Source organism: Phyllopteryx taeniolatus, chromosome 9, assembly GCF_024500385.1.
Source record: "Phyllopteryx taeniolatus isolate TA_2022b chromosome 9, UOR_Ptae_1.2, whole genome shotgun sequence".
Taxonomy (NCBI): Eukaryota; Metazoa; Chordata; class Actinopteri; order Syngnathiformes; family Syngnathidae; genus Phyllopteryx; species Phyllopteryx taeniolatus.
Window position 1 is genome coordinate 7234634 of NC_084510.1, and position 536867 is coordinate 7771500.

General features: G+C 41.5%; 9 protein-coding genes and 1 long non-coding RNA gene across 39 annotated transcripts; 6 read left to right on the plus strand and 4 right to left on the minus strand.

Moving 5' to 3' along the window:
- Positions 1-11661: 11661 nt before the first annotated feature.
- Positions 11662-14422, minus strand: LOC133484057 (uncharacterized). 2 transcript variants are annotated; one of them, XR_009790282.1, is made up of 4 exons: positions 14218-14422; positions 13907-13989; positions 12403-13151; positions 11662-12324 (listed from the first exon to the last, which is right to left on the minus strand). It is a non-coding gene; the product is annotated as an uncharacterized LOC133484057 (long non-coding RNA). The 2 variants fall into 2 exon arrangements; XR_009790281.1 differs by having other exon boundaries at positions 13907-13994.
- A 70263-nt stretch (positions 14423-84685) lies between these two features.
- mitfa (melanocyte inducing transcription factor a) lies at positions 84686-90284 on the minus strand. Of its 2 annotated transcripts, none has more exons than XM_061786175.1 (9): positions 90120-90284; positions 88702-88914; positions 88511-88606; positions 88273-88381; positions 87827-87910; positions 87432-87488; positions 86954-87029; positions 86559-86706; positions 84686-85988 (listed from the first exon to the last, which is right to left on the minus strand). In XM_061786175.1, the coding sequence occupies exons 1-9, from the start codon at positions 90150-90152 to the stop codon at positions 85602-85604; spliced, it is 1203 nt and encodes a 400-aa protein (XP_061642159.1). In that variant the 5' UTR covers positions 90153-90284; the 3' UTR covers positions 84686-85601. The 2 variants fall into 2 exon arrangements, with proteins under 2 accessions (XP_061642159.1, XP_061642160.1); XM_061786176.1 differs by having other exon boundaries at positions 88717-88914; positions 90120-90282.
- Positions 90285-171216: 80932 nt separating this feature from the next.
- Positions 171217-255968, plus strand: LOC133483027 (CCA tRNA nucleotidyltransferase 1, mitochondrial-like). Of its 5 annotated transcripts, none has more exons than XM_061783500.1 (23): positions 171224-171428; positions 201771-201836; positions 202163-202257; positions 202389-202481; positions 202654-202738; positions 203412-203468; positions 203748-203770; positions 207895-207978; positions 210659-210724; positions 211140-211197; positions 212017-212103; positions 222563-222639; positions 223092-223230; positions 224061-224202; positions 224281-224414; positions 224665-224781; positions 226632-226860; positions 226998-227054; positions 227147-227282; positions 227770-227937; positions 228933-229693; positions 229788-229910; positions 231826-233730. In XM_061783500.1, exons 2-23 carry the CDS (start codon positions 201771-201773, stop codon positions 231834-231836), a joined length of 2808 nt encoding a protein of 935 aa, XP_061639484.1. In that variant the 5' UTR covers positions 171224-171428; the 3' UTR covers positions 231837-233730. The 5 variants fall into 5 exon arrangements, with proteins under 5 accessions (XP_061639486.1, XP_061639484.1, XP_061639483.1 ...); XM_061783499.1 differs by having other exon boundaries at positions 171225-171428; positions 229788-229914; XM_061783502.1 differs by lacking the exons at positions 222563-222639; positions 223092-223230; positions 224061-224202; ... (7 more) ...; positions 229788-229910; positions 231826-233730 and adding exons at positions 241257-241386; positions 241840-242033; positions 242557-242695; ... (2 more) ...; positions 247697-247950; positions 255519-255968 and having other exon boundaries at positions 171217-171428.
- On the minus strand, positions 235784-240897 carry LOC133483028 (PRA1 family protein 3-like). The gene is made up of 3 exons (XM_061783504.1): positions 240659-240897; positions 237496-237713; positions 235784-237030 (listed from the first exon to the last, which is right to left on the minus strand). The coding sequence occupies exons 1-3, from the start codon at positions 240850-240852 to the stop codon at positions 236855-236857; spliced, it is 588 nt and encodes a 195-aa protein (XP_061639488.1). The 5' UTR covers positions 240853-240897; the 3' UTR covers positions 235784-236854.
- Positions 255969-267740: 11772 nt separating the features above from the next.
- On the minus strand, positions 267741-279307 carry LOC133484022 (leucine-rich repeat neuronal protein 1-like). Of its 2 annotated transcripts, none has more exons than XM_061786068.1 (2): positions 278927-279307; positions 267741-270788 (listed from the first exon to the last, which is right to left on the minus strand). In XM_061786068.1, the coding sequence occupies exon 2, from the start codon at positions 270629-270631 to the stop codon at positions 268478-268480; it is 2154 nt and encodes a 717-aa protein (XP_061642052.1). In that variant the 5' UTR covers positions 270632-270788; positions 278927-279307; the 3' UTR covers positions 267741-268477. The 2 variants fall into 2 exon arrangements, with proteins under 2 accessions (XP_061642052.1, XP_061642053.1); XM_061786069.1 differs by lacking the exon at positions 278927-279307 and adding an exon at positions 276558-277560.
- A 21774-nt stretch (positions 279308-301081) lies between these two features.
- Positions 301082-304039, plus strand: setmar (SET domain and mariner transposase fusion gene). 2 transcript variants are annotated; one of them, XM_061785988.1, is made up of 2 exons: positions 301082-301233; positions 302162-304039. In XM_061785988.1, the coding sequence occupies exons 1-2, from the start codon at positions 301138-301140 to the stop codon at positions 302951-302953; spliced, it is 888 nt and encodes a 295-aa protein (XP_061641972.1). In that variant the 5' UTR covers positions 301082-301137; the 3' UTR covers positions 302954-304039. The 2 variants fall into 2 exon arrangements, with proteins under 2 accessions (XP_061641972.1, XP_061641973.1); XM_061785989.1 differs by having other exon boundaries at positions 301088-301233; positions 302137-304039.
- Positions 304040-319255: 15216 nt separating this feature from the next.
- On the plus strand, positions 319256-440856 carry itpr1b (inositol 1,4,5-trisphosphate receptor, type 1b). Of its 20 annotated transcripts, none has more exons than XM_061783506.1 (64): positions 319256-319452; positions 320388-320501; positions 339536-339606; positions 347300-347415; positions 350413-350499; positions 351287-351445; positions 352730-352828; positions 356227-356310; positions 356389-356535; positions 356689-356793; positions 356963-357007; positions 357091-357120; positions 357986-358140; positions 366523-366622; positions 366698-366858; positions 366955-367096; positions 367180-367338; positions 367417-367589; positions 368483-368602; positions 368673-368864; positions 370600-370851; positions 370943-371084; positions 372488-372641; positions 372710-372903; positions 372984-373122; positions 373788-373842; positions 373935-374100; positions 374242-374409; positions 374741-374812; positions 374894-375031; positions 375123-375248; positions 375406-375606; positions 375929-376180; positions 376443-376568; positions 376649-376777; positions 379358-379375; positions 379809-379835; positions 380093-380213; positions 380634-380818; positions 382142-382290; positions 382899-383010; positions 386074-386160; positions 391028-391063; positions 391786-391833; positions 392377-392506; positions 397098-397282; positions 407799-407982; positions 409961-410223; positions 411776-411976; positions 413281-413391; positions 414114-414209; positions 414299-414433; positions 414689-414796; positions 415373-415604; positions 418433-418555; positions 423198-423373; positions 423620-423784; positions 423935-424124; positions 424619-424702; positions 425733-425881; positions 427167-427332; positions 428918-429078; positions 437399-437560; positions 439603-440856. In XM_061783506.1, exons 2-64 carry the CDS (start codon positions 320410-320412, stop codon positions 439687-439689), a joined length of 8442 nt encoding a protein of 2813 aa, XP_061639490.1. In that variant the 5' UTR covers positions 319256-319452; positions 320388-320409; the 3' UTR covers positions 439690-440856. The 20 variants fall into 20 exon arrangements, with proteins under 20 accessions (XP_061639490.1, XP_061639494.1, XP_061639497.1 ...); XM_061783510.1 differs by having other exon boundaries at positions 415373-415565; XM_061783513.1 differs by having other exon boundaries at positions 386074-386109.
- Positions 440857-444950: 4094 nt separating this feature from the next.
- On the plus strand, positions 444951-448754 carry bhlhe40 (basic helix-loop-helix family, member e40). The gene is made up of 5 exons (XM_061783527.1): positions 444951-445367; positions 445471-445534; positions 445656-445763; positions 446155-446278; positions 446779-448754. The coding sequence occupies exons 1-5, from the start codon at positions 445288-445290 to the stop codon at positions 447639-447641; spliced, it is 1239 nt and encodes a 412-aa protein (XP_061639511.1). The 5' UTR covers positions 444951-445287; the 3' UTR covers positions 447642-448754.
- Positions 448755-450009: 1255 nt separating this feature from the next.
- LOC133483302 (N-acylethanolamine-hydrolyzing acid amidase-like) lies at positions 450010-457133 on the plus strand. Of its 3 annotated transcripts, XM_061784317.1 has the most exons (11): positions 450010-450290; positions 451752-451919; positions 452023-452146; positions 452848-452938; positions 453020-453105; positions 453767-453939; positions 454015-454077; positions 454196-454262; positions 454376-454404; positions 456464-456533; positions 456648-457133. In XM_061784317.1, the coding sequence occupies exons 1-11, from the start codon at positions 450103-450105 to the stop codon at positions 456669-456671; spliced, it is 1083 nt and encodes a 360-aa protein (XP_061640301.1). In that variant the 5' UTR covers positions 450010-450102; the 3' UTR covers positions 456672-457133. The 3 variants fall into 3 exon arrangements, with proteins under 3 accessions (XP_061640301.1, XP_061640302.1, XP_061640303.1); XM_061784318.1 differs by lacking the exon at positions 454376-454404; XM_061784319.1 differs by lacking the exons at positions 452848-452938; positions 453020-453105.
- Positions 457134-458675: 1542 nt separating this feature from the next.
- arl8bb (ADP-ribosylation factor-like 8Bb) lies at positions 458676-467348 on the plus strand. The gene is made up of 7 exons (XM_061784320.1): positions 458676-458912; positions 459883-459963; positions 462635-462708; positions 464296-464389; positions 464594-464661; positions 465717-465787; positions 465872-467348. Exons 1-7 carry the CDS (start codon positions 458772-458774, stop codon positions 465919-465921), a joined length of 579 nt encoding a protein of 192 aa, XP_061640304.1. The 5' UTR covers positions 458676-458771; the 3' UTR covers positions 465922-467348.
- The last annotated feature ends 69519 nt before the right edge of the window (positions 467349-536867 follow it).

Sequence of the window (536867 nt, forward strand, 5' to 3'; positions counted from 1 at the left end):
CTCTGCTCTCCACCTGAGCACTAGGAAATGCTCAAGTAGTCAGTAATAAATACTGAGTAGGAAATAAATCATAAGTGCTTATTCTGTGGATATTATTTTGTACTATTTCTGGCGTTGTAGGCTAAGAATTTGGGTCAAAATATTCCGAACTGTCACGCGCCGATGCAGCCGACTGGCTGCGCTTGTGCTGCTTTGTAGGCCGCTGGTTCTTAGTGGCTAAGCGCTCCGAGGCAAATAAACACTCTACTAACTATGAACCCAAAGTCACTGGCTGATCATACAATAATTTAAGCATTCCTCGTAAAGGCAATCTTTAACGCCATAGTCCACCTCGGCAGCCACATTTCTGACTCCGCTTCTGCTAGCTCCTCTGCCTGCTTCCGCTGCTAAGCGAGTCTTGTCTCTGGCTGAGCACGAGGAAAAGCTCAAGTAGTCAGTGATAAATACTGAGTAGGAAATAAATCATAAGTGCTGGTGATCTTATGCTGTTTTGCTCTGGGTATTAATCTTTACTATTTTTGACGTTGTAGGCGAAGAATTTTGATTAAAATATGCCTGACTGTTGCTAGCGAATGCAGCCATCTTGGTCTAGTGAAGAGATAAATACACTGATTTCAAAGCAGTCCAACGCAAATGTAATCTAAACAATTTTAAAATTGTATGGGAAATATCCTCAACAATACTAAATGTTCTTTATGAAGAACAACTTTATTCAATAATCAAACAAAAACAGCCGATTGGTGTTAAAACTTTGCGTCATCAGTAGAATTGATTGATTTTCCAAAGTAAATTCAGTGGGGCACGTCTTATTGAGTTATTGAGTTATATCAAAATGACTCATATTCTCATCATAATACATATCAAAAGAACATAGCATAGCATGAACATAGATAAGGGAGGGTTTGTTTTTATAGACACAGTTAACATTTTTTTTTAAGTAACAACAACAGTTATATTATATTTTTTTCTTTGCTATTGTTTATCTTCTTCTTCTTCTTCTTCTTTTCCTTTCGGCTTGTCCCGTTAGGGGTCGCCACAGCGCATCATCCTTTTCCATGTAAGCCTATCTCCTGCATCCTCCTCTCGAACACCAACTGCCCTCATGTCTTCCCTCACGACATCCATCAACCTTCTCTTTGGTCTTCCTCTTGCTCTCTTGCCTGGCAGCTCCATTCTCATAATCCTTCTACCAATATACTCACTATTTCTCCTCTGGAGGTGTCCAAACCATTGAAGTCTGCTCTCTCAAACTTTGTCTCCAAAACATCGAACCTTGGCTGTCCCTCTGATGAACTCATTTCCAATTTTATCCAACCTGGTCACTCTGAGAGCGAACCTCAACATCTTCATTTCTGCCACCTCCAGCTCTGCTTCCTGTTGTCTCTTCAGTGCCACTGTCTCTAATCCGTACATCATGGCTGGCCTCACCACAGTTTTATAAACTTTGCCCTTCATCCTAGCAGAGACTCTTCTGTCACACCTGACACAATCAAGTTTATTTTCACATCCCCATACAGTGAATGCTTCTGAAGTATTTGTTAAGCGTCCAATGCTGACACCTAATTTATTTGTATTATTCATGTTTGGGAAAAGAGAGGAAGCATGCAACACAGTCCCAAAACAATGTACATGATGTTGCTGTATGGTGCTCATTTATAGCTCATTGTTTTTCTAAAGATGTTCAGTATGTACGAGATGTAAAATGATTAAAGGGTGAACAGCTGTGTATAGTCACAATGTACCACATATAGTGTATTTCTTGCTACTTCAAGCTGAGTTATCACATTCCGATGGCCAGAGAAGATTGGCCGCAGAACCTTACTTCACGAGTGTGTGCTGCACTATATAATAAAGCCTTTTTGAAGTCCATTGACCAGGCTCACAACAATGGCAATCTGCACCCTGAAGGGGAATTCAGCCACTACTGACTTCCTGTTGCAGGATTCTTTGTTCTTCCTCAGTTAGTTGACAGTTAACTGAACATGTTTTTGGTTCTCAGGTGATGAACACGTTAACACTGTAAACTTTGTAACAGTTCAAACGTATAAATAGAAATTTATTCATTGTAGGGAGGGACAGATTGTCTTTGAGCTCAACAACATATTGCCTTGAAGTTTTTTGTCAATATTTAATATACAAAATGTAGAGAGTAGTTTACCCCTTAATCTCTAAATATTTTGACACATCTGACGCTTTACAGTAATGCTAATCAGAATCAGAATTATCCTTATTTGCCAAGTATGTCAAAAACACACAAGGAATTTGTCTCCGGTAGTTGGAGCCGCTCTAGTACAACAACAGACAGTCAATTGACAGAGAATACTTTTGACATACATAAAGACATTGATAAAAAAACAAAAAAAAACAGTCACTGAGCAATAAAAGGTTGCTAGTATAAATAAAAGGTTGCTAGTAATCTGGTATAAATAAAAGGTTGCTAGTAATCTGGTAATGCCGGTGCATTTTATTTTTTATTTTTTGACAATTGTGCAAAAAGATGCAGTCCTATTGCAATTAGAGCAGTTTGAAATGACAAATAGAACAATAATCCGGTGCAATGACCACTGTGCAAAGAGTGCCGAGACTTCAAGAAATATATGCAGTTTAAAGTGACTTGTTGTGCGATAATCTGGGATCATGTCGATTGTGCAAATGTTGCAGATGCAACTCAGTCGAATGTGCAAATGTTGCACATGAGTGGCCATTATTGGTCAACAACAGATCTGCAAAAAGTGCAGCATGGCGAGACTACGACAGTGAGTGCACAAGTAATGTATAATTGGCCCAACAAAAATGTGACAACAAAGTCAAGATAAAAAAAATGGCAGCATGTTGTTAGTGAACTGTTTAAGAAGTTAATGGCAAGAGGGAAGAAGCTGTTGGAATGTCTGTGAGTTTTTGTTTGCATTGTTCGGTAGTGCCTACCTGAGGGAAGAACCTGGAAGAGGTGGTGACCAGGATGTGGAGGGTCCAAGAGGATTTTGCATGCTCTTGTCATAGTTCTGGCAGCGTGCAAGTCCTCAAGGGTGGGTAGGGGCGTACTGACTGATTTTCAGCAGTTTTGATTGTCCGTTGCAGTCGGTGTTTGTAGCAGCACACATAACACATGTGATGGAAGAACACATAACTGATTTGATGACTGCTGTGTAGTAACTGCCTCAACAGCTCCTGTGGCAGGCCGTGCTTCCTCAGAAGCTGCAGGAAGTACATCCTCTGCTGGGCCTTTTTGAGGATGGAGTTAATGTTGATCTCCCACTTCAGGTCCTGAGAGACTGTAATTCCCAGGAACTTGAAGGTCTCGACGGTTGACGGAGGGCAGTTAGACAGCGTAAGGGGCAGCTGTGGCGAAGGATGCATCCTGAGGTCCACAATCATCTCTACAGTCTTGAACGTGTTCAGCTCCAGGTTGTGTCGGCTGGACCACAGCTCCACTCGCTCCACTTCCTGTCGATACGCAGACTCGTCACCGTCTTTGATGAGGCCAATGACTGTGGTGTCGTCTGCAAACTTCAGGAGTTTGACAGCCGGCTGTGTTGAGGTGCAGTCGTTCCTGTAGAGAGAGAAGAGCAGCGGAGAGAGGACACAACCTCGGGGCACCCCGGTGCTGGTGGTGCGTGTACATCGTCCTGCCCGTCAGGAAGCTGTAAATCCACTGGCAGATGGCAGGCGAGACGCTGAGCTGGAGAAGCTTGGAGGAGAGGAGTTTGGGGATGAAGGTGTTGAAAGCAGCGCTGAAGTCCACGAACAGGATCCTCGCGTAGGTCCCCGTGCCGTCGAGGTGTCCGAGGATGAAGTGCAGTCCCATGTTGACTGCATCATCTGCAAACCTGTTTGCTCGGTAGGAAAACTGCAGGGGGTCCAGCAGGGGACCTGTGATGCTCTTGAAGTGGTCCAGCACGAGGCGTTCAAAGGACTTCATGACCACAGATGTCAAGGCGACAGGTCTGTAGTCATTCAGACCCGAGATTGCAGGTTTCTTGGGGACTGGGATGATGGTGGAGCATTTGAAACAGGATGGTACTTCGCACAGTTCCAGAGATCTATTGAAGAGCTGTGTGAAGACTGGAGCAAGCTGGTCCACGCAGACTTTGAGGCAGGATGGGGACACAAGGTCTGGGCCTGCCGCTTTGGTAGTCTTTTGTTGTTTGAAGATGCGTCTCACATACTTTTCGTGGATGGTTAACGGAGAAGTCAGAGGTGTGATGGTGGTCAGAGGTGCGGTTGGGTGGGTGTGGGATGTGAAAGTGTCCTTTTCAAATCTGTAGTAGAAGGTGTTCAAGTTGTCGGCTCGTCTTCTATTTTTCTCAGCTTGGGTGGTTGGTCGTTTGCAATTGGTTAGCGAATTTAATGTATGCCAGACTGATTTAGAGTCATTAGCGATAAAATGTTTTTCTAACTTTACTGCATAGTTTCTCTTTGCAATGTTAATTTCTTTAGTCAGATGGTTTCTAGTGCAATTATACAGGGCCCTGTCCCCACTTCAATATACGTCCTCTTTAGCCTGGTGAAGTTGCTTAAGTTTGGCAGTGAACCACGGTTTGCTGTTATTGTACGTGCAAAATGACTTTGTTGGTACACACGCCTCTTCACAGAAACTGATATAGGATGTGACAGTGTCCGTATGTTCATCCAGGCTGCCAGCTGAATTTTCAAAGACACTCCAGTCTGTGTAGTCTAAATAGCTTTGAAGTTCTATCTTTGCTTCATTGGTCCACTTTTTCACTGTTTTCACCGTAGGCTTCGCACATTTAAGTTCTTACATGTATGTTGGTATTAAGTGAATTAAGCAGTGATCAGACGAGCCCAGAGCTGCACGAGGTTTGGCATGATATGCGTTATTTAGCGTAGTATAGAAGTGGTCGAAAATGTTATTTTCCCTGGTAGGACAGTCGATGTGCTGCTTGTATTTAGGGAGTTTGTGGTTGAGTTTAGCTTTGTTAAAGTCCCCGAGAATAATGAGGGGTGAGTCTGTTTTTTTTTTTTTTCCAATTTGTGTACTTGTTCAGCGAGCGTTAGCAGTGCGGCATTCGTTTTAGCTTGGGTCGGAATGTAAACACCGGTGAGAATGAAAGATGCGAACTCACGAGTCGAGTAAAATGGCTTACAGTTCAAAAACAGCGACTCCAAATGCGGGCTGCAGTGTGTGCTGAGCTCCGTGACATCTGTACACCATTTTATATTGATATAGAAGCATATCCCGCCCCCTTTTGTGTTCCCTGATAACTCCATGACGCCGTCTGCCCGGTGAAGATGGAAGCATAACGGCGCCATTGTGGACAGCCTCACAAAGCCTCACAAAGTCTCCGTGAAGCACATGGCGGCGGAATGTCCGAAGTCTCTACTGGTCTTTGTCAGAAGATGAAGCTCGTCCATTTTGTTTGGTAGGGAGCGTAGATCCGCGGGGTGGATCAACGGAACGCCAATTGGTATCCTCACTTGCGGACCTCACCGACTTCCTCTTCTTACTCTTGTTTTTTGCAAGTATGAATGTTGAACATACAGTATAACCCACAGTGTATAGACTGTTAAATACAATTTATAAAAAGACTGTTTCAACTCATTGCCCTGGAGGTTCTGTCAATATTTTAGATGAAGAGCAGAAGCTTATAGTGATCACCTTTGAAAGCTTTTCCTCATTCAGTGAGTTGGAAAATGAACGTTAATTATCATACAAAATAGCACAAGTTGTTAATTTCCCATAAAAATGATCACTGGTTTAGGCGTTTCCTTGACTTGAGGTTGACAATCCAAGTTGATACTTCATCACCTAGGATGAAAGATAAAAACTTTGACCAGGTGTCAGTGTTTAGAAAAGGTTACAGTAGTCAATAATTTTATTTCAATCAAAAACCAATAAATGTTCATTATCGAGGTTTCTGTGGGAAGACACCTGGCAGAGGTGAAGTGTTAAGGCCACGTACAGTAAAAGTCTGTCACAAGCCTCACAGGGAGAATATCAAAGATGCAAGAGGCTCTCAGTTGTTGTACGATGCCACCCAAGATTTTATTTTTAATGAAGGAAAAAAAATGTCTGTCCTTTTTTCTCCTGTTGATAGAATGTAAAGTTTGCCCAGATCTGTCATAAGGAACTTTTGATTTTAAGACACTGTGCCCAGTAAAGTTAGAAAGGCTATATGCAGCTGTTAATTAGAAGTGCTTACATTATGATACCAGTTCCATGTAAGCTTTTTTTCCTCCACCCTTGAAACAAGTGATATGCAACTGACAAGAGATTACTTTTGGCAGAGTCTGTCTAACACCGGGTTCATTTTTTTTTCAGTCGTCATCATCATTACAGTTTAATGTAACCACCGTTTAAAATAGTTTTCACTACGGTACCTTTCCTGGTGGCATTTTGAAGTATGCTGATCTCCTGCCACAGCTGGTTCACAGACAAACTTGTCTCTTAAATTCAAAACAACTGAAATCTGTGTGTTGTTGAGTTAGTGGTCGATACTTAATAAGGGTGTGGTCAAATATTGGTTCAATTAACAACCATGGATGAATGAAAAACTAATATCCATCCATCCATTCTCTGTAGCGCTTATCCTCACTAGGGTCACGGTTGTGTTGGACCTATCCCAGCTGCCTTTGGGCGAGACATGGGATACAGTCTGAACTGGTTGCCAGCCAATCACACGGCACAGAAAAACAAATAACAATTCACACTCCCATTCATACCTACGGATGATTTAGCTTCTTCCATTAACCTACCACGCACTTTTTTTTTGGAATGCGGGAGGAAACCGGAGTACTTGGAGAAAACTCACACGGGCACAGGGAGAAAATGCAAACCCCACACAGGAAGGCCAGGGTCCATGTAATGACCAAAATGCAATACATAATTAATACAAATAATTATTCTTAGCACAGTGACTGAGTGGTTATCACATCCGCGTCACAGTTCTAAGATTGGAGTTTGGAATTCGGGCTCCAGCCTTCCTGTGTGGCATTTGCATGCTCCCCCTACGCTTGCATGGGCTTTTCCCCGGGTCCCCAGCTGTCACTTTGTGGAAAATAAATATTGTTGTATAAATGTATGCTCCAAGTATGAGGAAACAAGCGTCAGGGTGGGTTATATCCACAGAGTTGTTTATCTAAATAAGCAGTCACTTATGAGTGTGCTGCCTATTGATTTTGCTGCCAAATATAATCTGCTTCATCATCATGAATCATTCTGACATCTGCACAAAGCTCCATTTTAGTCCAATTCTGACAACTGATGATTCACAGATCACCTGATAGTCTCCATGACAACATTTGTTACAATTAGGCAACTATAATCCAACCTTCAGACACACACACAGTTAAATATTGCTTCCAATATATGAGGTGACAGGAGAGAGGGAGGATGCTGTTAGACTGACTTACACGTGTGGATTTTGAAAGTGAAAAATTGAAAAATGAGACAAGAAACAATTAAAATACATTTTATTTTCACTGAACATTGACATTGTAGTTAAAAAGAGCTGATTCAATGTCATAAAACATCTGCTTGAGTCTGTAATATCTGGGGGAAACCGTACATGTACCGTCAACTATTTTTTTCAAGTACCAGTAATGTAAGATGATTTGTTTAGGTGTAATTGTACATTAAAAAGCATTTTGACGAAAATTTACATCTAAAATTCTTTTTGTCATTATGCGGATACCAAGATAGGACAGAAGTCACCAGAAAGTGACCACATATTTGTATCCGGTAAGATCAGCGACATGTACAATAATAATAAAAAGGTTTCAGATACACGTCCAATGTATAAAAACTTACTTTTTAATTTAATAATAATACATTTGTGTTGTTACTTGTGCCATAGGAGTGAACATGTAACGTTAAATCTTGAAGTCTAATTCAAGGTGCGTGTGTTTCTGTCATTTTTACTCCACAGCCGAAGGGACCACAGGCTCCAGTGTTGCTCCGACTGCGCTCTTATTCCCAAGATGCCCTCTACATGCACATTTGCTCCTGCTCATGCCATGTTAACAGAAAAAACTCATTTGCCATGTATTGTTAAATTTTTTATAAATAGCAATTTATGTCACTTACACAGGGCCTCTGCAGAAAAAGAAAACAGTTGGGCCTTGTACAAATCTATCACTCAAGTTGTCAAAAAAATTAGTTCTCATGCAATTTGAATGGGCCCTGACTCTGTGGGTCGAGAGATGGGATCTGTTTCTGTGAGGGCGACGCACTGGCTGTTTGGAGACGTACAGTAAAACAGGTCATGCTGTTCACATCATGGAGCCTCAATCACAAACAAATGATTTATTTAAAGAGCTAAAGTGTTGTTTACCCCTGTCTGCTTTCTCTCCTTCCCTCCAGTTCCTCTGCCGCCTGCCTGCACGCTGTGTGTTCAGCACATTTGAATGCTGCAAGCGTACAAAGAGGAAACCAAAAGACTCCTGACAGGAAGCTCTACCCTGTCATGTAAAGGAACAAATAAGCGGGCGTGGAGCTAAGTGTACAAATTGCACCGACACAGTTTAATAAATGAAGCATTCAGGGAGTACAAATGTGTTAACTGTGGCAGAACTGGCAACAGCAGTAAATAAGCTCTGCAGCTCCTGTGTGCTGAGTGGACAGGTTAAACATGCAAGGAGTTAAGACTTATGTTGTGTGACAATTATGGGATGTTTGATGCATTGACTGTCAGAATCAGTTAGAATCTAATGAGTGTCTGCCTGCTCACAGTTCTGTGTATTGCGCCACTGAGTATATACGTATGTGACTGAGAGACAACGATGCTGACAGAAACAACCCTCCCAAAAAGTGTAGTATCGTATTATTATTGCAGATACATTCAAATAAGGCTCCATTTTCATTGACACTGTCACAGAGGGATTATGCTGAGAACTGTTTGTAACTGTTATGATTTCTTTTTAGTATACTGTAAACACGTAGGGCGTCACGGTGGTAGACTGGTTAGTACATCTGCCTCACAGTTCCGAGGACCGGGATTCAAATCCCAGCCACGCCTGTGTGGAGTTTGCATGTTGTCCCCGTGCCTGCGTGGGTTTTCTTCGGGCACTCTGGTGTCCTCCCACATCCCAAAAACATGCATTAATTGGAGACTCTAAATTGCCTGTAGGTGTGAATGTGAGTGCGAATGGTTGTTTGTTTGTATGTGCCCTGCGATTGGCTGGCAACCAGTCCAGGGTGTACCCCGCCTCCTGCCCGATGATAGCTGGGATAGGCTCCAACATGCCCGCGACCCTTGTGAGGATGAGCAGAACGGAAGATGAATGAATTAATGTAAACACGTACTTGGGCAGCATGGTGGACCAGTGGTTTGCATGTCTGTGTCACAATTGAAATGTTCTGGGTTAGAAGGCTCTGGCCTTTCTCTCTGTATTTTGCAGATGCTCTTCCCATCCTCCCAAATTCCCCCAAAATGCATACGGTAGATTAGTAGAAGACTCTAAGTTGGACAGGTCTAAATGTGAGTGTGAATGTTATGGGATTCTCAATCTTGTTGAGTTCAAGGAAGCCTTAAAGCAAATACATTTTTCGACCCCCTCACAATACTAACTCTAACATCACCACCGTATACACCCCTAAGTACCATAGGAATAAAAAAAAAGTAGTAATGTTACGATACAAAATGTACATTATTCCAAGAAAAAAAATACTCTATAAAGAACAAGGAGACATTTTGTCGAGATGAAAAGTCACAATCTTACGAGATTAAGGGTATTTTTCCAAGATAAAGTCACTATCTTATGATATTGAACTCAAAGTTTAATGAGGGAAGAGTCAGATTCTAACAAGTGAATTTCATTCATTCATTTGTTCATCGTCCGTTCCGCTTCTCCTCACGAGGGTCGCAGGCGTGCTGGAGCCTATCCCAGCTGTCTTCGAGCGAGAGGCGGGGTACACACTGAACTGGTCGCCAGCGAATCGCAGGGCACATATAAACAAACAACCAATCGCACTCACATTCACACCTACGGGCAATTTAGAGTCTTCAATTAACCTACCATGCATGTTTTGGGGATGTGGGAGGAAACCGGAGTGCCTGGAGAAAACTCACACAGGCACGGGGAGAACAGGTGCAGTTGTTCGAAGATTTCTAATGACACTGAATACCGTTAGCCGGTCTAGGATGTTTTGCTTAATATGTTAGCATTAAGCTCGCGAACATTCTTTATTATACGTTGTGGGTGAACATTTTGTTGTTTAAATATACAATGTTTAATTCTCTTTTGTTTTATGTGTCAGTTTTATAGTAAACGTCAAGTGGGAGTGACAAAAAAACAGCTTGAAGCAAACCCTCTTTGCCTCCTTTTTTTGGAGAAGTACTATATGAAAGAGAGTCTTCTCATTTTCAATAGTGATGCTACACATAAGCCTCCCATTTCTTGACAGAGTGAGAACAGTAGCTAAGAAATGCTTTAAAATGTGTTTCAATAAGTTTAGGTGTGTTTAACAAGTTGAAACGTGTGTAAAGGTTGTGGAAACGGTATTTCTGTGTAGATTCTCTGTCATCTAGGTCATTGTAATCCGGAAAGGCTGAATCAAGGAAACTGAACTGTTCTTGTTTGTTGAAGACATTTACTTTTATCCAAAAGGTTTCTTTAGTTTCAAAGTTTTTGGTGTGGACTCTGTTTATTTATGCCTCGGTGGGTGTGTTCCCTGGGGGTGGCCAACAATAGGATTCTATTGTTGTTGTTGCCCCGTGTGGTTAGTGAAACAACCATCCTGCATCCTAATTAGTCATTCATTCGTCTTGTGTCAAAACAACTTGTTAGAGCCAGTCTTCCTGTGGGAAGGGTACAATAATAATAATAATAATAATAATAACAATAATAATAATAATACATGATATGGTCTCTCTATACAGTACAGTATTGTGGATTTGCACCTATCGTGGGTGGGACTGGAACGGATCCCCTCGATATACAGGTCTTCACTATATTACATGTCATAGTTTCTTAGATGCGATTTTTCTAAACAATAAATTGGACATTGTTGCGATTGGCTGGCGACCAGCTTAGGGTGTACCCCCCACCTCTCGCCCAAAGTAAGGCTCTAATTAGGTCAAGCGCTATTGACAGTAGAGGGATGGATAAATAGTACAATGTATTTTGCAGTGTGCAAGTGAAGATGAATGGTATTCCTGTGAAGCAAAATCAGTCATCAGTAAATGAAAATCAGAATGATGCTATACGTACCTAGCCACAGCATTGGGAAAGTTCATTTTATATGCGAACTAGTTCAAAGTTCAGTTCACCATTCCAAAAATGAACTAGTTCAGTTCATTATCACAAATTTTGAACGAAGTTCACCGTTCCAAAAATGAACTCGTTCAGTTCATTATCATAAATTTTGAACGAAGTTCACCATTCTAAAAATGAATTAGTTCAATTCATTATTACAAATTTTGAACGAAGTTCACCATTCCAAAAATGAACTAGTTCATAGTTCTTTTTTTTCAATATATTGCTGTCAGGCTAATAAACTCAATTTACTGGCATTTCATTTCCTCATTACCCACCCATTAATTCCACACTAATAGCCAGCTGCAGCTTTCACCCTACAATGTAAAAAACATGAGAAAAAAACTTGTTGCTTGAATAGTCTTTTTTTTTTTTTGCAATTAAAACAAAAACAGGACTTTTGTACTTAAAGTGCAAACAAAAAGACGTAACACAGTATGACAGGAACAACGGTGAAAAGACATTGATAATGTTGAATTCCTTGCATCACTGGCTGACTATATTGACAAAATATTTTTCAGGGCTTTCATCCCCGAATATGAAGGCTTGTGTCTAGTGTGTTCAGACGGGTTTTGTCCTGGAAGTCCCTAGCAAAACCTGGCACTATTGAATGAATTTGACCTTTCGTTCGGAAACCGTTTTTTGACGGCAGAATGAGTGCGTTCTCAATTATGTTCCTCAGGCACAAATGAACTAAGTTCAGTCCAGGTTTGCACAAAATATGAATTAGGTCATGAACTTTCGATCATTGAACTCGTCCAGGTACAACACTGCCTAGCAATGCATGTTTTTTGGTGGTGTGTATGTTGTTGTTTTCAAAAATGGAAATGTTCTTGCTTGATGATGACATGATTGTGCACGTGAGTGGGTTGGAACGAGTGGTGCTTAGTGTGCGGGATGCTGATCATTGTAGCCCCCCCTGCTCTCCCTCTGTGGACCGCAGGCCATCTCATTTGTACTCCCCCACCCCTCTGCCGTTTGTGGGCAGAGCCAATGCTCAACAACCGTATTAGGTTCCACGCGTCCTGCTTGACGCAGACATCCAACGTTTGAGTGCGTCTGCCTGCCACTGCCAAATCAGCAAAGGTGAATTTCCACCCAGGTTAAAGCCTTTAAGTGAAAGTGTGATTATACTCATGACTAATTCATTACATGCTGAATTATGGTTGGAAAATAAGAGACACTTACATATGGAATCTCAGTTGCCTTTTATACCGGACCATTTTCAACTAAAAAAAAAAAACAGTTTTGGCCTTTATAAGACAACGGTGCAGCTGTTCATGGTGTCCACCGGCTCAGGCATTTTGGGACTTTGCTCTATTGGAAGCACAATAAAAACATATGAATAAACACAATAACATTTCAAAGATCAAAATACAAACGAAGCACAGCTATGTTGACATGAACACTATTTAAAATGACAATGACCTTGTTCGCTTACCAAAATTACTTAGCTAAGATTTATGATTTGGCACATCTTCTTTGTCTTTCATTCAGATATTGGACCATGAACAACTGACAGATACATCTATGCATTTTCCTCCTCATTTGGGTCGTGGGTGAGTTGGAGCCTATCCCGCCACTCTTTGGCCGAGAGGCGGGTTACACCGTGAACTGGTCACCAGACTCGTAGTCATACCTTTTGAGAGTCTTCAATTAACCTACCATGCCAGTTTTTGGAAAGTGGGAGGGAGTAACTGAAAAAAAAAAAAAACATGGCAAGTATGGAAGAAAAAAAAACACGCTAACTCCACTCAACTTCTCTAATGTACAGAAAGGCAGATGTGCTAACGACTACTCTACGGTACTGCCCCTAAATGCTACAATTGAACAAAATACAATGAATATTATGAAAGAATGTTTACCTCTGGGAACCAGGCCAGCTTTGTACCTCACCTGTTGCCCCAAAGTCAGCTGTGATGGACTTCAGCAGATCACTGACGATAAAAACGAGCATATGTCAAATTAATAGATGGATTTTTACCTTCATCAGTTTGTCAAGGACACTAATTTATGATTCCAGACTTTTTTTGTTGCATTATTTTGCTTTGTGTCCTAAGTTTCTAACTTTCTCATCTCTCATCTGTCTCAGGATGCGCTACTGTAGTCTTTGTTTAGACTTTTGGGCTTCGATTTTCACGGCATAAATCTGCACGGAGGCAGTTTAGACTGGGTGTTGGTAATTTCGCAGCTGACCGCAAGCAGGTGTGTCTAACAGAGGGAAGTGGGCGTGAACACAGCCAACTTCAATCATGTCCAATCAAAGCGGCTCCTCTCATTCCATTAAAAGCGCCTCACCCACCAAAGGACCAAGCTGCATTCATTTGAACACCGCTTGGCTCCTATCTCACCTTAAACATCAACAAAAGTAATGTGGAGTGATCGCAGCGCTCTCGAATACTTCAAAAGATGTCAGCGCGCATGAAGGTCTGTGTCCGTTTTGATCACAAAGAGGGGTGACATGAAGGAAAATAGCACTTCAAATGACGCAACAAGACAGTGGCAACAATTGACAGCGACTCTCTGCAAACTGTGATCACACGTGTGAAACAGGACCCCCTTGACATTTGAAATAGATGAAGCGGGCGGCTTTTTCCTGCTCGGATCAATGCTGCTGGCAAGAAAAGAGAGGACAAAAGGAAACAACACAGCCAAAGTGTTCTTTTTTTTTTTTCTTTTGCTAGATATTCACCTGCTAAGTAAACACGTCATAACTAAACTCTGGTATCACACGTCTCCTTCTGATGACTTTTGCCCAGGATCCTGGGTAGAAATCTGCCCTGGGGACATGAAACATCATTAACATCATTATTGTTTGACTTCCTCCCCTGCTCCTTTTTTTTTTTTTCCTTCAAAGGAGATGTATTTACATGATGGATCCACACTGTTGACTGAATAATTTCTATAGCGCTGCAAATATGCAAATAGCTGTTCAAACGTTAGAAAATGCATACCGCACGTGCAATTATGTAAATTGTCTTGGTTATTCCTTTAGCTACGCACCCTTGTATTCGCTCACGCATTCATTTGCCATATTAGGGGATGGCGGCGATGCCCCGAAAGCGGCGGGCTCTCTCCGCAGGCTGTGTGAGCACACGATGGGCGGCCAGACAGTCCTCCTCTTCGGAGTTTGGGTTGCAAGTTGACCGCTCGCAGCTCAGCAGCACCATATGGAGGGAGCTTTCTTTGAAGAGGCCCTGCACACTGTTAGCGCACACACGTTCAGGAAAGCACACACACACATTTGTCCTTGTGCACATGCATACTGTACTTGAGCTTTTTCTTCTTTCCTGCCCTCAGTCTCACACGCTGAGCTGCTGCCACATGTACACATTTGTCTCAGGAAATAACATCCTAAATCAAAAATGTCATCAAACACTGATACTTAATGTGAAACACTGACCTTTGGGTGGGACATATTAGACATTTAACATTTACAATCTCAAATATGGTGAATATTACATGCAGCTTTTCCAAAGTAGATCAGAATCCGTTTAATAGTTTGGCACCCACAGCAATTGTGTTGTTGTTGCAGTATTTTCGCCTTGAGCTTTGTTAACAATATTTTCCATGTATGAATTATTATAATTTTTTTTTGGTGACAGTATATTCCCTTTTTTTTAGTGAATGGGTGGGACATAGCACAGATAGATTGCTACAAGTACTGACGTGGAAAAGCCAACTAGTTTATGTATATACCGTAACACATGGTTCTGTTCAGACTTTTAACCTCTGCATAACCTGCAATCCCTAACTCAGAATTTACTTCCATATGGAGGGGGAGGGCTGCATTAAGGGTGACACATCCGGTTGTAATGACATATTTCCAAACCTGAACAGTTGTACTGAGGTGCTGAAATATACAGTTACATGTGTTTTGGTATTGCCGCATTTCTTTCTCCTACACACTTTGTAATTCTTGCATCAACACTAAAATACTAATTTAGGGAGAAGTGCAAAAGATTTAGCTGACATATTAAGGTGCAGCCATTAAGATTCAATAATACAGTATGTGTACTATTCGTCCAGTGTAAAACACACACACAAACAAAAAAAACCCATATGGATGTAATAATGCAGCATTCTACAGCACACGCTGTGTGTGGTATAAAGCATTGCTGGGGGCGGGGGGGTGAAAGTACATCCCGTTGCGACACCCAGTGTGACTTAAAGACTGGTTTAGAGCAGGAACAAAGCTCAGGAAGGAAATGCAGAAAACACACAGAGCAAAGAAAAACAAACACCAAACAGCAAAACAAAAGGAAAAAGAAAACTTCACACATCTTTACTTTTAACTGAGTTAGTTAATGAGTTCAGCTGCCGGCAAAGTTCAACTGTCTTCATTACTGCTGGTAAACGGGTTAACTGCTTTGAGGTCATTTGTTAGGTGACAACCGGTATTTTACATCATGGAACGTTTTTCATCCATCCATCCATTTTCTATACTGCTTATCCTCGTTTTCAAATACATGGAAACGAAATATCTGTGCGCTCTTAGTATAATATAGTATAATATACAATATTATACTGCCACAAGAAGTAACATCCATGTGTAGTTTGAGCAGAACAACTTCACGGTGTGGTAAAGTAGACGAGCAAATAGATCCTGATAAGATTAGTAAATATGTCTCAACACTAAATGAGTAACATAAAGTACATTATGCATTATAATCACAACACATCAGCTGCACTGCACCTGTATGTATGTAAATAAAGAAACTTTTGTGACTTTCATAGTAACATTTTCTTTGTGCAAAATGACCAAAAAAGAAATAAACCCGCAGCAATACATCATGTACCATTTGAGATTCATTAATTTTCTTTCAAAGTCGTCTTTTACTCCATTACGGGGCGCACGTCGTCCCTCTGCGCCAGTGACTGCAGGCCTGATATGGTCCACAATGCATGTTTGGGTAAACTGCGTAACAAATTGGAGAAAAAAAAAAAGGCAGGAGCCAAAGACACAAAGTGAACTCCCTCCTGGACAATTCCATGCTGTATTATTAATACAACAGCAGAGTGCAGGTCTCGGTGTTGTAACCTGCTAAGATGGGGAACATGCTCATGGATGATATCAAGGTGACTGAACACACACGGAGCAGCAGGCCAGATGCTGCTCAGGCGGCATGGAGGGGCTCACGCTGTGGACTCGGTGCCTGCTGCATAATTGGGAATTATTAAACATGGCTCCAGTAGTCAGGTGATCATAAAATTGTGTTTGCAGTCTTGAGGGATGAACGCAAGAATTAAAATGTTACCATTTGTTAAGAGGCGGCGAAAAAAAGATCTTGTCCTAAACCTCCCATGATTCTGTTTCTTTTAAGAAACAAAGAAAATGCATTTAGACAAGAGGGGAGATGGATAGCTCACAATGGTGTTATAAATTGTGGATTGTTGTAAATTGCAATGAGAATGAATATTTCAGTAGCGACGGAACCAACATGATGCAATTCAGCTTGGGATGCCGCACATATGTCTACAAGCTGTTTAACACTTGAATGAAAGAATGACTCAATTTTCGCTGAAGTAAAAAGCCTTAAACTGACATTCTGCTTGGCGTTTTAGCCAGTAATCATTATTGTGAAAAAAATATTGTTATTAGCATTTGTTTTTTCAAAGCAAATCTATTTATGTATACATACAAAAGATCAATCCATAACTGCTCAATCTAATGGGGTCTGATGCAACAGCTGTTACAATAAGTCTGCTAATGCCAGTGATTCCCAACCAGGGCACACTAGCAGGCACATGCACAGATAAACCCCTAGTGGTGCTCCAGTACAGCCGTTCTGCCCTGGATGAGAAATGGGCCTGTTATTTTTTTTTTCCATTCATTAAGATTAAAAAAAAAAAGAATAAATGCTGCCTCTGTTATCAGTTACACCCAAAAGTGTTTTGAGATCAGATGGGTATTTAGTTTGAGTATTTTTAGTTCTTGTGAGAATTGTGCCCCTCGCTGATCTGCAGTGCACATAAGCTCCCAGCCGCATATCCTCACAAGGGTCGCGGGAGTGCTGGAGCCTATCCCAGCTATCATCGGGCAGGAGGCGGGGTACACCCTGAACTGGTTGCCAGCCAATCGCAGGGCACATAGAAACAAACAACCATTCGCACTCACATTCACACCTACGGGCAATTTAGTTTCTCCAATTAACCTACCATGCATGTTTTTGGAATGTGGGAGGAAACCCACGCAGGCACGGGGAGAACATGCAAACTCCACACAGGCGGGGCCGGGGATTGGTCCTCAGATCTGTGAGGCAGACGCTCTAACCAGTCGTCCACCGTGCCACACTAGTGTGCCATAAAAGATCTTCAAGGGTGCCGCGGTAATTCAGCCAATTTCACATAATTTGTCAGATGATTATTATTTACAAATATGTCTTTGGTCATCTATTTATGCAAGCGACGTATAGTGACAGGCAAAACAATGAAATGCTCTTCTATTAGATGGCAGAAGGTGCAATAAACCTGTGTGTTCACCTGTTGCTATTCACACAACAGAATAAGCCATGGCTGAATATATCAGCTTTGTATTCAATAAGAAATTTCACATTGAGTAGGTACATTTGTCAGTGAATTGAGACAATATCATAATTATTCATACTTTTTGTGACATTTTTGTTTGGTGTCCCGTGAGATTTGTCTCATGTAAAATGGGTACATTTGCTCAATAAAAATTGTGAAACAATGGCCTATGCAAATATAACGCTTGTTTTTCGTTCACGGTGTTAGAGTACAGTATAATGTGGCCTATATAAATAAAGTTGCATAAAGACGGGTGTTGCAGGACACAGACGTTAATTTCTCATTCTAGACAAAGTCACAACACTGAATGTCCTTGATGGCACATTAATAAGCCAACTCTCTAACTACTGTAAATATGGCAAATAACAAATATTCAATATTTCATGACAAAACCTCCCACATAAAAGCCATGAGCAGTTGTAACAGGTGACAGGCATCTTTAAAACGAATTAATCTTACTGGTGTCATTTATTTGGAGCAACAAGCAGAACATGTTTCCGCAACAGCACTTTCAAATCACTGTGCAATAATATTTTCCAGCATTATCTAAAATAATGTTGGCGGCGGGGGGGGGGGGTGACTGCAAGTGGCTTGATATAGCAAAGCAGCTGAGGGTGTTAGAGATTGTCCTATATTGCTCATGCTCTCATGGATTACTTAATTATCAGCCAGTGCCTAGGTTCTGCTCTGTTAATGGTAGGCAATATGGCCTTTGCCTCACTTAAGAAATAAATTGTATTGCTCCATCTCTTTCCATCTTGCAGTGAACACACCCACATGCACACATATAAACACAAATTTTTTTCCCCCTGCTGCTCATAAAGATCATTTAGGCTTGAATGGAACAGTCATGTACTGTATAAGCAAAATTCCAATGAGGTCCAATCCTCAATTTCATTAATTGGGCATCTCCATTTCCTCTCAACCTGTTTGCACAAATAAAAGACAGGATCCTCATTGACACATGCTGGGTTTATGATTTTGTATCAGGTGGAATTACATTTCTCTTTGAAATTTGCAATTGCCACAGTGGGAGGCAATGCTGTGTGCAGGGTCTTTGCAGACACAATAAAACGCAATCATGAAATCAGTCAGTTGTGATATCAAGAGAACATCAGGAGGAGAAAATATACCAAAATTCATTTTTCCCATGCAAAAGTCAGATAGTCAAACAGTTCAGTTCCGTTATTGAGCCAATGTTGACAAATGCTGAGCCATAATGATACAGTATGGTACTAAATGAATACAAGGTTACATACCATTGGTAATTACAATGACATCACAACATATAATAGCATGACCAGTAAAAGAAAAAAAAATACACAATTTGACTGGATGCTTAATAAGTACAATGATAAGCATTATTATAATAACTATTGTATGCTGATACCTAATGTATTCTTTCCTCCTGAATTGAAGAGCTCTCAAATATCTGTTCAAAAAGTTAGAAATCCATTTTGATTATCCTGGGGAAATCACAACACAAAAAAAAAAATCAATAAATCAGATTTTTATACTATGAATCCAGAATACTTTATTTCATTTTTAAAATCAAATAAAATACAATTGATTTCCTGCAGTATTAACACCTTATGGAGGACACCAAACCACATGATGAAAATGCAATGTATTATGGGTGGAGTCAAGTTTCAGTTTATCAGTTTATTTTTGAAAGGGGACAATGCAATTTCATAAAACACATGAAGTACACATGGTTAAAAAAGCCAGAATTAGCCAGAAGGCTAGTTTTCATCTGGCCATGATGTAAAAAAGCAGTAAAATACATCTACAAGTATTGTATACTAGTTCTCTTCAGTAAACTTTCTTGAAAATAGAGATAAATAAAGATAACTAACTACTTTCAGCCTGATCTCGTTTTACTTTCAACAAAGAGCACAAGATATAAGATACGCTGCCACAATATTATGGGAAGAAGAATGCTGCTAATGTTTGTTTATGTATAAGGTTTGCACCCCGCATGCCCGTTTTGGGCTAAGCATTAAATATCCACATGCCAGAGGATTATTGAACATTAATTACATTAGCATTTTCTCTCTTGACAGAATTGCATCTCCTTATCTGGGATCTCCACACAGAGACTGAGAACTATTGATCTGGGCCATGTTGTCATTCACATGATAATTAGGAGCAGGTGAAAGGTCATCCTCCAGTCCGTTTGAACATCTGGATGAGAGTACCTCAAGGACAATGGGGACCACGGGATGCCGCTGCTCTGGCGAGCCCCAAATGTCTTTATGTGCCTAAGTCAATTATATAAAATGTCTAATTAATTTTCACTATCCAACAGAGAGGTGCGACAATCAATGAAGCCAAAACCCGCGGAAGAGAGCCCAAAGGAACATTTATGTTGGAGATGTAAAGAAAAGAAGAAAAAAAACTCATCAAGATTAATATGTAGAAATACAACTGTAACAATACAGTAAACTGTAAGTCATCCGCAGTAACTGTAAAGGAGGCTTTTATCTCAGTTGAGGCTTATCTATAATTAAAACTGCATTTTAAGGGCATGCAAATGGAGGCTTTTGCAGACCTAACGTATCTTAATATATCCTTTTCAATGTGCTGAGAACATATTGTAGATCTTTTACAGACACCCTGCTTCATAAAAAGTCGCTGTATTCTTTTTCATGAGTAAATAAAGTGATCTACATGGGCGCATTAAATTCTGTCATCGCTGCATTTATGTTAGTGTTAATGTGATGAATAATTCTGTTTGTACACTGCAAAAGTGCTTCCAGTAAAAATGTAATGATCAAGTGAGACAAATTTGAAATCATTTCTTAAATGCTCTATTTAGGAGTGTTTTGTATGCATAAGATCTCATGCTTCTCAAGTGTCTCCTCAGTGAGTTTGACCACTTGGGAAAAGAACTTGTCACTCATTCAACTAAACCAAATACTTACTCTGACAAACAAACAACAACAAAGCCACTTTTAGTTTGTCAAAGATTGTTGACTGTAACTTGACTGTTGTCTGGTGGTTCAGCTTTCCATATTCCCCCCCCCCCCCCCATGGAAATGAACATCCAAACTAAACTGGATTCAAATGTGCGAATGCAAAACTTACATGCAAATGGTTTTTGATATGCCTGTGAAGGATGCAGACAAACAATGCAAATATTGCCCCCTTGTGGTTCAATGTGCACTCATGGGTGTTGAAGGGATCTGTCAAGCCTGTTACCTGTTGTCAAATTGTATTTCAGGGATGAGATGGTTTCAAATGAAACAAAATAGCCATAAAAATTGACTTTCCGACACCATGTGGGAATCAGCGGGGGAAGGACCAAGTCAAGGTTTTAAGGATTTATAACTTTGGCAAGCAAAAATTTGAATAAAGTAACCAAACATTCAAATTAACAGGCGTCCCGTTGCACTCTTCATCAATCTTTGCTTTCTCTCTTTGTCTCATTAGAGCTGAGTAAATTTCAATGTCACTTAAAGTCACGCCTGTAATTTATTGGCTCCTTAATACTGACGGACAAAGGTCGTGAGCGGTGCTGTGAGGCATTCTATCGGGTTTATCTGTGCGGGTCATTAACCTTGACCTGGTGCAAAAGCACTTCAGTGCAGGAAGCTCCACGTCCTGCCAGTTCACGTTTCAACACCCCCAAGAAGTTACTCTCTGTGATGGCCGCTCACGCCGCTGCCCTGCTGGCTCAAAGTGCTCCACGCTCGCCTTAATTGTCATATGGCATCCAGCGCCACTTTCTTAATTGATCTGACCTTTCGCAGCACTTTTTCTCATTTCCAAACCCACTTTCATTGTTCCATCTGGCACTTTTAAAATGACATCTGGCTGACTGTACTATACCCGCTGATCTCTGTACAGTTATTTTTAATCTTCATTTATGCTCCAACAGATGCTGGATTTAATAGGTGAGGGGCCAAACTGAACTCCCAACAACAGCCTGTGTCCATAACACTTCCCTTAACAATTTAAATATTGACACGAGCCAGGTTGCCAGCCAAATCTACTGCAAAGCTCCCCTTCTTGTGTTGTTCCCAATTAACTAAGCGAGACATTTTTAACTTTGATTTTTTTTGCCACATCCTTTTCCCCCCCTCATAAATTCATTTAGTACTATTATTTCTATATCACTTTCACCGCATTCTCTCCATAATTTTGAATATGCAGCAATCTTACCCACTCATAACGTCGTAATCTTTTCATACCCTGTTCCCAAACTGCAGCTCTCCTATTATCTCCCAACATGAACCACATGCTGTGGACTTCCTCATCCCTCCATTGAATACCTCATTTCCCTCTGTGACATTTTCCAAAAGATAAATTTCCTATGGCTTGCATTTTCATGGGGAAGTGCTCCGAGATGGCTCTACCTGCAGGCTGTTAAATTAGCGCCATATAATTGACTGATTAAACGCTTATTGATTGCTGAGGTCTGGATGAGCAGAAGATATGATACGCTTGCATTTTACACAGTTCCCCACACATGATGCAGCGCATTATACAGACATTTTGGAAAAAAATCATCCCCCCAAAGTTTGGGAATTACTGCTGAGGACTGAGGGATAGAACTTTTATTAAAACCATAATTTGAACAGTAACCAACTTTATTCTCAGCACACTTTTTGCATTTAGACCTATGGCATATGGCTCGCTACCGACGAGATATAGATTTTAATGATTCTAATTACCGACCAGCAGCTACTGGTCAGCAACTTAGTTTTTAAACAAAATTGTAGACCATCTTGTTTTTATTGATCTCCATGACTTTTAAGAAAATTGTAACTGATTTGAGGGTGAGCCACAGCACTAAGATCCTCTCCTCAAGATTCAAAATGATCTAAGACTGTGGTTCTCAAACTTTTTATAACAAGTAGTGCCTAAAAAAAACACTCCCCAAGTATCACTATAATGAGCAACATGAAAATAGTAGCGTAGTCGACCAAGGTGTTCAGTAAAAATGAGATTTTTATTACATAATAATTATAAAGGGATATTTACTATATATACTAAGATCCCAAATATTGTAGTTAGAATTACATTATGTGTTCTCTCTATCATATTGCATGCGCTGTTCATGGGCGTGTTGTGTGTGAATTACTAACATTGTGATATTTTTCTAAGATCCCAAACAGCGGGCGCTGAATTGTGTGTTTACTCAATCTGACAGTGTGCGAGTGGTGTTGGCAATAGATGTAAAAGTGCTTGAGACTACCGTATTAGAGAGAGGGTTTTGCGCTTTAGGTAGCTCTGATATTACTGAATTACATTAAGTAAATCGATTGCTCCCAAAATTTTGGAGAAGCCAACCGTGTGCTTTGTTTAATTTAACTCGTCCTGAGTGACTGGCAATTGGATGTACAGGTGATGTGCCCATCCTGGGTAACATTGCATTTAATGCAAATCATTTAGGATCATCTTCAAGAGACATCCACTTTTCTGACTCTGACTATAAGGGAGGGAAACCACTCAAATTCTGCCCATTTGTCAGTATGTGTGCAGCCCGCATCAGCATGGACCTGTGCGTTGCTCATCTTTTCCCTCTGGCGCTCCAATTAGAGCCAGCCATTGGCTGTCTATTACGTCTTCACTTGAAACGGTTACCAGCCCGTGTTTCAATCACATTTATTTTTATTCTGCAACACCGGTAAAACTGCTCCGGGAGAAGCCAGCACCAATTGTCACAGTATGATGAAATGACCCATGGACAGAAATGCAGACTTGAAAGGAGTTTTGTCATAGGTGACATGGCATGACTCCTTCTTGTGACTGACTCCAAGTCAGCTCTTAAATGATTCAGAAAATCCCAAACTGCATTGCTGAACAGACAATTCAGTATGTTGGCATTTGAAAAATGTTAACACCAGTGGAAGCGGCACGGTGGCCGACTGGTTAGAGCGTCAGCCTCACAGTTCTGAGGACCCGGGTTCAATCCCCGGCCCCGCCTGTGTGGAGTTTGCATGTTCTCCCCGTGCCTGCGTGGGTTTTCTCCGGGCACTCCGGTTTCCTCCCACATCCCAAAAACATGCATTAATTGGAGACTCTAAATTGCCCGTAGGCATGACTGTGAGTGCGAATGGTTGTTTGTTTCGATGTGCCCTGCGATTGGCTGGCAACCAGTTCAGGGTGTACCCCGCCTCCTGCCCGATGACAGCTGGGATAGGCTCCAGCACGCCCGCGACCCTAGTGAGGAGAAGCGGCTCGGAAAATGGATGGATGGAACACCAGTGGAGAAGTTCTCCACCGCCCCTTCTCATTTTGCCTGCGCTACGCTGGCAACACGTTGCATGCGGGTTTGCACCTGCCCTTCAGACGCCCTAAGTAAAGATGCAAAATCAATTCCCAATGCATTTCAGGTCTGATAAATTACATTGCGTGTGCTAAACTCACTTAATTGCATATACTCCTCCCACAACGCGCAAAGTAAACTGCGTTGCAGAGGCAATCCTGGTTGCGCCTGGTTAGTAGATCAGCTTCCACATCTGTTTGCGTGTGCAATCAAGTTTGCACCTGTTTTTGCATTTGCAAACCTTTAATAAATCAGACCCAGAGCCAGTTAAGTATACATGGTGAGACCAAGATAGCTTATAATGATTATATGATTGACTAGTTTAAGCAAAATTTTGGATAACATGTAGAAGACTCCGACTGTGCGTTGCCTGACAGACTATGATATGTTATATGACATCATCTTATATGATATCAGATATGAGTATCTTCTACTGAAATTATTTACAATTGCTGTAAATTGGCTAACAATTACCTTCAATTGGGAGTTTTTTGTCGTGTTGCTGTACCTCATCCACACCGCGTACTTTTAATTGGTGTCCACACCGTCTTGATTTGCAGCAAATAAGGTGGCAAAGAAATTACAAGTATATATTTATTAATTCAAGTCACTGCCCTGTAGTAAATGTAAAATGCATAGTGTAAAGAATTTAACTCAAAGCTGACTGCGCTGGATCTGCCTCTAGTGGACAGTTGTAATTGGTGTAATTGTGTGTATTATGTTTGCACAATGTGATTCAAGTCTTTTTGATAACCAATTAGGGACATTTTTGGAAGTCTCCAAAGGCTTTAGCAGGCAGGGAATGACATGCGGCCTCAAGGTCATAATGGGCTTCCCCCTTGAAATCCTCCAACGACTGATAGGCACGTCTTCCCTCCTGAGTCGTGCTAGAGCTGACAGACCCCAGAACATCTGTTCACAAACTGCCCTGATGGAGTTGACACAATGCGCACACATGCCATCCACGCCTAACAGACCCAATTCCCTGGATGGGGCCAGATGGTGGCCCGTACTGCTGCTCTCTTCTCTCCTCATCCAGGACAAATCATGAGGAAGAACTTTCTGCAGGTACCGCCCCAGGCACACCTGTGCCACTCAGCGCTGACCACCCTCTGGTGGCTTCCAATGTTCCCTCCTGTCAAAAGACAAATTGGCCAACAGACTGCTGTTTTATGAATTCACCCCGTGGTCCATTTTTTTAAAAGAGGTTAAGGAAAATCCTTGGCCTGAGCAGCTCAACATTGAGACACCTCTATTCTTTGAAAAGTTAAGAGGCCTTGAAACCGGCTTTAGTTCGATATCCTGCTCATGGTCCACCATTAATCTGATTCACACTAGCAAAGCTACATATATTATTGCCATCCTCTCATTGACATGCTTGACCACCAGTTTGGTGCTTTACTTCATCATGAGTAGGAACACATAGGTTAGTATATTTTCTATCCCAAATTTTATTTAGATTTAATTTGGGAAAGCTGAATGCAGTTTCTTTTGCTAAATAGAAATAACCACATTGATTTGGCTCATAAGAAAAAATAACAGACACACTACATGCTTCTTTTCTGTGTGTAAACTGTTTCAATAGTTTCTTCAACTATATTACCCACTGCTGTATGCTTTGTAATACATGTGGTTATGACAAGTTTGTCCCTGCATTGTTTTCAGAATGTGTGACATTCGCGTCCACAATTAAACTTTGAGAACAAACTTGAGTCCATGCGGGCTACGAATAGATCAGAAGTTCCAAAAATTTATTTCGAGGCATCACATCTCTGGCCACGAAACATGCACTAAGAAGGCGCAATAACGGCTAAACCAGATACTTTGAATCTGGCGTGGCGAGCAGCAAAACTGTGCAGCAGGGGTGTGTTAGACCAGTGTTGGTAATTTTGTAGACCAGTGCTGCCAGGCGGATCCAAGAGTGGGCGGCCTGCGGCACTGTGAATGTGTTTACAGCTGTCTTCATTCACCGTGAATCAAAGCGGATCCTCTCATTCCCTGTAAATGTGATGTAATGACAGTCTCGACTGAGACATCTCTGTGTGTAAGAGGATGATGTGTGATCGCAGCGATCCGCGCGTGTCACTGCTCTTGGCCGTGACAATGCCCACAACAGTCCAGTTGTGATCGATTCGATGCCCTCAGAATGAAATTACTTGGATGAATGAGAACATTTCCAGGCTTGTTCTTGGCCGTTGTGTAAACAGTCAATGTGAGCGGGTACCCATTAAAAACAGAATGAGCTGGTGATAACGCCTGGGAACTTAAATATGTCTGCGGAACTGTGTCTGCCTGTGCATTCAAATTCACCAAAATCATTTTCGACCAACAGCACCGGCAGTTAAACATGTTTCGTGCAGGCATAAGTTAGATCGACTTTCTGCCACCAAATTGTCACTCCGCCAGGCACATCTCCAAGGACACACCCTCGCTGCACTGCAACACCAAGGTTAGCGCAGATCACTCAGCCAAATTGGCAAATACGGTTGTCGGCATCTTAGGTTGGCGCTGATTTCTGGGAGAGGGAGAGAGGGGAAGGCAAGGCACGAAGCGCCACCCTAGCTCCAAAAAAGGGGGCTGCAGGAAAGAACCATGACACAAGATATAGTATATTTGAAGCACCTGCACCTGTCTGCCCGTTTCTTGCACATTTTACTATTTGGCTTGTGAAAATCATTCTATACTTTCTCGCACTCTCGCTCAGCTGCTGGTCCTTCAGCAAGTAGAACGACGAATGTCTAAAATGATTAAATTAAATGGTTGTCAACTCCAAAGAATGAGCCACCCTGCGTTACTGTCAGCAGGATCGCCGGAAGGGGCACTTTAGCAAGTGATGTTGACTTTGGGAATGACATGCGATCTACACTAAATTGCACTGGTGTTATTCATTGAGATTTTATTCATTTAAGCTATACTTTACCTTGTAAACAAAGTGGTGGGAGGAGGTTATATTTCTCCAAGCACTCCAAAAGCTTAATGGTGACAGGTGCGTTTCAACCAGAGGTTGTGTGCTGCCATCCAAGCACCAATTTATCTCTCACCTCCAAGTGTCTACTGGTCACTTTGGCACAGTGACTTTTTAGTATAACACACTGGTTTTTTTTTATATTGAGAGTGATTTGCTAATAATAGTAAGACTTTGAAAACTTGCAAAAGGAAAGTAAGGCTTATTTTTTGGGCGGACATGTTACCCCATCATTGAGGCCCTCGTATTGCGTGGAACTGAATTGTTGGTGCTGCAAGGAGGAGCATAAATACAAGAGAGGGTGGGTTGCGGGTTCAGTGGAGGAGTTCTGTGTCTTTGCCTTCAATCCCACATTACCTCACTGCACACAGAGAGTATATCAGGATTCAACGCCATCATTTCATGCCTGTGCTGGAAATCTTTTTCATTTTCTACATCCTCCCCAGCCTTTAATGGGACGAGTATCCACAGATAATGTGAGTAATTGGACAATGAGATTCACTTATTCAATAATTGAACATTGAGTCTGCTCAAGACTTGATGGGGGTTCTCATCGTCATGTTCTTGCTGCTGAGCTTGGCTTTCAGCATCCTACTAATTCAAAGAACACCTTTCATCTGATTATAGATTTCCTACAAATTTATGTAACCCAGTTGCCCAAGGCTTACCATATGAACATGCTTTTTTCTTGCAGCAAAGCTGAAACCTCATAATCGGAAAAAAATAAATAAAAAGTGACTTAAAATGGCAGCGTTACAATACAATATATTTTGTTTAGGAAGTGCTAGAACAGGAGATGATTGTATACTTTTCTTTTAGAATCAGAATCATCTTTATTTGCCAAGTATGTCCAAAAAACACACGAGGAATTTGTCTCCCGTAATTGGAGCCGCTTTAGTACAACAACAGACAGTCAATTGACAGAGAACACTTTTGAGACATAAAGACATTGAGAAAAAACAGTCACTGCGCAATAAAGGGTTGCTAGTTATCTGGTAATGCCGGTACAAATTTTTTATTTTTTTTGGACAATTGTGCAAAAAGATGCAGAGTCCTCTAGCACTTAGAGCAGTTCGAATGAACTTTTTTTTAATAATCCAGTGTAGTGACAAACACAAAAAAAAAATGCAAATAAAGCACATAGTTTAAAAAAAACAAACTGTTTTCAGCTGTCATTTAGATCAGCACATTTGATACTGTGCACACCCTGATACTGGGCAGTCATGATGTCGACATTTGCCACGTATCGATACTATGGCCTAACAGAAAACAATATGATGAACTGTAATGTAGATTTTTAGTTCCACCCATAACACATACTCACATAAACTCTAGCAAGAATAGAATTTAGCTTGAGCCAGCAATGGATTTGATCAGTTTAGAATCTTAGAATCCATCAATTTACAATTCCTTCTTTTTAGTATACAGTTATGTGCAAAAGATCTAAGCCCCAATTATTATTATTATTTTAAGCAATGTCTGAATGATCATATATGTACTGTAAACCTAGAAGGCCTCTAACTAGAGCACAGACCTACAGTATATACTAAAGATTACAGAGTTTCAGAATATTTGACATACGGTGTACATGTCAAGCTACATTATGTTTACAGAACTGGCTGGAAGCCATTATCAGTCAACTTAATGGAGGATGCATTTTACATTCTGGTTGATGAGACGAGGAACAGAACAACATCCAACATAAATCCCCCATCTATCTGCTTTATTCAAGTCAACAGGGGACAACAAGTAGCAAAGTGAATCTTTTTTCTTTATAACAAACAGACACCCGCAATCTGGACTACTGCTTTATACTCAATGGAAAAAGGCCAGTCTGTGGATAAAGGATTTTAAACCTGAAGGCAAAATCTCCAAACCTCAGTGAAAACCCCAGCGAGTTGGGAGAATTCCCCCACCGATCATCCAATTTGGCTGATAACAGTGAGCGGGGGGGGAAAAGGAAGCAGGCAGGACGAAAAAAAAACACTCTATGGAATCTTCTATCACCCTGCTTCTTCTTTTTTCACACAGCATCCCACTCTGATACAACGCATTAATCATAAGCAGACAAACAGCATGTTGTGTCTGTTGGTAATTGTCACTCTCATCCATACTTAGCCTATAGCTACTCTCAACATGAACTGATAAAGCGCTCCATTACTGCGACACAATGTAGGACACATTCCATCAATGGCAGCTTGAGAGCGGAGACTCCTGCAGCAATATCACAAAAAGGCAGTTTATCTGTGTGCAGTAATGGAATAACGCACTTCTGCTGAGAGTGTTTTTTATTATTATTTTTTGTGTCATTACTCAATTAGGAGAAACAACGTTTTTACATTGGAATGAAAACGCTCTCCAGGATGGCGCTCATGTTATTAGCAGCCCTCCCCCAGCCCCACCAACCTCTTCCATTTGTGAAATTCACACCTCCAGCTAGAGCCATTATCAATATCGTTATAATTATCGTAATAGTTACCAAATAGTGTCACTCCCAACTTTTAATTGCCCCCCCATTTATTTTCAATAAGAACGTTTCCCTTGAACAGACAATTTCATTTTCAAATGTCCCAATTGGAATTATTTCATATACATAAACACAAGACCAAAAATCAAGTGCTAAATAAAGTACAATTAGGAAGGCTGACTTATTATATTTTGGAGGAGAAACAGGCAAATTGTATAAAGATGAAGTCAGAGTCACTCCGAGGCTTAAAAAAACAAATACAGTATGCCCTTCTACTGACACATTATCATTGTGTGAGAACTCCAAATAAACTGTGCCTTGCCTCATTGCTTCTCAATATGAAAGACCAGCCATTTGATCATAATGGCCATGCAGGGCCAAAGAAATGAAATAATAAAGCATTCATTAAATCAAGCACATTTTTTTCAAATAAAAGATCCTGGAAGTTTAATTCATAGCGGTCATTAGCGCACATTTAAAACTTATCGATTTAAACATAACAATATGTTAAAATAATGTATCCTGCAACAGTCATCATCCCCTCGAGACGGTGCCGCCGCATTGTAATCAACAGATTGTTAGACGTGCATTTTCTTGGCCGCTGACAAAGGCTGACGTATGGGGTCGTCGAGAGCGTTCGTAATCCATCCATTGGCCCAATTTATTATCTTATTTTAATTGTATACACAAACATTGAGGTGATTTAGGTGACATGGTGGAAAGATGAAATGCGTTTATATTAAAAGGGTTGCTCACCCCTGGAGCCTGCAGCCAGAAACACCTTTCAGTGACTGCTTTTAACAACACGGTTATTGTTTTATTGATCAGGATTTTATGACAGATTTGACACCCATGTTATGAGTTAATCGAACTACATATAATTTTTGAGACATATTTTACAAGACTGCAATTAATTTAATAACTATTATTTTTTCCCCCTATGATTTCAGTGTTAACGAGGTGTGTGGGAGAGTGCTCCATTTGTCTTGACTGCGTTGTCACTCATGCACTCTCATGCGCCGAGGCCCAGCGCCTGACCCTAATGGAAGGCACGCAAATGGTCAATCGAGCAAGCGTCCGCACTCCCTATCTCACCACAGAAGCACTATCTTTTGTTCTAGGAACTGATATCACTATTAAGAAAGCCATTCATAGCCATATAATGCTTCCTTTCTACACTTAAACGCTCCAAGCTTATGGGAAAATTATACAACTCAGCCTTGGCTCAAAAGTCCTTTGATGTGTCATTTTTCAGCCAGTGTACGTTTAACCTGTGAGGGGAGGGCAAAAATAACCATTTTTGCGGCGTGACAAAGGATTGATACCTTTTCTTTAAACACAAATTATGCAACATTGGCTTCACACATAGTAAATCAGGACAACACGGACACCTGCTGATGGTATGTGGGCAGTTAAAGGGGGCCACGGAACATAACAACGTGTCAAGCTGAGATAAAGCTCACTCATACACAGTATATATATATATATAAAAGGCCTCAATGGTCAATAGCCTCAATCGGTGTCACCTCTCATCTCAAAGAGGTGCACATCTGCTGAACGCTGCACTATTTATCCATCAGAAGAATTATTAATTAATAGTGCAGCCCATCCTGTATAATTGAGGACAGATCTGGAATGCCATTAGCTGTGATAATAAAGAGCGCACTACCTCCCGCCCACCTGGGCACATGGGAAAAAAACTCCTCTTAACTGGCTCTTTGTGGCCTTGTCAGCAAATGTATTCTTTTGCACTGAGCAGTAGTTAACAACGTATAGGTTTGTCAAGCCAATTTCTTTCTCTTTAAATCTTCATAGCAATTATCTTTTTGCATAATCGGTTTCAAGACCTGGGGGGCGTGGGTGTGGGGGGGGGGGGGGTCTACTGGGTCTAGTAACATATTTAAAATAATTGTTCAGATAGTAATTTGAAGTTTTGTGGAAACTGCTTAATAATCAGATCTCAAAGTCAATATTTGGCAAAGGAACTAAGATTTCGATGGAAAAGACTTCATGAGGCTTTGATATAAGTGAGGACCATCTAAAAATAAAACCACATGGGAAGAATGACTACATAAAAAGCATGTATGTGTGCTGCCAGGATATTTAAACGTGGCTGTGTGTGCGTGTATTTGTGTGCATATGTGCATGCGTGTGTGTGTGTGTTCATGTGTGCGTGTGTGAGGATCCATATGAGACTTGGGTTTCACAGGTTGTGTCAGTGGAACACGTAGATAAAATGAGCTGCAAAGTGGATTAATTTTCCAAATTAAGACTCCATCAAATGAAACAAAAAGACATAGATATTCACTGTGAATGAAGCAATATTATCCTGAAGTGCTAACATCTGTTGTAGACCTTACAGGGCGGTTATTGACTTTGAGCTTTTGAAAGATATCCAACTTAAAGGCACGGTGCGTGGATTTTATGTTTGTCCCAATTACCCTTGTAATGAGATGTATCTGAGCCTGTAGTAATGACAGTAATGAGGAAGATAAAAAGACAATGTGGAAAAACAGAGCAAGCATGTCAATGACTCGCTGCAGTTCTGTGCCAGACGTTGCTCTCACTCTGATGAATGCTGGGGACAAAGAAGAAGGGACACAAGATCCATGATCAGCAACAGCAAGGACAAAAAAAAAAAAAAAAAAAATCAGGTCAAACTCTTGCGACTCCTAAAGTATATATGAATCATCACCCTTATTATCAATCTGACACAGGAAGGAGCTTTGTTTTATGAATGCTACTTAAGGAACATTTTGTAATGTGCACCAACTAAATCCAATCATCATCTGTCTTGGCCAATAACAACAAGACAATGCTTTACAGGAGATACCTTGGTGTCATATCATTGCACTAATAGCAAAATCCCAGGCAAGTCTTAGCCCCCCCCCCCCTAATTAGTCATCTTAAAAAGCTTATTGGTGAGTGAGGGCCCATGATCGATTCAAGCATTTAGCCTTTGGAGCAAGGCTTGAGTTAGCACCAACATTGATTATTTGAATGAGCAAATTGGTCTGTAATAATAGCTCTTATGAAAGCAGGAAGGCCGCTTTTATTATTGCTCCAGCCACAGGGACCCTATTTATTCCTCAGTTGATTTTGGTGGATTCCAGCTTCCTTTGCACAAATACTGTAAATTAAATACTTTAATCGGATGTGAACATTCAGCAATAAAAACAATGCACCTTCCTATCATGGAAGCAAGTGATACATGTCCTCACAATGATTACTTCACAATGTTACTTAGTATACATTTGCCATTTTAATCATTAAAGCTGTTCGATGTTTAGGTTCTTTACGCAGGACACTTAAACACATGCACACAATGCCATCTAATCAAAGGCCTCAAAGATGACAAAACAATGGACATCTAGCCATCAATTTTCTATGTTGCTTTTCATGATAAAATGCAGTTCATGACTTGTTTTAAAATCCCTTTTGCTTTTTCTGGGTCGCTGTTTGATTTAACTCGCTCCACACCTGTGGAACCCAGTACTGATGTATCAGAGTATACTGGCCAGTCTTTCAATTTTGTGCCCTTTTCAGTGCAGGTTGTTTGTAAGGCCTTAACAAATCTAGATTCTAAAAACCCTGCAGGACCAGATTGGTTGGATTCTTATTTCTTGAAGCTAGCAGCTGATTTTATAGCAGAGCCACTTACATAACCTTACAGTGCTCACTAAGGAAATTCCAAAAAATGTGGAAGTCTGCCTATGTCCTCCCGTTATTGAAAGGAGATGACCCTAGTGTTTTGTACAACTATTGACCTAGTATATCAAATTAGTCAGCACTGGAAAACATTCTTTAATCTCTTGTGAGTAATCAGATAAAGGATTTTTTTTATCCAACAATTATATTTCATCACATTATCAAGCAGGTTTCAGAAAAGGGCATAGCACTGTCACAGCTGCAATGAAAGAACCTTTCCGTAGCACTTGACAAGGAACAACACTGTGCTACGCGTATTATTGATTTGTCCAAAGCTTTTGACACAGTTGACCATGTTGTTTTAAAACTTTCTGAGCTCTGGGCTTTCAGAAGAAGCTGTGTCTTGGTCTTAGCAGTTGTTCACAGTGCCTTAGATATCATGGTGTATGCTCAGATATTATATCTGTTCAGAAGGGTGTGCCACAGGGTTCTGTGTTAGGTCAGCTTTTATCTACCATTTATGTGACTAATCTTGGTCAAAATTTGTCAAATTCAAAACTCCATCTTTATGCAATGATGACATTGTATACTGCTGTTGAAAATTAGCAAAATACCTTTGTAATCATTCAGAATACATTGCATGAGCTCAAAGTTGTTTTAACCGCAGAAAAGACCAAGCTTATGTTTTTCACCAGATCAAAGACCAGACAAAATGTTCCTGTGCTTTCTACTCTCTATGGAAATGAGATTGCGATTGTACTGTTACAAATACCTGGGCATATGATTGATGACTTCCTAACTTTTAAATCACATGTACTGTGTCTTCTGAAAACAAGTTTTGTTCTTTTAATGTAAAAAAGCGGCCTGCGGCTGCAACATTTGTGTCTGTTTTAGATTATGGTGATTTGTAGTACATGAATGCCTCTGCACAGTGTCTCCATCTGGTTGATACTGTCTATCATTCATCTTTGAGGTTCATTACAAATTGTAAAGCTCGGTCTCACCGTTGTGAGTTGTACTCTCAGGTTGGGTGGCTTGCGTTGGGGACCCGCAGGCTCACTCACTGGTACACCTTTTTTTATAAGGCAATTCTTGGTCTTCTTTCCCCCTATCTGTGTGTTTCTATCAGGCAGAAAAATACCGGATAGTATTTGTTGTGTTCTCAGGACCTGTTTATGCTCTCAGTTACAAAAGTTCGGAAAGAAATTGGAAGAAGGGGTTTTGGGTTCTCTGCAGCCTCAGCCTGGAACCAGTTGCAGTATGAATTAAAGATCAAGGAACTGTTTAAATGGTTTTAAATCTATAATGAAAGAAATGGAAGCAGTTTCTATTGAATGTCAATGTTTTAGCTCAGCTGCCTGAACAATTGATTCATAAGTATGACTCATAGATGGATATATCCAAAATGTTGGCTTAAATTGTATGTTGTCTTTCCTTGTATGTCTGTAACTTTTTTGTGTTTTTGCTTCTGTATGTATTGGCCAGGTCTCTCTTGAAAAAGAGGTTTTTAATCTCATTGAGACCAATCTGGTTAAATAAAGGTTAAATAAATAAATAAAAGGCCTCACTTCGAGTGAAAACCCTGGACTGGTCACTATTCAATCAACGGGGATACAGTATATTGTACACACAGAGAGGCAATCTTTCACACTTACATTCGCATAGTCAGTAAGTGGAATTTGAACCCACACTACCTGACAAGACGTCAGGCAAGTCAATGTTACACTATCAGTGAATTACAACAAAGAACATTTCTTTCTTATTTGTGATTTTGCAGTAAGCAAAGCAGAGCAAAGCAAAGCAATTTTATTTATATAGCGCACTTCATACACAAAGTAACTCAATGCGCTTTACATGATTAAAAGCATTTAAAAACAAAGAAAATAGCAGCTTATAAATAAACAAATAAAAACAAAAAGAGTACAATTAAAACAGCATACAGTGCAAGAAATATCATTTAAAAGTGGAAATGCTCTAAAAAGCATGAAAAAAAGAAAAAAAGGACTTAAAAACGTTCAATTTATTATCTTATTAGATGTTGTTTTGAGCACCCAAATTCTGTTATCCTGTAACCCCCTTAAAGACCCCAGACAAACAGTTTCCTCTAAAAGAAATGTGTATGTACATTACTTACTGTCTAATATGAAAAAAATAAAAGCTCAGACATCAGAGCAATACAGTCAAAAATGTTAATAGAAAAAAAATCTATTTAGTCTTTTAGTGGGTAGAATTACCTCAAGGCCTTTAAGAACACCCTATGGATCTTCAGGAGGGCCCATGTGGGACTGTTGCCTTAGGAAACTGACTTCCTTCACTGTGGAGAAATGTCCCAGCTGGTTTAAGTCATATACTGTTAGATGACACTGAATCCAATTTATCCCATTCCCATACTTCTGTGGTTTCCGTTCTTTGTAACGTCGTTTATCTGCAGTATTTGGAAACTGATTTCTTCGCTCAATGAATAATGTATCCACTGTTCAACAAGAGTTATTATAAATTATAAATGAGAATAATAAATGGTACACACGTCTGTTTTTACATTTTCATTTGTAACTTTTATAACATTTGTAACATAGTGAAAACTTGTTCTCAAACTTTAAACTTTGAAAAACAAGGGTGCGTGGTAATGTACAGTAGGAGTGTGTGTGTGTGTGCATGTGTGCGTGTGAAACTCTCCAGACAGTTGTTGTTTTTCAAAGGCATCCATCCATCCATCCATTATCTGAGCCGCTTCTCCTCACTTGGGTCGCGGGCGTGCTGGAGCCTATCCCAGCTGTCATCGGGCAGGAGGCGGGGTACACCCTGAACTGGTTGCCAGCCAATCGCAGTTTTTCAAAGGCAAAGTAGCATTTTCTAGCTGTGGTGGTTGGAAGCATGCACATTGCACTTCCCACAACCACTGCTGACTTAGCGGTTTTTGCTGCTTTCTCTTTCGTTGGGCCTCTCTTCTACTTTCTTGTGGCTGAGTTGTGTTTTTTGTCATTCACTACACACCTCATTGCCTGAATGATTGGTGTTTGCAGTTGGCGCAACCTTCCACTCGCCTTCTCATGTGTACTGTCTCAAGCTCCTTTGAGAGATCATTGATAAGAGCTGTCGTGCATTGGTGATACCACTCTTGAATTCAGGGTGTTCAGCCATGAAAAAGGTGTACGGATACTAGGTGGTGATGTCAAGGATGTTGTACCGCAGCCCCATTGGCCACCTCTGTGTCTGCTGCTTGAAGGTGCCAACCATATGGCCCATGGTGTCTGTACATGCTTTTGTGTGGTTTTAGAATGTGATGACCCCTGGCTTTATCTTTGTTGTGATGCATCATGCTTAGGACTACAATGGCCTTTCCTTTCTGACATAGGTCAGGTTGCCACTGAATTCAAACTCTGTGCTGTGAACCTCCCTCGACTTGGAGGCCTTAATCAGAAGAGGGATGTCTGACTTGACGTGTTGTAGAGTATGTGTGTTCCACAAAATATATATTCCTGACAGTCACAGTTGATACGAATAAATGATTCCCATCAAATTCCATAGGAAATCAATGAGGGTCATTTTTAACCTACAACCCCAATTCCAATGAAGTTGGGACGTTGTGTTAAACATAAATAAAAACAGAATACAATGATTTGCAAATCATGTTCGACCTATATTTAATTGAATACACTACAAAGACAAGATATTTAATGTTCAAACTGATAAACTTTATTGTTTTTAGCAAATAATCATTAACTTATAATTTTATGGCTGCAACACGTTCCAAAGAAGCTGGGAAAGGGTCATGTTTACCACTGTGTTACATCACCTTTTCGTTTAACAACATTCAATAAACGTTTGGGAACTGAGGACACTAATTGTTGAAGCTTTGTAAGTGGAATTCTTTCCCATTCTTGCTTGATGTACAGCTTCAGCTGTTCAACAGTCCGGGGTCTCCGTTGTCGTATTCTACGCTTCATCATGCACCACACATCAATGGGAGACAGGTCTGGACTGCAGGCAGGCCAGTCTAGTACCCGCACTCTTTTACCACGAAGCCACACTGTTGTAACACGTCCAGAATGTGGTTTGGCATTGTCTTGCTGAAATAAGCAGGGGGTCCATGAAAATGACGTTGCTTGGATGGCAGCATATGTTTCTCCAAAACCTGTATGTACCTTTCAGCATTAATGGTGCCTTCACAGATGTGTAAGTTACCCATGCCATTGGCACTCTCACAGCCCCATACCATCACAGATGCTGGCTTTTGAACTTTCCTTAGCCCACGTGGTGATATCCTTTACACACTGATGTCGGTTTTTGATGCAGTGCCACCTGAGGGATCGAAGGTCACGGGCATTCAATGTTGATTTTTGGCCTTGCCACTTACAATCAGTGATTTCTCCAGATTCTCTGAATTGTTTTGATGATACTATGGACCGTAGATGATGAAATTCCTAAATTCCTTGCAATTGTACGTTGAGGAACATTGTCCTTAAACTGTTCGACTATTTTCTCACACACTTGTTCACAAAGAGGTGAACCTCAGAATCAGAATCAGAATCATCTTTATTTGCCAAGTATGTCCAAAAAACACACAAGGAATTTGTCTCCGGTAGTTGGAGCTGCTCTAGTACGACAACAGACAGTCAATTGACAGAGAACACTTTTGAGACATAAAGACATTGACATAAAACAGTCACTGAGCAATAAAGGGTTGCTAGTTATTTGGTAATGCGGCAACTTTTTTTTTTTTTTTTTTGACAATTGTGCAAAAAGATGCAGAGTCCTCTAGCACTTAGAGCAATTCGAATGACTAATATTGCAATAGTCCGATGCAATGACCATTGTGCAAAGGGCGCCAAGACTTCAAGGAGTGTATGCGGTTTAAAGTGACGAGTGGTGCGATAATCTGGGACAATGTTGATTGTGCAAATGTTGCAGATACTCCTCAATCAGTGTGCAAATGGGTCAGATGCTACTCTGGCATGAGTGGCCAGTATTGGTCAACAACAGATATGCAAATAGTGCAGTGTGACGAGACAACTACAGTGAGTGCATGAGTAATATATAACAAACTCAAGTCAAAAAACTGCCAGCATGTTGTAATGGAATTGTAGGTTAGGTGTTTAAGAAGTTGATCGCAAGAGGGAAGAAGCTGTTGGAATGTCTGCTAGTTCTAGTTTGCATTGATCGGTAGTGCCTACCTCCTTTTATACCCAATCATGGAACCCACCTGTTCCCAATGAGCCTGTCCACCTGTGGGATGTTCCAAACAGGTGTTTGATGACCATTCCTCAACTTTTGCCACATGTCCCAGCTTTTTTGGAATGTGTTGCAGCCATAAAATTCTAAGTTAATGATTATTTGCTAAAAACAATCAAGTTTATCAGTTTGAACATTTAATATATTGTCTTTGTAGTGTATTTAATTAAATATAGGTTGAATTTGCAAATCATTGTATTCTCTTTTTATTTGTTTAACACAACATCCCAACTTCATTGGAATTGTTATTGTACTTATGGAAGTTTGAGGTAGTAATAACTTTTTAGTTTTGTAAAATGCATAAAAGGTAAGTTAACAATTCAAATGGACAGATATCAAAACAGGATATTTGAGGAATACCTGGGATGTTAAATTATGATTTTTTTTTTCTTTTATTACAAAGATATTGTGACAAAATTGCCTCTTGGGTTATTTTAAGGGTTTTGTGACTAACATTTCCCATTAGTCTCATGAATCTATATGAGGGGAATGACATCTGCTTATCTAAGAAGGTTTAAATATTTGAAAAAGGAGAGACTTAGTGTGACATCAAGTGTCATCCTTGCCTTTGTCTTGGCCAGGCTCAAGGTGACATGGGAGTGTGTGCTCATTACCACAGCTAACGATGACACGTATTCTCTGTGGAGCTAATTAAAGGTCTGCACCAGCAGCATGATCAGCAAACTAACATTTAACGAAGAAATGGGGGGATGGCTCTTTTCGATACTGTGAAACACCTGCTTGCACTTCGCATTGTTTAAATGTTAGGGTATACTTTCAAGGTGAGCTGGGTTTAGAAATGATGACTTCATACCTGTGAACAAAAACGTGGCTCCTGGAAATTTCCATTTTGGAAATGTAGAACTGAAAAATTCTTAGTTTTAAACTAGTTTTACCATAATTAATGTTCTCCCCAAAGCTAAAGATGTAAACATATCTTTCAAAACAGATCATTGAATAGTCAGCATTTATGTGGGACACATAGAAAATGTTTCAACAACCAGCATTTACAAGAGTTAACGCACTAATGCAGTAATCAGCCATCACTTTTTAAATAAATGCCAAGCAGCGTGTAATGTACATTACCACCATCTACAGGACTGGAGTATAATCGCACACCACAACGCATGGCTGACCAACTTTGTCAGTTGCAGTTATTCACACTGGTTTTCCATCTTTCCATTCTAATACCACTTGTTCTCTTTAAGAGTTGTGGGTGAGCGTCAGTATAACCAGCTGACTTTGGGTGAGAGGCAGGGTGTACCCTGAACTAGTCATCAGCCAATCAAAGGACATATATAAATAACCAACCATTCATGCTTACATTCACACCTATGGACAGATTAATCTTCAAAACAGTCAGAAATTGGTTTTCTTTACATGAGCAGTAATCGCCTGACTACTGAACTCATTCAAAATATGCAAATGCACTTCCTTACCACATATATGACAAAAATGCCATTTTAAATGAGGACAGAATTTGTGCATCTCTGTATTTTACTATCTCAATATATTTTAATCCTCAAACGCATGTATAAAAATCTACTCTTCAACAACAAAGAGAGAATGGGAATACAAAATACCATTCAAAAAATTGCACAAAACTGCTGAAAACCAAGCCAAGATTAGGTGGAATAACTCATTTAGTGCATTTTTTTCAACAAAATGAACTCCACCAAAGATGTTAATATTGTCGGCTACTATGTTTGTCCTGCATGTCATTCAACATCCCCAAATGAATAGGCCGATTCACTCACCTGTATACTTGATACAGAGCAGTATAGGGGAGTAAAGTTCACTCTGCTTTGGTGAATGAGCCCTGGCAAAGCCAAGTGGGTCTCCCCCGCAGTCAAAACCTTCACTTGTCCACCATACGCGTTTGCAACACAATTAACAGTGTGGAATACGCTATATGTTTTTGAATGACACAAAATGTAATCACTCCTCATGCACTTTAAACGAACTGTCAATGGTTTGTGTGAAAAAAATAAAATAATAAAGAAGTGCCGTTGTTTGTGTACTTTTGAGATATGTGTTGTTGTGGCGGCTTAGGTTGAAATTGCTCATGGCTGATCGGGTCTCAAACAAAAATGGACACATAGGTTTGCTTTTTAAATCTGTGAACATATAATCTGCTTCCTATTTTACCTGAAAGACAATTTTCTTGACCTAATTTGCTCTTGGCACTGCTTTTCGCCATCGAGTGCCCCAAGTGCTCTCTTCTTCTCTGGCGGAGAAGACCTGGTGTAAACACAGTTAGGAAGTGATGTCTGCTATCCAGTGGTGAGAAGTGTTATTACAACTTAAAACTGATCAGGTATGGTTACAGGAAAGCTTTTTATAATTTTCAAAAATTAATCAAGGGCAACTCTGTGTGTGGGGGCATGTGGCCCTGGGGCCGCCAGTTGCCCATCTCTGCATGTCGGTGGCTGTAGAAAAAGAGCCAAACCTATCCAAAACTAATGATATAGTTTTGTTTTCTAACTACGAAAATTCCTCAGGCATGAAGAAAATATTCTGATTCGTGAGACTAAAGTTATCCTGTTATAAAGCATAACGAGGGTGAAATCCATGCCTAAACTTTACTGAACACATCACCTGCCATTGTTTTTAGACCTAATACCTATTTATATTCTTCAATGACACATTAGAAATGGTATAAAGTAGCATTAGGCATACTTTTGGTGTATATTTGGTGCTCAAGACCACACTATCCGAAAGCAAGACCAGAACTCACTGAGGCCGAGACAAAACCATGACTTCTGGGAGTTGAAAGCGAGTCAAGACCAAGATCGAGACATGCCGAGACCGAGAAAAGTCGAGTGTGTGACAAGACCAAGACCATAAAAATCAGATCTAAAAACCGTGACCAGGTGCGACAGTTAAAGAGCATTCTCTCATTAATTAAAATTTTCTTCGAAATACATTTGAGAGCCAAAAACATGGTGTATTCAACTCTTTCAAAGCACATCATGCAAAAATCTGAAATATTAATCTTAATTACTCTATCTCAATGCTGTTGAAACGACAGGGATCACCGGTGACACCGCGGCACGTGTGTATATCAAATTATCATAACTCCTCGCTACTTCGTCCAATTTTAATCATTCAAACTGTCCCTGAAAGCTGTGAAACTAATAAATATATCTATTATTATGGTGTTAAAAGGGTTCATTTCAATTAACAGTTAATATGAATGAATCTTTTTCAACCGAAATGATTGCCAAAAAAAAATAAATCCTTTGAAAAATGAAGATTTACTGTAAAGAAAAGCTTGGTTGAATTTAAGAACCATAAGAGACTGCAGCATTTTGTGACCTTAACGTGCACACTGGGGTCTCATATAATTTAAAGTGGAATTAAAACCTCTTTCCAGAAATATTTATCTCAGAAAGGTGACGAGTGGGGGTATCCCTCTATCTCAACACGGTGGTGCTGTGGCGTTAGTAACACATGAATTGAAGGTATTTGTTGTTTTTGCTGTCTTCTCCTTATCATCACATGAATAAAGTTGAAGGATAGCAGATCATTGCTGGTCTCAACTGGTCTTGATGGAAAATCCTGATTACAGACAGTCCGAGACCAAGACAATGCCAAGACTTTTGGAAGTCGAGCCCGACACAAGAGCAAGACCTTCAAAAGGTGGTCTCGAGACCAAAAAAGGTCTCGAGACCACAAACGGTTTTGAGTATAACCAGGCTAATTGTCTGTGGTGAATATAATGAATGGATGATCATAAAAAAATCTTACATTACATAGAAACACACTGCAAGAAGAATGGGAAGAGTATAGATGCTGTCAAGTTGTAAAATCCTCAAACAGGATGTTAATAGGTGGCATGGTGACCGACTGGTTAACATCTCTGCCTCACAGTTCTGAGGACCGGGGTTCAAATCCCGGTCTCACCTGTGTGGAGTTTGCATGTTCTCCTCGTGCCTGCGTGGGTTTTCTCCAGGTACTCGGGTTTCCTCCCACATCCCAAAAACATGCGTGGTAGATTAATTGAAGACTCTAAATTGCCCATAGGTGTGAATGTGTGTGCGAATGGTTGTTTGTTTATATGTGCCTTCCGATTGGCTGGCGACCGGTTCAGGGTGTACCCCGCCCCTCGCCCCTCGCCCCAAAGATTGCTGGGATAGGCTCCAACACCTAGTGACCCTAGTGAGGATAAGCGGTGCAGAAAATTGAGGGATGGATGTTAACATGTTTGTGTTTCAAGCATATCATTGCCGCAAGGATCAAAGACCTCCATGCCTAGATTGTCAATAGAGTATCTAGTTACTGTTTAGATATTATCTTCCCAGAGAATGACATTTAAATAAAGGTTACTCACTTTGAGTATTATTCTTAATGGTACACATATCACATTATTATTTTTTTCATAAACATAGCCACCAATAAATTAATTCTGAAATGATTGTGAGAAAGAAGCTGACATAATCTCCATCTCTCTGCCACAAACAGCAGACAGAAACAAAGAGCGGAGGCAGGGCTGGGCTTGCACTGGCACCTGTAAATAAGAGAAGAGGCTGTACTGTAAGTGCAAAAAAAGGGCTGTCACTTAGATGTAGTGTAATTTGTATTTGATCTTGATCTTAAGCGGTCACCTTTCTCCACATTATGGAAAGCGTTGACGTGCAGAGTATCTGCAGTTGTGACTTCCCCAGCAGGGCCACATAGCTCCATCCATCCATCCATTTTCTGAGCCGCTTATCCTCACAAGGGTCGCGGGCGTGCTTGAGCCTATCCCAGCTATCATCGGGCAGGGGTACACCCTGAACGTTTTGCCAGCCAATCGTACGGCACACATAAACAAACAACCATTCGCACTCACATTCACACTTACGGGCAATTTAGAGTCTTCAATTAACCGACCATGCATGTTTTTAGGATGTGGGCGAAAACCGGAGTGCCCGGAGAAAACCCACGCATGCATGGGGAGAATATGTAAACTCCACACAGGCGGGGCCGGGAATCGAACCCCGGTCCTCAGAACTGTGAGGCAGACGCTCTAACCAGTCGGCTACCGTGCCGCTGCCACAAAGCTCATTTCACTCAAAGCAAATTTGCCATGGGAGGCAGCTTAACTAAGTAACCTGCTGTACCTCTCTGACAATATGTTTGACACTGACTAATGAAAAAAAACGGGTCAAAAGAGTGAGAGTATAGTGAAGAACACCATAGCGCAATGTGAATTTTCCATCTTCATCATAACAAGACTATAGAAATGAAAAACTCTCAGTGACAGCTCTCCTCAGGAATTACAGTTACACTGAGTGCAACATTGTGGGAGCCCAGCAGACAAACACTCTCACATCTTCATTTTTCAATTAGCATGGCTCTTGTTCTCTAAACATATGCACACTCAGCGGGGCGTCTATTAAAATGCAACTCTTGTGTTGAGTCTAATTATAGTAAATTGGTTGGCTTGTATATGCAGAAATTGTAATGTGGCTCCCTACCCATGTTTCGCCGCTTGTTTCACCCCGCAATAAACAAACTGCCACTTGCTGCCTCGTGCATATGTTCAACAGCCTTAAAGCGTTAGCAGAATGTCTGTCTGTGTGCATGCATGCTTGTGTGTATTCTATATATTTTCAATATCTAAATATTTTAGCATTGCGTTAGACAAAAGAGCCTAATAACGCGCCGTTGCGACATTATGAACCTGTATACAGTGTGAATCCTGATCATGGTAGATTATATGGACTTTCAATGCGTGATGCTCAGCATTTGGCCTTTGGCTTCATTATCACTTCATGGAGGAAACTACTCAAGGTAATAAAATGTTGCTGACTTTGTCTCTGTAATGTTTTGATAGGAGTGGATATTTTGCCGTCATTGGCACATTGTAGAAGCTAACAGCAGGCAGTGGGCCAAATAGACCCTGTGCAGTGTGAAGGATAGTTTGTCCTGGATGTTCTTTGCTTGGCTGAGCTTAAGTTGCCTCCACTAGGTAAGGAACTTATACTAAATCTGCTTAATGTATCAAGATATAAAGCGGTGCTAAAACTAGTGTAAACCATTGTTTAGCGGTCTGCTTTTGTTTCATATTTGCGGCTTAGCTACAGTATTCAGGTTTGTGAATGAAAGTGTTTTGTTTTATTTGTTGATGATGCAACAGACCGGAGGTAGATGAAATGAGTCTAAGAGCCATTGTAAAAGATAAAGAAAGAAGCCCTGCTGAGGAGAAGCCTGCATTGGGAAGAGAAGGTATGTATTAATAATATTCTGTACATTAAGAAACAATATTCAGTCAGTAATTTCTTGGTAATTTGTACTGAAGTAACTTAAATATCCTGTATGGCAAGTGGAATATAAATGCGTATATTTAAGAAAATCTAACAGAATTAGTCATTAGACATTTTCAGCGGCTTCATAGTCATGTAACACTGTAACACTTTGCATTCTAATTCAAACAATCATATTCAGAGCCTCAACTCAGGAAAAACTGTTGTTTGATGAGCATACAACTGGAACAGATCCTGAAAAATGAACATTATGCCTACAGCTCTTATTTCTCTATCATGTAATTGTCAAGGGCATAAATCCGCATCGTTTCCTAATGCAGTACATAACTATGGAGTTTAACCTGGCCATCCACCTCCAAAATACAGAAACTACAAATTTAACTTCAGCTGTTAATATTTTAACAATTGATATGTAGGTGCGCTCAAGATGACAGATTGATGTAAAGGGCTAAAACCATTTGGCTTATATTTAATAATATTTTAGTAAGATCAACAGTTTAGCTTTGTTTTCCATCAATCTTTACATCTGGATCGGATACACAACTTAGAAGATGAGACCCTTTATTTGAATTTCATGTGAGCAAATGTATTGGAACATTTGACGAATAGGTGTGTTTTGTTGCCTATGTGTGTCCTACTCCAACAATTATTCAAACAATAAAATAGTACGAAACAAGTCATTAGCCAAAAGAATAGAAAGGCCAGGCTGGAATTCACCAATAAGTAAACAGACAAGCCTAAAAAAATCTGGGAGTTTGTATGGACTGACGAGACAAAAGAAATCCTTCCCAAAGTGATGGACAGGCTACTGTTTGGCGAAACAGACGATCTGCTCATGATCCCAAACATATAAACTCATCTGTGAAACTGTGGAAGAAAATCTGATGGCTTGGGCTTGCTGACATGTTTTCTTCTGGAGTAACCTCTTTAATCTTCATTGACATAGCACATAATTGCAGCAGAAAAATGACTCAGAAGTCTACAGAATTGAAATGTTTATCTCTTAATTTATCTTCATGTTTTGATTTCAACCTCGAATGTGTTCAATCTACAGAAAAGTAAAGAAACTGGCCTCCCTGTTCCAATACTTTTGGGGGTGGATGTGCCATGAGTGTGAATATGTCAACTGGTATCAAATGTCAGAGACGGGACTAAGTCATTGCTTTGCAAGTCACAAGGCACTCTCAAGTCTTGGCCCGCAAGTCTTGACTCAAAGTCCCAAGTCGAGACAAGCAAGTAAATTGTTCTGTTAAATGTTACAATCATCTGACAAAGAAATGGTGAAATATCAAATAGGCAGTCAAGAAGTAAATAGTCAAGATGACAACGCAATAATTGCAATTAATTCAGGGCATTGAATCGATCGCAGCTGGACTACTTTTGTTTGTCGTAAATGTTTTGCCTCTCATCCGAGCAGGCTTCATCAGTTCATGAAACAAGTTAGGATGCACTAGCCAGTGTTTTTGTGGAAAACTCAACTATTTATGCTCCACATTAGAGGCACACCCTAAACCACGTATGGTATCATTCTCTTTGGAATGCAAAAAAGGGAGTGAGCCGTGGAGCCGCCTGGCCGAGAGGTCACATTTCTCTTGGCTTGACTCGAGGGGCCTGCGTCCCAGCCCCAACCCCACCCTTCGGTTGTTGGGCCACGGACCTCTTGGCTACCCACCTTCCTCTGCCCTCTCCTGGTGCCCTCGTCCGTCATTGCTCACGGCTGGCGCTTGACATGGGCTCGCTGTTGGCGGGCTGTTGCCTTCTTGGGTGGTAGCTGGCTCCTGCGTTGGGCCCTGTTGTTGGTTGGGGACCCCAGGCTTTCTGGGTGTGGTGGGAGCGGTGGGGTGTGCTGGGTGGTTGGGATTGGGCGTGGTCCAGGCCCCTTGGCCCCTCCCTTGGGGGTTAGTTGGGGCACTTTGGTTTAGCTGGGGGACCACCCTGGGTCCTTGGGATTGGGTGGTTTCCCCCTGGATGCTTCCCCCACGGGATGGACGCGCTGGCTCGGCCTCCCCTTGTGGGTGGAGCTTATGTCAGCTCAACTTTAATTATATAGCACTTTAACAACTACAGCTTTAAAAAAAAAGTGCAGTACATAAAAGATAAAAGAATAAAATTTAAATAATAATAATAATACAATCATAAACAACCAAATAAAATAGTTTTTCCTAATTAAAATTACACCCCTTTACATTGGTGTTTAACATACCAGAGGTGTAGAATTTTTGTCCCTATTTTTGCCCAAGTTGTGTAAAGATGTTATTAGATGAGAGAGAGCGTAATGGAAAAGAGCGATAGAAGGCTGAAGTTTCCAATGACCAGTATGAGGGCGCCAGGATAACAGATGTCGATGGGCGGGACTGAAATTGGAATCTTGTGATCACAGCGTCCATGACATCACTCACATTTGCTACTGGCTGAGTTTAAAAGTAAACAAGCAAGTGTAGCTTTCTAACAGCTGATAGTTTATCTATTGGCAAGTAACACACATACAGGAAGATTCGTTCAATTCTCCTGTCTCATTTAGTTGTCTCTCTTACTTCAATTTACTTCATTTTAGCACAGGCTCGCCTCCCTCTCCATATCTCCTCCAGGACGCATTTGGCTCAACGTTGGGGCGCGAAGCTCCTTGCTGTTGCAGCTCCTCTTGTACCATCGTAGACAAGGAGCGTAAGTCTAATAGCCTCAATAGTGTCCGCTTAAAAAAAAATAAAAATGGGGCGGTTGTAAACATATTGCCGGGGAAGGTGCAAAACAACAAGCGGCTATACTCTCCGCCAAAGAATATCATAGCCCAAAACACTGAAAGCAGTGCACATTGGGATTACACAACGCACAATGAACATTAAATGACAAAAATGGGTGGAAAAGTACAAATTAATGAGGAAACTAGTGGAGCTGTTCTAACAGGCTGCCATCTCAAAGGTAGCATCTTTGATCCACACTCACAGTATAATGGCAGCACAGTCTCATCCTATTTTAATACTTAACAAATTAACATTAGTGATACTATAGTTTTAAATAGAGGGTTTATTATAGTGCTGCTGTGTGTGATGTAGACAAGTAGGGGTGATGTAGACCCAGATGAAAAAAACTGATTGTTGGAGCGTTCTTGATTCTTTGCAACCTGAAGATAAAAGGACACTCCTAATGTGTAGATGTTGAATATGTTTCTGCTCATGGTCAGTTTCATTTGATGATCTCATGCTTCATAGCACCCGTGGGACTCCTATTTGGCAAAGGCTGCTGGAAAGAGTCATCACACATTGCTTCATTGCAACAGCATCACTTGAAATTGCTCCTTGCAGAGGATACTACATACAGGACCTTTCTTAATTAATTGTCTCCAAATGGCTTACCATATAGGAAAAACGCATAGCTTCCTCCATTTTGCATTTGCAAAGGAAGGGATTCAAGCTTTTAAATGAGACATCCATTCATATACAGTGTATACATTTGACATTGCACAACCAAGTAAATATTTGATGAACTGCCGATTTTGGAAAATTGGGGAAATTTATTTTTTTTGTAATGTAACAATGCGGCTAATTTTCATAATGCTACTCACACCGTGTTTCTCTGCCATGATGCGGCAACAAGGCTGGGTGAAAATCTATCATTTCTAATCAACCATCAGACTACATGGAAGCATTATGTCAAAGTCAAAAACTAAGCCGAGATGTAGTGTTAGCACAGATTAACGTTATCAGTGTTAGCTTCTGACAACCGGCACATACTCGGATTTTCTGCGAAGTTGTCGATGTGGGGGTGAGAGGTAGTTGTGTTGGCGCTGTGCTGCCTTCAGGAGTGAAAATACAATCACTGTTTTTTATGGGCCACTTGCATTTTCCTTCACACTTTGGGCTAGTAGTAGCTCATTGGGCAACATTAAAAGCACAATCTGTGACAATGATCACGGAATGTTTTAGTAGGTTATATCAACAGTTTGCTGCCAATCAATAAATAGTGCAATAGGGTACTGGCTTAAATGGTTGTAGTTTGTTGTTCCACCAAAACACTGAGCAAAATTTTAATGATGAAGGATTGTCTTATCACCTCCTCATGGTTCAAAACTGCTTATTATTTATGGGAAAAGGGGTGTTTTGTATCATTTGAGGCGGAATGGTGGCCGACTGGTTAGAGCGTCAACCTCACAGTTCTGAGGACCGGGGTTCAATCCCCGGCCTCGCCTGTGTGGAGTTTGCATGTTCTCCCCGTGCCTGCGTGGGTTTTCTCCGGGCACTCCGGTTTCCTCCCACATCCCAAAAACATGCATTAATTGGAGACTCTAAATTGCCCGTAGGTGTGACTGTGAGTGCGAATGGTTGTTTGTTTGTATGTGCCCTGCGATTGGCTGGCAACCAGTTCAGGGTGTACCCTGCCTCCTGCACGCCCGCGACCCTAGTGAGGAGAAGCGGCTCAGAAAATGGATGGATGGATGTATCATTTGATTCCATGACATTGAATTTGTGATTCACAAAGGGGTGCCAAAAATTATTTCAGTAATCCTAACAAGTTTTGAGATAGAAAATCGAAACTGAGGTTACAATCGAAAGGCGAAGGAAGGCTACCCTCTCGTCCACCGGGGTGAACCCCAGTGTACAGGCGCTGAGCCGGGGGGCAATAAGTATACCAACACTTGCTTGTCGCCTCTCAACCTGGGCAATTCCAGAGTGGAAGAGAGTCCAACCCCTACCAAGAGGACTGGTGCCAGAGCCCAAGCCATGTGTGGAGGCGAGCACGAATATATCTAGTCGGAACTTCTCGACCTCACACACCAGCTCGGGCTCCATCCCTGCCAAAGAGGTTACATTTCACGTCCCAGAGCCAGCTTTTGTAGCCGGGGATTGGATCGCCAAGGTCCCTGCCTTCAGCCACCGCCCAGCTCACAGTGCACCCCTATGGCCCCTCCCACAGGTGGTGAACCCGTGGGAAGGGGGACCCACGTTACCCTTTCAGGCTGCGCCCAGCCGGGCCCCATGGGTGCAGGCCCGGCCACCAGGCGCTTGCCTTCAAGCCCCATATCCAGTCCTGGCTCCATAGGGGAGCCCCGGTGAACCATGTTTGGGCAAGGGAAAATGTCTTTCAGTGCTTTTAAACATCCTAAGGATCCTTGGAGCCATGCTTTGTCTGGTCCCTCACCTAGGATGTGTTTGCGATGTGCTACCCTACTAGGGGCATAAAGCCAAAAACAAATTAGCTCCTAGGATCATTGGGACACACAAACACCTCCACCACGATCAGGTGCTCAAGGAGGGGATGTCAAGAAGATCCATCCATCCATCCATTTTCAACACCGCTTATCCTGGTTAGGGTCGCGGGACGCTGGAGCCTATCCCAGCTGACTTCGGGCGAAAGCCAGACTACACCCAGAACTGGTCGTCAGTCAGTCGCAGGGCACATATAGACACAGACAACCATTCGCACTCCCATTCACAACGTCACTGAGTGGGAACTGAACCCACGCTGCCTGCACCAAAGTCAGGCGAGTGTACCACTACACCATCAGTGACTGTCAAGAAGATATGAGATTCAATTCTATTGTTCCATATAATATGTCCTTTATTTTACAAGATATGTTTGTATAGCGCCCAAAGATAGCTGGGATAGGCTCTAGTGAGGATAAGCGGAAAATGAATGAATGAATGAATGTTTGTATAGCTGTTTACCCTGCATGCAATTTTATATAATACTGTATATAATTGATCTACGCATCCTGATATAACATAGTTGTTGGGACAGTTGAATCGTGTTTACCAAGGTATTTCTGACATCTTTTTCATAGTTTTGATACTAACCAAGTTGTCACAAATGTACTGGAGCCCTGAATGACTGAACTTGAGTTGGCTGGCCCCAAATCACTGTGAGTGATCGCAGCAGTGTCATCACCAAACAAGCAGCCTTTGATGCCTGTGAATTCCAGTGCAGCACTCACAAGAAACATACCAACAGGCACTCAGGCTTTGATGTGATCGTCTTTCTGAAGCATGAGAAAAAAATCTTGAAGCCTTTCCCCTGATGAGTGCCTATTTGAGCTGAAGTGCCACTGGAAACACATGAGCCATTGGATATGTCATTTGTAGGACCCTCGTCCTTGTCGCTCCCCTGCACCCCTCTTCTCAAAAACAGTTCTCTCAAGTGGTAGATCACTGTTTGGATCACTTCAGTCTGAAATATGTCCCCGTCACATAATGGGAAATGAACACTGGAGCATGGCAGCTATGTCAGTGTGTGACTGTACACAAGACAACATTGTTTCCCAGAGAGGTCAGTATGAATGTGATAGCAAACAACACAGACTTACTGAATCATACTCAATTACCAAACATTTTTTTTGTGCCATTATATATCGAGATCAAGAGTGAGTTTGGTCGAATAACAAGTGTGTCAAGTTGTCAGAAGCACCACCATCGCTTGTTGCTGCAATGTTTCGCATTACAGTCGTATTACATATCCATCCAGTCATCCATTTCCTGAGCCGCTTCCCCTCACTCGGGTTGCGGGCGTGCTGGAGCCTATCCCAGCTACCATCGGGCAGGAGGCGGGGTACACCCTGAAATGGTTGCCAGCCAATTGCAGGGCACATACAAACAAACAACCATTCGCACTCACATTCACACCAAGGGCAATTTAGAGTTGCCAATTAACCTACCATGCATGTTTTTGGGATGTGGGAGGAAACCCGAGTGCCCGGCGAAAACCCACGCAGGCACGGGGAGAACATGCAACCTCCACACAGGCAGGGCCGGGGATTGAACCCCAGTCCTCAGAACTGTGCGGTAGACGCTCTAACCAGTCGGTCACCGTGCCGCGTATTACATATCAAACTGCACAAATTAGATAGCATGAGTTAATATTACACCAAGGAATTTTTTTTTTTTACTCTCAACCATCCATTTTCTATACTGCTTCGGGTCACAGGGAGCTGGAGCTTATCCCAGCTGACAAAGGCCGAACCAAGGGCAGGGGTGTCGAGGTTGGGGGAAAAATTACAATGGCGTACCAGGGCCCCAAGCAGAAAGTTCCATAATAGGGTTGCTTCAGTTCTTAAGTCAAAGACTACCAAAGCCCCTTTTGCAAAAATGCAAATTAGTTCATTCCACCTGGGAGAAATCACAAGCGGTAAAGTGTTGTGTGTTGAGAGGAGAAGCTAACGTTATCTCTGCTGCTGCTGTTTGCTCCTGTTACCTCTCGGCTCGTTGCGCTCTCCTTTGCTGTCAAGAGTCCATTCAATGAAATTCGGGAATACTGCAACTATGTTGTTGTGAGCAGGTAAATGAGGAGGGGGAGTGGTGAATCAGATAATCAAAATTTTATTTAATGATAGTTTCACAGTGATTATGTTCAACAGCACAAATATGCTTCCTCACACAACGTGGTGTCACACCCCAACTTTCCGAGTCTGACAATCACAGGATTTTGACTTTTTAAAATGAACCAGATTATGACCGTTTCATTATTTGCTTCTTTGGCCACTATGGGGAGGAGCAGTTGGATGCCAGAGGATGATCATATGCTCATAAGAGTTACCTTAAGTAATTGAGAGAAGAAACACAATGATATGCCGTGGATGGAGAAAGTGGGGTCGACCTTCGACCTTCAAGATTTTATCACGTGTGTGATGAAAAGAAAAAAAAAAAAAACCTCTACAGATCCCCAGACTTGACATAGATTTTTTTGTTTTTTAATTGTGGCCACACTATAGATATAACATACACAGAAAATGTTACTTTGTGACCAGAAAATAGCTGTAACATGCACACGAAATACTAATTTGTGGTTTTAATATCATTCCCATGAACACATTTGACATCTGGATAAGAAAATAGCATGCACCTTCGCTACAAACTGCAATGCCCAGTGTCCTTAAGGCAAGTGTCTTTTTTTATTCTGGTCATATCAGCAGCCTGTCATGTCAGGTTTTTTTTATGGTCTTTGCAGCTTATACTCAGTCGAAAAGAGAATTCAATCATACTGCTGTGCCACCGTCCATTGTCTTTAGCCCCAACTTCTACTCATCATTTCATTACAGTACAGGTACAGCTCTCTAAATTAGAATAGTGTCAAATGAATTTAGTTCGGTAGTTCAATTCAAAAAGTGAAACTCATATTATATAGATGCACTACACACATTCAGAGTGAAATATTTCATGATTTTTAAAAAAATATATATTTATGTATAGCGTGGATGATTATAGCTTACAAATTCCCAAAATCACTAGCTCTAGAATTTAGACTATTACATAGCAAACAAACAAGAAACAATGAACTTGAATTTTAATGTAGAAATTAGGTTCGGAAATTGGAAGTGTTTAATAAATCGGAAGTGTTTAATAAATTTATATAATGTATGAGTACTGACAGAAATACATTTTGTACCATGTTCTGATTTATTGATATGTACCTGTATATCTTTGATATGTACCTGTATATTATTACAAATATACAGGGTGGGGCAGAAAGGACAGATGTTTTGAAAAACACAGAATAATAAATGGCAGCTGCAGACACATTTTATTGACATCAATGTGTTCGTATTGAAATAGCATTTAACACAATCAAGTGTGGAAAACAACATCCATCATGTGGTGTCCGTTTTCACTGATGCATTTCTGAAGGCATTGATGGAAGTTGGCTTCCACTCAATACAAACACATTGATGTCAATAAAAATTTGTTTGCAACTATCATTTATTATTTTGTGGGTTCAAAAACGTTTGTCCTTTCTTCCTCACCCTGTATAACTATATAGCGTCCCATTACAAAGTATTGGTCCCCTTCTCAAATTCAAATGTTTTTTTGCATACTTTCCCCACATTAATGTTTAAGATCATGAAACAAATGTAAATATTAGTCAAAGATAGTCCAAGTAAACACAACATGCATTTTTAAAATGGGAATTTTATTTATATAGGGACATTTTTTACTAATAAACGCTACCTGGCCGTGTGTGAAAAAGTAATGGTAACTAAGTAAGTAACTAAGTAACTAAACGTAATAACTGGTTGGGCCATCCTCTGCAGCAACAACTGAAATCAAACGTTTTCTATAACTGGCAATGAGTCTTTCACATCTCTGCGGAGATATTTTGGCCCACACTACTCTTCCTTAAAGAACTGTTTGAATTCAGCAGCTATGGAGGTTTTTCGAGCATGAACGGCCCTTTTAAGGATATGCCACACAATGTCAATCAGATTAAATTCCAGACTTTCACTAGGTCACTCCAAAACCTTAATTTTATTTTGTTTTAAAAGTCATTCAGCAGTTGACTTACTAGTGTGTTTTGGATGGTTGTCCTGCCGCATAACTAAAGTGTGCTTCAGCTTGAGGTCACGAACTGATGGCTGAACATCCACCTTCAGGATTTTCTGGTAAGGAACAGAATTCATGGTTCCATCAATCACAGTCAGTCGTCCATGTCCAGATTAGGAAACTGCCCCAGATTAGGAAAGCTCTCTAATTTCATTTTTGTCACAAGTAAAATTCGTTGTATTTTCATTAGAGGTCTCTTTCCCATTCACATTGTTTAAGGTACTGCATGACTGTTAATACAATCTTAACATGATATGCATTCTTTTGACAATGTCATTACTGTATCGTCACTGTCAAACAAATCGGAGTAACTTGCTGTTGCGGCATCTAATGGCACAAACCAAAAGTAGACAACTTGACCTCTCTTTCTCCCATTTCCCCTCCCTTCCATTTTTTTCTTCCCTGTGTTCCAGACGGTTTTGGTAAATTTGGCATGTTTCCAAAGTTCTCTGGGGTCACATTTGCCCCTCTAGGAGGGAGTATTTGATATTATCATCCATCCATTTTCTGTACCGGTTTATCCTCACTAGGGTCGCGGGTGTGCTTGAGCCTATCCCAGCTATCTTCGGGCGAGAGGCAGGGTACACCCTGAACTGGTCGCCAGCCAATCACAGGGCACATATAAACAAACTTACATTCGCACTCACATTCACACCTACGGGCAATTTAGAGTCTCCAATTAATGCATGTTTTTGGGATGTGGGAGGAACCCGGAGTGCCCGGAGAAAACCCACGCAGGCACGGGGAGAACATGCAAACTCCACACAGGCGGGGCCGGGGATTGAACTCTGGTCCTCAGAACTGTGAGCCATATGTGCTAACCAGTCGTCCACCGTTCCACCTGATATTATCATTTGTTATAATATTAATTGGGCATTTCTTTAAATTTGAATACGTTTTCGATGTTAGAAGTTGGTTATCAAGTTATTGCAAATGTCCAGATTCCGCGACGGAAGATTACATCTGGATTGTACTCAATGACCAAGCAGTTAGAGCATCTGCCTGACAGTTCTGAGGACTGGGGTTCAATCCCCGGCCCCGCCTGTGTGGAGTTTGCATGTTCTCCCCGTGCCTGCGTGGGTTTTCTCCGGGCACTACGGGTTCCTCCCACACCCCAAAAACATGCATTAATTGGAGACTCTAAATTGCCCGTAGGTGTGAATGTGAGTGCGAATGTTAGTTTGTTTCTATGTGCCCTGCGATTGGCTGGCGACCAGTTCAGGGTGTACCCTGCCTCTCGCCCGAAGATAGCTGGGATAGGCTCAAGCACACCCGCGCCCTTTGTGCGGATGAGCGGCTCAGAAAATGGATGGATGGACAAAGCAACATTTTCCTTTTGTCTCATTTTATTTTAGCATTGAATAGTTTGACAGTTGTCTCTAGCACTGAGGTGCATTAAGTGAATTGGCATCTGCATTTTAATTATATTTAGAATCTTATTATGAATAAGTCTAAGTAGTAAGAGAGAAACATAATACACCAATTTTTAATTTCTATAACATCAGGCTCCAGCCCTAGATGTATTCATTTTTTAAATTTTCTATACAATATATTTGTTTTAACTCTTTAGTTTAACATTAAATAATTAATGTATTTACATTTTTATTGCCCTTTTATTTTGTAATAAACTGTTATGTGTATTTATTGTTGTGGATTGTTGTTGCAGTGGCGGTTGTAGGGGGATGCCAGGGGGGGGGTCCAGTGGCCCCCCAACACTGGGTTTGGGCCCCCGTGTGCCCAGTTGACGAAATAGATAGGATGTGACTGGACTAGAAAGTAAAAGTTTTTCATCAGGTACAGTAGATGTGACGTAAATACTTTGCTAAGTTTGTAACATTAATTTCCCCACACAATTGAAAGCATTCTCATCATCTATAAATTATAATCCCCAACTGTAATTAGTCAATATACATACATACATACATACATACACACACATACATAAATAAATAGGTGGCACGGTGAACGACTGGTTGGCACATCTGCCTCGCAGTTCTGAGGACCCAGGTTCAATCCCTGTCCCCGCCTGTGTGGAGTTTGCATGTTCTCCCCGTGCCTGCGTGGGCTTTCTCCGGGCACTCCGGTTTCCTCCCACATCCCAAAAAACATGCATTAATTGGAGACTCTAAATTGCCCGTAGGCATGACTGTGAGTGCGAATGGTTGTTTGTTTCTATGTGCCCTGCGATTGGCTGGCAACCAGTTCAGGGTGTACCCCGCCTCCTGCCCGATGACAGCTGGGATAGGCTCCAGCACGCCCGCGACCCTAGTGAGGAGAAGCAGCTCAGAAAATGGATGGATGGACATACATACATACACACACATACATAAATAAATAGGTGGCACGGTGAACGACTGGTTGGCACATCTGCCTCGCAGTTCTGAGGACCTGGTTAAAATCCGGCCCCGCCTGTGTGGAGTTTGCATGTTCTCCCTGTGCCTGTGTGGTCCACCCCCCAGGAAAAATGCATGGTAGGTTGATTGAAGACTCTAAATTTCCCGTAGGTGTGAATGTGAGTGCGAATGGTTGTTTGTTTATATGTGGCCTGCGATTGGCTGGCGACCAGTTCAGGGTGTACCTCGCCTCTCGCCCGAAGATAGACTGCATAGGATCCAGCACGCCCACGGCCATGGTGAGGATAAGTGGTACAGAAAATGGATGGATGGATGGATGGATCAATATATAGTGATTTGGAATGCCAGAATATGATCTGGGAGTATCTAATCTGCCAAATTATAGTTTGAAATATCTTTAAAGATTTCTCTTGCAGGTTTACCAGTACGTTTCCTCAAAGTAATTAATTATCATTGAGTCTTTATTGTCTTTATGGACCTTTCAGCAAGCTTAATCTATATTCATTTTGGCATTGCCCAGATTGTAGGGCAAATCATTTTCTCAGTCATTTTATATTTTGAGGGAATTTGTCCTCTGATATGAATTGACCTCCAAACTAAGACCAGTATTGACCCCCTGAAAGTTGAAATATAGATAAAGCACATGCTGTTCAAATTGTCGTTGTGGGTTACATCTACAGGGAGTACTGCTTTTGACCAATTTTCTCATTACCTGGTGCGGCACAATTACAAAGCTGAGTGCTCTAGCTGGTACTGCTCCATAAAACCTATGTGAGGTCCTTTGTGGTTTTACGAACATAAAGTGTGTCTGCATAAACAGATGCCAGTTTTAAAGCGAAAACATCTGCACATCTTAAATTCACAGAGTCGCTTTCAAATTACCTGATGGCTTTGGGACTAACATGGGATGTAGAATGCAAATGTTTTCTAATAACATCCAAATGTCCTGTCCTTTACTGGCTTGGTTCAAACACTGTTCCATCCCAGCCAAGCAGATACGGACAAGGTCAGGTTGTTGTCACTGCTTCAAAACACATGCATGTGCATTAATGCTGTTAATCTATTAGTTTGCACACAGCTCTGGCATAATTCAAAATGCTTCTGCACAGGGTCAAGAGGAAACCAACACTGAAAAGATTAAATGTGGAATATTACAGAAAGTGGCAAGCCTCCCTCGTGTTGTCTTTAGTCAAGTGATGTTATCTCATGCTGGTTTGCCGTGTTTACATGCATCTCAGCCCACTAATCGGATATGAGGCTTTCTCCAAGTTCAGGCCCTGATCGCTTCATTAGCGAGGCTGCTCTTCCTCCAGAGCACACAGTACTAACACAAGCTCCCTTTCGACGCAGTGCTCCAACTTAGAGTGGTCTCCCGGGGAAGTAGCATCATTAAATATTAATGCCATGTGTTTAGAGTTTTTTGTCAGCTTCTTATGTAGCGTTCCTCATGATTAAATCGATGTGGAAAATGTGATCCCAAAGCTTTGCATCGTATTTTGCCCTCAAAATAATATGTTTTTGTATTAGTAGTGCCATGTTAAGTAATGGTTGCATATGTAAGCAATGCTCTCTGGCTTGCATGCAGTGCAGGCCACAAGGTAAAAAGGTTGTTGCGTGTATTCAAGCTGATGTCACTTCACATATGCCATGCATGTGTTTCTCATGAGCCTGTTTTGCAGAACACTGTTTGAACAGAAAACACTATAAAACATGTATCATTTAGTTGATAGCATATACTTATCTGACTATTACATTACTTCAAAAGGAAATGTCTAAATTTAAAATGTGTCTTTTGTCCTTTGTTGGTATAATTTCTATTGTCCCAGTTTACATGCCAATTTTACAATTACCCCTCAACTGAACCTGACCTCACTCTCATTTTGGGTTGTGATGTGTGCAAGCATCTTCTTCAATTAGGTCAGGGGCGTTGATAGTACATTGGAAGAAGAACAACATCCTCCAGGAATTGTGTCTGACACAACTGACTCTCTTGAATCTATATTTGGGCCAAACGTGTGGATGTGTGTCACCCAAGACTATACCCACTTAATATCCACCTCTGAGTGCCCATAGGCAGAGATTGTCAAAGCACAAAGGGAGGTCCCAGCAGGCAGTGCAAAACCAGGCCTCGGGCAAGTTTTTATGATACCTTTCAATCACTGATGATTCCCTGCTGAAATGACAGGTGATTTGACTCAGCCTACATATGACCTCATTTTAACAATTAAGAGGAGAGGACTTAAGGAAAGCCCCATCAAAGGCACACACAAAATGCCTGCAGGGGTGGGACCGTGGGAGGGGTTGTGGAGGCAGTGAAAGGGTTAAATCTTTAATGATTTTCCAAAGCTAGACTCTTCTGCTGTACTGTATGTAATATGTTTCAGAAAAGAATCCATCCATCCATCCATTTTCTACCGCTTATCCGGGTCGGGTCGCGGGGGCAGTAGCTTTAGCAGGGACGCCCAGACTTCCCTCTCCCCAGCCACTTCATCCAGCTCTTCCGGGGGGGATCCCGAGGCGTTCCCAGGCCAGCCAAAGGACGTAGTCTCTCCAGTGTGTCCTGGGTCGTCCCCGGGGTCTCCTCCTGGTGGAACATGCCCGGAACACCTCACCAGGGAGGCGTCCGGGAGGCATCAGAATCAGATGCCCCAGCCACCTCATCTGTCTCCTCTCGATGTGGAGGAGCAGCGGCTCTACTCTGAGATCCTCCCGGATGACCGAGCTTCTCACCCTATCTCTAAGGGAGAGCCCGGACACCCTGCGGAGGAAACCCATTTCAGCCGCTTGTATCTGGGATTTGGTGGCGTCAGTATTGCATCTCTGCTTTTTGCAGATGATGTGGTTCTGTTGGCTTCATCAAGCCGTGACCTCCAACTCTCACTGGAGCAGTTCGCAGCCGAGTGCGAAGCGGCTGGGATGAGAATCAGCACCTCCAAATCTGAGACCATGGTCCTCAGTCGGAAAAGGGTGGCGTGCCCTCTCCAGGTCGGGGTTGAGATCCTGCCCCAAGTGGAGGAGTTCAAGTATCTTGGGGTCTTGTTCAGAAAAAAATGTCAAAAGCAAAACTGTCATCATTACACTATTGTGCCACATCTTAACTTGCATTTGTAAATGTGACTAACCAGACAGAATGAACAATAGTCTTGACACAGACCCCTGGGGTCCACCTATACTCCTTAATTCTTCTTCAGAATCAGAATCAGAATCAGAATCATCTTTATTTTGCCAAGTATGTCCAAGAAACACACAAGGAATTTGTCTCCGGTAGTTGGAGCCACTCTAGTACGACAACAGACAGTCAATTGACACATTGAGACATAAAGACATTGAGAAAAACACTGAGAAACGAAAGGTTGCTAATAATCTGGTAATGCCGGTACATTTATTTATATTTTGACAAAAAGATGCATAGTCCTCTCGCAATTAGAGCGGTTTGAATGACTAATATAGCAATATTTCAGTGCAATGACCATCTCGACGCTTAAATTATCATTTTACCAAGTCACTTTGGATACATGTTATAAATCCTACTCTGTAGGAAGAGCCGGCGAGAACCCTTTATTTATCTGCATGACTATGCCTCAATGCACAAACCAATGTCCATAGAACTTGTTTGGATGAGTTTGGTATGGAAGACCTAGACAGTCCACCACCTCATCAAACAAACAAATTCCTGACACAGACTGTGAGTCAGGCCCGCTCATCCAACCTCCATGGCTTCTGACCTCACAAATACTTTCCTGGATGGTTCGACAAAAAAATTAGGACAGAATCCAAAATATTGACTCCATTAACTCCAAACGGTTAAGAAAGAAAAAGCATTGGAATGTATGTTTTTTTGAATGAAATAACATACAGTAGGTCTTCTAAAATGTTTTGATCTGTAAAATGTTTGGTCATTCAAGTAAAAATGTTGGAATGCGACCCCTGTAATAATTTGAATGAATAAATAAATATAAATAATTTCTATTTAAATAAATTATTCAAATGTATTCTTTCAAATTATACAATATACACAAAGTGTGGAATAGTCCAATGCCTTGCGAAAGAAAATCTGAAGAAACACTGGACAGAGTCCAATAAAATCCTTGTACTGTTCAAACGGTAAAATAATAATAATAATAACAATAATCACAGAGCAAACAGGTTAATTCCTATCAAAACATATTCAGGAAAGTTTATGTCAGGCAAAAGCATCGTATTGAGAAAGCAGCAAGCCACTGGTGCCTCTGGAGTCCCAAGAACCTCTCGATGCAAGTCCCTCCAAAGGCTTGCAGTTATGCACACACTTTATATTTCGGCCACACCTAATCAATCTCAAAAGAGAAAAGTTTGCATTGGGCCCAGTAACACAAGAAGACTAATATTCTACCAGTTTTAACACTGATAAATGTCATGCTATTTGGGATGATTGAGATGGATGGATGCCCTGCAATTGGCTGGCAACCAGTTCAGGGTGTATCCCGCCTCCTGTCCGAAGATAGCTGGGATAGGCTCCAGCACTCCCGCGACCCTTGTGAGGATAAGCAGCTTGGAAAATGGATGGAGTTCTAATGCAGCCCTATGGGGGGCACAAGCCAGTGCAAACTGTAGGCTGGTCCCAAGCCCGGATAAATGCAGAGGGTTGCGTCAGGAAGAGCATCCATCCTTGGAGGGACAGATGGTGGTAGACTTTGCAACAAGGATGCAAATGGCTGGAGTGAACACTGTTTTCCAGGAACATAGGGTGACCTACAAGAGCGGAGGTAGAAGCACGCATCTTGTGCAGACGATGTAATCTGAAGGAGGTTACCGACTGTAAGGTAGTGGTAGGGGAGAGTGTGGCTAGACAGCATAGGATGTGTGTGTAAAATGTGTAAAAGGTGTGTATAATGACTCTGGTGGTGGGGAGGACGATTAAGAAGACAAAGGCAGAGCAGAGAACCATGTGGTGGAAGCTGAGACAGGAGTGTTGTGCAGCTTTTCGGGAAGAGGTGAGACAGGCTCTCGGTGGACAGGAGGAGCTTCCAGAAGACTGGACCACTGCAGCCAAGGTGATCAGAGAGGCAGGCAGGGGAGTACTTGGTGTAGGAAAGAAGGAGACTTGGTGGTGGAACCTCACAGTACAGGAAATCATACAAGGAAAAAGGTTAGCTAAGGAATACATTGAGATGCGATGTAGGGCAAAGGTAGAGGTGGCAAAGGCCAAACAAGAGGCATATGATGACATGTATGCCAGACTGGACACTAAAGAAGGAGAAAAGTATCTATACAGGTTGGCCAGACAGATGGATAGAGTTGGGAAGGATGTGCAGCAGGTTATGGTTAGATGGAAATATGTTGTGTGCTAGATAGATGGAAAGAATACTTCAAGGAGTTGATGAATGAGGAAAATGAGAGAGAAGGGAGAGTAGAAGAGGCAAGTGTGGTGGACCAGGAAGTGGCAATGATTAGTAAGGGGGAAGTTAGAAAGCCATTAAAGAGGATGAAAAATGGAAAGGCAGTTGGTCCTGAGGACATTTCTGTGGAGGTATGGAAGCATCTAGGAGAGGTGGCTGTGGAGTTTTTGACCAGCTTGTTCAATAGAATTCTAGTGCATGAGAAGATGCCTGAGGTGTGTACTGGTGCCCATTTTTAAGAACAAAGGTGATGTGCAGAGCTGTGGGAACTATAGAGGAATAAAGTTGATGAGCCACACAATGAAGTTATGGGAAAGAGTAGTGGAGGCTAGACTCAGGACAGAAGTGAGTATTTGCAAGCAACAGTATGGTTTCATGCCTAGAAAGAGTACCACAGATGCATTATTTGCCTTGAGGATGTTGATGGAAGAGTACTGAGAAGGGAGGAAGGAGCTACATTGTGTCTTTGTGGATCTAGAGAAAGCCTATGACAGAGTACCCAGAGAGGAACTGTGGTACTTTAAGGTGGAGGTGGGACTGCATCAGGGATCAGCCCTGAGCCCTTTCCTGTTTGCAGTGGTGATGGATAGGCTGACAGATGAGGTTAGACTGGAATCCCCATGGACAATGATGTTTGCAGATGACATTGTGATCTGCAGTGAAAGCAGGGAGCAGGTGGAGGAACAATTAGAAAAATTGCGGCATGCACTGGAAAGCAGAGGAATGAAGATAAGCCGAAGTAAGACAGAATATATGTGCATGAATGAGAGGGGTGGTGGGGGAAGAGTGAGGCTACAGGGAGAAAAGATAGCAAGGGTGGAGGACTTTAAATACTTGGGGTCAACCGTCCAGAGCAATGGTGAGTGTGGTCAGGAAGTGAAGAAACGGGTCCAAGCAGGTTGGAACGGGTGGAGGAAGGTGTCAGGTGTGTTATGTGACAGAAGAGTCTCTGCTAGGATGAAGGGCAAAGTTTATAAAACAGTGGTGAGGCCAGCCATGATGTATGGATTAGAGACAGTGGCACTATAGAGACAACAGGAAGCAGACCTGGAGGTGGCAAAAATGAAGATGTTGAGGTTCGCTCTCGGAGTGACCGGGTTGAATAAAATTAGAAATGAGCTCATCAGAGGACAGCCGAGGTTCGATGTTTTGGAGGCAAAGTTAGAAAGAACAGACTTCAACGGTTTGGACACATCCAGAGGAGAAATAGTGAGTATATTGGTAGAAGGATGATGAAGATGGAGCTGCCAGGCAAGAGAGCTAGAGGAAGACCAAAGAGAAGGTTGATGGATGTCGTGAGGGAAGACATGAGGGCAGTTGGTGTTCGAGAGGAGGATGCAGGAGATAGGCTTACATGGAAAAGGATGATGCGCTGTGGCGACCCCTAACGGGACAAGCCGAAAGGAAAAGAAGAAGAGCAGTTTGCCTCCATAAACTCCTGATTTTAATGGAATCTATTATAATTGATGATGATGATGCATGCACTGAGCGGCCGGTGTGTGACTGGTTAGAGCGTCTGCCTCACAGTTCTGAGGACCAGGGTTCAATCCCGGGCCCCGCCTGTGTGGAGTTTGCATGTTCTCCCCATGCCTGCGTGGGTTTTCTCCGGGCACTCCGGTTTCCTCCCACATCCCAAAAACATGCATGCGAGGTTAATTGACAACTCTAAATTGCCCGTAGGTGTGAATGTGAGTGTGAATGGTTGTTTCTTTAAGTGTGCCCTGCCATTGGCTGGCAACCAGTTCAGGGTGTACCCCGCCTCCTGCCCGATGATAGCTGGGATAAGCTCCAGCACGCCCGCAACCCTAGTGAGGAGAAGCGGCTCAGAAAATGGATGGATGGATGGATGGATGCACTGGAGATCACATTGACTTGTTAGGAAAATAAACAGAAACAGCATTTGCCTATAATAATTTGTAATGCAGCGTAGAGAGACAGAGTTGTGACAATTTTTTCATGAAAGTTGTATATTTATATTCCATGTGAGATTATTCATAAAATTTCAAAATTATCATTTTTGGGCTCTTAAAATAGCGCGGAGACCACAATAAAACAATAAAAAATAAATGTGATCGCACGCAAGCTTCACAAAAGTCTTCTATATGAACTAATACACTACGGCACCATTCGTTTCATGGCTAATTATGTAATTGTTTGCAATGGACAGCACAGTGGTTAAAACTGCCTCCCAAAAAGGATAGTAGCATGAATCGACAGGTGGGGCCTTTCTGTATGGAGTTGGCGCATACGTAGTTAATCGGTAGTCTTGCATGCACTTTACAAAATACAGTACGCGAGTAGTATAGAGTAGGGGGTTCAACTTTACTTGTGGCAAAGTACGCTTGAGATATTATTGTGATTCTCAGTGCTAATGACAAATATACAGTGTATATATTTTAAATAGAATTTTCTACGACATTTGGAACAAAATCTTAGTCTGTGCATTATCTATTGTTGAGAAGCTGGCATGAGGACAAGAGGGAGGAAGGAGAAGGGAGTGCCTCAGACAGGGCGAGGGGGTGACAAGAGGGTGGCAAAGGGATGATGGAGTGCATCAAGCTGTGACCCCCCCACTGCTCATTTATCCTCACCCCCCACTGCATAGAGGAAATTAAAGAGCTGCGTACAAGAGGGGAGGCGAGGCGGAGGATGGTGATTTAGAGTGTTGCACGGGGGGATGGAGACCCGGTACGTTGGAGTTAATTACTGAATAATGAGGAGCAATTTATTGTCTTCTAGTTAGAGACATCTACTGTAAATGCTTCTGGATACCGCCCATAGCATAGAACAGACCTCTCTGTTTATTTATGTTAAACAGTCTATAACTTTGAGTTATTAAATGTCTCTTACCTGCTTTTACCGTAACTCAGGTGATGAAGGCTGCGGATTGGCATAGTATTTGTCCCTCAATTCTTTAGCCTTGGCAAATGAACACAAAACAAATAAAACGATGATCACGATATTATTCAATGGTTTCTGAATGTATCCCAAAACGTGAAGTTTAACCATATACGTAAGAAAGAAATCTGTGTTAACAGAGGATTGCCTTTAAAATAAAAAGCAAGTAACCAAAATGGATTCAACAACAAGTAGCCTACAGTAACATAGTAGCTGTGTAATGTGTCAGATGGCTGTTTGTAAATGCGGAAATACATCTGGTTCAAGCAATGAGAGGAGATATGTATTGAATGTGTAACATGCCAACATGGTTTTTGACTCTCTACCGGGGAAATACTCACTCATCACACAAATTGGGCCGTCTCATTGTTACGACTTAAAGAAATACACTCGCCTTGAAAGTTTTATTTCAATCTACTGTATGTGATTCTTGTTGCATTGCTTTTTATGCTACCCCAGGATTCTCCTCACTTGACTTTTTTAAATTATCTTGGACAAGACATCAGTTCCTGCAGTTTATTTCTCTATCTACCTGTTTCATGGCCCATCTCTCACAATTGCTTTTAGACATTCATTTTTCTACTCCCCGATCGAGTAGAAATAATGCTGAGTGGAGTCAAATAGATTTCTCCACAGGTTATAATGCACAACATGTGATTGCTCATCCTTATTTTTGTTCATTCACTCGGTCTTTTCCAAACTGCATTATTATCTTCATAAAGACAGAAATTGAATACAGGTCTTGCAAATGATCTATACTGATATTTCATTGTCATTGTAAACGACCCTTCTGCTATATCTACATCTGTTAAAGGCTGAATATGCTTAATTTATGTGACAGGAAATCAAAGTAAAATGAAATTGTATGTTTTCTCACTCCTCTCTATTTAACAATGCATCAGACTTGCCATATAGTCCTATGCCGGGAGTGAAATGGCCTGTCTCATTGATGTGTTAAATATGAAACCTAACCAGAGAACAAAGAAGCTGTCAACAACCACTCAAAAATCAACCACACCAGTTATTATTGAATTTCTGTCATGCATGCCTCTGTTGTGCAGACGCAGAGTTGTCGAACGTTATCACTGCAATAGCAAAGACTTGGGTCTTCAGAAATAAACAGTACATGCTCCAGTTATTCTTTTCGAAATAAAGCTGGTGATGACTACACGTATCTGCAGATACAGCATTCGTCACAATTGAGCCAGTAGTGCTATTATCACTGTACTGTGACCTCCAGAATATGACTTTAACTTTGTCAAAGGTGCCTCACATTACAGCAACACAATCACCGGATCACAAATCACGCAAAAGCTATGAGAGTTACATGCTGTGTCTCTCGTGACATTGAAGGAGAAAAGCGAGAAGGTTCTTACTGCGTGCGTGACTATGCTGTGTTGCCCAAATAGGTACATTCCCCTTTTCAAGTGATGCAGCCTTCAGAATATTCCTGCTCGACGGATGAGTGCTACTTGAATGTTAATGAGGGCTCCTTTGGACACGCATAAATTAAATGATTAGATGTCTGCAATCATGCAAGGTCCTTAGGTGTCCCCTATTTATGGCATTCGAAATGTAGCTGCTTTTATTTACGATGTGTCTCCCAAGCAAGGCTTTGCCACCTGAGCAGCCCAGCGCTTTGAGAAGACCAGGGTTTTAATGACCTGTAAATGAATAATTCTGGCAGGATCGTAAGGCGAACAGCCCTCAACAGAAAAGGAAGATCTTGTGAAAAGCTTGTGCAGTCCATGATTATGAAATAAAATCTGCGCTGCAAAAAAACTTTTTTTCATATGTATTATGACTTGCTGGAAATAGTTTATTTTTTACCTCTTGCGAAGACAACGAAGAAATCCCTACTCTTATAATAAGCATGCTGGATAGCCAATGAAAATGGATATGCACGGATACAGCGGGCTCTTGGAATGCAAACACAATCTGTTCGATGAATGTATGGCCTTGCATTTTCAATTTTAGTATAAGAATAGATTAAAAATATAGATTTTTGAATAATAGCAATGAAAAATCAATAAATAAAAAGAATAACAAAAACTGGATTTTCTCAAACTATGTATAATACATAGTGCACTGCAATACATATAATTTAACCAAGCATCATTATTCATTTGTGGAAAAATGACAACAAAACATTAAATAAATGCCAACAACATGGAGACATTTGGTAGTCTTTTCCAGGGTTTCAAGTTCAACTTTGTCTATGATAAAATATTTACGTTTGCACAATTAAATAAAGTTTTAAGAGTCATTTTAGCATGGTTTAAAGTGTCAAGTTTAAGGTCAATTTAGAGTCTTAAACATGGCACCATGATCAAGTTCCGAGGGTCCATTTGAGTTGGTTTTTAATCTGAGAAAATTCTCCACAACAGAGAATTTTGAAGAATTTCAATTCATGAGTTTTATGAATTAGCTCACCTAAATAAAAAAACAAAAAATTGTCTGACATCTCCATCCATCCATTTTCTGAGCCGCTTCTCCTCACTAGGGTCGCGGGCGTGCTGGAGCCTATCCCAGCTGTCATCGGGCAGGAGGCGGGGTATACCCTGAACTGGTTGCCAGCCAATCGCAGGGCACATAGAAACAAACAACCATTCGCACTCACATTCACACCTACGGGCAATTTAGAGTCTCCAATTAATGCATGTTTTTGGGATGTGGGATGAAACCGGAGTGCCCGGAGAAACCCCACGCAGGCACGGGGAAAACATGCGAACTCCACACAGGCGGGGCCGGGGATTGAACCCGGGTCCTCAGAACTGTGAGGCTGACGCTCTAACCAGTCGGCCACCGTGCCGCCGTCTGACATCTCATGGGAGTATATTGTCACAAGGAGTGTTTGTGTTAGTGTTGTTTTGGTGTTCTGGCTAAACTTGCACAAGCGCAGTGATGCTCATGTTCTCAAGTAATAAATACTGAGGTGCTTTTAGGATATGATCTCATGAGAGCAGCAAGTGCAAACATGAGCTCTGTCATTCAGTAATTAATTGCTGCAGGGATAGCAATATATTGCCCAAAATATTGTAGTGTATTTTTTGTACTTTTTGACATAGATTAGGTGATTAGGCCATAAATCCCTCGAATATGTGGGTTTTCTAAAAATGACTATTATTTATTGTTATCCTATGAAACACTTGAGAGAATAGGCTCCTGGTTGTTAGGTGTGCTGTCTCGGAGGACCCCTTAGTCGCAAATCTAACAGTGAATCTTCTTTCCCTCCATTTTGTGCATCCTTCTGATTGTCAGTTTCTCGTTGCATCAACAGCTATTATCATCTGGATGATTGCATTAATTATAGCTTAACTCTTGTCTCTTGGCTCCACCAGTCTTTTCCCTATGGAAAACTGTACAGAACAGTACATACTCAAACTCATTCGGCACTTCATTCATCAACATATGAAATCAGCATGGCTTCGTTTGACACTTGCCCAGCTACTGAACTGACTTCATTTTTCAATCTTAGATATATCCAAATGCTTCAATCAATAGACATAATATTTTCTAAGGAACAGTCAGTCACTGATTCTTTTGACTCAATCAAGGACATTTAAAGGCTCCTCGGGCACCCCAAGAAGACCCTCGGGTCCTGCAACAATGACAAGCAGACGACAGTCATCTTAAGGTCGGAGTGGCCTTTTTGTGTGTGTGCGTGTGTATGTTTTAGAAATGGACACTTTTCTTAAAACGGGAATTTTTTTACCCCTCTATTTATTAAGGTAATTAATTTCTGACTACAGTGCCAGTTCTACTGAACGAGCTCGGCAGCGTAATTCTCCATAACATTTGCTCATTGCCGCTGGGGAACATTATATGAAGGCAGGGCTTACAATATCATCAATATGCCCAAGATGACAATCGGACGTCTCATAGATATTAATGGAAGTGCAAATTAAATCAAAGTTGGATTGCGGCATTCAGGGCTATGATCAATGCCTTTTTCACAGCCAGATTTAATATGGGGTTCGTAATTTGAGTATCGAAACAAAATGTGCATCTTAATGGGGAAGATGAAAGTAATCCCACATGGGGTGGAAATATACATTATATACATAATACATTAGCTGCATTGTAATTTGAGAACTCAGAGTGCAATGTTTCACTTGCTTGCTATTATTGTTGAATAAAAGCCTGACTGATGCAGGAAGTGAAAGTCTGAATTGTTTTTTAACACCTCCTGAGATGTCACTAGTGGCCTCTTCAGATAACAAAATGAATAAAAAAAAAAAAAATCCTAATCATGTTTAGTAAATGCATTAGTATCAAACCTGAAACAACCAAAAGAAAAAAAATCCCCTGCTAATTCATTCCTGCCAGAAGCAAGGACATGTCTGTTATTGCATTCAAAACAAATTGCGAAATAACAACACGTCAGGTGTGTTCAAATTGGTCATTTGATTATGGAAAAACTGTGTTGCAAGGACAGCACACTAGAAATGAACTCAACAAAAGAACGTAGTTTCGGAGAATTGATTGAGCGGGTAAACAAAAGTCATGACCATAAACATAACGCAATTATGCGGCATGACAAAATCGCTTGCAGGTTTACTTCTTGGCAAACAATTGAAATACACACTATTAAAATAGCCATGACTTCAAGCAAAGTGTAGAGCAGCAACAATTGTTGGTTATATACAGTGGTTCATACAACACACACACACACAAATATTTTTAAGATGACTTTTGATAAGAAAAATATAGCTCTACACTATTGTGCTTTGGGAAAACATACAGTAATAAGTATAAGTATAAAGCATAAGTTAAATGGAACATCAAATCAAAGTTTAGGCATCATAATGATTTAATGGCCATTGTGTTGCTCCTTCTGGTGTGTGCACTTTGGCCACCAGGAGAATGTAAAAGACATACAAACACATATTTGATGACGAAACACGGAAGAAGATAGTCACAGCAAGCTGCAAGAATAATATTTATTATTTTAGGGCAGGACAGTACGGAACAGGGTCAGACCGAGCAGGATGGGACAGTACGGAATAGGATAGAACCGGGGAGGGATGATAGTACAGGACAGGATATCACAGGGCAGCCCAGGAAAGTGGTAGTGAGCAATGCTACCGGTGTGTGGTGGGAGTAGCTCAGCAGTATCTAAACACCTGTAGAAACTAAGTTCAAGTGAGAGGACCGTCCCGGACATTTTCAAAGTCAGTGACCCTACAATCCCTATCTGCCAAACTGCTGCTTGAAGTTCGCTGCCACCATTCCTAGCCCTCGTGACTCAATTTTTATGCTCCCAACTTAAGATGAAAAATTGGTCGAGCAATGGCTCAGATCTATTAAAAAAAACACACAAAAAAACTCCAAGGTAGGGTCACTCGTAAGTCGAGGTACCACTGTAATGGTGATCTTGCCAGATATGTCGTGATGATACGTGAGACTAACTCGGCCTTGTGCAGAGATCATTGCAGTCAGTTCTAAAGTACCAAAGTAATTGCGGGGTATACACAAGAAATCCCAATTTGTCTCCAAAAAACATATTACAAAATGACCAGCTGGTCAAGTCTAGGCAATTGCTCATATCAGAATCAGAATCATCTTCATTTGCCAAGTATGTCCCAAAAAACACACAAGGAATTTATCTCCGGTAATTGGAGCCGCTCTATCTTCTGCTCACATTAATTAATTAATGCTCACATTTGTTTATGCTGTTGCACACATCGTATCACAACACCTGATGCTCAACTGTTTTAACAAGGTGTAACATTGTACTTGCAGTTCACCAAATGTGTGTGGAATAAGAGAGTGTTATCTATCAATAAAAGTGTATTGATATTGTCAAATGTTAACATGTCATCCATAAACCCTGAGGGCCTCTCAGCAACACGTAGTGTCTAATTGTGTTGTTCAGCAGTGACACTGAGGTTCACTGCAGTAAAACGTTGTGCATGTTGTGACAGACTACATTAATCAAAGCAGACATGAACTGTAGAGGCACAAGTGACTTTTTTGGTGATCCGCACCGTAGTTTTACACCTGCAACAGCATCACACTCCCCAATGTGAAAGTACACCATTTGACATTACATAGGGTTTTTACATTAACTTACTGGCAACACTGTAGCCAATAAATTACTGTAAACATGAATTACAATAACTGACTGACAGCATTGTCAAGTCAATGTTTCTATTTATTGTGGTACTGATGAGTTCTCCAAGGTAAACAGAAGCTCTTTTGGTTTGCAGAAGAAGTAGGCATGGTAACGCTTATCTTAACTTTACTCAGCGTATAGCAGAACTGACCGGGATGTCACTGTATCGCACACAACCCACAATCAGGGTTTCATGAACAAAAGTGCAACATACATGTAACGCGAGAGTTAAATAAGACACGCATTCAACGCACTACGGGTAACAGAAACACACATGATCAATGGTGCATTAATATCACTCATGAACGTTAAGGATTAATGTCTTTATTACAGCAACAGTTCAACATTTTATGGTGCAATGCATGCTAGGAGCACACGGCTTCACAATTGTGCTGCGTGCAAAATACAGTAACTCTCTGCGTGACGTCAACCAAAATCTCATGATACAGTGGAAACTGGATTTAATTAATGTAAAAGCACTTTAAAGTACTTTACTGTAAGGTATGTGTTAAATAACTGTAGAATTTACAGGAATGTCTAACAGTCTCGCAAAAAAATAATTTTACTGTACGTCTTGTCCCCATTAGGGTTGCAGGGTGAGCTGGAGCCTATCCCAACTGACTTTGGGCAAAAGGTGGCAGAATCTTCAATTAACCCAACATGCATGATTTTGAAATGTGGGAGGAAGCCATGGGACCTGTAGAAAATTCACACAAGCACAGGAAGAACATGCAAACACCATATAGGACGCCCCAAGCCGAGATTCAAACCCAGAACCTCTTGACTATGGGGAAGACCTGCTAATCACTATACCATAAAGCGGTCAAAAATTATTTCTATCATTCTTATTATTATTAGGATTATTATTATAATTACAGTCCATACAGTCAGAGCGTACTGATTCTGGACAATAAAACACAATGTGAAATCATATCGTGTGAAATGTGGCCTTGAGTAGCTCCCTTTCTACACACTGCCCCTCAGTGGTGAAACGGTGACACGACCTCCAATGACATGCTGCTTTTACTAAACAGTGAGGGCAGAAATTGAAGAAAGGTTTGATATTTCATCATAAAATGTACGTGATGATAAGAATCACAATAGTTTCTGCTATGTCAATGCACATGGAGATAAATAGCAAAAAAAAAAAAAAAAAAAAGCAGAGGAGATGATCAGATCTCACTCCATATCTTAATGGGATCCTCTCATACGCCATTCCCATTAATGGCCAATCCCTCAATTATGTAAATCCAAGAGCGGTCACTACCAGAGAGAAGTTGAAGTTGCTCACATAAACAGCAACAGTGTCACGTTGCACAGATTACTAATTGGTCACTACTTTTCATATAATTGCAGCAGATGAGGTCACGTCTTCCTCTAACCTCTCTTAAGTATTGTTTTTCAGCACACAAACAGTTAATGGAGCAATTAAGATTGGAGTCACAAGCACCACTTGTGTGGGCCATTTGGCATGGGCAGACATGGAGAGAGGAGGACAGGCGTGGTGGACACGGTACTCTTAAGTTTTCAACCAGGGGGCACATGCAACATGTCTCCCAAGTATACAGTATGTCGATGCGAACCAACAGTCTGAGAGACTCTTGTGATTCACCACTGCTTTTGTTTTGAAGGCCTGACTTTACAGGCTACCAGTTATGTTGCGCCGATGTTTCCCTAGTTTTGCCGAAAGGGACCGAAGGTTGGAGTGTTGGCGAAGGATGATGTCGTCAATATAGACTTACTTTGGAAAATACTTCTTGCCACCTGGTGAAACCATTTATACAAAATATGACATCGGGTAGGACATGTTTGTTTTGATTTATGGCCACTTCCTTGTTCCACAGTCAGGTCACTTCTTGATTGGCTACATTCCATTTCACATCACTATTCACGGATTAATGACTCGGGAGTAGTCGGCTCTCCTCAGACACATTAAGATTTTTGGTCGTAAATATTGAATACGGCGGCACGGTGGAGACACTGGTTAGCACATCTGCCTCACAGTTCTGGGGACCGGGGTTCAAATCCCGACCCCGCCTGTGTGGAGTTTGCATGTTCTCCCCGTGGCTGCGTGGGTTTTCTCCGGGTACTCCGGTTTCCTCCCACATCCAAAAACATGCATGAAAGGTTAATTGACTAGTCTAAATTGCCCGTCGGTGTGAATGTGAGTGCAAATGATTGTTTGTTTCTTTGTGCCCTGCGATTGGCTGGCGACCGGTTCAGGGTGTACCCAGCCTCTCGCCCGAAGATTGCTGGTATAGGCTACAGCATGCCCGCGACCCTAGTGAGGATAAGCGGTACGGAAGATAAATGAATGAATGAATATTGAATACATTTCATATTTCAGAATGTTCGCCTCGACCCGCTTGGGATTGGGACAAATGACCTCTTAACACACCTCAAAGAGACCAAAGGCTAATCTTATAGACCTAAGACATAAGACACTGGCATTTGTTGTCCTGAATGGGCAAAATCGGGACAAAAACAGCCCAATATTAGTGTGTAGCCTAATGTTTCTTGAAAGTCATTCACAGCAATAGCAATGACAGGAAGATACCGCAACTGTAATTTAGTTACCAGATAAACTAACAAATAGCCTAGCTTCTTTCTTCTTTTACGACTACTCTTTTTTTTCACTTGTAGTTTCCGTAAGTCTGGGTGCCCCGTGGCAACATGCTGCCTCTCACAGGTGTAATCTTGGTACTGAACGGAAATCTGGTTTCGGGGAAGAGTGACACAATTGTCTGTGACCCCGTCCCAACAAACATGAACAGGTGAAGCGGTCAAAAACAGATGGATCCATGGAAATCCATGTCAAGTTTATTTCGGACCAAACCTGTTTACTGACCAGAAAACATCCCAGGGACATTCAATCTCATGTGTAAAACAGAGATACATAACGGACCACAGGAGAAATAGAAAGGGAAAGTTCTCCTCTCTACGTCAAGCACAGACCTTGCCCGCCCTCTATGACTAAGTTATGCCCTGGCATGGAGTCAGAGCCATCATATGTCAAGTAGACCACTGCAGCTTGCAGGTCTGTCACTTGAACCAGTCTTCCAGCAGGAATATGTGACAGCCAGCGCTGCACCAGCGGCCTCAAACTCTCCGCGTGGATGAGAGAGCTGTCAATAATTCTCCTGAAAGGAGAGATGTGAGCGAGAAAGATGAGGGAGGGAAAAAAAAGCGTGATGAAATAAGCAGGCATCATATAGTTAGACGAACAATGACAGCAGTGAATGGCACAAATAAAATCAATTATCCTTTCCCGAACAGCCATGACTTCAGAAGGAGCGCCAACTATTCACCCAGCCTTTTGTCAAGTAATGATTACTGTATATGCAGTGTACTCAACTATCTTGATACATGAAAAAAAAAAAAGAGTCTGAGCACGTTCAATGGGAGTTTCAATGTACGTATTTAAATTGCGGGCATACAGTGAATCTAAATCGGGATCATATTCAGATGGAACTTTGTTTGCCATCGCAGCCTGAAATCGCTTCAGTTTTAACAGGGATTTTTTTTTTAAATGTGAACATTCTAGAGTGTCACTATCATTGGGAAGATGGTGAGAAAGAATTCTGAAAGAACACAAACTCATCCATGTTATTGTATTGTTTTTGTATTGTAGTGTGTTCAGAAAATTGCCCTTAAAATATACAAAGCTACATCATTAAATTCATAGGCTCATTGGCAGAGGTTGATTCAAATATTGCTTTATCATAATAAATGAATACCGTATTTAAAAAATAATTAACACACGTGTGTGCTTTAATGAGAGAAAGTATTTGTGATGGTGATTAATGTCTGTAGGGCCGAAACATTGTTCACTGTTATGCCAACATTTGGCTAAATGACTTCCAATGAGCTCATGACACCTTGGTTAACATATTCCACCTCAATTATATTTCTCTTCAGCTGTGCTCTTATCTGGAACCTTTCCTGGCAATCAGAGGTAGTGTTTTCCCTCAGCCAATTTCCTAGATAATGCAGCTTATCTCGCAGTGCGACTCAACTTGCCAGTGGAATGAGGCTCCAGTCAACCTCATCAGCACTAATTGTGTCCCTGTTAATGCATATTTACAGAATGTCACTTCAGAGAAATCAGCTGTCCATGCTGTCCAATGAGACACCCAGTTAGAGTGGGAACTGACAATTGCTTTTCTGCAAATCAAAATTAGCAAACAAGGTCCTGATAAATAAAGAGTGGCAGAGGGGGGCTGGCCTTTGTTTCTAGGATGTGACTGGGCCTGGCTTCTTGGTCCCAACATTTGGAGGGATTTTGCTCAGCTCAATGAGAGCTGCGGCTAAGGAATGCTCCAATTAACACGCACACACAAACAAAGCGCTATTGTTGCACTGACACTTGCGAGGTTGCAAATTTGACTCCCTAATTGAATAGAACAATTAGAGCAAATGTTTGGGCGATTTATCCCTCAAGATGTCATCCAATTAAGCACGGGTACATTATTTGATGACTTGAATCGTTCTGCTCAAATGAGCCTCCTCATGTGAACGCAAACACACTAATCTTCGTCTCCTTGTCATAATAGTCGACTAATGTGTTTTGGCCCAAATGTATACAAATGTGATTGAGGACAGAGAGCACTAAGGGTGATACATGGCGATAGGGACCGAGCCGTGCGGCAAATAGCGAAAATCTGTGAATATTTGACACACCTTTGAAAAGGTTTATGATTTCCCATTGATGACACAAGATAGCGGTAAAGCACTACTTTTGTCAAAATGAAACAACTCATTTTAACATAGTTCCTTGGCACCAAAAGGGCACAAGATGTTGGCAAAGTCCTATTATTGTCTAAATGAACCTCCTCAATTCATTTCAACATAGTTCCTTGGCACCAAGAGGCCACAAGATGCCACCAATCATTGTATTGCTTTGGCCTGAGCACAAGAACCCTGAACAGGTGAGTTTTTCAATGAGTATTGCAGGATAGCTTAATGAAAAGGTGAATTTGCATAAGGAATGCCTCAATTACAAATACTTTGTTCTGCAAGTAAACGCTGTAATTGACAAGATTTCTATTTGAAATGTTGTTTTGTCAGCTGTATAAAACATCATTTTATTACACTGTATATATAAGGGGCGGCACGGTGGCCGACTGGTTAGCACATCTGCCTCACAGATCTGAGGATCTGAGGGGTTCAATCCCCGGCCCCGCCTGTGTGGAGTTTGCATGTTCTCCCCGTGCCTGCGGGGGTTTTCTCCGAGCACTCCGGTTTCCATCCACATCCCAAAAACATGCAGGGTAGGTTACTTGAAGACCCTAAATTGTCTGTAGGTATGAATGTGAGTGCAAATGCTCGTTTGTTTGTATGTACCCTGCGATTGGCTGGCGACCAGTTCAGGGTGTACACCGCCTCTCGCCCGAAGAGGCTCCAGCACGCCCGCGACCCTGCTGAGGATAAGTGGTACAGAAAATGGATGGATGGAAAATTATATATAAAATGTAAAAATATGTAAAATAATTCAAATATAAAGACCTGTAAATATCAAAATCTGATAAACTTCATCAACTTATTTTCTTTTTCCAGAGCGCTATATAAGGACTCATCGGTAAGATATTATAATATTAATTGCTTGTAGAGTCCAGTTAGAGTCCAGCTCTGTACTCAGCAACAAACTCAGGGAGTCATTTGTTTTCTTTGACCATCACAGATGCTGCACACTGCATGAGATGCCGGGACAGGGGCTCATTTTCTTCTGGTTTATTAATCATCACACGGAAAGCTCCGAGGTACATACAACTTTAGTAGTTAACCCCGTCACCCATTAATTGACTGCCAAGTGACTTTGAAGTGAAACTAACTGTGTTGATACTGTAAATACCAACCAGGTGCAAAGAGGCCTGGGGGCATATCATCCTATACTTGCATTGGGCAGTGTCAGAGGAGAAAATTCACTGGAAAATAACTGAGATGCAAAATGGTTTCTGAGCGTGAGAGGGGGGGTAAATCAGCAAGATAGCCAAGGAAGGCCCAGTTGGGCTGTGCTGGATAAAGGTTGGACCTCAGAGGAGCAGGCAAGGAGGAGCAGAGCCCGGGGCTTACACGCAGATTGAAGGTGAAATCCGACTTATCAGGACAGGAAACGCAGCTCAAAAAGGCCTAACGGCACTAATCCTCACTCAAGACCTGATGATACAACTTCAAAATACCATTGAGAAAATGTCTTCATCCTTTAAATAAACCTGCACTGATGTTTTTGCTGCCGTAAAGAGCAGTAATCCTCAGAGAAGGCAGAAAGCGAGCATTCTCTAAAGCTCTCCTTAACATTCACCCTGCTACTTATTGCCCATTTCAAGTGGGAGAAAACACACTCTTCATGAAGCACGCCTTTTACCTTGGAAATGCTTCGGAAGAGATAAGGACTTTAAATGATGCATACTTTTTCCTCCGAATGCTTCTACTGTTGAAATCTCTGTTAACATGGCGCTTCGATCTGCGGGCGTGTGTCTGTTTGTGATAGTGCCGATCATCACCATTTAAATTCATCTGGAGCCATGTCATCCTAGATCTTGCTTCCCTGGCTGTCCTTTTAAGTTTCTGGCCTTCATTCAGAAAAAAAAAAGAAAAAAAATCTGCTTGATGGTTTGGAGTCACACACACACACACACACACACTTTCTATTTAGCAGATGGACAAAAAGCTGTCATTGTGCATTTTAATTGGGCTTTAATGGCTGGTTTTTGGGCTTCCACTTGGCTGGAACAGGCCCCATCTGATTATACATTATGACAATATTAAAACAGATGTCGAGACCAATAAAGTAAATTCCTGAAGGACTGTGCGTAATGTGAGTAATTGATCATTTTTTTCTCCCCCCCTGTGCAAGCCTCTATTTACCAGCATGCTCCTGTTAAACAGATTGCCCCTGCAGTCAGGAGTGGGGCCCATATGGCACAGCAGTTTACTGGCAATTTGACTAAACTGCTGATGAAGTGTTGCTGTTCTTCTGGAGGAAACCTGTTGGAGGAGGAACATTTTACACTGAGCTGGCTTTTAACAGCTCTTACTAAAGTCCAAAAATGTCTTCCGCTGTTCAAACAAGACTGCTAGCACAGGTTGGGCTGTTGGCGTTGCACAGGAAGCGTCCCTTCCCAAATTGGACCTCAGGTTGGCTTCCACATCCTCCAAACAGCTCAGCAAAGAGGGGATGTTTATTATGATGCAAACCTGCCTTGGCGAGATGCAATCACAACACTTGCATCCTGCTTTACTGTAAAAAGACCTGGATGTGTCTCTGTAGAGCACAGAGAGTTTAAATGAGATACATTTGCAAAGGAGAAAAGCTGGCTAATCCCTTTTAACATTTTGTAATCAACAGCAACACTACAGAACACATGAAGCAATTTTTTTCATCCTCATTTCAACTTGACAACTGTCGTCATCTAAACTGATGAATGTTTGTCTGATGCTAAAAATATACTTCACAAATAGCTTGCACAATAAAAACGTATTTAACTTTGTCCTCCTCCTCCTCCCTCGCCTCCTATCCCGACACTTGACGCCAAATGGAGGGATTAAAAGGAGACATGGCAACACTCCAGAGGGGCGTTGGGGGAATAGAATCATCACTCACCTATTAGACTGGCCATGGAGGCAGTGTTGATAATCTTTCCGTATCCTTGGTTCAACATCTCTCTGCCTGCTGCCTAAGGCGGGGATTCAAGGGAAAGAAGCACATTTAACACATTATTATTGCAGTGATACACTTGACAGGCTTATAACACGAACAATATTTGGAAATACTAAGCAACTCAAACTCACTGGACCTTTTGTAATTAGACCATATTCTTATGAGGTGGAAGGAATACTCGAATAAAAACAAAAATACATGTACTTGTTTTTCTAAAAAAAATTCTCTCACTAAATGTTTGACTGGTTAAAGAAAAAAATGTCAAGGTTTTCAATTCAAATGCATTACAATAGAAAAAAGCGTATGAATATTGCTGTCACGTTTTATTTCGAGTTGTATTTTAATGTACTCCATGTATGTATCTATTTTAATCATATTGTTATTTCAGCATTTTATCATTTGAAATTGGTCCAAAAACAGAAACACCACTTTACAGTGCACTCACTAATTTTATCATCTTCTTATTAATTTGGCATTTTGTGTAGCTTTTCAGCTGCATGCTCTCTATTTTACTTAAGTTTACATTTGTAAATAATTGTAAAGCATTTATACGAGCTTTTCTTTGCAAATAATTCAAGTGTAAATAAATATCAATGAAACACTACAACTATATATTATTTATTTATTTATAGTTATATTGATATTGAAATGTGAGACCTGACATCACATGACAGCCCCCCTCAAGTGGACATTAAAAGTTGGTAGAGCACCTCCACAGTGGTGCCATGATTGTCATCACTAGCTCAGTTCACGTTGATTTCAGCATCGTTACAGCTGATGTGGCCCGTTACCCATTTTGAAACAATGCCATCATCGGACTTGCTGATATCAGCCACAATGGGAATAGAAATGATATCTGAAAACTACAACATGGTAATTGTCCATGAGTCACACAGCCTACTTTTCGGAACATAATTAAAGAAGTTCAGATTGATGTATTATGATAAGAAACTTGTTGAAAATCATAATAATCCACAATATGAAATGTAACATGGCTGGATCAACGTTTGGCCCTGCAGAATATATGCTTTAGTAGGCTGCCATCTGCTGGCTACCAACACTATTTACACTCACGCCGGGTACCCAGTGCAGCATTCCAGCTGTGCTTGAGGCCTCCTTCAGATGGAAGGTTAAGGTCACTAACAAAAAAAAAAAAGACGTCCAAGCACTTGTAACGTGTGCTCATGTAGTGCATTCGTTGACATTGTTTAGATTCTTGTATACATCAAATAAGGCAATAGACACCGAGTCTCGAGAACATAATTGAAGATGGGCTTAGATTTGGTTATATCTTTTTTATATGGGTATATCATTTTCTACTTTCTCTGACCTGGTCTGATCATGTCCACAGGAGTCAGCTGTGGTCGTCAAATTATTTTTTACTGCTACTTTCTTCTACTTCATGATTCTTGCTAAAATCTGTACCAAAATTGCAAATAGTTTATTCAATAGTTTTAAAAAGTTTAAGAATAATGTTGAGATGTTTCAATCATTTTTTAGTGCCATGAGACAAATTCTGATGTGACTTGGCATGATTGGCTGGCGCCCAGTTCAGGGTGTACCCTGTCTTTCGCCCGAAGATAGCTGGGATAGGCCCCAGCACGCCCGTGACCCTAGTGAGGATAAGCGGTAGAGAAAATGGATGGATGGATAGATGGATAAAAATAAATTGAATTAAATTGAGTTACCAAACCCCTTTTTAAAATAAAGTGAACAACTGAACAATCGTTGAGCAAACTATTTTCGTTAACTTCTGATTTCAAATTTAGCGATCCATGAATTTGTTTTGTATATAATGTGGCATCAGAAATGTTAATTGGGTCTCACTTATCAAAAAGTGTGCAAGATTCTTCGTAAGTGTACCTACACACAAAAGTCGAAAATTAAGTACAACCAAAAATAATTCAGGCCAATTTTACGCATACTTGTCGGAAATTTTCCCTCAATAACTACAGTCAATTTGGAAACGTGTGCAGGTGAATCCCACCCTCTACAGTCCAAAATTCAACTGTATATGGTCAATGCAAAGCACCACACCAATATAAATGAGCCCTGCTGCTAATCACTCACTGCTATGTAAAGGCTGAATCATGGCGACGAACGAAATAGAAAGGAAGAAATGTAATTCCTCAGAATCAGAATCAGAATCAGAATCATCTTTATTTGCCAAGTATGTCCAAAACACAAGAGGAATTTGTCTCCGGTAGTTGGAGCCGCTCTAGTAAAACAGACAGTCAATTTACAGAACACTTTGGAGACATGAAGACATTGACAAAAAACAACAACAAACAACAATTGTGCAAAAAGATGAAGAGTCCTCTAGCTCTTAGAGCAGTTCGAATGGCTAATATCGCAATAGTCCGGTGCAATGACCATTGTGCAAAGGGCACTGAGACTTCAAGGAGTGTATGCGGTTTAAAGTGACGAGTAGTGCGATAATCTGGGACAATGGTTGTGCAAATGTTACAGATACTCCTCAATCAGTGTGCAAATGGAGCAGATGCTACTCTGGCATGAGTGGCCACTATATGCAAATAGTGCAGCACGGCGAGACAACTACAGTGAGTGCACGAGTAATACATAATTGGCCCCACAGAAATGTGACAACGAACTCAAGTCAAAAAATTGCCAGCTTGTTGTAATGGAATTATAAGTTAGCTGTTTAAGAAGTTGATTGCAAGAGGGAAGAAGCTGTTGGAATGTCTACTAGTTCTAGTTTGCATTGATCGGTAGCGCCTACCTGAGGGAAGGAGCTGGAAGAGCTGGTGACCGGGGTGGGGAGGGTCCGAGAGGATTTTGCACGCCCTTGTCTTAGTTCTGGCAGCGTGCAAGTCCTCAAGGGTGGGTAGGGGGGTACCGACAATCCTTTCAGCAGTTTTGATTGTCCGTTGCAGTCGGAGTTTGTCCTTTTTTGTAGCAGCACCAAACCAGACTGTGATGGAAGAACACAGGACTGATTCGATGACCGCTGTGTAGAACTGTCTCAGCAACTCCGGTGGCAGGCCGTGCTTTCTCAGAAGCCGCAGGAAGTACATCCTCTGCTGGGCCTTTTTGAGGACGGAGTTGATGTTGGTCGCCCACTTCAGGTCCTGGGAGATTGTAATTCCCAGGAACTTGAAGGTCTCGACGGTTGACACCGTCTCAGACACCGATATCGACGGTGGCGGTCATCCAACTCAGGGGGGGCATCCAAACAGGCTTGGGTGTGCTTCACATACGCTCATTATAATAAGCCGATATTGGCTTATTAGCCAGTCATCATCATGGGCCAGAAAATCTTCGAGAACTCTGAACAATCGCTCCTTCCTAATTCTTGTAACTCTTCCATCTACGTCTTGAGCGCTAGGAGTGCCATCATGCAACATTACGCACAGAGGTCGCAGCAGATTTGTTCGACGCATTGGATTATGATCCAACTCAAATCGAACGATAAATCAATCAATTAATCTCTGAGGGCAATTTAAAGCCACAAGGAGCAGCATCATTAAAAAAGGACAGAAAAAAATAGACAAAATATCAACTTCATTCAAAAAAATCTATCTTTATTTAATCAATGATTAATGTTTGATACAAAGTGAACGTGTAAGAGCCATAGGCGTTTCTAGCCTATTTTGGGGGTTACAGGGGTGTCAAACAAATTTTTCACGGGCCACCTTGCAGTTACGGTTTCCCTCAGAGGGCTGTTATGATTGTCAAACCATATAAATGTTTAGGCGCCTCATCACACTATTACATATAAAAAACAAATTGATGGATAACTAGCTTTGAAATCAAAAGGCAGTGATAATATTTTGTTTAACAATTATTCAAGTGACTCTAAAAAGGGGTTTGGTAACAAACAAAAAAATACTTTATTTTTCATTACAAACAACAACTTGAAATTTGGTACAGATTTTAGCAAGGAACTTGGCTCACAGGATTTGCTTTCGCGGGCCACATGAAATTACAAATAAAAAATGATGGGATTGTGAACGTTTTAGTACAGCTAAGTAATGTAACTAGGGGTGGGACAGTTTATGGTAATTGTCCAAACCTTTCATTTCGGTTCATAGACACGCAAAACTCTCATTTTCTCTCTCTCATTTACTAATGAGGTGAACCGGTGAGCACGCTAGAGCATAAAGTTAGCGCCTAAAATATGACGGCAATCGTTGAACGCACATTAAGTGAAGCGGCGAGATTTTAAAAAAAAGCGTGGCGATGTTTGCAGGTATGACGAAAGAGTTGGCCTTCGAAGCTGCCAGGTGCGTTGTGGGTCTGCTGTGTCGGATCACTTTGCATTACGTGTTATGATCTGTGAACAAAACCTCACTAAAGTGCGTTGGCAAATTCCCTTGTTTCCTTAATGTGTGTACACATGGGTCACAGTTTCCTTACTGGTGCGCAACTTTTTCCCTTGATGTTAATTTTGATAGGTCATATACTTTCTGTGGGAAGTTGTGTGCGCATCTTTCAGGTCCTGTTTTATGTGTACGTTACACTGATAAGTAAGATCCCAGGACTGATCTTCTAAAAGATGAATTTCAAATCCAAACAATAAACTCTTAAGTTTTCCCTTTCAAAGTAATCCTCCTGGAGTCTAGCACACTATCCCAGCCTTCTCTGCCACACCTTTATGCACTCCTGGAATAATTCTTCTGGGATCCTCCACAGCTCCGTTGCCACAGTCATCTTGTTGTTATCCATGTCTTCAAAGTGAGTCCCCTTGAGAAAGAGGGGAAAAAAATGTCCTTTTGGCCAGGGCCTGTCGAATGCTCTGCGGACATTGTGGGCAAGCACATTGTCATGGTGAATAAGCCACGAGTTGTCCTGCCACAACTCTCGCCTCTTCTCACGTACTTGAACGAAGCAAACACCGCGGGATCTCTTCGTAGACACGTTCGTTGATCGTCTGAGGTAAAACTCATAGTTTGTAGTTTATCTTTGATATATGCCCTCTACAATGAGGCCTGAGACAAAAATTAGTTTTCTATTCTAGGCAATGATCTGTTTGTTTGAGGTGAATACTCTATAGAATAAAATAAAAAATAAAAAACAGTAAAGTAATTGATAATCTATAATGTAAGTACCGTTAATGGACCAGCAGCTACTGCCTCTTTTTAATTATCAGTTAGGTGCCTTTGTCAGAGTTTAAATAAGGAAAATAGCGGCAGGCTGCATTTTATTACCTCGATCTGGGATGGGTATACGTTTGTGCTTAAGAGCAGTTGATTTTTAAAATGGACAGATGGAGATTCATTGAAAAAATTGAAAACAGTTGTGTAAAATATGTAAAATTGTTTCATAATGTTTTGTTGTGTTATGTAAAAAAATATGTAATTAAGATTAAAATTATTGTTTGATTATTTTATAAATAACAATAAATCAATTGACCAATTATGTAAGTTGGTAAATACAAAAGAAATACATGAAGGAAATTAATCAATACATTTAAACTGAGTAATTTGGGGGTTGGGGGGGGTAAATTAATGCAACATAAATCTTACAGGATTTTTGGTCATGTACTGTAAATGCTTTCAGAAGCAGGCTTGCAGCAGCACCGTTTCTGTGGAGGAGAATGTCGTTGATGTTCGAATGTCCCCACTTGGTGCGTTCGCACCTTGATAGGCAGCACTCTTGCAACAGCCACGGAAATGTTAGAACTGGTGGACTGCCTGCGATGGGATCTTACAACTAGACGGTTGGCGGCCCCGGGAGCTGAGCTGAGCTGAGCGTGGAATGTCGGCAAAGTGGTTAGGAGGAGTTGAGGAGTGTGGGGGAGCTAGATGGGATTGGAAACTGACATTATTTCTTTATGCTACCCGAAACCAGATGCTGTAGCTGCTTGGTTACTTAGAACTGTTCTCGTGGTAAACGGAAGTAACGTCATGCACGCTGTGATCGTATCATTTGTGATCAACTCGCGAAGGGTGACTCCAGACCTCCTCTTTCATTTATAACTGCTTCAGACATCAAAGAGCATGGATGTTTCATCTTTATGTTTCATGGTGTGTTTGTTTTATATTCTTTCTGTGACAGTGGCCTCTTGGAAAAGTAATTTTGGCCCTCTGTATGTTCCACATATATTGAGGACTGACAATAAATGCTACCATAGCTTTACCATTCCAGAAGTTGGAAAAATATTGCAGCTGATACCTGTAGGTTACTTGCGCTGGTCCAAATCAGTTGATATGTTTGTAAACAATGTCTGTGTCCCCATTAGTTCAGTTCTACCTCACAAAAGTTCAGCAAAAATTCCAATGGCTAAAAGGAATTACAATGACATTGCTCTCTTCACTTACTGGTCACAAGAATGTAAACAGTAAGACGGTTTGCTCTACAGACTAGAGAGTGATAGGAGAAAAAAGTACCAAAAAAAAAACCAAAACAAAAACACACAAACTGGAGCAAAACTGCTATTTGTTGATAACTTTAATAATAGAGGGCTATCTAGCATACTGTAACATACCAGCAAATAGCAGAATGCACTTTTAAAAAAGCACAACTCAAACACATTAACCTTGTTTGTGCTATCGTGCATCTAAACAAGACAAGACAGCATCTAAACCAAAACAAGACAGCATATATGTGGGTTCTAATTGCTAAACCTTAACGTGTCCATTAAATTAACCATCTAATCTGTTTATAGTATATGCGACCTGTAGTTACGACCCCATTATGATTTTCGAGTGTGGTGGGAACATATCAATAACACCTTGCTTCCTCCCATGTTGCAAACGTTGTTGCGCAAATGCTGCATCACAGTTTACAAAGAGGAGCCGGACATTTCGGGTTAAAATGCAATGCTAAGTGGTTGAGCATGGTTCGCATGGCTTTCACATCACTTGTGAATCGTTCAGTCCAAAACCACCACTTGCAGGAGCTCTCCAACCAGTATATTTGGTCCGCACCAAAGTTTGTTTGTTGTCTTCACACTTATCCAACTGAACTGCACCAAGTGGGGAAACAAACTAGAGGGTGCCAGTGTTAATCACCCTTAGTGTAAGAGGCAGGGTCTACACTGGACTCATCATCATTTAATTGCAGGACTGACACATAGAGAACCATTCATAGCAATGGATAATCATGAGTCTTCTAGGAAGCCAGAGTCCACGGAGAGTACCCACACAGCCACAGAAAGGTGACTTTTAAACCGATTGCAACTTAAACCTGCTTGCTGTATGGCAGCAGTGTTAAACCTGTGTGCTATTATTGCCCTAAATGGTACGACAGTATTTACAATCGAAAAAGATAATTTAAATAGTTAACGATAATGTGCGTCTCATTGCTGAGATGCTACAAACATAAAGTCAGTGAGCTTAAGGCTAAACTAACACTCTTTTTCATCCATACTAGAACTGTGGTGGATATTAACTGAGCCATCTGGAGACATTGAAGATAGTAACGGGTCGCTTGGGGAAATTGGTGACAGTGTATTATCCCTAACCAATTCCTTCATTTTACAGGTCCTGGGGTTTCCGTATGGGCCAGGATCCGCATTATCAGAGGGAATCGGATCAAAGGTAATGGTGCCGTTGTTGAGGTCCAATGTGGTTGGAGGGGACATGTCAGGAGCCGAGCTGTGATGATAGAGCTCCGAATTGCAGGCATCAAGGATAGGTTCCTGTTTAATGACTCGGCCCATCATCTCTGATGTGCAGACCGATGGCGATGATACTATCGTGAGACCGTGAGCACGAGCCTGGATCTCCAACTCCTATGTGAAAGTCAAATAAGATTCAGTCAGGACTGCTCCAAAGCCTAGTTACAACAACAGTGTCCACTTAAATCCGAACAGAGCTTTGAGAAAATAATTGTTTTTGTGGATGTTACAAATTAGAACTCACTTTTGTCACAGACCACGTTGTAGTTATGGTTACCTTCAAAGGGCTGTTATGAATGTGAAACCATATGTTTAATCACCTCATCATATTATTACATCTACACAACAAATTGATGGATAACTAGTTTTGAAATCAGAACGCAAAGATTTTGTTCAGTTACTGTAAAAAAGTGGTTTGCTTGTAGTATTGTAACATTATTATTGTTTACATATGACAATTCGAAATGTTGGTACATATTTTAGCAAGAATCATGGAACCTGATGCACATGATTTGCTTTCGCGGGCCACATGAAATGATGTGGCGAGCCGGATCTGGCCCCTGGCATTGAGTTTGACACCTACTGTATGCTTTATACTATAATGTCAAATTCATTGTGGTGGTGGACGAAGGCAAACTACCTAGCTATATTAAGTTTGTTTTGTTAAGCCAAACGGGAAACCACCTGGATACGGAGCATCAGGTGACGATTTGTATGTTCCAGCTTCCGCTGTCTGCACTCAAGCTCTTTGGTCCTCTGCTGCTCCCGCTGTAGTTTCCTTATATAGTCCACTGAGGCTTTTAGAATGGTGCCCTTATTCCAGCGCATATCTCTGGGGTATACAGGAGACAAAAGGTCTAAAGTCAGAGTCAGCTGAGCAGCTGACCGGAACAACAGAGGATTCTTTATGGCCATTCTGAACAAATAAATCATTACACTTAAAGGTCACTTGACTATGTGAAGAGGACATTGACTAAAATCCTGTTAACTGACTAGAACCGAATAGACATACAGATGAAAAAAATGATTGTGTGTGTCTCTGTCATTGATGAGTTGTAATGCATTCAAAACATACTTACAGATCATTTGACTTTGGTATTAAGGTTCCAAGTTCTTTTATACGATCGTTGATATTGAATCTTCGTCTTCGTTCAACTACAAGTTGGGTAAAAATGAAATGTGTCAGTAAACATACTAACTCTTAGAGAACACTTGCAAAAAATTCCCCAAAATTCATAAAATGAATGAAAACTGCCTTTCTTCCAAACAATACCGACAGTATGTGTGAAAATACTGCAACTATCAAATGATGAACTATTAAAATAGAATGGCACATTTCACATAAGCTTCACTAACATGCAGTGTGTTAGTCGTTGATGTCTATCATAACAAACATTTATTCATCCATCCATCCATCATCTATACCACTTGCCCTCATGAAGGTTCAGGGTGAGCTAGGGTGAGTTGGGGCATATCCTAGACTGGTCACCAGCCAAGCGCAGCGTACACATCTATTGAATGATTAAAGAATATAGCATAAAACTAAGTAAGACTCACTTAAGTTGTGATTGTCCTTTTTCTGCCGTTCTTTTGCCAGAGCACGAACCTCTGCCTCTTTGAAGCAAAGACAAAATGCGAGATTATTGCTAAGAGGATGTGATCATTAAATCAATAGCCAAATTGCATGTTTATTTTCTACAAGCTGTTTATGTACACATTTCAAGCTGTTTACTTGCAGATTTGAATACTCGGAAACATTGCTACGCTATGCTTCTTATCACGGGAAATGCTCTGAGGACGAGCAGAGCTAAAATTGCATACGCAATCCCGATTTAACACGAACAACTGATTCATATTGTGTGCAATTTTGTAATTCACAAAATACTGCAAAATACACACATTCTAATATCCAAATTGAAAACATCTTTTAGAATTTGTTTTATGTTGCTTACCTACTGGAAAGCCATCTGATCTTTGATAGTTTTCATACCGGCCACAGGGTCCAGGTTTGCCCACCACTTGCTTCATGCCAGGAGCTGGAGTAATTATTTGGCAAATAAGTGATATAATATACATCATCGTATCTTGTGCGTTTCTAAATTGCACACAATTTCAACAGTGGGCTATAGTCATGATGCCCTTTCAAAATATTTCAAAATATTTGAAGGGCAGAAAATGCCCAAAATCTTTCTCAGATTTTTTTTATAGGCTTAACCAACAGGGAACAGTTAACTAACGACCATAATTTGGTCATAATGGGGGTATTTGTTGCAGTAACGCATTCTGACTCATGTTCACAGGGATTTTGAATTGTTCAAACAAGTCCATAAATACCCAAGTCATCTTATAAGAATGTACTAATTGTAGGAATACAGCTGAGTGTTTTTGAGTATTTTACCTGTGTATTCCCTTTTGATGTTTGGTGGGCATGAGTTGCTGATGGCCAGGCCTGGGAGTGGAATTCCTTGGTTGCCGTATACGTCAAGAAGATTACCAGACACAGGTAGCTTTAGGGGAACAAAATAAAATAAAAAATCGAGAATAATCTTCAGCATCCTTTATAATATGACTTTACATTTTTTAAATATATGTAATTAACAATGTGGTTTAAGTTAGAAAACAAATGATCAAATTACTGTGGTGTTTATTTGGAGTCCTTGATCCATAAATCCAAGAACATCTTCATTGTAACTTGACTCCATGCTAATGATATCATCAATAACATCATCCATCTGTAGTATGAGAAAACAAAAAATTCATGATAAAAAAATACTACACACTGTGACGTAAATGTTATCAAGTCATCTAAATGTAATGAAATAATGACCTTTGTTACGCGTACCTCTTTCTCACAGTTAGAGGTGAGGGTGAGATGAGCCATGGGACTGTTGGGGGCACTGCTGCCAGGCCCGGGTGGCATGCCGTGTTCGGGGGGCTGGCTGGGGCACTGGCCGCCAGTTTTACCTCCCAGGGTGGTGGACAGATACTGTCTCACCTGCTGCCTTTGGTACTTGGTGGGATTTTCGAGATGGGATTGCACCTACATGAGGAAAAGATGAGCCTAAATATTACAAAGCATAGATTTTGGACTAAATCTTTATGCATATATCTCCGTGAATCACAATAATGCTTTTCATTAGAATGATGAAACAGGAGCAAGGAATGTGAACAGTGATCCATGTACAGTGCTAGCCATTAGCAAAAAGCTCACCATTGCAGCGCATCAAAATAGTGGATCAACACTAAGCTTTTAAACCACTAGAAGAAGTTTTTATCTTTTTATCTTTTCAGATTTTATATGTGGGCCTTTTCAGGCTAATCAATGATATGTTCTTAATAGATGCTAAAACTGTACAACTTGTGAGGTAATGATACTAATCCATGTTCCATAATGGTTATCCTCACTAAGGTTACAGGTGAGGTCGAGCCTATCTCAGATGACTTTGGACGAGAAGGGACTAATCCCTTGCCAAGCCTTGACAATCGCAGGGCGAACATAGACAAACAACCATTTACACTCACATTCACACCTATGGGCAATTTAGAGTCTTCAGTGAACAACATAACATGAATGGTTTTTGAATGTGGGAGGAGAAACCCCACTCATGAAGAGAACATGCAAACTCCACACAGGAAGGCCGGAGCCCGGATTCGAACCCCCAACCACATAACAGAAAAGCACGTTTTCTCAGAGTACTCCGGTTTCCTCCCATATTACAAAAACATGCATGTAAGGTTCATTTGAAGTCTCTAAATTGTGCTTAAGTGTGATTGTGAGTGTAAATGGTTTTTTGACTGTTTGTCTGGATATGTGCCCTGCAATTGGCTGGTGACCAGTCCAGGGTGTACCCCGCCTCTCGCCCAAAGTCATCTGCGTCGGATGGAAATATTTGAGTATTGCACTAAACAAAGTTACAGGTGAAGTTGAACAGACAACGACTCTACATGAACTCTAGATTAATTTGCTGGAAGTCCCCTCAGAGGGAAAGCTACAAAGCATTGCCTTTGTGTCACATGATCTCTGACTAGTTGGTGTGACTAGTTACACAGAACACAAAAAAGTAAGTAAAAGAGCAGAGTAAAAAAAAAAAAGCCTATTATTACTAAGTCCAGATACAGAATATTGCTGTAATTTTATATAAGCAGCTGGAATGAAGCTGGTCTGCACATAACCCACAAATGCAATTAAAGTTATGAAAAATTCACACTATCAGCATTAAAATGATAAAAGTCCAGCCATCTTACCTGATAGTGACTATACTCAAGCATCTCCAACATGATATTTGTTTGCAAATATGTGGAAAAACCCACCGTAGCTACATTCACGGCGTAATCCCGTTATCTTGTTAGCCTAGCATGTGTAAATGTGGGAGAAGTCAGCCTTCCTGGCTAAGTTATCAAGGATTTAAGGCTCATTAGTTATGCAAGTTAAGAAATGGAGGAGGACACAGAAACTTATCCTCCCACTGTTGTGGTGTTCCTGCTAAACTATGAATTTATGTCTTTATGGAGCCTGTTTGACGTCACCACTTTTAGCTCACAAAGAAGTCTTTTTATTATTTGGCCGGTAGTCTGCGAACTAAAGCTAGCCTAAGGCCAACTAACATTTATTCTTTAGTTCTGCTCATCAAGCATAGAACATTGTTTGTTCTGATCATCAGGAGTACAACTGAGTGTTACTGTTCTCCTACAAACCAGACATACCAAAACCAACTAATGTATGGAAGGATTAAAAAAGCGCCCGGTTGTGTAACCATGGTTAACCAACATTTTAATGTTGGAAAATTTAAAGGTGAAATACATACGGGGGTGGCGATTTTTAGGTGGATGAAAACATCGCTAGTTACTTATTACTTACTTATACTATATATACATGTATATATATATATACTGTTCTGTTTTTTCAGAAATGACTGTCTTCATTCTTTCCAACAGATCGTGCTTGACATCATCTGTCATATTTATAGAGCAGCATTATTGGGGGTTTTATGTCATATCTGTGCCAATGAATTGGATAGACTTATTTTTGGGGATAAAAAAAATTGACCATGGCGTCAAATACAATTTATGGTCCATTGCCAACGTGCCAAAGGGTGAAGTGAAAATTGTAGCCAGAAATGAACATTGTTGTTGTTGATAGGAACAAAACAGGAAAGAATCAAATCATACTAGGTTGGTCAGTATAAATTACGGAATTAAGATTGATGAACAGATAGCACCAATCTGGGTTTTATTTATTGGTCAGCAAATGTCTCCCAGAGTGTCAGAAACATTTTTGGCTGCGCACAATTAGGCCTTAGGCCGAGGTTCCAATTAATATGTGTAGTGGAAAAACAGGCACCGTGACCGTGGGGTGCTTTGGGGGGTTTCTCAACTAAGAAAAAAAAAGTAAAGAGCTGAGGAAAATATAAAACAGGGCCAACTACATAGCCATCCAGGATGATATCTTGCTCGGGGCCTCTGACTGGGTGGACAGTGTACTCACAATTACCAAAAACACACAACTGAAATGTCCCTCTTTTGCTGATGCTTGTGGATGGTGGAGCTTGACGCATTGCTGTTGTTGAAGACTCGTGAGCACATCTGCCTCACAGTTCTGGGGACTGGGGTTCAAATCCTGGCCCTGTCTGTGTGGAGTTTCCATATTCTCCCCTGTGCCTGTGTGGGTTTTCTCTGGGTACATCCCAAAAACAGGTATGGTATGTTTCATTTTATCTTGTGTATTCATAATTTCTCTTTAACTAAGAAAAATATATTTTATGCTAATTCTGATAGAAATGTCAGTAAAACACTCAATTGCTAATTGCAGCACTACTGGATAAAATGTTTTATTTGTGACAGGTCTGTTTAATGTCACTTCAGAAATAAAGTGAGAAAAAGAAAGTCAAATCATAGTATTTTTATAGAATAACTGGAAACCTACGACACTGTAAAAAAAAGATTTTGGAGAGTGGTAAATGTAATCGATGAAAATCATCTAAAATTTACATTATTATTTTAGATAGGTAAAGTACCCTAAAACAGAGGGTAAATTTTACCTACACAACAGTAAAAAATGTTACCAAGAAACATTTTTTAAAATCCACCCAAAAGCCATTGGTACGACAATAGGCCTCACATGACGCATGCATGCCCCACTAATTGGCTAATGTTTCATCAGCACAAAATGGCGTCGCCCATCGTTGACAATGATCACTCTGATTGGTTGTTAGCTAGCGAATCAGCACAAAAACAAACAAATGACAAAGAAAAATGCACTATATGGTAATACAAGCTTAGCTAAACGTTGATCATTACTTAGATATGTTCCTGCTTGTATTATGAGTGTGTCAGGTAAGGTTACCAGGCTATATGTGCATTTCATTTCATAAAACCGTGTCTGGGCATTGTATAGAAAACAATGATTCCTTGGCCATGCTCACTTAAATGTGGATGATGTCTCTGCAGTCATATTATTGAGTGGACAGTTCATAAGTCATTTGGTGCTATACTTGCTTTGAAAGGCTTGATATTGCCAAAGTAGGCAGACCTGCATGAGTGGAAAAATAATATACTAAGCAGAAAATAGATGTTGAGGAATGCAAAGTATACTATCCCCCACCTCAATTCAGGCATTGTGGTTGGAATGTCATCAGAAATATGCGGCAAACTTTGTTGAAGTTTTGTAAGTATTTTATCGCTATTGAATTAAGGTATTCTTTACACAAAATTTGTGGTTTAAATTCACTCAAGTGGCTGCAAATTGTTACCCTAAATTGATTGGGTAAATTGTATAGGTTGTTTTTTACAGTGTATCAACTGGTTTTGAAGGGACAATAAAGTGAGTCTCCCTCTTGACGATTGGCTTTGAGGGTACAAAAATTTTGATCAAGTTTCAATGCACTTCCATCCATTTTCTGAGTCGCTTCTCTCACGAGGGTCGCGGGCATGCTGGAGTCTATCCCAGCTATCATCGGGCAGGAGGCAGGGTACACCCTGAACTGGTTGCCAGCCAATCGCAGGGCACATACAAACAACCAACCATTCGCACTCAGATTCACACCTACGGGCAATTTAGAGTCGTCAATTAACCTACCATGCATGTTTTTTGGGATGTGGGAGAAAGCGGAGTGCCCGGAGAAAACCCACGCAGGCACTGGGAGAACATGCAAACTCCACACAGGCGGGGACGGGGATTGAACCCCAGTCTTCAGAACTGTGAGGCAGACGCTCTAACCAGTCGGTCCCTGTGCCGCGTTTCAATGCACTTGTTTATCAAATTTGTTTTGATGAATGAATATGGCCTTTAAAATATATTAAATATATGAATGTGGTATGTAATATATACTGTACATATTAAATAAATATAAATATATATATTAAAATATATTTTATTTTGTTGGTAAAATCACTCGAAAGCACTCGAAACTCAAAGTGTAGGACTTGTGACTTGATTCGGGGCTTGCATGTCTCGACTTGAGACTTGACTTGGGACTTGAGGGCGAAGACTTGAAATTTACAAAGCAATGATTTAGTCCTATCTCTGTTTAACAGTTTATACACAACAGAAACTATAACAGTAAGGGATGGTGAGTGTGTAGGAGCTGGTGTTCATGCTGCGCTTAGAACACAGAAACGGGACGCCTTCCACCGTGACAGAATTGGAGACATGTTCCCGGCGAGATCCTAGGTGGACCCATTGGGGACTAAAATATGATCAGCAAAAAGCGTCAGGCATCAGAACCCGTGGAGCTGCATGGATTAACAGGCCAGCACCACGACCGAAGCTGATGTCAGTAAAGGACACAATGCTGGATGTGGATGTCGGCCATGACAGATGAATGGGAGGAAATGTAGCTAGATCAACCACTGCATGGCAGATATAAAAGAGTCGAAGGTGGAGCATGATAGCCACAGCACAGCAGGAAGCCGTCCACCTGGGCCATCAGGATGGAAGCTGATGAGAGGTATCTGGCTAGTTGTAGGAGCTAGCTAGCGATCTGGAATGAAAAAGGGGTACCGGTCCTAGCCAGCTAGAGCCTACTGCACCAAGACAGGTAAGTCTGCACAGGTTGCACCTTCAGCCATGGTAATGTAATCAACATGATGTGACTGCATACATTTTGTAATTTAGTACTGTACTGTTGTTTTTAGGCAACGAAAAAAGTGCAAAACTATTTAGTACTGTACTGTTGTTTTTAGCCCATGAAAAAAGTGCTTCAATTTAACGGACAATCGGATTTGACTGACAACCCCTCTCCCCAATAAGGCCGTTAAATTGAGGTTTTCACTGTATTCAAAGCTGCCTGACCCTGTGTGAAAAAGCAATGAACCTAAACCCAGTAATAAACCTAAAAAGTGGTTGGGCCACCCACAGCCGCAACAACCGAAATCAAGCATTTTCTATAACTGCCAGTAAGTCTTTCACATCTCGTGGAGATATGTTAGCCCACTCTCCTTTGCAGAATTTTTTACAATCAGCAACACTAGAGGGTTTTCAAGCATGAATTGCCTTTTTAAGGTCATGACACAGCATTTCAATCAGATTCAGGTCTGGACCTTGACTGGGCCACTCCAAGACTTTCGTTTTGTTTTTTTAAGTAATTCACAAGTTGACTTCTTGGTATGTTTTGAATCATTGCCCTGCTGCAGAACCCAAGGGCACTTTAGCTTGAGGTCACAAACTGATGGCCGAACATTTGTCCTTGAGAATTTTACAGTAAAGAGCAGAATTCATGGTTCCATCAATCACAGGAAGTCGTCCAGGTCCTGAAGTAGGTCCTGAAGTAGCTAAGCAGCCCTAGACCATTTCTTTCTTTTTTCTGAAATGCTTTGTTACATTTACGCCAGATGTAATGAGACACACAACTTCCAAAAAGTTCAACTTTCATGTCATCAGTCCACAGAATATTGTCAGAAGTCTTGGGAGTCATTGAGTCTTTTTTTTTTTTTTTTTTTTTTTTTTGCAAAAGTAAGACTAAACTTCATGTTCTTTTTGGTCAGCAGGGGTTTTTACCTTGGAGCTCTGTCATCTTTGTCCAGTCTCTTTGTTGAGTCATGAACAATCCTAACAGAAGAAAGGGAGACCTGCAGTTCCTTAGATGTCCTGGATTCCTCTTTTATCTGATGTCCTTTGTATCGGCGTCCATTATATCAAGGTTCGACTGTACTTTATTTCTTGTCTGTCCTTGAATTTCTTATGACCATCACATTTTGTTGCAGCTATTTTAGATCTTTTGGCCCATTTCATTCTGTCAAAAAGGTTCTATTTAAGTGATTTCTTCTGTACAGGTAATGAGGTGTGGTTGTGGTCAGTGAAAATTAACCCAAAAAGGTAATTAGCCACAGTTAATTCATGATTTAACAAGCGAGTGTGTTGGTGTATGGATGGGGGGTGGTGGGGCAGGGGTTATGGCGGTTGCAGAGCTCGGTAGCTTTTAATAAGGTAGGTTTTTTTCTTCTTTAATAATACAATCACTATTTAAAAATAGGATATTATGTTTACATGGGTTATCTTTGTCTGTTTGTTTAATATGTACTGTACATTTGTTTGATGATCTTAAAGGTCAGAGGACAAAGATGTTAAATATTTTCTTGGTAACTCTAGAACCCCTTTACAAACCACATCTGCCATTTCAAAGTGATTATATAGCAGATATACAGCAGTTAAATTGATAAATATGATTCAGAATGCGCCTTCTGCTTTTTGCATCTTGCGCCTTCCGGTCTTTGTCTCTTTCCGGCGCTGTGACGTAACACGAGCCAAATAGCCTGTTCATTCGGCATTGTGTGCTATTGTTCCATGCTGTTGTTCCCGTCCTTGTATATTTGTTGTCGTATGATTTAGTGATTTCACAATGGTTTATTGTGTGGCATTTGGTTGTACAAATGGTTCAGGCAGTGGCAAGAGTGACCAGGGGATACGGAAAGTCAATCGAAAGGGGAAGAAACGTGGTCAGCTATGAGTGCCTAGCAAGCATTCCAAACTTTATGTTGATCACTTCGAAACAGCGTGTTTTGAGAAAGAGCAGAAAGCATTGGATACATGGGTGTGGTTAAGCAGAGGCTGAAACCAGCTGCGGTGCCATTTTTCCTGTGGCCATCGGGGCCTAAACCGCCAGCAAGAGGGCTAAATTTCGCAGCCGCCATGGTGCAGCAGTGAAGCGGTGCAGACAAGAGGTGAGGATTTCCTTGTATATACCTCTGACTCTATTATGGTTATTATGCACTGGGCAGTAGGAAAAAAAGACCATGCAGTACTGTCGTCTGCACATTTGCCGATATGACAAGCCAACAGACACAGCAGACTCTCTGTGCGGCATGTTATAAAGCTACTCGAGCATGGGGCACACAATATATAGGAATACTGCATCCTATGTAAATGTAAATGTAAATGCAGCCCTATGGGGGGCACAAGTCAATGCAAACTGTAGGCCGGTCCCAAGCCCGGTTAATGCAGAGGGTTGCGTCAGGAAGGGCATCCGGCTTAAAACTTTGCCAAACAAATATGAGCGTTCATCCAAAGAATTCCATACCGGATCCGTCGTGGCCCGGGTTAACAACGTCCGCCACCAGTGCCGTCAACCTGCAGGGCGCCGTTGGAAATTCAGCTACTGTGGGTCGAAGTCAAAGAAGAAGAAGAGGTGGAAAGCGGGTTCTTCGGCAGAAAGAGAAGAGGAAAGCACAGAGCCTAGAACTGAATGTAGGGACTTTAAATGTTGGGACTATGACAGGAAAATCTCAGGAGTTGGTTGACATGATGATTAGGAGAAAGGTTGATATATTGTGTGTCCAGGAGACCAGGTGGAAAGGCAGTAAGGCTAGAAGTTTAGGGGCAGGGTTGAAATTATTTTACCATGGTGTAGATGGGAAGAGAAATGGAGTCGGGGTTATTTTAAAAGAAGAGTTGGCTAAGAATGTCTTGGAGGTGAAAAGAGTATCAGATCGAGTGATGAGGCTGAAACTTGAAATTGAGGGTGTTATGTGAAATGTGATTAGTGGCTATCCCCCACAGCTAGGATGTGACCTACAGGTGAAAGAGAAATTCTGGAAGGAGCTAGATGAAGTAGTTCTGAGCATCCCAGACAGAGAGAGAGTCATAATTGGTGCAGATTGTAATGGACATGTTGGTGAAGGTAATAGGGGTGATGAAGAAGTGATGGGTAAGTACGGGATCCAGGAAAGGAACTTGGAGGGACAGATGGTGGTAGACTTTGCAACAAGGATGCAAATGGCTGGAGTGAACATAGGGTGACCTACAAGAGCGGAGGTAGAAGCACACAGGTGGATTACATCTTGTGCAGACGATATAATCTGAAGGAGGTTACCAACTTTAAGGTAGTGGTAGGGGAGAGTGTGGCTAGACAGCACAGGACGAGTGTTGTGCAGCTTTTCGGGAAGAGGTGAGACAGGCTCTCTGTGGACGGGAGGAGCTCCCAGAAGACTGGACCACTGCAGCCAAGGTGATCAGAGAGGCAGGCAGGAGAGTACTTGGTGTATCTTCTGGCAGGAAAGGAGAGTAGGAGACTTGGTGGTGGAACCCCACAGTGCAGGAAATCATACAAGGAAAAAGGTTAGCTAAGAAGAAGTGGGACACTGAGAGGACCGAGGAGAGGCGAAAGGAATACAATGAGATGCGACACAGGGCAAAGGTAGAGGTGGCAAAGGCCAAACAAGAGGCATATGATGACATGTATGGCAGGTTGGACACTAAAGAAGGAGAAAAGGATCTATACAGGCTGGCCAGACAGAGGGATAGAGATGGGAAGGATGTGCAGCAGGCTAGAGATGGAAATGGTGTCAGCAGTGTGCTAGGTAGATGGAAAGAATACTTCGAGGAGTTGATGAATGAGGAAAATGAGAGAGAAGGGAGAGTAGAAGAGGCAAGTGTGGTGGACCAGGAAGTGGCAGTGATTAGTAAGGGGGAAGTTAGAAAGGCATTAAAGAGGATGAAAAATGGAAAGGCATTTGTTCCAGATGACATTCCTGTGGAGGTATGGAAGCATCTAGGACAGGTGGCTGTGGAGTTTTTGACCATCTTGTTCAGTAGAATTCTAGTGCGTGAGAAGATGCCTGAGGAATGGAGGAAAAGTGTACTGGTGCCCATTTTTAAGAACAAAGGTGATGTGCAGAGCTATGGGAACTATAGAGGAATAAAGTTGATGAGCCACACAATGAAGTTATGGGAAAGAGTAGTGGAGGCTAGACTCAGGACAGAAGTGAGTATTTGCGAGCAGCAGTATGGTTTCATGCCTAGAAAGAGTACCACAGATGCATTATTTGCCTTGAGGATGTTGATGGAAAAGTACAGAGAAGGTCAGAAGGAGCTACATTGTGTCTTTGTAGATCTAGAGAAAGCCTCTGACAGAGTACCCAGAGAGGAACTGTGGTACTGCATGCGGAAGTCTGGAGTGGCAGAGAAGTATGTTAGAATAATACAGGACATGTACGAGGGCAGCAGAACAGCGGTGAGGTGTGCTGTAGGTGTGACAGACGAATTAAAGGTGGAGGTGGGACTGCATCAGGGATCAGCCCTGAGCCCCTTCTTTTTTGCAGTGGTGATGGATAGGCTTACAGATGAGGTTAGACTGGAATCCCCGTGGACCATGATGTTTGCAGATGACATTGTGACCTGCAGTGAAAGCAGGGAGCAGCTGGAGGAACAGTTAGAAAGATGATGGAGGCATGCACTGGAAAGCAGAGGAATGAAGATTAGCCGAAGTAAGACACAATATATGTGCATGAATGAGAGGGTTGGTGGGGGAAGAGTGAGGCTACAGGGAGAAGAGATAGCAAGGGTGGAGGACTTTAAATACTTGGGGTCAACCGTCCAGAGCAATGGTGAGTGTGGTCAGGAAGTGAAGAAACGGGTCCAAGCGGGTTGGAACGGGTGGAGGAAGGTGTCAGGTGTGTTATGTGACAGAAGAGTCTCTGTGAGGATGAAGGGCAAAGTTTATAAAACAGTGGTGAGGCCAGCCGTTATGTACGGATTAGAGACAGTGGCACTGAAGATACAACAGGAAGCAGAGTTGGAGGTGGCGGAAATTAAGATGTTGAGGTTCGCTCTCGGAGTGACCAGGTTGGATAAAATTAGAAATGAGCTCATCAGAGGGACAGCAAAGGTTCGATGTTTTGGAGACAAAGTTAGAGAGAGCAGACTTCGATGGTTTGGACACATCCAGAGGAGAAATAGTGAGTATATTGGTAGAAGGATGATGAAGATGGAGCTGCCAGGCAAGAGAGCTAGAGGAAGACCAAAGAGAAGGTTGATGGATGTCGTGAGGGAAGACATGAGGGCAGTTGGTGTTGGAGAGGAGGATGGAGGAGATAGGCTTACATGGAAAAGGATGACGCGCTGTGGCGACCCCTAACGGGACAAGCCGAAAGGAAAAGAAGAAGACTGCATCCTATGTAAAAGCTTGTGCCGTGTCACTGAAACATATATGAATATATAATACGTATAGTCATGCTAAAAAATATTGGCACCCACGGGGTACCATTTTTTTCTAGCCATGACTGCATAAAAAGGCATGCTTTGGACATACCATCACATCAACCCAGTGACCACTCTTTTTCTGTTGTACAGCTGCTACTTGGCTGCTCGTCGTAACTGTCAAGTTTCTGACCTCCTGATCGGCTCAAACGTACAATGCAAATATGAATTTTAACTGACCCCATAACATCTGTGTCATGGTTGTTTCCTGCAGTCCCCTTTTTTGGTGCTTGGGTGGCGCTTTGTCCCTCGCCTCCCTCTCTCTCGCTCTCACCCTCTCTCTCACCCCCTCTCTCTCTCCACCAGCAATCAGCACCACATTGGCCACGCACCTGTCCTCTATCAGCACTCATCACTGCCTGCATAAAAGCCTGCCAGATCCAGGAAACCCTCGCCAGAGTATCTACACGTTATTGTGGTACACAGGCCGACTCTCTCACTCTCGTACGTAAGTTACTTGACTTCCCAAAATCATACTTACCTCCTTATGTTCTCCTTTGTCTCCAGTGCTCCTTCAGTGCCCCCCGCCTCGCTGTCCGCTCCAGCCACGTCGCCAAGCTATCCCACCTGCTCGCAGCCCCGCTTCCTCCACGCTCCTCGTCCCAACTACCCACCATCTCACCTTGGATATCCCTACCTTGAGCCTACCCAAATAAACCATTCTAAAAGCTGATACGATTAGTAACGTGACAGAATAATCTAGCCATCATGGACCCAGCAACCCCGGAGGCGTTGAAGGAAGCGCTCGCCCATCAGGGCGCACACGTAGGCAGATAGGACAAAGCCCTCTGCAAGATCATGGACTCATTGAATACCCTCACACAGCAAGTATCCCTCCTGCCATTCGAGAGCCACCTCAGCAATCATCCCGTGAGTATTTCTCCTGAGCCCGCAGCCTCCGACCAACCCCGCCTCCCGCACAAAGAGTTTCACGTTCCTCCTCCCGAACCATATTCCGGGGACCTAGGTTCATGTAGCCAATTTCAATTAAACTGTTCATAAGTATTTGACCTACAACCGCTTAGTTACCCCACGGACAAATCCAGGATCACATTTATGATTAACCTCCTGTGCGGAAGAGCTGCCAAATGGGCTACTGCGCTTTGGCAACATTCCTCTCCTGTCCTCGCATCATTTAATTCATTCTCGGACGAGCTTAAAAAAGTTTTACATCAACCCCCGTCAAGGGTGGGGAAGCCACTCGGCGCCTCTTAGCCCTCACCCAAGGTTCAAGTTCTGTGGCGTCATACTCCATAGACTTCAGAATATTTGCGAGAGAATGTGGTTGGGACGACGCCGCTTTATGAGGGATTTTTTTTTTAAAAAAGGATTAACAGAACAGCTAAAAGATGAGCTTGTAGCCAGAGACGAACCCAGCTCTTTCAAGGAATTAATTTCAGGAGGCATAAAAAACATTGAGAAAATTGGCCATAAAATTGGAGAATCGTCTTCGTGAGAGGGCTAGAGAGCGAGGAATTAGAACGTGCAGTAGAACACCATTCGTGGGCGCAGCGCCTCCAGCCACTCCGCCGCACACTGAACCCCCTGCTGCCTCACTTTCACCCTCCACTGGATTGGAGGAGCCCATGCAATGAGGCAAAACCCGTTGAGACCCCCTGGAACATCAGCGCCGCCTTACTCAGCGATTATGCATTTATTGTGGACAGCCAGGTCACTTCATTGCCACCTGCACCCTCAAATCAAAAGACCGGACTCACCACAACCTGAGAGCGTCGAGGTGAGCCAAACCAACACCTCTCCCAGCTCTCCCTCCCGGATGACCGTTACTTCGTGTATTCTTGGTCCCGCTCGCAACACCCCTATTACAACCCTCATTGACTCCGGCGCTGATAACAATTTCATTCATAAGGCGTTAGCGTGACAGCTTCAGCTTCCCCTCATGCGCCTCCCATTTCCTAAGAAGGTTACTGCCTTGGAGGGGCGTCTCATCTCCCTTGTCACCCACCAAACTGCACCGTTCACCCTGCTCATTTCCAGAAATCACTGTGAAACCATCCAGCTGTTCATCATTCCCTCCCCGGCGACTCCGTTAGTCCTTGGTATCCCCTGGCTCCAGAAACAAAACCCTGACATCGATTGGACTCATATGTTCGTCACTGGTTAGAGTCCATCCTGCCACTCCCACTGTCTTCTCTCAGCCGTTCCGACCTCCAACAACCCTCAGCCACCAGTAATCCCTATCGCTCTCTCCAGGGTACCGCAAGAATATCACGACCTCTCCGTAAGGGCCCCCCGACCCCACACCCACCCCCACCGCCTCTAAGACTGCGCCATTGACCTCTTGCCTGGTGCTCCTCTCCCTTCTCGCCACCTATTTAACCTGTCCCGTCCTAAAAAGGAAGCTATGGAGAGTTGCATCCGTGACCCCCTTGACACATCCGACCCATCTCTTCCCCACTAGGAGCTATGCAAAAATATAATAATTTGAGAGGGGGGAAATACTTTTTCACGGCACTGTAGTTGTCAGTTTTTGCATGTTTTCAGGAATTATCATCAAACATTTACAGGTATAATGTATTATAAAAAGCTGGGATAGGGTCATGTTTACCACTGTGTTACTTCACCTTTTCTTTTAACAACATTCAACAAACGTTTGGGAACTGAGGACACTAAATGTTGAAGCTTTGTAGGTGGAATTATTTCCCATTCTTGGTTGATGTACAGCTTCAGCTGTTCAACAGTGCGGGGTCTCTGTTGTCGTATTTTATGCTTCATAATGCGCCACACATTTTCAATGGGAGACAGCTGTAGACTGCAGGCAGGCCAGTCTAGTACCCGCACTTTTTTACTACGAAGCCACGCTGTTGTAACACATGCAGAATTTGGTTCGGCATTGTCTTCCTGAAATAAGCAGGGGTGTCCATGAAAAAGATGTTGCTTGGATGGCAGCACATGTTTCTCCAAAACCTGGATGTACCTTTCAGAATTAATGGTGCCTTCACAGATGTGTAAGTTACCCATGCTATTGGCACTAACACAGCCCCATACCATCACAGATGCTGGCTTTTGAACTTTCCATCCATAACAGTCCAGATAGTTCTTTTCCTCTTTTGCCTGGAGGACACGGCGTCCACAATTTCCAAAAACAATTTGAAATGCGGACTCGTCGGACCACAGAACACTTTTCCGCTTTGCATCAGTCCATCTTAGATGAGCTCAGACCAGAGAATCTGGCGGCGTTTCTGGATGTTGTTGATAAATGGCTTTTGCTTTGCATAGTAGAGTTTCAAGTTGCACTTACAGCTGTAGCACCACTCTGTATTTACTGACATTGGATTTCTGAAGTGTTCCTGAGCCCATTTGGTGATATCCTTTACACATTGATGTTGGTTTTTGATGCAGTACCGCCTGATGGATCGAAGGTCACAGGCATTCAATGTTGGTTTGCGACCTTGCAGCTTACACGCAGCGATTTCTACAGATTCTCTGAACCTTTTGATGATATTATGGACCATAGATGATGAAATCCCGACATTCCTTGCAATTCTAAGTTGAGGAACCATCCATCCATCCAACTATCCATCCATCCATTGTCTTCCGCTTATCCGAGGCCGGGTCGCGGCGGCAGCAGCCTCAGCAGGATAGCCCAGACTTCCCTCTCCCCAGCCACTTCCTCTAGCAATTCCGAGGGGATGCCGAGGTGTTCCCAGGCAAGCTGATAGACGTAGTCTCTCCATCGTATCCTGGGTCATCCCCGGGGTCTCCTCCCGGTGGGACATGCCCGGAACATCTCACCAGGGAGGCGTCGAGGAGGCATCCTAAAGAGATGCCCGAGCCACCTCATCTGGCTCCTCTCAATGCGGAGGAGCAGCGGCTCTACTCTGAGCACCTCCCACATGACCGAGCTTCTCACTCTAAGGGAGAGCAAGGACACCCTGGGGAGGAAACTAATTTCGGCCGCTTGTAGCAAGGATCTTGTTCTTTCGGTCACGACCCACAGCTCGTGACCATAGGTGAGGGTAGGAACATAGATCGACCGGTAAATCGAGACCTTCACCTTTCATCTTAACTCCTTCTTTACCACGACGGATCAATACAAAGTCCGCATCACTGCAGACGCTGCATCGATCCGCCTGTCGATCTCCCGTTCCATTCTTCATTCACCCGTGATCAAGACCCCAAGAAATTTGAACTCCTCCACTTGGGGAAGGATCTCATCTCCGACCTGGAGAGGGGACTCCACCCTTTTCCGACTAAGGACCATGGTCTCAGATTTAGAGGTGCTGATTCTCATCCCAGCCGCTTCACACTGGGTTGCGAACCGCTCCAGTGAGAGTTGGAGATCACGGCCTGATGAAGCCAACAGAACCACATCATGTGCAAAAAGCATAGATGCAATACTGAGGCCACCAATACGGACCCCCTCAACACCTCAGCTGCGCCTAGAAATGTTTTCATACAAGTTATGAACAGAATCGGTGACAAAGGGCAGCCTTGGCGGAGTCCAACCGTCACTGGAAACAAGTCCGACTGACTGCCGGCAATGCGGACCAAACTCTGACAATGGTCGTACAGGGACCGAACAGCCCGTATCAGGTGGTTTGGTACCCCATACTCCAGAAGCACGCCCCACAGGACTCCACGAGGGACACAGTCGAACGCCTTCTCCAAGTCCACAAAACACATGTAGACTGGTTGGGCAAACTCCCATGCACCCTCGAGGAACCTGCCAAGGGTGAAGAGCTGGTCCACTGTTCCACGGCCAGGAAACCACACTGCTCCTCCTGAATCTGAGATTCGACTTCCCGACAAACCCTCCTCTCCAGCACCCCTGAATAGACCTTCCCAGGGAAGCTGCGGAGTGTGATCCCCCTGTAGTTTGAACACACCCTCCTTCTTAAAAAGGGGGACCACCCCCCCAGTCTACCAATCCAGAGGCACTGTACCCGATGTACACGAGATGTTGCAGAGGCGTGTCAACCAGGAAAGCCCCACAACATCCAGAGCCTTGAGGAACTCCGGGCGAATCTCCACCCACCCCTGGGGCCTTGCCACCGAGGAGCTTTTTAACCACCTCGGTGACCTCAACCCCAGAGTTAGGAGAGCCCGCCCCAGTTACCCCAGACTCTGCTTCCTCATGGGAAGGCGTGTCGGTGGAATTGAGGAGGTCTTCGAAGTATTCTCCCCACCGATTCACAACGTCTCGAGTCGAGGTCAGCAGCGCCCCATCACCACTATACACAGTGTTGATGGTGCACTGCTTCCTCCTCCTGAGACGCCGGATGGTGAACCAGAATTTTCTCGAAGCTGTCCGGAGGTTGTTCTCCATGGTCTCACCGAACTCCTCTCACGCCCGAGTTTTTGCCTTAGCGAACACCAAAGCCGCATTCCGCTTGGCCAGCCGGTACCCATCAGCTGCCTTAGGAGTCCCACAGTCCAAAAAGGCCTGATAGGATTCCTTCTTCAGCTTGACGGCATCCCTCACCGTTGGTGTCCACCAACCGGTTCGGGGATTGCCGCCACGACAGGCACCAACTACCTTATGGGCACAACTCCGGTCGGCCGCCTCGGCAATAGAGGCGCGGAACATGGTCTACTCGGACTAAATATCCCCTGCCTCCCCCAGGACGTGGGTGAAGTTCTGCCGGAGGTGGGAGTTGAAACTCTTTCTGACAGTGGATTCTGCTAGACGTTCCCAGCAGACCCTCACAATACGTTTGGGCCTGCCACCTTGGACCGGCATCTTCCCCCACCATCGGAGCCAACTCACCACCAGGTGGTGATCAGTTGACAGCTCCGCCCCGCTCTTCACCCGAGTGTCCAAGACATGCGGCCGCAAGTCCGATGACACAACCACAAAGTCAATCATCGAACTGTGACCTAGGGTGTCCTGGTGCCAAGTGCACGTGTGGACACCATTATGCTTGAACATGGTGTTCGTTATGGACAATCTGTGGTGAGCACAGAAGTGCAATAACAGAACACCACTCGGGTTCTGATCCGGGGGGGGTTCCTCCCAATCACGCCCTTCCAGGTCTCACTGTAATTGCCCACATGAGCATTGAAGTCCCCCAGCAGAAAGATGGAGTCCCCAGCGGGAGCGCTCTCCAGCACCCCCTCCAAGGACTCCAAAAATGATGGGTACTCTGAACTGCTGTTTGGTGCATAGGCACAAACAACAGTCAGGTGGAGGTGGAGGGAGGCTACCCTCTCGTCCACCGGGGTGAACCCCAGGTGCTGAGCCAATAAGTATACCCACACCTGCTCGGCACCTCTCACCGTGGGAAACTCCAGAGTGGAAAAGAGTCCAACCCATCTCAAGAGGACTGGTACCAGAGCCCAAGCCATGTGTGGAGGCGAGCCCGACTATATCTTGTCTGAACTACTCAACCTCACACATCAGCTCGGGCTCCTTCCCTGCCAGAGTGGTGACATTCCACATCCCGAGAGCCAGCTTCTGTAGCCGGGGATCGGATCACCAAGGTCCCTGCCTTCGGCCACCACCCAGCTCACATTGCACCTGACCCCTATGGCCCCTCCCACAGGTGTTGAGCCCATGGGAAGGGGGACCCAAGTTACCCTTTCAGGCTGTGCCCGGCCTGGCCCCATGGGTGCAGGCCCGGCCACCAGGCGCTCGCCTTCGAGCCCCAACTCCAGGGTCTGGCTCCAGAGGGGGACCTGGTGACCCGCGTCCGAGCAAGAGAAACTTATATCCATTTATTTTGTTTTTCATAGGGTTTTTTGGAGCCGTGCTTTGTCTGGTCCCTCACCTAGGACCTGTTTGCCATGGGTGACCCTACCAGGGACGTGAAGCCCCAGACAACTTAGCTCCTATGATCATTGGGACACACAAACCGCTCCACCACAATAAGGTGACGGCTCAAGGAGAGGCATTGAGGAACATTGTCCTTAAACTGTTCGACTATTTTCTCACGCACTTGTTCGGAAAGAGGTGAACCTCGTCCCATCTTTGCTTGTGAATGACTGAGCAATTCGGGGAAGCTCCTTTTATACCCAATCATGGCACACACCTGTTCCCAATTAGCCTGTTCACCTGTGGGATGTTCCAAACAGGTTTTTGATGAGCATTCCACAACTTTCTCAGTCTTTTTTGCCACCTGGCCTAGTTTTTTTGGGAACGTGTTGCGGCCATAAAATTCTAAGTTAATGATTATTTGCTAAAAGCAATAAAGTTTTATCAGTTTGAACATTAAATATCTTGTCTTTGTAGTGTATTCAATTAAATATAGGTTGAACATGATTTGCAAATCAATGTATTCTGTTTTTATTTATGTTTAACACAACGTCCCAACTTCATTGTAATTGGTATTGTAGTTAACCGGTTGTGGAATTGTGCACTACCGCTTATCCCAGGTCGGGTCGCGGTAGAAAATGGATGGATGGATGGATGGAATTGTGCACTATTATACTAGGTAGAGGGTTGACAAGAGCAGGTAGGCACAATAACCAAATGCCCATCATGTGGATGGCCACCAGACATGTGGCTTGAGAAGTGCTATATAAGGTTAATGTATTATTATTATTATTATTATTATTATCATTATTATCCATCAATCCATTTTCTTTACCGCTTATCCTCACTGGGGTCGCGGGCTGCTGGAGCCTATCCCACCTATCTTCGGGCGGGAGGCGGGGTACACCCTGAACCAGTCACCAGCCAATCGCAGGGCACATAGAAACAAACAACCATACGCACTAACATTCACACCTAAGGACAATTTAGAGTCTTCAATTAACCTACCACGCATGTTTTTGGGGATGTGGGAGGAAACCGAAGTGCCTGGAGAAAACCCACCCAGGCACGGGGAGAACATGCAAACTCCACACAGGCGGGGCCGGGATTTGAACCCCGGTCCACAGAACTGTGAGGCAGATGTGCTAACCAGTCGCACACCATGCCGGCACTATACAAACAGTCGTGTTATTAATTGATCAAAAGATCTGCCATTTCATCTCATATCCTGTAATGCTATTAGAACTGACACAAACCACCTTTGTTTGGATTATCGGAAACTCACTTGGATCTGGGGAGACAAAGAGTGACTACAAGAGTGACTACTAAAAACAAAGAATACATTCATTGTCAAGTCATAACCAAGTATTTATTTAAGTTCCTTCTGCAGTGTGGCCTTTTCCATCCGCCCAACCTTTCGGTGTAGAGGGAAATGTTAACAAAGAACGTTTCTCTTAGCCTCTGCAAGCTCTCATTTTATTCACAGATTCTTTGTGAGACAGGGGTTTATCAAACTTCTCAAAGAGAGCACATGGGTCCACGTTTTTGACTTTGCCTTCAGGACCAATAACATTTCCAGAGATAGGCATCATTCCTCAACCCCTGAAAATAAATAGCTCTATACATCATCTCGTTCAAGAAACACAGCTTCTTTCCGTGTCACATACCAAACATTTTCTGAGAGTTAATTTTATTAACAATGACAAACTCCTCCTGAATCTCAGATTTATATTTAGTTATTTGATTGTATGTAAAAAATATTGAAAATCTTTCATGGTGTCGTATGTTTTTTATTATTTATTTATTTTTTTTACTTTTGAGTTACTGTCCTCATTTTAGCAATAAATGAACAGTTTACAAGACCTTTGGATGCAATGTGACTATAAAAAGTATGGTACCTATTTTGACAGTCAACTCTGTCGATGGTATCTTGTCAAGCCGTGAGCAAGTCGACTGGGACCGGAAAGGGAACTGCTGTAGCTTTCTGTCACTCACTTCTGAATCTTCGGGAAATGACGAATGAGCAGCCAGCATGCAAGCGGGGCCGGGACTTCACTAAACGTGATTTGCGATTCGCCAGCATTGTCACTTACTTCGGCAAATGCCCAATGAGCAGCCAGCATTGAGCAGCACTGCGCAGGCGGCGGAGGTACGAGCTGAATGTCCCATTAAACTGAATGTACTGAAGGGAACTGAATGTACCGATGAATTGAAAGTGAACTGAATGTACTGTTAGCCACGAGTTCGTTCATTGAACTTCTTCGTTCGCGAACCGCAAGGGAGCGACGTACAAGTACGAATGCAGTGAACTGTTCTGCCATGAGGGATTCATGCAGAAGTTCGCTGCGAATTAGTACGATGAGTTATTTGTTCGTGCGAGAAACTACGTACTACACAATGAATGCACTCATGAGTGATTTTAACCGTTCATCCTCACTGTGATAGCTTTCACTAGCATCCGTTTCTCCAAGCTAACGGCTAACGTTGAGTCAGTCAAGCACATGAAAACAAGCACACATATTTGAAATAAAAGTAAATTAACAATAAATGTATATACGTACACATACATATCATCCCCTTTGTGTCCCTAATGTGATTATTAAATATTTCCCTCTAATAATAATAATAATAATAATACAACCCCAATCCCAATTAAGTTGGGACATTGTGTTAAACATAAATCAAAACAGAATACAATGATTTGCAAATCATGTTCTCCCTATATTTATAGGGATAGATAGATATTTAATGTTCATCTTTATTGTTTTTAGCAAATAATCATTAACTTAGAATTTTATGGCTGCAACACGTTCCAAAAAAGCTGGGACAGGTGGCAAAAAAGACTGAGAAAGTTGAGGGATGCTCATCAAACACCTGTTTGGAACATCCCACAGGTGAACAGGCTAATTAGGAACAGGTGGGTGCCATGATTGGGTATAAAAGGAGCTTCCCTGAACTGTTCAGTCATTCACAAGCAAAGATGGGGCAAGGTTCACCTCTTTGTGAACAAGTGCGTGAGAAAATAGTCCAACAGTTTAAGGACAATGTTCCTCAATGTACAATTGCAAGGAATTTAGGGATTTCATCATCTACGGTCCATAATAGGTTCAGAGAATCTGGAGAAATCACTGCATGTAAGCGGCAAGGCCTAAAACCGACATTGAATGCCCGTGACCTTCGATCCCTCACCATCAAAAACTGACATCAATGTGAAAAGGATATCACCACATGGGCTCAGGAACACTTCAGAAAACCAACGTCAGTAAATACAATTCGGCGCTACATCCGTAAGTGCAACTTGAAACTCTACTATGCAAAGCAAAAGCTATTTATCAACAACACCCAGAAACGCCGCCGGTTTCTCTGACCTGAGCTCATCTAAGATGGACTGATGCAAAGCGGAAAAGTGTTCTGTGGTCCGACGAGTCCACATTTCAAATTGTTTTTGGGAATTGTGGATGTTGTGTCCTCCGGGCCAAAGAGGAAAAGAACCATTTGGACTGTTATGGACGCAAAGTTCAAAAGCCAGCAGGTGTGATGGTATGGGGCTGTGTTAGTGCCATTGGCATGGGTAAGTTACACATCTGTGAAGGCACCATTAATCCTGAAAGGTACATACAGGTTTTAAAGAAACATATGCTGCCATCCAAGCAACGTCTTTTTCATGGACACCCCTGCTTATGTCAGCAAGACAATGCCAAACCATATTCTACACGTATTACAACAGCGTAGCTTCGTAGTAAAAGAGTGCGGGTACTAGACTGGCCTGCCTGCAGTCTAGACCTGTCTCCCATTGAAAATGTGTGGCGCATCATGAAGCGTAAAATACGACAACGGAGACCCCGGACAGTTGAACAGCTGAAGCTGTACATCAAGCAAGAATGGGAAAGAATTCCACTTACAAAGCTTCAACAATTAGTGTCCTCAGTTCCCAAACGTTTATTGAATGTTGTTAAAAGAAAAGGTGATGGAACACAGTGGTAAACATGACCCTGTCCCAGCTTTTTTGGAACGTGTTGCAGCCATAAAATTCAAAGTTAATGATTATTTGCTAAAAACAATAAAGTTTATCAGTTTGAACAGATGTTTGAACATCTTGTCTTTGCAGTGTATTCAATTAAATATAGGTCAAACATGATTTGCAAATCATTGTATTGTTTTTATTTATGTTTAACACAACATCCCAACTTCATTGGAATAGGGGTTATAGATTGAAGACTCTAAACTGCCCGTAGATGTGAATGTGAGTGCGAATGGTTGTTTGTTTGTTGTTGTGCCCTGCGATTGGCTGGCGACCGTTTCAGGGTGTACCCCGCCTCCCGCCCGAAGATAGCTGGGATAGGCTCCAGCAGCCCGCGACCCTCGTGAGGATAAGTGGTAAAGAAAATGGATGGATGGATAATAACAATAATAATAATAATATATTAACCTTATATAGCGCTTCTCAAGCCACACACATCTGGTGGCCATCCACCTGATGGGCGTTTGGTTATTGTGTCCACCTGCTCTTGTCAACCCTCTACCTAGTATTATAGTGCACAATTCCATCCATCCATCCATCCATTTTCTACCGCGACCCGACCTCGGATAAGTGGTAGTGCACAATTCCACACCAGTTAACTACAACCCCAATTCCAATGAAGTTGGGACGTTGTGTTAAACATAAATTAAAACAGAATACAATGATTTGCAAATCATGTTCAACGTATATTTAATTGTTATTGTGTCGACCTGCTCTTGTCAACCCTCTACCTTGTGTCAACCAATCAGTTCCATCCAGCCACTCATCTTTGTCTCGTCAATTTATATTTAATTCCCGGCTTTCTTTCAGTCTGTGTTGCCGCTTTGTCGAATGTCGTTCATTGTGTCGTCTGTTGCTGTAAGCCATGTTTCCCAAGTTATGTTATCTTTTGAGTTCATCCCTTGTTTCTTTACTTGGAACCTTTCTTTTTAGACTTGGTTAATTTAGCATTTTCTGTCTCCATGATCCTTGTTTGTATTTGTTTGTGGAATTATATATCATTTTGAGATTCTTGTACTCCTGCCTCGCCTCCCTGATTCCCTGCACTTGGGTCTTCCATCTTCTCGTCTCCAACACCGAAAACCCGAACCTGCCACCCTCTACCTCTCTTTTCCTCCCCTCTTTCTTGATTAAGCTATTCCATAGTAATACGTCTGTGCTGAATAAAATCAGGCATTTTCTCAAACACGTATGTAATTATTTAATAAACAATTCAAAAGTAAGCCTCTTTCAACATAGGCCTGAGAATGCTTGAAAACACAAATGGAAAACTTTCATCCTCATCATCTATCTCTTTTCTTCCTCCCTCACTCCTCCATACTCTTTCCTTTCATCTGTTCATCCCTTCTCTCCATCCATTTACCCCCACACCCCAACTTACTCTACATTCCTCTTGTCCAGGTTGCAGCGGAATACAAACTGGTGAAACCTCCTTGCCCCCAACTCTGTGAGGTTTGGGTAGTTTGGTAATGACATCAATTCTGGAAAATGCTTCATTTTCTTTGAAAATAAAGCTTGGCTGACCATATCCAGCTTTGCCCTTTCTCAAAAACTTGGCCTCTAGGTTGTCACCATCTACCTTCTGCTGTTAGCCAATGTATTTTTAACTTCCACCACCAGCTCAAATTGCCCATGCCCATGTGGTGTAACTTACCCCATGGCTACCATTTTACCCCTACAAGCTAATAAGGTGTACTTTTATGCCAGTTTAAGCACCCAGTTTCACAGCTCCTAGATATCCTAACTGATGTATAAAACAAATGTTACACAACGTTCTTTGGTCTTTACACAATCATCATGAACCTTAAATTTACTTTCATGAGTGAAAAAACGTTTCACGCCACAAGGGGTGGCTTATCACCACTGGTTTATCTTACCCCACGCTCTCCTAGTCCACATTTAGGGCGCGCATCTGCGGTGAGGTACAAAGGCTGGCAAATTCAGATTTTCATGCAAGGGCAAGGCTGGTGTTTGACAATTTGGCAGACCGGTCTGCGCCAAGCTGGGCATTCTGGCAGAGCAAGGGTGTGTCCTTGGAGATCTGTCCAGCGGAGATACAGGTGCAGTGTGAGCTGGGCGGTGGCCAAAGGCAAAGACCTTGGCGATCCGATCGCCGGCTACAGAAGCTGACTCTAGGGACATGGAATGTCACCTCTCTGACAAGTGGAATGCAGCTTTGGTGGTCGCTGAGATAAAAACTCGGGCATGGAAGGAGTTCGGTGAGTTTGTGGAGAACGACTTGGATGCCTTCAAGGAAATTTTGGTCCATCATCCGATGTCTCAGGAGGGGGAAGCACTGCACCATCAATAGTGTGTATAGTGGGGATGGGGCACTGCTGACCTCGACTCGGGACATTGTGAGTCGGTGGGGAGAATACTTCGAAGACCTCCTCAATTCCACCGACACGCCTTTGCATGAGGATGCAGAGTCTGGGGTCTCTGAGGCGGTCTCTCTTATCTCTGGGCTTGAGGTCACCGAGCTGGTTAAAAAGCTCCTTGGTGGCAAGGCCCCAGGTGTGGATGAGACTCGCCTGGAGTTCCTAAAGGCTCTGGATGTACTGGGGCTGTCCTGGTTGAACACCTCTTCAACATCGCGTGGACATCGGAGACAGTGCCTCTGGATTGGCAGCTGGGGTGGTGGTCTTCTTTTTTAAGAAGGGGCACCGGAGGGTGTGCTCCAACTTCAGGGGATCACACACCTCAGCTTCCCTAGTAATGTGTATTCAGAGGTGTTAGAGAGCAGGGTCCGTCAGGAAGTCAAATCTCAGATTTAGGAGGAGCCGTGTTGTTTTTGTCCCGGTCGTGGAACAGTGGACCAGCTCTACACCCTCGGCAGGGTCCTCGAGGGTGCATGGGAGTTCACCCAACCAGTCTCCATGTGTTTTGTGGACTTGGAAAAGGTGTTCAACCATGTCCCTCAGGGAGTACTGAGGGGGGGGGGGGGGGGGGGGGGGGGGGGTGCTTCGGGAGTATGGGGTACCGAACCCCCTGATATGGGCTGTTCAGTCCCTGTATGACCAGTGTTAGACGTTGGTCCGCATTGCTGGCAGTAACTCGGACTCGTTTCCGGTGAGGGTTGGACTCCGCCAAGGCTGCCCTTTGTCACCGATTCTGTTCATAACTTTTATGGAGGGGGTCCGATTTGGTGGCCTCAGTATTGAGTCTCTGGTTTTTGCAGATGATATGGTTCTGTTGGCTTCATCAAACTATAATCTCCAACTCTCACTGGAGCAGTTCGCAGCCAAGTGTGAAGTGGCTGGGATGAAAATTAGCACCTCCAAATCTGAGACCACAGTCTTCAGTCGGAAAAGGTCTCCAGGTCGGGTATGAGATCCTGCCCCAAGTGGAGGAGTTCAAGTATCTTGGGGTCTTGTTCACGAGTGAGGGAAGAATGGAACGGGAGATCGACAGGCGGATCGGTGCAGCGTCTGCAGTGATGCAGACTTTGTATCGGTCCGTTGTGGTGAAGAAGGAGCTAAGCCGAAAGGTGAATCTCTCAATTTACCAGTCGATTTACGTTCCTACCCTCACCTATGGTCACGAGCTGACCAAAGCAATAAGATCCCGGATACAAGCGGCTGAAATGATTTTCATCCGCAGGGTGTCCGGGCTCTCCCTTAGCGATAGGATGAGAAGCTCAGTCATCCGGGAGGATCTCAGAGTAGAGCCACTGCTCCTCCGCATTGAGAGGACCCAGTTGAGGTGGCTCAAGCATCTGATTATATAGGCCTCCTGGACACCTCCCTGGTGAGGTGTTCTGGGCATGTCCCACTGGGAGGAGACCCCAGTTACAACCAGGACATGCTGGAGAGACAAAATCTCCCGGCTGGTCTGGGAACGCCTCGGGATTCCCCCCCTTAAGAGCCGGATGAAGAGCCTTTTAGTCAGAGAGCTTTTACAATCTCATTCCAAAGTAGAGGTCGAACAACTTGTATTTTTCGTAGTCGACCAAAATGTGATGAAATTCGCTCTTAACAAACCTTAAACCGCAGTGTAATCTCATCGGTTAATTTTATAAAACAAAATAATCTGGTCCTTCTCACCCTTGGTCAGGAATGGGCAAAATAAGGACAAAAACATCCAATTATTTTTATGTGTACCAGGCCTTACACTAGACCCAAATCTTACGCTAAAGTTAAGAACAAAGAGACAATAAAGGCAGAGTGACTAAAATTATGGAAGAGGTACCAGTAAATTTATTTTTGGTGTGGCTAAATGAAAAACAGCTCGCTCGGCATGGCGTAAGGTTTAAACAATAGCTATCTGCAGTACAGTATCTATCCATCCATTTTCTTCACCGGTTCTCCTCACTAGGGTCGCGGGCTGCTGGAGCCTAGCCCAGCTATCTTCGTGCGGGAGGCGGGGTACAGCCTGAACCAGTCGCCAGCCAATCGCAGGGCACATATAAACAAACAATCATTCGCGTTCACAAACATACCCACAGGAAATTTAGAGTTCCCAATTAGCCTACCATGCATGTTTTTGATATGCGGGAGGAAACCGGAGTGCCCGGAGAAAACCCACCCAGGCACGGGGAGAACATGCAAACTCCACACAGGGGGTGCCGGGATTTGAACCCTGGTCCCCAGAACTGTGAGGCAGAGGTGCTAACCAGTCGTCCACCGTGCCTGCGCAGTACAGCATATGGAGTCATTATTTTTAAAAAATAAAAAAATAAAAATGAATTTTAAAAAAGCGAAGACATTGCTATGTGTACTTTTTCTCCCAAACACACTGTGTTATTTCTTCATAATAAAGTGTTTGTTTATATATTGTAATGTATATATTTTTCACTACACACTGATAACTTTCATAACTTTGTTCTGGGGCTGGAAGAGATTAATTTAATTTCCACTCATTTCAACAAGAAAGATTTTGGTACGCTAATGGAACAAATTACGCTCGTGAACCGAAGTTCTCATTTTCCCAGCATATTGATTAGGACATAATCGCTGTATTATGATAACTTTGTCAAGATGGTGTTAACAAGGAACACTTCATTACTGATATTACATTTTGGCGAGCAACTTGTCTTTGCACTATATACAATTTTGTTAGATCACTTAAAGTTGGTACAGTCTGTGTTGGGTCAACTTTGTATATCCAGCATACATACATTATCCTAAACTAAAAATTTTTTGAGTTGAGGAGGCTTTTTCCTGACTTATCAAAAGCATTTTTAGCCATTCTGAAGAGCAGTATCAGAGATTGTAAGGACAAACCACTGCATTTAGAGGAGGAGCACTGGACAAAGAGATGTCTTTGCTCCTTAGCCTGTGGCTAGTGGTTAAGATTAGCAAGAATTAAATATCCTTTTCCAAGAAGAAAACACATCTCATCTGTCCAATCTCTGTGTGAACTTGCACTTGTTCAAATAACTGACAATTGTGTTTAACCCCCTTGGGTCTTTTCTGTCATTGTTTGTAACCAAGCAAACATTTGATAAATTGTTATGTGACATATTTTTTTGTATACTTTCATTATTTTGTATGCAAATATCCCCCCAAAACTACACCTTAAACTTAACCTTGGCCTATGTACACAAAAAAAGGGATTTTTTTTTTTATTGTACAAACATTTGCCCAAAACAAAACAGTAGGAGTATGTATTTACAGGTTTTATATGTTGTATGGGACAATAAAAACATGTAGCTTTAAGGCTGCAGAAGTGGAAGAATGAATCAGAATCAGAATCATCTTTATTTGCCAATTATGTGAAAAACACACAAGGAATTTGTCTCCGGTATTTGGAGCCGCTCTTGTACAACAACAGACAGTCATTTGACAGAGAATACTTTTGAGACAAACAGACATAAAAAACACAGTCACTGAGCAATAAAAGGTTACCAGTAATGTGGTAATACTGGTACTATTTTTAAAAAAAATTCTTTTGACAATTGTGCAAAAAGATGCAGTCCTCTAGCCATTAGAGCAGTTTGAAATTACTATTAGAACAATAGTGCGGTGCAATGACCATGGTGCAGAGACTTCAAGAAATTGATGCAGTTTAAAGTGACTAATAGTGCGATAATCTGCAACAATGTCAATTGTGCAAATGGTGCAGATACTTCTCAAGCACATGAGTGGAATTTAAGTAGAATTTTAGCATTGCAACGAAGTAATGGATCATCTCAGCCAGATCTTAACAGCAATACAATATATGCATCTACGGGAGCGTTCGTTAGTATAGATAGAAGATATATTTATGAAAAAGGCCATGTAAAGTAGCAAGAGAAAAAGGGCTGTAGGTATTATTTTTTGGGGTTAAAAAAACAAAAGGCTCCTTTCAATAAGTTTCAAACATCCACCAAACTCAAAAAGTCAGAGTACACAAATGTATCATTATTCCACTCAGTCAGCCTCCAGTGTGAAGAAAAGGTCAGTGTTGAACTGCAAATGTCTGCACATGTAGTTAAATGTTGACTTTTAAAAGTTGGGTCTTTTCTAGGCCATCAAGTTCTATACGACTCTCTGCAATCGCACTGATAACGTAAGAAAGAAACGTCCCAATTTTGGATGACATTTATGAGAAAATCAATTTTACATGCGACATTCTAGCAGCACTATACTTAACATGACTATGTATTTTTCTTTAACTTTCATCCATCCATTTTCTGGACCACTTGTCATACGGGTGAGCTGGAGCCTATCCCAGATGACTTTGGGGCGAGAGGCAGGGTATGCTCGGGACAGGTCACCTGGCAAGGCACAATTTCAAGGCACATATACAAACAAACACGGACACTCCTTCAGAGTTTCCAATCAACCCAACATGTATCTTGTTTTGGGAATGTGGGAGGAAACCACAATCCAGAAAACCCAAGCAAGCAGGGGAAGAACAGAGACCTGTTTTGTGCATGCAGAGCCACTTTTATTTACAATTTTATTCCTAAATCTGCTTTCACCGCTTGTTTGTGAACACTTCTTTCATCTTAAAAGTCAGTTTTTAGCCCTTCAGATCCAGCAGAGATCTCTGATGTCCCTTATCAAGAATTCTTCTTCTTCTTCTTCTTTTCCTTTCGGCTTGTCCCGTTAGGGGTCGCCACAGCGTGTCATCCTTTTCCATGAGAGCCTATCTCCTGCATCCTCCTCTCGAACACCAACTGCCATCATGTCTTCCCTCACGACATCCATCAACCTTCTCTTTGGTCTTCCTCTAGCTCTCTTGCCTGGCAGCTCCATCCTCATCATCCTTCTACCAATATACTCACTCTCTCTCCTCTGGACGTGTCCAAACCATTGAAGTCTGCTCTCTCTAACTTTCTCTCCAAAACATCGAACCTTGGCTGTCCCTCTGATGAGCTCATTTCTAATTTTATCCAACCTGGTCACTCCGAGAGCGAACCTCAACATCTTCATTTCCGCCACCTCCAGCTCTGCTTCCTGTTTTCTCTTCAGTGCCACTGTCTCTAATCCGTACATCATGGCTGGCCTCACCACTGTTTTATAAACTTTGCCCTTCATCCTAGCAGAGACTCTTCTGTCACATAACACACCTGACACCTTCCTCCACCCGTTCCAACCTGCTTGGACCCGTTTCTTCACTTCCTGACCACACTCACCATTGCTCTGGACGGTTGACCCCAAGTATTTAAAGTCCTCTACCCTTGCCATCTCTTCTCCCTGTAGCCTCATTCTTCCCCCACCACCCCTCTCATTCATGCACATATATTCTGTTTTACTTCGGCTAATCTTCATTCCTCTTCTTTCCAGTGCATGTATGAACGCTCATCTTTGTTTGGCAAGGTTTTAAGCCGGATGCCCTTCCTGACGCAACCCTCTGCATTTATCCGGGCTTGGGACCGGCCTACAGTTTGCACTGACTTGTGCCCCCCATAGGGCTGCATTTCCCTTATCAAGAATTGGTTTACAAAAATAAAATTTAGCAGTAAACTAGACAACTGGCACTGAATACACGGAGTAGTCCACGGAACTTGACTGGCAGTGAGCAAACTCAATAAAAAAATTGCCAGAAGTTCATAAATTAATAAAAGTGGGTACTTTCCGGTAGTGTTTGTCCACAGAATCCTGGGCCTCAGTTCCCCAGATTGGGATAACTAATGTTGAAACACTGAAAGACAAATGGATTTTTATTTTTCCTTAAAACTGGAAAACGTTATTTGAATTATGCGAATCACTACATATTACATTTGCTTACACAAAATACTTTGAAAATCATAAATCTTTAGCATTGGTTCAATCAACTCCCAAAGTATAAATTAGATGTGATTATATATCATGATCTTTCTTTCATCACCATCTCAGAGTCTTTAGTCACCAAATAAATTCCACTAGTATATCAGACATAGACTAGTGGAGGACACACACAGACAGGACATACAATGAATAAATTGCAAAACTGCAAAGTTAGCGTGAGTGCAATGATTAAAAAGAAGATAATAATTATTACTATACTGTAATTAATCAATATTAGTCTGTTGATAAAACAAAAACAAATATCTTCCTCCCACCTTTCACTAGCATAGGCTATTCATAAATGTTGATACACTACAAAACTGGGCAAATTATTAAATGAGCATCACAATACTGGCGTTAATTTAAAAAGGTATTAAAGTAATAAACTAATAAAATAAATAATTGTTTTATTACATTATTTACTGTATTGTACATGGAACGATGGGGAACTTAGTGCAGGTGACATTTTTAAAGGCCATACTGACAATTGGTCTTTCTGTTCTTATTTTTTTTTTAATTGCTCCTGTAGGCCAGATTGACAATTAAAATAAAATATACATGACCATAATACTAAATTGATGTCAGAATCTGCGCATGAGATTATGCAAATTTTGTGAATAGGGCACACACAACCATGCATCCAGTTGGCAGGTGATTTGATAAAAGTGTTTTTATTTGTCTTTCACATCGATTACGTACCAAAACATTTAGGCATGACGTGGTCAACTTTGCAAATACCAAAACGCAACAAACTGATTTTGTCTGAGAGCAATAATGTTTACAAGCTTTTTGTCACTTTTGATCAGAGGTGGGTAGTAACACACTACATTTACTCCGTTACATTTACTCAAGTAACATTTTCCATAAACTGTACTTGTCAGAGTACTTTAAATGCACCATACTTTTTACTTTTTCTTGAGTATTTATGTGAAGACGGAGCAATACTTTTACTCCGTTACAATGATCAACATGCCGGTCGCTACTTTTATTTATTTATTCTTGCCTGTGCACGTCTATTTGTAGACTCCATCTTCGACTTGCGCATAGGGCGCCCGTTGTGCCAATCAAACGGGATCACTAATGTCATTTGACTCTATTTCACCAATCAGACGACACAAGGTAGTCACATGACTGGGAAACAGCCGCCTGACTGTGTTTATTTTACTGACTCCCAAAAACAACACCTTTATCATGCAGCTCTTAAACTTGGATATTTCTGCCCACTCCTAACTTGAGAAAACACCTAGCGGTAAATTGCAGATGTTTCTATTGTTGTTTTGGCAGTGGATATTCTTGCTTGTTCTTGCTTCTCTCATGGAGCCAGGAAGGGCCTTGTGTCACCTTTGTGCTTTAGGGTTTTTCACTGGATGCAAGAATCAGACTTATCATTTCACTTCAAACAGAAAAATGGAATGATCAGAATATTCACTCATTGTTTGACCAGACCGGTACTCGTTGGAACCCTGCCAATCCCGGATTTAGTTCTCAGAGTTCCTTTGTTCGCTTCCAAGTTGCAATAAACTTTTGTTCACAAACTCACCTGTCCTCTCTGCATCTGGGTCCAACTTGCAACCTGAATCCTGACAGCATAGTCTGGCCGTTTCATGGACCCAGCAGAGACGGATCCCCTTCGCCAAAAAGTTACCGGACAGAGCATGCTTTTGGAGCAACACGGCAAAGCCCTCACCCTGCTGATTCAAAAGGTGCGTGACTTCTCACAAGCGCTCACATCCCTCCAAAATCAATTTGCCTCACTCCAACCTTGCGGACAGCCACCTGCTGCAGCATCCACCGCTCCCACTGCCCCCCTCACCCACGTAATGCATGAACCATACGTACCCACACCAGCCCCTTATGACGGCAATCTAGGTTTTTTTTGGTCCAGTGTTCACTTGTGTTTGACCGCAGTCGTACTCCACCGACAACGCTAAAATTGCCTACCTCATTGGCTGTCTCCGGGGTACAGCGCTTTTGTGGGCCACGGCGGAATGGGAGAAACGGTCAGCCGTCTGCGCGTCATACTCTTCTTTTTCCACGGAGATGAAGATTTATGAACACCCGGTGTGCGGGTAGGAGGCCGCTAAACGGCTGATGTCGCTCCGACAGGGCTCTTGCAGTGTAGCTGAATTTGCGATCACTTTTCAGACTCTCGAGAGTAACTTAAATTATGAAGTGCTACTGGAAGAGTTTCGGGGGGCCCTAAATGAGTCTCTTAAAGACGGGTTGGCCTCCAGGGATGAGCCGAGCTCCCTAGATCAGCTGATTGATCTGTCTATCAGGCTGGATTCACGTCTCCGTGATCGCCGAAGGGAACGCAACTCGAGGTCACAGACTCCGCCTACCCCGCTTCCTACTCCGCAGCGTTCCACTCTGAAATCCTCCTTTGAGCCACAGACTTCGTCACCAGCCCCGCTGCCCGAGATCGGTGAACCCATGCAACTTGGCCGAACATAACTCTCAGGTGTTGGTGAGTCAGAATGCAAGTTCCTCCTCTTCTGTCCGTTTTCAGATCTCTGCTAGCATCTGCTGGAATGATATCAGGTAACCATCTTGAGACTCATGGAGCAATTTCTGTCATGAGAACTGCTTGCGATCTGCTGCGGTGCCCCCAAGTGGCTGAAGTCTAAGTAAATCTCCTGACCTATCGTGTCCCCTCGATTTACCATGACCTTGCTCCAGTATTCAGCAAACACCATGCCACCTCTCTACCCGCACACAGGCCTTACGATTGTGCTATTGAACTACAGCCATGGAGACCTACATCAGCGAGTCATTGGCCGCTGTCATTATCCGGCCCTCCTCTTCACCGGTGGGGGCAGGCTTCTTTTTTGTGGACAAAAAAGACAAAACCCTCCGTCCATGCGTGGACTATAGTGGCCTTAATAACATCACCATTAAGAATAAGTACCCTTCGCCCCTGATTGACTCTGCCTTTTCCCCCCTTCGCGGGGGAACCGTTTTCACCAAGTTCGATCTGCATTCGGGAGGGAGATGAGTGGAAGACAGCATTTAACACCCATAGAGGGCACTACGAGTACCTCGTCATGCCTTTCGGCTTGACCAATGCCCTTGCTGTCTTCCAGGCACTAGTCAATGACGTCCTGCATGACATGATCAGAAAATGTGTTTTTGGGTACCTGGATGACATCCTGGTTTTCTCCCGTTCCGACGCAGATCACGAACGACATGTTCGCCAAGTACTTCAGAGACTACTTGAGAACAAGCTCTTTGTTAAATCAGAAAAATGTGAGTTCCATGTTCCAAAGACCACCTTTTAGGGTTACGTCATTGCTGAGGGGCAGCTTCAAATGGACCCAGCCAAGGTAGCCGCAGTCACTGAGTGGCCAACGCCAGCCACAAGAAAGGAACTGCAGCGATTCCTTGGCTTTGTCAACTTCTACCGGTGGTTCATTCGGAACTACAGTCGGGTGGCAGTAACCCCTCACTGTGCTGACATCAACCCTAACAGCCTTCCAATGGTCTGAGAAGGCCAACATGGCCTTCTGTGTGCTAAAGAAACTTTTTTCCTCAGCTCCTATCCTCGTTCATCAGGATCCACAGAGGCACTTCATAGTTGAGGTCGATGCACCAGAGGCGGGGTTGGTGGGGTGCTGTCTCAGCGATCCCAGACTGATGGTAAGGTCCACCCTTGTGCCTTCTTTTCTCGCAAGTTGTCTCAGGCGGAGGAAAATTATGGGATCGGAGACCGGGAGCTCTTGGCAGTGAAGATGGCATTGAAGGAATGGCGGCATTTCCTGGAAGGCGCCGAACACCCATTCATCGTGTGGACCAACCACAAGAATTTGGAATACATCCGCTCTGCTAAGAGGCTGAGCTCCCGTCAAGCTAGGTGGGCATTGTTTTTTGACCAGTAAACCTTTACCTTTTCCTACCGCCCAGGGGCCCAGAACACCAAGGTGGATGCCCTGTCCCGTCAGTTCGCCTCGGAGAGTCTCAAGAATGATCCAGATCCCATCTTGTCTCCCCTGTTTGTCCCTGATTCAGTCCGCCGCCAGGTGCTAAAGTGGGCCCAGTCATCGCGACTTACCTGTCACCCTGGAATGGAATCCACAGAACATTGGCCTTCCTCCGTCAACGCTACTGGTGGCCCACCATGGAAGATGACATCCGTTCCTTTGTCTCTGCATGCACAGTATGTGCTCAAAATAAACCCTAAACCAAGCTCTGGTTTACTGCGTCCGCTTCCCATTCCAGACGCCCTTGGTCGCACATCTCCCTGGACTTCGTTTCTGGGCTTCCCCCGTCAAATGGGAACACAGTCATTCTCACTGTGGTGGACAGGTTTTCCAAAGCGGCACACTTCCTGGCATTTTCTAAGCTTCCATCTCCCAAGGAGACTGCCGACCTGTTGGTCCAGCACGTTTTCTGCCTGCATGGCATCCCATCTGATATAGTCTCTGACAGGGGCCGCAATTCACCTCGCACGTTTGGAGAACATTTTGCACAGCACTTGGTATAGGTGTTAGTCTAACCTGTGGCTATCATCCTCAGATCATTCCCATCGCAGGAGCATGAGCTTGCAGTCCCTTCAGTGCAGGCCCACATACGCTGGTGCTCCAAGGTCTGGAAGCAGGCCCGCGCCACCCTTCTCCGATCCACTGCCATGTCTCAGGTACAAGCCAACCGTCACTGCATTCATGTGCCCGCTTACACGGTTGGTCAAAAACTGTGGTTCAGTACAAAGCATCTATCACTCAAGGTTGAATCCAAAAAACTGTCCCCCCGTTTCATTGGCCCCTATGAGATTGTGGGTGTGGTAATTCGCCCCACCTTCCATGTTTCCCTGATAAAACCGGTTTCTTCCAGTCCTCTGTACTTACCCCCCCCCCCGTGCCACCCCCTCCTCCTACATCGGTGGTCGGTGGTGATCCCGCTTGGGCCATGGACAAGTTCCTGGATGTGCGTCGCTGGGATCGCAGCCTCCAGTACCTGTTTGACTGGGAGGCCTATGGACCATAGGAGCGGAGTTGGGTCCCTGCATGGTTGATCCTGTGCAAGTCGTTGAGCCGCGACTTCCATCGTGCCCACCCCGGTTGCTTGGCTCGTGGGAGGGGGGGGTCCTGTCAGGGCTGCTGTTTCAGCACCCTGAGTCCAGCCCGTGTGTGTGCATGTGTGTGTGTGTGTGTGTGTGTGTCATGCGTGCTTTGCAGTGTTGACGTGTTGGAGTCTAGCAGCTGCACCTAATTACGCCTGACTGCTCTTAAGACGCTGTGGGACTCCAAGTCGTCGCCAGACTATCAACGCTCTACGTCGAGTTCGTAGCCTAGCCACCTTGCCAATCTTTTTGCTTCCCGAAGACCTTGTGAGTTTATCTGTACCTCATTCTTGTTCTTTGTCCCCAGTCTGCCCTTGCTCCCTGCAAACCAGTGCTCACCTCTTGCGGCGCACCAACAACCCGGAATCCTACCCTGCCAAACCGGTTCTCGTTGGAACCCTGCCAATTCCGGATTTAGTTCTTAAATTTCCTTTGTTCGCTTCCAGGCTGCAATAAACGTTTGTTCACAAACTGTTGGATTTATCTTACCCAACATTATAAAAAATAGACACAAAAGGAATGAAGACGCTGGTTTCTTTTTCTCATGAGGAGGGCGTATGGGAGATTGTTCAGATCACAGCCTCTCAACACGCTCTAACCAATCTCTCCCGTCGCTCCTGCATTTATTTGAAAATAGGAGGGTGTTGGATTTATCTTACCCAACATTATAAAAATAGACACAAAAGGAATGAAGACGCTGGTTTCTTTTTCTCATGAGGAGGGCGTATGGGAGATTGTTCAGATCACAGTCTCTCAACACGCTCTAAACAATCCCCCCCCTCGCTCCTGCTTTTATTTGAAATAGGAGGGATTTACAAATCATAATGTTCTAAGCAATAAGACACAACACAAAATATTTGATAATAAGAGGGTTTTTTCCAGACATAGTGTTCTAAGTAATAAGACACAACACATAATATTGAACCAACACCTGTCACGACCCGACCACATCCGATCACGTCCTTGGTCCAGGCGCCCTTCCATCGGATGATGCTGAGTCTTCTTTTTGAAGGCGAGACATCTAAAATTGTCCATTATACTAATGCAAGCTAAGCAAATAAATGATAACTTCTACAATTTATCTAACAGAGGGTTTTTCCCAGACATAATGTTCTAAACAATAAGACACAACACAAAACATTGGACCAACACCTGTCACGTCCCCGACCACATCCGATCAAGTCCTTGGTCCAGGCGCCCTTCCATCGGATGATGCTGAGTCATCTTTTCGAAGGCGAGACATCTAAAATCGTCCATAATACTAATGCAAGCTAAGCAAATAAATGATAACTTCTAGAATATATTTAACACAAACTCACCTCCCTGTCCTCTCTGCATCTGGGTCCAATTTGCAACCTGAATCCTGACAGTATGAATGTTGTTGTGTTATGTATTTTAAAATGTCTGCTGCTTCTTGGCAGGGTTGCTTTTGAAAATTACATTGTATACCTCAATAATCTTTTTTTTTAAATCTGTAACTATGTAACTATCTGCAAATTTCTACTGTATACCACTCTAATCCTCTCTATCCACTCTAAGCCAAACCATGGCATCTTCAGCTGACCTGCTATAAAATACACTCCCCGATCTTCTGATGCTGTGGAAGAACTAGCTGCTCTTTTGAAAACTTACAACCTGGAGTAATGAACTGTGTTCTTGTTTTATGTACCTATTGTAGATTTTTCAACAGATGTAAGCATGTTCCAGAGATTTCTTTAAGTCTTTAGCTGACACCCTAGAATCCTTCTTCACCTCATTGAACAGTCCGTGCTGTGCTCTTTATAGGACTTAAAGTGCTAGGGAGAGTAGCAACAGTGTTGAACTTTCGCCATTACTAGAAAATCTGTCTTAGAATAGATTAATAAACATCAAACATCATCTTTCGAGCTTCATGCAAGTCAACAATTCTTTATCGTAATTCTTCTGAAAGAGCTCATTTGTGAGAGGCATGATTCAAATTTAGCAATGCTTCTTGAGAATAGCAAACTTAAAAGTGATGTGTTTTTAAAAGGGCAAGGGCAATTGGACCTAAACAATTTGTCACATTAATGGGATTCTAGTTTGCTTGACTCCTGACTCCCATTAGCTCTAGGAGACATCATTAGCTTCGGGTTTCACAAACTTTTTCCACCCTGCACTGTGAATGTTGACATGGTATGTCCAATAAAAACAAAAAAAAACATATAATTGCTTGTTCGGGATTAGTTTAACCCTCCTTTAGCTGTCACCTTATCTTGGTGGAGGAGTTTGTGTGTCCCAATGATCCGAGGAGCTAAGTTGTCTGGGGCTTTATGCCCCTGGCAGGGTCACACATCGCAAACAGGTCCTAGGTGAGGGACCAGACAAAGCACGGCTCAAAGACCCCTTATGAAAACGACAATAAATGGATTCAGGTTTCCCTTGCTCGGACGCGGGTTACCGGGGCCCCCCTCTGGAGCCAGGCCTGGAGGTGGGGCTCGAAAGCGAGTGCCTGGTGCCCGGGCCTGCAACCATGGGGCCCGGCTGGGCACAGCCCAAAAGGGTAACGTGGGTCCCCCTTCCCTCACCACCTGTGGGAGGGACCATAGGGGTCGGGTGCAGTGCGAGCTGGGCAGTGGCCGAAGGTGGGGACCTTGGCGATCCGATCCCGGCTACAGAAGCTGGCTCTAGGAACGTGGAATGTCACCTCTCTGGCAGGGAAGGAGCCCGAGCTGGTGTGTGAGGTCAAGTAGTTCCGACTAGATATAGTCGGACTCGCCTCCACGCACAGCTTGGGCTCTAGTACCAGTCCTCTCGAGAGGGGTTGGACTCTACTCCATTCTGGAGTTGCCCATGGTGAGAGGCGCCGAGCAGGTGTGGGTATACTTATTGCTCCCCGGCTCGGCGCCTGAACGTTCGGGTTCACCCCGGTGGACGAGAGGGTAGCCTCCCTCCGCCTTCGGGTGGGGGGACGGGTCCTGACTGTTGTTTGTGCCTATGCACCAAACAGCAGTTCAGAGTACCCACCCTTTTTGGAGTCCTTGGAGGGGGTGCTGTAGACTGCTCACGCTGGGGACTCCATCGTTATGCTGGGGGACTTCAATGCTCACGTGGGCAATGACAGTGAGACCTGGAAGGGCGTGATTGGGAGGAACGGCCCCCCCAATCAGAACCCGAGCGGTGTTCTGTTATTGGACTTCTGTGCTCATCACGGATTGTCCATAATGAACACCATGTTCAAGCATAAGGGTGTCCACACATGCACTTGGCACCAGGACACCCTTCGATGTTCAATGCAGTTCGATGTTCGATGCGGTTCGATGATCGACATTGTGGTCATGTCATCGGACTTGCGGCAATCCCCGAACCCGTTGGTGGACACCAACGGTGAGGGATGCCGTCAAGCTGATGAAGGAGTCCTATCGGGCCTTTTTGGCCTATGGGACTCCTGAGGCAGGTGATGGGTACCGGCTGGCCAAGTGGAATGCAGCTTCAGTGGTCACTGAAGCAAAAACTCGGGCACGGGGGGAGTTCGGTGAGGCCATGGAGAAAGACTTCCGGACGGCTTCGAGGAAATTCTGGTACACCATCCGGCGTCTCAGGAGAGGGAAGCAGTGCACCATCAACACTGTGTATAGTGGGGATGCTGACCTCGACTCGGGACGTTATGAGCCGGTGGGGAGAATACTTCGAAGACCTCCTCAATTCAACCAACACGCCTTTTCATGAAGCAGCAGAGTCTGGGTTCTCTGAGGCGGGCTCTCCTATCTCTGGGGTTGAGGTCACCGAGGTGGTTAAAAAGCTCCTCGGTGGCAAGGCCCCGGGGGTGGATGAGATTCGCCCGGAGTTCCTCAAGGCTCTTGATGTTGTAGGGCTGTCCTGGTTAACACGCCTCTGCAACATCGCGTGGACATCGGGGACAGTGCCTCTGGATTGGCAGACTGGGGTGGTGGTCCCCCTTTTTAAGAAGGGGGACCGGAGGGTGTGTTCCAACTACAGGGGGATCACACTCCTCAGCCTCCCTGGTAAGGTCTATTCAGGGGTGCTGGAGAGGAGGGTCCGTCGGGAAGTCAAATCTCAGATCCAGGAGGAGCAGTATGTTTTTCGTCCTGGCCGTGGAACAGTGGACCAGCTCTACACCCTTGGCAGGGTCCTCGAGGGTGCATGGGAGTTCGCCCAACCAGTCTACATGTGTTTTGTGGACTTGGAGAAGGCGTTCGACCGTGTCCCTTGGGGGTTCCTGTTGGGGGGTGCTTCGGGAGTATGGGGTACCGAACCCCCTTATACGGACTGTTCGGTCCCTGTACGACCAGAGTCAGAGTTTGGTCCGCATATCCGGCAGTAAGTCAGACTCGTTTCCGGTGAGGGTTGGACTCCGCCAAGGCTACCCTTTGTCACCGATTCTGTTCATAACTTGTATGGACAGAATTTCTAGGCGCAGCCGAGGCGTAGAGGTAGTCCGGTTTGGTGGCCTCAGTATTGCAAATGATGTGGTTCTGTTGGCTTCATCAAGCCGTGACCTCCAACTCTCACTGGAGCATTTCGCAGCTGTGTGTGAAGCGTCTGGGATGAGATCAGCACCTTCAAATCTGAGACCATGGTCCTCAATCGGAAAGGGGTGGCGTCCCCTCTCCAGGTCGGAGATGAGATCCTGCCCCAAGTGGAGGAGTTCAAGTATCTTGGGGTTCATGAGTAAGGGAAGAATGGAACGGGAAATCGACAGGCAGATCGGTGCAGCGTCTGCTGTGATGCGGACTTTGTATCGATCCGTTGTGGTAAAGAAGGAGCTAAGCCGAAAGGCGAAGCTCTCGATTTACCGGTCGATCTACATTCCTACCCTCACCTATGGTCACGAGCTGTGGGTCGTGACCGAAAGAACAAGATCCCGGATACAAGCGGCCGAAATGAGTTTCCTCCGCATGGTGTCCGGGCTCTCCCTCAGACATAGGGTGAGAAGTTCGGTCATCCGGGAGGATCTCAGAGTAGAGCCTCCGCTCTTCCACATCGAGAGGAGCCAGATGAGGTGGCTGGGGCATCTGATTTGGATGCCTCCAGGACGCCTCCCTGGTGAGGTGTTCCGAGACACCCAGGACACGCTGGAGAGACTACATCCTTCGGCAGGCCTGTGAACCCCTCGGTATCCCCCCGGAAGAGCTGGATGAAGTGGCTGGGGAGAGGGAAGTCGGGGGCGTCCCTGCTAAAGTTATTGTCCCCGTAACCCGACCTCGGATAAGCGGTAGAAAATGGATGTATGGATGGTGGATTAGTTTAAAATGATTGTGTTTGTATATTGTTGTCACTTAGATGAAGATCATATCACATTTTATGACCAATTCATACAGAAACCCAAGTACTTCCAAAGGGTTCACAAAGCTTTTGTTGCAACTGTATGTGCCCTGTGATTGGCTAGTGACCTGTCCAGGGTGTACCCCGCCTCTCACCCCAATGTCAGGTGGGATAGGCTTCAGCTCACCTTCGACCATAGTGAGGACAAACATTGTAGAAAATGGATGGATGGAAATAAATATTTAGACAGATATGCTGTCAGGGATTTGGGGCTATGTGGAAAAAAACTCTAAAAATTGAAAATCCTATTTTGTATAGCCCCTGTCAGTTTTGGGCTGTTAGAATTGTTATCACTTTCCCCCTCCCTGACAGCAACCTTGTACTCAGTAATGTATGTGTACAGCATATCTACTATATAATCCATTTTACTATAGTGTAATAGCTATGCAGTGTACAGTAACTATGGTATCACATCTACAATAAATAAGAACTTTCAAAAAAGGACAATTAAATATTATTGGGGCAGCATAACACAGTGGTGCGTTAATTAGTATTGGTGCCTCACAGCAGGCAATTTGTTTTGCCTTTGACCTTTCTGTATGGATTTTGGATGCACTCACTGTGCTTCAGCTTGTGATGAGGAGCAAAGCAACACCTTAAACACAAAACTTGGTAGGAGGCAATAAAAAGTAATATTTTACATGAGCCGGCACGGTGGGCAAATGGTTAGCACATCTGTCTCACAGTTCTGGGAACCGGGGTTCAAATCCCAGCCCCGCCTGTGTTGTAGTTTGTATGATCTCCCTGTGCCTGGGTGGGTTTTCTCCAAGTGCTCTGGTTTCCTCCCACATCCCAACAACATGTGTGGTAGGTTGATTGAGGACTCTAAATTACCCGTAGGTGTCGCCTGCTGACTCTAGACTGCAGAGATAAGAGATTTTTAAAAAAAACAACAACAACAAAAGGCGCAGAATGGGCAGTTATGGTGGAATGCCTGTGTAAATGAGACAGCTAAAACAGGGCAGTTCATTCCAATTGTGGAACTGTTGACACATATAATTATTCATTATCATTTGCTGAAATTTTACACTGCATGAAAAAAGTCAAGGTGGTGATGTATGGGTGTATTGCTCTGCAGAATATGACCTGTGACTACAGCGAAAGCTTCCTTCCTCCTCTCGGCTTCTTCCTAAAATTCCCGAGACCATGGGATGTGGGGTGGGCTGGTAGGTATTATAATCATTTAAGGCCTGCCGCACAATGAGCGATGTGACTGAACAATCGCAAACAAAATGTCAGGAGCGGGGCCCTACAGTCCTTTTTGATGGAGCCTGGTGGCGCTTTGCGCCCCTCTCACCCCTCTCGCCCTCTCTCTCTCCCTCCCTCGCTCGCTTCATAGTAATCAGTGCCATCTCGGTCGCACACCTGTGATCAATTAGCCCTCATCATCACCTGCACAAAAGCCTGCCAGAACCCGGAAACTCTCGCCGGAGTATTAACGCTCTCTTGCGGTACCACGGCTCCTCAGTTTCCACGTAAGCTTAATCAATTCCTCGTGTCTTCTCTGACCTCTGTGTCTCAGTGTTCCCTCTGTGTTCCTCGCATCCACAACGTCAAGCCAGCCGCCTGTCCTCGCCACCGCCTTCCACACGTTCCATGCCTCAACAACCCGCCAGCATATCTCAAGGACCATCTCCATTCCCCTTTGTTCAATAAAACTTTTCATCACAACCATTCAGCCTCCGCCCGCTCTTGGTTCCCGTCTGAATCAACTTGTGACAGAATACTCCGCCCCGAATTGACCCAGCAACCCCGGAGGCGCTAAAACATGCACTCACCCTCCAAGGCGCCCACATAGGAAGACAAGAAAAGACTCTCCAAGAAATCATGGAATCCCTACACTCCCTCACTGCCACTCACGCCGCGTGCTCTCAGCTGTACCACCCTCTGGTAAACCACCACCCTCTTCCACGCCCGTTAACCTCTTAGGGAGTCCCTGAGGAATATCATGAACTCTTTCCGGTGTTTAGTAAAGACCTGGCCATTTCTCGAACCCCCCACCCCCATATGACTGTGCAATTAATCTGCTGCCGGGGGGCCCTCTTCCCTCCAGCTGTCTCTTGAACCTTTCCCGATCTGAGAAAAAGGCAATGGAGGACGATATCCACAACTCTCTGGCTTCCGGACTCATTCGACCTTCCTTTTCTCCAGTAGGGTCCGGCTTCTTTTTTGTTGAAAAGAAGGACACCACTATGCGCCCATGTATCGACTACCGTGGACTCAATGACATCACCGTGAAAAATAAATCTCCACTTCCCCTCATCGACCCCTCATTTGAACCCCTCTGTGACACCCAGATATTCACCAAATTGGACCTACGAAACGCCTACCACCTCATCCGTATCCGAGAGGGGGATGAATGCAAAACTGCTTTTAATACCCCTCTCGGACACTTTGAATACCAAGTCATGCCGTTCGGATGAACCAACGCCGCCGCGGTCTTCCAAACATTCATTAATGACGTTCTCCGTGATATTTTTAACCGGTTTGATTTTGTTTATTTGGATGACATTCTCATTTTCTCCCGCTGCCCTGAAGAACATCGCATTCATGTACGCCAAGTCCTCCAGTGCCTCCTTGAAAACCGCCTGTATATCAAACCCGAAAAGTGTGAATTCCACCTCTCCTCCGTACACTTCTTAGGCTACATCATCTCCAAAGGACTACTACAACCCGACCCTACCAAGATCCAAGCAGTCGTTAACTGGCCCACTCCCACCAACCTCAAAGAACTACAACGTTTCCTTGGGTTCGCCAACTTCTACCGTCGATTCATCCGTAATTACAGCAAGGTCGCAATTCCCCTCACCAGCCTCACATCCACCAGCTCCCCCTTTCAGTGGACCCCGGCAGCATCCCAAGCAGTCACTCAACTCAAGACCCTGTTCACCAGTGCGCCCATTCTTCGCCACCCCGACAACCCTCCAGTTCATGGTGGAGGTTGACGCGTCGGACACAGGAGCAGGGGCCGTCCTCTCGCAGCGGCACCCCGCGACCCATAAACTTCACCCCTGTTCCTTTTTTTCCCGTCGCCTGTCCCCTGCTGAGAGGAAATACGACGTCGCCAACCGAGAGCTGCTGGCCATTATATGGGCCTTGGAAGAGTGGAAGCACTGCCTCCCAAGACCGGGCCTCCGAACCGCCTGTTCATACCCGATTCCACACGCTCTGACGTCCTTTACTGGGCCCACAACTCCAAACTCACCCGCACCATTCAATTCATCGGGCAGCACTTCTGGTGGCCCAGCCTTGGTAAAGACACCCGGGAGTTTGTCCAAGACTGCTCCGTCTGTGCCCAAGGGAAGGCTTCACACCTGCCCCCAGCTGGTCTGCTGCGTCCCTTTCCTTTCCCAAGCTGCCATTGGTCCCATATCGGTCTGGACTTCGTTACCGGCTTACCCCCCTCTGAAGGTAACTCTATCATTCTTATCATTCTATCACTGCAGGTCAATTCTGATTTTTTTGGGCAAATGTTTCTGATTTCTTTCTGCTCAATGTGAACAGCACAATTCCGATTTTTTTATGTCCGACCCAGGCCTCTTTTATATGTGGATATAAATCGGATATGTACGAGTGCAAATGTACGCTCACGGCACGCTCATCCGACCTATACGTCATCAAACGGCGACCAACGTCACAATTGTTCGGCAAAACAGACACGCGACAAATGCAAACGGCAGACAAAGGAGCAGTCAGTGGCGAAAAGAAAATGTTTTACAGCTTTTAAAAATAAGAAAATGTTGACTCCGGTAGCACAAAATCCTTGAAATTGCCAAAAATGCGTCATGACGAGACCGCCGCGAGGGGCCGCATTTACTTCCGTAAACACGCCGCCTCATAGTTGTGCGCATGCGTGTGTCGTCACGGACGCATTCCGTCCACAGTACAAGTCACATTTGTTTGTTCACAAAATGCAAAATGTGGTTAAAAGATTCTGGTAGAGCTTATTGATGATGATTTTGTTTGTGTCTATATTGATGGTGATTTTGTTTTGTTGTGGAAGGATTTAGTGGTCGGTCTCTTAGAAAATGATAACGCACAGAACAAAACACACACATATATTATTCATTTTATTCTTAGAATGGTCAAATTTCCTATTTATCGCAGTAAATTCATGAATAAGAAACCTCACTTTGTTGCCTTTGATAATGACATCAGACAACACATCCAATCTATCCAATACTCTGAAAATCCTAAGGCAATTAGAACTATGACTGCTTGCACTCTGTTGAAAATATTTTTGTAACTATTGCATGACTGTACCAAGTACCCACTTGCATTGTTCTGTCTTGATGTAGCACTATATTTGACTTCAATTTACCGTTGACTTTACCGTTGGTTATTTTTTTTTTAAATTCACATTTATTTTTGTAATGTGAAGGACTACATAAATGCCCTGCAGTGTGACCGTAGCCTAAGTTACCCATCATTGAATGTGTGTCTTATTTAACTGTCATATTACGTTTATGTAGCACTTTGTTTTCATGAAACTCTGACTGTGGGTTATGTGCAATAAAGTGACGTGGTCAGTTCTGCTGCATACTACAATAAGCTTTACCTGGCCTATTTCTTTTGCAAGTCAAAAGAGCTTATGTTTATTCTCTCTAATTTATCAGCACCATGTTGAATTGAGACGTTGATTTGACACTGCAGTAAGTTACAGCTACCCAATGAAATGTCGAACAGTGTAGGTTAACATCCCCATATTCACTTTTTGTGTTTTCTCTTTCACAAAGCCAACATATAGATGACCAAATTTATAGATCTGTACTGCACTTATAACACTTTTTGACACCCTTCCTTTGCGAAGCGTATTCAGAGGTATGCTATCAAAGAGGTGGTGAGGATGTGTGGATGTCTGTTGATTTGGATGAGATAATGAGAATGGAAAGGTAACAAAAAATGTGCCTTCAAACGAAGCTTAAAAACAAAACTTCTACTTGTTCTACTTGAAACAACGTCTTTATGATAAACCTAAGAAATCTGTGGTTTAATTTATAACCAGTGGATATCGAAAGCCAAAGAAAAGCACAAAACATACTCAAGAGGTTCGTGCCAACTTTATTTTCACATAAAAACAGACAGTTTGTGTAGCAACATTAAATTGGCAAGCAGATCCAGCAAGATTAGACATGCAAAAAAAAATAAAAATCTCATTTGTTTGAAGTTGGCATTATAGTTTTTTTGGTCACGATTCAGGAAATTGGATATTGTCAACTCTACAGTCATATGATAGACCAGAGACGGGCAACTGGCGGCCCGCGGGCAACCCGTCGATGAATGTTTTAACACTCTAAAAATACCTAACATACCTGATAAATTTTAAGTTGTAATAGCAACATTCACAACTAAATGGCAGACATCACTTAGTAGCACCTCTACCAGTTCTTCCCAGAAAAGAAGAATATAGAATATAAGCAGTACCTTCCGTATCGCTTATCCTCGCGGCCATGCTGGAACACAGCTGACTCTGGGCGAGAGGCGGAGTGCACCGTGAACTGGTCGCCAGCCAATCACAGGGCACATATAAACAAAACACAATTGGCACTCATATTCACACCGACAGGCAACCTAAAGTCTTCAGTCCTCAGAATTGTGAGGCAGACATGCTAACCAGTCACCCACCGTGCCGCCATGTTAACAATATGCAACATAAATTTAACCCGACAGTTACCGTAATTTATCGTGTATAATGCGCACTTTTTTCACCAAAAAATTCTCAAAAGTCAATAGTGCGCATTATACATGGGAATAGGGGCAAAGGAAAAAACTTTCATATTTTATAAATGTATGCTGCCATCTAGTGGTTATGAAAAAAGTGTAGCCTACACTTTCATTCCAATATGACAGGTACGTATGACTGCATATATGTACAGTTGTGCTCATAAGTTTACATACCCTGGCAGAATTTGTGAATTTTTTATTTTTTTTTAAATATGACTGATGACTGAACAACAACCATCATTAATTTCTTCATGGTTGTGTTTTGTTTAATGATAATGCTTTTCTGAAATGCTTGACCGTTTAATTTGAATCCCATTGAAATGAAAATTTCGCCTGGTCCTTCATGTTTTCTTTAACGAATTGAACCCATCTTACAAATTATGCCTGGGTCATCAAACATATGAGCACAACTGTGTGTTTTCTAATTTACTAAATAAAAGTACGGCGGTGAATTTCAAAATAAGAGCACGTAAATTAAAAAAAAAAAAGGATTACATGTTCAGGCACGGTAGCCGACTGGTTAGAGCGCCTACCTCACAGTTCTGAGGACTGGGGTTCAATCCCTGCCCCCGCCTGTGTGGAGTTTGCATGTTCTCCCCATGCCTGCGTGGGGTTTTCTCTGGCTACTCTGGTTTCCTACCACATCCCAGAAACATGCATGGTAGGTTAATTGAAGTCTCTAAATTGCCCCTAGGTGTGAATGTGAGTGCGAATGGTTGTTTGTTTATGTGTGCCCTGCGATTGGCTGGCAACCAGTTCAGGGTGTACCCCGCCTCCTGCCCGAAGATAGCTGGGATAGGCTCCAGCACTCCCGCGACCCTTGTGAGGATAAGCGGCTCAGAAAATGGATGGATGGATGGATGGATTACGTGTTCAAATAAAGTGCTTAACTTCAGAATAATTATTTGAAAAAAACTAACAAAATACAGATAATACTTCATGTTTTGATCATATGGGTAGAAGCAAAATCATGCATTGAAAAAAATGCATTATACATAGGTAGAACCGTTTTCCAGAATCTTTAAAAGATTCAGAGAATATGGAGAAATCTCCGCAGGTTGGCATCAAGGCAAAAAACCAACATTGAATGCCCGTGACCTTCGATCTCTGAGGCAGCACTGCATTAAAAACCGGCACCATTGTGAAAAGGATATTGCCAAATGGACACAGGAACACGTCATAAAAACATTGTCAGTTAACAGTTTGTCACTACATCGACAAATCTAAGTTAAAACTCTACCATGCAAAGCGAAAGCCATATATCAACAAAATCCAGAAACGCCGTAGTTCGGCTTGTTTTGGCCCAAGCTCCAGTGTTGTGCTCAAGACCACGCTATCTGAGTCCAAGACTTGCCAAAGACCAGAACTCTCCAAGGCGAAGACAAGACCAAGTCTTGGTAGTTGAGACCGAGTCAAGACAAGTAGAGACCGAGACAAGACCGAGACGAGCTGAGATTGTGACAAGGCCCAACACTGTTAGACATTTCTGTAACTTGGACAGTAATTTACCACATACCTTCCAGTAAAATACTTTAAAGTGATTTTACAGGAATTTACTACAGTTTACACTGCATCGTGGGACTTTGGTTGACGTTACAGAGTTACTGTATTTTGCATGCAGCAGTACTGTGAAGCTGTGTGGCTCCCAGCATGTATTGCGCCATAAAATGTTGAAATGTTGTTGTAATAAAGACGTTAATCCTTAATGTTCATGCACGATAAAGATTAATGTAACATTGATCATGTGTGTTTATGTTACCCATAGTTTGTTGAATGTGTGTCTTATTTTACTCTCACATTACATGTACTGTATGTTGCACTTTATTTTCATGAAACCCTGAGTGTGGGTTGTGTGCCTGCTTCTGCAAGCCAAAAGAGCTTCCATTTACCCTGTGTAACTCATCAGCACCACAAAGAATAGAAACATTGGTTTGTCTCTGTAGTAAATTACTGTAATTCAGTTTACAGTAATCTACTGGTAACAGTGTTGTTACTGAAATAACCCCATGTAATGTCTAACAGTGAGACCATAAAAATCAATTTTAAAACCCATAACAAGGTGGAACAGTTAAGGAACATCTTCTCTTGAATTTCAATTAGCTGAGCTTGTGTGAGTGGATCATAAGCAGATCCTTTCTTTCTCCATACTTAGGCCTTTCCATCACTTTGGTAGAAGTTAATCTTGGTTTCATCAGTCCATAAAACTTTGTTCCAAAGCTTTTGTGGCTCATCTCTGTACTTCTTTGCAAAATCCAATCAGGCCTTCTGATTCTTTTTGCTGTTGAGTGGTTCGCATCTTGTGGTATGGCCTCTATATTTCTTCTCTCAAAATCTTCTTTGAACAGTGGATCGTGATACCTTCATCTCTGCCCTGTGGAGGTTGGCAGTTGTCACTGACTGTTGTCTTTGGGTATTTCGTCACAGCTCTCACAATGTTTCTGTCATTAACTGCTGCTGATACCCTTGGCCGACCTATTCGATGTTTGTTGCTCAGTACACCAGTAGTTTCTCTCTTTTTCAGGACATTCCAAATTGTTTTATTGGCTATACCCAATGTTTGTGCAATAGCGCTGATCGATTTTCCCCCTTCTCTCAGCTTCAAAATAGTTTGCTTTTCTCCCATAGACAGCTCTCTGGTTTTCATGTTTGCTTAACAGCAAAAGCAGTTTTCACAGGTGAAACCCAAAAATAAAAAACAAGCACTATCTAAGGTTTAAGCAATCAATCTAAAAGGCAACACCTGGACAAGTAGAAACACCCATCAGTCACGTTCCAATACTTTTGCTCACTTGAAAAGTCAGTGGGTTCAAACAAAAGGTGATCTGTCTGTAAATACCATGAAATAAAAGCTGGAATTCTGAACTTTTGTCTCATATTCATCTTTTGATCTGTAACCCAAATGTTTTCATTATACAACAAAAACAAAGGAATTGACCTTGCCGTTCCAATACTTGTGGAGGGGACCGTATCTTATATTGGACACGGTGATGACTGGTTACCAGATCTGCCTCACAGTTCTGAGGACACGGGTTCAAATCCGGCCTTGCCTGTGTGGAGTTTGCATGTTCTCCCCGTGCCTGCGTGGCTTTTCTCTGGGTACTCCGGTTTCCTCCCACATTCCAAGGATTGAATCCGGGTCTGCAGAACTGTGAGGCTGACGCGCTAACGAGTCGGCCACCGTGCCACCTCAAAAACATGCATAATAGGTTTAATTGAAAGACTCTAAATTGCCCGTAGGTCTGAATGTGAGTGTGAATGGTTGTTTTTTTTTATATGTGCCCTGCGATTGGCTGGCAACCAGTTCAGGGTGTACCCCGCCTCTCGCACAGAGTCAGCTTGGACAGGCTCCAGCACGCTATTGAGGATAAGCGATATAGAAAATGAATGGATACAAGAACAGCATTGTAAGCGGGAGAGAAATGGTTTGTAGACTTCTTCCGTCGAGGGAAATACTATACATACAGTAAATAACATATACTGAAAATATAAATGCAGGACTTTTGTTTTTACTCATATTTTTCATTAGCGACTTGAAAAGATCCAAGCCTTTTTCTATAGAGACAAAAAGGCCTATTTCTCTCAAACATCATTCACAAATCTGTATTAATCTTTGTTAGCGAGCACTTCTCCTTTGCTGAGCTAATCCATCCACCTCACAGATGTGACATACCAAGATGCCAACAGCATGATTGTTGCACAGGTGTACCTTAAGCTGCCCACAATTAAAGGCCACTCCAAAATGTGTAGTTTTACATCACAGAAAAATACCACTGATGTTGCAAGTTTTGAGGGCACGGGCAATTGGCATGCTGATTGCAGGAATTTCCACCAGAGGTTTTGCTCGTGAATTGAATGTTCATTTCGCTACCATAAGAGAGACCCCAATGTCTTCAAATGCATTTCATACTATTTGTCAGTACATCCAACCAGCCTCGCAACTGCAGACCACATGTAACCACACCAACGCAGGATACATCCAGCATCTTAACCTCCAACATTTCTGAGAACCATCCACCAGAACAGCTGCTGTCAGAAACCATCTCGGGAAAGCTTATCCACATGCTTGTTGTCTTCATTGGGATCTCGACCTGACTGCAGTTCATCCATAACCAACTCAAGCAGACAAATTTTCACATTCAATGTCATCTAGCAGTTTAGAGAGTTGTTGTCTTCACGGATGAGTTCTAGTTTTCACTCTAAAGGGCAGATGGCAGAGGGCGTCTTTGGCATCGGGTGGCTGAGCTTTTTGCTGATGTTATTGTTGAGGATAGAGTGATTTATGGTGGAAGTGGGGTTCTGTTATGGGCAGGTGTATGTTGCAGACAAATGGGATTTTTTAAAAATAGCCATAATTTCCAATACACACTGTTATCTTTTAATAATACAACCCCAATTCCAATGAAGTTGGGACGTTGTGTTAAACATGAATAAAAACAGAATACAATGATTTGCAAATCATGTTTGACCTATATTTAATTGAATACACTACAAAGACAAGATATTTATTGTTCAAACTGATAAACTTTATTGTTTTTAGCAAATAATCATGAACTTAGAATTTTATGGCTGCAACACATTCCAAAAAAGCTGGGACAGGGTCATGTTTACCACTGTGTTACATCACCTTTTCTTTTAACAACATTCAATAAACGTTTGGGAACTGAGGACACTAATTGTTGAAGCTTTGTAGGTGGAATTCTTTCCCATTCTTGCTTGATGTACAGCCATTTTCAATGGGAGACAGGTCTGGACTGCAGGCAGGCCAGTCTAGTACCTACACTTTTACTACAAAGCCACACTGTTGTAACATGTGCAGAATGTGGTTTGGCATTGTCTTGCTGAAATAAGCAGGGGCATCCATGAAAAAGACGTTGCTTGGATGGCAGCATATGTTTCTCCCAAACCTGTATGTACCTTTCAGCATTAATGGCGCCTTCACAGATGTGTAAGTTACCCATGCCATTGGCACTAACACAGCCCCATACCATCACAGACGCTGGCTTTTGAAATTTGTGTCCATAACAGTCTGGATGGTTCTTTTCCTCTTTGGCCCGGAGAACACGACGTCAACAATTTCCAAAAACAATTTGAAATGTGGACTCATCGGACTACAGAACACTTTTCCTTTTTGCATCAGTCCATCTTAGAGGAGCTCGGGCCCAGAGAAGCCGGCGCCGTTTCTGGGTGTTTTTGATAAATGGCTTTTGCTTTGCATAGTAGTTTCAAGTTGCACTTACAGATGTAGCGTCGAACTGTATTTATTGACATTGGTTTTCTGAAGTCTTCCTGAGCCCATGTGGTGATGTCCTTTACACAGTGATGTCGGTTTTTGATGCAGTGCTGCCTGAGGTAGTACTTTACATTGTCCTTAAACTGTTTGACTATTTTCTCACGCACTTGTTCACAAAGAGGTGAACCTCGCCCCATCTTCGCTTGTGAATGACTGAGCAATTCAGGGAAGCTCCTTTTATACCCAATCATGGTACCCACCTGTTCCCACTTAGCCAGTTCACCTGTGGGATGTTCCAAACAGGTATTTGATGAGCATTCCTCAACTTTTTCAGACTTTTTTGCCACCTGTCCCAGCTTTTTTGGAACGTGTTGCAGCCATAAAATTCCAAGTTAATGATTATTTGCTAAAAACAATAAAGTTGATCAGTTTGAACATTAAATATCTTGTCTTTGTAGTGTATTCAATTAAATATAGGTTGAACATGATTTGCAAATCATTGTATTCTGTTTTTATTTATGTTTAACACGTCCCTTCATTCGAATAGGGGTTGTACATAATTACAAACTACTATTCAACAAATACAAGAAGACTTATAGGGTAGCCTGTATGTCAAGTGTTCAACAAAACGGCCGTGCGCACACCAAGGGGCTGCCGCAGAGTATCCATGGCTGGCTGAGTGGCCTGGCCGTAAAAATTGGTGTCAGACAAAGAATTACAGCCTGCAGGCTGTGGCATGTGTTTGTGATTTCTCACTTCAACTTCATCATTGCTATGTACTACCAACAATTTAAAGCTCAGATATTTTGGCTATTCAGACCTCCTTTGAGTGAATTTCTAAAGTAAACTTTGTATAAAAGTGTCAATTTCATTACAAAAACACCTCGGTTTTGTCACACGAGTGTCCAGAAAAGTTTCCTCTAATTGGTTGCCTTTGTGTAGAAAATCCACTTATGAGAGCACACGTTTGTTATGTTTACAGCGTTGCAAGGGAGCGGAGAGGTGGGCGGCAGACGGCACAAGGCAAGGCACACAAACCCCTCGTGGGTCAATGAAAGTGACTCATTTTAGAGGAAAAAAACATCCGCGCAAGTATTTACTTTACAGACTCTAAAAAACAACAGCTTTGTCATGCAGCGTAGGATATTTGGAGGATATTTCAACCTACTGCTAACTTGAGAAAACACATTGTGGCAAGTCGCAGATGTTTCTCTCTCTCTCTCTCTCTCTCTCTCTGTCTTTCTCTCCCCCCCGACCGACCCCCTCACTTTCTCTCTTCTGTAGGGCCCATTGCATGTGTTGTTGGTTTTTCGGCAGTGAAAAAACTGAAATGGTGGCAGGTGTGTGTGGACTCCCATGTATTACTTTTTTTAAATTTATTTTGTTTGATGTTCATGCTCTGATTTAAAAAATAAATAAATCTGAAGTTACTCGCGAGTTACTCCCTGATTGAGTAGTTTTTTTTTACTGAGTAATTTCTTACTCTTACTCAAGTAAATATTCAGATGACTACTTTTTACTTGAGTCCTATTATTCTAAAGTAACAGTACTCTCACCTGAGTACAATATTTGGCTACTCTACCCACTTCTGGTAGGCGGAGATCTTCGCAAGTGATGTAGATAAGCTCAAGAAATTTGAATGACCTGATTTCAGGCCTCTCGGCAGAAAAACATCTGTTTCTTAATTCATATTTCGCATGTTTACTGAGGCACCATAGATATTACCAATATTACCTCCCAATGACAAGAAAAAGTTGGTTTGGTAAAATATAGCACCTTTAAGCAGCAGACCTTCAAGCCCTGAGCGATTTATGTCTGGCCTTTTCTTACATGAATTGCCTTTGTGTATTAAGAACATAATACTTACCGGTATTATGATTATTAGTGTTATTTTTAGCAGCAGCAACATCAGTGTGAAGATCACTAGCAGAGGGGTTATTGAGGGACTGGGTGATCCCAGTCATGGCGTTGGCTATGAGGAGGTGATGCTCGAAGTTGGGATGTTGTGTTAAACATAAATAAGAACAGAATACAATTTGCATCAAAAACTGAATTGGAATTGGGGTTGTATATCAGAAAAATGATGAGATTGAAATGTATCATCTCTGCTGATTGGTTAGTGTTTGGGGTTTCGCTGCGCTGCAGGAGGAACAAAAGAATTTCGGCCTTCGGTCACGCCCACCAGGGGCCTCTCCATCTCAATTTCCACAAGGCTGAGTTTTGGGCCCAGTACATCTCTACATTCATCCACAATAATTACCCCATGTTGCATCATTATTATGCACGCCACCATGTTGCGAGTGTCTGTACACAATCCCTGAAAACAGAAATCATCCTAGTTCTTTATGGCCAACATACTTACTGGACATTAGAGCCTGACCAATAAATAGGTGGGCCGATTGTAGCGTATCACGGACAAATTCACATTGGTCATCAGATGTATTGACTTTCTTGCTGTGTGGAGAGTCTGTCACACTGCTCCTTTGTTTCTGTGCTGCCTGCACTTTCAGCAACAGTGCTTGGCCCCTCCCCCTCTCCCACATTCAGACCGGCAGCACACTTCTCCTGACACTTATTCGGGTCGAAGACAAGAGAAACTCCAATTTTTTTATTTTTTTTTTTACTCCATGGAAAGCTGTGACTTTGTAAAATAATACATACATTTTAATGCCTCATGACAATAAATAATAATTTTGTCATAAAACATGCTTTTAGGGTACATCAAAAGAGGACCAAGCTTGTTTTAGAGCACATATTTCAGTGTTTTAACATTGTGTAAATTGCATTTTTGTGAAGTGAACAAATGTATGTAAACTGTCAATTCCCATATGCACTATTATCTAATAAGACTATTATATAGTGTTTTAAATTTGTGTTAATTTTCTTTGTGAGATAAATAAACATACATACAACTGTTAATTCACGTCCACCATTATTTAATGTACGACTAGTATACAGTTTATAGTTTATAATCCTGTTGGTTGGCAGTGTTACTCATTAAAGTTACTTATTGTAATTTAGTAATGTTTGCTTCTTTGCCTTGAATCATATTTTGGGTATTATAAGAATTTTTGTTCATGTTCAGTAGATATCTGGATATAGACAGGATACATTATAACAATGTTCTTATTCCATATATCGGTCGATATATCGGTTATCTGCTCCTTTATTTATATTATTTTTTTAACCCTCAACATTATTACTTTTTTAAAAAAAAATAATAAATAATAATAATAAAAAAAATAATAACCCACACGATCATTTAGGGGTGCTAAAGCCTTTAGGCCTAACGATACAACTGCTGGTGAGTGTGACTATATATATATATTTTTTTTTTTTTTTTTTTACATTCTTGTCATGTTATTATTAGTTTGCCATTTTATTAGATAAATATTCTCATGTGTTATGAACCGCTAAAGATGATGTATGCGGCACAGTTGCATGCTGTTATATTGGTTTTGTTTTAATAGGACGTTATTGATGTTTGATAGTACTGTATTGAAGGTTTCTATTGCAACATGTTCGTGGCGGTATTAAAAGGTAATCTGTGAATGCTTGCATGTCTTCATCTGGGATAGACTGACTACAAAAATATTTTGTCCTTCAATATGCATCAAGATAATGACCCCAACCAAAAAGAGGCCAAACGGAGGAGGAGTTCATCATGGCAAAGAAGTGGTTGGTTTTCGATTGATTGATTGGTCAAGTCCATCCCATGATTTAAACCCTACAGACTAGAGCATGCATTTTAACTGCTAGAGACTCAAGGGAGTAAACACCCCACAACAAAGGTGGCAGTGAAAACCCCAAAAGCATCACAAAATGAAAAGTGCTTTATAAATTAGATGTATTATTATCCATCCATCCATCCATTTTCTGAGCCGCTTCTCCTCACTAGGGTCACGGGTGTGCTAGCGTCTATCTTGGGTGACATCAGGCGGGTACAACCTGAACTGGTCGCCAGCCAATCGCAGGGCACATACAAACAAACAACCATTCGCACTCACATTCACACCTATGGCCAATTTAGAGTTGTCAATTAACCTACCATGCATGACAGGCGGGGCCGGGGATTGAACCCCGGACCACAGAACTGTGAGTCAGACGCTCTAACCAGTCATGTACCGTGCCGGCAGGTCAGAACATATTACTCCAATTCTCAAGTCTCTACACTGGCTTTATAATAGATTTTAAAGTTCTTTTACTGGTGTAAAAATCATTAAATGGTTAAGGTCCTGAATACATGAAATAAATGCTAATGGAATATAAACCCAGTAGGTTTTTGAGATCTGCAGACTTAGGTCAAATAGTGGAGCACAGAGTCCAAACCAAACATGGTGAAGCAGCGTTTAGCTATTATGCTGCACACAAATGGAATAAGTTGCTGACAGAAAGTGTGAATGTTTTTAAATCCAGGTTAAAAACTTGTAACCACTTTTAAATGCTATTTCTTTGCTATTTGTTGTTATGTTTTTTTTATCTGCCATTGTGATTACAGTAGTTATTTGTTGTTGTGATTTTTAATTTGCCGTTGGGTTTAGTTATTTGCTGTTGTGTTTTGCACTTCAGTGCCACCGTAGATATCAATGGGTGGTTGATGTTGTTTTGGCAACTTCATTTCAAGTGTTATTCACAGCAGTCTATTTTTAAGTTCATTGTATTTCTGTTCCAATACTTGTGTTTTGTGTTAATTGTTGCAAATAAAGCTGTCGTCTGAGTTTTGTATCAGATGCCAAGGTAAAAACAATAGAAATAATAAACAATAATCTTGGAAATAAAGTTAATTGACCTCACTATTCCAATTATGTTTGGAGAATAGTGTAGAAGAGAACATGCATTGCTTGATCCTGTACATATACGATGTTACTGTATGTTGGGTTTTTTTGGGTGTTTTTTGTTTTTTTTGTTTTTTTTTTGTATGTTGAAGGAGACAAAATTATAACTCCATTAAGTCATGCATGTTCCTCTCATTTTATGTAGCAACATGTTTCCACAAAGGTCGGTGGGACTTGAACTAGGTTTTTAGTTTATTTGTCTGGAAATGTACTAAAGTTTAGTACTGACAGTAAATAAAAACTGAACAAAAGCTGATTGTGTTGTTGAGTTAAACAGACAAGTGTCGCTGGTGAACTGTTCATTCTTTCCCTGAAATGCAGCCAAGTAATACCGATTTCCTGACCATATTCTTTGACCTACTAATGATGTGAATCAAGTCATATACTCTCTGAAATAATGTGCTCTAAAAAGTAAGTGCATTTGTTTTTCTCCAATAACGCCATTTGACTGTCAAAACTAAAAAAACACGATGTCTGGCCCAGACACACACGAAATGTATTGCTAATTGTTTGGATGTGTATTGTTGGAAGGCCAAGCAGAACATACCAATCAAGGCTCTGATTAATGCATCAGTTAAATATCAACAATAAAATAGGATGCATTACTCAGCAAAACAGAAGAATGAACAAAAGGTAATTTAATATGCGTAGTAATAAATCTTAACTTTTCATTTTCATGTTAGACAATGATGCCAATAAGCCACTTCACCATTGTTGCTGCTTGAGGAATAAGACCCTTTAAAAAAAACTTTAGGATGTTAGAACTTCCTGCTATGAGACTATCATGCATCACTTGCAAATTGACACTATGTTTGTTGTTTAGGGAAGGAAGTCCACTGGTTTCGTATTTTGCAACAGGAGCATTTCCCCTTAAGTGAACGTGATGGAGGCGATTACGAATATAATACGTTTTTGGAGGAGGTTTATGGGATAGCAAGCTTCGCGGTTTGCTTTTGATTTTTTTTAGAACTGCACCTAAACTTAATCCAGTCTTTCATCTTCCATATTGCTGAGCCTTTACTGGGCTGTGGTGATCAACATCATCCGAGGGTACCCTGGACCAGTGGTTTTCCAAGTTTGAGGCCGACCTCAGGTTTCTCGCTCTCATACAGTGCAGACGCTTTTTTGCTCACTCTGCTTGCTTCGCTTCTGTTTACATGTTTTCTTGCTGATAAGCTTGTTTTTCTTCTAAATAAATTAGAAGCAGCAACTCCTAGATATTTTTAAACCTGTGGGATTGTCCTTTTCTTTGTATACACAGTCAGCTGTTGCTATATTTCAATATTTTCTGATACCCTCTCACTATTACGTGAACGTGACCTGCTAATTAGCACAAGACCAGCAATCAAGATGCCTCCCTTTTCCACTGAGGACTATCACGGACTGCTGCAGAGGATGTCAATCCTGGAAACAAAAATCCACCATCTTGAAGTGTATGTGGATGTAAATGGACAGTTGGGGAATGAAAACACTACTGATGTCTCAAAATGGTGAGCAGAAGTGTGCTAACAGACAGCCACTTATCTCAAACAAAGAGGACGGATGTGGACTGTGGAAACGGTAATGGACCATCCAGCAGTTCTCCCTGGAATTTACTGGGAGCAAAGCCCAAAGGTATGGGAAAACATCTAAAAGGGAGGACACAACACCAGCAGATTACCGAGGAATCTGGCTGGCCTGCGTTGCGGGCGGCTCCAACCCTGAGTGAGCGGCTGCGGACGGTCACTACAGCGAAGGGCAAGAAAAAAAGGACGCGAGTCAATCCAAAACATTGACATCAGACTTACAAATAGATTTGAGCCACTTTTACAAGACCATGGTCAAGAATGCTCATCCCCCACCAACTCTGAAAAAAATGGCACCCCAAACGTTAATAGTTGGTGATGGAGCTGTCAAGGATATGAAATGTTTTTGCAATTAGAAAACCACCAAAGTACTGTGTTTTACCAATGACATGGTGTCTGATATCTCTAAAAAAATAAGATCCTGGAGATCACTAATCAGCACCTAACTGTAAAATCTGTCATTATACACACAGGGGCCCTGGATGTTCTCAAGCAGCAATCAGAGGTACTGAAGCGAGATTTCATTGATCTCCTAACAAAAGTGCAATGTTTGGATGCTGAGGTTTTTATTTATGGACCTCTCCCACTTGTAAGATTTGGAGATGAACGTATCTCTAGGCTCAGTCAATTAAATAACTGGCTCAAATAAGTGTGTACTGGACTATCTGTGAGTTTCATTGACAATTTCTGTGTTTTTTGGGAGCGCCGACATCTTTACAAGGCAGACGGTTTCTGTCTAAATAGACAAGGGGTTAAGTTATTGGCTGCCAAAATGTTTTACTGTGTATGTCATTCAGCGGCCCAAAAAGAAAACACTGACCTTGGTGACACGGCTGAAGGACAAAAAGATGCAGTTGTTCCCAAACAATTGGAGAAACGGGAGATAAGGCGACACGAGGCGCAGACGGATTCATCAGCGTTATCCTAACAGTCGGAGGAGCGAATGACAAATGAGTTGAGCCAGCACGTTGAATCTCCCACACCACTACCTGCCCCACTGGAGCAAAGCCCAACGCAAAATTCACTCTATACTAGCCTAAATTCTCTGCTAGGTGTGACGGACAGGATGAAGACTATTGTCAATATTGGAATCCAACACACACAACGCCAAGATCTTCCTCCCATCCCCCCTCGCCTGAAGCCACCGTCCACTTAGATGCGAAGGGCCCATCCTCCACCCATGAAGAACCTTATCTGCGAATCTGACTGATATCTGAGGGATCTTTTCCAGAATAAGTCAGACCCCTATGAAGATCAGGCATTTTTGATCCCTGTAATTACAAGGGACAGAAAGTTGGTCAAAGAAATATGGCACAAAAAAGTAGAACTACAAACCTAGTGAGGATAAAATGTGAATCTATCAAACCATTGTCTCCAGTTATCTCTGCGAGACTAGCTCGTCGCAATATCAGGTCACTGGGTAATAAATCAATGTTGATTAATGACATCATTACAACCTATGATCTGGACTTTTTGTTACTAAATGAAACGTGGTTAACAGAAAGTAGCTGTAATACCATTTTAAATGAGGCAACACCAGCAAATTTTAATTTTAGGAACAAGTGTCGAATAGGGAAAAAAGGCGTTGGTCATTAAGTCATTATTTCAAAGAAATTATACTGGATGATTTTAGCTCTTTTGAATATCTCTCTTTATTAGTTAAAGGTGACCCAAAGGTTATTGTTTTAATAATTTATAGGCCTCCAAGATACTATAGAAAATTTATAGAAGACCTTTCAGAACTGCTGTCAGGTATTTGTACTGACTACAACTATTTTGTCATAACGGGAGACTTTAACATTCTTGTTGACAATAACATGGAAAAAAAATCTAAAGAACTCTCTGCTATACAAGAAACATTTGACCTCTCTCAACATATTAAGAGTCCAACCCACACTCAAGGTCACATCTTAGACCTGGTCATCTCTAAGGATGTAGAAATTCTATCAATTGGCATTAAGGATATGGCTATTTATGACCATTTTTGTGTATTCTTTGAATTACAGATTCTTCCAAAAGTTCAGACAACCTCTGTCTCTGAAGAAAAGGTACATAAATGAGAGTACCCCCACTAAGTTTATGGAGACCATTGCTGTGCCACAAACTGTGAATGCTGAGACAGTTGATGAACTTTTAGATAATTACACCTGTAAAATCCCAAATGTCATGAATGCTGTCGCTGCTATTAAAACTAAGACAATCTTGAGGTGACCTAGAACACAGTGGAGGAGCACAATAATGGTAAAAACCTGTTAATCAAAGTGTAGAAAAGCAGTGGAGAAAAACTAAACTCCAAATTGACTATGACCTCTATAGACAAAGTCTTTGTAATTTTAACCAAGAGCTATTCAGGGCTAGACAGCAACACTTTTCTGAAATCATCAGAAAGAACTTCAACAATACTCACACTCTGTGTGTTGTGGTTGACAAGCTCACATACCCCTAACCCCCCACCCCCGAATAAGATAGCTCCAAAACTCCTAACAGAAGATAAAAGCAATTGTTTGTTATTTTAGTGAAATAATACAATCCATCAGGTTAAATATTAGCACAAATCAGCAAAATGATAAAATGATATTACATCTGAAGCCACCCAGGAAAAACTCTATGACCATGTCAGAATTTGATACAGTTGATAAAAAAACTGTCGAGAAAACGGTTCAGCAGCTGAAACCATCAACGAGCTGTCTTGACTCAATACCATCTGACTTTTTCAAAGCTATTGCGAAGTTGATTTGCAGAAAATAATCAATTGCTCACTTCAGTCAGGCGAGTTTCCTTAAGCTCTTAAAGTAGCTGCCATTAAGCCTCTGCTAAAAAATAAAATGCTGAATGCTTTCATGTTAGCAAGCTCTAGACCCATCTCAATTCTCCCTGTCATAGTCAAGATTGTTGAGAAAGTTATTTTTAATCAACTCAGCAATTTCTTGAACTTAAGTGGACTTTTTGACACATTTCAATCAGGTTTCTGAACTCACCACAGTAAACAATCTGCTCTTATCAAAGTGCCAGATGATATAAGGTTGAATACTGACTCGGGAAAGGTGTCAATTCTGGTCTTGTTGGACCTCAGTGCGGCTTTTGATACATCCATCCATCCATCCATCCATTGTCTGAGCCGCTTCTCCTCACTAGGGTCGCGGGCGTGCTGGAGCCTATCCCAGCTGTCATCGGGCAGGAGGCGGGGTACACCCTGAACTGGTTGCCAGCCAATCGCAGGGCACGCTCTAACCAGTCGGCCACCGTGCCGCCAGCTTTTGATACAGTAGATCATAATATACTGCTGAACAGGTTGGAAACGTGGGTAGGACTAAATGGAACAGTCCTTAAATGGTTCTTAAATGGTCCTTAAAATTGTCTTCAATTAAACCACAACAAAACGAAGATAATTGTTTTTGGCAATAAAGAAAAGATGATTGCTGTTTGTTAATACCTGGAGTCACTCTCTTTAAAAACCAAAGACCAAGTCTGAAACCTTGGTGTTCTGATATATTCCGACCTGACTTTCAACAGTCATATTAAATCAATTACTAAAACTGCCTTCTACCATCTGAAGAACATATCCAGAGTGAAGGCTTGCATGTGTCAAGCAGACCAGGAGAAGCTCATCCATGCTTTTATCTCTAGTAGACTTGACTATTGTCATGGTCTTCTGACTGGACTCCCTAAAAAGAGCAATAAACAGCTGCAGCACATTCGGAATGCTGCAGTTCGGGTTCTGACCAGAACTAAGAGGTCACAGCATATTACTCCAATTCTAAAGTCTTTACACTGGCTCCCAGTCAGCTTTAGAATAGATTTCAAAGTTCTGCTCCTGGTCTATAAATCACTAAATGGTTTCGGTTCTGAATACATGAGTGAAATGCTAATGGAATATAAACCCAGTAGGGCTTTGAGATCGACAGACTCAGGTCAAATAGTGGAACACAGAGTCCAAAGCAAACATGGTGAAGCAGCATTTAGCTATTATGCTGCACACAAATTGAATAAGTTGCCAACAGAAGTGATGTCAGCCCCTAGTGTGCATGTTTTTAAGTCCAGGTTAAAAACTCTTCTTTTTTCCCATGCTTTTTAGAGCATTTCCACTTTTACATTATATTTCTTGCACTGTACGCTGTTTTAATTGTATTTTTTTATTTGTTTTAAATGTTTATAAGCTGTTTTTTTTTACTTTTGTTTTGAAATGATTTTAATCATGCACATTGAGTTACCTTGTGTATGAAATGCGCTGTATAAATAAATTTGCTTTGCTTTGCTTTGCTTACCTTCCCTGGTGGTGGGCACCAAAGGACGTCAGGGGGAGGGGAGAAAACTCTTTGCAACCAAAGCAAAATGTCCATAAGATGTGTCTATGTGCAGATGTGTCTATGAGCGTAACATACCATTTACCACAGTGGTAAAATCACCCATGAAACAAAACATCATATTCATTGCAGCAGTCAGTGTCCCCATTGAACTCTTATTCAATTAACTGCATTTGCTATTTATTTATTGGAAGATTATGATGTAAAACCAAAATTTCTGACTCCTGAACATGGTAACAAATGTGACAAAAGGCAAGTTTCAGCTGTATTTCAAAAGAGTTGAATTTTGCCAAATGATGAATCTTGTAGTGCTAATCCTGCCACTGAAAACAGGAAGCATGGGTAGTGATTTAGCCATTTTAATGTTGAAATTTAAAAATATGTGCTTTATTTTCCAGACTGTTGTATCATCTTCCTCTAATTGCGTCAGTAGAGATTGGTGAATTGTCCATAAATGATTAGACAATATAGTAGCGGTCTTCCAATTTTCAAGTCGGAATTTTAACTTTTATTTTGTCTTAATTAAATATATCTGATATACACTTATTTTCTTATTTGGAATTAAAACTTTAGAGTCTATTTATTATTATTATTATTGATATTCAAGTTTAGACAATCAAATAAAAGCATTTAGTAGAGATTGTGCAGGATAAGAAGTTGAGCCATGTCAAATGTGTTTTGCTTCAAGCAGGACAGCCGCACCAAACCCCCGTCTTGTGTTTCTCTGCTTCATAACTGGAAGCATGAAAATGCATTTTACTGATTGATAAGCACGGATGCAACGTGTTAGAAGGCTACTTGTTTTCACACAGAAGGAGATTCAAAGCCCCATGTTATGTTCCCTGTCCAGGTTAATTAGTTATTTAAAGGATCAATTACTGGATACAGATGTCATGCCATTTTTCAGCCTTTCTGTGTGTGTGATCCAGCAATGTCACAATATAACCAGAAAATATATTGTGGGGAAAACAATGTTTCGCTATTCTTGAGATCATAATCTTCTGCCATAACTCACAGAGTTGGATCCAGAAGTATTTGGAAAATGAATTTTTATGCTTTTGCCTTTATCCATCCATCGATCTTCTTCCACTCATCCAGGGTCAGGTAGTAGGGGCAGCAGTCTTAGCAGGTAAACCAAGACTTCCCTCTCCTCAGACACTTCATCCAGCTCTCCCAGGGGGATCTTAAGGCACTCCCTTGCCATGTTTTGTGTGATTTAACTCGCTCCGAGTGCATATGACTTACAAGTAGATGTGTCCACACATCATGCGTAACATTGAGGTTAAAACTGGGACAGAGCACAAGAAAAACTGCTCAAAGAGGCCAGCACCATTGACACAGTGTGCTGAAATGACCCAGATGCAAGGAAAGGCAGAGTTGAAATGAATTTTGTTTAAAATAGCATGGCTCCTTCTGGTGATTGGCTCCAAGTCAGCCCTGAGATTATTTAAAAGCTCCAAAACTGCATTGCTGAATAGACAACATATCACGATACATTTTGTTTCTGGCATTTCAAAAGTGCTTTCACAAGTGGAAATGTTCTCCCCATTCACTTTCATTTTGCCTACGTATTTAAAGACGCAAAGTCAGCCATCGCAATTCATCTCAGGATTAATAAATTACTTGTGCATGCTCAATTAATCTATTCCCAGAACGTGCAAAATGAACTGCGTGGTAATATTGTCCCTTTGGCAGACGCAATCCTGTGTGTGCCTGGTTCGAAGATTAGCTTCCACATCTGTTTGCATGGGTGTTTCAACAAGACAACAAACCCAGACACACCAATAATACAAGCAGCATCTTGGTTCTAGATTACCACAATTAATGGTATGGCGTGCCCCATCCAATCCCAAGAGTTTAATCCAATATTTTGGGAGATTGCAGGCCAATTATCGGGGCCTGGAATACCAGTTCAGGGCAACTAAATTTCAGATCAAAATCTTATTTATAAGGATTTGGAGCTTTACTCACTTTTTTTTTTTTTCAAACACACTGCTATTACTAACAGATGTACTGTATGTAAAAGGTAAATGGGCAAAAGCAAGCCTGTAACTGAATGAAGGCTTTAATGTATTACTGTATAGTCATCCATCCATTTTCTGAGCCGCTTCTCCTCGCTAGGGTCGCGGGCGTGCTGGAGCCTATCCCAGCTGTCATCGGGCAGGAGGCGGGGTACACCCTGAACTGGTTGCCAGCCAATCGCAGGGCACATAGAAACAAACAACCATTCGCACTCACAGTCATGCCTACGGGCAATTTAGAGTCTCCAATTAATGCATGTTTTTAGGATGTGGGAGGAAACCGGAGTACCCGGAGAAAACCCACACAGGCACGGGGAGAACATGCAAACTCCACACAGGCGGGGACAGGGATTGAACCCCGCACCTCAGAACTGTGAGGCTGACGCTCTAACCAGTCGGCCACCGTGCCGCCTACTGTATATTGCATACAATAAAACAGCAGTTGGCTGGCATCCAGCCCAAGGTGTATCCCGCCTCTTGCCCACAGTAAACGGGGATAAGGTCCAGCTCCTCCGTGACCCTAATGAAGGAAGTGCTACTGACAATTGATGGATGGATGAATATAATTAGGTACTCTTTATTATCAGTTCAAGGGAAGTTTGTATTGGTCAGCAGTAGATATGGCTGCATTAAAAACTCAGTCACTAATATGAGACATGACAAGTAAAACATTTTTGAATGAGTTGTTTGTGTGTGTGTGTGTGTGTGTGTGTGTGCGTGTGTGTGTGTGTGTGTGTGTGTGTGCGTGTGCGTGTGTGTGCGCGCAGTATGTTCGACGGAGTGAAAATCACACTATTTGGAACAAGGAGTGCTTTTATGTCTTTGCGGGTTTTTGTCTTGGACAACCAATCAGAATATTTAAAAGAATGTGTTGTACCTAACAATGAGGTCAGCCCCGCCTTTTCGGCCTCTCTTACTCAGAAGTCACAAGATTAACCCTGAATCACAATTACCCCTTGTTAGAAAACCATATTTGGTAACTTAAACTTGAGTGAAATGGTAGCCTCACTTTGAGGCAGAAGAACCCTTTGATTTATCCCATTAATTACTGGGAAAAAAGTTCAAATGAAATGTATTATATACAGTTAGGTATAAAACAAAATTGTATTACACCGATATGTTATTATTATAAATGTAATGGTAGTTTACAGTATTTGTTGGATACAATTTTGAAGTTCTGAGTGTTTTAAGGCGGCACAGTGTTGCAGTTCAAAGGCTGTGGGTTCATATCCGGGCTCCAGCCTTGCTGTGTGGCGTTTGCTATCCCAACCTTTATTGTGCCAAGGCGTTCATTTTACTTGAGAGAAATCTCACAGTACAACACCAAACAAAAGTCACAAAGAGTATGAACACTGAAGTAATGGTGGTCTCATCACAATTTACTCCCAAATTTACTTACTCAGTGTGAAATCTGGTATACTTGCAGGAAGTCATGGCTTATTTTGTTGTATGAATGGCAATGGGTGGATACACATTTACTGTACCTTCCGCCATTTAATGGAAGAGGATTTAATTGTGCTGCTTGTCACTACATGTCACTGCCATGGAGAGATGAACAAGGATATGTTTGTAATGAATAAATAGCTTTCAGACAAATTGAGTAAAACCATTAAGTGGATAATTTCCCTGATGAGCTCTCATGGCACACTAGTGCGCCGTGGCATTCTCATTCAGAATGAGTGCTGTTAATGTTCAAACTATGACTGCAAGCGATGCATTTTTACATTCCGCACTATTATACGCTAATTCAAAAAGATGTTGATTAAAATGAATATTACAAACATCCCCCCAAAAATGCTACACTCATACATAATTCATCATGTTTCAACAACAAAATTGTTAATTATTTTGGATAGTACACTGATTTGTAAGCGAAAACTTCTCTCAGTTTTTATAGCGTGCGGATTCAGTGGCTCGGCTTCTTGAGCTTATGGCCACATTGACGCGTAACAAAAATGCATTTACTGCTGTTGATTTGACCTTATGTGCCACAATGATGAAGATAATCTTACGACTGATTTTGAAAAGAAAAATACTGCTAGGGTAAGGTGAAGATAATGAGCTGGAATACACCTCTTGATAAAACACAGATTTATTGTGAAAAATGCATTTGAAAACTGGATTGTTAAAAAAAAAAAAATTTAATGGAAAGAGCCAAGCTAATTGGTCAAATGTAGTTTATGGTGAGGCTTGACTTAAGTGTGTAATGTTAATTAGGTGCACTGCTGTATTTATTGTTGTTTGGTGTTTTGTTCTATTTGTACTGTATTATTAGCCTGAAATTCTAGAATTGTTGTGAAGGGGGGGATGTCATGGTAAATTGAATCACATGTGCCCACTGTACATTCTGTGCATGTGTCTGTGAGACCTTAGCTACATTTTAAATTGAGTGACATTACTGTTGAGGCAACAAAATAACACAAAACATGGTATAGCATCCCTATAAATGAACTCATGTGTGGTTTGAAAATGTGGTTTTGGTTTCAGAATATTTTCAGTTTACATTCATTTAGTTAATGAGCCCACAAACACTATGATAGCTTCCATGACCTCCACTGGCTTTGCCATGGAGTTCTTTTCCACGGCCAATGGTTCTGCAAAAATGGTCACCAGACGGTGTTAGTAAAAAGACTATGGAAAACAAAATGAAAATTTGAATCGACTTCATTTGTTATTTATTCTGGGGCCCCCCTCTGGAGCCAGGCCTGGAATTGGGGCTCGAAGGAGAGCGCCTGGTGGCCGGGCCTGCACCCATGGGGCCCGGCCACAGCCCGAAAGGGTAACGTGGGTCCGCCTTCCCATGGGTTCATCACCTGTGGGAGGGGCCATAGGGGTCGGGTGCAATGCGAGCTGGGCGGTGGCCGAAGGCGGGGACCTTGGCGATCCGATCCTCGGCTAGAGAAGCTGACTCTAGGGACGTGGAATGTCACCTCTCTGGCAGGGAAGGAGCCCGAGCTGGTGTGTGAGGTCGAGAAGTTCCGACTAGATATAGTCGGACCCGCCTCCACGCACAGCTTGGGCTCTGGTACCAGTCCTCTCAAGAGGGGTTGGACTCTCTTCCACTCTGGAGTTGCCCACGGTGAGAGGCGCCGAGCAGGTGTGGGTATACTTATTGCTCCCCGGCTCGGCGCCTGAGGTCCAACAAGACCAGGATTGACACCTTTCCCGAGTCAGTATTCAACCTTATATCATTTAGCACTTTAATAGGAGAAGATTCTGTATTGTGATGAGTTCGGAAACCTGGTTGAAATTTGTCAAAAAGTCCATTTAAGTTCAAGAAATTGCTGAGTTGATTAAAACTAACTTTCTCAACAATCTTGGCTATGTAAGGGAGATTTGAGATTGCTCTATAGCTTCCTAACATGGAGGCGTCCAGAGGCTTAATGGCAGCTACTTTAAGAGCTTTAGGAAACTCGCCTGACTGAAGTAAGCAATTGATTATTTGCTGCAAATCAGCTAGCACAGACTTCGCAATAGCTTTGAAAAAGTCAGATGGTATAGAGTCAAGACAGCCCGTTAACGGTTTCAGCTGCTGAACTGTTTTCGTTACAGTTTTTTTGTTCAACTGTATCAAATTCTGACATGGTAATATAGTTTTTTCCTGGGTGGCTTCAGGTGTAGTATCATTTTATCATTTTGCTGATATGTGCTAATATTTAACCTGATGGATTTTTTCACTAAAATAACAAGCAAATTCATTGCATTTATCTGCTGTTAGAAGTTCTGGAGCTCTCTGATTCATTGGGGGGTTGTGAGTTTGCCAACCACAGCAAACAGAGTGTGAGTATTGTTGAAGTTCTTACTGATGATTTCAGAAAAGTGTAGCCCTGACTAACTCTTGTTTAAAATTAATTAAAATTAATTAAAATTAATTAAAATTAATTTAAATTCATAAAAATTAAAAAAAGTGTCTGTAGAGGTCATAGTCAATTTGGAGTTGAGTTTTTCTCCACTTACGTTCTGTTTTCCTACACTATGATTTAGAGGTCTTTACCATCATTGTGCTCCTCCACGGTGTTCTAGGTTGACTCAAGATTGTCTTAGTTTTAATAGGAGCGACAGCATTCATGACATTTGAGATTTTACAGGTGAAAATATCCAAATGTTCATCAACTGTCTCAGCATTAACAGTTTGTGGCACAGCAATGGTCTCCATAAACTTACTCTCATTTATGTACCTTTTCTTAATAGACATAGAGGTTGTCTGAACCTTTCAGAGAATCTGTAATTCATAGAATACACAAAAATGGTCAGAAATAGCCATATCCTTCATGTCAATTGATAGAATTTTAACATCCTTAGAGATGACCAGGTCTAAGATATGACCTTGAGTGTGGGTTGGACTCTTAATATGTTGAGAGAGGTCAAATGTTTCTTGTATAGCAGAGAGTTCTTTAGATTTTTTTTTTCCATGTTATTGTCAACATGAATGTTAAAGTCTCCCGTTATGACAAAATAGTTGTAGTCAGTACAAATAACTGACAGCTGTTCTGAAAGGTCCTCCATAAATTTTATATTGTATCTTGGAGGCCTATAAATTATTAAAACAATAACCTTTGGGTCACCTTTAACTAAAAAACAGAGATATTCAAAAGAGCTAAAATCAACAAGTATAATTTCTTTATAATGAAATAATGACTTAAAAATAACAGCAATAGCACCGCCTTTTTTCTCTATTCTACACTTGTTCATAAAATTAAAATTTGCTGGTGTTGCCTCACTGCGATTGGCTGGCAACCAGTTCAGGGTGTACCCCGCCTCCTGCCCGATGACAGCTGGGATCGGCTCCAGCACGCCCGCGACCCTAGTGAGGAGAAGCAGCTCAGAAAATGGATGGATGGATGGATGGATGGATGGTGTTGCCTCATTTAAAATGGTATTACAGCTACTTTCTGTTAACCACGTTTCATTTAGTAACAAAAAGTCCAGATCATAGGTTGTAATGATGTCATTAATCAACACTGATTTATTACCCAGCGACCTGATATTGAAAAGAGCTAGTCTCGCAGAGATAACTGGAGACAATGGTTTGATAGATTTACATTTTATCCTCACTCGGTTTGTAGTTCTACTTTTTTGTGCCATATTTCCCTTGTAATTACAGGGATCAAAAATGCCTGATTCTCATAGGGGTCTGACTTATTCTGGAAAAGACCCCTCAGATATCAGTCAGATTCGCAGATAAGGTTCTTCATGGGTGGAGGAGGGGCCCTTCGCATCTTAGTGGACGGTGGTTTCAGGTGAGGGGGGATGGGAGGAAGATCTTGGCTTGGTGTGCGTTGGATTCCAAAATTGACAATAGTCTTCATCCTGTCCGTCACACCTAGCAGAGAATTTAGGCTAGTAGAGAGTGAGTTTTGCGTTGGGCTTTGCTCCAATGGGGCAGAGAGGGTTGTGGGAGATTCAACGTGCTGGCTCATCTCATTTGTCATTCACTCCTCCGATTGTTTGGATGATGCTGATGAATCCATCTCCACCTCATGTCGCCTTATCTCCTGTTCTGCCGATTGTTTGGGAACAACTGCATCTTTTTGTCCTTCAGCCATGTCACCAATGTCAGTGTTTTCATTTTAGGCCACTGAAAGACGTACACATTAAAAAATTTAGGCAGCCAATAAGAAACCATCTGCCTTGTAAAGATGTCTGTGCTCCCAAAACACACAGAAATTGTCAGTGAGGCATCTTGATTGCTGGTCTTGTTGCTAATAGCAGACTTGTGCTAATTAGCAGGCCACGTTCATGTAATGGTGAGAGGGTATCAGAAAATGTTGGAATATAGCAACAACTGTAGCTACAAAAAAGGTACAGTCCCACAGGATTAAAAATATCCAGGAGTCGCTGCTTCTAGAAAAACAAGCTTATGAGCAAGAAAAAAATGTAAACAGATACGAAGCAAGCAGAGCGAGCAAAAAAGCATCTGCACTGTACGAGAACGAGAGTTGGATAATTGGATCTGATGACGCTATTTGTAACATCGCTTTTAACCACTGATCTTCTACCACCGAAAGTGGTCGACAATCCACAGCAATCCGTTTCACTGGGGCGTTTGTTCATTTGTCAGCCTTGTATTTACTCATTTTGGCGCTGAAACCTGTCATCTTGTTGAGTGCGGATTGGCGACACTGCTTGCTCGAACTAGGAACATTGTCTGTGCTAGCTTCAACATGTGGCTGTTGCGGAGGCTGGAAGAGCTCCAGTGATATGAAAATTCTTTCTTGCACAGTTTGCATGCAATTGTGCTTTTATTCAGGTTTCCACCCGGTAATTTTTTAAAGCTAATATTTTCGCCCACCGAAACCACCAACGACCTCTAATCCACTATATGTGGAACGTCACGTAACCAAACCCAGAAAACGGGTTAGCGGACTTCCTGTGTATGGTACACTAACGAGCATGACTACAGTTTGATGACATATTGTTTGAAGCCGAACTTGCTAAAATGTTATTTTGTTTATGGCTGGGTTCTTCAGACAAGAGTTAAGTATATACAACCCCCAATTCCAATGAAGTTGGGACGTTGTGTTAAACATAAATAAAAACTGAATACAATGATTTGCAAATCATGCTCAACCTATATTTAATTGAATAGACTACAAAAACAATACAGTGTTCCCTCGCCACTTCGCGCTTCACGTTTTGCGGCTTCAGTGCTTCACGTTTTTTTCCAAAATATTCATCCAAAAAAATTTTTTAAATTCATCAAAAAATAAAAATGAAAAAATACAGCCATATCAGCAGCCATATTGCGGAAAGACGCGCTGTTTCATGTTGATGCACGAGAGAGAAGGTTTCCCTGCATGCCAAACAAAGAGATGAGTTGACTCAGAGGCTTTGTACATGCCTGTACTGTACTGTACATGCCACGTGCACTCAAAGAAGGCGCGTGATTGGTTCCTGGCGCGACATCCACCAATGAGAGCATGAGTGGATTTATCCCGTGATTGGCTGATTGGCTGTGCATCAATGCAGCCTCACCCAGCATCTTCCCTTGCTGTGTCTCACCAGTTTCGTCCACGCTGTTGACTGTCTCGCATACTGCATCTTAGTATTGTGTTCTGTTCGTGATAACTTTTTTGGTTTAAGCGATAACTTTTTTTGATTAGTTAAGCCCTTATAATGCCGCCTAAGCGCTGTGCCCCTGCGAAAGCTTCCTCCGGGGCGCCCAAGAGGAAGAAGAAGATGATGACCATCAGCGAAAAAGTGAAACTTTTAGATATGATCAAAGAGGGCAGAAGTTATGCATCTGTGGCACGCCATTATGGCGTGAATGAATCTACAGTGCGGTACATCAAGAAAGAGGAAGCAAACTGCTTCAATAAGGAAGCAAAACGTGGTAACTCCGCGTAATAAGAGACGGCGTTATGTCCTTGTACAGGGGAATTTTGAAGCAAAAGAAAAAACAAAGACAACAACTACCCATCACCATGTTTTTCTCCAAGGTAAAACCCAAGGTAAAACCCATCAGCGCCTCCAGCAGAAGAGTCTTCGAGCGAGCGAACCGAAAGCCTCTACGAGTCAAATGAGAGCCTCTCGTCTGCCACCAACGCAAGCCTCTTCGCCTCTCTCAGAAGGCAATGTTGATGAATGTTAATTACTGTATAAGGATTTATAATTTAAGATTTAAGTAAATACGTGTACTGTTGTAATCTTTGTCCCAAATATGTAAAGTTTAAATACTGTTTACATATTTTAAACATTCTGGTACCCATATAAACATACACGAAAATTCCTATGGGGGGAGATGGGGCACATCGTAATCTGGGGTTTTTCACCTTTCGCGGGGGGTTCTGGTCCCCATTAACTGCGGAAAACGAGGGATCACTGTATATTTAATGTTCAAACTGATAAACTTGATTGTTTTTAGCAAATAATCATTAACTGAGAATTTTATGGCTGCAACACATTCCAAAAAAGCTGGGAGAGGTGGTAAAGGAAGACTGAGAAAGTTGAGGAATGCTCATCAAACACCTGTTTGAAACATCCCACAGCTGAACAGGCTAATTGGGAACAGGTGGGTGCCATGATTGGGTATAAAAGGAGCTTCCCTGAATTGCTCAGTCAAAGATGGGGCGAGGTTCACCTCTTTGTGAACAAGTGCGTGAGAAAATAGTCGAACAGTTTAATGACAATGTTCCTCGATGTACAATTGTAAGGAATTTAGGGATTTCATCATCTACGGTCCATAATATTGTCAAAAGGTTCAGAGAATCTGGAGAAATCACTGCATGTAAGCGGCAAGGCCGAAAACCAACATTGAATGCCCGTGACTTTCGATCCCTCAGGCGGGACTACATCAAAAACCGACATCAATGTGTAAAGGATATCACCACATGGGCTCAGGAACACTTCAGAAAACCAATGTCAGTAAATGCAGTTCGGCGCTACATCCGTAAGTGCAACTTAAAACTCTACTATGCAAAGCGAAAGCCATTTATCAACAACACCCAGAAACGCCGTCGGCTTCTCTGGGCCCGAGCTCATCTCAGATGGACTGATGCAAAGTGGAAAAGTGTTCTGTGGTCCGACGAGTCCACATTTCAAATTTTTGGGGGAAATTGTGGAAGTCGGAATCTTCGGGACGAAGAGGAAAAGAACCATCCGGACTGTTATGGACGCAAAGTTCAAAAGCCAGCGTCAATGATGGTATGGGGCTGTGTTAGTGCCAATGGCATGGGTAACTTACACATCTGTGAAGGCACTATTAATGCTGAAAGGTACATACAGGTTTTGGAGAAACATACGCTGCCGTCCAAGCAACTTTTTCATGGATGCCCCTGCTTGTTTCAATGCCAAACCACATTCTGCACGTGTTACGACAGCGTGGCTTCGTAGTAAAAGAGTGCGGGTACTAGACTGGCCTGCCTGCAGTCCAGACCTGTCTCCCATTGAAAATGTGTAGCGCATTATGAAGCAGAAAATACAACAACGGAGACCCCGAACTGTTGAACAAAAGAAAAGGTGATGTAACACTGGTAAACATGACCCTGTCGAAGCTTTTTGGGAACGTGTTGCAGACATAAAATAATAAGTTAATGATTATTTGCTAAAAACAATAAAGTTAATCAGTTTGAACTTTGTAGTGTATTCAATTAAATATAGGTTGCAAATCCTTGTATTCTGTTTTTATTTGTTTAACACAACGTCCCAACTTAATTGAAATTGGGGTTGTACATATATCCATCCATCCATTTTCTGAGCCGCTTCTCCTCACTAGGGTCGCGGGCGTGCTGGAGCCTATCCCAGCTATCATCGGGCAGGAGGCGGGGTACAACCTCAACTTGTTGCCAGCCAATCGCAGGGCACATACAAACAAACAATCATTCGTACTCACATTCACACCTACGGGCAATTCCAATTCAGGCATGTTTTTGGGATGTGGGAGGAAACCGGAGTTTTTCTGTCAATATGCGGTACTGTGTGTACATTAATGAGGGGAAAAAATGAAATTAAATTATTTTAGCAAATGGCTGCAATATAACTGAAAAAATTCAGGGGTCTGAATACTTTCCATACCCACTGTGTGTGTGTGTGTGTGCAGGGCCAGGGATTGAACCCCAGTCCTCAGAACTGTGAGGCTGACGCTCTAACCAGTCGTCCACCCTCCACCTGTGTGGAGTTTGCATGTTCTCCCCGTGCCTGCATGTGTTTTCATGCTAGGTTAACTAAATTGCCCGTAGGTGTGAATGTGAATGCGAATGGTTGTTTTTTTTGTATGTGCCCTGGGATTGGCTGGCAACCAGTTCAGGGTGTACCCCGCCTCCTGCCCGATGATAACTGGGATAGGCTCCAGCACAACCGCGACCCTAGTGAGGAGAAACGGCTAAGAAAATGGATGGATGGATGGATGGAAGATTCTCTGGTCTGATGTGACGAAGATAGAACTTTTTGGCCTTAATGCTAAGCGGTAAGTGTGGAGAAAACCAAGCACAGCTCATCACCTGTCCAATACAGGTGTGGGGGTGTTTTTCAGCTGCTGGGACAGGACGACTGGTTGCAATCGAAGGAAAGATGAATGCGCCCAAGTACAGGGATATCCTGGACGAAAACCTTCTCCAGAGTACTGAGGACCTCAGACTTGGCCGAAGGCTCACCTTCCAACAAGACAATGACCCTAAGCACACAGCTAAAATAACGAAGGAGTGGCTTCAGAACAACTCTGTGACTGTTCTTGGATGGCCCAGTCAGAGCCTTGACTTAAACCCAATTGAGCATCTCTGGAGAGACCTGAAAATGGCTGTCCACCACCGTTCACTATCCAACCTGACAGAACTGGAGAGGATGTGCAAGGAATGCCAGAGGATCCCCAAATCCAGGTGTGAAAAACTTGTGGCATCATTTCCAAAAGGACTCATGGCTGTATTAGCTCAAAAGGGGGCTTATACTAAATACTGAGCAAAGGGTCTGAATACTTATGGCTGTGTGATATTTCAGTATTTCTTTTTTAATATATGTGCAAAAATTTCAACAATTCCATTTTTTTCTGTCAATATGGGGTGCTGGGTGTACATTAATGAGGAAAAAAATGAACTTAAATGATTTTAGCAAATGGCTGCAATATAACATCCATCAATCCATTTTCTTTACCGCTTCTCCTCACTAGGGTCGCGGGCGTGCTGGAGCCTATCCCAGCTATCATCGGGCAGGAGGCAGGGTACACCCTGAACTGGTTACCAGCCAATCGCAGGGCACATATAAACAAACAACCATTTGCACTTACATACACACCTACGGGCAATTTAGAGTTGTCAATTAACCTACCTGCAATATAACAAAGAGTGAAAAATATAAGGGGGTCTGAATCCTTTCTGTACCCACTGTATATATATATATATATATATATATATATATATATATATATATATATATATATAATTTATTTATACAAATACGATATGATGGATGTAAACACAAAGACTAAAGATTGAATACTGTCATCTCGGCTGGCTCTGTGGTGACATCTTGTGTTAAAAAAAGACATTGTAGACGTTTCTGAAGGGTTTTGTCACAGTCTCCTTCGACATTCACCGAGCTAGGAGGAAGTGCTTCATTCAACCTGTTTTCCCAAATGCGGAAATAGGTTGCTTATAAACTAAATTCTAATTTTCTTGTGTTGTGTCCTGTGGCAGTTGTTATCATTCAATCGGTAATAACTGTTTCAAAGGAAAAATTTGTTCTTGAGTGATTTTTTCATACGTTTAGTGCCAAAATATTTTTACTGTGATGTGTCCCAAATTAAATGTCATGATTTTCAACATGTTTTCTGAAGATGCTAATTACATTTTAGATTTTTGGATTTAAGAGTTAAATTTTTTAGTTAACCGACTGGTTAGAGCGTCTGCCTCACAGTTCTGAGGAGGGGGGTTCAATCCCCGGCCCCACCTGTGTGGAGTTTGCATGTTCTCCCCGTGCCTACGTGGGTTTTCTCCAGGCACTCCGGTTTCCTCCCACATCCCAAAAACATGCATGGTAGGTTAATTGACAAATCTAAATTGCCCGTAGGTGTGAATGTGAGTGCGAATGGTTGTTTGTTTGGATGTGCACAGCGATTGGCTGGGAACCAGTTTAGGGTGTACCCCGCCTCCTGCCCGATGATAGCTGGGATAGGCTCCAGCACGCCCGCGACCCTAGTGAGGAGAAGCGGCTCAGAAAATGGATGGATGGAATTTTTTTGTTATTTTACATATGATCCTTCTGTCACTCAAGCTGTATTTACCATTCATGCCACTGGAGGGAGCCTCATTCTGTTGTTGCAATAGACTAAAGGGATCTGTTTTATGAAATGCCAGGATCAGGCAGCAAAATAGATGGTGTTATTTCTGAGGCATGTATACGAATTTGTAAACTGTCAGAACAATTGCATATATTTTTTGTTATTATGAATAGACAGTCCCCTCCAAAAATATTGAAATTGCAAGGTCAATTCCTTTGTTTTTGTTGTATACGGAAGACATTTGGGTTTCAGATCAAAAGATGAATATGTGACAAAGGTTCAGAAGTCGAGCTTTTATTTCATGGTATTTATATCTAGATGTGTTAAAAAAAACTCTGGACAGAGCACCTTTTGTTTGACCCCACCAACTTTTCAAGTGAGCAAAAGTATTGGAACATGACTGATGGGTGTTTCTAGTTGCTCAGGTGTTGCCTTTTCGATTGATTGCTTAAACCTTAGATAGTGCTTGTTTTTGATTTTTGGGTTTCACCTGTTAAAACTGCATTTGCTGTTAAGCAAACATGAAGACCAGAGAGCTGTCTATGAGAGGAAAGCAAACCATTTTGAAACTGAGAGAAGGGGGAAAATCGATCAGAGCTATTGCACAAACATTGGGCATCGCCAATACAAGAATTTGGAATGTCCTAAAAAAGAAAGAAACTACTGGTGTACTGAGCAACAGACATCAAACAGGTCGGCGAAAAGTATCAACAGCAGTTAATGACAGAAACATTGTGAGAGCTATGAAGAAACACCCAAAAACAAAAGTCAGTGCCATCACTGCCAACCTCCACAGGGCAGGGTGAAAGTATCACAATCCACTTTTCAAAGAAGACTTGGAGAGTAGAAATATACAGGCCATACCACAAGATGCAAACCACTCATCAACAAAAAGAATCGGAAGGCCAGATAGGATTTTGGAAAGAACTACAGAGATGAGCCACAACAGTTTTGGAACAGTTTTATGGACTAATGAGACCAAGATTAACCTCTCAATGTGATGGAAAGGTCAAAGTATGGAGAAAGAAAGGATCTGCTGATGATCCAAAATACATAAGCTCATCTATGAAGCATGGTGGAGGTAATGTCATGGCTTGGGCTTGCATGGCTGCTTCTGGAACTGGCTCACTAGTCTTTATTGATGATGTCACTCATGGTGGTAGCAGCAAAATGAATTCTGAAGTCTACAAAACCATTTTGTCTGGAAATTTACAGAGAAATGCATCCAAACTAATTGGGAGAAGCTTCATCATACAACAAAACAATGACCCAAAACACACTGCCATCACAACAAAGGACTTCATCAGGGTGAAAAACTGGAAGGTCTTAGACTAGCCAAGTCAGTCACCTAACCTTAACCCAATAGAGCATGCATTTTACATCCTGAAGAAGAGATTGAAGGGAGAAACCCCCAGAAACAAAGAAGAACTGAAAGAGGCTGCAATAAAGGCCTGGAAAAGCATTTCAAATGAAGAATGCAACAGTCTGGTAAAGTCAATAGGTCGCAGGCTTGATGCAGTTATTGCAAGTAAGGGTTATGCCACCAAACAAATGTTATTCACTTTAAGTTAATTTACACTCGCCTGACTGTGGTGCAGGCAGTTCCCACTCAGTGACGGTGTGAAAGTGAGTGCGAATGGTTGTCCGTGTCTATGTGCCCTGCAACTGACTGGCGACCAGTTCAGGGTGTAGTCCGCCATTCGCCCGAAGTCAGCTGGGATAGGCTCCAGCGCCCCGCGACCCTAACCAGGATAAGCGGTGTTGAAAATGGATGGATGGACTTTAAGTTAATTTAATAATGTTTGTTCCGACACTTTTGCTCACTTGAAAAGTGCGTGGCTTCAAACAAAAGGTGCTCTGTCCTAAGTTGTTTAAAACATCCAGATGTAAATACCATAAAATACAAACTGGAATTCTGAACTTTTGTCTCATATTCATCTTTTGATCTGGAACCCAAATGTCTTCAGTATACAACAAAAACAATGGAACTGACCTTGCCATTCCAATACTTTTGGAGGGGACTGCATCAAGACAAGAGTGTATTGGGTTTAATAAGTAGTTTGGATCATTCATGCATTTGTATCTGCTGAGTTTGAAGGGGAACACATAAATTGTGCAATTCACATGGTTGCTATGAAGCTGTTTATGTATTTACAATTATTTCCTTTTGTCTTTACCACAATGCAAGAAGTGTATTTCAGTTTGCTCTGTCAACGGATTCTATCAACAAAGCTGTGGCTGAATTTAAGTCGGGATAACATTGATGCATAATTTCCATCCATTCATCCATTTTCCGTGCCGCTTATACTCACTAGGGTCGCGGGCATGCTGGCACCTATCTCAGCTAATTCTGGGCGAGAGGTAGGGTACACCCTGAACTGGTCGCCAGCCAATCACAGGGCACACAACAATTCACACTCAGTTGTTCAAAGTATAATGTTCATAAAGTTTTTACACCAACAACAATGCCTTTTAAAGGTCCCATATTTTGGCTATTTAGACCTTCAAAGAGTGACTCTCTAACATGGATATACTATAAAAGTGTCAATTTCATTTAGTTTTGTCATATGAGTGTCCAGAAAAGGCCCCTCTGACAGCTACTTCTGTTTGACCAAGTTTTGTATCCACTTTGACCATATTTGGCTAAGACCTCCCCCTTTCCTCTGATTGGTTGCCTCCTTGTAGAAGACCCAACCCTCACGACTTGTGAGCGCACACGTGTTTGTTACGTTGACAGTTCTGGCTCGGGAGCGTAGAGGGAGGCGGACATCTTCGTTAGTGATGTAGATAAGCTTGAGTAATAATAATAACCTGATTTCAGGCCTCTTGGCAGAAAGACGTTTGGAACTCAGGAATGCGTGGATGACTTTAATTCATATTTACTGAGGCATCATAGAGACAATATTATATCCCCAATACTAGAAAAAGGTTAGTTTGGCAAAATACGGGACCTTTAAGTTCCCTGCTAATTTTGTTTTTAATATTGAATACAGCTGTTCTTCATTACCTAAATGTTCAGAAATATTTTTGTTCAGATTATATTTGCATTGGACTGCCTTGAAATTAGTTTATTTCTCGACCGTCTTTATCATTATGCCCTAAAATTTAAAATCATCAATACCGTTTTGGACTGGTTAGAGCATCTGCCTCACAGTTCTGAGGTCTGGGGTTCAATCCCCGACCCCGCCTGTGTGGAGTTTGCATGTTCTCCCTGTGCCTCTGTGGGTTTTCTCCGGGCACTCCGGTTTCCTCCCATATCCCAAAAACATGCATGGTAGGTGTGAATTGCCCGTAGGTGTGACTGTGAGTGCGAATGGTTGTTTGTTTGTATGTGCCCTGCGATTGGCTGGCAACCAGTTCAGGATGTACCCCGCCTTCTGCCCGATCATAGCTGTGATAGGCTCCAGCACTCCCGTGACCCTTGGGAGGATAAGCGGCTCAGGAAATGGATGGATGAATACCTTTTTGAAAAAAGGACTTCAATCAAGCATGGCTGTTACAGCATGGGAGTCATTTCTTCTTCTTTTCCTTTCAGCTTGTCCCGTTAGGTTTCGCCACAGCGCGTCATCCTTTTCCATGTAAGCCTATCTCCTGCATCCTCCTCTCTAACACCAACTTCCCTCATGTCTTCCCTCACGACATCCATCAACCTTCTCTTTGGTCTTCCTCTAGCTCTCTTGCCTGGCAGCTCCATCCTCATCACCCTTCTACCAATATACTCACTCTCTCTTCTCTGGACGTGTCCGAACCATCGAAGTCTGCTCTCTCAAACTTTGTCTCCAAAACATTTAACCTTGGCTGTCCCTCTGATGAGCTCATTTCTAATTTTATCCAACCTGCTCACTCAGAGAGAGAACCTCAAAATCTTCATTTCCGACACCTCCAGCTCTGCTTCCTGTTGTCTCTTCAGTGCCACTGTCTCTAATCCATACATCATGGCTCTGGACTGTTGACCTCAAGTATTTAAAGTCCTCCACCCTTGCTATCTATTCTCCCTGTAGCCACACTCTTCCCCCTCTACACCACTCATTCATGGACATATATTACTTTGGCTAATCTTCATTCCTCTCCTTTCCAGTGCATGCCTACATCTTTATAACTGTTCCTCCACCTGCTCCCTGCTTTCACTGCAGATCACAATGTCATCTGCAAACATCATAGTCCACGGGGATTCCATTCTAACGTCATCTGTCAGCCTATCCATCACCACTGCAAACAGGAAGGGGCTCTGGGTGTGTTCCCTGATGCAGTCCCAACTCCACCTTAAATTCCTATGTCACACCTACAGCACACCTCACCGCTGTTCTACTGCCCTCGTACATGTCCTGTGTTATTCTAACATACTTCTCTGCCACTCCAGACTTCCGCATGCAGTACCACAGTTCCTCTCTGGGTACTCTGTCATAAGCTTTCTCTAGATCCACAAAGACACAATGTAGCTCTTTCAGACCTTCCATCCATCCATCCATTTTCTGAGCCGCTTCTCCTCACTAGGGTGGCGGGCGTGCTGGAGCCTATCCCAGCTGTCATCAGGTACACCTTGAACTGGTTGCCAGCCAATCGCAGGGCACATACAAACAAACAACCATTCGCACTCACAGTCACACCTACGTGCAGTCACACCACAAAATGTAATCCACCTGCGTGCTTCTACCTCCGCTCTTGTAGTTCACTTTATGTTCCTTCCTCTTCTGGAAAAAAGTGTTCACTCCAGCCATTTCCATCCTATTTCTACCACCATCTGTCCCTCCAAGTTCTTTTCCTGGATGCCAAACTTACCCATCACTTCTTCATCACCCATGTTTCCTTCACCAACATGTCAATGTCAATCTGCACCAATCATGACTCTCTCTCTGTCTGGGATGCTCAGAAGTACTTCGTCTAGCTCCTTCCAGAATTTCTCTTTCACCTCTAGGTCACATCCTACCTGTGGGGGATAGCCACTAATCACATTATACATAACACCCTCAATTTCAACTTTCAGCCTCATCACTCGATCTGATACTCTTTTCACCCCCAAGACATTCTTAGCCAACTCTTCTTTTAAAATAACCCTGACTCCATTTCTCTTCCCATCTCCACCATGGTAAAATAATTTAAACCCTTCCCCTAAACTTCTAGAGTTACTGCCTTTCCACCTGTTTTCCTGTACACAAAATATATCAACCTTTCTCCTAATCATCATGTCTACCAACTCCCGAGATTTTGCTGTCATAGTCCCAACATTCAAACTCCCCAAATTCAATTGTAGGCTCTGTGCTTTCCTCTTCTCTTTCTGCCAAAGAACCTGCTTTCCACCTCTCCTTCGACTTCGACCCATTGCAGCTGAATTTTCACCGGCGCCCTGCAGGATAATGGTGCCTGGGGCGGACGTTGTTAACCCGGGCCACGACCGATCCGGTATGGAATTCATTAGATGCACGCTCATATTTGTTTGCCAAAGTTTTAAGCCGGATGCCCTCTGGGCTTGGGACCGGCCTACAGTTTGCACTGGCTTGTGCCCCCCGTAGGACTGCATCTCAGCATGGGAGACATGTATCCATACAAAACCAAGGCACCATAAAAAAATGCAAAATTAGGAAAAAAAGCATGTCTTTACCGTTATTGATCAAATTATTTAAAAAAGGTCCATAGAAAATTATATATCGCCTCCAGCCCCGGAGGAATCTCCACCAGCCGCCACTGCATTTACATGATACTGTATCTATCCTGACCTGAAAAGTGCAGGACACAAAAAACGACCAAGTGGGGGACACTTGAAGGCTGTTGGTACAACAGCTGACCTGCTTAGAGGTCTGGTAAAAGCATGTGATGGGGATGAAGGTCGGTGCGCACTTATTTTTGATGCAACGTATTGTCATCTCTCCTTTTGTATGACATGAGTTCATGAAGGCATAACGTTTCCTGTAGTGTGGATTTTTCCTCGAGTCAGTGTCTGTCAACATAAAGGAAAATCACATTACTAGTCCATCAAGGTCAAGGATGATGGGCTAGGGACATAGTTAATCTGCCCTGGAGGAGTGTTGGCTAATATGCAGCTAAAGACCAAAGCACAACATGCACACTGACAATGGGCCAATAACTCTGGGACAGAGTGTCAATCAGGGGGCCCTCGGGAGGATTGACCTCACTGTGTTAACATCTGTTACATGAACACAGCAAAATCCGTGCTCTGTCACTTGATTTGAATTTGAATAAAAATATCCACCATGCCTTGACTATCAAGCCAAACCATTTCCCCAAGACCCCCTTCACTCTTGATGTTATGATGTTCTGTCTCGTCATAATTAGAAGATATTTTATATGAAGTGTCATCAGAAAAATAGCTCGAGGCTAATCTCAGTGGGAGCAGGGGGCATGGAGAGATTTTGTGTGTCTGTGGGGGGTGTAGACATGGCACTGGGCTGAGCCTCATCACAGCTTGCAGAAATCCTCATAAATGGGGGAGGGGGAGAGTCACGGGTGACTCATAATGCTTTGAAAAAAGCTTTCTGCGCCACAAACTCATCCAACCTCACCCAAAAAATAAAAAATAAAAATAAAGAGATATCCTCTGTTGTATCTTTTTTTTTTTTTTTTTTCTGCACAGTTAATGCAGCCAAGGGACCATCTTTTACTGCAGGTGTTGCGCCCCACACTTCCAAGTGCTTTACAATCAAAGCGGACCGTTTGATCCCTCCCATGTCCTTGCTCCTGCAGTTTCAGTGGATTAGTCGGCTTTCCCATTGTTCCGGCAACATTGAAACCTCAGAGTGTGGCACTCCTTTCCTTCCCTTTCCCTTACGGTGCAGTCTTCGCAAACTCAGCAGTATGTTTAAGACATGGACTTCAATTATTTCTTTATCCTATTTAAATTGGATGAAAAGTCCCCCCCCCCCCAAAAAAAATAAATAAATAAAAGAAACACTAGTAGCCTATGATACAGTCCGGCATGATTATATTACAGTAAACGCAATTATTTTATCCACTGGCAGACAGACACGACACTGTAGATTGATTGATCGCACAATTATAAATGTTTTCTCAATTTAATAACTGAATATCAGAAACAAATACTTGATGTTGTTATCATGTATAGCAGCTGTTTGAATTGATCGTCGTCCCGCAGCAGTGAGCGCTCCTCCATTGGTCAACAAAGTCGAGGAGGAGGAAGAGGAGGCGGGCATTGCGAAAGGATGATGGGACCGGCCGCCTGTCTGGAGTGAGCGTTCGTCGTTTACGTCAAGCCGGTGTCTTTTCCGGGCTCTACCAGTCCGATCTGTGATGAACTCCACTCATTTGCTCCATCTAACAACACTGTGTGCGTTGAGTTTGGTTGGGATCGGCGCCGGTCGGTCGGCTGGCATCTCGTGAGCACCAACAATAACAAGTGGGAGTGATCCGGGCACAACAAAACACACAAGGTGAGAAACGTTTACTCGTGGTCATAATGTTATCGAGCATTCCCACACTTTTGCCTTTGAGTTTAGTCGTTAGTGTGCCAGGAGCTGGCACACAAATTTGGGAAAAAAAAACAAACAAAAAAAAAACTTTTATTGCCACTATTCTAACTGGATCCTTGCGTCAGGTGCCGATTGAAAACAAAATGTGCGTTTTCTTTGTGACTGTGTGATTATCGTGGATTGTGTGAAGTGTTTTACTGCAAACTGGGAGTTGTTGACGTGTCAACGTCAGTGCTTTGCACACTGACAGCAGCCTGAGCACACTTGATAGGATGTGACAAAACCATAAGCAGTCAGAAAAGGGGAAAGTCGAGAGTAGAATTTCTTTTTTCTTTTTAAAACGACATCCAGGCTTTTCAGACTCCTCGTGTCAGCTTGCTCTGCTTTGTGTGAATATCCTGTTTCCCTGGACAAAACAAACAATGGGCAGGCGGGAATGTGATATCCTGTATAGGTCTCATGTCACTTGCAATCACAAAACTATAGTGTGGTGCAGAGATGTTTACGAAGTTGTGTGACAACATCTCAACTCATAATACAACACGGTGTCCCCACCGCTTTTCTTTTGTCGCGACAAGGAGGCTTCTCAAGAGGACAACCAGTGGACGAGGAGGTGTGAGGAACAAAGACTCAGCCAGGTCCCGTTTGTGTCGACTGTATTCATTTTGTTCCTCTTGAGAGCAACATGTGCGACACTTGCACACAGACTGGGAATGTGTCAGCTTGAGTCTGGGAGGTTCAGCTGATTTTAATGCGGTCAGCGCTTCCAATTCAATAAAGCTATTAACCCCCAGAATATTCCAGCGCTGCTGCGAGGCCCGGCACTGATACAGTATATACCAATCGGGGGCCCATTAACAACCTTAGTAGCCATGCTGTGCAGCCAGCGTTGGGCAAGCTACAAGCTAGTCTTCATTAAATGTAGTGTACCTAGACTGAAGCCATATATGCACCAGAGAAATGCACCTGTCGCTAGCTAAGCTGCAAAAAAATGACAAAAGTAGCCAAAGTTTTATTTCGTGTTACAGTAATATTAGGGTATAAACGAACGCTTAATTCTAAAATATGTGGGTGCGTCTTTATCAGTGTTTTGGACTCGTGCAGTGACACCACTGTGTTATTATTATCATAACTGAACAGTGTGTACTAAACAAATCTTGTATTATAGTTGCAGTTGTGGTTATCATTTGCTGTTAAATTGAGTTATTTGAAGTGATCAAATATCAAAGTAATTATTTCAAAAGACCACAACAGACTTCTTTGATGCTGATATGACCTTTTGTTTAGGGTAGCACATTAAAACACCGGAAGTGTTATATGAGGACTTGATAAGTAGCATGAATTTGTTAAGCTAGGGCGCCCCTAAACCCCCTTCTCTGCCATTGCATCCAGTTGCACGCTTTTCATAATCCATAACACACCACACAATTTACGGGCACCTTCTAAAGCGGGCATCAGAAGGAGGCTAGGTATACAATGTAACATCAAACGGAAGAGATGCATTCAAGGTGTCGACTTGCCTCGGGCTTCTGTGATCACAAAAGTAGCTTTGCTAACTGAAAAGCTGTTTGATGTTGAAAACCGCTACACTACGGCCAAGCTACTGAGCAATATTGTTAAACTTGTAATGCCACTACTTGCTACTGCCCGACGCTGTCTGATAGGGTAAACAAGGGTACAGTATGTATCGTGAATATAGACAATTTGATAGAAAATGTGTTTCCAATTACGTTTATCACATTATGTGCAACAAAAGGAAATGGATGGATGGATGGAAATCAGCAGTTTCCTTTTCTTTCCCACACATTTTGATGACTATCAACTCAATGCACTCTTAAATGAGGGACTTTTGTCAGTTGGGTTATGTGATATTGTTGTGACACACATCCATACAATTCCATGCATCAGCAAGAAGACTGCTCTTGCCTGACTGGTTCTGACAGAAGATGTGTTTTACTTTTGGGTTCAATTTTGTTTTTCTGTTTTTCAGTTTACACGAAACTATATTTTGATTACTAAGCTCTATTTACTACAGTGGTATCTCGACTTACAAGGTAATATGTATTAAGCAATTAAGAGGCTAATTTTGGGGGGGGGGGGGAATCTCATCTTTTATTGAAAAGGTCTTGAGTTCAGCAGTGTGCAGACACTATAGCTCTTCCTTGTTTTACGCCTGCTTTGTCCTCTCAGACAGGACATCCTGAGTTAAAACAAAGAGTCAGCCAAACACACGCGTGATGACTCAATACCAACATTTACCCGTATATAAATAATACCCTACTTGGAGACAATTGAGACGATTTTATCAGAATCAGAATCATCTTTATTTGCCAAGTATGTCCAAAACACACAAGGAATTTGTCTCCGGTAGTTGGAGCCGCTCAAGTACAACGGAGAGTCAATTTACAGAACACTTTGAAGACATAAAGACATTGACAAAAAACAATTGTGCAAAAAGATGCAGAGTCCTCTAGCACTTAGAGCAGTTCGAATGACTAATATTGCAATAGTCCGGTGCAATGACCATTGTGCAAAGGGCGCTGAGACTTCAAGGAGTGTATGCGGTTTAAAGTGACGACTAGTGCGATAATCTGGGACAATGTTGGTTGTGCAAAAGTTACAGATACTCCTCAATCAGTGTGCAAATGGAGCAGATGCTACTCTGGCATGAGTGGCCAGTATATGCAAATAGTGCAGCATGGCGAGACAACTACAGTGAGTGCACGAGTAATACATAATTGGCCCCACAGAAATGTGATAACGAACTCAAGTCAAAAAATTGCCAGCTTGTTGTAATGGAATTATAGGTTAGGTGTTTAAGAAGTTGATCGCAAGAGGGAAGAAGCTGTTGGAATGTCTACTAGTTCTAGTTTGCATTGATCGGTAGGGCCTACCTGAGGGAAGGAGCTGGAAGAGCTGGTGACCGGGGTGCGGAGGGTCAGAGAGGATTTTGCACGCCCTTGTCTTAGTTCTGGCAGCGTGCAAGTCCTCAATGGTGGGTAGGGGGGTACCGACAATCCTTTCAGCAGTTTTGGTTGTCCGTTGCAGTCGGAGTTTGTCCTTTTTTGTAGCAGCACCAAACCACACTGTGATGGAAGAACACAGTACTGATTCCATGACTGCTGTGTAGAACTGTCTCAGCAGCTCTGGTGGCAGGCCGTGCTTTCTCAGAAGCTGCAGGAAGTACATCCTCTGCTGGGCCTTTTTGAGGACGGAGTTGATGTTGGTCGCCCACTTCAGGTCCTGAGAGATTGTAATTCCCAGGAACTTGAAGGTCTCGACGGTTGACACAAGGCAGCTGGACAACGTGAGGGGCAGCTGTGGCGAAGGATGCCTCCTGAAGTCCACGATCATCTCTACAGTCTTGAGCGTGTTCAGCTCCAGGTTGTGTCGGCCGCACCACAGCTCCAGCCGCTCCACTTCCTGTCGATATGCAAACTCGTCACCGTCCTTGATGAGGCCGATGACAGTGGTGTCATCTGCAAACTTCAGGAGTTTGACAGTCGGGTTCGCTGAGGTGCAGTCGTTCGTGTAGAGAGAGAAGAGCAGCGGAGAGAGGACACAACCTTGGGGCGCCCCACTGCTGATGCTGCGTGTGGATAAGGTGGCCTCCCCCATCCTTACCTGCTGTGTCCTGCCCGTCAGAAAGCTGTAAATCCACTGGCAGATGGCAGGTGAGACGCTGAGCTGGAGAAGCTTGGATGAAAGGAGTTCAAGGATGATGGTGTTGAACGCTGAGCTGAAGTCCACGAACAGGATCCTCGCGTAGGTCCCTGGACTGTCGAGGTGTTCTAGGATGAAGTGCAGTCCCATGTTGACTGCATCATCCGCAGACCTGTTCGCTTGGTAGGCAAACTGCAGGGGGTCCAGCAGGGGACCTGTGACACTCTTGAGGTGGTCCAGCACGAGACGTTCAAAGGACTTCATGACCACAGATGTCAAAACGACAGGCCTGTAGTCATTCAGACCCGAGATTGCAGGTTTCTTGGGGACTGGAATGATGGTGGAGCGTTTGAAACAGGATGGAGATCCTGTTTCCAGAGATCTATTGAAGATCTGAGTGAAGACTGGAGCGAGCTGGTATGCGCAGACTTTGAGGCAGGATGGGGACACGTGGTCCGGGCCTGCCGCTTTGTTAATCTTCTGTTGTTTGAAGATGCGTCTCACATCCTGTTCATGGATGGTTAACGCAGAAGTCAGAGGTGTGATTGTGGTCGCGGGTGCGGCCGGGTGGGTGTGTGGTGTGAAACTGTCCTTTTCAAATCTACAGTAGAAGGTATTCAAGTCGTTGGCTAGTGTGCTATTGTTCTCAGCTTGGGGGGATCGTCGCTTGTAATTAGTCAGCGATTGGAATGCATGCCAGACTGATTTAGAGTCGTTTGCGCTAAACTGTTTTTCCAACTTTGCTGCATGGTTCCTCTTTGCAATGTTAATTTCTTTAGTCAGCTGGTTTCTAGCTCGATTATACAGGGCCCTGTCCCCGCTCTGATATGTGTCCTCCTTAGCTTGGCGAAGCTGCTTAAGTTTAGCAGTGAACCACGGCTTGTTGTTGTTGAATGTGTGAAATGATTTTGTTGGTACACAAACCTCTTCACAGAAACTGATATAGGATGTGACAGTGTCCGTATATTCATCCAGGCTGCCAGCTGAATTTTCAAAGACACTCCAGTCTGTGCAGTCTAAACAGCTTTGAAGTTCCATCTTGGCTTCATTGGTCCACTTTTTGACTGTTTTCACTGTAGGCTTCGCACATTTAAGTTCTTGCCTGTACGTCGGTATTAAGTGAATTAAGCAGTGATCAGACGAGCCCAGGGCTGCACGAGGTATAGCACGGTATGCGTTTTTTACCGTAGTGTAGCAGTGGTCTAAAGTATTATGGTAGTTTTGTCTAATAACTGATACTTGGCTTTTAATTTTAACATAGCAGTAAAAACCTTAGAGCAGAGATTCTAAAGGTGCGGTATGAGTACCACTAGTGGTATGGGGGCCATCTAGTGGCACGCAAATGAATAAGTGCTTTAGTACAGCTCGGTTGTATGAAATTTCTATGTGCGACACGTTTGCATTTAATCTTTCTGCTAGTACTAACGTTCAAACTGTGCATATTTTACAGTGGCTTACAATAGTATTAAATATACTTTACAATATTATGAAATATACTTTTTAGGAATAAAACCTCCTCCTTGTTTTGGGATGAACACTTAGGCCTACTATGCAATTGTATTTTAATTTTTGTCATGATGGTGGTGCTTGTAGAGCAGAAGTTTTTCTTTAGGTGGTACTTGGTGTAAAAAAACCAAAGAAAAACAAGAGAGAAACACTGACTTACAGTTTAGTGTTTATTGTATTCCTAACTACCAAACTTTTATATCAGGCCTAAATGTGTCAGACAGTGCATTAAAATAATCCAATATATTGTTGTTTGTGGATGCACTCATCTCCTATTACAGAGCTTGAGCCATTTTATAAACTACAGCAGCATTTCAAAGGTTAAACACCTTAAAGGTCATTTGACGTGCGAACAAACACTTAAGGGAAAATATGCCTTAGATTTTGTGCTGTTTTTTTGACAGCAAACGCTCATAAAGCATTTAACACACACACAGCACACCTCACGTAAACATTTCAGCCAACATCAAAGGATTAAGTCTGCATGTGTCTTTAATGTTTTCATTAGCTTGCTGCAAAACTTTTTTTTTTTTTTTTAAAAGGAAGGTGGTTTGGAGAGCAAGAAAATAAGAATATTAGAATGACCATTAAGTAAGTATACTCATTTGAAGCAGTAAAGACTCCAGTGTTGTTCCAGAGTCTGTTGTAGTGTTTAATAGCGATGAATGCTGGAGATGATTGGCAGTAGCTATGAGCAGAGGTGGTGGTTCTGGCCATTTTTGGTGCTATTTTTAAGTTTTCTTCCTGCCTTTGTGCCCATGTCCTGTTGATTGATAGGCCTCTCACCCATAAACAATTTTGAGCAGCTTTTTGTGAACAAACACCAAATTTGATTTTGATATTTGGTGCCTGGTGTCGTGCATGTGTAACGTGAAGGAGCAATGAGTGAACACTGTTGAATTAGCATCTTGGGGTAGCTGCTAGCTCGCCACTGTTGTGATAGCTGCCAAATGCCTGTCGTTTGTGATCAAAAGGTAGCGTTCCTATTGTGTAAGTGGTTGATTTAATTTGCCACTTATGAGAGTTATTGTTTGATGTAGTGCATCATCGACGCAACCTTAATTACCCCTACACAATAGCCATTAAAGTTAAGAGAGTGTTAAAGAGTGTTTCGTTGTTTCAATCCATCCATCAATTTTCTGTACCGCTTGTCCTATTTGGGTTCCAGGTAACTGGAGCCTATTTCAGCTGACGGACAGGTAAGAGACAAGGTACACCCTGAACTATGGTTGCCAGTAAATCGCATGTGATATATCGACAACCAACCATTCACACTTACAATTGCACCTACAGACCATTTAGAGTTTTTCAGTTTGCCTAATTTGCATGTTTTTTTTTTTTTTTTTGGAATGTGGGAAGAAGCTGGGGTACCCAGTGAAAACACACGCAAGCTCGGGGAGAACATGCAAACGCAAGGATGCTTATCGAAAGCAAAATAAAGGGATAATACATTCTTTGCTTAGCCCAAATCAAGTGATGACGTCATTTCGGTATCTGACCACACAGTCAGTATGTACTAAATAGATGACATGCCGCTTAATTTTTTAAAGGCCAACTCAAGGAAGTTCGACTTCACATTGTCTGTTATTGTCTGAGTGTGAAGAAAGAAATGGACAATTTTGATTTGCCTGTATTAAAAAGACACGACGTTGCCATTTTCTGTTTACTGTGACAATATAGTCTTAATAAAAACTAACCCTGCCTCATTTTATATTAATGCTCTTTTATACTGTATATATATTTGTTTAGTCTGTTTAATGTCCAAACTCAACCTGTATACAATATAATTTGAAAAAATAACATGTTTTACCTCTAAACGCTTTACTGTATTAGGCAGTACATTGAAGTGATGTGAACTCTGCTCAGGAAAGTAAATAATTATTTTCAAATATTCACAGTTCTTCAGTCTGAAACGCTAATAGATCCAATATGGAGGCAGCCTCGAACCCCGCATATTTGTGCAGCCTACACTACGCAGCACAAAGGCCGGTGTCTGTTTGAGTGTGTGTGCACTGTGTGCAGGTACTCCATGTGCCTTTGTCAGCTTGGGATGTACCCAACTACAGTGAGGCCAAGGAAATGAAAATACCAGGATAGAAAATAGTACTTGCCTTGGAGCTTTGGAAGCTACAGACAGGTGTACATCTCTGTTATGATGCTTCTCTTTATCTACTCGCCCACTCATGTATTCATCTGGCTCCACATGTACAGTGTCTGCATATCCATCCAGCCACTCCTGCATTGTGATTAATTTGATTCGCATTTCTCCTGGTTTTCCTCTTACAATGCTCATACACCCAGGCATGGCTGCAGAGGGGCTAATGTTGAGAGGATGCTTAATAGCTTGGTAGGTAATAACTAGAATGAAAGCCCCTCACCCCATCCCACAGGTACAAAGGGAAGGCAATGGGATGAGCTGCTATTATTAACTTCTTAGTTATGAATAAAAAAAAAACATATCCCCACTGCAGAAGTATTCCACTGCCTTAGGTCTAATAGTGATCAATACAGCTCAAAGTTTAAAGCCTCTTGTGAGTGTTTCTCACGTTATGTGGCAGAATAGATGGAGGCATTATGGAAAGACACCCTGGAGACGAGCAGGATGTTCTCAGTCTCGATTTCCACCCCAACCCCTCCCCAGTCTGTTAAGTCCACAGTTATTTCCTGTCTACTGTTTTATTCCCCTATCTTTGTTCTTTTTTTTTTCCTTTTTTTTCTTTTTTACTTTTGTCTGAGTAAAATCAATATTGTATTTTGTGCGTGGGTGTCATTTGGTTTGCTCTGTGGGTGGAACTTGTTTTTCTGCAAGTGCTAAAGAATCATCACTAATGGAGTGTCATGTGAGCCTCTCCATTTAGCGGGTTAATGCCGGAAACCAACACCTGCAATGGTTAACACAATCACCCACACACATCCATATACTTTTCTTGCAGGGGTCAACACATGGTGCCCAGGGGCCCCAGTTTGTCATGGTCTGTGTTTTAGTTTAGATTGCTTAGTTTTGTTTCATGTTTTCCTGTGTCCCATGTTGTTCATGTCTTGTGTGCTCATTTAGTTATTGTGTCCACCTGTTCTGTCAACCTTTTACCTTGTGTCAACCAATCAGCTCCCAGACTGACGAGTGTCCAGGTGTTCCTCGATGTCTTGTCAATTTGTTTGTATTTAGTTCTCTGGTTTCGTTCAGTGTTGGGCGGTTCATTGTTGTATGTCGAAGGTGGTCTTGTCTCACGTCATGTTTGCCGGTCCTGTCTTGTTGTGGTGAGTTATTTTCCCCCCATTGTTCCTTTGTTACTTTTCATTTAGATTTTTTTTTTTATATTCCTGCACTCCTGCCTTGTCTCCCTGCTTCCCTGCACTTGGGTCGTCCACATTTTGTTTTACCTTTTTAAAACCACGAAAACCTGACCTTGACACAGGTAGCCCCAAAGAGCCACGAGTAGTCTGAAGGCCTGTTGGCCAAATAGCTTACTAGTGATGATACATTGTGATTTGTTAGTAATATTGTAGAATCATTTTGAAAATGTAAACACTTGCAGAGATTCATAGAAACAGTGTTGCATATTGATGTGTGAAACTGTTTCATACCTTGTTAAAGCATTGATCATTATTGTGAGCAACCATTAACATGATCATTGTCTTACTATAGATTACCTCATTAATTATTGATGATGATAAAAATTTAATTTATTTAGTAAATAGAAGTAAGGGTAATTTGAGCAAATTTGCTATTTCAGAACTGTGTCTCAAACTGGTAGCCCTTTGCATTAATCTGTACCCAAGAAGTGGCTCAGGTTGGTGACCCCTGCTTAATAGTGTTGTGCAGACATGGTGGCAAACTGCTGGCTTTGTTGTTTTAATGATCTTTGATTGTTAATTTTAACACGATAAAACAATAGTTTGTAAGAAAGATACAAGAGGTGTTGCAGCTTTATTGTGCATTTTATCATGCAGTTGTTTATTTATTCCCTTTTAAAAATAACTTTTACCATTGTGTGTCCTCAAAGTATATATAACTAGATTGTACAGTCTTTTGGGTGGTGTTAAGGTACATTGCACTGCATATTTTAGAAGAACTGAGTATGTGAAAAATATAAGTGCATTAAGGGGAGATCACACTAAAGACTTGATACTGTAGCGTATTATAGTTCTCTTCAGGCTGTTGTTTTCTGATGGTATTCTAAGAATGAGGAATAATTGTAGATAGTAATTTTAGTACCTTGCGGCTTAACCCGAAAGAAATCATCTAGCTTCAGTCACTTTCACCGCTTCAATGGGGAGGGGAGAGAAGTCATTATCGCCTGCCGTGTGGACCGTAACCAAGCACCCTGTGGGTCTGACATGAAGGAAAGATGTTGGTGTTTAGTCACACAATAGGTTGGAGGAAACTGTCATAGGAAACCCTATATTACAATAGATAAGCTGTCTTTGAGGAGGTGAAGTTTTCCTTTTGCTGCTTTGTTTTGAAATACACTACAGTAAATATTGGCTATCCTGCAAAGAGACATTTCTACATATTATGCATGTTTTTTTTGTTTTTTTTTTAATGGCAGCAAATGCACCATATATTGTGTCTCTGGGTTGGTAACATTGATCGATGTGTCCGTTTAACAGCTACCTGAGAGAGGTCAGTCTTTGCTGAAGCTTGGCTCACTGTTAACTGGTACACAGTGTTATAAAGGTATCAAACTGTCTTTTGTGGTAAGGAATGCTGCCTGTGACCAACGGTCTGACGTTCACCAGTAATTCATCTGACTATCTTAAGCACTATAATGGTTCAGTTGTCTGTGAGCAATGCAACTAATGCTCCCAACTGCTCCCTGCACACTGCTCACCGATGGTGTGGGCCTGCTTAGTTTATTACTGGCACGGGTTGAATTCATGGGTCACATTGCTCGTAATTCATGGGGAAAAAAAAAAGTGCTCATGGAAGCTGTCACTTTATCGTGGTGGAGGATTTTTGTGTCCCAATGATCCTAGGAGCTAAGTTGTCTGGGGCTTTATGCCCCTGGCACGATCACCCATGAAAAACACGTCCGTGGTGAGGGACCAGACAAAGCACGGCGATCCAATCCCCGGCTACAGAAGCTGGTTTTAGGGACGTGGAATGTCACCTCTCTGGCAGGGAAGGAGCCCGAACTGGTGTGTGAGGGCGAGAAGTTCCGACAAGTTCGGACTCTCCTACACACACAGCTTGGGCTCTGGTACCAGTCCTCTCGAGAGGGGTTGGACTTTCATCCACTCTGGAGTTGCTCACGGTGAGAGGTGCCGAGCAGTTGTGGGTATACTTATTGCCCCCCATGCTCGCTGACTACGTTGGGGTTCACCCCGGTGGACGAGAGGGTAGCCTCCCTCCGCCTTCGGGTAGGGGAGACGGGTCCTGACTCTTGTTTGTGCCAATGCGCCAAACAGCAGTTCAGAGTACCCACCCTTTTTGGAATCCTTGGAGGGGGTGCTGGAGAGCGCTCCTGCTGGGGACTCCATCGTTCTGCTGGGGGACTTCAATGCTCACCTGAGCACTTGGCACCAGGACACCCTAGGTCGCAGTTCAATGATCGACTTTGTGGTCGTGTCATCGGACTTGCGGCCGCATGTCTTGGGCACTCTGGTGAAGAGAGGGGCGGAGCTGTCAACTGATCACCTCCTGGTTGTGAGTTGGCTCCGATGCTGGGGGAAGATGCCGGTCCGATATGGCAGGCCCAAACGTATTGTGTCTGCTGGGAACATCTGGCAGACTCCCCTGTCAGAAGGAGTTTCAACTCCCACCTCCGACAGAACTTTGCTCATGTTCTGGGGGAGGTGGGGGACATTGAGTCCGAGTGGACCATGTTCCGCGCCTCCATTGCTGAGGCGGCCGACCGGAGCTGTGGCCGTAAGGTGGTCGGTGCCTGTCGTGGTGGAAATCCCTGAACCCGTTGGTGGACACCAATGGTGAGGGATGCAGTCAAGCTGAAGAAGGAGTCCTATTGGGCCTTTTTGGCCTGTGGGAGTCCTGAGGCAGCTGATGGGTACCGGCTAGCCAAGCGGAATGCAGCTTTGGTGGTCGCTGAAGCAAAAACTCGGGTATGGGAGGAGTTCGGTGAGGCCATGGAGAAAGACTTACGGATGGCTTCGAGGAAATTCTGGTCCACCATCCGGCGTCTCAGGAGGGGTCAAGCAGTGCACCACCAACACTGTGTATAGTGGGGATGGGGCGCTGCTGACCTCGACTTGTGGCGTTGTGAGTCGGTGGGGAGAATACTTCGAAGAACTCCTCAATTCCACAGACATGCCTTCCATGAGGAAGCAGAGTCTGGGTTCTCTAAGGCGGGCTCTCCTATTTCTGGGATTGTGGTCACCGAGGTTGTTAAAAAGCTCCTCCGTGGCAAGGCCCCGGGGGTGGATGAGATTCGCCCGGCGTTCCTAAAGGCTCTGGATGTTGTGGGGCTGTCCTGGTTGACACGCCTCTGCAACATCGCATGGACATCGGGGACAGTGCCTCTGGATTAGCAGACTGGGGTGGTGGTCAACCACCTTTTTAAGATGGGGGACCGGAGGGTGTGTTCCAAATACAGGGGGATCACACTCCTCAGCCTCCCCTGTAAGGTTTATTCAGGGGTGCTGGAGAGGAGGGTCCGTCGGGAAGTCAAATCTCAGATCCAGGAGGAGCAGTGTGGTTTTCGTCCTGGCCGTGGAACAGTGGACCAGCTCTACACCCTCGGCAGGGTCCTCGAGGGCCCATGGGAATTCGCCCAACCAGTCTACATGTGTTTTGTGGACTTGGAGAAGGCGTTCGACCGTGTCCCTCGAGCAGTCCTGTGGTGGGTGCTTCGAGAGTATGGGGTACCGAACCCCCAGATACGGGCTGTTTGGTCCCCATACGACCGGAATCAGAGTTTGGTCCGCATATCCGGCAGTAAGTCGGACTCTATTCCGGTGAGGATTGGACTCCGCCAAGGCTGCCCTTTGTCACCGATTCTGTTCATAACTTTTATGGACAGAATTTCAAGGCGCAGCCTTGGCGTAGCGGGGATCTGGTTTGGTGGCCTCAGTATTGCATCTCTGCTTTTAGCAGATGTGGTTGTGTTGGCTTCATCAAGCCGTGATCGCCAACTCTCACTGGAGCAGTTTGCAGCCAAGTGTGAAGCGGCTGGGATAAGAATCAGCACCTCCAAATCTGAGACCATGGTCCTCAGTCGGAAAAGGGTGGCGTGCCCTCTCCAGGTCGGGAATGAGATCCTGCCCCAAGTGGAGGATTTCAAGTATCTTGGGGTCTTGTTCACAAGTGAGGGAAGAATGGAACGGGAGATCGACAGGCGGATCAGTGCAGCGTCTGCAGTGATGCAGACTTTGTATCGGTCCGTTGTGGTAAAGAAGGAGCTAAGCCGAAAGGCGAAGCTCTCGATTTACTGGTCGATCTATGTTCCTACACTCACCTATGGTCACAAGCTGTGGGTCGTGACTGAAAGAACAAGATCCCGGATACAAGCGGCCGAAATTAGTTTTCTCCGCAGGGTGTCCGGGCTCTCCCTTAGAGAGAGGGTGAGAAGCTCGGTCATCCGGGAAGATCTCAGAGCCGCTGGTCCTCCACATCGAGAGGAGCCAGATGAGGTGGCTGGGGCATCTGATTCGGATGCCTCCCGGACGAGTGAGGCATTCCGGGCACGTCCCACCGGGAGGAGACCCCAGGGACGACCCAGGACACGCTGGAGAGACTACGTCTTTCGGCTGGCCTGGGAACGCCTCGGGATCCCCCGGAAGAGCTGGATGAAGTGGCTGGGGAGAGGGAAATCTGGGCGTTACTGCTAAAGCTTCTGTCCCCGCGACCCGACCTCAGATAAGCAGTTTAAAATGGATGGATGGATGGATGTCTAGGTTTGGGAACGATAAACCGATGCGACCGGATATCCGTTTGTTAAGGTGAGAGATAGGACTGTATCGGTAGCACTCCGTTAGCGATACAAAATATGCCAGGAATCCTTAGATACGTCCGTTGTAGGGCTGCGGACCGGATATCGCCAGGCTAGGAATCGGTTGCCTGAAGGTTTATAGTTTTCATCTCGTAAAACAAGGGCAAGAGGTCTCCCTCTGTCCTCCGCAGGTAACGTTATGTTTACAACCAAACGCAGCAGTGCTGGATACTAGCGACACGACTAGCTTAAGTACGTTTCTCCATAGCGTCACTAGTTCAACATCAAATAGCTTTTCAGTCATTAAGCTACTTTCGTGGTCACGGCGATGGCAAATTAGCGTTCCCCCAGGAGTGCGACGTCACGTCACGTACCTTATCTCAAGTCCGCTGTTGACACCGGGGCCGGCGGTGAAATGTGTGCCGCAGATTATAAACATGCAGATAATATGGCAAAGGTAGGTACATCTTGGCAATTTCCTTGGGTTGTAACTCAGCAAACTAATGCTTCTTCTCGAGTCCTCGCGGTCCACTTATACGTTCGAGTTGGGACTGTGCGACCCTAAAAATAAACTACAGAGAGGACACAAAACTGACACAATCGTGCGAGACCACCCATGGCTTTTCAAATATTGTTTGTTGAGAGAAAATCTTCAAAATTAATTGTTGTATTGTTTTGGTCTATTTAAATAAATTTATTTAAACAAAAGAATATATTAAAAAACAAATTTACAGTGCCATAAAGCGATGGCATGGCACATGGTTAAGTGGTCTTTTACGGTCCATGTTTGAAAATAAGGTTGGACATTTTATAGAATTGGGTTAAGTCAAGGTTCTTTATAATTGGCACATTTACAAATGTTAACTATCAATTTTTTTTCTGCACCGAATCGAGAATCTTATCGTTCCCAGACTGAATCGAATTGTTCCGCCCTAAAAATCGTTTTTGAATCGAATCGCTACCTGTGTGGCTTTATGTATCTAATCAGCCTCGTGCCAGAGATTCCCAACCCTAATCATGTCGGTAAAGAGTAGTGCGAATGTAATTTGGTCATCAATTGGGAGTGAAATCAGAACATTTGAAAATATGCAAAGTGACTGAAACAAGTTGTCTGCTACACACACAACTTTACATTATACAGTGAGTAGGGAAAGTATTCATACCCCCTCAAATCTTTCACTTTGTTATATTGCAGCCCTTTGCTAAAATCATTTAAGTAAATTTTTTTCCTTAATGCACACACAGCACCCCATATTGACAAAAAAAACACAATTGTTGAGATTTTTGCAGTATTATTAAAGAAAAACTGATATCACACAGCCATAAGTATTCAGACCCTTTGCTCAGTATTTAGTAGAAGCACCCTTTCGAGCTAATACAGCCATGAGCCTTTTTTGGGAATGATGCAACAAGTTTTTCACACCTGGATTTGGGGATCCAGGAAACCGGAGTGCCCGGAGAAAACCCACGCAGGCACGGGGAGAACATGCAAACTTCACACAGGGGGGGCCGGGTTTTGAACCCCGGCCCTCAGAACTGTGAGGCAGATGTGCAAACCAGTCGCCCACCGTGCCTCTTTGCATATTTATTAAAAAAAAAAAAACTGAAATATCACACAGCCGTAAGTATTCAGACCCTTTGCTCAGTATTTAGTAGAAGCACCCTTTTGAGCTAATACAGCCATAAGTCTTTTTGGGAATGATGCAACAAGTTTTTCACACCTGGATTAGACCTGCCATTCCTCCTTGCAGATCCTCTCCAGTTCTGTCAGGTTGGATGGTGAATGTTGGTGGACAGCCATTCACAGCCAGGTCTCTCCAGAGATGCTCAATTGGGTTTAAGTCAGGGCTCTGGCTGGGCCATTCAAGAACAGTCACAGAGTTGTTCTGAAGCCACTCCTTCGTGTTTTTTTTTAGCTGTGTGCCTAAGGTCATTGTCACTGTCTGATTGGTTCAAACCTGTAAGCTTTGATGATGCCAAGTTCAGTTGGAGTCAGAAATCCGCCTTCTCCACATATTCCAACACGTTGCTTGCCATTGCGTGTGTAGCGTGCTGTTTGTCAATTGCAACGTCACTTCTGGTAGCCCTTGGAGTGGATAGAGTAACCACACCCCGGTGTCTTGAGCTTCAGGTATGTTCGGACTCAATGTGCGTCATAAAAACCTCATTTTTAGCTAAACTATGGTTGAAAACTTGCTGGAAGTTACGTGCATGTATTGCATAACACATAAACAATGCAAATATGAATTATAACTGACCCCATAACATCTTTGTCATCTGACCTTTAAGTGCAGCAGAAAATTCTTTTGTAACCTTGGCCAGATCTGTGTCTGTGCCACAATTCTGTCTCTGAGCTCTTCAGGCAGTTCCTTTGACCTCATGATTCTCATTTGCTCTGACATGCACTGTGAGCTGTAAGGTCTTGTATAGACAGGTGTGTGGCTTTCCTAATCAAGTCCAATCAGTATAATGCAACACAGCTGGACTCCAATGAAGGTGTAGAACCATCTCAAGGATGATCAGAAGAAATGGACAGCACCCGAGTTAAATAGGAGTGTCACAGCAAAGGGTCTGAATACTTATGGCTGTGTGATATTTCAGTTTTTTCATATAAATCTGCAAAAATGTCAACTTTTTTTTCCCCGGTCAATATGGGGTGCTCAGTTTACATTAATGAGGACAAAATGAACTTAAATGATTTTAGCAAATGTCTGCAATATAACAAAGAGTGAAAAATTTAAGGGGGTCTGAATACTTGCCGTACCCACTGTACATCTTCACATATGGTGTTTGGGAAATGTAACTGGAGAAATCTTTGGCTTTGTAGTTTTATGGTTTAATATTTAGTTGCATTGTGGTTAACAGTACAGCATATGCTGCTCTGATTATCACTGTGTAATTAGTTTAACTTTCCGGATGACTGACTGGTCTGTGTGGCGAAAATGAAATTAGTGGAACCCCTCTGATAATACTGCTTAAAAACAGATACAGCTTCACAGTTCACATGGTTAAGAGTGATCTGAATTGACAGTCTTCAATTACTGCATAGTAGCATCAGAAACAACAAAAAGACACACATACACACACTGAACAAATTTTTTGCTTTTGCAATTAATAATGGTGGGATCAGTTTTAGCTGTCATTTTTCAATTAGACAAAAACAAATGTAAACACAACATGGGCCAGACGTGAGTGGAGTCGCCAAATGTTGTACTCTAAAAACAGTATACTGTCACTTTAGAATAATATGACTCAAAAATAAAAGTAGTCCTCCATTTTTACTTAAGTACTCAGTGAAAAAACTACTATTTAGTAAATGGTGAGTAATTTATGATTATTTTTTGTTTAAATGAGAGCATGGATGTCAAATAAAATAATAATACATTGAAGTCCACACACACACACCTACAACCATTTCAGTTTTTAGTGCCCAGAAATCAACAACGCATGCATTGGGCCCTTCAGAAACATTTGCTTTATTCACTTAAATGATTGAATGAAGAAGCTGTTTGCGACCAAACTTATTCATTTTGTGTGTGTGTGTGTGTGTGTGTGTAAGCAAGAGAGAGAAACATCTGTAACTTACCGCAAGGTGTATTCTCAAGTTAGAAGTGGACTGAAATATCCATGTCTGGACAGATGCAACACTAAAAGTTGTTTTTCGGAGTATGTAAATTAAACACCTGGCTGTTTTTTTTTTTTTTTTAAATTTATTTTTATTCCCCCCCACCTGCCCCAATGAGTCATTTTGATTGGCCCGCGAGGGCTTTGTGTGCAGTCATGTGACTGCCTTGTGCCGTCTGATTTGGTGAATTTAAGTCAAATGACACTTGTGTCCACGTTGAATTGGCGCAATGGTGCCTTATGCAGAAGTCCAAGATGAAGTCTAAAAATAGATCACCTACACAATAATGGATAAATAAAAGTAGTGAGCAGCATGTCGATCATTGTAATACAGTAAAAGTATTGATTCTTCTTCACATAAATACTCAAAAGGTGCATTCGAACTACTGTGACAAGTACAATTTATCCAAAATGTTACTTGAGATAATGAAACGGAGTAAATATAGCTCATAACTACCCACCTCTGCCCCTTACTAATTATGATTACAAATTATCTGACTCAAAATAAAATCCAGATTGGGGCCAAAATATAGATTGATATAAATCAATGTTGAATCTGAAAACATTCAAGCTCACATGCAATGTGTAAGTTTTTTTTGTGTGTGTTTTTGTTTAGATCACCACCCAATGTAAGGTGCCACACCTGCTCTAAAATAACAGCATTTGTAATTACAGAAATAATTATTTTTTTCTGTAAATGTTAATAGATCAGTATGTAGAACCTCTTTTAATTGAAATTGTATAATGCTAAAATATCTATCCATCCATTTTCTGTACTGCTTGTCTTCACTAGGGTCACGGGTTTGCTGGAGCCTATTACAACTGACAATGGCGTGAGGCGGGACACACTCTGAATTGGTTGCCGGCCAATCACAGGGCACAAATGGACAACAACCATTCACACATAAGGGCAATTTGGATTCTTCAATTAACCTACCACCCATGTTTTTGGAATGTGGGAGGAAACCGGAGAAAACCCACGCAGGCACGACGAGAACATGCAAACTTCACACATCAAGGCCGGTGCCCGGATTTGAACCCAAAACTGAGGCAGGTGTGCTGACCAGTCGGACAGTATGCCGGATGCTAAAAATATAAATTACATTATTATTGTTTGTTATCCAAACATTTCCTCCAAACCAGGGGTTTGTGTGTCCCAATGATCCTCGGCGCTAAGATGTGTGGGGCTGGTAGGGACCCCCAGGGCAAACAAGTTGTAGGTGAGGGACCAGACAAAGCACAGCTCAAAACCCCTTGTTGATGAACATGATATTTGGACTTTGTATTCCCTCGCTTGGAAACAGGTCACGGGGAGCCCCTCTGGAGGTGGGGCTCGATGGCGAGCGCCTAGTGGCCAGGCATGCAAGCATGGGGTCCAACCGGGCACCGCCCAAAGAGGCTACGTTGGTCCCCCTTCCCATGGGTTCACCACCTGTGCGAGTGGGGGTTCAGCGTTTGGAGAGCCGGTTGCCTAGAGAGCTGGTTGCCGGCCTAAGGCGGGTAGGTTGAGAAGCTTGGTCATCTGGGAGGGGCTCAGAGCAGAGATGCTGCTACTCCGGATTGAGAGGAGTCACGTGAGGTTGTTCGGCATCTGTTTAAAATGTCTCCCGGACACCTTGTTGGTGAGGCGTTACGGGCATGTCAAACCAGGACAGGCATGAGAGACTAAGTCACCCGGCTGGGCCATTTTCCGAAAAATAGTAAAGCTTATTCTTGATCAAGAACTCAAAGTTGTTAATTTGCATTACTGAATAGAATACTTGGTTTTAGTGATTGAATGTTGGTCTTGATTGGTTTCTGACTTCTCAGAGAAGCCCACTGCGCCAGCCAAATAAGGGTCCTTTCTCTTTAACATGGTAAAACATTAAGGGATCACTGAAATCAAAAGAATCTGTATTTAAGTTCTTTGTGATGCTGGATGGTGTATGAGACAAATAGCTTGTGCAATGAAATTGTTATGCAGTGTACAGGCCAGGTAGAGCCAGTAGATTAGCACAACTGTATATACAGTATATTTTTTAAACTCCAGCGATGAGAGGCTTATCAGTATTGACATTGCAGGCTACCCACACACTCCCCTTTTGGGTATTCAGAAAGTATTCAGACCCCCTAAAATTTTTCACTCTTTGTTATATTGCAGCCATTTGCTAAAATCATTTAAGTTTATTTTTTTCTCATTAATGTACAGACAGCACCCCCATATTGTGTAAAATTATGGTTTTATTCTCTCTTAATAGTATAGTTTGATTATGTATCCTGTATTATATTGTCTTGTAGATGTATTTTACTGCTTTTTTACATCATGGCCAGGGGACTACAGATGAAAACTAGCCTTCTGGCTAATTCTGGCTTTTTTAACCATGTGTACTTCATGTTTTATGAAATTGCATTGTCCCCTTTCAAAAATAAACTGATAAACTATATTGACAGGAGAAAAAAAAAACGGAATTGTTGAAATTTTTGCAGATTTATTAAAAAAGAAAAACTGAAATATTGTTTTATGTCAATATGGCGTGCTGTTTGTACATTAATGAGGAAAAAAACTGCAATAAAAAAATGGCTGCAATATAATTTAGAGTGAAAAATTTAAGGGGGTCTGAATACTTTCTGTACCCACTGTTGGTGCATGGTGGCAGCATGCATCCCCTGGGTTTTTGACACTCACACAAAGCCCAGCTTGACTGCATTGCCAAAACACTTTTAAATAGCTTGTTTAAACCCCATTAGTCTGTGTTAAATAGTAGCAATTCAGATATCTTGTTAATTTGTGAACAAATGCAATCATAATATACAGTAAGTCGCATGTGTGATCACCACACTTGTCCTGGCTATCCTGAATATAGACCATGGTTTGTGTTTCTGTTTTTAGTTGATCAAGACATTCAGGGATTGCTTAGATTAAAGCCCATGAAACGGCGGGCCGTATGCATGACCAGAGATGGCCCACTTTCACCTTTTATAATCTGTTCTTTTTATTTATGTATGACCACATATTGTCCACCTACTGTATGCAGGATCATGATATTAGACAGCTGTGTTCTTCTGCCCAGGTCTTGGTAAAAGGGTGCAAACAAGGTCCTGTGAGGCAAGTGATCCAACCATCTTGCAAATGTGTTTGCGTGAGTGTGTCAGGCATGTAGCACATCTTGCATTCAGCCTGTCAGCTGTAGTCTCAGTGTGTGGGTACAGCTCGTCAGCTGCAGGCCCATGCGGATGACAGCTGTTTCTATGCTCCATTCAGGCTATGCCTCACTCACTCAGAGGCTTTCCCTCTTTTAAAACAATTAATCTGCCACTTACTCTTCGTGCTAATTGCCATCCTATGTGGAGATGAGCTTAGGGACCTGGAAATGTGATGATCTTGGCAGTACATCTCCCTGGCATGACCTACCTTGTATTCTCAACAGATCAAGAGCAATTAATACTGTATAGGAGTTCAAGAGAATGAAAGACAAAGGAGTGGTTAAATTTAGAACTGCTCTCGTGTCCAGGTCTCACAAGTAAATTGAGGGCACATGTTAAAGTAAATGAACACCTTGATACACAGTATTATTTACCACTTTATGCATTTGGCTTTTCTCTGCCAAACTGCAATGGCGGAGCAAAATTTCCCCATCTGGTGTTCCTAAGTGGGTATTGCAGCATAGACCAATTCCCACCACTGCTCCTCCCCAACAGTTGATAGTGGCACATCTGACAACAAAGGAAGCAACAGCTTGAAAACAATGGTCCTTTTAATTGTCTGGTTGTCGTATGCAGCACATGAGCTGTATAGAAGAGTGCTTCCAAGCGTGACATCAAATGGCATTAGGTCATTGCATTTGTCATTTTAGTACCAGGCTCGCGATGGGGGGGCATTGAGATTTTGTGAGCAGCTGTGTAAAATGGGTTATTAAGGTGCAATACACTAATTATGTATACAAAGCATGTATTAAGACAATTTAAAACACCACAAGTAAATTTTATTTATTTATTTATTTTTTTAATTTAGGATGTGTGCATGCAAAGAGGTTCATTCATAATTCTTGGAACAGAGGGCTGTTGTTGCATGTGTGCATCTCAAGCAGTAAGAGCCGAATCACACTTCTCCACCAGCGTACATTTACCAGCAGAGAAACATAACTCTTATAAATTAAGACAAATATATGCCGGTGAGTAGTTTATTGAAAAGATGCATTTGGATCAAGATGTGGAGGACAAGCGCTTGGTGTGCATATATGTGGTAGCAACATGCCATTCAAATTACAGAGTTTTCGGTCAATTTTGACCCTGTGAATTTTGCCAATGTTGTACCCAAAGATAACACTAACAGGCCTGGCCCTGCAAAATATAAAAATTGTTGTTTTTCAAAATATTCAAGTATAATGTTTGATTCAGTAGTTTATCCAATATGGATCTTTTTGAACACTGTATGTCAATTGTGTATTGAGTACCAGTATACATATTTATCCATCTATCTGTCCATTTTTTTCATACCGCTTTTCCTCATAAGGATTGTGGGAGAGCTGAAACCTATGCCAGCCGACTTTGGGCAGAAGACTGGGTAGATCCTTGATAGGTCGCCAGCCAATCGCAGTATAGATCGATCCATCCATCCATCCATTTTCTGCACCGCTTTTCCTCACGAGGGTTGTGGGTGTGCTGGAGCCTATCCCAGCTAACTGCGGGCAGGAGGCGGGGTATACCCTGAACTGGTTGCCAGCCAATCGCAGGGCACATGTAAACAAATAACCATTTGCACTCACATTCATACCTGCGGACAATTGACAGTCTTCAATTAACTTACCGTGCATGTTTTTGGGATGTGGGAGGAAACCGCAGTACCCGGACAAAACCCACGGAGGCACTGGGAGAACATGCAAATTCCACACAGGTGAGGCCGGATTTTGAACCCAGGTCCGCAGAACCGTGAGGCAGACGTGCTAACCAGTCGTGCTGCCCCACAGTATAGATATTATTTCTTATTTTATCTTGCCTGCTGATCTGCTATTCTCATGCATCTGTTTTCAGATGTACGTAAATATTGGCCTGAAAGCGCATTTATTCCTGACACGCGTGACTCGCTTGTATGTATGTGATCAACAGTAGATAGGATTCACCATATGTACTCTATAGCTGTCAGCACAGCCAGCTGTGGCTTTTCACCCCTGACTGTTCTTGTCATGGTTAACTCTTTACAGAGGCCCTACCACATCGTAATGGCTCCCTGTTGATGTTTCAATTCCATGTAATTGTCTGACAGCATGATTTACAATAAAGTAATTATCTGTTGACCTAACTTTAAGTTGTTTAGCACTTTAACTTTTAATTTGGCTGGGATGTTTAGTACTTAAAAAAGTGAGGCAATCAGTTCCCTGGCTTTTTTAAACTAAACTGAACTAGTTGGAATTTAAAGTAGCATTTTAGCGTAACATTGTAGAGCACCATTTAAAACATTTTGTTTCTTCTTTCTGTGTGTTAAGTAAAAACATTTGGTACAGTAAAGCCATTCTATCCAGGGGTTTGTTTACCATAACTTACTGTAGACTGTGATTGTGTACAACTGTCATTGTTCTTTAAAATTACTTTTTTATTTTTTTTACAATTATTATTCTAGTATCACTTATGCACAGTGCAGCCAATTTATTGCTTGGATGTGCATAAATGCTATCATCACAATATACTGTATGTTCGAAGGTGATTTGCGCAATGCAATCACATGAAACAGCACAACCTGAATCCTTTACCTGCATGACTGATCCTAATTTGCACTGCTTTGTGTTTATTCTTTGCATAATGTGGCATCAAAATGTACATGTATGTAACTGAGAATTTACTACAAAAGAAAACGGTTCTCCTCGCATTTAATTGGATGGGGACATGAAATATACAAATTGATATATACAGGCCCTGCCTGTGTGGAGTTTGCATGTTCTCCCCGTACCTGCGTCGGTTTCCTCCCATGTGCCCAAAAACATGAGTGCTAGGTTAATTGAAGACTCTAAATTGCCCGTAGGTGTGAGTGCGAATGTTTGTTTGTGTCTATGCGCACTGCGATTGGCTGGTGACCACTTCAGGGTGTACCCTGCCTCTCGCACGAAGAAAGCTGGGATAGGCTCCAGCACACCCCGAGTGAGGATAAGCGGTACAGAAAATGGATGGATATTTTTGCTATTTAAACCTCCATAGAATGACTCTCTAACATGGACTTAGTATAAAAGTGTCAATTTCATTAAAAAAAAAAAAACACCTTGGTTTTGTCATACAAGTGTCCAGAAAAGGCCCCACTGACAGCTACTTCTGTTTGACCCAGTTTTGTATCTGCTTTGTCCATATCTGTCTAAGACTGCACCTTGTGTGTGTGTGTGTGTGTGTGTGTGTGTGTGTGTTGACAGCGCTGTCTTGGGAGCAGAAAGGGAAGGCGGAGATTTTCGCTAGTGACGTAGATAAGCTCGAGAAATTCGAATGACCTGATTTCTGGCCTTTCGGCAGAAAAAACATCTGGCGCTCTGGTATGCGTGGACGATTTTAATTCATATTTCACATGTTTACTGAGGCACCATAGAAACAATATTACATCCTAAATACTAGAAAAAGTTGGTTTGGTAAAATATGGGACGTTCAAAGAAACAGTATCTCTTCTGTAGATTTCTGGGAAATTTGGTCACACAAAGCAAACAACATAATGTTTTCATGTCGTTGCTCACAGATGTTCCATCACTTTGTTTTTTTCTTCAGCACTGCTGCCTTTGTGTTCTCTGCCTTATTTATTTGAGTCAGGTGTGCACATTTGTTTATTAATGACAGCTGTACCATTGAAAACATCTGGTAATGCCTTGAGAGCACTTTCACATCCCAGAGTTTAACATCAAAGGCTTTCCAAATGTTTAAAAGGCACCATTCCCCTTTCAAATGTGCCATGTCAGTTCTACCACCCTCGCTGATACAAACTGAGCCAATTATTTTTAACGCTCCTGCAGAATGTAATGGTTGGGGATGTCTGGACTTTTCAGGAAGTTGCTCCCACATCCTAGACAAACTCAAAGCCAATTCACACTTTGTGACATTAAAAAGTCCCACTGCAATAACACAATATGAGAATGAGGTCAATAGTCTCAAACTCAATTTACCTTGGGGCCGCTGGAGGCAGAGACTGGCTGAGGCTGGGCCGCAGCCTCGGCGCACATCCACAATTTAAATTAGAAAAAAAATAAAAAAATTGAATCTTCTCAAACGTCTTTTTTTATTTTTTAACACAAAATAAGTTAAACAAGGACGCTAGTGTAAACAAGTTGTGTGCAAAACTAATAAAACTCTCAATCAACAAATAAATAAACAAACAATAAAATGAACACTGACCCTGGTGTAAACAAGTTGTGTATAACTTTCCTCGGGTACACCCCTTCTTTGGTAGTCTATTTATATGGAACGTACTGTTAACTGTATAAGTTTTCTGTACAAAACTACTAATAAAACAACCAATCAACAAAAACATAAGCAAATTAAGAACTAATAAGTATTTAAATCAGTAATAAATTTCAGTTTCTTCAGTCTTCCATATCTGCTGTATCCAAATTTAAATGCCCTTATTAACACAGTTCATGGCAATGCTGCTGTAACTTTCACTCATTGAAAAATGTTTCTCTGCTTGCATCAAGCCCGGTCGATGTCACGCCCCCGAGAGCCATATACCCCACCGTGATTGGTAGGTTTGTCAGCTCCGCACACAACACTGTAAAAGTGCCATTCATATAAAACTCAAGGGCCGCACTAACATTAAACTTTCATATTAAGGTGGGGGCCACAAAATATCGCGGCCCGCGAGCCGTCAGTTTGAGACCCCTGGTCTAATGTAATATATTGTGCAAAAGTCTTCGTTATTATGTAGTACACAACTTTTTCCAAGCTTTTTTGAATAGATTTGTTGTAAATTCTTGTTCTCGAATATTACCAGCGGTTTTCTCTTTGTACTGAACCTTTAAAGTGTACACCATACTATAAATGCATACACCCCAAGATTTTGTTTGAAAACCTGGTGTTACCTTACAGAATTTATATTTTCTATAGCATACTAAACTACAAAATTATCTCACAAATGTGGGCCATTGTTAGCAAAATGAGATCAAGCTAAATTTTAGATTAGAAATAAGTAATTATATGAATTCACAAGATTTCCGCGATGGGTGTCGAATCAGGTGCAGGTCGAATCATTGTTAACATACTGAAAACCCATCTACTGTATGTTGAGCCTTGTACATCCATGGTGTATCTCAAATGTAGATTTTGACAAGGATACACATTCTCCATAGTATTGCTGACTTTTGTTTCTGTTGTGAAGGTTTTCTTCTTATGTGAAAAGCAACTCAAGACTTTTTGAAGGCAAAGATTCTTCAGTGGTCCAAGAAAACTGACTTTTCACTTACTGAAGACAAAACTGAACGTCCTGACAAAAAATAATTGGGGTTAGCGTTACAAATTACAATTATTTCACTTTGTTCAAATAAAATTAAGCCTTTGAAATGGAGGTACTCTGCATAAAATGGCTGTAATTCCTGAATGACCATTTTTGTGGAACAGTAACACCTTGATTGTTGCACTCAAGTGTTGGACAATCAATTTGGGCGGAGAATAAAATCAAATTCATAAAACATTGTTCAACAACTTATGAACCTCACTGTTCATGTGAGCTTCTGCAGTAGTGGTGTTTCAGGCCATCACTCTTTGAGCCAGAACCAAGCCTGATACGGACTGCTCTCTAAGGTTCTGACTCGCAACGACATGACGTCAGCTGGGCTGGCAGTACACAATGTGTGTTTGTGCCTCAGAGTAGTAGTTGTCATCACATTACAGCTCTTTGACTGGAGCAAACTCAAGTGATCCGCAGGTCATCGTTTCTCCTGGCCCTGTTGGGTGTCAGCATCTGAAGTACAAATCGATTAGAGACAAAAGGTTATGGCTGTGCGCATGATTCGAGGAATGGAGGACCTGGTGGCATCCAGCAGCCAGCTCATTTGGAGAGTGGCACAAGAGACCTTGAGGAGCTGGTACAACCGTGCACTGTTGCCATGCCAACACTTTCTTGTAGCCCGGTTTAGAGTTGGACATGGCTACCAGGTATGGCAGCTGCTTGACTAATGGCTTCATAATAATTAATACAGTTGCAAATGCTTATTTGTTTGTTTGATTGATTCCTTTTAGCAGCCATTGAATGGAAACACCAGTTCTATTGAGTCAATATCTAAGTAAGTTTATTTCTATGAAGGGACTGACTTGCTTCTTTGAACACATGGCACTCCTCACAAAGCAACATGACCTGCTGTTTGATCTCATTGTCTGGCTCCAGAGAACTTTGGAAGTTGCCATCGAAACATATTATTCCTGGACATAGCACTTTTATTGTGGAATACAGGACTTTTGGTAAAAATAGAAGTAGCCTGCATGGTTCCTCTTTTTGCCAGTGATTTTAGGAAGGCCATTTCTGTGAGGATATTGAGTTGTGAGTTCATTATGGATTTGTTCTTTGGATATTTTCTCATGGTTGGAAATGTTGTTTAGTTTTATTTCCTGGTTAGACTGTGTGCATGTCCCTCGGCAGCTGTGTTGCTTGTCTTGTTATTAGTATCATCTTATTAGTCATTTGTGTCATCAAGTCTGCCATGCTTCCAGTATTTCAACCTATGTTGCATTATTAGGATTCCCACATAGTTTCTAGCCAGGACGCGCCCTGCTCTAATATTACTGTAATATTAGTATATAATGACCAATATTGAAATAAAGTAACATAGTGGGCCTAACTATTCATCAAAAATGAGGCAGAGGTTTTATCCCTAAAAGTATACCTGTATTTATTATTAAAAGCCACCACGACATTATACACAGTTCAAACATTAACACCGTCCATGCTTGAATAAAGGAAAATAATAATAATTCATAATAATAATAATAAAAATAATAATAATAATAATTCTAATGTATGCAACAGAAATGTTAAGTCCTACTCCAATAAATGTTTGAAAACAAACATTTGTTAAACAAATACAAATCTAGAGTACTGTACTTAAAAGTTGAATACAACTCAAATGTATATGAAAAGTAAAAAATTTACTACATCAAAAGACCAAACTGGATGTATGCATAACAACCTTCATTGTAACATTTTTGACTGTATCATGTTTTAAATGGTGTGAATTTTATTAGTACTTCATTCAAGGACTCTTTTGCATACTACTCTTTTTGAAAGTCATAGAATCACAAAGCACTTGAATATTGTTTGATTAATATGTCACATTATAGTTATTTTCTCACTTTCCTAAAAAGAAAAACATATTTTTCGTGGTTGAATGTTATGCTTGATTAATTTCTGGCTTTTCAAAGAAGCTCAGTAAGATGGCTCAAATTTGGGTGAATTCAGTTTGAAATCCCTCATTCTTCTTCAAAATGGTCAAATGTGGAGAGTTGACTAAAAAAAAAAAAGTCTGCATTAAAGCACTTCATGATCCTGGATAATCTCTGACAGATGTGACAGGTGGTCTAAAAAATATGTGAAGCACTACACTGTAAATTTGAACGACTTATGTTCTCATACTTTAAATACCAGTAAACACTGATCACGATCTTGTAAGCGGATTCGATTGTAATTTTGATTGTTGATCAAATACAATAAACAAATATCGATGTTTGAGGGAATGCTACAAGCTATTTCAGAGTGACACACTAATAACAGTAAAATTTTACATCTTAAACAAACAAAAGTGGGCTGGTCTGAGCCATAAACTCCATGGCTCAAAGTGAGTCCCACTCCAGCCCTGTATTATGGAATTTACCATCTGGTTTCTACAACTCCAATTCCAATGAAGTTCAGATGTTGTGTTAAACATAAATAAAAACAGAATACAATGATTTGCAAATCATTTTCAACCTATATTTAATTGAATACACGACAAAGACAAATATATTTAATGTTCAAATTGGTAAACTTTGTTTTTAGCAAATAATCATGAACTTAGAATTTTATGGCTGCAACACGTTCCAAAAAAACTGGGACAGGTGGTAAAAAAGACTGAGAAAGTTGAAGAATGCTCATCAAACACCTGTTTGGAAAATCCCACAGGTGAACAGACTAATTGGGAACAGGTGGGTGCTATGATTGGGTATAAAAGGAGCTTCCCTGAATTGCTCAGTCATTCACAAGCAAAGATGGGTCGAGGTTCAACACTTTTTTGTGAACAAGTGCGTGAGAAAATTGTCGAACAGTTTAAGGACAATGTTCCTCAACGTACAATCGCAAGGAATTTAGGGATTTCATCATCTACAGTCCATAATATTATCAAAAGGTTCAGAGAATCTGGAGAAATCAATGCATGTAAGCGGCAAGGCCGAAAACCAACATTGAATGCCCGTGACCTTTGATCCCTTAGGCGGCACTGCATCAAAAACCGACATCAATGTGTAAAGGATATCACCACATGGGCTCAGGAACACTTCAGAAAACCAATGTCAGTAAATACAGTTCGGCGCTACATCCGTAAGGGCAACTTGAAACGCTACTATGCAAAGCAAAAGCCATTTACCAACAACACCCAGAAATTCCGTCGGCTTCTCTGGGCCCAAGCTCATCTAAGATGGACTGATGCAAAGTGGAAAAGTGTTCTGTGGTCCCACGAGTCCACATTTCAAATTGTTATTGGAAATTGTGGACGTCGTGTCCTCCGGGCCAAAGAGGAAAAGAACCATCCGGACTGTTATGGACGTAAAGTTCAAAAGCCAGCATCTGTGATGATATGGGGCAGTGTTAGTGCCAATGGCATGGGTAACTTACACATCTGTGAAGGCACCATTAATGCTGAAAGGTACATACAGGTTTTGGAGAAACATGCTGCCATCCAAGCAACGTCTTTTTCATGGACGACCCTGCTTATTTCAGCAAGACAATGCCAAACCATATTCTGCATGTGTTACAACAGCATGGCTTCGTAGTAAAAGAGTGCGGGTACTAGACTGGCCTGCCTGCAGTCCAGACCTTTCTCCCTGAAAATGTATGGCGCATTATGAAGCGTGAAATACGACAACGGAGACCCCGGACTGTTGAACAGCAGAAGCTGTACATTGAGCAAGAATGAGAAATAATTCCACCTACAAAGCTTCAACAATTAGTGTCCTCAGTTCCCAAACGTTTATTGAATGTTGTTAAAAGAAAAGGTGGTGTAACACATTGGTAAACATGACCCTGTCCCAGCTTTTTGGGAACGTGTTGCAACCATAAAATTCTAAGTTAATGATTATTTGCTGAAGACAATCAAGTTCATATGTTTGAACAATAAATATCGTGTCTTTGTAGTGTATTCAATTAAATATAGGTCGAACATGATTTGCAAATCATTGTATTCTGTTTTTATTTTTAACGCAACGTCCTATATACATTGGAATTGGAGTTGTATGTTAAACATACAATATGGGGGAAATAGACAAAAGTGTTGGGGAGATTATATGCAAAATTTAAAACAAAGATGCAACAAATGTATTTACTTTTATGTAAATATTTTTTCTTACATTTTTTAGATATGTCCAAACTGTGTAAAATACATTTGTTGTCGCAAACATGAATTTAATGAAAGGTGACTGAAAAACTTAGCATAAGCTTTGATTACATTTCTTAACAAGAACTGTATGCTTGTACTGGAAGAAGAAAGTGGCTCGAGTAGGAATATCTGTTGAAATATTGTGTGGAAAAGTGACCCTGGACCACAATACTGCCTGACCTGTATTTTTGTTTTTCAAACGGCCACTGGGAGGTGTCAAAGTCACCATTCTTACTCTTTCCTATGTTTTCATATTCTGAATGTTTATTTGTTTTTATTCTGATATCATGCAGTGCTTAAAGTGTTTATCACTGGGCAATGTACATGTAATATAGGTATAGTTAGCATTCCCTACCCTATACAGTGCACACAAATGTTATATACTGTATACAGTACTAGTAGATGAGATTTATAGTGAGCTAAGAGCGGGATTTTCTCTCACAGAAAAACTGAGATCTACGTTGTCCTTCATTGCAGATCGGTTCTGCTGACTGCAATAGATTTCATCTTGAAGCAATTCATCATGAACAATACACAGAGAACTCTTTAAAATTTAGCAGCGAAATCAATTTTCCTCTGGTTTTCTTTCTTTAAGAGGTGCACATGAAATGTTGCTGTTTCATGGACATTGATGGGACCAGTGCGGATACAGAGGAAGGATATGTGAAATTAAGAGAATAGTGTGTGTAGAACCATATGGATGGAAGACCATCTTTGTTTGAATAACACATTTATAAAAGTCATATTCAAGTAAATGTGTAGGCCGTGGTTTGCTCCCATTGTTATACAACTCAAATTAATATGGTTGATAGTTGCATTGTATCTTGTTTGCTGGTGAGTTTCCCATTGTGGAAATATATCCAGTGGGTCAACTTACCTATTCATTCATGACAAAAGCAAACATGACCCTGGGGTGAATCACTGTTCATCTTCACAAAAGTCAGCCCCAACTCTAGTGGAAGTACGGTGTTTTGTACAGGGCCACAGGTGGAGGTGGAGACTTGATTTGCAATGAAAGCATCATGTTGCAAAAGCTGCCTTGTGTAATGTTTTCTTTCTTCCTTCAGATGACTGAAGGACGTCAGTGCCAGGTTCACCTACTCGACGGTCGGAAGCTGGAGCTGCTGGTCCAGGTACAGAACTGTCTCCGTCTCTAATTTTGACATATGATCCTACATTCCTGTGATAATTTGAAACCGGGGCATCGTCAGGGGAGGGGAAGTGATGATGATGATTCTAAGGGCCCGTGAATGACTGGGGCCCTAGAAAATAGTATTTTCAATATGTGGCATTGACATAGAGAGTGCTAAATCTATCCATCCATCCATCCCATCCCATCTCTGGCAGTGTCCCCGATAATGATATATTATGACGAAGAAGCATCTTGAATTGTGACATCTATAATACAGTATATTAATAGCTTAAGATCAAAACTGTTTTAACTTCTTTTTTTTACAAGCCCAAGCTTTTATCACGAGACCTGTTAGATTTGGTGGCATCCCATTTTAACCTGAAGGAGAAGGAATACTTTGGACTTTCCTTCATAGATGACACGTAAGTCCATTGTTCAACAAAAAACATATTCATTTGTCAAAAAATATGTTTTTCTTTTTATTACAATCCAGCTTTTTAAATTATTCTTTTAAAATGCCTGATGCAATATTTGTTCTCTTAATCACTTTTAGTGGTCAGAATAACTGGCTTCAGCTTGATCGAAAAGTCCTTGATCATTACTTCTCTAAAACTTCAGCTACACTGGAGCTCAAGTTCCTTGTGAGGTGAGCATTTTTTTTTCTTCTCCTCAAAGAATGTGTTGAATGTCGTGTTTACAGCGCCCTTAAGTTAAGACGGATGTAAACCAGCAGGTGGCAGTCGTGTAACTGTCAAAACCTCAAGGTTGCATGAAATAATACTTGATACTTGACATAACCCTAAATAAACTCTTTACAGGTTTTACATTGAGAAGGTCACCTTTTTAAAAGAAAACACGACTGTGGAGCTGTTCTTCCTGAATGCAAGATCTTTGGTGTTTAATGTAAGTGTTACGAGTTGTATTTAGAACAAAATGTTCTGTACTGTAACTGTATATATACACGCATTCAAGACAATGTGTTTATCTTCTCATAAATAATATAGATAACTGAAACTTTTAATTTTAAGAGTGGGCTACTTTTACCATCTCAAATGTAAGGGACTAAATTTCCAAAATAGCAACGATGTACTTGACCACCTGCATATTCTTATATATTTGTGAGTATTACTTAACCTGGGAGGGGCAGTCTTGAAAAATACCAGGAGCACGTGAATGCAACAAACGGTCCAATTTTGTAATCCATGTTTTTTTTTTTTTTTCTCTCGCGGGGAAAGCAAACTAGTCACCATGGGAGACGGAGACTGTTGAACCTGCTCGGACTCTACCACTTCGCGTAGGGGGCCGAGTCTTCGGCCTGGTCGTTCGACTAGACTTACCATGCGCCCAAATGTGTTAACTTTATCAATAAATACCACCACATGAAGTGGAGGTAAAGCAACCTTTAGTACCTGCCCATTAACAGTTTTAATCGACAGCGCCGTATCCGTGTTTAGTGGTTCAGTCGGTAGCGAGAGGACCGAGGTACCATTAAGTGTTTGGCTTAACTGCACTTTGTGGTCGCGCGCAGAAACTATCTCGTTTAATATTAACCATCGTTTCTTCAACAATAAAACAGGAGAGCATCGAAGTGGAGAGCGAGCACGTTTTCAAGTTAGCTGCTTTCGTATTGCAGGTAAGGAAAAAACGCTGTTTTTTTTATTCAATTCTTTAGTTGAACTAAGAGTGTGGAGGGCGGCCCGAGCGACATTCGATTTTTTTTCCCTCTCTTGGGGCTTAACTTTTGTTATTGTTCATTTAAAGTACTGTACACTACACTGGAAAGAAAGAAAAACTAAAATATTTATGAAAATAGAATCTAGCTGACTGGGTTTGAAATAGCCATGTACTGTGAACGAGTGCAGGAGATTTTGTTATAATGCTGTTATTTACAAAATTATTCATCGTTTTTTAGGAGGTCAGCGGTGACTACACATGGTAAGACCATTTTATTCCTAACATAAATGTTCAGAACTTATGAAATGCATTTTTTTTTACGTTTAGAATTGCACACATGCAACATTTTGTGTAATCTTACTGTACATCAATCTACTCACATGGCACATATAAGGTACACTTTTATAATAAGGAGATCAAATACAAGAGTACTTTATTGAAATTTAAAAGATAATAATGCATTCATGTAACATGTAGCAATTAGTATTACCATGTATGATTAGAGGCAGTTATACATCACTGCAAACTACAACCACAATGATAAGCGGTAAACGAATATGTCTCTGACAATGTAAATGAAATACCGAGTCTCACTTTTTTTATGCAAAATATATTGCTAATTTATTGGATCTCATTAGATTGTAAAGGTGTACCCAATATAGTTTCCAGTGAATGTGATGTAGCCTATATAGTCTTCACTGTAATAATTTTCATTTATTTTTAAATATGCAATACCCCTCCATTTATACATACATTAATTTGAGTTAAGGGGTAAGTGAGAAGTGACCAGGTAGTACACCACACAGTATTCTGTAGGCAAGTGTACCCATTGTGCTCAAAGTCCAGAACCAGGAAGTATGAATTAGTTTTTATTGATCACAGTGTGATGACTGCTTTCCAGTAGATAATGTTCTACCCGCTTGGAGCATTTCTTGCTACTTCCCTCAGTTAATGATTCCCTTGAATTTACTTTGTGGCTTGGAACTGGCCTTCTGGCATCCACATGAATCTAAAAACATGTCAGAAAACATGTACAAATGCAGACTCACATGTGTTGTATTTACACATTTTTTTGAGCGAGAGAGAGACACTGTTGGAGATTGCCTCCATAATCTATCCACCAGTGGAGATAAGATTAGTGGACCTCAGAGTCTTGACTTGCTGATAAGGTACATTATTTTATTTTGCCAGGCATAGGAATGGAGGGAATTCATTGGATGTGACCAGTAAACACTGCTCAGCAGTGTGTGGTTGATCTGCAGAACAAGTGTATTGTCCCAATGATTCACCTCTAAAATGGCCTCTGTCATTGTTGGTAACACAAATAGTTGTGCTCTGTAAGAAATGGTGTAGTTTGATTGCACATTGCAATAAATTGAAAAAAATATTTTTACCGTAGTACAATAATTGTCCTCTTACATCAAAACCTTTGCAACATCTGTTAGTACGCTATAACTGCTCCATTATCCAAAAACAGAAATAATCTGATAAATGTTAATTTTGACTAGTTGTCACAGCATTACTTTGTAATCATAAATTATGTTATTGTGATGATTTAAGAAGTATTTGCGTCTTGTGAGCTTTTAGCATATCTGCATGGGGATAGGCTGTACTTTGATCTGCCTACAAGAATAAAAGTCATGTATTATTATTATTTGAACTGTTATTAATCTTCCCCTCTTGGCTATTTTGTAAAACCATTCATCCATCTATTCTTTGCACCGCTTATCTTCACTAGGGTCGCAGGCGTGCAGGAGCCTTTTTAAAAAAAAATATTTTGTTTATTTATTTATATTTTTTAAACATTTAACTATTTTACTACATTTGACTGATGTAACTACAATATTTGAGCATAAGAGTCACTCATGAAATAAAGATAAGAAAATAGCGAGGCAAAGTTCTATATCATAAATTTGTCTCAGTAGCGCACAGAACTTGAATTCAACTACGGTACTGTTATCCCACTGGTGCATCCCACACTGTCATGTGGTAGTGTTTCTCATTTCTCAATGATCCCCTTTGTTTCTGGTTCTTTTCATGAAGAGGCTAAGTAAATCCTATAATAAAGCCTTCAGTATAAATGGGCCTCCTCTGCACTGTATCAGCAAAGGGCCCTGTAGCAATAAGATTAGCTGGAGACCTCCTCCTCCAACAGTGAGCTGCCCTAAGAGGGATGAGCCAGGTCCGCTGTCCAATGGTAGACAACTTAAGTCAAGTTGTGGCAGAGTGGGCTAACCCCCTGCTGAGAGTTAAATTAATGAGCCATCAGGTTCACTGTATTAACATTATTTTTGGTACTTTTGGAAAACATTCAACACTATTTAGTTTTATGTCTAACTGAATCCAAAAGGTTATCATTGCAAATATTAGTTAGTCACTTTACAGTCAATGATAATATTAGGTTATTATTAGTGCCTCCATTTGTGTTTTTTTTTTTTTTTAGCTTCGGTAAATAGCTCCAATGAACATGTCAGACACTTGGCCTTATGTAAACAGTCACCAACTGGAAATTAGTGTCAGTGTGAATATAATTGTAGTTGGAATGGGCATTCAAATAAATTCCCTTGATCAAATACAGGAAAACCTAAGGTCAATTCATCGATTAATATTATTTTAAAGATATCTTAATGGGATGGGAGAATTTCTCGCGGAATGTTCTGTACTGTGACACATAGCTCACATCGTGTCATTTTTCTTTAGACCGCAAACAAGCCAAAGCGGTATTAATAGTGCCTCTGCTGGTTACTGCCAAGTAGTGTACACCATTTTGCCTCAGATGTTTAAAGTCACGATTAATTAATCTTACTGACTCATTCATCTCAATACATTGTTGTGTCATTCCTTATATTGTACCATACATGCAGTAATACATAATACAATAGTGCATGTCTCTGGCATGTCATCCCTAGTCGTATTTGGGAGTGTGGCCTGATTGTTCATTCTCTCAATTGTGTCTCTGCCTCAGACCCTACGTCTCAGCTAAGTAGAATAGCTGATACAGGAGTATTATATACACTTGGTAGGCTGTGCTGGGCTGGGCTGTAGGAATTGGTCCCACACTGCAGGCTGCGGGGAGATAACAGACGTAATAATGAATTCCAGATTGCTGACAGGGCAGTGCGGCTGTGGAGTAGATCACCCCGACAACAGCAGGCTCCAGCTCCTCATAAAATGTACGCCATCAAACACACAGCGAAGTGCCGTGGCAGCAAAACCCAGTCAACCTGGGAGAGGAAGCCACAGGGAGTGGTGACCGCCTCTACCCTTGCTAAAGCTCACTCTTGTTTTTGATTCGTAAGCTAGTTCACGTAACTGGATCATAATAGATCTGTTCTACACTGTCAGCGGCTGTTAAATTCAATTATTCTTCAAAAAAAAGTATTAAATTGACAATTGTAAAAGTAAATTTGTGGTCAAATGGCAATTGAGCTAAAACCCCAATCGTTTTATTTTCATATTGAGGTTCTTGTGATAGGATTAGTTAGTTTCATCATTGCTGCTCCTGCTTTTGGACAGTTCCCTGTCTTTGACTTAACCTAGTTTCAGCCAATGAAATATAGTATGCCAGGTGATTGTGAATTGTCTCTTGTGAGTGCCAGCAATGTTTTTGTTCAGCTCAACAGTGTTTGCTATCTCAAACATATAGACTTTAACTATTCTTCTGAACAGATAGCATGGCCAGTCTGTGTATTTGTTGCAAGACTGGAGGCCTGTGACATTTTTGGCAGAGACCATGGACTCTAGCTGTTAAATCTTTCATGGTTGATTGACTACTGAGCGAAGGTTCAGTAAATCAATTCACTGTAGTTAACCAACAATATTTTGAAAACGCTTCTCTGTTTTGAAATAGCTTGGGTAATTTGATTTGTCTTCTCAAGGTCTTTAAAGGCCCTCTGTGTGCTATTTGGCAATACATTAGTTAGGCTGAGGTTTACTCTTAGAACACACACTGCTTTATTAATCTTTGTACTGAAGATAAAAGAGAGATGAACACTTTTCTGACACTGCACTTTTTCTAAAGGTGTATCGCCTTAATTATTGTTGTTGCGTTGAATCTCTTAACATGAACTTGAATTCACTTGGAAAAACAAATATAACTATAGCATTTCTCTACAAACGTTATAAGGCCGAAAAAAGGCATGACAAAATGCCTGTGAATTATTATTATTATTATTTTTGTGTGTCTCATCTACAGTATAGCACAAGAGTTACTAATTACACATTACCATAAGTGTAATTTTCGGACTTAATTGTCTGCCCTTGCTAGTAAAGGTAGATGAGAAACTGGATTCGTACTTCAGAATAGCTCTCAAACAGACTCTGTTGTTTTGAATGTATTAATCATTGTTCTTGTCTTTTGTTTTGTTCTTTATCTAACGATACAGTACTGAAACAGCAAAATCAAACTTAAAGCATCTCCCAGTTCTCCCCACCCAAGTTCTCAGGAATCACCCATCTCTCAGTTATTGGTAAGTTATCCGAGCAGTTAATGGTCTCCTAAAGCCACATAATGTTAAGGCTCTTCCAAAAATCACACCTGCCAAACTGTACACAGTTGTGCCTTTTTCATTGCTCACATGTAGTAATCAAGTGTCACAAGACAAGAAGAATTCTGACCAATGATGGAGACTGATTGCTATATTTCTTGACCTAAAAAATTATGTGCAAAGTTTAGCGATTAGATTAACCATGTGGATGTAAACATTTCACATTGTGACTTGCGTTGAATTACTGTACATTGCACATCTACCAAATTGTACGAAAATATTTAATGTGAATGACGTTAGCATAATTAAGTTGGCCATTCAGTTGGCAAAATTATCATCTATCAATGTTATTATTACAAGCTGTTTATTAACTTAGGAATAGTCTCTTTTGTGTCTCGTTGCATTTTTCGTGTTTTAAATTGTGACATCAAATATTTAATAAGAGGTAGCACCATAAAATATCTTCCATAATTTGTTACTTAATATTTTAGTTTCTATCAAAAATCCTTGAAAAAAATGGTAACGAACCAACGACTGACTCTGGTCGAGGATCATAATACCTTTGACAAATTTCAATCCGGCTTTCCTCACAAACATGAGAAGTGAGACAGCACTTGTAATAGTAACAAATGACATCCTCATGCATGATGACAAAGGTGAACACTCCATTCTTATTCTACTCGACCTACAGTGGGTACAGAAAGTATACAGACCCCCTTAAATTTTTCACTCTTTGTTATATTGCAGCCATTTGCTAAAATCATTTAAGTTAATTCTTTCCTCATTAATGTACACACAGCACCAGATATTGACAGAAAAAAAACAGAATTGTTGAAATCTTTGCATATTCATTCATTCATCTTCCGTTGCGCTTATCCTCACTAGGGTCGCGGGCGTGCTGGAGCAAATCCCAGCAATCTTCGGGCGAGAGGCGGGGTACACCCTGAACTGGTCCCCAGCCAATCGCAGGGCACATATAAACAAACAACCATTCGCGCACACATTCACACCTAAGGGCAATTTAGAGTCTTCAATCTCCACCGTGCCTCTTTGCATATTTATTAAAAAAATAAAAACTGAAATATCGCAAAACCGTAAGTATTCAGACCCTTTGCTCAGTATTTAGTAGAAGCACCCTTTTGAGCTAATACAGCCATGAGTCTTTTTGGGAATGATGCAACAAGTTTTTCACACCTGGATTAGACCTCTGCCATTCCTCCTTGCAGATCCTCTCCAGTTCTGTCAGGTTGGTTGGTGAACGTTGGTGGACAGCCATTTTCAGGTCTTTCCAGAGATGCTCAATTGGGTTAAAGTCAGGGCTCTGTCTGGGCCATTCAAAAACAGTCACAGAGTTATTCTGAAGCCGCTCCTTTGTTATTTTAGCTGTGTGCTTCTATCTTGGTCTCATCAGACCAGAGAATCTTATTTCTCACCATCTTGGAGTCCACCAGGTGTTTTTTTTTTTTTTTTTTTTAGCAAACTCCTGTGATTGGCTGGCGACCAGTTCAGGGTGGTCCCCACTTCTTACCCAGAGTCATCTGAAATAGGCTGTATTACACCCGTGACCCTAGTGAGGATAAGCGGTACAGAAAATGGACGGATGTATGGATGTTGCAGATTGTTCCTCCTGCAAGTTTTTTTGGGCAATTGTGACGGACCTCCAGTGGCTACTCTAAACCACTGTCAGTTCAGCAAGGAGCCGCGGGGCGGCGGCTCTTGTTCGGTTTGCCGCTGCCTTGCAACGCAATGTGCCAGACGGCCCTGGAGCCAGACGGCAGAGACACTGTAGCTCAACTAGCACAACACATTACACTTCAGGAAAGATGTATTTTTTCGAGTTGTGGACATAGTTTAATGGCCAGTTGCATGCTGTACTGGCATTAATGGGTCAGGTAGCAATGAATGAAGAAGTGGTAATTAGACAGAATGACCACTGCATGGAACACCTTGCGCTTAGTGTTTATGTAGTGTGGGAGGGGCGATGTTAAAAAGTATACAACCCAGTCCGCTGTCGTCACGGGCCCCGCCCAAAAAATCAGGCCAACTGAGGTGATGCAAAAAAATTTTAAGCAATATCTCAACAATTCAGTCCTAAATTGTTGTCAGTCTTTGCACGTTTTCAGAAGTTACCTTCAAACATATTTAATGTATTTAGAAACAAAACAGGACAAGTTTAGTCCAGCTTTAAGATGTTCTGCTAAAGTGATCAAGAAAGTGCATAGCCATGCAACTAAATTGCTTAATTGTAAATATAGCAGCTGTAGAATGTGGGATTTTATTTATTTTTTTTCACAATAAAACCATGTTGTTTAAATTCTTTCTTTACCCCGCTAGTGTCTCTATGAGGTACTCACACTCACTGTCTGATAGCAGCAAATGCAAGGCAGAAAAACATTAACTTGTATACATAAAAACATTAACTTGTATACATAAGTATTTGTTAATTTATTGTAAGTTATATAGTCAGCGCAGTATTCAAAAACATATCGCATATTGCATGTCTTCCTAATAATGTGCAGCCTTAGTGGTTACTGTAGATTTAAAGTCATCATCTGATCAGTTCATTTTCTGCATGAGAGGTTACAATGTATGTGCAAAACAGAGTGCCCTATCCTTAAGTATTTGAAAACAGTTCAATAAATGTTTTTTTATTTCACCATAGTGAGGACAAAGTGATTGAGCATTACAAGAAACTCAAAGGTCTGACCAGAGGACAAGCCATTGTGAAGTAAGTAGTCTATGATTTCTAATGCACTTGTTTTAAGTTTGTTTGTGGATTCTGATGTCTGTTATATGCATGTGGTGGTTGTCACCAGGCCAGAATGTGCCATTAATTAGAGGAGGCGGTCATGGTCAACTGCCATTCTGACTAGAAAGGCAATAGTTCTGTTGTATTTCACGATTGTAGCTCAAGCAACAATGGGTCATTTACGTAGTGATGTTTTGCGCCCTTGAATTAATCAGTGAAATCTTCCTTCTTCTGTCAGGGCTCTGAAACAAATCGATTTGCTTCCCATTGTAAATTACTGCGACATCTCAATGACTGAAGCTTAACTCTGTTGGCTGTACAACGCCCATGGGTTGGCAGTGATTAGGTGTAAGTGACTGTATTTCTTTTAACCAGCCTCTCCCTCCCTCGAAAGGTATCTGAGCCTGGTGGAGTCCCTGCCAACATATGGAGTCCATTATTACCCAGTAAAGGTAACATCAGTGGCTTCAGTAAAACTCACATCAAACCCTCAATAATATACAGTGATTTTTGATGTTGAAATGTCAAACAGAAAGTAATATATTAAAATCCAATACTCTTGGTGTTTGTTTAGATGTCTATACTCTGGCTGTGTGAAATATAAACTTACTCAGTAGAAGAAAAAAAACAACTGGAGGGTTTTTGTGTGGTTTAATTGTAAAAGTGAATCACTTAAGGGTATATTTCAAAGTAAAGTTGCGCTCTAAAATCAATAAAATTAGTGTAAGTACTAATAAATAATCACAGTTCTTATTCTCTATCCTGGTTGCAAGATTGTCACATATAGCCTGGTGTCTTGCTAAATCTAATGAATTTGAGGACTATGTAGATTGGAAACGTCAGCTATTGAAATGTTGACACATTCAGATCTGGGTTTACTCCTTGTGTTGTTTACCATTCTTATCACTGATTTTTCTTGTTTTCATCCGACCTGATTTTCATCACTGTAGCAATACTGCAAAATGTTTGCCGTATGTTTGAGCAATCCAGAAGAATTTAATAATTAATAATAATACTTTGTATCACAAGAATGCTGTTGCCACTTGCATTCAAACTGGACTTTGCTGAACAACCTGCAATGCAAAAGGCTTAAACTACATGAATGTGCACTACAGAGGTCATCATGCGGATTATGTTGGAACTGGTGTCACTAACACACATTTAGACATGATCTTGAGTTTTCCTGTTTCATTTATCTTAACTGAGAGAATTGTTTTTCTCACACTGTCACGAATAGGGCAACTGATGGCATGTGCTTGTGCTTTCTACAGGACAAGGAGGGAATACCCTGGTGGTTAGGTGTCAGCTGCAAAGGTGTTGGCCAGTATGACTTGCAAGACAAATTGAAACCTAGAAAGGTATGTCTTTTTATGTATTCATGGATTTCCTAAATATAATCTAATGTAATTGTTATTCCAGTTATTAGTTATTTGGTTTCACTTTTTTTTACAACAGTATGTCTTTATGAACCTTTACTAGATGTATTTTGTTAGCCTTGACATGGTTAATGATCCATCCAATGTGTAAATAAGCATCATTAAGATCCCCGTTCCCATGCCAGTCAAAAGAAAGCAGAAATAGGTGGGAAAGACATTATCAGGTTTGGTGCTAGAGTCAAGGTTAAGGTAAATAAGGAAGAAAATAAACAATACAAAAAACAGGCTGTACTATATCTGAGCATTAAAGAGTTCAAATGAGCATATTTGCAGTGTGTGGTTAGTATTGTATACGATGAGTGACTCATGGGGCCTGCGCCCCTCCCCCTTCGGTTGTCGAGCCACGGGGAGGGTCCCCGCCTTCATCTCACCTCTCCTGGCGCCCTCGCCCGTCATTGCTCACGACGGGCGCTTAACATGGGCTCGCTTTTGGCGGGCTCTGACCTTTTTTAGGTGGCAGCTGGCTCCTGCGTTGGGCCCTGTTAGTGGCTGGGGGCCCCTTGCTCTCCGGGGTTGGTGGGTGCGGTGGCGGCAATGGAGCTAGCTGGGTAGAGGGTGAGTGGGGACCCGGGGGCGGTGGTCCGGTACCCGTGCCCCTCCCTTTGGGACTGGTTAGGGCACTTAGGATGGGCTAGGGGACCGCCCTGGGTCCTGGGGAGTGGGTGGCTTCCCCCTAGCTGGGTCCTCTCTCATCTTGTTCTATTGGTTAGTTGTTGCATGTCCATTGGGCCCCCCCAAACCCCCAAATAACACGATTTGACTGTTGTAAACATTTTTGTCTCTTTAGGAGGAGAGGAGAGGATGTAAGTCTTTGCTATATTTAGTACTCAGTGCCTTGTAAATTATTTTATTCTTTGATAAAAAAGAACAGTAATTTAAAAAGTTTTGTGCTCTCGGTAGCTCTGATTGTTTTTACCATGAAACATTTGAGAGAGCACCGCAAGCAAAAAATGAAGTTTGAAGTGATGGAATTGAAAGTTTTACTGGAAGAGGCAAACAAACATCTTACTGCGTTACAGATAAGAAATGGGTCATCCAATAATTTTGGGGAATCCAGCAACCGCATTGAAAAAAATCTTGCTTTTTAAAATTTAAATCGGCCAAAGTGCGTGGGAATTGAATGTATGTGCCCTTCCTGCATAACATTGCGTTTAAAACTTGGGACAGCACACCTGAAAAACTGCTCTGGGAAAGGCAAGCACCAATTGTCATAAATTAAATTCATACAGAGTTGAAAGGAGTTTAGTTATAGGGAATACGGCACGACCCCTTCTTGTGACTCATTCAGAAGCTCCAAAGTTGTATTTCTGAATAGATGATACTGTATGTTTTGATAATTTTTGTTTGTGGCATATCAAAAAATGTTTACACAAGGGGAAAAATTCCCCCACCGCTTATTTGCCTTTGCTTTGCTGGCACCTCATTGCTGGTTTGAACCTACTTTTCAAAGGTGCTATTTATCCATCCATTTTCCATACCCCTTATCCTCACTAGGGTTGCGGGCGTGCTGGAGCCTATCCCAGCTGACTGGCGGGGTACACCTAGTTCCGTGGGATGTGCTATTTAGGCCTGCAAATATATTGTATGGTTTCTTCTTTGACTAACTGTTGAAAAACGTTGCCTTACAGATATAATATACAGTGTGTTTTACAGTGTGGGTAGTGAGACTCATGAGGCGATGCGGTGACCGTTTGTCCAATTTCAACTGAGAGTCGGAATTTATAAAGCTCATGACATGTAAGGCCAGAGTTGTGTGCTCCTAGTGCTTCTCAGCCTCACAAACGTACAACAAAACAACTATACAGGTAGTGTTTTACGTGAGAAGCAGATATGAGTTCTATGTCGGGCTTATAAGATTTGTCTCCCTTGCAGAGTTGGAGATCTGACTTCAGTAAGAGGGGGTGAATAAAAATGTGGAGGGGACTGATCGATGTCCTGTTGTTATGAATCTGAGTGGGTACCAGTACTATCTGCGTCCTTTTCAGCGGCACCTCTTCGCCCAATGACGCGGGGGCCCGAACCGCCACGCGAGGCTCTCTCTTGCTGTGGTGAGGGTGCTGAACGCGCGCATGTGCGGACTTCCGTTTGTGGTTCATAATAACGAGAAGGCGCGCTTTCTTCAGAAACGAGAGCTTGCAGGTAGAGGAAATTGACTAAAGCAGTGGGAAAAAACAGTGACTTTCAACCAGTCTTGTATAGTAAGACTGTGTTAAGGGAGCATTAAAACATGCACTCACGAAAGTGCGATCACATGATATTTTTACTTGCACATACTGTAAAAATCAGTCTCAATGCGTGTCAAGTTGTAAGAGAGAGGATGTGCGCACCTATGCAGCCAATTTGTTGTTCAGTCATTCATTCATCTTCCGTTCCGCTAATCCTCACTCGGGTCGCGGGCGTGCTGGAGCCTATCCCAGCTATCTTCGGGCGAAAGGCGGGGTACACCCTGAACTGGTCGCCAGCCAATCACAGGGTACATATAAACAAACAACCATTCGCACTCACATTCACACCTACGGGCAATGTATAGTCTCCAATGAATGCATGTTTTTGGGATGTGGGAGGAAACCAGAGCACTTGGAGAAAACCCACCCAGGCACAGGGAGAACATGCAAACTCCACACAGGCGGGACCGGGAATTGAACCCCCGGTCCTCAGAACTCTGAGGCAGATGTGCTAACCAGTCCTCCACCGCGCTGCCCACTTTGTTGTAATAATAATGTTTTTCATTTTTTTTCTGTCGTGTGAAAAGCAAATATCAACAAATATTGTGATTTTTATTCATAATATCCCAAAAAGGAAAATTTAAAAAAAATGCAGAATTCTGCAACACATTCTTCATTGAATAGCAACAATATGTATTTTAAACTCCTTCAAATGTTTGAATGTAATTTCAATTGAATTGTACAATTACTTTTTAATGGGAAAATGTTCAATGTAAAATGAAATTATTTCTCTCGGCTTTTTCACATCTAAAATCTCATGCATTTTAATCTGGGTGTGTTGACCTTTTATATCCATTATAAAGTTGAAACCTGTTGAGGCTGCAGGTTCTGCTGTTACACTGGTTCCCAAACATGACTGAGCTGTCACGTGGGTGGTAGTTGTGTTCTATAGGAAGCAACAGACCTGTAGGGCTTGCATTGGCACTCAGCCAGCTGTGTTAGTGGGTGTTAAGAGTTTGAGAACAGCAGAGACTCACAGTAGTTTCTTGTTGTTGAGTGAATGCATGCTTTTCAGTACAATATTTGTTGGCCTCCCTGATCATTGCAAGTCTGCTTCTTGCTTTTCAATTTGAAGAATTTAGAAAGTTTTAGATCATTCATACAGCAAACTGTCTTCACTGTGACCTTGAATTTTTCTAAGAATGTATTTTTATGGGTAAAAATAATGAATGATGCTTAAGATTTCGGAATCATGTTGTATAGAAGCTTAGTCAACTAAGTTCCAAAAATGGAAACTAGAAACTGAAAAGAACAATTGACTTTTTTACAATGTTGTATATGGTTACCATATTTTCACTACATCACTGAATGTATCATATCGAAATGTACAGAGTTGTCAGTAAACCAGTCCAAGTGTGTGACACAATTTACAAGGGGTGGAGCAGACAGCGTTTTTTTCAGAGTTTGGGGGTGGGGCTTGTTTTTGCTTACTCGTAATACCAAGTGTTTGGAATGTGAACGCACTGATCCTGACTGAAACCACAGTCAGGATCTGCATAGACTTATCCTGACTGAGACCACAGTAGGACTGCACGATATATTGTTTGAGCATTGTCAGTGCGATGTACGTATGCATAATAGTCACATCGGATTGGGTTGGTGTACTGTAATGTACAGTGAATTAACTGTAATATTAAAAACTGACCAGCAATGGGACCTGTTTGTACATGCTAGCACCCATGTTCCGGTAAATTATAAAGCTTCAAACAAGACATGGAGCAGCCCAGACTGTTGTATACTTATGTTTTCTCCTTGTATGACAACTATGAAAGAGGACACGGGAAACATTGTACACCTGCTGCATTTCTGATTTCAGTCTTCAGAATGAAACTAGGCAGGCACGCCACAGCTGAGTGAGTGTGCAGGATGCGTTCAGGGACACTACGTAAATGGGAGTGAATGTGTTCTTTGGTTCTTTTTTTTTAAGACAGTACATAATTGGAAAAAGGATTACTAAGAAAATTATTTGTATTTGTATCAGAATGCTTTAGTTAAAACACTATGATCACAGTGTGAAAATATATAATTTATGTTAATATAGTCAGCCAGAGCTGCTCGGAATGCAAAGTTATCAATGTCCTTTCACCATCGTTCCTGTTGCACTGTGTTGCATGTTTTTGTTTGCAGATTAAGGACAAAAGTCCTGTTTTTGTTTTAATACCTCATTAAAAAAATAGTATTCAAGCAACACGTTTTTCCTCATGTTTTTGAGATTGTTGGGTGAAAGCTGCAGCTGGCTACTCGTGTGGACTAAACAAAACTATGAACTAGTTTATTTTGGTACTGGAGAACGTAGTTAAAAAAATTTTTTATTATGAACTATGAAATTAACCAGTTCATTTTTGGACAATTTAACTGAACTTTGAACTAGTTTGCAGAGAAAATGAACCCAAAACTGATCCTATTATTTCACATCGCAATATACAGTGTATCGCAGGTTAAAAAAAAATACATAAACCGCAATGTCATTTTTTCCCCCCCAATATCATGCACCCCTAGACCACAGGCATCTCTAGCTGTAATGACAGCTATGGCAACAATGTTAATGCAAACACTATGCAACTCTTTTTTCAGTCAAACCTGAAGGATAAATATAAGCTACCATGAAAGAAATCAGCCAATTTGTTTTTTCATCCTTCCTACTGTGTAAAACGTTTGTAGGGGCTAAAGGTGTCTTCAAGAAAATGACTTGTAGTGTCATGCTTGTTGCATTTTGCAAAATTGGAGCTGTGTCACATCCCTAACATATTTTTTAAATGGCCTCAGAAGCAGTCTCTAGAGCAGGGGTCGACAACCCGCATGCGGCTCTTTAGCACCGCCCTATTGGCTCCCTGGAGCTTTTTCAAAAATGTATGAAAATGGAAAAAGACGTGAGAAAAATATTTTTTGTTTTAATATGGTTTCTGTAGGAGGACAAACATGACATCAAACATTCTTAATGTTTTCCAATGCTGTAAAAATTTGTGCAATAAATATTACATTTCAACATTTCTGTCAACGAAAATTTGCGTCATAGCCTGCGACGCGTGCTGCTTTGAGCTCGGCTTGGCAGGTGGCTGTCGCAAACAAACCGGCGGGTGTGTGATGGGCCATGGATCGCAAAGGGAAAAAGAGAAAGATGGCTGAGTTTAGCCAGAAAGCCCAGCTTGCCCAACGCCACAAATCGAGCAAAATTGAAAGCCTCGCAACACTGGAGAAACTTGTGTTTGAAACATGGAATGCTCTTCCTGACAGTTATAGGAACATGAAGAAATATGCATTTGGAGTATTATCCATCTTTGAATCAACATACCTGTGCAAACAGATATTCTCTACGGAAGCGTATTGCATTGACTTGGATAAAAAAAAATTATAAATTTTTTGAGGGATTTGTTTCTTTGAATATTTTTTTCTGTTTTTCTGAGTATTTTTTTCTGTTTTTCTGACTAATTATTTTTCTCAGTTTTTCTGTCTAATCCCCCCCTCCCTGTTTTATGGCTATTTTTTGTCAGTTTTTTCCACCTGTTTTTCTGACAAATTTTTTCTGAGTTATCGGGACACATCAAACTCACGCGAGAACCTGCGAACTGACGGACTCCGTAGTAAGCAACATGACCGGCTTATTTAGTTTGACCAACTTTTATTTGGATATGGTTTTAAGACACTGGGAGATACTCCTGTCTGAGTCACATAGATGGTCATATTATTAGTTATTAGAAAACAATTAGTCAGAAAAACAGGAGGGGGGGGGGGAATTAGTCAGAAAAACAAGAGTAAAAATTATTTAGAAAAACGGGGGGGGGGGGAATTAGACAGAAAAACTGAGAAAAATAGTCAGAAAAAGATTTTAAAAATATTCATAAAAACAAAGCCCTCATAAAAATTACTCAGAAAAACACATTTAAAAAAAAAAATACTTTTTATCCAAGTGAATGCAATACGCTTCCATAATTCTCAAACATGAACTACATTAAATGCAAATACCGCAACCGTGTCAACGATGAGAGCTTGCAGTCATGTCAAGATTAAAGTTACGTCTTACATGCCCGATGTTGAGAAGCTGTCCAGTGATGTCCGAAAACAGAAGTCACATTAAATGGGTAAGAACATATTCGGCAACAAAGTGTCTGTTTTTATAAAGTGATTTCTGATTTTTGTCAGTCTGTATTTGGAATGACACATATTATTGTGTTTTGTTGATCAGGTCTGAGGATGGCTGCGTTGTATTGTGCGTGTCAAAAGAGGATGCTGCTTTTTACCTTGCACTGACTTACATAGCATTTGTAGAAAACGAAAGAGAAGGATAATGCACAGAAATTGAACTTAAACTATTATTTTAATTTTATATACTTTTTTTATATACCTTTTCAAAAACCTGTTTTATTATTTAAGCAGGCTGCGTTTTAATTGCAGGCTGTTACTTATAACGCACATGTGCAATTGTAGCCTATTCATTTGCGCCTGTTGCCGCCATTAGGGGTGAAAGAGAATTGTGCATTATTTTATTTTATTAATCGAAATGAAACTCTCATTTTCGTAGTACTTACCTTTTCAAAAGGCTGCTGTTTTATTACACTCTGTCTGTTGCCCAGATAAGGGGGAAAAAAGAAGAAGATTGTTTGTATTATTGAGGATTGAAGAGGACTGCATCTTATTTCCACGGGGGGAGGTCTGAAATTACAGGAGGCATGTTCTTATTTTTTGGAATCCTCAAAATAAAAATGACGTAAAAAAATTTTTCTTTATTATATTTCTCTAATTTCATCAATGCAACGAAACTTAAAACACCATCGTACAGCAGAGTAGTCACATGGTACGTCATTTAATCATGAATGCTCATTATGTCATTAGGATAGTAGGCTAATATAAACACTTACAGCATGTGTTGCCTTCATTATAAGGCTTTTATTTTTTTGCGGCTACAGACAGATTTTATTTATTTTTAATTTTTTGGTCCAATATGGCTCTTTCAACATTTTGGGTTGCCGACCCATGCTCTAGAGTGTCTTTTATATATCTCTATGTGCTAGCACGCCTGTGTGAACTCTGTCCCCATAGGTTTAAATGCAGGTACCTTCTACATTACTTCACTAGCTGCCATTGCCAAATGTTTTCTATTTGATGGTTTATGTTCCGCTGATGTACCATATTTAGACCCTCTATGCATTTACCACGTGTACTACATTATTTGTGCTGTTTGTGCAAATGCGGGACTGTATATGTCACTGATTAGTGTATTACGATGACCTCAGCCTCACATTGACGGGATTGATTCAATCAGTACATTTACGGTGCTGTTGCATTGGAAGATATGGGTTTTATAAGGAAATTATATACATATTTGGAAGAGGCATCAATCCATACTGAGGATTTTTTATTTTTTTGTCCTATTCGCTTTGTTAGGTCAAACAGAAAGGAGGATCTCTATCCCTTTTATGCCGGAACAATTTTGCTGAGCCACAGTGGGGATTTTAAGCTGCCACTGTGGTTCTTTGTATTCTGATTTTAATTAAAGATTTGTCAGACAGAACAACGTTTTAAAGGGGAGTGACAGAAAAACCAAAAAGGAGAGACAGTAAAAAGATAATTAATAATAGAGGAAGAGAAGACAAAAGACAGGACATTAGCTATTAGGAAGATGAGGAAAGTAAATCATTATAAGCCGAGTACAATGACACATTAGATTTGAGTGTTGTATGGGGCAGTAGTGCTACACCCTGTGAAGAAAGGACGGGACAATATTGGACAGGGCTGAACAGGACACGGACCTGAGGGGAAACATGCAGGACAGAGGTAGTGGACCCAGCTGTACAACTTAAGTGTGGTGGGAGTGGCTATGTCAATTCTAAACATCGCTAGAAACAGAGTGTAAGTGAGGGGATACCCAGGAAATTTGCATAGTTATGAGTTATTTATCGCATTGACTGAGTGGCCCCCCACCAAGCAAATCGGTCTCAGAGGTGAGTATCTCCAGACACATGCAAGTGAATTGACCATCTCGCATGCAATGTCCTGTAATTTGATATATTTTATTAAAGTGGTACGAGGATGCTGGCACGTTTTGACTGACACGGTTTAGGTGTTTTAGGTTTAGTTTGAAATGGCTTACTTTAACGAGGATCCTTCGCCGTATCTTGGCCACAGGTACAAACCCGGCCAAGTCTGTTTTGCGCTTGTTGTCGGAGGCATACAGTAAATCCTCAGACGGATGGACCAAAAATATATATAGGTGCAAGGTGTGTCAGAAAGGTTCCAGGACTCATGTCACAAAAGATATATTTCAAATCAAATGACAAGTTTCCCCCTTTTAAAATAATCCCCTGCAGTCGAAAGCACTTTCCCAGCCTTCTTTACCATGCCTTCATGCTTTACCATGCCTTTACTCCTTTGAAGAATTCTCTTGGGATCCTCCACCGCTCTGTCCTCACGGCCATTTTGATATCATCTATGTATTCAAAATGGGTCCCCTTAATGACCCTTTTGTGCTTTGGAAGTAGGAAGAAAGTCACACAGCCAGGTCAGGTGAATATAGCGATGTTCTTCTCGGCCAGGAATTGTCAGCTGCTGAGGGCAGTGTGAGCGGGCGTGTTGTCATGGTGAAGCAGCCACGAGTTGTCTTGCCTCTTCTCCTCTTCTCACGCACTGAACCAAGCAAACGGCGCCGGATCACTTTGTGGACATGCTGCTTGATCGTTTGGCCCTGTGGCAAGATCTCAACTTTGGACGATGCTTCTCACATCAAAGAATGCGATCAACATGACTTTGAACTTGTCTGCTGCCACGTCTTTCTTCGGCTTTGAAGACGTCTGACTTTTTCCATTGCGGTTGGTATCTGACCTGTACTCGAAGATCCATGACTCATCTCCCTTAGTAAGTCTGGTCTCATGGGTCTCATCATCACTCACGCTGCTCATTGCTTGATAACCTGACTAAGAGGATATGTATATAAAAGAAGCATGTGGGAAAATGTTTAATGGCTGAAGAGCGCATATGTATGTTTCTATCTTTCTATTTGTGAGTAATGGCAATTGTCTATTATTAAGATGCTTTTATTGGCTCATTATTTTCATGTGTATGTGTGTATACAACCTGTTAGTCTGGTCGGACTAAACTCTGGTCGGACTAAAAGAGAAGAGCTATGTGTAGGAGGGAGGGAAAGGGAGCAGTGGTGCTAACTCAAAGCCGAGGGTGAGGTGTCTGTGATGTCAGAGGACGGGGGTGGTGAAATGGGTGTGGCTCAGCTGAAACTCTTGCAACACCTATCTGGTTCCCGAAGAACAGACAAGAAAGAGCATTGTTCAGGGAAGCTCAAGGCCTGTGGGAAACTCATAAGTCAGTAGGATTCAGCACACAGGAATAAAGCTGGGATAAGTCAAACTTAACCTTTAAGGTAAGCCTTTGTCATGTCCACCTCATAATTTTACTCATGCACTTTTGCTAAAGTTCACATTCAGTTTTTGAAATATGTTCAAAGAGTTTGTCGCTTGAAATTGCAGAGGAGCGAACTGAGACATACTTTCGCCTGCAGACTAAAAACCTGTCATGAAGGTTGATACCTTGGCTTTGTTTTCTTATGTGGTGCGCAACAAATATACACCCGTAGAGTCTAATTTTAATTCCCCCTGAGGGATCATGAATATACATTTAAATCATTTTTTTAAAAAACCTTGCAGCAGCCGTGTATTGATTGCCGCAGTGTTAATGCCACCTGTGTTTCCTTCAACTTTCACATATACTATTATTGTATTACTGCTATAGCTATGACCAAAACATGCCACGTTTTCTAATTTTTGACTTTTATTTTGCTTCATTGATCCCAAGTCTTGTTTTTTCTAAACAAATCTATGTGTATCTGTCGGATAACATTTCATCTTACGTACTGTACCTGTACTGTTAAGAGTAGACAGTGCTCAACAGAAATGAGTATGCCCCCTTAGAAACTAACCTTTTTTTTTTTTTTAAATACATTTTTCAGTAACAACATTCTGAATGTTGATGATGTTACAATCACCTGTGGTTGAATTCTTTTTTTTTTTTTTTTTTTTTTAAATCTAAAATGTAGCTTTTTTTGTACCAGTGAGGATAAGTAGTACAGAAAATGGATGGATGTTGCAACATTAAATTAATTTGTTAGAAACATTGACAAATCTCATTGCAAGCAGTGCCTCTTTCTGCAGTTGTTCCTGTGGAAGCAGTTGGAGAATTTGTATTTCCGAGAGAAGAAATTTGCTGTGGAAGTAAACGACCCCCACAGGTCAGTTAACCTATCTTAACAAAGCTTTGAGCATTTCTCTTTGTTGTGATGTCTTTATTATTGCTGTAGCACTAGCTATTGTCATGGATATTTTTATCCTTACACCTTGCACACTGTGAAAGGCATCTGTCGACAGTGGCCAATTTAGGGTACCATGATAATGGTTGAAACGTGCCTATTAAAGTGTTTTCCTGCTGTTAGTGTGGCACTCCAACTGGTCTTCGAAGTGCTGCTTCCCGACACCAGAACAACTGACTGGTTTAAAAATGTTATAGTTGTTTCTCCATAATTTATGAAGCAAACACTTAGTTTAAATTAGGATGGATTGTAATCAGTCATCATTTGTCATTTTTGCTGGCCAACAAAAGCAGCATTCACAAAACATGTCAGGGAATTGCAGTTTTTCATTTGGCATGAAAAAGAAATTTTTTTTTTTTTTTTATCTTCAACAGTCGAACAGTGAGCAAGCGGCCCTTTGGACAGACTGGTCTTGTCATTCACTCCTGGTATGCCAGTCATTCTCTAATTAAAACTATCTGGGTGATGGCCATCAGTCAGCATCAGTTCTACCTGGACAGAAAGCAAAGTAGAGTGAGTATTTTCCTCTTGGTCCCTGCTCCAACCATTTCAACATCTGCTTAATTTATATTCATTGTCAATTGTCTCAATCGAATTATACGCTAATAGCAGTAGACAATCTGTACATTTTGTATCTTGTGGTATCAATTATATATAGTTTTAAAGTAAATGGCTCCCATGTTGGATATTTTTATGTTGTCTGCACTTAAAGCTTAATGGGGATAGAAAGAACCTCACAGGAGGTTCAGGTAGTGAGAACTGAAGATGCGCAAGAGCTGTTTACTGTGCTTTTATTTCTGAGTCTATTGAGTTGGCTGAGTGGTGATTCAGTAGAATTGTCTTTTTTTATTATCATGGTTGTTATGAGCCTCAAAAAGGAAACATATACTCTACATAAAATGTGCAGTGTTGCACCCAGGCAAAGATAATGAACATGGCAATCGGGCTTCTCTTGTTTTTTTAGATGCCATCCAAATCCCCAAAGATGCAAAATACACCAAATATTTATGTATTTGTGCTTTGTGGAGCACATTGGCTGGGCTAACACGCTGAGAGGGTTGATGTGCCTTTTGCCGTGGAGATAGATCAGAACGTGTAGCTGCAGTCAAACCAAGTTTTACAGCTATTGTGTCTCAAAAGCAGATGGTTCATGTGTTCATCCAGGAATAGATAGCCTAACCTAATTGATGAGAGAGTAGGGGATTTACCCAGCATGCAAATAGGGCAGCCCTATCTCAGTACATTATTAAAATGAAATACTCTCAGTCCCTACTTAATTTCCCTCTTCGTCCTCCATTGCCTACTGGCATCCTATTTACTGTGTACCTATTTTCTCCGTGGAGGCAAATATGACCACAACAAGAAGTTCGGGAGACATTGCCATGGATCTTACGGAGATCAGTGCCCAGCGGATCAGTAAACTTCCCAGTGTTGAAAGCAAAGATCAGCTTATTATGGCAAGCAGTGGAAGCCTCATATCGGCTGGTAAGACGCAGCTTCATCTGTACTGGTCTCAGGTGCTCATCCACTTTAATTGTAAGTTACTGACACCTGTTCTGACAGGTTCTGCTGACTCTGACGTTGCTGAGGAACAGAAGAAAGAGAAGATTACCGAGTTAAAAACAAAAGAAAACAAACTTCAAGGCATACTTACACAGAAACTTGAGGAACTGAAGAAGATCTGCATGCGAGAAGCTGTAAGTTTTAAGTCAATATTTCTTTTATAATTCCTGTAAACCAGGGTTACCTAACATCATGCCCATGGGCACCAGGTAGACCCCAAGGACCACATGAGTAGCCCACGGACATGTTCTAAAAAAAATACCTCACTGATGATGGAGCAGTGTGATTTCCTGGAATGTTGTTGAAGTGATTCTTTGAAAATGTAAACACTTGTTGAGATTCATACAAATAAAGTGTCGCATATTGATATTTACCTGTTTCCAGGAACTTACTGGCAGACTACCTAAAGAGTATCCCTTGGTTACTGGCGAAAAGACCCCTCAAGTTCGACGCCGTATTGGGACAGAGTTCAAGCTTGATGACCTTTTCCCCTATAATGAGGTTAGAAAAAAAAGACTTGGTAGTTTATGTTTGATGTTTTGTTTGATTTTTTTGCATCAGGTAACATACTGGAACATAGAGCAAAATTACACTATGATCGTTACCACAGTAACACCTCTACTGTTAGTCCACTGCATCGCCGTAATAAAACATTGTCGTCAAGTGTGTCTTCCCAACTAAATGGCGCCTCACAGGTAGTTGTTGAAATGGTTCATGTGCTGGGAATATGTGCTGAAAGGTTTACAGAATCTACCTGTTCACCTGTGTGGGTATAAATACAACTTTTTAAAGAGTTAATAATGTATTAATTTATTGCACAAATGAATAACGAACAATTGAAATGCTGGACAAATCCAGTTGAAGGCCCACTAAACTGACCCAAAAAGTCTGGTAAATCTGACTCACCACAGAGAAGGGTATTGTTCACAAGCCGGACAAATTTCAGTGAATTCCATCCATCCATTTTCTGAGCCGCTTCTCCTCAATAGGGTCGCGGGCGTGCTGGAGCCTACCCCGCTTCCTGCCCGATGATAGCTGGGATAGACTCCAGCATGCCCGCGACCCTAGTGAGGAGAAGCGGCTCAGAAAATGGATGGACAGAAATGTATGTGAAATCAGGCTTCAAAATGGTCGCGAATTGAGATGTTCTTTCAGCTTTCAGAAGCTGTGGGCGTGTCACTGAATGCTCTGAAAAACCCCTCCTCTTAGAACTTTCAGCTTTCAATCAAATATGTGGGAGAGGAGTATTCCCAGCGATGCACATCGCACACGTTCTCACGGGCTGCAGAGGCTTTAACGATTTGATTGTTTATCGATTCTCAAAATTGTAATTTGTGGGAGAAAAAAACATCCAGGGGACTTAAAAATACATTAAAAAAAAATAATTCATTGAATAAAATGAAATTTAAAAAAACGGTCGGTGGATATTATTATATCCAGGCTTCTCACAATTATAAAAAATATAATGATCGAAGAAAAACGATTAATGTGCCGTAGCGCGGGTTGTCTATGAAAGTTCCTGCATTGTACGCACACTGAACCCAGGATATCTAAAATTAGTGTCAGATCACGGGAGGGATTTAACTTCAAATAACAAATTTTCACACACAAACGCCATAGTAACACATACAGACAGATAATATACCAAACTCACAGGCATATACCGGTATTCTTCCTAATCTGTGAAAAACAAGTTTATTAAAGTTTATCACGACCCAGGAAATTTGCTTGCTCTGTTTCCCAGAATGTATTGCTATCGTTAAAATTACTGTCACGTTTTGACTGCGTTAAAATGCATCTTTAATGTGTTATTTTGTACAGACATGGTTTAATTGTTAAAGTGGTGTCACTTTTTAAATTGTTTATAGTTACATTGGTGTTTTTTAGTTGTGTTTACTGCTGCTTTTGGTGGAAATCTGGCACCCTTACTCAGAATGGTTAGAGTGATGTAGCCTATAAATACCACTTGCAGTTCTAGATTTTTGCAAAAGTCGACCTTTCAATATGTTGCCTGCGCTGCATAGCAGGAGCAATTATGTCATTGTACCAAATAGGGCAAGAAAATAGCTTGAAAATTCACCAAACAATTCCATGGAGTCGCTAACTTTAGAACCGGTTCTCACCGATTCTCAGTTTTCGATTCCCATTCCTACACTTAAAGGTGGATGTATTTTTTCGAGTTGTAGGCATAGTTTGATGGCTAACTGCATACAGCTGTGGTAGAACTGTAACTGCTTTTCATCTGAACATCAGTCTGGGAAACAAACATTCATAAATTATAGTTTTCATATGAATATGCAGTTTCGTTTTAGGGAGATTTCCAATAAACTCTGTCGCACATTTTCCTTCAGGACCCTTATTTGAGGAATTTGGAAAGCAGATTTGCCTTGCAGCAGAAGATTGTGGAAGCAGCCATCAAGTTAACCAATGAGATAGATCTTTGCAAGACAGTGAAAAAAAAGAGAAAAAATAACTGTCTGGATGCAATGAGGAAACTGGAGGAGATTGAGAAGGAGATCAACACTTACAGGATCAGGAAAGGAAAGAAACCAACCCAAAGAGCTTCACTGATATTAGCAGGTAGCTTAAATAACCCGCACTGATGGGTCTGGGCTTTTTAATATTAAAGCACTGAACAGTTCTTTTGTTCATAGATGATGTCAACATGTATCATTTTCAGAATTTCAGAAAACTCATCATCTTATTTTCATTTTTAGATGATGTCAATCCGTCAGACCTCAGTTCTTTGTCTGACAGCTTCACACTGGATGAAGGTACAACCTATTTTAATCAGTGTACATGTGGGGTTTACATGCCTTTTTCTGTAGTGTACATCAGGTTTAAACAAGCCTCTTTTAACTCCCAGATGACGAGCTCAGCTCCCATAGACAGCGTTCAAGTTCAGTCCATTACTCTCCAAGACCCCACCATGCAGACACACTCAGCATTCACTGCAGCAAAGAGAGACGAGCTTCGGCCAATGACCAGCACGCGGACAGCAGGTATATACTAATTTGCCCTGTCATCTGTGGTGAACACGATATTCATATTTGCACTTTGACTGCTTTTGTGTGTGGAGCTAGTCCGGACCTGTGAAGCTGCTCCAGATCTGCATTCCTGCCAGTTGCCTCCTCCCTCCTCCCAAAAAGTTTCCCCCTTATCAGCCCAAATACACCAGTTTTAAAAATAGAATGAAAAGAACATGTCGATGCCTGTGAAGGCGCAAACAACAATCCCCATATGGTAGCAGAGAGGAGAAGAGAACCAAAGTGGCATTGCTTCCCATTTCAAATAACTTCTAGTTGTTGTGTTGCCTTCAGATGTGAACTAATGATATGCAGTTATAATGTAAGATGACCTAAATGCTACATTCATGACAACTATGCAGTGTTTTTGTTTTTCTTGGGCTTGCTTGTTTGAAAAGAGGGAGGTAGTGTATATTTTGAAGAAAGGCTCTGATCTGAAATATCATTCCTATCTGTGTTGCAGGTTAAATTACAGTCAAATCCAGGATCCACTCCACTACAGTCACCATGATGCCTTATTAAGTCAGTCCAACAGTCCATACAAAACTGCTTCCAGACAGTCATGCGATGCCCGCAGTATGCCTCCCACTCCACTGCTTACCCGCAATGCTTACAGCAGTACCCAGCTCAAGTATGTCATTTTTGTCTTGATATCATCTGCTCACCTGTCTGGTGTAAGACATTGTTGATTGATTGATTTTTATTAACCATATAAACACATACCGGTAACAGTCATGCATAATAACAAAATTAGACTGAAAAGAACATCAATCGATGTCTTCATTCAGCAAAGTTTACATGTTCAAAAAAAGTAGGAAGAAGTACAAAACATATCCTAGTCCTACCCCTTGTTGTCTATAAATCTTGACTCATATCATGTTAATACGCAATAGATTATTATCTCTAGGGATGGGTGAGTACCGATACCAGGTATCAGTAACGAGCCAATACCGACCTTATTTGAAGGTATCTGGTACTCGTGAAGGCTACCAATACCAGCCACCGATACTTAAGGCAAAAAAAATCTTAACATTGAGTATGTCCTGCTCGCCAGTAGTTGGCGGTTTGACACGTTGGAAAATCATCATGTGTGTCAGAAAGAAACAAAGGACTTTGTTCACAATTATCTGTCATTGTGTTAAATTTAATTTTATGTATCAAAAGTAGGCGGCACGGTGACCGACTGGTTAGCACATCTGCCTCACAGTTCTGAGGACTGGGGTTCAAATCCTGGCCCCGCCTGTGTGAAGTTTACATGTTCTCCTCGTGCCTGTGTGGGTTTTCTCCGGGTACTCCGGTTTCCTCCCACATCCTACAAACATGCGTGGTAGGTTCATTGAAGACTCTAAATTGCCCGTCGGTGTGAATGTGCGTGCGACTGGTTGCTTGTTTATATGTGCCCTGCGATTGGCTGGCGACCAGTTCAGGGTGTACCCCGCCTCTCGCCCAGAGTCAGCTGGGATAGGCTCCAGCACGACCATGGATGGATGATATCAAAAGTACTAGTGGTATCGGTGAGTACGCGAGTGGATACTTGTACTGGTATATCGAACATCCCTAAATGTGAATTATAGATGCATTTTGGATAAGTATGATTTGATTTGATTCCTGTGTTTGCCACTTCAGATCGGAGGACTCACCACAGCTTTTTCGCCAACGGAGCGGGAGTCTGGAGTCCCAGTCTCAGTTTCTACCAGAGACTCAACCAACTGTACCCACATTCAACTTATCCCCAACCCGACGCAGCAACAGTACTGAGGTACTCGACGACGGCTCCTCCTACACCAGCCAATCCAGTGTGGAGTATGCTGTTCCTGGTAACCACAACCACCGACGTAGAGTGCGTGGCCGCCACAGGAAAGATATTTATGCCAACACGGGCAGCATGCCCAACTTGGCTCAGCCACAGACCCACTGTTATGCCTACCAGCCCCGCACTCGACCCACCACTACTGCCTACTACATCACAGGATATCCTAACCATACGGAACCAGAGCTTTACTCTCATGGCGTCTACATGCATGACAATGAGATGGAGGGACACTACAGCGTTAAGCCGCCACTCCATTCCACCCATGCAGCTTATCGTGCCCATGATGTGCACAGTCACTATGGCAACGATGAGATAGATGGCATCTCACAGAACCTGTACGCAACGCTCCGGCCACCTAGGAACCGCCCAGCTCCCCGGAGTGAAGAACAGTTATCGAGGAACCTTCAGAAGGCTGTTGTGGCTGAGCACTTGAGAGGCTGGTATCATCGCAACACTGCTTACAAGCAGGCTGCATACAGCTGTGACTATGACCGGGGCTCCCAGCAGAGTCTGGGCTACCAGACAATGCCTGCACCCTTGAGCCACAACAACAGGAACCTCTCCTACTCATCAGGTTAGACGAGTCTCTAGGCCAGGGCAATCAGCTAATCCCTTGTTGACATGCAGGTAGGACAGTATTAACTTGTGACATTCTCCAATGTTCTCAGCCTCCTCCACTGGGAACTGGCATGGCCATATTAGTAGTCATGGTATAGTGGATTGTGACATGCCCAAGCAGATGCCACAGACCTACAGCTACACTACAGCTCCCTTCAGCCGCTCCACCCACAGTAGGTAAGAGGCTAAATGTATCTCCTCATTCCATAAGCCATTCCCTGATCCTCCTGGTCCCGAAAACTAAATGCAACATTTTAAATGCCTGGAATGTATTGTTATGGCAAATAGAATGTGAGGTTTGGTGTTCTTGTCATGTACACATACATTAACTATACTGTGCAATAATCCTTGTCCAGATTAGCACTTTTTAATTACACTATTTAGGCGGCACGGTGGCCGACTGGTTAGAGCGTCAGCCTCACAGTTCTGAGGAGCGGGGTTCAATCACCGGTCCCGCCTGTGTGGAGTTTGCATGTTCTCCCCGTGCCTGCGTGGGTTTTCTCCCACATCCCAAAAACATGCATTAATTGGGGACTCTAAATTGTCCGTAGGTGTGAATGTGAGTGCGAATGTTGTTTGTTTGTATGTGCCCTGCGATTGGCTGGCAACCAGTTCAGGGTGTACCCCGCCTCCTGCCCGATGATAGCTGGGATAGGCTCCAGCACGCCCGCGACCCTAGTGAGGAGAAGCAGCTCAGAAAATGGATGCATGGATGGAATTACACTATTTAAAAACATAAAATGCATTTTTCCACTTTGCAATTTAACAATCTGGTTCAGCTGTGGGGTTATAGAATCAGTGGATCCAAACACCCCAACAGTGTTTCCACAGAGCTTAATGCTTTTCCCCTTACAAGTCCACTGGGCTGGCTTTCTTATAGATATGGCTGTTTGCAGCATTTTACTTCTTCCTGGCACAGCCCTGAAGGCCAGGGATGCTGCATCTTTTCTCCCGCAAGCTCTTGCTCTTCAGTTTCCCCCTCCTGCCTTCCCTCCTCTTCCTTGTCCCCTGGCTGGCAACCGAGGCTGGTGATCTCCAGCCCCAAGGAGCATCCGGCCTCCACAGGGCAGAGGCCCAGTAAGGTGCTCTTTGCTAAAGGTAGCTCATAGTAAGTAAACTGCCATGGCCAGAGTCTGTGCATTTTCTGCTATCTAGACTCCATCGTCGGCTTTTTGTCAATGTTTTTAAGTGAAGTTTGCACCAGTGTCATGCACGATAAGGTAACTGCATGGCTTCATCACACAAAATACCCTACTTCCTCCTAAAGGTGGCATATTGTCATCCAGCGGTCACATTCCTCTGCAGTGTGTTTTTTTGCAGAGGCCCCTGCCTGTGTGCTGCCATTCACCCATTTGCCCACATGTGCAGATTTCTCCCAGAGTTTCAGTGGTGGTGTTGTGAAAGGGGGCCGGGCTCCATGGGGTCTTTAGAGAAGCATACCCAAACTACTGAGCAGGAAATTTGATCCAGTTCCCCAATAATGTCACTTCATTAGGGATGAAAGACAATAACGTCGATTTAGCCCAAATTGTAATCAGGATTATAGTGACCTGACCTCTGTTTAAGTGTGAGAGATTGGCAGAAGACTTCTGATCCTTTCTTTCAATCCTTGCTGATTTTTCATTTAGTCTTCTGGGTGTTATAGTAGAGTGAGAGCACTGAAGTGGCAGAGGAAAAATGTGGCCCCTGGGCATTGTTGGATTTCATTGCTATACAGTCTGCGCTTTTATATGTGCTTTGTGCTGTTTTGCTGGGTGAGGTTTGTTTTTGGTATTTTTTATTTATTTATTATTATTTATTTTTTTTACCTAGAGTTAAGTCATCTGAAAGTATGCCTAGAACATAGCGTGGCTATAACACAGTCCAGCATTTATCTCGATGTTTAGACCTGTCTGGAGAGTTACTAGATGTGGGAAATGTCTCGAGTCACCCTTTCACATAGCATACAATGTGAGATGCATTTTGACCTACTGGAAATGATCTTTTGGTAAGGGGTGGCATTTGAGGATGATAAAATGAGACAAGAAAAGTTGGAAGACGGGAATAGTTGCCCCAGTCTGACTTTGTTTATATTTATTTTTATTTCAGATCCTACGTAGATGTCAACCAAATGGACATCAGCAACCAAATGCAAACGAGCATGGACCCACAGGATCGGATACACTGGCATGAAGACTCAAAACCAGGAACGATAGTTTAGCTGCCTGCCATTCAATAATCTTTAGCTTGACAAGTTGTCCCTGTGCCTTAAACTGCACTTACTGTACTTATTTTGCTGAGCAAGGAGATCCAAAGAATGAAGAAATTTACACACAAATGCCAAACGGACCTAGATGCTCCCAGGTCTTCTTTGTCTGGATTGACAAGAAGTGTTTGTAGGGACGGCACTGTTGTGGACTGCTTTAAAATATCCAGTATTGCTCTGAAGAGATTGAAACTTTGCAGAGTTGTCTCTCTGAAGGCCACATTGAGCCACATTGAACAAGTTAATCGCATTTTTTTTCTGCCACTTGCATAAATGTGTGAACGTAACCATGAAGGACTAGTCAGGGATTGATATGACCTCATCAAAAATGAAGGAACTCATTAAGAGTGAATCGGACAAATATGTCTCGTTCCTGGAACACTGCACACCCACTAGATAATGTACCGTATTTTTGCGACCATAAGGCGCACCTTATTAACAGGTGCATTCTCAGTTACGGGGTCTATTTCTGTATTTAACACATACATAAGGCGCACCATATTATTGGGCGCAGGCATGGTAAAACATACGCTAGCTTAAAACATACGGTAGCATGCATGCACGCTAAAACATACACTAGCATGCATGCTAGCGTATGTTTTTAAAAAGGCAGCGGGAGCAAAACTGAGCGGTTGCACTTTATTGAAGTATTTAACAATGTACTCACATTATTTTTTGATCAATCCTCATCCACAAATCCATCAAAGTCCTCATCTTCTGTATCCGAAAGGAACAGCTGGGCAAGTTCTCCAACAAACATGCCGGGTTCCCTCTCGTCATTGTCGGAGTCAGTCTCGTTGCCGGGGGGCTGTTCAGCAATGTTGCCGGCGTATTCCTGCTTCCTCCACTTGCGAACCATGGATTCGTTGATCCTGAATTTTCTCACCGCCGCTCGATTCCCATGTTCATTCACGTAACTGATAGCTTGCAGTTTAAACCGTGCTTCGTAAGCGTGTCTCTTCGTAGGTGCCGTTTTCGGGGGTCCTTAGCCAAACAGATGTTGTTTGCAAATACCGGCACTATATACCTACTGGGGGTGTGCCTTTAGCGTCCTCTGTCACGTGCACCCTTCCCCCTTTAACGTCCGCATACTGTCCTCAGTCACGTCAGCCTTTCCTCTATATAAGCAACGTGTCGGCAGGAAATGCTCCCAGTCAGTCAGGCGGAGCGCTCATCAAAGTCACACAACAACATTTAAAGATTTTGGAACTTGGTGCACACATAAGGCATAAGGCGCCCCATCCATTTTGGAGAAAATTTTAAGACTTTTAATTGCGCCTTATGGTCTTGAAAATACGGTACTTTTATTTCTGAATGCTTTTAACCACCACACTTTCTAGGCTCATTTGTATTTAGTCTGTGTGACCATGATTTTTGTAAAGGTACACTACGGTACCTTAGTGTAAATTACAAACGAGTCACATGTTTGTTTGTTTTTATTTAACACCAGTATTACTCCCAAGAATCAAACAAAGGTTACTGCCACCTTTCTACACAAATATTGGACTTCAAGAGAAGAAACTAACAATAAAAACATGGTTCTTTTACATCCATGCTGGAACTCATGGACTGGTGCTCCTGATTTTACTCAAGAGAATGTTATCTATGTTTTTATTGTGAATACACTGGTTGTTTGTAGAGCATTTTATGTATTTGAAAAGCATGTAATATATAGCAAGAATTGTTGTTAAGCTGGTTCTTAGGATTTTGTATAATTTCACTTGTTTGAATAAAAAAAATAAATCTGATTTTGTTTGAATTCAGTGTTTGGTTCATAGGCCACATCTAAGAACATCTAATCCAGTCGAATGTAGAATGAATGAAGGATTAACTCCAAATCCATTAAATTAGCTAATTGAATGTCTGTTCATCCAGTACAGATAATTAAATGGGCTTGGAAACTACAATTAAATGGTGCCACACGCAAAAGGAGGTGTTTACTAGATTTGCTTTAACCCCTTTGTGTTTGTTTTACTCTGAGGACCTGTGAAACAGCATTCTTTTGCTTTTAAGAAAGGAGATTAGTCTTTCACAAAACTAGTGGGAACGCTTCAATGATTTTGAGCCTGCCAGAGTGAACCTACTACAATCATAAGCAAAGATATTGTAAATGTGAAAATGTTTGTATTTCTGCTGTAGAGTAAAAGCTGTGTTTTGATTGCTGCATTTTCTTTTCACCCTGCTGTTTTGCCAGGCTGGTTTCTTGTGTTCTTCAGCACTAAACCCACCAAACCAGTCTTTATAACTCACCACACCCACTTTGGGCAATAACCACTTCTGTCCTCCCAGTGAATGACAAGCTAGTGTTTATTGAACCAAACCCTCCCTTTAGGCAGAAATCTGCTATACACTTATACATCCTCCCCCATTCTCATTCTAACCTTTCACCTCATTTCACTCCCAAACTGACACACATTTTCTACCACTACAAGTGTGAATTGCTTCACACCGTTCAGCAGCTTGCCTTGCTTCTAATGCCCCCGAGTGTTATGCTTCTTGATCGAGCTGAAGGGAGGTCTCGTGCGATCCCGGCTCCCTGTCTTTTCCCAGAGGCAGTGACAGGGATAGTGTTTGGCTTCCAGCGGTCTCTGCTGGGCCTCTACTGATTCATACCAGCTGCAGACAGACATCAGTGGACTGTTCCAACTGACACTGCTCACACGATTATTGTAAACAACCCATTTACAAGGTATATTAGTACAATCGAAATGCAGTTCATCCAAGCTGAGGTCTTCCAATGATTTCAACTGCTAAAATCTGGCGTGAAATGTCTTTAGCGACATTTAAGTAAATGAGAGGGGGTCACAAATACATGCCAGTATAATACCATACAAACTCAAAAATAAGTACGCCTACAGTGCATTGTTACATAATCGTCCAAGTGCAATACCAATTTTGTGAAGAGTCCTGACCCGGATAAACTATTAGGGGACAATAGGTCGATTGGGTCCCGGGACACGGGACTTAAAAAGAAAAACTATAGGGAGGAAAAAAGTATCTAATTTGTTACGCATGTCGAGTTCTCGCATGGAGACAAAGTGTTGTGTGAGACATTTGCCGGGTCAACGTTAATGTGTCATGTTTTGCTGTGTCAAGAGTAGCTGAATCTCTTGAATAGTCACCAAAAATAGACTGTGATGGAAGGGCTCAGGGAGCAGATGTTGCTGGTCAAAAGCTTGCAGAAAGAGTGCAGTGTTAATAATATGTAAATTGGAACAAAAAAATAAAAATACTCAACACCCATCCATTTTATACACTGTATCCTGTTGAGGGCCTGTAGTATCTGTTGACATTTTGTTTCGAATGGAGAGTTATTTTATGAAGTACAGCACTGTCTTGCACTGTCGTGTATAAGACACCTGTCGGGTGTGCACACGTGCTGCGAGGATTGTGAGCAGCTGCAGTAAAGAGAACAAGAGTCTCCACTGTGCTCTGCGAGACATGATTTTACTTGAGCTCATTGCCAGCAGCGCTTCACTTCAAGTTACACAATATGGAGGACGGTGAGGCACTGTGAGGTAGGGCGTGCATCACAACAGGGGTTACAGCCTTTCGGCTCAACTCACACTGAAGAGCCACCGGGTGGATCCTGTTACCCCGTACCCAGGTCATTTCAATGATCATCCATTTCTTAAAACACCTTCCGCTCGAGCTAAATATGACAATTGGTATATCCCAGACACTTAAAACTCACCATCATCTCTACATCAACAATGGACCCTTAATTGGTTCAGACAATACTATGAAAATAGTAAAAACAAGAATGAATAATTTAAACAATCACACATTACTCATCAAAGGTAACATTCGCTGCATGTTTAATTGTTTTTAAGTATAAACCTCTTTTTGCACTTACACAACAATTTCTGAAAGTCAATAAATTATCTCTTGGTATAGCTTGATGACATTTTTTGGGAAAATTTTAACAAATCAGTGGTCCTTGAACTGATTGTTTTTTTAAGTTCGATACTGTAGGTCCACTGCAAATAAAAAATGACTTGACAGCTATAAATTTATGACACAAAACACAGATGGGGAAGAAAATGTCTTCTCGATGATCAGTACGATACCTTGGAGCATTTTATGCTGACACTTGGTGAACCAATAAAACATAGATTGAAAATATACTGTCTCCCGATTTTCCCCAAAGTGCGGCACTCTTAACATCGCTTTTCTGCACAAGGAAAAGGGGAAAACAAGGTGACACGGCGCTCCACTGACATGTGGAGGTGGATGAGATCAATTCACACACTGAGAATGTGTACTATAATGTGGAGCAGCCCATCGATTAACATCAGCCAAGCTAATCAGTCACCCAGAGGGCTCTGTCAAGATTAAAGACTCAGGGGTGCAGGGGGAATACTGATGGATTTGGGTTAAGACCTCAGACCCTTTTGAAGTCTTCACTTTTCAACATTGACACAGTGATGTGACTCATGTATTCCATTCATCATGGCGCCAAACAAAGCAGGTTCTTTCTCTTTTATTGCAAAGCATCTGAGCTTGGCTGTTCTCTATTCACATGAGTACTAAGGCAAACTTGATGTGGGGTTACAAATAGTTGTAACAATATCGTCTTTAAAGTATCTTGGCGAGGAGGTGTATCCCGTGTGCATTTTTTATGTGCCTTGTAATAAAAGTTTACCTTAAGGGAAAACTGCTGTGGCTGAAGTCTGTGAGTGAGTAATACAAGACAGATTTTAGAATTAGGGAGTAGTCTGGTAGGAGTGGAATAATCTGTGGGTATAGCATAATGTTTGATTCTCTTGATAATGTAAGGGAACTCATTGGGGTCCTGTTCAGATGGACAGAATTGGGTCAAGATCTTTGGTAAACAGATGAACAGGAGTGCGTTGTCCCTTCTGAGTCCAGTCAGTCCTTCATTTTGGCCTCCAGGAAGCTCTGAATCTTTTGAAAGTTCTCCTCTTGCTGACCAAGGGACTCCAGGAAAAGGCCCATTGGTGACCTTTTGAGTCCAGCACACTCGATTTTATTCTCCAGTTTATTCTTCATGTTGCGGAGGCGAAAAGAAGAATGGGCCAATACCACTAAAGGGGTTAGAGTTTGGAGAGGGTTAACTTTTTGATTTTGTTTAAACATTTGACAAAAAGCATGCACTGATAACCTCATCAAAAGTGTTTTCATGTATTTTACGACAATACCATGTACTTTCTTCCCTGCACCATATACATAGACTTGTATACAACACAATGATCCAACCAGTAGGCCTTGGGAAATGATCAAATTTCACTTAATTGGTCCCCAAAAGGTATTACTTATTTTCTACAAATAACGTATCTTTGTTTAGCTATCTACGTCAGCGACGTATAGTGACAAGCAGAACAATGAAATGCTCTTCCAGTGGATGGCAGAAGGTAGCCGACGTAATTAACCTGTGTATCCACTTATTGTGAAATGTTCATTTAGTGGTGGGCAGTGAAATCATTTCAAAATTTCCCTTGGCTCCATAAAGGTTGGGAACCACTGATCCAACATTACTGTCGGTAACTTACAGGTGAGGGGTAAAGTGATTGCCGTCATGAACACCATGACGCTCCCCAGCATGGATATTAAGATGTAGCTGGTGACCATGACAGCAATCACAAAGGCTGTGGGGTTCTGCCTTTTGAAGTTCCTGATGGCCGTTCTGTTATCGCCTGCCCACACCGAGCTCAGAAAAACTCCCGAGACCACAGCCATGGCGGTGAACATTCCGAGAGGGTTGAGGAACCTGCAGGACGCATGGACAGGATATATGGAGATCATCTTGAGCAGAGTTGATAGGGTCTGTTGGCTGGCATGCGGATTTTAATTTGGTTGCTAGTGCGACCAAGTGGTGAGAGTGAATCATTACAACAACAAACCTTTAGACAACAAACTGGGGGAAACTTGCATGCTAAAATTGTACGTTTGCGCACTCACAAAGTAATTGACTGTCTTTAATGTTGACGATTGTTAATTGATTATGGTAATAGAAGGAATAATAATAGTAAATGCATAAAAAAACACAATATAAAATTGTCACGCAACAAAGTGGTTCAAGAAGAAGCATTTTAAGGTCGTTGATGTGACTAGTTAGTCTCCTGACATCAACCCATCAGAAAATCTGCAGAGAGAGCTGAAGCTTCTAGTTTCCAAGCGGCAGCCATGACACTTGAAGGATTTAGAGGGTGTGGGCCAGAATCTTTTCGGAGCTGTGTGCAAACCTTAAGAAGTTGAGACTACACAAAAACTATTGCATCGCTGTGCTTGTCAACAAAGGTTTCTGCACCAAGTACCAACGTACGTTTTGCTTTGCTTTGTCAATACATATTTCAGTCAACTGTTTACATTTACCTCCAACCATCCATCCATCCATCCATTTCCTGTACCGCTTATCCTCACGAGGTTCGAGGGTGTGCTGGAGCCTACTCCAGCTATCTTCGGGCGAGAGGCGGGGTACACCCTGAACTGGTTGCCAGCCAATCGCAGGGCATATATAAACAAACAACCATCCGCACTCACATTCACACCTACGGGCAATTTAGAGTCTTCAATTAACCTACCATGCATGTTTTTGGGATGTGGGAGGAAACCGGAGTGCCAGGAGAAAACCCACGCAGGCACGGGGAGAACATGCAAACTTCACACAGGCGGGGCTGGGATTTGAACCCCGGTCCTCAGAACAGTGAGGCAGATGTGCTAACCAGTCGCTCACCGTGCCACCTCATTTACATCCAGTGTTTACATTTTCAAACACACACTTCTACAATATTCCTAGAAAATCACAAAGTCCCATTCCTCCTGAGCTATTTTTAGAACAGACCCATGCACCGTGGGCTACTTTGGGTCCTTGGGGGCTACTTGGTGCCTGTGGGCAACATGTTGGTGACCCCTGCGCTATACTCTATATACTGTATACTCAAATACTTATTACAAAAGGTAATCTCACAAAAAAAAAATAACTTTGCATACAATACAGTACAATTATGTGCAGTAAAAGAATAATAGTTGATGCACACTCCCCCCTACTGTCTTGAAAAATAACATACCTGAAACCATGAGCTATTTTCTTCCAAAGCAATAAGTCAGACATGATTAAAGGACACTGTGTCACAGTTCAAATTTGGTGTGCACAACTAAAGCCACTAAATGTTGAATCACTGACCGAATAAGCAATTCTGAACTCTTCCCCACCATACACAGCAACTGTTGCTGTGTATGGTGATGATTAAGCAGCCTGTTACACTTGTACTACATGCTTACATGAACAGCTGACTAAATAAATGACTTATGAGGCCTTCACAAGTTACCATCACAAAAAGCACCGTCATTACAGTCTCAGTAAATAGAGCATGACACACGATTGCTAAACTGAGCCGCGTTTTTGTCTCAACAGCGTTGACTTCAGCCAGGCTGGCATGAAGATGGCTTCATGAAGCCCAATATTAGATTCACCTACAAAATCCAATGACATCCAAAACAAACGGTACAATATATTGCTACACTATATTTGGTTAAAAACAAATGTTCGCAGGTGAGTATTTACTCGTATTATACTTTATGGTCGCACGGTGAGAAGCGGTTTGCATGTCCGACTCACACTCGAGAGGTCCTGGTTTGAATTCCTGTGCTTGGGTTGACTTTTCTTTCGATATTCTGGCTTCCTCCCACATTCCAAAAACATGTTTTGTTCACTGAAGGTACTCTAAATTGCCGGTGCACCGTACATTTAATTTTGTTAAATGTTATTCAGTGTAGTTTTAGTTTGGCGTTGATCAGATTTACATGATTCTGAAAGGCATTTCAGGTGCGGCATGGCTCAGACGGTAGAGTGGTTGTCAGCCCTTGTGACCATGTCGAAGTGTCCTTGGAAGCGAGCGACTGAACCAACAGTTGCTCCTGATGCTGTGTCATTAGTAGGTGAATGAGGAGACAGTGTTAAAGGGATTTGAGTTCCTTGCAGGTAGAAAAGCAATATGCAAGTGAGCGCCCATTACCTATACCGTTTATGATATTTTGGTTATACCTTATCGGAGAGGTGCAAAATGTTACGAATCCATCCGTCCATACATACATCCATTTTCTTCACCACTTATGCCGTTGAGGGTCGCGGGGAGCCGGATCTCAGCTGACTTTTGGGCGAAACGCGGACTACACCCTGGACTGGTCGCCAGTCAGTCGCTGCAGGGCACACATAGAGACAGACAACCATTCACACTCACATTGACACTGTCGCTGAGTGGGAACTAAACATAGCTGCCAGTTTAGGCAAGCGGTTGTGTATTTTGTCAATATTTGAAATTCTTCTTGACGCCAGTAATTACTGACAGTGTCATTACCCTATTTCATATCATTACAATGAGAATCCTTAAAAGGGATTCATCCTAAAACATGTACGTTAGGCAAACTGGATCCTCTAGTCTAAATTGTCTATAGGTCTCCAGCTGAGGTGTTTTTCAGTATGTGCCCTGTGATTGACTGGCGACCAGTCCAGGGTGCCCCCCTCCCCTCGCCAACCGGATGACGACAAGCGCTGTAGAAAATGGATGGATGGGTTTCAAGTGGCTGTCATCACACCGTATTTAACTTTAACAATTCTTTTTTTTTTTTCTTTTCAGCGTTACAAAATAAACACAGACGCATTGGTGAGACAGTCGATTGCGTCCATGATTAAGCAGATGGAACGTTACTTACCCGACAATAAGGAAAACACCGACAGAAACTGCCAGATAATTAGTTTGATAGTAGAGCAAGTTGCTGACAACTCTGTTATTCCATTTCGCCAAGTCTTTCCTATCTGGTTTGGCGAATCTGTCCCACCCGGGAAAGAAGTCGTCCCACGGTCTCAGCGGCGTCAATTCTACTCTGGCCATTTTCTCTTCTGACATTTGACTAATCTGACAGCAAGGCAACGGGAACTGGCGTCACAAACTGTGGCGCGATCTCGCGAGATTATGTTGTGTTGGTGCCCTTCGTGTAAGCCCTGCTATTGGCCAGTGATCACATGACGCCACAAAACTTCCCGTTTAGCTTCACTTCGGAAATGTGATGGCAGGCCACTGTTAAGCGCGAAGGACTTTAAATGCTCGTTTCAGGTGACACTCTTACTCCAGTTTGCGCTCCCATGTCGACAATTTACGTTTTCCGAGGGTTTTGGAGTAAAAAATAGTGTCATGTGTACGAGTGGCCGCAAAGCAGGACTACACCGCAACGTGCTATCACTACAGTAGCGAGAAACAAGCAAGCCTGCCCTTAACGGGATCAAACACGCTTTGTAATTGTATTGCCGCAGATGTGGAGCACGATCTTGAGAGCTCGTGTGACTGGTAGGACGTGCTTCTGGTGGAGGAGTCTCTTCACGATGCAACTCAAGAGCAGCGAGTTCCAGGTTTTGTTCACCGACGGACTGAACGAGCTGGCAGGTGAGACGCAGTCTGTACATGTGACATTTTTGGGGGCTCTATGACAAAAAAACCTTTGCTATAATCACATACAACCCAATTTTATTTTTGTATTTAAATTTTTTTTGTGGGGGTGGGCGGGAACTTGACAAGTTTTAAAAAAGTAAACTTAAAAAAAAAAGTATAGTTTAATGTCACAAAACTGCGAGCGATCGTCACCCACATTTATGCGGAGAGCTCTACCTTTACCCACTTCAACCTCTGAAAGTATCAGAACGATCGCCCCAATATTTTAGATTTTACAGACAAGAATTTTCCTCCTATATAGAAAAAAAACTTCACAAAACTGCGAACAATTGTGGCCAAAATTTGTATGGACATCTCCACCTATGTAATGTAAATGTGAGTGTGAATGGTTGTCTATATGTGCCCACCGATTGGTGGTCTAAAGTGTTCTGTGTCTGATCTTGTCAGACATTTTTAAGCAGCACCAGTATGAGCTTAGAATAGCTGGAGGTGCTGTACGGGACCTGTTGACTGGAAAGCAGCCTGACGATGTGGATTTTGCGACCACCGCTACTCCTGAGGAGATGAAGCGCATGTTCCAGGCTGCAGGCATCAGGATGATCAACAACAAAGGAGAGAAGCATGGGACGATAACAGCAAGAGTAAGCCTTTGTAGACAGCCTAAATTATCCATGCTTGCCCCATTGTGTGTGGTCTGCTGCAAGACAAATATACAGTATAGTTTAAATTGAATTTTCCCGAAAGGGATTAAGACTCCTCGCTGGAAATGACACGATGAAGTGGGAAAGGAAGTAGTGCGATATTATTAAATGTATATTGTGAAAAATATTTTACATTTTAGTTAAATTATTCACATCTACAAAATTGGAGGGATATAATATTTCTCCCCATTCCAAATCATCCTGGTAACCGCTAGCATAATCTATTAGAGCATTCTAATCCACTATACATTTAGAACACTAAATGCTTTTTGACAAATATGTGAATCCATTTGGACAGGGAATACTCATTCAACAAATTGAATTGTAGTTCATGTTAGTTTATAATTTCATTGTTTTGTTTCAGGAAAAACTGCCCTTGAATCAGTCATCATTGGTCTTCAACATTTGGTCTGCTATCACAGCAGTTCGATTTCTTTTGACAACATTTGTTGATCTTTTATAGCTTCACAACGAGAATTTTGAGGTGACTACATTGCGGGTGGATCTTCAGACAGATGGCCGTCATGCTGAAGTGGAGTTCACCACTGACTGGCAGAAAGATGCTGAGAGAAGAGACCTTACAATCAACTCCATGTTTTTAGGTTATTGGTCTGTTTATACTTCCATCCATCCATTTCCTTATACTTGTACATTTGAATGTAAGTTCCATATTACTGTCTTGATTTTGTTGACTTGTTTTCCCCTGTGTAGGTCTAGATGGCACATTATATGACTATTTCAAAGGATATGATGACCTCCAGAATCGAACAGTCCGGTTTGTTGGTAATGCAGAAGAAAGGATCCAAGAGGACTACTTAAGAATACTGCGTTATTTCAGGTGGGCTGGTTAGCTTTGATTCAGACAATTTCAACTAACATGAAGAAGCAGGTTGCTAACAATATCTAAAATGATAGGGGGGGAGGGGACCTGTCAAGTTATTTTGACCTGTCTGTATTTCAACAGGTTCTATGGAAAAGTGGCTCTGAAACCTGATGAGCACGAGCCTGAGACGCTGGAGGCCATTCGGGTAAACAGCAGTGGGCTTGCGGCTATTTCAGGGGAACGGATTTGGGTGGAGCTGAAAAAGGTTGTGGTTGGCCACCATGCTTCTCAACTACTGGAGATGATGTACAGCTTGGGGCTGGTGCATTACATTGGTGAGACATACTATTGACTTGTAACATTTGTGGTTTAGTCATCTCTGGTTCTCATCGATTCACTTGACATTTCAGTGAAAAGACTCGTTCGATTTGCAGCGCCTTGTAAAAGTAATGACCTCAAATTGAAGCAATTTCTTTATCTGAACTTTATTTGATGAATCTGGACCAAATAGTCTAAGTTCTGAAGTGAAATGAGAAATACGTCCCTCCCAAACATTTTTTTAATAAGAAACTTAAAATTGCCATGTGCAAAGCGTCACCCCCTTTAAGTCAATACTCTAGAGCAGGGGTGGCCAACTAGTCAGAGACTAAGAGCCACTTTTTTTTCTGTGTTACCGCAAAGAGCCACATACACGGGTACACATGAACATCATCTTTTAATCATGTATGCACGCATACACAGACCTCAGCTCAGCCAGATCTAATGAAAATAACCACACCAACATGATAATATCAGTAATTTTCAACAGTTAACATTGTGTGCACTGTCTCACACACACAAACTCTCAGTTCAAGCAAGTCCACAAACAATAATAGAATAATTTTCAATAACATCTTTCTCTTACTATGCTGCTTAGTGAGACTTCTGGCATTCCTTATCTTGAACAATCCTGGCTTGTATTCTGTTGTTGCCACTCTAAGCAATTCTTTCAAATGAGTGTCAGTCAGAACAGATCGATGCTTTGATTTCACATGTTTCAGGGTAGAAAACACAAACTCGCAGACGTACGTTGACCCAAACATGGACAGTATCTTAAGCGCAGCTCGTTTGATGTTGGGGTATTTTTCAATTGGCACACTTTTCCAGAACTCAACGGTCCCTTCCCTTAAAACAGCTTTCAGTTGATCCTCCTCACAAAGGTCGATCATCTCCAACTCAGCCGCAGCCTCATCTGTGACGAGCGGGGCTTTCAAACAGTCTGGCTTCCAAGCCAGCTGATATGATGCAAGCGTTACGGTCTCCGAGTGTTTTGTAATTTTTTTGAAAAACTGCACCTGCTTTTCTGCCTTGCTTTTCAAAGCGACCAACTTGTTCTTGCGAAGTTCAGTCCCTTTTGGAAATTCCTGTTCGATGTTAGGGTGGAGTGAGCTGAAGTGACGCTGAAGATTTGAAGCTTTGAAATGCGCTAATGCTGCGTGACATATAAGGCAGATCGGCTTGCCATTACGTTTAACAAAAAATATATAAACTCTCCCACTCTGGCAAAAACGTCCTGTGTTCTTCTTCATATTTTCGTTTGGCTGTGCTTTTTTCCCCTGCCATTTCAAGAGGTAACTTGACGGAAATTGTTTACAACACAAATGATGTCACACCAAAGATTCTCTCGTCGCTCGTTTGACGTCACTCAAACAGGCTTACATGGTCAGTGTGCCATCTAGCTGTAGGGGGAGTGAATGACAGCGCCAGCCAAGCATTTTTGACGCATGTCATGTGACAGCCCCTGAAGAGCCGCATGAAACTAGTTAAAGAGCCGCATGAGGCTCGCAAGCCGCGGGTTGGCCAGGCCAGCTCTAGAGCCACTTTTTGTGGCAATTTTGGCACTTTATTTATTTAGCATTTTATTTTGTAATATATTTTTTTAAATTGATGTTAATCAGAAGTTACTCACTATTTACCCAGTACTTGAGTAATTATTTCACTGTGTGCTTTTTACTCTTAGTAATTTTTTGGGGGACTACTTTTTACTTTTGCTTGAGTCACATTATTGTCAAGTGACAGTACTCTTGAGTACAATATTTGGCGACTCTACCCACCTCTGGAGCGAACATCCCCTGTTGCTACTCTTACGTTTAAACAACATTTTTGCTCATCAGATCAGCCCGTGTCGTATTTGTTGCGCTGGTCTTTTGTATTTTCGCGTTGAGATGCTGCGGGTCGTGGCCCTGGTTGCGGTCCCAGCGGAACAGATAAGCACACGTAACTTCGGTGACAAGAGTTGATCCGCTTGTGCAGCATGTATAAATTAGGAAACACGCCTACATTTATGGAATTAGTTTACGGATGTTAAAGTTAAATGTATTAAGCGACACAGCGATGTTAGGGATTATGTCACAACATAGAATGAAGTAACTTCAAATTTAGCAATGGCCAATAAATACAGAAAAATATTGTACTTAATATTTTCCTGGAGCATGCATTTGGGGTTAGCCTTTGAAGTTGGTAATAGTGAAAAATACATTGAAACAGACAAGTATTTTAGTCAATTCTTTTCCAGAATGTGAGTGCTTAAAGTGGAGGAAGCTATTCACGTGGCACAGCTTGAAGCAGGCATCAGGTGCAGGTGGAGGAGGGCCTGGCTCAAGTTGGAGGCCAAAACAAAAAAAGAAAAGAAATGAGGCAAATTTAATTTTAATCTTAAATTTCTACATCAACATGTACTGCGTGAAGAAAATTAGTTTATTTTGCCTGATTGTACCCTTCAGAGTCTTCCAGATTGCTTAATTTATGTTAAAATCAAAAGATTATCTGCGGCAGCCTGGGGATCCCCCCTTTTTTGTCACCTTTTTCATGCCTTTGGTGTTTATAATCTGATTGATTATATTTTATGCCTGCACATAACGTGTGTAGCTGTTACCTGGTTTACTGTCTCTGTGTGACATACATCTCTTTAAAACGGAGCATAATGTTGGTATGATTATTAACATCATGTTCAGAATCATCTTTATTTGCCAAGTATGTCCAAAAAACACACAAGGAATTTGTCTCCGGTAGTTGGAGCCGCTCTAGTAGGACAACAGACAGTCAATTGGCAGAGAACACTTTTGAGACATAAAGAAATTGAGAAAATGTCTTTATGTATGTGTACCTCATGTACCTCTTTGCTGTAGTATTTTAAACAGCCCACCGGTCTTTCAGATTCAGAGGTTTGTGGTGGGGTTGAGGGTTGGGTGAAGCCTAAGGTGTGTGGAAAGAGCAGATTGTTTTTGTGACAGGACAGAAGCAATGATGTCTGAGGAGTTCAGAGTCTGTTGACTCAAAGACAGCCAAATTGATTGGGCGATGTTTCATAATACAGCTGGACAATGACCCAAAACATACAGCTAATGGAACCCAGGACTTTATCAAAGCAAAGAAGAGTCATATTCTTGAATGGACAAGTCAGTCACCTGATCTCAACCCATTAAGTTAACCTGTTAAAGACTAAACTTCAGACAGCAAGGCCCACAAACAAACAGCGACTGAAAACTACTGCAGTAAAAGCCTGGGAGAGCATTAAAAAGCAGAAAACCCGAGGAAACAGCTGGCAAAACCCGTGTTATAGGCAGAAATGAATCTACAGCACTTACCTCATGCGGCTGCCTTCTGCAATGTAGCATTACAGTGATCAATTTTAGCAAAACAAGCCCACACAAATGTATCTAACTTCACTACTTTCACCCTTTGTCTGGGAAAAAAAACCATCCGGACTTTCAATATAGGTGAACACGTTCTAGTTTAATAAGGAAATGTGCTCGTCTTCCGCCGCTGACATCAGCAAGCTCATGCAGGTTTTCAAAATTTCGACCTAAATTTGGGCGGGCCAAAATCGGGCTGCTAATCAAAAATGTCATCAGAAAACAAGCCTAAAATTTATTAAAATTTACGATTCAAACATTTGATATGTGTCCATGCAATGAAGTCAAAAGAAATCAGTCCTCAAAATGTCTTGTCTCGCATGTTGAAAAGGCTAAGTGACCAAAATGACTTGGGTAATGGAGGTCAAAGATCTCATTTGCACATTCTTTGTCACTTCGCAACCAATTATCAAATGATAATAAGTTAAGTTTAATTCCAGAAAATGCTCCGGAAGATCCCGAGGCGCAGATTAAAAAATTCATGATGTCCACTTTCAAGATACAGTCGACAAGATTACCTTTCACCGTGTTTATCGATTGGGAGGCCCTCATCCAGGAAACCGACCACGTGCCATCATTGCAAAGTTTGAACACTTTCAGCAAAAAGTGTTTGTGAAATCAAAAGCTCGTGAGGGCCTTTGTTTGGAATCAACGAGAGGCGTAAAATCTTGTACCCGATGATGAAGAGTCACCGTGAGAAAGGCAAACGAGCGTGGCGTCGTCAAATGTGATAAGCTGTGGTCGTGTAATCAGTATATTCAATAGTTCGGTCCAGGTACTTTTCAAGGTTGAAATGACATCAAAGGTTTTTACAAATTTTTAATGACAAGGAGATGGCTCCTCCAGCCAACACTGCGATTTTGCATTTACATGTCGCCGAAAGTTGACAATGTCACCTTACACCGAGCGAGGAAGTGCTGCATGCATCGTCTGTTATAAACATTTTAAGGGGGGTGTCAATTACTCGCTATATTTTCCTATTTGCGCAAGGGCTCAGCACCTACACTACCGCGCATAGTGGAGATTCGCTGTACATATGATATATGCCTAATAGATCAGTGAGCTTCTCCAATTGAAAACAAAACCATTACACTTCTCCCTCTCAGGTTTACCTTCTGATGGCAATATTGACGAGATGAAGCGGGTGTGGCAGAATGCCAAAGGTCACTCTCCCAAACCTATGACCATCCTAGCGGCTCTCTGCCGTCGCCCAGAGGAATTAGAGAGGATGGACACTCGACTGAAGGTGTCCCGGGAGGAGAAGACTCTGGCTGTGTTTCTGGTCAAGTACCGACACGATCTCTACAAGAATGATGAGGATTTGGATGGTCTCAAAACCTTTACTGACTTCATTATAGACGTAAGTTTTAACTTCCTGATATATGTTGTGTGACAAAGAAAAAGACTTGAAGCCATGCTCATGACTCAATGTCATATGGCTACCTGCTTATGTCATAGTGTCGCCCAATATTGCTGCTATTCTGCTATATTATTTTTCACTTCTTTCGGTGACTCTGCTTATTTTTCAGGCCGATTGTGCGGCTCGCTGCTGTCATTCTTGGGGCAAATAATCTATTTGAAATTCGTGGTTAAATCCTTGTTGGTTGGCCACTACTGTGATGCCTTGAGATATGAGTTTATTTGTTTGTTACCCACGCTTCACAACTCAAAACAATTGTATATCAAGTCTTTCCAAATTGAAATTAATGACAACATGCGTGGTACGTGGATTAAAGACTAACTTGCCCATAGGTGAGCATGTGAGTGTAAATGATTGTTTGTCTATATGTGCCCTGCAATTGGCTGGCGACCAGTTCAGGGTGTACATTGCTTCTCGCCCATTGTCAGCTGAGGTACCCGCCAGCACACCCGTGACCCTAGTGAGGATGGGCGGTAAATGGGTGTGGATGGATAGAAATGCCATGAATGTGATCCATCGTCCCCGCCCCAAAAAAACCCAACAAAATGTTGTTAAGTGTTTTTTTAATAAGAAAAATGGCACTCTATTATACTAAAAACATACAGTAATGACGGAATTAAATACAATTACAAAGAATCAAACGTTTTTTGTCACACTTTCTCCAATTGTGCTGCTGATTCTGGTGTACCTGGGGGCAGTATAATACAGACATACCGATATACATGGAGGTGGTCACAGCTCCTCAGTAAGCTGTAGTCATATTAGTCATACTGAACATACTCTTAGACATACTGCTGTATACTGGAGGCTCAGCTCCTCTCTCGGCTACTCAATACGGCAGAAATATTTGTCGTTCTTCGCAGAAGATAAAGAATTATGCCTTTGAGTATTGCTTTATGCTCTAGACACGTGTTGCAGTACCGTTTGTGGGTAACAATGCCATCACATAGATGATAATTGTTCGTGCGTGTGCCGATGGAGTTTCCCAATGTATTTTATCATTCAGGTAGCAAAGGCTCTGTGGTTGCTTTAAATACACGTTTAATTCTCTTTGTTTAATATCTAGTTTGACAGTAACCTTGAGCTGAGCGTGGGAATAAACTAGGGCTGCACCATATTTTCTTTGAGCATTGTCATCGAGATGTACATGTGCGTAATAGTCACATTGCAGTGTCTGCTCAGATGGTGGTGTCCTGTAATATAAAGTGAATCAGCTGTAAAATTAAAAGTGACCAGCAGAAGCACCTGTTTGGACATGCTCAAGAGATTAAAAGATTGTACCATTGCTGCATCTCCTATTTTGCTCTTCAGAATGAAAGAAGGCATGCACGGGGCAGGTGCGTGAGTATGTGAAGTGTGTTCAGGGACACTGCATAAATGGGAGTGATTGCATTCTTCTTTTGTACAGTACATAAATGTAAATATGGATTGCGAGGAAAATTATTTGTATTAGAATGCTTTAGTTAAAACCCTGTGGGATCACACTGTGATAATATGGAATTAATCTTGTTTTGTAAGAATAGATATATTATTTTGTTATATAGTGAGCCAGAGCTGCGAGGAATGCAAAGTTATCAATGTCCTTTCACCATCGTTCCTGTCATACCGTGTTGCGTGTTTTTGTTTTCACTTTAAGGACAGAAGTCCTGTTTTTGTTTTAATTCCTCATTTTAAAGACAGCATTTAAGCAACAGGTTTTTCCTCATGTTTTTGAGATTGTCGAGTGAAAGCTGCAGCTTTTTTACATCATGGCCAGGGGACTACAGATGAAAACTAGCCTTCTGGCTAATTCTGGCTTTTTTAACCATGTGTACTTCATTGTTTTATGAAATTGCATTGTCCCCTTTCAAAAATAAACTGAAAGCAGCTGGCTACTTGTGTGGACTGAATGGGTGGCGACAATGGGGTAATGAAATGCCAGTATTTTGAGTGTAATAGCCCATCCGCAATATGATGGGGGAAAAAAAGAAAAAACTGTGAACTAGTTAATTTTTTGACCGGTGAACTGAACTTTGAGGTAGTTCGCGTAGAAAATGAACTTTCCCAACACTGATCCTGTATTATTTCACATCGAAATATATATATTGCAGGTTTTAAAAAGAATGCAATGTCATTTATTTCCAATATCGTGTAGCTCTACAATAAACAGCTTGAAGCCTCTTATTCAAAGAATATTTACTAAACTGATCCTGTATTATTTCACATCGCTATATATATATCACAGGTTTAATCAAAATTGCAATGTCATTTATTTCCAATATCGTGCAAACCTACAATAAACAGCTTGAAGCCACTTTTTCAAAGAATATTTGCTAATTATATCTGCCAAACTGCCCCTTGTTGTCACCTGCCACCACACAGCACACAGTTTGAGCTAGCAAGTCAAAACAAAAAATCATTTTGACGGTTCGCATTTCAAACTCGTAAGTCGGGTCACTCGTATCTCAACGCACCACTGTTTTAGTGTTTGTGCCATGACGTCACATCCTCTTCATAATGCCTGGATCAGACTACAGGATTTTAGCCCCGATATTAGCCCAATTTGCTATCGCAGGCGATTTCCCAGATACTTCTTGTAGTGTGACATAATCCACGACCAACGATTCGGCTCTACGACGCAAAAATGAAAAGTCAAGCATGTTTGATTTTTGTGGATCTTCCATGTAGTGTGACATATGAACACAAACCCTCCATTATCGCGCCTTTATGTCGACCAATAGGATTGGGTATTGTGACCATTGCAACGCCTCCCTTGCTCGCCGTTGTCAACATTTATTCATGTGGACAAACCAACGTTTACCGAAACTTTAGAGCAGTGTTTCTCAACAAGGGGTTCGTGGACCCTTAGTGGTTCTTGGTGTAATTGCGAGGGGTCCATCCATCCATCCATTTTATGTACCGCTTATCCTCACTAGGGTCACAGACATGCTGAGGAGCCTATCCCAGAGAGAGGCGGGGTACAGCCTGACAGCCAATCGCAGGGCATATGTAAACAAACAACCATTCGCACTCACATTCACACCTACGGGCAATTTAGAGACTTTAAAGAACAAAGGCTCGTCTTACTTTTGCAACAAAAAAACAAACAAACAAAAAAAACATTTTAACTCATTTAATCCCAGACATAATCCTATGGTGAGGAGTGACGTCAGCCCCCTCTATTGCCTATGGCGCAAAAAAACGTGAAAGATGTAAAATTACGTCTTTTGGATTAGATGATCAAGCAAAAAGGCACGCAACAAGCATTCCCCTTACCCGAATATGTATAAAACTTCAGGACAAAGTGACGACAAACCTTTTATCAGTCTCATAACTAAAGGTTGCTACATTTTATGAAATACAAGTTCTAGATGAGAGAGGCTTACTTAAACTCTAAACACACAAAACACAACCAAGAGTGGAATTTTATAGAATATTTAATGACATCTGCAAGGGATCTAGAGGGAACGCACAAAGGGGTCTAACTAAAGAAAGAAAATAACACTAATAATGGGTGAAAGGAGAAAAATAGGTGTACGAAAAAGTAAATCGAACATTGTGTGTTGGACTAAAGGTGAAAACGCGAGCGTTTAATGCATCCAGACAGAGAGAAAGAGAGAGGGAGAGAGAGAGAACAAAGTTGGGATCTTAACCTTATCTTGATCTTATTCTCAAAAGGATATGGAAAAGCTTGCTAAACACAAACAGAAAACATACGGTGGGTACGGAAATATTCAGACCCCCTTAAATTTTTCACTCTTTTATATTGCAGCCATTTGCTAAAATCACTTTAAGTTAATGTTTTTTCCTCATTAATGTATACACAGCACCCCATATTGACAGAAAAAAACGGAATTGTTGACTTTTTTGCAGATTTATGAAAAAAGAAAAACTGAAATCACAAAGCCGTAAGTATTCAGACCCTTTGCTGTGACACTCACATTTAACTCTGGTGCTGTCAATTTCTTCTGATCATCCTTGAGATGGTTCTCCACCTTCTTTGGAGTCTAGCTGTGTTTGATTATACTGATTGGACTTGATTAGGAGAGCCGCACACCTGTCTATATAAGACCTTACAGCTCACAGTGCATGTCAGAGCAAATGAGAATCATGAGGTCAAAGGAACTGCCTGAAGAGCTCAGAGGCAGAATTGTGGCAAGGCACAGATCTGGCCAAGGTTACAAAAAGAATTGTGCTGCACTTAAGGTTCCTAGGAGCACAGTGGCCTCCATAATTCTTAAATGAAAGAGGTTTGGGATGACCACAACCCTTCCTAGAGCTGGCTGTCTGGCCAAACTGAGCAATCGGGGTAAAGATGTAAAGAAGAACCCAAAGACCACTGTGGCTGAGCTCCAGAGATGCAGTCGGGAGATGGGAGAAAGTTCTAGAAAGTCAACCGTCACTGCATCCCCCCACCAATCGGGGCTTGATGGCAGAGTAGCTTGACGGAAGCCTCTCCTGAGTGCAAGACACATGAAAGCCCGAATGGAGTTTGCTAGAAAAAAATTCACCTGAAGGACTCCAAGATGGTGAGTAATAAGATTCTCTGGTCTGGTGAAACCAAGATAGAACCTTTTGGCCTGAATTTCTAAGCGGTATGTGTGGAGAAAACCAGGCGCTGCTCATCACCTGTCCAATACTGTCCCAACAGTGAAGCATGGTGGTGGCAGCATCATGCTTTGGGGGTGTTTTTCAACTGCAGGGACAGGACGAGTGGTTGCAATCGAAGGAAAGATGAATGTGGCCAAGTACTGGAGGAAAACCTTTTCCAGAGTGCTCAGGACCTCAGACTGGGCCGAAGGTTACCCTTCCAACAAGATAATGACACTAAGCACACAGCTAAAATAACAGAGGAGTGGCTTCAGAACAACTCTGTGACTGTTCTTGAATGGCCCAGCCAGAGCCCTGACTTTAACCCAATTGAGCATCTCTAGAAATACCTGAAAATGGCTGCCCACCCAACGTTTACCATCCAACCTGACAGAACTGGATAGGATCTGCAAGGAGGAATGGCAGAGGATCCCCAAATCCAGGTGTGAAAAACATCTTGCATCATTCCCAAAAAGACTCATGGCTGTATTAGCTCAAAAGGGTGCTTCTACTAAATACTGAGCAAAGGGTCTGAATACTTACGGTTGTGTGATATTTCAGTTTTAGCTTTTTAATAAAAATTTCTTCAATTACGTTTTTGTCAGTCAATATGGGGTGCTGTGTGTACATTAATGAGGGAAAAAAAGTGAGCTTAAATGATTTTAGCAAATGCCTACAATATAACAGTGACAAATTTAAGGGAGTCTGAATATTTTCCGTACCCACTGTATAATAACAACGAACTGATGAACTGATGAAGTAAGCGTTTGTCAACTATAAATTGGGGAAATGTCGTCCGGGAATTGTAACGCGTTTACTTGCTGTATACAGAAATTTCTATCACGATTTAAAACTAGAACACGTGTTCTTCATCATCAGTAGTGCTTTATAATGTAAGGTGCACACAAAACATCCCAGCAGCTCGTATCCTGCAAGTCCTTAACCTTTTTTGGGCCACAGACTGCTTTCACATAGCATATTTTAAATGACCAGCATATAAAGTAAAGATGAGCATCATTTGAATTTGAGTGATTTCGGTCCTGATTCCGGTTCCAAACGATTCTCGATTCCGATTCTTTTAGGGTGCTGCGTCAGAAATGTTTGCATGGTTTAAATTAAGGGTCTTATGAACATCGATTTTCTCAACAGCCTGCAGCATAAACTAAAATGAACATTTGACTGCGTTCTTTATAACCAGTATCAATATCAAACCTATGAACTATGATACCTTAACCAAAACACAGGTGACACAAGGTTAGTATTTGTGATACTGTGAGACGTGTTTGTGAAGTTTGTCCATATTCATTGTGATGTTAAGTTTCTAGTTTGACCTTTGAAGTTTTAGCTCATTGTTAAGCTTTTAATGCGACTGTTTCTACTTTCTTTCCAGTAAGGTAAAGTGTGGTCAGGAAGTGAAGAAACGGGTCCAAGCAGGTTGGAACGGGTGGAGGAAGGTGTCAGGTGTGTTATGTGACAGAAGAGTCTCTGCTAGGGTGAAGGGCAAAGTTTATAAAACAGTGGTGAGGCCAGCCATGATGTATGGATTAGAGACAGTGGCACTGAAGAGAAAACAGGAAGCAGAGCTGGAGGTGGCGGAAATGAAGATGTTGAGGTTCGCTCTCGGAGTGACCAGGTTGGATAAAATTAGAAATGAGCTCATCAGAGGGACAGCCAAGGTTCGATGTTTTGGAGACAAAGTTAGAGAGAGCAGACTTCAATGGTTTGGACACGTCCAGAGGAGAGAGAGTGAGTATATTGGTAGAAGGATGATGAGGATGGAGCTGCCAGGCAAGAGAGCTAGAGGAAGACCAAAGAGAAGGTTGATGGATGTCGTGAGGGAAGACATGATGGCAGTTGGTGTTCGAGAGGAGGATGCAGGAGATAGGCTCTCATGGAAAAGGATGACGCGCTGTGGCGACCCCTAACGGGACAAGCCGAAAGGAAAAGAAGAAGAAAGTCATTAACAGTATATTTTATTTTTGTGTCTGTCATCACCTCTTATGTTGGTTTGCAGATGAAAATAAATGCTAAAAACCATCGTCGCAATAGTGCAACCCACCGTTTAACATGTTAGCTGTTAGCATTTTGTTTCACTTACCCAATTGACTTGACCGAAGTTCCGCGCGGTGTAGGCTGAGGCTCAGAGATAGACGGAGTGCGTCAGATTTGCACACATCGTGAAAGCCTTCCTTGCACAATGTAATCTTAATCCAAGTGTTGCACTAAGATGATTGGTCATTTATTTTAACGTAGTTAACACTTTTGTTCACCATTGCCGTTGGGCACAAGCACGTCTTCGTGCATGTTCTTTGTTGGTTTTTGCCGCTTCTTCGTTGGTTTTCGCAACTTCTTCGGGGTTGGCGGACTGTATGCATCGAAACTAGGAACATAATTTTTTTTAATTGGAACGATTCTGGGAGAACCATACTGTTAGTCTCGGTTCCAATTGGTTCTCGATTCTCGATGCCCAACCCTAATATAAACCAATAAAAACAAATGATTAATTATACAGCTCCATATTACGCCATTACAATGAATGTAATAATGAGGTTCCTGCACATTTCTATACATCGAGCCAGTGTCATCTTGCCATAATCTTTCTTTATCTGAAAAACACTCAAAAGATTTGTCTTTTAATGCCGGAAACAACACACAACCTCACAGTTGTAGATGAGCATCGTAAACAAATGGCAAATGAAAGTCAGCGAGCATTGAAAAACAAATATTAGCCACACTTGACTTTCAACAGCCATTTGGGTACCCAAAATGCTTGAGCGCTGTAATTAACGGAAAATGTACTCAACTAAAGCATGAGGTTTAAGGTGTGTTTCTTTTAATTGTGGTCGAAAAGATGGGTCTTAAAGCAGTACAAATCTCCATTCTGTTTTGTATCCCATTGAGTGTATGTCATTGATCTGAAACTGTTACTGTTTTGACAGAGTCGTGAATTGGATACTCGGAGCAAAGTGTGCGAGCTGCTGAAGTATCAAGGTGAGCACAAGCTGCTGGCTGAACTGGGCACGTGGGCCGTCCCTCGCTTCCCCATCAGTGGACATGATCTCAGGAGAATGGGCATACTCACGGGCAAGGAGATAGGCAGCACTTTACAGAAGCTGCGTGACATCTGGAAGAAAAGTCATTATCAGATGGATAAAGAAGAACTTCTCAGTTACGTGACGTTGTAATGGGCTGATATGTGTGTCAAAGCCAAACATGCATGTGTGTCCGTGACCGAGAATACCAATTTGGACTCTCTGAAATCAAGTCTGTGATAGCACAGCTTGCATTTAGTATCAAATTGACTCATCTGTTTGTGTGTGTGTGTGTGTGTGTGTGTGTGTGTGTGTGTGTGTGTGTGTGTGTGTGTGTGTGTGTGTGTGTGTGTGTGTGTGTGTGGCGAATGAACATTACCACCCCAGTGATGAATGCATTTTCATTATTATGACACCATTTTCATTATTATTACAACGCTGGGCCACTTTATACATCTACATGAAATGGGAGAATACATCCGTTGCATTTAATTAGCATTTTTGTCTGCCATTTGCTCAAATTTATGGAATAAGAGCTCGTCACTCGTTATTTTCAATGTTTCAGCATCATTGTAAATATTTTTTTTCTCAGTCTGGGCAAATGTTCCAGTACAAGCTTTATATTGTGTTCAACACAAGCCAGTATTTGTTTGTAAATAGACTGGCATTTATAACTAGCATGTTCTATTAATCAAGTGTTTGAAATATTTTCTTTGGGGCGCTTTATGTATTTATCTGAGAAGTACACATTTAATTTAGGACTTGTCAGCGAGGACTACATTGAATTCTTTTGCATTTCCAAGTTAGTTAAAAAACAGTTAATTTACAAACATAGTACTATATATCCAAAATAAAAGTGACAATTGTGGCAGCGTATTCAGTCATGCCATCTGTAATAATGTTGTCACTGCAGTGTTCAATCTCGGAGATACATTTGAATAGTGCTGTTTGGTAAGTGATTTTATGGCACAGCTTAAATTTAAATAAATCCTGAATCATGAATGGATTCCTCATCGTTTGATACATGTGCATCTAACGAACGTTTTCAAGTTTGTCCGTCTAATATTTCAACAAGGAAACCCAAATATTAGAAAGTCATACCATTATGAGTTTCTGCACATCAAAACAAAAATGAGCAAATAAATGATTGCGTCCTTTCCCGTGTCAAAAGTGATCTTTCAGTTGCAAAGGCAGAATCCCAGTTTTCTTGGTACAGGATTTGTGTCGGTAGGTTGACGCACCACATCCTCATGTCACAAAGACGTCAACGGTCGAGTGAGATTGCTCCTCCTCCCTCCTGCAGAGACTATATCAATCACGGATGTGTCATCCTTTTCCATCACTTCTGTTTGCTTCCAACACTTGGAGCGGACCGTCCAGAATACAGCTTGTTGATTGGATGAGGTTAAATCCCACTGACGCGTGTATCCTCACCGTGGATGCTTGTCGCTCTGGATTGGCTCAGCGACCTCTCTTCGGAGAAGGTGCAGCCTCCTGACAGCCAGGGTGAGCCCCAGGACAAGCGCTTGGCTCAAGTGGAAGTAGCTCTCCTCTCCGTCATCTTCATCACAGCCGGAATCCTCAACTTGGGGCTCTTGCTGGTGCCGGAGAAGGGAGCAGTAAAGTGCTGTCTTCCAGATCCTGCAGTAGGGCAGCAGTGTCCAAGGCCAGGGCGAAAACTGTGATGATGACCGTGGTCATCGTGCTCACCTACATCACCTGCTGGACGCCCTTCTTCACCGTGCAACTGTGGTCCGTGTGGGAAACGTTTGCTGTGAGTGGCGTCACTCGGCATATTTTAGGAGGGCTAAAACACCCCCAAAATATTCTGGAACCCTCCTAAATCTGGGGTGTCAAACTCATTGTAGTTCAGGGTCCACATACAGCCTCTCTTGATGTCAAAGGGGCCGGACCACTAAAATCATACCATATGTAATAGAATATGCCGGAAAGATAAACAAGATATCAACAATCACCAATGGCAAAAGGTCGTCATAGAATATATATAACACTAGAAAATATATCTGCTAAGCATAATAACCAAATGGGTAACTAAGAAAAATTGTCACCTTTCATTCGAATGGTGTACCTTTAATCTTGATTCTTGTCTGCCTGGGAAAGAATGTCATACAGAAATGTGATGTTTTGTGACCAAATCATACCTTCTCATCTTAAGACATCTGCGCATGCCATAGGGTCACTTGCATGTACTTGAACCCCTATCCTTCTGGCTCTGGATAACCTGTGTGGGCCTCTGGGGATACTCCTCTTGGGGAGGGTTTTGTTTGTGTTGCTCCCCTGGGGGTGTCAGGATCTGCTCTCAATCCCTGGGTGCTGTGGAGGTGCCGGCTGGTCCCATTTCTGGGGGGCCTCGTCCTGGTCTCTGGGTGTGGAGCTGGGGGCCATGCTGCTGCTCCCTGGGGCCCGTTCCCCTTGTTCCTCTGGTTGGGGTACTTCAGTTGGGCTGGGGGACCGTCCTGGGGAGTGGGTGGCCTCCCCCTGGCTGGGTCCCCCACGAGATGGGCACGCTGGCTTGCACCCCCCTCAATGTGCCGGCTCAGCAACTCTGTACACTAGTTGACTAACATGCATGTGATATGGTGTTCATTCACTAATAAGTTCCATAAGTACACTATAGGCCTTAATTGCTACATTACTTGTAGTCCAATATCTAGACTGTCTATTGTTATTGTTTTTTACATCCATCCATCCATCCATCTTCTTTACCTCGTATCCTCAGTAGGCTCGCAACATCATGGGAAAGGCTCCAGCACGCCCGCGACCCGAGTGAGGATAAGCCGTACAGAAAATGGATGGATGAATTAAATGAATAAATATTGAAATAATGCAATAAGTATTAAAATAATATTTTAAATACATACTTTAAATAATTAACCATACACAGAAATAATTAAATACCTCATGACATATTTATTTATTTTGCTAACTCTTAGTGCTCCATAGCAATATGTTGTGGTACACTGAACTCAGTGCAGCCGGTGGATGTCACTATAGAGTAGCCAGAAGGTGTCAGTGTTGTCATATCTATCTATCTATCTATCTATCTATCTATCTATCTATCTATCTATCTATCTATCTATCTATCTAATATCTATCTATCTATCTATCTATCTATCTAATCATGACACTTTCTGAGCAAAGAGGAAAATAAAAGGTGATATGACTTTTGATGATTGGCGATTCAGCACTTTGTCAGCAAGAAACAATAAAAAAAAAAAATCAGGTCATAAGTATCAATTTGACACCATCTAACTCAATTAACACAATACAGTAGATAGTCCCCATCAAGACATCACCTTAGGTGGTGGAGGGGTTTTTGTGTCTCAATTATCCTAGGAGCTTAGTTGCCTGGGGCTTTATGCCCATGGCAGGTTCACCCATGGCAAACAGGTCTTACGTGAGGGACCAGACAAAGCACGGCTGAAAGACCCCCTATCAAGAGAAATATTGATTCCCATTTTCCCTTGCCTTGATATGGGTCACCAGGGCCCCCTCTGCAGCCAGGCCCGGAGGTGGGACTCGATGGTGGGCACCTCCCGAAAAGGCAACGTGGGGACCTTTTCAGTCCGGTCCCTGGCTACAGACGTTGATCTAGGGACGTGCAACAGCACCTCTCTGGCAGGGAACGAGCCTGAGCTGGTGTGCGAGGTTGAGAAATTCAAACTGCATGTAGTCGGGCTCACCTCGACACACAGCTTGCACTCCCACCAGTTGCCCATGGTGAGAGGCCCCGAGCAGGTGTGGTCATACTGATTGACCCTCAGCTCAGCACCTGCACGTTGTGGTTTACACCAGTAAACGATAGCCTTTGGGTGGGCGTGGCGGGATGAATGTTGTTTGTGTCGATGCACCAAACAGCAGTTCAGAGTACCCACCCTTTTTGGAGTCCTTGGAGGGGGTGCTGGAGAGCGCTCCCGCTGGGGACTCCATCGTTCTGTTGGGGGACTTGAACGCTCACGTGGGCAATGACAGTGAGACCTGGAAGGTTGTGATTGGAACCCAAGCGGTGTTCTGTTATTGCTTGTCAAGGACTGTCCGTAACAAACACCATGTTCAGACATAAGGGTGTCCATATGTGCACTTGGCACTAGGAGACCTCCGCCGTAGTTCGATGATCAACTTTGTGGTGGTGTCATCGGAGTTGCGGCCACATGTCTCGGACACTCGGGTAAAGAGAGGAGCATGGCTATCAACCGATCATCACCTGGTGGTGAGTTGGCTCCGATGGTGGGGGAAGATGCCGGTCCGACTTGGCAGACCCAAACACCTTGTAAGGGTCTGCTGTTGTAGAATCACAATCATTTATGCCTATATAAATACTGTTCTTTTGCTGTAATGCAGAATTTGATCTTAGGGGGCACCAGAAATTACATACCATTGCTTTAATATAAGTTGATGTGCTGTGAACACAGCAAACTTGAAAAGACTCCTGTGGCTGACGACATGAAGAATATTTACCGGTTTGTTTCGAATCTGACAACCACTGTAATGTTCCTCAGCTGTTGTGCAGTGAGGATCGTCCTCTGCGAAATAAGTTTGAGAGTCTTAATTCACATTTATAGAGCATAGCCGAATTGCTAAAAATACAAACATGCAGTCACCAAGAGGGCGCCTGCACACCCACAAACAGGTACATGTCAATAAATTTGTGACTATTCATTATACTTTATTGATACGAGTCAACACACCTGCATAAATTGTGCAATAGAAGCCTTCAGATGACTATATAGATGTGCTTTATTGCTCTCAAATTTGTAGTGAAACAGTGTGAGGCTTCAGGCTACGTCCCCATTACATTTTCTAGCTAATACATCACATCTATATTCCTCTGCAGGCTTCTGTTGCACAATTCATTTAGCTACGTCAGCTCAATAAATTAAAATAAATATACAGTGTTCTTATTTACCCCACCTTTTGCCCAGAGTCCGCTGAGATAGGTTCCATCACGCTCGCAACCCTAGTGAGGATAAGAAGCGTGGAAAATGGATGGATGGATATTCTAATTTATTGAGATGTACCCGTACCTTGTAGCTTCAGGAGCTTTACACCAATGGGTCAAATTAAAACACCAAGTGTCAGTTAGAATTAATCTTCCTGGGCATAATTTTCACTCATTTGTGCAGAGTCAATACAGGATTTACATGTTCATGCTGAGTAAACAAGGGGAAACAATGTCCCATTGAATGTTCCATCTTGCCAACTCGGGCTTGGCAGCATAAATAATTCATCACTGACTACATTTACTGTCAATTTTCTCATGTGCTGAATAATTGAAGGAGAAATTGTTTTCTTCTGGAATATCCCAGGGTTCCTGTTTGCCTTCAACAACAGACATTCCATGTGTCATCAAACAGGTCTTTATTGTTCTTATTGCAGAATTTGGCTTTTCTGAACTTCATCACAAAAAAAAAACAAAAAAACAGAGCACGCCTCACTGATGGACACCTGCAAGATTCACTCAGAGTTGCAGTGTCAAATTACACCCCAGATTACAACACAGTGGTCCACAGCATGCAATGCCAGGCTTCCCACTGACAGACAAAGAAACACAGATGTTCTCATTGGCAACATGGCAGTGCCATTGGCAAAATTCAATTCAAATGTTGAAAAACTGTTGAAAATGCTTCCGATTTGTTGACACGTTCAAGATTTTACAATCTGAATGCAGATCTTTGTATGTTACATATTTCATAATACATTTGTACAAACATGGTGCAACATAATAGTACATGAGTCGTCAACAAATTGTTAGTGGCGATGAAAATCTGACATTGTAATTTCCTACATCTGCAGAGATTTAAAGAAATAAAGTGTTGAGTATTGATGTTTCTGATTCCTAAATCATTGTTAATAAATACTGTGAGAAATCGTTGACATAATCTTCGATAATAATGAATATGAATAATTATTAATAATAACATAAATAATTAACGGGGCGGCACGGTGGCCGACTGGTTAGAGCGTCAGCCTCACAGTTCTGAGGTGCGGGGTTCAATCCCCGTCCCCGCCTGTGTGGAGTTTGCATGTTCTCCCCGTGCCTGCGTGGGTTTTCTCCGGGTACTCCGGTTTCCTCCCACATCCCAAAAACATGCATGAATTGGAGACTCTAAATTGCCCGTAGGCATGACTGTGAGTGCGAATGGTTGTTTGTTCCTATGTGCCCTGCGATTGGCTGGCAACCAGTTCAGGGTGTACCCCGCCTCCTGCCCGATGACAGCTGGGATAGGCTCCAGCACGCCTGCGACCCTAGTGAGGAGAAGCGGCTCAGAAAATGGATGGATGGATAATTAACGGTGGCGGCACGGTGGACGACTGGTTAGCACATCTGCCTCACAGTTCTGAGGATCCGGGTTCAATCCCCGGCCCCGCCTGTGTATCCTTAGGTGCCTGAGTAGGCGGCACGGTGGCCGACTGGTTAGCGCGTCAGCCTCACAGTTCTGAGGACCCGGGTTCAATCCCCGGCCCCGCCTGTGTGGAGTTTGCATGTTCTCCTCGTGTCTGCGTGGGTTTTCTCCGGGATATTCCGGTTTCCTCCCATATCGCAAAAACATGCGTAGTAGGTTGATTGAAGACTCTAAATTGCCCGTAGGTGTGAATGTGAGCGCGACTGGTTGTTTGTTTATATGTGCCCTGCGATTGGCTGGCGACCACTTCAGGGTGCACCCCGCCTCTCGCCCGAAGATGGCTGGGATGGGCTCCAGCACGCCCGCGACCCGCCTGAGCATAAGCGGTACAGAAAATGGATGCATGGATAATTAAAGGTAATCTGAGCAAATTTGTTATTTCAGAAGTGTCTATCAAGCTGGTAGCCCTTCGCATTAATCAGTACCAAGAAGTAGCTCTTGGTTTCACAAAGGTTGGTGACCCCTGGTCAATATGGACGCATGATTACATCAGCTTTTTTTTTGTCACATGGGACTCCATTGGCTGGAGATCAGGCCACTGATTTTAATCTTCTCTTTTTCCCTATTTTGGTGACTCCAAATACACTACCTTCCCAAAGTATTTTAAGAGAATGATCACCTCACTGCTGCTCTGTAGAATATAGTACATTGTTATTGAGTTTTGAATTTGAATTATTTTAGGTTTCATGTAATAAAATATATGAAATAGAGCTCACCATTCCCAATAAATCAAACAATAAACATGACTTTGAAAACTCACTTCAGAGATGGAGCAAATCAAGTTAATTTAATGGGGTGTCATCATTCATTTTGAAAGCCTGTGCAACTGTCAACTGTGCTGTCAAAGTGTGACATGATTGATGTTCAGCTGGCTCAGTGGACTATTGGTTTGTGCTCCATTCATAATTATTGCGTGGATACGACATACAAATTAATCTCAACGATGCTCTGATTGCTCTGACAACTGCACCATCTAATTTCACAGGTTTATTTCCAGGACAGAAAAACTTGCCAATCTTGTCAAGCTATCAGTCGTTACATTTAAGTCACCTAGCGAATCAGAGTCCTTTGAGGAGATTGAGGTGGCGGATTAGTGCTGTATTTAGTTTTGGTTATGGTGACAGGGGCATCCTTGTTAGTACAGCGTGAGTTAATACAAATGTGACAAGTTTCTGGTGTATCAGGCTAACCAGGCAACAAAACACAAGAAAGAAAACAACTTTCCACACTGGCAATAAATAAATGCAGAAAAAAAGAAAAATGAAGAACAGAGAAATGTAAGCTTTTTTTGTTGCATTGCTCCAATTGTCCAATAGATTATGTGGACAATTGTCCACATAATCCAATATGTGGAGTTGTAATAAAGCTAATGAATAGTGCTAACTGGACTGGTAGAAGGAATCCATCATCATCATTGAATTCCCTCATCATAGATTTCTCGGAATATTTCAATCATCTAGATCTTTTTGAAGAAGAAGAAGAAGAAGAAGAAGTAATCGACTGGTCCAAGGTGATATCGGACCTCCTCGTATGGTCTGAAAATATTTCTTTCATGGGCAGTGAGGCTGTGGTGTTCATTCACTAATACGTTCGAAAGACACACGATAGGCTTTAATTGCACTCATAACAACACAGGTTAGACTAACATCAACTCACAGGTTCTTACAGGTGTTTAGACATTAAATAAGAATCCCACCGCACCACTCGTCAGTAGCAATGCCTTGCTCATTTTCTCACATCCCGCCCTGCCCTTTTCTGTCCTCTCTTATCTGGTTCTGCTGGTTAGTTATTGCAGTTAGGTCACCAGCCAATCGCAGGGCACATAGAAACAAACAACCATTTGCGCACACCAATCACACCTAAGGGCAATTTAGAGTCTTCAATCAACCCACCATGCATGTTTTTGGGATGTGGGAGGAAACCGGAGTACCCGGAGAAAACAACATCAGAATAATTTTTTTTAAAAATAAGCAGAGGGACTATTTCAAACTACTCTGTTGCACAGCAAAACTGTTCCAGCACAAAGGCTTACACATAAACCATTCTGCGAGGCCATGGAGCTGAACAGGACAGGTATAAAAATAAAAATAAAATGAATAAAAAAAACCCACCTCTGATGCAAACAACAACCACAGTAATAACTATAATATTTTTTTTTAACGGAAACAAACAGGCAAACTATATTGTGCAGGTGCACCAATTGTAATGGCACGTCAGTGCATGTCTTTCCACAAGTCACATTTCAAGAACACAGCTGCTATTTATAAGGCTTGTCTGTGAGCTATTTATATTTTATTGAGATGTCTTCTTTCCTCTTCTCTCACTTCACAAATAAAAGTGGGAAATAGCAAAAAAAAAAAAAAAAACAGACATGAAAGTATCTGTGCAAATATAATCCTATTCATCTGTTTCAATAACGCAAAAATGTCAAACATATTTGACAAATAGCTTGATGATCATGTGTTTGCATCTTTTGGTCTGAACACTCTCATCTATTTTGGGGAAAAAATGGCACCGTGTCTTTTTGTTCTCGTTTCGCTCACGTCGGTCGCATCGTCTCTGCTTTGCTTTTATGCTGACTCTTAAAGGCGTCAGTGTGACCTAAAAGTGAAAGACGTCATTTGAATTTCAAAGGCCTGACAGATCACGTTGCTTCTATCAGCAGACTAAAGGTCCCCCTAACATGAGATGCCTTTAGAATTCATCATCCATGCAGAGAAGCATCCCGGATGCCGCTTCCTCTGGCTGTGAGGCAGCTAGCCAAGGAGGCGCTCAGAGAGATCATCCCGCTGGATGTCATGTGGCGCAAAACGTGTTTTTTTTACAGTGTAAGCAACATGTGCTCGTCTTTTTCCCCCCACATTGTCCTCTTTAGTACATACAAGTTGTATGTTTGGAATTGCAACATTTACATTGCGCCCTTGAGCGCAATAAAATGAAACAAAAAAAACCCATGAAGTTCTGCTATGTAGACACCAGTGAGCAGCTGCCATTGCTATCAGCAAATTAGGCATCACTAATGTGACTCTGTTCCACGTTTACTCACTTTGATTTATAAGGTCCGTGCCTACCACATCTCCATGGAAATGATCTTTATGGTCTGTTTTGGACTGCACACTAAATGATCCCATTAAAGCAAATGAAAAGCCACTCAGCGTCATGAGTCCATGTTGGTGCGGAGATCTGCATGTAAACTGTTGGGGCCACATGTCCTATGGCTTTTGTGGCCGTCCAATTACGTGAAGTAGGCCATTACAACAATAATAGACTCAACTCAACTAAATTTGATTTATAGCGCACTTTAAAAACAACCCCAGCTGAAACAAAGTGCTGTACATAAATCAAAATCAAACATAAAACATCAAGACATTTGAACATAACCTAATTTAAAAACAATGAAACAGTCACAAAGTTAAAAACAATGAAAGCAAATAAGACACTAAAATAGGGGCTGTTTTGAACACCATAGAATAAAAATGTGTTTTAAGGCACGTTTTAAAAAGGGAAAGCAAAGGGACTTGTCACATGTGCACTGGGAGGTCATTCCATAATTTGGGAACAGCAACAGAAAAAGCTTTATCCCTTCTGGGCTTCCGCCTAAACTTTGAAAACAAAAGCTTGCGGAATACGCTTCTACACTGTACGTTAATGAAGTTTGCTTTGTGGATGTCACGGAGCTCAACAAACAGTGAAGTCCAGATTTGGAGGAGCTCTTTTTGAACTGTAAAGCTAGAGACACACCAAGCCGACGTTCAGCCGACAAATATGTACAAAATATATGACTGCATATACAGTATAAGTATGTCCATCCAGCTGTCCGTTTTCTATATCGCCTGTCCTCATTCAGGTCACTGGAACCTGGAAACTGTCCCAGCTGAGAAAAGTCACCCTCACAGTTAAATACCTATTAATTGTAACGCTGTAAAAAAATAAATAATAAAAAATAAAAAGTTATTGATGTAGAAATCATTTACCAAAACTCCTATTTTGTTTGATGAAATTATGATAGTAGACATGCTGTAGCTCTGACTGGGGCAAATCTAATTCAGGGGCAAAGTACAGTGGCACCCGCCGTTATTTAATCGGGTCCAAGCATTTACATTATCAGCAGTCACAAATATATTTTTGCATTAATTTAGCCACTTTTCTGAAAATGTTATAATTGATTACAAATATTAATAAGGTTAAATACATACATTTAACGCGGCACGGTGGACGACTGCTTAGAGCGTCAGCCTCACAGTTCTGAGGACCTGGGTTCAATCCCCGGCCCCGCCTGTGTGGAGTTTGCATGTTCTCGCCGTGCCTGCGTGGGTTTTCTCTGGGCACTCCGGTTTCCTCCCACATCCCAAAAACATGCGAGGTAGGTTAATTGAAAACTCAAAATTGCCCGTAGGTGTGAATGTGCGTGCGAATGGTTGTTTGTTTATGTGTGCCCTGCGATTGGCTGGCAACCAGTTCAGGGTGTACCCCGCCTCCTGCCCGATGATAGCTGGGATAGGGACCCTAGTGAGGAGAAGCAGTTCAGAAAATGGATGGATGGACATACATTTAACAATGTTTTGTTTATTTTTTTAAATAATGCGTTAGTTTAATTCTAAATAATTACATTTTAGTGATAATTATTTTACATTTTTATTCATCATTATTTACTTTTTATTTATTTATCTGGCGGCACGGTGGACAACTGGTTAGCACATCTGCCTCACTGTTTTGAGGACCGGGGTTCGATTAGTACATATGTATATATATATATATATGTGTGTATATATATATATATATATATATATATATATATATATATGTATATATATATATATATATATATATATATGTATATATATATATATATATATATATATATATATATATGTATACATATATATATTACCACATCTCCAAATTACCTGGCCCATCTGTCCATGTAAACATTAGGGAGTCTACCCCGGACTTTCTTTCATCAACTTTCGCAAATCCGCTCAGTTTTTTCCCCCGAGTTACTCACCGGAGGGACGGCTGCGGTCTACAGCGCATGGAGGCGGAGACGACGAAGGGGAAAGCGCGCCGGCATCCAAGTGAAGCTCCGCAAGAGAGGATACAGATTGGCGTTCCCGTCAATCCACCTCACGAAGCGTCTTGATGTCGTCTATAAACTTAGTTGGTGGTCTGTTGCTTTAAATATTGCTGCCGTAAAGGATTGTGGGTAATATATCTCCTTTGCTTTTATAAAGGTTGCTCAGGGGTAACCTAAGCTAAAGGTGGATTAAAAGTGGCACCTTTCCTCAGAATTTTGAGAATTTGAACGACCTATCCTCCGAGCACTTCCGGGTCATCTCGCTCAGATAGAATAGGAAAAAAGGAGCGTTCCTAAGCAAAAACGAGAATCCGAAAAGGCCCCCAGTGAGTCTTCTGAGACATACTGCATCCCTGCATGGGCTAGAATTTTAAATATTTGATAATTGCTGTGCAGAGGCAAACACACTTCTCGTCCACATTTTGAGCTCTCTCTCCCAATCAACACTTGGTTTGTAACATCACCTCCAGCTATTCTCATCATAGTACCGTGCCAGTGGTGTTTGCAGCATTCCAACCTCCACTTGTGACCTGCGTATGCCCCTCCAGAGAATACAACCACTGCAGCCGTGTAACTGACATGCAGTGCACGTAGAATGTAAAACAAATGTTGAAATCACAGTTTGAAAAATAAGATGAAAGACATTTTTATTCCATTTGTTCTTCAATAATCGTGTGTAAACAACAACAATAAGCAAAGTGATTGTAGATATATTCTAGTAAGATAAAAAGTATTAAAGAAACGTAGAAAGCCTTACATCAATTCACCTAGTTTAAAACATTCCTGTTTCTATTGCTGGTTTACGGTAGTTGCCCCGCAAACAAAATCCAAGTATCTGAGTATTAATGGACAAAACGTAACTGAAATCGTTGATACAACATTACATAGAAATAGGTAACATTATCCAATAGACAGTATATAAAGTCTAAACGTACTTTGTCAGCTTACATTTGAGTTTATAGACAAGTCAGTGGATATATTTCAGTGCACAACAGTCAATAGTGAAACTGATTTACATGAGAATGATGGCACCCTTACATTCCTGCTAGAGAATCAAGTTATAAAGTGTGGATTTCGCACATCTACTGAATCTGTGACAATACTCATGCTGTGTTCTCAAAACATATACAATAAATAAATCTACCTGTCTACTTTATTCAGTAAGACAAAGAAAGCTGCCAGTTTCTGTCAAAGTAGACAGGAGTCAAAAAGGCAATATGTTAAACTAAGGAACAGAAATGTTGAGTTTTGAGAGATCCAAAGAAAAAAATAAAACATGAAAAGATAAGATTGTTCACTTCTACATGCACATATACATTATGTGCTTCTGACATACAGTATGTCCCTCGAAAAATGAGTGGTTGCTCTCACCACATGTAGTAGCTGCGTGTTGTGTCCACCTGGCTAGGTTTGCTCTCAGAGGAGCCTTCTTTCTCTTTTTCACTATCTGCCTCCCACAGGTTGATAAGAGGGGGGTACAGCTCATTTAACGGTATGGACGAGGTTTTCTGCATGTACTTTTTCAGGGAATGATGATAGTTTTTCCTTTTCCACCGCTTAACAATGTATACACTCAGGGATGCCAAGCTGATGATTGCAAACATTGTCCCCATAACTGCTGCCAGAGCCATGTTGGTCGCTTGGTCCGACACTTCCACAGCGAAGGGCGTTTGTTTTGTGGTCACATTCACGCATGACTTCTGTGTTTGCTGATGGACGTTGGAGACAGTGAGGCAAACCTCGTACTCGGTTGCTGGTTGCAAATGAGTGAGGTTATACTCATGAACATCTACAGGAACCTTGGCACTGTACGTAATATGTGGGTTGTCTATTTTCATGGTGGCAGAGGACCACTTTAGATTAGAGATCATTACAGTGGAATTTACCTTCCAGGAGACCAGAATTGAGTGTGAATCTGTCTGTTTGACATACATTCTCATAAGTTGAGTGTTGTCTAGCAGAGTGCCGTTCACCCGTATGGCTGTCACTCTTGTGTCAGCTCCTTGTGAATTCTGAGCCACGCAGGTGTACCTGCCAGAGTCTTCAACCTGCATGTGGGAAATACTCAATGTACCTTCACTGCTGAGGCTGTATTTATCGGATAGGCTGTTTATCATGACCTTGGTCCCTGTCGGTGTCACCCAATAGATTTCTGGCACAGGCTGGGACATGGCTCTGCAGTCCAAGTCTATACTAGTGCCAATGTCTACGTTGAGGTGACTGGGAACGGTATCATGACTAATCATTGGCAAGCACTGGTTTTCTAGGTTCTTCTGCAGAACGTCCTGCATACGCATACCCCTGACCTCTGTCGGCATAGCACAAATCATAGATAAAGGATCCATGAAACGAACAGTAGTCTGGTTGGTGCCCATCCATTGGATAACGCAGTCACAACGAAAGGGGTTGCTGTGGATGCTGATTTCACGCAAGTTGGGAAGAGAATCCATGGTGGACTGATAGAGGGCATTCAGTGCGTTGTTGTTCAGCATTAAACTCTCCAAGGCTGGGACATCATGGAAGGCATGACTGTTGATGTAGGAGAACTTGTGATTGTTTGTTGCCTCGAGCTTAGTGAGCTCAGGAAGATTATCCAGAGCGTAGTGGTCTATAGAAACCAACTCATCCATGTTGTTTACACCCAGCTCCTTTAGCTTTAACATGTTTTTGAAATCTCCCTCCTGGATCTTGTGCACTGGATTTTTGTTTAAATCCAAGAACTTGAGGTTAGGTAGTTTTTGAAGGGCTTTTTGAGGAACTTTCGCTAACTTATTATCGTAGAAAGAAAGACTTTCTAAGTTGTCGAGGCCCACAAAGGCATTTCCAGGGATGTCTGTCAAATCCATACCGGCCAAGACCAGGCTTCTCAGGTTGCCCAGAGATTTGAAGTTAAAATCCATAATTCCACGAACAGGATTTTCCCCTATCATGAGGATCTCTAGATTAGGCGTTGATTCAAACCACTGGCTGCTGATGGTTTTGATCTTATTGGAGTTAAGGTGAAGCCTTAGCAAATTATGGAGTCCAGAGAAAGCATTTCCAGAAATGGTATTGATCTGATTGTGGTTAATGTAGAGCTCCTGTAGATTGTGGAGGTCCTGTAGGCAGTAATCAGGCATTTCTGTGATCTGGTTCTCTTCTAAATGAAGTGTTGTGAGCTGTGACATATTTGCAAGGCCAACATCCTGAATGTTACTGAAGTTGTTCTGTGATAGGTCCAGCTCTGTGAGGTTGAAAAGCTGCTCCAGCTCTTCACTGGTCCTAGCAATATAGTTGCTTTGCAGCAGGAGAACCTGAGTATCACTCGAGAGGTTCCCAGGGATGCGTGTCAGGTGCAGGTCATTGCAGTCCACAGTGATAGCTTCTCTGTATGTGGACTGTGGGGTGAACCAGGGTCGGATCTCACACACACATAGCTGGGGACAGTCATTACTTTGTACAAGGGACATACTCGTTGATACCACAACCAGGACAGCAAACATATGGCCTGAACCAAAGCATCCCAACCTCCATCTCGCCATGCTATAGGAGGACAGGAAGAGGGGCAGATGACCTTTGAAGACAATACCTAACAGTCATCCACTGGACTTTCACTGACTATGTCTTTGAGTCAAGTGAAAGCGCCAGGAGGTGAAGCCAACTGATGTCTTGAATAGCACGATTATGGAGCAGAAAAATCTGAAAAGAAAGACAAATGAAAGTCATTAAACAAGCTATACATTGGAGTGAATCTGGATCAATTAAGAATTTATTCAACAGTCAAGCATATGATGTAATGAAAGAATGTTATCAGGTAACAAAAAGAATAACAATTGCTTCCCCAGTTTCCTTGTAAGGAAAACAATTATGTGCATCATCAACAGTTTTGAGACTGCAAGTCAGCTCATTATGATGCAAGCACAAAACACTTCTGGGAACTACTTGGAAACGGCTCAAACTCCTCTGAGAACTTTCATCTATCCAGCAGACCCATGAGGACTTGATCATTAACTTCTCTGAACATCATTAAACACAACACGACAAGGCATTTGTGTGAACCCTGCTGAAAAGATGCACAACTACAATTTTAATGCGACGACGTCAGTACAGAAATTAGGACAATATGGAAAAAACAATTCAGCCATGGGTTTTTGATTTTTATTAACTTGCAGCATGACTTTTCCTGTTCTTAAATTTGACTGAGGTGGTCAAGACAAGGGGCACTGGGCTCTTGAAAAGTGGAATACTGGAAGGAATGTCATGTCATTAAGACAGATGATATTTGTAATTAATAAAATATTTGAAACCAACAATTTTGTAAAAATGTAGCCAAAAGTAATTTGATTTAATTTGTGCATGGATAAACATTCTGGTCATTATACCCAAAGGAAGTTACACTATCAGCTTCTCATGTTCTGGATGCCTTTCTAAATGAGTTTGAAGTGTATCTGTGGGAATCATGTCCATCCTGGACAACATTTGTGCGGTCAGGCTTACATTTGCTGTCGTAATTAATCTTAAAGATGGTTGACGGAGTGGTGTTCACCAAAGGCATTGATTCATGTCTTTATTGACCTTATTTTCTGGACTGGGAAAACAGGTAACCCGACTCACAAAAATGGAACTGTCCAAATGTCTTCGTATGCTGAAGATTTAAGATTCAGGTGGAAGTAAGGGGCTTTGTTCCAACCCCTGATCGATGGATGAATTAATTAATGATAGTGTAGGTATGAATGAAGAGCAGTCTTTGGCTGTAAAAATTTGCTGTTTTTCCTCAACTCGCTTTAATTTGAGCCCAATGGCTTCCACTCCACGGCATAATCCATGTAAACTGTTGTCAAGAAATTGTCTTGTCTATTGACAACAGCTCCATAATCATAAATTATATCTATGTTTCCTAAAAGCAGACACTGTCCACCCACTTTATCTATGCAGCAACATTATCCTTCCCAATTTCCTCCCAGCAGGATTAGTTTACTAGCATATGTTTACCAAACCCCATGTGCTTGCATTAACAGCAGCAACACTTAAGAGATCCCATTACTCCATAAGGTGTATTTACTAAAGAAGGAAACTTTCCCAGTGTAGAACTGCATCAGCACGGTCCCACGTTTCCGCTGCATGTCATTATGGTTAACGTAATCTTAAACAGCAAATCCTTAAGAGGCTTTCCAGCAAAAGAGCTGACTAATTCATCTGAATGGAACCTGCCTGGCAACAGCACCAGAAAGACAGGCGCAGGCACCTCCTACACTCGGAATTCCCTATAGCGCTGGGTGCAGCAATGGTGATAAAGGGATAAAGTCATGTGTTTAGTCTTCAAGCTCAAGGACTGTACAGTATGTTGTGGTGGCTACTGTGCTATTCCGGATTAGACAAGTGTATTTGATGCGAACTCAGAAGATAAACCGGCCACACACTTTACGGTAATTGAAAACATATATTCCAAATCTACATGACCCTGAATTTGGTTTTGTGTGGCGTAATGGAAATCGCAATTACAGCAAAAATACAGAGACATTTAAGGTTTTTTTTTCTTCCATGATATAATATTTTAAGTGACGACATGGCCATTGTTGGGATTGGTGTTTTTGTGGTTTTGGAGGAGAAAAAAAAAAAAAAAAAAAAGCTTAGTGATGAATGAAAATGCTGTGACTTTGACGAAATGATGACAAAGTTGGAAACAGGAAATCCATAATCCAACTGGGACTCTGACCAGTGGTGGGTATAATAAAAGTACAACAACAATTTGTTACAAACATAAATTATTTGGAAGGTTTGAGGTATACATTATTCATCCAAGATGTTATGTAATACTGCCATTTTTGCCTGCTACATCAACATTAAATAGGCACACATTTTTGGTTTGATTAATAAAGATCAGCATAAGTAAACGTATACACAATGCAATTAAGAATAGTGGGGACAGAGTGACGCTACTTAAACATACACGTAGGCACCAGTGATATACTGTACATGTTGGTTTTATCTCCTTGCATATTGGAATGGATAATCAAATCCAGAACATTGATTGTGGTCATATAGCGATGCATTAATGGTGACAATTGGGAATGTGTTTAGTTTATTTTTATAAGATACATTTCTCTTAGATATTGTACAGTTGCCGTTGAATCTCTCATTTAATTCAACAAAGTACTGTACCTCTAGCAATATACTATTTTGATTAGAAGAAATTAAAAAAAGTGTAATTTTTAAGTTCAAATTTCTAGATGATTTTCTGGTAGAAAATAAAGTCGAGTTTATTGCAATGGGGTCACTTAATGTTTGCATTTTCGTATATGCAAGCAGGAAATTGGGTTCATTTTATATTGTCCATATTCGGAAAACAATGGCAGCATTTTCCGTCCTCTGTCTCTTCTTTATACAAAAAAAAAAAGCATAAAAATTCATCAAACCCACTCAATAATGGACAAACAACATGTTTCAGAGAGAGAGAGAGAGAGAGAGCTTTGATAAAATAAAAAAGAAAATACAAAAATAAAAAAACTGCTCTGCTGCAAGCACTTAAAACATCCACCGTCAGGTCATTTTGCAACACTATTGTGATCTAATTCCCAAAGCCACAGGAAACCTTTAAACACAGACCAGGTGACAGAATACTCAAAACAATCAAAACAAAACAACACAACCACTAAAGGCAGAAAGGCAGGAAATTGAAAACACAGAGGTTTCAACAATAGATGCTTTTAACCTAGTGGGATACATGGGTGATGCATTCAAGCCTTTGGCACAATGAAAACTACAGCATACAATACTTACTGAAGAATACAAGGTTCCATTGGGTTGCTTTGTTAAAGGACACCACTAACACACTGTAATATTCTACAATGTCTGATTTACCCTCAAATCAATTTTGTCACACAACATCCAGTGAAAGTTAATTAACAATCTCTATACTTGTTTTTCTTTTTGACCTTGCCATGATCACATTTTTCAAAGTTCTTTTCTCCAACAGTAAAAACTAACTACAGCTGAACTGCTCAAGTTGCAAGTATTTAGAATTCAACGTGAAAAAAACTTATTTGCTTTTTGTGAAAACAACAACAAAAGTAAGCAGAGAAAGCAGCAAGCTGCATTATTTAAACATGGTGCCTTTATTTCTTTTACGTTATGCTTTTAACAGTGCTCGATATAGTAAAATTCTGTAACAATTGAGAAAAAAAATTCAAGAAAAAGCTAAAAAGTGAAATGCATAAGGCGACTCTGAGACGCAACCAATCTTATTGAAATATTACCTCGTTACACAAAACAAAGTTTCCCAGCTTCGCGCCATGTCACGTGACCCCAATTAGTTCCCTGCTGCTTGAAGACAAGAAGGCCGCTCACCATCGACAACAATTGCTTTGCTCGCTATAAAATCAAGTCTCAGCGGACGAATGTGGAGAAGTACAGCACGTGTGATGTTTTTGAGTTACATACTGTACTGACATATGCATGTATGTTAGCTATTTAAAAAAATAAAAATAAATCTCTGAAAAATAGTGCTACGCCGCTCGTTAAGATGGCCTCTTTTGAAGTTCTTAATTGCCGATTGTGTTACGTAGTGTCTACCTAGGTTTCACTGAGGTCCTCATTTCAGAGAATTTACTGGCTGATGATGAGGCAATGTTTTGCATGTCTGTTACCATTTCTTTTGCTGGTCTATGTATATTTATGAACCAATGAGTGAGTGTCAAGATCAAGACTTCTTGCCACTAAAATGTACAGTAAATATTTTGAAAGTTTAAAAGTAAAATAAATTGGTTAGCACATATGCCTCACAGTTCTGAGGACCGGGGTTCAAATCCCGGTCCCGCATGTGTGGACTTTGTATGTTCTCCCCGTGCCTGCGTGGGTTTTCTCCGGGTACGCCAGTTTCCTCCCACATCCCAAAAACATGCATGATAGTTTAATTGAAGACTCTAAATTGCCCGTAGGTGTGAACATGAGTGTGAATGGTTGTTTGTTTCTATGTGCCCTGCGATTGGCTGATTCAGGGTGTACCCCGCCTCTCGCCCAAAGATAGCTGGGATAGGCTCGAGCACGCCCGCGACCCTTGTGAGGAGAAGCAGTACAGAAAATGGATGGATGAATGGATAAATGAAAACCTTGAGTGTCCAACATACAGTAGATGTCCTGTAAAAAGTTGCTTTCGAGGTTTGTGTTTATAAAGGAAAACAAAAACAAAAAAGGAAGAGTACAGGTTTCGTGTTTTGCTCATGTGTACATGAGAAAACATCTACAATGCAATATGCATTCTGAAAATATTGGTACAGCTCAAGCAATTAGAATATTGTAGAAAGTTTGGATTTTATTCAGTTGTTTAATTCTAAAAGTCAAACTCATATACTTTATATTATATATGTATATATGTATACAGTTAACGAAAAACCCCAAATTCCCCATTTTAAGAAATTTGAATATTATACTCAAAACAATCAAAATGATTTTGAATATTGAAATGAGACATTCATTGCTCTACTGAAAACTATGAGTTTAATACATTGTTATCAGATATGAGTTTCACCCATCCATCTTCTATACCAATTGCCCTCATTAGGGTCATGGGTGTTCTGGAGCCAATCCCACCTGACTTGGAGCAACAGGCGGGGGGGCACACCCTTGTCTTGTTGCCAGCCAATCGTAGGGCACGCATACAAACAAGATTTTACACTCCAATTTAAAACTATGGACAAGCCAGAGTAACCGAAGAATACACAAACGCCACACAGGAAGGCCAGACCCTGGACTCCAACCCACAACTTCACGACTGTGAATGTGCGAGCCACTCAGCCACCGTAAGACCCTTTTAGAATGTAATTAATGAAAAAAAAAGAACTTTTCTGCAATATTTTTTAACCACGTATATGTGTAGAGCTTTGCAATTATAACAATACATTATTCCCTCATTTATTACAGGGGTTACGTTCCACACACATGATAGATGAAATCCACGAAGTAACGATGAATTATTTACTTCACATCTATATACATTTTGAAGTTTCATATATACAATTTAATGTCAACATGTTCTACTTTAGAGAGATGCAGTTATTTATTTGTTGACTTGAGGTCACCGTCCACACACTCTACACAAGCACATCCCTTTTAAAAGATGGGTGTGCTCAGTTTAAGTGACATGAAAGTCAACCTATGCGGCCATATATGAAGGATGGGCGATTTGCTGGCTAAACCATTAGGCAATGGGCCTCACAGTGAGGGTCTCGGTGATGCAGGCAGCGCAAAGCATCATGGTGCTTGCTGCTGCTTCCCAGGATTCCTTGCGGCGGTCTTTTTAACTACAGGTTGAAGAAAATCAAACTAATTGTTGCTCTTTACTTGCATTTGTTTCATATTGTCGGTCCAACCAATTCCATATTGTTCTATATTGTTATGAGTGTGTGCATTAGCTATACTGTATGTTGGACTAGCTTGGTATTTGTGAATTTATGAAATTAAAACTCTCACCGTGGCTTGTGTCTTGCCGCTCATGTTCGCTGCGCAGTAGGACTAAGCAACTTGGTAGTTACCAAATGTGTGAATTGAAGTTGCTCAGTAAGATTTTGTTCTTCAAAGTAAAAGAGCCTATTTCTCCTTATGAGTCATTGTTGCCACAGTTAGAGTGAAATTGTCGGGCCGGGCACTGGCCCATCTGTGCTGGTCTCCGGTCTGGTTGCCCCCCTTCTCCTCCAGTTTTAATGCATTATACACCCGTCAGTGTGATCCGGCAATCTGGCCCGCCATGTCGTTCCCCCGCAGATTTTTGATGCATCGCATACATTCGCATATCCTTTGGAAAGCTAATTGGCCTGGGTGAAGATGACGGGTGCGGGTCATTATTGGCCCGTGTCTGGGTGGTGGGTATTCACATTTTCTCTTGGCTTGACTCCTGAGGCCCCTACGGACTCTGCAACAGGCTGATACAGCGGATCAACATGTTCTGGAATTCACATCAGTTCTTGCAGCTAGCTGGGTTCTTCAAAAAAAGTGCAAAGCTGCAAAACGTTGTCACAGTTTGGTTGGGTCGGACTGGCTGCTGCGGGCTGGGCCACCTGGTCGACTTTGGTCAATGTGGTGTTGTCAAAAAATTGTTTTCTCTTTCTTTTCTTTTTTGCAGGTAACATGGCATCCAGATATCTGCCTGTATAGCCAGTAGAGACACGATGCTACTTTTTTCGACTCTTATCTATGTCCCTTATCTACTTACTTCTGACGCATGGTGCCCTTAGTGCTCATGGTACTGACACGCGAGAGTCAAACACACACACACACACACACACACAGAGTCTATAAAAACCATATTTACTGTTTAACCATGAGAATGACTGCAGCGATGCCAAAGGAGATCATCGGAGCTGGATTGTAACTACATCTGTTGTCTTTGGGATCTCTAGCACACAGAGGACAAAGGGGCTAATACCTCAGCCCTTCTTATATGAATAATGGTCAGAGGCTTAAGCTCAATAACCCAGCTTCCCCCACCATTTTCTTCCCCCTGCCTAACACCCTTGAGACCTAAATGCTGCTTGGGGCAGGAGGGAGAGTTGGGGGCCCCAGCCCCCATGAGCCTGCTGTCTCTTAACATCCTGATAGATGCAGACACCTGCTTGCAAAGCACGCATGATTCACGAGTGCCTGTTAAAGGAAATAAATTGCACAATAAAAGAATTGGACTTGACCTCAAATTATGCCGTCGACGAAAGAAACGTTCTGCCTCCTTAAAATATTAAACATGATAGAAAAACAATGACAGATATACTGTTTAAGTTTGCATAAAGTAGACCCAGAGGTCAACTCACAAAAATGAAACCATCATCGCTGTCTCTCTTCATCTGTCCCGCTGATTCTAACCATTTTGTTGTGGTTTCTTTCAGAGGGCCATTATGACTGCGAAACCATACGAATGTTTAAGCGCATCATCATACGATTTCATATAAACAACAAATTGATGGAGAACTAGTTTTGAAATGAGAAGTAAACGGTAATAGTTTGTAACTGTACTTACTGTAGTTACTGTAAAAAGGGGTTTGGCAACAAAAAATGCGTGCACTATTTCAACATTATTGTTCTTTACATGTGACGATTTGAAATTTGCTAGAGATTTTAGCAAGAATCATGGAAGTTGACACACATGATTTGCTTTCACGGGCCACATCAAAGGATGATATAGCGAGCCTTCGGTTCGACCCCCGTGCGTCTAAGTTGCACAATAGTGCAACAGCTGCAGCGAGAAGCGCCACCATCCACAATGGACCCCCTACCAACAAGACCCCCATTACCCAGAGCAGCATCTTTCACAAAGGCCATGCCTCGAGACATCTCAACTTCTTGAGCTTAGAACGCAGCAGACATGCAGACATCTATGCCCATATACACTTTGACATTAATATTCAAATCACATGCGGAGAATGTTGCGCACGCGCGCAGTTCCTGCGGGCACAGCAAGTGCCGCACAGACATCAAAGTTTTGTTTTTGACGCATTGCCGACTCGACGTATTTAGTTGAATCCACCGCCGTGGCTAATTGGACACTTGCCACTTTGAATAATAGTCAGATTCTGCAAGTGAGAGGCTCAATGGGAAACGATAAACTGGTGGACATGCCCTTGAGTGCATCTGTATCCCAAATAGATGCACAACTCATCGTCGCTGCAGGGAGGAAACACAAATTACGGATCATTTTGCAATTCATAACTCAGCAACACTACAACAAATGCATTCCCCCCCCCCCCCCCCCCCCCCTCCTCCAATTGACATTCAAATGTATATTTTGTCAAAAGAGAGAGAACTACGGTAATTTGTGTGTGTGTGTGTGCGTTTTTTTCTCGGGTTCTCACCTTTGTTGTCATTTCATTTCAATGACATTACGCACCAATCCTTCCTCCCAAAAAAGGGCAACGCGTAGCCACGGAACAACAGAAATAACGACCGCGATTGCCACGTCACAACCAAAGTGTGTATTCCGTTCTCTCGCTGGTCCTCTGCTGCTGGTGACAGCTCTGTTCACGCGCGTGTGTTTTTGTGTGTCCCACCCGATCAGTCCCAGTGCTGCATGGCGATGGCCAACCTGCTGCTAGCCTCCACGCAAGAATTGTCATCCGGCTGGGGCACAGTGCTAGTGCTCCTCTCCGCCAACAGATGGAAGGAGGTGGAATGGGTGGGGGGGAAACAAATGATAAAAACACCTGGCGCTGGCCACACCAGTCAGCTGATTCCCCGGCAGCCTATTGGCGGAGCGCGGCTGTCTGTCAAGCGCGGCCAAGCCAAGCAGCACCCCATCTGCTCAGGCTTGGTGGGAGGAGAACAAAGGCGACTGAGGGCGGCTGGGTGAGGAAGGGCGGGGTTGGACAGGAGGAGGGGGGTCCCATTGTGCTAATGCTGTTGGAAACACGTCCGTGGCCAAAGCGCAAAACCTCCTATCAGAAAAATGCAAAGAAATATATCATTTTCACCATTTATATACTATACTGTATTGCATTGCTATATTATGTGTTCACAATATGATATGGACAGCCTTCCTTGTTGCCTCATCATCCATCCATCACTTTTTTATGGGTCATTCCAGAAACTGGAGCACAATTTAGCAACAAAACAAAACACCAGACCATTTATTTTTTTATTTTTTTAAATTTAAACATCAGGTACTAAGCCATCATATAATTAGATTTGTCCGACTCAAGCTAATAATTAACTTTTTATGACGATACTTTTTATTTTATTTTGTCATTTAATATATTTTGCTGTGCATGGGTGCAACTCTGTTACAGATACTCAGGCACCTCCATCCATCCATCCATTTTCTGAGCCGCTTCTCCTCAATAGGGTCGCGGGCGTGCTGGAGCCTATCTCAGCTGTCATCGGGCAGGAGGCGGGGTACACCCTGAACTGGTTGCCAGCCAATCGCAGGGCACATAGGAACAAACAACCATTCGCACTCACAGTCATGCCTACGGGAAATTTAGAGTCTCCAATTCATGCATGTTTTTGGGATGTGGGAGGAAACCGGAGTGCCCGGAGAAAACCCATGCAGCTACGGGGAGAACATGCAAACTCCACACAGGCGGGGCCGGGGATTGAACCCGGGTCCTCAGAACTGTGAGGCTGACGCTCTAACCAGTCGTCCACCGTGCCACCTACTCAGGCACCTAAGGATAAGGATAATAATAATAAGGATAATAATAATAATAATATAAACTATTGCTGAATAGATCTTTTACAACTGATTAAATCCATCCATCCATTTTTTTTTTTTTTTTAAATAACGCTTTTGCTGACTTGGGTCACAGATGAGCTGGAGCATAACCCAGCTGACTTTGGGCGTGAGCCCGGCTACACCCTGGACTAGTTGCCAGCCAATCGCAGGGCACATAGAAACAAATACCCATTTGCACTCACGTTCATACCTATGGACAATTTAGAGACCCACATCAGTTGCACATTATTAAAATGCGGTCAACTGTAATTTTCAAGGAGACAATTTTGTGAGCTTACCACATTTTAATCATGTGCGACCGATGTAAATGTTCAAATTAAGTGAATTCAAATGACTTTTTTTCAGCGTACAGATAATCATTTATGCTCACATTAAAACATATGGCAAATGTAGAGTTTCCACTGAGCCTAAGATCCATGCTTTTGGAATGTGAGAGGAAGCCGCCGTCCTTGCGGAAAACCCATGCATGCAACCACTGTCATGATCTGTGTTTCTGTGGACTTCGTTTGGATTAGTTTTAGTTTGTCTCATGTTCGTGTCTTGTCAGCTCATTTGGTTTTTGTCTCCACCTGCACTTGTCAGCCCTCGACCTTGTGCCAAGCAATCAGCTCCCTCCAGCCACTCGTGTCTCGTCCAGGTGTTCCTCGTTGTAGTTAATATCAGAGCCGCTTCTCCTCCCTCGGGTCGCGGGCGTGCTGCCCTCAAAACAATTATTTACCATCCAATGTGTTTCTTACCTCTTTGTTACATTGTTAGGCTTCCTTTTCCATGAAAAGATTAGATTGATTTATTTTAGTGTGGCCCCCTGGGCCTTTCTTTTGACAGCATACCACTAAAAAATGTATTGTATATATGTATAGAATGTATAGAATTACGTAACAAAATAAAAGGTTATGATACCTGGCTATTACTGAAGGGTATTAGAAGACATCTCTAAAATTAATTTTAAAAAAAAGATTTGCAAACAAACAACAACCAATCAAGCCACAATCAAGTAACCATGCGTTCTTTGGTTTGTTTTTTGACAATATAAAACAACGGCGATGGTGTATTCAAAAGCAAACTTTGAAGAAAGTGACGTTTTATTGTACCTTACTTTCTTGGAAGGCAAGAAATACCTTCCCTTTGAATAAAATAAGATGCCATTTTTAATAAACAACTGTAAGTGATCAGCCTCAATAACAGTTACTTATCCGGCAGAGTGCTGTTTGTGGTTCGAACTCAGGCGACCACCATACCCCAGGTTGCAAGTCGAGCGCACCAACGGCTGGGCTATTAGACCAGGATGCCGGTTAGTGGGCAGCAGCCTCTTTCCAAGGATTCCAAGTCACTAGCCAGGAACTGCTTCCAGTTTCGACATGAAGATTGTAATCATTAACCTGGTTGATTTAGGAACCAACCACCTCTACTATACAAGAACTTTGCTAGGCTGGCTTTCATTCTGAAACAGTCCCAGCTGCCTCCTAAATTCACTTATTCTCAGACAGATACTGTATAACCGGCAGGGTGAAGAGAACGGTGCATGGGTGCACTTATCTGCACACCTCTTTGGTTCTCATTCATTTGAGTCCACCATCATGACATCTCACCTTTACAGAAACTCTTTGAACCTTTGCATTATGCTGCTGTCCCATTTACAAAGATACAGCCTTTGTTTGAGAAAGTCAAAATCCAAAAGGGATTTCTGCAAAAATATGAAATGTGTTCCTTTCCTCTTCTTGAGCATTCTGTGTGAAATCTGTGGTGATTCATGTCCCTGCAGCTAGTGTAAGGCAACAAAAATTCACTTTTGGGTGTCTTTTTTATCAACTTGTAAGTCCCAAGCTACCAACAGTGATGTACAGTAACTGGGCCAGTGTGTAGCTCAGTTGAGAACAGAATTTTGCTACCAATGGTTTTATATTTAGGGTCTTTGTAAGTTTGAACAGCTGAAGGTGCTGATAACGCCTTTCTTAAATTAACAGCCACTCTGTATTCACGGTATCAAGCGGTGCTATTGATGGCCTGTTGTCTTTTTTATCGGCTAAACTGTGTGGCTTGTCAGGCCTTGTCATCACACCGTGTGACATGGCACATTGGTAAACTAAAATAAACATGATATGAAAACAGCTCATGAGCAGATTTTTTTTTATCACACCGTTTCAAGGTATGGGTTCATGTTTACGTGATGTGAAGTTGAAACATGCTAGAGGTGAGTGGTGGTGTGAAAATGGTCCAGACCAGGTTGCAATGGGAGCCTGATGTGACGTGGCGTCATTTCCTGGAGGTCAGTCAGCACAACGGATAGTCAGCTGGACCCCTGCCAAGAAATGCTACATGAAACCAGGAGCAGATGGAGCTCACCACACCTAGAAGGTAAAAACAGGGAGATTTTTAACTAAAGGCCAGTTCTTGGGTTGTATCCCATGAGTGCCATTTGAAACTACTCTAAAGAGTCTTGCATTTTTAAATTAATATTTGCATTCACGGGGCAGCATGGTGGCTGTTGGTTATCACGTCTGCCTTATAGTTCTGAAATATATTTATGCTTGGTTAATTTAAGACTTATCAATAGTTGTTAATATTAATGTTTTTTTGTCTATTGCTCCCCATCTCAAATTCTTTATTTTTTTTAATATAGTTTCCCCACTTTAAGATCCTCAATTAAGTGTAAATATCAGACACAGATAACCCAAGTAGATAAATACTGTACTGTAGATAGCCAGACAGACAGACAGACAGAGATTGATACTTTATTCATCCTGTAAGAGAAATTCGATGACTAACATAAGCAAACAAAATGCAGTTTGTTATATGGCGATTTTATTTAGTCAGGGGAAAAAAACTATTCAAAGGCACCTGTGCCTGTGTGAAAATGTAATGGCCTCCTAAACCTAATGATTGGTCAGGCCACCGTGAGCAGGACCAACTGAAATCAAGCATTTTCTATAACTGGCAATGAGTCTTGCATGTCTCTTGTACCACTGTTCCTTGCAGAATTGTTTTAACTGAGCAACAATAGAGGGTTTCCAAGGATGAAAGGCCTTTTCAAGGTCATGAGACAACAATTTAATCAGATTCAGGTCCAGACTTTGACTAGGCCACTCCAAAACCTTCTTTTTTTTTTTTTAAGCCATTCAGAAGTTGATTTTCTAGTGTGTCTTGGATCATTGTCCTGCTACATGACCAAAGTGCACTTCAGCTTTAGGTCACTAGCTGAAGGCTGAACATTCTCCTTCTGGTTTTCTGGTAAGGAGCAGAATTCATGGTTCCATCAATCACAGCGAGTCATCCAGGTCCTGAAGGACCGAAGCATCCACAAAACATCACACCACCACGTTTTGACTGCTTGAATGATGTTATTTTTCTGAAATCATGTTACATTTATTGCAGCTGTAACGAGACACACAGCTCCCAAAAAGTTAAACTTTTGTCTCATCAGTTCTTAGAACATTCTCCCCATATTCTTGGGAATCATTCAGATGTTGTTTTTTTTATTGGGTTTTTTTCAAAAGAAAGTTGAGTCTTTATGTTCTTTTTGTTCATCAGTTTGTTTGCACTTTGGAACTAGGCAGTTTCTTCCTTACTGTTGAGTCATGAATACTGAACTTAACTGAAGCAAGGGACCCTACAGTTCTTTAGATGTTGTCCTGGGTTCGTTTGTGACCTCCTGGATGAGTCGTCGCTGTGCTCTTGGGGTCATTTTTGTAGGCCGGCAACTCCAGGGAGGGTTCACCACTGTTTTTTGTGGATAATGGCTCCCACCATGGTTCGTTGGAGTCCTAATGTTTTTGAAATGGCTTTGCAACCCTTTCCGGACTGATAGATGTGAATTACTTTATTTCTCATCTGTCCTTGATTTTCTTTAGTTCGAGGCATTTTGTTGCAGCTTTTTGAGATATTTCGGTTGACTTCATTTTGTCAAACAGGTTCTATTTAATTGATTTCTTGAGTGAACAGTTCTGAAAGTAATCAGGCTCAGGTGTGGTTCTGTCAAAATGAACCCAAAAATTTGATTAGCCACAGTTAATTCATGATTTACGTTTTCACACAGGGCCAGGTAGCTTTGAATATTTTTTGTTTCCTTAATAAATAAATTCACCATTTAAAAACAGCATTTTATGTTTACTTGGGTTATCTTTTTCTGAATTTGTATTTGTCTGATGATGTTACACAAAGTGGGGAAACTATGCAAAAATATAAGAAGATGAGAAGGAAGCCAATACTATTTGGGGATGGCGCAATCTAGGGGCGTCGCACAGGGCGCATAGTTTTGCGGCAGTTATTTTTCAGGCGGCAATGCACCAGCAGCACCCCACCCCCAATCCAGGAGCGTCGCACAGGGTGGCATTCAGTCCACGACCGCCACTGCTTTCACCCAAACCCAGCTGGGATAGGTTCCAGCTCACACGTGACCCAAATGAGAACATCCTGTATTGAACAAGAATGGATGTAGGTTTATGCATTCATAAGCCTCTTTCAGAAGAGCAAGACCTCTGCTGCCTCCTGTTCCTCTGCCTCTCAACTTGCCTTTGTCTACCTACGTTTAGTCTAAAATAATCTATTGCTTTTTTTTCTTTTTTTTTTAATGAGCAAATATTAAACTGTTTTCTGTTGAGCAAAGACTTTCATCAATAATGTACAGTCAGATGAAAACACAGCTTCACTTTAAATGATTGACTAACTTTTGTCATTCGACCAAATTTCTTGGCGACGTAGCAGTTGATGGTATACAGCTCAGTCATTAACCAAAGGCAGTGCAACAGTGACAAATGCAAGAGCGATTTAATCCCCAATTATTTTACTTGAAGCTGTGGAGGTACAATTTTAAATACAAAATTGCAGTGAGGACAAGCGGTACGGAAAATGGATGCATGGATGGACGCGTGGGGGTAACTTGCTCAAGACATTTGCAAACGCTGATAGTGAAAATTGTGCATTATATAATATTGCTCAAGTGATTTTTAAAGCAGTGAAAATTATATAACATTGAACAATTTAATAAATAGAAACGAATACATATGTTAGCACATATGTAAAGTTTGTATGGGTTTTCCCAGCTATGATGGATATGCTCATGACAGCTACCAACGTTACACAGGGTGGCCAAAAGTAAGCTTAGTAATAACGGTACTGGTTTGGCATTATGGTTTGGATAATTACCTAAGACCTCCCAACAGCAGATCGTAATTAGGTAAAATAAACAAAGACATTTAACTCATTCACTGCCCACGCTCTGAGTTATAATGCATATTTGGCATCTAAACAAAATGCACAGATCTAAAAGTGAAACAACTGTAAGGCTATGCACTGTATGTGCACTGAAAATGGTAAAAGCTCAAAGCTGCATTTTCTTATTGTGGGGATCGCAGCAGTAGACAGGGCTCGAGTAGTGTCGTGCTGTTTGCGAACGACTGGTTAAATGAGCAAATCTTTTGATTAAACATACTGAGTGGAATCACTTCATATATTGATTTGTTCCTTTCTCAGTTTGGTTTAGCAGCCGATCAAGCAACATCCCCACAAATGACACGACTCATGGGGTGGCGACAGTGGCTGATTGTGGAGGGGCCACTGACGAGGTGGAGGGCTTCTTGGGTGTTTCGGTCTTACTGCGCAGAAGCTACGACTGTTTGTCAAAATACCCGTATGTCTTTACGTGAAAGCGGTCTACGGTGCAAAAAAAAAAATGGGGACGCGGGCGTGCTGGAGCCTATCCCAGCTGTCATCGGGCAGGAGGCGGGGTACACCCTGAACTGGTTGCCAGCCAATCGCAGGGTACATAGAAACAAACAACCATTCACACTCACAGTCATGCCTACGGGCAATTTAGAGTCTCCAATTAATGCATGTTTTTGGGATGTGGGAGGAAACCGGAGTGCCCGGAGAAAACCCACACAGGCACGGGGAGAACATGCAAACTCCACACAGGCGGGGCCGGGGATTGAACCCGGGTCCTCAGAAATGTGAGGCTGACGCTCTAACCAGTCAGCCACCGTGCCACCCTGAATGTGCAGTCCCATACATTAAGTTCATCCAGTGAGGTAGGTCCGTGGGTCAGGAAAAGATTAGCACCAAAAAACAAACCCTGGTACTCCTTTAAGAACCAGACCAGAATTGTTAGGTGCACCACTGATTATACAGTGTGTTTATGTGCCATTATCAGTAGCTGATAACACTGCAAATACAACAACATTGCAACTCTACTAAGAATTTAGCTTTGGCTTGGTGGTTCCCTGATTTGACTGCGAAAAATTAAAATGGCAGATCTGCGCCCAAATCGCTGCCAAGTTATGAATGGGGGCAGAATTATTCAAATTAGCCTGTGACGTAAGAATAGGGCTTGATCTTGAATGGCTTGACATATTTTCTGACCTTCAGTCGGTACCTCGCAAAAATATGTTGCAGTGTAATTTCACGAGAGGTGTGTAGTCACTCCAGAAACACAAATATGAGTATTCAAGCAATTAAAAAGTCAATTACGCATACGTTCCCTTTCCGATAAATTAAAGCTTCAATATTAAGAAACACATATATGGTGTGGTGTGATACATAACAACTATAACCACAATAACAAATGTATTTTCAATGTTTTTTTGGGTTTGTTTGTTTTTTATAAAGGCAGAATTTCTCATCCAGCTCATGTAGTGCATATAGTTCGATTTTGCAGGTGTTTGCATGGCAGCAAAATGGATGATGTGATGAGGCCAGAGACGAAAACCATGTACAGGCGCTCACTGTTATTAAAATGTTTGCTTGGCAAAATCGCATTGGTTAAACAACCAGATTAAATTCCTTTTGCTCGTCCTGTGTTTTAGCATCCTCTCATTTCATGTGGCTTCAGTCAACCATTTAACAGATTTAACATAAGGTGCTCCTTTATCGGATCCCCTCTCAGCATATTCCTCGCAAGACACAGTTACTATATGGCAATAGCCACCTGCATTTCTTTATTCAGGCCTTTGTATACAGGAGCATATGCACAATACTGAGCATGCCCTCCACAGATGAGAATTACTTTTCTGTGTCTGAATGAGTCTGTGTTTTGTGGAATATGCAAAAGAAAACACCCACTAAAAGGGTTTCCCTGTAGTCTGTGTGCAACCATAACAGAGAAGCCATCTGCCTCCAGAGAAGACATCACAGGGCCCCAGAGAGTGTGCAGCATTCACACCACTGGAGAAGTGAATTTAAACTATAACATGCACAAGAACGCAGTCTTTAAATATTAATAACATCTGCCTAGTAACCAAACGCATGGCCTCTATGGCTATTAGGGAGGTCAACTTTCGTTCATTGAACTCATTCAGGTACAACACTGGTGTCAAAATGGCAAACAGAAAAGGGGAAACTCAAACTTTCGTTTTCTGACGTTAACCACTTTATTTGAAGACGTATAACTTTCTCTTTTTATTTACTTACCCGTATTATGAAATGCAGCCCTCCTTTAGTAAATGAAAGAACATTATATAGTTGTGCTCATACTCTATGTTAGATTACCAGGGCAGAATTTGTAAGATGTGTACAATTCTTTATTATGCTCTATATATATATATAGCGGCACGTTGGACGACTGGTTAGAGCGTCAGCCTCACAGTTCTGAGGACCCGGGTTCAATCCCCGGCCCCGCCTGTGTGGAGTTTGCATGTTCTCCCCGTGCCTGCGCGGGTTTTCTCCGGGCACTCCGGTTTCCTCCCACATCCCAAAAAACATGCATTAATTGGAGACTCTAAATTGCCTGTAGGCATGACTGTGAGTGCGAATGGTTGTTTGTTTCTCTGTGCTCTGCGATTGGCTGGCAACCAGTTCAGGGTGTACCCCGCCTCCTGCCCGATGACAGCTGGGATAGGCTCCAGCACGCCCGCGACCCTAGTGAGGAGAAGCGGCTCAGAAAATGGATGGATATATATATACAATATTATCATTTATTGTAAAGGTTTTTGGGAAAATATATCGTTCTAAAAAATTGGTGATCGTGGCAGGCCTAAACACATAACACATTGAGCGAGATAATCAATGATCAATGGATAACAAAAATATTGTACAAACAGTATAAAACAGTAATAAGTGTAATAAAAATCTGCAATATGTCGGGACCGCGAAGCAAGAACCGTGACGTAACAGTGGATTATTCTATCTGATGATAGGTTGCAGGGACTCATTGTTTCCATGACATGTGCCTCCCGCCATTCACATAGTCTCAAGTGTAAAGTGATCAATGATCATGTACAAGTTTCTTGCTCAAATTTGTGCCAAAATTGCAAGTTGTCCTCTATTTTAATAACATTTATAATGCAAGCATTTTTTGTTGCCAAACCCCTTTTTTCAAATAAACTGAACAACAGTTGAACAAATTGTATTCTGATTTCAAAACCAGTTATCCATCAATTTGTTATGTACATGTTATATTACAGTACAATGAGGCATTTGTATGATTTCACAGTCATAAAGGTCCCGTGAGGGAAACCATAACTGCAATGTGGCCCACGACAAAAATGAATTTGACACCCATGGTCTAAAGGGACGAGAAGGGAAAACATTTTTTGTTTGCGCAGGCATGTCATTTGGGAGAAGGGTCCCGTTATGTCGAAAGTAGACAGTGAGCCTTAGAAACAGCAACTCAATTTCTGGTCTAAAGTCCTTCTTTTATTTTTAGCAATGCTCTGTGCCATGAATGGTCACATTCTTAAGTGGCAACACAGGAAAGTAGGAAAAAAACATTGAAAACTCCTTTTTTTCAGGGCTCCTCAGTTTAAAGTTAAAAAGGTCCACTTCAGGAAAATTTCCTCAAGCCGGAGTCCCAAACAACACGCTGATTTGCATGCATTATGATTTTATCCTTTTTCATTACCAACTGACTGTCAAATGATAGAGTAATAATAAAAAAGCGTTCAAACTATAATGATTTTTACATTGAACGAAAGTTTCTTCAATGTAATGTTGTTGGATGTTTGTGATTTGAACTATTTATCCTAAAGTGTGTAATTATGTCTCATGGAAAAAAATAAACAGAAAAAAAACTAACTCAAATGGGAGAAGTTTGACCATTCAATTGCATGACAATGTTCACAAAGAAAGAATTCATTCACATAGGATGGTAGAATACATATAATTACATGCGTGGATTACTGTATTTATAATTTAAAAAATGTCTGTTGAAGTTTAAATACATATTAAAATCACCTTTTACTGAGGACACATCCTTTTTGTGGCCAAATGTCATGCTAAAATGTCCCTAATCCATATAATCTGATCAGTGCGCCTTGTATGATAGTAATCCACTTGTAAACAAAAAACACACTTTGCTTGACATACATTAACGCTATACCATGTTGCATTAATTCAAACAAATACTGTAAGTGTTACATCAAACCAAATGGTCTTATTATCAAAAGGTCAGTCATGTGTAGATTATCTGTAAATTGAGCCATAGCATTGTTGTTATACCCAGTGAACTGAGCATAATCAAAATGGGGTATGACCTATGCTGTCCCAGCGAATTTGTGTATCTACGTAACCCAGATCATTCAATGTCAGCCATAGCAACATTGCTAGCGAGCCTTGCAGCCTTCAGCCAATACTGAAGCAAAATTAATAATCAGTATGGACAATCTTTTTCCAGCTGCATATTTGAAAGCATACAGTAATAAAGTACATACAGTAATTATTACACCGATTTTCATTATTATAAAAATACATCCATACTAATATTTTTTATTTGTTTCCTAAAGTATATGTTTCAGTCTAAATAGTGCAATTTGCAGTATATGACCTCAACAAAGCTATAAAAATTACATTTTGTGCAAATCTACAATATATTACAAATGTATTTTAAAGTGATCTTTAACACTGGTTATGCCAAGTGACCACACATGTGGATTTACCTGGATATGTCCACTTTTTCTAGAGCCCCCCCAAAAATCATCCAGGACAGCATTTCATTATTTCATTCTGCACACTCTTTTACTGAAAAAGAAAAAGAAGTCAAAGTGGCGGTTAAATAACAAACGTATGCAAACAAATATGCACCTGTGAAGCTGCCTGTCGCAACATCCTGTTTAAGTTCCACCATGTATACACCATCAGCAATCAAACATCTGAGCCAGCTTTCTGCACATCTTCTGCCTCCGTGGCTAACTGCAACCGGCACCCAGGTGGGGTGTGTGTTTAGACCTATAATGAAATTAATTCATGATACATCAGCCTATCAGTGACTATTTTAATGTTTGTTTATGGATGGAAGGAAAACATATGTTTAAAATGTATCAAACCCGTGACTTTATGACTAAGCAAATTTGTGTATCCACATATCAAATGAACATTTGAATGTGAATGAACTGAAAATATTAAGTGCGTATTTTTGTTAGTCTTGTTGAATCCCCACTGACAAATGAGCTCAGCACTGGGGCACCCCAAGGTTGTGTCCTCTCTCCGCTGCTCTTCTCTCTCTACACGAACGACTGCACCTCAACGCACCCGGCTGTCAAACTCCTGAAGTTTGCAGATGACACCACTGTCATCGGCCTCATACATACTTATACATACTCGTGCACTCACTGCAGTAGTCTCGCCACGCTGCGCTATTTGCATATCTGTTGTTGACCAATACTGGCCACTCATGCCAGAGTAGCATCTGCCCCACTTGCAGACTGACTGAGGAGTATCTGCAACATTTGCACAATCAACATTGTCCCAGATTATCACGCTACTAGTCACTTTAAACTGCATACACTCCATGAAGTCTCGGCGACCTTTGCACAATGGTCATTGGACCAGACTATTGCTATATTAGTCATTCAAACTGCTCTAAGTGCTAGAGAACTCTGCATCCTTTTGCACAATTGTCAAAAAAATAAAAAAATTTTTTTACCGGCATTACCAGCTAACTAGCAACCCTTTATTGCTCAGTGACTGTTTTTCTCAATGTCTTTATGTCTCAAAAGTGTTCTCTGTCAATTGACTGTCTGTTTTCGTACTAGAGCGGCTTCAACTACCGGAGACAAATTCCTTGTGTGTTGGTTTTTGGACATACTTGGCAAATAAGGATGATTCTGATTCTGATTCTGAATGGAGCATCGTCACCACCTCGCTCAGAGAAGGCACAGTTTGCCCAAGATCAAATTTCAACCAGTGCATGTGCAATTAACCTCTACTTCACAGAGAACTGTGAAACATGGAGATAACAAAGCATATCAATAACCTGATTAATGTAAATGTATTCATTGCCAGGACTCAAACCAGATTCATTCAAGGCCTTAGCCAATATGACTATAAGTCATACTAGTACATTGGCCAACATAGCCTAACATTGCATATTATTAGATGAGGAGTCCAATCTTTTAGCCATTAAGCAGTAAATGCTTCACAAAAGGGGTGATTACACCTCAGTCAGAAGAGTATAATAATGCGCTTTTAAACACATTAGGGTGACATTAGCAAAAGAGGATTGTTTATATGTTCCTCCCCCACCCTCAACTAGCAATTCAGGCAGATGGAGCTTAAAGGCAGACCTCATAGGGGTCCAATAGTAGAGTCCATGTACAAAGCAGAGGCCTGTCTGACAGAATGAAATCTCTCCAGTAGCTCTCTATACATGCAAAACCTCTGGCACTCTGTTCACACCCTTGATACTGTTGTTGGGCTTGTAATTTCTGGGTTGTTTTAACTTTGTATCCCACACTGCCTGATGATCCGAGACTTTTTTTTTCTGCTTATTAGACCTTTAAAATGATTTGTGTTACCCTTTTACAGTATCTGCCATTTTTAGCAGAATTATTGTTGTTCTGCTGCGGCATTATCATTCAAATACAGAACTGTACATTACTCTGGTTCCACCTAAAGGGAGACCTTGCTTTGTATACCGAGACTGTAGGCCTGTACTGAATCATCTTTTCATTTATCAAAGGTGTATTTTCCTTCATACCATTTAGCCTTTTTAACCCACTTAGCCATTTAGCAATTTTCAGCTGATGTCCATCAAATGTTTAGGGCTTATCAGTTATTCAACAAAGTTATGATACAGCATTAGGTCTGTCACGATAAGTTGTTTGTTTTTGTTTTTGGACAATATATTTTCCAAAAAACTATCACAATGAACAATAATATTGTTGTTGTTTTTTATTCTTCTGAAATCATGAAAAATAAGGCTCACCTTTGAGCTGCAGGACTGTGCAGTTGGCACTCTGAAGACGCTGAAGACGAGTCCTTCACCTATCAACCATATGCTTTCGCTGTAGTCAACTACTGGCCGAATAACGTGTGCCGTTGAGGTTAATAAATAGTTATGGTAACTTTCTCGTGTGTGTGTTAATTGGGGACGAACACACGCAACAACTTGGAGCAAGGCGCTGATGTTTTAAAAGACGTCGGCACAGTGGAGGGAGGCTTGTGGGCTAGCGAACATAATAAACTGTTAACGTTCCCTTAAATTTCTCTTTTGTGCGCAATGCGCTGCACATGGAGCAAGACTGTAGAGTACTGGACGGAGCCAGCACCAGTCCGCCGGCGTTCAACTAACCCAGTCGCGGCTAAAGACACACGCATCTAACTCGGCGTCGGTTCACTGCTCACCACAACAAAGACAATTTATCGAGTCTGGAAAAACTATCATGTCCATTTTATTTATCGAATGATAAGTCGATATAGTTATTATTGTGACAGTCATATAGGACAAAATTAGTTTTACTATTCCCTTGATAACAAGAAGCCATAATTCTCATATTGCACTATAGCTCCATTGATTTTGATATCCATTAAGTTGGCCTTTGTTCAAACGTTTCCTCCCTGGCTCTTAGCAATCACTTCACACTAAGTGAAATAGCATTTCTAACCATTTAATGTATTCATAATGGCCTTCTTGTAACCAGTCAACAATGATCATCAGGAAACTGGGATTTATTTCGCCAATTTGTTATGGCTCGAAGATAGCTGGCATAGGCTCCAGCACACCCGCGACCCTAGTGAGGATAAGCGGTACAGAAAAGGGATGGATGGATGGATGGATTTCTATTGAATAATAATTAATAGTATACAGTATAATTTAGATTGAATTGTCACCTTGCACCCAACATGTGAAAGTGATGTCATGTAAGGTCAGTTAGGATTTACCCTAAAAAAGATGAGTGGATGCGGCCCTGGGAATCTGAATTCAGCATGCTGGCAGATGGAGCATCTGTCATCCATATGCATGAGGCAGGTGAGTGCCATTCTATCACTTTGACACTCACGCTGAGTCTGTGACCTTGGACTCAATGGCAGAGAATGAGACCAGTGTGATGTGTTGTGTTAAGCCTTTATAGTTGAGCTGTGAAAATGGTTGTACCGTATGGCTTGCAGGCCTTAGCTGAAACAGTGCTGGACTGCGCGTCTGTTCTCCAAGCATGCATTATATGTTAAGAAATTATGGATGTCGGCGGGCAAGGCTTGCGACAAAGTTGGTTCCATTTCGATTTTCCAACAAATGCTTTAGAAAAAAAGCTTTCAGAGTTACTGTAGTTACATTGTAGTTGTACTTTGAATTTAATGGAACAACAATTATATTTTTCTATAATCTGGACACCCTCATTTGCAATGTAGACAGTGGGGAAAGCAACAACTGCAATGGTAACTTTTACATGGTTGCACAAGAAATATGAGTGCACTTCTAAATCCAAATGAACATTTCATTCCAGTTGTTATCCCCATGCTTGCATTGTTTTTTTTTCTGAGTAGAATAGAATAGAATACAATAGAATAATAATAATCCTTTATTGTCAACGAGGTGGAAAATTGTCTCTGGCTCACCAACAAAGGAGACAGCACTAAAATACAGATATTGACATATATTAAAAAAAAAAAAAAAAAAAAAACATGAAACTCGTCACAGATGGTGTAGTGGTACACGCCCCTGACTTTGGTGCAGGCAGCGTGGGTTCAATTCCCACTCAGTGACGGTGTGAATGTGAGTGCGAATGATTGTCCGCGTCTATATGTGCCCTGCGACTGACTGGCGACCAGTTCGGGGTATAGTCCGCCTTTCGCCCAAAGTCAGCTGGGATAGGCTCCCGCGCCCCATGACCCTAACCAGGATAAGCGGTGTTGAAGATGGATGGAACATGAAACTCATTAAAAATGGAAATAAGATGTGTTGAGAATAATAATAAAATCGAGATCTCAATAACATCCCGTAAAAGAGTTAAAACTACCTTTAGCCAGAGGAGCTCTGAAGCGCCTCCCAGACTTCAGAAGCTCCAACTGACAGGACAGAGGACGAGAGCTGTCTGCCACGATTTTCTGAGCGTTCTGCCTCTTCTTGTCAGTGCAAATGTGTGCCAGCGGTTTTTGGGGTTTTCCCATGATTTTACCTGCAATTGTCACAACTTTGCTCAACTTGACCTCGTACTGCAGCTTCCGCCCACATTCACCTGTCAGTTACATGGCAATACAGTGGTGCCTTGAGATACGAGTGACCCAATTTACGAGGTTTTTGAGATACGAGCCGTCATTCGGCCATATTTTTCTTTTGACTTGCGAGCAGAAACTTGAGATACGAGCTCTCTATGGTGGCAGTAAACTCAATTCAACTCACTTCACAATGAGCACCACTTCAACAAATGGTGAACATTTCATCAAAAAAGACAGGCTTCAAGCTGTTTAATGGCAATTTCTGTTGAGGTTTATGATCAAACTAAGCATAAGAAAGAGAATTACACATTGTGTATGTAAAACAACCACAGCTTTGCCTTAGGAATGTCCGCTAGCTTAATGCTAACAAACAACGAGTTAGTTGTTTGTTAGCAGCAGTTAGCATCGACAGTCGTAGTTTTAGAACCCATTAAGTTTTAACGCATATGATGGAACAACACATTTAGACAGACAATATAACATTACTCACAAGCTTATATTCTTCATCCGCAACATAAAATGACTAATATTACAGCAACTTACTGAGCGGTAGAAGAGCAGACGAAGAATTCTATTCTTCATTTGTCTGCATGACTGTACTATACAGTGGTGCATCCCGGTGGCCAAGGCGAGCACACCAGAAGGCACAGCACACTGAAGTGGGAGGAGCATTAAATCATGATTCACAAACTATTTAATGCTTCACATTTTATTTAATTATTTTATTCTCTATAGTCATTATTACTCTATAGTCAAAACAACGTTTCACACTCACATTCACACCTCTGGACACTTTAGTCTTTAATTAACGTAACTTGTTTGGAATTTCGGAGGAGGCAAAAGTATCTAAATCCATGCAAATACGGGGAGAATCTGCAAACTCCGCATAGGAAGGTCTGAAACTGAAGAATTGAATCCCAAACCTTAAAACTGAGGCAGAAATGCTAACCACTATACTGTGAACCCAAACATATTTGTATTAGAGCTGAATTTCAAATAATTATATTGAATTGCCAATGGCACGGTGAGCGACTGGTTAGCACATCTGCCTCACAGTTCTGAGGACCGGGGTTCAAATCCCGGCCCCGCCTGTGTGGAGTTTGCATGTTCTCCCCGTGCCTGCGTGGGTTTTCTCCGGGCACTCCGGTTTCCTCCCACATCCCAAAAACATGCATTAATTGGAGACTCTAAATTGCCCGTAGGCATGACTGGGAGTGCGAATGGTTGTTGGTTTGTATGTGCCCTGCGATTGGCTGGCAACCAGTTCAGGGTGTACCCTGCCTCCTGCCCGATGACAGCTGGGATAGGCTTCAGCACGCCCGCGACCCTAGTGAGGAGAAGCGGCTCAGAAAATGGATGGATGGATATATTGAATTGCCAATGGCACGGTGAGCGACTGGTTAGCACATCTGTCTCACAGTTCTGAGGACCGGGGTTCAAATCCCGGCCCCGCCTGTGTGGAGTTTGCATGTTCTCCCTGTGCCTGCGTGGGTTTTCTCCGGGTACTCCGGTTTCCTCCCACATCCCAAAAACGTGCATGGTAGGTTAATTGAAGACTCTAAATTGCCCGCAGGTGTGAATGTGCGTGCTAATTGTGTGATAATAACGATTCTGCGATTGGCTGGCGACCAGTTCAGGGTATACCCTGCATCTCGCCCGAAGATAGCTGGGATAGGCTCAAGCACGCCCGAAAATGGATGGATGGATGAATTTACAATCTTTAAAACATGAGCCTCTTGCCTCAGAATACACATAAACTTGACCTTTGGAAGAAGAGAAGAAGATGGATGACTTTAGTTTGCAGAAAATAATCTCAAACGTAAATGTGTGTATTATATATGAATGAAGACAATATACAGTGATTTGAAAATCTTATTACATCCAATGACCTGGTCATTTTCACTTCCTGTGTAGTTTAGACTTCAGACGACTTGTTAACACTTGGGTTAAGTTGCAATGCTCAATCGATCATATAAACTTCGAAGGTGTATATTTTATCTCATTTTAGAGCAAATATTGCTGAGGCCAAAAGTTCAAGTAGCCTAGCTGTCAGTTTCAAATACTATTCATGACCACATTTACAGTTTTAGTTACAAGTCTGTGAAATGTTTATTATACAGCCCTTGACCTAAAAGATGATTATGCCCACTGTTGCTTTGTTCCCTTGTCATTTTTTATTAAAATATCAAGGCGAGCCTTTAAACTGGAGTAACGCCGATGCCGGTATTGCCTAATGCCTGCCACTGAAAGTGTAATGGTTAATTAGCAATTCTCAACTGTGGGTCGCGGAGCCATTTTGGGTGGGTCGCAGCCAGGTTGTAGGACTGCAAATGGACAAAACGATAATCACGATTCTGCGATTGGCTGGCGACCAGTTCAGGGTGTACCCCAGCTCTCGCCCGAAGATAGCTCAGATAGGCTCCAGAACACCTGCGACCCGAGTGAGGATAAGCGGTACAGAAAATGGATGGATGGATGGATGGATAATCACGATTATTTTGGATCAATATTGCAATTACGATTATTTATCATGATTATTCCTCATGCTAGGGAAAACATCCGTATTTTAATTGCACTACATTTCAACAAACAATATGTAAACAGTTTTCAGTGCAAAATGAAACTTTAAATAAGAAAACAGATGTTGATCTCTTTTCGAGGCACGAGCTCCTCACCATGATGATCCTCATCTCCAATTTTAGCTGTACTTTCTTCTCTCGACATGACTTTTCAATTCAATGAGCTGTTACAGTATTTAGGAAGCTTAATGAAACCGTAACCACGTGTTCGTCGTCTGGTGGTTGGCTGACTACCGGTGGCGAATGTGTGGAGCCCAGCCCACATTATAAATGTAAAAATCTTCGACGACCAGGTTAATTTAATTGTGGCAGCCAAGATCGTGATCATGATGAAAATTCGATTAATTGTGCAGCCCTAACAGTTGGAAAAACATTGATGGCATAATAATTCAGACTGTTAAAACTGTTAGTTGCGTTGGTCTGCAGCCTTCATTTCCTAAAAAGAAGAAGAACTTGTTGTTGAAACTTTCCTCAAAAGAAGAGATCAATGTCAACATATAAATTTTTCTGAATGCAGTTATGTTCATCCTCAGTTTCTTCATAAGCTGTCCTAAAAGACACTTTAAAAACACAAGTATGAGTAGTTTAAAAATACGGATGATATTCACGTTGTCAAAGGCTATTTTTGAACTTTTGAACAATGTTTTTGTTCCCGACTTCTGTAAAACTTGGGTTACGACCTTTGTTGACAATAGAACAATGTGTGTCTCAGGGTGAAAACAGTTGAGAGCCACTAATTTACGTAGCTAACGTTAACATACATGGGATCAAATCCTATCTCATACACATTGTTCCTGTATATACAGTATAAGATGAACTGCATATAAAAGGGCTGGATGGTTGCTATTACCATTTTTTTTTTTTTGGGTGGGAGGCTGGCAAAATTATTCTTGAAAGAAGTGAAATCAGTCTTGAGTGCCAATATATTCTCTGATGCTATGGCAGAATCCAGTCATCTGTTTGTAGGTCACCATTGATGCAGCTTTTGTTCTATGTGTCCTTATGAGGCAAGTTTTTGTGTGATAATGAGGCAACTACATAGACTGTATTAACATTCAGAGAAATAACATTAGATATTGATGTATATGTTGTTGTTTATTCTTGGCATAAATGATGATGTCAGTATAAAACAGTTTTGGGTTTGAGGACATAAACTCATTGTTCGAAAAATATTCTTGTTCTTGGACTTGATTTATAAATGTGAAAGCAAAAAAAATTGACATCAACAAACAAAAGTCACCATTCATCCATCCAGCATAATTCTAATTGGCATTGTTCTGCCATGGAGAAAAGGATAGTTAAATTAATCCCTTTTCATGGTCCAATCCCTTACTATTAAAGTGTAGATTGAACTTCACACATCTAATCTAATTTTGAATGTGGAAGGAAGCCAAAGTAACCCGGAGAAAATCATGCAAGCACGGGGAGAACATGCATAGTCCACACAGGATGCAATTCAGTTGTCTATATGATCTATTAAAACCATGAGGAATTGTTGGACAGATTGTTCTGGTGTTTTCTCTCAGGGCCCAATTAAAAAGCTTTGCTTTTGCCTGCAGCACACTGTAAGTGTGAATGTTTTGAAGCACATTGCTGACACACGGGCTTGAAGCTGTTTCCACTTTTAAAGAGAAAGAATATAGATACTTGTCTGTTCAAAGTATTTCAATCCTAATTAAATGGAACAATAGCACAAATTTACTGCATCATGCCTCAGGTCAACTCAGGTCCAAATAGGTTGTTGCCCTGTAAAACCTAATGCTGTGGCTGTTAGTATTAGAAACGTTTGCTGTTCTGAGATTTCAAAATAATTATACAAATGAATTATTTGGTAAAGTTAGATTTAGCGGACAAGTGCATATACTGATTGATACAAGAGGATGTTGGACCCACTTGATTCCTGATTTAACTGCTTTGAAATTTCGTCATGTGACCGAATCAGATCATCCCTCCAGTTGCCTGGCAGCAGTCGAGCAGGAGTGAATGATGCAGGAAGAATTTAAGCATGGCTAACGTCACTCTCGCCATTATAGTTCTCTACCTAATGTTTAAATGCCGTGATGGTTGTCAACACGTGGATGTACAGTACAGTAAATGGATGAATTCAGTGAAGCACAGTGAAATCTCTATGGAACATCTCCAGTCAACACACGTGCATTCAGGCTGACAAATGCAAACGAAGGAAAACTTTGAAAGCGTCTTTGTTCTCCACTGTCAGACAAGATGGGAGTACACTCAGTAGGCGAGGAGACGAATCATGGGCAATTTGAGGCCAAGTCAATTCGCACTGCAGCAGAGAGGGCACTGGAGTGTTGTTGATCATCTCCCCAAAGAACACGTTTCATCATGCCTTTGGGTCATTAACTTGTGGGCTGGTTGAAACATTTGCTCATGCTTATCCTTCCTTGTGTCGATGTCCAAAAAGTCTCATTAAAGGCCTCGCTGTCTCATCTGGACGTTGTTTCATCCTTCAACCAATGAAGTGCAAAAGTTGGTAAAAAAAGACGCAGCAATGTTGTGTATGATCACATAATATCCTTATTAAACATTTCCAGTTGTTATTGAAGGCAGCGTAGGCATTTCTAGCCTATTTATGAAATGCTCAAGCACCCTTAAAATTTGAGACATCCCAAAAAAAAAAAAAAAAATTTAACTATGTCATTTTTAACAACGTAGAAAAGTATAGAATCACAGTACTTGGTTGTTATGTAATATTTTAACAACAAAAATACAGCAACAAATTACTGTTATGCAATGAAATCCCCCAAATAATCCTATATTTATAACCACATCATGCATTTGGAATATTTGCTCTACTGTATGTAGTAAACAGTCCAATTACTATAGAAGTATAAAAGTATCAACAGTTTATAGTCACATTCTTTTTTTAAATCTCTCAAATTCAGCCCTTGAGCCCATATGCATTTTCAGAAATCTCTTCATCTACAAATTACAATATTATACAACACTAACAACTGTCAGCGGTTTTGCCTGAGGACAGATCTGAAAGCAAATTCTCATAGGAGAAGCTTCGATCACTTGTGTGCAGCATGAAAATATCAAATGATAGCGTGACCTCCCCCACATCTGCCTTAGATTGCCCCCAGAGAATCAAATGCTGCATATCAAATACACGTGATGACACAGCATCCGATAAAACCTCAAGAAAATTTAAAAAAAACACCATTATAACACAATCTGTAGTCAATAGGCCCTTTGTGAGGCCAAGATTACTCCCTCTGGAGAGCAAAATTATACACGTAAAAGTATTGAGATACTTCCTTCCAATTGATTATTGAGTCAATCAGTCATCCTCCAAAGACATTTTGGACAATTCTACATTCTCAACAATAACAACAACCATTGCTGCTGCTTCTTGAGCATCTCCTTTGTTGCCCTGGCAAATGCTTGGGGTCATTAGACAGAAAGGTTTTCATCCAATATTTTACAGTATGGCTCTGTTCATTGGCCCCTCAGTGCTGTGAAGTCACACTGTACCCTACTAGGTGGATTGGTTGCTTTTGTAGTTTCAATGTACATCTCGGAGGGCTGGTGAAGCAGGCCGAGGGCTTCTTGTGTGACGCCTTTAGCCAACACAGGCCTGCCATCTGCTGGGGCTTCGAATATTACTACAAACCTTTGTTGAAGAAAAGACAGCATTGGATGAGACAAGCAGAGCAGCGATATAAATGGTTGTAATGTTACTATTATTTTATGGTAATAACGTCGAACACTTACATCACGCGACGAACCATTGCCACGCAACGGGAAACTTTAACTGATGTAATACTTCCCGCTAGCAGCGAGGGGGCGCTCGTCTGCAATGATAGAGGCGGAAGTGGCATCGCGTCGTTTGTTGCCGGATGTCATAAAAGTCAAGACATCCACCGCAGCAATGAGCGATCCCGGTGTGGACTTGAGCAACGGTCTCGAATATGTTACTATTTCATTTCCACCCGATTCAACTGAACAGCTGTGCCCTGTCTTCCAGGTAATGTCAGCTTTAGCTTGACTTGAGTTTCAACCTGCATAACGTGTACAGGGGCTCCTCGTTTTCGACGAGAATTCCTCGCTACGCGGACGACGTAACCCGAATTTGGACTTAAATCGGGCGGTAACCGACGCTAACTTAGTAGTAAAGTAATAATTACAGTAAATATTTTAATGTGAAACACTTTCTAGGCTACAAATATTAAATAATCAGGCCGCAGCGCAAACGTAAAAAAAACGATCATGCCATTTTGTCGTTCAAAAGGTCGTTATTGTATGTTAGTTTTTTTACTATGTATTTTTTCTCCATTTATGTATTCATTTTTTCAAATCTGCTCTGTTTAACTTGAAGTATTTTTTTTTTCCATAAAAATGATTACTTTAATTTATTCATTATTTCGTTTCATGCTATTTCAGACTACACGACAATCAAGTGTAACAGTTTTTTCCCAATGTTAAAGCTTCTGTTTGTCTCCCAACAACATTCTTTATTTTTCGACAACAACAAAAAACATTCTTTATTGGCATTAAAAAAATAAAATAAAATGTTGCACTCGCTGTACACATACTAGACCTTTCATTAGGTATATTGTATTTGCAAAAGAATAGCTTCATCGTTATCATTCTGCCTTCATAAAGATATTCGTGGTTAGTGTGAGATTGGTGTTCATTTAATACCAGTGATTGTGGCCAGTGAGGTGATGACCTCTTCAAAAAGGCAGACATTCTCATTCGTTTGATATCGTCTATCAATGACAATGCAATTTTCATGCACTGGTCAGTTTAGTGTTTGCGTGCATCCAAATATGTATGTGTGTTGAATTTCTTCCATTCCTTCTTTTCTCCTTAACAGCAGAATGTCAAAATGTTCTTAATGTTCATGCTGCAATTTCCTCCTGTGTAGTGTTCAAGTCCTTGTCATTTTGCAGTACTCTCCTGTCAACATTCAAGGACCGGGATGCCCTGTAGATCCCAGTGAAGTTACACTTCCTGGGTGCTCCTGCGTTTCCCATTCATGCATCACTGAGAGCTGTTGCTGCTTGCAGACCCATGGACAAGCCTACGCAGGCAATGGCACGTTGCGGAGGATTAGTGTATCAGATGTCGGTCACTTCACCCCGGTGTTTGAGTGTAATGCCCTTTGTTCCTGCAGTGACACTTGCTCAAACCGAGTGGTGCAGAGAGGGCTGATACTCAGTTTGCAGATATGCACCACTGCCAGGAGTGGGTGGGGCGTGCGGACGCTTCAGCGGATCCCACATGGGACGTTTGTGTGCGAGTACGCGGGGGAGGTCATCGGTTTTGAGGAGGCCAGACGCAGGCAACTTGCACAGAGATTTGAGGACAATAATTACATAATTGCTGTCCGGGAGCACGCAGGCACAGGTTCCATCACAGAGACATTTGTGGACCCGGCCACTGTGGGAAACATAGGTCGCTTTCTAAACCACTCCTGCTTGCCCAACTTGTTCATGGTGCCGGTCCGTGTGCACTCTTTGGTTCCCAGATTGGCACTGTTTGCCGGCCGGGACATCGATGTCCAAGAGGAGCTAACGTTTGACTACTCAGGAGGCTACACAAACCAAACACCTGGACAGCTACACTGCACACAAACTGACACTGCCATTCAGGCCAGTAAGACAGTCCAGAGGAAAACTTGTCACTGTGGTGCCAATAACTGTGCAAAGTTCCTACCTCTAGATTTATCTATTTTAAAGTAACCTAAATTGAATGTTCCCCCACAATTATCTTGCATTTGTTAGTACATATTGAATGTAAGATTTAGTCATATAAATCTTGAATTTGCCTTGAAAGCCTGTTTAAATGAGCCACTCAGAACACAATACATGTTCTATCATCATTATTTGCTGTTTGGTCTCCTAATGTGGAGGGAACTCCTTGACATGTCCTTCCTGCTCACTACTTCGCAGTCACTGTAAAATGATTCTGTACAGAATATGTCTCAGTGGTTACTGTCATCATGTCCTAGCACACAATATTCCATTCGTCCCACCTTACATGTTTGTCAGGAGCAGGATGATCGCCAGCACAGGCACATGGCAAATAGGATTAATTTAATGTCCATAGCACTCATTTATGTTGTTATAACAGTAAAAGCCTTGTGCCAAAAATTAGTTTTCCATAAAGAAAAACCACAAACGGTAATAAATGCTGCCATCCACTCATTTAGATCATCCTCAACAATCTCTCTTTTCTAGGTATTCTCAGCTTGTCTATGCTCTTGGCCCTCAAGAGAGGTGTGACCAATTAAAACGGGCCTGGGGGTATTTTGATATAGAAACAAGTTTTATTCCCCAGTCAAAGGAGGAGGCGTGTCCCACTTTACTGTGACTGCTTCTGAAATTAGGCCGTCCCCTTGATGTGGCCTCGTTTTCATCTAGTCCTGCTTTCATCTTATTAATGTCCACATCTGGGTTAATTAGAATGAAGACTGTCTTTCATGCAGAAATTGGACCAGTGCTCCAGCCACACTGGGCCTGGAGGAGATGAGAATGTAGGAGTGGACAAGCACGGAGGCTGCTGTCAAGTTGCTATTTTCTTCCACGTAAGAATTGTGAAAGGTGCTCTGTGTTGGTGTTTCCCCACCCGAATGCTTTGTACACAGCCTTCAGTTCTTAGGTCATTTTGTCAATTATTTAAAGCTAAATGTGTGTTTGTGTGTCTCTCTGTTCTTGTGGACGAGTGGCGGGAGGGGTTGGTTTTAATCCATGTCAAACACTTTTGAATTGCATTTTATGTATGAAAAGCGCTGCATGAATAAAGTTTAATTGATTGATTCTGCCAAATTTGTCTTGTTTCCTCACTTGGTTTTATCTGTGCCCAGGTATAGGAATTACCCACACTCTGATTGGTTTTGCACACTGAAGTTGCAGCGAACAGTGTCATGTTTTTAGATCATTCCTCAGCCAAATTGAGTCTTAGATATTATCTTTTTCTATTGGCTTTTCCTGTTAGGGCTCATTGCAGCACGACATCCTTTTCCAGCTCCATTTATCAACCTTCTCTTAGGTCTTCTAGCTCTTTTGCCAGGGAGTTCCGTCCTCCTTATGCTTCTACCAATACACTCACTATCTCTCCTCTGTACATGTCCAAACCCTCTAATTCTGTTCTTTCTAACTTGGTCTCCAAAACATCTAATCTTGGCTGTCCCTCTGATGAGCTCATTTCTAATCCTATCCAACCTGCATTCCTAAAGAGATTAGCGAACCTCAGCATCGGCATATCTGCCACCTCCAGCTCTGCTTCCTGTTATCTCTTCAGTGCCACTGTTTGTAATCTGCATATCATGACTGACCTCACCACTGTCTTATATATAAATTTTGCACTTCATCCCAGCAGATACTTTTTAACACACAGCAGCAGAAAGTATCCACTACATAACATGACAACATTCATACAATAAATAAAAGTAAAGACTAAAAAAATAACTGTGATATTAAAATGTATGGCATCTGATTTAAAAACAGTGACAGCCAAAATGCTTTTGAATACATGTTGCTTTTTTTTTTTTTATTCATTCAAATTTGGCAAGCTTTAAGACATTTTTTGGGCCTCTTTAGTGGGTTAATGACTATACCTACGTGCTAAATGTTTAATATTTAAGTGCAGTATTTGCGAACAGTGTCTGAGTCTGATTTATTTATATCTTTTTATTTATCCATCCTTCTATCCATCTTCTTCCACTCATCCGAAGTTGGGTTGCGAGGGCAACATCTTAAGCAGGGAAGCCCAGACTTACCTCTCCCCAGCCACTTCGTCCAGCTCTTCCAGAAGGATCCCGAGGAGTTCCCAGGCCAGCTGGGAGACATAGTCTCTCCAGCATGTCCTGGGTCGTCCATGGGGCGACCTCTAGGGTGCTCGGAACACCTCCTGGGAGCATTCTAACCAGATGCCCGAGCCACCTCAACTGGCTCCTCTCGATGCAGAGGAGCAGCGACTCCACTCTGAGCCCCTCCCGGATGACCGACCTTATCAACCGTTCTCTAAGGGAGAGCCCAGACACCCTGCGGAGGAAACTCATTTAGGCCGCTTGTATCAGTGATCTTTCCTTCATTACCACGAGAGACCGATACAGAGTCCGCATCACTGGAGATGCTGGACCGAGCTGCCTGTTAATCTCCCGCTCTATTCTTCCCTCACTCAAGACTCTGAGGTACTTGAACTCCTCCAGTTGGAGGAGGATCTCTTCATGGACGCGAAGAGGGCACTCCAACCTTTTCTGACTGAGGACCATGGTCTCATATTTGTAGGTGCTGATTTTCATTCTGGTCACTGATGATGTAGTGGTACACTCGCCTGACTTTGGTGCGGGCAGCGTGGGTTCAGTTCCCACTCAGTGATGATGTGAATGTGAGTGCAAATGGTTGTCTGTATCTGTATGTACCCTGCGACTGACTGGCGACCAGTTCAGGGTGTAGGTCCCCCTTCTTAAAAAGGGGGACCACTACCTCGGTCTTCCAATCCAGAGGCATGATGTCCACACGATGTTGGAGAGGCGTGTCAACCAGGAAACCCCAACAACATCCAGAGCCTTCAGGAACTCCAGGCAGATCTTATCCAACCCTGGGGCCTTTCCACCGAGGAGCTTTTTAACCACCTTGATGACTTCAACCTCGAAGATAGGGGATCTTGCCTCAGAGTCCCCAGATTCTGCTTCCTCCTGTTGGTAGAATTGAGGAAGTCTTTGAAGTATTTGGCCCACCAACTCACAACGAGTGGAGGTCAGCTGCGCCCTATCCACACTACACACAGTGTTGATGGTGCACTGCTTCCCTCTCCTGAGACGTCAGATACTGGAGCAGAATTTCCTCGAAGCTGTCCAAAATTTGTTTTCCACACCATCAAGGCAAATAATGCATCTGTGGTACTCTTCCTTGGCAAGAACTCATACTGCTGCTCACAAATACTTCTGTCCTGAGTCTAGCCTCCATTACTATTTACGATGAATTCATTGAATGACTCATCAACTTCATTTATCTATGTACATCGCCCTTGTTCTTAAAAAAAGGGACGCAGCACATTGAACCCTGAGATGTTTATATTTATGTATAAAAATTACTGGGTGAAATAGTAATTGTTGGCTAATGAGTTTGGTGTTTTTATATCATCTGCATATTCAACAACAATGAATGCATAATTCTTTGAATGTGTGGTCTCCTTGTCCATATGTATTCCACTGTCCACTCATTTTTGTTCGAGGGTGGCACGGTGGGTGACTGGTTAGCACATCTACCTCACAGTTCTGAGGACTGGGGTTCAAATCCAGCTCCACGCGTGCCTGTGTGTATTTTCTCCGGGCACTCCGGTTTCCTCGCACATCCCAAAAACACGCGTGATAGGTTTGTTAATTGAAGACTCTAAATTGCCTGTAGGTGTGAATGTGAGTGCAAATTGTTGTTTGTTTATATGTGCCCTGATATTGTCTGGCAAGCAGTTCAAGGTGTAGCTTGCCTCTCGCCCGAAGATAGCTGGGACAGGCTCCAGCACGCCCGCAACCCTAGTGAGGATAAGCGGTACAAAAAATGGATGGATGGATTTTTGTTCAAGTCCCTGGAATCCCCATGGCAACAGAGCGTGTGCACAGGTGGTCATTGGTCAGTGGTGGTTGTACACAAGCACAAAGGCTATACTAAAATCTGGACTGTTCACAAGACCCAGGCTTCAAACAGGTAGGTCTTTTCTGGGGTGGTCACCGAGCAACCACCGGTTAATCACATTAGGTGAACTCCAGATTACGGTAAGGATGCTGCATGAAATAGTCAGAGCTTTCATATTGTCATTGACAGGTGTAGAATCCAAGTAAAAGTGATGCTGCATTCTTGGTACAGAGTACAAATTAGGGCTGCAGAATACTGGAAAAAAATGACGTGATTTTCTTTAACCCTGTGATATATATTGCGATGTTAAAAAATACAGGATAGCATATAGTAAACGTAACGAGGAAACCAGCACACATTTTTCTTTTTCCCCTCTCTAAAAAAAAAACAGAACACAAAAGTATATGTAATATCCATCCATCCATTTTCTGAGCCGCTTATCCTCACTAGGGTCGTACGCATGCTGGAGCCCATCCCAGCCATCATCGGGCTGGTTGCCAGCCAATCGCAGGGCACATACAAACAAACAACCATTCACACTCACATTCACACCTATGGGCAATTTAGAGTTGTCAATTAACCTAACATGCATGTTTTTGGGATGTGGGAGGAAACCGGAGTGCCCGGAGAAAAACCCACGCAGGCACGGGGAGAACATGCAAACTCCACACAGGCAAGGCCGGGAATTTAACCCCGGTCCTCAGAACTGTGAGGCAGATGCTCTAACCAGTCGTCCACCATGCCGGCCGACTGTGCACTAATCTCACTAAAATCAAGGCATTGTAATTGCACAAAATAATTTTAATGCCATCCATCCATCCATTCTCTACCGCTTATCCGGGTCGCGGGGGCAGTAGCTTCAGCAGGGACGCCCAGACTTCCCTCTCCCCAGCCACTTCATCCAGCTCTTCCGGGGGGATCCCGAGGCGTTCCCAGGCCAGCCGAAGGATGTAGTCTCTCCAGCGTGTCCTGGGTCGTCCCCGGGGTCTCCTCCCGGTGGGACATTCCCGGAACACCTCACCAGGGAGGCGTCCGGGAGGCATCCGAATCAGATGCCCCAGCCACCTCATCTGGCTCCTCTCAATGCGGAGGAGCAGCGGCTCTACTCTGAGATCCTCCCGGATGACCGAGCTTCTCACCCTATCTCTAAGGGAGAGCCCGGACACCCTGCGGAGGACACTCATTTCGGCCGCTTGTATCCGGGATCTTGTTCTTTCGGTCACGACCCACAGCTCATGACCATAGGTGAGGGTAGGAACAAAGATCGACCGGTAAATTGAGAGCTTCGCCTTTCGGCTTAGCTCTTTCTTTACCACAACGGACCGATACAAAGTCCGCATCACTGCAGACGCTGCACCGATCCGCCTGTCGATCTCACGTTCCATTCTTCCCTCACTCGTGAACAAGACCCCAAGATACTTGAATTCCTCCACTTGGGGCAGGATCTCATCCCCGACCTGGAGAAGGCATGCCACCCTTTTCTGACTGAGGACCATGGTCTCAGATTTGGAGGTGCTGATTCTCATCCCAGCCGCTTCACACTCGGCTGCGAACTGCTCCAATAAGAGTTGGAGGTCACGGCTTGATGAAGCCAACAGAACCACATCATCTGCAAAAAGCAGAGATGCAATACTGAGGCCACCAAACCGGACCCCCTCTACGCCTCGGCTGCGCCTAGAAATTCTGTCCATAAAAGTTATGAACAGAATCGGCGACAAAGGGCAGCCTTGGCGGAGTCCAACCCTCACCGGGAACGAGTCCGACTTACTGCCGGATATGCGGACCAAACTCTGACTCCGGTCGTGCAGGGACCGAACAGCCCGTATCAGGGGGTTCGGTACCCCATACTTCCGAAGCACTCTCCACAGGACTCCCCGAGGGACACGGTCGAACGCCTTCTCCAAGTCCACAAAACACATGTAGACTGGTTGGGCGAACTCCCATGCACTCTCGAGGACCCTGCCGAGGGTGTAGAGCTGGTCCACTGTTCCACGGCCAAGACGAAAACCACACTGCTCCTCCTGAATCTGAGATTCGACTTCCCGACGGACCCTCCTCTCCAGCACCCCTGAATAGACCTTACCAGGGAGGCTGAGCAGTGTGATCCCCCTGTAGTTGGAACACACACTCCGGTCCCCCTTCTTAAAAAGGGGGACCAACACCCCAGTCTGCCAATCCAGAGGCACTGTCCCCGATGTCCACGCGATGTTGCAGAGGCGTTTCAACCAGGACAGCCCCACAACATCCAGAGCCTTTAGGAACTCCGGGCGAATCTCATCCACCCCCGGGGCCCTGCCACCGAGGAGCTTTTTAACTACCTCGGTGACCTCAAACCCAGAGATAGGAGAGCCCGCCTCAGAGAACCCACACTCTGCTTCCCCATGGGAAGGCGTGTCAGTGGAATTGAGGAGGTCTTCGAAGTATTCTCCCCACCGACTCACAACATCCCAAGTCGAGGTCAGCAGCGCCCCATCCCCACTATACACAGTGTTGGTGGTGCACTGCTTTCCTCTCCTGAGACGTCGGATGGTGGACCAGAATTTCCTCGAAGCCGTCCGGAAGTCTTTCTCCATGGCCTCACCGAACTCCTCCCATGCCCGGGTTTTTGCTTCAGCGACCACCAGAGCTGCATTCCGCTTGGCCAGCCGGTACCCATCAGCTGCCTCAGGAGTCCCACAGGCCAAAAAGGCCCGATAGGACTCCTTCTTCAGCTTGACGGCATCCCTCACCGTTGGTGTCCACCAACGGGTTCGGGGATTGCCGCCACGACAGGCACCGACCACCTTACGGCCACAGCTCCGGTCGGCCGCCTCAGCAATGGAGGTGCGGAACATGGTCCACTCGGACTCGATGTCCCCCGCCTCCCCCGGAAAATGAGCAAAGTTCTGTCGGAGGTGGGAGTTGAAGCTCCTTCTGACAGGGCATTCTGCCAGACGTTCCCAGCAGACCCTCACAATACGTTTGGGCCTGCCACGTCGGACCGGCATCTTCCCCCACCATCGGAGCCAACTCACCACCAGGTGGTGATCAGTTGACAGCTCCGCCCCTCTCTTCACCCGAGTGTCCAAGACATGCGGTCGCAAGTCCGATGACACGACCACAAAGTCGATCATCGAACTGCGACCTAGGGTGTCCTGGTGCCAAGTGCACGTGTGGACACCCTTATGCTTGAACATGGTGTTCGTTATGGACAATCCGTGACGAGCACAGAAGTCCAATAACAAAACACTGCTCGGGTTCTGATCGGGGGGGCCGTTCCTCCCAATCGCGCCCTTCCAGGTCTCACTGTCATTGCCCACGTGAGCATTGAAGTCCCCCAACAGAACAATGGAGGACCTGTTTGTCATGGGTGACCCTGCCAGGGGCATAAAGTCCCAGACAACTTAGCTCCTAGGATAACTGGGACACACAAACCCCTCCACCACGACAAGGTGACGGCTCAAGGAGGGGATAATAATTTTAATGCTTCAAATATTAAATAAATTCAAAAATTATTTAAGAAATGTTAAAATAATTAAAAAAGGGAGCGGTCCTAAAACTTGTTCGCAGTATTGACCGTTTTCAATAATTTCCCATAATAATGTGTGAAGCAGTGAGTGTCTTTCTTTATTACAGTCAAATAGCAAGCAAGCATGTTATTATACAATATCAGTCTTTAATCTGGGCTCCGATTTGACTTTATGACACATACTGTATCAAAATGCTAACTTTTGATTTGGAAGGTCTGGAATGGAGGGATTTGACCACTGAGTCACACACACATCTCCTTGCCGGTCGACTTTTCACAATCAGTGATTCACTCCACATTATCCCTCCTCATGTTAACATGACCTATTAATGTTGTGTAATTTTTGTGTTTGATAAACATGAATTTCACTCGTGGATAAGCAGCTCATGCGGGCGCACGGAGAGATACAGTAGCGGTACAGCCCCTCCCTTCTTACATGCACTCTCTCTCCATTCAAATGCATAATTATAACATAATTTTCTTTCAACATGGTTACATTCGATTTTATTGATGAAAGGCTCCAGACAGGTTTACACACACTCGCGCACATGTTGTAAAAATTGACAAAAGGGCTCCTTGGGCATCAAGGGCAAAGGGGCAGGTGCCCCAGCACCAAAAGCCCCTCTCACCCCCTTGCACGCCGCTGTTTTATAGTGTGGCAGCTGGTTGTACTAATGGTGCAGGCAGAGCTACCTTAGCTTTCCAAATAATAAAAAAGCAATACTAGACCAGTGGATCCTCGAGAGTCAGTCGGCAGGGGCAGAGGGAAGCTGCACATTTGTGGCTGCTGCCGAGCAAGTATAAGTAAGTTTTGAACCGGCGTGTTTACGGAAACATCTAGCAGAAAGTATTGGATACACGGGCTCCTAACACTGCTTGGCTACCCCTCGGTTTGGTTCAAGCACAAATACAATTGCAAGGAATTTAGGGTTTCATTATCTCTAGTCCATAATATCATCACAACATTCAGAGATTCCCTTCCCTGAACAATAACCTTATCGCCCACCAATCTACATGTGTTGAGCGGACTTCAAGAAGGCGTTCCACCAGGTCCCTCGGGGAGTCCTGTGGGGAGTGATCTGGGAGTATGGGGTACCAGACTCCCTGATACGGGCTGTTTGAACAAACTCAGAGTTTGGTCCGAATTGCCAGCAATAAGTCGTATTTGTTTCCAGTGATAGTTTGACTCCACCAAGGCTGTCACCGATTATGTTCATTACCTTTATGGACAGAGTTTCTAGGCGCAGCCGGGGTGTTGTGGGGGTCTGGTTTGATAACATCAGTGTCACGTCGCTGCTTTTTTCAGATGATGTGTTTCTGATAGCTTCATCAAGCCGTGATCTCTAACTCTCGCTGGAACAGTTCGCAGTCGGGTGTGAAGTGGCTGGGATGAAAATGAGCACCTCCAAATCTGAGGCAATGGCCCTCAGTCGGAAAAGGGTGGATTGCCCTCTCCGAGTCAGGGAGGAGATCGTGCCCCAAGTGGAGGAGTTCAAGTATCTCGGGGTCTTGTTCACAAGTGAGGGAAGAATGGAGCGGGTGATCGACAGGTGGATCAGTGCAGTGTCTGCAGTGATGCGGACTCTGTAGCGGTCTTTTGTGGTGAAGAAGGAGCTGAGCCGAAAGGTAAAGCTCTTGATTTACTGGACGTTCTACGTTCCTACCCTCACCTATGGTCACGAGCTGTGGGTCTGGACCGAAAGAACAAAAAAAGAAAGACATCCTCTGCAGCATGTCCAGGCTCTCCCTTAGAGATAGGGTGAGAGGCTTGGTCATTGTTATCAGCTAGAAGTTCAAAAGCCAGCATCTGTGATGGTATGTGGGTGTGTTAGTGCCCATGGCATGAGTCTTTTTCAGCGACGTTCCTGCTTACTTCAGCAAGACACATCCAGGCCACATTCTGCATGTGTTACAACAGCATGGCTTCTTTTTAAATGAGTCAAAGTACTAGATTGGCCTGCCAGCAGTCCAGACCTGTCTCCTATTGAAAATCCATCCATCCATTCTTACACCTCTTATCATCATCACCATCTCTTTACACCGCTTATCCCATTCAGGGTCGTGGGTTGCTGGAGCCTATTCCAGCTTACTTTGGGCGAAAAGCAGACTACACCCTGAACTGGTTGGCAGTCAGTCGCAGGGCACATACAGAGATAGACAACCATTCATACTCACATTCACACCGTCACTGAGTGAGAACTGAACCCATGCTGCCTGCACCAAAGTCAGGCGAATGTACCACTCCACCATTAGTGAACCCATTAAAAATGGGTGGCACATTATGAACCACAAAATACGACAACAACGACCCTGGACTGTTGAGCAACTGAAGTTGTACATACAACCCCAATTCCAATGAAGTTGGGACGTTGTGCTGCAACACATTGCAAAAAGCTGGGACAGGTGGCAAAAAAGACTGAGAAAGTTGAGGAACACTCATCAAACACCTGTTTGGAAAATCCCACAGGTGAACAGGCTAATTGGGAACAGGTGGGTGCCATGATTGAGTATAAAAGGAGCTTCCCTGAATTGCTCAGTCATTGACAAGCAAAGATGGGGCGAGGTTCACCTCTTTGCGAACAAGTACGTGAGAAAATAGTTGAACAGTTTAAGGCCAATGTTCATCAACGTACAATTGCAAGGAATTTTGGGATTTCATCATCTATGGTCAATAATATCATCAAAAGGTTCAGAGAATCTGGAGAAATCACCGCATGTAAGCGTCAAGGCCGAAAACCAACATTGAATGCCCGTGACCTTCGATCCCTCAGGCCTGCATCCCTCAAAAACCGACATGAATGTGTAAAGGATATCACCACATGGGCTCAGGAACACTTCAAAAAACCAATGTCAGTAAATGCTATTCGGCGCTACATCCGTAAGTGCAACTTGAAACTCTACTATGCAAAGCAAAAGCCATTTATCAACAACACCGAGAAACGCCGCCCGCCGGCTTCTCTGGGCCCAAGCTCATCTAAGATGGACTGATGCAAAGTGGAAAAGTGTTCTGTGGTCCGATAAGTCCACATTTCAAATTGTTTTTGGAAATTTTGGACGTCGTGTCCTCCGGGCCAAAGAGGAAAAGAACCATCCGGACTGTTATGGACACAAAGTTCAAAAGCCAGCATCTGTGATGCCAATGGCATGGGTAACTTACACATCTGTGAAGGCACCATTAATCATTGGTCAAATCATTGTATTCTGTTTTTATTTATGTTTAACACATCGTCCCAGCTACATTGGAATTGGGGTTGTACATCAAGGTAGATTGGTAAGGAATTCCACCTACAAAGCTTAAACAATTACTGGGTAGTGTCCTCAGTTACCAAATGCTTATTGAGTGTTTTTAAAAGGAAAGGTGATTTACCACAGTGGTAAACATGCCCCTGTCCAAGGTTGTTGGTAAGGTGTTGCAGGCATCAAATTCAAAATTCTTTAATATTTGAAAAAAAACAATAGTTTATCAGTCTGAATATTAAATATCTTGTCTTTGTAGTGTATTCAATTAGAAGAAGAAGAAGAATCATCTTTTTATTGTCATGAACATGCATGCATGCACACGAAATTTGTTCTCTGCATTTAACCCATCACAGTGAACACATACACATGTTAGTGGAACACACTGGAGCAGGGGGCAGCTGAAGCGCCCAGGGAGCATTTCGGGGTATCAGTGTCTTGCTCAAGGACACCACAGTCGTGAGTCCGGGGGATGTTGGCGGATGATCCAGTCGGGGTTTTGAACCTAGGTCCCCCACGGTGGCAGGCGATGATCTTAACCATTGGGCCACTGCTGCTATTAAATATAGATTGAAAAGGATTTGAAAATCATTGTACTGTACTCTGTTTTTACATTTTTTACACAATTGTATATTGTATGTAATATGGGGACTTGCCTCATGGTCACTGTTGTCAGTTGGTAGTGGCATTCACTTATATAGTGTAACTCTCGACCAATTAGTCTCCCTAGCTGTCTGATGACAGTTATAATTCTCTCAGAAAGCAACGACATTTAACGTTTGTCTGAAAAGGGAATATACGATGCCACCCATTGCTGACTTATCTTTGCATTCTCATCTCATCTGGCGCAATGTTGTACATATAAATGATAATTATAAAGTATGGTATGCTTTAAGTAAGAACTCTTTTACACAATACATTGAGACAAAAAAATAAATAAAAAATACACCTGACTACATGCCTAATAAGTTTAACAACAATTTGCAGTGAAAGTGAGGATGAGAGCCCTCCCTTGTGACTGATCCTGGCAGATTACCAGCAATGAAATCAACTTAGGGAACATTCTGCAAGGTTAAGTAAGTGTTATGAGACCACTGCCTTGTGTGATGTTGTTCTTTTGTAGTATTAACTGCATAATACAAGCGTTGGACAACAGGAAATGCTTCCTCTGTCCTTGTGGATAATTTACCTCAATGTGTGTGTGTGTCCGTGTGCGTGCGCGCATGCCTGAGTGAGTGCGTGTGTGTATGTTGTGACATCATAATTATGCTGTAACCAAGGAGATGTGATGAAGTGGTCCTCAGCCCGGTGGACATGGTTAATGAAGAGGCCAGGTACTTCAAAGACAGCGACAATTCCAAAATTTTTATTGATTGACATCAACATATTTGAGTATGCCGTGAGATAAAGCACTAAGTCTGAAACTTATTTTTCCTCATATGCAAAATCAGGAGCCCTAATTACAGTATCCCAAGTCTAATCATTGTATTTCCAATGGGAATATGCAGGCCATTATACAAGCATAATTGTCTTTTATTTTTAGTGAGGACATTTGCTACATTTATTCAGGGTACTGCCATGGTGTCCTGCGCAGGCAAGACAGGGACCTGTCTCTTGTATATAGAGTATCTTTAGTATCAGTCAACACATTGCATCAATGTATACTGTACTTTATAATGAACATTGTGGGTCAAGAAAAAGTTTATTATGTTCTTTAAATGATTAGTCATCAGAGTGGCATGGTGAACGACTGGTTAGCACATCTGCCTCACAGTTCTGAGGACCGGGGTTCATATCCCGGCCTCGCCTGTGTGGAGTTTGCATGTTCTCCCTGTGCCTGTGTGGGTTTTCTCCAGGCACTCTGGTTTCCTCCCACATCCACAAACATGTGTGGTAGGTTGATTGAAGACTCTAAATTGCCCATAGGTGTGAACGTGAGTGTGAATGGTTGTCTGTTTCTATGTGCCCTGCGATTGGCTGGCGACCGGTTCAAGTGTACCCAGCCTCTTGCCCGAAGATAGGTGGGATAGGCTCCAGGACACCCGCGACCCTAGTGAGGATAAGCCGAAAATTGAAGGATGGATAGTCATTAGTCAGCAGCGTTGTGGAGAAAGCATAAAATAAGTGGATGTAACTGTTCCTTCACAGGCTCTTCATACAGGCCTGATAAATCTGCTGCCAACCATGTGTGAGCACTGCGATCAGTTAGAATTAAAGTTAAACCTCTTAGGTAGTGACTCTGCAACTCACTCGACCCTGCAGAGACATGACGTAATTCACAGTTACTGCACGTCAACAGCCTGGCAGACATAGAGAAGCTAATGGACTTCTTTTTGTGTGAAATCGTATGTGTTGCGAGGCTTGGGATGTAATGTCAGAGCATTTTCACTGTGCATTTATTCACACCATCTAGTTCTGTCCTCTAATGGCGTACCTCACATTCTGTAGTGAACTGGTTGTTGCGCTGAGTGGAGTGCAAACTCCATGTTCTCAGCGCAACAACCATAGCAGAAGACTAGAGTTTAAAATGTAAAAAGTATTTTTTATTTCAAGCTTACATTGCCTGAAATTAGTATCACAATTGTACTTTTAGCTCATGATGACGGATAAGCCATTAACTATGGTTGTTTTTTCTAAGTGGCGCGAAGACTTTACTGGGTCACTGTCCCAGATTTAGAATAGCACGAAAAGCCATCACACTGTTTTTGGTCTTGTGGAGTAAAAGAGGTGTGTGCAAGACTTATCTTGATTTTCAATCTTAATCATCTATCTGCACATTGTCAGGAATGAATAAGCGCAACAACAAAGACAACATAATAGACTCTTTGTTCCACAAACATATACGTAGTCACTCTGAAATCTCTTATGCAAGTAACGGTTAGTTTGCAAACATGATCAAAACAAAGGACCATCAGAGACACAGACAAGAACACTGCTAACCACTGTGCCCACACTGCTTGGGGACGGCTTGAAAGTGCACATGAGAATATTCATTCTAATGCACACACAGGGCTGAATCTCACAAATCTGCACACCCACACTCATGGTTGCTACTTTTTTTTATGCACAATCCCCCCCCCCCCCCCACCTCTTTTTTTTAAACATTTTTTTTATTAAACATCCCCCTGTCTCCTATGTGTTTCTTGCATGAAGATGCTGTGGTGTTGAAAAAAATATATATATCCAAACTGTGTTTCCGTGTTGGAGAATAAATCATAAGCACTTGGACTAAGTCACTCTCCCTCTCACGAACTTGCTATCTTTTACTGCATCCTCCTTAAAGACTATAGACTCCTTGGATAACAAAATACAGATAATACTTATACTGTTTATGTACTGGATGTGATCAATTCAGTTTTTTAAAACATAACCTACAGTATTTCCCCCTTCTGTAGTCAGAGGTAGCCAGTCTTCTGTACACTATATCCACGACAGCTGAGTACTCAGTGATCTGTAGTCAACATCACGTAGTGTCAAATGTTGGAAAAGCCTGGACATGTAGTGGCAGATGGGTTATTACCTCAGATATTGCAATGTCATGAAACTGATGATGCTCTTGAATGCACATAATGAAAAGTGACAAAATACATGCATCCAGCTTGAGTTTGCAGGTGATTAGGATTCAACAAGATTAGCAGCCGATTTTGAGAGTTTTGTTCGACTTTCGATAGATTATCTAACGCAGGATCGCACGGGTTGAGGATCGCATGAGTAGCCTGCAAGCTTCTTCTAAAAATAGCTCACCAGTGATATATTTTTTTGTGTTATTTTTTTTTTTTAAACGTACCACCACTTATCAATGAACTGCATCTAACTTCTTTTGTTACTTTTTATTATAAATCACACCTGCCTATGTGTAAATGTGGAAATGACAATACTTTTTGAAAAAACGTAGTATAGTTCAAAGGTCAGTATTGTCTGCATGACAAAACTATAGCATTCGTGGAGGGTGCCAAGCTATGAAACCATGATTAGGAGATGATTTGCCCCAAAATGTTTTGAGCAAATTTGTTATTTCAGAAGTGTGTATTAAGCTGCTAGCCCTTTGCATTAATTCGTACCCAAAAAGTAGCTCTCAATTTCAAAAAGGTTGGTGACACCTGATGTAAAGTAATTGGATAACTATAACTGACGGCATTTAACCAGCGAAACAAGGAAGTGGCACACAGGCAAGATAGACATACAGTATTCTGATTAGATCATTTAAAATCGTGACATAATGTCCTCAAATACAAATCATACTCTTACTGTAAAACATAACCATATACAGTATACGTCCATTAACGTCAGTATATGCAATGAAAGAAAATAACGTTGTCCTTTGAGATCTTAAATGAATAAAAATCATTTAAAGAATGCTTTGCCTGAATATCATAGATGGGTTGAATTACACTACTTTCATATTGGAGTCATCTATTCTATTTCACTTTTGTTTATAGAAGAGTGTGCTCCACTTACAGCAGAGGGTATCACGCTGGGATTTTTTTTAATGGGTCAGCTTCAAATAGACCAGATCACTCAAACTTGAGGCAAGGGCTGCTAAATCTTACATCACTACCTTAGTGTCCTGGTTCCTCCACAAAGCAAACAACATGACATAATAAAATGACAAAATGCTTTGAATTCACACCTTTTCACTGGTTGACATGCGCACAGCTTGATCCCCTTTATTATGTGGCATGTGTGCTTCTGTTTCTGACATTAGCTACAATAAAACAATCTCTACAACCACGGGGATCTAATCAGAGTCACATTTGAACAAACTCAGCTCGATTGTCCTGTTTTTCATAATTCAATTGAATTTGAACCTCATCAACATATTTCATCTGGGGATTTTAAAATTATACTAGCATCATATTTTACCATGACCTCACACGTTCTTCCAGGTGGCAAAAGTTGAAGCTTCTCCAATGGTATCCCTATCGTAAACAACCATCAACAACCGTAAACAACAACATGCCATTTTATTCATTCAGTCATTTGACCGAGGCGGAGTGACTGAGAAAACAAGGTAAATGGCTTGAGTGAATGATTTTCTTCTTGCGGGGTGCTACGGGAAGTCTTCTTTTCTACTGCCATCATTTTCACGTGTGAGGTGTCAGATGAATAAAGTGCTAAAAAATTTTTTTAAAAAATGCCTTGGCGATGTAGACCTACCATTGAGTGGTTCTTCTGGTGAGAAATGCGGTTTGATTTATAAGCTGTTAGAGCATAGTGGATGTCTGCTTCCTTGTTATCTAACTAAGAAGGCCATGATCGCTCGATCTCTAGTTTTCTGTGCTCTTTTGACGCTGCTATGGATTTTGATGATGATGATGATGAGTAGGTTCCCAGGCTGCACCTTTAGAAGTGGCTATTCTGCCACCAGGGAGTCTTTTTATTTATTTATTTAATCTTATTCTCCACTCACCGGTTCCCCTGGATCATTTAGATTCTATTTTGAAGGGAAAACAATCCTACAAGATCTTGTGTATTTCGTGGCGCATTTACCCCAAACACAACACCTTTTTTGCCATTGTTTCAGTTCACGTCTTCCCATCAAAAGTATCCTGGTTAAAATTGTGTCAATTTACTGACAGCGCTGAAGAACCACATTTCCCATGGATCACCGCTGCGGTATAAATACCCAAGAAAGGGGCGGTCCATCAGTGACATGTGGAGGAGTGAAAGCGGATTGAAGCTGAACGTTCGCCCAGCTGTAAGAATAACGCCGTTCACTCTCTCCATATACGTGGACTTCCACCACCATGGGGACTTAACCGAGGATAGCACCGAGGATAGTGGAATTGATCCCGTCCTGACCCGATTAGCATCCGTTTCTTTCGCTGGTTGGCTGCCTTACCTTAATTTTGTCCAGGTAATGATGTGTCCATCTTTCAGTTTGTGTGAGCTTTCAGTATCCTAGTGAAGAAGTAGCCCACGCGCTAGTTTCCATCTGCGACACTTTATTTATTTATGATTATTTTGTATTCCGGTATATGTGCGTGTCTGTGTGCGTGTGTTACTCAAAAAACTACAGGGAGAGCCAGTTGTGAAAAATGGACCTGATATCAATTTAAGATCACAGTTGGACCTTGTCTGTATTTGTGTAATTAAATGCTAGTTATATACCGGATATCATTTAATGTTGATGGGAAATCTAAAAAGTTGCGTCACGAATGTGAAAATTAGATTTTTTTTTTTCCTCTCCGGTTACTGTTAATGGCTATTATGTTTTAGCTTGCCTTAATATCACAATGCATATGCTGCAACTAACGATTATTTTAATAATCAATTCATCTGTTGATTTTTTTTGTTCAATTAAACGATGAATCAGATTTAAACCTTTTAAAATATTAGTAACTATTCAATATTGAATATTTAAAAAAACATTTAAAATTTACAATGCACAAACATGAATTAAATATGCTTCAGTTAGCGGTTTTGGTAATATATATATATATATTGAATGTGGACACTGGTTTGTATTGATGAAGGTTATCTTGTCTGCCAACCTTTCATCTACTTTACTGTCTTTAGTAGTGATGGCGTGTCCTTGACACCTCCTATATACATTTTTGTTTCCTTATTGTTGTATGCAAGACACCACAAACCACTCTGTTGAGTTTTCAACTGTACATCCGAATTCATGTATTTTTTTTAATATAAGAATACCTGGATGTCTTTGTCAGTTAAAAAAAAAATTGTCAATCTGTAAAATTTACAAATTACGGTTCACTGCTGCAAAATGTTCCACACTGGTACTTGGAAGTAATTTGATTGTGGTTATCTAATTCTGGTGGTAATTTTCAGGAGCTGTCAAGCGTGAAAAGCGATGTCGGAAAAGATGTCCAGTTTCCTCCATATAGGGGACATTTGTTCCCTCTATGCAGAGGGCTCCACCAGTGGATTTATCAGCACCTTAGGGTAAGACAATAACCCACATTGCCTATGAATGAATGTTGTTGGATGTTTGGTGGTGGTCGGAGGGGACATTGGCACAGAATGCCAGCCACGCTTCCGTCAGACTGACCCAGGGCAATTACTGCAATTGTAAAGCATCTTTATATATATATATATATATTATTAAGTCTGTAACACTATGTTAAAGGTCCCACCCTCACTTGGGTCGCGGACGTGCTGGAGCCAATCCCAGCTGACTATGGGTGAGAGGCGGGGTATACCCAGAACTAGTCGCCAGCCAATCAGAGGGCACATATAAAAAAAAACAACCATTTACACTCACATTCACACTGACAGGCAATTTAGAGTTTTCAGTTAACCTACCGTGCATGTTTTTGGGATGTGGGAGGAAACCGGAGTACCCGGAGAAAACCCACGCAGGCACGGGGAGAACATGCAAACTCCACACAGGTGAGGCCGGATTTGCACCCGGTTCCTCAGAACGATAAAATTAACCAAAAATAAAATTGTTCACAGTTTGATACAGACGTAGTACACATGGTTGTAAAGAGAGAGGATTAGGTGGGACAGTAAATGTGTGACACAGTGATGAAGGTGAGCGGCAGTTTAGTGCCTTTGCCTGGGAGGTGAGTCTTTTCACGTCAACACCAAATGGCTTACTGTCCAGTGCACATTAATTTGTGTGTCATTAGTTCTATTAAACCAAAAACATGCCTAATTTATTATAACCCAAATTCCAATGAAGTTGGGATGTTGTGTTAAAACTAAATAAAAACAGTGTACAATGATTTGCAAATCATGTTCAACCTATATTTAATTGAATACACTACAAAGATAAGATATTTAATTTCCAGACTGATCAACTTTATTGTTTTTAGCTAATAATCATTAACTTAGAATTTTATGGCTGAAACATGTTTTAAAAGAGCTGGGACAGATGGCAAAAAAGACTGAGAAAGTTGAGGAACGTTCATCAAACACCTGTTTGTAACATCCCACAGGTGAACAGGCTAATTGGGAACAGCTGGGTGCCATGATTGGGTATAAAAGGAGCTTCCCTAAATTGCTCAGTCATTCACAAGCAAAGATGAGGCGAGGTTCACCTCTTTGTGAACAAGTGCGTGAGAAAATAGTCAAACAGTTTAAGGACAATGTTCCTCAATGTACAATTGCAAGAAATTTAGGGATTTCATCATCTACGGTCCATAATATCATCAAAAGGTTCAGCGAATCTGGAGAAAACACTGCATGGAAGTGGCAAGGCCGAAAACTAACATTGAATGCCCGTGAACTTCGATCCCTCAGGCGGCACTGCATCCAAACCCGACATCAATGTGTAAAGGATATCACCACATGGACTCAGGAACACTTCAGAAAACCAATGTCAGTAAATACAGTTTGGCGCTACATCCGTAAGTGCAACTTGAAACTCTACTATGGAAAGCAAAAGACATTTATCAACAACACCCAGAAACCCCGCCGGCTCATCTAAGATGGACTGACACAAAGTGGAAAAGTCTTCTGTGGTCTGACGAGTCCACATTTCAAATTGTCTTTGGAAATTGTGAACGTCGTGTCTTCCGGACCAAAGAGGAAAAGAACCATCCGGACTGTTATGGACACAAAGTTCACAAGCCAGCATCTGTGATGGTATGGGGCTGTGTTAGTGCCAAACCCTGTCCCAGCTTTTTTGGAACCTGTTGCAGCCATAAAATTCAATTATTGAATTTTGAAGGTCGCACCACAGCTCCAGCCGCTCCGCTTCCTGTCGATATGCAGACTCGTCACCGTCCTTGATGAGGCCGATGACAGTGGTGTCATCTGCAAACTTCAGGAGTTTGACAGTCGGGTTCGCTGAGGTGCAGTCGTTCGTGTAGAGAGAGAAGAGCAGCGGAGAGAGGACACAACCTTGGGGCGCCCCAGTGCTGATGCTGCGTGTGGATGAGGTGGCCTCCCCCAGCCTGACCTGCTGTGTCCTGCCCGTCAGAAAGCTGTAAATCCACTGGCAGATGGCAGGTGAGACGCTGAGCTGGAGAAGCTTGGATGAAAGGAGTTCAGGGATGATGGTGTTGAACGCTGAGCTGAAGTCCACGAACAGGATCCTCGCGTAGGTCCCTGCACTGTCGAGGTGTTCTAGGATGAAGTGCAGTCCCATGTTGACTGCATCATCCGCAGATCTGTTCGCTTGGTAGGCAAACTGCAGGGGGTCCAGCAGGGGACCTGTGACACTCTTGAGGTGGTCCAGCACAAGACGTTCAAAGGACTTCATGACCACAGATGTCAAAGCGACAGGCCTGTAGTCATTCAGACCCGAGATTGCAGGTTTCTTGGGGACTGGGATGATGGTGGAGCGTTTGAAGCAGGATGGAACTTCGCACATTTCCAGTGATCTGTTGAAGATCTGAGTGAAGACTGGCGCGAGCTGGTCCGCGCAGACTTTGAGGCAGGATGGAGACACGTGGTCCGGGCCTGCCGCTTTGTTAATCTTTTGTTGTTTGAAGATGCGTCTCACATCCTGTTCATGGATGGTTAACGCAGAGGTCAGAGGTGTGATTGTGGTCGCGGGTGCGGCCGGGTTGGTGTGTGGTGTGAAACTGTCCTTTTCAAATCTGCAGTAGAAGGTATTCAAGTCGTTGGCTAGTGTGCTATTGTTCTCAGCTTGGGGGGATCGTCGCTTGTAATTAGTCAGCGACTGGAATGCATGGCAGACTGATTTAGAGTCGTTTGCGCTAAACTGTTTTTCCAACTTTGCTGTATAGATCCTCTTTGCAATGTTAGTTTCTTTGGTCAGCTGGTTTCTAGCTCGATTATACAGGGCCCTGTCCCCGCTCTGATATGCGTCCTCCTTAGCTTGGCGAAGCTGCTTAAGTTTAGCAGTGAACCACGGCTTATTGTTGTTGAATGTGCGAAATGATTTTGTTGGAACACAGACCTCTTCACAGAAACTGATATAGGATGTGACAGTGTCCGTATATTCATCCAGGCTGCCAGCTGAATTTTCAAAGACACTCCAGTCTGTGCAGTCTAAGCAGCTTTGAAGTTCCATCTTGGCTTCATTTGTCCACTTTTTGACTGTTTTCACTGTAGGCTTCGCACATTTAAGTTCTTGCCTGTACGTCGGTATTAAGTGAATTAAGCAGTGATCAGACGAGCCCAAGGCTGCACGAGGTATAGCACGGTATGCGTTTTTTACCATGGTGTAGCAGTGGTCTAAAGTATTATTTTCCCTGGTAGGACAGTCGATGTGCTGCTTGTATTTAGGGAGTTTGTGGTTGAGTTTAGCTTTGTTAAAGTCCCCGAGAATAATGAGGGGTGAGTCGGGGTGTTTTTTTTCAATTTCGTTGACTTGATCGGCGAGCGTTAGCAATGCGGCGTTCGTGTTAGCTTGAGGCGGAATATAGACGCCAGCGAGAATGAATGATGCGAACTCACGTGGCGAGTAGAATGGTTTACAATTTAAGAATAGCGACTCCAAATGCGGGCTGCAGTGTGTGCTGATCACCGTGACGTCCGTACACCATTTTTCGTTGATATAGAGGCATATCCCGCCGCCCTTTGTTTATCCCGATGATTCCATGTCGCGGTCCGCTCGATGAATGTGGAAACCGGGAAGCATAATGCCGGCATCGGGTACAGCGTCGCAGAGCCAGGTCTCCGTGAAGCACATGGCCGCGGAACGTCCGAAGTCTTTACTTGTCTTTAACAGAAGATGAAGCTCGTCCATTTTGTTGGGTAGGGAGCGTACGTTCGCGAGGTGGATAGACGGGAACGCCAATCTGTGTCCTCTCTTGCGGAGTTTCACCTGAATGCCGGCTCGCTTCCCTCTGTGGCGCCGCTTCCGTCTCCATGCGCCGAAAACCGCGGACGCCGCTCCGGTGAGTAACTCTGGGAAAAAACTGAGCGGATATTCGAAAGTTGGTGACAGAAAGTCTGGAGTAGACTCCTTGATGGTTAGCAGGTCTCCCCTTGTGTAAGTGAGTCGTGTAAGGTCTCCAAAAACGGACGAAAAACACAAAAACAAAGACAATACTAGAGAGCGCGTTACCGAGGCGACCACACTGGTAGGCGCCATCTTGCATCTTTTTGGTTTAACACGGTTCCTATAACACAATGCTACTTGGAAGTGGGGATCTTTTCCACCAGAATAGGCCCACAAGCTCACTATCAAACACATTGGGTGACTTGATTTGTATTTCAATATTAAACTATGGGCCGTTTTGCTTAGATTAAACTTCTTTCTTTGTTCTTTTGCTGTTTTTTTTTTTTTTTGACCAACTGGACCAATCATAACCTGTTTCACCAATGATGTGTTCCCATCCAAAGCCTATAGTTGCATACCAGTCATATCCAAATCTCCAATTCTGCCCATTCTCTTGAGCATCATTGGTGAGAGCCGCATATGGAATTATGATTAAAGCAGCTTGATTTTGGGGGGCACAAAATATTAAACCGTTTTGCCGCATTTGGAGGCCATGCCCACAATTTTGATCATCAGCTGTACTCCTTTTGATACGAGTTAATGATTCAAAAATTTTTATTATTGGGTTCGTCATATTGGTCCAGTTGGTAGGTGATTTTCTATCTAAAAATGGGTTTTATCATTGAGGGTGGGACGTCCCATCTACCACAAAAACAAAACCAACACCATAGTAGCCAAAGTTGCTACGTAACAACTTATCGAATCTCATAACCAACGTGGGTGTGCCTTTCTGCTGAGTTCTCACTAAAAGGGTTGGTGTCTTTTTTCTTCACTGACCAGCAAGCGTTTTCAGAATCTACACATCTGCTCCCGCTCCGTTATCAGACTTTTGCTCACCTTCCCAATTTGAGTACTCAGCTGAAATGACTCTTTTACAGTGTGTTAAATGAACCCACGTGTTTCTTTCTGCTATTTTTTTTAGGGCTGTAAAGTGTCAATCTATCTGTGCCACTATCCCTCCGGTTGAGACATGTGACACAGCATAGCTCAATATAGCAGCCCATTTGAATAGGTTTTTATTTTTTATTTTTTATCATTAGTTTGCATGCCTCGGTTAATGCTACTAATTCAGCAGCTTGTTCAGCCAATTCCTGTCAATCATGCTGCGTGCCTTCATCTAGTAAGGGTATTAGTGTGGCTGGATTTAAGGTTGTGCATCGCTCAACAGTCAAATGTGGTTGTGACAGCAAGATGGCAATGCAAGATAAATGTCTTGCAGGTGATAAAAACGCCATATTGGTTTGCAATAGGAGAGCAGACACTGTATGTGGGACCTTAAGGGTGAACTGCTCTCTACTGCCGTCAAGGCTGCCACAAATGCTCTGACACAATGTGGTAATGCACACGTTACGTTGTCCAATTTAGTTGAAAAATAAGCTATTGGTCTTAGCTTATCACCGTATTGTTGTGTAAGTACAGAGGTCATGCAATAGCTTTTACAATCTACCATTTGAATGAATGTTTTATCATTAAATTTGGAAGGCCTAGCGCAGCACTCGACACCAAATGTTGTTTAATGTCACAGAAGGCCTTTTCTGCCTCTGTACTCCATCAAACAGGTGATGTAATTTTAAGGTTGTTTTCATACATTAATTTTGACAATGGTGCAACAATTTCTGCATAGTTTGGAATCCATGCTCTACAAAAATTTGTTAGACCTAAAAATGATTATTATATGTTTCTTCGTCTGTGGTTTAGGATTTTTTAAGACTATAGCTTTCCTGTCTTCTAATATAGTCCTTCCTCCTATACTTAAATTATGGCCTAGATATTTGACTTGTCTTTTACACCATTGCAATTTATTTTTGTTAACTTTATGTCCCTCTTTTGCTAGATGATGCAGTAAGGTCAATGAATCTTTGCATGTCTCTCCATCTGTAGATGCCAGAAGACATGCGTGTTGTCATAACTTGTGAATAAATAGTTGGACTTTCACAGTAACCTTGCGGTAATCTAGTAAATGTATATATATATTTTTTTTTCTCAAATGTGAATGCAAACCAAAATTGACTGTTATTTTCTATTGGTACTGAAAAGAATGCATTACATATGTCCACTACTGTAAACACAGTAGCGTCTGGTCTTAATGAATTTAACAATGTGCGTGGGTTTGGTACGCATGCTGCTCTCTGTATTACTGCAGCTCATCACATTCTTTTTTATCTTCTATTTTTGTGATAAGCTGCAAGGCTGCAGACAACAGGGCCTTTCCCATGTTTAACGGTGGTTTGTCTTTTATTTTTTATATAATTTGATTCCTGCAACGCGGCTATTTTTTGTGAATTTAACCAACCATTAAAGCCGTGTTCGGTTATCCCTGTCTCTAAATATTAAATTTTATCAGGATCCTGTTTTTTTTTTTTTCTTTTAAATTTAATTTAATGAACCTCCAACCTTTACACTGCAGTGTATTCCTGTTTTTTATTTTACTACTTCCTTTCCCCATTTGAAAGAATTTTGGTTCAGTGCAATACTACCTAGGGTAGTCTAGAACACTGTTTCTTTTCAGTAGGACGGTGATTAAAATTTACTTTCTGTGGTAATTCTCTCTTCAACTCTTTCGAGTGGAGAATTCTTGCCTTTGCATCCACAAAAGTCCACCGTTTACTTTCCCACTGTTTTGGTATGGAATGAAAAACCTAGTGGTTTCCCATTTCCCATTTACACTCTCATTCAAACAGTTCTCATTCACACTGGCTCGTCAGAGGACTCCGCCGTCCTATACGGAATTTAACTACGTCTGTCAACAGCTCATTAGAGGACTCCGCCGTCCTATACGGAATTTAACTACGTCTGTCAACAGCTCATTAGAGGACTCCGCCGTCCTATACGGAATTTAACTACGACGCCATGGATTTCTTTATTCATTAAACACGGAATTTAAGTACGTACAGGACTCCGCCGTCACCGCGGAATATGTCGGACTCCGCCGTCCTTTTTTCCTAAAACATTTTTTTTAAATTTAACTCACCAGTCATCTTCAATCCTGTGGATTGTCGTCAACCTTCAGATCCCAGTTGAGGAGGACGAAGACCAGTCCCGTAAAGGGTCTTACTTGCCGTGGCCACGGTCTCTTAACTGGAAGTCGGCTCCACAACTAGAATCCTCGGGTGTGTTGACATCCAGCTCAAAGGACCAATTTAATGTTGGATTTATCTTACCCAACATTACAAAAAATAGACACAAAAGGAATGAAGTGGTTTCTTTTTCTCATGAGGAGGGCGTATGGGAGATTGTTCAGATCACAGCCTCTCAACACGCTCTAACCAATCTCTCCCGTCGCTCCTGCATTTATTTGAAAATAGGAGGGTTTTTCCCAGACATAATGTTCTAAACAATAAGACACAACACAAAACATTGGACCAACACCTGTCACGTCCCCGACCACATCCGATCACGTCCTTGGTCCAGGCGCCCTTCCATCGGATGATGCTGAGTCATCTTTTTGAAGGCGAGACATCTAAAATCGTCCATAATACTAATGCAAGCTAAGCAAATAAATGATAACTTCTAAAATATATTTAACAGTTGTATATTTAGATTTTGGCAAAATATGAAATGAAAAATGAGACCTCAAAACTGAATTACATTTTTATTATTTAATTGGTCGAGTTTACATGACCTGGAAGTTTTAGTGACAAGCATTAGTAAAGATACGTTAAGCCTGCTGCTAAGCCTGTCATGATAGTTACAATATTGACTTATCATTCGATGAATAAAATGGACACGATATTTTTTCCAGACTCAATAAACTGTCATTGTTGTGGTGAGCCGCCGCACAGATCATACAGTGAGCGAGTTGGACGACTGTGTCATTAGCCGCTAGTGGGCTCATGGAACGCCGGGGTACCGGTACACTCTTGCCGGTGATGGCTCCCTCCAATACTCTACAGCCTACCTCCATGTGCAACACCTAGATGCAGACCACAGAGACACTAAGGGAAAGTTAACTGTTTTTTGTGTTTGCGAGCTTTTTTAAAAATTTACTTATGATCGGTTAGGCAAAAGGAATATTCCACCTCTGTGAAACTGAATGAAATTCCATTCGGATTTGTTCTGCTTATTCTAATTGAGGTGTTTATATGGAGCATTTTCATTTGGTTTGGGCAATTTAGAGTCTTCAATAAACCTACCATGCATGTTTTTGGGATGTGGGAGGAAACCGGAGTGCCCGGAGAAAACCCACACAGGCACGGGGAGAACATAAAAACTCAATACAGGCGCGGCTGGGATTTGAAGCCCGGTCCTCAGAACTATGAGGCAGATGCTCTAACCAGTCGTTCACCGTGTCGCCCACATTGCACTCTTTTCTTATTAATACTGTTGATTTATTTTCCATTTGTTTCATAACAAAGGTTACATATTCGGTCCCATAATAATTATCACTGTTTTCCTCTTGACGGCACGGTGGATGACTGGTTAGAGCGTCAGCCTCACAGTTCTGAGGACCCGGGTTTAATCCCCGGCCCCACCTGTGTGGAGTTTGCATGTTCTCCCCGTGCCTGCGTGGGTTTTCTCCGGGCACTCCGGTTTCCTCCCACATCCCAAAAACATGCATTAATTGGGGACTCTAAATTGCCCGTAGGTGGGACTGTGAGTGCGAATGGTTGTTTGTTTGTATGTGCCCTGCGATTGGCTGGCAACCAGTTCAGGGTGTACCCTGCCTCCTGCCCGATGATAGCTGGGATAGGCTCTAGCACGCCCGCGACCCTAGTGAGGAGAAGCGGCTCAGAAAATGGATGGATGGATGTTTTCCTCTTTGCCATTATTCTGCAGTAATATTACAAAAAACACACTTGATGGAATACAGTAAAACAGTAAAACCCTCGTTTATCATGGGGTTTATGGTCCAGAAAAGCATTGCAATACATGAATTCCACGAAGTAGTGACCAATTGTTTCTCGTATTATATACATTTTTAAGTTTATTATATGCCATCATGTGATACTTTAAAAAGGTGCAGGTATTTTATTTGTCCACTTGAGGTCATCATCCACATACTCTACACAAGCACATATTAAAGGTGTGTGTGCTCTGCTTGAATGACATGAACTACAGCCACTCATCGATCAAAGTGTAATGGGTGATTTCCTGCCTTAATCACCATTCTTCACACTGACGGTCTTGGAAAAGTAGTCAGGGAAAAGCATTATGGGACCCCAGAATTCATTGTGGTAATGTTTTTAACTACAATACTGTAATTGTAGAAATCAAGCTTAAAGTTGCTCTTTACTTGCATTTGTTCCTGTCAATATTGTTATGATGTATTAGCGGTTCGTCAGGCTATGGTTGGTTTTTGTGATTTTATTTCATAAAACAGTGGTTTCCGGTCATGTTCTTTATAGCCTCAATAAATAATGTTTGCTTTGGACTCTGTGCTCCACTATTTGACCTGAGTCTGTCGATCTCAGAGCCCTACTGGGTTTATCTTCCATTAACATTTAATTCATGTATTCAGGAACTAAACCGTTTAGTCATTTATAGACCAGTAGCAAAACTTTAAAATCTATTCTAAGCTGATTGGAAGCCAGTGTAAAGACTTTAGAATTGGAGTAATATGCTCTGACCTCTTTGTTCTGGTCAGAATTGGAGCTGCAGCATTCTGAATGAGTTGGAGCTGTTTAATGCTCTTTTTAGGGAGTCCAGTCAGAAGACCATTACAATAGTCAAGTTTAGTTGAGATAAAAGCATGGATGAGCTTCTCATGGTCTGCTTGACACATGCAAGCCTTCACTCTGGATATGTTCTTCAGATGGTAGAGGGCAGTTTGAGTTATAGATTTGATATGACTTTTGAAAGTCAGATCGGAATCTATCAGAACACCAAGGTTTTGGACTTGGTCTTTGGTTTTTAAAGTGAGTGATTCCAGGTATTTACTAACAGAAATCCTCTTTTCTTTATTGCCAAAAACAATAATCTCAGTTTTATTGGGGTTTAATTGAAGAGAATTTTGGCTCATACAGTTATTTGTTTTAGACAGTGACACAACACCTCAATTGAACTGTAGTCATCTGGAGACACTGCTTGATATAACTGTGTGTCATCTGCATAGCTATGATAGTCAGAATTAAAGTTCTGAAGAAGTTGACCCAAGGCTAGCACATACAGGCTGAACAGGAGGGGTCCAAGAACTGACCATTGAGGGACCCCATAGGTCATTGGCATTCGATGAGATTGAACACTTCCAATTGTTACACAATATCTCATTTCCTTCAAGTAGGACCTGAACCATTTAAGGACTGTTCCATTGAGTCCTACCCACATTTCAAACATGTTCAGCAGTATATTATGATCTACCGTATCAGAAGCCGCACTGAGGTCCAAAAAGAACAGAATTGACACCTTTCCTGAGTCAGTATTCAACCTTTCTATACTGTGACGAGTTCAGAAACCTGATTGAAATTTGTCAAAGAGTCCATTTAGGTTCAAGAAATTGCTGAGCTGATTAAAGATAACTTTCTCAACAATCTTGGCTATAAAAGGGAGATTTGAGATGGGTCTATAGCTTGCTAACATGGAAGTGTCCAGCGTTTTATTTTTTAGCAGAGGCTTAATGGCAGCTACTTTAAGAGCTTTAGGAAACTTGCTTGACTGAAGAGAGCAATTGATTAATTGCTCCAAATCAGCGAGCACAGATTTCGCAATAGCTTTGAAAAAGTCAGTATTGAGTCAAGACAGCTCGTTGATGGATTCAGCTGCTGAACCGTTTTCGCTACAGTTTTTTGGTCAACTGTATCAAATTCTGACATGATAATAAAATTTTTCCTGGGTGGCTTCAGATGTAGTGTCATTTTATCATTTTGCTGATTTGTGCTAATATGTAACCTGATGGATTGTATATTTTCACGAAAATAATAAGCAAATTAATTGCATTTATCTGCTGTTAGGAGTTCTGGAGCTTGTGGGGGTTGTTAGCTTGTCAATCACAGCAAACAGAGTGCGAGTATTGTTGAAGTTCTTTCTGATGATTTCAGAAAAGTGTTGCTGTCTAGCCCTGACAAACTCTTGGTTAAAATTAAAAGAAATAGTTTTTCTGTAGTCAATTTGGAGTTAAGCTTTTCTCCACTTACGTTCTGCTTTCCTAGACTTTGATTTAGAGGTCTTTACCATCATTGTGCTCCTCCACGGTGTTCTAGGTCGCCTCAAGATTGTCTTAGTTTTAAAAGGAGCGACAGCATTCATGACATTTGAGATATTACAGGTGAAATTATCCAAAAGTTCATCAACTGTCTCAGCATTCACAGTTTGTGGCACAGCAATGGTCTCCATAAACCTAATAGGGGTACTCTCATTTATGTACCTTTTCTTAATAGACATAGAGTTTGTCTGAACTTTTGGAAGAATCTGTAATTCAAAGAATACACAGAAATGGTCAGAAATAGCCATATCCTTAATGTCAATTGAGAGAAATTCTACATCCTTAAAGATGACCATGTCTAAGATGTGACCTTGAGTGTGGGTTGGACTCTTAATATGTTGAGAGAGCTCAAATGTTTCTAGTATAGCAGAGTTCTTTAGATTTTCTTTACATGTTATTGTCAACATGAATGTTAAAGTCTCCCGTTATGACAAAATAGTTGTAGTCAGTGCAAATAACTGACAGCAGTTCTGAAAAGTCCTCCATAAATTTTCTATTGTATCTTGGAGGCCTATAAATTATTAAAACAATAACAATTGGGTCACCTTTAACTAAAAAACAGAGATATTCAAAAGAGCTAAAATCACCCAGTATAATTTCTTTACACTGAAATAATGACTTAAAAATAACAGCAATACCACCGCCTTTTCCCCCTATTCGACACTTATTCGGCAATTAAAATTTCCTGGTGTTGCCTCATTTAAAATGGTATTACAACTACTTTCTGTTAACCACGTTTCATTTAGTAACAAAAAGTCCAAATAATAGGTTGTAATGATGTCATTAATCAGGATTGATTTATTACCAAGTGATCTGATATTAAAAAGAGCTAGTCTCGCAGAGATAACTGGAGACAATGGTTTGATAGATTCACGTTTTATCCTCACGAAGTTTGTAGTTCTACTTTTTTTGTGCCATATTTCTTTGACAAACGTTCTGTCCCTTGTAATTACAGGGATCAAAAATGCATCTCCATAGCGGTCTGACTTATTCTGGAAAAGACCCCGCAGATATCAGTCAGATTCGCAGATAAGGTTCTTCATGGGTGGAGGAGGGGCCCTTCGAATTTTAGTGGACGGTAGTTTCAGGCGAGGGGGGATGGGAGGAAGATCTTGGGTGTGGTGTGCGTTGGATTCCAATATTGACAATAGTCTTCATCCTGTCCGTCACACCTAGCAGATAATTTAGGCTAGTAGTGAATTTTGCGTTGGGCTTTGCTCCAATGGGGCAGGGAGGGTTGTGGGAGATTCAATGTGCTGGCTCATCTCATTTGTCATTCGCTCCTCCGATTGTTTGGATGACGCTGATGTATCCGTCTGCGCCTCGCGTCGCCTTATCTCCTGTTCCTCCGATTGTTTGGGAACAACTGTATCTTTTTGTCCTTCAGCTGTGTCACCAAGGCCAGTGTTTTCTTTTTGGGCCGCTGAATGACGTACACAGTAAAAAATGTTGGCAGCCAATAACTTAATCCCTTGTCTATTTAGACAGAAACCATCTGCCTTGTAAAGATGTAAAGCATTCTTGGCCAGGGTCTTGTAAAAGTGTCTCAAATCTATTTGTAAGTCTGATGTCAATGTTTTGCATTGACTCGCGTCCTTTTTTCTTTCCCTTCGCTGTAGCGACCGTCCACGGCTGCTCACTCTGGGTTGAAGCAGCCCGCAACACAGGCCAGCCAGATTCCTTGGTAATCTGCTGGTGTTGTGTCCTCCCTTTTAGATGTTGTCCCATAGCTTTGGGCTTTGCTCCCAGTAAATTACACGGAGAACTGCTGGATGGTCCATTATCGTTTCCACAGCCCACATCCATCCTCTTTGTTGAGAAAGGTGGCTGTCTGTTAGCACACTTCAATTCACCATTTTGAGACATCGTTAGAGTGGTTTCATTCCCCTACTGTCCATTTGCATCCACATACACTTCAAGACGGTGGATTTTCGTTTCCAGGATTGACATCCTCTGCAGCAGTCCGTGATAGTCCTCAGTGGAAAAGGGAGGGATCTCTATTGCTGGTCTTGTTGCTAATAGCAGTCTTGTGCTAATTAGCAGGCCTCGCTCACGTAATGGTGAGAGGGTATCAGAAAATATTGTAATATCGCAACAACTGACTGTATCAAAAAAAAAGTACAGTCCCACAGGTTTAAAAATATCCAGGAGTCGCTGCTTCTAATTTTTTTGAGAAGAAAAACAAGCCTATCAGCAAGAACAAATGTAAACAGAAGCGAAGCAAGCACAGCGAGCAAAAAAGCCTTTGCACTGTGCGAGAGAGAGAATGAGAAGAGAGTAGAAAAATGTCGGGACTAGATGTGTTGGGAAGGATTTCTTTGTGAAGTAACTTTTGTTTTCAAAATCATATTGTTGAAGCAATCTTTTTTTTTTTTGCCGACCGTAACAGCCTGCTTTGTCATTAACAGAGCGCTGTGTAGTGTTCGAAAGCTGTTATGAATGAGCTAACTATATAGTCTCCTTTATGGTGCAAGCCTACATGGGGATTAGGGTATGGAGTCGGGAGTGAGTGAATGATTTCGGACACAGCGCTGGTGTTACATTAAAATCCGCCCTGCCAGCAACTGTGACGGAAAGTTTTCCTTGGCCTCTTTAGGGCAGCGTGGTGTGATGCATGCATGGAGCTACACGTTTCTATAAGATTAAAAAAAAAAGAAAAGAAGAAAGAAGATGTTTTTCACATATTAGGAAGAATATATGCCTGAGAGTATTGTTATATTACCTGTCTGTATGTGTTACTACGGTATTTATGTGTCAATATTCGTTTTTGAAGGTAAATCCCACCTGCGATCTTATGCTACTTTTAGCGAGCCCGTCAATAGGTTTTTCATTGACTGTTAGCATTAAGCTTGCAAACTCTAAAACAATGTGTGTCTTGTTATTAGGATTTCCTCATAGTTTCTAGGCAGTACATGCTATGCTCCAATCTTACTGGCTGCTATATCCCTGTAGAACACGTCCTACTGCTTACAGACGGGAAAATAAGTATGTGACTTAACTGTAGCGGTGTTAATGTTTCCCACTAACCCTAACCCAGCCTAATCCTAACCTTAATCCATCCTAAACCTCCTTAAGACCCAACCCTAGCCCAAAATCTAACCATAACAAACTTCTTTGTTTTTATTTCGTACAAATGTGATACCTTAGGGATGGTCATCTCGTTACATCTGCGTAGCCTGCCCTTCCCGTAATGCAGGAGTCAATCATGTTGCAATGGAGCATGTCCTGCCTAGAAACTGTGTGGGAATCCTAATAACACGTGTGTTTCTTGTATTTAAATATACAATGTGAGTAATTCTTTGTTTTGAGTTTAGTTTTACAGTAAATTCCAAATGGGATGTCTTTAAGCAGCTTAAATCACGCTCAAGGAGGGCAGAAGAACATACGTCACATGCTTCCTGCAAGATACACAGGATGCGTTCAGGATGCATGTTTAACGGAGGAATTTGCATACACATTTAATTGTTTATCTTCAATTATAACATTTTTAGGCGGCACGGTGGCCGACTGGTTAGAGCGTCTGCCTCACAGTTCTGAGGACCGGGGTTCAATCCGCGGCCCCGCCTGTGCGGAGTTTGCATGTTCTCCCCATGCTTGCGTAGGTTTTCTCCGGGCACTCCGGTTTCCTCCCACAAACCCACAACATGCGTGGTAGGTTAATTGACAACTTTAAATTGCCCTTAGGTGTGAATGTAAGTGTGTTTGGTTGTTTGTTTGTTTGTATGAGCCCTACGATTTTCTGGCAACCAGTTCAGGGTGTACCCCACCTCCTGCCCGATGACAGCTGGGATAGGCTCCAGGACGCCTGCGACCCTCGTGAGGAGAAGCGGCTCAGAAAATGGTTGGATAGATGGATGGATATAACATTTTTATGATCGTGAGAGAAAGAAAGGATCTGCTTTTGATCCAAAACACACAAGCTCCTCTGTGAAACATGGTGGAGGTAATGCCATGGCTTGGGCTTGCATGGCTGCTTCTGGAACGGGCTCACTTGTCTTTATTGATGATGTAACTCATGATGGTAGCAGCAGAATGAATTCTGGTGTAGAAAACCATTTTGTTTGGGAGTTTACAGAAAAATGCAACCAAACTAATCGGGATAAGCTTTATCATGCAACAAGACAATGACCCAAAACACACTGCCAACACAACAAAGGACTTCATCAGGAGGAAAAAGTGGAAGGTCTTAGACTGGTCAAGTCGATCACAGGACCTTAAAGCAATAGAGCATGCATTTTACCTCGTGAAGAGGAGACTGAAGGGAGAAACCCCCAGACACAAACAAGAACTGAAAAAGGCTTTAACACATCTAGATGTAAATAGCATGCAATAAAAACTGGAATTCTGAACTTGTCTCATATTCATCTTTTGGTCTGAAACCCAAATGTCTTCAGTATAGAACAAAAACAAAGGAACTGACCTTGCCATTGCAATGATTTTGGTGGGGACTGTATCTCTCTGCTGAGAACCAGAGCGCACTTGACCTTATAGTATGCGTCATTGCTGTCACATCAAAATTAAATAGCCAATAGCGGTAACTGCATCAGAGTTGTGCAGGTAAATAATTGTACTACACTGACCTAAAAAAATAAAAATACAAATAAAATAGCAGTGCACTGAATCTGCTATACGTGAATCGTGATATAGTTAGAAATTGCTGTACTTTAATAGCTTACTGAGCTCAAGTGTCATGTGACATCGCGAATGATCGATTTTTTTTTATCTGCATATTTTCCCCAAATTTCGGTTGAACTCCAAAGGGCAGTCAAATGAATAACAAATTGTGGATAATAAAAAGGTTTTTAATTTAACAATACATAATATGTTATGGCTATAGGGCTTCACGTTACTGCCTTTCCCCTTGCTGTCCTGGACTCATCTACCGGTCATTACCCAATCTCAATCACATTGTGATTGACTCAGTCATTGTTATAGTTGTCCTCTCAAAAGTCAGCTTGGATATGCTATTGTTCCTCCACGAACCTGAGCAAGAACGTGGTATAGAATATGTATGGATGGAATCGGTAGGCCTGCAATAAGGTTGTTGTGTATCAAGTCTCTCCACCTTGTAATTTCTAGCTCAGGGTATTGTTTCTTTCTCTCTCCCAAGGTCAGAATGAGTGTGGCATCTCTTCTTGCTCTCAATCCCTCCCTTTTAAGTACCTCAGTCTTCATCGTCTTGCCAGGTCACTTGTTTACCACTCACCAGAGGCCATGCTGCTCTTAGAAAACATGCTTTTCCACAGTTCGATTCTGTGCATCACACACCATGGCAACAAATGTGCAACCTTTTTGAAGACCGCCTCATGTCAAAGCTCATTTGTCAATTTTTGCATCTGGCACAGTTCTGCTTCGTAATCTGCAGTCCCTGCAGCATCTGCTGGAACGGCAAGATTAACGCTTTCTGTTAATTAGAGTTGAGTAGAGGATGTGACCTAAATAGGTTAATTGTATCAGGTGTTGCTTTCACTGCTGAATGAGATGACTGAGCGAGGTACTGTAGTTGTAACTTCCTGGGCCACTGCTGGCACTCATGAGTCTGTGTCTCGTAACTATTTTTAAATGATAATTGTAAAAACTGTTTTATTTTCAATATTAACAGATGACTTTTCAAACCCATTTTATTGTTTTGGCAATTTCCCATTTGTCCATTTGTTTGAATGATTTAGACCGGAGACTCTCAAATTGTGTGTTTATACTTTTATTGCCAAAGTTCTCTTGTGATACTATGGGATGTTCTCTGAGCTTTGGTATAAAAGGACACAACTGACTGGGTGAAATGGAATATTCTGGTGTTGTGTTTTATTATCCATCCATCCATTTTCTATACCGCTTATCCTGTTCAGGGTTGGCAGCTGGAGCGGATCCCAGCTGACATCTGGCGAAAAGCACACTACACCTTGGATTGGTCAGTCAGTCACAGTATGTTTTATGTAGGCTTTACACGATGAGGATTTTTGGGGCCAATCACCGATCAGCGAGTTGAAAAAAACGATAACCGATCACCGATCCGATCACAAGTTGGAGGAATCTGTCTATTTAAATGACCTGTTCATTTATTGTATATACTTGTGTACTTCATTGCTCAAAAAATATATTTACAATAAATAATGTATCTTTGTTCATCTATGTATGCCAGTGAGGCATAGTGACAGACAGAACAAATGATAAATGCTCTTCTATTAGACGGCAGGAAGTACACACAGTAATTAATGTATCCACTTTTTGTGACATTTTTGTTCGTTGGTTTTCTGTGAGATCAATTGTAAAATATGTTCCTTGGCTTTATAAAGGTTGGAAATCACTGCTCTAGTCAGATCGTGTATTCTAATCAGTCCGGTCAAACCAACATTACATGACAGAAATAATGGGTGCTAACTTAATGTAATTAAATAACTTTATTTTTAATTAAATTACTTCACCCACACCGAAACTTTAGAGCATGATTCGACAGGACGGCGCCATGTTTACGTCCAACGTTCGTGGTACCACTAGCTTTCTTGGCTACATAACATTTTGTTGCCTGCTTGCGAGCCGTATCGTATTCAAAGTACGGGAACATACCTCAAGCAAGCCTTAAACGAACGTCCTCTCCTGTCCTGAGCACCGGTGACCACCAACACACGTTATCCCCCATTTTGTCCTTATAATACAAAGTTGGCGCGCTCCACTCTTGTTGTCGTCGCCACGGTAACGAGTGTATCTGGTCGCATTTGGGTTGACAAGATAAAGCCCAACGATCGTAAAAAACGGGATGCGGTGGTATCGGAATACAAGATTTTATTGCAGTAGTCTGACATAGTGCAATCGTGAAAGAGCAAATTTGTTTTGTAATCTGATCCGGGCATTACGTGTTGTCTGTCTCAGATGTATTGTCAGTTCCACACCGCCGACATGTTTGTTTTTGGCCGTCAGATATTTCCAATACTACGTAGAAAGACGTGCAACAAGGTTAAAAATAAACTAGCTTTTGGATTCAAATATACTGTGCACGATGGCGACGCGGAGTAAATGTCTTTTGCGGAGCCGATCAATGATGTCATTGATTGGATCAGCGAATTATGACATTAAACCCGATCAGCCGATCAGCATAAAATGCTAATTATCGGCCGATACCAATCAGCCCGATAAAATCGGTGTAAAGTCTAGTTTTATTACTCCTGATCTATTTTTTGTTAGTATTTACAAGGAATTGTGTCTGATCCTAAATTTTATTTTAAGAAACACCAATGATAACACACTTCTGAGTCCCAAATGGTTACAACACAGTGCTGTCTATGAGAGAGTGATATAAGTCTAATGTGCAGCTCAGAAGTGTTCTCAAACTCGTCTCTGGTGACAGTTGTGTACAGTAAATTTAACATCAAAACTGAATGATATGAATTTATGGCAGTGTTTTAGAGATGACGAGAGAGAGTACTGCACTTTTGATCCATTATTTAATTTTACATTCACTAGTCTCATGATACTTTTTGTGTCCTCAGACATGTAGTACCTAAAATATTGCATCTTAATTTATATTGTATTATTCATAGGCCAACCTCTTTGGCCTCTTCAAATGGATTATGAGCAGTTAACAATGAATGCAGTTAAAATACTTGCCAACCATTCTTTGGTAAAGATTAGATTTCAAAATAAACCTGAACTTCAAATCAACACTGTTAGTGTTAACGCTCTTTGACACTGAGTCCCTCAGGGGTCTGTACTTTTTAATAGACTTCACTCTAGAGGAGACCATTCTTTTATCAGTAAAACCTGAGGAAAGTACAGTAGTCTATTAGTATATGGAAGCACAGAAAATTCTACTGCTGGATTTATATGTATACAATTGAGAATTGAGATTGCAGGGTAATATTATTATTATTATTTTAAAATAGGGTTAAATTGATTAAGTCTTAACTTTGGAAACTGTTTCCTTAGGCTTGTGGATGACCGCTGCGTGGTTCAACCTGACACAGGGGACCTCAACAACCCACCCAAGAAATTCAGAGGTAAGGCGGGAAGCCTATCAAACACTTTCTTATTAATAAGTCTGAAGTTTGCCAAAGGTAATGCCTGATTCAGAGTATAGCACAGCAAACAACTTCCAGTTGAAGGTCAATGACCGTCTTTCTCAGGATATGCCAGTGAACGTACTAATTGAGTTGTAAAAACAATTCTTTGGGGTTAATTCTATTTGCCCAGTCATATCAGTCACCCCAATTGTGTTTATATTCAATAGCTTTCTCAATCACTTGTTGCGCTGGTCCAACACTGGTTTCGGACATCATTCACAACAATAAAAATAGCTAAAAAAATTCCTGTGGGAATTGTAAGTCAGCCTGCTACCTGTTGCACATTTGTAACGCACATTTGTAAAAAAAGAATTGTTGCTAATCGGGCTTTCCTTCTCAGAACCATTTCAAACTTTGTCCTCAACAAAATGGAAAATCTTACAATGGTACAATTTCAAATGAATGTTGCTAAAATGTTAACAGTTTGTATACACTCCTCACAGAAAGTTACAGTATATTTGGCTTCCAGGTGAAATTTGAGGATGAACCTTAATTGAACTTAATTTGACATTCCAGCATTTTGTGCACAATTTGCCATTCTCTAAACAAGAAGCTGAACAGTGTTTGGTCCATTAATTGACCCATAAATTTCCTGGTTCAATTAAAATTTATATTTAAGCAGTCTTTATCATCCTGTTCACATTTAGACATCATGAGCTCAAGATGACATCTGATAATTGATCAACATACCTCACCCTTGCGAGGCTTTGAGGGACGTGGCTACTAAGCTTAGTCTTACAGTGTCATGAGCAGGTTGCAACAGAAATACAGAGATACTCTAAGAGTCACAGAAAAGCAAAATAGTGGGCATCCTTGGAAATGTATTGGTCGATTCATTAATCAAATGCCTGTTGTGAATTTTGCCATTCAGCTCCTTGTTAGAGAACAGCAAGTTGTGCAAAAACTACCGAAACACTGAACAGTTAGCCACATGCATTCAGAAGTTTAGAAAAGGTCAAGTTAAGTTAAATTGTAAAGGTTATAGTGCATTTTACATAGGTTAATCCAGAAATTGCAAATTTGGCAGAAAATCCCAATTCTGTATCCCTAAATTTTTGTGAGTAGCGTGTAGTAAGATAGCAAGTACAGAAAATACAAATGCAGATTAAAAAGGATTTTACTCTTTGCCCTGTGGTCAGATACTATTGTGAAAACGAACCAGTTGTGCTGCTAATATATAGCAAAAGTGCAACCTGAGTAGAAAAAAGGTCTGTTACAATTTCAAATGACTTGCTTAAATGCTAGTTTAGTAGCAGTTAGAGGCAGCACACACACACACACACACACACACACGTATACTTTTTATATAGGGACATTGTTGGCTCTGACGCCTCTATTTATACACTAAATAAATAAATAAAAACATGAATATATATATATATATATTCACACACACACACACATACATTAAATAGGCTACATCTACTGTGTATAGCACCTTTGTATTTAGAAAGGCTTTTACAATGTGGCTTCACACTCACACAGCGGTAATGATGAAGGCTGCCTGGGCTTCAGGAACAATCATGAGCTCTACAATTGGAGCCTTGCTGGTTTGACTCGCACCTCCCTCCGAGACGTTCAGTGCTCCACTTTGTTCAAAAACATACTGAAAGTCTTAGGGGGTGAGTATCCAACCAGGAAACCTCTGTTTATCAAACAGATGAGTTCTAGTGCCCCAATTAAGGGATACACAGTTTTATTGTACTTTCTGCCATCTAATGGAAGAGCATTGAATTGTTCTGCCTGTCACGATACATTGCTGGCATAGATGGATGAACAAAGATACATAGATCATTTTACACCTGAGACTATGTGAGTTCCGGGATGCACATGTCATGGAAAAAATAAGTCAGCCCTGGAAAAATGAGTCCCTGCAACTTATCATCACGAATACAGATACAGTAATCCTCCGCTATATCGCGGTTCTTGCTTCACGGTTCCACTATATTGGAGATTATTATTACAGTTGTTACTCTTTTATACTGTTTGTCCAATATTTTTGTGTTATCCATTGCTCTTGCTTTCTCTCAATATACGTATTTTGTGTTTCGGCCTGCCACGATAGAGAGAACAACATGTTTTCCCTAAAACTTTCAAGATGAACGATAGTATCATTGATGTTTTTTTTTTTTTTTTTTTTTTTTTAATGCCACTGAGGTATTATATTATAGCATAATAAATAATTGCACACATCTTACAAAGTCTGTCCTGGTAATCAAATATATGAGCACAACTGAATGTTCTCTCATTTACCAAATAAAAGTAGTACTGTGAAATGCAGCCGCATTTCAAAGTAAGAGCAAGTAAATAAAAAGAGAAAGTTATACGTGTTCTAATAAAGTGCTGAACTTTAAAAATAACTGGGAAAAAAATTAATAAATAAAGTTTGTTTCCTCTTTTCTGTTTGGCATCACGACACAACAGTGAAGTCTCAAACAATTTTACATATTTTAGTTTAACAAATCTTAACTGAACCATTTTAGAGATTATGTTTGCATAAAACCTTGGTTTTAGTTCATAGTGGCGTTTCACATATTATATGCACTTTAAATAAGAGCTCCCAGTGGGAACTTCCCACTGAGAAATACAAACAAAAATGACTCCCTGTTGATCAATTCTCATGCACATATTCAGCTCAACCAATCAGAGGACTATTTAGCTGAACTAATCAGAGGACGGGAAAATTACAAACGTGACTCAGCCTACGTGAAGCTGCAGAGTGGTGAATCTAAAATCTGATTGGTTAGACCATTTCAACAGAGTGTGTGTGTGTGTGCATGTTTGTTTAATTGTAGGTCAGTCAGGAAGCACGGTGAAGGACTGGTTAGCACTTCTGCTTCACAGTTCTGAGGCCCCGGGTTCAAATCTGGCCTTGACTGTGTGGGTTCTCTCCGGGTACTCCACTTGTGGATGTATTTGAAGGCACACCTGAAACACACTGCTTCTTTTGCGTAACATCATGGAAAAGTCAGAAAGAGAGTAGTGGATTTGCAAAAGTTTGTTTCATAATTGGGTGCAATTTCAAGATGCCTGAAGGTGCTAGGTTCATCTGTTCAAAGACAAGTATGAACACCCTTGGAATATCCATCCTTCGTACTGTTCCAGAAGGAGATGGGATCTGTGTATTAATGTCTTTTGCTCTGAAATGTGCATAGTATTTTTGCCATTTGTCAGATAAATACATTTGCTTTGCTTTGCTTTTACCAAACACCTGTAAGAACCTGTGAGTTGATATCTTAATAAAACCTGTTTTATTATTAGTGGTCCCAGCACAAGCAATTAAAGCCTATAGCGTGTCTATGACGGTCCCCTCACCCAACCGAAGCGCCCCGAAAGGTCTCAAAGGGAGGGGCATGGGTACTGGACCACCGCCCCGTAAGCCCAAGGAGGTGAGGGGGGACCCCCAACATCCTGCAGCCCGGCAACTGAAGGAGGGAGGGCGCAGGCCCCAGGAGTCAAGTCAAGGGAAATGTGAATACACACCACTCACCCTATTATTATTTGTTTTATTTATTTATTTATTTTTGTCCTGTTCGGCTCTTAGGTCAAGCAGAATAGAAAATCCGTATCCCTTTTATCCCAAAACAGTTTTACTGTGTCACAGTGGAGTTTTTAAGCTTCCACTGTGGTATTATAATTGAGGTTTATTGAGAATCAGACTTGATCAGAAGAAGAAGAATCACCCTTTATTGTCATGAACATGAATGCATGCACACAAAATTTGTTCTCTGCATTTTACCCATCACACTGAACACATACACATGTTAGTGGAACACACTGGAGCAGGGGGCAGCTGAAGTGCCCGGGGAGCAGTTCGGGGTATCAGTGTTTTACTCAAGGACACCACAGCCGTGAGTCCAGGGTATGTTGGTGGATGGTCCAGTCAGGGTCTTGAACCTAGATCCCACACGGTGGCAGGCGATGATCTTAACCATTGGGCCGCAGCTGTCCTAAGCTATGATAGTCAAAATGAAAGTTCTGAAGAATTTGACCCAAGGGGAGCATGCGCGCTGAACAGGAGGGGTCCAAGAACTGACCCTTGAGGGACCCCATTGCCATTCGATGACATTGAACACTTCCAATGGTTACAAAATAACTCCTTTCCTCCAGGTAGGACCTGAACCAGTTAAGGACTGTTCCATTTAGTCCCACCCACATTTCCAACCTGTTCAGCATTACATTATGATCTACTGTATCAAAAGCTGCACTGAGGTCCAACAAGACCAGAATTGACACCTTTCCCGAGTCAGTATTCAACCTTATATCATTTAGCACTAAGAGCAGATTCTGTACTGTAATGAGTTTGGAAACCTGATTGAAATTTGTCAAAAAGTCCTTTTAAATTCAAGAAATTGCTGAGTTGATTAAAAATAACTTTCTCAACAATCTTGACTTATGAAAGGGAGATTTGAGATGGGTCTATAGCTTGCTAACATGGAAGTGTCCAGCGTTCTATTTTTTAGAAGAGGCTTAATGGCATCTACTTTAAGAGCTTTAGGAAACTTGCCTGACTGAAGTGAGCATTTGATTATTTGCTGCAAATCAGCTTGCACAGACTTCGCAATAGCTTTGAAAAAGTCAGATGGTATTGAGTCAAGACAGCTTGTTGATGGTTTCAGCTGCTGAACTGTTTTCTCTCCAGTTTTTTGGTCAACTGTATCAACTTTTGACATGGCAATAGAGTTTTTCCTGGGTGGCTTCAGATGTAAATAACAAGCAAATTCATTCCATTTATCTGGTGTTAGGAGTTCTGGTTTTGTCTGTATAGGTCATAATGAATTTGGAGTTTAGTTTTTCTCCACTTACGTTCTACTTTCCTTCACTTTGATTTAGAGTTCTTTACCATCATTGTGCTCCTCCACGATGTTCTAGGTCGCCTCAAGGTTGTCTTAGTTTTAATAGGAGCGACAGCATTCATGACATTTGAGATTTTACAGGTGAAATTATCCAAAAGGTCATTAACTGTCTCAGCATTCACAGTTTGTGGCACAGCTATGGTCTCCATAAACTTAGTGACGGTACTCTCATTTATGTACCTTTTCTGAATAGACATAGAGGCTGTCTGAACTTTTGGGAGAATCTGTAATTCAAAGAACACACAAAAATGTTCAGCAATAGCCATATCCTTAATGTCAGTTGATAGAATTTCAACATCCTTAGAGATGACCAGGTCTAAGATGTGACCTTGAGTGTGGGTTGGACTCTTAATATGTTGAGAGAGATCAAATGTGTTTGATGCGAGTTGGATTGATGACAATGTGTCTAGGAGAGCACAGAGTTCTTTAGATTTTTTTCCCCACGTTATTGTCAACATGAATGTTAGTCTTTTATTATGAGAAAATAGTTGTAGTCAGTACAAGTAACTGACAGCAGTTCTGAAAAATCCTCCATATATTTTCTATTGTATCTTGGAGGTCTATAAATTATCCATCCATCCATCCATTTTCTGTACCGCTTATCTTCACTCAGGTTGCGGGCTTTGGGTCACCTTTAACTAAAAAAATGGTGATCTTAAAAAGAGCTAAAATCACCCAGCATAATTTCTTTAGACTGAAATAATGACTTAAAAATAGCAATACCACCGCCTTTTTTCCCGATTCGACACATGTTCATAAAATTTAAATTTGCTGGTGTTGCCTCATTTAAAATGGTATTACCGCTACTTTCTGTTAACCACATTTCATTTAATAACAAAATGTCCAGATCATAGGTTGTAATGATGTCATTAATCAACATTGATTTATTACCCAGTGACCTCATATTAAAAAGAGCTAGTCTCGCAGAGATAACTGGAGACAATGGTTTGAGAGATTCACATTTTATCCTCGCTAAGTTTGCAGTTCTTCTTTTTTTGTGGCATATTTCTTCGACCAACTTTCTGTCCCTTGTAATTACAGGGATGAAAAATGCCTGATCTCCATAGGGGTCTGACATATTCTGGAAAAGAGCCTGCAGATATCAGTCAGATTCGCAGATAAGACTCTTCATGGGTGGAGGAGGAGGCCTTATTCGTGGACGGTGGTTTCAGGCGTGGTGTGGGCTTGACTCCAATATTGACAATTTCACCCTGTCCGTTGGACTTAACATGGCGTTTAGGCTAGTAGAGAGTAGGTTTTGCGTTGGGCTTTGCTCCAATGGGGCAGGGAGGGGTGTGGAAGATTGAAAGTGCTACCTCATCTCATTTCATTCCTCTATTTGGTTGAGTGACGCTGATAAATCCATCTGCGCCTTGTGTCGCCTTATCTCTTGTTCCTCCGATTGTTCGCAAACAACTGCATCTTTTTGTCCTTCAGCCGTGTCAACAAACGGTCGGTTATTGTGCATGTGAAATAATGTCACTTGCATGTGTCTGCAGACATACACCCCTGGGACTTATTTGCTAGGTGTGGGGGCCACTCACTCATTGTGACAAATAACTTATGACAATGTGATTTTTTTTTTTGGGTATCCCCTCACTCACACTCTGGTCCTATAGACGTTTATAATTTACATAGCCACTCCCACCACACGTCACGACCCTTGTCTTGCATACTTCACCTCCTGTCCTTGTTCTCTCCTATCTTTTCCTGTCCTCCCCTCACAGAGTGGACACTAAAAATGTTCCGGCATAAAACGGATACAGATCCTCCTTTATGGTTGACGTAACAGCCGAACAGGACCAAAAAAAAAACTAAACAAAAAAACTAACAAAAAGAGAATGAAATTACTTGGATGAACGAGAGTATTCACAGGCATGTACATAAGCTGGATCTACACTAGCACAGTAGTAAAGTCATTAACTACAGTAACTATTTGTATAAAAAACAACAACACTATGTGTGCTTTCTTCTGCCGCATAACCACACAGTTTTACGCCACTGTGCTTTCGCAACCTCAAAAGATAGTATGTCAGTACCGTCGTAAACCGAGGACCCCCTATAATTTTTCACTACCTATCTGCGACCCACCCATTATGGGTCCATGAGCCACTTCTGGTCCTAACCCACCACTTGAGAATCACTCATTTAGAGCAACCTATAGCTGTCTTAGGTGCCTTTATGGACTTTATCAACAGTTTTCACTAATTTGCCACTGATATGTTACTCTAGTCTCTGTACATAAACATAATTACAAATTAAATTTAATCCCAAAAAATAATTGCAAAACATTTTTGTAATTGCAAGAAATTAAAATATCCATGGTAGAGGGCATGGATATTATCTCTTAACTAACAAACCCTATTTTATCCTTCAACGCTATTACTATGGGTCCCACCTAAAGATTGTAGAGTACACAGAGGCAGATGCATTACGCAAGAGCTTCAAGTCAAGTTAATTTTATTTATACAGTATAGTGCCAATTCACAACAAAATTATGTTATCTCATGGGCCTTTACACATTGAGTTCACGTCAATGTCTTTATCACTTCTCTCCATTGGGATCTGTTTGTCATTGTATTGTACAGAATGACGAGGCTTTATAAAGGCAAGACACTTTTTCTTCTATAGCTAATGCATTAGGTCAGTTCATAAATCAAGCTCTCCATGGTAAATTACAAGCTGTATGAGGATAATTTGCATTGGTGTGAAACAGCTGCATAGAAAAAAACTTAAACTAATACAATTTGGGTTGTCTTGTCCTCTCTCTCCAGATTGCCTTTTCAAACTGTGTCCCATGAACAGATACTCAGCACAGAAACAATTCTGGAAGGCAGCAAAACCTGGAGGCAACACCACCACTGACACTGTTCTCCTCAACAAACTCCATGTAAGGTCCCTCCTCACCTTATACTGTATCTGCCACGGTGACCACTCTTGGTTGAACAACTACTGTCATTTAGCTGTCTTTGACCTGCATGAGAAATGTACTTATACACAATTCATTATGCATTAGATAGAGCTGCAAATCAAAATAAGATCCAATTCATGAGCTGCATCAACATTCTGTAAAAATGTCTTCATCCTACGCGAGTGGTTTTTCAGTGAAAAATTCCCCTCTCATGTACAACCCCAATTCCAATGAAGCTGGGACATTGTGTTAAACATAAATAAAAACAGAATACAATGATTTGCAAATCATGTTCAACCTGTATTTAATTGAATACACTAAAAAGACAAGATATTTAATGTTCAAACTGATAAACCTTATTGTTTTTAGCAAATCATTAACTTGGAATTTTATGGCTGCTACACGTTCCAAAAAAGCTAGGACAGGGTCATGTTTACCACTGTGTTACATCACCTTTTCTTTTAACATTCAATAAAAGTTTGGGAACTGAGGACACTAATTGTTGAAGCTTTGTAGATGGAATTATTTCCCATTCTTGCTTGATGTACAGCTTCAGCTGTTCAACAGTCCGGGGTCTCCGTTGTCGTATTTTACGCTCCATAATGCGCCAGACAATTTCAATGGTCTGGACTGCAGGCTGGCCAGTCTAGTAGGCCAGTCTAGTACCCGTAGTCTTTTACTACAAACCCACGCTGTTGTAACACGTGCAGAATGTGGTTTGACATTGTCTTGCTGAAATAAGCAGGGGCGTCCATGAAAAAGACTTTGCTTGGATGGCAGCATATGTTTCTCCAAAACCTGTATGTACCTTTCAGCATTTATGGTGCCTTCACAGATGTGAAAGTTACCCATGCCATAGGCACTAATACAGCCCTATACCATCACAGATGCTGGCATTTAAACTTTGTGTCCATAACAGTCCGGAAGGTTATTTTCCTCTCTGGCCCGGAGGACACGACGTCCACAATTTCCAAAAACAATTTGAAATGTGGACTCGTCGGACCACAGAACACTTTTCCACTTTGGATCAGTCCATCTTAGATCAGCTCGGAGAAGAGAAGCTGGCGGCGTTACACTTACGGATGTAGCGCCGAACTGTATTTACTGAAATTGGTTTTCTGAAGAGTTCCTGAGCCCATGTGGTGATATCCTTTACACATTAATGTTGGTTTTTGATGCCGAGCCGCCGGAGGGATCGAAGGTCACGGGCATTCAATGTTGGTTTCCGGCCTTGCCGCTTACATGCAGTGATTTCTCCAGATTCTCTGACCCTTTTGATGATATCATGGACCGTAGATGATGAAATCCCTAAATTCCTTGCAATTGTGCGTTGAGGAACATTGTCCTTAAACTGTTCGACTATTTTCCCACGCACTTGTTCACAAAGAGGTGAACCTCGCCCCATCTTTGCTTGTGAATGACTGAGCAATTCAGGGAAGCTCCTTTTATACCCAATCATGGCACCCACCTGTTCCCAATTAGCCTGTTCACCTGTGGGATGTTCCAAACAGGTGTTTGATGAGCATTCTCAACTTTCTCAGTCTTTTTTGCCACCTGTCCCAGCTTTTTTGGAACGTGTTGCAGCCATAAAAACGTCAATGATTGTTTGCTAAAAACAATAAAGTTTATTAGTTTGAACATTAAATATCTTGCCTTTGTAGTGTATTCAATTAAATATAGGTTGAACATGATTTGCAAATCATTGTATTTTGTTTTTATTTATGTTTAACACAATGTCCCAACTTTATTGGAATTGGGGTTGTATGTAGGGATTTAAGGTTATCACAATATTAGAACTGTTTTACTGTTTCACCTAATGCAGCACTACACAACTGCAATGCTAAACAGTACACCAATTAAAACCTTATGTTGTACATTGGCTAAATTGCATAGTGTTAAAATATTACCCATGTGTGACTGTTGCAAACAAAATTCAGCCTTATTGTTTTAATTTCAGATTTTCCATTTCAATGTATTTATTTTCAGAACAGAACAAACTTAATAGTACCCATTTTTCTGCAACTCTCACAATTCTATTTAATTCTAGAATCTCTTCAGTGAGTTTTACCAGTTAGTGATGCATGGAGCATGTGGTTTCAACCAAGATATTCAGACTACTTTGATGATAATAGACTCAGCACACTGTTAGTAAAACTAAGGAAGTTTTATGGAGTGTTGTATAAATACCCAAATTCTGTTGAATCTTTACTGCACACTTAACGAGAAGTCAATCAGTCCCTTAAACATATGTGTATAACCTCCAACTTGACTGCATACCCCCAACATAATTTAGATATGGTGCAGACTCTCACTATTTAGGCATGTTTGGCTTATGTAATGTGAACATGTTTTCAGTATTCCGAAAGTAATATTAAAATCACTTTATAGTTTTATTTTAATATTAATTCTAACTAATTATTACTCAGTAAAATCAGATACATGATGTATGGACCAGTTTCCCAACATTTATTGAGCCAAGGCACCCACAAAGATCTCACAGCGTCCCACCAAATACATGTCACAAAAAGTATGAATACTGAAATAATGATGATCTTGTCTTAATTTAATCTCAAATTGATGAACTCCATGTGAAACCTGGTCCTGATTAATTGAACACCAACGTTATATACATGCAAAAAGCCATGACTTATTCTATTGTAAGAATGGCAACAGGTGGATACGTTTACTGTATTGTACCTTCTACCAGCTAATAGAAGAGCATTTAACCGTTCTGCCTGGCCCTATAGGTCACAGGCATTCATAGTTGAACAAAGATAGATTTGTAAATGAATAAATAATAATTTTGGTACAAATGAACCGAAATCTAATTGTTTCCTACGGCACCCCTGATAATCTCTCACAGCACGTTAGAGTGCCTTGGCATCCTAGTTGGGAACCACTGCTATAAAGTATCTTATTTTTACTCTCCATTTTCTTGATTTTGGTTGTAATTTTTCATATTTCTCTTTGTTGTAGCATGCGGCCGACTTGGAAAAGAAGCAGAACGAGTCTGAGAATCGCAAGTTGCTTGGATCGGTCATCCAATATGGCAATGTCATTCAGGTACATTCCACAACCTGAGAGATAATGTACAAAGTAATGAGCACCATATGGATAGTTCAACCTCTTTCATAATTTTTAAAAACACAAAAGGTTAATTGCACACCTCATCTGCTGTTGTGATGCCTTAGTTTGTTAAATGTGATATCAGCTATGTTGTTTCACACAACATTTGTCATACTGAATGAAAGGGAAATTGATCCACGCTGTAGCACTGGTCATGGGAAGCATCTTTTGATAGAAGTCACTTGTAAAATTCAGAGAATAAATAAATATGAGGCAATAATGGAGATGCTTATCAGAATCAGAATCATCTTTATTTGCCAAGTATGTCCAAAACACACAAGGAATTTGTCTCCGGTAGTTGGAGCCGCTCTAGTACAACAGACAGTCAATTTACAGAACACTTTGGAGACATAAAGACATTGACAAAAAACAACAACAAACAACAATTGTGCAAAAAGATGCAGAGTCCTCTAGCACTTAGAGCAGTTCAAATAGCTAATATCGCAATAGTCCGGTGCAATGACCATTGTGCAAAGGGCACTGAGACTTCAAGGAGTGTATGCGGTTTAAAGTGACGAGTAGTGCGATAATCTGGGACAATGGTTGTGCAAATTTTACAGATTTTATTCTCACTAAATTACTGAGTCCTGTTTTATCTGGCTGTGAGACATTTACTTTCATGCTCCAACTTGTCTTTATGTTTTGGTCTCTGCCATTGATGGTAATGAATTGTAGCTATTTACAGTAATTTGTAACAACAGGCTATTCTTTTTTCCCCCTGAAGCTGCTGCATTTGAAGAGCAATAAGTACCTGACAGTGAACAAGCGTCTACCTGCACTCCTGGAAAAGAATGCCATGAGGGTGACACTGGACTCTGCAGGAAATGAGGGGTCCTGGTTCTACATCCAGCCTTTCTACAAATTGCGGTCCCTGGGAGACAGTGTGGGTAGACTGGGGTGTGGGCCATAGTCAAATCATTCTCTGATGGTGGAAATGTCCACTTCAATTATAAGAGAAAGGATGGCTTATTTAATGTATGTAAAAACATAATGAATGCCAGTATTTCCCATTCTTATTGTATGTACTCAGGTTTTTATTTTATTTTTTATTTTTTTTTGGTGAATGGGTATCTTTTAGCTGGAAAAGGAAAAAAATGAAGTGCACGCCAAAGAACTGAAAAAAAGGTTGTGGTGTGAGTTATTAAATACATTTGTTTTTAAAATTTTGTTTATTTTTGTGTTTCAAAAATTACAAATACTATTTTTATACTCTCTCTGTGCAGGCTGGTATGTGACTATATTAGAATGTTCTAAGCCAGTGATTCTCTGGTGGGTCGCGTAAAGTTAGTAAAAAATGACAGCATGTACGTTCTACTTGTACTTCTCTGGGTTTTCTCCGGTTTTCCTTCCTCACTGCGAGGTCCACTAAAGACTGGAAATTTAATCCAGGGTTTACCCTGCCTCTCGTCCAAAGTTAGCAGGGATAGACTTCAATTCAAATGGTTCCCGGAATGGGATAAGCCGTAGAAATTTAACATAGGGATTGATGAATACAATGTTCTATACTCAGTTATTGGTACATCAGAATGACTTTTCATAATGTAAACAACAATGAAAATGACACAATTTCTTTCTTGTGTAACTTCCAGCCAGAAGATACTCCAAATAAATGTTCAATTTAACTCAAAATGTGGATGGCTTGTGAATATTTTGGTGCTTAGATGTACAAATTGGTACTTTAAAATGTTTCTCAATAAGTTAAAAATACACAGAATCACTGCTGTACACAGTCACAACTGTGCCATTGCAGAGAACAGAACTGTGCAGAATAGCCATACATACAGTTCATACGGGCCAGAGCTCCCTCTAGTGTTCATTGTGAAATCATTTACCCGTTTTCAATAGCTACCTAGCAAGCTAATATCTGTTAAAATATTTTATATATTGTGAGGGAAGACGTACTAAAATATTTTTTAAACAGAAAAAGACTTGACTGAATAAAAAAAACTCTCTTACATATGTGTCCTAGCAAACAGCAGTGGTAATGCACATGGCAAAACAGTACAGGTACTCTTGAGCTGTTGATGCTGCAAAAAAATGGATAATTTTATGTACTGTAATACAGTAGGAGAAACAACAACAACGTGGAGATAAACAGCTGTAAAATATTAAGATTATGAATATGTGGTTTAATTTTGTGTGTGATTTCCCTTCTCCCCTCCTGAAGGTGGTGATTGGAGATAAAGTTGTCCTTAACCCTGTGAATGCTGGACAGCCTCTACATGCCAGCAGTCACCAGCTAGTCGACAATCCAGGATGCAATGAGGTGTGATTGGATTGTGATTCAAATATTGCTTAGAATGTATATTCATTCATATTACTGTATGTACATTTTCTAAAATGGTTAAGTATAATGTGCCAGGGATGGAAAATTACAGCCTTGAAAATGAAAGTTATGTAACTACGGTTCTATGAATCCCGAATGACCGCCAGGAGACGTTGCTGAAAGCACTGAATATTCCCTCCGCGCATGCGCAGTTGGAGCAAATGTAGCGCGATACTACCCACCTCTGGAGAGCAGCCTACACACATCAAGTGGAGGCCCTTGGGGAGTGGGAGAGTCCAAAGGGGAACACTGGGAAACGTCGATGATGACCCCTTTAGGCAAAATGGAGACGTCGCCAGGGCTGAGTTGCAACAGGGACATGAAAGTAGGAGTCTGTTATGACAGTCGCCACGACCTGACAGGAGAAAAGGCCAAACCCATAACAGTGTAGGAATGGGGAACAGTAGAGGGAACCATGGGTCCACCTAGGGGAAGCATGCTACTATCAAGGCTCGGAAGCTGTTGCCAGGTTTCACGAACACCAACAGTTTTCTCCAGCGCTAACACTGCGGCTGAAAAAAACCCAACAAACTCCCCCGGTTCCTGTCAAAGGGGGTTGTGCAACCCACAACTGGTGGCGTTTCTGAACCAGGAAGGACATAATCCGCCTGAGCTTCCTTGTCACGAGAGCAAAAGCCTGCAAAGCTGCATCACTAATGCATATGACACAGGCGTCTATACTGCACTCCCGCAGGGAGGCAGAGAGAGTGAACACAAGTTGAGCCAAGGAGTCACCAAGACAGCCAGTGCGTGCAGCATTGGCATGGACCCCTGAGAGAAGGTCTTTGGTTACCCTACATAGAAGTCAAGGACACCTTATAGCAGGCTGAAGTGACCCTTCCATGGTCGGCTCAATGTATGGCATCCGATCCAGTCCAGGCCCCGCAGCATGATGCATGGCTGTGATAACCTGGTCGTCCACTGACAGCTGGGAGAGAGCCACAGCATCTCCCCAGCAAGCATTTAGCCTCTTCAAATAGTCCTGTGACCGGGAGACAGAAAAGGTAGGAGAGAGATTCCAGTGCCTGAAGAAGGCGCTCCCAGGAGCCGACCGAGTCCGCTGTGGGACTCTCCAAAGTGCTGCGCAAGATACCCTTCACTGAGCTATCCACCGCGCCGCTGGACGAGCTCCAAGTTGACAATAAACAAGCCTACCTCGAATCGATATGCTGAAGCTGCTCGAGAGATGGCATCGGCATTCTGACCAAACACTGGCATGGGCTGGCGGACTGTCACAACTGCGGAAGCAGTATTGTGATGGTCCTGCAAGAGGGACCTCCTCCCAATCAACATTGCATGTAGACACACCACCTCAGAGGTGGGCTGTCGCACAGTCCTCACTGTCTGAGAGGCACCCCACGCGTTGGCAGGCTCACCACGGCGTCTCGATCGTCTCGGCTGAAAAGAAGGCAGGCGCCCAGAGGGAGGCATGCAACCACCATACATGCACGGATCTCCAGAAAAACTCTCCCCAAGGAAGTCAGGACCGAGGCATCCTGGGCAGAGGCCACGGCCTCAAGGAGAGCACCACAGGCAACACAACATTGAAAGTCTTCCATTGTGAATGGCCAAACAGGACCCCCTACGCAATAAGCTGAGGGAAGGGTGCGCGCATGTCGCCTACACAGCAGAGTTGCACAGTGCTAGCAGATGTGGGATGTGCGCCAGCAGCAGCTTATGCCCAAAACAAGACCAATAGTGCTCGAGTGACCAAAAAAGTCGCAAGCTGAGGGAAGGAGGCGCGGACACCACCTACTCAACAAACAAGAGACGCGCAGCACCAGTGGCTCACTTTCCAAAGCCGTCACACCATAGGCTGGGAGAGGGGATGCAAACACTCCCATCGCCAGCAAAGGCCACAAATAAATGTATAAATTAGGAAATCAAACAGACAATCAGTGCCAGCAAGTTGCGTAGAATGAGAGGCCGATGCTAAAAACTGATGTGGGAACCAAAAAGCCTGCGTAAACTGGAGGAAATGGGCGCAGACGCCACCTACACAACATAAGCAAGACATGTAGCACCAGCAGCTCACTTAGCAACGCTGCAACGCCGTAAGCTGGGAGAGGGGATGCAAACACTCCCATCACCAGCACAGGCCACAAATCAACGCATAAATTAACCAACCGAACAGACACCTGATGCCAATAAACCGGGGAAGCCCAGCAGAAGAGGAACTAATGAAGATGAGTCAGAGACGAGTAGGTCAGGAGCCAAAGCAGCCGAGGCCAGGTCAACACGACAGAGAGCAACCAACCACTCCGCGGCACCTGCGGTAACTAGACTACCTGCAGCTCACTATGAAAAGCCGCAACGCCGTAGGCTTGAAGAGGGCTTGTGAAGGTCGCCCATGCTATCAAAGGTCTTGAATTCATAACACATAAGTCCACCAAACAGACAATAACAGTCAGCAAGATGGGGAAAGGTGCACGAACACCATCTAAACCCAATAAAGGTGGGATAGACAAAACATGGCGGAGTCGAGCAGCTTGAGTGCCAACGCTAGGCTAACAGGACTGTCAGTAAATAGCTACTCTGCGGCACGCGCAGGTCCCTATGTGAAACGCAACGCCACAGTCTGGGAGAGGGCACGTAAACGTCGCCCTCACCAGCGAAGGCCATGAACAACAGCTAATGAACCCCACCCAACAGTATATGTCAAAAAGCTGAGGAAAAGTGAACAAACGCCACCCAAACCCCATAGAGATGGAACAAACAAGCAAGGCAGGGTCGGGCAGCCTGAACGCTAATACCAGGCCAACTGGACACTCAATAGCCATCCACCATGATGTGCGGTGACATTCACACCCACAGGTATCCATTGTGTCTTCCACTCTGTATTTTCAAACATTGCATATTGATAGCATACGCAAAAGATTCCGATTTATTTTCAGTGTCCATGCATTGCCTTCCGTGGGAACGACAACCTCCGCAAACATGGCCGGCACGTAGGCACAGTGCGCTGGCGCCCTAGTGTTCATATATAAGATCACACCAGCGGCAGCGGGGCACACAAAACCAGTCAGAGTCGAGCAGCCTGGGTGCAACAGTTACGTCACGACCTATTACAGAAAAAAGAGGACCTGAGCCCCGTGTGACACCGGAACTTATACCCGTTTCCGGTCACCGGGGGTCACACATGACATTTTTCGCATGCATACTTGAACATTGCATGTGTGAGGGGAATATTCAGTGCTTTCAGGACCGCCTTCCGGCGGTCAGCACGGAGGAAGTAGAATTATCATTATATTCATATAAAACTACTTAATCTTTTAAGCTTAAAAAATTGCATAATGAATTGGTGGACTATGATGTTTCATTTTATATCTTTTGTCTAGGTTAATTCTGTAAATTGCAACACAAGTTGGAAAGTTGTTTTATTCATGAAATGGAGTGACAACAAGGAAACAATCCTCAAAGGGGTTGGTACATTGCTATTCATTTTTTTGTGAGATACATTACAGAGATCACTTTCCTCTAAAATGTATTTTCAATGGCAGGGAGATGTTGTTCGGTTGTTCCATGCAGAGCAGGAAAAGTTCCTCACGTGTGATGACCACAGAAAGAAGCAATATGTGTTCCTGAGAACAACAGGCCGCCAATCTGCCACATCCGCCACCAGCAGCAAGGCACTATGGGAAGTAGAGGTTTGTATGTTCTTTTTCTTTCTTTTTCACAAGATGCATGTAGCCTAATCCTGAAGAGTGAAAAGCATTGTTTACACTGGTTTACTTTGCTTTAAAGATAGCAAAAAAAAAGAAAAAGCCTTATGACTTTGTCATACATTTTTACCTTGGCAGGTGGTCCATCATGACCCATGTCGCGGAGGTGCAGGCTACTGGAACAGCCTGTTCAGGTTTAAACATTTGGCAACTGGTTGCTACTTGGCTGCAGAGGTGGGTGAGGTGTGTGTCTTCACCTTTATCTCTTATTGTCCTAATTCTATACTGCCCTAATTGGTTGCTGTGTATGACCATTTTTTTTTGTTCAATTTATTCATAAACTGGCATAGATATGGAGGTAAATGTCATGCTGAATAGTCATTAGTTAATTGCTGTGTGGTCTGTTTGACAGGTGAACCCTGATTTTGAGGAAGAGAGTGTTGAGCAGCGATCCGCAGTAAGTCCGTTTTTATCACTGAGTGCTGATTGGACTTTTACTATTGGTGTTCATACATGGTGGGTCTTTGCTTTCTGCTCTAGGTGGTGGACTTCACACCCTTTAATTTCCAGGTACCACATATAAAAATGATTCAACTAAAATAAGTCTCAAAGTTATACTGTGTGTAAAAGAAAAGGTCAGAATTGGAAAGTTGGTTTTCTTAAATACTAGGGGTAGACTTTAATGCATTAATTGCAATAAATAAATTAATTTTAAATATTAACGCATTTAATCGCATTTTGTGTTCCAAACAACACGGAATCTTTGTCAGCGCACGATTTCTTTGTGCACCAATTACAGTGATGCACATGCTAGTGCACATTAACTTTAGGTCGTTTTGATTTTAGTTTTTCTTCTGTTTTATTATGAAATGCAATAAAATGCATTTTTCCACAGTTTAAAATAATTGTCAATAATTTCAGTTGTCCACTAAAATCCATTTAAATTAAACCATGTTGCTTTTTAGGACAAATATTGTTACATGATTAAAATGTGATTAATCAAGATTCATTAATTACAAAGCCTCGAATTAATTAGATTTTTTTTAATCAAGTCCCACCCCTATTAAATACATTAAATAATCTTGGAATGACCCAAGATATTGCCCGTGATTATAATTATTTATTGTTTTAAAAACACGTCAGATATCCAAAATGGTGAGCTTCTACTTAGTGTAGTACAGTTTTGGGTACATGTGAATGGGAATAGCACAACATTGTCTTTTTGTACTAATCAAAAATCAAGCAATACATTTTATCGCATACTCTGGTGAAACAAATGCATATATATATATATATATGTACACACACACACACACACACACACACACACTAGTTGACGCAAATCAATTTACTGCTGAATAATTCTCCAAACCACCACTAGTGGGCAGACCTTTACTATCCTATATCCTATACATTGTACATTTTCTTTACGCAGCTGGATGCAGATAATGAAGCTTTACGTGGCCGTCTACGGGCCCCCCAAGAGAAAATCATGTACACTCTTGTCCCGGTCCCAGATGGCATGGACATCTCCTCCATCTTTGAATTAGACCCCACCACTTTGAGAGGTGGAGACTCGATGGTGCCCAGGTACAAATTAAACACATTAGAAACATGTACTACTTTATAAATCCACTGCTTCACTGCCATACTTCTAAATATATAGAAATTCGCATGCAGTCGTAGAACATGAATTCATGGTTGGCAGTCAAAGGTCAAGGTGACTAAAACAAGGTGCACACATACTGATTTTTAATATACTAACTGATTTTTCAAATATGAGAGACCCCACACATGTTGTGGAAAAAATCAGCGTGTGCGTTCTTATTGCTCTTATTTTGTGTGGAGTACTCAAGATGACCGACAAAGAAAAATGGCCATACACATAACAATACAGTAAGCCCTCATTTATCGAGGGGGTTACGTTCCAGACCACCCCCGTGATAGAAAACAAATCTGCAAAGTAGTCACCAAATATTTGTTTTAGTATTTATATACTGTATATTTTCAAGCTTCATTCATATAATACAAAAATATATGTATATGAAGTGTAGGTATTATTTTTATACACTTGGGCTTGCCATCCTCACGTTCTATACTACCGTATTTTCGCGACCATAAGGCGCACCGTATTAAAAGGCACGGTCTCAGTTACGGGGTCTATTTCTGTATTTGACACATACATAAGGCGCAGCGTATTATTGGACGCAGGCATGGTAAAACATACGCTAACTTAAAACATACGCTAGCATGCATGCTAGCGTATGTTTTTAAAAAGGCAGAGGGAGCAAAACTGAGTTTGTTTGTACTTTATTGAAGTATTTAACAATCTACTCACAATATTTTTTTTATCAATCCTCATCCACAAATCCATCGAAGTCCTCATCGTCTGTATCCGAAATGAACAGCTGGGCAAGTTCTCCATCAAACACGCCGGGTTCCCTCTCGTCATTGTCTGAGTCAGTGGGGCTGTTCAGCAATGATGCTGGCGTCTAGGTGCCATTTTCGGGGGTCCTTAGCCAATATATACCTACTGGGGGCGTGCCTTTAGCTTCCTCTTTCACGCGCACCCTTCCCCCTTTAACGTCCACATGCTGTCCTCAGTCACCTATACATGTTGAGTCACATATAAGCAGCGTGTCGGCAGGAAATGCTCCCAGTCAGTGAAGCGGAGCGCTCATCAAAGTCACACAACAACATTTACAGATTTTGGAACTCGGTACACACATAAGGCGCGCCGCATTATAAGGCGCCCCGTCCATTTTGGAGAAAATTTAAGACTTTTAAATGCGCCTTATGGTCGTGAAAATATGGTACTCTCGTATCTGTGCCGATCGGTGACAGAAAGCGTATGCCTTTAAAAGGTGGGGCCTGGCCTGTTGAGGGACATCAGAGTCAATGAATGAGAGTGTAGAGTTGTCTCGCTGTTAACTGGGTAAAACATTAGCCACTCTGTGTTGAGTGACTTGACATCCGTTTCAGCAAACGACAGGTCTTATGTGAATGTGTGCTTTTGTTATTTTCTTACCTTTGTTCACTAAAGCGATGGAAGGTACACTGGCGGCTGTGTGTATCCTTTACCACAGGTGGAGGGATTACAATTTGTTCTAAATTAGTTAATGATGTTTACTTTAGTCACTGATGGTGTAGTGGTACACTCGCCTGACTTTGATGCAGGCACCGTGGGTTCAGTTCCCACTCAGTGACGGTGTGAATGTGAGTGCGAATGGTTGTCCGTGTCTATATGTGCCCTGCGACTGACTGGCGACCAGTTCAGGGTGTAGTCCGCCTTTCGCCCGAAGTCAGCTGGGATAGGCCCCAGCGTCCCGCAACCCTAACCAGGATAAGCGGTGTTGAAAATGGATGGATGAAATGGATGGATGTTTACTTTACCGTAGACATGCAGTTGTGTAATTTATGCCAGTTGTGCTTTGCAATAGAAACATTGCACTTTGGTGTCTTTTATTAAGTGTGAAATGATCCCAACTGATGATCCTCTGTTTGGGCGAGAGGCAGTGTAAATCCTGACCTTGAACTGGTCGCCAGCGAATTGCAGGGCGTATATAAACAAACAACCATTCACACTCACATTCACTACGGGCAATTTAGTGTCTTCAATTAACCTACTATGCATGTTTTAGGGATTTGGGAGGAAATCCACGCAGGCACAGGGAGTACATGCCAACTCCACACAGGGGAGGCCGGATTTGAACCCGGGTCCTCAGAACTGTGAGGCAGATGTGTTAACCAGTCGTCCACTGTTCCCCCCTCTATATAAATATGATCAAAAAGAAATTACGATGCCATGAAGCCACAAAAAGTGAATCGCGATATAGCGAAGGATGACTGCCACTCCACCGACAATCGATCCTCGCTCTAATTCATTGATTTCCAACCTTTATGGAGCGAAGGCACACATTTTACAATTGGAAAATCTCATGGCAGACCAACAAACAAAAATGTCACAATAAGTAGATACAGAGTAATTACTGTATGTACTTCCTGCCATCTAATAGAAGAACATTTATTTGTTCTGTCTGTCAATATGCCTCACTGGCATAAATAGAGAAACAATGATACATTATTTCTTGTAAATGAATTTTTTTTTTAAGCATCCATGCATCCAGTGAACAGCATATTATGTTGCCCACTACAGCATGGTCACCCTGGAAGGGGGATCCGTCCATCTGTGATCCATTCTCAAGGTCTTTTTCTTTTTGCCCAAATGGGTTTTCTGGAGTTTTTCCCTGCCTGGTTGGGGGCTGTAGAACACGGGATGTCGTTGATCTCAGTGAACAGCAGGCCTGTGAAGTCCTTTGAGATTCGTGATTAAGGTCTATATCAGGGTTCCCCAGTTATTTCTCACCGAGGGGCAAATTATGTCAAGGTTGCCAAGACGCGGACCAAATTGTCTGGGAGTTTTTTTCATCAGACTGGTAATAATTGCTTTACATGCAGATGCTATTGTTGTTGCTATTATTAGAAGTAGTTTTACTGTTATGATTAGAAGTACAAGTGCTAGTTAGTTGCAGGTATAGTAGTAGTCATGTAACTTGTGTTGAGGGACAGACAAGAGAATAAATGCACAGTTGAAAGAAAACAAGTCCAATATCACAAGAGGAAAAAAAAAGGTATCCTCGGGTAAAGATAATTGATCACTCTTGTACATAAACTTGGAGTATTTCTGCATACCAATATCAGTAATATTGATGCTGATTAAACAGTGTACCCCTCAGCAATACATATCCAGACTAAGTGTCAACATGTGAAAATGGCAACATTTCTACAACCACATTCACCTAATTAGGGGTCAAGTGAGAATATAATTTGGTTTAATTTAAATGTTTTAGTAATATTTTAATTATTGAGTTTCTTTGAGTTTGAGTTTCTTTTAGCCGGCACGGTGATCGATTGGTTAGCACATCTGCCTTACAGTTATGGGGACCGGGGTTCAAATCCTGGCCCCGCCTGTGTGGAGTTTGCATGTTCTCCCTGTGCCTGGGTGGGTTTTCTCCGGGGACTTCGGTTTCCTCCCACATCTCAAAAACATGCGTGGTAGGTTGATTGGGAACTTATTTCCTTAATTGACTCTTTTTGATTGATACATTTTAAGCAAAATTGTTTACTCACCAATCACTTTAAACCGCATACACTCCTTGAAGTCTCAGCGCCCCTTGCACAATGGTCATTGCACCGGACTATTGCAATATTAGTCATTCGAACTGCTCTAAGTGCTAGAGGACTCTGCATCTTTTTGCACAATTGTTTTTTTTGTCAATGTCTCCAAAGTGTTCTGTAAATTGACTGTCTGTTGTACTAGAGCGGCTCCAACTACCGGAGACAAATTCCTTGTGTGTTTTGGACATACTTGGCAAATAAAGATGATTCTGATTCTGATCAATGAGAGAAGTGAGATCGAGAGGATGAAGCAGTCTTTCTGATGTTGGGCCTGTATTCTGCTGTCACAATCCCGAGGGCACTGTCCAAGATAGTCCATATTGGAGAGTCTGTTTCTGTCCTGACTTTTGGTAGTGTTTATTGAAGAAAATGATGACTCGCATATACAGTATGTGGAAGGGGGACATTGTGAGTAAGAGCATTGCAACAGCTCTGGTGTTTTTGAATCGATATAGTGGAACCATGTTTATCCAAAGGTCACTCACGCCAACATCCTTGTGTAAGGTGGGGGGGACCACAGCTCTTTGGCTCGGCCCCCTTTGTTGAACGCGCAGGTTCGACCAACTTGCCAAAGACTGGCTAAGTCAGGAAGGCCCACCTCGCACCAAAAGGTGGCGAGGACACATCGGACCCTTCCCCGCCGTAGGGCATCCTACCAGTGCTCCGAGCTACCCTTTTGGGTGCCTGTGCAAACTCCGTTGGGAAGGAAGCGGGCAGCGCATGTCCGCTCTGAAGGCTTCTTTATACTCGCGCGGACAACGACCGTGCTGACGTCATTGCGGCTGTCCCACGCGTAGTTTGCCTTTATATTCAAGCGCAACCCAAGCGCGCAGTTTTGAAAATGTACTGCAGTTCACCTCCAAGTCAGGGGTGGCGCTGCATTTCGTTGGCCATTTCCGGTAGCCGTTTTTTTACTTTCTTTTCAGTAACGAGGAACAAAGCAACAACAATGGCGACCATGGAACAGTGTCTGTTAGAACAAATGGACCTAGATGACCAGATGATGCGTTTAATTATGCTGCAAAATTGATCGAGAAGGCACCGGCGTAGATGGTATGTTGAACCAAGGGGCACGCTGAGTACGTCATCACAGCATGTGACGAAAACGGACCAATCATGAGAGATGATCTCCGCGGCTTTTGACGCGCAGCAACTATTTTTTACGTGTGCGCGTCAGGCTACGCAGACGGGCCGCGCGGGGCAATTCGTCGGTCACATGATGCAATGTGGGCATTTGCGGCCGCGCGACCGGGGGAGTATAAAGAGGCCTTGAACGTCTTGCGAACAGCGTAATACGGGTTCCGGCCCCCCTGCATGGGAACTTTTTTTCCCCTGCTATTCTTTTTTTTTTTTTTTTTTTTTTTTCCCCTCTTTTCCGCCAAATCCACCTGTTCCCCGAGCGGACCGGACTGTATCATTTGTGTGTGTTTGGGTTCGACAAAAGACTTCTGGTTATCGAGAACTCTTATCTAATTCCTGGAGCAACCTTCAGATTACGAGACTGATACAAGGTTTCTCCTAAATTTTATACATGTGCTACCTGTATCCTACTACCAGCTACTTGTATGTAACCCTCGTGAGTGGCACGCGGGGTGTTACCAAAACAATGATAATTTATTGAGTCCAGAAAAAAGTCTCCATTGTATTTATGGAATGATAACCCGCCCTCCTCTGCCTCTGATTGGCTATTGGCTAGCAGCAATACAGGACTCGTACTTTTAGTGGACAATGATTAGCTGAAATACTTCAGAAACTCACACACAAACGTGGGTAAGCAATGCTGTGCGTCTGTGGACGCAGATTCACCATGCTTTATGCGTCCCTGCTCATTTTTGTGCATCTCAGATGCAGGACGGACATCAAACAAGAACTCTGTTTGCTCAGTTTGTCTGTGTGAACGCTTTTCTTTTCTTTTCTGGACTTGGTGACACAACTCAATGCAATGGAGGGAAAGTCCCTGTGTTCCAAACAGGAAGCGTGACCAGAGGGGAGCACTTCACAACGACAGCGCAATATTCAACCGCTCAAAATTAATCACGTGGACATATTATGCCACTGCTTGTGTGTTGGTTGTTGACCTCTGCATGCTTACAATATCATTCTTCCACTGTTCTTGGGGAAGTACGTTGAGTGAAACAGAAGGTTTTTTTTCATCCAAGAACATCCATTCCATACATTCATTTTCTATATCACTTATCTTGTTTATGGTCATGTGGAACTGGGGGCTAACAGAGCTGAATTCGGGGAAAAGTCATACTACACCTGGACCGGTCGCCAGATGATGACAGGGCACATTTAGAGACAGACACCCATTCACACTCATATTGACACATTCATATCTGAGAACCTTTTGAAAAGCTTCTAATGTGTCACATTGTCAAGTGCATGCCTGCAGGCTGCAGATAATAAACGGTAATGCATCACAAATACTAGAAATAACTCTGCCCCTCAAACTTTAACTTGAGGACTAATTAATTTGAGGAACAAGCAGTACACAAAGGTAAGGTGGTTTGCTCCACTGAGCAGTTACATAATCCCCAGCAAGAAAAGGTCTTCTGTCTGCCATCTGTGCTTGTCAGCTTGACATAGTGAGCAGACAGATACTCACACTTGTGGGCAAGCTGGGAGCATTCTTGCTCAGGTGTGACTCAGTGCAGGCGAGATGTTCCTACAGAGGTCATTATTGGCTGATCTGTAATAATTTATAATCTTGCAGTAATCGGCAGTGAGTTAATACCATGTACAATAGCAAAATCAATTTTACCTAAAAGGTCGAACATATGCCCACGCGAGCCCACCTCGGATAAATGGAAGAAAATGGATGGATGAATGGGTAGAACATATAGTACAAGACATACCGTGCAAGATTATTATATGGGTGACTTGAACCAGGTTGTAGAGTTGTTTACCCACAGGAAAATATAAGTATTAATGGGGAAATATTCAATCCACAATTACTCTGAATGAGTAGAAGTACTTTGAGTACCTGTCTTGAATGTAGAAGCAAATGTAGATAGGTCAATTATTTATCAATAATTGAACTTGAAATCGGGCGGCACGACTGGTTGGCACGGTGTACGACTGTTTGGCACTCTGCCTCACAGTTGTGAGGTCCCTGGTTCAAATCCGGCCTCCCTGTGTGGAGTTTGCATGTTCTCCCTGTGCCTGCGTGGGTTTTCTCCCAGCACTCAGGTTTCCTCCCACATTCCAAAAACATGCATGGTAAGTTAATTGAAGACTCTAAATTGTCTGTAGGTGTGACTGTGAGTGTGAATGGTTGTTTGTTCATTTGTGCCCTGCGGTTGGCTGGCGACCATTTCAGGGTGTACCCCGCCTCTCGCCCAAAGTTAGCTGGGATAAGCGCCAGCACACCCGCGACCCTCGTGAGGATAAGCGGTTCGAAAAATGGATGGATGGATGGATGGAACTTCAAATGCCAGAAACAAATCCTTAGTCTAAGTACAGGGTGGGGCTGAAAGGACAAATGGTTTTGAAAAACTCACAAAGTAATAAATGGCAGCTGCAAACAAATTTTGCTGATGAATCAGAATCAAAATCAGCTTTAATAGCCAAGTAAGTTAAAAGACACACAAGGAATTTGTCTCTGGAAGTTGGAGCTGTTCTAGTAGTAGAATGTTATTTTCCACACTTGATTGTGTCAAGCACTATTTCAACACATTGAAACAAAAATTGTTTGCAGATACCATTTAATATTTTGTGATTTTTTTTGAAAAAACGTCTGCCCTTTCTGCTCCACCTTGTATTTAGATACCCAACCATTGTTAAATTAACACATCACAAACAGGATCGTTTGTTTGTTTGTTTCTTTGTTTGATGTCCCAATGAGCAATTACTAATTAACAATGAGGAAAGGTTGCAAAGCAATATGATTTTTAAACAACATTTGTCAAACTGTCAATCTTATGTGAATGGCTCTGGCAGGTAAGTACAATGTTCAGAATGGAAATAGGTTGGGACCAATAAGTGTGAACTAATATGACCTTTGACCCCATCAACAGTACCTCAAGCATCCATCCATCCATCCATTTTCTGAGCCGCTTCTCCTCACTAGGGTCGCGGGCGTGCTGGAGCCTATCCCAGCAATCAATCGGGCAGGAGGCGGGCTATACCCTGAACCGGTTGCCAACCAATCGCAGGACACATACAAACAAACAACCATTCGCACTCACATTCACACTTACGGGCAATTTAGAGTTGTCAATTAACTTACCATGCATGTTTTTGGGATGTGGGAGGAAACCGGAGTGCCCGGAGAAAACCCACGCAGGCACGGGGAGAACATGCAAACTCCACACAGGCGGGGCCGGGGATTGAACCCCGGACCACAGAACTATGAGGCAGACGCTCTAGCCAGTCGTCCACCGTGCTGCCTACCTCAAGCAATTTGCACTAAATATTATCAGTTGATATCTTGCTGGTGACTTATTTGTGTGTGTGTGTGTGTGTGTGTGTGTGTGCGCGCGCGTGTGTGTTTTTGTGTGTGTATTTGTATGTGAGACCTGTAGGAACATGTACCACTTTGACCTTACACATCAACTTGAAAAATTGTAGTTTGTCAAGTGTTGAAAGGGAACATGCAACTCCGCTACCTGTGTCAGAGTTAAGTCAAATAAATAGTTCTTTCTCAGATAACGGAGATGAACAGTTGAGAATTGTGATGACAATTTAGCCCTTTCTAATCAATGCTGGCAATAATTTGGTTTTGAATTAAACATTTCACATGATACATTCCACTGTACCTTAATTTCTTTCTTTCATTCTTGTCACTTCTAGGAGTTCTTATGTGCGGCTAAAACACTTGTGTACCAACACATGGGTTCACAGCACAAACCTTCCCATTGACAAAGAGGAGGAGAAGCCTGTTATGTTAAGAGTGAGTTCAATAAAAAAGATGGTCATTTATCAGTTGGACGAATGTACTTATATTAAACATATTCAATGTTTTCAGATTGGAACTTCAGCAGTGAAAGAAGACAAGGAGGCTTTTGCCATTGTACCAGTGCCACCAGCAGAAGTGCGGGATTTAGACTTTGCCAATGATGCAAGTAAAGTGTTGGCGTCAATTGCAGGCAAACTGGAAAAGGGTACCATTACACAGAATGAAAGGAGGTAAACAGTGTTAGTATTCAACTTACTTTTTTCACTCCATTTTTATGTTGCAGGTATAGTACATTTGTTTTATTACCATACACATACTATCCACAGGTTCGTGACCAAGCTTCTAGAAGATCTAGTCTTCTTTGTTGTGGACGTCCCAAACAGCGGACAGGATGTTTTGGAAATCATGGTGAACAAACCTAACAGAGAGAGACAGAAACTCATGAGAGAGCAGAATATCCTAAAGCAGGTTTGTTGGAAACCTCAGGAAGTCCATCTGGAATTTACAATGTTTTCAAGAGCTCATATTAGAATTTCTCACTGTTTTTGTAGATCTTCAAACTTCTCCAAGCCCCTTTCACAGACAGTGGTGATGGTCCCATGCTGCGCCTAGAGGAGCTAGGTGACCAACGACATGCTCCTTTTCGACACATTTGTAGGCTTTGTTACAGAGTATTACGCCACTCTCAGCAGGACTACAGAAAGAACCAGGTGGGTGTACCCAAACTTCACTCCAACTCAATGGCCTTTATTCTTTGGTAATCATCCTCTCTCGTCTTCTTTTGACAGGAATATATTGCCAAGCAATTTCGCTTCATGCAGAAACAGATAGGCTATGATGTGCTTGCAGAAGACACAATAACTGCTCTACTCCACAACAACAGGAAGTTGTTAGAGAAGCATATCACTGCTGCAGAGATAGACACATTTGTCACTCTTGTGAGGAAGAATCGGGAGCCAAGGTGAATTTGAGAGGACTGGATGGGTTGTGGCTGAAATTTTGAAATGGCAGAAAGTGTATAGTCATGCATTGTATTATATAAATCTTAGGGCTTGGTTTACTATGATTCCCAAATAGGGGATGCTAAGTGGCGTGTTCACTCTAACAGACTGTGCGCGCTGTTGGTGGGACTGATGCACGTGATTTATTAATACTTTCTTTTACTAGTGTCCCAAATAGCGGGCGCTAAATTACGTGTTCACTCACTCTCACAGACTGCGCTCATTGTTGGCAACAGGTGTAAAAGTTTTAGAGACCGCCATATTTAAAAGAGGGTTTTGCGCTCTAGGTAGCGCCGGGGGTTTTCACCATGAAACATTCAGGAGAGCAATGCAAGCTCGAAATTGAGCTTGAAGTGATGGAATTGGAAGTGTTAGTGGAAGCCGAACAAACAAATTACTGAGTTACAGCAAATAAATCTCGTTTTGGAAGCCAGCAACCGCATAAAAGCCACATTTTGTTTGATTCTACTCATCCCGAGTGCGTGGCAATTGGATGTAGAGGTATTTGCACATCATGAGTAACAGTGTGTTTAAAATTTTGTTCAGGATAATCTTAAAGAAACATCTTATTTGCTGACTTTGACTGTAAGGGAGGGAAAACGCTCAAATTCGGCCCCTTTGTCGGTATGTGTGTACCCAGCATCAGTGTGGACTGTTTGTGTGTGATATTCTTGTTACCGTTGTTGCTGATATGTGTGTGTGTGTGTGTGTGTGTTTGATTCTGTCTCTCATGTTCTGAATCAGAATCATTCTGACTAGACTAGAGAAGATCCTCACAGTTTGTTTAAATACTTCGCTTAACGATCAAGCGAAAATATGGTTTGATCTGCTGTTTGTTGTGACGTGTACATAGGTTTTTGGACTACCTGTCGGATCTTTGTGTGTCCATGAACAAATCCATACCTGTGACGCAGGAGCTCATCTGTAATGCAGTGCTTGATCCAACCAATGCTGACATCCTCATCGAAACTCGGTTAGCTTTGTCATTTCTGTTGATTTTAAATTGGGGGGGGAAAAAAATGAAATTATGTCTTGTTCATTAGATTAGTCTTATCAAGGTTTGAGTTTGAAGTATCAACAAATGGTGAGAATCCTGTTGAGGCTGAGGATGAAGAGGAGGTGTGGCTGTTCTGGAAGGACAATTTCAAGGATATACGAAGTAAGAGCGTACGAGAGTTGGCCCAAGATGCAAAGGAGGGTCAGAAGGAAGACCATGAGGTGGTCAGTAACTACAGGTCAGATATTTGAACATGCGATTTGCTGTGTTTACTCTGCGAAATAATGATTTGTGGGAAACTTTTAATTATTGCAGTTACTATATCAGGGTGAAATTGGAACTGCATGAACATAGAAATAATATGGTACACAGTTGCAAGAAAAAGTATGGGAGTCATTTGGCATTTTCTACCATAACTTTCTGCATAAATTGCTCATAAAATGTTTTGTGATTTTCATCTAAGTCACAAGAATAAAATACCACCCAATATTAATTTTATGTAGAGGTGCAACATTCAATCGATTAATCAACAACTAAGCGATTATCAAATTAAACAACAATTATTTTTGATAATCAATTAATCATTTATAGACCTTATTTAACTAATAATTGTCCAAATCCTCAGAATTTCAGCCTCTCCACAGTAAATATTATTTGTATTTATTAATAAAGCAGTAAATATTCATAATTATTTTTTATTTTAATCATAAAGCAGACTGAATATTTTTGTTTCATCAAAATAAGATATTTGCCGCCCACTGGTGAACGGGTGAATGTGAGGCTTTGTAAAGCACCTTCGGCACTGTGATGGTGTAGATAAAGCGCGATATAAATGCCTACAATATACAAACATCTTCTTTTACTTTGGAAAACAATTATCAACATTTTTGGCTATATGCTGACATGTTACGGTCCAAACCAGGAACTGAATCATAATGCATTTGTTTGTGCATTTTCTGCACTGTCAATTTGAAATAAGGTTCAGTTTTTTTTGTTTTTTTGTTTGTTTAAATAAAGGGATGGAAATGGAGAAAATAAACTATTCATCAATTGATCGAAAAAAAACATTTGACCAATTAATGGATTATAAAAAAAAAAAAAAAAAAAAAAAAGAAAAGAAAAAATGCAGTGTTCGGCCACCCACGCGAACTGTCGGTCGGTCTCTGAGGGGGGGAAAAAAAAAAGGTACGGGGGGCAGCAATTGGCCACAGAGGACTGCGGATCCAGCAGGTATTTGCCATGCCCTCTATGCAACACAAAAATTGTTAATAATCGGGCCTCTGAGAGCTCTTTGTGTGAGGTATGGTTCACATCAGGTAATGCGTCTATGAAAATCAAAAGTGGTGTGTTTCTTTTTTTGGGGAAGGAAGCTTTAACCAAAACCTTGAATCACATCACATTCACTGGACTCCAGGTTTGCTGACTTCTGACTCTGATTAGATCTTGGAGAATTCATTGGCCTAGGGGTTCACATGTACTTTTTCCACCCAGCACTGTGAAGATCCAATAGAATATATGAAAACATATGCACATATGTTTGTGTGGTATTAGTTTAAGAAGGTTTTCCTCCCACATCCCAAAAACATGCATTAATTGGAGACTCTAAATTGCCCGTAGGCATGACTGTGAGTGCGAATGGTTGTTTGTTTCTATGTGCCCTGCGATTGGCTGGCAACCAGTTCAGGGTGTACCCTGCCTCCTGCCTGATGACAGCTGGGATAGGCTCCAGCACGCCCACGACCCTAGTGAGGAGAAACGGCTCAGATAATGGATGGATGGATGGCTAGTTTAAGAAGACTGTTTTTGTCGATTTTTGTAACTTCAGTGAAGATCAGATCACATTTTATCACCAATTTATGCAGAAATACGGATAATGCGAAAGGGTTTGCATGCTTTTTCTTTTCAACTGTATATGATGTGATATTAAAACAAAAAACATACAGCTGGCAAACTTCCTCATAATTTCTTGATAGGTGTCAACTCAACCTTTTTGCCCGGATGTGTTTGGACCGTCAGTACTTGGCAATCAATAAGATCTCTGGCCAGCTGGACGTGGATTTGATCCTTCGCTGTATGTCTGATGAGGACCTGCCCTATGACTTGCGGGCCTCCTTCTGTCGCCTCATGCTGCACATGCATGTGGACCGTGATCCCCAGGAGCAAGTCACACCTGTCAAATATGCCCGTCTTTGGTCTGAGATCCCCTCTCAAATTACAATTGAAGAGTGAGTTCCTAATGGGAATATATTAAATCTCATGTTGCTTCAAGTGATGCTTGTGATTTTTCCTTATGTGACTTTCCATTTGTCTTACCAGCTATGATAATGATGGAACCAGCAGAGACGAGATCAAGGAGCGATTTTGCCTCACTATGGATTTTGTAGAGAACTACCTGAGAGAGGTGGTGTCACAAAATGTTCCCTTCTCTGACAAAGAGAAAAACAAGCTGACCTTTGAGGTATTCCTTCTTGAATAATCAACACATATAAACATAAAACAAAAAATGGTTAATTTGTATGTTAGAATATTTTTTTCCCCCTCTGTTGTAACTATGCTTCTTGCCAATTCATTTGATACTGCTGTGAAGCCTATTTTTTCACTTTAAGTCATGGTCAATTTGTAAGGAGGGAGCATGCATGCATTTGTGGGATGAGTAACACACAATTAACTATGTGATCTAAACTCACTGCGATTGGCTGGAAACCAGTTCAGGGTGTACCCCGCCTCCTGCCCGATGATAGCTGGGATAGGCTCCAGCACGCCCGCGACCCTAGTGAGGAGAAGCGGCTCAGAAAATGGATGGATGGATGGATGATTTAAACTCATGTAAAATGTGCCAAATCTTTACTCCCTTCAATAAGTAGACTATTTTGCTGTTGTCATTGACTGTCGTTTGGAGCTTTTGGTCCCAAGAAGATGGCACCTCCCTTTTAGCACAGTCTTTCTGGATGATCTGGCACACTGCCTCTTGAATGCTGCGAAGAGGCCTGCCATGACCTTTCACAATCACATGCACTGGAACTTGAACATGAGGAATCTTATGTTGAGTCAGGAGCTGAAATTTAGCTGACAGAGGTTAGTTTAGAGTGTTAAAACGATAGGGAGATGGGTGTGCCGATTGCTTTACCAATACAGTTGCACATTTTAGTGGAGGAGTTATGATAATGTGAGGTGACATCACCATCACTGGAAAAAAAAAATGTTTTGACATCATTGAAATCTCAATGCAGAGATATTTCTCAAGCTGAGATGCCGTAACCAGTGGCAAATACCATATCTCCTTATTCAGTGACTGAACACACACACATACCCAGCTGTGTTTCACTGACAACGCTCCTAACCTTAACCCAACTGAACTTGCGTGGGATTGGCTAGGCTGTGATGTTTATGCTAGAGTGACCAACACGACAATAATGGCTGACATGCAAAATCGTCTTCTTGAGAGGTTAAATGGTGACCATTACATGAAGAGGAACTTCCAGACGATTGAGCCTTTGTGAAGTTCTTCCATGTTACTGAGGCTCCTGACCTTTTCTTAAAAGAAGGAATTATAACATTTCCAAGAAGTCTTTTTTCTTCCATGATACTGAAGACTTCAATCATCCAATCCATCAAAGAACACAAAGCAACAGCTGAAAGCAACAGAAGAATAAAGTGTTTGCAGGCAGTGACAATTTGGCACATGTAACACGGGCAGAACAGAGCTAAAAGCTAAAAGCTAACTGCACTGACGTTGATAGCACAAATAAATAACAAAAGAAAAGCAAACACAAATCAACAAATATTTTGATTTGTGTTAAGTATGTGGTCACCAATTTTCCTATGCACTCTTGGTCATCATTGTCAATTTATTTTCAATAGGTAGTGAATCTGGCAAGGAACCTCATCTACTTTGGGTTCTACAACTTCAGTGACTTGTTAAGGCTGACAAAGATACTGCTGAATATTTTAGACTGTGTCCATGTCAGCACCGTATACCCCATCAACAAGCTTGAGAAGGAAGAGCAAAGCAAAGGTTGGCATCCTGCTCCTGACACTGCATTCATGGTATTTCCTTCATGGTTGAGGGTTGTGTTTCTTTAGCTGGCAGTCATGTGATGAAGTCCATTCATGGAGTCGGGGAGCTAATGACCCAGGTAGTGCTGCGAGGTGGCGGTCTGCTGCACACCACACCAACTCATCAGCCAGAGGGCGATGTAGTTAAAGCCCAGGCTGAACCAGAGAGAGAAGACATCATGGTCATGGACACCAAGCTTAAGATCATTGAAATTCTACAGGTGTGGCATCAGTAGACTGCTTTGTGTTGGAACTGAAAAACTAGCCCTGATGTTTCACTTTGACCTTTCTCTTACCTCAGTTTATCCTAAATGTGCGGCTAGACTACAGGATTTCCTGCCTACTTTGTATTTTCAAACGAGAGTTTGACGAAAACAACCCGCAATCAGAAAATGCTGCCAGCCAGAATGGAACTAATAATGTCATCAGTCAGATGCCAGGTATGTGAGGGCGCAGTCACACAAGGCAATCCGATCCGGGTTGAAGCACATTTGACGCCAAAAATCAGGACTAGTTGATGAATGCTAGTGAACTGTGCCTTGCTCAACCATGGTAGACATCCCTGGCCTTAGGATGCTTAGAAGAGGTGGGCTTGGGCACGGTATAGAGCTCAGACTTGTCGTGTATTCAGCGGGGCAGTTTCTCCTGCCAGTTATTAACGATATCCGCCACCTTGCATAATCACACTTTATTAGTAGAACACAGAAAGAATATAGTCAGACAATTACAAGAATACAATTGTAATTACGAGAATACCTGTGAAGTCACAATTTTAAAAGAAAAAAGTTGAGAATAAAGTGTGCAATATTCTTGGAGTAATATTATTTCCATTCCCATCAAAATAACCATAAACAACTCCTATATATAAATAAACCACATTGTCAGACAAATTAAGGTGATGTTGTTTCATTTTGCAAAGTTATGACGTTCATACTGTAAATGAGATTGGGCACAAATGAGTTCAGCACAGTGTGACTGCAAGCCAGCAGTAGACAGAGAAGTGAGGCGTAACTGTGGTGATGCGCAGGAGAGTTTGCCCAGTGTGAGTGCATTCTTAAACATTGTAAAAGGCAAAAAATTCATCTGAACATTTAACACCCTTCAGGAAATCTTGACTTTGAAAATATTGAGGAGCAGGCAGAAGGAATATTTGGAGGAAGGTAATTCTTAACTCATTTTGCTATATCAAGAATACCTTGAAACAGTTTCTTTGAAAATAATGAAAGTAACTTATTTTTGTCTGGCCATTTAGTGAAGAGAACACTCCACTTGACTTGGATGACCACGGTGGACGTACCTTCCTAAGAGTGCTGCTACACCTTACCATGCATGACTACCCTCCACTCGTGTCCGGAGCACTTCACCTGCTCTTCCGACACTTCAGTCAGAGGCAGGAAGTTCTTATGGCTTTCAAACAGGTAGGGCTTACCACTGCTGTTTCCTTCTTCTCTGTTGTTTGACCTTGCAGTTCTTGGTTAACACTGATCTTTCAATGATGAAACATTTTAAAAGGAAATTTAATGCAAACCCTCCACTCTGTCCATTAAACTGTATTGTAGGTCCAGCTACTTGTGACCAGGCAAGATGTCGATAACTACAAGCAGATCAAAGCAGACCTTGACCAATTGCGGTCCATTGTGGAGAAGTCCGAATTGTGGGTTTACAAAAGACAGGGAGAAGATGCGATGGACGGAGATGGCCCCTCAGAGTCAGATAACAAACATAAGGTGAAGTAGTCACAATTTAAGATTACGTGCTCGACTAGTGTCAGCAGTTACAAGCTACAAACTAGGCTAAGCCAAAGGACCGAGTGGACCCCAATGCCTCCTAAGCATGCCTGTGCTTTCGAGAAACTATATGGAGGACTTAAACAGGTTTAAACAAGCCACAGATGACAAGTGAAATCATTGTTTTAGAGTTCCAAACAATTTGCAGAAAAGCGCACTAGTCCACATCTCAAAGAATGCAATTATGACTAGTTTAAGTAGTTGCGGTAAATTGAGTTGTTGCAGTACAGTACTGTTATTAGTTAACACAACCATGTTCATTGTTTTACAGGGGGATTCACTTGGTTCTGACAAGAACAGCACAGAAAGCACCAGCAACTATAATTACAGGGTTGTAAAAGAGGTACTGTATACTTATTTGTAATGTAGTTTTCATTTAAATGTTTGTATTGTTATTAAATAATTTTTCACCATTTCTGTCCAGATTCTGCTGCGTCTCAGTATGCTTTGCATCCAGGAGGGGAGCTCGGGAAAGAAGAGTAAGAAGCAGCAGCAGAGGCTGTTGAGAAACATGGGTGCACACTGTGTAGTGCTAGAGCTTCTACAGATCCCTTATGAAAAGGTCCCTTGTGTGCTTCTGAGATTGGACATTGTATCACATGCATTTTAACATTTGTAGGAACAAAAAGGAGATTCTGTGTTTTCTACAACAGGGTGAGGATGTTCGAATGCAAGAAATCATGAAACTGGCTCACGAGTTTCTTCAGAATTTCTGTGCAGGCAACCAACAAAACCAAGTCCTTCTTCACAAGCATATAAACCTCTTTCTTAACCCAGGGGTGAGGTACACACCAAAAGCAGATTCCAACCATTTTAAAAACAAATGAGAAAACCTTACTATCAGTTATGTTGATTAGTTGTGTTTCTTGTTTTTAAAAAAAAATACTTTCTTCTTGTGCTGTTGCTTTTCCCTAAATCCCTTTTCTGCTCTTTCAGATTCTAGAGGCCATTACCATGCAGCACATTTTCATGAATAACTTCCAACTCTGTAGTGAGATCAGCGAGCGTGTGGTTCAACACTTTGTCCACTGTGCTGAGACACACGGTCGACATGTCCAGTACCTAAAGTTTCTTCAAACCATTGTGAAGGCTGAGAATAAATTCATCAAAAAGTGTCAGGACATTGTCATGGCTGAGGTTTGAGGGTTTTTTTTATTTTTATTTTTTTAAATAATAATAATGCTTATTCTAATGCCCACTTACACCCAGTCGTACAATGAGTTTCATTAATATTATTGAATAGAAAAAATATACAAATGTTCATTGAAGATGTGTATGACCAAAACAAATAACTGTCATAACTGACAAACAATAACACCTGACAAAAGCTTTAGTAACAGATCTTCATCTTAAACTGTTACAATAGTCGGTTTTGAGAATGCCATAGTTTTCTTGCGGTGCTATGAAATGGTTGTGAATAACCGATTTCAACTTTCCGCTGTGACTCTGACCCCTTTAGCTTGTGAACTCAGGAGAGGACGTCCTTGTCTTCTACAACGACCGTGCATCCTTCCAAACGTTAATTCAAATGATGCGCTCAGAACGGGACCGTATGGATGAAAACAGCCCTTTAATGTACCACATCCATCTGGTTGAATTGTTAGCTGTCTGCACTGAGGGCAAAAATGTCTACACTGAGATTAAATGTAACTCCCTGTTGCCCCTGGATGACATTGTGCGGGTCGTCACACATGAAGACTGCATTCCTGAGGTGAATTTCTTTGTTTTTTTTGGGGTTGGAATAGATTTGGTATTGCAAATTGCTGGGATATAAAATGAAATGCTCAACATATTTTATTAATAGTGGCCTTAGTGCATGATGCCACTGGCTCTATATACAGTATTGTATGCATCTTGGAAATGAATAGCTTTACTTCATATTCTAATAGACCTGTGATGATCAACGTGGTAAAATAAGTTGAAACCCCACCCACCTTCCCTTCTCAAATACATAAGGTTTTTACATGTTTTAGATAAAGATTGCCTATATCAACTTCCTGAACCACTGCTATGTCGATACTGAAGTGGAAATGAAGGAGATTTATACATCCAACCACATGTGGAAGCTTTTTGAAAACTTCCTGGTGGACATTTGTCGGGTGAGCAAAGCAAGATGTCTGGACATCCATTAAGAGGCAAAAATGGGGACTGTGCATCACACGTGTTTGTTTATGTCTAGGTGTGCAACAACACCAGTGACAGGAAGCATGCAGATACCATGCTGGAGCGTTATGTAACTGAGACAGTCATGAGCATCGTCACATGTTTCTTCAGCTCTCCTTTTTCTGATCAGAGCACAAGCTTGCAGGTAATTTGAACTGTTTGGTGTCACATTTAATATGATGTAGTGCAAACAGTTATATATTATGTAATAAACTTCACACAGAGTCATGTCCTATGTACTTTGCAATCGGTTTGCCAAATGTTTACGTTTATCGGGTTGAAAGAAGAACTATCTTCAAATAGCTTAACATTATACAGACCAGCAACTACATTATGAGCACTGTAATGAGATCCAACAAAAGAGATGGAAACAAGTCTGCATTACACTGAGCATCGATCATTTTACACTTGAGACTATATACAGACAGGATGCAGATATCTGCAAACAACGAGTCCCAGCCATAGAACAATGGGTCCCTGCAACTTATCATCACAGGAGTACAGATTCAGTAATCCTCTGCTATATGACGGTTGTTGCTTCGCCATATTGCAGATATTTGTACAATCATTTTGTGTTATCCATTGCTCTTGCGCTCTCTCAGTATGCTAGCCTGCCCCAATAGCAATTTTCACCATAAACAATAGTATAGTTGTTGTTGTTTTTTTTATGCCAATGATATAATGATATTATAGAGCATAATAATTGAAGTACATCATTTTAAAGAACAATTTACTTTCAGTTCTAAAGAACATTAACCATTGGCATTGTAATACAAAACAATACATAAAATATCCTAGATAAATAAAAATATAATAAATCAGACTCAAGCTCTGTTTGTAAAAATTGCACTTAAAGATGAATTTTTTGTTAAAAAAACTTTTTTGTTAAAAAAACATATTTTCACCCAAGCCAGTACTAGAGGAGAGCCTGTCAGCTCCTCTAACATCTTGCTGTATTCTTCAATTTTATTTTTTTACATTTAGTGAATGCCCGATTCATTTCCTGCGCTAGCCCAGTTGGTGGCGCACCGAAAATGACGTTGAAGGAAATGACGCACGGAAATGAGGCATTTTGCCAAGCAATAGGTGGAGCCTAGTTGTAAAACGCTCACTAAAAATATAATTTGCGTTTCTGTTGCATAAAATTGTCATACAATAATTACTGTGGAAATGAAAACAATAATAAAAGCTGCCACAAATGAGCAACATCTACGTCTTTTTGAGGAGCCGTCGCCTGCCAGCAGCGATGTGGGTGGTCATGACCTTGAACTCCTCTCGCCCTTACTGATCTGTTTATATTGCTTTTGTTGATCTCATTTCTTTCAACGCGCGCGCATGTGTGTGTGTAAGTTGCTAGGGACCCAGTGATGTGGTTTGTGGGAGTCAGAATCAGGATGTGGGAGCGATACAGTATTTTAAAAGATGCTTGGTTATTTGAACCTCTGGTGGGAGGCCACAAACTTCGCTTTTTTTAGCCACAGGTACATTGTAAATAGAGATTAGTATTGTTGTAAAACACAATAATATGTTTACTTTGTAATGTCCGTTGTTTGAATGGTTTAAGGCAGGGGTGTCAAACTCATTTTTGTCACGGGCCACATCGTAGTTATGACTTCCCTCGGAGGGCCGGTACCACTGTGAACCCATATAAATGAAAGATTACCTCCTATACTGTAATTACGTACAGTATACACAACACATTGATGAATAGCCAGTTTTGAAATCAGAAGCCTATAAAAACCTGTTTTTCAACTATTACATTTATTTTCAAAGGGGGATTGGTACCAAAAAAAATGCTTGCAAATATCTCAATGGTATTACACCAGAACACAATGAGCAATTTTGATCTTGGGGCGGGAGGCGGGGTACACCCTCAACCGGTCGCCAGCCAATTGCAGGGCACATTGAAACAAAGAACCATTCGCACTCACATTCTCACCTACGGGCAATTTAGAGTCTCCAATCAACCTACGTACGCATTTTTGGGGGATGTGGGAGGAAACTGGAGTGCCCGGAGAAAACGCACGCAGGCACGGGGAGAACATTTGAACGCCGGTCCCCAGAACTGTGAGGCAGATGTGCTAACCAGTAGTAGCAGCACACACCTGCCACCATTTAAATCGTCTCTGATTAACCCTAAATAAATTAAGGTGGGAACATATTTACAATTCCCCAAATAACTGAAATAAATGACCTTCAAATATCAAAACACTTTGAATCTGATATCAGAGAGTGTAATTTTATTTTATCTTTTTAAATACCGTACTATGTATGAATGAAGAATAAAGGTGCTGCAGCAAAATTGGCACTTTTTTTTCATTCAGTGCAAAAGTGCAGGTGCTTGTGGTCTATGTGTGTATGTCCCTACATATAACAATCTATTTATTATTGGTGATTGCAATATATACCTCCACTCATACTGATAGCTGCTTGTAATATGTTGGATGCCTTATTTAGCTACACGAGAGCATGAAAAAAATAGAAACAGCTCGGTGTGATGCTGTATATAGTACTACTATTACTGCAAACAGAATAATAAACATATTGTTGAATAAATAACTATACCCCAAAACTGTATTAGTTATAAGTTATACTGTAATTTAGATACAGTTGTTGTCAGTGAGCTGCTTTTCTTGAGCTACTATTGTGGCCCATTGATTTATTTATTGAGTTAGATGTAAATGCGACATGCACTATAAAATATGACATTCCTTTTTCTTCATAGATGGCTCGCAATATGTATGTAAGTAACAATGATTCTTCCGGTATATAGTTTTCCAACCTATCCCAAGTGGCACACCAACTTTTTGTGTATGTGATTGAAGTAATTGTGGTCGAAGAAGGACTGCATATCTACACCGTGAGGGTTTCTCGTGGCTTAGTCAGCACACTGATGTTGTTGTTCCCAAATTTGTGGGTGTGTTGCACAAGGTTTTGCTGGAACTGGGTGTAGATGATGCAATGACATGAAACGGTCACGCCATGTCTCAGCCCTCGGTGTTGTGCTTTCCTGTCCAAATAGTTTGTAATGTTGTGGTTTGTTGTCACATGCAGTTTCCCAATAAAATTCCTCACTCAATTTAATTTTCATTCCAGTAGAAAATATTTGTTTTCTTTAACATAACTCCACATTTTTACCCAAGAGTCATCGATTATATCACGACCCTCTTTTGCAGGCCGCCATTCTGGGAAAGATAACTGAGGTATTTATTGTCCTCTAGGGCTGAGACCGGCCAATAGATTTCTCTTTCACCATGTAGCAACCAGCTGTTAACCACTGGTGTGGTGTGCAGATAGGTCGAAACAGCTGGCTCACTAAAATCTGTAGAGCCTTCCACTAGAGTCAGGGGATCTAATAGTTATATTGCTCTTGCACTAATGTTCTTTTACACTTCATGCTAAACTAATGACACCATTATAAATGAATCATCTTGTTGTGTGTGTTTTTTTTTTTTTACAGACTCGACAACCTGTTTTTGTACAGCTATTGCAGGGGGTTTTCAGAGTATACCACTGTAACTGGCTTAATACTGTACAGAAAGCTTCAGTGGAGGCTTGCATTAAAGTACTCTCAGACGTCGGTAAGATATTTCTCTTATATCCTAGAAGCATATTGTTTTTTTTTAGATGTACAGTGGACCCCCGCTATTCATGGGGATAGAGATGGGGCCGGATCATGAATTATGAAAATCTGTGGATAATTGACAGTCATTATAACTGGATTAAAAGTAAAAAAAAAAATAAAAAAAAAAAAACTTTTTTTCCCTTTTTTTTAAACTTAAAAAAGTCTTGAATAAGTGGGGATAAACTGAGAATAACTGATTTTGGGGTTGGTTCCCCCCCCCCAAAAAAAGGAAAAATATTTAGAGAAAAAAACTTTGAAAAGAAAAAAAGCTAAGAATAGGTGAATCATGCCGAACTACGTGTATGCGGAAGCCCCTTTAATACAAAGTGTGAAGCACCACTTTATCAAACTTAAGTTAGCATGTTTTTCAACCCAGCTAAGAGTAGAGCCATTGCCATCCCAGTGGATCTGGACAGTCAAGTGAACAACTTATTCGTCAAGTCCAATCATGTTGTACAGAAGAGCCTCCTCAACTGGAAATTGTCAGCGAAGAACACTTCCAGACGAGACTCTGGAATTCCGACCTCCAAAGACTATAGAAACATCATTGAAAGGCTCCAGGTAGGCAAAGAGACTTTAACATTTTTTTTTTTGGTGTTAATCCTGCAGTGTACCTCTGGCTTTGTCAATTTATCAGACAAACAGGGTGAATATTCATTCATGATTTCAACATTTCATCCCTCATTGATACTTGGTGAAATGGAAGATTTGTAAGTGCTCTTGTCATATGTCTCCTTCTTTGCCTTGTAGAATATAGGTCACTTTATCGAAGAGAAAAGGGTAGTGAAGAAATACAAATACAGTGCGACAAACCAGATAAGGCAGACATCTTCACATTCACATTCTGGGAAACGATTTCAATAACCCGAGCTGTTGTGTGTCAGTTTCTTGTAATGCATGACTGTGTGTCCTACTGGAAGTCTCTGACATCCCTCCTTCAAGTCGTCTGAAACAATTTGGCTAAAACGTGCAGTTTCCAGACTTAGCCATTTCTCAAGATTGCTTAATGCGCACATTGACATGGACATCCCATGGTCCAAGCATGTTTATCCCTGTTTTGTTTCACAGGTAGTCACGTGGCTCTAGCTCTAGAGACCACCATTCACACATGTAGGTCGAAGAATCATCAATCAAGTTAACCATACATGAACACTTTTTTGCAGTAAGAGGGCTTTGGCACACAAGGAGCAAACCTTTGCAAAACAATGATTGAGGTGATCTGTAATGCCTCTTTTATTGGCAATTTTGATGAAAAAAAAAAAAGTCAAATCTATGTTTCAACAACCTTTAGAAACAGAAGAAAAATGAAAGTGCAAAAATGTTATTTGAATAATCATGACACCATTGTTAATGTTGACTCCTGACCAGCCAACCTAATAGGCTTGCTTGCAAGTCTCTTACTGGGTCAAATAATAAGTGTAGTCTTGAGTCTTTAATCCCCATCCATCCATCCATTTTCTTATCCTCACTAGGGTCACGGGCTGATGGAGCTAAAATGGAAAAAAATTTAGGACAACCAGTTGAATTTGAATATTTGGGAAACTAGTTTGTGGTAAATAATTGGAACAAGCAAGACTTACATGACAGATTTGGGAATCACCCTTTTGTAGTATTTTGATTTACAGCCACAAATTAATGCATTATGTCTTGAATATTGTAACTGAAACAGTTTTGAACAACTATATATCAGAATGATCACAGCATTTTTCTGGTCTGCCTAACAGTATTTAACTTGATGCATTGTATGTAGTTCTAACGTTCAAGAAAGACTGCAAAACATGATTGACTGTCAAAGTATTTGTAAGCGTTGTGTACTCAAACCTAAATTAATTGAATGATTAAGGATTGTATTTCAAACATGGCTCAGATTACATTCATCTGCAGGACATAGTGTCAGCTCTGGAAGACCGTCTACGGCCGCTGGTCCAAGCTGAGCTCTCGGTGCTTGTTGATGTCCTGCATCGTCCTGAGTTGCTCTTCCCTGAGAACACACAAGCTCGCAAGAAATGTGAAAGTGGAGGATTCATATCCAAGTATGAAACTACAATATACTGTATGGTATTTATTTATATAAAAGAATATGCTTCTCTTTTTAAAAAGGCTAACTAATGTGGTAAATATAGTCAATGATGCTGGTATTCAAAGCCCTGACTGTGTTTAAACTGATATGCTTTGAACCCATTAACCAGCTCTCACATGATGCACACATTTGGCTACGGTGTTATGCCTGATTCGAGCTCAGACTGGATTATAGGAAAATTGGCAGGGCACGTGGAGCCGATGTTGTTACAAAGATTAACCTACCTCTTGCCTTTGCAGACCCCCTTAAAGTGTCAACTCTTACCTTAGCTGGAAAATTCTGAACTCATATGCCCTTAGGGAGAGTAAGTTGTATTTTGGTTTAGATTTTAAACAAAAAATAAGATTGTTTATGCAGTATATATCCCATAGTGCTCTATGCAGTTTTTGAGTATCAATATTTTCTATAGATTTCCAAATCTGTAAACTATTGACTTATCTCCACAAAATCTGTTGTTATATAGTAAGTGCAACAACTACCTTTGTGTTCAGTTTAGTAATTGAAGACATAACGTACAACATTATGTGTAACGGTGTTTTTCCTCCATATACTGCATACCAGACTAATTAAACACACCAAGCAGTTGCTGGAGGAGAATGAGGAGCGTCTGTGCATCAAAGTACTGCAGACTCTCAGGGAGATGATGACGAAAGACCGTGGCCACAGGGAGAAGGTACCGACCAAAGGTTTTCACCAAACCCCAGGATACATTTACCCTTTCCTGTTGGGCAGAATTTCCCCAGTGACATGTTTCAAAGCCAATATGTTCCAGATTTGTTTTTGGTGAATCAAGCTCAAACTCCATAAAGATAGCCATTTGTACTTTATTGTTCACAATGCATCATAGCATATTCGCAGAAGACATTCCTATTCCTTCCAAAACATGCACACAATACATTTTGTGACATAAATTTGTGATATGAGCGCTGGTGGCAGATGGTGGCAGTGACCTTAATTCAACTCACTTCACAATAAGCAGCAGTTTGGCAAATGAACAAGTCCTCGAAAAAAAGAGGCTTCAATCTGTTAAATGTCAGTTTACTGTAAATATACTGTACATTGTGTATGTAAAAGAACCATATAGCTTTGCCTTAGGAAAGTCTGCCTAGCTTCACGCTAGCAAACAATGCGAAAAGCCATTGATATGCTCATGGTTAGCATCGATAGTTGTGGTTTTAGAAACCAAATGTACTGTATATTTGAACACAAAGGGTGGAGCAGTACATGTAGACGAAAAATATAACAAGACTCACAGGCATATTTGAAACACTGGTCACAATGGCTAGAAAAAAACTGTTCAGAGTATGGTTTAACCCAAATTATTCTTTCTTTAATACATTTGCATTGTGTCAGATCTTAATTTCCCCAGCACCTATGGCACAAAGGAGTCCTGACCGGCTCTCCGTTTAAAGGGTTAAACCTCCCCATTACACAATGGACCATAAACGATGACGGGAGCTTGCTTAAGCAGGATTCGCCTATGTTCTAACAGCCGCCTATTAGGCGTCGGCCTTGCTTAAGTTAGTCAACACCTCGACAGAGTAACCTTAGCAGATGTAGAGCGGAGCTCTAACGATGCTTCTTTCTTTTGCACTTGTTACTGACTTAGGTTTATTAGACGGTCTTTTTACGACAGACAGGACCTTTTATCAATGTTTGTAATAGCCGAAATAACCTTTCAACAATAGGAGTAAAATTATTTGCAGGCTATATTGGTAAAATGTTATTAAAATCAGCCAATATTGTTAACACAGTGCATAACATTCTTAGAATGATAAAAATAAATTCCAATTCAAAAGCAATATTCGATTGATCAAATCGGCCACCCCCTCGATGAGCTTCTTCTTTAAATTTTTATTAAGATTAGGAAAGGGTTGGAGGAGGAATGTTGGAAAGGCTCTCTCCCTTTGAATAATGTTACTATCAGCTGTTTCTACACTCTGTTGTGCAAAAATGGAAACAATCCCATGTGATAACTTGCCCACCTGTGCATGCAACTTGAGTACTGTATTTAACATTATTAAAACGAGCAAATAAACAGTGGTGCAAGTCATAAAGTTCTATATCGTAATGTATATATGAAAATACATGCTAATAAATTTAAATCTAATAATAAATCTATAGCACCATAACCAACTTTCTAAAATATGCATTTTAACCCCACCCCTGAATGGCAGTCTCAGTCAGTCAGTATGTCTCCAATATGTATTTCACAATTGTGACTTTCTCATATGGCTAAGGCTTTTACATTTTTCCTGCCCTTTCCTTACCACATGGGGCCTGATTTACAAAGATACCAAATAGCGGGTGCTAAATTGCATGTTCACTCTTAAAAGGCTGTTTCCTGTTGGTGGGCATGTTGTGCGTGATCTACTAAGATTGCAATCTTTTACTAAGATTCCAAATAGCGGTCTCAATGTGTTGTGCTTCCAAAAATTAACAATGATGAGACAGTCAGCCAAAGTCCTTTACATGAATCAGCAAGGTTGAGCGTCCTTGCTCCTTTATTAACTTCCACAAGTTGACAAGAGTGAATTTCTGTGACACTACAAGGGGCAGTCAAAAAGTAATGAGCCCAAATTAGTTTAACCTATGTGTGATTGAATTTTTTTTGAGAAGTGTTCATCGTTTGTAGTCTAAATACTTCTTTAAAGAGGTTTATTCCCCCCAAAAGTTTTCTAAGTCTGTGCTCTTCCTGTCAGACATTTTGTAAATGACCCCATTGTTGGATGTCCATCAGAAGCAGAGAGCTGTGATTGAATTTCTTGCTTTGGAAGGGGAACCACCACTAAATGTTGCAAAATGTGTATAGGGAAGCTTGAATAGGCTGGGTGTCCAGGATCAAAGGCAAAAAACAAGAGTTTAGCACTATTCCCAGGATTAACCGCTGAAGATGTCTGCCTGAGTCACAGAGGTCACTCAAAGCAGGCTCTTATTCTGGTGATAGAATGAGAAGTATTAGTGAAAGAGGCAAATAAACATACTGTATTACTGAGTTAACAGAAATAAATCGATCCCTCCAATAATGTTTGGGAAGCTACTGACCACATCAAAGTCATGTGTTGTTTGACTTGTCCCGAGTGCGTGGCAATTGGATGTAGAGTATATGCCCGCCCTGCATAATATGGGCCTTTCAGATATCGGGTTTAAAACTTGAGACAGAACACCCAAAAACTGCTCTGCGAGAGGCCAACACTCTGCGCTAAAAGGACCCAGATGCACGGAAATGCAGAGTTGTAAGGAGTTTTGTCATCGCCGATCGGACTCCTTCTTGTCACTGGCTCCAAGTTGGCCCTTGGATCATTTAGAAGCTCACAAGTGGAAAAAGTCTCCCTGCCAACTCTTACATTGCCTGCGCTACGCTGGCATCGTGCAATGCGTGTCAGTTCGCACCTGCCTTTCAGATGAGGTATTTAAAGACACAAAATCAGCCATTGCAATCTGTTTCATGTTTGATAAATCACATTTCACGTGCTTAATTCATCTATTTGCATATACTCGTCCAGAACGTTTACCAAATGCAATCCTGGTTATGCCCGGTTAGTAGATCAGCTTCCCCATATATTTGAATTAGCAATCAATTTTGTGCCCCTTTTGCACACGCAAATCAGGTCCATGGTGTCTTAACAGCATTTACTAACTTTGCATGTTGTGTTCGTGTATGTGTGTGTGTGACTGAGCTTAACACACTAATTGAGCTGTACTAATTTTGCCCCCTATACTTTTTTTCTTCCAGCTGATTGCCTTTGATGATGAAATGGATGTGGCTGAGGTTATTTTTATTTTAACTAATGCACGCATCACTCCCACTCCCACTTACAATGTAAACATGCTTACTAGCTTCTTATTTGTGAGCTTTGCCTACAGATTAGTTCATCCCATCCCGGCTGAACCACTTGAAATCCTCCGGGCATCTACAGTACACGGTGCATCACATGTATTCAAATTGATAGAGATTTTATCTATAGCTGTACATTTGAATAATTGATTTGAAGGTGTTACATAAAATTACATTGACGTGTGCCAAAGTAAAATGACGAATCATAACACTGCTGCCTCAGACTCACATTGTCTATGGTACAATGTGTGATTTCCATTATTTTTTTTAAACAAATAATGTAATGCCTGTTTTTTGTGCTATTACGTTTTTGGTATTAATTAATTCATGTGCATGAATAGTACCAACATACCTGTGATCAGTCACACAGTTTTGTAGGATCCATTAAAAGGTATCAAAACAAGGAATTCAGAATCTCTGTGATGTTGTCCCACATATTGTATGTGCCCGGTGTATTTGGTCAGTACTAGCTCCTTTTAATTGTCATTTTAAAATCTAGCATATACTGCAAGTGTGCATAGCAGGTGAGACGGAATATGCTTGAGTCTGTTGTTCCGCCATATGGTTAGGTCACTGGGTTTGTGCTTTTTTAGTGTGGGAATATTACTTAGTATGTACTTGCTCTTGACCAGCTGTGTAATTTGCACATTAAAATTTTAATTGTAATAGGGTGAGGAAAGACTACTGCACAGTGGAGGTTGTGTTCTGCTTGATAAGACATATATCAGTCTGGAAAGGGTTACTAAAGCCATTTTTAAAGCTTTAGGATTCCAGCGACGCATAGGGAGAGCCATTATCCTCAACAAGGAACAGTGGTGAACCTTCCCAGAAGTGTCCGGCCTACAAAGATTACCCCAAGAGAACAGTAATGTCTCATCCAGGAGGTCACAAAGGAGCTCAGAACAACTTTTAAAGAACTGCAGGCCTCCCTTGCCTTTTTAAAGAGTTCATGACACAACAATAAGGAACAGACTGGGCAAAAATAGCATCAATGGTTGAGTTCCAAGGCGAAAAACACTGTTGACTAAAAAGAACATAAATGTTCGTCTTACTTTTGCAAAAAAAAAAAACATCTGAATGATTCCCAATACTTTTGGGAGAATATGATATGGACTGACGAGATAAAAGTTGAGCTTTTTAGAAGGTGTGTGTCTTGTTACATCTGACGTAAATGTAGCACAGCATTTCAGAAAAAGAACATCATACCAACAGTCAAACTTGGTGGTGGGAATGTGATGGTCTTGGGCTGCTTAGCTCCTTTAGGACCTGGACAGCTTGCTGTGATTGATGGAACAATGAATTCTGCTCTTTAACAGAAAATCCTGAAGGAGAATGTTCAGCCATCACTTTGTGACCTTGGGTTCTGGAGCAGGATAACGATCCAAAACACATCAGCAAGTCAACATCTGAATGGCTTAAAATAACGAAATGAAGGTTTTGGAGTGGCCTAGTCACTTTAATCCGATTGAAATACGGTGGCATGACCTTAAAAAAGTTGTTCATGCTCGAAAACCCTCCATTTTTGCTGAATTCAAACAATTCTGCAAGGAAGAGTGAGCCAAAATATCTCCACAGAGATGTGAAAGACTCATTGGCAGTTATAGAAAACGATTTGTTGACTTGACTTGTTGCCGCTGAGGATGGCCTAACCAGTTTCTAGGTTTAGGGGACCATTACCTTTTCACACAGGGCCAGGGCCAGGTAACTAAATTAATCGTTTTTTTCCCCCTTAATGAAATCACCATTTAAAAACACCATTTTAAGTTCGCTTGGGTTATATTTGTCTGATATTTAAAATTTTTGGATGATCGTAAACAAAGCGGGGAAACTATGCAAAAATATACAAATATGAGAAGGGGGCCAATACTTTTTCACTGCACTATATGTATAAAGAATTATAGCTTTCTGGTCACTTTTTGTCATGACTTTGTTTTGGTTTCATGAGTCGTGAGTATATTTAGCAGGGGATTCTCCATGTCACAGACTCAAATCACAGCATCCAGTGGCGGGCATGTCGTTTATCCACATTGCAAAATATTGTATGATTATGACTAACGTCCATAAGGAAGTGAATAAAAGCAAGTTCCCCTTTTGTTGTTGTTGTGAGTAGCTGTCACAGGGATGCTGGGTGTGACTGCATCCTATCTCATTTGTCATCGCTGACTAATGTCAGAATGGGACAAGCATACAGCAGGCAACGTATGGTAGCTATGTAGTGTTTGTTTTTTAGTTTTAGTCTTTTCTGTTTCTGTTTTTTTTGTTAGTCTTTTCTGTTTCAGTATCTGCCACTTAACTAGAGGATCTGTTGATAAACAGTTTTGTCAACTTTTGGATATTTTAAACAATGACATTTGAATTAATTCAAACATCAACAAGCATGCATATGGTCGTGCGTGCCAAGCCAATTTCATAAAGAACATTGTGGACGTAAGGAAAGTCAACAATTATACCATTTAGGGAAATAGGCAGGGTCTTCCAGAATTACTATTTCCCATTACGCTGGTTGACACCGTAAATTCAGGGTTGAAATCCCAGCCTCCCTTATGGCAATTCAATATGGCAAGTACTGTACTTTATTTGACTGGCTAGAGTGATGATGAATCATGTGTGTAGTTGACACAGTGCAATGACTTATAGCAGTGTACAGTGCAATGCTGTTTTGAAATTGTTCGCATAGAAGACAGGCAAAACCCCAACTTTCTATCAACAACAGAAGAGACACACTACCCTTTGTGTGTCTCTGTGACACACCACAATGCCCCCTTCCTGGTTCCTTTATGATCTAATTCCTCCTGAAATAGAAAGTTGATCAAACGCCAGGAAAGGGAAAACAACACGTGAACATGCTCGCACTCTCGTAATCAAGCCCAATTATATCATTCACTCCATGTGCTCATGCTTCCCTCACATGCACATGTGTTTCATTCTATGAGGCTACTTGCTGTTCACTGGTTCAGACTGAGATTATGTCTGTTTTCTCCCCCCCAAACTGTAACTTGCTTTACATATCTTGGATGTAGAATGTGTTTAAAGTAATACAAAGTGCGGTTTTGAGTCGCACATATTTTATATATCTTTAAACATGACCTTTCATTCTTGTCTGTCCACAGTCTAGCTTATTGTGTTAGGAAAATTAACTTTTTACTCTGTCACGCGTATTTTGTCCATCTATGCGCTTACTTTCATCTCACTTCCATCTGTGTTTGTAAGCCAAACAACCTCAGACAGATTCCACTTGTCCTCATTTGTCCTGCCTGACTTCCAGAAAGGGTGAAGTCAGGAGAGTGTTTTTTTTTTCCACACTCGGTAGGGGGTGGTGCAGATTCTTAAGCAGCAAGCAGCACTGTCCCAGTTTCCTTAAGGTAATACTGCACGATTCTTGGGCTCGGGCCAGCATCAGGAAGCTGTTGCATAAGAGCCAACACCCACCCAACCCCCCCTCCCTTTTTTGTCTTTCCTGGAATATAAAGTCTTTACTGATGTGGCAATTGGCACTAAACGTGTAGCTGACATGTTCACAATCAAAGTCAATAAGTGTAACAATCTACAGAGGGACATCTGTCTCTTCTACGATGTATATACAGTGGATATATATTCAACAACAACAACAAAAAAGTCTACATACCCCTGCTCAAATGTTGCCAGGTTTTTGTGATTTAAAAAAAAAAAAAAAAAAAACAAGACCTAAAACGTTTTACACCATTAATTTTACCTATATGACTGATTAACCCCAGGTGACGTTCATCTTTTCTTTTTCTGAGATTTTTGTTGTCACATCGTACACAAGCATCAAAGGGATTTCATTGTTCAAAGGTAGCAGTAAGGAAAAGGCTATAAAAGAATTTCCAGGGCATTAGATACAGTAAACCATGGAACACAGTGAAGACAGTCATCACCATCACTGTTTACAGTATGATTAAATATTGTAACTGTGCTATTGTTAATATAAACGCTCTTAACAGAAAACCATGGAATACTAAATATGGCACATTGCAGCTTTACAGCTATTAGTCTGTGTTTTTTTTTTTTTTCAGGATTACCTCATAGTGTTGTGCTGCTGCTTCAACTGAATATTACACATTGTCATTCATTCTCCAGCACTCTAGATCAGTGGTCCCCAACCTTTTTTGCAGCACAGACCAGTTTCATGTCAAGACAAATTTTGACAGACCGACATAGAAACAAACAAATAAATACATAAATAGGGCGGTATGTTGCCCAACTGGTTAGCACATCTGCCTCACAGTTATGAGGACCGGGTTCAAATCCGGCCTCACCTATGTTTAGTCTGCCTGTTCGCCCTGTGCCTGCGTGCATGGTAGGTTAATAGAAGACTCTAAATTAACTGTAAGTGTGAATGTGAGTGTGAATGGTTGTTTGTTTATGTGTGCCCTGCGATTGGCTGGCGACCAGTTCTGGGTGCACCCTGCCTCTCGCCCAGAGTCAGCTGGGACAGGCACCAGCACGCCCGCAACCCGAGAGAGGACAAGCAGTATGCAAAATGGCTGATGATTGGAATACGTGGCCTCGTCTCTCTTTATGACCGGTTACCAAATGGGTCCATGGCCTGGGGGACCCCTGCCCTAGATGACACATAACACAATACAGCATACAATGCAGTCCCATTCCCAAATATTATTTTTCCATTTTTATGCCTGTCTTACTGCCATGTGCATGCATAATGTGTGTTATGTGAATTCTTTGTATGAATGTCTGAAGCTTACTGACGAAAAGCAATGTTTTGCTGCATTGTTAAATTGTTGCCATAAGGGATAAGTGACTTGCCATGTAGCACCATCACTAACTGACCATCTTCAAACTTTGACTAACATCATCCTTTTATTCCCATCAGCTGGCACCTCCACCTGAACCTGAAGTCCCTGCTGAGGTGTGTTTATGACCTATATTGGCCTGGTGCCTAATATGGGTTGCTATTTTTGATCTGACATAGTATTATACCAATTTCATCCCATTGCTCTCTTTTTATCTAGAATAACATTTCTCCTGCTTTATATCAGACCTTATTTGAGTTCCCCATAAATTTGCATTATGCTATTCTTTAAATCCAATGTGCCGAGTTTGTGGCAGTGAGCTTTGTGTTATGACGAAATACTTTAGACGTTGTTTTTTGTGTCACCAAAGGTATTCACTGTATGTGGCACTAGCTTGTGTTCCCGTTATTGCAGTGATTTGTGTCTCCCTCACTGGCAGCTACACGTACACTTGACGAAATAAACGAGAACTTCGGCAAAAGAGGTTTCAACCATGAAGGAGTCACAACATGCCAGAATGTTCAGTTGTTGACAATGGCAGTTTTGGTCAAGGGTGGTTAAATGTGTTTGCTTAATTTAGTGGCAGAATTTAGTGTTGTTGTTTTGTTTTATTTGGAAATGAGCAATCCGGTGATTTCTTTAACACGTTGTTGGTGTTTTCAAATGAATATGTATACGCAGTATATCAGTCACCCTGCATGACACCAACTTAGCCCTTCACGATGTAATTCGCACTTAATGCACAGCGTGCATGTAAAACTCATATGCACTGTATTAACAAATTCCAACCCTTTCACTCTTTTGACTGCTTTCTGCTAACTCAACTCACCCTTAAAAGGACCTTGACCCCAACCAGCCTCAGAAGCAACAGGAGGATCAGAGAAGGGTAGGTATACTGAGTTTGGTGCGCTTCAGGCCTCCATCTAATTCACTGCTGACAAATTACTCACTTTGTGGCCCCTGAGTCACACAGCTTCCACAGCATGCCGCTCACTCACCTTCCTGCTCCACGTTTGTGAAATAACTATATTTAAGATTGGCTACTTTTGTAATGGGCATTAACCTTTTGTATTTACATCTCCTCTCAGAGGGACTATGTAGATTAGATGCTGCACTGATATTCACCAAGACAACGTGCCTATTCCTTTCTAAATACATCCGTGCGGTGACCTCTGAACATCACTGACAGAGGTCAGAAGGCATAAGTCAATAAGAATATGGTTTTAATTTGACAAAGTTTGTCCAAATGGGGCCATCTATTGGCTCATGCGATATGTATTTTTAAATTGCTTTTAATGGAAGTGTTTTATGATTTAAAAAAAAAAATGCCAACAGTGCTATCTAAAGGTGCTATTTTCTGTCAATGATAGCTTGAAAGCTGACATGTAATGTAAATTATTTAAAGATAACATGTATCGTTTCCTGATAGGGAGAAGCTTTGCGGCAGATCTTGGTCAACCGGTACTATGGGAATGTAAAATCTGGACAGAGGCGAGATAGTCACACGCCGTTTAGCAATGCTCCACTTTCTACTGGCGCACAGGGGAAACCTCTTACAGGTGGGTGTTCTGATACGATGTACTCCAGTTTAATTTAGAAAAAAAAAAAAAATGAATTTGTAGAATTTGACTTATTGGTCCCTCAGGGTATGGTGTCAAACTCGAGGCCCGGGGGCCAGAGGTTGCCCGCCACATCATTTTATGTGTGCCGCAAAAGGAAATCAATTCAAAATTGTCATATGTAATGAACAACAATGTTGAGATATGGGATTTTTCTGCTACCAATCCTCTTTTTACAGTAACGTGATCAATAGTTGAACAAACTGATTTTAAAACCAGTTATCCCTCAATTTGTTGTGTATATAAAAGAATATGATGAGGTATGGTTTCACTGTCATAACGGCCCTCTGAGGGAAATTTAAATGACAATGTGGCCCTTGACAAAAATCAGTTTGACACCCCTGCCTCAGGGCCACAGTTGTGTTTGTGTGTGTGTGCGTTACGAAAATAAAGATAAGACGCAGACATTTACTTGATAGTGTTGCGTATGTAACACTATAGCACTATAGCCTCAATCTGCAATGCAACATTAAATATTTTTGGCCTTTTTTTTGCTAATTCCATCTTGGATTTAGAGCCACAACAGTGTAGTTAACAGAGCCATGACTAGATGTCTCTATAATGCCGTATTATGCTGAATCAACACAGAGAAAATATGTTTCAGCAAAAATACAGTATTTGTGTTATCATGTTATACACCTGAAAATGTATGGTATTTGGACTAATAACCTTGTTGTCTGCCAAATACATTTAAATTTGTGAAAATCCTAGAATGGAGTTTAATCAAACTGGCAAACAGTACATTTGAATAGTATTTGCTATTTAGAAATTGCATAATTGTTATTGTAAATTTGAACATTTTCTTTATTTCTTATAGTTATGTTATACACTAGGTAAAAACCCTGAATGGACAAATTATACTTTTTTCATATTAACATACAAAAAGCCAAACATTAAACAGAATGGAAGCATTTACAGTACAACTGGCGTTGGGTAGTGGTTCAACCAGAGGTTTATGTACACTATATAAAAAGACACATGCTTCTTTTTTCTCACTGTCTGACATGAAATCAGGCTAAACCTTTCCTGTTTTAGGTCAATAAGGATTACCAAAATTATTTCGATTTGCTAAATGTCTGGATAATGAAAGGATTGTTTTTAGATTATGTTTAATGACTTTTGTTAAAGTCAGAGGTTTACATACATTTCATTAGTATTTGCTACCATTGCCTTTAAACTGTATGGCTTGGGTCAAATATTTGGGATATCATTCCACAAGCTTCTCACAACAGTTGGCAGGAATTTTGGCCCATTCCTCCTGATAGAACTAGTGTAACGGGGCCAAGTTTGTAAGCCACCTTGCTCGCACATGCCTTTTCAGGTCTGCCCATACATTTTCAACAGGATTGAGATCAGTGCTTCGCAATGGCCACTCCAAAACATTGACCTTGTTTTCATTAAGTCACTTGACAGTGTGACAGTGTGCTCAGGGTCATTGTCCATTTGGAAGAGCCATTTGTGCCCAAGATTTAACTTCGTGGCTGATGTCTTGAGATGTTGCTTGAGTATTTCTACATAATGTTCTTTCCTCATGATGCCATCTATTTTGTACTAGTGTACTAGTCTCTTCTGAAGCAAAACAACCCCACAACATGATGCTGCCACCCTCATATTTCCAAGTTGGGATGGTTATCTCAGACTTGAGAGCTTCCCTCTTTTCCCTCCTAACGTAATGATGCTCCTTATGGCCAAACGTTCAAATTTACACTGTGTGCAGAATTATTAGGCATGTAAGTATTTTGACCATATCACATTTAGGCATATTTCCTAGCTTACAGTTGGATAAACCTGAATGCTTAATGGATTTAAGCATAGCAAGTGCTGTGTATTTGTGTAATGAGTGTCAGTGTGGCCTAAGGAGCTCAACACCCTAACTAAAGGTTATTAAGCGGATTTTTTTCGTTATGCAAAATGGGCCACAAAAGAGATTTAACTGACTCTGAAAAGTCAAAAAATATCAAATGTCTCTCATAGGGATGCAGCACTCTTGAAATATCTGAGATATTGGGGCGTGGTCACAGCACCATCAAACATTTTCTTGCGAATCGTCAACAGCATCGCTAGAAACATGTTGAGAGAAAAAAAACGCAAATCAACTGCTAAGGATTTATGAAGAATCAAGCGTGAAGCTACTGGGAACCGATTATCTTCAAGTTCTGTCATATTTCAGAACGGCAGCCTACCTGGAATATCTCGAAGTACAAATTGTTCATTGTTCAGAGACATGGCCAAGGGAAGAAAAGCAGAAAAAAGAGCTCCACTGAACTCTAGTCTGCAGTACATTTGACACGAATTCCTACTTGTTAGAAATGAAATGAGAAGTGATAGTTACATACACAGGGGTCAGTCGCTCTTTCTGCCGACTTCAATGACTCCAAAACAGCTGTCTTACAATACTGTACAGTTTGGGGATGGCGACTTCTGCCGTGTTTTGTGTTGGAATTGCGTATCGTGGTTGGAGTGCCTTTTGTCAGTTATTTGGATTTACAGGTGAAGGCGGCCCAAAGACCGACAGGTTAACACATCTGCCTGTGTGGAGTTTGCATGTTCTCCCCGTGCCTGCATGGGATTTCTCCAGTACCCCGATTTCCTTCCACATCCCAAAAAGATGCATGCATTAATAGAAGACTCTAAATTGCTCGTCGGTGTGAATGTGAGTGTGAATGGTTGTGTGCCCTGCGATTGGCTGGCGACTGGTTCAGGGTGTACCTTGCCTCTCGCCCAGAATTAGCTGGGATAGGCTCCAGCTCGGCCGCGACCCAAGTGAGGATAAGCAGTATGGAAAATGGATGGATTTATAGGTGAATCCAAAATGACCCCAAATGTCAGATTTTAAAGTGGAAGTCGGTCGCTTCATGCGGCTGCTACTGCAGCTGCTGTTTGCTTGAGTAGCCATTCTGTTTGACTTCTGTCCATATGTGAACCACGCCCACAGCGCCTCACAGTGGCGAGGAGTTGAATCAATTCAGCAGATTTGCAGAATGGACATTGAATTGTGGAGAAAAATTGCAAAGCATTGGTGAATTCATAATGGGTTCTTCCTGGCAGAGTGGCCTTTCCGTCCATGTCGGTATAGTACTTGTTTCACTTTGGATAATGACATACTCTTACCGGATTCAGCCAGCATCTTCACAAGGTCTTTGCTTTTGTTCTTGTGTTGATATGCACATCTGTGGGACACAGAACCTGTCTCCTTCCAGAGCGGTATGATGGCTTGACATTCCTATGGTGTTTATACTCGAGTACAATTATTTGAACAGATGAACGTGGCACATGCCGCCATCTGGAAATTGCACCCAAGGATGAACCAAACTTGTGCAAGTCCACAATTCTCTTCCTGATATCTTGGTTGCTTTAGTTTGACTTTCCCATGATGTTACATAAACAAGCATTGTGTTTCAGGTGTCCCTAGTTCAAATACATCCACATGCTTGTCTCTGATTAACTCAAATTGCCTGTACATCATCATCTGGGTTTTTTAAAGCAATAGTAATCTTCCGGTATGTAAATTTCTGACTTTGAAGAAAGTAATGAAAAATTGCCTTAAAAAATCCTTCTCTCAATTTTCTGGTATTTGGCAAAAAGAAATAATTTTGGTAATCCGAATACTGACCTAAAACAGGAAAAAGTTTATCTGATTTCATGATTTCAACTATATATAAACTGCACCATTTAGCTGTACTCCATAGGTTGGTCAGGACTGACATTCTCCATTCTAATAAAATGCTTGCTATTTATATTTATTCCAGTTTGTGGATCTGGCTCTCATCAGAGATTGGATTTATAATTTAAGTTCATTGCTGCAAAGCAAAGAAACAAATATTGTTTTTAAGATCCTTTAAGGTAATGGACATTAGTTCTTGTATGTAGCTGATATCATGGCATATCATGGTCTGTGTTGTTGCCAGGAAACCCCAACGCCATGCTTTGTCTAGACTGAGATGTGTTGATTCATTTGCCGTCCAGCCAGAGATGATTATTTTACTGGTGCTTGCCACCATACCTTTGGGTTCAAGTAGTTTATTGTTAATCTGCATCATGGCTAAAATTATAAAAATAAAGCCTTACAGTTGTCACCCAAAAGCTCTTTTTTGAAAGTATTGAAACAAGATTATCCCATTGCTTGTGTTTTCTTTTTCCTGCACTCACAATGGAAAGATTATTGATTATTATTGATGACCTTTCCAATAATGTTTGATGAAGTGTAGTTTAACATGTCATTGTAATGGACATTTACACTTATGTAGGAAAATACACTTATGCAGGAAAATACAGGCAGGAAATGCCATAAAAAAAAAAGAAGTAAATTAATAAATACAATTGCAATTACTTGACATACTATACATCACAGCATTAATTTTATATCCTCTTGGTTGTGGCAGTCAGCAGAATCCATTAGTCGTAATTAGGGGTGAAATTCTAACCTAATAAATAAATCATGATTTTAACAGCATTTTAGCCCATTTTACAATGTGCGTACTTTGTCAAAAAAATTTCAATGACTGATTATCATCTGTATTTGTGACTGTAGTTGTCAGCCCTGGGATTGGAGGGCGCGGCGAACTGAGTTTAGCAGAGGTCCAGTGTCACCTGGATAAAGAGGGAGCTTCTGATCTGGTTATTGACCTCATCATGAATGCTACCAGCGATCGCATCTTCCAAGAAAGCATACTGCTAGCCATTGCCCTACTGGAGGGTGGAAACACGGTCATCCAGGTAAGCAGAGGTTACGGGGTTCAAGAGAGTGTGAATGATTGTGGATGAGAAGTATTAGTAAAGCAGTCAAAATTAGAGCGTATACATACAGGTTTATGATGGAGTTCCGTTCAAAAGGCGGGTGACCTACAGTATGCTGAATTAGTACGTAATTCGGAACATGCCAATCACTATCCTACGCTAACGCATTAATAATTACAATAAATCTTAGCAAGAAAAGAACTTCTAGGCCATCAAGATAAAACAATCAAATGGAAAACAGCAAGTACGGCAGTAACTGAGCTGTCTGTTGCCATGTGACATATTCTTAAGCCACTGCGCAAACTAGTTCATTGCATGCCGTTGCCAACTTCGAAATGTCGTTTGTCAGTATCGTCGTAAACTGTGGACCCCCTGTATAATGTTCACTCTCTGACACAGATTGGGCATGTCTTCACTTGTGGAAAAAAACATCTGAAAAATGTTGTGGAGGTCAGAAAGGTCAGCTCTGAGTGGAGTGGGTGCCCACCCCAAGAGGTTCCCACAGCAATTTGTCACAAATGTCATTGCAAAATTATACAGCTGTTGTGCATCATTATGTATCTTTGCTGGTAATAGAGAATGTCACTTTGCACGCTCTCTGTGTTTGTGCTGTTTTGTGTTGCATGAACAGATGTGTTGCATAATATGCTCTTCTTTGCATAGTAGCATTACCCGACAAGGGCTGACTACCCGGAGAGTACACAAAAACACTCACATGACTCGTCTTACATAAGCTGCTGCCTGCCCCGGTGGATGATGCCAGTAGCTCTGGCCTCCTAACACTTCAACTGGACTCTTAAATGCGTCATGCTTTACCAGTGAAAAGAGGGCAATAAAAAGGCCAAGCCTCTCTGAAGCCTCAGGAGAGAGCCAGGAGATATCAGGAGCTCTGGTGCTTCTTGAGGAAAAGATGCTCCCAATAGTCACTCTGAGCACAGATGGACTCAGATCAGAGCACAAAGGGGCTCACTGTCCTCTAAAGTTGCCAGTGGCATGCATTTTGTCATGAATATGTAGCTACTGTTTTGGATCTACGACACTGGTAAACGTTCACAATTTTAAATGCTATTATTTAACCCATTGCAATATTCTTTCTAGGGTTTAATGGAAAATTGCAATGTTTTGTTGTAGTTTGCCTTCATGTTGCGTTTAGAAAACAAGCTCAAAAGGTGAAAATAGTTAATCTGTTTATTGCCTCTAACCAATGAGGGTATCCATTGTATTGTTTCAGTGTTAAACATACTGCAGGTGGTACAGTCCACATTTGGCACGTGGCTGGCACAAGTGAGCGTTGAAAGATCATGTCTGGTGTGGAGTGAATTTACAATACATCAGCAGATGCATCACATTTCTGTCTTACATAACAACGGCTTGCCTTGCCCCTTTTTAGGACAGAGGCCTTCTTGTTGTTCAAAGCAGGATAAAACATACCAACAGAGTTTGGCAAGGACGTTGTTTATTTGCTTTTGGTTTCAGCCATGACAGCAAATTTGGAGCGGAGAAATGGTGCAGAACTCTGTGCATTCTGAACTTGATAAAGCAGCATAAGGTGCAATAATAAGTATAAAAAGAAATTGGGCTGAACTCAGTCCAACCTGCCTCATTATGGCAGGTAATGTATGCAACATCCCAGTCTTGCAAATATTTTTCCAACTAACATTTGCAAATTTAGAATTTTATCGTATCCAATCTCACTTTGTAGCGTCAGCCTCACAGTTCTGAGGACCCGGGTTCAATCCCCGGCCCCGCCTGTGTGGAGTTTACATGTTCTCCCCGTGCCTGCGTGGGTTTTCTCCGGGCACTCCGGTTTCCTCCCACATCCCAAAAACATGCATTAATTGGAGACTCTAAATTGCCCGTAGGCATGACTGTGAGCGCGAATGGTTGTTTGTTTCTGTGTGCCCTGCGATTGGCTGGCAACCAGTTCAGGGTGTACCCCGCCTCCTGCCCGATGACAGCTGGGATAGGCTCCAGCACCCCCGCGACCCTAGTGAGGAGAAGCGGCTCAGAAAATGGATGGATGGATGGATGGATCCAATCTCACTTTGTGTCATTTATGCATTGTTAGAAAGCACAGTGGTGTTGTTGTAGTTTGTAATCAATGGACACTTTATAATTTGTGAAAGAGTTATGATTTTATGATGATCAAAAACACTTAAATGTTTGTCTTAAAGGAACAGTGGAACCTTCAGATTGTCATAAATGCAGTCTATCTGAAAATAAGCCTGCAGTGAAACCAGAAGTGCAACATTGATAGAAATTCTGCAAGTGCAGTCTGCCATAAAACCATTCAACCAATGACTTTTCCACTTATCTGCGCACCCCACCCACACATGCACATGGGTACACAGGCTTGAGGCTATACTTGGAGGCTAAAGGGATCAAAACAATCCAGGCAGATTGTGTGGTTGTGTGTGTTGTTACGTAAGGTAAGAAATGTAGACTCTCTGCTACCCATCTTCCCAACAGTCTTCATGACCTCAGATCCTGTCACATGACAAAACAGGTGCCACCCTCTTACGCAATGGCCTTTTTGTGGCTTCCCCCATTCTGCTTAGTATGATTACTACGGAGTTTAGGTTAAATTTACAGTAACCTCATGCAAAGCTTTAAAAAGCCTCTGCAAACTGAGATTGTAGACCTTAGTGCTATTAACAAACCAGCTGTCTACAACTGTGCAGGAGCCAGGGGAGTCTCCTCTGGAAAAAAAACACTTAAAACGAATGAACATTTAGTCTTCTCAGTCCAGTCTGGTGTATTCAAACAAGTGCATCACATTGTAGTCAGTGTTGGATGCACTTTGAGGTTGCTTGTCGTGTTGCCAGTGCGGATTCTTAAGACGTCAAGGGTCATCCATTTATCAAGAAGCTGATCTCTGCAGTTACTTGTTGGGTGTTGGCTCAGGAAACCACAGAAGCAAATCCATACCTCTATTCTGATTTTGACAACCCACTGTTAGGTTGGGAAGGAGCTTATGGCATAAGACACTTTATATAACTAGCTTCTGTTGATGCTGCAGGCTGTGATGTTGCAGTGGAGGTAAACATACAACTTTCCCCTGACAAGCAATCTGCCGATCACACATTTAAACATGCAGACCTCCATTGTTAACACAAATGTTTACCCACATTCCCTTCTGTTCTTCTAAGTACTAAAGATGAATTGTCAAAAAGGGGTTTAATCATCGGCACGGTTGCGACTGGTTAGCACATCTGCCTCACAGTTCTGAGGACTGAGGTTCAAATCCCAGCCCCGCCTGTATGGAGTTTGCATGTTCTCCTCATGCTTTCTCCGGGTACTCCGGTTTCCTCCCACATCCCAAAACATGCGTCGTAGGTTGATTGATGACTCTAAATTGCCCGTAGGCGTGAATGTGAGTATGAATGATTGTTTGTTTATATGTGGCTGGCAACCAGTTCAGGGTGTACCCCGCCTCCTGCCTGAAGACACCTGGGATAGGCTCCGGCATGCCCGTGACTCTAGTGAGGATAAGCGGTACAGAAAATGGATGAATGGGTTCAATCATTTTCAGAATGCACTACTCATTGAAAGTGGCTTGTTATGTTTAATTTGGAGAAACCACATGTAATATTTAGTGATGAGCTCATTAAACTGTTCTTGTTTTGTTGGTTCATCACTGCACAACTATCGAACTTTAGTACATTTTGGAAATAAATGTAATGTAAAATGGACTAAATACTATATTACCAGATAGTACCTGTTCTTTGGATTGATCATATCAACTTTGTATGATTATGAAGCAATCATAAAATTAGAGGATTAACAATTAAGAGCGAAATGTGCAATCCATTGAATACATCTAGGTTTGGGTGGAAGATAGGTTATTCAGAATCATTACGGCTATAACCGCACACCAAAAGCGCACAAAAATGGTTGGGAGGAAAAAGTGTTTAAAACTGGCCAGCAGAGTCCTGATCTCAAATCATTAGAACGTCCTTGGACAAGCTGAATTCTGACATTGTTGAAAGACATCACGTCAGCATTCAAAAACTTGAACAAATTGCAAATAAAGAATGAAAAACTGTCTTGTGCAGGAAGCTTTTAAATTGGCGTTAGAAGTGTTTGGAGGCAGTCATCCTTGCTAAAGGACGAGTAACAAAATACAAAGGAAGGAGGCCTTTCCACAGCCATATTTCCCATTCTTCTTTGAAATGTCTATTTAATTGTAAACATCTTTTTTCTTAATTAGTTTATAAAACTTCTTTATAATAGTTTGATGACACAAATTTGCCATAATTGAATTTATCTCTGTAGATATTGTATAGGGTTAATAAAAAAATAAATAAAATGGTAGCCAGAACTGTACAGCTGTAAAAAATAAAAATAAATAAATAAAATATTTTACTTCCGCGGCACGATTGAGAACTGATTAGCACATCTGTCACACAGTTCTGAGGACCCTGGTTCAAATCCGGCCTTGCCTGTGTGGAGTTTACATGTTCTCCCCGTGCCTGTTTGGGTTTTCTCCGGGCACTCGTGTCACTTCCTCAAACATTCCCAAAACATGCATGGTAGATTGATGTGAAGATTCTAAATTTCCCGTGGGTGTGAATGGTTGCTTGTCTATGCGTGTCCCAGAGTCAGCTGGGATAGGCTCCATGACCCTAGTGAGGATAAGCGGTATAGAAAATGGATGAATGGATGTTTTACTTCCGCCTAGCAGTGATCACAGAAAGCAAACACAGTGGCAGTGGGCAACTTTCCAGTGCCTGTGGAGGTGTGAACGAATTGGATACTTTGCACAAGGGCACTTAAACGTAAATCAGAGGGGGCCTCTAAGGCGGTCAAGAGTCAAACCTGGAGATCATCACTTTGCAGGCTGCATTCTTAATGCCAACCAATGGTTCACAGATAACCTCTATCAGTAGTAGTACAGCAGTAGCTCAGTCTGTAAAGACTTGGACTTTGGAGTCAGAGGACACTGTTTAAGTCCCACTGTAGACAAAAATGTAAACATTGCAGCTAGTTGTTGGAGAGACGCTAGTCTCCTTGCTAGCGTTGCGCTCAAGACCACACTGTCCGAGACCAGAGTTTACCAAGATCAAGATAAGACCAAGCCTTTTGGGAGTCAAGACCGAGACAAGCCCAGACCGTGATTTTCAAAAACTATTTGAAAAACTATGATAATGTTGAACTGTTAAAGAACATTCTCTCTTTAATTTTCTTTTAAATAGATTTTACAGCCAAAAACAAAATATCCAAAATTAACTTTTTGACTCACTGGCCAATTTGGTAGATTAAAAAAAATCCACTGGCCAACCATATTTTTTTACTGAACAAAATATTTAATCATTTTATACATATTACTGTATTACAGTATTATAAAATATACAATGTCATAAACAGCTAGCATTTAATTAATAACCGATCAATATAGAGGCACACCACAACCGTTGATATTTTTTTTCCCAATTAATTTTTTTTTTTTTTTTTTTTATCCCCGCGTATTCAAGAAATGTTTATGTTTACGTTTTTTTCTTTTTTTTAACAGCCAAATCATTTAGGGGGGCTTAAGAACATTTGAGGAGAGCTGCAGACAGTAGACGAACATAAGGAGAAAATACACCAAAATGAAGACTAAAAAACATGAATAATATTGTTCAATTGTTGTGAACTCGTCATGTGGCGGATAGCCTTCTGTGATGTACATGCCAAATGAATAATTGACTCGCATTTGGTGCCTGGTGATTATTTTGGACCCTGTCTGCAACTCTTTGAAAGCGCAACATGAAAAACAATTTTCAATCTTGACAATTTTTTTGAACTAAATTCTTGCAAAAAATGCATCTTTGATGACATGATTGTTTGAAGTTCAACTTTCTAAAATTCTGTTTTCTTTATGGCTGGTGTCTTCAGACAAAAGGAAAGACCGGTCTCAAGAGTTTCAGCACTACTGTCGAGGTGCCCTTGAGCAAGGCATTGACCCCAGCACCCCAGCTCAAGTGGTGCAGCACTCTTGACTGAGGTTTTCCCCGATCAAAAACCAATCATTGTGGGGGATTGTGGTGGGGGTTGACCGACTCTGTGCCTGATCAAAATGCATTCATCTACGGTGGCGGGGAAGCATCTTTTGATCCCCAGCAAAACCAGTTCGGATGCTTCCCCCGGGAGTTGGATGCCCAGGAACACCTCACACTCTGCCCACACCCCCCTTGAACGCCACTTACACAGACACACACACTCACACAAGTAGGGCAGGTTTGGGTTCAGGTTTTCCTCTCCCCCATCCTTTCTCTCTCTCCACTAATCAGCTTCGCTGATGTAACAGTGTTAGCGCTGAGGCATCAGCGTGCCTTCACTGTAACCACTCAGCTGATTACTCTTCTTATGTAAGGAGGGATTGTTGAGAAGAAAATAGGACGTGACATATGAACCCGGTGCAGAAATACAACAGGTTCCTGCAAACAATGCCATCAAACAAGGTGGTCCTTTGTATAGACAGTGATAACGCAACGTGTTCCACCTCACTTTGACTTCACCACTAATCTCTTAACAAACCAACTGGCAAACCGTTGGCCTTGTTGGAAAGGTTGCAGAATTGTGAACCACATTGGTGTTACATGATCTGTGGTCTGTAATCACAAAAAAAAATAATAATAATAAGATGTGTCAATTTTTGGGCATCTGCACAGCTGTGTACAGCATGTGCACTGCACAGCTGTGTACAGCATGTGCATGTTTGGTACTTCTTCAGCAGTGTGTGGGACAGTGGTTTGACATTTGCCTAAGATATCAAAGTCATTGGTAGCTGCATGAAAATTAGGATTCGCACTCTCTCTCTCTCTCTCTCTCTCTCTCTCTCTCTCTCTCTCTCTCTCTCTCTCCTTGCTTAGCTGCATCCAAATAGTAATGCCCAGCCTAATAGTCTAGGTGGCATAACTGTGTGAAGTCTTATTTTGCTGTCACTGTGAGGGTAGCCTTATACACGGCGTTTGGAAAGTCCCTCTATTGTTATACAACCCCAATTCCAATGAAGTTGGAATGTTGTGTTAAACATAAATAAAAACAGAATACAATGATTTGCAAATCATGTTCAACCTATATTTAATTGAATACACTACAAAGACAAGATATGTAATGTGCAAACTGATAAACTTGATTGTTTTTAGCAAATAATCATTAACTTAGAATTTAATGGCTGCACCATGTTCCAAAAAAGCTGGGACAGGGTCATGTTTACCACTGCGTTACATCACCTTTTCTTTTAACAACATTCAACAAACGTTTTGGGAACTGAGGACACTAATTGTTGTCGGTGGAATTCTTTCCCATTCTTGCTTGATGTTCAGCTTCAGCAGTTCAACAGTCCGGGGACTCCGTTGTCGTATTTTACGCTTCATAATGCGCCACACATTTTCAATGGGAGACAGGTCTGGACTGCAGGCAGGCCAGTCTAGTACCCGCACTCTTTTACTACGAAGCCACGCTGTTGTAACACGTGCAGAATGTGGTTTGGCATTGCCTTGGATGGCAGCATATGTTTCTCCAAACCTGTATGTACCCATGCCATTGGCACTAACACAGCACCATACCATCACAGATGCTGGCTTTTGAACTTTGTGTCCATAACAGTCCGGATGGTTCTTTTCCTCTTTGGCCCGGAGGACACGACATCCACAATTTCCCAAAACAATTTGAAATGTGGACTCGTCGGACCACAGAACACTTTTCCACTTTGCATCAGTCCATCTTAGATGAGCTCGGGTCCAGAGAAGCCGGCGGCATTTCTGGGTGTTGTTGATAAATGGCTTTTGCTTTGCATAGTAGAGTTTCAAGTTGCACTTACGGATGTTGCGCCGAACTGTATTTACTGACATTGGTTTTCTAAAGTGTTCCTGATCCCATGTGGTGATATCCTTTACACATTGATGTCGGTTTTTGATGCAGACCTGAGGGATCGAAGGTCACAGGCATTCAATGTTGGTTTTCGGCCTTGCCGCTTCCATGCAGTGATTTCTCCAGATTCTCTGAACCTTTTGATGATATTACGGACTGTAGATGATGAAATCCTTAAATTCCTTGCAATTGTACGTTGAGGAACATTGTCCTTAAACTGTTCGACTAGTTTCTCACGCACTTGTTCACAAAGAGGTGAACCCCGCCCCATCTTTGCTTGTGAATGACTGAGCAATTCAGGGAAGCTCCTTTTTATACCCAATCATGGCACCCACCTGTTCCCAATTAGCCTGTTCACCTGTGGGATGTTCCAAACAGGTTTTGATGAACATTCCTCAACTTTCTCAGTCTTTTTTGCCACCTGTCCCAGCTTTTTTAGGACGTGTTGCAGCCATAAAATTGTAAGTGAATGATTATTAGCTAAAAACACTAAAGTTTATCAGTTTGAACATTAAATATCTTGTCTTTGTAGTGTATTCAATTAAATATAGGTTGATCATGTTTTGCAAATCATTGTATTCTGTTTTTATTTATGTTTAAGACAACGTCCCAACTTCATTGGAATTGGGGTTGTAGAATACTGGAGGTACAAATGTATTATATACTTTAACATATCTGCGAATAAAAATATATAGTTATAGAATATTGGTGGTACACGCATCATATTCTTAAACATATCTGCTAGTAAAAATAATAAAAAGTACACAGTGACTTTCCCAACACCCTGTATCACTGCTTAAGCCAGAACCCTCGACACAATCTTTGATAGGAATGTTCAAGGACTGAAACAGAAAGGCATTTCCATGTGTAATCCTGACACTTTAGATCATAGATCTAGAACATGCAAAAATAGTCATGCCCACTTAATATCGCTAGTCAAAACATAATTTATTCCCTCCAAAACTTAATTATGTTCATTTGTCCTTAAATTATGAAGCATAGCTAGGATTTCCCCCTCAGCCTAGAACTGAACCCTTATTTACCCTCAATAAGTACAGTATGTACCCAGTATATCTTGCTTTATTGATATTAAAATGTGATTGTGTGTACCACATGCCTTTGCCATGGTCAAACAATAATTCCAGGCATTGGTAGATTCCTCCTTCCTAGTGTATGAGCTTGTATAATGCTGTCCATAGAAGAGCAGGAAACTACAAGAAATAATGTTGAGTCCCTTATCAAATCACAAGATAGTTGTAAATAGTGGTTGAGAATGTTCCCTTTGTTGGTGGGAATAATGCACATAACAAAGTGGTCGGCAAGTGAAGGCGAAGAAGCTATGGCCATCTCTGCTGGATCCGCTATTTAGGTCTGCAAATACAGCCTGGGGATTTCTTCTTTGACTAACTGTTGAAAAACGTTGCCTTACAGATATAATATACTATTACATTTATAAAAGTGATTTTAAAATCACTATATGGTATTCCCTTCGTTGGTATCTAATAAAATATTACACCCCCCGTAGGTCACCAGATGTGCATTATTTACAAGTACATAGTAAGATATAATGGTTCTTAATGCTCATATTGTCCCTTTAGTTTACACTAAACTGAAATTTGACATAAAGCACTTGGAAGAGCCATAACCGACTGTACCTTCAAGTATTGATGGTGTCAGTTTTTAACAATATATCAAAGCATCTGCTCACTTTGGACAGCTGAGAAAAACTAATGCTTACTCTTTGCATAGTAATGGCTGCACAGACATTTAGTCAGTGATTTAGTCTCAAAGTCTTTATATTCTGAATTTTGGTGGTCTTTTTGACAAATATCTTGAGTATTGTCATCCTCTTGAATGTTGGGCTCCGGTTTAAATTGGAAATGCTTAACGAATATTTGTATTTCAAACTAATTTAATGTAAACTAGTGGGCCCATGGTTCACATAACATCATCGACCCATAATTCATTGCAAAGATGTGATATTTCCTGAAAAAATATATGATAGGGATCTTAATACTGTATCATATTAATTCTGACATCTACTTCAGGGGTCACCAACCTGGTGCCTGGAGACACCAGGTAGCCCCCAAGGACGACATGAGTAACCTGCGGGCCTGATATACTGTAAAAAAAGTGCACCGGGGAGATGAGTCTAATTTTTTGGGTGATGCTATTCTTTAAAAAAAAAAAAAAAAACACCACTTAACCTGGGAACTGCATCCATTTTTTTGTTGCTATTCTTTTTTAAATCACACTTGCATTGGGGGGCTTTTTGGAAAAAAAATAGTAGTTTCAAGGTTAGTGTTGCAGCACATGACCAAAGCATAGCGTTCGTGAAGACAAGCTAGTGGGCACAATGACGATGAGATGATTTACCCCTAAATAATTTGAGGAATAACACATTTCAGAAGTGTGTGTGTCAAACTAGTAGCCCTTCACATGAGTCAGAACGCAAAAAAGTAGCTCTGTTTCAAAAGGTTGATGACCCCCTGATCTACTCTACGTCATGTTCAGTAAGTTGTCGAACAGTGAAAGTGTCCTTTATACCTTATATTAACATATTTGTTTTTCAAGAGCAATATAGCAACATATTTCACAAAATACAACCGCAAACAACTGTTTTTCAAATATTCCCCAGCGCTCATTCTACCAGCGTTTGACGGGGGATAACAAGTCAGAGAAATTCTTCAAGGTGTTTAATGAGCGCATGAAGCTGGCCCAGCAGGAAATCAAGGCCACTGTGACCGTGAACACCAGTGACCTGGGCAACAAGAAGAAAGATGAAGAACCGCTAGAAAAAGACACACCAGCACGCAATAAAGGTTAGTGGTCAGAAAATAATAAGCTTAAAGTGTGAATGTAGGTGCAAATTAAAAGAAGAGCACTGATGTTGTGCAAGAAGGTTTCCAATCTCTGTTGTAGTTGATCCCAAATGTCTTTCATCGGGTTGAGGTCAGTTCTTCCCCACCAAATTCATCCAACCATGCCATGATGTACCTTGTTTTGTGCACTGCAGCACAGTCATGCGGTCAAAGAAAATGACCTTCCCCAAATGAGATTCCAGATTCTGGGGTATTAAGTGGTCTATTGTAAAACCTGATTGACTAATGGGTTCAATAACTGATTAATCAGACCAAGCTCATTTGGCTCTTTGCCTTTTACAACCCCTGTAAAACATTTCCACTTAATGAAGAAAACTGCATGATTGAAACTCTGTGAGGATTTCGCAGCCAACTTCAGAGGAAAGAGTGACACCATCAGATGTAATATTTTATGTAGTTGCGATACAGTTTTAAATACATCTGAGTGTTTGGATTTACCTGAGGAAACACTGGACAGTTTTGCGCTGGTCAATACTGAGATGCTTGACAAAGTCCTCGCCACAGTGAGGCCCACCATATGTCTTCTTGACTAACTAACTTGACTGACTACCAAGTCTATTTTGGGGGAGTTTTTTTCTGCAGACATTGTTTTTAAGTGCCAAAATGTGAAATAAGTGTCAATATTCGTAGTATTAGATAAGTCCTTTTCATCCTTGAAAACAACTATCTGAAGCAGGGGTGTCAAACTAATTTTAGTTCGTGGGCCACATTCACCCCAATTTGTTCTCAAGTGGGCCGGTCCAGTATATCCGTGCTGTAAATAACGACAGTTCAATTTTCAGGGTGTACATAATAACAACTACATTTGGGAAAATATTCACATTTTTGGATTATTATCTTGTTGCAAATCATATGAGTAATCTCAAATGTCATAACAAAAGTGACTCCAATTTCAACTGTATTATGAATCAGCGTTGTCATTTACACATGAACACAGTAGATCTATAAACTGTGTGTGTACCTTTTATAAAACAACTTATTTAGAAATCATTTTAAATTTACATACATCTTCACATCTATCTGGAAATCTCGAAACCCTCAACTGACTCATCACACCTTATAAACTAAAGTGGCAACTTTTCAGAATGAAATTGCGGTGCAGGCAGATTGACAGAGTGAAACTAAAAAAAAAAAAAAAAAAAAAATGAAGACAAATGTCATGTATTAGCTATGTATATTAAAGACATATCCACAGTAAGTGCAAAATATATTGTGATATAAACTTAAATTAGCTGCTTATTTAATAGTCATCAAGTAGCTTGCCATAAAAAGCCGAAATCACAAACAATGAATCTATATGAGGTTAGCATGAGCCAACACAAACAATTACCAACCCCTTTCCAACTCTTAGCACGCATCAAATTAGTTTGTAGGCAATATCTCACTAAGGAAGTGACTTTCAGCTTTTCCCTGTCAGGGTTTGTCGCCACAGTGAGTCCACGATTGATTTGTCTGACGTAAACCCAACCATTTTTATCCGGGCTTTGTTATGTTCCAATTAAGTTCACAAACTCGTTTATAACTGCAAGTGTGCACATTTGCCCATGAAATTACTTAATAAACAATACATGATATGATACATACAATATATATATATATATATATTTTTTCTTCACAAAAAGTCACTGTTACTGCAAATGGATTGGTGGCGTGCTCCGCCACGCCAGTCTCTCGCTCTCTCTCGCTCTCTCTCTCTCTCCACTTTGTGAGTGTCACGTCGCGCGACTCACAGCGCTTCTGGTTTTACGGTGCTTGTGTCAAAATAAAAGCAGGAGTTTCAAAATAAGAGTATATGTATGAATGAACAAAAACGCGCAGAGCAATGCCACCTGATGGGCTGGTTGTGACTCGCGGGACATATGTTTGACACCCCTGATCTAAAGTTCTGATAATATTTGACTCAAATTGCTGTGGTTAGTCAAGGACGTGCCAGTGGTAGCTGTTGTTACCGAGGAGGTGAAGGAGCAGCTCGTGGAAGCCTCAGCTGTCACCAAGAAGGCCTTCACAACATATCGCCGTGAAGTTGAAGCTGAAGAGCACCAAGCAGCTGCTGATGGCTCCTCCGTGGCAAATGCTGACAAGGGCCAGGAGGATGGCGAGATGAGTGTTATCATCACCATCATGCAGCCCATCTTGCGCCTCATGCAGCTCCTGTGTGAGAACCACAACAGAGATCTGCAGGTCTGTGAACACACAAGAGGCACTGTGCAATGCGAGTCTCATACTTCCAAATCTCTTTTATCACCACACTCAGTCGTGTAGAAATGAAACTCTGTTGAAAATAGGCACCCGTTGCAGAACCTCTTGTTATAGTTTTTTCCATGTCTGGTAGGTCTGAGTCTGGTTTCACTATGAGCTGTGTGTTGTTATTTAGGAATGGCTAGCTCATGTGATTCAGACTTCCTTCAGGCATTGATTCCATTAATGCAGAAAAAAATTCGAAATGGTGTTGAACCAATTTATCTAACACACAGCTTCCGTCGTCTTCTTCTATTGAGCTTGTTTAATGGATGACAAATGCATAGGCGCTACCTACATATTTCAGTGGAGCAGCACCATACAGTACGTGAGGGGTCAGGATGTGGCTCACATTTAGTCAATATGTGGGCATGTCAAAATGTTTTTAGTAAGTATGATATCCACGTATCCGCACACTGTGTGTGTGTGTGTGTGTGTGTGTGTGTGTGTGTGTGTGCGTGTGCGCGTGCGTGCGTGCGTGCGTGTGTGTGTGTGTGTGTGTGTGTGTGTGGAAGGGGGGCAGTGCCGGTGCAAGATTTTGATCTGTAGCCACACAGCTTTTAAATCATATTGCTGTTGCACAACACTACACGTGATAGGCTTAAAATAATCAGTTGAATTTAATGTATGCTTAATTCCTGGATCAGCAAAATGTTAAGAATGTATGAGTAATTATTGAGTACAGTGCTGCAAACGATGATTATTCCGATAATCGTTTAATCTGTCAATTACTTTTTCGATTAATCAATGAATTGGATTTAAAAAATAAATTTCAGTACATTTATTCAAAAACAGGAGATTACTTCAAGTTGACAGTGCAAAAAAAATGCACAAACATGATTATGATTCAGTTACTGCTTTTTGGTCCGTGATATGTCAAAAAATAGTCCAAAATGTTCATCCCTGTTTTCTAATGTAAAAGCAGATGTTTGCAAATGCTTTTTTTTGATTGAACACAAAGGTAATCGGTCCGCTTTCATGGAGGAATATAAAAATCTGAAAATGTTTACTGTTGAGATGCTGAAATTCTGAGGATTTGGACACTTTGGACAAACAAAAGTTAAACTAGGTTACCAAACGATAAATCGGTTATCAAAGTAGTTGTCGATGGATTTGATAATCGATTAGTTGTTGCCCCTCCATTTGAGTATGTGGTATGTAAAGTATACGAAGAATATCCTGAGACTGTTAACAATATGCCACAAAGGTATTGGACAAGAGATGATTTGGCCTCAGTGTTTTTCATGTTTCCTGTCAGTGCTTTCATGGTCTTCTCGGTCTGACCAGGAAGGTTATAGATTTGGACAGTTCAAGATACTACAGTGATCACTTTATAGGTTCAGTTTTTGCTTTATTTGTCTTACCATAATGTGCGCCTTCCTTTCTCAATGATAGCTTTGTGGTAGATCTTTAGTTTAGAATACACTGTATAAAAGCACCTTGGTGAGCTGTAATACAGTCAGATGTTATTGTTTTATTTTTGTATTTTCTCCAGAACTTTCTACGCAATCAGAATAACAAGAACAACTATAACCTGGTTTGCGAGACACTTCAATTCCTGGACTGTATTTGCGGCAGCACCACTGGAGGTCTGGGGCTGCTTGGACTGTACATCAATGAGAAGAATGTGGGCCTCATCAACCAGACTGTGGAAAGCCTCACTGAATACTGCCAAGGTCCCTGTCATGAGAACCAGGTGACTGACACACATACGCGCACACGCACAACACAAGCTTATGCAAGAGGGAGAGTCTTTGGTTTTTCTGAATTGTGCTACAGCAAACTAATTCTGTAACCTTTTTTTCAAGTGGTGTTCAAATGTGGTTGTGTTTGATAATTACCCCCATTTATGTTATTGGTTTTCTTTTTTCATTTTGGCAAACACAGCATAGTTTTGTTTGGGCTATATTATACTCCCTTTCATGCTGTAGCTTTTCTGCTGCTCTGATTTTTTCAACAAAAGTTAACAGCAGCCTCTTGTGTTCTTTGGCATGGCAGCTCACATGATTGTGCCATCCTTTGTTCTTGTTGTCGCGGAGTAATTTTCTGGCAAGTGTAAAACTGGAGTGATTAAAGCAACTACCGACTGTTTACATTTATTAACCTTTCAGGGTCCTAAAACAGTGCTTTAAAGGGAATCAAAAGTAAGAAAGAAAGTTATATGTTCATTGACACGGAAAGGAAATTGTCTTGTGATGAACTGTGTATTGTTTTTTTCTGCAACCTTATTAACCAATATCCGGATTCAGGCATAATCTTGATGAGGAGTGACATGTATTTGCAAAAATAAACAGGACAGCACAAAGTCAGCGTTCAGCAAACTTGACCTGCAGTCAAGAAATGTGGCCCTCCTCCTCAGCACATGACTGTATCTGCAGGGTGTGTGATATCCAAATTAATATGCATATCAGTCATGAAGGAAGCTGCCTTTGGGTGCTGCTTATGCTGTTTGAAGCTGTAATATATATTTTTTACACAGCAGCTCCACAGGTGTGTGCTGGTTCTTTCTAACTAGATGTGCTCTGTTAATTATGATGATCAATTTCCACAATATATTTCATAAAGTGTATACAGTTTGACAACAACCTTTACTATATATACATATGTATATATAGTCTAACAAACCAATATCATGTACTTTAGATACAAGCTGTTGGACTGAACTGTGACAAAAGGGTATTGGGCATGTTTTCTGCAGGTATTGTAGTCGTGATTATGACTTAATTTTCTCTGAACTTCTCGCTCTTTGCAGTATGACACTGGTTGATTGACCCATTGCCGACCCCCTCCCCAACTTAATTAGTATTTGACTGACTGACTTAATTATATAATAAGAGAAGAAGAGTCGTCGTGAGGGACTCAGCTGAAATAAAGCCTATATGTGGGGAAACCCTTGAATAATTAGTTGTTTCATGTGTACTGTGTGGTCACTTGTCATTGATAAACTGATGAAATTCAATGTTTACTGTGCTAATGTGTTTATTATTGTTCGTCCTGTAGAACTGCATTGCCACGCATGAATGCAATGGTATTGACATTATTATAGCGCTTATCCTCAATGACATCAATCCCCTTGGCAAGAAGAGAATGGACTTGGTGTTGGAACTAAAGGTGAGTGATTATTAATTTGAATTGTCTCATTTTCCATCCTCCCCAGTCACCCCAGTGATGAGAAGATCATTTGTTGTTCAACCTTGTCATATGTTTACCAGAATTCCTGATTCCGCATGGAAATGTAATGGATTCTTCCGTGTTCAAAGAGCCGCCCCTCTACAAAGTTTTGTGGGAGTTGGTTTTGTATTTTTGGCTTGATCCTGCTAACTGGATATTTACTTTGTTACCATGTCAAAATAACTGCTGTGAAAACTGGCCATTAAAACTAGTATCTATTACCAGTATGTATTCTTTCCGTTAAGTGTGGAAAAGCATGATGCAACAGGTTATTGTTTAATGTTATTCCAGTAAGTTTGTTATTTTCCAGTTGGCTAGTTTGAAACTGTAGAGAAGTGCAGTTCTGGATAAAAGAGCGGCTTGAGGAAATGTTTTCACTTACATTCCATTAAATGGCGCTTCTATGACGACAGGTTTAGTGTGCGTGGCAGTTGGAACCCACTTTTTAATTTGCTTGCCACGATCTACCAGACTGGAGTTAACATCATACATGGCTTGATTTTAGATCGAATGCTCAGGACTGTTAAGCTTTGGTGGAGGTCGTGCCTCTACTAGTTATCGTTGATTTACTTTTTATGTAAACTTAATATATTGCTGAAGTTCATGTGGCCAAAACGGTTATTTAATGGGATGTCAATGACTCGTGTGTAATGTTCTCACAGAACAATGCCTCCAAGCTTCTTCTTGCCATTATGGAGAGTCGCCATGACAGCGAGAATGCCGAAAGGATACTGTACAACATGAGGCCTAAAGAGCTTGTACGTGGTTCAAACCATTCGAATCTTCACAGCATTTAGATACTGCATGAGATGAGGATTTGCTCTGACGGTACTCTATTTCTGTGCAGGTTGAAGTGATAAAAAAGGCATACATGCAGGGCGAGATTGAGGTGGAAGAGCCTCAGGAGGGTGATGACAGAGAAGAGGAACATTCTGCATCTCCACGAAATGTTGGCCACAATATCTATATCTTGGCACATCAAGTAAGAGCTCAACATGCATTCACATGAGCACATCTCCTTTTACGCCTTCAGCCATTGGACTCTTTAGAACCAGAGTTTAATCAAACGAAACTAAAGGATCATGAAGCGCACGTCTTTAATGTACTGTGTCCAGTTGTTCAATAGGAAAATATCTGTGGGGCACCACATTCACACGTGTACAGTACGCCTGATCAATGAAGCAATGTTTGTCTGAATCATGAGCTTCATGAATGTTATGATGTTCGTCATTTTCAGTTGGCCCGACACAACAAGGAACTGCAAGCCATGTTGAAACCAGGGGGCACGTATGGAGAGGGTGACGAGGCTCTGGAGTTCTATGCTAAACACACAGCTCAGATTGAGGTCAGTCAAAAGGTCAAAAGTATAAGTGTAATATATAACCATATTTTGCAGGAAAATATGTGACAAGCTTGGGTTTTTCTTGTTTTGCGCACTCTCCAAAATGATGAGGACATTTGGCATGTTGACCTAGGTGTGTGTGAGTGAGAGATTAAATTACATTTTTTTGCAGGTTAAAGTGTTGTGATGATGGGAACAAGTTTGAATCCAAAGTGGACGTAAGAATAGCCAGCCACAAAATTCAGTTGTACACGTGACATGCCCCCTACCACTTGGTTACACCCGCACAGTTTGATGAAATTCACAAATCCTGCCTTTCAGTCTCATCTCTGATTGACACTGTCAGAGAGTTATTCATTTAGCAATATGCCTATTATTGAAAGTTGTATTTTGAATTTTTATAGAACTGACCCTCAGGTAAGCAAAATACTAACACTTGTCAATACTGTAGGCTGAATTGGATTTTTATACCATTGCAAAATAATAAACCTATAGATGATATACCTTGAATATTAATTAAGTGATTAGCTTTATATAAGGCAGAGACTAAATGGTGGCTGCTGTCGTGGTTCTGTCCAGATTGTCCGATTGGATCGAACCATGGAGCAAATCGTTTTTCCTGTGCCCAACATCTGCGAGTTCCTCACTCAAGAGTCCAAGCTACGTGTGTACTATACCACAGAGCGCGATGAGCAAGGCAGCAAGATAAATGACTTCTTCCTGCGCTCCGAGGACCTTTTTAATGAGATGAACTGGCAGAAGAAGCTGCGAGGTACTCAAGAGGCGACTGGTAACACAAACACCGTTCCATGTGCGTCTTCCTCTTAAACAACTTTCTTCCTTCTACAGTATTTCCTGTTGTATATGCTTTCCTCTCATATCTCTCCAGGCATCGGTAAAGTCAGGGCTATTTATAATACATTATGTGTTATTGAAGACTCTAATTTGCCACTGTGATCTGCCTAGGTTGTAACCCACCTGTCACCCTAAGCCCCTAAGGGTTAGGCTAAAATTGAGATTGTTATTATGCTACATGATACTCTAGGGCACTGGTTCTCACCTTCTGTTACCCTGGGATGCCCATTTTCCTGTTGTCACCAAGTAGCGACCCACTTTTATGTAAGCTAAAAACAAAACAAAATCTAACTTTTGCAAACCGTACAGGTATATCATATTTTTTAACAACATTATGCTGCCATGTTCAAAGTACTTTTTGGAACACGTTATGATTATAATGAGGAGTAACATAATAACTGCATGCTTAAAAATGAATCTAGCAAAATGAAGTGTAAAAATTGCACAAAATACAACCACAAAATATCATTTATAGCATGGCACTGAGCTTTTCTTTTTAGGAAACTGCAACATCAATAGTTTATCTTCTGTTAATGAATAAATGAAGGATGCAGACAACTGAAAAAGTTTGAACAGTGTGAATTATTATGCTATAAAAATACCAGTGGCATTTGTTGTTTTCTTGGGTTTCATCTGAAGAACCTGGGATAGGCCCAGGAGAGGCTGTTTAAATGCAAATACAAAGTAAAATAAAATAATAAATACAAATACCTGTGCGTGTATCATTACACAAGTTTCGGACCCATGACTGTCAAGTCCGAGCAAGAGTTCTGTCCTGTTCCAATGGCGACGACATAACCCGAATTCACATGCAAGTCGGAACATGCCATGGTCTATCACTGACCTATGCTAATGCAGTTTTAAAGTAATTATTACAGTAAAAATGTTTTTGAAAAACACTTATAAGCCATACATATTATTTTCTGGTTTATACTTGTGCTATTGTTTTATATGGACCTGTGTCTGCAATAAAGGTACAAGAAAAACATTAAGGACGATGCTAAGTGAGAGCGCCTCCGAGTACCGCATAACCACATATTTTTTTTACTAGCTGTCCGCGACCCAGTTGAGAATGACTGCGAAAGAGTTTTATCATCATGTCTAACATGGTGGCAATTGAGAAAGCACCACGAACAACCGGTGATGATTCATTATCAGACATTGTGTTTGTATTAAAGAACTTTAAACAGAGACAAACTTAATACATATCATGCAAACATGTTATGCAAGACTAGTCCAAAGGAGCAAAGTTGCCAGATCCGCCGTTAGGCAATGGCAACAGCCTTGGCCATTAGATGACAAAGCTATTCTTAGGGTAGTCAACTGGTTATTTCTTCACCTTATCAAAATTATTGTTAAATACTAATTTAACCCTGCACTGTACCAGGTTAACTTCTACTGTATGTGATATTGGCTTATTGGAGAGATATAAGTGGAAGCTTGTTTAGCCACACATCATCAGATTTTATTAACAGGTGCTATAACTTGCTGCTTTATTGTCTGATTTGTTGCCTCTAGTCACACAAGGGTGTGTTCAGCGATGTGTGTGTGTGTGTATGTGTGTGTGCGCGTGTGTGAGGCACGAGACTGATGACTGATGCAGTCGTAGTCTCAAAGTTGTTTGCAAGATTACATTTTTGTTTTTGTTAGAAATTCAACCAGGAACTAAAGTACTTTTACTTAAATATCGGTTTCTTAAAATGGCTCAAGTCTTTTAATTTTGGCAACAGAAAAAGAACTTAGAATGTTGGTAGGAGAACTTGGTCTTATTCTCGACTGATCCCAAAATTTCAGGGATTATTCATAAATGGTAAATGGGCTTTCACTTGTCTAGGGCTTTTCTACCGTCAAGGTACTTCAAAGCGCTTTAACCCTGTGCCCTCATTCACCTACTGATGACACAGCTTTAGGAGCAACTGGGGGTTCAGTATCTTGCTTAAGGCTTAAGGACACTTCGACATGGTAACAAGGGCTGAGGGTTGAACCCTTTGGTTGGGTTATGCCTTAACATAATTTCCAGTTTACTTTTGAGAAAGGCAGGTCCGGTTGACCCTCTGAGAGATGTCAAGAGTACCGTAAATGAACTACCCTTTGTTCCTCTTTTGCTGGATAAGCGTGTTGTGGCTTGTCCTGTGATCATACCCAAAGGATGATGATTTCATTGATATCATGGAGTGACTACTACCTCACTTCCTACCAAAATGAATAAGCACATTTGAAGATTGTTCCACAATTGTTCCACCGATGCTCACCCCTTGTCATGAATGACGTCTTTTGCTAAACTTCTGAAAATCCCCACCCTCAGTTCCTCTATTTTAATCAACAGGCTTCTGAAAAAAGAAAAAAACAAATGCTGTTCTGGTGTGCTTATGTTTTAAGGTCACATAGTCTGCCATCCTTTATTTACAACAACTTGAACTAATTCACAAATTGCTAGCCTTCCAACACACTGGTTAAAAAGCGCCAAATTTACTGAAACCATTGTTGTAAATGTAATGTCCCTGCAGTTGCAAATTAAATGCATTCATTTCAAGACATCGCTTTCGGTTGCCTTTTCTATTTCAATTATTATTATGACAGTGATGACAATGACAGGATGTGCAAAATGATTAACTTCCCAAAATATGCTGCTTGGTGTGAACTACTTCTGAGTTGTAGTTTTTAAAATCAGATTTATTTTGTTGCTGTTACTTTCTTTAGAACTATTATATTAGATTCTGTCTGCATCTTAACATGAATAATTGTTATGGCCTTCTTTATCAGTTTCAATGACTCATATTTCAGCCCAGCCCGTCCTCTACTGGTGCTCCAGGAATATGTCTTTCTGGAGCAGCATCTCCTTCAACCTGGCTGTTCTCATGAACCTGCTGGTCGCCTTCTTCTACCCTCTGGAGGGCTTTCGTGAAGGTTAGTCAGCTGACATTCTCCTTTCTTTTTTTTTTTCTATTAGATTCCCTGTAAGTACTGTAATTATTCTCCACTGATTGTATTTTTCCCTAACAAGCACATGCTTAGAAAAGATGATAATAATCTATAATCCATAGATTCTCGGCGGTAGTAGCTCATCTGTAAGGGAACCTTGCAACCTTGCATGCCTGCATGTGTGTGATCTGGTTCTCGGTGTGCTGGGCAACAAATGTATACAGTACACATCAAAGTGTAAGTTATATTTCCTCTTGACGGATTATAATTAGTGCAAAAAAATAATAATACTAATTGACTAATGGGATTATCCATGTTTACTCAATGTCGCTGATATGGTTCTTTATTCAATGTTTACTTGTAGATGTTTATTGTACTTGGTAATGCATAAAAAGATAATGGCAGTGACAGCTTCATTTAAAAAATGAGTCAATGTGCTGCTCTTTGGAAGTTAATCAAGAAAAAACAAAACTCACTTTCAACATCACATGCGCCCTAATTTTTTATTTTTTTTCTGAGAGCAGATATTCCCCACTTCTAATTAGCTCTGATGGGGTTGAACACAAGAGAGCTTTCCACCTTTTGGCAAAATTGGAAAAAGTTCCCTCACACCTCCTTTTCTACTTTCAGATTGGCATAGCAATGATTACAAATAATTGGCTGCTATTATCACATGCACTAGTCATGTAAAGAGGAAATGTCAAGAAATACTATTGGTTGATGGAAGTCACAATAAAGCAGTGGAAAACCATGTACCAACTGAACTCTGTCACTGAGCAGAAAATATTGCGCCTATCCACCACAAAACACTGCCTCACCCGCCTACCACCAAAACATGACAAGATGGAATAGCCATATAAGACTCACTTCAGTGGCCTCAGTTGCAAGGAAAATGCATTCTCTATTAGGTCAGCATAGAGACTCACTTTTCCTTTGCCTCATGAACTCCTTTTTTGTTTTGGCTTTGTCTTTTGGGTCATGCTGGCTTTTGTGCAGATAGTGCAGGTTCATTACACACCTACTGCCGATCCCAAGCCCGGATAAAAAAAAAAATAATAATAATGGCTGGGTTGTGTCAGGAAGGGCATCCGGCGTAAAAAACTGTGCCAAACAAATCATGCGATTGACTCGTTGTGGCATCACATGATGGGTAAACCGAAAGTCACCGCATCATCTTGCTTCATGGATGAAGAAGTCTGGTTGTATCGTTCTTTTAATTGGCAGACAAAATGTTTCAGAAATTTTGCCGCTACCATCATGTGTTATGTCCCAGGAAAAGCCACAGAACCCATTGCCTCCACTGAGTTTTACAGATGAGCCTTTGTGTTTGGGATCATGAGCCGCTCAATTATTTCTCAAAGCTTTAGCCTTGCCATCACTTTGGTAAACGTTAATATGTGTCCTTTGAGTCCATAAAACTGTATCAGATTTTTCGGGACTAACTGGCAAAGTCCACCCCGACCTTCGTATTCTTCTTGTCAAGTTCATGGCTTGCATCTTCCGGTGTGTCCTCTATCCCTCTAGTGGTTGCAAAAACAGTCATTCTGGAGCCTTCTCTGAAAATGTTTCTATCATCAACTGCTGTTGTTTTTTTGCTCTTCGATGTCTGTTACTTAGTACATAAAGTAAGTGGTTTATTTCTTCTTAAGCAAATTCCAAATGGTTATGTTGGCTATGGCCATTATTTTGCAATGGTTCTGACTGATTTACCATCTTATCTTAGCTTCAAAATTGTTTTGTGCCCATAGACAGCTCTCCGGTTGTCATGTTTTTACACTTCTAACTAGTATAAATGTAGTCTTCGCAGGCAAAACTCAAATCAAACTAAGCATAGACTTTCAGTGCTCTTCATTTTTTTGAATAATCAATGTAGTACGACAAACCTGGACAACAAAACACGCCTGTCAGTGTCCTGTTTCAATACTTTGGTTCACATAAAAATGCGTGGATTCAAAGAAAATTTGCTGTTTTAAGTTGGCGATTTGCTCAAGATATTAAAAAAATAAATAAATAAAATGTTGACTCTTGATGTATAAATAGTTTGTCTACAACAAAAACAAAGGAATTTGCATCAGCATTTTTCCAATACTTTCAGAGGGGAGTGTCATACAGGGTTTCTACGCAAGTATGGAATTTGATGTAATACATTTCCAGGTCTGGAAAAGTATGGAAAATGGAAATTATTGTCTTGAAAAATATTCATGTTTCCAAGACTGTTACAACAGCTCTATTTTCTAAAACAAAAAATCATGAATATCTAAAAAGATATAGATCGATCTGTGTTTTTGTTTTATTTTTTTATTTTTTTTTATAATTCGCATGGAAGCGCAGATACAAATTTTGTTTGAGAGCACACAGTATTATACCATGGTCGCGGTGAATGCTCGATTCTGATTGCCTCAGAAAATCCCATTGAAGGGTGTACATTAGTAGCTAATAATGTACACCCAGCTACTAATGTACACTCTTCGAACGTCTCAAGTAGTTCCTGTCAAAAAAAATCATTACATTTTTCCAAATGAATGCGCAGATTTTCTTAAAAGCAAACGAGAAGTACTCCGAGGACAGAAATTAGCGAATTTAAAACAATAATGAGTGGCACAAAGATTTAGAAGGATGAAATCAAGACGAAGAAACCAACAAAATAGGTGATTAAAATGCACAGAAAATTCTTGGCACAAAAACTGACAAATACGAACTGACCAATTCACCATTGATGTTTTCAATGATGCCCTGTGTCAACTTTATGCCATCGTCCAGTCAACGAAGACCGCCAGCCGTCACATAAATTATCTATTGACTCAAAACTTCAGAATTGTCTTTTTATTTATTTATTTATTTTACAGAAAAGTCTGGAAATTATGGTCTGGAAAAAATATGGAATTTTGAAATTTCAAATGTGTAGGAACACTGAGCATAGTTTACTTAAGTAGATAAAATAGATACCCACAGACCACAGAGCTGTTTTTGTATTTGTGCTGCTCAAGATTATGTGTTTGGTCATGGTTCTTCGCAAAGTGTACATTTACTGCTATGGTTAGCAGAGACACATCCATATGAAAAAGCGTTTGCATCGAACCCAGCATAAGCAGTTGGTGTGCCTTTTCAAAGCAGATATCTTGAAACTGATTTGTGCAATCTGTGCAAATCTAAGTGTAATTGGACAAAACTTTGTTTTGCTCTGTTAATAGTGTAGTAGTTGTGTACACGTGCAAAGCCATGGCCATTAAGGCTTCCATTGTTCCAGAGCAGAGAAAAGACACACATTGTGATACTCATGAACTTTCAATTGTTCTGATCTAGGGTTGAACGGCGAGATCCCCTTTGTTGGAACTTCCTCGTAGGACTAAAGAGGTTGTTGGAGTACAGTAGCTATAGAAATGTCATATGGCTATGAGTGTCAAAGGTCCTATGAAAGCTTGAGGCTTCATTCCAGGACTTAACATTTAGTCTGTAATATTGTCACATAGTTTTAAAAAAGATACAAAAAGGATGTTTTGTATAAATTGGAAAAGAAACTCTTTCAAACTAATCAGCAATCTTGATAATACCACCTCACAGTTTTTAACAAAGGTAATATATAAACACAGATGCACTACCTGCATATGAATCATATTGTTTTGTAATAATATTGTTTCAATTCAAGAAAAAACTCAAATGAGCATTCAACATAGAGCTGTCTTTCCAAAACAAACAGTGAATCCACTGTTTAAATAGGAAAAAACGATGATCTGCTCAGGAAAATCAGAATTACTTCCTCCAACAAATCATGTAGGCCTGCAGGTATTCTAGGTTTAATTTAAGTTCCGCTCCCACAAGTCATTTTGCGGCAGGGTAAGCAAGAAGAAGAAATGCATGGTCTCAGCCAGTATGTGTGTGACGTATAACCTTCTGTCTGTCTTTGCTGCCAAGTCCGAGCGCCAGAGCGGCGTGCTACAATGCAGCATCCCCGATGAATTCAGCTTGAGCCAAGTATATTTTTAGCCGGCCGGGTTATGTAACAAATACGTGTTACTTGGATGTGAGCACAGAGGCGAGAAGGAGGCTTTCAATGGCAAGCAGGCCCTTTTTACGTTGCGTGTAGGAGATATGAATATTTTCCTGTTATTTTGCCTCATGGTTAAAACTGGAATGTGTTAAAGTGCCACTGAGGAGGTAGTCATTCACCCGACGTCTACAGTACTTAAAACGAAGAGGTATTGTCGCAAGATATTGAGACAATGTACAGTAAAAATCATTTCTACAATGGACAAATTGGTGTTTTTTTTTGTGAATGCATATGTTTCAGCTGTAATTTAATCAAGAAACTGTCAAAATACATATCCAAAATGATTCATAGCAATCCAAGAATATTAAATCTTCATGCTCGAAGTTACCAGGATCCTTTTACAATAGTTCAGAAGATTGTGTTTTATCAAAGTGGGGATATGATGAAAAAAATAAAAAGTAAAATAGAAAAATGGTGAATATTTTCGCTAACAACCTCTTAGTCTTCTTACAAGGCACTACGCTAACACTAAGTCCATGCATATAAATCTTAGTTTTGTAAAGTTAGGATCTATGTTAATTTAACGTTTGGGCCACCTTATTAATAATTGAAAAGTCTGACAGCTTTCCTTGTCTTCAGGAACCCTGGAACCTCATCTGTCTGCGTTGCTGTGGCTCGCCATGCTGGTTTCTCTGGCTATTGTCATCGTTTTGCCTCAACCTCACGGTATCCGGGCGCTCATTGCCTCTACTATCTTGCGGCTCATCTTCTCTGTGGGCCTTGAGCCCACATTACTTCTACTGGGTGGCTTTAATGTAAGCATTAACCTTTGTTTCTCCAATCAAGTAGTAACTATTTGTACCAAAAGCCAAACCATGTCACAGCCAGCTAGATTATATTGCTCAATAGGAGGTTGGCTCTAATTAAACTTGACAAATTTCCTGTGAGTGTCTTTGTCTTTTACTTTATTTTTAGTGCTCTTCACAATGACATGTCCAGCATTTCCACTTTGAATTTGTCATTGTGATCTGCCTCATGTCTCTACATGTTTTTTTTGTCAGTTATGTAATAAAGTCATCTTCCTGATGAGTTTTGTTGGCAATCGTGGAACATTCACCCGAGGCTACGGAGCCATGATCATGGATGTGGAGTTCCTGTACCACCTACTGTACCTGATTATCTGCACCCTGGGGGTCTTCGTCCATGTCTTCTTTTATAGCCTTCTAGTGGGTGAACACACACAAACACTGCAAAATGTGCATGCATTCAACCTCTTTCGAAGAGAAATTCTAATGTTGTGACAACAGGGTCTAACTTGCTTTAAGTGGAAAAAACACCCTACTGTACTAATAAAACACAATATTTTCTGTTTTCAGCTCTTCGATCTGATTTATCGAGAAGAGACCTTGCTGAATGTTATAAAGAGCGTGACTCGCAATGGCCGCTCCATTGTTCTAACAGCAGTACTGGCGCTTATACTTGTCTACCTCTTCTCTATTGTGGGGTACATCTTCTTCAAAGACGATTTCATTTTGGCTGTCGACAGGATACCCAACAAATCCCTGGGTATGTCTCAGTTCTTTTAATAACCTTTTGTTTATTGTCTACATTGCTGGTTTATTATTGTCATTGACTTATTGTTGCCATAGCCATGTTGTAGAGCACTGACCATTCAGGACAGAGAGGTTTTAGTTTCAAACATATGTTGTGGTTGTTTCTGTTTCTGGTATGGTTGTAATCAAATTATTTCCCATTGTCATCACCAGTGACCTTCTGTGGTAGAAGGTCAAGCAAAAAAAGAAAAAATATATATTTCGGAGTTCACACTCCCTGCAGGATTTTGCTAAGGTCGTGAAGGCCAGTGGTCTGAACTCTAGATTTCTGTGCAATCTTTCCCCAAAATATTGAATTCCAACTTGTACAACCTTAGGGGCATTCAACTTAAGAGGTTTGATTCAGCATTAAAAAAGGCACTTGGAAATATATTTGACAGAAAATGGTAAAAAAAAAAAAAAAAAAAAAGAATCTACTAATGCATGGTTTGCGTTGATTTCCCGCAGATCTTGGAGCCAGTATTATGAGACACTTCTTCTCGGGTGGAGTGTGTCAAAAAGAAAATGGAGAGAACTGTTCGGCAGAAGCTCGTAAGTAGAAAGAGGAGAAAAAAAAGCAATTTGTCTGCACATTGGGTTAGGTGGACAAGGTCTTCTAAAGTCAGATTTTTGTGTGCATGCAATCCTAGGAGACCCCAAACTGTGAATGCATGATTCTGTCTATCTGCCTGCCAGTGTGCACACTTGTATGTGTAATGCTACGGTCTTCAGTCCCTCGCAGATGACTGATTCAGCCAAAGATGATTCGTTCTGCTTGGCTGTAATCTGCTCTGACTGGTGGTCAGATTTAAACTTGCTGGGTCTGTTGGGGGCTTTGGAGTTTGCCGGGTGAAATGGCAAGGCTCCTTGTTGTCTCACGAGAATAAGCTTCAAACATTCAATAGGGCCATGGGGTTTACAGGTCAGAGGTTGACGACCATTAGGCCCAAGCAGGTCAATGGTTCTACTCTGTGATGGCGGGGAGCGGCTGTTGCCTCAAAGAAGAGGTTCTTGCAAACCTATTGACCCTGATGGGAAAAGCTTCCAATGGGTTAGGAACATACATGCTACCTTCAAATTCAGCCAACCATGATGAATCCTGCGACTGCCTGGGAAAACAAGCCTTTTTTGGATTCTTGCCAGGCTGATTGTGGGTGTCTGGTGACTTGTTTTGTTTAGTTAGTTTTGGTAAGTTCCCAGAAGCATTATGACCTCAAAGACCCTGATGTAGCCAAGTCAGTTAGCTAAGCTCTGTCAAAGCAGTATTTTTCTCTTTATTTATTGTGTGTGCACACATGTGTGCATGCTGCTTCCTTTGACACCATAATGGACAGGTATGGCATCAGGTTAAAAGACTGTGTTGGTGCTTAATAAGAAAACAGGTGTCTCAGCAGACACAATGCTTAGTTCCAAGAGGAAAATCGTGATTTTATAATTTCCTTTGTTTAACAAGGTAAGGCAATTGAGAACAGTTTCTCATTTACAATGCCGACCTAGAAGCAATTGACGGATTACTGTCTTGCCCAGAGACACAAAGACTCACTGTTTGTGTGCGCGTGTTTGTGTGTGTGTTTCTCTGTAGCTTCTCTTGCCATCCAGCCATCTGCAATGGTGATAGAGGACAAAGAACGAACGTGTGATTCCTTACTCATGTGCATTGTCACAGTATTGAGCCATGGCCTGAGGAGTGGAGGAGGTGTTGGGGATGTACTGCGGAAGCCATCCAAAGAGGTACAAAAGGGAATGAAATCACACCCAAATAGTTTATTTTTACAACACTATACCAAAATTATGTCATCAGTGAATTCAGTTGTCATTTGTTAATAGTGTAGTTTCAGATATACAGTGGTACATTTGAGATATGAGTGACCCGAGATACGAGCCGTCATTCGTCATTCGATACGAGCGCTTGGTGGCAGTAAACTCAATTCAACTCAATTCAAAGTTAGCACCACTTTAACAAATGGTGAACATTTCAAGCTGTTCCATGCCAGTCCCACTTGAAGTTTATGGTCAAACCAAGCATAAAATAAAGAGAATTATAAGTTATGTATGGAAAACAACCACAGCTTTACCTTAGGAAAGTCCGGTAGCTTAATGCTAACAAACGACGAACAAATGAATGAAAAACGCCATTGGCATGCTCACAGTTAGCATCGACAATCGTGGTTTTAGAATCCTTTAAGAAACAGATATTTGAACGCATATGGTGGAACAAAACAGGCATATACTATTCATCCTTGACACACAAAAAATTACAAACGTTACAGCAACACACTGAGTGATAGAACAGCAGAAGAAAAAATATATTGTTCTTTGTTTGTCTGCATGACTGTACTACGCAATAGTGTCTCCCAGTGGCCAAGGTGGGCGCACCAAAAAGTACAGCACACTGATGGATGAAACATTAGTAAATTATGCACAAACTGTTCAGTGCTTTACTTTCTATTTAATTACTTTATCACCTTGTGTTTTTATAAAGTACAATATTATAGAGTGCATTTTTTCCTTATTAAAAAAACAAAAACCTTTTTTCTGTGGGGAGACTGGGAGGCTGGAATGGATTAATGACATTTCCATTCATTTCAATGGGGAAAGATGATTTGAGAGAAGAGTATTTTGAGTTAAGAGCGTTGGCACGGAACAAATTAAACTCGTATCTCAAGGCAATACTGTACAATAGTCTGTAAGAAACTGGATAATAATTATGCAAGGAAAATCATGTTGCATATTTTTAAGGGTAAAACTAGAACTGTTTACTTAAAGACTGTTCCATTGGGACTATTGCATCATGAAAGAATATTATTATCATCGTTGATTCTTTTTACGGTTTTCACAAGGTTAAAATTATTTTATTTCCATTGAGCATGACTCGATATATAACTAGATGCAAAATTTATGGAAAGAAGAGAAGGAAAAAATTTGTGAAAACTCCCAAGGTCGAGAGGTGTACGGGACTGTCTATTCATCCGTGTGTGGCTACAACTAAAATTGTTTCTTCTCTTGGGTTGACCAGGAGCCGCTCTTTGCAGCCAGGGTGATCTATGATCTGCTGTTCTTCTTCATGGTTATCATCATCGTTCTCAACCTCATCTTTGGTGTCATTATTGATACATTTGCTGACCTGAGGAGTGAGAAGCAAAAGAAAGAGGAAATCCTGAAGACAACATGTTTTATTTGTGGTATGTTGTTTTGTTCCCCCCCCCCCCCCCCCGCCTTTTTGATGACACATTTGAAAAAGAAGGTTTAAGTTTTGTCTAATTATTTATGTACAGTGGATATAACAAGTCTACACAGCCCTGTTCAAATGCCATTTATTGTGTTATTAAAAATTAGACCAAGATGAATGACTTTTTATTTTTAATTATGGCCATAAAAGTTCAACCTTGGTTTCACCGGACAATAACACATTTTCCCACAAGCATTTGGGAGATTTCCCTTTTTCTTTTTCTTTTTTTGCTAAATATAACCCAGTTTGGATGTTTTTCTATGTTAGATAAGAACCCGTCGCCCAGACATATGAAGAAATGGGAGATTGTTATCACATGCAGTAAACAGACACTATTTGCCTCTTGGCAGCCTCCCTAACCAGTTTTCTTGTCGTCTTTTCATCAGTTTTGGAGGGAAGTCCAATTCTTGGTAATATCATTGTTGTATCATATTTTTCACTCGAGGATGACTGTCTTCACTGTGCTCCTTCTACTGACTGATACCTCTGAGCAATGAGATCTCACTTGTGCTATGGGAGTTCTCTGCGGACCATGGCTTGTGCTGTAGGATGTAACTTCAGTATTGTCAGAAAAGGCCTACTAGAACATCTGATCTTCATTTGGGGTTAATCAGAGGCACTTTAAATGGCAGGTGCATGCTGACTCCCATTTAACATGAGTTTGAATGTTATTGGTTAATTCTAAACACAGCCACATCCCCAGTTATAAGAGGGTGTGCACATTATTTCAGTTGTTTATTTTTCCTTCCCTTCTCAAAAATATTTTTTTTCCACTTGAGTTTTACAGGATATAGGTCACATTGGCAAAAGTTTTTGAAATGATTTATCTGATCTCATTTTTTTGTATCACAAAACCTGGCAACTAAATGTGGCTAAAGTATATGGCAACGACTTATGACTTTTGAAGTGCTGTTTCCGGTCCTTCCAAATTTACTGTGGTATTCTTAGAAGTGGAAGTAGCTATAGCTATGTAGTCCAACTGTTGCGCTGCACCGTAACTCATAGCGCAGAGGTGATGCAGCGTCACAACAGTTTAGAAATGGGCTGCATTTCTGGGTAGTGTAAACAACGCCTCCGCTTCCCAGAATGACTGGTTAGTCACGTCAAAAGAGCTGCTGGCTGAGGAGGTGGAGTGTGTTTTTTTCCACTTTTTTTTGTTTTGTTATTGTTGGTCTAGATCCATAGACCCTGTCACTAAACTCTTAATTGTTGGCTATTTAATCCTTCTTATGGATGTTTGACAAGGCAGTTTTGACCATTTATTTAAAATTCATGTAAGGATAGTGACACACTAACCATAATTTAGTGCAACGAAAATGCACAAATAGCAAATGACTGCTTTGACACTTTGTCTGCCCAGCCCACATGACCACATTTCCTCCTGTTTTTTTTCCTGAGGTCACAAGCACAAATACGTCATGTTGCCACAAGTTAGCTTCAAGTAAATAATAGTAAAATAGTTGTTTAGGAAAGTGTGTTCTTAATGTTACATCTACATGTGTGTCATTTGTGTGGGTATTTGTCCTTTATTGTTTCAGGTCTAGAGAGAGACAAATTTGACAATAAGACTGTTACCTTTGAAGAGCACATCAAAGTTGAACACAACATGTGGCACTACCTATTCTTCATCGTCCTGGTGAAGGTTAAAGATTCAACTGAGTACACTGGCCCTGAGAGCTACGTGGCTGAAATGATCAGGGTAAGGTTATTGGAATGCACATACAATATTTTCCTACTGTTCTATTGTTAAAATTCCACCTTTCCCTCTGAGCATTCAAGCAACAACTTCAAATTGAGTCATCTGCTATAGAGTTTTGTTTTACTGCACAGGTATTACACAGTACTGTCTTGACCTTTTGACCCAAGGATAACAAGTCAGCATTAGGTAATCCGTCCCCTTGAATTCTTCTGAAGTATTATTGCGTGACTCGGCTTTGTGGATAGAGAATTAACATCCAGACCGTCTGCCTCTGGCATACATTTCTTAATCCCCCTGGCAGTTGCGGAACACAGAGACACACGCACATAGACACACACACACACACACACACACATACACTCACACACAGCAAAAGAGTTATTGACCGAAATCTGACCGATTTTATTGGCAGTATGTCAGAAAAGTTCTAGAACTTGTCACAAAAGATACAGTGTATTTCAAATCCAAACTAAAATGCTTCCCCTACGAAATATCCCCCCGGCGTCTAATGCACTTTCCCAGTTTTCGGTGCCGTGCCTTCATGCAATCCTGGAAGGATTCTTTAGGGATCCTCTGTTCCTCTGTCGTCATGGCCATATTGATGTAGTCCACGTCTTTAGATCCCCTTGATTACCCCCTTGAGCTTTGGAAAGAAGAGGAAATCTCACGGCACCAGGTCAGGTAAGTAGGGAGGTTCCTCCAGTGAGGTGATGTCCTTCTCATCGAGGAACTGTCAGATGCTCAGGGCATTGTGAGCAGGCGCATTGTAATGATGAAGCAGCCACGGGTTGTCCTGCTACAACGCTCACATCTTCTCGCACACTGATTTTTATTATTAACAAAGAAAATGTCGCAGGATCTCTTTGTTGGCGTGCTGGTTGATCACCTGTCCAACACTGAAGGGGAAAACTCGTAGTTTGCACTTTAAGTTTGAACTATTATATATAACTATACGATACCATCCTGTTTCAAACACTCCACCATCATCCCAGTCCCCAAGAAACCTGCAATCTCGGGTCTGAATGACTACAGGCCTGTCGCCCTGACATCTGTGGTCATGAAGTCCTTTGAACGCCTCGTGCTGGACCACCTCAAGAGTGTCACAGGCCCCCTGCCGGACCCCCTGCAGTTTGCCAAACGAGCAAACAATCACTAAATGGTTTAGGTCCTGAATCTTCTTCTTCTTCTTCTTTTCCTTTCGGCTTGTCCCGTTAGGGGTCGCCACAGCGCGTCATCCTTTTCCATGAGAGCCTATCTCCTGCATCCTCCTCTCGAACACCAACTGCCATCATGTCTTCCCTCACGACATCCATCAACCTTCTCTTTGGTCTTCCTCTAGCTCTCTTGCCTGGCAGCTCCATCCTCATCATCCTTCTACCAATATACTCACTCTCTCTCCTCTGGACGTGTCCAAACCATTGAAGTCTGCTCTCTCTAACTTTGTCTCCAAAACATCGAACCTTGGCTGTCCCTCTGATGAGCTCATTTCTAATTTTATCCAACCTGGTCACTCCGAGAGCGAACCTCAACATCTTCATTTCCGCCACCTCCAGCTCTGCTTCCTGTTTTCTCTTCAGTGCCACTGTCTCTAATCCATACATCATGGCTGGCCTCACCACTGTTTTATAAACTTTGCCCTTCATCCTAGCAGAGACTCTTAGGTCCTGAATACATAAATGAAATGCTAATGGCATATAAACCCAGTAGGGCTCTGAGATAGACAGACTCAGGTCAAATAGTGGAGCAGAGAGTCCAAAGCAAACATGGTGAAGCAGCATTTAGCTATTATGCTGCACATAAAGAGAATAAATTGCCAACAGAAGTGACATCAGCCCCAAGTGTGAATGTTTTTAAGTCCAGGTTAAAAACTCTTCTTTTTTCCCATGCTTTTTAAGAGCATTTCCACTTTAAAATATTTCTTGCACTGTACACAGTTTTAATTGTTTTTATTTTATTTTATTTCCTCTTTGTTTTAAATGTTTATAAGGTGTGTTTTCTTTATTTTTAAATGCTTTTTATCATTTAAAGCACATTGAGTTACCTTGTGTATGAAATGCGCTATATAAATAAATTTGCTTTGCTTTGCTTTGAACATGTTTATTTGGAAGAGCTATACCTTTTAAATCACCTAATAGACAAAGAATACGAGAAATTGGAATCCTACAGTTAAAAACTGATTCCCTGCTCACGGTCCTCCGAGTCTGTGTATTCAGTGGAAGGTAATGTTGGCGAGTGTCTGTTTCAGGATTTTTCGCGATGTCAGTTTCTTACTTGAGCCTCTGGATTTTCAGGTGTACTCTCGGAAATGCCGGAAAAGAGGAGGTTATCCCCGCATTCTTCTTTACTGTAAATCCAGCATTGCTTCTTTGATTTTCTTGTTTTCTTTCTTGAGAACTTCTCCTTCCATTGTCATCGCTTTCATGGCGAAATGAAGTTCGGCATTGTCGTCCTTCAGGTCCTTCAGCTCTTTGACTTCCTGGTGCGTGAACTCCAAGATGGTTTTGAGCTGCTGAATATCTTGGTGTAATAGATGAGGAAGTGATAGTTTCTTGTCAAAGGAGGAGAGGACTTGAATATGGGCGTCGGGTGAGCTGGGTAGTAGATCTTCGGTGCTAGTGGACGAGTTAGCCTTCCGTCTTTTCAGCGGGTTGCTAGGGTTGTCACAGTGGGATCCGCAAGCTTGCATGACGAAGCGATCAAAAGTTCCATAGAGGAAATCTTCGAGTGACTCCACGATGGTATCTTGGCATTAGCAGGGATTGGGAAAAAGTAATCAATAATAATCAGCCCTGCAAAAAGAGGAACTAAAGTGGATGAGGGGGAAATTAAGTCTGAGGGTTGCTAATCTGATTTTGAAGTGTAGTCGCCAAATTTAGTCTGGCAAATCGTACTGTCTTTCACGGTGTCAGATCTTGTCGGACCTTCCTCTATAGCTGTATATTTTTTCAAGGAAGTTGGTTTTGTTTCATGCTAGTTGCTAACTGGTACAAATCAAGTGGTTAAAGGGATAACTTGACAGCTCTGTACATGTAAATGTGGTAATGTTTTATTTTTTGGACAAAAGGGATCTGCCATGGCTATTGTAGTGGTGAGCCATCAGGGCCAGCAAATCAAATCAAGTTTATTTGTATAGCCCTTAATCACAAAAGTCTCTCAAAGGGCTTCAAAAATAAAGTCTTACGTTGAGATTTCAGCAGTTCTACTGAGGTAGCAGCTCTAATATCCGCCATTCCAGAGTACTGGAGCCCGAATCCAAAATACTCTACAGCCTGGCGACTTCTTTCTGCCTCCTAGAGTCACCAAAAGACAGGTGTGTTGCAAGCTTAGGTTTCTGGACCGAACACACAGTGCTGCTAAGTCAGCGAGATAGGAGGGCTCTTAGCCATGGAATATTTTATGAGTAAGTAACAAAACCATAAATCAGATCTCAAGTGGACCGGGAGCCAATCCAAGTTGGCCAGTATCGGAGTAATATGATCGAACTTTCTTGTCCTCGTCAAAAATCTGCAGTGTTTTGTACTAACTGTAGGCTTTTAATATAGACATGGGAAGACCAGAAAGTACCCGGTTACAATAGTCGAAGCGAGACGTAACAAATGTGGAACTCTGATCGCCGCGTCACTAGCAAGGCCTTCTCTGCTATCCTAAACACAACCAGAAGCACTGCCTTACATTTACAACCTAAATTCCAACATTTGTTCAATGAAATTGTATTAATTTACTCCCATTGGTCTATTATATTTATAGTGTTTCATAGTGTTTCTCTTGCCTGAACTACTTTCACTATGTATATGGTAGATATTTTGGTCGAGTCCTATTTCAGCCTCTATGTGCTGCCATGTCAGTCTACAGTAATCTTCCCAGGGCACAGTAGTGCTGGCCGATGTAATTTAAACTAGATTAGCAACGGGGATGTTTCTTTAACCAATCAGATTTCAAATTCGCCTCTCAGGGCCAGCTAGCGAGCCCTGGCATTTCTCTGTCCTCTCATTGGTTGGTCAGGGCAAAAAAACTTTTACAGCCAAGTTCAACTATCAAAACATACTGCATCTGTAGCAATATGCACACGTTAATACACCTGGTCAACAAAGCACACCAGTCAGTCATGTTCCAATACTTTTTGCCCACATGAAAAATGGGTGGATTAAAAAAAATGGTTTCTTCCAGGGCGGCACGGTGGCCGACTGGTTAGAGCGTCAGCCTGACGGTTCTGAGGACCAGGGTTCATGTTCTCCCCGTGCCTGCGTGGGTTTTCTCCGGGCACTCCGGTTTCCTCCCACATCCCAAAAACATGCATGAATTGGAGACTCTAAAATTGCCCGTAGGTGTGAATGTGAGTGCGAATGGTTGTTTGTTTGTATGTGCCCTGCGGTTGGCTGGCAACGAGTTCGGGGTGTACCCCGCCTCCTGCCCGATGTTAGCTGGGATAGGCTCCAGCGCGCCTGCGACCCTAGTGAGGAGAAGCGGCTTGGAAAACGGATGGATGGATTGGTTTCTTCCAGGTTGCGTATCAGATCCAGATGTTAAGTGTCTGGAAATAAAAGCTGTAATGTTGATTTCATCTCCTATTTATCTTTTGTTGTCAAACACAAATGATTTAAATCTACAGCAAAAAATAAATAAATTTACCTCACTATTCCAATACTTTTGGACGGGATTGTGTCGAAATTGTGCCTATTTGTGATTTGCATCAGAAACAGTATCTATTAAGGTCTGTCTCCTACTTTGATTCATTTTATTCAGTGATGAAATATTGTGGAAGAAGCATCTGGAGAGATACTATTAAAAAAACCGACTACTCTGACAATGACTTAGATTGACGTCAGTAGTGGGGGAGTCAGTGTGAAGTGTCACGTATACAATGTAAAATGATTACTCGTAATCACTCGCTGCCCTCATTTTCATTGCGTATGTGAAACCCAGCATCTTCTCTCAGTATAAAAAAAAAAAAAAAAACTGTTGGTGTTCCCCTGCATACTAAAATAATGTCTTTATACAGTGGTCAGTTTTGTAGGTATTTTGGGCATATTTGTTGACAAAGAGTGCTGCTACAGTCAAGTATCTTGTCGGATGATTTTTTTCTTCTCTCTTGCCAGTTTAACCACAAAGCATCCTGTTTCTTGCAACTTTAATAATGACGATAGTTGTCATTACCATTGACTCACTAGGATAGTCTGAAGTCATGTCTGTACTATTCAACTGTAAAAGTTACACAATTAGCATATATACACATGCTGTTGGCTATTTGTCAGAATTTATAAGGCTTGTCAAGTAAATATTTTCATTCGTCTTTACTGTTTTTTAGAATATGTGGAGAATTAAAAGTGGGAAGCATAATGCAATATTAAAATAGTGTTGACTGCATAACATTCATGAGATATTTAACTTGTTTTTCCTTTTGAAGTACAGTTAGGAATGCTCTCGGATACTCTGTGTGTAAAAACCTCTGTAACCTAGGCTTCATTCACGTCCTGGAAATGGAGCCTGCGCATGGCATTTCCCTTCTTCTTTCACAATGAGCGTGTGCTACTTGTTATCTTAGTATCATGTGATTCCCCTTCACCTGTTTGTTTTGTGGATACACACAATTGTGTTTAAAATAACAGTCCAACATTACTAACTAGATCAATCACTGTTCTTGGTAGATTTTATATTTCTACATGTCAAATAATTTAGTAGTTCACTAGTAGGTGTACTGTAGTTGAGTAACATCAGTCATGACATGAAAAAAACAAGTGGCCATTATTTAGGGATGAAGACAAATATTTTACATACTGTATGTGTTGTGGTGAATTACTCTCTGAAAATCAGCGTACATTGGATGATTCTAGTTATTGTCAGAAGAACATTGAACTTTTATTAAAAGTTGAAGGAGTGAGGAAAACAGAAGTGCTGAAAAATGATAGGGCGCTCAGCTAAAGTGTTCTCAAACACTGAATGGAAGAAAATTGAAAACTGTTTCAATGGCTCATAGAATAACAGTGAAACATGGTGGCACAAGGATCATTAGATGTGTCTTATCCTATCATGTTCACCTTACATCCATTTTCCGTACCCCTTATCCTCACATTCACACCTACGGGCATTTTGAAGTCTTCAATCAGCCTACCATGCATGTTTTGGGGATGTGGGAGGAAGCCGGAGTACCTGGAGAAAACCCACGCAGGCACGGGGAGCGCATGCAAACTCTACACAGGCGGGGCCGGGATTTGAACGTCGGTCCTCAGAACGGTGAAGTAGATGTGCTAAATAGTCAACCACTGTGCCGCCACCCATGTTGACCTTATTTATTGCATATCAGGGATCATGGATCGGGTTACTGTATATCAGGATACTTGAGGAAGTCATGTTGTCTTATACAGAAGACGGCGCCCCTTCATGCTAATGTTCCTTTTTCCTCCTTTTTCTGGGGGGGATAGAGTGTCTAGTTCTCCTAATGCATTTTGTCTATGGAAATGGAAGCTACAGTATTTTCCATATTTTTAGCTGTAGTCACACTTGTGTTATTCTGAATGCGGTTGTATTTCACTTGTGCCCCATATCTCCAAATATACAAGGGACATTTCTCAGTGGCTGCACCCTTCTGTGCATTAGTTGTAAAGGTCTCGTGGCAGTGACATGGTTGTGTGGGGAAAATCTGTTGAAGGGTTAATGATTGACTCCTTCACATGACTCGTGGCCAATTTAGGGGTAGGTTCAGACAGCAACGGCATTAGGGACTTACAATTTATAACGGCATGTGGTGGTCAAGTCAGCCAAAGAGATAGAATAGAAGCATGAAAGAATTCACCCAAGTTGCCCTTTTGACTGAGATGGGTTAAATAGTCTAGTCCAGTGATCACAAACCTTTTTTTCTTCTTGGGAACTGATTAATGCAAATGGATACTAGTTTGATACGCATTTCGGAAATTTCTAATTTGTTTAAAATATTTTTCATTATATCTTATTATTAATAATGATATTCATCTATTTGAAGAGTGATCGTGGTGATAATTTTCCACAATACTTATCAACAGTCATTTAACACGGTAGGAAACTGATCAATATCAATATGCAGCACTTTATTTCCATAAAGTGTTTACTATTTCAAATGATCACTTATACAACAATCCCTGGAAATCACAATGTCCCATCACTGATGAGCTATTTTTTGAGCAGGCCCACAGGCAATTCATGTGGTCATTTGGGGCTACCTTGTGCCCGGATGTACCATGTTGGTGACCCCTGGTCTACTACAATCAAATATTGTCACAATAATTTTGGTCAGTAATTTACATTTAGTGAGTTATTATTGTATATTGATTATTAAAACAAGATTATTACCAGTAATAATTTTACACCAGCCAGTTGGAAATATTTGCAGTGTTTTTACCACCGTCAGATAGATTTGAAAATAGCTCAACATTTAATTTAATTGTAGTGTGGACTTTTCGTGTAAATTTAGGAGGTTTCACAATAATATGGGAATTGGAGCCTTTTTTATGCAGTGAACCGCAATTTTCAAGGCATCAATAGTATTTGGACATTGGAAATAACCGTTGACATTTACAGTAGTTATTTGTTTGTTGATATTTAGTACTTGATATTTACCGTAGTACTTGATGAAAGTCCTTCGTAGTCACCTTCATTTGCTGCTTGTTTGCAGGTATCGATGCCTTCCTTTTTCATTTCAAGTGAAAAGCATGCCGTCTTGCTACTTCTGTCAGTAGTTACATCGTCAGTAAACAGCAAGTAAGCCTGTCCTGGCACCTATACATGCCCATGCCATAACAATGCCTTAACCATATCTGACATTTTCCTTACAATTGCTGTAGTTCTGATTCTGCAAAGGTTGAGTTGAGGCAACTGTACTTGTTTGTATAGTTGCCTTGATTCATCCTTTGTGGATTACCTGGAGCTGGATGACTGAGAATCTACACAGACACGTACTGTATACTGTAGTTCCGAAATGATCATTGCCATAATTTTGTGAAACCTCTTTGAAACTTCAACGCTACACTTCCAACATTTATTTCCTCTACTCTTGTGTTTGCAAAATAATAACTGTCACAATCCAAGACCATTAGAAAGTCCTCAAGCTCGACTTCAAGTCTCTTCATTCTCTAAATGTTCTATTATGTGCTGCTTGAAATACTGAAACTGTTTGAGATGAATGTAATCACTACTTCATCTGTTAGTACAGTATTAGTATTTATTACTGAATATGTGTTTGCTTTAGCATATTCAGCAAGCCCACAGAGGAAAATCACGCAACATTAATCTGATATACAGTATGTGTGCCATTATGATGGACATGACCTGCCAGATTTCTGTATACCAGGAGCACAACCTGGACTGGTTTCCCCGGATGAGGGCCATGTCATTGGTCAGCAGTGATGCAGATGGGGAGCAGAATGAAATCCGAAGCCTCCAGGAAAAGCTCGAGTCCACCATGAAACTTGTGTCCAACCTCTCTGGCCAGCTGACCGAGCTCAAGGAACAGGTTGGTTGGACTTAATTACGATGAGCCCTGCCACAAATAGCGGAAATCAGTGAGTAAATGATGCGCCGCCTCCCTAAAAAGGTTTGTAATTGGCTATGAATGCCACGAGATAGTGAAACATCCTGTAGATGCCACCAGATGTTGCCAAACATTATTGATTTGGCCTGAGCACAAACACAGCAAATAAAGGGAGTTTTTCAGCAACTATCGGAGGGTTGGTTCCAGAAAAATCAGTGAATAGGCAAATTCATAAATGCCGAACCGTGAACATGTGGCGCTTTCATGTATTTGTCTGTGATGTCTCTGAACTTCATGATGTGGAGAACATGAACATGTTTTGGTCTCAATTTGGACAGCAATCACTTTACATGTAAGATTATTAAATACAATTACTCGCAGGCTCTTTTTTTTGTTTGTTTTCAACTCAGTGTTGCTGCTGCATTTTACATAATTTAGCAATCTCTGGAATTCTAATTCAAACAGAATTTTTGAAGCCATTCAGTTGTTTGACAAGGTCATGCGTGCGCTAGTGTTGCACAATTTTTGCAATCTTGTTTTTCTAGTACACAGAATTGTACAATGCTTTACACTTGAAATGAGAACCGCATGTGAGGAAGTGAATGTCACTGAGACCTTTTGACCCAGACAGGAGGAAATGATGGTGTTGCTGAACACTTGTGATGTAGGGGCTTATTTTAATTTAAAATCTATAAAAACAAAAAAAAACAAAAGTATTTGAATCCTTTGGCTTTCATTTGCTATGGATTGATTAGTTAACTTCTCTTACAATCCTAAATCTTCTAATTTAAAAGCGCAAAAGACAACAGTTTCAGATTAAGTCCATTATTAATTGAACTGGTGTTTATCAACAAATCGTATTTCTCCTAAAGGACACAAGAGCACTTTGTCTTTTCACTTTTGATACACGATTGTGGCAGAAGGTTTCTGTGACTTCAGCTTTGTTTCACTAACTTTATTGCCTCAACATTTCAAATAATGTTTTGTTTTGATTATAGACTGAAAATATAATTTTCAAAAATAATAATAATTTAGCTGGGACAGTGAAGAGTGATTAGCACATCCGCTTCACAGTTCCAAGCTTTGGGATTGAATCCGAGTTCAAGCCTTCCTTCTTGTACACACATCGGTTTTCTTCAGGTACTCCGGTTTCTTCCTATATTTCAAAAACATGCAAGTTAGGTTCACTAAAGACGCTAAATTCTCCTTTGGTGTGTACGGTTCGTTTGTCTTAATCTGTCCTGTGATTGGCTGACAACCAGTCCAGGGTCAGCTGGGACAGCCCGATTCACGGTTGCAGGGCACTGGAGCCGATCCCAGTTTAATTCGGGCGAAAGGCAGACTGTACCCTGAAGTGGTCGCCAGTCAGTCATAGGGCACATCTCGAGACAGACAACTATATAGACTCACGTTCACACTATCACCGAGTGGGAACTGAACCCACGCTACGTGCACCGGAGTCAGGCGACTGTACCACTACACCATCAGTGACCACATGGATGGAATGATCATTTAAAAAATTCTAAATACTGTTCATTTAGTAAATACATCCCATTTCAACATTCAGTTTTTACAATGCTGACATTTAATTCTGAGAATGTCTGATTTGATGTTTTGTAAGTTAGATAAATGACTCCAAATGCTCGTGACAACAACCTAGGGACAATGTGAATTACAAAAATGAAAGCCAAAGCAGCAGCTAGTTAGTGAAACATAACGTTTGAAACACTGTCAAAATGTTAGGGCAAGACTGTAGCTTTTGTGTCAACGTGCAAATAATCTAGCACATAGTTGACTCTTAACAGAAAGCGTGTGCTTTGACTCTCAAAAGCTGATATGAGTGGTTTTCAGTATTAGTGTTGCATATTGCGCAGCTTGCGTCAGATGACAAATGCACTATATATGATAGTAGTGTACAGAAAAGACTGGTTTACTTTAAAGTACAGTATTTGCACTTGTGCAGAGGACACTTATTGATTTCAACTGTTTTTTTCCCCCTACGCATCCACTTTGTCATCTTCAAGATGACCGAACAGAGGAAGCAAAAGCAGCGGATTGGCCTGCTGGGACACCCACAGCACATGAACGTAAACCCCCAGCAGCCTGCGTAGGCTCACCGGACGGAGCCTCAAGCGCCTCAGCATGAGCCTTATTGTCTGGACAGAGCAGTTCTTACTTCGAGGTTGCACGTGACCAGTGTGAGTACACTTACTTAGAAGGAAGCTGTAATATAGTTGTAGTCATAATATGGTGTGTAGGTCTACTGTGTACAGATCTCACTCAGAACATTGACACTCACCCAACCTGTTCTTTCTTGTCCAAAAAGAAGTTTGTGCCAAATGTTTTCATGTAATATTACGCTGGGTTTATTTATGTGTGTCATTTACTGGTTGCACTTGCTCATTGGAGAGGATGATGAATTTGTCCAGTTTCATCACCCTCCATTTTAAATTACGTATCTATTTTAGACTGAACAAGCAGTATTATTTGTTGTGGTATTTTGTGCAATATATAAACTTAAATATGCAATCGCATGTGGATTTGAGTTCCATAAAACATCTTATTTCCCAGTGTTAACCTATTTAAGTCTTACTGGATAAAATAGGGACTTGATTTTGATTTTACCCGCACAATTGTTGAGATTACTGTATACTTAATAAGCTGACCTCCTCAAGTTTTCTTTTTGTATTATTACTTTAAATTAAGTGCACTGCACTCAATAAGAATGTGTTGCATAAACATGCTATATTGTATGTAATATAGTTTTCCTTCACCTGTGTAAATGCAAGTGTCATTCTCAGTAATAACTATCTATTGTTATTTCTCTCAGTACAGACTATATACACTGAATGATCAGTCAAGTATACCTGTGTTGTATAATTTATTAAGAGTCACTCACCCTCTTATGGTTTACGGAAAGTTTGTGTCATTCTTATCGAAACAATTATAAATCATGATTTCTTCTCTGTTGCTGCAAACACGCTCGCTTTGTGACTGTTCTTGTTCTCAATTAATTTTCACATCCAGCTCACACGTGACCCTAGTAGGGATAAGCGACACAGAAAATGGATGGATGGATGCTATCGTATGTCTTCATACCATTGTTGCATTTTTTACTGTATGTATGTGTAAAGTGTATTGGTTGCCTTTGCATTTGTATAGACAAGAATAATTGTTACTTTATAGGATTGTTAGAAATAATTTTTAAAAAATCAAGGTCCTGTCAATTTGTATATTACAGTAGAATTATTTATTAAAATGAATCTAATTATCTTCTATTTTGCATTCTGTTGTCATATTTTTAGATATAAAACATGGTAATATAAAGATGGCTTATTTAATAATGATTGCCATTTCTTACACCTGCATACAATATCATACATTAGCCTCTCCACATTGAAAATGACTGATTTTGTGTGTCATCTTCTAACGTCTGCAAGATGCGGTTACTGTTTTTTTTTTGTTTGTTTTTTTTTGTTTGTTTTTTATTCCAATGTCATAACTGTTATTTAACGGTAATAAATACCAGAGTTGAACAAACAGAGCAGTAGACAATTGGTAAAAAAATCTATAATGGTTAATAAATTAAAGGGGACATATTATGGAAAACTGACTTTTTAATATATTGTATGAATTGTGGTGTACCTGTACATCCATCAAGTGTAAAATTAAACAACCATGTAAATATTTTCTCATCTGCCTATATTACTGGAAACGTGTTTGTCGGCAAGCCGTTCTGCACTTTCGGCTAATTTACAAATGGTGGTGTCTAAGCGTCAAATAGACAGTATAGTATAGTATAGTGTATGTACTTCTGCCTCCGTGAGTTACAAATACTTTTATTGTCTTCACGGGCACTCGCTTTTTATCCACACTCTGGGCTCTGCTTCCCCAAGTAAAAGCAACACACACTTGCCGGCAAGATGACTAAAGCCAGCCCATTGTGCGACCCTGAAGCACAGACGGCCAAACGCCAGCCGGAATGCACACACTTGCTGGCAAGATCCAGCCCACTGTTATGCATTCAATTGTGTTGGGGAGTAACTAATTACATTTGACTAGACTATATAATTTTATTACAACACTGATGTCATTTTAATCTATTAAATTACTGGTAGAAAATGTGTAATTAAATTACAGTTGCTTTGGGAAATGTCCATGATTGTAATTTTAGGATTTGAAAAATAGCTGCAAAAGGTCATATTTTTTCCATATCACCTCCTCCTTCTAAAGTCGACGTTTTTAATTGGCTCTCTCTGGTCATGTGCCGTTCTGCTGTAGTTTTAAACATGACATATTTTTCCAGTTTTGAAATTAAACGGGGGCGGCACGGTGACCGACTGGTTAGAGCGTCAGCCTCACAGTTCTGAGGACCCGGGTTCAATCCCCGGCCCCGCCTGTGTGGAGTTTGCATGTTCTCCCCGTGCCTGCGTGGGTTTTCTCCGGGTACTCCGGTTTCCTCCCACATCCCAAAAACATGCATGAATTGGAGACTCTAAATTCCCCGTAGGCATGACTGTGAGTGCGAATGGTTGTTTGTTCCTATGTGCCCTGCGATTGGCTGGCAACCAGTTCAGGGTGTACCCCGCCTCCTGCCCGATGACAGCTGGGATAGGCTCCAGCACGCCCGCGACCCTAGTGAGGAGAAGCGGCTCAGAAAATGGATGGATGGATGGATGGATGGATGGATGGAAATCAAACGGCCACCTTGTGGTGCAATCTATTAATTTGTCTGAGATTTTAAAAAGGTTGGACATAGTTGCACTTTGGAACATATGAAATAACCTTAACTTTTGAACAGTTTCATTTTTATACTTTTGATTTTTTTATGGAACATTCATTTATCTTGGTTGTTATTTGAAGCGATATTGTTTAAATTGTGCACATTTGTCATTAGGTCAACATGATATGGTATGGTAGTTTTCCACAGGAAACACACAAAGCAAAAAACACATTTTTAGTATGTATTTACATTTCATCATGTTTTGTTAGCAGCTTATTATTTGTGTAAAGAACAAATATGGTTTTAATCCACTTTTGTAGAGGAAGCATCCAAAAGTCCTGTTGATGCATTTGTTCAAAATTTTAAAAAGTAATAAAAATGTAATGAATTACTTTGAGAAAGTAATTGACATAGTTACACTACTATCACATGTTCAATAGGGTAACTTGTAATTGCGACCAACTACATTTCCAAAGTAATCTTCCCAACACTGCTTGCTAGCAAGATGACGAGAGGCAGCTGGATGAGGCTGACTAGTCGAAAAGCTCAAGCTCCTCCCCTTGTCGTCATAGTAACAAACGCAGGATTGCCATTGGCCCAGCAGTATATGGCACAGGACGAGGACTAGTTAGCTTGCTTGCATGAAAACCCGAAAAATGGTGTGATTTCAGCAAGACAAGAAAATAAAATGAAATATTTTCTAATTCTTGACCCTTGGGGTATTTTGATAAAACGTGTTATTCAGACGCCTGGGAACTGTTTCAAACTGGAAAGAAAATGTACAATTGATACTCCTTGAATCTAAACTAACTGACATTTTATTGCCAATTTGAAGCACCTTAGGCCAATGGTTCTCAAAGTTTTTAAACCAAGTGCCACCTAAAAAAAAAATAAAAAAAAACTTAGTATCACAAGTAGTATCACCATCCTAACCAACATTAAAATACAGTAGCGTAGTCGGCCCAGGTATTCATCCAAAACGAGACAGAGGTTTTAATCCTAAAAAAAAGTATGTTTAATATTATTCTAAGCCACTGTAGCGTTATGCAGTTTAAACATTAACACTGCACCTCAAATAAGAAAATAAAAACATACAACTTTAACGACGATTAAATTGAACGTTTTGCACAAAATAGTTCATCAAAAATTGCACCTAAATAAAAGTTTTTTTAAAAAGTTGGGTTGTGTGTACTTTTCAGAATAATATCAGTTACTCTCATAAATTACTACTAGTCTCCTATTACTCAATACGAATATGTATTGTATACATATTAATAATGCATAAGTATTTCACGATATATATATATTTTTTGTAATATTTATTTGTTTTTAATGAGAGTCTTTGCAGCTTTAAACCGAAATATCCCTATGGCCCATGCTCTTGAGTTAAAAAATGCTAATAAATGCAGGATGTCAAAACGGGGGTGGCAGGCCCACAAAAATCAACACACCACAGAGAAGAGTAGTGTTAACAAGCCTACCAAATTTGAATGAATTGAGAAAAAAAAGGAAAAAAAAAAGTTAAGTATATAAAGTCAGGTTTCACGTTCGTAGGCTTAACTTCAAAATTGAATGGTTATGGTGGACTGTAATCATGAAAATAAGCACACAAGTCAACTTACCGTCGTCGTTGGCGACGTAACGTCACAGCCGAACCCGGCTTCCTTGACGACAGCGGCACGGCAGGAGGAAGCCCAGGTAGCGCTGCCCCGTTCAAACGTCACTTCTGTAAATTGACGCATCTAGCGAAGACGCGTTTTAGCGAGCTAACTGCACGGCGGAGTGGTAAATGGGCCTTGTTGTGGAAGCGTAGCACAGCTAACTCACGACTGAGCAGCCTAGCCAAAATTAAATGACGTCGGCCTCGTGATGTCACGGGGGGCTGTGTTTTAGCCCCGTCCACAAAATTAAGGCAATTCAAATGTTGAAAAAGGTCAAGCTATTTCTCTACAATTCAGCACTATATTCTTATAAACCTTTGCGTATGTTTTCAGCACTTATCGTCGACCCTATTGCATGTATTTCGAAACCAAAACACGGCTATCTGCTTAGAGCCTCTTGACGAGCGCGCCTTCAAATGCAAACTAAAAGGAAATCAAAATGTGTGCGTTGAAGAATGAATGACGAGCATCAAAAGGGTAAACGCTGCTCTGTGATCTCGTGACGTGCAAGCCCTCCGGGAGGTGGGGGGGTTGGGGTACCGAGGTTGTTTTTCTCGTTCGCACTCGGGAGGCAACGTGACACGCTCATCGGGACAAGCAGGTCCGGTTTCGGCGTTATCATATTCGTGACAGCAAGCATAAAACACATTGCAAACGAAAGCGTGCTGCCAAACCCTCAAATGTCTGGCAGTCACACAACCACTTGGAAGCTCGCCACCGTTGTCAAAATAACATGTTTACCATCTCTTAATCTTGAAGTGTAATGTGGTACGTTCAAATGAAATCCGTTTTTTGTTTGTTTGTTTTGTTCCAAAATGAAATTACAATTAAAAAGGCTTGCACACCCGCGGGGGGCGATCGGCGGCAGGCAGGCCTACGGCGTGCGTGCGCGCGTGCGCGTGCCCGCGTGCGTGAATGCACGCACAGGAAGGAAGGGAGGAAGGAAGGGAGGGAGGGGGCGGGGGGGGGGGTTGCCGTCCAACGCGTGAGGCTCATGTGATGGACTTCACAGTCGCGCAGTGTGTTCGGACGTGCCTGCAGTCACAGGACTTGTTCCACACGTCAAGCAGCGAGCCTCGCGCGCACTCAGTCTGGCAATCGAGACCCAGCAGCCGAGCAGTGCGCGCAAAGAGTGAGTGAGTGACTTGAGTGTGTGGCCGGGCGGGGGGATGTGGGGGGACAAACACGCAAAAGCGCTGTCCGCAACTTGAAGCTCTCAGGAGACGACACGCGGAATACGGACATCGGTTTTCTTTGCTTCGGATCGTTTCTTTTGCTCGTATTTTGCTTTTTTTTTTTTCCCCTCCTCTTTGTTTTTGAACAACATGGAGGGGATTACGAGGGCGCAACCGCCGCCGCCGTGTGTGCCCAAACACCCGTCGCTGGATATCGCTGACATGCAGGGGTAAGGATGATGTAACATACTGTTATACAACGCAATCAAATGGATAATCGTCACATTTTAGCCAGAATTTTGGACTATAACGATAATTCACTTTTCTCCAAAGGATGGATTTTCCAATTTACGTGTATAAATCACGAAGGGGCGTGAAACGCGGGGATGACAGCAGGGTAATTTTCAACTTCCTACATGTTGTCATTTAATGACAATTTAACTTATTTTATTTTTATTTTTCTTTCTTGCCCTTCTTCAATGAAAACTCAATAGAATACATTTTACTTATACCTGCAGGAGACCTACAAGTTGCCACATCGACTCATCGAAAAGAAAAGACGAGACCGAATCAACGAATGCATTGCCCAGCTCAAAGATTTGCTACCAGAGCACCTCAAGCTTACAGTGAGTGTTTATTTTACTTTATTGCACGCCTGTGAAGCAAACACACACCTCGTGGTGTGTTTAAGTTCATAAAAGTTCAATTTACAAGTACAAATATATATATATATATATATATATATATATATATATATAGTGTAGCTATAAAGTTTTTGTATACAATGTATTTTTTTACTTAAAAAAGGATGTAGTTTATGCATTTAATGTGGGTTTTTTTGGGGGGGGGGGGGGGGACTTAGATCCTCATGTCTAGGACTGAAATCTGCCAGGCGTCACGTCGAAGTGGATTGCATTGCATGACTCCCCGGGTGTTCGAGGCTTGTCCTCTGTTTGGCTGCAGAATGCGTTACATAAGAAAGATCAACATTCTTATCGAAGGTCTTCCTGTTTTTAGACGCTGGGTCATTTGGAGAAAGCGGTGGTGCTGGAACTCACTCTGAAGCACGTGAACGCCTTGAACAGCCTGCTCGAGCAGCAGCAGCAGCAGATCTTGGAGCTGCAAAAGGGCCTCCAAATAAGTACGTTAGACCTCACGGAACATGTGCGTGTATGCAGTGAACCCCCCGTTGATCGTTACATATATACGTTATATGTTGCAGAACCTGCAACAGCTGAAAATTTGCAATATAAAAGAAAGCACACTTACACTTACGACACCATACTTTTAAATGCATTCCTTCGCAGCTGTTTTCACTCTTCCTTGCACAGTTCTACACGTAAAAGGCAAAGCATGCTTGTGTCAACCTGTTTTGTCACACTCCTAGTGGAATAAAAATTTAAAAAAAAGGATGCCAAAAACACCATGCTGCTGTTTTGATAGACAGATAGATACATTGGGGTAAAACAGTATCTAATTTGAACATGTACATTACGCATGATTAAAATGTGGTAAACTGACATAATGTTCCGCTCTTCTCCTCGAAAATATTAGAATATATCTGTTAGTTTCAGACATTTTACTGGTGCAAGCGATGCACAGGTTGTTGTTGTAATGTTGTTGCTCCTGCCATTGTGCCAGGTGACAACGGCAGCGATGGCCCAGAGGTCAGCGAGCAGATGTTCCACTCGGGTTTCCACCTATGCGCAAAAGAGGTCCTCCACTATCTGGCTCGCCGAGACAATAGTCAGGACCTGATGCCGTCCCATGTCATCAGCCACATCCACAAGGTGGCTTCTGAAGTACTGCAACATCAAAGCGACACACTCGTCAGCGAGTCCGTCTTTCAGAGTTCGGCGAAACTGAAGAAACCCGCGGAGCAGCCCTCCAGAGCCACCAAGGGCCCGTCCAAGAACTGCGTTCCCGTCATTCAAAGGACTTACCCAGGCGGGATGGGGGAGCAGAGCGGCAGCGACACAGACACTGATAGCGGCTACGGGGGCGAACACGAGAAACGTGACCCCACGGCCCGGCGGTCGGACGGCCACGGGAAGGAGGGGGAGCTCAAGCGCGCGAGGTCTGAGTGGACCGCTGACGGCGTCGAGAACGAGGGGGGCGATTCTCGGGCCAAGAAGTCTCGGTCTGATTCCTCTGAGGACGAAAGCCTCTCTGGTCCTCCAGCCGGAGCCGCCGGCAGCTACGTGGCTTTCTCCCCCAACCGACACCCGCTCTGCCTCCCCTTTTATTTCATTCCCCCCGCAGCTGCAGCAGCGGCGGCATACCTGCCCATGCTGGAGAAGTGTTGGTATCCCGGGGGCATGCCAGTCATGTACCCTGGCATGAGCGCCTCTGTGGCCAGCTTACCCCCAGAGACGCTCTCGCCGCCTCTGGTGATGTCCCAGAGGGCGGGCTCGCCAATTCCACGCCAGAGCTCCTTGGACTCCCCTGTACGTCACAAAGCTTTAAAACAGGTCTCCCCATTAAACTTGGATACTAAAGAGTAACAGAGTTTTTTTGTGTTTGGGGAAATCTCCATGGAAAAGGGGCGAAACAAAAGAAAAACAGCCGGTGGCCGTTCAGAGGTGCTGAACTCTTAAATTGTCCACCACCATCTATCGTCTGCTCCTCCGTGTGGATTTTCAAGGGTCATGCCCACCTGTTGCGTGACTCTGAAACACTGCGAACCTGTGAGAATGAGTCTCTTCTCTGCACTCTGTGCTGAATGTCAGAGGGTTAATCCAGAATGTAAGGGACATAAGCTCCCACCCCACAAAAAGTATGTCCGATTTCGACCTGTCAATTTGCACACACACCAGTCTACAATGAATGTAAGGATTCAACAAAAGCCCCTTGTATTATACATGCTGCTTGGACTCATCCGATCTGCTGTAGAGCGACAGATCTACTGAGTTTGTGTTTTTGTCTCGGAACTGCAACTATACATCATTTATTCTTTTTTTTTTCTTGTTTCCATTTGCTTCATTTTGTACAAAATTCCTTTTTGTGTTGACCACAACATATCACTCATCCTCCAGCTATCGTGGGATGAGTGTTTGTCAAGAATTCAGGGCGTTGTCACTGTACGAGGTGTGTCACTCATGATCTGTGGAAGTCAGCATAAATGCTTTTAGTTTTCCTTGTGACACGTGACTTATGTGAGCATCTAGACTGATCTCCTGTAAAGTTGTGTCCTTTTTTGTTTTGTTTATGCTACTCTTCACATCTCTATTTTTGATACGTGACCTAATGAGTGTACTGGCGTCGCTGTCCGAGGAAGGTTCGTGGCGGTCGTGTGCTGTTATGCCACGCGTGTTCATAGCTTTTGTTTTCATCCCCACTTGTGTTCGCCCTCAAATTCCAGATCAAGCCAAGCCTGAGCTCCGCTTATGGCGTTGCCTTTGACTCATTTAGCGCGGACACACTGACGATGGGTTTTGAATGTATTTTGCTTTAAATGTTGTGTCTGTGGCAAAGAGTGAATGTAAAAGTGAAACAAGAAAAAGTTAATTGTTTTATATAGAAAGAGGTACTTGGGATTTTTATTTTGAATTATAATACGCTTGTTGGTCGGCATTTTATAAAGTTTTATTGATATATATTAAAGTATTAATAAAGTTGTTGTTGTTGTTTTTCCCCCCCCCCCCCCCAACCCTGTGGAATCCACTGACTGTTGGTGTAACGTGTTGTGGCCGGCCATCCTGACGTCTCTCCATAGCAACACATGCTTACATAACACTTACATAACCCATAAAGGAGTCAAGCAACTGTAAATCAGTAGCTTGTCTTAGATTACAAGCTGTAAACATATCAAATAGTGAAAGATGTCAAAGGAAGAATAAGAATAGAATAATTGGCCGAAATGCAGTCAATCTTGCCGTTGCACTCTTAACGGTTTAGACCTTTTTTTTTTTTCCAGTGGAAGGCGTAACATTACATGATTTTAATAAAATAAACTGATGCTGCAATGTATGCTATTGATTAGCAACACAAGGTAAGTTTAGATTTTATGGAAACAGAAATATTTGAATATCAAATTCATTTACTTACTGAATGTTATTTTTGAAATGTCACTTGTCCATAGTCGATTTGAATGACTATGAAGCGACTACTCCATTGTTGAATGTTTTAACGGATTGTGACCAAAAAAATAATAATAAAAAATGACAGTGGTTAGGAACAGTGTTCTTTTGATTTTTGTCATTTTTTTAAAAATGTTGATGTAAAAAAGGGGAAGAGCAGCTGATGATGTCAGTAGTTTAAGAAATAGTGGAGTATATAATGAAAGTTCGACCATGTGTATCTTAGTAAAACTTGGTCTTGTTTCGTAACACACATAAATGGAGTTTTATAAACTTGATATACAGTACTGTAATCAGCTTTGGTCTCAATTTTATTTTAACCACAAAAACAGGAAGACTAGCACCACCTAGTGGGATGCTAGTGCATATCAGCTCACAGGCCCACATTTACACAGAATAGACAAAATGTGTGCGTTGTATCGTTTGCCTCAACTTTTCAAAAGTTGCTAAAGTTTTCCAAGCAAATTTTAAAATTATCTGAATTTGTTGCTAGGTGCTTTTTTGAAAAAAAAAACTTGGTAGGATAGTCTTATGAATCAATAAGTAATAAATCTAGCAACAAAACATCTTTGGCTGATATGCGCCCCAAACGTTCCGCCTTTTAAAAAAACAAAAAAAAAGCTGGTGTTTTCAGCTCACACTTTTTTTTTTTTTTTAAATTACCAGTAAGGTGCCTTCATGAATCCCGGAAATCAGAAAAAGCCCCCTTACAATACGGTTTAGTGTGATAACTTTTACTTTCAGTCTTGACGCTTCATGTAAGCTTTAATTGTGAAAAACTCGGAACGGAAGTACTGATTCCCAGTCCCTCCCAGTGAAAATTGCTTTGAAGCGCGTCTGTTCCTACCCGGTAAAAGCGGCGTTGACGGACGGGTCCGCGCCAGTCATGATGCTGGTCTTGGTCCTGGTCCGTGCGGCGGTGCTGCTGGTTGGACTGGCGGTGTCGTGCAGTTCGGACTTCGCTCCTCCCACAATCGACGTAAACCTGGGCGATGAGCCACAAGTGCGATGGATGCCGATTCTTAAAGTATTTGAATCCGACTTCCTCAAGAAAGCTGCTCAAGAGGTCATAGAGTAAGGGAAACAGACATACAATACTGTACTTACTTTCAAATATAATGTCATATATATATATATATATATATATATATATATATATATATATATATTACAATCTTCTTTTTCCAATCTGAAGGAGAAAAAAAAGAAGAAAGGCTTGCACTACGAGATTAAAGTTGATATTCTACGAGAATAAAGTTGTATATGTTTGAGGGGCAAAAAAATAAAAAATCTTACATATTTTCGAGATAAAATGTAGTGTATTTCCAAGCTTAATAACATCCATCCATCCATCCATTTTCTGAGCCGCTTCTCCTCACTAGGGTTGCGGGCGTGCTGGAGCCTATCCCAGCTGTCATCGGGCAGGAGGCGGGGTACACCCTGAACTGGTTGCCAGCCAATTGCAGGGCACATAGAAACAAACAACCATTCGCACTCACAGTCATGCCTACGGGCAATTTAGAGTCTCCAATTAATGCATGTTTTTTGGGATGTGGGAGGAAACCGGAGTGCCCGGAGAAAACCCACGCAGACACGGACGGGGAGAACATGCAAACTCCACACAGGCGTTGAACCCGGTCAGAACTGTGAGGCTAACGCTCTAACCAGTCGTCCACCGTGCCGCTTAATAACATTTTCCAGAAAAAAAAGTTGTATATTTTCATCATAAAAAGACGTTTATCTTTGAGATATTAAAATAATCGTATTTTCGAGATTACACGTATAATATTAAAAGAATAAAGTTGTATATTTTTTAGGGGTAAAAACCCGTATGTATTTATCAGATAAAAGTTATAGTATAACAAGAATTAAGTCATATATTTTTGAGAGTGGGGGGTATATTGTTTCGAAAAAAATGTTTATTACCAAGAAAAAAAGTTTTATACGGTGGGCGACTGGTTAGCGCGTCTGGGATAGGCTCCAGGAGGCCTGCGACCCTAGTGAGGATAAGCACTACGGAAGATGAATGAATGAAAATTTGTATATTTTCAAGATTGAAGTTATAACCTTAGGAAATAAAAATATACAATTTGATTCTTCATTGTTGGACTGTCATGTTTTTTTTCTTCTTTCATATGTGTACATGTTTTCTATGTGGCGTATCCAAACAAAGAAGGGTCAAAACCAACTTAGATACAACATGACTTTATTATTAATATTTTGAAATCTTGCAGCATATAAGTTTTATTAGCGCATGTGTGAGTATGGTGACCCATCTCTGCCCTCTCTGAAGGTCAAAAACAAAACAGAAAAAAACAAAGACGACAGAAAACAAAATACAAAATATACTAGAGTAGCCTCTTATTTTTCTTCCATGGTGGGCTGTATACTCCTTTGTGCGTATCCAATAAATAATAAAATACAATGTTTATTTTTTTTTTAAACCGTAATAACTTCAGTCACCAGTAACATTTTCTTTTCTCTTTTCACTATGGATGTGTTAACATTTTTCCCCAAAACCTTTTGTCTTGTCAGTTCAACAATTCCAAAATGGCTTCACAAAGTTCTCAGACCTCTGATAAAGGTCTCCGAGGTGCTCCTTCTTCCTGAGCCTTATGGCGAGGAGCTCCGTGGCATGGCCGCCCACTTTGGCACAAGCCTCTCTGATACCATAATGCTCAACTTCGCCTATGAAGCATCTGCGTATGTAGTCTTTGTAATTCTACTTTCATATTATGTTCAATAGACCGTGTGACATATTTGTATCCTCATAATAGCTAGCTAAGTCAATATTTTTTGCTTGCAGATTCTGCACGAGCATTGTGGCTCAGGACAAACATGGAAACGTGTACCATGGCAGGAATCTTGACTACCCACACTCTGTTCTGAGGAATCTTACTGTCAATGTTATCTTCCGGAAGGCCGGAAAGGTACACTACATCTACTTTTGTTATGTTTTGTAGGATAGCATTCAAAAACATTCAGGTCATTATACTGACCTATAACATTCAGTTGAGCAATTTGACTGCTAACAAAGGGAGATAGGAGCTATGCCACCTGAGCGTCGGCCTTCATGTGCCAGCCTTCATCTGAAATCAGCGCTTTAAAATCGACAAATAATTCTTGAATATTGGTTGAGACCTGTTGAGTGTTCACATGAAACCTCAACGGAATCCTATGTAGTACTATCACTTCTACAGTCCTGTTGGTCCAGTGGAACCTCTCGGGTCAAAAAACAATCCCTTCCGGAATCCAGATTTGTTGAAAATTAGGATTACAGTGAACTTCTGCCTATTCATGAAAAACTCACGTCTTTGCTGTTTTTGTGCTCAAGCCAAAGCAATAAAAGTATTATTTTGGCACCATCCTGTGGCATATTGGAGGAACTTTGTTGTAGTGGGTCGAGGAGTTTCATTTAGACAAAAATAGTGAGGGAGCGAGGCTGAAGTTGCCTCATATAAACGTGGCTCACTTACCAGTGTGGTTTTTTTTATCTTTCCAAATGTTCCTTTCCAATACTTTTCCAAATTCCACCTCCACGTTTCGTGACTCTAGAGTTAGTTAGTCCAAAATAAGTCACTTATTGTTACACAAATGCCAAAGGTTGTCATGCAACCTTGGACCTTTGCAGATCTCCTACGTTGGAACCACCTTTGCTGGCTATGTTGGTCTGTGGACAGGACAAAGTCCATACAAGTTCACTGTTTCTGGTGACCAGCGAGGTAAGACCACACTCTCCCCGCTGTCCTCTCAAGTGCTGAAACCTTGATGACACAAGAATATTGCTTTGTGTGCGCGACCAGGCAGGGGTCACTTGTGGGACTTCTGGAAGAATATAGTCTCAGCTTTCCTGTTGAGGAGAAGCCCAGTCAGCTGGCTGGTGAGAGAGGTGAGATGAGGAAAGATAAGAGATTACGGTCAAATAAAGTCTGTCGAACACTTATTACCAGTGCCCACAGAATAAAGGGGGAAAAAAAACTTTTTTTTCCACACAGAAGTTACAAATAAATATGAGAGACAACAAAAACTGTAAGAAATAAACACAAGTGAAAAAATGCACAACGTAACGCAGAAACATAAATACTACTAGTACCACAGAACACAATTGATTTACTCCAATCTCACATGGAGCAGCTTTGATTCCTTTCTATAGGCAGGTTGATAGTCTTCAGCTTGAAGTCTACATGGTAGGCATTCGGCCGCATTTTTGGCATAAGGGTGTGCGTTTGAATGAAGCAAATGTGCATACTGATCCAATTGCTATAATGTGTGCAAATTTGATTTTAATATGGGAACAGATAACATTTCAACATGGAGCTCAATGAAAAATTCACAAACAGTGAACACGATCCGAATGAGTTAAAGACAAGCTAAGAATAGACGTGATGCTCCTGGGATCGGGAAAATCTCCAAATAAGCCGCATCTTTGCATAAAGCTGAAAAGGTTGAAGGTGCGGAACAAGGTTGAGGCTTCATCTCAACTTCATAGCACACTCATTCTGCAGGAATCCTAAGGAATCTTAAATGGTGGCATTTTGTCTTCTGTGCAGACTCTAGAAAAGGCAGAAGACTTTCAAGATGCCGTCCTGCGTCTTTCCAAAATTCCCATCATCACAGGAGTGTATTACATTGTGGGTGGGGCACGTGCAGGTGAAGGGGTCGTCATCACCAGAGACCGAGGGGGCCCCGCAGATATCTGGCCGTTGGATCCGCTGAGTGGAGGGTTGGAATCATGTTCTTGTTATGGGCTGCTTGTTCATTGGTATTACCCGACTTTTTGTTGTTTTTGTTTGTTTAGATGGTATAGAGTGGAGACCAACTTTGACCACTGGCTTCCGTCCCCAGCCAAGGATCATCGAAGGTGAGCTGTCAAATGATAAATACCGCTGGAATATGAGACGACACAACATACTCATGATACGCAACATGCATAATGTTACAGTATGTTAATAGTACACACTATTGTCTCTTTTTCCTAGAGAAGCAGCAGAAAAAGCAATGAATGCTACCGGTCAAGAGCATATCAATATGTATGCGCTTTATCAGGCAAGTCAGAACAAATTAATCAGTATTCCCAGGAAACTTATGAAACTACTAGTAAGACCAATGTAAGTTGGAACCATATTGCATTCATAACTTGTAATGATGTCTCTATCCAGGTTTTGTCAATATTTCCCGTCTGTAATGGGTAAGGAGAACATCTGTTCATTAGGCTCTCTCTAATTTTTGTGACAAAGCATTTCATGACAATTCATTTTGGGCCATATTCTCCCTTTTGCGTAAGTCAGAATAGCCGCGCAGCTGCGCATTGTGGAACGCAAGGAAGGTTGGGCACCGATGGTCTATAAAACGGCAGGCACGCCCCCTTTTTTATTGATGGACCTCAAAACAAGCGTCAGTCACGAGAACAGTATTTTGATTAAATTACTTTTATTTTTATTTATTAATTTCATACAGAATAAAAAAAACGTGCATTCCTACAAAGTGTGTTGGACCGGTAGGCACGTCAGCACTGCGCACGTCTCACTTTCACATTTAAAGTGTGACATATTTCCAAATGGCTTTCTATGGCATTCACATGGCTCAGGAATACTCCATTCTCCGTGATTTACAGCCAGCCTCAGACTTCAACGAGTCACGCCATTTAGGTCGTTGCGCACACGAGCCGCTTACGCACAGTGGGTGTGTCAAAAGTCATTACAGCAGAATGCGCGTACCTTGAAGGTGTGCAAGCCGGGCGCGTAAAAAAAAAAAATAAAAAAATTAATAAATAAAAGACTTACGCACCAACGGGAGAATATGGCCCTGAGTTATTGAGTTAGTGAATGTATACCATTCCTATACCTTTGTTTGATAGGGCAAACAGCATAGGAAGTAGTGTTACTAAGTTTGGGAAAAATGTTGACTATAAAGTTTGCAAATTTGAATTAAAATGAGTTCTTTATTTCAAACATGGAAAAAAATAAAAAGTAACAAAAAAACAACAAACCGTACAGGATTTGAACAAAAAAGTAAAATGAAGTTATACATATTTGAAAAGGAATAGGAAGAAGTCAAACTTATTTACTCCTACTCCTATCTCTACTTCCTTATAATTCAATAGAACATCAATGTAGTACTATAATAATATAATATAAAAACAATAAGTAAAAAATATTAGTGTATATACATCCTTATTCCTACATACACTAATACAATAATACAAATGATTATACTGTATCAGTAACAGCAGTATCTTTGATTTTAATAAGAAAAGAAAAAAAAGATCAACTACAAGAAACAAAAGCAACCATAAAAAAACACTTAGACCTATATAATATACTTACATATCATGCAAACTACACACTGGGGAGGCCAGATTTGAACCCAAGACCTCAGAACTGTGAAGGAGATGTGCTAACCAGTTGGCCACCGTGCCGTCGTAGTGTACATATAAATATAAAAATCTGAATATAAATGGAATTGTCACATATTTTGGCAACTCATGCTTTACAATTTATCTACTGTAATAATCAATGTGTGCGTGTATATGTGCAGGTGTGTGTGTGTTCGTGTGGGTGTAGAATCACATAATTGAATGTTTTTGAGAAATTTGTGGTCCTTCACCCTGGCCAGTTTCACTGCCAGATACCGACTGCTGGCACACAGCTGCCATGCACTGATTGGCTGGAAGAGTTCTTAGCTCATTTCTTCACAATTCCGCGGTTGGGGGTTTGAATCTGGGCTCTGGCCTTTCTTTGTGGCGTTTGCATGTTCTTCCCGTGTTTGTGTGGGTTTTTTCCAGGTACTCCGGTTTCCTCCCACATTCCAAGAACATAAAATAATCCTTAGGTCTCAATGTGAGTGTGAATGTTTTGGGTTTTTTGGCTATATGGGCCCCGTGATTGGCTGACAACCAGTCCGTGGTGTACCCCACCTCTCGCCCTAAATCAGTTGGAAAGGTCTCCAGCACACCCGTGACCCGAATGAGGATAAGCGGTATAGAAAATGATAGATGCATGATTCCTGTTTCATTTGTTGCCTTGTCCTGCCTCTGAACAGACTCTGACACATTTTCAGGTTGATTTTTGGAAATACAGTATACCGAATGGGGTAACAGCCTGTCAGCTGACAGATCATGTGTATATAAGTGGAATCAAATAGCATTTTATACTGGTCCTTTACTTAATGCACAAAAAACATATTTTTTGTTAGTAAAGTTCAATATTTATTTACTTTCCTTGTCTGCTCTTTCAATCATTTCGCAGGATTACAGTTTATACAACAATAATGAGTGGAGCAACCCCAGAGAAATATACCACACTTGTTAGGCCACCGGTATGTATGACTTTTTTTAAACTTCTGTCCTGCATCTTTTTGAGTTCCTTTTATAATAACAAGTGATGAAGTACAATTCAATAAATCATACCTTCCCTTTTAATCTCTTACAAGGACTGCCGTGCTTCCAGTGGTTAGTGAAGTGGAACCACGATTTTCCCCGTCTGAGTGAAACTGATGAGCATTTCTTTAAAAAAAAAAAAAAAAAAAAGTGAATGCAAGTTTCACAGGAAAATGTTGTCTACTCTGTAATTATCTGCTGCACCCCGTAACAGCTTTTTGAAAACAGTAGTATGACTCACCAAATCTGACCTGTTACAAATGTAAATAATGTGTATTATGTGGAATTAGAGCTGAAAGAGCTGCTTCGTTGCTATTAATTACAGACTGTATAATTTCATCTGACTATTTAGAGTTGATATAGTTTCAAGAGAAAGAATAAGTGCAAGAGCAGCAATATTCTGATCCTAGATAGACTGCACACTGCACTCGTAGCACAAGTGTTAAGCTAGGTCAGTGTTTATGTGCCATATTGAGGGGGGAAAAAAACTTCAAATATGCATTTTAATTAAATGTGATAAAAATTCTGAACTAAAAACCGAGCTGTCTCTGGGGTTTAATTTGTAACAGGCCACGCAGACTTTGTAATACAGTAAAACAAGTAGAAATGCCACCATCAATACAACATTACAATATGACACGTTGGAGAGTGGGGAACATGTCTGCCTCAGATGTTAGGGGTTCGAATCTTGACTTCAGCCTTCCTGTATGGAGATTGCCTGTTCTCCCTGTGTTTGGGATCGGTTTTCTCCGGGAGACTCCAGATTCCTCCCAAGTTCCCCAAAAATGCATGTAATGTTAAAGACTCGATTGCTCTAACTTGAGTGTGAGTGGTTGTTTGTCTATGTGTGTCTTGACTCCAGAGATTGGTTGGCAACCGGTCCAGCGTGTACCCTGCGACCTGTGCAAAGTCATCTGAAATTCAGATTCAGATCACTTTGGCTCCAGTGCAGCAGTGACCCTAAAAGGGACAAGTTGTATCCAAAAGGGTTGGATGGGTGATAGTGGTTCTGTGGAGTTCGCTTCATACAAAAAATTCCATAGCGGATCGGTCGTTTCCCGGGTTATTGGGTTTTTTTTGTTTGTTTTTTTAGATCACGTGTGATTACGTGAGACTTAGGCGGTGCAACAGAATCTTTATGTGTGTCGTCTGCTGTGTTGAGATTCTCGCAGCACACCACACGCGTGACGACCAAAACTGTTAAATGGCCTATTATTTAACTTTATATGTGGGCTCTGTAGCAGACAAAAAATCTTTGAAGAGTGGAAAAATCTTTTTGTGTTTTGTGTTCAAAACTTTCGTTCATTGAACTCGTTCAGGTAGAACACCGTAAACACCAAAACTAAGGTACCGTGTATGTAACTTTTTATATGATGATTACAAATGCGGGCACCAGGTTGGTGACCCGCGTGGTGTACTGTATATACGTGCAACCACACTAACGTGAAATTAACAAAGAATATAGAAAATTATATTTCCCCTCTGATGGAATTTTTTTGTATATATTATTGCATAAAAATAGAGTGTTGCTGTAACTGCATTAAGATGATAGCCCCCTTGCTCACTGGGAGCAAGAGCAGTTTGGAAAAGTACTACAATGCAGATTCCACAAGGCAATAAACCCCCACACCCCAATTCAGAGATCAGATCCTGAAAAGGTCATAAAATGTGAAACCACCTACTCAAGCTTAATAAAAAGGGCAAGAGGGGAAGCAGATGGCAGAAAGGGTCCTGCTCGCTGAGAAAGTGACTGCTTTCTCCTCTTTGTCTCTTTGAGGTGCATGCTCAATTGAGAATATCTGTAGATTTACAGATTAACTCTGACACCATTCACAACGCAATGAAAAACATCCAACGTTATGGGTAAAATCTTGAGCATCATCAATGCACCATTCTTAATAGTTGTGGACTCTGTGTGTGTGTGCGTGTACTGCATTAAGCAAACTTGAAAACATGTTCTAAAAATATGTATCTTTCGTCTATAACAATAAATAAATAAAATCTTCAAATAATACAAACAAAATAAACTCGGGGTCTTCTTTGGACGTCCTATTTCCGAATCCACGCGAACGCAACCTCAGATCACATGACGCGACAGAGCAGCTCCCTACTTCCGGTGTGGATTGCAAGCGAGCAACCTGCAACTCACGTCAGATTAGAAAGTCGCAGCGAATTTGATGAGTGTGACGTCCAAGATGTTGGCCCTCATAAACCGGCTTTTGGACTGGTTCAGGTCTCTGTTTTGGAAAGAAGAGATGGAACTTACACTCGTGGGACTTCAGTACTCCGGGAAGACCACGTTCGTCAACGTGATTGCTGTAAGTTGCTAGCAAACATGCCCTGTCATATGGGCCCAAGGCTGTGGGAAGGTTGCATGACAAATGTTTTAAGTTTAATTTGAAGGTTAACATTCAGACATTTGGAGTGTTCTTTGCCAAACACCCGCAAAATAGCGAGTCGACTGCAACCAGGGTGTAATAGTGCTTTACACCCAAGTCAGGTGCTTGTCTAATGACGAAGTTCACAGTGTGACGGGGCGCTTCCTGAAACGGTCACGTGAATGTGGCGGCCGGTGTTGTCGCGCATGTCAACATCACCCAGGATGACGACGGCAAAAGCCCCCCGTGTTGGACTCAGTGAATCTTTAGTCATCTTGATTGGATCTGCTCTTCCGAAGTCGACCAGGCCTGCATTCATCATCAGTAATCTTCTTGGAAATCAACTGCATCATAGTGCAATTGAATACAGTCGGTGTATAATGGAATTAGCAATAGACGCGCATAGATTTGCGCGTAACTGGCCAATTCGGCCCACCTTTGCCTAAAATAATAATTCTACTAAGACTGTTTTTTTGTTGGTTTTTGTTCTGTTGCGCATGTTTAAATAGGCAGAACGATAAAAACATCAGTGCCTTTTTAAAATTATTTCCTTAAATTATGACTCAGTTAAACCTTTGTATGATGAGATATTATTTTCAGAATCAATATTTTATTATTTTTTTTGTCTTTCCTCTGCATACACGGTGTACTCCAAAACAAATTGTTGTTCTGTACAGACCAAGGTGATAAAATTCACAATTTTCCACAGCAAAAAAGCAACATGCCAGTAAATACACACAATGCAACACGCATTAAAATAACAGCTATACACATTAACTGGTATGTAGATGCATATGAACATCACTGACAATATGCAAGATCATTTTGTGCTTTTTTTTTATTTTTATTTTTTTTTATAAAAACTTGTTCACATGATTCTAACAAACCCTCTGTTGTTTTGCATTAACAGTCAGGCAACTTCAGTGAAGACATGATTCCTACAGTTGGATTCAACATGCGGAAGGTCACAAAAGGCAACGTGACCATAAAGGTAGGGACAGTATGTTGAACTAGGCTAGCAGGGTAGGACTCTAACGTATTGAAGGCAATTTATTAATTATAAACAAAGTAATTAGTGAAAAAAATGTATGCATTTTGTGTTCCAAACAATGCGGAACTTTTGTCAGTGCATGATTTTCTGGTACACCGATTACAGTGATGCACACATCAGAGCTCGACTACCAAAATCGAGGAATCGAATGAAACGGCGTTGCCAGGACTGATGGGAGGCAAATTTCATTTAAAAAAAATAAAAACAAGAAAAGCCTGAGTTTTCATCCTACCAAAGCATTTGTACCCTCTGACGTCATCCAACTTTTCAACTGCCACACAGAAACCATTTAAGGCAATACTGTTTAAAAAAAAAAAAAGTCCTAAAATGCCACTTTAACTTTTGGTCTGTTTAATTTGAACCAGGGATATTTACTATAAATTTTTCCCTCATTAATGTACACACAGCACCCCATATTGACAGAAAAAAAACAGAATTGTTGAAAGTTTTGCAGATTTATTGAAAAAGAAGTATTGAAAAACGCACATCCATAAGTATTCAGACCCTTTGCTCAGAATTTAGTAGAAGCACCCTTTTGAGCTAATAGAGCCATGAGTCTTTTTGGGAATGATGCAAGTTTTTCACACCTGGATTTGGGGATCCTCTGCCGTTCCTCCTTGCAGATCCTCTCTAGTTCTGTCAGGTTGGATGGTGAATGTTAGTGGACAGCCATTTTCAGGTCTCTCCAGAGATGCTCAATTGGGTTTAAGTCAGGGCTCTGGCTGGGCCATTCAAGAACAGTTTTTCTGAAGCCACTCCTTCATTATTTTAGCTGTGTGCTTAGCGTCAGTGTCTTGTTGGAAGGTAAACCTTTGGCCCAGTCTGAGGTCCTGAGCACTCTGGAGAAGGTTTTCGTCCAGGATATCCCTGTTCTGGGCCGCATTCATCTTTCCTTTCGATTGCAACCAGTCGTCCTGTCCCTGCAGCTGACAAACACCCCCACACATGATGCTGCCACCACCATGCTTCACTGTTAGGACAGTATTGGACAGGTGATGAGCAGTTGACCTGGTTTTCTCCACACATACAGATTACAATTAAGGTAAAAAAGTTCTAGCTTGGTCTCATAAGATCAGAAATTCTTCTTTTCACCATCTTGGAGTCCTTCAGGTGTTTTTTTTAGCAAACTCCATGCCGGCTTTCATGTGTCTTGCACTGAGAAGAGGCTTCCGTCGGGCCACTCTGGCCTAAAGCCCCGACTGGTGGAGGGCTGCAGTGATGGTTGATTTTCTAGAACTTTCTCCCATCTCCCGACTGCATCTCTGGAGCTCAGCCACAGTGATCTTTGGGTTCTTCTTTACCTCTCTCAATAAGGCTCTTTTCCCCCGATTGCTCAGTTTGGCCGGACGGCCATCTTGAGGAAGGGTTCTGGTTGTCCCAAGCGTCTTCCATTTAAGGATTACGGAGGCTACTGTGCTCTTAGAAAGCATAAGTGCAGCAGATTTTTTTCTACAATTCTGTCTCTGTCTGTGTGGCTTTCCTAATCAAGTCCAATCGGTATAATCAAACACAGCTGGACTCCAATGAAGGTGTAGAACCATCTCAAGGATGAGCAGAAGAAATGGACAGCACCCGAGTTAAATATGAGTGTCACAGCAAAGGGTCTGAATACTTATGGCTGTGTCATATTTCAGTTTTTCTTTTATAATAAATTTGCAAACATTTCAACAATTCAATTTTTTTCTGTCAATATGGGATGATGTGTGTACATTGAGGAAAAAAATGAACTTAAATGATTTTAGCAAATGGCTGCAATATAACAAAGTAAAAATTTAAGGAGGTCTGAATACTTTCCATACCCACTATATATATATATATATATAGATGTAGTTAGTGAACTATAAAAAATAGGCTCTGATTATTAAGACATCCAAACATTTTTTGTCCATGGCCATTAGCTGGGGGGTAGGGCATGCGTTGGCGATCGCCCCAGTTTAAAAAATGTTTGACACAAAATAAAATCATTATTAATCTCTTTCAACCAGTGATGCTAGGTTTTATTCAATTAACATTTGAATACTATAAGGTGGCGGCATGGTGAATGACTGGTTAGCACATCTGCCTCACAGTTTTGAGGACTTGGGTTCAAATCCCGATTTGCAAACAAACAATAACAATCAGTGTGAACATTAAGTATCTTGTCTTTGTAGTGTATTCAATTGAATATAGGTTGAAAAGGATTGGTATGCTGTTTTTATTTGCCTTTTATACAACATCCCAACTTCATTGGAATTGGGGTCTGTAGTTTGGATGGAACTGCATGCACATTTGCCCTGCGCGTCCAAAGTCCAAATCAGTCTGCGTACGTACATTGCGGAAACTATGTCTGTATACTTAAAAAACCCATTAAAAGAAAAATAATCTTAACATTTTCTAAAGCACTGGTGTTGCGGACGATTAACAGCAATATAGCAGGGGACTGCTATTGTGTTTTACCTTTTAAGGCGAACCCTGCACTCGACTACAAAGGTGTGCATTGAGGACATTACTGCCCCTGACCGTGAAATGCATCAATGAAGTATTTCAAGCCATTGTCAGCTGCCACTCAACAGGGCGACGTTGATCTCAAAGTTGATTAACTTTAACTATTAAAATGTTTTCTTTCCCTCAGATATGGGACATAGGCGGACAGCCTCGCTTCCGAAGCATGTGGGAACGCTACTGTCGAGGAGTCAATGCTATTGTGTAAGTGTGTTGCCACTTCAGGCCAGTACGTGGCCTTTCCTTTTTTTTTTTTTTTTTATTTTTTTTTTTTTTTTTTTTTTTTTAAATCAGTGGAAACCAGAAAAGTCAAATGTAAATAATTGAAAATGGTGCCTTTTTGAGTTGAGTTGGAAAAGCTGTCAGATAACACATTTTGTCTGTTTGTTCAAACCTTATACACTCTTTTCTCAGCAGATTTATTGTTCTTTGATTTTATAGGATAAGTGGTACAGAAAATGGATGGATGGATAGTTTCATTTTAAATTGTACTGTTGAGGTAGATATATAGCAACAAGGTGAAAAGTAGGAATGCGCACTATACACTTCACTTCGTCATCAAAAGATGAAGATGAGACTGCTTTAGACTTTTACATCTGGAAATGGTGTACAACTTGGAACATAGCATAATTTTTTTTAATGAGACGCCACATTTTTAGGTGAACAAACTTAATTGGAACATAAGTAAAAGGTAAAGGTCATTTTTGGTCTTATCAGTCCATAAAAATTGTCCCAGGATTTCCAGGCTTGTCTTTGCATTTCCAATATTCCAGCCTGGCCTTTCTATTCTTCTTGCAGTAAGTGCTTTTTCAGTTTTTGGTTTGGCCTCTGTACTTTTCTTCATGATGTGTTCTGTGAACAGTAGATCTTGACTGCTTTACTTCTGCCCTCTGGATGTTGTTGCTGATGGCTTCATGGTTGTGATGTTGTTGCTGATGGCCTCTTTATGTTTTTGTCGTTAACTGCTGTTGTTTTCCCTAATCTAGCTGTTCAGCGCCTGTTAACTTTGTGGTTTCTTTCTCCTTCAGGACATTAAAAATGGTTGTATTGGCTATGACCATTGTTTGTGCAATGGCTCTGATTGGTTTGCAATCTTCTCTGAGGTTCCCAATCGCTTGTTTTTCCACTCATAGAAAGCGCTAGCTTTCAGATTGGTTACACCGTTGACTGCAAAATGAAGACCAAACCAACATTTAAAACTGAGCATAGACATTTAGCGCTCCTTATTGTTTAAATGATCAATGTAACAGGTCAGCGTGAGCGTTTCACTTCTGTTTTACCGTTTTCTTTTAAGAGTTAGTGTCCCAATCCCACGACAACTTAATCACCACAGATCTTCCAGGTCTGTGCTATGTACACGTGTGCAATCCATGCAGAGACTCAAGGTGCCTTTTTTTTTGTTTTTATTTTATTTATTTATTTTATTTTATTGGATGCCTCCACTTGTCATTGACCTCACAGAACTGTGTTTGTGCACTCGTGATACTGTTTCGTACTCACATAAAGAAATCTATTCACAAATGAATCAGGCATCCTTTTTATTTATTTATTTATTTTTTTTAAATTATGCAATGAACAGTGAAATGAGCTCCTGTCCTCCCAGACTCCTGTCTTCAAAATACAAATAACCTTTTGATTCCCAGTGGAATCATTTTTTCCCCCCAGTCTGGACAGTGCTAAATATATTTGTCATTCTTTTGCAAATCTACATTGCTGTTTTTGTTTCCCCACCGGTCTCCCTAGTTTTGGCTTTAATTCCAAGTATGGAGTTATGACTGTTTTTATTTACAGGTACATGGTGGATGCAGCAGATCAGGATAAGGTAGAAGCCTCCCGAAATGAACTCCACAACTTATTGGAAAAACCACAACTACAAGGAATCCCGGTAATGTGTACTTCATTCCCAAGTTGTCGTTTGAAAGACAAGCAAGGATCTGTCCATTTCCATATCCGCGCCATGCTCTTCACTCACAAGCAGTGTATTTAAGAAACAAGGAGACCATGGTGGTTCATGGGTGAAGTTGAGAAAATTCCTTTCAGTTGTTAACATGTGACAGGTTAATCAGCCTTTGCTGTTGCTGTTTTTCAGGTTCTAGTCCTAGGCAACAAACGAGACCTAGCCAACGCGCTGGATGAGAAGCAGCTCATTGAAAAAATGTGAGGCACCCACAATGATTTCCTATCAACACACCTTATGCTGAAATCATAGTTTGGTTGTACGTATTATCAGATGTTAAGTACCCTGTTGGATAGTAAGTAATCCAGTTTTGTGTGTTATGTCAACTTTTCTGACCCAAAGTTGAGGAGTCCATTCAGGGTCCCCTGGGGGGCTGGCACGAGGCCTGATGGGGCGGATGCCGGGCCGGCTCCCGGCACATCTGTGCTGCTCTCCGGTCCGGTCGCTTGCCTTCTCTGCCCAGCCAGTCGTCCGGTTTTAATGCATCATACACCCGTCAATGGGGGGAGGGCAGTGTCGGCCTGGGGAGGACACTCAGGCAGGTGTTACTGCACTCCAGGCTGTTCCCTGGCCTGCCTTACCTTCCCCCTGCTGATTCTGAATGCACCACATACATTTACACATCCTTTGGGGAGCTGGTTGGTCTGGGTGGGGGTGACGGGATAACTGCCCCGTGTCTGTCTCGCCTCACCCTCTCCAGTCTCCCCACTTTTAATGCATGACACTCCACCACACATGATCACGGTTCAGGGATAATAGTTGCCAGTTGGGGACCTGGTAACCATCGTAATAGGCTGGGTGGTGGGTCTTCACATTTCTCTTGGCTGGACTCCTTTGGGCGTGCTTCAAACTCCCCTGTTGCACATCAAAACTGTTCCAGCACAAAGGCATACAGACAGAACCACCATTCTGCATGGGCATGCAGCTAAACAGGACTGGTTTACAAAAAAAAAAAAAAAGAGTCCAGATATTTCTAGTGTATTGGACGGGACACAGGAAATCAGTAGTGATGATGTTCTCTCTATTTATAAATGATTTAATGCATATACACTGTAGATAGTTGATTCATTTTGAAACAAAATAATCACAGCTCAGACATACAATTGTGTTGTTAATAATAATAATAATAGCAGGGGGATAGGAAATGCGCATTATACACGAGAAATTACGGTATACGACTGTGACTGCAGTGCGTGTCAAAGTGGCACTATAACATCTTCCAATTGACTTCATATTGACTGCTTTCCTTCAACAGGAACCTGTCAGCCATTCAGGATCGGGAAATCTGCTGCTACTCGGTGTCTTGCAAAGAGAAAGACAACATAGGTACATAATCCCATGAAATCACTTGAAATGATTCTTGGTGCGTGCCACATTGCACACTGGTGATGATTAATGTCCCCATGGCAGATATCACACTGCAGTGGCTCATCCAGCACTCAAAGTCACGGAGAAGCTGAAAGTACAATATAGCTGCGGCCTCAACCCCGAACACTTATGGGTCCTCCACAGTCATCGCTTCATCTCCCTGTGTGAAGTACTTGAGCTCTCTCTGCCTACTACCGCCGCACGCCTGCACCACCAGTCACTACTACTGTAGCTGTGTAGCCTCTGTACAGCACTATTAGAGCAACTCTTCTCTGGAGTGCTAGAAGACGGATTGTTCATGCCCATCATGCCTTACTGCCCGTCCTTGTGGACATTCCTCCACACAGGAGTCAAGCGACATTGCAGTTTCCTGTTCTCATAATGCCCCGCATAACATCACAAACATATTTGTTTGGTGTTGACAGTGCCGTTGTGGTTTTTATTAATGTTTGCCAAATAAGTATTGCGCTAATGCCTTCAATCGCCAATGAACTCTTAGCAATGTAGCCTTCACTTATTTGGCAGTAGGCATGGAATTACCTAATTTATTGCAAGGCTTGAATTCATGTTTGTACAAAGATAAATAGAAGGTAAAAGGATGGGTGATTGTTGCATCAGAAATAGGCCCGCAGGTTTTTAAGTGCCTTTTGGCCGAGTGAGAGCTCCAACCAGACATCATCAGTCATTGGCCAAGGCTATGTCTAACATATGAAATCATTGCAGACCAACTTCCTTGAATACACAACAACCATCTCTTGAGAATCTTCACTCAGAAGACGTCACATGATTGAAACACATTGAGAAATTGTTACATTTCAGTCAGTGGGATTTCAGTGCCTATTGCCTTTTGTGTAGCTTGAAATGTGAGGGATACTTTACAGGTCTTTTTAAATATTGTGGAAGTAATATCGGTGTGCCCAAGTAATCCTTTATAATCCTGATTGTGTTAGGTTGAAGAACAGAAAGCCAGTGTTCGTCAAGATCAATCCGTAAGTCACAGAGAGCAAAAGAGTTGGACGATCATTTGGAGTCTTGATGTGTGTAAATGCCACGAAAGAGTGATTGTCATTTCCTTCTGGTGACAAGACTGTTTTCTCCCTTTTATCAAAGTGATGCTTTAATCATTTATGTGAATCTGCCCCATGCTAGGCACTTGGTTGCTATGTCTCCAATCATTTCCTAAATTGCGTTTGTTCATACGGTCATCTTGTCTGTGCAATCATTACACGCTCCATGTCGTCATGTTGTCCTGTCTATTGGTGATGAGCAGAATACTAATTATCGAGTGTGGTGCCCGCCGCAGAAGTGAAGGGCTGTAAAGTCGGGTGACTGAGGAAACTTGGGGAATCAAAAGCTTTGTTAACTGTGTAATACTAGAGCAATTTGTATGTGCATGTGCTAATATTATTCACGTTCAATTGCAGACTTTGTAAATAAGAAGTTGGCATTTTAATTCCAACAAATGCACTTGTAGATGTCATGGCCATGTGATTGCTAATAAATGTGTTTTTTTACTGGGTTTCCATGAGTTGTCTCGGTAAGGTGTCTTAAGTGTTTCGCCACCAGGTGGAAGCAAATGGCTTTGTGTTGTGCTTGTCGTCTGCACACAGACAACTCCTCAACCACCAAGTTTGATTTTGTGTTGTTGGCAGAAGTTGTTGTAACAGTGCATTGGTTCTAGCATTCACTGGATAAGACCACATTTTGAGTGAAAGTGAATTGTTATATTTTTAATTGGGATCTTCTGACTGGAATTGACATGAGTGGCAAAGTATGTTGTTATTAATGAAAAGAAAGTATGTTGTTATTAATGAAAAGAATGTTTCAATGTCATCCTTCCGTCCATTTTCTGTGGCGCTCGTCTTATTAGGGTCATGGTGGAGCAGGAGCCAATGCCGCCTAACACAACCGGACAGATAGAAAACCTTTCACGCTTGCGGTCACATCTACGGATAGCTATGGTGTTCAGTTCTTTTTTGAATGTGGGAGGAAGCTGCAGTCGGAGGAGATCATGCAAACCCTACACAGGAAGCAGGGATTCGAACACACAACCTCAGAAGCAAGGCAGACGTGCTAATCACTACGATGATGTGTTGTCTTCAATTGGATTTCTCCCCCCACCTCTTGCTCATTTAAACAATGACATTATTAAGGAAATGCAATCCTTTGCACCATTCTAAAGCATGCAAGTAGTTTGGAATGTAATCTATAACGTCATCTAGAGAATTATATTCACTACATTTAGAACATATGCTTCTATTGACAATCTATATGAATAATTCGGGACAGCGAATATGGACTGCAAAACTTAAAATGTATATATTTTTAATATTAGTATTTCTTAACAATTTAACAAATGATATCGTAACATGCAACACAGCAAGATTTGGCCATGTTAATACGAACGTTAATAAGCATTTTGTTATAATACTTTGACACTGTCAGGGTTGGGGGAGTCTGCATTTATCTGTGGGGATGGGAGGGGTGGGTATTTGTATTCATCCTGCTATTTTAATTGTTTTTATTTCTGTGAAGCACTTTGAGTTGCATTCCTTGTGTAGGAAATGTGCCTGATAAATACATTTGGATTGATAGATTAATGCGACCTCTAACCTGCTCAGCTCAATTTAAAAAATGAAATCTCCTTCAGAGGGGAAGGAAAAATAAAAAGTCAAATAGTGTGGTTGCACAAGTGTGCACACCCTCTTATAACTGGGGATGTGGCTGTGTTAAGAATTACCACATGCAAAGTTGGATGTTAAATGGGAGTCAGCCTACACCTGCTACCATTAGAGGTGCCTCTGATTAACCCCAAATGAACTCCAGATGTTCTACAATACTGTGTTTTTCCTGATGTTTTTGTAGTTACATCTAAAAGCACAAGCTACAGCCCAGAGCATCAGAGCTAAGGTATCAAAGGAATTTCCAAGGCATTAAATATACTTCAACAGTGTGAAGACAGTCGTCAAGTGCGGAAAATATGGCACAGCAGGGACATTACCAATAATTGGAAGTCCTAAAATTGATGAAAAGATGAGGGGGGAAAAAAAACCTGCCCTGCTGGGCAGGTTTTTTGCTCCCTTTACCTTTGCTATCAGCAGTCTGCTGAAAGTAAAGGTAATGGGAGCTGCATAAATTTCTGGCAAGTACTTACCTGTAGATGTTTAACCATCCATTCCTGTTCAGGGTGCTGGAGCCTATCCCAGCTGACTTTGGGCCAAAGGCAGACTACACCCTGAACCGGGCGCCAGTCAGTCGCAGGGCACATATAGACACGGACAACCATTCGCACTCACATTCACACCGAAATCTCCCAAACACGTGGGAATATGTGTTAAGAGCCAATGAAACCAAGGTTGTCCTTTTTGGCCATAATTCTAAAAAGTATGTTTGGAGCAAACACAGCACTGGTCGTCACCAAAAGAACACCACGCCGACAGCGAAGCATGGCAGTGGCAGGAACACTGTATGCTTTGGGGCTCTTTTCCTTCTGATGGAACTGATGGGCCTTCGAGTTATGAACACAGTTCCAATTGCCAGTTGATGTCAGCACAAAACTTTCAGACCTCTGCTGGAAAGCAAAATAACATGTTCGGAAAAGCCTACAAGAACAGTTGAACTTTATTTGAGGTTAATAACAAGCACTTGTAATTATGTCAGACACTTACTAACTGAAATGTGATTGGTTCATTCTGAATACAGCCATATCCCCAGTTATACGGGGGGGGGTGCACACTTTTGCAGCCACATTATCTTGAGTTGTTTACTTTTACTTCCCCTTTGACTGAACACACTTCCAAAGAGAATATTAAGGCACAGCGGAGATGGGCTGTGAATATGTGTTCTTTCTCACCGCTGTAACCACAAAGGCTTCCAGTACATGTAGAACTGGGCCAGCTGTTCCAGCAGGACCACCTATGAATTAATCTCATTTCTTAAGCGCCGCATTTACGAACAGCTGCTCCCATTTATTGCATGTCAATACCGGGGTTGCGGGCAGATCGAGGTGTTTCCCGAAGACTTCCATAGGTTTATAACGCGCCTTGCAGCCTGTGTGAGAGCGTCTGCGGTTCGCTGTCGCACAAATGATTACGAAGTGGTTACAAATACGCCTCAAGGATTTATGGGACAAGCAGGTCGGTGAGTGACCTGAAAGTGTGACATACCATTAATGTAGCTACACTCCATTACAAATGTGCTCATTATGTGTCACACATTTCACATATGCACTATTACCAAAATTCGAAGTGCGGATGTACGTTATCGTCATCAGAACACAATTTAGGTATGACTTGGGCTGACTCAATCTGATGTATTTAGGGAACAATTTGTCAAAGCATCTAAAGTGTTTCAAGCGGTGTAAATATTTTACGTGGAAGTTGTTGAATTAATAATTTAGGGATAAGAAGTTTAGTGCTCCAGCACTGACAGGCCTCCACAAACACGTCATGCAACTTGCTGCGCGAACCATGATTTGGCACGAATCAGCATGTGTGGAATGTTACAGGATTAATTTAATGCTGTGTGTCCCATCACCGTCCATAATTAACTGTTGTACACCCTGTTAAAAACAGATGGTTGGTTGCATACACATTGTAAAGTTTAATAAGGCTCATTGGACAAATATATTTGTCTACTTAGATGGTTTACTTATTGCTATTAGGTTAACACGCTGCTATTGGGGGTGAGTTGTGCCAGCTTGCTTTTCTTTCTTGAACTCATTATAAAACCGCACAATCCAGTGAGGTCCCATTCACGTGTGCACGAATTCCGGCGCTGCAAAATTAATAAGGCTCAAATTGGATTGGAACTTGTACAATCGGTGGTCAAATTATTTTAAACAGTGCAGTTCGGGACTGCTGAAAACACCAACCAAACTGAGAATCCATCGTTTGGATCTCTGCCAGCACCGATGCAAAAACTGCAAGATTAAAAGCAGCTCTCAGTGTGATGCAATACGTGTCTACAGTACCATTACAAACTAGTCAGTCAGTCAGAACAATACAAAATATTGTTGAATTAATAACTAACTGTCGTGTGTGTGTGTGTTCCGGGTTTTGTCTTCCCCCCTGTTTCTCACACACCTGCTCCTGTGAGCATCTTCACCACCTGTGCCTCGTTCACCCTAATTACCCCTTGTATATAACCTCGTGTCTCATTCCCTCTCGTTGCCAGTTCGTTGTACCTTGTCGTCGCGTTCCAGCATTCCTTGTTTCCACGTCATAGATTCACAGTAAGACTTGACCCTGTTCCGATTGTCGACCTTGCCTCTTTGCCTCATGTTTTTGGATACCGTTGCCTCTCTTGGATTGCCTGCCTGTGTACCGACCTATGCCCGTCTATTAAACCTCTCTTTTTGGAAACTGTCTATTTGTTTTGGAGTCGTGCATTTTTGGGTCCTATCCTCTGTTCCGTTCATGACACTAACAGTGCCAATCGAAACAGCATTATAAAATAATAACTGTTAGTTTGTACTTAAAATCCATCCATCTTCTGAGCCGCTTATCCTCACAAGGGTCGCGGGGTGTACTTAAAATATCCCAGGTTTCATTTGTGTGTTCTGAGCTTTTCCAGAACACGATTAGAGCGGCAAATGGAAAGTTATGTTTTATTTTAGGCAACCTGAACTTTGTTGTCTCTACTGCAAATGTGGTCATGCAGAAAAGCAGCATGAGACGTCCAAAATGCAAACATTTGATTTGCACTTACTGAGAGTAATCTTTCATGTACTCTGTTTTCCAGCATCCTCTCCCATAGCTGCTCCCTTGTGAAAGCTTTCATACGTTCTCTCACCTTCCAGCCTCGGCCACAACATGCACCCTCCTCCCCTCAGATTCCATTAAAAACCATAATTTCAGCTCCCGGGGCTCTGATCAAACAGAGCGCTTAATGCATTTCCCCAATATACCTCATATTTACATATAAATTGACTACTTATCGGTGTGCATTCTTAACACAGATTTCATGTAATCCACTTTTTTTTTTTAATCCATGTTGGATTTATGTACTGTACTTAAAAGAAAAGTTGATGTAGGTAGTGGAATTTTATGGGCACAGTATTCTTCTTGAGATGCGTGATGAATAGTATGGAGACAATGTGTGACTTACTGGTCACTTTTCAACATTATTGATCTCTTGAAGATGGTGAAGGATAGATGAATGTAAGACACACAGCCATCAACCAGACCTATAATAATAAGCTTGAGCAAATCTGTTATGCAGCAATTCAAATTCCCTAAAGTTACTTCTTACATAGAGGAAACGCAGTTATTGCAAGGTGCACCGTACTTATTACCGTACTAAATTGTTTTCAACTTTTTTTTAAATAAACTTGACAAAAAGTTAGGTCCAGTATAAGTATTTCGACATTTACACAGTTTTAATGGCGCATGTTTTTGTACACCCCTACAATGAATATAAACAAACAGAAAAAATGTGACTGATGTGAAGACTTAAATTTTTACTTTGAGATATACCATCCCTTATTTAAAAAAGTATTTGAATAACTGCCAAAGACATAAAATAAAGGAATAGAATCATCATTTTTAAGACTTGGATGACAATAAGTTGTAGTCAGTGAGTACCTGAAGTTTGGAGCCCACGGACATCAGCGAATTCGGATTTTCCTTCCTCGAGATGTTTTGTCCAGCCGCCGCCATACAGCCACCTTCAGTCACTACTTTCTACCTTCACCTTTTCCTCGCTAAGTGAAAAACGCATGATTTGGTTAAGTTTAGGATACTGACTTGGCCAGTGACAAATTCATTTCCCTTTACTTCTTCCAGAAAAAGTTTTTTTTTTCCCACCAGTTTTTAAAAATCAATATCTTTAGACAGATAAAACCAACAAACTTGTATCAGAAAGATAGATTATTTTAAACACCACAACATTAACTGTCTTTGTTCAAATACTTTTTTAGCCCCTGAAAATTGACGTCTTCTACATTAAAATTACTGTCATTCCTAAGTGGTACTACATGCCATATTTTGTGAAACCTGCAAATTGAAAGCTGGAAGTCAATGTTATTATTGTCAATAATTTTGTAAAAAAAATAAAATAGCTCTGCTGTATTGGTATACAGACAACAACTGCAATATGTAACTCCATCACTTATTTATCATTTCCTTTTCTTTTCAAATGCGTGAAAGCGAGTGTTGTTGACTTGTTTGTTTACTGTCTGTTCGCTCAGCCTGGCTGTACTACACCAAGTGACTATGCAATGAGTTTGTAATCCCGCTTATCGTGGTACTAGTAGGCTGACATGCTGCTCTCATGTTCTGGCTCATTATGTCGAGCATAGGTTGATGCCGCTGTTCTACTCTTTCTCCTTGTAATTGCGTGCGTTGCGATTAGAATTTTTATTCTCAATGTGAAGGTTTTCAGTGTTCAAACTAAATGAGGTTTTATTTTGCAGAGATAAGGTGAATCCCACCTCCACGACAGTAATCCTGTTGTGTCTACGTTGTGGCTAGATTGGACTTAGCTCAGTGAAACGGCAGATGTCCCCTACTGGCCAGATGAGCCAAGGACCTGCAGACGTTTGGACACAGACCAAGGAACCTACCTTTCATTTCGCAGACTGACTTGGCAACATTTTAAACAAGATCCAGAAGGCTGCATGTTTTCTCTTGAGACTTTCATAAAGACAGGATGGCATCCTGTTGATATTTTGAAAGTCCCTTGAAGTTACATATAACCTCCATCCATCTGCTATAGCAGTTATTCTTTTCAGAATCATGGGGGAAATGGAGCGAATCTCTGCTGACCTACAGTAAGTCCCACTCGGCAGTAGGCAGTTCAAACACACTTGACACCAAAAGTCTGGATTGACGTTTGACTGGGGTGTGAGACACAAGTGACATAGGCACTTGTTCATGCACATGCACCGCCACCCAACAAGGTGTAAGGGTGTATGATGTCTTTGTTCCTCGTGCCATTATCATCATTAGAAATGATAATGGTCACTTTGCAGAAATGAGAACATCACAACATGGCACAGTGGGTGACTGGTTAGCACACCCCTTTCTCAGTTCAGTTCTCTTTCCACATTTACCAAAAACATGCATATTAGGTTAGGTAACTGAAAACTCTAAATTTGTCTTTATGTGCCCTGTAATTGGCTGGCGACCAGTCCAGGGAGTACCAAGCCTCTCGCCCGCTCATCAGTTGGGATGAGCTCCAGCACACCCGCGACCACACTGAGGATAAGCAATCTAGAAAATGTCACAAAATTTGGAAAGGCTTTTCACTGTACAGTGAGGATAAGAACTGTTGTTAGTCACTACTTGCTCCGCTAACCAATGTTAGCGTGTTGAGCGATCTCATTCGTAAAAATTCACATCCATTTAAAGTTCGATTATGGACCTCTTTAGCCAAATGCTGCCTTTTTACCCTTTAGAGCCACTGTACTTCTCTGGGACCTCGAAGCTGACTATGACCATGCTTGGCAGAAAACATGAGGCCAATTACATGGAAGAAGGCTTTCGCTCAGATCCCCTGCCAGGGGCATCTTCCTTGACTTTGCGAGCAGACACAAGGTTGCGAAATTTTTGTGCATTCCCTGTGCAGCAATGATGGAGTGATTCATGAGGTGGCGTACAGACAGGCCAAGACAGGCCTTGACTACATTTGTTGCAGGGTTTTTTTTTTTCATTCCCTTTTATATTACTTGAGGGAAATAACTGCATGGCTTACTTTTTGCTCATACAGCACAAGCACAGGCTCCCCTCGGGGCTCTCATTCTAAGCTTGAAGTCCTGCTTATGAGAAACAGCTGTAGCCTCAGCTACCTCAGTCACATACATGAAATATAGAACTTTGACACATTTTGAAAACCATTGCCTGCAAATACACACTGTTCAGCTACAAGTAGCCTGAAGAGGGAAACTTGCATTTGGTGTATAAGAATGAAGTCTGACTAATAGAAATATGTGTATGCATGATGTATTCTTTCCCTTCCGAGAGCACATTCATGTTTTCCGCAGTGCATTCTTAGTGTGGAAGATTAATTAACTGTCCATTTTAATTCCACACTTGCCAGCAGTTTGCTTTGCTTCAACTTGTTGTTGTTGAGACGCTTCCAAAACAAACTTTGCAGTCCACAATTCTGTTGCTGTGTTTTGTCTGAAACCTTGCCCATGCGATCCTCTCCTCCTTACGTGTTATCGTACAATTAAAGTCAAGTGCTTAAAGTGTTTCAGCGGAAAGTGATGAAGTGTTTGGATGCACACGAAGGAAGACGAGGCATGGCAATGACAGCTGAAGAAAGAATAGCGTTCTTTGACAGTGTGTCCTTCACACTCACTCCACTGCCAGGCTGACATGCGGTGTGATTAAATGTTGCTTGTGTAAGTAACACTTGAGCTCAGCGCATGTATGTCTTTAAGCGGCAACACATCCTTTGTATAGAAGCACGATGAAGCATGACAAGAATGCTATTGTTAGACTGGAATGCAGCTTCTTTGCTTGTTGCCATTTTAACACCTAAAAAAGGAAGAAAGAAAAAAAGTCATTTTGCCAGGTGGCAGTGAACACAATGACTATGACGCTTCGTAGCAGACAACAGCATTTTGTTGACTTGAAGCCACACAGTAAGCTTGCATTGAAGAAGCATTTGCCAAAATATACAGTACAGGAGTTCCTGTGTCAGAGCTCAGAACACACGTCTCGATCGCTACGCAGGAGTAAAGTCATAATTATATTAATTACACTGGTCAACAACAAATGTATTGTCCATTGAACTATGGCCGCATTTTTGTCTCCGTGTGTTTTCACTTTAGAGGTTCAAGTAAAGAGAGGTTTATGCCCTGAATTTGGAACAATGATGATGTAACATTCAATTTACAGGTACTTACTTTTATCAGTCAACTTATATTCAGTTCACAGTAAGCACAGTTTTTACTATGTGATTAATAAACTGTTAACAACGTGGCATAAAAACCTGCACTGAACAAGAGAAACGGATGTCATTTTCACAATCAGCAATGCAAAATTGTCCTAAATCAGTTAAGTGAGTAAGTGTTAATCTACTTTATGTCGTCGTCCTCCGTGATGTAATGATTTGTGACGATCTCCACATCCAATAACGAGCCAGTGGGGCCGACAGATCGCACAACCTGTGTGAGGAAAGGCACATCTTCAACCGGGTAGCTGCCAACTCACGGGAGAAGAAATTAGGTGTGACAGTGGCATTATTGACTGTCTCAACTCGCAACTCAACACACCTTTATTTATATAGTGGCTTAAGAAGATGGCCCAAACTTCAGAACAAATTGTATAAATACGAGGGGTGTGACGAGTCGTTTTACAGGGCTCGGGACTGCGAGCAAAACGGTCCCATTTTTTGCGACCCTTTTTTCAGTGTGTGCGAGTAAAAATGTCATGTGGTCACACCTTCGCCAGTGCACGTTTGCATGCTCCCTTAACACAGTCTCACTGTTTCAGACATGGTGATTGAAAGTCGGCGTCTTTTTCATTGCTTGAGCCAACTCCTCCACCTGCATGCTCTGGTAACACTGTTGCCAGTAAGTTACTGTCAATTCCAGTTTACAGTAATTTACTGGGAACAGTGTTTCCAGTAAGTGACTGTAATGTCTAACACTGTACATACACCTCTTAATTAAACGAGCTATGTGATACTAATTCCCACTAATCGCCACGCATGAGTTCTCCAGAGAGTGTTTCTTCCCAACTTTGTTTCTTCCACCGCTGCCCCTCGACAGCAAGAGGGACATTCCTACAGGTTGTTGGTCAATGACTTGATTCTTTTGAGGTGGTTTCGACTCTCTGTCTCCGAACTGATGGATGGCCTGTCTCACTTTATCTTTGCCGGACGGACGCTCTGCTGGCTGGGGCCCCGAGATTGTCACTGCTGACTGCTTTATCAGTGTCTGACTTATAGAGCTGTCATCCTCTTGGAGCACGGTTCTCAGGCGCCTTGTCCAGCCATTCCTCCCTCATGTCTCTCACGTTGCTACCCAGAGACCTTGGCCGGCCTGTCTACTTTACTGGCCGGCACCCCACTTAGCTAGGGCCTGAGACATCTTCTTTTTTAATTTTTTTTTTCAAATCGGTGTTGATCTATGAGCTTCTTTGAGGTTTTCACCTCCTTGTTGACAATTTGACATGGATTAATGCTGCTGTTAAGACTAAATTGTGCTATTCTCAATGCGGTCAAAAGACACAATTTGAAATTGGTTTCAATCGAAATACACATATCTCTGGCCTTGGATCAAAATAAGTAAAATATGAAATCGAGTAGTATTATATGTTTTGTGGAAACATAGCAGTTCCTTCCTCATTCTAACTATGATGAGCTTGGTGGCGAGCCAAGTGAAATCAGGGGCCTCCTGCGCAATCTGTTTTGTTTCAAACAGACTCGCTTTTGTAAAACTGTCAGAAAAGCAGCAATTCATACTATGTCAGATGTCAGAGAGTGTTTAGTTGCCACAAACACATGACACCCATTTTTATTTTTCTTATTTATTTTTTTCCCAAGTTTATATATTCCCAGTTGGACATTTCAAACTTTTAACTATGGGTATCATTAGTGTTTCTGCAATACCACAGCTGTTGAACAGTTACTATACTGCTGTGCTGTTCAAACTGGGTAGAATTAAGCCTGCTTCTGAGGTTCTAAAATCAGCCGTGCATCATGTATATTACTGGTTTCCAACCTTTTCAATACTTTGTGTGTACTCGCACTTACCACAAAAGTAACACTTGAATTGAAGACAAAATCTGTGTATATTTAGTAAATATGACTTGAACAGTCCAGTTGCCATCGATTAAATGCTTGGAGAGAGATCAGAATCAGAATCAGAATCAGAATCATCTTTATTTGCCAAGTATGTCCAAAACACACAAGGAATTTGTCTCCGGTAGTTGGCGCCGCTCTAGTACAACAGACAGTCAATTTACAGAACACTTTGGAGACATAAAGACATTGACAAAAAACAACAACAAACAACAATTGTGCAAAAAGATGCAGAGTCCTCAGTTCGAATGGCTAATATCGCAATAGTCCGGTGCAATGACCATTGTGCAAAGGGCACTGAGACTTCAAGGAGTGTATGCGGTTTAAAGTGACGAGTACTGCGATAATCTGGGACAATGGTTGTGCAAATGTTACAGATACTCCTCAATCAGTGTGCAAATGGAGCAGATGCTACTATGGCATGAGTGGCCACTATATGCAAATAGTGCAGCACGGCGAGACAACTACAGTGAGTGCACGAGTAATACATAATACAGAAATGTGACAACGAACTCAAGTCAAAAAATTGCCAGCTTGTTGTAATGGAATTGTAAGTTAGCTGTTCAAGAAGTTGATTGCAAGAGGGAAGAAGCTGTTGGAATGTCTACTAGTTCTAGTTTGCATTGATCGGTAGCGCCTACCTGAGGGAAGGAGCTGGAAGAGCTGGTGACCAGGGTGGGGAGGGTCCGAGAGGATTTTGCACGCCCTTGTCTTAGTTCTGGCAGCGTGCAAGTCCTCAAGGGTGGGTAGGGGGGGTACCGACAATCCTTTCAGCAGTTTTGATTGTCCGTTGCAGTCGGAGTTTGTCCTTTTTTGTAGCAGCACCAAACCAGACTGTGATGGAAGAACACAGGACTGATTCGATGACCGCTGTGTAGAACTGTCTCAGCAGCTCCGGTGGCAGGCCATGCTTTCTCAGAAGCCGCAGGAAGTACATCCTCTGCTGGGCCTTTTTGAGGACGGAGTTGATGTTGGTCGCCCACTTCAGGTCCTGGGAGATTGTAATTCCCAGGAACTTGAAGGTCTCGACGGTTGACACAAGGCAGCTGGACAGCGTGAGGGGCAGCTGTGGCGAAGGATGCCTCCTGAAGTCCACGATCATCTCTACAGTCTTGAGCGTGTTCAGCTCCAGGTTGTGTCGGCCGCACCACAGCTCCAGCCGCTCCGCTTCCTGTCGATATGCAGCCTCGTCACCGTCCTTGATGAGGCCGATGACAGTGGTGTCATCTGCAAACTTCAGGAGTTTGACAGTCGGGTGCGCTGAGGTGCAGTCGTTTGTGTAGAGAGAGAAGAGCAGCGGAGAGAGGACACAACCTTGGGGCGCCCCAGTGCTGATGCTGCGTGTGGATGAGGTGGCCTCCCCCAGCCTGACCTGCTGTGTCCTGCCCGTCAGAAAGCTGTAAATCCACTGGCAGATGGCAGGTGAGACGCTGAGCTGGAGAAGCTTGGATGAAAGGATGAGATGAATGAAGATGAGGTGAAGTAAGACAAAATATATATGTATGAATGGGGCGGGGGGGGGGGGGGGAGGTTCCATGTTGAGGGCCTCTGTAGGAGTGACCAGGTTGGATATTAGAAATGAGCTCATCAGAGGGACAGCCAAGTTTAGATGTTTTGGAGACAAAGTTAGAGAGACCAAACTGAGAGCGATAATGAGTATATTGGTAGAAGCATGTTGCGGATGGAGCTGCCAGTTAAATAAGAGAGCTGGCGCAAGATCTAAGAGAAGGTTGTAGAGGCAGTGAAGGAAGACATGAGGGAACTTGGTGTCAGAGAGGAGGATACAGAAGACAGGCTTAGGCCCGATATACACATAAAGCCAATCGGCCTGTTTTTGTGCCGATTTTTCCCCTGCCTGACCAAGAACGTCAAACGCCAGACAATCTTAAGCCTTATAAGATTATCCTCGGAGATTGTTCTCAGGTCTGATGTGTGTTAAGAGTGGCTTCATCCCGGTTTTAGGGTCCGAAACAGTTCGGGGCCGACAATCTTAAATAATGAACGTGTTCAATAGTTTACAGCCAAAACTCTTCATGTGTGTGGGGAATGTCGACTTCTCCCAAGTCATGACGTCGAGAATGGTGACGTGGAACAGAATATAGCCAATAAAAAAAGAAGCACTCAACACTTGCAAACACGGAAACGACCGTAAATGAAAACAAAAATGTCCTACCCAATGTCGTTTTATGGAGGAACATGGGTTCCCCAGACCGCAAGAAGTATTTTTCAAAAATTTTTGGGAACATCAGCATTTTACAAGGCTCAGAGGAGGAAGCGCAAAGAATGGAGAAGAAATGGAAATGCTCAAGATAAAATCGGTGGGTGTTCGGTTAAAACATTCGTGGTGACTCGGCTCAAAGCCTGCAACAAAAAGGGAGACATATCGTCTGTAAGGCCCAAAACACAGAAACACTCGGTCCGCGACATGGCACCTCCAAAAAGATTTCAGGAGTCATCACATTGCTTTTCTCTGAATACCGGGTCATCATTGATCTGTCCAACTTGACTTGCAATCTTGCAAAGGTAAAAGAAGTACGAAGAACTAGTGTTCGTAAGTCTGGAGAACATTTGGCGTCTTTTGCCTCGGTCATTCGTTAAATTAGTTGAAAGGTAGAAGTAACGTGACCAAACTGGATGAAGTAGCATTAAATGACCATCTTCAGATCCAATAAGTAATTTACGTTATGATTGATTACGACTGTCGATAAGAGAATTAGCTTGAATGAAGAGAAATACAAACTACAACTAAAAATCTTCTGTTATATTGTCCAGAATTTGAATTGTAAAACTTTTATTAGATGCACAGCACCTTTTTGTGTATTTCTCTCCAGCATCATCTCTGAAGCTGCATGACGTGACACAAATCTGAAGTGTTTGATGTGGCGGTACGCTCAAGTGGACAGAGCAAATTTCCACCAAGGCGACCTGTCGCCACAGGCTTTCACAGAGGCCCATCATGAGACTTTCACTACCCAGGGGAGCTGTAAAAGTGTTAACACCGTCTTCACTTAGCTCTATGGCGTTCCAAGCAAAGGCCTGCTTACAAGGAATGTCCACCTGTTCTTCTCTGGTTAGGGATGGTTGCCCATGGCTGTCTCCCTGAACACCCACTCCCGCTAAAGCCACTACAGATACATAGAGAGCAAAACGCACATCTCTGTACTTTGAAAGTTTATATTTCCACACAGTAATCAGACCTTCAGCATAAATAAAATGTGTTACTCTCCACATTACATTTGCCCACACAATGTAAAAAGAATAGCTCTATGTCCAGTTTTGGTGCAGAATTTTGTAGAACAGCCCTCTCACATAGCTAAATAAGGTCACCAAAATTATTGGAAATGGTGTGATGCGGTGCCCTTCTTCACCACTCCAAACTACAACCACAACCATAAACATATTGTTCCATTTAAAAACTACCTTTGTGAAGCCACATTATTCTATACTTTTGTACTGGAGCTCATTAAATGGTGTCCAGTAAGAGTCCACAGTATTAGCTTGCCCAAGAAGCACCTTCTGGTGACCTATTCTGCAACATAGAGCCTATCCTTTACATGTAAATATTTTTGGCAGTTAATTCAATATTGGCCAATTAACAATTTGCTGTAAACCTTGCTGAGCCCACAGGGCTGTCAGTAAGCAGCAGAGACCGTGCAGCAGTGTCGCCGACCTCCTTCACCGTCATACTCTTATAAACACAGAAACCCACTCATCATGTTTCATGCAGACAGCTGCAACAACACGCAGATGTTGGCAGAACCTCTGGCAACTGAAGCTCCACGTTAATTGTGTCCATTTACTTTTCGAAATAAAGTCAGTGACCTACGCTTAGTTTATGAGGGCTGATTATTACTTTGTTAGTGAGTAATGTATATTTAGACAACTGTAACGTGATTTCCTGAAAATTCTTGTTATTTATTATTGAGGCTTCTAAATTAGGCCATTAAGCTGTTATTCAACATTAGTAATGGGTAATTTATTAGACCATTACTAATTCATACTGCTTTAGGTAAAAGTCTAAACGGATGAACGTGTGCCATGGAAGTCCATGACTTTTCCATGTCTTTGCAAAGTGGTTTTCAGGGGCAAATGGCAACAAATGATTTAAGCCTGCGCCACACCTACACAGGTACCCCCAATGATTCCTTTCTAACACTTTCAATTTCAATGTTGACAATCACGTGCCTGGACAGTCACACAAGACACACAAGAGACTCGCAGAGAGGAAAAGTGATTGCAGGGTTGGGAGCCGATGTTGTTCCCACTGCAGCTGTTGTTGAAAGCTGCTTTTATAGACTCTTACCTCATCATAACCGGGTTATGAAAATATCATCGCTGTATGCTTGTGTGTAACGATGGAGGCACTTCAGTGCTAAACTAATAGTGTGTCATCTCCACTGTCCCAAAAGATTAGAAAGTCATATAGATTATTATCTTACTATTCTAAATTGAATTAACAAAGCTGTCACTGAATACTTGCATTGACACAATGCATTGTTGGACCTGTACTGTAAGGTGCTGTTTTTTTTTTTTTTTTTTTTAATACCTGAATTTTCCATTCTCCACCTTGACCTCACTCACTGCAGTGTTTTTCCCATTTTCACATTTTTTTGGACAGCTGACATCCAGAGCATTTAAAAACAACTTCAATACCAGAAAATGGCAGACAAGAACTCTTAAAGGATTTCAGAATTTAACTATTTGCACTGTGGCTGTGATATCAATATATAACTGTGTCTATGTCCAAAACAGCAAAGAATGTCAAATGTCAAAGCTGCATTGCACTGTCAAGAGCCTTCACTAAATTTCACGAAGACGAGCGTGGGCTTACAGTGCCAGTGGGGAAAAACTGGACAGAGGTTGTGATCTGGGGCCCTGCGGTCTTGTCAGCCTGTAGGAGTGAAAGTGTGCTGGTTGGGAGGTGAGTAATAGCCATGTCCAGTGTGGGAGAGAGAGGGAGACGGGCAACGGACAGCAACAAGCTCCCTCAACGTGAGTGACCATGAGGCCAGGAAAGCAACCGAATCTAGGGATTGGCGAGAGGAAGTGGACCCTGAAGATTGTGAAGTTAATGCTGGAATGGATGCGACTGTATGCGTGTATGTACAGTATGTTTGTGAGTGTATCTTTAATAGTTTTGATTTTGTAGCTTAGCTCGTCATTAAAGGTAAGGATTGCTGATGTCAGGAACACAGAAAGAGTTATGGGGAAGGATTTTTATTATCAACAATTCAGAAGTTCACTTTGTTTTACTCTTGTATTACAGTTAAAAATGCTGAAATATTACTTAAAACACCACCTGCACAGGTAATGTATCTTTTTACCATGGCAACAGTTTGGCCTTGGAGAGGAGTTGCAAAACAAATTAAATAAAATCAAATTAAACCTTAATTTTGATGATGAGTAACGTGTATGTTGAAATACAGAGGAAGGATTACTGCTTGGAACTTGAGCTGGCCTTCATAAAGGAAAACAAAAACTTTATGTAGCTAGCATTCGTACTGTAACTATCAACTCTATAGACTATATCTAGGCTATATTGTACAGAGCAACCAGGACAGTGATTTCAAGTATTTCAGCCGCTGCATGTATCGTTTACCCACCACTTCATTTTTCACTTCTATGTTCGTATGTACACTTCTGCATGTGGATGGCATTTGGAAAAAGTTTCATAAACAAACTCTGGAATCTATCTGGAAATAATAACATGATCTGCGTTTTTGTTGAATTTGTCTTGATTATATGTTATTTGTTTTTTTATATTTGTTTCATGTTATGATTTGTTTTTGTGTGTCCCGTGTCCATGTCTTGTCTAGTACTCGCCACCTGTTCTCGTCAACCCTGTTCCTTGCATCAACCAATGAAACTGCACACTTTAATCACATTATTTCAAACCATTCCAGGTGGTGTAAAATAAACACACAGTACAGTAAGCTTTGGAATATTACTTTACACATGTATTGTTTTTTGTTTTTTTTTCAAGATAAAATCAAACTGAATTTATTTAGGTGAGAAAACCAGCAAGATGCCTCGAGCTGCATTTGTCCTCTGTGGAAAACTGCCTTAGTAGTAAATTGCACCTGATCAGCTCATTCTTCCAAGTTGAGCATTTGTCTGATGAGTCCTTTTAAAAAGGGTCGTTGTCATCACAACAAGACCAAACAAAAGTTATCTGTCTCACATGATAACAGTCCAGACTGATGTTCAGTGTCCCCATATGGTTGGAAGTATGACATCTTTCTAATCTACATGGTCATCTTGATGACAAGCGCTGAGCATCCATTCTTTCTGCTGCGTGAGAAGAAACTACATTCTCCCCACCAAAACATTTAACCTGTATATATCATTTTGGAATTATCTAAATCCGTATCTGTCTCTGACTATTGTTTAAAGTATATTACAGAGCTTGTGTTTCTTGAGGACAGTAAAATAAAGATAGTCAAGTAAAAAGGAACAAAAACATACAGCTCTTTTTGAAAGAACTCTCAACAATGATACATTTGATGGATGCTAACAATCTATTGGTGCACTAAAGGCTCAGACAATACACCTTTAAGTGAAGCAGGGAACATAATACAGACTGAAAAAAAACATTCTGACTATTAAGTGACAATATTGTGTAATTCCCTTTTCTTTACAATTCACAAGCTTTCAGAGTAAGTTTTTGATTATACAGGAAGTTCCACAAAATATGGGAATTACCATCTAAGAATTCTCAGGTTTTATGCAAAGCAGATTAGTAGGAAATTTGGTGCTGAGGTACTGAGTCATCATTTGAGTGGAGCTACCCAGATACTCAAGGAGATTTCAATGTAAGCAAAGGGGGCCATCATTAGGCTGAAAAAACAACAACAATCTGCAACCGATAATGTCATCTTTCAAAGAGATAGAAAGAATTTGGTGGGTTCAGTGTCTTGTTCAAAATCACCTTGGCAGTCTTTAGGACTTGAGCATTTCACAGCAATCAGTTCCACTTACCACATTTTCTGTCCTAAGCATGTCTTCTTCGCTTATTCATAACCTGTCCCATCAAAACTTTGTAGTTTAGCAGTTTATTTCTCATAAAATTCTATCCTTAGTTGTGTCTTTTTTTAACCGGCTACCTCTTCTGTCCCAGTACTAGATTTATTCCCAGGGGTTTCAGGAGCTCCACACTCTATTGCCCACTGACACTAATCCACATTGAAAGTCAACAGCCACTCAAGACCCAGTAGCTAAATACAAAAAGCCTTTCAAATCTCTCTGTACAACCATTTTTACAGCTGAATGGACACTTCCAAGACCTCTGTAATAGCTTACATTTCTAACATTGTTTCAGTCCATAACATCTGCAACTTTCTGCATTCAACTGTTATAGAGGAAACATTTCTAGACATTTATGTTCATTCTAACACTTCAAGCTCAAATTAGAGGAATACTATTTTTGATACAATGTGTATTATGTATACAACATTATTATTATTATTAATAATGTATTTTTACTTAATTACCTTTTAAAACTAAATTACAACAATACTGAAATGCATGTGAAAAACTACTTTTTGTTGACAGACAGTCATTACCCAATAAAAATGAAAAACCGCTTAGCAAAAACTCAACAATTGGCCAAAGGGGCAAAATTAGAAAAACAAAATGTGAACACACACACACACACAAAACACTTATTATGTCAGCACATGACTCCCCCTTTTCACCCCCTGACTGGTGGGACAATGCTGACTCCAGAGGGGTTACAGATCACTTGAAATAAATGTAACTTAAATTTTCTTCCAATAAGATGCTCCTAATTTTAGGGAATGGACTGCATTGTTTCTGTATTCTTGGTAACGCATCGAACTGTAGAGGAAAATGAATGAATTCAACAAAAATCTACTTGGATAATAATAAAATGAAAGAACAAAACACAAGCATGTTAACTAAATCATCTTATAAATTTGATGTGCTTTAGTTTCACAATATACAAATGCGTTGTCCAAAATTGTAAGTAATGCAATGTAACAACCAAGAAATCATAGAAGTGTGACAATCAGGAAACTTTTAACCAGACCATAAAACAGTAGATCGTGATAGAGTTCTCATCGACAGGCTGCTGTTGACATTTTATGCAGTCATTGTTGCTTGTGGTGCAATTGGTGGGTTGTGAGTCAAGGGCGGAGCCAGGGGATGGCCTTGGGCGGACATGTGAAGCTGGCCGGTGAAAGCAAATCAACTTTTAGGATCATGGAAGTTTGCGTCAACTTCCATGATTCTAAAATTTCTAAAATATGTACCAACATTTCACATTATAATATGTAGTAAATAATACGTCACTGATGGTTCAGTGGTACACTCGCCTGACTTTGGTACAGGCAGCGTGGCTTCGGTTCCCACTCAGTGACGGTGTGAATGTGAGTGCGAATGGTTGTCCGTGTCTATGTACCCTGTAACTGACTGGCGACCAGCTCAGGGTGTAGTCCGCCTTTCACCCAAAATCAGCTGGGATAGGCTCCAGCGACCCTAACCAGGATAAGTGGTGTTGAAAATGGATGGATGGATCGTAAATAAGAACACTAAGATGTTGGATGCATTTTTTGTTTTGTTTTTGTTCCAAAACCCCATTTTACAGTAACTTGAACAATAGTTGAACAAACTATTACTCTTGACTTCTGATTTGAAATTTTTTTGTTGTATAGATATAATACAATGATCAGGCGATGAAACATTTACATGGTTTCAATGTCATAACGGCCCCACTGAGGGAAACCCGTGGCAAAAATGAGTTTGACACCTCTGGCCTGAGAGGCTTAGGGTTTACCTGTATTCTGTGATGTGATTGGCTGGAGACCAGTCTGTGGAATAGGGTGCCTTGCACCCGGCTGTCAAACTCCTGAAGTTTGCAGATGACACCACTGTCATCGGCCTCATCAAAGACGGTGACGAGTCGCTGTGTCGACAGGAATTGGAGCGGCTGGAGCAGTGGTGCGGCCGACACAACCTGGAGCTCAACACGCTGAAGACTGTAGAGATGATCGTGGACTTCAGGAGGCATCCTTCGCCAAAGCTGCCCCTCACGCTGTCCAGCTGCCTTGTGTCAGCCGGCGATCAACATCAACTCCGTCCTCAAAAAGGCCCAGCAGAGGATGTACTTCCTGCGGCTTCTGAGGAAGCACGGCCTGCCACGGGAGCTGCTGAGGCAGTTCTACACAGCGGTCATCGAATCAGTCATGTGTTCTTCCATCACAGTCTGGTTTGGTGCTGCTGCTTTTTTGTCTTGAGTTTGTTGTCACATTTCTGTCGGGCCAATTATACATTACTCGTGCACTCACTGTAGTAGTCTGGCCACGCTGCACTATTTGCATATCTGTTGTTGACCAATGCCAGAGTAGCATCTGGACCACTTGCACACTGATTGAGGAGTATCTGCAACATTTGCACAATCGACATAGTCCCAGATGATCGCACTTCTAGTCACTTTAAACTGCATACATTCCTTGAAATCTCGGCGCCCTTTGGACAATAGTCATTGCACCGGACTATTGATATATTACTTATTCAAATCTCTCTAATTGTTAGATAACGATGCATCTTTTTGCACAATTGTCAATTTTTTTTACCGGCATTACCAGATTACGAGCAACCTTTTATTGCTCAGTGTTTTCTCAATGTCTTTATGTCTCAAAAGTATTCTCCGTCAATTGACCGTCTGTTGTCGTACTAGAGCGGCTCCAACTCCCGGGGACAAATTCCTTGTGTGTTTTTTGACATACTTAATAAATAAAGATGATTCTGATTCACCCAAAGTCAGCTGGGATAGGCTCCATCTCCCACAACTCTGAACAGGATAAGTGGAGAGACGGATAGATGGAACAATGGAAATTAAAACAGTGGTTCCTTGCTCTCTGTCATCAGTGTACAACCCCAATTAAACATAAATAAAAACAGAATACAATTATTTGCAAATCATTTTCAACCTATATTTAATTGAATACACTACAAAGACAAGATATTTAATGTTCAAACTGTTCAACTTTATTGTTTATAGCAGATAATCATTAACTTAGAATTTTATGGCTGCAACACGCTGGCCGACTGGTTAGAGTGTCTGCCTCACAGTTCTGAGGACCGGGGTTCAATCGCCTGTGTGGAGTTTGCATGTTCTCCCCGTGCCTGCGTGGGTTTTCTCTGGGCACTCCGGTTTCCTCCCACATCCCAAAAAATGCACGGTAGGTGAATTGACAAATTGCCCGTAAGTGTGAATGTGAGTTCGGATGGTTGTTTGTTTGTTTGTATGTGCCCTGCGATTGGGTGGCAACCAGTTCAGGGTGTACCCTGCCTCCTGCCCGATGATAGCTGGGATAGGCTCCAGCACGCCCGCGACCCTAGTGAGAAGAAGCGGCTCAGAAAATGGATGGATGGATGGATGGCTGCAACACGTTCCAAAAAATAATTGGGGTTGTACATGCTTTGGCAAAGGTTTTCATGGGTGGCTGATCAGTCCGCCACAGTTTTTTCCGCAATTCAAAAATTTTAATCGCCGGCGCACACCATCGCAATGTCGCAGCTTACAACCAATCAAAATGCACACAAGCTGTCACTCATGCTGAAAATACACTTCCGGGTTTTTACACAAACAAGACACCAAACGGCTGTCGTGCTGCCCCGACCCAAATAATTGGCGCATAAAAAGAATCAATTATTGTGTTTTATAACCCATTTCTTGCTTAACTATTAAGCTAGCTTTTTCTAGTTTAAGAAATGTTGTATAGGACAATATACCGTTTATATAGCATGAAACGCCTACACAGGCCCGTGATCGGGGGTGCGTCGGCAACTCTTATGTTTATGCGATGGTCGGGTCCAATTGGGTTCAACCGCATCGCACAGATGGCGGCAGGCCTTAGAGTAAGTGAAGACACGATTTAGCACCCGCTATTTGAGATTTTAGTTATCGTAAATCATGCCAACCAACAATACACACAGTCGTAAATCAGGCCCATAAAGCCAAACATAGACAAGTTAGTCAATGAATACTAGCTGAAATGAGGTCTCGTACACGTTCTCGCACGTTTCTTGTGCAATATATTATTCAAATTACATCATGCATGACATCAGTTCAAATTTTGCCATTTTGAGCACCTTTAGAGGTAGTTTATATTCTCAAATATTTGGGCAAAATTCTGACTGATTTGAGGTTGCATGTTTATCCAAATCTCTTCAAACAAACTTTGGCCAAGAGGACAGCCCTTGCTTGCTCTTTTCATGTACAGTCGCTTTGGCTCAAACTGAAATGGCTCTGAGACTTCCCCGCCACATGAGTACATCCCTGCTTCGCCGGGAAAAAAAAGTACTCATTTCTCTGATCTTTTCAGTTATCCCCTGGAGATTAAGTTTTCATCTCTATTCCCAATGAATCTATGAACAAAAACAAAAGACTCCAGCATTCTTCAAAGGCAACTGAGAAGATCTATAACTTGTCAGGGTAGAGTCTCTCATTCATATCACACAAGCATCTCCCAGGATTTTTATGTGAAGAACACAAGTAGGTTTTCATTGTGACCCAGAAGGAAGTGTTTTGTACAGGTTACATTTTGGCATTGAAACCATAGTAAGACCGACTGGTTCAGTGTCCTACACAACTGAACCACACTTTGGTAGCATAGGTTAACGAGGTAACATACGCATACCTACTGTATATGTATTACAGTAACGAGTCCCTTGCTTACCTTGGAGTGGACAAAAGTGTGCCTCTTGATTTTTGAGGGATTCAAATGACTATGCACTAAGCCACCACAGTTTGATCCAGAACTTGCTTAGCGACATGATTCAGTTACAGTGATATATATTGGCCTCTTGAGCAATCAATCCAAACATTTATCTTTTCCTGGTTAGATTCCTGTAACTCTGTCTACACCTGCCTCCGTCAGTTTTTTCTCAAACGATTACAGTTAATCGAAAATACAGCAGCCAGACTTTTAACAAGAGCCAGATGTAGGTCCCACATTGCCCCGTCCATGGATCCCTCAGTACAATTCTGAACAACTATAAGATCCTTTTGTTTACTTATATAGCACTAAATGACCTTGCCCCTACCTACATCTATGAACTACTTGTCCCTCATTCCACGACACGACCTCCCCAATCCACTAATGTTGGCCTTTTAGCCATCTGCGCATAAACTGTGAATCAAAAGGCGACCGTGCATTTGTATTTTTAGCCCCAACTCTCTGGAACCAACTTCAAGAATCTGTTAGATCTGCCAAATCCTTGGACTGTTTCAAACAACGCCTAAAAACTCATTTATATCGTTGAGCCTTTCCTTAGACTTCCCTTTTGCTCCCATGCCCTGTCATTTTTTTGTTTTGATCATTTTACTCCAGTTTGATGTTTCCTTGCTGTCATGTCTGCATTCTTGTCTACTTTGTCTACATGCTTGTCTTTTTTAACGTCTCAACTTTGCACGTGTATATGATTGTGAAGTGCTTTGTAACTGCTATTAAAAAGTGCTATATACATAAATCCTAATTTACTTACATATAGGCTGATTAAAACACAAAGTAATTATTTTCCACGGCTAAACCAACACATTCATGTGTGTATTACAGCATTTTGTCAATGCAGTCAGCTGTTCTGGCACGGTGAACAACTGGTTAGCACATCTGCCTCACAGTTCTGAGGACCGGGGTTCAAATCCCACCTCGCCTGTGTGGAGTTTGCAAGTTCTCCCCGTGCCTGCATGGGTTTTCTCCGGGTACTCTGGTTTCCTCCGAAAAGCATGTATGATAGGTTGCTTGATAACTCTAAATTATCCATAGGTGTGAATGTGGGTGCAACTGTTGTTTTTTTTGTTTATATATACCCTGCAATTAGCTGGCGACCATTTCAGGGTGTACCCCGCCTTTCGCCCAGAGTCGACTGAGATAGAATAGGTGCCAGCATGCCTGTGACTCTAGTGAGGATAAGCGGGAAATGGATGGATAGTTTGCGGTTCCATCAACCTGCCCGCAACTTTGCTTGACTACTATCGATACAAGTGTTACAGTTGTATATAGGATAACACCAGCCAGTCCCACCTGTCAGAGCGCTGACCTGCAACCACTCACACAAATACATCCACTATACGCTCCACTTTATTCATTGTGTTCAACACTCCCCATTAATAATTTTGTCTTCTTTCTCTGTTTCTTCATCCATTCATCAGTAACTTGTGGAAACCTAAAAAAAAATAAAAAATAAAAAAACACAATAACTCCTAATGGAACGTAACAGTTTTCCTCTCACCACAAAATATTATGGTTAATTGACCTGGAACAGATATTGTTCAGGCCAGGTCAAGGTTGGAAATCTGAGAGACTTCCACGTACAAAAAGTCAGCTTGCTGCTTCAAATTTGCCTTGTGCCAGTGAACATTTATGTTCCTTCAGTCGTCCTGCTTCAGAACACTTCCTAGCAAAATCTTAACGCTCTGCTTTGCACTTTGTCATCTCGCAGATTAAGCATGGAAAGAAAAATAGCAGCTGCTGCATGTTACAGACTGTATCACTGTTGTGGTTCCTAGTGCGACCATAGTTTTGTGTCCGTTGAGCGGTGAGGCAGGGTCAGTGGAGGGTGCTGCTTCTGGTTTGGATGAACAGACATGGTATGCATAGAATTCGGATAGAGGTTTCTATGTCTCAGCAGTGGCTTGACCTTTCTCTGGGTCTCATTAGGCATCTCTTGGTCTGCGACAAGGAAGCATGGAGGGGGGGGGGGGGGGCAGAGGCAAATGAAAGAGGCAAAGTCACCATTGCCCTCCATCCCTGTACATTGTCACATAGAATGACCTCAGAGAACATGCTATGACATGCATGTCTGTCAAAGGGCCCCCTTAACTATGAAATACTCATTTAAACGCACCGGGGCTTTCAGATTAACGAGTCTGCTAGTCTATCAGAGTGAACATATCAGCGTGAACATTTCCTTTCACCGTTTGACACACGATACCACCTGGCTGAGACAAAACACACCTTGCTGCCTTTGCCTGCAATCTGACATGAAACTTGACATGTTGGACAAAACACTCTGCTATATGAGTAAACATAATCATATTAAACGTGAACGTCACATCATTTATCAAAATGAGGTCTGTTGTCTATTTAGCACAGTAGTTGGGATGTTTTTAATACGTTTATTTAAAAACAATGCTTGATAAAAAACAACTTAAAATTAGTTAAAAACAAGAGCCCTGTTGCATACGAGCTCTGTCGGGAGCCGCCATGTTTACGGCATGTGTAAACTATGATGTCACGCATGTTGCATGGGCATACAGAGCCCATCTATTCCGAATGACGGCTTACGTGGCGAAAATGTACTCCTGATCGCTTTGGCAAAATGAATATCCCACCCATGTGATATTTCTCTTTCTCTCTCGCTCTCTCTCTTTCTCTCTCTCACACACAAACACACACACTCACACATCACACAAGACATGATGAAAATGGCAAAGTAGCTGCTACAAGATGACCACGCTAAAACTAACTGGTGACTTGCGCATGCACGCCTGTAATGGCCGAAATTGCCACTTATAACAGTATGACAAATTTTGTTTGGTCTTTACTTACCAGTGAACAAGAAATGGTGAAAATGGCAAAGTCAAGTCAAGTCAAGTAAAATGTATTTGTTTAGCCCTTAATCACAAATTAGTCTCAGAGGGCTTCACAGGCCCACAGTTGGCAATGATTGAGGACATCCCCCAATCTAAACCCACCAAATGGGCAAGGAAAAACTCAAAACCCCAAAGTTGCTTCTACAAGGTGACCACCCTTTGTTGTTATTGAATGTGCGAAATTACTTTGTTGGTACACACACCTCTTCACAGAAACTGATATAGGATGTGATCATCCAGGCTGCCAGCTGAATTTTCAAAGACACTCCTGTCTGTGTTGTCTAAACAGCTTTGAAGTTCTATCTTTGCTTCATTTTCACTGTCTTTGGTCTCATTTAAGTTCTTGCCTGTATGTTGGTATTAAATGAATTAAGCAGTGATCAGACGAGCCCATGGCTGCACGAGGTATGGCACAGTACCCGTTATTTAGCATAGCATAGCAGTGGTCTAAAATGTTATTTTCCCTGGTAGGACAGTCGATGTGCTGCTTATATTTAGGGAGTTTGTGGTTGAGTTTAGCTTTGTTAAAGTCCCCGAGAATAATGAGGGGTGAGTCTGGGTGGTTTTTATTCAATTTCCTTTACTTTTTCGGCGTTTGTGTTAGCTTGAGGCGTAATGTAAACACCAGCAAGAATGAAAGATGCAAATTCACGCGGCGAGTAGAATGGCTTACAGTTCAAAAACAGCGACTCTAAATGCGTAGTGCTGTGTGTGCTGAGCTCCGTGATGTCGGTACACCAGTTTTTATTGATATAGAAGCATATCCCGCCGCCTTTTGTCTTCCCTGATAACTCCATGACGCGGTCTGCCCGGTGAAGATGGAAGCTGGGAAGCATTACGTCACCGTCGGGGACAAGTTCACAAAACCAAGTCTCCGTAAAGCACAGGGCTTTACTTTAGTGGTCTTTATCAGAAGATGAAGCTCGTCCATTTTGTTGGGTAGGGAGCGTAGATTCGCGAGGTGGATCGATGGGAACGCCGATCTGTATCCTCTCTTGAGGAGCTTAACTTGGATCGCGTCCCTCTTTGGCGCCGCCTTCGCCTCCATGCGCCAAATTCCGCAGTCGCTGCCCAGTTGAGTAACTCGGGGAAAAAACTGAGCGGATTTGCGAAAGTTGGTGAAAGAGAGTCCGGGGTAGACTCCCTGATGCTTAACAAGTCTTCCCTTGTGTAAGTGAGTCTCCAAAGACGAACGAAAAACACAAAAACATAGACAATAATAGAGAGCACGTAACCGAGGTGTCCACATGGGTAGGCGTCATCTTGGGTTGTGTTATTTGGCTGTCTTTGATTAGGTTTACAATCAAAGGAGTATTTGTGCCATACTGAAAAGAAAAAAGACATGAATATCAGAATAGAATCGTAATTTAAAAAGAAAAAGTCACAATATCAGAAGAATTTTTCAGAATTCTCTTTATTTACCAAGTATGTCAAAAACACCCAAGGAATTTGTGTCCGGTAATTGGAGCCGCTGTAGTACGACAACAGACAGCCATATTGACAAAAACAAAATGCTTTTGAGACATAAAAACATAAAAACACACTTCAGAGAGTCACTTAGCAAGAAAAGGTAACTGGTAATGTGGTAATGCTGATACATTTAGATACAAAATACAGAATCCTCCATCAATTTAATTGCAAGACGGAAAAAGCAGTTGGACTTTCTGATGGTTTTAGTTTGCATTGATCGATAGGGCCTACCTGAGGGAAGGAGCTGGAAGAGGTGGTGACTGGGATGTGGAGGGTCCAAGAGGTTTTTGCATCCTCTTCTCTTAGTTCTGGCAGCGTTCAAGTCCTCAAGGGTCGATAGGGGGGTACTGACGATTTTTCTGGTAGTCCTGATTGTCTTTTCCAGTCGGAGTTTTTCCTTTTTTGTGGCAGCACCAAACCAGACTGTGATGGATGAACACAGGACCGAGTCGATGACTGCTGTGCAGAACTGCCTCAACAGCTCCTGTGGCAGGCCGTCCTTTCTCAGAAGCCCCAGGAAGTACATCATTTGCTGGACCTTTTTGAGGATGAAGTTGATGCTTTTCTCCCACTTCAGGTCCTGAGAAACTGTAATTTCCAGGAACTTGAAGGTCTCAACGGTTGACACAGGGCAGTTGGACAGCATGAGGCGTAGCTGTGGTAAATGATGCTTCCTGAAGTCCACGATAATCTCTACAGTCTTGAGCGTGTTCACCTCCAGGTTATGTCAACCGCACCAAAGCTCCAGCCACTCCACTTCCTGTCGATATGCAAACTTGTTATCGTCTTTGATGAGGCTAATGACTGTAGTGACCAAATGTTCTTTTTTAAAGTTATTTATTTATTTATTTTTTTGTCCTGTTCGGCTGTTAGGAGTTCAAATAATCTGGGGTCTTGGTCACGAGTGAGGGAAGAATGGAACCGGAGATCGACAGGCAGATCTGTGCAGCGTCTGCAGTGATGCAGACTTTGTATCGGTCCGTTGTGGTGAAGAAGGAGCTCTTGATTTACCGGTCGATCTACGTTCCTACCCTCACCTATGGTCACGAGCTGTGGGTCGTGACGGGAAGAACAAGATCCCGGATACTAGCGGCCAAAATGACTTTCCTTTGCAGGGTGTCCGGGCTCTCCCTTAGAGATAAGGTGAGAAGCTCGGTCATCCGGGAGGGGCTCAGAGTAGAGCCGCTGCTCCTCCGCATTGAGAGGAGCCAGATGAGGTGGCTGGGGCATCTGATTAGGATGCCTCCTGGACGCCTCCTGGTTAGGTGTTCCGGGCACGTCCCACCGGGAGGAGACCCCGGGGACGACCCAGGACACGCTGGAGAGACTATATCTCTCGGCTGGCCTGGGAACGCCTTGTGATCGCCTCGGAAGAGCTGGAGGAAGTGGCTGGGGAGAGGGAAGTCTGGGCTTCCATGCTGAAGCTGCTGCCCCCCCGACCCGACCTCGGATAAGCGGAGGAGAAGTGGTTGGATGGATGATTTAGCGATGTCACGATGGTTTATTGTGTGGCATTTGGTGGTACAAATGGTTCAGGCAGTGGCAAGAGTTTCTTTGGCTTTCCAAGTAAAAAAGCAATTTGTGACCAGTGGATAGGGAAAGTCAATCAACTGGGGAAGAAACGTGGTCAGCTATGGGTGCCGAGCAAGCATTCCAAACTCTGTGCTGACCACTTCGCCTTAGCAGAAAGCGTTGGATACACAGGTGTAGTTAGGCAGAGGTTGAAACCAGCTGCAGTGCCATATTATTATTTTTCCTACGGCCATCGGGACCTCAACCGTCAGGCAAGAGAACTAAATCTCGCAGCTGCCATGGTGCAGCAGTGAAGCGGCACAGACAAGAGGTGAGGATTTCCGTGTTTATACCTACGACTGTATTATGGTTATTATGCAGTGGGCAATAGGAAAAAAAGACCTGCGCAGTACTTTTCAGTACTGTCATCTCTACTTTTGCCTATATGACAAGCCAAAAAACACAGCATAGACTTTCTGTGTGGCGTGTTATAAAGCTACTTGAGCAAGGGGCACACAATATATAGGAATACTGCATACTATCTAAAAGCTTGTGCCGTGTCACTGAAACATATGCTCGTACGTCGAAATCCTCCTCCTCCTCATATTCCAACACATTGCTCGCCATTGCGTATAGAGTCCAGTGCACTGTGTTTTGCAATAGCAACGGTGGCTAGAATAACTACACCTCTGCGTCTCGATCTTCGGGGATGTTCGGGGAGCGCTCAATCCGCGTAATAAATAAATAAATACATTTTTAGCTAAACTATAGTTGACAATTTACTGGAAGTGATGTGCATGTATTACATAACATAAACAATGCAAATATGAATTTTAACTGACCCCATAATATATTTGTCCTCTGACCTTTAAGGAGTTTGACAGCTGGGTGCGTTGAGGTGCAGTCCTTCGTGTAGAGAGAAGAGCAGCGGAGAGAGGACACTTCCTTGGGGCGCCCCGGTGCTGATGGCATTGTAAACATGCACTTTATTCCCTTAACATTATGACTCAGAAAAAGGCTTTATTTTTACGATGTTACAGCTTGAAGCAGTTTGTTGGACAGAAAAGGGCTTGCAGGTATAATACACTACACAGACACAATAAAGTAAACATCTAAGTGACACAGTAGACCAAAAAAATGACCAAAAAGCACACAATGGTACGTAAGAATTTTTCTCTTTTGTTTTTTTACATTGGTGGCACGGTGACCAAATGGTTAACACATCTGCCTCACAGTTCTGAAGTCCAGAGTTTAAATCAGGCCTGGCCTGCATAGAGTTTATGTTTTCCCCATGCCTGCATGGGTTTTCTCCGGGAACTCAGGTTTCTTCCCACATCCCAGAAACATGCACGGTAGTTTAATTGAAGACTCTAAATTGTCCGTAGGTATGAATGTGAATGCGAATGGTTGTTTGTTTACATGTGCCCTGCGATTGGCTGGCGGCCAGTTGATGGTATATTCTTTAAATCAGCTGAGATAGGTGCCAGCACACCTCCGACCTTAGTGAGGAAAAGCGGTAAAGAGAATGGATGGATGGATGCATTTTTTTTTTTTTACACCGGTGACACTCAATTTCAATTAAAGGGTGCATAAATAACACCACGAGTAAGAGTTTGTATTGCAAAGTTTTGCTCCATGTGTCATATTAGCCACTTCCTTGTCTTTGCAACCGAAGGCACATGACTCTCATAAACATGATGAAGAGTCTGTCTTGAGATATCTACTCAGGTTAACTACAAAAAGATTAGATTTTCCCCATAAGGAATATTTTATTGTTGAATAAATCAAACTTTTCATAGACCTATTGTAACTTCTCAAAATCATGTCACTTTTCTCTAATCTGAGGAGTTCTTTGTTAAAGTAGTATTTAAAAACCCTCCTACCGTCTTCCAGTCCTGAATGGGTTTTTAAAATGTCTCAATGACATAGCGGCACATCGCTTAGCAAGCATATGACATAGGTTAATGCACAGCAAAGATGGTTTTATGGGGTTCACTGTAATGCTACACCATAAATTGGAGCGCATTAACTCTGCTTGTTTGACTTTTATGGAAAAAAGAGAGAAGGGAGCCTCACTTTTGCAAGCATCCACTTCTCTCATGGAGCATGCTGTTCTACAAATCTCCCAACATTTTCCTTCCTTCCTTACAAAAGTCATACATTTTCCCTCCATATCCCGTAACCCAGATTTTTGGAGGTTAGAGTTTCCGTGCATTGCTTTACACAGAAACAAACCAACAGTAATTGTTGTGTAGAAGTTGGTACAGAGATGTGAGATGCACAGCGTTTATTAGGATGAATACATACAAGCACCTGAAAAGTGTGTCTATCTACAGTATCTAAGAGTTCACAGTGCACAGCAATATATGATATACCTTGTACATGACCAAGACAACAATCAGATCTGGTTCAATTAGGTGTAGACTGATCCATAAAGGACTGGATGAAGCTGCATATCCTTGGTGATGGGCGGAATCCTCGCATCTCCAAATCATCACTTTTCTGGAAACCACCAAAGAAATTGCATGTTTGTTGAGCCATTAACATGACATTGTCAAAGAGAGCAAGCCATTTTCAGCACTTTAGATTGGGCAATACAGTTTTTTAATAAAAATAACAGACCCACGTGGGGACTGACCATTAGTATAGGTTTGTGCAAAAATATTAACTCAACCAAATTTGGACATTTGGATGTTTCGGCGCGGCGCATATTCCTCACTGTAGGGATAATATCGCCTGGATTAAAAAGTAAGGACCACCATAACAAAACATGTACTGGTAACCTAAAAGGCCTGTCAATCTGCACTTGTTTACAGTAGAGCTATAACTATGGTGTCAGAATGTGTGATTAATAAACACATCTTTTGGTATATAGACTATCATTTCCCATCTCATGCCTCGCTGGTGAACTTTGAAATCCACTGCTTGTGTGGTCTGTTTACAGCCCTAATAAAATTATTTGATGCTTTTGTCAGAAAATCAAATAATGTTTTTCGGGAATCTGATTTTTTGTTTTTCAAGTCTGTAATCCCACTCTGCAAGGGAACTGAGTTGATCTGCACACACACGTTCAGCCAATTACCTATAACCAAAGCAAGACTCTTATTAATAAGATATGTTGTTTCCCTTTTTGAATGTACGACTGGAGGTCTCATCTAGTTCAGATTTGTCCATGTTTCAGGTGCTCAAACATGGTGGAAGTCAGCCTACCATTCACATCTGAATGATCACAAATTCACTTTAAGGGTAAAGGGAAAATGGTATACGAGTGAGTCAAATATCCAATAAAAACATAGTAGCACTTTAACCTGATATAGTAAGCAGTGGCAGGGGCTCATTAGGGCTCACATGAGGCACAGTGTCACTATAAAAAATCAGCTGTGGGCACTGGTTGTATATACAGTGGCGTTGTGGAAGGGGGTAGTTGGGGCACTGAGTCTGCTGGAGGGGTCTAACCAGATTTCTCTGCTCAACACTCATTGTTTTGGTGGGATGACGCTAACACTCTCATGGGAAACTACTCTCACCATCAGCTCGTTTGTTTAGTTTCATGTTGTATGACCTAAAGAATGGAAAAGAGAACATCATGACCTCTCTATCTCTATATAACTACATCCACTCATTGCTCAGAGACCACACATTTGAAATCACTGAGAGAGTGATAAGGTTTGTGGTTTCCTGGCACAAATAATGCACGAAGTCAGCTGGGATAGGCTCCAGCACCCCGTGACCCTGAACAAGATAAGTGATGTTGACAAGGGATGGATGGAGTCGGCTGTGGCCATTTTATATAATGTGTGTATTGTAGGAATATTGCTGTAACTGCAACATGTAATCTTCATGTTTGGATAACACATTTAATATCAGAGATTTGCTTTTAGAAAGTCAATCAATTATTGTTTTTAAATGATGTATTAGTTTAAAGATATTTTTACACACTTATTTATAGTTTGTAATGGTATACATCTACACAGCATAAACTGAGAAGCATTGCTGCATCTTATTAGGGTGTATAACAGTATCTAATCACGTCTTCAATGAATTATTAATGTGATTATTTTATTTTATTTTAGCATCACATAATATTTACTGTGTGTACAGCCTGAATTCCCCTTTTTTTATGCTGTTGCTGTTTAGTTGATGTAAATCCGTCCATCCATTTTCCATCCCGCTTATCCTCACTCGGGTCGCAGGCGTCCTGGAGCCTTTCCCAGCTGGCTCTGGCAAGTGATAGGTAAATTTATCATGTATTGTAATTTTGATTAAAAAGTTAGAATTACAACATTCAGTTCAATGATTAATCCTATAGAAATGTGAGTTATTTATTTTACACCTACTCTATATTTATACCATGCGCTGAACTTTACAGGTACTGTACTGAAAAATACATTCTTCACCTATATTTTGGATGATTTTTATTAAAATAGTACAACTGTTTTTCACAAGTCCTGGCTGTTGCTCGATATTATACTCCGCTAATCCTGCCAAGTGCCACTTATCTAGTCTCTGCGCTGAGTAATCAAAGATATCCCATGGGGTTTTAATTCATATATGTTGCATCATGTCGTGGCATCTGGGACCATTTGTTTGTGGGATTTGAAGCGTTCCGAGGAGCGGATGGAACTCGAGAGCCAGTTATAATCCCATGAGTACAGGATGTGCATCATCTCCCGTGCTCCACCACGCCGCTGTGAACAACCCATAGCAGATGTTATTGAGTGCACATTTGTAAATATTTACTTTGGTGAGTAGTCTACAGATAGAGGTGCTCAGTCGGAGGATGCAGACAGAGCAGCAAATATTGTTCTTTGTATTAAACTGAATTTTTATCCAAAGACTCTCCAATGCCCTCTAAAGACACATAAAGGAGAGAAAATGCTCTCTATATTTAATATGAAGCCTGACCTGCTGCCAAGTGATCTGTCTCGTGGGAGAAAAGCAAAAATGTTTTGCTTTTGTTTGTTTTGTTTTTTTTTACTCAAAGCTGCCTTCTTTCTAATGATGATAAAACAGGCATGCTGGCTCTAGTCTGCTTGGATGCAAACCATTACCTCAGCTAATTACTAGATTAATCAGCAAAAAGACACACATGGCTTTTTTTAATTTTTTTTTTAACTGGGGGAAGTTTAGAATGAGGCAGCACGGTACACGGCTGGTTAGCACGTCTGCCTCACAGTTCAAATCCGACTTTGCCTGTGTGGAGTTTGCATGTTCTCCCCGTCCGTGTCTGCGTGGGTTTTCTCCGGGCACTCCGGTTTCCTCCCACATCCCAAAATCATGCGTGGTAGGTTAAGGGAACACTAAATAGCCCGTAGGTGTGAATGTGAGTGTGAATGGTTGCTTGTTTAACTGTGCCCTGCGATTGGCTGGCGACCAGTTCAGGGTGTACCCTGCCTCTCGTACCAGAGTCAGCTGGGATAGGGTCCAGCTGCCCTTCACCCTGAACAACATTAGCGATTATAGAAATGAATGGATGGATGAAGTCTTACTAGTACACTAGAAGCTGTTATAGCTATATAATAGCTTATTATTTCATTCAATTGGCCTAAAGGTGTGGTACGGTACAGTAAATAACATTTCTAATATGCTTGAAAACACGGTGGCCCGACTGGTTAGCACATCTGCCTCCCAGTTATGAGGAACAGGGTTCAAATCCCGGCCCCGCCTGTATGGGGTTTGCATGTTCTCGTCGTGCCTGTGTGGGTTTTCCCCGGGCACTCCGGTTTCCTCCCACATTCCAAAATGTGGTAGGTTGATTGAATACTCTAAATTGCCCGTAGGTGTGAATGTGTGCGCGAATGTTTGTTTGTTTCTATGTGCCCAGTGATTGCCTGGCGACCAGTTTGGGATGTACCCCGCCTTGTCAACCACAGCAAACAGAGTGCGTGTATTGTTCAGGTTCGAGCAAATGATTTCTGAGAAAGGTTGTCTGGCCCTGACTAACTTTTGGTAAGAATTTCAAGACTTTGTCTCGAGGTCAGGCGGCACGGTGGCCGACTGGTTAGAGCGTCAGCCTCACAGTTCTGAGGTGCGGGGTTCAATCCCCGTCCCCGCCTGTGTGGAGTTTGCATGTTCTCCCCGTGCCTGCGTGGGTTTTCTCCGGGCACTCCGGTTTCCTCCCACATCCCAAAAACATGCATTAATTGGAGACTCTAAATTGCCCGTAGGCATGACTGTGAGTGCGAATGGTTGTTTGTTTGGATGTGCCCTGCGATTGGCTGGCAACCAGTTCAGGGTGTACCCCGCCTCCTGCCCGATGACAGCTGGGATAGGCTCCAGCACGCCCGCGACCCTAGTGAGGAGAAGCGGCTCAGAAAATGGATGGATGGATGTCTCGAGGTCATAGTAAATTTGGAGTTTAGATTTTCCCCATTTACATTCTGCTTTCCTACATTTAATTTAGAGGCCTTTACCATCGTAGTGCTCCTCCATGGTTGTTTTAGGTCGGCTTACGGTTGTCTTAGTTTTAATAGACATTTGAGATTTTCTAGGTGAACTTATCTAAAAATTCATCAACTGTCTCTGCATTCACTGTTGGTGACACAGCTATGGTCTCCATAAACTTAGTGCTGGTACTCTCATTTAGGCACTTTTTTTTTTTTTAATAGGCACAGAGGTTGCCTGAACTTTTGGGAGAATCTGTAATTCAAAGTACACACAAAAACAATAGATAATAGTCAACTCCTTAATGTTCACCGATAAAATCTCAACATCCTTCGAGATGACAAGTTCTAAGATGTGACCTTGAGTGTGAGTTGGACTCTATGTATGTCTTTATGTATGTTAAAAGCAAGCCCAGTGATCTTCTGTGTTGCAATAACAGCCCATCTATGATACAACATTTCTCATTAGCCCCATTCCCGCAGCTGGAGGAATGGACTAAAAAAGATAGCCAGCGTTCACTCTATAATTGGTTCCTCTGGTACCTCACATTCCCTGCTTGATGCACAGAACTGGGCCTTAAGATCAGGGCCTTGCTTTGCTCTGCCATGCTGGGTGTGTGTGTGTTTGTGTGTGTGTGTGTGTGTGTGTATCTGTGTGCAGGGGGTGAGAGTTATTGATTGTACTTCTTTAATAATAAATTCCCTTTGTGGAAGCTAGTTATTGAGGTCTGCGGTAGTGGGCTTCCCTCTGTGAAATGGCCTAGTCTTTGCTGGAATTTGCTTTGTCTGGAATTGGCCTTGAGTCACACTTCATGAGGGAGGTCAGAAGAAGACTGGATCCATTTTTGTTTTCAAAATAATGTTGATATATATGCATACACAGTATACAGTATATAATAGATGTCGTGTTGGGTCAGCCCTTTCAGCTTGGGTATTGGAGGGTGTCTCCCAGGGGGCGGAATTTTACAGTGTGGTGGCCCAAAATTAATTGGGGTGGCCATTAAAAAAAAATCGTCGTTGATCGAAGTTTTTTGCCCCTTGAATTTTTGCCCTTTGAAAAATGATCATCAATGGGGGTTGACCAGATTATTATTTATTGATTTTTTGCCAACACACGTGGGGGGTGGCCATATGGGTGACCACCCTTCATTCTATGGCCCTGGCCACCCCCTGGCTCCGCCCCTGGTGTGTCCATAAAACATACAAACATGTATTTAGCAGCAGTCAGCAAGTTCCAGGGAGAGCATGATCTCAGCCAACAGATCTTTTCTCTGAAAGGGCTGCCCTCCCAATCCGCATGGGGTCTACTACTACTACTTGTCATGTTATACAGGGTGGTGACTGCTCTGTTTGTGATGATGTAAAGTTACTTTACTTTAAGTTGCGAGGGAGGTAGTCCATTACGCTCAAGTTATGGCCATTTAAAAACACTCCAAAAGAAATGAGGAGCATTTGCAGACACTTCCTGTTTTATGCACATTGTGGATCCATTTCAATAAATCACAGAGTCACAGAGTGATACCTTGCAGGACTACACATCTGATATGTGTGGTGATGTTTGTCCAATCCAGCGAGCTGTGGCCCTCGATGTCGTCATAAATTTCTGTCCTCTGACTGCTTGGTCAGTGGAGGAAAACTTATTACAGCCAATATCGACTAGCAAATAATGTCTCTAGTGAGCTGTACGCAATAATACATTTCATAATCACCATGACTGTTGAATGTTGTATTTTATTCTAAATGTTTGTGTATATATGTATGTATGTGTATGTCATTATATGAGCAGAGGTAAGCAGAGTAGCCAAATGTTGTATTCAATTAAGAGTACTGTTACTTTAGAGTAATATTATTCAAGTAAAAGTAAAAAGTGTGTGTAAGAAAGTACTCAATGAAAAAACTAGGAGTAATTTGTGAGTAACTTCATATTTATTTATTTATGTATTTAAATCAGAGCATGAACATCAAAGTAAAAAAAATAATAATATATGGGAGTCGACACACACCTGCCCCTATTTACATTTTTAACTGCCAAAAAACCAACAACACAAGCATTGGGCCCTACAGAAACATTATTTGCTTTATTCAGTTAAATGACTTCATGAAGAAGCTGTTTCCCGACCAGATTTAGTGATTGTGTGCGTGTGTGTGTGTGTGTGCGTGTGCTAATTTTGCCACATCCACTGCCAAAACTACGGTGGCCTGGAAGTGCAAAACAATATAACAAATTGTGAAACCAGTGGCTGGCCGATAGGATGCTCTAGGAAAACACGCGACTGAACTATGGCGCAATGTGCGTGGTATGGCAACTGTTTCCCTGAACGGCCGAACGGACGGCCACTGGTTTTGACGCGATTGAAAATTATAATCTCCGTTGCACGGCGTCTTCACGTCCCAGTTTACATTCAATCAAAATGCACAGAAACTTTCCACTACGGTGAAAATACATTTCCGGGTTTCATCAAATGTTGTTTAACCTCAATGCTAAACTATATGCATAATGTATAATGTGCCTGTCGGTGAAACGCATAGCTTGTGACCAGAATGTATGTAAGGTCGAGCCCTCGCTCGGTATGTTCACAAATGAATGGAGCGGGCAGCTTCCTTGCAAATATCCACACTTTCCCTTTAATTCTCGGCAGCATCCTCTCGAACAATCTGCTTCTTCCTTAACTCTTAATCTATTTTTTTTATGGTTTTATAAAATGTCTGCGCTGTTCAGGGCATCCCTATATTTCATCGCTATTTGGGATGGACATCTCGTTACATCTGCGTAGTCTACCCTTCCCGCGATGCAGGAGCCAATCATTTTGAAGCGGGGCAGGTCTTGCCGAGAAAGTGCGTGGAATTTCTAAGAATGTCTGTGAAATAGGACGTGCCCTTTCCGGGTGTTTTGTCTTTTGTAAAAATGTTTCGGCTATTGTTCATTTGTTTCCTGAAATGTAAAAGTGTTTCACAATTTGTTATATTGTTTTGCACTTCCAGGCCACCGTACAAAACAACAGCAAAAACATCTGCAACTTACCGCAAGGTGTTTTCTCAAGTTAGAAGTGGGCTGAAATATCAAAGTTTGGCCAGACACAATTTAAGAGCTGCATGACAAAGCTTTTTTTTGGTCTGTAAACACACTCTCGCGGCTGTTTCACCCCCCCCCCCCCCAAAAAATAATTCATTTTGATTGGCTCGCGAAGGCTACGTTCATGTGACTGCCTTGTGTCGTCTGATTGGTGAATTGGAGTCAAATGACATTATTGTTCACGTTAGATTGGGGCATGATGATGATGCAGTTCAACATTATTGAAAAGTAAAACCGTATTAAATAAATATGTATCTGACATTGCCAATACCTTACAGTACATTATTACCTTAGCCTAGCACAAAATGTACGATCTAAAATTGAACATTGTAATTGTGTTACATTATAATGTAGGTCTTGTATTGGATGTCATTGTTTCGTGCAGGCATACCTCATGTTGTGTTTGATCAGTGTCACTAATACACATGTATGTTTTATGAAATTAATAAAAACAGGGCCTGTTTTTAGGCCAGAGCCTGAGCAGGAACGACATTTTGGCGTGAACATCATTAGCATTTCAGCACTGATTAGAAATGATATGATGCATTTTTTTGAGGGCTTACATGTTACACTGTTATTTGGGGTGGCATGTCACCAAATTCAACTGTGTCTATGTTGTATGATGTTGAGAAAAGTCAGCCAGGATACCTGAGGTGTTAGCGTCACTCTTTTCAACCAATGGTAGATTTAACACTGTGGTTTATCACCATTGCTTGTTCTAGCTTTCAGGACCTTGAAACTAAATAAAATAGTGATTGGGGTCCTTGTACATTCTCGGGCATTCACATTGGAGTCTGATAGAGATCACGTTTGAAAAATAATGTGAACCACCAACCACACGCATAAATGCACACGCACACAAAAGGATATTTCAGGACCATATATTAAACTTGCTTAAAGTCATGTTTCTTGTATTTCTATGTGTACAACTATGGTTGTATAGAAAGAGCAGCTGATGTGAAGTTATAGTTGGATTAGATATCTCTCTTATCAGCAATGTTATATGCGTAACTCATTTTCAATCACAAGCCCCACATGAAAATGATTTTCACTTGATAATCTGCTGAGCTATTTGTGAATTGGCCCAAGACCTCATCCTTGGACCAAGAGGCGTTCTTATGAAAAGCAGATGCACAAAACAAACCAAAAAAGTAAAGTGTAAAGATGATATAGTATGTGTCGAACCCTGTGTGGCCAGATGACCTGTGCAGATGATATATATTCATAAGTTCACAGACAGATAACTGAGGGACTATGAGGTTACATACTTGTGTGTGACCTGCTTGGTCAAACAGAATCACCGAAGAAGAGATAAGATTCAAACCAGCCCAACAAAAGACTCATAATACATCACTCTCTTCCAGGTAACAGTAATGCCAAGGTCAGTTCCCCAGTGTGATAGTCAGCTATGCAATAGTCAACTCCAACTTCATCTGGAGTTCCAATACAAAAGCTGTAAAAAAAAAGGTCTTAATTGTATTACCCTATTTTATTATTAGAGAGGTCACTGTCAATCAAAACTGAAATCTTGCTGGAAGTTTGAAAGCTGCATACCTAAACTTTAACTGATGGATGGTTAAGGCATTCCTGTTTTTGGAGATCATTTCAATCTGTGTAAAGAAACCAAGACTTAATTTGTGGAAAAACTTGAAAACTCAAATTAAGCTAAAATATTGACCAATAATAAATTTGAAAAAAATAAGGGAAAAATGCAACATCTTATTGTATTGTGTACACTTTGCTTGTTTAAATAAACATTTCCTCCAAACATAGAACTGGTCCTGTAGCTAGTTAGTTCCACAGTGGCTTCAAGAAGACATATTAATAAAAGAGTGTAAGGAAATGTCACTATCTGGTAATACATTTTATCAAAATTGTCTTGGATTCAGGCAATATTTTTGAACTATTGTTGTGACAAAATGCTAAAAGGAATGCTGGAGCGTTTATTCTCCTGCAGTGTGCTATTAAAAGGAGGAGCAATCATAACAATCTTCAAAAAGTCAAATACCCCTATTCTCCATCATAGCACAACAAAAGATTTCCCAGCAGCCACTTGGTATTCCGTGTGGATAACTTGCGTGAAAACGTCTGGACCCACAGCAAGGAGGGGGTCTTTTCATATCAGGCATGGTTTTACATCTGTCTGCCTTTTGTTTTGAAGTCCGGAGATTAATCTCCACACAGGCAGCTCGTCTTCAAAGCAATTAAGGCGGATATCATCAAATCAGGAAATATTGTTGTTTGATGCCAGTCAAGACTAGGGATATAACTGTCCCCAGAGACATGTAAGTAATTAACAGGTCTAAACATTGTGTGACCACATGGGAATCACGCTGCGATAGTGATCGCTTTAGTCCACAGGCAAAGGAATCACCAATATTTTTCTGTAATATTGACATTTTGGTGGCAGCGTAAAAGTCTCGTCCTGATTGTTTAATTTAAAGCCTGCTTTCACTTTACGGTATGATAGAGTGGTGGTAGGTAATAGTTATAAAACTACATGAAGAAAAAAACAAATTCTTCTGAAAGACTTTCACAACATTTTGTAATTTTTATTTAAGAATCTTTATTGATTCTTCCAGAACAAAACATTTAGATGCGCATATGTGGCCAAAACGGATTTTTGTTCTAGCGCAAGGCTAGCTGTGCGTGTTTGCCAATTGGGCAGACTGATCTGCAACAAGCTGCGCATACTGGCTGTAATTCGGCTGAAACATACACCTGCAGGGACCACGTCTAAGTGTAGGTAAACCGTGGTAGTAGGTAAACCACTGGTCGAACCCGACTGGACCGAACCATCGCATAAAAATAAGAGTTGCCGACGCATCCCCGCACATTGAGCTATTGATTATATGGACGCCGTGAACAGCGAGCCTATATAAACGTTTGATGCTGTATATATATTTGCGGCATAGTTCAGTCGGGTTCGCCGGCGATGCTCGCTGTGCGGCAGCCTTAACCACCATAATCCGAAACCTGAACCCATCCTAAACTGCCTTAACCTCAACCCTAGTCCTAAACCTAACCATAATAAACTTCTTTTTGATGATTTTTTTTATTTTGCACAAATGTGATAGCATATCTGTATTTTACTTGAGTATTTATTTTTCAGATGGTGTTTTTCATTTACTCCCAATATTACAAAACAGATGTCTGTACTTTCTACTACCTACTTACTATATTTTTTTGATAGCAACAACAATGATTTGTGGTGAGTGCATTGTGTCTCTTGCCAGCCCCCCCAAAAAACACAAATTTCTGGCCATCAAATCTGAAAAGACAAAAATATACCCACATACAGATAAGGTGTATTTTTTCAGTTATGATCATTACTCTAGGTCCACAAGGTTAGCAAAACTGTGGGAACACATTGTTTTGATAGCATAAGTGGAGCCAAGATTAGGTAGCTCTTGATTTAAGAAAAACAAAAAGCGACATGTAACGTGATGGTTTTTTCTTTTTAGTATGAGCACTTTGTAAGTTAAGAAAAGGGAAACTTGTGTGTGCTGACTTTTTTGTTGTTGTGCCAAGTTATGAAAAAAGGTATTGTATAATTGACAAGAAAGAAAATCATTATTACTTTCCACTTTCATACAAAAGTACATTTCAGTCAGTACTTTTTTTAACTTTTACTTCTACAGAAGTTGAATTATTACTTTTACTTTTGCCAGAGTTTTTTTTTTTTTTTTTTTTTTTTTTACAGAATGTGAGTACTTGTGCCACCTCTGGGCAATGTCAAATGCATTCGAAAGCAATACTACTTTTACACTGAAGTCAAACACTCTTTGCTCACTTTGATAGTCAAAGCTACGCCAACGGTCGTTGTCGAGGTTAAGTATAAACGGTATCACTACATCGATGACCCAAAAAGAATGTGACCATGTTTACTGTGAATGTGAAGCCAGAAATGTGCTTTAGGTCATCTTTACAACAGTACAGTGTTGATGTCATGCTGATTCCCAAATAACAAGAGAAAGAAAAGACCAACTCATTTAAATGCTGGGTCAGGCCTTACCCATCAGGGCAGTTTTTCCACCCTCCCCGTCACTGAGACCCAACCTTTTCTCCCACTTCACCTCTTTAAAAAAAAGTTCATTCAACTTCTGCTGGCATGGAGCAATTGGGCATCTACCTCCAAACTTGCTACCTTCCTTTATTTCATTCATCAGTGATCTTGAATACAAAGTGTCTGTTTGTAAGATAGCAGGCCACTTATCTTTCCTAATCATGTTGTGTTGTGGTGAAAATGGTTGTTGCTCTACATCTGTTTTGGATTTCTGGATAGTTGCAGGAAGACGAACACTGTTCTATTACTAAAGATATAGAGGGGATATGGCGATACAGAGGAGTGGGCATCAGATTACTCAGAGTGCAGCAAAGAGCTTTCTAGACATACAGAACATATTGAACATTTTACCACAGCATTAAATGATTGGATGATTTTCAACAATTCAAAATTGGGCATAGTGTAATTCCTTACACACTATGATTTTTGGCATTTTACCGATCCCAAAACGTTTACTTGTTGTATTCGTAAGTAGAGGCATTGTATTGTAATAAATTGTTTAGAAATTAATTCCATTTTAATTGAATATAAATATTTGGCACGATAAGCATTGTTTTTCAATTCAATTTGTAGTTAGACGAATAGACATATACATGAATATAATCAATACAATTCAAACTAAAATGTTTATTTTCCATTAAACTACATGTACTGATTAGTGCATTTTAAACAAATTATAGGGATATGATTTCAAACACGGCGGCACAGTGATCAACTGCTTAGAGCGTCTGGCTCACAGTTCTGCGGAACGGGGTTCAATCCCCGGCCTCTTCTGTGTGGAGTTTGCATGTTCTCCCCGTGCCTGCGTGGGTTTTCTCCGTAGGTGTGAATGTGAGTGCGAATGGTTGTTTGTTTGTATGTGCCCTGCGATTGGCTTGTGACCAGTTCGGGTTGTACCCCGCGTCTCGCCCGAAGATAGCTGGGATGGGCTCCAGCACATCCGCGATCCAAGTGAGGATAATCGGTACGGAAAATGAATTACTATTATATTTATATCATTTATGTTATGATTTCACTGGTCCAGTCCACTGGACTTCAAATTAGGCTGTATGTGTCCACTGAACTACAATGACACCCTTTGCCTAGGCCTGCTTTATGTAGCACAACAATTTTTTTTGGAGATTTCTTTGCCATGAATTGCCATATTCAACTTCCGTTGACCCATATTCCACATTCCCACCTGAAACTCTGTGGTTAAGACATTAAGACAGAAAATGTCTTCCAGTTCTGGAATGTCCCATATATGCACTGAAATATTAGTTAAGAGTTACCACAAAGGCGACACGGTGTGCGACTGGTTAGAGCGTCAGCCTCACAGTTCTGAGGACCCGGGTTCAATCCCCGGCCCCGCCTGTGTGGAGTTTGCATGTTCTCCCCGTGCCTGCGTGGGTTTTCTCCGGGCACTCCGGTTTCCTCCCACATCCCAAAAACATGCATTAATTGGAGACTCTAAATTGCCCGTAGGCATGACTGTGAGTGCGAATGGTTGTTTGTTTCTCTGTGCCCTGCGATTGGCTGGCAACCAGTTCAGGGTGTACCCCTCCTCCTGCCCGATGACAGCTGGGATAGGCTCCAGCACGCCCGCGACCCTAGTGAGGAGAAGCGGCTCAGAAAATGGATGGATGGATGGAGTTACCACAAAAAGTAAAGTGAGATCTCAGCACTCACACACACACAACACAACACAATTACATTTTTAGTTCTGCTTCTGGGATATTTTCTAGATTTTCTTGTACCCTCATCACATTTTCTAATAATTATCTCATTCTTGGACTGATGGATGGCATTATATACTGTAGTCTGCGTCTCACACATCCAAAACACAGGAAGCACAAGTGTGGGGCTGAGATGAAAGGAGACGTCAGTCAGTATCTGCAATAAGACCGCCTCGCTGCTTAAAATACCACATAGCCACAATGCTAATGGGATGCCTGGCTGGTGTAGCAGAAGGATAATGGAATACTTTTTGGTCAGGGTCAGTGCTCAGCTGGGATGTTGAGCCTTGGCAGGACATGGGTGCAGGACAATGAGGTAATTATCATAGCGCTGCAATACAAGTGATGCCATGTTGATTGAGTTGTTATCAAATGCCAGCATCTATGAATCATCTGAGGAACAGGTGGTTAATTCTTATCACTGGCACACACGTCTGTAGCCTGCTTATTATTGAGCGTTTGTGGTCGAACTCATTTAATTACAGATGTTTGTACTGTAAGCCTTGACATTTTCTACTGGCGATCTTGCTAATTCAGATGTCATTTGGGCATCTGTTTCAATACAACCCTTTGAAATATTTTTCTGCAGTCTTGTGTACTGCATCACTGAGAAAACGAGATTTGTGTTTAACATTAGCTGCACACATAAGTGTATGGCGCAACCTGTGTGAAGATAATATGCTTCTCCTCTTTATTCTGAGGGCATTGAATCGATGACAACTGGACGGTTCTATTTGTCTTAGAAGAGGTTTCGCCTCTCATCCTAGCAGGCTTCATCAGTTCACGCAACAAAGCTTAACCAGTGTTTGTGTGGGGAAAAAAAAAATCAACTATCTCTGCTATTATGGAGTTTTCCACACAAACACTGGATAGTGTGTCCTAACTAAGCCACATTGTAAGAACTGATGAAGCCTGATGAATTATTATTATAATTTCCTTTCCTGTTTCTCTATTTAATTGTTTTTCTTTACTCTGGAATATAGATACCCCTGAGTCTGAAATAAAGAATAAAGAATTGCAAGACTAGCGTGGTTTATAGGGAGCCTTCTATTCTGATTATAATTGGTTTAGAAGACCAAACCAAATGAAAATACTCCATGGAAACACCACAATCGGAATAAAAAGGCCAAATCCGAACGGAATTTCATTCGGTTTCACAGGGGTGCAATATTCCTTTTACCAATTCGTCATTCGAAATAGAAGCTGTGTCTGCGCATGCTTCGTCTCGACGTAAATGCCCTGTGACGTCATTGTTTACGCACGGTGTAAATATGGCGCCTCCCGACAGAGCTCATACTGTATCCTCCTGTTTTTAACTGCTTGGTTCTTTTTATCAAGCATTTTGTCCTGGTGCCAAGTGCACGTGTGGACCCTTATGCTTGAACATGGTGTTCGTTATGGGCAATCCGTGACGAGCACAGAAGTCCAATAACAGAACACCGCTTGGGTTCTGATCGGGGCGGCCGTTCCTCCCAACCCCTAATCTCCCCTAATATCATTCAACCTTAAATCAAGAATAAGTAGACTCCTGCTCAGGCAATCAATCTGTAAATTAGATAAACTATCTTTATCTTAATGGAACAGTAATAATATAAAAGAAAAAAAAACATATTGAGTTTACCCTGAATGCTGCTGAAATTAAACTCTCAAAAATGTTGTATTCCAACATCCCTCTGGGGTTAATGAGCCTTCTATTTCAAGATAGCTACTGTCAGCAGTTTACTAGGAGAACACATATTTGTTCTTAGAGGCAATTAAATATTTACTCATAGTTGTTAGGTAGTGAATATACCGATTAAACATTGCTCGAATTTAATGGTTTGATGGTGATGGCATTATTGTTGCCACTCAGATAAAAGCCTGAAGCATCATCCTCTCCGGTTACCATAGTAACGTCACAATTAAAATGAGCTTGAGCTGAGAGGAAACATCAACATGGCTCGGATCTCACACATGAAAATAGGCGTGCCAGACTCCCTTCAGCCTCACCCAACTGCTGAATGCTTACTTGGTCTAGACACTTAATGCTCCATTTTATCTGCAGGGTGGTCACCATGGATACCTCATACATCGATGTCTTCACTGTGTGAAGGCCATGCTGCCTCAGGAATGTAACTCAAAGCATCCAAAATGAAAGCATTTGTCTTCGCGAATGCAGTGCCTCAAGATCAATATCAATCTAGCTATCTCTTTGAATGTGATGAAGATTTATTGGTAAAATAGGATTATGATTTGGCTTGGATTAGATGTTTACTGTCTCAGTTTGTGTTATTACAATATGGCACATAGAGATTATTATATATAAGATTTTCCTCATGAATTAGCATGCGAACGTAAGACCAGAAACCAAAGTCGAACCTCAGAGTGACTTAAGAATTCAATGCACAAAGTTTTTATCTGCCCTCTTCTCCCCTCTCTTTTATCAGCTATGCTGTTTGTTTGGTTACTCCCCTGGGAGAGAAAGTGCTTGCATGGAGAAATTTATTCATTCCATCTTCATCTTGCTGTCAGTCTAGATCAAATAGTGTTCTTCTTTTCCAGCTCATCCAACCGTTTGTGGTCAGTGTTGGTTAAAAATGTGACTTGTTAGGTTTTAGATTTGCTTTGTTTTGTTGATTTTAAATCCCTGGTAACTATTCTAAATAATCAACCAAATCAAAAGTCTATACCAGTCATCAACCAATGAGCGCATAGGTTTATACATTGCCCTCCAATTGACGAGCGACTAGTCCAGGGTGTAGTCCACCTTTCACCTCAAGTTGGCTAGAATCAGCTCCCGCTCACCAAGACCCTGAACGGGAATGTGGGTCTATAAAATCGATGGACCGATCGTTTATGAGCATTAAAAGAAAAAAAAAAAGAATGCTTTGTTTTACCACTAAAACCAAACTTTTTTTGTTTTTATTTTAAAAAAATATAGTACTGTACTCTGCATTTATCCCTGCATTTATTTAAGTAGGACCTGCTGCTTGGGGGTCGGGCATGCCGATTGTAGGACAAGTGGTCTTTGGACAACTGGTCCTCAAAAGTGCATACCTAGGACAACCGGTCCTCTTGGAGCACCACCCTGGGTGGTCAACTGGTCCTCAGGTAGGATTCAAAGAAACTTTGTAATTTACATCATTAAGACATAAACCTTTTTGAAATGTCATATTTTAGATTGAAATTAAGTATTTTAAGTTAATTTTATTTTCAAATTATTAGTATATTTATAAGGTAATTTTGTTCAATAAATGTGCACTAACTTTGCTCCAAACTACTTTTTAACCTTAACCCTAACCCAAATACACAGTATTAGTGATTTGTAAAAGAAGAAAAAAGTGTAACACATTTTTCTGTGATTTGTCATAAAGTGTGAAACGCTTATCTGTTATTTGTAATGAAGAATGATTTGCTAGCAATTTATGGTCTTTGTTTTCGGTTAAATTTGTTGTTACAGTTGTTAAAAAAAATAAGAAGTTTTACAGGTTTAAAAAAAAAAAAAAAAGGTAAGTTGTTAAATTTGTCTAAAAAAAAGTTGTTTAAATTTTTTGCAAGGCCCAGTTGTCCACATTTCCGAGGACCAGTTGTCCGTCCACCGGACATGCTACAAATGTAAGTCAGACAGAGAAGACAGCAAGTACGCCATTTTGTTTATGTGACTGCCCCACTAGGCTCCAATTCAAGTGCACTGTCAACAGCAAAATGTCGAGAAAAAAAAAAACTTTGGTTCCCACTTTTATCTGTATAACTGACTAATTACATGAATAGCTAACAAACCAATACAAAAATAACACACCTCTACTTGCATGTGATGACAACCAGTCATTGTGTCATTGTCTGAGTTTGTATACTGTATATAGTTTGGATGCATTAAACAGCTAAGAGCAGACAGCAATAATACCCCCAGCTAAATTTAGAACATTTATTTGGGTTACTGCACATTGCGCAAACGTACGTTGTCTCCTTAGCAGCCGTGCACCTCGCAGGGCTATTCAGCTGGCCGTTGAGCTGGTGGTCCATCACATTTAAATTAAAATATATGGTGATAAGATTATAACGACAGAAGTTAATTGTGAATAAGAAACTGAGCATGTTTCATGCAATACCTCTGCCTCCTCGGGGGTGTTTCTTCTGTGCACGCTACATTTGTTCCCAAAGGGTGACGCTATGTAAGGAAGGGTGAATTGTACTTTAAATGTACTGTATTACAATCATGTGTTTGTTTATATGCCCGAATAGATGGCTTTTTAGTTCTGTTTAATTGTCACCTCTCCTAATGGAACAGCCCAATGACCAATTATCAACCACCTGAGTGTATATAGACATCTCAAAATATTTGGGAAGGAAAGTGTTTGTTGGATGTCAGTGTGGTTGGATGTTAGAATCCAATAATTATTCTTCCTGCAAGACATTTTTCTGTTCTTTTGGTGCATTGCTATTGGGAAGCCTCGGCCGCTCGGGCCAAATTGTCACAGAGTGCTTGGTAGAGTTCAATATTATCATTTGTGAAATATGCAGCAAAAAGCAAACACCAGAAAAAAAGTCAAATATTTTATTCCCTGAAACAAACAGCAGCTTTTTTGTGTGCTTCTGTAAATAATACATCAGTTACCAATGGCAGCCACATTAGCTTGTCAATGGACTGTCAGTGTCCCCTAAATGCTTGTGATGTAAATATCTGCACAGCAGGAAACCTCTTGAAGGTACAGGTAGTGATCAACTGACAATGCATGTGCATGTTTGTGTGTCATGTCCCAGAAGGGGGTCTCTATTTGCATGGCTTCGCATAATAAAAGAGAAGCTTGAGCAAAGCGTGAGAAGATATGGGTCAAAGGGACAAAGCGGGAAATTTGTCAAACATGAGTCAAAGTAGCAGCATTCTCGCGATCTCTAGTGATGTTGATTTGCTTGAATCCATAGTTCACAATAACTATTAAATTCTGTGTTTGTCATTACTTTTTTTGACTTACTCTGTATGAGAAGGCCAAAGGCCAACAAAGAACCTGTGACATTTTGGAATGAACTCAATAAATTTGTTCATCCAGGATTAAATTTTTTTTTCTTCTTCAGTTTTATTAAAATGTCTCAGTGAATAATGCATGAAATGGGAAGCCAGGTTACATTTGGGCTTCTCAAAAGTTGAAATAAATATCTGACTGATCTGGACCAATTTGGTGACCAACCATATTGTATACATAACATATAATGATATTTCAATAAATAATAATAATAAATAATAACATTACTGAATACATGTCAGGCAAAGAAAATACTGTGTACAAAATGTTTGCATGTCAAAAAGAGTGTCCTAGTAGTTAGTCCATACAGATACAAATTAAAAATCATTCACTCATCATGAATAAAATTATGTTTTATTGATAAAAATCAAATCTTGCAGAATTCAAAGATGGAGAAGGACTGTTAACTGCATAGAAAACAACAATGATGAAGTGATTTGATGTCATTGTGGCAAATGCCTCCATCCTTGGTAACTTGGCAGTAGGTTTAATCTCTCATCTTTCAGCTGTGCTCCACAGTCCATACCTCCATCAGCGAGGTGAATCCGCTGCTGAGATAGAGGGATTATCTGATCACCTTTTCCATGCTGTGTTCCCTTATTATCTAAACTACACAACTGCAGGTCTCCGTCATGTTAAATCGTTCCATTTTTGCATTTTGTCTTCACCTGCTTAGCATGCGGCAATTATTTACAAATTAAGGGAGAGTATGACTACCATATATTTGCATGTACCTGCAGGTATTTCTCACGGGAAAACCTGATGCAATGGTAAAGGGTGTCTCCATGGAAAGAACTGTTAGCTTAGAGTCCCCCCTCTGCGGTAACAAAGGATTCTTTCATCCTTTCTTATTCGATGCATGTGTACCCTGGAGACATTTTACGGACTTCTTCCTGTTTTATTCCTAATTTTGTACCCGAAATCATGACAATCTAAGCCAGACAGAGGGAAGAGGGAAGTCTTAAAGTTGCATTAAGGATTAATTGCTTGTTTGTAGTTACAGTTTGTGGTACACTTGCCTGTCTTTGGTGCAGGCACCGTGGGTTCAGTTCCCACTCAGTGACGGTGTGAATGTGAGTGCGAATGGTTGCGACTGACTGGCCACAAGTTCAGGGTGTAGTCCGCGTTTCGCCCGAAGTCAGCTGGGATAGGCTCCAGCACCCCGCGACCCTAACCAGGATAAGCGGTGTTGACAATGGATGGATGCTTGTTTGTTTTTGTTTTTAGTCATACTGCTCTTACAGTAAACAGTAATTAATCGATTGTGTTAAGTACAAATCAGAAATTATAAATATGAATTTCTCAGTTGTTGAGGATATAGTCTGAGGTTAAGATTGCCGAGATATATTAAATGCATGTGGTAAACATTATCAAAACATATTGGAAATTTGGGATTAATCACTAAGGAGTCTACACCGAAGTTTTACAAGCAGTACACACAACTCCACTGGTGGTCACGTTAACGCAAATGAGAGCTGCACAACAGCAATTAAATACGATTACAGATATTTGATTTTTACTTATAACAAAAATACCATGAAAATTCTATCGCTTTAATGACATTTTTCCTCTGAGAAGAAAAGGCCAAAATCTTAGCTTGATGTCGAGGTGTTCTAGGATGAAGTGCAGTCCCATGTTGACTGCATCATCCGCAGATCTGTTCGCTTGGTAGGCAAACTGCAGAGGGTCCAGCAGGGGACCTGTGACACTCTTGAGGTGGTCCAGCACGAGACGTTCAAAGGACTTCATGACCACAGATGTCAAAGCGACAAGCCTGTAGTCATTCAGACCCGAGATTGCAGGTTTCTTGGGGACTGGAATAATGGTGGAGCGTTTGAAACAGGATGGAACTTCGCACATTTCCAGAGATCTGTTGAAGATCTGAGTGAAGACTGGAGCGAGCTGGTCCACGCAGACTTTGAGGCAGGATGGGGACACGTGGTCCGGGCCTGCCGCTTTGTTAATCTTTTGTTGTTTGAAGATGCGTCTCACATTTGATACAGAAATATACCAGGTGACAGTGTAATGCTGTGGTGTAGTGGTTCACTCATCTGACATCCGTGCAGGCACTCAGTGAAGTGTGAAAAATTGTCTCTGTGGCGACCAGTCCAGAGGCTAAACCCACCTTTCGTCCGAAATCAGCTGAGGTTAAAGCTTCCTGTTATCCTGAACAGGATAAGAAAATGGATAGAATCAGATGGATGGTTCGATCTGGTGTTAGTGACAATGCTCAGTCAACCTTCAACGACCGATGAGGTATCTCCCACACACGGGAATGCATTGGACACACCAACGCTCACAATTGGTGGCAAACAAACATGGATTTTAGCATTTGACGGTTCAGACGGTTCATACTAAACTTCAGAGTATTGGTGATTAGTTCCACTATATATGTGACTGGATCAAGGATTTTATGATAAAAACAACAACATTTTCCCCGTGACAAAGCAGATCACAATTTCTCTTTGGAAATTGCTCAGCAAATAGAGGATAATCAGCCATCTTTTAGGAGTAGGTTGATGCACCATGTTCAGTTATGTTACTGAATTCTGCTAAATGTCATCAAGCTTCTTCTTCCTGATGCTTCAATCTTAATAGAAATGGCAGATTTCTTCAATAGCTTTAGGGTAGTCTGATATTGTGTCAGAACAAAAGATAGAAGCCATATTACAATAATCGCTCAACAGAAATGTCTTATAGACTACCTCAACCACATAAGATGGTATTTAGGCCTTCTACAAGCTGTTGGGGATACAAAAATGTTATTTATTTGGTGTGTGTGTTGGCTTTATAGGAAGGACCAACCTGGCAAACATCCTCGGATTTGGGGCCCCGTGGGGGAAAAAATAAAACTGTGGGACCCACCACTTCAATGCGCCAATTTGAAAACACAAATTTCTCTAGTGATTCGCAACCATTAATTATAAATACTTTGTCTTTCAAACCAGTGACAAATAGTCACAGACAGAGCAATTAGCTGCTCATATATTAGATGGAAGAAAGTACAATAAACCTGTGTTTCCACCAGTTACTATTCATGTAACAGCATAAGTCATGGCTTCCGGAGAGTATATCAGCTTTGTGATCAATTAAACATGCCCAGATTTCACACAAGAGTAAATACAGGTGCATATGTGAGCAAATTCAGATGAGATCATCATTTTCCAGTATTTGTACTTTTTTTGTGATGTGTTTGTTGGGCAGTGTGCCGTGAGATTTTTCTAAATGTAATAAAATCTAATAAAATGGGCGCCTTGGCTGGTATCACTGTTTTAGGGTCCCCATCAGTCATGGGTCATTACAATCACCATTGTCATTTTGTCCCCCTTACAGCAACCCTGCTCAGATCCATCTGTGTTAATCCATCAATTATAAAATCGCTTAAATCTGCAAGATTGTTGTTTTCCATTTTCCCCAGGGTGTCATGCCATCTCCTTCAAACTCCTTCATGCATCACGGTTGTGGTATATCACGTTTTATTAAGCCATCTTTTTTTTTCTTTTACAATAGACTTACTTACTGTAATGCCCTCATATGGGGGGGGGGGGGGGTTTGAGCGTCATAGTCACCGATGACATTTGAGGCATTAAAATGAATGCTACAAGAACAGTAAAACATCAATGAAATGTCTGATGTCAATGAGGATTTGACAGTTTTTTTTTTAAAGTTAAAAAGTTCACTGCAGTGTTGAATGAGGTATCCTGTCCTTGTTTTGAAAAAATGAAAGTCAATGTCGTTTCAAGCAGTGCAACTGTGACAACACTGCTGTGTTTATACTCAACTGAGAATGATTGAAGGACATGGCAGATGGTGTGTAGGAAAGTATGTGAGACCTTTCTGACACAGGCCCTCACGTTACCTGCTCATATATCATCTTAGTGGAGGAAAATACTCTATCACAATTAACACATTATAAGTGCATAAAACCGAATGACTTGTCTCCGGGAGTAAGGGTAAAACAGCTATTGGACGGCTGAATCTCAGTCGGATGATATCTGAGCATGATTTTTTTTTTCTTGCTGGATCTTACATTTACTTTCAAACAAATGAGTAAAACCTCTTTATCACATGCAACGATAACATTTAAAACTTAAGACTTTTCCAATATGTCACTCATTTTTCACAGGCTACTATAATGTTCAACTGTATGTTAAACTGTATATATTGATGCTGTATGTATTATTTGAGAGAATAAGTTCAAATTGCTGTTATCATTATGGCGTCTAAATTTGAAAATAAAATGGCCTCATCATTCAGGGCATCTTTACTCGAGAAATACCTCGTAAAAACATTAGATTTTGTTTCTTCTTGCGTATAGAGGTCTATTTTAATGACTCCCATTTACACAAATATGCAAAAACGAAGAAGGACGGACGGATGGGTGGAGTATGTCTATAGTTGTGTTATTAACCGAGTTGGAGGTACTAAACCTCATAAGTTTCATATATGCTTTCACCAAACACTTTATAACTGGAAAAATAAAATAGGATTTATTTAAACTCAACATATTGGTATATATTTGCCATGCAGACGGCTGGCGACCAGTTCAGGGTGTACACCGCCTCTTGCCCAAAGTCACCTGGCTCCACCACTCTAATTAGGATAAGTGGTACAGAAAATGAATAGGTGGAGGTATAAATTTTAATTAGTGTACAAAATGAAGCAATCGTCAGTTATTGCAAAAGCCATGTGTTCAAAGAACAAAAACAGGAATTTCATTCCCCCAAAAAACATAACAATAAATATTGACTGCTAAACAATGTGATTTGGCTTTTGCCGCACAGAGATTTAGACTTACAGGGATATAGAAATGAGAAATGCGCTACTCGTCATTTTCCCATCAGTCTTCCATCGTTGAAAAGGATTGCTCGCAATGATATGTTGTAACAAACGGTAAAAGAATCTGAATGGCTTTCTTAGCATTAGGAGGTGTGCGTGTCTTGACCTCCACTAAACCCCTGTGACTTACTCACCCAACCTCAGGGGTTCAAACAAACCCAGGTTAAGAACCACTAATCTTTAGGGTGTCTGTCTGTGTGTGCCTCGCCTTTTCCCCAAAGTCAGCAGGAATTGGCTGTAGCTCACCTTTGACACTGAGCAGGACACATGGTAGAAAAAGGACGGGTGGACACATTGATAGCTTGTAAAAATATTAGAAATTACACTCCCTCTCTCTGATCATGCTTTTAGTGTCCTACAAGTTGGGCGGCAATAGCTCATCTGTAACATCTTTGGCTTTTGAGCCAGAGAGCCACAGTATGAGTCCCGTCGCGAACAAAAATGTTAAAATGGTGAATAGTTGTTGGAGATACTGTAAGCCAGTCTGCATGCTGGCTACTCTTGAGGTGCCATTGAGCAAGGTCTCATCCCCATCCCCCAGTTTTCTGCGCCCTTTTCACTCTGAATCTCTCCTTGTATGCCTACATGTGTGTGATCTGTTCCTCTTTTAAGTCTGCAACACAAAACATACAGCAGCAGTGTGTGTTGAATTTCCTCCTGAGGGATTATAATGAGTGTGGGTTACCGGACCTGCTAATACAGGATGTTCAGTCCCTCTATAACCGGTGTCAGAGTTAGATCTGGATTCCCAAAAGTAAGTCGGATTCGTTTCCAGTGAAGATTGAACTCCACCAAAGCTTCCCTTTGTCACCGATTCTGTTTATAATATTTATAGACAGAATTTCTAGATGCATCTGTGGCATTAAGGAGTTCCGGTTTGGTGATCTCAGTATTACGGCTCTGCTTTTTCTAGATGATGTGGGTCCGTTGGCTTCATCAAGCCGTGATCTTCAACTCTCACTGGAGCGGTTGGGATCAGCACCTCCAAATCTAAGGCCCTTCGTCAGGAAAGAGTGGGGTGCCGTCTCCACATCAGGACACCACAGGGTGGAGTTTCCTCTCCATTTTTTTTTTGCCATTTCCAGTAGCCGTTTTTACTTTCCTTTCATCAACAAGGAACAAAGCAACAACAATGGCGACCGCGACAGAACAAATGGACCAAGATGACCATATAAATTGTATTATGCTGCAAAATCGATCGAGAAGGCGGCGACGTAGATGGTATGTAAAAACAATGGGCACGCTGGACGTCATCACAGCATGTGACTAAAACGGACCAATCACGGGAGAATATTCGACCCACAGCAACTGTTTTTGTCGGGTGCGCGGCAAGCTATGCAGAGGTGTTGCGCAGGACAATTCGTCGGTCTCGTGATGCAATGCGGGCGGGCCTTGTCGGCTGCGTGACCGCAGGAGTATAAAGAGGCCTTTAGAGATAGCGTGAGAAGCTCAGTCATCCAGGAGGGGCTCAGAGTAGAGCCGCTGCTTCTCCGCATTGAGAGGAGCCAGATAAAGCGGCTTGAGCATCTTATACATATATATATATATATATATATATATATACAGTGGAACCTTGGGTTATGAACTTAATTGGTTATGTGATCCCGTTTGTAACTCAAATCATTCTCAACCTGAGGTTGAAATGAATCAAAATCCAATTAATCTGTGCCAGCCCCCAAATTAAAGTATACTTCCCTTATTTTTATCTGTGTGGTTAAAAATAAATGTTGTGCAATATAGAAACAAGTGAAAGCACACTATTTTCAATAAATAAAACACGACATATGATATATTGTACAGTACAGTATAATATAATATACAGTATATTGCTCATTAACTTTAAGGAGTGGAAAGGGGAGGAGGATTACAGCTCCTCACTAAAAGAAGAGCCTTCTTCCATAATAACACAAGGAAATTCTGATTCAAAGCGTTTTTTTCTTTTGTCTTCTCCGATCCAGGGAAACCTTTCTTTTTCTGTTCAGAAAAAAAATCTGAAAGTGGGATGTCACATTTTTATTTAAAAGATTAATTGCTTTGTTGGGCAATTTGCTACACATTTCTTTTGATTATTTGTTGGATTGCCTCTCTCGTGCTACACCAGCGAGCGCTTTCTTGGTTTTGTCAGTATAATAAGGAGCAAAAAAAAAAACAAAAACAAAAAAAAAAAACAAAGATATAGTGCCTACCTGAATTACATTGCGTGAGGCACAATGACAGTTGCACAACGCACAGATCTTTCTGCTCATCTATAAAAAGTGCTTCCTAACACTACCAGTTTCCCTTTTGATCTGAGGTGCTTTTCTGACTGTTTATCACTTTGTTTAAAAATTTTGCACGACGATAGCGCACTTCCTTTACTCTTCATTCATCATGTGGCGGCTGCTAGTAGCATTTGGATTGGCTAAATAAAATAGCCAGAACTTCCGCCTAGCGAACGCCTCCATTTTGCGCTATTTTGACATGATTACACCAACATTAACCATTCATTGTTTTCATTAAAGAGACGCTACAGTTCATTAAATAACATACATACTGTAAATAGTATTTTTTTGGTGAGTATAAAATGATTTCTGGAATTTTTTTACGACATAATCACAAATGCTATTAGATTTGTGATTGGATGATTGAGGGTGTGGAGGCAGAACTTCCATCTGGAACAGATTTCCACCTTACGGTGCAGAGCAGACAACTAGTTTTCACCTCACATCCAAGCGTTATGCACAGAGTCAATCATCCTCATGTGCAGCGGGAGTAGAAGCTCAACATAGATATTTCCGTTCGTCCATAACAAGGCTCCAAACCGAAAATAATACTTAACTAGAGGTTCGTTTTCTACGAAAATGTTGTACACAACCCAAATTGTTTGTTTTTTAAATTCCAAATTGGGTTTTAATCAAACCAAATCTGTTTTAGAGTGTAAATGATAGGGTGACCTTGTTTTCCATCATGTTGTGCGTGATTATATGTCAAACTGAAAAAACTGTATAAGTTTTTATGGTCTTGGCAGCATTGGTCCTGTTTCAAAGAAGTTAATACAATCCAGGCCTTGGTTTTTGTTGCACTGGCGCTGTGTAGTCTACAAACTGTGAGGCAGAGCAGCCCAGACTTGTCGGGCTCGACATGTGAGCCCCTCTAGCACTAGGCAGACAAGAAAAGTAGCTTACATAAACACAAGGGGTTTTCACAGAGTTTGTAACACAATGATATTAAGACACTTGTCACTGCTACATACAAGTGTTGTTTGCATTTTTGGCAATGTGTTTCTGGATATCCAATTGGATGCAACGTATAACCCAATTGAGATTGTGAGAATGAAAAATAAATAAAGCCTTTTAATACTATTTGCCTTAATCTAAAGACTTATGAGCAAAAAAGAAAATGGGTCAGAATACTTGGAGTACATAACCTCTTGCTGTGTGTCTTTAATTCCTAACATTGTACCCATGCAAGTATAGTATCACCCCTCTAATACATTACAGGTTGTGTCGGACACACCTTTAAATATTGAAACAGTAACCATGGCACCAGTATTCAGGAAAGAGCCAGACGTCAGCACAAAAAGGAAACACTTCATCTTATTTCCTCTCTGGCTCCAGTGGAAATATCGGTAGTAGTCATTTCTGTACTAAGTACAGGATACCAATACTGGGTGAATTTTTTTGCATTAGTTGACATAACGTTGTCTTTTGGAATATACAGTATTTCCGTTGGGCTGGTCGACTTCTATTAAAATAAAATTGCTCTAAAATTCAATTTCAAAGTAATTTAAAAATATATATTTTTGTTTTGTTTGTGGTGGAATGGGTGAAGCTGTTGGAAAGGAAGGGTGTATCCTCTCTGTCAGGATGCAAAAGCTGTAGAGGCTAAAGTAAAAGGTTGGTAGGATTGCATCTAAAGATAACTCCAAACATCTCTGCTCCTCTCAGACCTGTTGAACTATTAACAGCATGTTTTGCTTGGGAGATTAATTGTTTCATGCACCCAAAGCTATATTCAGAAAAATATCCGAAGGAAGTTTTAAAATCAATATATGAGCTGTTAAGACTTTTTAACAACATTTCTAAAAATATTTAAGTAGTACTGTATAGCTTGTCAGAAAGTAAACAGTGGCATAAAAAGTATTGTTTGTAATAGTCGATCTTTATTTTTTTGCTTGTCTTCATTAAGGTCGCAATCACAGCGCACACATAGACAAACAGTCACACTTACATTCATAATCTATGGACAATTTAGAGTCATAATCCCTATTTTAATATCACCTGCACACGCACATTTGAGTAATTTTCAAGCTAAATGGTCTTGGTCTGCCTTCTTGTAGTCTAGACATTGTGTCGTGATTTGTGTCTTTTATTGTTTGGTGCTAACGTTACATTAGTCCAGATCATTTCAGTTTCCTATGTTGTGATTTACTTTTGGTTTGTTTTCCTGTCTTCCCAGTCTGCTCGTTATGTCCCTTTGGTCTTTGGGCTCCTCTTGAGTATCAGCGAATTGGCTCTGTCCATCCGCTTGTGTCTTGTCAGTCTGTTTGTATTTATTTCTGGTGTGTTTTCAGTTGGTCTGACCATTCCCCATGTCTCGTGTCACGTGTCCTGTCGTCCGTCGAGGTGAATCTGTTCCCCATGTTTGTTACTTTATCTCATCCTTTTGGTAATTTTAATTATAGTTTAGACTTTTTAAAAAATCCCTCCTACTCAGTTTTTGGTAACAAATACTATTTTGAGATTCCCCGAAACTCCTGCCTTCTTTGACTTCCTCCATGTGCTTCAGTCCACCTTATGCCTGCACACCACCACCACAAACCCCCCAAACGTAACAGAGTGGTCAGAGAAAACAGTGACCCAGCTGCACACCGTTGCTCCATCACTCTTAGCCTGCCTACTTAGCCAACCCTCAGCCAGCTGATCGGGATGATGCTGCACGAGTTCCAGCCCCTCGGCAGCTGAAGGCCTCAATAACTGGCTCGGCGGCTGTTTAAGGACTCCGTAGTGGCTCCACAGCAGTTCGGGGTTTCACAGCAACTCGAGGCCCCCGTTCCGGCTCCACAAGCGGTGGCTGTCAATATTCATTTGGGATGTCAGAATCCATCCTTTAAGGGGGTACAATCTTGATCTGTTTTGTTTTTATAGGTTTGACATTGCATTAGTCCAAATAATTTCAGTTTCCTATGTTGTGATTTAGTTTTCCGTTGTTTACCTGTCTTACCAGTCTGCTCATTATTGTGTATCAGCCAATCAGCTCTCTATCAAACAGCTCGTGTCGTGTCCAATTGTGCCTCATTGTCTCGTCCGTTTGAATTTAGTTCCCTGTTTTTATTTCAGTTGGTCTGACCATTGTACATGTCATATGTCCCATGTCACATGTCCTGTCGTCAGTGTGGCGAGTCCATTCTCCATGTTTACAGTATTTGTTACTTTGTATGTCGGTTGTTTTGTACTTTGCATTATATATGTTTTTTATCCCTGCTAAGCCAAATCATTGTTTGCTTTTTATTTGTAATAAATACTTTGTTGAGATTCTCCTAAACTCCTTCCCCCTTTGCCTGCTTCCCTGCACTTGGGTCCCCCATAATGCCTGCCCACTACCATGACTAAAGCTCCACACGTGACACATTGGTCTTTGGACATCTCTTGGGTCTGCTTTCTGCTGTCAAATAACCTGTAGGAGGAACACAATTTCTTTCCTAATGTAAGCGTAACAAACATAAAGTTCAGATTGTTAGAAGCATGAAAGACTTGGGTGTCGTGACCTACAGTAGGTGTCTCAATGAAAGGCAGGAAGTGAATGAAAAACCAAATGAAAGGATAATCAGGAATCCCACGACATCCTCAGGAAGGATCTGTAGAGGAGCGAAGCAGCATGATAGATAAACCAGTGGTGGAGGGTGCAAATCAATTCAGCATACCGTATTATCATTGTGTTCATTTGGTCTGTGATTATTCATTCAGGTTTTTCTTAGACACTGCGATAGTGTCTGTGTGTATCTGTGTGTGTGTGTGTGTGTGTGTGCGTGTGTGTCTACGCTCTGCTTGCTTGTGTTCATCTTATCAAACAATTATAACTGAACATATCCCGCGACCGCTCTCTACCAGGCCAAAGGCGCTAAAATCAACATTAATAGTTACTTTAGTGTGAGTGGATTCTAAAAAGTATGTTTTCGCCGAGTACCTGCATCTGTAATTTTAATCGTAAGATGTACCAATGTATCGTAGTGCAACTTTACATTTTCATTAGGAATATAGCAAGAGTATTAAGTTAGTTAAAAAAAAGAAAATGTCAATGTATACCACAAATATGCCGAAAATACCTGTACCTGTACCTTACAACCACCTGACGTTTGTTTTGTAATTTACTCTTCTATTGTTATGTGGAGACATAGAGTCATGGCTAAAAATATCGGCGGCGAAGTGGTTGGCACGTCTGCCTCACAATTCTGAGGTTCCGGGGTTTGTATCTCGGCTACGCTGCGTACAGACTGCATGTTCTTCCCGTGCTTGCGTGGGTTTTCTCCAGGTGCTCAGGCTTCTTCCCACATTCCCGAAACATGGATATTAGGTTAATTGAAGACTCAGAATCATCAATAAGTGTAAATGTGAGAGTGAATGGTTGTTTGTCAACATGTGCCCTGCGATTGGCTGGTGACCAGTCAAGAGTTTAACCCGTCTCTCACCCTGAGACAGCTGGGATAGGCTCCGGTTCACCCGCATCCTTCTGAAAAGGATATTCACTGCAGAAAATGGATGAATATAATAGATAGAATATGGTCATCATCTGAGAACAGAGGGCTATTGAAAATCTAAAAGTGGATTAGCTACTTCCTCCAGGGCTCATGTCGTGGTTTGTGATTTTATACAGGTTGAGAATATTTACCTTTCACACAATGTCAAAACTGATTCGGAGCAGTGGCGGGTCGAAATGAAGTCACCTGCTTCTCAAAATACCCATTATATTGTGCTCAATACATTCATAATTGAAAATGACATCGCATGCATACACACACGCATACATACTGTGGCACGAGTTTGTTTGTACAGCTTGTTCAAGACAGTATATGGTCCTATTTCCTTTACTCATTTGACGTGTGAAAAGTGGAAGGAAATCAAAGCCATTTCCTTCATTTTGGCTGCTGTGGCTTGCGGTTCCCTAGGGTTAGTGGGGTGCCAGTGGGTGCAGAGTGGCAGTAAGCTTGCAAACGTGAATGAAGCCCCACGAGCTGCCAAGAACAACAGAAGAAACTGTTACCCAAAGGCACGAGCACACTGTAGAAGTAAACGAAGGTGATCCAAGGTGGTGACTCATTCTTCTGAGTGATCACTGAGCCAGTCAGCCAGAACCACACCTTCAACAATCACTTTCTACATTATTTGTTCTTTCATCCTTTAAACTAGTTCAACATTATCAGTGTCATTTCAATCTTTGGATTAGACAATGATGAAATTAGGATTAAAATTATTGTTTTACTAAATTCACTTTCCTACTAAGATGAGAAATGTTTCTTGTTTAAGGTAATGAACTAGTGTTTTCCTGTGATCGAGATACGCTGCTTCTTTTCTCTTTTAAATGCTAATAACTTTGAGGACATTGCGCTACACGGTGTTGCAAACGAAGCTTTACTCCCATTGATAAAAAGTAACTGCTCTTCTGTTCTGCTCAAATTCTGTCAAATCTTTTTAGATTGCAACTTGGCAGCTTCAGTTTTGTGAACAGGCAACACACGTATCTCTGAAACAGGCACACGTCTTTGAGAAAGGAAAGTTTCTTTTTGATGTTACCAGTTTGTGTTAATGGACACTTCAGCATGATTGTATGTGGGAGCAGGGTGGTTAAGGCACTAAACATAACTTGACATAACTGAAAGCAGCAACAAATCTACTAATAGCAACTTTCACACATACAGTGCTGTGAAAAGTTTTGTCCCCTTGTCAAATTATTATATTCTTGTAAAGTTTCCCCGAAACAGGCCCAAATATTTCTGGTAAATTCAACACACCAAAGAAAAGGGTAATGTTAACAAGCCTGACAATAAATTAATGAATAAAACATTGGCAAAATACACTATATTGCTAAAAGTATTTCCTCACCTGCCTTGACTCATGATTTTAAGTGACATCCCAATCTAAATCTCCATATGGTTTAATGTTGTTGGTCTACCCTTTGCAGCTATAACAGCTAAAACTCCTGTGGGAAGGCTTTCAATAAGGTTTAGGAGTGAGTTTATCATCATTTTTGCCCATTCTTTTTGCCCATTTACGAGTTCACACACTGATGTTGGACGAGAAGGCCTGGCTCGCAGTCTTCGCTCTAATCCACCCGAAAGGTGTTCTATCAGGTTGAGGGTAAGACTCTGTGCAGGCCAGTCAAGTTCATCCATACCAAATTCTCTCATCCATGTCTTTATGGACCTTACTTTGTGCACTGGTGCGCAGACATGTTGCAACAGGAAGGGATAATCCCCAAACTCTTTAACTGTCCAAAATCCCTTAGTATGCTGAAGCATTCAGATTTCCTTTTACTGGAACTCAGGGGCTAATATTTTGTACATTTCCAACTTTTTAGCAACAGTTTGGAGATGGCCCCCTCCTGTTCCAACATTACAGTGCATCAGTGCACACACAAATCAAGGTTCATAAAGACATGGATGGGAGAGTTTGATGTGGATGAACTTGACAGGCCTGCACAATCCCGACCGTAACCCTATAGAACACTTTTGGATGAATCAGAGCGGAGACTGAGAGCCAGGCCTTCTCGTCCAACATCAGTGCGTAACCTTACCAATGCGCTTTTGGAAAAATGGTCATAAACCGATGTCATATTAAACCCTATGGATTAAGAATGGGATGTCACTTAAATTCATATCTGAGCCAAGGCAGGTGAGCGTTACTTTTAATATACTGTGTGTGAAATCAGGCTTCAAAATGGTCAAGAATTGAGATATTCTTTGAGCTTCATTGTTGCTGGGTGCTCTGACAATCCCGCCTCCAGCTGTCAATCAAATACTTATTCTATTACTTATCCTATCTATCTACCAGGGGAGGAGCAAAACACAGTACATGCTTTCATGGGCCGCAGAGAGTCATTCTGCCCCTTTAGTTCCATTGAAATTCAGCAGGCCATTAGTCAAGGGATGGACTCGTCAGCCGTTATGGGTCGCGAGGAGCAGGAGGGGGGCAATCATCTATGTCCTGTGACCGCTGAGATGCAGCCTCCCGCAGCAGCAGCTGGATGATTCCCCCCTCCCCCCCTACAGTATAGGCCTGGCCATTCGTTGGTAAAGTACATCATTTCTGCTACGTCATTTTAGAGCACCACTAAGTGATCCAACACGGGAATGTCTCGGAAAGTCACTAAATATTAAAAAAATAAATATTGAAAAATATAGCAAGATTTGTCCGAAGCTGATAGGCTTAATCAGCATTCTGTCATCTACTCTTGCAGTGGCGTGGGTGAAAATATTTTTTTTTACAAAACAAAAACATAGCTGTGGATTAAAGCTTTAAGGTATATCTCAACAATTCAGTACTATATTGGTCTCAGTCATTGCACATTTTCAGCGCTTCCAACATATTTAATGTATTTAGAAACAAAACAAGGATTTACATTTTGACGCACTTTCATGTTTAAGATCATCAAACAACTGTAAATATCAGACAAAGATAACCCAAGTAAACATAAAATGTGTTGTTAAATGGTGATGATATTTATTAAGGGGAAAAAAAACTTTCAAAGCTACCTGGCCAGCCTTTGTTAAATCATGAATAAACTGTGGCTAATAATTTTTTTTGTTTCATTTTCACTGACCAAACCCAAGCCTGGTGACCTCCAGACCTGTTCAATCAATAAATCCCTTCAATAGAACATTTGACAAAATGTAGTCGGGCAAATGATGTCATAAAGCTGCAAGAAAATGCCGTGATCCAAAGACACAGAAGAACAGATGAGAAATAAAGTAACGTGTAATGAACATCTATTAGTCTGGAAAGGGTTACAAAGCCATTTCTAAAGCTTTAGTATTCCAGTGAACCATGGTGAGCGCAATTATCCTCATATGAAGAAAATATGTAACAGTGGTGAATCTTCCCAGGCATGGCCAACCTACAAAAATTACCCAAGAGCACAGCAACAACTCATCCACAAAGGAACCCAGGACAACATCTAACGAACTGCGGCCTCCCTTGCCTCAGTTAAGGTCAGTGTTTATGACTCAACAATAAGGAAGAGACGCGGCAAAAATGACATCCATGGCAGAGTTCTAAGGGAAAAATCAGTGCTGACCAAAAAGAAAATAAAGGCTTTCTTACTTTTGGGAAAAAACAACAACAACCACAACATCCAAATGATTACCAAGACCTTTGGGAGAATATTCTATGGACTGACAGGACCAAAGTTGAACTTTTTGGAAGATGTGTGTCTCGTTACATCTGGTATAAATGTAACACAGCATTTCAGAAAAACAACTTCATCCCAACAGTGAAACATGGTCTGAGGCTGGTTTCTACTCCTGGACCTCACCAACTTGCTATGAGTGACGAAACCATGAATTCTGCTCTTTACCAGAACATCCTACAGGAGAATTTTCGGCCATAAGTATGTGACCTCAAGGTGAAGCACACTGTCCAAAGACAGTTTTTTGCTCTGGATTTGACATCGCAAACTTGTAGTGTCAGCTAGAATTATTAATTATTCTTCAAAAAAAAAGAGGCTTCAAGCTGTTTATTGCCACTCTCAGTTTCAGTGTACTGTCAAATTAAGCATTAAAAAAAGGGAATTACACATTGTATATTTAAAAAAAAAAACACACATAGCTTAGCATTTAGTCTACTAGCTAAAGGCTAATGCTAATAAAGGCAATGATTAGCATACAGTATATGTGGCTCTGTTATAACCCTTTAGGCAATGGATATTTGAACACAAACAGTGCAGCAAACTGTCGACAGACAATAACAGTGCTCATAGTCATATACTCCATTCTTTATCCTCTTTGAAGAACATCTATTACTTGGATCCCATTCGAGTTCTAGGCAGGACACGCCCTGCTGCAATATGTTTGGCTGCTGTATCCAGGCAGGAAAGTGAGTGTGGCATAAGTATGAATTGGCCTTTATACGGCCTCTAGATGGCCAAGGCACGCACCCCAGAATGAGCAGCACACTGTGCATTGCATTGAATGAAAATGCGTGAAAACAATATTTCAGTCTCTTTCAATTACTGTATGCTTTGATAAAGTTTAGTAGGTTATTATAGAGATCGGCGGCACGGTGAAGACTGGTTAGAGCGTCTGCCTCACAGTTCTGAGGACCGGGGTTCAATCCCCGGCCCCGCCTCTGTGGAGTTTGCATGTGTTCTGTGTTCTTCCATCACAGTCTGGTTTGGTGCTGCTACAAAAAAGGACAAACTCCGACTGCAACGGACAATCAAAACTGCTGAAAGGATTGTCGGTACCCCCCTACCCACCCTTGAGGACTTGCACACTGCCAGAACTGAGACAAGAGCGTGCAAAATCCTCTTGGACCCTCCGCATCCCGGTCACCAGCTCTTCTAGCTCCTTCCCTCAGGTAGGCGCTACCAATCAATGCAAACTAGAACTAGCAGACATTCCAACAGCTTCTTCCCTCTTGCAATCAACTTCTTAAACACCTAACCTACAATTCCATTACAACATGCTGGCAATTTTTTGACTTGAGTTCGTTGTCACATTTCTGTGGGGCCAATTATATATTACTTGTGCACTCACTGTAGTAATCTCGCCACGCTGCACTATTTGCATATCTGTTATTGACCAATACTGGCCACTCATGCCAGAGTAGCATCTGCTCCATTTGCACACTGATTGAGGAGTATCTGCAACATTTGCACAATCAACATTGTCCCAGATTATCGCACTACTCGTCACTTTAAACTGCATACACTCCTTGAAGTCTCGGCACCCTTTGCACAATGGTCATTGCACCAGACTATTGCAATATTAATCATTCGAACTGCTGTAAGTGCTAGAAGACTGCATCTTTTGCACTTCTTCTTCTTCTTTTCCTTTCGGCTTGTCTCCTGCATCCTCCTCTCGAACACCAACTGCCATCATGTCTTCCCTCACGACATCCATCAACCTTCTCTTTGGTCTTCCTCTAGCTCTCTTGCCTGGCAGCTCCATCCTCATCATCCTTCTACCAATATACTCACTCTCTCTCCTCTGGACGTGTCCAAACCATTGAAGTCTGCTCTCTCTAACTTTGTCTCCAAAACATCGAACCTTGGCTGTCCCTCTGATGAGCTCATTTCTATTTTTATCCAACCTGGTCACTCCGAGAGCGAACTTCAACATCTTCATTTCCGCCACCTCCAGCTCTGCTTCCTGTTTTCTCTTCAGTGCCACTGTCTCTAATCCATACATCATGGCTGGCCTCACCACTGTTTTATAAACTTTGCCCTTCATCCTAGCAGAGACTCTTCTGTCACATAACACACCTGACACCTTCCTCCACCCGTTCCATCCTGCTTGGACCCGTTTCTTCACTTCCTGACCACACTCACCATTGCTCTGGACGGTTGACCCCAAGTATTTAAAGTCCTCTACCCTTGCCATCTCTTCTCCCTGTAGCCTCATTCTTCCCCCACAACCCCTCTCATTCATGCACATATATTCTGTTTTACTTGGGCTAATCTTCATTCCTCTTCTTTCCAGTGCATGCCTCCATCTTTCTAACTGTTCCTCCAGCTGCTCCCTGCTTTCACTGCAGATCACAATGTCATCTGCAAACATCATGGTCCACGGGGATTCCAGTCTAACCTCATCTGTCAGCCTATCCATCACCACTGCAAAAAGGAAGGGGCTCAGGGCTGATCCCTGATGCAGTTCCACGTCCACCTTAAATTCTTCTGTCACACCGACAGCACACCTCACCGCTGTTCTGCTGCCCTCGTACATGTCCTGTATTATTCTAACATACTTCTCTGCCACTCCAGACTTCCGCATGCAGTACCACAGTTCCTCTCTGGGTACTCTGTCATAGGCTTTCTCTAGATCTACAAAGACACAATGTAGCTCCTTCTGACCTTCTCTGTACTTTTCCATCAACATCCTCAAGGCAAATAATGCATCTGTGGTACTCTTTCTAGGCATGAAACCATACTGTTGCTCGCAAATACTCACTTCTGTCCTGAGTCTAGCCTCCACTACTCTTTCCCATAACTTCATTGTGTGGCTCATCAACTTTATTCCTCTATAGTTGCCACAGCTCTGCACATCACCTTTGTTCTTAAAAATGGGCACCAGTACACTTTTCCTCCATTCCTCAGGCATCTTCTCACGCACTAGAATTCTATTGAACAAGCTGGTCAAAAACTCCACAGCCACCTCTCCTAGATGCTTCCATACCTCCACAGGAATGTCATCAGGACCAACTGCCTTTCCATTTTTCATTCTCTTTAATGCCTTTCTAACTTCCCCCTTACTAATCATTGCCACTTCCTGGTCCACCACACTTGCCTCTTCTACTCTCCCTTCTCTATCATTTTCCTCATTCATCAACTCCTCGAAGTATTCTTTCCATCTACCTAGCACACTGCTGGCACCAGTCAACATATTTCCATCTCTATCCTTAATCACCCTAACCTGCTGCACATCCTTCCCATCTCTATCCCTCTGTCTGGCCAGCCTGTATAGATCCTTTTCTCCTTCTTTAGTGTCCAACCTGCCATACATGTCATCATATGCCTCTTGTTTTGCCTTTGCCACCTCTACCTTTGCCCTGTGTCGCATCTCAATGTATTCCTTTCGCCTCTCCTCGGTCCTCTCAGTGTCCCACTTCTTCTTAGCTAACCGTTTTCCTTGTATGATTTCCTGTACTGTGAGGTTCCACCACCAAGTCTCCTTCTCTCCTTTCCTGCCAGAAGATACACCAAGTACTCTCCTGCCTGCTTCTCTGATCACCTTGGCTGCAGTGGTCCAGTCTTCTGGAAGCTCTTCCCGTCCACCGAGAGCCTGTATCACCTCTTCCCGAAAAGCTGCACAACACTCGTCCTGTCTCAGCTTCCACCACATGGTTCTCTTCTCTGCCTTTGTCTTCCTAATTTTCCTCCCCACCACCAGAGTCATCTTACACACCACCATCCTATGCTGTCTAGCCACACTCTCCCCTACCACTACCTTACAGTTGGTAACCTCCTTCAGATTACATCGTCTGCACAAAATGTAATCCACCTGTGTGCTTCTACCTCCGCTCTTGTAGGTCACCCTATGTTCGTGCCTCTTCTGGAAAAAAGTGTTCACTACAGCCATTTGCATCCTTGTTGCAAAGTCTACCACCATCTGTCCCTCCAAGTTCCTTTCCTGGATAACGTACTTACCCATCACTTCTTCATCACCCCTATTACCTTCACCAACATGTCCATTACAATCTGCACCAATTACGACTCTCTCTCTGTCTGGGATGCTCAGAACTACATCATCTAGCTCCTTCCAGAATTTCTCTTTCACCTCTAGGTCACATCCTACCTGTGGGGCATAGCCACTAATCACATTACACATAACACCCTCAATTTCAATTTTCAGCCTCATCACTCGATCTGATACTCTTTTCACCTCCAAGACATTCTTAGCCAACTCTTCTTTTAAAATAACCCCGACTCCATTTCTCTTCCCATCTACACCATGGTAAAATAATTTAAAACCTGCCCCTAAACTTCTAGCCTTACTGCCTTTCCACCTGGTCTCCTGGACACACAATATATCAACCTTTCTCCTAATCATCATGTCAACCAACTCCCGAGATTTTCCTGTCATAGTCCCAACATTCAAAGTCCCCACATTCAGTTCTAGGCTCTGTGTTTTCCTCTTCTCTTTCTGCCGAAGAACCCGCTTTCCACCTCTTCTTCTTCTTCTTTGACTTCGACTTCGACCCACAGTAGCTGAATTTCCAACAGCGCCCTGCAGGTTGACGGCACCGGTGGCGGACGTTGTTAACCCGGGCCACGACCGATCCGGTATGGAATTCTTTGGATGAACGCTCATATTTGTTTGGCAAGGTTTTAAGCCGGATGCCCTTCCTGACGCAACCCTCTGCATTTATCCGGGCTTGGGACCGGCCTACAGTTTGCACTGACTTGTGCCCCCCATAGGGCTGCATCTTTTGCACAATTGTAAAAAATAAATGAATAAATGTAACGGCATTACCAGACATTATCAGACAACTAGCAACCCTTTATTGCTCAGTGACTGTTTTTTTTTTTTTTTGTCAATGTCTTTATGTCTCAAAAGTGTTCTCTGTCGATTGACTGTCTGTTGTCGTACTAGAGCGGCTCCAACTACCGGAGACAAATTCCGTGTGTGGTTTTTTTGGACATACTTGGCAAATAAAGATGATTCTGATTCTGATGTTCTCCCCGTGCCTGCGCGATTTTCTCCGGGCACTCCGGTTTCCTCCTACATCCCAAAAACATGCGTGGTAGGTTGATTGAAGACTCTAAATGGCCCGTAGGTGTGAATGTAAGTGCGAATGGTTGTTTGTTTGTGTGTGCCCTGTGATTGGCTGGCAACCAGTTCATGGTGTACCCCGCCTCCTGCCCGAAGATAGCTGGGATAGGCTCCAGCACTCCCGTGTCCCGAGTGAGGATAAGCGGCTCAGAAAATGGATGGATGGATTATAGAAATCTATTTTTCTCATTTAAAAAATGCATTAAAAAAATTGCTAAATTTATTTTATTTGTTTTTTTGGGGAGGCTTGAGGCGCCCTTGGTCCCACATCGCCTTGGATTTTGTTACCGGCCTACCCCCCACTGAAGGTAACACCATCATTCTTACCATCATTGATCGTTTTTCCAAGTGTGTCCATTACATAACCCTTCACAAGTTGCCCTCTGCCTTTGAGATCATAAACCTCCTCGTCCTGAGTGTATTTAACCTCCACGGCATCCCCGTTGACATCGTCTCGGACTGAGGTCCTCAGTTCTCTTCCCAGGTATGGAAGCAGTTCTGTAAGGCTGTGGGTGCAGCAGCCAGTCTGTCTTCTGTTTACCATCCGCAATCTAACGGCCAGACGGAGCGGGCAAATCAAAATCTGGAATCTTCTCTGCACTGCATGTGCTGCATGCAACCTCACCTCCTGGAGCACCTTTTTCCCATGGGTGGAATATTCCCACAACTCCGCCACAGGCATGCCTCACTTTATGGCGTGTTATGGCTTCCAACCACCCCTCTTTAAGGAACAACACCTACGAGGTTTACAATCCATTTGGAAGGACGTCAAGGCTGCCTTGGGTCAGACAGCCGAAAGAAACAAGCGGTTGGCGGATCTGCATTGCTCCCCTACGCCTGAATAGAAGGTGGGTCAGTCAGTTTGGCTCTCCTCCTGTGACCTTCCTCTCCAGACTGAATCACGCAAGCTCACGACACGCTTTATTGATTCCTTTCTGATCACTAAAATTATCAATCCCACATCTGTTCAGTTGCAGGTCCCTCAATCTCTCAAAATCCACCCAACATTCCTTTTTTTTTTTTTTTTTTTTAAACCTGTCAGAATGTTGGATCTGTATGCCTTTGTGCTGGAACAGTTTTGCTGTGCAACAGGGGAGTTTGAAATACTCCCTCTGCTTATTTTATTTTATTGTTTTAAATTAA

What these genes read in the sequence shown, in the direction of transcription:
- LOC133483027 (XM_061783499.1), top strand. Translation starts at nt 201,771, where the DNA reads ATGACTGAAGGACGTCAGTGCCAGGTTCACCTACTCGACGGTCGGAAG. An exon ending in AGAGGACAAGCCATTGTGAA is followed by an intron (nt 210,725 to 211,139) that starts GTAAGTAGTCTA and finishes CTCCCTCGAAAG; the next exon opens with GTATCTGAGCCTGGTGGAGT. An exon ending in CAGCTTCACACTGGATGAAG is followed by an intron (nt 227,055 to 227,146) that starts GTACAACCTATT and finishes TTTAACTCCCAG; the next exon opens with ATGACGAGCTCAGCTCCCAT.
- mitfa (XM_061786175.1), bottom strand. Translation starts at nt 90,152, where the DNA reads ATGTTGGAGATGCTTGAGTATAGTCACTATCAG. An exon ending in TTGAGTATAGTCACTATCAG is followed by an intron (nt 88,915 to 90,119) that starts GTAAGATGGCTG and finishes TTCCTCATGTAG; the next exon opens with GTGCAATCCCATCTCGAAAA. An exon ending in GACTCCAAATAAACACCACA is followed by an intron (nt 88,382 to 88,510) that starts GTAATTTGATCA and finishes GTTCCCCTAAAG; the next exon opens with CTACCTGTGTCTGGTAATCT.
- LOC133483302 (XM_061784317.1), top strand. Translation starts at nt 450,103, where the DNA reads ATGATGCTGGTCTTGGTCCTGGTCCGTGCGGCGGTGCTGCTGGTTGGA. An exon ending in TCTTCCGGAAGGCCGGAAAG is followed by an intron (nt 452,147 to 452,847) that starts GTACACTACATC and finishes GGACCTTTGCAG; the next exon opens with ATCTCCTACGTTGGAACCAC. An exon ending in ATATGTATGCGCTTTATCAG is followed by an intron (nt 454,263 to 454,375) that starts GCAAGTCAGAAC and finishes GTCTCTATCCAG; the next exon opens with GTTTTGTCAATATTTCCCGT.
- arl8bb (XM_061784320.1), top strand. Translation starts at nt 458,772, where the DNA reads ATGAGTGTGACGTCCAAGATGTTGGCCCTCATAAACCGGCTTTTGGAC. An exon ending in CACAACTACAAGGAATCCCG is followed by an intron (nt 464,390 to 464,593) that starts GTAATGTGTACT and finishes GCTGTTTTTCAG; the next exon opens with GTTCTAGTCCTAGGCAACAA. An exon ending in AAGCAGCTCATTGAAAAAAT is followed by an intron (nt 464,662 to 465,716) that starts GTGAGGCACCCA and finishes TTCCTTCAACAG; the next exon opens with GAACCTGTCAGCCATTCAGG.
- LOC133483028 (XM_061783504.1), bottom strand. Translation starts at nt 240,852, where the DNA reads ATGTCAGAAGAGAAAATGGCCAGAGTAGAATTGACGCCGCTGAGACCG. An exon ending in GGTGTTTTCCTTATTGTCGG is followed by an intron (nt 237,714 to 240,658) that starts GTAAGTAACGTT and finishes TGCGTCCTGCAG; the next exon opens with GTTCCTCAACCCTCTCGGAA. An exon ending in AATCACTTTACCCCTCACCT is followed by an intron (nt 237,031 to 237,495) that starts GTAAGTTACCGA and finishes TAACCCCTTTAG; the next exon opens with TGGTATTGGCCCATTCTTCT.
- LOC133484022 (XM_061786068.1), bottom strand. Translation starts at nt 270,631, where the DNA reads ATGGCGAGATGGAGGTTGGGATGCTTTGGTTCAGGCCATATGTTTGCT.
- setmar (XM_061785988.1), top strand. Translation starts at nt 301,138, where the DNA reads ATGAGCGATCCCGGTGTGGACTTGAGCAACGGTCTCGAATATGTTACT. An exon ending in AGCTGTGCCCTGTCTTCCAG is followed by an intron (nt 301,234 to 302,161) that starts GTAATGTCAGCT and finishes GTCATTTTGCAG; the next exon opens with TACTCTCCTGTCAACATTCA.
- itpr1b (XM_061783506.1), top strand. Translation starts at nt 320,410, where the DNA reads ATGTCGGAAAAGATGTCCAGTTTCCTCCATATAGGGGACATTTGTTCC. An exon ending in AGATCATTGAAATTCTACAG is followed by an intron (nt 372,904 to 372,983) that starts GTGTGGCATCAG and finishes CTCTTACCTCAG; the next exon opens with TTTATCCTAAATGTGCGGCT. An exon ending in ACCTCTTTCTTAACCCAGGG is followed by an intron (nt 375,249 to 375,405) that starts GTGAGGTACACA and finishes CTGCTCTTTCAG; the next exon opens with ATTCTAGAGGCCATTACCAT.
- bhlhe40 (XM_061783527.1), top strand. Translation starts at nt 445,288, where the DNA reads ATGGAGGGGATTACGAGGGCGCAACCGCCGCCGCCGTGTGTGCCCAAA. An exon ending in CAGAGCACCTCAAGCTTACA is followed by an intron (nt 445,764 to 446,154) that starts GTGAGTGTTTAT and finishes TCCTGTTTTTAG; the next exon opens with ACGCTGGGTCATTTGGAGAA. An exon ending in GCAAAAGGGCCTCCAAATAA is followed by an intron (nt 446,279 to 446,778) that starts GTACGTTAGACC and finishes CCATTGTGCCAG; the next exon opens with GTGACAACGGCAGCGATGGC.